A 439,831-nucleotide genomic window follows, 5' to 3' on the forward strand; every position below is an offset into this window, starting at 1 on the left:
GGTCACTCTTGCTACGCTAACTACTCGAGCTGAGTCATTCGAGTGATTTCCTACTCAAAGAGAGCAAATGCTGGGATTTTTACATCCTGCGGGCTGTCAGCTGCAGAAAACTTCATCTCAGTACTCACCAAGACTACAAGGACAGGCGGATCTCACATGTTCAGGCACAAGGAGAACGTGAGGCACAGTAGGTCTCACTGAAAGTGTCTGTTGAAAGCAACTGCCCCATTTCTCTGGATTTTTACACATCTTTAAAATCTCCCAATATTTTTTTTGAAAGACAAAACCATTATGACTGACACAGAGTCACAGGTATCAGAAAGTGTTTCCTGAAGCCTTGCAGTCAAAAGTCCTAATTTCAGAATTTCACAAGAGCTCCTTTTGCTTATAAAGGTTTGCTAACCACGACTCCAGTGGTTCAGTTATGATGACCCAGGACAGTTTGTTTTTCAGACACTGCCGGATTCTTGTCTTCGTAGAAATGTGCTGCTCTGAGTTACTAGTAATGCTATGAAGTACTTTAGATAGAAGCAAAGAGAAAAGGACCTTTTTGACACTCTTTGGAACACCAAATTTTGCATTTATTATGGGTATTGACTGCAATAACGCAGAGTCCTTTTTATTACCTTCCACTAATAATTTATTCTCTATTTTGCTTAAGGTGAACAATGATATGCAGACAGGAAAAATTATTAACAAAGAAAAGATAAAGCTTTAAATTATAGGAATGACTTGATAGTTCCTCTCTGTAATACATTTTAAGTCCAGAAGGGACCATTAAGATCACCTATATGCCAAGGATTTTTACACTGTGCTTTTTGATATATGGGATCTCAAGTAACATACCATTTCTTTTGACCCTTACTCTTGAGCACTATCTCTGATGGATTTTTACAAACTGCATATTGAAACATTCCCATGCTTAGGGGCCTGCTCACAAACTGAAAGAGATTAGAGAAGCATAATTTCTTTTCAGAAGAGCATTCTTTTTTTTTTTTTAGGATAAAAGTTTTGCTGTGTTTTCTAACAACTTCAGTGAAACCAGCATAAAGAAAAGTTTATCAATCCGCCAAATCTTTGAATTGAAAAGATTGGTGGGAATTTTAATGAGTTCTAATCCTATGTCAGGAATAAAACTGAATATTACTGGAAGAGTTATAGCAGTTACGTCATTTACAGGCTCTCCATCACTCTACCCACTGCTATTCAGGAGTAGACAGACACCATCATGAGAAGAATTGCCAACCTCAACAGCTGATCTCTACAGATCACTATCACAAATTAAAACGTATCACAGATTAGGAGAGTACTGATCTTGTCAAGAATCAGATTGAATTCTGGGTATGTTGAATAGAAAAGGCAAATGAAGGGAAAGGAAATCAATCCATTCCTGCATTTGTTTGGGGAGTCCCTGTGGCTCTGAATGAATTGCCCCCTCCTACAGATAAAGTATTCAAATTCTCTTTGTTCTGTGTGCTCATTAAATGAGGGCTGAGGTGATCCATAAGGGAATGAGAGTGGCAGGAGCCATGGAGTCGTTGTGCTGCTGTCGTGGTTTAACTCAGCCCCACGCAGCTGCTCTCTCGCTCTCCTGGGTGGGAGGGAGAGAGAATCAGAAGAGCAAAAGTGAGAAAACTTGTGGGTTGAGATGAAGACAGTTTAATAAGGGAAGGAAAAGCTGTGCACACAAGCAAAGCCAAACAAGGAATTCATTCCCCACTTCCCATGGGTGGGCAGGTTTTCAGCCATCCCTGGGAAAGCCGTCACTGTGACTTTCCATCGCACCCAACAGTGACTTGGGAAGACAAATGCCACTGCTCTGAACATTCCCACTTCCTTCTTCTTCCTCAGTTTTATGCTGAGCATGACACCACACAGTCTGGAATATCCCTTGGGTCATTGGGGTCAGCTGTCCCAGCTCTGTCCCTCCCAACTCCTTGTGCATCCCCAGCTCCCTCACTGGCGGGGCTGAGGTGAGGAGCAGAAGGGGCCTTGGCTCTTTGTAAGCCCTGCTCAGCCATAACCAAAACATCCCTGAGTTATCCATGCTGTTCCCAGCACAAATCCAAAAGCACAGCCACACACCAGCTACTGTGAAAGAATTAACTCTACCCCAGCCAAAACCAGTACAGCTGCCTTGAACACTTTCTCCCCAAAGCCTCCTTTATAGCAGCATAGCAAGAACTTTACTTTTGAAATATATTTATCAAGTGCTATTGTTAAATGTGCCCAAAGAGCTTTTATTTTCCAAAGGGATGATAACATCAGCTTTTACACATCAACAAACAAGCAGAGAAAAAGCTTTTTTTTGTTAAGATGTGGAATGTCACTTTCTGTGGGGGTAATAGCTGGAGGTGCATAAAACCAAATTCTGCCATTTAATTAGCAATCAGCAGTGATCTGTCAGTCAGAGTTACTGTAATTCACGAACTGTTAAGTCAAAGCAACAATGGCAAGTAATTAGACTGTATCCATTAGAGCTTCCCTAGCACACACTCATAGAGCCAGGGTTTCAATTGGAGTCAGAAGTGGAAGTGAGAAAATCCTTTATATATTCTGCTTTTTAATTAGCAATCAGCATTGATTTGTCAGCCATACCAACTCTAATGCATGAGCCATTGAAACACAGAAAAAAAGGCACATTTTCAAAACCATTTATGCTTATATTTACATTCCTTCCAGGCTGAAACATTGGAGAAACCACTGAAATGCCATCACAGAGCAGCAGAAAGTGTATAGGAGCTCACAATCCAACACAGCCACTGCATCACTGATGGTTTGGGTGAAGCCACAAGTTGAGTATTTACAAGAGGCAGCTGGCATGTCCAAACACTGACAAATAAACTTTAATAAACATTACCTTTGTTAACTGTACACAACTCAAAATCTCCAAGAGCTCAGGTAGTGCTGCTTATATTCCACTCAACTCCATTTCAAAGAATCCTTTAATAAATTGGTAGCGTACTTACCAGGTTGTTGTATTTTCCTTGATCTCTGGACAGAGGAGGTGAGAGAAGGGCAAAAAGTCCTCCTTTACCTGATCTTCACAGCTGCCAGAGAAACCTGAGCAGGAGAACAGAACACAACCTGCTTCTGGCCTTTGGAAGGTGCAAGATTTTACTTCCCCCAAGCCAGGATGGGCTCAACAGCACTCCTGAAGCTGAGCAGCAAAACTGGGCACTCCAGCATTAGGTCAAGAGCCACTTCCTTCTTCTTCAGCCCTTAAAGAAACTGAGGAGCTGGGGGAAGAGGGGGAATGAGGTGTAGAGGTTCTCCTCTTTTTATCCATGCAAGTATAAATATCAGAACTTTAATTTTTTAATTTCACTCATATAAAGTACCTGCACCAGGCCTTCCTATAGGGAGCAAAAATAAAAGGCTGGTTCTTATATCTTTGTAAAAACCTTTTGTTTATATAAATACACAAACATACATATATTTTTATATGTAATAACTTACTTCAAAAACAGAGGGTAGCTCCCACAATAGTCAGGCGCTGTACTTGAAGTCAGTGTTAGCATATGGATCAGCTGATAAAGGCACCAACACAGCTTAAACTAATTACGATTTGCAGGTAGGGTGGTAATTGCACTCCTAACTGCCTAAATTAAGTATACAAAGGCCTGGTTACATTTGTATAGAGGCTGACAGGATACTCTGTGCCAGCTGAAAATTCTGCCCTCAGTAGTGGTAATGTTCTTGTCCAAAACCGGCTGTTGTTTGCCTAACATCTGACAGAGTGACATCTATTTCACTACATGTTTAATTAGTTTGTTTTCATGGTGTTCCCATTTCCATTTCAGCTTTCCTTAGTGGTGGGAGCAAGCAGGCTTCTGGCTCTGTGCTCAAAACCAATCCCAAGGCAAAGAACGTGGCACCAGTTTGCCTTCACCCTTCCAATGTCAGCTGCGTGGAGCACTCAGCCAACATTTCCAGCTTTCAACAGCTTTTGTGTTTTTAAAGTACATTCTAGCTGCCCCTGCTTTGTCTCTGATGGCTGGCTTTCAGGGGCTGTAAACATCCATCTCGCAGAGGAGTTTGCAGCTCTTATGTTTGAAACAGCAACTATTTCTCTGCAAAGCACAGGTCAAGCGGTCCTGTTGAATCTACAACAAATTTGCAAACAGGTGCTTTCAAGCAGCTGTGAGATCTCCACCTTTTCTCTTTGAACAAGAGCCTATAAAAGATTAAGCATGTTAGGTCAGTAATGCTTTAATAGTTTGTGAGTGTACATTAATGAATTGTAGGTATGTAAATGGCTCCGACCTCTGTTCGAGACTTCCTCCAGTCTCTTCTTGCATATCTCAGTGGGGCTCTTCTAATTGTTTTAAGCAAGCAAACAAGCTCTTGCTTCCTTAAACATCACCCCACCAAACACCCACCCAACAGAAAACCCTTTCCTTTGATAGCTGTCCTTCAATTACCAATTTAGCACAATGGGTAAGAGGACTCTTGCAGCATTGAGAGCAGCTCAAACTGTTTCTGTACAGCCCATGAGAAAAAGTTGTGTTTTAAACAAAGACCAGCTTTTGACCTCCTCTTCAGAATTGCAGTTTTTCTGAATGAAAAAATTCTGTATGCTGAACACATGTTGGCTGACTCTGTAGCACAGAGAGCAAGGTTAGAAAGGAAAGCCCTTTTTATCCCAGTTTTTTCCTTGAAACAGTTGCAGAACAGATCCTATAGTTTTACAACACAAATCTCAGCATAAAGACTTAAGAAATATTGAATTCTACAAAACTGTCTACATTGAAGTTTAAAAAAACATAAGGAGTTGTGAATTGTCTGTACAATGACTGCAGCTATGTGTTCTACAAAACCAGACACTGTTACTCAACAAGTCACATCCCATGAGGCAAGATGATAAAATATTGATTAAAATTCTGGTTTGGGGAAACAGTCTCACCTAAGATTTAAAAGAACACCAACCAAAATGCCCTCCAAAATTATGTACTTATTCTAATGCTACAAGTACATGTAATATTGGAAATGAAAAAGGTGGGGCAAACTTCTCAGTTGTAGAAGTTCCTTATGTTGGCTTGTTTCTGTTATTCTGGAGCACCTCTCTAACTCAGAAAGCTCCTTTACACCTCCCTGCTTTGTCACGTACTCAAGTCTTTGCTGCTGTGTGACAGCTGTAAAACACCCTCCCTTCTATTCCCATTCAATCCTAACATTCTTTTTAGCTCTTGCTGAAACTTGACATAACAGCTTAAGATTATCCATTCCTACACTGTGGATGCATTAAGTCACACCAAAAGCAGGTATAGTCTTCCTCCTCCTCCAAGAATTAGGAAGCCTGGGCAGAATTATTGGTTCCTCCATTACAATCTGCAACTGAAGAGCAGGAGGACTCAGCACTGTAATTGAGATGCTGATATTGCCATAAGACTGCACAGAAGTTACTAAGTTGAAGAGGCTCTGCCAAAAATAACAAAAAAAAAACAGAAACCAAGAACTGCTGTTGGATTTTTAGCATAGTATTTATTGAATAGTTTCTCTTCTAGAGCCACTTTATGATAAGTGTCAGTGCATATTCAGCTCAGATGCTTATTCTAAATGGACAAGGACAAAAAAAATCCAAACCATGGTCTGGACACAGATCCAGGGGAGATTCATGAATATATTAAGGAAAAACAAAAAAATATTCAGGCCTACCACATCGTATACTTTATTAGGAATAACTACATAGATAATCAGAGTACAGTTGTAGGCTAGAGCCCAACAATGCTTTTTTTTTCCCCACATAAAAAAGTAAACCTTCATAAAAGCTTGTTTAGCAAAGCCAGAAGCAGTGATATTTTAAACAATTTATTTACATTGCTCAGATTGGTAAAAAGAGATATAAAAAACAGTGCAGTCTGACATATTCAAAAGCATCACTAGTTACATATAGATACAAGACAAAACACAGGTGGTTAAAAAGAAACCAGAAGTTGTGAACTCCTGATATAGACAGTTGAACTGTTAATGAAATGCAGAAATTTACATATTTAGATAGTTTGTGAGAGTGCATGGTACAAACTGTTCAGAGACAACAGAAGTGAACAGAGTTTTAAAGGAAGACATAAATACATGAGAAAGCCAGGTAAAAGCCTTAGGAGTACTACGCTGAAATTCGACGCGCCAAAATTGGACCCTCGAGTTACAATGTCACACCAAGAATCCCATGCATTAAATAATGATTTGTTAACCAAAGTATGGGGAAGGTGTGGGGATTTGGTTTTTTAACAACCCTACTAAACAGGAGTGGAATTCTTTTCCTCAGACTTCCACTTCAAAGCAAGACAAAGGATTCAACTGATCACTTTTGGTGGTCAAAGCTCCTCATACCACTGTGTTACAGTGAGGCTGCAAGAGATGATAATCACAAAACTCAATTCTATTTAATTACAAACAACTACATTTATAAAATATCTGGAATAAGCAGCTGTACAACAGGTTAACTGTCATACTTGAAAGGTCAGGTACTTCATAACATATCTCCATGTAAGAAATCCACAATTCCAACATTAGAGTGCTCTGCCAGCAGATGAAGTTAGGCAAGCGTAAGAGTCATCCAAACTAGCAGTAAATTATGTGTTCATCATCTTCATTTCAAGAGCTGACAAACCAGTTTATTGCCTGGAGGGGACAATTTCCATAGAAGAAAATGCTTCATTTGGAAGGAAATAGATCTGTGCAAGGGAAGACTGTGTTTAAACGAAGGCCAGGTTACTTATTCCACTGATAAAACCCCCCTTGTGACTAATTTAGTGTTATCTAACATTTTGCTAATCACTGCTAAGTGCTAATGACTAAGGTACCATTCATGTCAGTAGCAGGTCACTCACTGCCCAGCCACCTGTCTGTCAGTCACTCCCACACAGCAGAGTCTTTTCAACCTGCCTCATATCAAGTGGGTTGTTGATCGGCTTAGTGTGTGACTCCTCCTTTCAAAGATTGAGGGAAGGCTGACCAAGGAAGGAGAAGGAACACCCTGTTGGACAAAAAAAAAAGTTATTGATCAGTTATGAGCCAATATCAATAGTGCAGCAATCATTTCTCAACCTTGACATGGCATACAAGGAATGTGTGAGTGCAGAAGATCTTGAAGATAGGAAGCTTTTGAAATTAATGAGTCAGCATTTCTAGAGTTTGAACAGAAAACACACTTTAAAAATTGCAGAAGAAAGACCTTTTTCCTTGTTACCAGCCTTGAGAGATTTGGAATGCAAGAACGTTTTTGAAGAGTTGCTGCTAACAAGTATTAGTATACATCTTGCAGCACATTTTGCAGTAATAATCTCCCTCCAAAATGAAGACAAGATACACTATGATAATCTCTTAGAGAAACAGCTCCCCCTCCAATTCTACAACTTTCTGTATTATCATCAGCTCTGAGCCCCAAATGAGATGCCAAACACATGTCTCCTTGGCTGCAGGAGGCAACACACATCCCAATGATTTGTCAGAGCTTGCTTTAGCTGTGCCTGGATGGGCACACACTAGGCAAGAAGCTGACTTTTCTGATGCTTGGAGAATAAGCTGCTTCTGAGACTTAATTACAGTGAAACCAACACATCAATATGTAGCACTAAAAGTAAACCTCTTTGGATTAGCTGAGATTTTATATTCTTTTCACATTAGACCTCAAGATACTTTCACAAGCAATCTTCTGTTGCTCTTTACAGCCCAGCCAAGCTTCTCAGCACATCAACAGGTCACAGTAGCTAGGCAGCTTGTGCACCTGCATGCTTCAAGAATCTTTTAAATAGGGATATTTGGGCAGGTAAGGATATACACTTCACTATAAACAAGTCCTATGCCTGTTTATGGCATGTCCTCCATTTGCAGTCATTGGTAATATCTGAAAATTAAACTCCTCTTTATAGAGCAGTTCTTATTAGACTCTCAAGTATTTTATACCAGATATTTTTTCTATTTACAGAGAGGGAACAAAAAACTAAAACCACAGGTAAAATGAGCTGCTCAAGGCTTCCCTACAACCAAGTTATTAAAGTTCTCAGAACTCTGGCCAGTGAGCTACACGGGCACTTGGACAACTGAACTGAAACAATAAGTAATTCAATCGCAAATAAATTTAAAAAAAAACACCTCAGAAAAATGACATTTCAAAGTGTTTGTGAAAGAATAAATCTTGCACCCAGAACCAGAAACAGAACCATGTGTGAGTGTTGACTCCAACCCTGTGCATTAGAGCACATTAAAGAAAAACCCAGCACCATTTGAAGCCCTTTGTGCATTAGAGCTGTACCATGCTCTCTTAGCTTAGAGAATTCAGGATTTCTTGCTCACTTCAGTCAGGGCCTGATGCACAGAATTTTCCAGCACCACGCTGGTTATGATCTCCAGCATCAGCACAAGTGGCAGTAATAACAGGGAGAGCACGTGGTCTGTCCAAGGCATGACCATTTAAGTTGGAAGAGACTTTTGCTTCTACAGTGTTTGAAAGATGAGTATTTGGAGAGCCAGGACACAGCACAGGTCGAGGCTTGGAATTTTGGGAGCTCCAGTCAACAGAACTGGAGCAATGGACATTAACAGCACATTTGACAGATCCACTTAGGCTGCACGTAGAAGATGAATGAGCAATCTACAATTAGGAAGAGTTTAAGAGTTAGTCCAAACAAGAAAAAAAAAGCATCCAAAGCTTTATTGATATTTTTACTCTATGTTTTTTCCTACACCAAAAAATTCCTACATAAGCATAGGCCAGGATTTAATTGAAATAAAACAATATGTCTGAATAACAGCTTCAACTCTTAATGGACTCAGACACATTTCCTGCAGTTTTAGTTTCCTACTCAACAACTGCACTGGTATTCCAACTTGAGGGGCTGGAATCCAGACCTCTTTTCCCTTCCACCTTATCATTGAACCAAAAAGGCTTTATGCAAGTTCAGTGGTGTGTGGGATTGGTTAAAAAAAAAAAAAAAACACAACACATGATCTGCTGCCAAGCTGCAGCTTATTACCACAGAGGTCCCAAGAGCTCTGGGAAGAATCTGAAACAGGAACACGGTTTTGCTACTGCAAGTTCCTATGATTTTGTGGAAGCAAGTATTTTATACACAAAAAGAAAAGTACATGACTTGCAAGTTCATGAGAAATGAGATACAGTGCTGTATCAAAATGAAGACAATTAGAGTGCAAAAACAATTGTTGGCATAATCATAATAGAAGGAAGAAAATCACTCTACAGAGAACTGGGCTATAGCCTCACTGGTAGATTTTTTTTTTTTTATTTCCTCTAAAGCAAGGGAGTCTGCTGTGATACTTCCTCCCTTATTGGTTCATATTTTCTCATGTGGGAGAGCAGGGCTATATCTTTATGTTGTACAATTTAATGGCCACTCAAACATACTGCATTATCTCAATATTAAAGTAACGACACATCAGTCAGTAGTAGAAAGATGAACAGGAGGAATCCTGTTTTTCTTGGCCTTCTGTCCCACAAACTACAGACTAGAAAGTAGGTGTTTACTCATCAAATTTACTCAAACACTATAAAAAAAGCAAAGATGATGAAAAGATTCCTCCAAATCTAGTCTGCTTTACTAGACTGTGTTAGGAAATTGAGTTTAGCCTAATGCAGCAGAAGAAAGCTTTAACAGGCAGCCAGGCATAGCAGAAGAGTTGCAATATGTAGAACAATATTTTATTTTACCAAGTTTTCTTAAACATTTATGAGGAGATAATTTCCTTGTTGTTGTTTAAAAACTTGCAGGCTGCAGCATCTATATTTCCCCAGCCTTCCTTCCCAGTTTGCTTCACAGGATGTCTGTCATCTCACTACTTTGACTGAAACATTCACCACACTATTCAGGGTTGTACACCACATTTCTAGTGTTCAAAATCAAAAGCATGAACCAATATAAGACTTGTGTTGAAACTGTCCCACTCTCTCAGAAGAGGAAACATATTCCACCCCTAGCAAAAGGGATTGGTGGCGTTTTTCAACCTATATGTATAAGGCAACTCCCACTTACTAGTGCATCAAGATTTTTCTGCATTTTCAGCAAGTAAGGCTTCTCATTAAACAGCTCTTGAAAATAATATGGCTATGAATGCAGTTAAAAATATTTTTTTCCCCACTGTGGATGTTGAAATTGGTCAAGTGAGAGCAGCAGCAGACATGAAAGAAGTGTGATGTTAAGAAGGTGACCTCCTTGGCCTGCACAGCAGATCACTCACCGCCAAGGACGAGGTGCTCGTCAGGCGGCTGCCGATGTAACTCTGGTTACTGGAGCTGGGGCTCCTCCCTTCTGTGGCACTGTGAGACATCAAAGCCCTGTGAAGAGCTCTCTTGGGTGTTTTGGAGAAAGAAAAGGCTCTTGTGACCTGAGGAGTTTGACAAGTGGTTAAACACTGACAAAAACCAGGCTGTAATAACTACCATTATACAGGCTACCATTTAAATTCTGAACATCCCTAGGATGTGTATCAAGTGTTGGTGTGACTGGATGACAACCAGGCAAACACCCACAACCAAAGTGATTTCACTCTTAAAGGCTCCCCATCATCCTTACTATCCCTCATTCTGTCCAAATATGAGGATAACACAGCAGGGGAAAAGGGAAAAGATTCAGGGAGAAGTCAAAATAAGATCTGGTCACCTAGGCTTCCCCACATCCCTCAGTCCTGCACAGTCAGGCCCTCTTCTCCTTTAAATTGTTCTCAATTTTGCATTATATTTAAAAGACTCAAAGTATTAAACAGTATAAGTTCCATAACAGACTCAAAAATGACTACATAATACTTACGACTGTAATACTTAAGACTATATACAGATATTCCAAAACCTTAAACACTCCTCTCCTTCTTTCTTTAAGGAGCTTATCCTTAAGAGTTTTAGTTCAGATTAAGTTTTTCCTGTCACTACTGTAAATACTACAAACCACCTGAAACAGGAATCCCAGCACAATTCTCTGACTAAAAAGCACTATCTTTATACTATCTTACCTTTTTTGATGTTTTCTTTATTGCCCTGGATGCTCTGCTTAAAGTACTGTCCATATCTTTAGTATTTACTTCAACTGAATCAGGATCAACAACATAAATGAGATTTTCCTGTAGACAAAAATAATCTTAATAATGGTCAAATATCAGCACTTGCTTTCTAGTTCATTAGATCCCATTTAGAGGTTTTAATTGCCATACTCTTCCATATTTAACTCTTTATACAGTCCAGCAGCTATTTCAAGCCATTTCAATAGATCAACAGCTGGTGCAGTCAGTTTGTGAAACCCTTCATCAGTAGTTTAACATTCAGTTTGTCTCATTCAGTTTCAAGTCCAGGGTTGACCAAATTAAAGGCAGTCGTTCTGAGGCATCCCTAGGGAGTTTCCAAGGTAAACACTGCTTTATTCCACTGGCACATCTAGCACATTTCTGAAGTGAAATCTTGAGAGCTGCAGCTGTCAAACATTAAGACTAAAATCTTTCAGCTTTACTGCAATAAATGTTGCAGAACAGCCAGGAGTTTGGGGGTTTTTTCATGTCTCATTCTTAAACACCAGTACATGCAAAGCAATCTCTGGCTACCTACTTTACAAAACTTGGGGGGGGGCAGACAGGGCACACATGGGAGTTGGAAGTTGCTGGGATGATTTTTTTCACTGTTTCTTGTCTTTATTTTGAGAAAAGACATTTTGCATCTAAAAAACAAAAAATCTCAGAAGGACCCCAGACAGCAGTTTTATGGCCATTCCCAGGGCCTAAGGAAGGGCAGCCAAAGCCTTTGCTGCCACCAGGTGGCAAAGTCAATGTTCTCACTCACATGATGCTCTAGAACTCTAAAAACAGGGAAAAGTGCTTAAATTTAAGCTCAATTTGACATTTAAATCAGCAAGAAAGAAGTACTATATAGCTGGTACAAAGCAGTAATTACACAAATTATAACTAATGGGATTCAGCACGGAAGGTTACAATTTGTCAGCGTGCGATTCTGAATGTCTTGGGGCAAGAGGGAACAATACATTTATTACACAAGGGTTCAATTTCTATTAAAAATCCAAGTTATATGTGACAAAAACTACTGAAGACAGGCAACACACAGATTAAACTAAATTAACACTTCCAAATCAGCACTTTTCCTACTCAGAACCTAAAAAGGAAAGGGGCACCACAAAGCCAAGTCTCTTATTCCTAAGTCCCTAGATCACGAGACAAACAAAATAAAACTAAGATGCTGTTTTCATTACTCAATTACCTCTCCTGTAACAAGCATGTCTTTAAAAGTCACAAATATTGTACTATAAGAACACACTGCAGAACATAAAACATTTCCAGTTTACACCAAGTAGCTTCAGCTATATGTACTGCACATATTTTCAGCAAATTGAGATGACTGATATGCATAGACTTTTACATAATTAACACATTAGCTGAAAGCCTCTTCCTGTAATTGGAGAGGATCTACTCCTCAAATTAGTGGGTTTCTGACTGCAGAAAGCCCACACACTGAACTTCTAGAAATGTGACAAGTGACTCCTTTATTTCACTGTTTTTCTTATTTCCTTGTTTTAAGGCTGGAGGCTTCTGTCTATGGGAGGAAGATGCTTCATGTCTCTTGCATTATGGTGCAGATAAAGTGTAGAACAAAGAATTCAACCTAACACAGTTAAGCCAAACCAAGTGATTCATAACACTGGGATTGTAAATTCAATCATAGCTGTGAAAGAAGCAAGCTGAACACAATTCTTGTTAGATGTACAGTGCAGAGTTGAATCATACCCTTTCACCACCACAAATTAATTATAAATAGTTTTTGATTTTTAAGCACTACTTATCTTCCGCACAAACTAACTTCCAGGCTGTTTCCTTCTCTACCTTTTAACCACTCACTTGCAGACACATTAGCACAAATGTTTTCTGCTCTACTTTACCTCAGGCATGTCCATGATTAACTTCTTTAGCTTCAGGTGATTAAAGCCAATAAGAGGGAAATATTTGAATCAGCAACATGGTTCCAGAGTACTTACTGCATCTGCTTTACAAATAGTGTTGGCCACATGCCGACACAACATCTTCAGCCAGTCCTCCTTGCGAGGGTCTTCAGTTGTCATCTGGAAACTGAGCAGCTTGTTGTTGAGTTCTGTAGGTGGCCTCACAACTAAGGCAAAGGCTTTCTGGCAATCTGCAGTTTATTTAAAAAAGGCAAGGAGTTAATACAAAGAATAATGATTTTTTCATATTATTCAGGGGGAAACCTTCAGAAGGGTCAACCCTCTGTCTGCCAGGAGCTGAAACTACAGACTACATGATTTGATGCAATGATTTTGTCTTTATTTACACGAGAGGTGTTGTATCACTTGCAAGAGCAGAGTTCTGTCCACAGCCATCATTAAGAGGCTGCAATCAGCTGTTCATGCAACAGCTGATTATTCACCAATCAATCTGCAGAGTAGTCAGGCTCACCCACCCTCTTTGCCATTTCTCTTTTTAATTGGGTTTCTGTGTTCAGGTGCTTCAGAGCAAAAGCAGAACACATGATGTATATATTATCACTTACAGTGAAACACCAAATCTTGCCAGAATAGAAATCTAGAAACTGGTGTGACTAGATTCTTTGTAAGTCACTATCAAGGCTGGAGCAGTATGGCAAAGCAGACAAAGATATTAAGTCATTTTTTAAGATGCCAAACAGCTCCTCCAGAGAATTATCATCACCAGTTAAAAGAAAATTTGGTTTCACACCAACTTTTCTCTGGCCAATCTAATGCTCTGGGCTGAAGTTTGAAGTTTGGTTTTTATTTTGTTAATCCAGAGCTGTCAAGTGTTTAACTCAGTTTATCTCACACTGCCAATTGGTTGGCTTATGCTAATGCCATCTAGTAGTTCTGCCAAATTCAGCATCCTGCAGTGATTCTTGAAAAGCCAAAAGCTATCAGTGCAAGGAATTCTCAGGCTCACATAGAACTTCAAACAGAAGCTTTTACTAAAACCACATACCTAACATACCATACAATAAATACACCTTAGCATTCCATCCCACAACAGCAGAGCTTCCCCCTTCACATTCTGAAACAGTTTTCATTAGCTACCACAGCACTTCAAAACACACAGACCTTCTGTCTCCCTGATGTCCAGAACTTTCTTGATTTGGGAGAGAGGCATAAGAACAACATGCTTGAGAGATGCAGGAGGCCTTGTGTGGCCATGGGGACTCTTGAAAACTCCAATAACTTTATGCCGTTTCCTCGCAATCTGCAGTTAAATAGAAGAGAAAGGGTCAGCTGGAAGATCTCTTGCCATTGTTTCCTTTCCTTTCTATTTTTTTTTACCTTCTACTACACAGGAAGGCACAGAAAATCTTGCTACTCTACCACATAAATCTTAAAGGAATTCACTTATCTCACTATTCACTGCCTACAGTTCAAGTGGCCCAGCAATATTTGTTACTTGGCATCAAAACACTCAGCTGAAAAATACAATAAATTTTTTAAACATACCTAGAGAGAAAGTAATTTTGCGTTACAGACCTCAATTCTACCCTGCATGACAAACAAGGGCCCTTTGAAATCTATCACAAGGTAGTCTAGATTTAAACAGAAAAGACAAAATCTACATGCACGAACCAATTTAAGGTGTGGTGTGTTATGTACTAGAAATATCACTTGCTGTTGCTTTTGTATTCAGCCATTGAGCAGGCTTTGCACAAAAAACACTTAAGATACTTGTGTTAAAGTAATGCATCTTCAGTTGTCTGTCTCTTGTCCAAGAGACAAGCCAAGAAGCTTTATTAAAAGTGGTTTTATTCTCCTTTTCTTCCTTTACAAGAAGTGATGAAACTGAGTCAACTGTACTCCTGGGAAGAGTTCATCACTGGTCACAACAACAGCCTTTTGTCTCTAAGTGCTGCTTAGGACAACACTAATTTTGAATTATTTTACAGCTGGTCTTCCATGAAGACAATGTTCTTCACTGCTGCGGATAGCAACAAGTACTTTATGGAAGTGTCCCTCATAAATTCCATTTTCCCACATTAGTCTCCAAAATCCAGTTAGATTTTTCCACTCTAGTTCTTCCTAACGCATTTTTAGTCTAAGGCATTTATTGTGATTTTTTTCTTTTGGTAGCCTAAGAATATACAGATCTAGCTAATATATTAAGCTGCTTTTATGTTTTTACTCTGGCTGCAAGACATTAAAGGCTACATTAACACCTCTCAGCCATGCAGACATGACTATGTTGGCTTATACAGCAGTTAATGGAAAGGAAACATCAGCACATGTTGACCTATCAGCAATCTGTGACTTAGAATTCTGCCTCAAAAGTTCTTAAATTTTACTTATGTATGTTCATGTGTAGTGTGAAGCCTCTTACAATTCATTTCATGAGATGTACTGGTATGGTCACCTTACCTCTAGGCAGTCATTGAACAGAAAGAGCGTGACCTGCTCTCCCCTGTCACAGATGTCATCACCAAGTGCTACAGTTTCCAGGCGCTGAACTAAGCTCCGGTGAGAGGACAGGAGATTGGCCTAAATGACAGAAGCAAAAAGCTCATTAAGCATTTAGTTCTAGGGCTGGATGACTGCTTGCTTACAGCTTAACACTGGCAATCTGTTTAAACCAGCACCACTGCATTGTAACCTCACACACTTTTGCAAAGGGAACAAACTACTGCAGTCATTTAACAGATCTGCAGCTTTGGAGGAATTACTTACTGGACATCCATCCACTTCATAGACAACATCAAAGAACTGCCTTTGTGCCTCTGTTTTTCTTTTGTCTTCATTAATGTGTCTGAGAAAAACATATTATATTAATCTTCAACACCAAGCAACAGTAAATGGATGCACTGCATTTAAGACATACAAAAATAATAAAGCTAAACATTCAGGGATAGAATTTATACAGCAGCACTTGCCACATTTGCCTAACAAAACATGAAAATCACATAGGAAACTTCAGCCCTAGAACACTATTCTTTATCATGTTACCAGCACTTGACACACCAATCAGTTAATATTCCCCTCCTCTGCCCTGCAAGATTTTGAACTACAGACTGACACAACGCAGATCTTTACAGCCTGTGTTCTGTCCCCCCAAATCAGGACTGCAGCTCACCAAGCAACAGATGCAAGAACAATTACAATTTAAAAGTTGTTGTTAAAACTGGACAAACATTTACCCAATTAATGCAGGAGTTCTTGTTGGTGGAGACGTACGTACGCTACACTTCAAAAGAGGTGAGACAATCTAAACAACTTCAGCTTTCAACTAATTAACTCATGGAACAGTGCCAAGAAGAGCTAATAGAGGACCAGAAGAGACTAATCTCCTACCAAAAGTCTGTCCTTTCAGTGGATATATGCACAGAAGTAAGATTTAAAGACAAAACCCATCTCTTCCATCCCAGACAGAAGAGACAGAAGTAAGAACAGAGGACTGAAGAGAGCCCCTGCTGAGGCAGGGAGTCAGCAGAGGTTCAGGTACAAATGCTGGATAACCACATCAGACTCCTTCAGAGCTCTGGCACAGAACACCAACGTCACAACAGCAGCCAAAGGGAGGCTGAAGAACACATACAGTTATGTTTACTTACTGTTACTTGTGGCAACAAAACACTGACAGCAACTTAGAAGGAACAGAGGGATCAAAATGCATTATGTTCAACAGTCTGTTCCATAGAATGAACATGACTTACGTCATCACCTCCTTTAATGATTCAATAGCTCTCTCTAGAGTTATTTTATCTGGGTTCTCTTCAGCTGTATGTTTCTTAATATCTACAATTAGAGAAAAAATTACAGAAATAAAAACTCCACACATATTACAAGTGTCTGAAAAGAAATATGAAAAACTCAAGTTGAAACTGAGTTAAGATAAGCCAACTGAAGAAATCAGATGTATTCTGGAGTCCAAATAGCACTGTTAAAGGACTAGGCTGAACAGAAGTTGTCCAGGCATCTCATTAAGAAAAAAACCCACATACGATATAAAAACCAAACCCCTAAACTATTTTAAAAAATTAAATTGAAGTGCAGAGACAAGCATAGAATTCTTTTTCTACCTGAAACAAAGGGTGATGATGTGGATTTATTATTTTTATTAACAAAATAAAGTGGTTGATACCAGGTGGAATACATGAAACTATAAGCCTTGTCATTATGAATGGCTCTTTAGTTTATGTCAGTTTCATTTGAATCTCAATTATATTCTTGTTTGAAGAGACAGAATTGTCAGTGCAAACTGTTCCTCTATCTGTATCCTGCATACAAATGTATGAACAAGTGGAATTTAGTCAGAAGTATTCCTTCTTCAGTAGTGGGTCCCACTGACTGCCAGTAACCATGGTTAACTCACATCATCAGGCTTGTTTCAGATGAGAAAAGCCATTGATAATGACGACAAAAAGTAGATGTTATCTTGTGTTTTTAACACCTTCACAGACAAACTAATAACAATTGTATCACTGGGTTACCATTTAGTAGGAGGGCAACACTGGGCAGCCTTTGAACAGGACGGATAAGGAGCTCAGCTAGGCTTTGGCGGCCACATTCAGGTTTAGCTTGATTTATCTGGGAAAAAGGAAATTAAGTCTACTTTTTTCTTACACACATACACAAGAAAAGCACAAGATCAGAGAAAAACTGCCTTCCTTGGAATTAGCATTGCTATACAAGTGTGAGAATTGTTTACCACAGTTGTTAACAGAGCATGTTAAAAACTACATTATATTCAAAACTGCACAATGGTTGATGTTCTCAGAATGTCTAGTTTTAGAGTGTCCATATCAATGCCTCAGCCCTTGTTTCAGCTACTAATGTGGACTGGGACAGGGGACAGCCTGTTCTCTTATTTCTTCCCCATCTTTTAGATATCAATACTTGGATGTAATTTCTAGTCCCTCAGAAAAAACGAGCTTAAATCTGTCACTGTGATTACTTGACTATTTGGATATAGAAGAGGAGTTAAAGCTACACCGCGTTATTAACAGTACACACATATCTGAAGAGTTCAGGAGTCTTAAGACTCATCTTCAGATAACTTTCTTTGAAGATCGTCTTCCTGTTAGATCTCCACTGCTAGGCTCCTATTCATTAGTCACAAGAACATTGAGAAATTCTACCTCCCTGGAGCTTCACAGCTGCCCAAAGAAAGTTTAAAGCTACTTCGGAAATATGAGTTTCACAAATACTGGGAGGGGACCAGTCAAAGCAGCAGCTCCAGTTATCTTTACAGAAAAGAGAAGACATGTATTTGGGAGGAACTTTTTCCAGCAACAAATGCTTATAATCAAACCACCTTGAAAGCTGTTTAACAGAGGAGGAACTCAGACCTTTTATGAAAGGGTTGTATGAGGAGCTTGAGGGATTGAAGTTGAAATCCTTCTTATTTCTGTCTCACCAAGAGATGTTCACTTTCCTTCAAGCTTTCAAAATTTCACATTCTTCCATCCACTGCATTCAGTAGTACATGGTAACAGTCTCCATGTTCTACTCAGACTCAGTTCTGCAGACACTTACCTTTAGGAAGGCATGAAACCTTGGCTTCTGCTTTTCACATCTTGTAATCGCCTCCTTGCTCATTTCAAAGAAATTCACAAACGGAGGGTATGTTTTCAACAAGTCTTTTGACTGAAGGAAACAACTGTTAGGGCTCTGCTTTACATATTATGTATCATTGTACATATGTTCATATGCCCTGAGCCATACAAAGCTGCTCAAAGGCACATTGCAATAAAGAATAATAAAAAATGTGTTGTAAACCCATACGTGTTTCTCAGAACAAGTTAAGATATTTTTGCATGCCAGATGCCCCAGACTGATGCTGCTGATTACACGCAGGCTGCTCTCACCAGCATCAAGCAAATATGTGACAATCTTAGGAGCTGCTGAGCAGCTCAACTGGGAGGCAGGTTCTCACCTAGCAAGAGGCTTTTGGTGAGAATTTTGGAAATTTCAGACAGATATTTTCTCCAGTAACTGCAATGACCTTTTGAACCACCAGAAGCAACAAAGATTGAAAACTTTTGAATGACAAGCACTATTTGTCCCAAAATCATCATGTCAGCAAAAGCACAAGATACCTAGCAGCCTATTTATGTTCAAATCCATTGCAGTCCCAGACCTAGCTTTCCTGTTCTATACAGGACTCCTATTCACTTACACATTTCAAGTCCTAGAGAAAGGCCATAAGAAGTTTCTGTGAAAAGTTATTTTCCTAGTTCTTTACTACTGATCAGAAGCAGCAGATGGCTAAGGGCCCAGGAAGTGGCTTTTAATGTCTGAGTAAAAAGTGTGCCTGTAGTGTCACAAATTACAGCTCTCAAACTGTAGCTATTTGTAGTTTTAGTCCCTCACACCAGTGGACAGACACTCGACATGGAGTGCATCACCTAACTCAACTGGAAAGTCTAAATAAAATATACAATGATACAAGTTGGAATTTTCTCAGCAGTCCCTTGCTTGTGTTTGCTAGCTCCTAGAAGTGGATTGTTTTTAAGGCAAGATAATAGTCACAAGCATAAAAAAAGAAACAGGAACTTACATATTTAAGAATGATATCACCAATACTTTTGCTTTCAGTCCAATTTATCATAAGATCTTCCAGGTCTTCCTAGAATACATGTAGGGATGGGGAGAGAAAATAAACTGAGCATAAACTGCAGAAAGCCATTAAATGGGATCAGTATTTTGCCAAACACACATCATTAGGTGTGTTTTCATGCTGACAAAACAGACAATCCTAAAAGCTGTACAATTTCACATTCAGCCCCTCCAGTCTGCTGAGGGCTCAAAACAAAAGATCTCTGGCTTACTGAATGTGTATACATGGTTGTATATCAATGCAAGTAGAGCCTGGCAGCACATCAGGACTAGCCAACTCTGCAACAAGATGACACTGCTGCATCCAGCACACTACACAACGCATCCCAAAGGGATATTGAAAAGGATACACAGAGGACAGTTGATCCAATTCTAGTTAAGAGTGCACAACTAATCTAGGACTTAAGTCTGTAAGATAGGATTGAAATAGAACTAGGACAGATTCCTCTCACTTGCTACACCAGGGTGTCAAGGAAAGTGAGACCAAGCCTCTTAAGCCTGTATCAGCTTGATAAGGATCAAGCTCATTCACCATCAGTTAGTAAGAGGGACAGAAGGGCACAGCTGAAGGTTCAGGATTCACGTTAAGTGAGAAGGATTAATCACTAATATTGGTTTGTTGCTGCCACTGCTCATATCTTTATAACACCAAAGATGAAGGAGAACACAACAACTGCATCAAACCAACTCTCACTGCACTGCATGCTGCAGGTGACTCCAATTTGACACACAGAAACCCAGCTGTACTTTCACCTCAGTCTCAGTGGGCACACATCAATCTCTGGTGTGATTAACCAGACTGGACCCCATTGATTGGAAAAAAACAACAACAAGAACTGTACAAACAAATCCCCAAGTTGCAGGCAGCCTGCAAGTCTCTCTATTTTAAAAGCCTACTGTGAAATGCTGCCAGGAAAAGGCAGATGCCTCTATTTGGAAGAGTATGTATCAACACCAGGAAGAGTCTACACCTATCCAGCAACTGAAAACATGCAGAAAAGATTCAGTCTCTGTGAAAGCTTCCCCTGCAGAGAAGAAGGTGCAGCTTGCCTTGATTTTAGTGTGCACATCAAGAATATCTGGAATGCTGCCAAATATGGTCTTGATCTCTTCCTGAGCAAGGATTGGTCCCCCAAGTTGTCCTTCCTTCTCCAATGGAACTTGAAATAACTGATGAATTAAGAGGAAAAAAAGTTAATGCCCTCCCAACTGCCAAACACTGTGTTAGAAACAGTTATGAAAGCAACTGTGTTTTCCTTCTAGATCATAATTTCCTGTAGTCACAATCTTGAGATGCCTCCATTCAGCAAGAGTGGGTTATGGAGAGTGGTTTGAAGATACAAACACTTAGTTTGATACATCACTACAGCATAACCCCCTCTCATCTCCTTTTCTACTCACACACATCTTGGCTCATTTTTTAAAGTAGATAATCAGCTACACTGGAAATAAACTTCCAAGAAATTAAGCTTTTCTTGTAAGTTGTTTGCTATTCTGCTCTTCTTGGAATAATTTAAAAACCAGATTTTTCTCTCTGTCCTCTCTCTGTATTCACTAATATCTAAAATATTAGTCATGAAGATCTTTTCCTGACACTTCCAATTTCCATATATATTGCAATACCACTGCAGATCCCAGATTAGAAATTGTATTTTCCAACCTGAAACTGAGTATTTTTATATCTCAGTAAAATTACATGAGACTGCTTATATTGTCATCTTCCTATGAAGCTTTGATGCACCCAAGCCCTCAAAAGCCTGAAAGTCACAGGTTGAAAATAGTAATTGATGTAAACACTGGATATCTTACTACATTTGACCTGGACTGGCTTTAAAACCATCTTACCTGAATTATTGTTGTCAGAATATCAACATAGTTACTTTCTGTCTGATACAATTCCTTTGCAACCTGCCATCTTGCAGACTGCTTGAGAGGAAGAGGAGTTGAATTTTTGGAAGGCCTTGCACAGGATTTTGGTGTTTCTGATGAAGAGATATTCCCAAAAGAAAATAGAGCTTTATTACAATAGAGTCCCCCAAAAAAAACCTTACCCTCAAATAAAATAAAACAAAAAAAAAAAAAAAAAAAAAAAAAAAAACACAAAAAAAAAAAAAAAAAAAAAAAACAAAAAAAAACAACACCAACACCTTCAGAATTTTTAAATGAAGATAAGTTTGGGGCTTTTTTTAAAGGCTATATTCTAGTTACCAGGGCTCTTTCTAGAAGCTCTCTTTATTACAGCCTACTCATAGAACAACAGTAATAAATTATTCCTCAAATTAGACTGAAACTAATACGCCATTTATGGGCAGGTCAACAACTTGACCCTATTATTAGTACCTTGTTCAGCAGGGAGCAAGGATTAGGGGCTGAGCATTACTTATTTATACACTACGTACAAAAGTGCTTTTCTACTTTCAACTTTGCCACGTAAACCACTCTCAGCTGCCTACCACCCTTGCATTAGGTGTGTAGCTCAAAACCATTTACTAAAATCAGCCATTGCACACAACACTGACACTTCATCCTATAGGGGGAAGGAAAAAGACACAAGAAATTCATTTCTCTTAAAGCTAAAGCCAAGGTGGACCTGGAACAGTTCATGACTTTGAAATACTTGCTCATGTATTGGATCTCAGAGACCTATACCGACGTTTTTTTTGATATCAAAGCTCATTACTGTCATAGTTAACAATGAAATAAGTACCTTATCTGTTGTTTCCAAAATAGCATATTCTGCAACTGACCACTGCTGTTGGATTAGAAGAAAATTCCCTACTGGGATAACAAGAGCACTAGCATCATCTAAGAAAGCTGATCTTTCCTGAATTCCTTCTGAATTATCACTTGCAGGTTGTGCCTCATTGAGAGCTCTCATGTGATTTGAGTTTACCTTTTTAAAGTAGCAGCAGCTCCAGATACCTCCTTTATATGATGGAACCGGGCCTTTTACAAACACTTGGGTATTACCTTTTGACTAACTCAAAATTTTAGTTCTTCTCTTCCACAAGAAGCATGTGCAGAGATATTTAAAGCTCTGTCCATTCAATCAAAACTAGTTGATGATTTATATTCTTGTGAAGTTTTAGACATGACAGTTTTCTGGCACAAACAGTGTTGCCTCAACAGAACATTTCAAATACCTAGGAGTGGGCTCTGCAGGAATTTTCCCTTTAACTCCTTTAGATAAGAATCTTTGTCCTCCTTTCTCCAAGTATCCTATGGAGAATATTTTAGATGATTTACTGTTTACTATGCTGCTAATTTGCTACAGACTTCCAGCAGAGTATTTGAAGCATTTTGGAGTAACATCCAACTGTAATTCCTATTTATCACCTCCATATCTTTTCCTTCAGATATGAACATGCTCACGGTGATGACAAGAGGCAGCTTGGCCTGTGTCTGAACTCTTCACTCCAATTTTTTCCTCCACACTTCAAAAAGCCTGGAATTACCTTACAAATCTGTAGCAGAACCTGTAAGACTTCCCTACCACCACCATTTCCACTTGCATGCAAGAGCTGTTAAACATTGTAAGTGTGGCTGAATGGAAGGTTTTAGCTCTACCTCCATTGGCAGTGCTTGACTCTGGAGTGTTGGAAATATCCAGCAAGGACCCAATAGAGAGGGAGTGTTCAGCTGAGGGGCGTTTCCGAGGAGGGAATGGGGACACGTCTGTTTCCCTGGTCAGCTGGGCCAGAGTCTCTTTCAAGCGGCGCCGTTTGCGGTTGCTGTTGGGAGTGCTCAGGGAAAGCAGCGACACAGACTTCTTGAAGTCAGGACTCTCTGACTGTAGGGAAAGAAAACTTCCTTTAGTGGGTTTATCCTCTGTGTCCAGCTCAGTGCAAAGAGATAATTCAATTGCAGAGATCACACACAACACAGAAGGAAACATCCTAGAAAAGCCGAGGCAAAAAGGGTGAAGCTTCTTTTTCCCTTTTTAAAATGGAAACAACAGTAGTATTTTGTTTGACTAAAAGTAAAACCTCTGGGAAGCAGAAAAAAGTTTCTATTCCAAATTAGTATTCTATGTATAGAATCTATAATGGATTATGTGGAACTTAAATGCTGCTTTAAGCCATCTGATCTCTGGTCCCACATACACTATGTTGCATGCTAATTTTACCACCAAAATATGCTGTGCATTGTGTAAGTGTCCAACACACCTTCTCAAATAAATACATGGACTCTCCAGCTCTGGCATCCATTTGAATGCTACCCCAAAACCACTAAAAGAAAAAAGAAAACACACATTAAGAACACATTACAGAGCTTCACCCAAAGTTAAAAATATTCAAAAGAATCTATAATAGTAACACAGTTGGTATGGAAGATATATTTTCATAAGAAACCACATGCTTCCATGTGGCACACACATAGCAGCATTCTCGAAAGAATTTTCAGCACTAACCTCTTGCTTTACAACATAAAGTTTTTTTAAAGGTTCAAATGGAAGGTCTTTTACTGTACTTTCTTCAACCACCAAGTGTGTACACCTTTCATCACCAACTGGTAAATAATGTCCTCCTAGATTAAAAAAAAGGCAAATTAGCAAGAAGAAAGAATATTCCTGTTAGAAATTAGTATCTCACTTAACAGTTCTGTGGCACCTATTATTATAAACTCCACCCCATTCTTCCCACAGATTTTCATAAACAACTACCTTGCATTTCTGTCATTTCTTCCATGTTAGCTTTCTCATCATCAGAGAATCCCAGGAAACTTAACATGCAATCCTGAAAGGGAGGAACCTTGAACTGATTTCTAAAGTCGTCATCAGCTGCACAGAAATCACTGAAAGAAAGAAGATGCATGAAAAGGTCACTAAATCAGTGATAGGTCAGTATTTAAGCAGAAGCTCACAACAGTTCAGGTGAAGAGGATGCAAGGCAAAGGCTGAAGGAAAATAAACACCTACATTTCGTTCCTTTTCTCCCATGCCTTATAAATCCACTCAGCTTTCATGATAGGAATACCAAGACTTACAGCAATCTACAAAACAGGAAAAGCTTAAGTCGTACCAAATATTTCCATTTAAATCTTTCTTAGCCTCAAGAAAAAATTGTAACCCTCCTTTTACTTTTCAAGACAGATACTGCAAAAAGTGAACATATTCTTTCAAGAGTCATATCCAACTGCAGCTCCCCAGAGTTAGAATGTATGAATTCAGTGACTAGGAGATCAGATCAATAGCTATTTTGACATTTCCTCAGAAGTGCACCATTTTGTTAGTCTGATATCCTTCATCACTCACAAAAACACAAAATCAAACCTCTGTTCCAGTGGAATATGGGACCTTTTTTCTGCTTTTGATACTTTGTATGAAGAAAAATATCCCAGCCTGCTTTTATCAAAGAGAAAGTGACTATTTGAAAGGTAACTGCCATGACTGCTAGAGAGATTGTACAGTTTTCCTACATTTTCTCCTTTGAGTTGGCAGAAAGAAGTGTTTGAACAGAAAGTAGGACCTCTCTTCCAACTGCAAGATTATAAAGACAAGGGAAAAAAGCAAGGGAAAGCAAGGGAAAAAAAAGCAACATCCTACCAATAATTCAAACAAGGAAGATTCAAGGGGCATAGACATTGCTATCTCATGTTAAATACTACAAAAACCTGTAATATTTTATTTACTTCTAAACTGAACAAAAATGTCCCAAATGATTCCCTTTTAGAATCAGAAAAGAAAAAGCACACTCATGTCTATTTATGCATAAAGGAAGATTTGAATCCTCATCCATAACAAGTAAAAAATAATTTTTAAAAGAAGATATGCAACATTTAAGGACAAAGTTTTTTGCAAGTTACCTCAAAGTTTATTGTTTGGATAGACAAAAGCAGGCATGTTGATACATAAACACTTGCTCACCACTGTCTTAACTACATCAATACTTAACCATTTTGAATCTTGTGATTTACTGTACTTGTCTATTTCAAATTTATGTTTAGATGTCCCACAGAGACAAAAACATACCAAAGATCAACACCAGACAGAGATGAAGTCACCATTACAGGTATTGTTAGTACAGAAAAAACCAGCAGCCTCTGAGCTGAAGTGTAATGAACAAACTTAGTCTACAAGAGCCAAATTCCAAAGGTTTCCATAAAACACCAACTCAAGCTTACATACTCTGAATTTGTCTCCATGTGTTGAGTTTGCGACCAGATGAGTAACTTTTGAGCTAAAGTCCCTTCGAATAATTCCACCCATATGATGAACCAAGGTGACGAGCTTAACCTGAAAAATGAAGTTTTCAGCATCTTTTGAAGAGCGAGTGCCATACAAAAGCTGTTTGCAAAGCAAGTCACAGAAGGTTACATTAAAGGTCTAGAAGTACTCTGATCTGTTCTTAAAACAACTTGTTCACATCTCCAGAAGATACAGCTGATACATCACAATAACTATTCAAATTTCTTTTTATTTCAACATTTAATACAGCTTTGCTGTGTAGTTTGAAGACTATCCAAGCCACCAGTACTCTCATGATCATCATGCATAATGACTTCATCTTTTCACACATATTAGATTTGAAGTATGTTTTCCTTGCTGATTTAGTCAATTCCAGATCAAACCTAACTAACCCCAACACTGGGCAAAGGCTTTTGGTTTGGGATTTTTTTTTTTTTTTTCCCAGATGAAGATATGGAGCCATATTGTTCATTCCCAGGTGTCCAGTAGGGCAATTAGATGGCAACTGCCTCACTGAAAGGAAAAAGCAAAGTGCTAGAGTATCAAAGCATAAAGTCTTGATAGCATGATATCACGACAAGATAACATGCCTGCAAGTGCTCTGAACAGAGCTACAAGGACTTACTTGGCCATTCTACCATCTGTACAAAGAAAGAGGACCCTACTGGGTAAACATCATCTTATCTGAAGCCTCAACTTACAAATCTTTAAACCCTATTATATTAGAGCAGTTTATTGTCACTCAACAAAAAAGTGACCAAAAACGACACGGATAAAATGACTTGAACAAAGTTTTGTTCACATCCTCAAATATCACGGCCTCTGGACTTGCAAAAAACCAAAACAAACAGTTCATTCTCCCCACACAAGCTTGAGCCGTGGTTAAACCCTATGGGTGATAGAACAGAAAAGTATCTTAAAATATACTTTAAATGGTTTTACCAATCCAAAGAAGAAAAAAGTCTTACTAATTCATCTTTCTTTCTGAATCCAGTAAAGCACAGTACCAAGTTCAACATACTTGCACAGTACAGGGGACGGGAGGAGAAAGGTAAAGGCTGAAAACAAGAAGGAAGCTCATTAGTCAACAGCATACTGCTCCCATTAAACTTTTCACATTACCTTTAATACAATACTCTTATTTCTAGTATTAAAAATGCATCAGACACTAGTCCAGGTCTGCATATTCAGTTATACCTTAGCTCCAGCCCTGTTGATAAGGTAACTAGAGCATCCCCAAGTTCCACAGGTAGCTGTCCTTCCTTTTATTTCCTCCCCAATCCATCTGCTCTACAACTTTTGGAAATATAAAGTGACTACTGGAGAATCATTTGTATGCTGCCTTTCCTAATGGCATAATCCCAACTGGTGATTAACTCCCACAACTACAGCAGCAGTTGTAGCCTTACCACTGTTTGCCTGCACTCTCTCACTACATGCAACATTCTAACACAGCATTAGAAACTTGCTTTTCTTAAAATTCTCTTGCTGGGAATGTTTATAACTGATTAGAAAAGCAAGAGAGATTTTACTGCGAACTCTTAGAACTCGCTGCAGTAGAGAGCTATTGATCTGATTTGAGCAGGAAGCACACACCTCTCCTCTCTGTGCACAGTGCAGCACGACTGGAGGCCCGATGACTCGGCAATCTGCCTTGCAGAGGTTGCTAAAGATGGGAGCTTGGAAGTCTGGTACAACGAAGATCGTCTCAAATTCTGGGGAATCAGAATCCCCAAGCTCTTCTATCGTGTCTGTCTTTATGTAGGGCGTTTTAATTTCCTTGATGCACAGGGGTGAAAAGGAAAGAATTATTCAGGCAACATACTTGCACAAGTGTAAAATTCAACTGATGTTTATTTTGGACCATTAGAAAAATGTATGATTCATATTTCAGAGAGAGAGTTAGGATTTGTGAAAGCTGAATGGAATGCACTGTTCTCTAGCATAAGAATAGCTATGAACTGCTGCATGCTTTAAAACTGAACATCTTAAAGTAATTCCTGCTTTTGAAGAATCAGAATTCTGGTTGCTTTAGCAGTCTACGTATCAGTTCACACTGATAACGTAGCACTAGAAATAGCTAGATAGAAAAAATCCCCCTCAGCTCAAAAGATAAATGAAATTTCAGACTGTCAGAACAGCTTAGGGTACTTTGGGATGCTACTGAAAAGTAGCATCCAGCTTGCAATATCAAGCTCCACGCTGCATAACATCTAAAGAACAGAAATAGATTTTGTTCATTGCTTGATATTTTTAAGGGGTCTAAAAATTTGGTCTGTTCCAATTTCAGTTACGAGTTCCAAACTTTATTTTTTATGTTTTTCACATCAAGAAATGGAAAAGCATTTCTTGCACTTCAGTTTAAATGCAGCTTTCAATTGAAAGAGAAGTCCATTGACAATTACAAAGTCAGTTCATAGCACAAACTTATGTGTGACTGAATAGGAGCATGCAGTTGGATGTCCCCACGGATATTTTGATGCCCCTGTTAGAAAACACCACTAGGTAAGAGCTGTAGGTATTACTCCATATTTAAGGAAGTGTTTGTAAAAAAACCTGGTACTTTGATGAGCTGTGACACCATCAGAACCATTAGCATATATTATGACCATTATGCCCAATTAATCCAAATTAAAGCGTGTGCACATTTCAGGCCCAGTGAAGTGTAACATGCTGCATGCAATTACATGTGCTTAATTGCATGACATACCATATGAATAATACTTTTTATTAGTTTTTCTTCTGATTTATCAGGACTACTTTCCTTTATCTTTATAACAGGTACTTCCATTATCTTAATGGTCTGTGGAAGAGGACAACTTTAGTATAGAAGCAAATTGGTAACAAAGTCTGAAGGTGTAACATGTCCTTCCAGTGACTGTTTTATCTCAGGCTCACATACCTCCAAGGCTTTCAGAAGCTCCTCACGTTTCCCTGCTTCCTGAACCAAAGCCACTCTTGTTTCTATTTGAGGCATTTCTTCTGCTTAGAGAGAAGCAAGGATAATATTTGTATTTTAGCAGAAAAATCCATGTTATGTCTGAATCAAGCAATAATGTATAGAAGAATACAGGCACACAGTAGCTTTTCAAGATTCCTTATCAGGAACAATCCTGAAAATAAATGTTACCTCAAGAACCACATCCTTTAATTAAGGGATACCAAATCGACTTGGAGCCCAAACTTTTTAATACGAGGTGAAACAAGAACCTGCAATTCATGACCAGTCAAAGCAAGAACATAAATTACAGGGGTGGGAGACAACAAGCAAATGCAAACCCCGAAAAATTGTCAGCTTAATGCTTCTAGCAGAATTAGATACCAGGATTTGCTGGAAAATAAACAGCTGGGATCTTTTCTAGTTTCTGTGCTCCTGGCTGACAAGGTTCATTACTTTCTTGGTGAAACTGAGCAGTTACCAAGAATATCAGAACTGAAATTAGATGCCTTGTTCTTTTTTTCCATGTATTAATAAGTCTTCAAAATATTAGGAGGAAGAGCAAGTGTTGCCTCCATGTCATTTGCATCAACACACCTCCAGTATATTTTGGCTACTACCTTGGAGGAAAACACTGGTGGTTGTTTCTTAATTTCAAGATTTGTTCTTGAATTAATTTTGGGCTCAAGACTATTAATCCCCCCACCTGTCTACCTTATGATACCTATTAATCTATCAACCTGTACACAACAGAGCAGCTGTAGTTGCTAAACACTGGTGTCAGAATGTCACCTGGAATGATTTATTCCACAGAAGACGCATCAAATGCAACTGACAGCTTTCTGTACAGCTCCAGAAGACTCATTTGATTTGGGCTGTAACCCCAAATCTTTATAACAAGATGAGTTTAAAAATTAAGACAGTCCCTTTGTTAATGAAAGGATCCCAGATCAACACCCTTTTGCCTACTCTACGTACAATTCCACAGTTTAAAGCACTTTTGGTTTTTCAAAACTACTAAATATCAGCAAAGTAATCAGTCATTGCAAAAGCAATAGTCTTAAAATAAACTTCCCCCATTACCTTCAACATCCAGAATAGTTGCACGGAATACATTCTCTTTGGAGGTTTCTATAATTTTTGAATCAAGAACAGAAGAATCAGCCAAGAGGCTCCTCCCAGTTTCAGACACCAGAGTACTGTTGTCAGCCATGATTACGCTTTGTTTCTTTCTTCAACAGCTGGAAGGTAGAGAGGCCACACTAAGTCACAGGTGCAAAAAGCTCATTCATAATAGTCCTATGACTAAGGCTGTCAGAATGACTTCAGAAAACAAAACATTTAGGCTCTTACTGAACTCCCACTCCCACTGATAGAGAAGCTCTGAAAGAGCCTCAAGAATAACACAACTGATAGAGAGGACTGACAACAAAGCTGTTACAGAAATGGTTCTGTAATTCGTCTGCACAGAGGGAACTTCAGCTCTGAGCACAGGCAAGCACAAACTCTAGTGCTCATTTTAAAAACCTTAACCACAAAGCACCAACAAACCAAAAGCACTTGGTTCTTTCAGTGACAAAATATTATAAGCTATAGCTGAGACTAAAACTAGCATTGTTGAAATGAAACATTAGCAGAAGAATTAGGGTAAGCATAACATCTCGAAAATCTGATTTTTCAGGTGAACTGGGTAGAGATACTGTGGTTAAAAATGAGAGAGTAGGGCCAGGACTACTTACTCATAGAAAAATTAAAAATGCTTGAGAGTCTCTGCAAAGTTGATATGGGTACATATGTCTATCTGTATGGTCTGGTCTACTGTCCTACATTAGCTATAATAGAGTAGAAGTACCCTTTCATCATCAGATAAAGAGGCTTCTATCTTCTCAAACAGAATGCATCCACGCTCTCACTGCCCATCAGATTTGTCACCTACTGGAAAGGCAGAATTCTTAACCCTCTCATATTCTGGGAGCTACCTACCCAAATCCTGCACCACGAAGTTTGTTCTGAGACACTTGCCCAACACAGCACATTTTCTCTCATATGAGGCAAGCAGGGTGCATTTCCTGTGATTCATCACACGCAGATTTCAGTGTTTGCACAGTGATATCAGAAGTTACCTAGAGCAACAACTGCAGCTGAACTGCTGTTGTACAATAACCCTTTGTAGCACTTTAACTGAAGCTGTTCTCGTGACTGTAAATGCCCCTTTAAAACAGCAACTACTCAAATACTACACTAAAGTATTGTCTGAAAGAGGACTCTTGAGGTGGTAAAACTCCTAGAGAACAGCACATACTGTTCTGCAAGCTGTGTAATGACCATCCTATTACACAGCAAAGTAAGTCAGAAGACAAAAAACAATGGGCACTTTGGCATACCAGCAATACAGAAAAGACTTTATCTTCCAGAAAGCACATCTGGGACTCGTGCAAAGGATTCAAGTCTTCATAATACACAAGTTCCTAATACAGTGATGAGCAATAAGTCAACACTACAAATGTATTCTAGACGTATTCAGTTACCAGACTTGCCACCTTAGTTTCAATTTCACACACAGCCGTGCAGCTTCATGGAATTGCACTTCCTAGACCTAAGTCCCAGTCACTCACCTCATTTTTCTCAGAGCAGCTTAAGACAGAGCAAGAGGAGAGAGTAACCTCAACCATAAAGTCTTTGGGGAATCACCTGTTACAATGTCACCACCTGGAACTGTTAGTTACCTATTTTTTTTTTTTGCAGTAAGGGTGGAGGGAAGCATACTCTTGGAAGATTCAAACCATATTGTTAATAACGACTACCACAAAGACATTACATGCAAATTCAGAAGAAAACAAACCCTCCAGTTGAAGGCACAATTAAACTTAAAACCTAGATATTATTTCTTAGAAGTCTGAGACATCTGTGTGATTATTGTTATACCAAATAACATGTATATGAACTTACAAAGAGCTTCATCATATATTTGAAGAAGCCCCTACTTTGGCCTGGACATTGATTTTTGTTATGGATTTTACAATTTATTTAGTTATGAGGTTCCATCCTGAGTGTATTTAAAATTATACCTTGTTTTAATAATCATACAGTAGTTAATAACATAAAACTTGTCACTAAACTTATGGACTGAAAGTGAGAGGATACAGAGAAGACTAGACAGCACACACAGACACGAACTGAACAGTTTGCCCTCACATAAAGAGAAAAAGTCAGAACACCGTCACTACAGGCTCCAGGCAGAGCTAATGCCCCCACAGAATCACACTCAGAAATAACCTTGTGGGAGGGCTGAAGGACACAAACCACCCACAAATCAAAATACGTTTGTTAAAGCAAGGAAAGGACAGTAAACACCCCCCACGTTTCCCATGTCCCTCCCGAGAACCACCCAGGAAGATTCCCGAGCCCTCTGCAGGAAGGCGGCCGGGGCAGGACGAGGGACCGCCACAGCCTCTGTCGCCTCACCAGCCGGCAGGTGCCGGCGGGCCCGGGGCTCCGCCCTGCCCGAAGACCACCGCCGGCGGCCTGAGGAGCCCCGGAGCAGCGTAGGGGTCCCGAGGCCTCACAGGGGCCCGACACACCAGCCCCACTCCGGGCCGCCCGCACACCGCCCAGCCCCGGTGCCCGCTCACCGCCGCTACCGCCCACCGCCATCAGCGGCCGCCGCCAATTCAAAAAGCGAGCCGCCGCACCCACACCGCCGCTCATTGGCTGCCGGCCCCCCCGCCCCTCTGCAAGCCGCCCTCTCATTCGCCAGCGCAGCGAGATGCCCCGCCCACTTTCCGCCCTGCCCTTCGCCCTCTCCTCTTTCCGATCGGTCACTGCAGCTGCCACTCACACTGAGCAAGCTCCCATTGGCTGTGAGCGGTTTCCTGGGCAGACGCACAGCGCTCGTTCCGCTGTACCGAGCACAGGTTGCTGGGTGGGCGAGGGGAACGAGCTCTGCGCTGATTGGCTGCTGGGAGGGGCACGCTGCGCGCTGATTGGCTGCCGCGGGGTTTGAACGCTCCCAACGGCTGCGCCGAGAGACCCGGATGCAGTGGGCGGGACAGGAGCGGCGCCTCCCTCATCCCCCTCATATTCCTCATGCCCCTCATATTCCTCATCCCCTTTATCCTCCTCATCCCCCTCATATTCCTCATCCCCTTTATCCTCCTCATCCCCTTCATATTCCTCATCCCCTTTATCCTCCTCATCCCCTTTATCCCCCTCGTCCCCCGTGTCCAGCCGCCCTTCACACCAACCCCGGGCACCAGACGAAAGTCGCTGTGGTCACCGCAAAAGCATTAATGCTGTTAATAAGTAACAAAAAAATGTCACTGTGCATGTGTTATACTAAGTTTCAGAATAATCGGTTCGTAGGAAATAGGAGCTGCCCGGAAAACACGACTGGTCAAGATGAAAAACGAACAGCTGACTCCGCGGAACCAGCCCCAAGTCAAATTAATTATACCAAATGCTTTAACCGTTCTTTTATTTATCATTTTCCCTAATACCCAAGCTTACTGAAAGGGAAAGGAATTCTGTCGTCGGGGCTCAGCATCCTGGAACCTGATTTAGCACAATGTTTCACTGCGAATGTAAGCTCCCAATGTGAAAACAATGAGTGATATATTTTCTATTTCTAGAATGTTCTATTATCTGCCAAAATGAGTTCTTAGATCTTACAAATTTTTTTATGCAACGGATTTTTTTCAGTTCAGGCTTTTTAATGACTGATTGAGCAGCTGTAAAAGTCCATTGACTTTTTATGATTTGGAAGAAAAACGGAATAGGAAAAAGCATAAGAAAATGATAACAGATGTTATTTATGTGGATAAAGATTTGCTGGTGAGGTACACAGAAATTAGGACTATTTTCCTGAGGAAAAGATTTCAGAATAACAGCCTGGAAAACAGGGACGTCATTTCAATGTTGACACTTGTGTCAGATTATTGCACAAGTCCTACAACTACCTTATTTCACATTGACTAATTGCAACAATGATTTACAGTCTAAACACACCCTTACCTGAGGCCCTTTTGTCACCTTTAAGTACCCATGTGGGCCATCATTTTCCAATTCCAAGCCAGGCCAGCTTTCACTGGCTTTTCCGCTGCTCTCTCCTTTCTCTGCACTCTTAAAAAATTCTTTTCAGCCAGGTTCCTCCCACACCTGGAACCAGGGACCACGTTTCTCCGAGGTTTGGAACAAGTTCTGCAGTACAGGAGTCAATATTACTTGTTTCTGGGAAAGATATCAGTGATTGTGTATTTATTTTCACTTAATCTCTAGATCTTAAAAAAAAGTCTGTATAAAATATTGTGCCTGCAAAGACAGGAGAACCACATTTATTGGGACAGGGGATTAAGAGGTGATATGCTGCATCACTTCTTGGTTAAAGGTTTAAAAAATAATATCATCAATACCCAAATGGTCAGTACATAAATAGAGAGTCCCTGTGCATATGGGGAGTGACTTGCAGTAGCCATTTTTTAAATATACTTGAAAATCCAGAATTACAAACTCATAAAGCAGTTTGGTTATTCTGGTGAACCTGGAGTCCCAGGAACAGAACGTAGACAAATTTTAGGTAGTAATCACTTAAAAAATGTGGCTAAGTTTTTCTTTTAAACAAGTGCATTTATCCTCACTAAAGATTAGTACAGGAACGATGACAAAATAATTACTATTCTTCATCTGTCTGACATTTAAACATCAAAGTGCTTTCCTTACAAAAGGCTCTGAAATAGGCACACCCATTATTTTGTGTTTTGTAAAATGTAACATGCAGCTGAAACTTGCCATTCCTTCCAGTTACACAGGCATCGGTAACCCAGGAGTGTTACATTTCCTTTGCAGTTAAATAGTTTCCTCTAGCAGCGACACCCACAGGGAGAAAGTTTCAGGAGATTAAATCATTAAATAAATCCTGACACGACAGCTATGTGAGAGCAGGGATCTCATACCTGTGGAAAAAAGACGAGGAGGCCACATCAGAGAAGCTGATGGAACCCCAGGAGGCCCAAGGAGACCGTGGTGCCCTGTGTTATCCCGGGAAGTTGGCAGTCCAGCAGCTGTTTCTTGGCTTCAGGGTGTGAGTTTACATAAGTAAACTGCTGGCCCCTACATGTCTTGCAAGCATTCTGGGGTTTAGTTTCTCTCTTTTCTATTTTTTTAAACAAAGGGATCTTTCTCAAACCACAGTGGTTTGTTGTTGGTTTTTTTCCAACCAACTGACTTCTTTTTAAGCGCCTGGAAAACAACAGATTCCTCAAAGAGCCATCAATTCAGTTCAGCCAGAGCAGCAGTTTTCAAATTGTGAGGACGGGGAGAGATCAAGCACGAGAATGCATGTGGGGGGTCAGTGGCAGCATGAGAAACCTCAGAGAAATCCCATCCAACCTTTTTTCTCTCTATTTTGAGGTTATAAGTAGCCGAGAGAGGAGTGGGACCCAGTTTTGCCAGAGGTTTGGGAACAGTAAGTTTTGTTGGAAGAGGTGGGTACCAATTATTACACTCAGGATGCTGGGTGTGGGTTTTAGGGGCAGGAGCCTGGGAAAGCAAGGGAATGGGAGTATGCAAAGCAAGGGAGGCAGGGGAGCAGAGCACAAGGTAAAAGAGAAGGTGTGAGCACAAAATAATACAGAAAGGTACAACTTCGTATAAAAATCTGGAGAGCTCAGGAACTTACCCTGTGCTGCTTTCTTGGCAAAGCTTCTTTCTTCCCTTCTGTAGTCTACCCAACGGACTGTGAAAATCAGAAAATCCATCTGCTGTTGTTATTTAAAAAGGTTAAAGATGCTTTAAAGACCCTAAAGAGGGTCTGACTTCCTCACAAATTCCAGAAACTTTCTTCTGCAACCTTTAGAATCAGTGAGGTGGTACTTCACTTCCAGGAAAGCTAGACTAAAAGCTGACCTTTTACTTCTTAGAAACATTATTATTACGTTTTCTTGTCAATTTTTAAAGGAAATTTCTGCTTTCCCGATCCCTATTTATGTTTCTATGTGAATTTTTGTATTATGAATTCATTTTAAATTATTGTCATTGTTAAATTTGGTGCTCATTCTTTTATTTTTTTTTTCTGCATTAGATTCATAATGTACGTGAATCTGGCTATTTAAATAAATATTTTAATTTCCTGAGGATAGGACTGTGACTAAGTAGTGATTTGTGTGAAGGCTTAAGTCTATAGAGTTTGAGATAAAAACAATCTATTTAAATTTTTTTCCTGTCTTAGGTACAAGAAATATTCCTGTGTTAAACCAAAATTTTTTACTGACCCACAGGAAAAAATAAACCCCCAAAAAAACTCCCAGTCCAAAACAAAATTACAAAATAAACATATCTTAAACAAATAATCTTTCTGGAATCGTTTTGTGATGTGTTAAATGTGAAACAGTACAGTTTCTTCTGTTAAAATAAAGGTATCCCTGAGTTCCTAGAAACACCTTGAATCTGGGATCCTTTTGAATTGACTTGAATTGATTCATGTTACAGCCTTCATCTCACCTCCTCAGCCTCTGGCCTCAGTGGAGAAGGGCAAACCCTACCTGAACATTGATGTTCTCGTTCTCTGCTGGCAAAGAGCTGCCACCACGCACATCTTCTGCTGCTACAACCCCTAAATATGAAACTCAAGGCCGGGTCGGACAGGGCTTGGAGCAACTTGATCTAGTGGAAGGTATCCCTGTCCATGGCAGGGGATTTAGAACGAGATGGTCTTTAAGGTCCCTTCCAAATCAAACCATTCTGTGATTCCTTCAAACTGGTGGTTTGTGGGCTGGTCTTGTGCTGCCAGGTCAGCCCCCAAAGAACCACTCAGCCTGAGGTGGGCAAAGGGTTTGAGTGTGGGTACAGGGGTCAGGTGCGGGCACAGGGTGCCAGGAGTGGGTATGGGGCGCCAGGAGTGGGTAAGAGATGTCAACAGTGGGTACGGGGTGCCAGGAGTGGGTAAGAGATGTCAGCAGTGGGTACGGGGTGCCAGGAGTGGGTCAGCAGTGGGTACGGGGCGCCAGGAGTGGGTAAGAGATGTCAGCAGTGGGTACGGGGTGCCAGGAGGCAGCACTGCAGATGTGGATGCTTTTGTTGGCCGAGCCGCGCGATGGAGGAGCTCCGTCATCCCACGCCCGGTGTGTCTGCACAGCCCCTTTTCCCGGGGGCCCCCCGCCCGTCCCCGGCAGCCTCGGGCGGGCCTCGGGCCGCTGCGATGCTCCGGGGCCGCGGCTGCCGAGCGTGCCCGGCCGCGGGGCGCGGCGGCTCCGCGGGGCGGGCGGGCCCGGGAGGGGCGGTGCCGGGCGGGCTCTGGGCTCGGCTCGGGCCGGGCACACGGCCGGCGGCCCGGGAGGAAGCGCCGGGACTTCCTCCGGGGGAGGCCGGCCCGGGGGCGGTGCGCGCCCCGCGGGGAGCGCGGCGAGGCGGCCGCACACGGCGCGGAGGAGGCGATGCGGGCCGCCTGGCTGCTGCTGCCGGCGCTGGCCGCCCTGTCCGCCTACTACGTGTACCTGCCGCTGCCCGGCGCCGTGTCCGACCCCTGGAAGCTGATGCTGCTGGATGCCACCTTCCGGGCGGTGCAGCAGACGGTAAGGCGGCCCCGGCACCCCGGCTCTGCGGAGGCGGGCGGACAACCCCCGCGCCGGTACCGGAGGCGGGCGGAGCGCGGGCGCGGTAACGGTGCCGGCCCGGGGCATCCGCGCAGCGGGAGCGGCCCCCGCACAGCCCTCCCGGCCCGGCCGCCCCGCGCTGCCTTGTGGCTAGAGCCGAGCGGGGCGTCCCCGAGTCGGTGACATCGCGTGTGCGGCGGGCCGGAGCTGGGGCCGGTCCCGCAGCATCGACCGGTCCCGCGTGCAGGAGGAGAAGCGGACTCGGGTCCCTCTCTCGTGCTCCGGCTCCGCGGCGACAGCGGCGGCGCCGGGCGGGGCAGCCCCGGGTGTCCGTCCGTCCGTCCGTCCGGCGAGCGCCGCTCGGCACCGCCGGATGCCAGCGGTGTCCGGGGCTCCCGGCACAGCCTCGCCGCATGGCGCTCGGTCTGGTGTGCGACTTGCAGGCTCTTGGTCAGGAAAGAGGAATTAGTGGGTTTTAATCTGATCCCTTACGTACGCCTAAGGGAAACAAGATATATGAAGCTCTTTCCGTTATTAAACAGTCTTGATTCGGAGTCTTTATTACTAAAGAAAACTCTCTGAATGCTTGCTTTTTGTCACAAAGTAGTTGTCACTTAATGGTTTCTCCCTTATTTTCTGCCAGTGTTTTTATGCTGACGTGAAACAGAACAGATACGGCAAAATTTCTGATAATGGCATTAGCTGTCAAGTTTGTTTTCTTATAGGATTATCTGATCTTTCACAAGGACTGATCAGTCATGGTCAGGACTGATGTAAGGCATTATGTATATGAAAGTTGTTTGGTTTTTAATTTCAGTTGTTTTGTTTTTAGTTTCCGTTTACTGAGTTGTTTTGAAATGTGCAAAAGCTTGTGTTTTGAGCAGATGACGATCCCTTCAAAAAGGGATTAAATGAGTTAATGGACAGAGGGCTCATGAATGGACTAGGTGGGAATGTACCTGCTACGTTCTTAATGCAGTAACAGTGGATAGTGGGAAGCATGAGGCCAGTGGACCACACAGTGTCCAAACTTGTATATTCTGCCTGAATAGCTTCTCTGGTTGCCAGCTTTGGAGATAGAGGCTGGGACTAAATGGATCACTCATCTGATCCCCTGGGACATCTTATGGTCCAATTGTATAGCTGAATCAAAGCATGCCTCTAGGATGAAATGATAAAACCTGTTTGATGTACAGGATTAAAAACCCTGATCACTTGTATACCCTCCTGTATGTCTGATAGGAAAATTATGCAATACAATAGCTTTAATTCTGCAGTAAAATCTATGGCTTGATATTCACTTCCTCCATGTTTTTAACTCAAGTAACTGAACTGCAGGTGCTCAGATTCATTGATACTTAGAGACAGAAGGGCCGTGGTGCCTGCCCAGCATGCTGCCTGCAAAAACACAGTGTCATGGTTTGTCCAGGAGCACCTGCATCAAGGCCAGAACCTCTAGCTGAAGGAGACCTATCTTTAGAAAATGGTATGACTGTAACTATATATATGTGTATTGCTGCTGCCTCAGGTACACATTCAGTTTGTTTATGTGTTATGTTGGGCATGGATGCATTCTGGTGCCTCTAGCTTGGAGGCTGAAGAGTATATCTTTTGAGATACTCTGGAGGTCATAATTCCAGCAGGAGCTGGCAGGACAAAGCCTGATGGGTGGCAGCTGGAGCAGGCTGGCGGCCGGGCTGAGGTGCCCACATCTGTCCCACTCTCTGGGGCGGGGAAGTCTTTGTTAGGGGAACGTGGTAATTTCTTAGTTGTTTATCTCTCTGGCCTTAGGAATAAAAACTTCTACAGTGAGAAAAACTACTAAGCAAGTAACAGCTCCTGTAACATCACTTGCAAACCAAAGGGACAAGTGAGTTTTACACAGAAGCATGAAGGAGGTGAGTTGTTAGAGGTGCCCCAGTCACACAACAGGTGAGCCTTAGGGCATTCATTTCTGGAGAGAAAGAGAAGGTGCTTTCCAAATGTTCAGAAGTCTTTCTTACACTGAGGCAGCACAGCCGGGAATAAATGACTGTCATTAGGAAGGAGCTCTGTGAACCGAAGGTGGGACTGTGAAAGTTAAGCTTGCGTATTTACTTTGTTAGACAGCTTTTATGTGTGTATGTATAATAAAGTGTATGTCCTTTCCTAGAGCTCAGCTTCCTCTTTCTTTCTCTATCAGCTATTTCAAGGCCAAATGGTTTAACATTTCTCTCAGTGTGACTGTTGAACTTTCACCCACTTCTGAATGTACTTCAGCTTGCTGTTTATTACTTTGCCTTATAGATCTGATAGCAGACAGAAATACCTTTCTAATTTTAAAATCTACTTTTCCCCTATAAACATCACATGCTTCAAATGCAATTAATTGTCTTTTGCTTATTTTGAAATAGGTTTGTCAAGACTCTGATGATTAAGTGTGACCATTTCTTGTTAGGGATAATGCATGTGTTTGCTCAGTGCATTAATAGTCACTGTGACTGAAACACAACAGGGCTGTCACTGGCTTTCAGTGTACTAATGATAAGGTTTTTACATTTGCATGTAGAGCTTTGTCCCAGTCAGCTACAAATTTCTTTACAAGCTTGGGACTGAGTCAGTGTCCTGGCTCAGTGTGAGACTCCAACAAACGTTCAAGTATAATCACATGATTTAAAAAGTGCATAATGCTTATAGGGCAGTTTCTTTAAGTAGGTTTCAAAACATACTACAGAAAGGAACTGATATTGTTATCCTAGTCTTAAATTTGGGGGGGGGGGGGGGGGGGGGGGGGCGGGGGGGGGAGGGGAACAGAGGTAGGAGGAGATGGAGTGCTTATCTGAGGTCACAAAAATTCCAGTGAAGAAGCTGAAAACTGAGATGACTTTTCAGAGGCTTGTTCCTGTGCCCTTTTTAATGCCCTGTGCTGCCCTGGAAAGAAAACAGAGAAACTGAGACTTTAATGATATTAATGAATCGATGTGAAAATGCTTACCTGAGAAAGGGTAATTTGCCCATCACCTGTCTCAAAATGGGGCATGGTAACATTTTTACATAAAACTGTGATATAACACAATTTGAGATCAGAAATTAAAAACTTGTATGCATATCTATGTATACAGGTACATCAGAACTCAGCTTCACTGAAATTTGGGAATCCACATAATGCTAAATATGGGATTGAGCCATAGATTTAACCATAGTTACTGTTTCAGTGGTGTGTGTTTAAAAGTGTCTAGAGCAACATTTCGTAATTCTGCTGTAACACCAGTATCAATTACAGACGTTTTTCACTTCTCCTTTTAACCACTATCCCTTAGAGGAGGAAAGAGAGCAGCGCATGTTTATTCAAGTCCTTTGAAATAAGTTATTTCTGGTCACCACTGTCAAGACACTTGCTCTTCTGGTGCATGGCAAGGAAGAAGGGATTTTTTTGGAATTGGGACAGCTGATAGCAAAGGTTTGGAAGGATAAACAGGTTGGCATAGAGGACATCAGATGGATGTATATGGAAGAAGGTAGACAGCTGTACAGGGCAGAAAACTCCTCATCAGCCAAGTGTTTCCCTTTGTGCTTCTTTTCCACTCATTCACTTTTGGAATAAAATCAACCATGGAATATCAACATTCAGGAGTAAAGAAAACTGCATTAGTTCTTCCTAACATTTTAATTTCTCTCTGCCCACATACTTCAGATTGTGTGACTTCTGGACAGATGTAAGTCATGGTTGTAGCCAGTGAAGTAAGTTGTTGATGGTTTTGGATGCAAGAACAGTCTTAGAATTGATTTACAGTAAAACAGGTTTTTAGTTATGGCAGGTAGGTCTCACAGCACTGGCACCTGAGCGGAAACTGAACCACACTGTAAGCCCTGTTTGCAGGAACAGGTAACTTATGTTGCTGTAAAAGCAGATGATCATGGTTGAATAGGTATGTGCACAAAATCTTACATTAAAATGTAATCTAGATTTTGCTTTTAATTAATAAACTGAAAAACAGTCTTCCTGGTTTCTTTTTAGTTCTAAAGGAAATCATACAACTAAGAGCACTTGTTTTGACAATTGTCTTTATCTAATAGTATTAAAAAGACGTGTTCATTACTGGGCAATAAGACACTTGCATTGAGAAATCATTTTGTAAAAGTACCCTTAAATGGAGTAAACTGCCCAAAATGCACACAAAACAGTCTGTTCCCCACACAGCTAAATGTGGAAATGATCCTGTTTATTTTTCACTAATCTGTTACTGACTACAGACATTGTCTTTGGCATTTTGGCCTCTAGTGTTTATAGAAGCATGTTCTTCAAAGCAATGCCAGAACTGACGATAGTCTCTGTGTCTTCTAAGGTAGGATGCTGAGTTTTGGGCAGTTCAGCCTTGCAGTTCCAGCATCATTACTCGGTTGAGTCATGAGTGAGATTTGGCTCAGTCCCAAGTAGTGCTGGAGGTAAAAAGAGCCACAGCTGTTTGCCCAGTTCCTGATCCCCTGAAGCCTGAAAGGTCAGTGCAGGACCTTGGCTCTGCCCAGCTGGGAGGGCACTGGAGGGAACAGCTGATGGCTCTGGTGTTGCCTCTGTGTGCTGCAAGCGCGACCTGTCGCAATAATTCCGTGGCTAAAAGTCAGAGCCAGGGTTAGCCAAGGAAGTCATCAGGGGACAGAGAGTCCCCTTGTGTTGAGTAGTGTTAGAGGTTGCTGGACATTAGCAACAAGAACTTTTGGTTTATTTTTTTGCAATACAGAACACATGAGAAGTATGGAATTCAAGTCCTTGAGGGAGGTGGGATTCTTCATGAAATTGCCAGCTGAGGAGCAAATAGAAGAATCCATATAATTTAGGGGCAGATATTGGTGATTAAAGGTGAAGTAATGGTCCCTCACTGGTGCAGTACTTTGTTCATTCTACCTGCTTTTTTCACCGCCCTGACTCATTTCTTCATTTACTGAAAAATTTCTCCTTCATCAATTAAATCTTTCAGTATCTGGCACCCCTTATCAAAGAATTTACCAGAAGGAAGGTGTCAGTCTTGAACAGTTCAGTCTCTAGTGAGTCCCTGCATAGTCCTTATCCTAAAATCTCAGTCATGGGAATGTCCTGGTGAAAGAGAAGGAGTTTTTGGTGTAGTGGGAAAACTTGCAGCTGTGACCCAGAGCCTGTGATGTGCCGTGCCCATGGCTGGCACAACAGTTCTGGGCCAGTTGCCCACAGGCTTTTCATCTTTATACTAGCTCCTCTTTCTTTCCTGTAGTCTCTTTATTTCCCCCTTTTCCTTATGCTTTCTCTTCCTTTCTGCTAGCTTTTAGTATTACAGCACTGTCTGCTCTCCCTTTCCACCAGAGAACGTCACTGTTTTTCTCTTCTGTTCTCTTCTACTTCCACACACACACACGGACACATAATTCCCAAATATATTTGTGTTACATTTGATAACCTGCAGCAGCCCTGCAGGTTCTAACTGGAAGGGTGGTAAAAATCACAACTAGCAGCAAAGATCAAACCAATTATTGCTCACATGAGATGAGCAGTTCCAGTTTTATACTGGATTTAAGGCAATGCAGCTGTGGACTGCTGCCAAGAGGGCTGGTCTCATCCTTTCCCCTGCTCCCTCTTTTCTGCCTTGGGGTATCAGTAAGATGATGCCATGGCTGAAGTTTAGTGTTTCTCTGGCTCTGCTGGGTTTGTACTGAGCTGGTGCAGCAAGGTCATGTTCTGAGCCTTCCAGTGGCACCACAAGAAACGTGCCAAGGAAGAACAGGCATCAGGATGGGCAGGGCTGCACTTTGAGTGGCAAGGCAGTCCTAGAGGAGAGCTGGCCAACCACATCTTCTGCCAGGAGTATTATTACTGACTGCTAAGATATGATATATATTTTTTTTAACATTTAGCGAGAGGAAAAGAAAAAAATTGTGAGAACTTTCGACAAGACTGGCTCTTTGCCAGCAACAAGTGCAATCCCAATGCCTTGTAAGTAACAAGCCAATAGGTTGATTAGGCAGGTTGACTAACAAAGAGTCTGTCTGATAAATGCTTGGCAGAAAAACCTGCCCATGTCTGATAAATAATTAGGACTGCTGCCTTTGCGCCCTGATGTAGAAAGCATCTCTTCCAGGATTACAGATTCTTGGAAAGAGTGGTCTGTTATAGGAGAAATAGGCATGAAACAGCATGGTAGCCTGCAGATGGGTGCTCTGTGGTTTGAAGAACAGGGGAAAACACTTCTTGGTAAACACCACTAACTAGCCTTGAAAACAAAACAGTCCTGATTCCAGGGAACATGTGGTAATCTTGTCTACAAAGAATGCAAACTGAAATGGGAGAAAACAAAAACGAGATGTCTATTGCAGCACAGTCGGGCTAAATAAAATCTACAAAACCATTATTTTCTTTAGCAATATTTCTAAAACTGCCTCCCAGTGGTTACTTCCCCTGGGAGCTTCCATAGGGCACAGGGAGGATCAGACCTTTATGTGGTTACATCAGTGGCAGCCCAACAATTTGTGTGCCAAATTATTAATAGAAGTATTGCTCTTCAGATTTCAAACTAGTCCTGGGTTTTCCTGTGGGAATTTTAAGTAATGGTGGGAGAAAAACATGGGCTGAAACTCAGAGATACAAACAGCCTTGTGAATTCAGCATTTCTTCCTGCTGGGTGGATATTTTGTGTTTCTTCTCCCAGAGAAAAGACTTGCAGTATGAAGAAATGATACTCCATCCAAAAAGCAGCAAACATTTTAAAATTTGGATTCCTACCAAACCAGCTCAGCAGGGTGATGTTACCACAAGTTAAAGCAAGAAAATAAAGTAATTTTTTGTAAATTCTTGTTTTGGAAGTGTATTCCTCTCCCAGGTCACGTAACAGCCCATTGTATTTGGCGTAAATTTGGGTTGGTTTTTTTTTAATATTGAACTTGTCATTTTTCTACAGCAGTCTGCAGTGAGAGCTGTGCAGGGCCTTTTCTGTACAGCACCTGAATGAAAGCAAATATATCGATTTTTTTAACATTCAAACTAATTAGGACAGAGAAAAAAATTGCATGTAATTACATGTGGCTGTAGGAGACAGATCTTCTTTGACAGAGGCTGCTGAGTGCTTCAAAATTTTTCTTCTGGAGGGGTGTGTGTGCAGATTTTGTACAGCTTAAACTGGCAACTCTTTATTCTTCAGCAGGTGAATGTGGTTAGTACCTGGGTAACCCTGCTCACTCTGTGTCAGCATCTTGGATTCTTTGTAGCAGGGACTGGCAGAATTCAAACTGCAAAGTGGGCACGTCTAGAAAAGCCCTATACAACAGGACACCTCTTGTTCCAAGTATTTGGTACTTGCACATAAAATAAAAGGGCCCAGCTGACAGTTTTCCTACTGGTAGTGTTCCTACAGGTATATGTTAAGTGCATGTGTTAAATTTACCCCCCAACTCCATTGCCTTGACTGAGAAAGTTGTACAAAAGGCTTGGCTGCTTTCTGAGCTTCATCACTAGGACAGAGATCAATTTTGCAAAAGGGGAAAGACCTCCACTACTTTTTTTTTTTAGATGGTCAGTCTGGACACTGTAGTCCCTGCGGTCCTTTGGCTGCCCTTTTGCCACCACTCGTGCGCCCTCGAGGGCATGGGAACAGGTATGCGCTACAAACAGTGTGCAGGTCATGTGTGGGGAGCAGGTCATGACCATTTCAAGTGGAGAACTGCCTTGAATCCCAGTACTGTTTGCTGGGAGAAACAGGTTTCTAATCGAGTCAGGGCAAAATCTTAAAAATAAACATGAAAACAAAAGTCCTGGATAGGCAAAGGGGATAAAATCTCTCCTTCTACCATAAGGAGACAGAAGGATCAGATCATTCTTCAATTTCAGTCTTTTATTCACATAGAAAAGTAACACACTTGAGTCTCTGAGGCTGAAAAAAGTGTCATTAACCTACTGTTGTTCTTGGCAAGTGTTTCAGATCCTTCTCAATTCAGCAGGTAAACACAAGACCAGCCAAAAAACACCATTATGTTCCTTAAAGACTATTCCTGTTTCCAAATTTCTTTGCAATCCTTGGGAACTTTTCTTAATTCAGAAGTAGAAAGACTTATGCTTTGGGGTGGAACAAGAGAAATAATCTGCTTTTTTGATACTTTTCCACCAAAAACCATTGCCTGTGTAGTATTGCCCTCTGCTGGCACCAATCTGAGGAGCTTCATAGGTCCCCTAGTGGAACACGAGGTTTGTCCCCTTCCGAGACACCTTTCAAAGGATCCGAGTACTCGTTCATGGTTGTGATCCACTAAGTGCTCGTGGTTTGATTTTTTTTCTGACCACAGAAAATCTTTTATGGACAGCGTTTTGTTTTAATACAGCTTTAAAAGCATTAGAGGTTCTTGACAAAATCTTACTTTCCAGTGAATATTGTAAGAATTGTGTAGGACCTGCCCTTTGAAGGCAGTTGCATTAAATGTCAATGTGGTAGCATATGATATGCTCTGAAGTAACAGGAATTTCTTTTCTTTTCCCCCCACTAGTGTCACCTGATTCACTATCTGAGACTCAGCCATCACTTGATAGTTCTGAATTATTTGATCTGCACCTTTGACAAGCTGAAGGATGTGTCCTCTGAAGATGTTAAAATCACGGATGCTGTTTTTGACGGTGTGGAAGTGAGAGTGTTTGAACCTCCTGCGAAGGGAGATGAAAGCCTCAAGCGCAGCGTTGTTTACATCCACGGAGGGGGCTGGGCCTTGGCAAGTGCAAGTAGGTGTCTGCCAGTAATTAAATCGGATTCCAGTCTGCTTTTCTCCCGGCAGGAAAAGCCAAAAGCTCTTTTTCCTGCCAGGAAAGACAATTTTGCTAAGATGTACCTGAATTCAGTAGTAACTATCTCCACTCTGGTGAATCAAGTCTAAGAAGAGAGGGAGAAAAGTATCATGAACACACAGCAGAAATGCACATCTTATCTGCACGTGAGCTGTAGAAGGACCAAAAAGTTAATTTTGTTACACCCTGAGAGGAAAAAATAACTTACTGGTTAAATTTCTGTGACGCCTGTGTGGGCTGCTTTGGCCAGTCCCCTGCTTTCTGAGGTAATGTGCAAAAGTCAGTCCTTGGTGATCAGGTTCCAGTGGCCACATGTAAGGAAATTACATGGGTTTGCCCCATTTTCAGAGAGTAATTAGCAGAAGAGTGAGCTGATCAACACTGCATGTAACAGCTTTGCTAATGTTTGTTTCCTAAATAACACCTACCTGGGAATACACAATGCTGAGCACAGACAGCAGGAGCATGAGGGAAACAGGTAGAGGTTGGTTCCTCTAAGGTTTGCTCCTTAGAGACTACAACCACCACTAGCTAATTACCTTGAAAATTAATGCTGTTTACTCCAGTTAACTTGGAAACCACAAATAGGATCAGAGGAAGTGAGGTACAGCTATAGGCAGTGATAAGGTAACCACTGATTTCCTTCCACATCGTACAGGAGGAAAACAGCCTTGGGGGAGAAAGGGCATGTGGTTCCTGTGGCTGCTCTGAGATCCAGATCTGACAGGAATGTTCTCCCTTTTCCTTCCCCATTCTTCCCAGGACATCCTGAAGTCCATACAGCCCTGATGCATTCTACAGCTTCCTCTCCAGAAAAAGAACATTAATGGATTTTTACAAAATGATGCAAAACACAGACTGTACTGATTGCATTTGGACTCTGCATGTACAAGTCATTTAGACCATGATTTAAGTGAGATTTAGGTTCCTAAATAACTTTAAAATGTGGCCTTCACATGCCTTTGGAAATTCCAGTGTCTTTGTCCTGTAGCAGTTAAACATTTTACTCCTCTTCCCACAGAGGAATTGTGCTTTGAGATGGGTTTTCTTAGACCTACCTGAGGGATATTTGTTAACCTCCTGCCTGCATCATTTGTTCTGTAATAGTTGGCATATGACTCTTGTTGTGCAAAAAGCTTATATTAAATTGCTGCACATTGTCAGGATGATAATAGCTTGGCTGTGTCAGATGTATCCCTGAGTCTAAGGTGCAGAAATTAATGACAGAATTGCTACACCTAAATGTTTACTTCTAAGACTGGGTATTTTAGAAAGTGTTTATTGTCCTAGTATATTTTACAGTACTGGGAACCAGCAATTAAGTAACTGGAAAGGAATAAAATTAAAGATGATCAGTCCTCTGATAAATAGGATAGCTGTGATTAATCCTCCCTTAAATGAGTAGCTCAGCTGACATTAATAGGGCAACTCACTTGAATCAAAGCAATGCATGCTATAATAAAATGAACCACAGGCAGTGAACTCATCCAGCAATAACTCTCTCTGGATGTTAATGCCCCCAAACCACGGGGTACCTTAGATTTTGCCCAAATGAGAGAATTGCGATAGGTGGGTGAAATGACATGTCTGAAGTCACCAAGAAACAGGTGAGGAAGGAAGCATTAGACTGCAGGATTCCAGGATTCCGAAGGCATGAATTACATTCCCTCTGCTGTAGTATGGATTTGACAACTGATCAGTTGCAGGCTGATCTCATTTACTTTGTTTATATTTGTGTGATGGCTGTACGTTTTCTGAGAAGGCTTAGGGACAGCTTTGTGACTGTTGACTCCCATGTCCCTAACACCATGTCCTTCCCTTCCAGGAACAAGCCTTTACAACAATCTCTGCAGAATCATGGCTGAATCTCTGAACGCTGTTGTTGTCTCTGTTGAGTGAGTAATCTAAAACTGATCAAGTAGTTTTAAGGTATTAGAAATATGTAACATAGTTCTTTTAGCTTCTCCTTTGCTAGTGGCTTCTGTATAAGGCTTTAACTTGGACAGTAATTTTCTGTACCAGTCTGATACCATTATCCTTTTAAAATTGCAACAAATTGGAATGGTATCAGAAATTCATTTGGGTTTCTAATTATTTTAGAATACACTGTGGGGTCTGACAGTTCCCTGCTGCTCTCGCAATCTCCCACTGTTCCAGTCTTCTCTTTTAAGCCTTGTGCTTCCCTCAAGAGCAGAAGACTGCCAGACAACAGAGAAGCAGGGCTGCTTTTTTAACATGTTGAACAATTCCAAGGCAAACAAACCTCTTGATTAGCTAAATACATTACCTAGGTGACTCCAACGTGATTGGTACTGTTCCCATCTTTATTGTCAACTTCAGTATTTTCTTTTGCAAACCCAACCACTTGATAGAATTACTCATGTTTCCCACCTGCAGTTCATTACATAGCAAGCTTTGGGATCTAATTGCAACTTAATTATATGGAGTTGATGGTACTCATTTAATGCTTATTATGGTGTACTTTAAAGGGCTGGGAGGGGGTTGGTTTATTTTTTTTTACTGTTCTGGTTTTTATTATTAGAAACAAGGAAAGCTACAAAAGCAGCTGTTGGTCATTCTAGAAAAGCAGCAATCACAATATTGAAAAGTTCCTAATTATTCCTGTTCTGATTTATGCTGGTATCATTCTGCCTATTGCTCTGAGTTACTATTACCTCTTCTCCTTAACAATTATATCCTTTAATCAAGGTGTTTGCATTCACTTAGTCAAGTCTAATTAGATTCCTCATTGGTCTAATTGCACATCTCACTTTCACAATCTATGCACAGTCTGTTACACATTTTTGCAAGGAGTTCCCAAAGGACACTCTCAGATTCCTGTACATACAAGATACAAGTTGCTTTCTGACAGCAGGTCACAACTGGAGTTTGAAAGTTGTAATCTTAAGTTTAAAATTTATTCTGCACTATGAAACTTCTTTAGCTTACAATCTAAAGATGCTTTGAATCAGAGAACCAAATTTTGGGTTGCTCAGCTCTACTGAGAAATTGTAAAATCTGTAGTTTGAAAAGCTGCAAACTTTGCTTTGTACCATAAGGCCTAGTAACAACTCTTGGATTTCAAATTATTCAGTAATACAGACTTCTCCTGCACTGTTATTTAGAAGCTGAGAAAGCCTCATGTCTGGGATTCAGCTGCTGGCTCTTCCTGGCAGACTTTGCTCTGTCTGTGCTTCCATCTCCCCACCTGCCCAAGGGGGGTATTTCTGCTCCTCTCCTTGATAAAGGAAAGGAATTGTTGAATCTGTTGCATTGGAGCAAATTGGCATTACTTTATTTCTTGGCTATTGTTCATTTCATGGCACAGAGGGATAGCAAGGTTCATTCTCTCCTGACATCAGTAAAAATTTGGGAAGCTCAGGAGTTTGGCTCAGCCAAACAGGAACGTGTTGAGCATGTATGATTTACTCTCTCTCGTATTTGTTAAGGTGGGAATTTGGATCAAATCCAAGCAGAGTGTAATGACTCCCTTGCCAAGGGTGTTTTAACTACTGATTTTTATAATGCATGATGAAATCCTCCATTGGGAAATCCTAGGACACTGCTGCACAGTTTTATACTATCTTGGTATTATTCATGTTTAGCAGGTTCATTTTAATTTTTCCAAATTAGAACGTTAATTATAAGATTAAGTCTTACATACATATTACACACCTCCTACTTTTTTTGCAGTATTTATCCTAATGAAATACTTATTTCCAGTAAGGGCTATCTTATATCACATGAGAATCCTAAAGGAGAGGTACAATAAAGCAGAGGTAAGAACTGTTTCTCATCTCTTCTCTTTTGCAGATACAGGCTGGTGCCTGAGGTGTGCTTCCCCGAGCAGTACCACGATGCTCTTCGTGCAACAAAGCATTTCCTGCAGCCTGATGTCTTAGCTGAGTATTCAGTGGACCCCAGCCGAATTGCAATCTCTGGGGACAGTGCAGGAGGGAATTTGGCAGCTGCTGTGTGCCAGCAGGTAACATCCACTCTGTGTTGTGTATTGCACTACAGCAGCCCAGCTCAGAGAGGCTGACAGATTCTTTGTGTTGCACCATTACAAAGTGAGGTGCCATCCCTAAAAACCCCTAAAAAAAACAATGGTGGGGAGCCAGAATCTGCTCATTTTTCCTCTGTGAAGGGACTCAGTCACTATATGAATCACATAGGTTGTGATGTGTTATTACAGTCACAAGTTGTTATGGACGAGAGTTTAAGAGCAAGTAGCTAAATTACTTTTTTTAACCCATTTTGCTGGTGAACTCCTTATTTTTCCAAGTAGGCATAATTTATTAATATGGCTTCCTATTTTTAGATAATTGTCTCTGGAAATACGCTTTTATTTCTTTCAAATACAAATAAAGGACAAAATATACAGTAAAAGGAGCTTAATTCTTCTGTTAAATTGTCTTCCTGTAGCATTTTGCAATTTTAAGGAAATTTCTTTTGTGTATCTGCAGTTTAAATGTAATCTGAATTTGATCTAGTAAAGAGTTTAAAGGAAACCCGAGGCAAGTAATAATATTTTTCACGGTTGAAGGAAATACTATTATTACTAACTTATTCTTATTGCCGTAACCATTAGTGATAAGACAGCAGATACCATATCCAGACAACTAATTATCATGACAACCTTGCAGTATTGAATTAGGGTGGAAAAATTAATAAGAGACAATTACAATAAAAATTTCAATATTGAGGACTGATAAACATGATAGTACTGTGTTTTGGAAAGAGCATTCCTAATTCGACTTCCTGATGCATAATTCCTTTTAAACAAGATGAGACATGATAGGGCACTGGGTATCTTGTGTAGAAGATGAAACAAAGAGTTTGCTGACTCTTCCAGTAAGGCAGTCAGGGGGCACCAAATGTATAAGTGATAGGCTCAAATCAAATGCAGCTGGCAGGGTCGAGTCAGACACAGGGAGTTGTTTCTGCACCAGGTGAGCCTTTGTTAGAAGAAACTGTGGATGCCATCAATCTGCACTGGCTGAAAAAAAACCAAACCAATTAGATCGATTCATGGAAGAAAAATGCATGAAAAGCTCTTAAAAGCAAGAGTAGCTCCTCTGATTCAGGAAATCCTTCTGTTGCCACTTGTTCAACTGGACTCTGTTAGAGAAATGCTGCTTTACATTTTACATGTTTTTTTCTTCTTACTCCCTTCAAAAAAAACCTTGTGTCACTGATTTCTGTTGGGAACAGGATGCTGGGTCTGCCCTAATGGCCATCTTACAAGAGGAGAAAAAGATAAAGCTGCTGATGCTTCAGACAAAACAGCCACATTACCTGTATAAGAGCAGAACTCACTCTAAAATTGTCAAAGGAACGTTTGCTTTTCTGAAGTTCCACATTGATATATGTTTATTTTCCTTGTCACCTTAATTCTGTCCTGCTTTTTTTGCACAGCTTAGCAAAGAAGAGGATTTGACCGTCAGGCCGAAACTGCAGGCCTTGATTTATCCAGTCCTCCAGGCGTTCGACTTCAACACACCTTCTTACCAGCAGAACATGAACATGCCCGTGCTTCCCCGCTACGTCATGATCAACTACTGGATCGATTACTTCAACGGCAACTACGACTTGGCTCACGAGCTGCTGATCAACAACCACACCGCTCTCAACGTCGGCCGCGCTCTCTCCTTCCGGGCGCGCCTCAACTGGACGTCCCTGCTGCCTCCGTCCTTCAAAAAGAGCTACAAGCCCGTCGTGCAGACCACGGGCACGGCGGCCATCGTGGAGCAGCTGCCGGCGCTGCTGGACGTGCGGGCGGTGCCGCTGCTGGCGGACGACGCGACGCTGGCGCGGCAGCCTCGCACCTACGTGCTGACCTGCGAGAACGACGTGCTGCGCGACGACGGCGCCATGTACGCCAAGCGCCTGGAGCACGCCGGCGTGCCCGTCACCCTCGACCACTTCCACGACTGCTTCCACGGCTGCATGATCTTCACCGTGTGGCCCACGGATTTCTCCGCCGGTGTGCAGACCAGGAACAGCTACATCAAGTGGCTGGATGAGAACCTCTGAAGGGAGGGCGCCGCTGGAAGGCACGGGGTGGGGGTGTGGCTCTGGTGTCTGTTCTGGCAGAAGAGCAAACAATCAAGAAGTGCACTTTTCTGAATTCTGACTTCACCATTTGGCTGCAGCTGCTGGGGGTACAGACCACTAACTGCAGCATTTTCGAGCTCCATTGGCCTTGCCTAGTAAAGTATTTTTTTCAAACCTCAATTTTTTTTTTCACCTTCTCCCAGATAACTATTGCCAAACATAAACACCTGTTGAGCAGGGAGAACAGCAGTCCTGCAGGATCCTTACCTGGCTGCAACTTTCAAGCTTTGGCTCTTAATCAGGTACAAAGGCCCTGCCTTTCAAGTGATGTGAGATAAAGCCTAACACCTACATCTACTTCTGAATACGTAGAAACGTGAGCTAGTTTACAGCAGTGTTGAGCATTTGATGCCACAGTGAGAACACTCACCTTGGACAGCAGGGCCATGCATTTGAATGACAAGCATGAATTTAGGTGTTGGCTTTTTGCCACAGACAAACGGCTCATTTAAATTTTTTTAAAGTATTTTTTTAAAAAGCTCTTCTAGACAGTTAAAACTATTCTAGACAAGTCTCAGCCAAACCTGTAATTCAGCTTTGGACTTTGGTCTTTACTGCCTTTCAATTATTTATATTTAAAAAAAAAATACAGGACTAAATATATTTTCAATAAAAAGTATGATAGCATACACACGAATAGGTAAGATAAAATACTATGTGTAGCAGCAGAATCCAGGTTTCCTATGTGAGTGACCTCCAAAGCTGACTACTTATTTGGCTAAAGAATGTGACTTCATCTGTGTTTAAAGCCTCAGTTGTACAACCTCCTTACAGAAAATACTGACCTTACTACAAATAATCTGCTGTGTAGTTTGCACTAATGTTTGTAATTAGTAGTAGAAGTTTTTGTTTATTGACTTTTCTTTTGTGCTTGTAGTTTTTATTGTATTTCCTGCTTGGTGAAAGGAGGGAAGCAAGCAAATAGAAGTGGGCTCCAATCTATACAGAAGATTTAAATCTGAGCTTTGCAGCTGAGCTTTGTCTCTCTTGTAGACTGCTCTAGGTAAGGTGATCTCACTACTGAGCAGCAAACCTGTACAGTTTGAGCCAGTCTGTAAAGTTCAGACAGACAGGACAGGGAAGTGAAACCACTTTGTGACTGTCTGTTGTCCAGGCTGCTCACACCTTGCAGAAATGAAGGTGGTGTCAAAAGCCCATAGGCACAGAGGAGAGAGTGGGAGATTAAATTCATCCTCAGCTTTACCCCAGACTTCCTGTGGGACCCCAGGAGAACAATGTCATCTCCTTACACCCCACTTCTGCCAATGGAGGGAGTAATTTCCTACCTCACAAAGGAGCTGTGAAGCTGAATTCTCAGGCTTGAGTGAAGCACACGTATGTGAATGTGACTGACAGGCACTCAACAGCTCCCATGGCTTTTGACTTTCCATCCTTCTCCAAGACCTGGCTCAGAGCAGCCTGTCCCACAGCAGGGATGCTGCTGGGCTCAGGTCCTGCTGAGCAGTTTGCTCCCCTCTGTCCTGGTTCCTGTCAGGAATCCTAAGGTGAGGCTTCTTAGCCCTTGGAGATCATGACAAAGGCAATTTCATTAAAGCATTCCTTATGGCAGTATTCTGAAAAGTTCTTAAAAAAACCCATCAGGTACTGGTAGATCAAACTGCCTTCTGACATTTAAAATACATACAGAGCAGTCCACTTTCACTGGGATTTAAATTAAATAGGAGAATGGCTTTGCTGAATCACAGCTTCCTAGAAACATCAGGTTGTTAAGGTGGTTGTGTGTATTAAGAAAAGCCATTAGAGAGACAAGGCCTGGATGTCAGCTCAGTCATGCAGGCCAAAGCTCATTCCCTGCATAGTTCACACAGAGATCACAAAGCAAAGCTTTTTCAACAGTGGCCCAGATTCTTCTTCCGTTTAGCATTTACAAAGACTGGGTAGAATTAGAGCAGCCAAGTGCTAATCTGAATCAGAAGAAACTTTGATCAAGAAACCCAGTTAACACTGCAGAAGAATTCAAACTTTTTATCTGGGTTTAAACCCTTTCCTCCTTTTCTCCATAAACACAACTTCATAGATTGTATGCTTTAAACAGACAGCAACCAAAGTTATGTCCATTCAAAAGACAAGTTACTAATCTGCTCCAGAGTCCTTTCCCTTTATATGGAAACAGCTATGTTTACCTGACTTTAAACTATGACTAAAATAGTAAAAAAAATATCACTATACTGAGTTATAAGAACAGGCTTCTTCTTGAATTTCCCACTTAAAGCCTAAACCCATGTCAGAAAAGATGTAATTTATATCTACTGTCATTAAAAGATAGTATAACTGTAGTACTGGGAAAAAAATGGTTAATATTCCTATAAATCTTACAGTAATTAAGTTTTCCTGAGAGCTTTCTGCTAAACTTTAGCTCAGCATTTGTTTATAGCTAAGTTATAGATATCTGTTATGAACCTAAAATATAATTGCTGCTAGTTTTTTTTTTAACTGAAATGAAAGGGTGAGCTGGAATATATATATATGTATATACATATATATATATATATTCATGGAGTCAGTTGTAAATTTCCTTCATGCACTGAAGCACATTAAAGTCTTGGCACAAGAAATGGTGGTAAGTTCATAACTGGAGTGAACGTGTTTACGAAGCTGCCAGCAGCCTGGTGTGATGCCTGAGATCACAGCACCACGTGGATGTGATGTACAGTATTAAATACTTCTGTCAAAGCATCTGGACTACTTTGATCTTGCAGCTCTATGGTTTAACACCTGATAGCTGCAGAGATACCTGAGGAATCCTACAACATGGAAAAAGAGGTCTGAGTCCCAGCTCTAAAAAAACCTTTAGTGCACAGCCGCACAAGACACTGAGCAAATTCAGTGTAAACCTTGAAGTAAATGTTAGTCCCAGCCCAGCTTTCCTCCTCCTTTCCTCTGTTCTCCTTTGCACACAGTCCCTGTGCCCCAAATTGAAAATTTAGGGTTGTTTCCGGCTGTGTTGCTCCAAGCTTCTAGGAGCTGACCCAGGGTTACAGAAAGCAGATGCCTGATAGCAAGGGATTAAAATTAATCTGTGTTGCAACACCTGGATTTGTTCCTGGGTTTTCCTACATCTCCAAGCGTTTCCTCAGGGTTATCTTGCACCTTCCTCCCTTGGTTATTTCACAAAGCAGTTTAGGGCACTTTGCATGTTGTAGGATCAGAGCAAGTGTTTGTAGCAATACTTCACCTGTGCATGGTAGAGTCTTCTCAGAGGAGACATCCAATAAATTTGTCTTCTTATTTTAAATCAATGGATATGGCTAGATACCTTTCGTAGGTAGCTTTTCTTCCCCTTCTACAATTAGACTTTACCTCTTGATTGCAGAAATATCTTGTTCCTGATGGCCATCAAGGCATTCAGATGAAAGCTTTTAAAAGAAAAAGCAAAATCAACTTGCATAATAGAACTTATAGTCATTCTTATCCTGCCTTCCTGAACCTGAGAACTATATTAGTGGGTCCCCGGCATTTTGGCTAATATTTGCAGGAATAAATGGAGATTTTGTATCCCTAGCTGAGGACCTCTTAAAGGATGGGTGTTCAACATTTCTGGAAGCCCAGACCTCTTTCAGGAGGTTTCATGATGCATAAAAATCACAAATAAATTGGATTTCCTAACTTTCATCTAAGTAATTCCAGAACTGCATTCCCAGCCAAAGCAGAAAGGCCATTGTGAGTTTTAAGCCCTACAAACTAAATAGAAATACTTAAAAACATTATTTTGTAGTGTTTGGGCCTCTATATTTTTTAATCTCTTACCAAACTTCACTAGAAACTTTTAAAAATAAAAATATTGGAAGTAGGTAAACTTGAGTTCAACCTTTTAAGCTGCTATGATCTGTAACAAAGATGTTGTTAAAGAAAAACCAAAACCAGCTGGTTTAATGTTCTCGTATTTATGATGTTCAAAACCCCGACATACAACATACTTGATGTGAATGCATTCAATACCTTGTGCATGACTGGTTTTTGCTTTTTGTCCCAGAGCAGGGGAAAGATTTGTAAGATCTCATTACCAAGTGTGATTTGAGCTGTGCTGTCAAAATGAAGAACAAATAAATAAAGTGAAATATACCTGTGGTTTGTTTTATTTTTCCCAGGACCACCGATTTTGTATTTCTGAGCATTTCCAATTTGGTTTTTGGTTGTGTGTCCATGGGCTGTGGGGGTCACCTCCTTGAACTTCATTTCTTCCAAATGAATAATGGTGCCCACATCTGCTGGTGCTGAAGAGTGGACAAACCTGCAGTGGTGCTGTTGTTCTTTATCAAGATAAACAGCAGAGCTCACATTCTCCATTCTGATGTATAAACACATTTTTATGTGTCTATAGGTTGTGTGTGTGTTTGAAATTTAGTTCAGCCAGCAAAAGTCCAGGTTCCTTTTTCATTCCTACTTGCCTTCCTTTCATATTCTTTTTTTCTCACCTGTAACCCATTTTCTGCCCTTGCTCTCTCAATGCAGAGCAGCATTGCTTTTGAAATATCCGGATGTGGGGCATTTCCCATTTTGTCCAGCAGGCTCCCTTGCCTTTCACAGAACACAAAGCTTTTCACCTGCTGAAAAAAATTGGTGAGGAAAAAAGCTTCAAAGGACTTACAACCCTATTTTTTAAGGCAGCAAGAGTCATACTCCTGCTTGCATTACATTGAATGCATTAAAAACAGGCTGGGCCTTAGAGAACATTTTTCTCCAGTCATGTTTTCTCAGATGTCATAAAACATCTGACTGCAGGGCTTGGCAAGGTTGGGGCAGTGCCTCCCTCAGCTGAGTGTGGCTGTGACCACATCCCATGCCCGGCTGGTCCTGGAGCTGGCTGTCCCTGTGCCCTATTTCCCACCTCCCACTCTCAGCAGGAGCAGCAGTGAGTGCCCCATGGGGCTGTGCCTGACCCAGGTGTGCCTGACACAGCTGGATCCCAAAATCCTTCTCCAGCACCCTGCCTGGCTGGGTGCTGCTCCTTGCCTCACACTTCGAAAACTCTTTGGAGCTGGGCCGTGTTTTATTTTGTTCATCCTCAGGGGAGACACACGTTTTTCCCTTGTTCTTACACCCAGTTTTTCTGGCATTAACCCAATGGCATTTCTTTCTTTTATAAATGTCTAAAAAGCTGACAGCACATCATTACTATAAGACTAAATTTACCCCAACGTACATCTAGTATTTTTTCCAAATTATTTTTCTACAGCACTTTAAAGGGTTTATCAACTATTCAGCAGGAAGACAGGCAAAAGAAAACCAAAAAAAGAAACCTTGAAATGGCTCCTTTAAAGCTGCTTTTACAGAAAGCTGTATTTTAAATATATTTTAAATATATTTAAAACTATATTTTAAATAACTTTTTCTGACTTTATAAAATGTAGGGAACACTAAATACTTCCATTACAACAACTGTTCATTTCTGAAGCAAAATCTCAGCAAACCCCAGCACTTCCCATCATAAGACAGTCTGGGGTATAGGAGAGCCAGAGTTTGTTAAACAAGAGAGTAAGTTTTATATTAAGAGACCTAAATCAGCAATAATAATTGGTGTTATAGAAAATTCCCTCTCCCTCCAACACTGTGCCAGTGTCAGGACAGGTGCAGTACACTCAGTGCCACTGAGAGCTGGGATTCAGGGTGTGGTGGAGGAATAAAGGGAATAAAGGGAATTAACCTAGTAATGTCGTGACAATCCAACTCCAGTCTGAGGTTTTTAATTAAAAGACAATAATTTGCAGTATAGCCAGCAGAGGGAGCGTTTAAAGCAAAGCCTGGTGCAGCAGTTTCTGAAATCACGCTGTCGAACTGGAAGTGTTATTGTGGGAACTGCACCAGAACGTTTGGGGCAGCCCAGCCGTGAGTTCATGCATGGACAAGGCAGGAAAGTCGTGCCAATGGGGAATTACTCAGATAAAAATAAAACCAAAAAAACCAAACAACCAAACTAACAAGCACCTCATAACCATTCCGTGCCAGGGATATCCCATCCCTGGAAGTGTCCAAGGCCAGGTTGGACACGGCTTTGAGAAACCTGGTCTAGTGGAAGGTGTCCGTGCCCATGGCAGGGGGTGGGAAGAGATGAGCTTTAACGTCCCTTCCAACCCAGACGTTGTGTGGTTCCTCAGCATGAATCATTCAGCCCTTGGCACACTGTAAGGGTGTTTTTCAGGTGATCTGGCTGTTAGTTCAGGTCCTGGGACCTGGCTGGGGTGTGGGCAGTGCCCCAGGTTTGCTGTAGCTGCCCGTGCACGTCTCCAGTCTGCCGAGTCAGAAGGGCGAGGGAGGGCACCCAGGGGAAATCTGCTGCTCTGTGCCCAGGGCACGGTGCATGCTCATGAACCAGCTGCTTAGTTCAGGTCCTGTGTGATCTGCTAAAACACCAGGTGATTAATCAGAGATCACGTGGACAGGACATCTGGAGTGCAAGGAGTCTCTTTGGATGCAGACACAGATTTAATTGGGTGTTGGCCAACTCCACAGTAGGATTATGAACAATCCAAGACAGGGATACAAATGCGAGAAAGGCCTATGGAATCACATGTCTCACCATGAGTGAAATGGTGAAGCTGGTGAAACAGAAGCTTTTAGCCTGAGCCAATGTATATTTTTAAGCACACTCTCAGAAACTACTTGCTATAAATTTTACTTCTGCATATGTATATATACACACACACATATACACATAAATTGACATCGTACAAACCGAGAACCACTTCATTAAGGACTGTAGGCTGGCTCTAGATTTATAATGGTCCTTTTAGTCAGGCTAAAATGATAGAATGATGATATTGGCATAAATTTGGGCTCAGGCCTTTTATTTTCATAAGTGTCATCATCTTGATCTCTTAGGCTGGTGATCTTCTCACCTGACTGAGGTTCCAAGGGAATGTCGGAGTTTAAGCAAGATCTGAACATCTCCTGACCTGTCACCTTGAGGCAGATTCATAGACTTACTTCATCAGCCACTCTGCAATCCCTTTGGGCCTTCACTGCAAAATGCAAATCCCAATTCTGACTGACTCTTCAGTGTCACTTTGAAATGCAACTTTAGCTTGAGTAGTGTTTATTTTTATGGTGTCACCTCTCCTGCTCTGCCCAGACCAGTATCTCCTGAGCTGTAAAAAGCCGTTTGCTGTTTGCATGTTAACGCAGCAGAGCCAACACGGCTGGGTGCTCTTCCTCAACGGGCTTGTTTGCTAACCTGCACTGGGTTAAGGGCAGCAGGGTTAACTCAGCACCTCTTTGTCCCCGCTGACAGGAGTCACCACACCGTTCTTGCAAACATCCAAGCAACTCGCCTTGACCCAGACTCAGTTCCCAAAGCTGGAGCTGGGAGCAAAACCAACTATCTTTCCCCTTCCAAGTCAATCAGGGCACAGGAATCATTAACAGCTAATCTGCGCCAGGATCCATAATGAAATTCTGAAGTCATTTATTTTCCAGATAAATAACAAGTTAAAGCAGAAGATGATTTTCCTGTTAATACTTCATCCTTTCCCAAAGGGCTGTCTCAGGAGCCAGGGGATTTTCACTGCGTGGGAAGGAGGGCATCAGGCTTGGGGAGAGGAGAGTTTAAAAAGCAACCAAGCCAGCAAGGATTGATGATCAGCTGCGTTTAACTTTTGTGCCTCCACTAGGCCTGGGAGCAGGAGCTCTCCCATGGGCAGAGCCAGCCCCAGCAGGGCAGAGGGGGCTGTTTGCTCCAGGTGGGGCAGGGGAATTCCACCCCTTCTGTCACTGCTGCCCTAGCACCTGGACATGGGCCAGCTCTTCATAAACTGGCAAAGCAAAACAATGGAGGCGTTTCCTCGTTTAGGCTTGAAGGAAGAGATTGTGAATTTAACAAAAAGAGCTGTTTTGGCAGCCTAGGGAGCCCCTTTTCTGCTCCCGAAGGGAGCTGGAGCAGCCAGAGGCTGGGATTCACTAGCCCAGGGCTCGGCCACAGGGGTTGCACGCAATCCATGCGATTTCTGTCTCCTGTGCAAGGCACTGCAGAATGCACCAGTTCACCACAGTGTCAGCAGTGTTTATTCAGGCAAGGATTTTAGGACACAAACACACCAGCAGCCAGTGGGCTGGCACCAGGACTGGCACTTGCCCTAACTGAGAAAGTTTGCTCTTTTCTTCCTTGACAATGTTCCTACAGCACCAAGCTGCTGCAGGCTGGGGAGCATGGAGAGTCCTCCAAAAATATTACACTCCTCACAGCTGAGCAGACTTAGCTATTCAGTGAGGAACAAATTAGATGACATATTGTCATTTTAGGACCTTAACTACAGTCTGCTGAATCCAACAGAGGGACTGACATTGTCATGAGGAGCTCTGGGCCCACAGCTGACAGAGACAGAGCCCCAAGAGCCCAGCAGCAGGAGCTGCTGCCCCAGCCAGAAGGATCTGTGAGCATCTCTCAGCTGTGTCAGTGAGGTTTGAATAGGGACACAACTAACTCAGATTAGAAAATTTTGCCCACATTATTTGTAGCTGCTTCATCTAATGTGCTGGTAAAGGAACCTCTGACACCAGAGCAAGGAGAGCAGTGACTGGAACTAACAAAATAAAATGGGATTTTATTGTATTTTTCAGCATAGGCGAACTGCAACACAGGTAGGTAAGGTCAAAACTTTTAGAGCCGGTGCTTTCCACAATGTCAATAAAATACTGAGCCAAGGAAAGAAAAACACTGCTGCTTATCTGCTCCACCCCTCCACTCAGCTTGTTTCCCTTTCCCTGAAATGTTTGGAAATAAATGAGCCAGTGTGGTTTCAGTAGAGTGCTTTGAATATTAAACAATCTGCTGCTCGTAGCTCATAAGGAAGGAGGCTGGCCAAAAAGCCCTGCCTGTTTACTGACTCAGCCATGCCCTCCTGGAGCCGGGAGGTTGCAGCACTCAACAGAAATCTTGGGAAATGCTGGGATCTTGTGCGAATCAGGACACTTCTGCCCTTTAGCAAAACCTTCTTGGGGGTATCCAGACCTGGCCAGCCAAAACCAAACCCCTTACAACTGAGGAAAAGAGTACGTTAATGGGCTTTGAAGTGTCCCATGGATCTGAAGTTTTGTTTGCCCTGGGTGTAGAGAGTTTCATTTCTCTTTTCTCTCTGGTCTCCCTTGAGCAGTAATCATTAAAGGAAACAAGTCCAGCTGGGCAAGGTTGCCTGGTTTACACACTCTTTTACAGCCTTTATCAGGACTAACAAGAAATGATAAAATGTTGCAAAACAGCACACAGCCAGAGGTATCTTGCTCCTGGCACTACCATTCTTAAAAATATTGCTCTTCCACTAAATGCCTGTAATTTCAGCTTTTTGCCATAGTTGGGATTTAATGTCTCAAGTATTTAGCATGTTTGCATGCAGCACAGCATGCAGGGCTGGAAATGCTGGCCCTGGGTAAGGAAAAAGTCACTTTTTCCCAGCCTGGTCTGTTTTAACTCTGCACAGGTGCCAGCCTGTCTGTGTTGATCCCATCACTGCAGATGCAGACATGTCACCACTCAGTTGGACTTGTGAAGGTTTGTCTTTCTTTCTCACCCTTTTATTTCTCCTGCCCCTGGTTCTCTAGACATTTGTTTTCTTTAGAATTACTTTCTTGGTGGCAGCCACGGGTAGAGAGGAGGTTTAAACTGAGGGATTTCTGTGAGGTCTTTTCAATAAAGTCTTCTTGCAATGGTGTGTTTCTACTAGAGGTTAAGAGGTATATTTTTTAAGTGTTCTGTGAGCTATTTATATGACCAATAATATATTCTCACCATAAAGAAGGCAATAAAGCTCAGTGGATTGAGAGGCACTAGCATTAGGCATTCTTGCATTCTCAGTTTCACTGATAAGGCAAATAACCCGGGTTTGCACTGGTTTAACAACATTTTAGGTTTTCTTATCTTATCAGGAACTTTTTTGCCCCAAAATATTTTCACAGGGAAAAGAACTACAGAAATTTCAGTGCTGTGCTCAGCAGCAGTGCTTTCCAACTTGCTGTAGCTACTTTCTGTGTAAGAATTTTGCTTTTCTTTGATCACGTATTTTAATCTGGGAGTGAAGATTGAAGGACATTTGCACTCTCAGTACCTAAGTTTGCTCCTTGCAGGATATCACCAGCATGGCTCTCAAGCCCGTGCTCCCTGCCAAAGTGTGTAGGGAGGAAGGGTTTGCCCAGATCCCATCTGAGCTGCCTCTCTCTGCTTTTCAGCACAGACCAACTCTGTTTATGTAAAAATGTGTGTTTACATAATAATTTGAGTTTACACACAAATATTTTCCCTGGTGCAGCAAGCCAAACATGTTACCTAACAACATTGTCCAGCTATCTGCAAATAATTTGCAGCCTGAATAATATTTGCTCAATTCAAGTTCAAGTTTAGACCATACTCACCAAAAAAAGTCAGGTGAGGCTTTCCAGCTTGGTGACATCTTCCTTTTCTTTCCTTATACAACCAGGAATTCTCATTCCAATTACTGTAGTCTTCCAAGAAAAATAAAATCTGTGGATGAAATCTAATAGCAGAGGTAGATCTGCAGGGATTAACAATATGAAGGAGAACATTGTCAAGCATGTAATGATATTTTTTTGTGTGTCTGCTACAGCTAATGCTTTTAATTGTATTTTCCAGTTTAATTCTAGTAGCCAAAGGCTCGATGCACAAGGCAAATAAATGACAGGACAATTGGCATGCCCAAGTGCTTCTTCTCAATATAAATAAGGCAGACAGCAAATATGAGTTGAGCAAAGAGATCGCTGTGTTGCAGTTTAATTCACTCAAGATTTCATCAAAATTAATTTTACACTTCAGGATGGAAAAACAGGCCTGGGAAATGGATTGAAAATGTCAGGAGGGACTGGAGCCAGGGAATCCCCCTCCCACATTAGCATTTCACACAAGTGTGAGAAAGCTTTGTCAGCAGAGTGACTGGGGAGGAGTAGGATCAGACAGAGCATCTTGCTGGGTGCACCTCTCCATTCCCTGCATGCCTGAGGGACTTTACTGAAAGATTCTTCTGTGATTACAGGTGCAATAGGTAAAAGGCTTTTGAAACAGAAGGACATTCCTACAAACCTGACAGCAGCAACAGATTTAATTATCTGTGCCCAGCTTAAGGCATCAGCCCTGCAAGTACAGTGGAGGTGAACTATCACAATACTCCCATCGGTGCTACTCAGCTGTTTTTATGGACCCAAGGAACTGCAAAGAAATTATTTTGACTGTAAGCCCTTGAGGGCTAAGATTATCTTTATGGGCTTAGACAAATACACCAACACATTGCCAGAGCTTTAAGTCCATCAGAGCTGAAAGGTGAAATAAGTAAAAATACAAATACTTTTCCTTGACTTTTAAGTCAAGGTGGGTTTTCTCCTGTTTGATCTACAAATCCAGCCAGAGAGAATAACTTCTAAACTGCAAATATTCATTAAACTTAAAACTCAAGGAACTCTTGGCAACTCTTCACCATTTTTTTAAAGCATTTTTTACTAACTATAAAGGAAAGCATGTCTGTATTTGGCTTCTTCACAGATTATTTGGCCATCTAACCTAACAAAACACTGCACTGATGCTGTTGATCCCCTCCAGTTTTGGAAAGCCACACTGTGTTGAGAAGAGTATTTCCAGGCTGTGAGCCATGAAACGAGCCTCTTCCTGCTGCAGTTCTCCTGGGATTTGCTGTGAATTGGAACGAGGGCAGGCCCACATCCAATGCAAGGTCCCAAAGACACACATATTTCAAACCCAAAACCCATCACTTGTGAAAACAAAACATTTGGGGAAACTCCAGTCAGGGAGCAAACTGCCAAAAGAAATTATTGTCTGTTTACGTGGAGCTGTTTGCATTTCTTGGGCTGCTCTATGGGCTGGCCCAGGGCAGGGACAGGTGAATTCCTGACAGCTTCCTGGGAGGCAGTGGGAGCAAGCAGCTGAGTGACAGAACAGTCCCTTCCCAGCATCCACGAGCCATTGCCTTGGCTTTGCTGCAGTGTAAGGTTGCACCCTGACATTTCAGTGCTTGCTCCAATAGACCCCTCGCTGTATTGCTGAAGGCCAGCTCCTGAAGGGCACAGCATTTCTCCCCAGTAATCCCATTAGCTGGGTGAGTCTCCAGCATTATTTGTGCCTCTGTGGCTCCTGCAGGGATCACTCCTGTCCCTGATGCCTCACTGCCGAGCTCTGAGGTGTCTTCACTCACCTGCACATTTACAATCTTCAGTTCAGATCAGTGCTACAGCAAGCACTTATTTACAGCTAAAAACGAGGTGTTAGAAGGGATGGAAGGCAGATGTTCTGTGTTTATCCAGTACCAGTGATTTCATAACAAGAAAGTCACAGCAAGTCATGACTAGATTACCTCAGCTGCCAGCAGCACAGCCCGAGCTGTGTTCCCTCCACTCTGCACACTCACAGCACTGAAATGAGTCCAGCAATGTTAAACTGCCATGACAAGGAAGAAATGCTTCAGAAATATATATATATATATTGCCTTTTGAAAACTGGATTTCAAAAGTAGATACCACATACTTTAAAAACACTCCTTGGGCCACAAAGGTTCAGTCTGTGGGAGCATTCAGCTCCATGACGTGACCACTGGCTGACCTTTCTGCTGATGCTGCCTGTGTCAGGATAAAGCACAAATCCTTCTGCAGCTACACAGACCTGTCAGCATGGGTATTGCTGGGTGAATGAATAGCATCTTAATCCAAACACAACCTAAAGCCTTTGTATTTACTTCAGCTAAAGCTTCCTGAACATTTCTGCTCAGAAGATAAATATCTTGTCTAGGATCACCCAACTCTTACACCCTGCACACTTTCTCCTACCCTTACAAGACCCTTTGCACTCTGCTGTAACAGCTGAGACCCACCAAAATGCAGAAATTAGGTGAGAAACTTTGGAAGCCAGGTTGGATATTATACTTCTACGGACATAAAGCTGAGAAAAGAATGAGGTGAATACAAGATGTTTTACTAGAACTGCAAATCCTCCAGGTCAGTGTAAATACACATTAAACATACATCAAACCTCTGCTCCAGGCTGCCAGAAACAGCAAAGTAACCTGACAAGAATTTTGGAGAGCTACATGCTTACCTAACAGTGAACAGTATTTGGGTGAAAAATGAACATTCTCCATGTTAAGAAAGTGTAATAGCAGGTGTCCTACAGGCAAAAGAGATATTTGGCTCAACTACAGCAGTACTCCATCTGGGGATGATTGTCATCCAGAGAACTTAAAGCCCAATAAATCAAAGTTTTGCTAAGTGCACCAAGCCAGGATTACCGTGCACTGGGAGGACTTACATCTGTAATACAGACATATATTTGAATGTCTGTGGGCAGGTTTAGGTAGGAGTGTGCATTCATTCATAGAATAGACCTCTACATCCATGCAGGTGTGGAGACTTCAAGTCTGGAGCAGCACCATGTTCAAGGATTATCTGATTAGCAGGATTTTTCAGCAGTCTGTTTCTCATGATGTTCCTTCTCTGTGAAAAGAAAGCAGAAGTTTGTCAATGCATCAATAATTCAGCCTTGAAAGTCAATTCCCACAAAGAGCTCTTCAGGCACGAATTCTGCGTAATCTGCCTGGGGGGGGATTGGCTTCTGGGATTTCTTCCACCTGATGGTCTCCTTGAAGACAGGGACACACTGTGGAAGAAAAGCTGAAGAATCTGGCTAAAGTCAGAGGAGAAATCTGACAAAGAGCCCAGTGCAGCTCTCAGGGGCTCTGAGCTGGCAGGTGTCCCCTTGGTTCACATCTCCATCAGCCTGATGCAGTTTGCTGTCCACAGAAACACCACCTCAGAAACAGGTGAATAATCAAGCCTAGATTCACAAACATTTCTTCCTAAAGAAAACAAAAGTAAGTTTCCAGCCCTAAAAACTACAGTAAGAAGTGCAGAGCTCAGAAAAACCCAAAAGAAGGGAAAGGAACACCAGATATTTTCTTTTCAGACCTGTGGGGACCTGTCAGCCTGTTGCCCTGAGGAGGGTGCAGCCATCCAGCCTTCAGACAGATATAGCCAAGAAATGATGAGGTCAGAGGGGATTTTTTTTCTCTCTCCATGAACTCTATCATGAGCAGGGACAAGAGCTCTGAGCCTGTGGAGGCTGTTACAACAGGACTGGCTCTGATCAGGGGAATGAAGAGAACCAGTAACTCACAAACTTATTTCTGGTGGGATGCAGGTGAGCACCAGCAGCTGAAGGGTCACACTGAAGACACATTCCCCACTTGCTGCCTGCCTGCAGGTCATGCCTAAACACAGAGCATCACTGAATGCTTTTTTCACATGCAAATCTGGAGTTAAAACCACTATGTGACCTCAAGAATCAGACACAGCCTGGGTCAGACCCACAGCAAGCCAGGATTACAAATAAGGAATGCAATTTACCCCTCAGGCCCCTCTTTTGATTTGCAAAAGTGCAAATGAAGAAGAAGTTACTGCTTTTTTCCTACAAATCTTGCCTCTGGAACATTTTTTAAATTTGGGGAATTTCCTGTATTGCATTTTAAGAACCATACTCTGGAGGCCCTGGCAGTCAGCTGGCTAGCAAAATTCCCTCTCTCTGATTGAAGGAGCGACTTGCAAGAGAAGGAAAGAGGTTATTAAACCTATTTTTATGTGCAACAGGTTCTTTTCCAAGTAAGGCAGTGATGGATCTGTGAATCATTGCCGCTAACCTTCAAAAAGGTTCAGTGTTGGAGAAAACTGATTCACTTTTACCACAAAGAAGCTTAAAATCTAAAGCAGCACCCAGCTGTGTTTGCACCCAGCTTTTTTTCCTTGTGGCAGACTCAGCAGTAAAATTCCCAGAGGCAACAAAATCAACCTGATTCCTGTAACTCTGGCATTGCTATTGTTCTTTCTGCAATGTTGTTTTTGGTGCTGGGGATCAGAAAACAGCCTCAGGGACATGTTTAGCAGAGATGGAGCATTGCTGACCTATATTCTGACTTGCATCTGGGCTGACAACAGCATTGGTCCTATTTGGATGGGAGCCTGTTCCTTCACAGCACTCAGTGGAGCAGGAAAGCTGGCACTGGTTTGGTGGTGAGAAGGGGATTCCTCTGTGTGCTTAACTAGATGAAGCATCAAAACCCACCTCAGGAGCATCAATTCTGTAATACTGGGACCTGACTCAGCTCTTTTGAAACAAAAATGTGCCTCCTCAGCAGGCAGGAAGCGGTGCTTGGAAAGGGAGTTTGGACAAACCCTGTGTTCACATCTGCTTTTCTTCATACCAAAAATCCCCTCCTGCCAGCTTCCATCTCCTGCTGCCATAGCCCTCCCCCAGAGCCAGACCCCAGCCCTTGCCCTGGCTACCTCAGACGTGCTGAATCCTTTGTGGGAAGCTTCAAAGGGCTTTAGTGCCTTGTCCTGCTAATGATTTGCAAACATATTATCACAGCAATCTCTGCTAGCCCTGTCCAGCTGTTGTGCTCCCTGGAGAATAAATGCCTGTGCAGCTGTGCACGGCAAGCACAAGAGAACAAACAGATTACTATTATAAATATTCAGGGCATATCTGATTTGCCATACCTGCACACAACCATTTTCAGGACTGTGTGTAATTCTTTCCGAAAGAATTTGATTCATTCTAAGTGTGGCCATAGGAGGCAAATCTGAGTCTGCAGTCGGCATGGCAGCGTGGGGAGAGCTGCTGTGCATCTTCAGCTACAGCTTCAAGTGACCCTGAGACAGTTTCTGAGCAAGGGAAGAGGAAATGAGCATAATAAATAGGCTATGTATGGGATATTTATAAAATATTTCTAACTTCCTCCCTATTAATGTCTTGCAAGGACAACGAAATTGCTCTTTCATAACCAGCTGCAGAACAAGGGCTCTCTGAAGAAGCAGCCCTTGCTTGTGCACAGTTTAACAGTTTTAAGTCATACAAACTAAACAGCACCTCTTCCATGTGACAGAGGGCCAGTGGTGGTAAATGTTTCTTAAGGAGACACATTGAAGAAAAGAAAATAAAGTTATATGCAGAGCTGAGCACCCTTTGCATATTCACTCCCAACAGCTCTCTGGAAATCCTAGTAACCCTTCTGTCTAGATTTGTGACAGCACCTCATTGTCTTCTGCTATCCTGTAATTTAAATAAAATCTGCATATCTATCAGCAATCAGCAGAACAGAAGCACTGGCAAACATGATGAGCTCTATAGTAACCTCACTGCTCAAATTAAAATTGGAATTTCACTCCATTCTCCTGTTTCAGTTGATAACAGTGAGTTCAAAGGTCTCATGTTTTCTACTCTCTCTGTTTAAAATGCACATCTACCTCATGACATTCACAGCCAAGCCAGAGGTGCTTCCCCAGCTCCACTTTCAGCCTCTGTGAAAGGTGTTCTATGGAGAAGGGTCTGTGTTTCCCTGCGTAAGGCAGAGGTCCTTTACACAGCTGGCTGCTGGCAGGGAGTGACATCAGCACCTTTTTCACGTCTGGGTGGGAAGCTGTGGTGGAAGGAGGTGTGTGAGGGCCTGACCCACCTGTGTGAGGGACTGACCCATTTTCCCAGCCTGTTCACTAAAGGGCAGCTCAGGCCACAGCCTGGGATGGAATTTCTCACCCTGCCCTGCACCTGCTCGCCTCTTAAGCAGGTTAACAGAACCCTCTGTGTCACCACACCACAAACCTCTCTGGGAAACTGAATTTTTGTTTCAAACACGCTGAAAAGCAGTGGGAGATGTCAATGGATACTGCCAGTGGGATGGCCAAACCACCAACTCAGGAAAGCTGCTGGTGGCATCTCTGGAGCTGTGTCTGACTGAGGCCTCACCTGGCCCCAGCTGAGACCTCCCACAGGTACAGAATGTCCTGGGAAGCACCTCAAGATGTGGCTGGTAACAGAAACAGAAAGCAGGTTCAGCTGAGGCTCTGTCGGTAACTCCCTTCAGAGACACTTCAAGCTAAACATGGAACTGCTGGTAACAAAGAAAAGGAAAACAAAACCAATGATAATCTCACTGGAGGAAGTAAGCATTGTGTTTCTCATAAACAGTGGTTTTTTCCCAAAATGAGTGTTACATAACAGGTAAGATTTTCCCCACTGATCTCTGACAGGAGAGTTTCAGCAGCCTGAAAGCACTCATTAAAAATTTATGGCAGAGGTGATGAGAAAGCCATTCACTGAGTCTTTTCCTTTAAACTATCACCTTAAAAGAAGCCAGAGCCTGATGATGAGCCAGATCCAACCTCTGCACTGACAAAAACACTTTGGAGTGGCTAAGGCTGATGGTGGATGGGCAGCTGAGCCCTCCTCATGGCCAGGGAAGAGTCATCCTCACTCTGGCATTAGCTTTGTGTGGAGAGATGGGTATCAGATCCTACCCAATTATCACATCCTGCTGCTGCCACTGACACCAAGGCACCAACAGAGCGGGGGGAAGTTTGTGAAGCCATATCATCATCTCCTGGTGTTTTCCTTTCACAAAACTGCATCTGCAACATTAACTGCCCATTTTTTAAAATTAAGCCCTTGAGTCACACGCCAGAACAATCTCTGTGCTGGGAATGGCTCTCTGGTGCCAGGGTGAGTGATATTTCTTCTCTAGGTGATTAAGGACCTAATTGTCCCAAATATGTTACTGGACAGGAGCCTTAGAGAAGCCAAGGAGATAGAGTTCACCTGCCTCCAAAAGTCATAGAGACGGACATATCATTTTAAGCCAAGGCAAATCCCTTGGTAATTGTTTTAATTAAGTCAGTCATGGAGGTAGTTTTAAAATCTAACTGTGCTGAATAACTATTTTAGTGGCTGATTGCAGTCATCAATTATTTTTCAAGTGCCCTTTGATGATAATTCTTCCTAGTTATAAAGAAATTACTTTTGCATTTATTCTTTTAATGCAAACATTCTGTTGCAACATTTCCAATTTGTTCTTATCCCAAACTCCACAAATCCTTAACCAGCTTAACCAGTATACACCCCAAACCCAAAATTATCCACGAGATTAAAGAAGTGCAAAATCTTACCCAGTCAGGTAATATTGGCATGCAACAGAGACTCCATAGCTATTTATGTCCATGTAGCTTTAATAAGGACCCAAACATCCTCCCAAGCCTTCTCCATGGCAATCTCATGCATTGATTCTGCCAAAACAAGTTTCCAACACTCATCATTAAAAAAGTTTTGAGATGGCTTTACTATTGCAAAATATTTTACAGGCAACTCTGGATTCCTTTAATATCTGAAGTTATGTTTGAACCCCCAGGACATACTTTTGCTGTATTTCCAGCCTTTCCTCTTTCACAGTAAAACCTGATTTTTTTTTCTTTTCCTTATTACATCTACAAATCTTTATAAACTCTAGGAGCTGGGCCTTAAAAAAGGTCACCTATATCAAGATTATGTCATCATATGGATGTTTTCTTCAGCAGCAAAACCGCCCAACAACCCTAAAAGTCCACCTGGAATCACCATCTGAAATGCCAGGGATTCCTGCATCCTGTGCACTCTGGTCTGAGGAGACACCTGGAACAATGAAGGATGAGACTGATAAGGCTCAAAGCACCTCTGTGCAATCTCATTCCTTCCAAGGGTTGACACCTTACATTTTTTTTTCAGATGGTCTTTATTTGCACTGCCTGAATCACCTTTCTGGTTAATAGATTACTTTAAAACTCTGCTGATATTGTTGTGGTGTTCAGGCAAATAAGAGTAATGACTGAACAAAGTTGAAAACACAAGTTGGGAATGTTTTGCTTGCTAAGATATGAAAAAGTCTCCAGGGTTTGTTTGGTGGAGTACTCCTGTATTAAGTTACATCTCAGGGCTAGCTAAAAATTAATGGGAAAAGATAAGTGCTGTGGGTTACCCAGAACAAGTAAATTGATTGCTGTGTAGCAATCTCTAGCTCTAAACCAGTGGGGTTGTTTAAAAAAATGTTATGCTCTCCACTTTAATATTTTTTGCATTAGATATTTATTGTCAGGAGCCTTTTCCAACTTCCTTTCCAAGTAAATAAGGAAATCCTGTTTCGAAGAGCCCAGGGAAGCATTTGTTACATGAGTTTTATTCCCAGACACTCAAGTTCTTGTTTTCCAAATGAATGTTAGCTGAAGTTGAAAATTAGTGAGGAAAAGCAAAAATCTTGGTCCAAGAGCAAATATACTGCAGCTTGATGAAGTACACTGCAGTTTGCTTTTAGTTAAATATTGTTATGGTTATAAATGTCTTTTTTCAGTTAAATATTACACAACTTTTGGAGTAGGAATGATGAAACTGAAATTTGACCCAGGAGACTGCTTCGCTTTCTATTCTTCCTCAAGCTCTTTCTGTTTACTGCGTTTCAGTGCCTACAAGCCCAAGAAAACATCTTACATCTGGTAAAATTTGCCATCTGCTATCAGCTCCAGATCAATTCAGACTCTGTTCTTGTGGCAAACTGGCCACAGAGCTGTTTCAATGCTCTCTTTGGCAGTAGCTGTGGGGAATTTCTGCTCCCTGCCTGATAATGACCCTTTTCCAGGACAGAAGGCAAATGCCTTTGCAGTTAGGTGTCACTGAAAATACCAGCTGGTCACCAAAGATGCAGATACACAGAATTCCAATATAACGTTTGCAGCTGACATTTATGAAGCACCTTTATAACATAAAGCACGTGTATTGTTTATCACCACCGTGATGTGATTGGCATATTCACCAAGGCCAAGGCTCCCTTCCGTCTTTGCTCCAACTACCTGATAACCCAGCAATCTGCACAAGTAATTCAAGTTCTTCCAGTCTTCCACGGGTTCCAGTGACTTGTGTTTCCTGCTCACAAGCCTCTGGACAGTCTGGCAAACCCTGACTCACCTGGCTAGTCCCTGATCCAGCCCCCCTGAATTCACAGCTGTCAATCTGAAAAGAACCACATTCGAGGTGGTGCAGGTACCCCCTGAGTGACTCTCATCCAAGTGTTTCTTGCATGAGAGTCACTGCACCCCACTCCCAGAAATTCCTCCCATGTCCCTCACTCAGGGCGAAATAGCTACAATATTCATGGCTGTATTCTCTTCTTGTTATTCCCTGGGCTTTATAATAATCATAGAGCATAGAAGACTGAGCAGAGGAGTATTTTCTATCTACTGGCATGAAGTCATTCAATAGACATAAATGAAACAGTAGAAGAATAATATGCAGACTGAAATATGCAGCACTTCATCAGTCATCTGGGAGCCAGACCCACTTGCTACGGATCAGAGCAGTCCACGGTGTTTCCCAGGATCTGTGCCACTCCTCAGAACAAAGCAGCCACCAGGCAGCCCCAAAGCCTCCACAGCAGTAGGACACAGAGTAAATAAGCCCACAAAGTGCACACACAGCAATGGGTATCACCTTCTATGTCACGGCGATGCTCTTGCCGCGGATGAGTAGCTGCAGATACAAACAAACCTCTTCCCCACTTCCATTAGTATGTCCCCATGAGGGCTGTGCTGATAGAGATGCAAAACCCAATCCACACATCCTCAACACAGATGAAACATATTGTAGATGAAACCAAACTATGACAGCAGGAAAAGAGATCCTTCTAGACATCACCGAGAATTTAATTCACTCCACGTTTTTTTCAACGGCAAGAGAAGACACAGCCCATCCAATTAATCCATCATGTCCTGGTTTGCCAGGAAGAGGGAAGAGGCTTCATGTAAGTACAAATCATCCCCACCTGCTTCTCCCCTGTTCCTCTGCACCCACAGCATTTTGCTGCCAGCTGGGAGAGCATATCCAAGCAAAACCCTGGCCACGATGCTGACAGCACAGGGGACTGTGAATGCCAGGTAGCCCCAGCAAGGAAAGAGAAATCTCCTTCACTTCTCTATCTACAGCCTTGTTACTGATTTTCATCTGTCCCAGGAGGAATCTGTAGCCCAGATGAAGATAGACAGGTATGTGACAGATGCTTTGCTGAGAAGAAGCCTCAAAAAAAAGTAATTTCTCTGCATACACAACTGGCACCCTAAAGAGAAATATTTGTCTTCCATTTTCAGTGGAGTTCAAAAGCACTCACCTGTGGTAAAGAAAATCAAATTTCATGCTTCAAGGCTTAAGCTAATTGCATAGCAAATCTTTGCTGTGTGCCAGGGACAATTCTTCCTCTTTCTGAAATGTTGGGGAGGCAGATGGATGTGTTATGGATCTCCTCCCAGCTCCCTCCAGAGCTGAGACTACAATGAACCTATTTCAACATTATCACTTTGTTAATGTAACATAGAAAAAGACTTAAGAGCATCTATAAACATTCCCTTTGCTCCCCTAGCCAGGGAGCCTGAGCAGCATCTAGCGCTTCACACAAGACTGGTTGTGCAGTAATGGAACAGCCACATGGCCAGGTCCAGCTTTGGAATCTGCACTTGAAAGGAGTTCCTGCTACTTCAGGGATCCCCAGGGAATACAGGAAAGCAGAGCCATGTATCCCTTACAATGGATATATGCCTTATTGTAATGATAAAGGCGTTTCAATTATTCCAAAATGACATATTTAGAAACTTTTCTTTAATCAAAATCTTTCACTCTAAGACAAACAGAAATGTGGAAATGTGAGACATTTCTGTCAAACAGAAACTCCTAGGTGTGGCACTAAAAATCATAATGAAAACAATGACATGGAAATGATTTATGTTAAAAAACCCCCAGTGTGAGAAGGAATCTTGGATCAGGGCACCCTAGTGAAACCAACTGTACTCATTCAGGGAATAACACGTGGGATGTGCCTCGTGACAATCCCTAGGGCTTGAAAGCTAAAGAAGTACTAGTGTTAGGACAAGGGGAATGGCTTCAAACTGAAAGAGTACAGATTTAGATTGGATATTGGGAAGAAATTCTTCCCTGTGAGGGTGGGGAGGCCCTGGCACAGGTTGCCCAGAGAAGCTGCGGATGCCCGATCCCTGGAAGTGTCCAAGGCCTGGTTGGACAGGGCTTGGAGCAACCTGGGACAGTGGAAGGTGTCCCTGCCCATGGCAGGGGTGGAACTGGATGAGCTTTACGGTCCCTTCCAACCCAGACAATTCAGTGATTTTATGACACTAAATCTCTCAGAGAGAGATTTCATAACAAGCACTCATAAAGGACAATATACTTTTGGAAGTGCCCCTATATAACTGACAAAAGTTAAGAACAAGCTCAAAATATATACAGTATATCAACAGGCAAAAGGTAAAGTATTTTCTTAACTAAAATGGAGAGATCCAAAGTTAGATCTGGAATGAATGCTGTTGCTACAGCACTTTTGGACATGAGCGTGGCATGTCCATGCACAGATATTTCCTGCTCTATTTATCAAATCCACTGCTTGGGGCATTGAAAGAGAGATGTCAGGTCTGAATAATTTAATTCATAGGTGTATTTGGGGCCAGCCAAACCATTGCTGTTGTTTGTGTAACACCACAGGCCAAAAGAATATTGCACTGATAAATAGATCCTGATCCCCTGACAGTACAAATCACAATGAACTAATGGATTTGAGATGGTTTACAACTAACAGTAAAACATGAGGTTGGAATCTGGCACAGGGACCACGAGGGAATGAACAAACCACGGGAGTCAGATGTGATCTGTCCAGCACATGTGCAGGGCTGAGGACCACATGGCAAGGTTAACTCTGTGCTGGCTGCAGGCTCCTTGTGCCTGCTTGATTGGGGTGCTCGGCAGGGTGACTCTGTCCATGACCCGTGCCCTGAGCTGAGTGTGGCAGCGCCCCAGAGATGAACTAGGAGGCTGCGGAGATGGGCAGGGACTTCCCCTTCCCTTCAGGAAGGAGAGGAGACAGCAATCTCCCACTGCGCTCTCAGAGCCAAACAATCAGCGGCTCCATTGCGGGAACTGATGGCTGGAGCAGCAAAGCCCAAAGCAAGAGCTGCATTCAGGCGTCTGCTGGGGGGAAGGAGGGACGGCTTCATTCCCTCTCTGCAGCTACATGCTGTGATGAGAAACACGACCCCTTTTGCTGCCCAGCAGAGAAATCAAAGTCAGTACCTGCTCCGTACCAGAAATCAGCTCTGCTTTGTCTGCCCTGGAAAACGAGCAGAGCCCTGCGGTGCCGGGGCTGGCAGGGAGCGGCAGCAGCGGTGACAGCCACCTGCACGGCTGGCAGCAGTATGTGTACGGGAGCCTCTGTCCTCCTCTGAAAACACCTTCATCACCCCCATCACTGCCATCAGTGAGCAATGGGAACGGAAGGACTTTTTCAAGTCACTCTTCCTTCATTTTTGCCCATTTTCAGAGCCATTATAGATTCCTACCAGTCACACTGCTGGGGGACAAGTGTGGCAGGTCCTCTGCCCGGTGTTTCCTTGACATGCCAAGCGACGCCTCCTACGTCCACAGCACAGATTAAGGTTTATCTCTAATTAAACAGCTCGCTGAGTAAGCTTTAATAGGATGAAGGAGCCAGGAAGAATCAGAGGTTTTACTGGGGAGCTGCCCTGGTCTAGCACTACACAAACACATGACTTGGTTCTGTTTAAAAGAATGCTAACACCATTCCTTCCCACTGGTGTCACTGCCCCAGCTTTACTGCGGCAAAATTTCATCAAAACACTCATTTTCTGCTCTTGGAACCTTTAAAACAAATTATTTTCTGTATAAACTCACACTTATTAGAGACAAAAATTGATTGCAGGAAAGTGAGCATTGAAAGTAGCAAAGATTTTCAAGTGCATTCAATGCTGGAAATGACTGGAGTTTCACTTTTGGAATATCCTATGTCAGTGTGCAAACTCATAAACATTGTGTAATGAAATTTGTAATGAAATTTGCAGATCTTAAATCTTCAGAAAGATAGTGAACTCATAATTTTTTGAAGAGATGGATTTGAGTGTGTTTTTCCCATCGCTCTTTTCAAACCACACTTGGCTAATTTTGCCTAGCACTAATTAGTGCCTGGCACTAATTAAACAAGTATTAAATCAGAAACATAAGGAATACCTATGGAGGATTTAAAATTATGGGTCAGGGAGACACAGGCCATGCCTGGTAGAGGGCAACAAACTGAGTATATGGGTCTTGAAAAAATCTTTCCTGAACTGGTATGTTAACCTACAAAATAGTTCTGTTAAAAGTTGTAGGGTGAGGAGAAATCCATGAAGAGGCTGGAAAAACACAGAATCCAAACCAACTCCTAACTGTGAACAAGAGTGCTCTGTAGTGCCCTGGCTCTCTTTCACTTTTGTTTCTATTCTTTTTGAAAGGAAACTCCCTCATATGAGATATGACCTCCCTAAACAACTAGAATGAATAGCCACAAAAACTCCCTTCAGCAGGCAGGAGTCTTCATCCAAGTCAGTTTGCCACCTTTTAACTGATTCGTCACATGACTCTCTCAAATGAAATTTTTCTTAAGAATTTATGAACCATGGTAAACAAAGCAGAAGGAGCCCAAAATGTCACACTGACTTTCCTGAGAAGTCATAGGAGGGGACCATGAGCTCACTTTTGAGAAGATGTTATCCTCCATCTGACATATGTGTTGGAATCACACAGATCTGAACTGTTCTGGCACACAGATTGAATGTCTCAAAGAGCCAGACAAATAAACTGCCTGCTGCCACGTTGAACAGGGATTCGGGGATTATTTTGCTACATTATGATGGAAGAAAAAACAATTAATTTTCCTCTAAATGGTTGAATACAATGCTGTTATGTCTTCTAAAGATGATCTCAATAGTCAGGAGAGATGAAGAGATCTTGATTTTAATTTTTCCCTGTAATGATACTGAGAACTCCCACCTGCTTCCTGGAACTCAGGTAGCAGATGCTGAGCAGGAGCCAAAATTTCATCCTACCCTGTAGCCAACAGCACGAAAGTGACCTGACTCAAATGTTTGCACTTAGATTTGAAATCCCAGTTTTCCATGGCTGCATAGTCAGCAGAGGTGCTACCTCTGCTGATTTAAAAGTATCAGCAGATAATTATGGATTTGCTTATAACCCAGTCTGTATGTGGTGAAGGTGTCAAAACCCCAGGGAAAGTCAATGGACACACCCTAAAGCATGGACATGCCTTTGGAAAACTATCTGGGTGGAACAGCTTGGAGAAAAGCTTGCAAGAAGGAGACTTAGAGGTTTGAAAACTCACCAAACAAACCCCAAAGTGCCTTCAGATAAAGCAAACTCAAAACGTACCTGATGTCCATGTACTGTGGCAGTAATCATGTCATGACCAGGAAGTAGAAGCACTGGTAGCACTGGGAAGGAGCTCATGGCACAGGTTATTGGCTCACAGGCACCCTTCTGAGGTGTACGAGCTCTACAGGAGAAGCTGCAGAGGATAGGACACAGATAGGACAGACCAGGATGGACATGGACCTACTGGAGTGAATCCAGATGATGCTCAGAGGGCATCAGATGATGCTTCATAGGAGCACCTCCTATGAAGAAAGGCAGAGAGAATTGGGTTTGTTCAACTAGAGAAGACTCCAGGGAGGCAGTAACTCAACCTTTCAGTTCTTGAAGGTGGCTTATAAAAATTATGGGGACAGACTTTTCAGCAGGGCCTGTTTTGATAGAACAAGGGGTAATGGTTTTAAACTGAAGGAGCATCGATTAAGATTAGGCATAAGAAAGAAGTTATTTACAATGAAACTGTTTTTACACTTAGGTTGGTGAAAAACTGGCACAGGTCGCCCTGAAAAGCTGTGGTTGCCCCATCCCAGGGAGTGTCCAAGGCCAGGCTGGACAGCGCTTGGAGCAACCTGGGATAGTGGAAGGTGTCCTGGCCCATGGCAGGGGGTTGGACGAGTTGAACTTTAAGATCCCTTCCAACCCAAACCAATCTGTGATTCTGTAACACAGCTTGGATTCAGGAAACTCCGGGCTTCTCTGCGCACATAACCAGAGCCTTAATGTCCTAAGAAAACCAGCTTCCACCATTCTCTGGTGGCGACCTCTCAGCGAGTTTGCTCGGAAATACTCCAGCAGCGCTGAGCTGTGACCGCACATCTCAGCAATGATCCCGCGCTTCGGGGAAGGAGGCGGAGAAAGCGGCGGCACCCGGGAGGAAAGCCCGGGAAGGGAAGGAAACCAGGGCAGGAAACCAGTGAGGAGACGGAGGAAAACCGGGCAGGGCAGGGAGGCAAAACAGAGAGAGGAGGGAGGGGAGGGCCCGTCCCGCCCCGCCCCGCCCCGCCCGCTCCATCCCCCGGCGGGGCGGGCTGAGCGCGGCGGCTGCCGGGGGCTGCATTCGCTGCGGGACAGCGGCCGAGAGCCCCCGGAGCCCCCAGGCCGGCCCTGCCGCCCCAGCCAGCCCCACGATGCTGCCGGCGGGCGGCCCCAGCCCCGCGCTGACCTGCGGGGCCGTGCTGGTGGCCGCCGTGCTCCTGCAGTCCGTGTGCGTGGCCGTCACCTTCCTGTACTTCACCAGCGAGCTCAGACAGGTCTGTGCGGGGGCTCGGCGGCGGGGGGGACCCCGCGCTGCCCGTTCGGACGGACCGAGCCGGGGGCCGCGGGCTCGGTGGGCGGGGGCGGTGCGAGCAGCAGCCGTGGGCCGGGCTGAGCCCCCGCTCCCCGCAGACAAAGAGCTGCGCTCCCCTTTGTCCGCGGCACAGCCGGGCCCTGCGTGTGCGCGGGGAGCGGAGCTCCAAGCCAGGGCACCTACAAAGTGTCTGACTCCAAATAAACAAAGCTGTGCGCTTCTGCAGGAAATGTGTTTCCCATCAGAGCGCGGATTCGCCGTCTCATCACTTTTGCGGTGCGGGAGCGCCGGGAGGGCTGGGTGGAACAGGCTCTGTCAGCTGGGCAGTCCAGGCGCCGTGGAGAAGGAGTGAGGAAAGCTCAAGTGCCTTTTAGATGCGTCCTCTAGGACAATGCATGGTTTTAAGACTGTGACTAATCCTAAAGGAACTGCACCAGACAGCAAACATTACTGAATTCCCCAGAATAAATTGTTTAATATCCATTGTATAGTCTAGAAGCTTTGGTCTCCTTGCAGCCACCCTTCAAGCCTGCCAGCTGCTGCTTAACTCTTCCCTCTTCTTGCAAAAGATCATTTACACTCCAAGAAAGTTGCATTTAAGTTATAGTCCCATGTGTGTGGCCCTGCTTTTCATGGACCCCTTGTTGCTCAGGGTTTCCGTGGGTGTCTTATCCCAAATTTACTGTCCTGCTGTAAGTTGTGCCTAGATGTTGCTCCTCCTGGCACAAAGGTAAACCTACTTGCAGGTAAGCGTTCTGTACATCTACAACTTCAGAAAGTATTGCATAAATGTAAATTACTGTTGTATATATGCACTCAGCAATGCATAATTAATCACATTATTATTAATAATGTATATATGCATATTGTGCTATATATGCACTTATTCCACGTTGGATTTAATAGGTGAAGTCTTCTGAGATGTCAGAGTTCTCTGTGAGGCAAAGGGTGTGCAGTGTTCTGCAACAGGAGCCAATGTTCATACTTGCAAAATATATAAAACAGATTTTCCTGCTGAATTTATAGCTGTGGCAGTCAAATGGGGGAATCACAGAAATGTGCTGACTTTATGAAATCAGGTTACATGATTGCTAATGAAGAAAAATATATAAAGGCATCCTCATTTCTCCATGCACACAGTTCAGAGTCCCTTGCTAACAAACTTGCCAATCTAAGTAATTAGTAACCACAGTTATCTTTTCCTTCCTTCTATTCAAATATGTACACCTGGGACACAACCACATCTCAGGGACTTGCCCAAAATACAACTCACAGTTTCTGAAGAATAACAAGCCTGCCTTTGGTGTGAAGGGATAAATCTGTCCAAATTTAAGTCATGCTGGGCTACAAACGAAGGCTGCTGGCTCTGGAGGGAGTACATTAACCACATATTCCTGCATGTGCCATTTGGTGCACAACCAACAGGAAAAACCTCATCTAGACACAGCCTGCTACTCCACATCCACATGGTGCATGTGGAATAAATCTCTGTAGATACACCATGATTTTTGTTTGCATGTTTTTCTTCCCTTTGATGTTCACAATACCTGCATTACGCCTTCACCAAATTACTGTGGACTGCAGGCATTTCTGTCTTTACAAAAAGTATGCTGGTAATGCTGGTAACCAGCAGGGTTTTTCCACTACAGCTGTAGTAGGACTGATTAGGACTAGGAGTATGACATTTGTTTAACTGTTTTGCTTTAAGAGGAAGTACTGAGACAATAAAATTCTTATGCTTCAGGATATGGGGCTGCAAGGACAACATCCTCAGGCTTCCTTCTGTTTCAAAAACAGTCCAGTAACCACTCCTAACATAAGAGAGAGTCTTTACAAGATAAGATTCCTGCAGGACTTGTGTCCTCAAAGGGTTCAGTGCTTCAGATAAACCTCATTTGAGTAAATCTTACAAGAGAAATTCCAATCCTTCAGTACTGTAATATGCTGCTGCAAGGTTGCATTCCCTGAGGATTTCAAACTGCATACAAAACATGGTTCCAGTGCCAGGAGAGTAAAGCTGTTTTGGGGAAAAGTGAGCAGGTAAGGTGGAGGCAGAGGCACAGGTGGGAGGGCAAAGCTGGGAGCTGAGCTGTGACAGGTCTGCAAGAGAATAAACAGTAACCTCACAACTTGCCTACGTTTGGCTTTTTTTCTTAAACTCGTCAAACTACTTTGTTATAGAAGCTCGTTGTTTAGTTAAATCTGTCAGAGCTGTAGTTTTACCTCAATGAGCACATAGTATTAATCACTTTGAGTTCTTGAAACTTGATTTAAAAATACCACTGTACTCCTTGGCAAAGACACAGAAACCCTCACAAACACTCATAATGGGGGCCCCTTTTCCTTCTGCTGCCTACAAAACACAACATCATTTCAAGTACTAGCTGAAGTTCAGTGGAATCTGCTGCTGCAAACTGAAGGTGGGACTTGAAGGAGGTGAAATCTCCTCCCCCTGGAGCAGGAAATCTCTTCCTAGACACCTTTGTTTTCTAAAAGCCAGGAAAAGCATGGAGTGTGAAGGAGGAAATCCATTTCTTGCTTTCAATACACCAGTCTCAAGGACAGCTAAAAACTGGTACTTGTAGAAAAAAAATGCATCTGTTTAGCAAACCAAACCAAGCTTCTTTAACACAACAAAAAAGTGAAATTTAAATGCTACTACCAGAATTCCATCTGAATGCTTTGCATGTTTAGTGCTGTTTCCTCCGAGTTCCCGCAGTGCTTTGCTGGCTCCACAAGGCTGACCAGTCTGTAGCTGATGCAGCAGGAGCCCAGCTCAAAGGAAACAGGGGCTGGTCACAGGTTCTGTGCTCCCACATTAACCAACAGCGCCAGCTGGAGTCGCATCCGCAGGGAGCTTGGACAGAGCTTTCCGCTAGGAAAGCTCTCCCAGTCAGATTGCCTTGGAGCCAAAAGGAGTTTTGCCAATCTCTTCAAGCTCATTTCTCTTTAGCAGGAAAAAAAAAAAAAAAGTGTTTTCTCTATGACTGGAGGATAGAGATAGATATTTGATATTTTCATGTCAAAAACATCTAGCATTATAATTTTATTTGGGCTCAAATGTCATTTCAGTTGTCTGGACTATTATGACAAATGCTATTAGGAGAGACTCCAAACTGGATATGGGGAGGATATGGAATGGATATATAACAGCAAAAGTCTGGATTACAAATGGAATTGGCTGAAAAGACAGCATAAAAAATATGTTTAAGTTCTTTGTTTTCAATAATATATTTTAAAAACCCAAACAAACAAAAAAAACCCAAACCCTTCTGTAAAAGAAATGTTTTCAATGCAGAACTAGAGGAACTAAAGGATTTACAACATGAGGGATTTGGGTATTGAATTTTCACAAAACCTATTAAATTGATACCAAATTTATATCCATGGAGACAATGCAAGCATAGTTTTGCATGTGAGGTATGCCCTCATATTGAAATATGTCAGATCAGGATGGATTAAATCCTCATGATGTTCATATAGCCCTACTTGCACCAGGAAATGCTTTAGAGAAGTGTTCCTTAGCACAGTGAATATAGTGACATACCACAGCTGCAGACACATCATGGGTGAAAAATCCTGGCTTTCCCCTCTGCTGCAGCTCCAGGACTCGTACTCCAAGAGCGGCATCGCTTGTCTCACCGGGGAGGAGATCGGAAATTCCATCCAAAACTTGGATCTCATCGAAAGCGAAGACAGAGAAGCTGATCCCTGCTGGCAAGTAAAGTGGCACCTGGGAAAGTTAATTAAAAAGGTATTTGGGAACAGAGTGCTTGGGGATGTTACAGCTGAAAGAATCCTAATAGCAGAATAAAGGAGGCTCGGATTGTTTTATTGCAAAGCAATTGTCAGGCCACAGCTCCAGCTGCAGAGTACTTGCACTGAAGCAAAAAAAACCAAAAAAACCCCAACCCATAAAAGTGGTTTCACTGCATTCAGGAAATAATAAAACAAAAACTATCAGCTTTTACTAAGCAAATGCCAGTGATGGGTTGGCTTGTCTGAAATACCTCAGGATAAAGGGTTTCTACCTGACCATACAGATCACGGTGCTATCAGAGCTGTCACTGCCTCTTTGGAAATACAGGGACACTGGGAAGAGAAAATGAGATTAAATGTAACACAGGGAGAGCTACAAAGGTGCCTAAGGAATGGTCCAGTCGTGAGCTGGGTGATGTAGTGGTGGAGGAAAGAGCAAGTGAGCACACAGCATCGGGCACAGCACCTTCCAGAGAGCACCTCCTGCGTGACTTACACACAATACACATAATTTTGGCTACAGAGAACAAAGCCAGTCTGGCTGAACAATCGCAGAGGCTAAAATCTTCTGGAATGGCTTTCAAAACCCCATCTCCAGCACATAAACAAGCTCATCCATAAAAGTTCTCTTCTGGCTGAAATTTCCTGGCAGAAACAGATCTTGCAGTCCAAAACAGAATCTTCATTTGTGTTCTGAGATCTCGGCTCCTTTGGTGGAAGCTCTTCCAGTGAAGTCCCTGAACTTCTGCATAGAGAAAGCATTGTTTTGGTTGGTGGATGTTTACACATCTAATATATCTGTTAACTCCCTGATTGCGTAGGAGGAGGTAGCCTGGGTGCCAGAGTAAGTTACAATTACAATAATGTAACTAATACTACTATTGCTAATAGGATAGATGGATAAATAGAAATGTGACAGGACAAAACCCATCAGTAAATGGCAATAAAGGCCTTATTAGCCAGCCAGGTAAATCATCACCATGCTTGCTGCAGCTGTACCACTGTCCATACCAAACTGGTTTGTTTCAGCAGTCAGCAAACAGTTATGAAGAAGGGGAATGCACAGAGTAAAATATGCTGGTTTAAGAACTTAGATAGGTAGAGGTATAAAAAAAAAATTTAATTTAATTTCTCAGATCTAAGACCCTGCAGTTCACACTAGCAAGTATTCTGCAAATGGAAGCTGGTGCTTGGACACTTCTCTTATTTGAGAGAAGCATGAAGGTCAGATTTTTCAACAGATTTATGCCTGAGCTCTTGAAAATGTTTTCTCATGTCTTTCATTATCTAAAAGATGTAAACATAGAAATTCTTTATTACAACGAAGTAATAGGTGGGGTTTTTTTTCTATTTGCTTGTTGATCAAATCCAGAATCCTCTTTATTCATGAGTAAAAAAAGGTGTGTCTTTTTCCTGCACCTGTCAGCCCCAGATGACAAGCTAATTCATTTTCTCTGTGTTTGTTGGCAGATGATGTCAAGAAGCTACGAGGAAAACATATCTGCAATCAATGGTATTATAATAATTTTATTATCTGTGGTAAAAAGGAGCCGCTAGTGGCACTTGATGTGTAATGACTTGATTTTTTAGAAGTGCAGAAAATTGACTAAGATCTTGTACTGGCATCAAGTCATCAAAAAATGATTACTTATTACTAGAAGGTGAATTTTCAGGAGGCAGAAATACAGTCAAGTGGTTACAGCAAGGTAATTATGCAAGGTGGATGTAGAGGACTCAGCCTGTAGATCTCAGTCCCGTGTGTTATGGGGGACATTTAAAAAGCCCTCCCAGTATCCCAGCTCCTGGAACATGCAGCACAAAGCTGCAGAGGTGAGTTAAGGAATAGCTCTGCTGAAGCTCACACTAAAGATGCTGGGAAAAAGCATTAGAATCTCCAAGTGGAGATTCACGGGGAAGATTAGGAGTATTTAACCATAAAATTGAGTACTATGGGTTATTTTGTCTGTTGACAACTTGAAGGCAGAGGGAGGAGAAAAAGGAGAACAGAGAGGCACATAAAGACATCTCAAGAGCAACAGTGAAAGTGGAATTTGAGCCTTATTAGCCAATAATTAGCCATCAGTCCATGATTCAGTCAAAAAATGACATACCTATTCCTTAAAATCAAGTCAGATGGAACAGATGTGCCTTCTAATGTTCTTCCTTCTGATGTGGGGTTTCTTTTCTCCCCTTCCTTTAGTTGAAAGGACTCTGACACTGCCACACACGGAGGGGCAGACGCCGCGCGGTCCCACCCGCAGGATCGCGGCGCATCTGACGGGCAGCAGCAGCAGCAGGAGGAGTGCCCTGTCCTCACGCAGTAAGGAAAACCTCTAACAACAGTTAAAGACCACAGAAATGACTCTCTAGTTGCTAGCCTCATGCTTACAAACACTTTTTAATACTTATATCGGGTTAGTAGCAGGAAACAAATCATCTTGTCCCACGCATTGGGTTTTTTCTGCTAATTCTCACCAAACAGAGAGAAAGCCCATTTCCTCTGGGTACCTCCCTAACTCTTCTTTTGGAACCTTCATTAGGGGGAAAAAAGAATGTAAATGTCCTTCTTCCTAGTGTTAAGTTTTCCTCTTTCCTTTCGTTTCCTTCTGTCGGTTGTGCGAGTCCCAGCTGCTATGGTGACAGACCTGTTAGAAATGTGAGACAGACAGGAGAGACTTGACATTTGGACCATGTTAATGAAGGGCTTGCTTGGGTTTCTGCAGCTTCAGAGGGTATCAGACACTAATGGATATTTTTATTTTGTTACTAAGTAGAAGCATGATTTTTTTTTCTCTTACTTGGGAGACAAATATTAAAAATAAAGGCAGTTCATGTTAATTCCCACATAAAGCTTACTTATGGACCATCAAATTGTTGTGAGAATGGACCTAAAGAATGGCTGGGAAGAGCAGGTTTCCTTACTTCATTATTAAAAACCAGGCTCCTCAGCTAGCAGATGCCCAGCTTCACTACGTGGTTTTGAAGTTAACATTTCTCTTTTTTTTTTTTCTCCAGTAAATCCCTTGCCCAGAAGAGGGATTGGACACAAAATAAACAACTGGGAATCATCAAGAAAAGGCCACTCCTTCCTTTACAATGTGGAGCTGAGAAACGGCGAGTTAGTGATACCCCAGACGGGCTTTTATTACATCTACTCACAAATTTACTTCCGATTCCGTGAAAACGAGAACGAGGACTCAGATTTGTTGGGACAAATCAGGAACCCCAAACAGCTTGTCCAGTATGTTTACAAACTGACTAATTACCCTGAGCCCATTTTGCTGATGAAAAGTGCAAGGACAAGCTGCTGGTCTAAAAAGGCGGAATATGGACTTTATTCCATCTATCAAGGTGGTGTGTTTCAGCTGAAGAGAGAGGACAGAATTTTTGTCTCTGTCAGCAACAGTGACATAGTTGACATGGACAAAGAAGCAAGTTTTTTTGGAGCCTTTATGATTGGTTAGAACATGAAAATCATGATCCCAAATGGCCCAGTTTTTCTAGTCAGGGACAGCCTAAATTCCTATAAAATAGGGGATAACAAGCAAAAGCTGTATCGATACCAACAAGAGCAGACTCCCCTTTCTCAGCTCACTCACCGCGAGGTCCGACCATGCCAAGTTCTGTCCCAGCAGCCAGGAAGAGCAGCAGCAGCTGGCTGTGGGTGGCAATGCTCTGTGCAGGTACAGGCAGCCAGGCTGGGGATGTGTGAGGGATTCACACTCCTCAGGCCATACCTTTGGCCAGAACCCCGGACAGGTGAGTGCTCACCAGCAGCAGAGATGCTCCAGGCTGGCTCAGCTGTGGCACGAGGGATGGCGGATGCTCCAGGTCTGGCTACTCGAGGCTCAGACTGGATATCAAATTTTATTTGTGGTCTCCATTGGGACCCTCTCTTGAATATGTCAGCTCCTGTAAGGAGCTTTTGTACATCCTGTTCCCCAAGTGCCCGTGGAATTTCTCCAGAAGTTTTTTGAACAGGAGTTTTGCAGAAGCTGCACATCTTCATCTCGTCTTAACAAAGCACTTAAGCACCTAATTAATTTTAAGCACACAAACAGTCTTGACTACATCAGGGTATCCACATGCTTGAAATTAAGTATGTGCTTAAGCATTCTCCAGGATCATGTCTTGAGTAAACACATTTGTCTTGTTTGGGATATTGTACATAAGAACAGCTGCTGGAATGGCACTGAAGAGCTTTTGAAATCAATCTGTGTTTTGATCAACATTTTATAACAGTGCCTATTTACTTAATTACTGTGCTGCAGACATCTCACCAGGCTTCCAGTAAGTTCAGTAATGCAGTTGCTGTTACACTTATTGGCAGCAAGAACTGGATCCAGAAAAAAAAAAAAAAAAAAGGTGGGTTTCTGTAAATACTGAATTCTGTGAGAAATTTGCAGCAAGTTAGGCATGACAAGATTCTTCCATGTTTATTTGTACTTGTCTGTGTCTGGTAGGATGTAATGTAGAATAACACACCCCAATGACTAACATTTTAAGGAAAACAGGCACAACTATCTGTACTTTAAAAAGTGCTGCTTATTTAGGTAATGCTGTAATTATTTGATTTTATTTTTAGGAATGGGCAGAAAATTGCCATAATTTTTTTTTGCAAAATACATTTTTTTAAAAAAATGAACAGTATATTTTTTAACTCTATGAAAATGACTATTTTGTATTAAAAGGATTTGAAACTTCAGACTGTATGGGCTCAATGCACAGCAAAAGTCAGGTAGTGTAAATCAGCACATCTGTAGCATTGTCAGTGGAGGAATAGCAAATTGGACCATGAATTCATTTTGCCCAGATTCAGAGAAAACAGTGGGGAAGGTGAAAAAAAATATTGGAGGAAAAGGAAGAGAGTTCTGCAAATGTTCCTTTACATCAACAGAGTGATGGCAGGAGAAAGTCTGGCTGTCTATTTTTTTGAATACACGGGGGTTGCTGTGGGAACCCTCCCATTCACCTGCATGTTGTGGTAATTAAATCACTGGGCAGCCCCTGCACATGGGCCTCACCAGTAAACAGGCATCGTTCATCTTCCTGCCAGCCAACAAGAGGGGATTAATAGACACAAGCCCCTGGATTTATCTGGCCATTCAGACAGGCAGGTGTGTTGGCTCACTTAAATCCCTGTGTTGGAGCAGCAAGAGAAGAATTTCAGGAACACCCTTCATTTGGCAGGTTAGGGCAAAGAAACACACCAGTGTACACTGAAAATAATGAGTTTTAACTTCTGCCTGCTGTTTAACAGTGTCACACACACTGTTTTCAGTGGCAATCAAATATGTGAAATTCTTCACCATTTACTGGAACACTTTGGTTTTTGCCTCCTTCTGAGATCATCTGTTTTGACAGAGAACAGAAAACATTTCTACAGTTTTCTTTATGATTTCAGTATTTAATTCAGAAATTGTCTCCCTGGCAGAAAAGGCTGGAGAACAGAGCCATTCCCTACACACCTGTATGTCTGTTACCTTGCAGAAATGACTTTTGTGGCTTCTCCTTGCAAATGGACTGGGCTTGGTGATTTCAGCGCAGGACTGACCCCTGCTATCAGGTTTGGTCTCTGCATGCAGAGCATATTGCAACAGGAGTCACACCAAATAGTAATTTTCTTAGTGATCTGAAGGCATGTTTGCCAGATATTATCTTGGGGGTAGATTATCAAGGGATATCAGACAGGACACTGTTGAAGAAGAATGGAAAAATATAGCAGGTTCTGTTTGTGCTGTGTCCTGACTCACACTTTTCATCTCACTTTATGCTGAATGACATATGTAGCAAATTTTTATAGGTTGCATTAATGTGTGAATATTGTAAATTTTTCTACGTGCCTTTTATATAAAACATTTTTACTAAATAGTTATTTAGTCTTGCAGTGATTATTGGTGTCATCTTATGGCTTCCATAACAACCCTGTCTTAAATCATTTCCCTGACATTCATTGGTATCAGATATAATCCACTAAATGCCAGAAATGGTTGCAATGCAAAGGACAAAATGCAAACCATTGAGCAATGCCATATTGTGTAATCCCATAACTGGCTTCCAGATCCCAGCTGGTGAACAGCATCTGGAAGCAGTAGGCTGAAGAAATCCCTGAAAACAATCTTGTGACCAGAGGACAAAACTCTGAGCATTTCTCTTGAGGTACTAATCATGTTTCTGAGCTTTAGCAATTATTTAAGCACTGGGAATTCTTATTTAGAAGCAAAACATCTGATCTTTACCCATTACCAAACTACAGTAGAAGATGTTTGTTCAGCCTGGAGAAGAGAAGGCTCTGGGAGACCTTATAGCACCTTCCAGCACCTAAAGAGGCTGCAAGAGAGCTGGAAAGGGACTTTTCACAAGGGCTCAGAATGACAGGACAAAGGGGAATGGACTCACACTGCCAGAGGGCAGGGTTAGATGGGATGTTGGGAAGGAATTCCTCCATGTGAGGGTGGGGAGGCTCTGGCACAGGTTGCCCAGAGCATCTGTGCTGCCCCATCCCTGGAAGTGTTCAAGGCCAGGTTGGACGGGGTTTGGAGCAACCTGGGATAGTGGAAGGTGTCCCTGCCCATGGCAGGGAGGTGGAACCACTACACCAAGGGATCATGTTCTCTCTGAAGTTGGGGAGTGAGTCTGAGGAAGAGGGACATGATGCCCAAGTGTGACCCAGTGACACAGTGAGCTGAAGCACGGCCAAAAGCTGAGTCTAAACCAGCTACCTCTGAATTAGTGACCTCAGAGCACGGCTTTGATTAATAAACCAGCAGTGTTTTGAAGTCTGCTTGCAGATATTACTGCCATATAAACAACTGTAAAGTAATTTGAGCCCATTCTGTGTTTTATGTTATTAAACTGGATTACTGCTATTCCATCAGCACTCCTCAGTGATGGGAGTTGCTAAACCATAACCTTTGAAAGCATACACCAGGTGCTACGTTCTTCTCTAAACCACATTTGTAACAGCAGTCAAAACACCTTCTGTCCCTGAAAAAAACCCGAATTTGCTTTTCTCTGAGTTGTTGGAGATACATAATTTTAAAACTAATCTCTACCTTGAAGTCTTTTTTTCCAGTTTCTTCTACTCTGCACAATAAGCACATAATCATTGTAGAATCAAAGCCTTCAGATATTTCCATGACAACAAACAATGATATAAGCAAGAATTAGAACTTTACTGGATGAGAAGAAAATGGAAAGAATGGAACATAGGAGAGAGACCTCAAAACTCCAGAAATAGAAACTCTTCTACCTCATCTCCAGTGCTCAACACAATTTTGAAGCTACTGAAGAGAACCACTAATATTTTAAGAGTTCCATGAGAGGTAAATGTCCAGTATAATGTGTTTTTTAAATTCTCTTTTTAATGTTTAGTTTGCTCATACATCCAGCTAGTGGATAAAACTGAATAAAAAATACTTAACTTCAGTCCCTTTCTTTCATTGCAGTAAGACCAATGCCTTCACTCTTGTGTTGTTGGCAACATGAAACTGATGTTCTTGCAGCTGAGGGCTAGCAGATAACTTTTGGGAGCCTAGAGCCATCTTCTCTCACAGCTCTTACCTCTTCTATCACCACTGTCCTTTAGCATGTGCAAAGCAGAAGCAGGAATCCCTTATCGTGCGTTTTTTGTGGGATGACAAATCTTCATATTCCACCTAAAGTTGGCCTGCAATTGCCAAAAAAATCAGAAAGAATCAGAAAACTAAAGCTGCTTTTCTTCTCTCTCAACTGACATTTTTTTCTGGCTCTGACCCAGCCCCATGCAGGAAAAGCAGCCAGAGGAGCCCTTGACTCATGATACCCTTTTAAGAAGGAGATCGATGTTGCTGGATTTGAAGTACAGCTGCCAGTTCTGATCCAAATGGCTCACAACACATCAAACTCCCAAGGAATCCAGTGTTAAATCACTGCATTGCAAGCTCAGGTAGTCTGGAGTGTACAGATCTGGAGTGCTAACTCACTGTTGGGTACTTGATTTTGGTATACACACCATGATTCAGTTACTATCCTAGAAAGGAATAAATTATTTTCCTGGGTGAAAAAGAAAAAAAGAAGAGAAAAAAAAAGGAAAGGAAAGGAAAAAGGAAGCTTCTGTCTCTCTGGGGAAAGAGAAATGGTCACTTTTGACAAGATACAGCTCAGCAAAAACTGGAAGAATTTCGTGAGAATGAAGGATCCTCTCAACATAGAAAGTCACATTTATAGCTTCAGGCCATTTTCTCTGGCAAATGTCAACATCCTGCAGCTAACACCACTGGTCTGAGAATTTATTAGGAGAAAGAAATTTTTTAAAAGAGTGAAATAATTCCTTATAATAATGCAAAGTATTTGGCAGCCTAACCACAGAGGCAGTTGCCATCTCCTCCATAATATAAAGCAATATCATGTAAATTAGATTAGGGACACAATTCTAATATAAAATAACTATCTTAGGGGCATAAAGCCCGTGATTTTTATTCAGAAACATGTAACACAACTATACAGGCAGCTGGATAGACAAAGTGAGAAGTACATTAGGCTCTTCCTCCTTTTCAACTGCAATTAATGCGCAGCCATCCCTCATAAAATTTAGCAACTGTTGAGTAACTTGCTGCAAAACTGTCTCACAGTTCATGAGCAGGAATGAGAATACTGATTCCAGTGAAACTGCAAAAATATGTCATCCAATTAGGATATGGACAAGGCACTAAGGCTAATGCTTGCATTATTACAGAAGGCACAAATTACAGAAAACAGGCACATTCAGAGTAACTAAGCACTGTGTCACACCGCACTTGTGCTCTAGCTACCCTTCAACAAAGCCCTGCAGCTGTGAAATGGGAATGGCAGTGGTGGACTGCACCCAGGGAAACAGCATAAACCTGCTTCCCTGCTGACTTGGATGGAGCTTGGAGCAGCCTGGGCTAGTGAAAGGTGTTCCATGGCAGGGGGTGGGAATGAGATGACCTTTAAGATCCGTTCCAACCCAAACCATTCCATGATTCTATGGTTAAGCTAGATACCAACATGGAATCAGAGCACTGCCTGTCCCCTGAGAGATAGGGTACGAGATCCAGCCCCTGTAGATAGACAGGAATGAAAGAAGATTGTGCTGCAGCACACATACCCTTACAGTTTGTGGGGACAAGCTGGAAAGGTGGGGAAATACACCCTAAACATACGTGTGGGAAGTTACTTTACTGCCCCTGATCTCACCTTGTTCTGCTTACATCTTATTTCTTCTTGGGTACAGCATTATCTTTTAGTACAATAGGAGTCTGCAGCTGGGGAAGCACGGTTCTGTCGGTGCCTGCAAAGGGCAGAGCAGAGGACAGCGGTAACACGCTGAATGGAAATTTAATTGCAGGTAAATCATGTAGAAGCGGGTGACTGCTGCAGCTTCACTGAACTGGAGCCTGGCCGGGCTCCTGCCAACATCCAAGGGCAGAGCAAAGATACGAAGCGAGGAGGCAGCGATCGCACCCACGGCTGCGGGGCCGGCCGCGTGTGCGGAGCGCCGCGGGGCGACGTGTGCGGGGACAGAGCGCTGACAGCGCCGGCCGGGGACGGCACCGGGGCTCCGGGAGCACGGACAGGCGGCACCGCACCTGGGGACAGCACCGGGGCTCCGGGAGCACGGACAGGCGGCACCGCACCTGGGGAAGGGACCGGGAGCACGCACAGGCGGCACCGCACCTGGGGACAGCACCGGGAGCACGGACAGGCGGCACCGCACCTGGGGACAGCACCGGGAGCACGCACAGGCGGCACCGCACCTGGGGAAGGCACCGGGAGCACGCACAGGCGGCACCGCACCTGGGGACAGCACCGGGAGCACGGACAGGCGGCACCGCACCTGGGGACAGCACCGGGAGCACGGACAGGCGGCACCGCACCTGGGGACAGCACCGGGAGCACGGACAGGCGGCACCGCACCTGGGGAAGGCACCGGGAGCACGCACAGGCGGCACCGCACCTGGGGACAGCACCGGGAGCACGGACAGGCGGCACCGCACCTGCCCAAGCGGGCGGGCGGCGGGGCAGGAGCCGGGGCGGACCCGGCCCGGGCTGAGAGGTGCCGCGCCGGCGGCTCGGGAAGAAAGTTTGGAGGCTGGGGGCAGCGGCCCGCGGGGTCGCGGCGGGGCCGCTCCGTGCCCACGTCTCCTGTGACGCGCGGCAGCGCCCGCCCGCCCCGGGCCGGGCCGGGGGGAGCGGCGGACGCGGAGAGGCGGAGCGGGGCCGCCCGTCCCTGCCCGTCCCTCCCCGCCCCCGGCCCCGCACCTGCCCGGGCGCGCAGCGGGGACCGCGCGGGGCCGCGCCGCGCCGGGCGGGGATGCGCAGCCCGCGGCGCCAGGATGCGGGAGGGGAGCGCGGGCGGCCGCGGCGCGGAGAACCGGACGGGCGCTGAGCCCCCGCTGCACCTGTTCCCCGTGCCCGTGCTCACCGGCATCACCGTCGCCTGCGTCCTGCTCTTCGTCATCGGGATCATCGGCAACCTCATGACCATGCTGGTGGTGTCGCGGTTCCGGGACATGAGGACAACCACCAACTTCTACCTGTCCAGCATGGCCTTCTCCGACCTGCTCATCTTCCTCTGCATGCCCCTGGACCTCTTCCGCCTCTGGCAGTACCGGCCCTGGAATTTCGGGGACCTCCTCTGCAAGCTCTTCCAGTTCATCAGCGAGAGCTGCACCTACTCCACCATCCTCAACATCACGGCGCTCAGCGTGGAGCGGTACGTCGCCATCTGCTTCCCCCTGCGAGCTAAAGTCATCATCACCAAGGGGAAGGTCAAGCTGGTCATCCTCTTCCTCTGGGCCATCTCCTTCATCAGCGCCGGCCCCATCTTCATCCTGGTGGGGGTCGAGCACGAGAACGGCACGAACCCCCTGAGCACCAATGAGTGCCGAGCCACAGAGTACGCCATCCGCTCGGGGCTGCTCACCATCATGGTCTGGACCTCCAGCATCTTCTTTTTCCTGCCCGTGTTTTGCCTGACCGTGCTGTACAGCCTCATCGGGAGGAAGCTCTGGAGGAGGAAGAGAAAGAACATCGGTCCAAACTCTGTCATCAGGGATAAGAACAACAAGCAAACTGTGAAAATGTTAGGTACGAGTCCTCTTGCTCTGTTTTTCCAAAAGGATGTGTGTGCTCGTGTGTGTGTGTGAGAGAGAAAAAGACTGGGAGCTCTCTGATAGTTTACTATAGTTGCTTCCAAAGAAAAGCATTTACGGAAAATGTTTCATGCAAAGGGGTAAACCTCAAGGTATCTGTAGAATAACTCTCCTCCTCCCTTAGATTTATTTCTAACTGGGGACTCCCAAACAGTTAAACAAACATTAATAAGAATCCCTGACAATGACAAATACTACAGTTATAATTAGCTTGTGCCCCGGAGATTTTTGAGCATTTTTGCTCTTTGGTTGTGGATAGCAATGTTATTTACAGAAGAACAGTTTATTTGATTTTTAAACAAAACTAAACCCTTCTCAAGCCATGAAGTCGAGCTGCAGACTACAGCCATGCAGGCAGGGCATGATGTGCACTTAAGATTCATAGGAAAAGAATATCAAGGTTTTAGCAAATTGGGGTTATTTCCTACCCTGGCTGTGTAAGCTTATGAAAATTAATCTGCATTTTTATATTAGCAAAACAGCAGGATATGCTGAACCAGGAGCACTGAGTCTCCTTTGAGGTCTGTGATGCTGTAAAATCTCACAGACTGTAAGAAAACAGGATCAGGATAACCGACACTGTCATTCCTAACTTTGTATATTGACACTGCTGAATGCTTGAAACAACGCTTGTGGTTGGCACATGGAAACTCAAGTCTTAACCTACTAAGCCAGTACATGTGGTGGCAGTTTGATACACAAACCCAAAAAGTTGTCCTGCAGTCTCGTGTCTGAAAACTGCAGAATCCTGCTGCTGCTGCTGCATACTTTTATCCAAGCCAAAAGTCCTCTGCAGTGGAAGTCATCCCGTGGATTTTGGGGGGATGAGATGCTCTGCAGGAAGAAGCTTTCACAGGCTCCTTTCAGCAGGGTTGAAGTGGTGGGCTAATGAGGCAGACAAGAGGTGGCAGCGAGTCCTAAGTACCTTAATTATCAAATAGGAGCCTATCTGATCTTTTTGTTCATGTCCTGATTTATTACTCTGCAACAGCAGGAAGAATAATAAAACCCACAGCATTCTTTATGCCCTTTCAGCTCCATTTTATGATTAATAGAATTCAGTCTGGTAAGCATGACCTTGGAAGTAATTAATTGTTTACACTTCCAGAGGTTCAAGATTATGAACTTCCACTGACTGTAAGTAAATTACCTATATTACTACCATGTTTGTATTTCCATATACTTAATCGTAAAGAATTTTGAAATAAAATGTATTTCTGCCCTGAAATATTGGCACAAGCATTGCAATATTTCAGGCACTATTTTTCCCTTTTACAAGGTCTGAGAACAGCCAGGCAGTGGCAAGACACTCCTTTGACAGAGAGCCAATATTCCTTAAATGATAACAGTCTGATGCCTGATGGAAAGATGGAAAGAAGTTAGTGAGGGTTCAGTGGCAGCAGATGCTCAATGCAGTCTTGCTGTCACTGGTGTTAATGTTCTGCTTAAAATTTAGAAGGCACTTTCTGAGGCTTTATCAGTTGCCTGAACATCAAGTAAATGGGATTAGCATCAGCAGTTCTTTTAACTGTAAAGACAGGTTATGCTTCTGGGTCCGAAATTAAACACCTAAATGTATAGCCTGACTTGCAAAGGAGCTGTCACACCCCATTCCTATTGAAATCTATGGGATTCTGCAAGCATGAAGATCAAACTGTCAAAAGCCTGACTAGGGATATTGCATGCCTACACGTGCTTAAAATTCTAGTCACAATAGACTGTGCTTAAAACTGTGTTCATTATGAACAATGGTAATATTCATTACATGGATTCAAATCCCCATGTGAGCTAGGAAATCATCTGAATTATGTAGTGAAGATAGTGAGGGAAAACTGGGAGTGGTTGGCTCAAGAAGATGCAGAGCTGGAAAACCTACTCTGAACCTCAAGCTCTGTGCCTTCCAGTCTGCCACAAGTCTTGCATAAGCATCCTTTTAAACTTGGGAATGCTGGTGCAGAATTTTTGGGAAAGATAACTAAAACCATTGCTCTTAGCAATTTGAATTTTATTGTCTTCTGAGACGTGATATGAGGATATGAGGACTGCTAAAACAAGAGAACACCAGGGCCAGGTGTCTGAGTAACCTGGTCTTGTGTAAGGTGTCTCTGCTCTTAGCAGGGGGCCTGGAAAAAGATCTTCTTTAAGTTCCCTTCCAACACAAACCATTCTGTGATTCCATGAACAGATTAACTGTAAAAATTGCTTAAGAATGTCAGAAACCCTTGCTCGAGTTTTCTGGTTTTGCTCTGCAGCATATTAATAGATACACTGAGAGCAATATGAAAAATAATAAAGGTCAAAGGCACGCAGGAAATGAACAGAAACAGTTTCCCTTTCTCTCAGATGAAAATTCCAATGGGCCAGTGTTCTGAGATACACACATTTCTATTATTCTACAGACATGATGTTTACATGTAAATGCAACTGCAGTAGTAAAACATTATCACAGATATTCTGTATAACTACAATTATGCAGTTATATATTATACATTTAGTTCTACTCTTCTTGGGGGTAACTCATGTTCCAAAAAATGGACAAACTGGAGGGGTGCACCACTCTCCTGTTCTTACCTTGGCATATGTGCTCTACAAGTCCCCATTCTGTGTTTTATTTTGGGGCCTTTGCCTTAAACAATTTTGCTTTTTGTCTTAAATAATTTTGCTTCCCAGTGATTACATTCTTCATTATAAACCACAGTGCTGAGTCTATCACATATAATTTACTTTTTTTAAACACTGCAAATGATAGATGCTTATACTTTTTTTGTCACCATTTGGATTCTTTAATGCTCTGTTGATGCAAACATAAGTTTTATAGGTCAGAAGTTTGCTACATCAGATTAGTTGGGCAATATTCACGCAGCCTGTTTAGATACGATCCAAGTGTATTAAGTATCACTTATTTATACTCTCAGAGAATGTATTGAGACACAACTGAAAGCTTAGGGGAAGCATTTTCACACTTCGTGATTAATTTGTTAAAGGAGCAGAGCTGCAAAACAGAATGTTAATCACCTGTATGTCGATACTCACACTTTAACACACTTTCTTCTGCTGTTTTTATTTTAGTCGTGGTGGTATTTGCGTTCATACTCTGCTGGTTGCCTTTTCACGTAGGACGGTACTTATTTTCCAAATCCTTCGAAGCTGGATCCTTGGAGATTGCAGTGATCAGCCAGTACTGCAACCTGGTGTCCTTTGTCCTCTTCTACCTTAGTGCAGCCATCAACCCCATCCTCTACAACATCATGTCGAGGAAGTACCGCGTGGCCGCCTGCCGCCTGTTCGGACTCAAAGCCCTGCCCAGGAAGAGCCTGTCCAGCAGCAAGCAGGGCAGCTCCCGCAGGTGGACAGAGCCCAGCGTCACCACATGACAGCAGGAGCCCAGAGCTGCGCTCGCTGAGTCTCCCAGAAAGCCATAACGGGAGAAGGAAGAGGGCAAGGAACGGGAATCACAACGCTGGAAGCGGTGCTTTGGTCATCACCCGGATGGGCTGAGAGGTGCGATGCAGGCAGTGAAAGATGGGAGGGGAACAATCTAAAGTTTGGGACTGTGAGAGGAGAGACAAGCGGTCACAGAATTTGGCAGTGCTCCAGGTGTTATTTTTGTGCTCCTTTTGCCTGTATGATTTTGTAACGCTGACTTTAGCCCCGATTTAGGCTGTGCCGCTCTGACCAGGCAAACGTGGCCCACTTCACTCGAGAGTTTGTACGACTTCAGCAGCGGCCAATTCGAGCTGAATTTTTCCAGAGTTAGCTTTAGTTTTGCTAAGAATTTTGCTAGCATCTAACCAGACCCTAGAGAGAGAAAATGGAATTGCCTTTTTGGAGTAGTAAACAGGAAATTTGATACACTTTTCATAATACCAATTTTTAAGTAAGCTCACGTTTTTCTCTGAATGAGGAAAATGATTTCTTAAAAAAAAAGAAAAAGAGATATAAAATGGATAATTTTTAAACATGCTAAAAATAAATAACCTTCATGTCACATCCAAGTAGAAAGGAAACAAAAAAAATGCTTTCACAGAAGTGGCTTAGAATGTGACTGTACTGAAATATTTTTTTGAAATATATATATCAGTGGGACAAGGACAGTGCTGACTTCAGGCCTGCAGTGATGCTATAAAAATGTGGAATGCAATCACCCACCAAAGTCTCTTTTTTTTTACTAGCTAAATCATCTGTACTTGTTCTGTTCAGCTTGACTGTGAATGACTTGATGTGTTTGAACTTGGAAGCTTTTGATTGTTTCAATATTTGTAACGAGTCTGTGGCTACCTGTCCCTAACTGCACCCCACCGCACCCCAAAACTTGCTGAGGATGGGCATCCTGCCTGTAAACCCCCCATGTTTCTGTTAAAAGTCTGTTCCCAGTGCCACATCCCCCTGCAAAGCCTGGTGTGCTGTTGTGCTCATTTGCTGCAGTATTGAATTGAGAACATTTTGCATTTTTTAACCACCGTGACCTGAGAAAGTAATAGAAAAATCTGCATTAAAAGACACAGGCAGACACATTCTCATGCTTGATTCATAAACCCCTTAAATTAGATTTTTATACCTCAAGTGTGCCATTTCAAAGCAAACCAGAAAACGTTCCATTCTCTGTGCTAATGAATATGGCTTTTACTGTCTCACCAACCTGTGGGTTTTGTGGCCCACAGAGCTGACAGAGCTTTGGAGCATGCATGTGTGATAGCAGCTTTCTGTTCATTTGGTTCTAGTGTTCATCCCCAGCTGGTCCACAGCCCTTTCTCCCTGCTGAATTTTAATTCTCCCTAATGAATTTTGTGTTAGCAGAACTCGCCGGCCTTCAACCCCCCGCTCACACCGATGGGCCACTATCCCCCTGCTACACCTTCAGCTGCTCAGGTTGAACTCACAAGAGAAATTGGCTTCTTCTGTATATTCAGTGTCTTTTCTCTCACCTTTGCTGGTTGCTGCTCCTTGGTGGCACCTGAGCCTGTCCCCTCTCCACTCCAGGAGAGCAGGATTTATGTGCAAACACCCACTCTGAGGTACTGCAGGATCATCTCCTGCTTCACCTCTACCCACATCCACCTCGCCGTTCTCTCACCCACTGACTGACAAGCAGGTCTGGTGGCACAAGTCATGCAACTCAGGGAAACAAGACATTTGGGAACCATGGAAAGAGGGTGAGATGTGAGCTCACTAACAACCTGTCTGTGTAAACGAGCTGATCACACACACCCAGCGTCACATCAGTGTTTCAAATCTCAGCTGTGTCTGTGCTATTAAATGTGAACAGAAAAAGAAATAAAGTGATGAGACCCTTTATAACCCAGTGGCTCTGTGGTGCTGGATGGGATTCACGCAATCGGATTTAAATTTTTTTTTTTTTTTTCATATTTGTATTTTAATTTTTTTCCCCAAACCTGGATAACTAACTTGATTAGGCTATTTTGTTTAACCAGAGTAACTCCAACATTAAAGCCCTGTGTAGACACATGTAATTTGTGCATACAAACTACAAACATACTAATAATTTCATCTAGCCTAAACATTCCATCAGGAGAAAATGTAAATTTTAGCTCTACCAACACTGTAAAATTTCCACAACTTTGTGTATAGAATGAAATTTAAAACATTTGATCTGGGGTCATAAAAGTCAGAAAGAAAGGGACTGGTTGCTTCTTGGGAGGGAGGACAGGACTTTTTCCTTCTCAGTGAGGAAATGGACTTGTATTTGCAAAATACACACATTTTTATTAAAGGAGAGTAGCCACCTTCATATGACTCTTGCACAAGCAGAATATTCACATCTAGCAGAGAACACAAACATTTAACACACTGTAGCTGTCACTACACCAGCCTTTAGTTCTGCTTCCCTCAGTACCAAAACTTTTCTCTATGGATTCTCTAAACCCAGTGGGGCCACACCAGCACGTGCTGACTGCAGATGGTGAACAGGAACTGCTGCTTCAAACTGGTTCATAATGAACTGCTTTTATAAGGAAAGCAGGAAATAAAAACACCTCAAAACCTGGATAGCCCTTGCTTTTGCATCATAATTTCAACTTCTGTCTGATAGCTCCAAAAAGATACACACATCCCCACCTGCACTGATGGATGAATCCAGCACTGCTTGTCTTGGGCGTTAGTCAGAGAATCACAGAACATAAAAGGGACCTTAAAGACCATCTAGTCCCCAACCCTCTGCTGTGGGCAGGATGCCACCCACTAGATCAGATGGCTCAGGGCCCCATCCAACCAGACCGTGGCCAAGTTGTAAAAAAATCACTGGAAAAAAGAAGTGTAAGCAAGGTTTGAAGAGCATTTTTTACCTAAGAATGGTGAAGTCAGTCCAAGGTAGACATCATCCATCTGTCTTGGGTGGTAACAAGGGGCAAGGCTCCTCCTGCCTTGTCTCTGGCAGGATGTACAGGGGCAGAGGATGCTGCAGGTGCAGAGGGCAGTGGCAAACAGCCTGTGCTGGCAAAGTGATGCTGGCACGGTCTCATTGCCTGCCTCACCCACCGGAGCCGCTCCACGTTCTCAGCCTGGACTGTCCTGGCAAACACCTCCCAGCAGAGACAAAGCCTTTACCCTGTGCTTCCTGGGGCATTTCTGCAGCACATCATGTTCCTGGCAGCTTCTGCCCAAAGCCATCCCATTTTGGGTCTGGACATGGCTTTTGAGATCCATTTTTCATGGGGGGAAGACAAGAGCCCTTGCAGGCACTGGGCTGTTCATTGGCATGGCAGACAGGGCAGCTCTGCAGGAAGAGTTTTTTCAGGCTGTTGAACCTTTCAATTTCTGGAAACTCTACCCTGTGGGAACAAACCTAGCCAGTTCTGACTGAAAAAAACCAGTGTAGACACCTGAAAAGTCAAAATTTTGCTGTGTTCTTACTGACTTGAATGGGAGCAGCCCATAGAGAAAATAACTGAAAGTTCATTCGTTAAACAGTCCCAGTTCTAAAAGCTTTTCTACCTCTACATTTTGTATCACAGCTTCACAAATAAACAAGAACAATTTGGCTGCATTTTCTTTCTTGGCAATGTGTTAAATTGGTGATGAAATAGGTCAAAAGGACTTTACCAGAAAGCTTCACTCATTTTAGAAAAGTACCTTTGATGGAGGCATGCACAGGCAGAAAATCATGTCCTATTGTATTTCTTGCCAAAAATAAAATACACTGGAAAACCAGCACTTCCTTGTCAAAAGTGGAATTGATAGATATTCAGCAGTTATGTAAGTTTGCATCAAATTACATTTGCATAAGCCCTATTAAAATCAGCAGTTTTTAGATACCTAAACACCGAGGAGAACCCCCTCTCTGTCATGGATCTACTGGTTCTAGGATGCTGCTGCTCTGAGCCCAGTGGATGTTTCTGGCCGGGCTTCCATAGAACTTGGATCTTTTGCAAAAATCCCATGGCCTTGAAGAGGTAAATTATATCTTGAGAAATAAATTCAAATTTGGAACAAAAAAATGTATTTAATTCATCTCCCAGTGATGCGCCTGCTGTTACTTCCCCACACCCTGAACTGCCCTCCTCACCCCCCAGCTGAAAGCACCGTAACTACATTTTACCCTCACAACTCCCAATATAAAGTATCAGCCCTGTTTTACAAAAATTAATTTTAAATGCATTTTAACCCCTTGCTCAAACCCTACTGTCCCAGAGTGATGGGGTGTGGATCCACTTGTACCCTCTGGGTGTCCTTCCCAGGTTCTGGGCTGGGTCTGGCAGCTCCCAGCATCAGTTTTCTGTTCCTGAGCTGTGCTGCCAGAGTGCTCAGCACAGCAACCCACAAAAAACTTCATTTGGGAAGCAAGCAACCTCTGGCTGACACTGCAGAGACGCTGTGTACTCCACTTCCACAGCCCCGGCTCTGCATCCCTGCTGTCCATGGTGAACCTACCCCTGCACTGGGGTTTGTATCTGCACAGGAATCCTTGCACCAGGTCCCGGGCCTGCATACACACAGGAGCTCCCCAGAAAATCCTCAGGATGAGCCAGCAGATGCAGTTGCAGGAGCTGGATGCCCCGGGCCCCCTGGCAGTTTGCACTGTCTGACACTATTTGGTGTCAGGCACAGGTAGCTGGAGACACACCCTGCCCAGAGTGATGCCAGCAGTATCTGGGGAGCTGGAAGCTCATATGGTGTTAGTGGGAAACCTCTGCTCGCTTGGGCAAGTCCATTATTCACTTAGGGCAGTGATACACACCCCCCTTCAGCCATCTCCTTCCCCCACACATCCCCACCTGATGGATCACCTGGAATCCTTCCCAGCTCCGCATAAACTTCACCCCTCTGTGTGAGGAGCAAAACAATTTCCTCACACAGACATGCTTGCCAATGGCTTTTCCCTCTGAAATGAGTTCTGCTGAGAGACAGGTAAAACCCACAGGGGTTTGGCTGCATGTCCCACGTCCCTGGCCAAACTTTTGCCCCAAGCAGTTGTTAAATGATGGGGTCCAGCTGTGCCAGCCCTGTCGCATCATGAAACCACAACCCTGTCTGCTGCTGTTTAGGGAAAAACCAGAAAAGCAAACGTTAGATCAGGATTTGCCTCTTATCTCTAAATTGTGATTATGCAAGTACAGCAGAGAAAAGGAGAATGTAATCTGTCTTGCATTAACACAGGCTAAGAGGTTTCTGCAGTCACTTGCCATCAAGCCTCAGTCCAGCTGTGATTCCAGCACAGTACAGCACTTTAGCATTATCCAGTGTAACTAACACACTTCGTGGGTCTTTAAGAGGCTTCCTCAGTGCTTTTTCCAGCAAAAAGGTCTCCATGCCCTTCCAAGTCCAGCACTTGTGTGTTATGGCCCTTCCCCATCTCAGTTGTGGATGGGTGCGTGCCATGACTTTTCCCCTAAGACCAAAATTCAGAGCCTCTCATTAACCCAATAACCTGGATCAAAACGAAAAGCACCGGGGCTTCACCTTGGGGCTGACCTGGTGATGCTGAAGGCTCATTTCTCTGAGCCCTGCAAACACACTGACCCGGTTCTGCTCAGTGAGAGGAGGTGGCTCTGCAGCACAGTTTTGGAGGGCAAACACCTCCAAACCCATGATGCACACTGATGAGCAGTGTCACCTGGATCCCAGCCCTGACACATTGCCAAGCCCTCACACTGCTGGCCATGGGTGGGACAAGGAGAAAACACCATGTGAGCAGAGTAGAGCCCCACGGGTGCTGTGCAGCATCCCAGCAAACCACCCAAAGGGATGGGAGCAACCCCCAGGAGGAGGGGAGGGCTTGACCCCTAGATCAGCATCCAAACCCCCCAGTGCCCGGCTGCCAATCTCAGCTCTCATTTCTGTGCACAAATACATCCTTCAGAGAGCTACAGACTGCTCCTCCAGTTGTACTTGGAGATAAACAACTTTGTGTTTTGCCAAATAAAGGCATTCTATGGCTTTCCACACCTGCTTTGATTCTTTCACTGGGAGGAAAATAATGGTTTGGTGATGTGTGCGAGTCCATAAGGCAAAATTGCTCTCAGAAGTAAAGTACCCCACTCTCACCTTCAGAGCTTGCTCTGAGGGCTCAGGAGATGTTTTCCCAGCACTTGTCCCCATGTTTAATGCTTCTGGATCAAAAGATCCTTTGCTTTTTTCTCATGTTCTGATTGATTTTCACATGACTGCAGCACTGTCCGCGAGAAAGAAAAGGCACGGCTATTTCCAAGCTTCTGTCCACATTGTTCTTCCCTCCACAGCCTCCTTCCACTAATGACCTGGTGCTGCGAATCATGGCTCATTAGGGTGGGCAGGCAGGGAATCTGACACCACGAGCCTGCTCTGCAATGAGCCACAGCACGAAGAGCTCTGAGGAGCAGGGGTTTAAAGAGGTTTAACATGGCAATAGACAGCAAAACCTCATACTGCAAATTCTCACCAACATGAAGCCAAGATTCGTGGTCACACTGAGGCACAGATCCTGCCCAGTCGATAGCACCTTGGTATTTTTATCAAGCAGTGACAATGAGACTGATTTTTCTAAAATTTGCTGTGCTATGCTGGGGGCATCAGCACGGGGCTGTGAAAGGTGCAATTGCCTGAGCTAGTTTTGATTGAATGTGGAGTTTTGAACCAACTCAACTCTTTTAAGTTTGTGAGGAGGGGAGTGGGCAGCCAGCCCAAGCGTTTCTGTGTGGATCAGCTGGTATCCTGGCTCTGGGAGAAAAGTGCTGTTGTGGGGCTCATCCCTTGGATGCCTCGGGCACTGCCTGAGGATCTCTGGTCTAATGCCGGTATGCAGAATCATGGAATGGTTTGGGTTGGAAGGGACCTTAAAGACCATCTAGTGCCAACAGCCTGACAGGGGCAGGGACACCTCCCACTAGACCAGGTTGGTCAGAACCCAACCCAGTCTGGCCTTGACCACTTCCAGGGATGGGGCACCCACAACTTCTCTGGGCAAACTGCGCCAGGGTCTCACCACCCTCACAGGGAAGACACCTCAGACCAGCTGTGGTGTCAAAACCCATAAGAGGTTTGTATTTACCTGATTCCTTTCAGTCTTTGCTGTGGGCTCGTGACTGATTTCCCACACTTCAGTGGAATCTGGATTCTGCCACACAGCCAGAGCAGTGCCCCTGCCAAAGGCTGTGATCTGTATCCAAAGCCCAGATCTGTATCCAACGCCCCTTCCTGTGAGACAGGCTGATGTGGGCCAGAGGAAGGGGCTTGCACCATCACTGTCCAGACAGGGCTCACTCAGAGAATAACCAGAGGTTTGTAAAGCTATGATGCTTTTGGTTTCAGAACACTGAAGTCAATCACCAACACTTTGAACAAGGATGGGACAGAGCCATAAAGAGCACAAGGAACTCTGAACCCCCACACTGGAGAGAAGGCAGAACAGGAGCAGCAGCAGCTTCAGCGCTGTGACCCAGAGCAATCAGCAACCAAGAGCTACATCCAACACTATACAAACTCCACACAGCAGCATCCAGGGGATATTTGGCCCTGCTGAGTTCAAAGACCTGATTTTCTCAGCAAACCCTGATGTGCTGCAGCCATGGCTGGGCAGGGAACAAGTGCATCCTGCCCAGAGTGCAGCCAGGGAACACCAACACCATCAGTGCTGCACAGCCTCTGAGCCCAGCCAACACCAACACCAGCTCACAAGCTTTTCATGGAAAGAAAGGGCATTTGAGCTGTAAATTAACAAAGACAATATTTATATTGGATTAGGGTGAATTTCTCAACTCTGTTCACAAGTTAAGCCTCACAAGACCTCTGCATCCCTACTGTTTGCTCCATTTTATTTGTAGAGAGTAATAGCTTCCATGTGACAGAAAGTGAGAGATGGGCTAATAAAATTACTAAGAAATGACATCCACTGAGCACACTGACCCAAGCAGTTATTTACTAACCATGTCAGTAGACCTAAAAATAGCTTTGATTGCATGCAAGACCATCTATGCCACCAATTAGTGCAGTAAATGTAACTACTCAAACTAATAACAGCACATTCACTTAGGTAACAGCAGATCCCAGGCCAATCCACTCTGTTTGAAAGTGCCTTGTGAAACTTTTTATTTCACTGGAATCTGGGCGTTGAGAGTGCAATTGTCAAGAGCAGAAATAGATGTAATTGTCCAGAATTTATAAATGTAGTACCAATAAAACAGCCCTTTCAGGGGATCTCTCAGCTGGCTTTTCTGCTCAGCCATAAAAACAATGAAACAAAATGTCCATCTCTCTACTTAATCCTGGTTCTCATTCTGAGAAAAAGAAAGGTAACATTTGCATCTTTACTCCAGGCCAGGTTAAGGAGAGAGAATATAATTCTACACCATTTCAATAAATGGCAATACATCACGAACTCTGCACTAATTCTAGAAGAAGATCTGCAGAGGAAATATAATTTATACTTCATATTACCACACAAATTTCTTTTTGTCTCTAACACCTTTGTTTGCAGACAGGTCTAACAGAACCATCCTGTTGATGTAGATGTCATTAACGTTGGAGAAGAATCTCCCCATGTCCACCGGCCATAAATTTATAGAATGGAATCACAGAATGGTTTGGGTTAGAAGGGACTTTAATGATCACCTGCTTCCAGCCCAACTATTTAATTTTCAGGGGGATTTTAAATACCTCAGCTATGCTTCAAGATGGGAGGGACAGGTAGGAGACCCACCAACACTGGAGCTAAGACCCATCCCCCTTCAGCAAGTGCTTTTCTTTTTATAGCAGGCTGGATTTGAGCATCTCCTGAAATTCAAAGACACAGGTGAGCCTGTGGAAAAGCTGCACAGGAGCTGAACAACACGGGCTGATGACACTCCAGATCCTGTTTGCTTCCCGACTCGTCCCGGCAGCGCGTGGCTCCACTCGTGCCGCACGTGGCTTTGACCCCCTGGTTTCTCGGAGAGACCTCCCTTCCAGTGGGGCTCAGCTCTCCTGCACCACACCAAACATGCTCTGAGCTGGCAAGAGCAATTGAAATGAGGAGCAAAACAAATCCCAGGCGTTGGTTTTTGAGCAGCTCTGTGATTACCACGAGGAGAGAATCGCTGCTGCCATAGAAACGGCAGCGCCAGCCTGGGGACCACGCGCTGCTGGGGCACACCTGGCACTGCTCACACCATGACATGTGCCAGGGCCACAGCCCACTGCTGCATCACCCCTAAGGCCACAGAAATATCCAAAATACGAGCCTCTGCTCTCTCCCAGAACTTTTCAAAGCTGGTACTTCTTCTCCTGCCAGCAGGCAAAGAGCTGCTGGTAAATACAGGATCATCCAAGCCCGTTACAACTTGCTCTGCGCTTCCTTGCAAAACAAAACCCACAGTAAATCTAGTGCTACTTACCCAGCTCTGCATAGTCTGTGTGTGGAAAGGCACCCAGCACCTCTGCACAAACCCGTGGGTGATGACAGCACAGGGTAACATTCAGAACTCCAACAGCAAATGTTTAAATCCTCCTCCACTCCCATGGGCTCTCACTGCCCTCCAGCATCTCTGCAGACACCCCTGGAAATAAACCAGGGACCACTGAAAAGAAAAGATCTCCTCAGATGCCAAAGTGCTGATTACTATTCTATAGACATATTTAAAATACTTTGTTAAAGAGATTGTTTTGGCAAGCACTGCTTAAATAAAAAGCCGAGCAAGCAAATGAAAAAAATCACTGTATTTCCCTAGGAAAACCCCGCTCATGTTGTAAACTGCAGTAATTAAAAAAAGCAAACAAATGAATTGCTGTATTTATGCAGTGATTTGAAGAAAAGCATTAAAAAAATTAACATGAATGTGTTTGACAAGAAACACATAATAGACTAATTCATTGTGATGAAGAACTGAATTCATTGCACATAATAAGTTAAAAGCTCTATTATTTCAAGTGTTTAATTACTAAGAGAAAACCAACCTAGGTATATTTTTATAAATATAAATCCTTAATTTTTCATGCAAGCTATTTAAAATAAGTGATTAGAACACCTGACTTTCAGATTATTACTATAAATTTACTCTTCACAAAAACCACTTCAATTACAAACCAGAAACATCCTGAGGTAAACGGAGGACTCCCACCCCTGCTCCAGGCTGCACAACAGCACTGACCTGCCAGAAGGGGCCACATAGACCCAAAGGGCTGTGTTCAATTAAAATAAAGAATTAAAACAGAAAGAATTAAAACATTTATTGGGCATAAATATATTACATATACACTACAGATACAGTTAAGTCTTACATACATAGTGTAGTATTTGCAAAATCTATACATTAAAATTGATATGGCAGTTTTAATATAATGCATATGAAATAGTCTAAAATTTACAATACAAGAAAACTTCTGATTATTTTTTTTAAAGTTGAAAAGCTTGGAATGTATGTTCCCATAGTGAGGTAAAAACATTTTATTTTTCTTTTTCAATTTAAAGAACTGTGCAAGGATAAGGTTCATACACATTCAATTAGGGCACTTCTCAATCGTGACACTGAATACTGAGCTACTGGAGCCAACAAACAGGATTAGAAAACACTTCAAGTTCATAAAGAAAAAGGCAGAACAATATAAAAACATCTCTCTCCTTCCTGAAGGGTATTAAACATTTAGTGTTTCATTCTACCTCTGTTGTTGGTGGTGATTCCTGTGAGAGCAGAGCGCCCTGGGGTTGGATCCAACACCTGCCACTGCTGGATCAGGGGCACGAGGAGGTTTGGGAAGGGCCAAGGCATCAGCAGTGGTGGGTCAGGGACAATGTCCCTCAGAGCAGAAGGGTTTGACATCAGTGATCTTTGTCATCGACACACGAGTGACAATCAGATCACTACGGCAGGACACACAGACTAAAAATGTCAAATTCACTGGGCCTGTCCCAGCTCCTCCAGCACAATCTCCCAAAACCTCAGGCTTGGACTGGGTGCTCTGGTTAGTGTGGTTACATAGGGACCAAACAAATCAGCAGTGACAGAGATGCTTTGAGTGTAACTGATTGCTCTCCCCTCCGCTTCTGCTCACTGCTTTTAGTATCACTCGTATTTCAAACTTTCAAAATTGCTAATCTAGAGCATGTTGGGTTTTTTTCCTTTCTTTATTAAAGCAGGTTTTGTTTTTTTGTTTTTTTTTTAAAAAAAGCTGTCAAGCTTGGATTTCATAGCAGCAGTGCTCAAACAATATACCAAAAATAAAAAAAGGGAATCTATTCAAATTTCCGGGTTTTTTCCAAACTAGCGGTCTTTTCATCATTTTAAAAAATACACTCTTCTCCCCTCCAATGAAAACAGCTGTATACTCTTTGCTCACAAAATACAGATGCAAGGTCACAGAGTTTCATATCACAAATAAATTTAAATAAGATGTAAATAAATTTGACAAGCCATGACTTTGGCAAGAAACAAAAAAATATATATATTTAGCTCAATGCCATTAGTTTGCAAGGCTAAATCAAACTAATTATAGTCAATAACAAAATACAGAACATTTCTAATATTTGCTACATCTAGAGAGGCACACAGAATAATTCATTGATCTTAGCACTTTCTTTCCAGAGATGATTTTGTTTTTGGATACATGTAAACGTTTGAATCACTGATAATGGGTTTTTTTGGCATTTAATGTACTAGATGCTCCCATCTTCAAAAACACAAGAAAATGCAAGAAGATTAATAATACTAGGAATGCTGCCAGGTAAAAAGTTGACCTAAAGTACAACAGTATAAAACAGACAAAATGTAACATGCTATGGGGAGGGTGGAGAGGGGGATTAGATTAGTACATAAGTACACTTTTTATTTTTTATTTTTTTTACAATAAATAAAAAGATTGCACTGTAATTGGTATTTAAAGTACTGTATGCAGTATATAGTATAAATAAACCTAAAAACAAAAATAATGTTGTTTTTTTCCCCATTACTTTGGTTAAGGGAATATTATGCTAGTACAGGACACTGAATCTTAGACGATGGAGACAGAGCACAAAAAAGCTAGGACAAAAGCAAAACCAAGTAGCAAAAATATACAAAAACAAGAGGCAGGGAAATACACTGTGTCTGTTGCACCCTTTTGGAATCTATTTGCACCTCCAGCTCATTTATGTCCCTGAGGTACTCGCACAATGTTGACTTAATATAAATAACCCCATGACTTGAGAGTTAAAAATCTAGTGTCTCGATGGATTAAAATGTGTCTGGGAAGGGGCAGGCAGGAGGGGGACACTGCCACCAGAGCAGAGACCATTCCTCTGCAGGACTCTCACCTCAGTTTTGCCAGGTACCAAGTTATTTCAATCAGCCCCGTGGTAAGAACAGCATAGACACCCATTTAAGGTATTTAAAACGAACAGATGTGATTTCTGATACCTCCAAGAGTTCCATAAAATGGATACCCCTCCAAAAAATAATAATAATATTAATCATAAAAAAAGATCAACTGACAGTAAAGTTTGCTTCCATTGAGTATAAATCTCACCTAATTCAGTAGAGGCAGTTAAGCTGTCACCAGCTCGAATCATATAAATCAGGCTGAACATAATAGAATAATATCTAGCATCAGATTAGGAATAGTTATATACAGTGACAAACAGACAAGTTAAAGCAGCTTTTAAATAGCTGAACATGGGAATAACTAACTATTGCACAATGCCCTCTTACTTAAAATTACTGCTAGGAATCAAAATGGTAAAAAAAAAAAAAAAGATCTATAATGCTTCATAATTTATATGCAGTTTGGTTATTTGATTTCTTATACAGGCAGTTTTTATAGTGTTTGTAACGGTAAAAATAACAGATAACTAAAAAGGTTTTTCAACTGCAGGATGCTGTTCCAATTTAAATGCACTAAACAGTTAAACTAAGAACTTAGGTTTTATCTTGAAAAATTGGGGCAAATGTAGTGAATAATTCGTAGGCAACATTGCAAATACTGTTCAAGGAAAAACTGGTACTTGACTAACACTGTATTCTAGTCTTACCACTATACACACTTGTGACTAATGTTTAGAAGGAAAAAGAAGAGACAAAAAAAGTGACTCATGATTAAAATTTCCTAAATAGTAAGATAAGAGACTGCACTAACTTCAGTGAAAAAACCCAAAGCAACATCGAAAAGGCAAATTGGTGACAATTTTGAAATCGTGAAGGAAAAACAAAAAAATCTTGCTTTTGGTATCCGGTTTGTTTGTTTCTCCAGTTTGACCACTTCCTAGTCTGAATTTCAAAAAGGTGCATCAAAACACTGATTTATCTTTCTTCAAGCTAGAACTGTAAAAACAAGAGAAGTATATAAAACGCATGGTAGAACAAAGGATTTCCCAAAAAAAAAAAAAAAAAAAAAAAAAAAAAAAGGAGGAATATCTGAATAAATGTGTGGATTATAATGCGTAGCATTAGTTAAATCTGTATCTCAAACTCCCGTTGAATTGTCTACTTCATAAAGAAGTACTGTAATATACAGGCGAAGATGATGGACAGGCTGGCGAAGCCGAGCACGATGAGGGCCGCAAACTGTTCGTCCGTGGGCACCATGGCCTTGGCCTTGGCGTCATCGGCGCCGCCCGGCTCGCCCGCCAGCACCAGGGCACTGCGCTGCAGCGCGAAGGCCACCGAGGGGCTGAAGGGCCCGCTGAGCTCCTGTGAGGTATCCAAGCACCGGCGGCAGGCGCACACCCGGAACCGATAGTCTGTGTTCACCTGAAGGCCTGAGATGTGGAATGTGGTCTCTTCTCCCTTGTACACCTGCAAGAACAAGCCAGGGAGCCTGGTGAGACACAACCTCCTCCTGCTTGCAGGGCGGCAAACAGCGCAACAAGGCGGGGTTTTGCAAGGATTTCAGCCTGGAAGCTCAGGGCGAGTCTCTACGGAAATGCTTCTCCAAAGGAAGGAACTCACTGGGTCAATGCAGGCTTTGTAAGAACAGGCGTGTGGAGGATGTCTCGACACAGTGCACACAGGGACAGACAAACACATCAGACAATGCAGCAATGGTAACACACACTCATCGTTTGTGGGCATGAAAAAAGTCACAAATGTATTTCTGCACTCTGAAAATGTGACTGTATGCCTAAAACATGTCTAAGACATAATCACCCTGTCTAACCCCAAAAGGAAGAAAACCTGTGAACAAGGTTATTGAGAGTCATTCAATGCGCAGTTGTAAAATTGCTCATAAAGGTCATTTTAATGTATTTTCCCCTCACATTTCTCTCAAGAAACAGGAATCTTACCAGAAATTACACTTGCAGAATGGTGGAAATAATAAAATATTATTAAGATGTGAAAAATCTCCTCTTGACTGCACTGTATTTGGTTGTTTACCAACACATCACATATTTATGTTAATCAAAGGCAGGTACCACATGACTCAGAGCACAAGTCATGGCATTAGAAAGGAGAGAGAAAACTGAGTACCTGAGACAACTTTGTGACTTAAATGGAAAAAAAAAAAACACTGGAAACATTCACCAACTCTGAAAACAAATAACTTATATAATGGATGGTTGTTGAAACTGGTATTTTATGAAATGAAAAAAGTGTCAGAGTGCCTGCGTCTGCTGGGAAAAAAACATCCTGAACCCTCAGATACTTCCTCCTCTGTTTACTTAGCATTTCCCTTCTCCTCAGTGTGGGAGCAGAAGGCTGAGAGCACCTCTGCCCTCCCAGAGGCAAGAACTCATCTCAGAAAAGAGGAGCAAGTGGCTAATTAGTCCCAAGCCCAGAGAGGAGTTCCTGTGTGTCACCCTGGAGTAAGAAATGAGGAGGAAAGAGAAGAGACCTGCTCAGCTAAAGACCACTTAAAGAGCTCAGCTTTCCTGCTCTGCTTGCCCCTGAGATTCATCCCTTGGTTAAACAGTCGCCTGCTGATTTTTTGAGGTGGCCTGGGACAAAAATATTAAGGTGGTTCTTTAGTTTTCTCCCTTCCTTTTTCAGCTTTCACACCTTTTCCAAATACAGTTTGAATGATGGTGAGTCTGGGTTTCCAGACTAAGCATAAGGCCTCTAACTGGCTCATGTTTCTTTGACCCGAGGCACAGATCAAGAAACAACATTTAAATAAATGCTGCCTTGCTCAAGTATTGCTCAGCATTTGCAGGAAGTTCCCTCTAGGTCCAGTGACAGGAATACAACAAATTCATCCCACAAACCCCTGTGACTGGCCACAGCCTTGCACCACTGCCCTTCTTCTCATCTGTTTCTCTTCCCAATGCCAACGAGCAGTGAGTCATTGGGTTACAGTAATTGCAGGGAAAACAAACCTGGAAGTGCTGTAGCAGCCCACAGAAGTGATGTGAGGGTTGAAATATCCATTTGCAAAGCACTCCTCATCCCAAGAACACCTCTGCCACTCTGTTCTGCAACGGCAATTCCATTTCTAATACCCACCTGTTGTGGGCAACTGTGCTGTTCCACAGGACTGAGTCAGGATTCTTCCACATGGAGGATGTGCCTAACTCCCATTCCTTTAGATTCTGAGTCAGGGCAACTCAAAGCCCTCACAAAACAACTGTCACCAAGGTTTGCTTTCTGGTTCTGCTGTAATTATTAATTTCATTTCAAGACATATAGCCAGAAAACCTCTATATGCCTTTGCCACCAATATGATCAGTTCTGAACCAAAATAAAAAATTCAATAAAATCCGAATAATGTCATTTAATAAAAATTTACAATCTAAACTTCATAAATTACATTTAACAGATACTAGGGATGGGATATATATATAACCTGTCTTTGCACTGAAAAAAATCCTGTCCAGTTAATTGGGTTTTTTACTTGTTCTGTTCTGTCAGGGCGGTGAATACCAGTGTAACTGGAGGCCAAGTTTGGCTAAATCAAAGACCCTATATCTTCATTATAGTCTAACAAGCATAGATGGCCAAGTTCACTCAAGCCAGCTACTCAACAGCACTTCTCAGAAAAAGGTCAGACAGCCAAGTGAGAGGAGAGTGTATCTTTAAGGGAAGTTTGAAAAATTATTGGAAGTAGATAGAATATGTGAATTAATACCCATCAATGACAAAGACAAGACACTTCCTGCACTAGTGCTAAGACAGTGATGGAAGTTGTCCTGCTTTCAGTGGTTTGATGAGTATGTACCAGCAGTGGTACATACTATGTACCACCATGTCTCTTCTCAGCAACAATTGTTAAATTGTCACCCACTCCTGACAGCAGCCTCTGTACCCTCTGCCAGGGGCTGCAGCAGCACCTCAGAGCTGTGGCAGGATGTCCCCAGCACAAATACATTTGGTTGTGAACACCCTGTTAAGAGACTTAACATACACAACAGAAAAAACCCTTGACAACTACGAATAAGGTCTTTAAATCTGCCAAACAAATATGAAATCAAATATAACTCCATAAAGCAGCATAGTATTTTATATGTAGCACACTATGCTTTGGTGGCTAACAAGCCAAAGTGAAGTGCCTATCCAATTTATCACTTTCAGTTCCTAAAAACAGCTTTTTGGTTTGGACACTTGAGAATATAACAAAAATGTGATGAGCTTTTTGCCTGGCTCCCTCAATGAAAATAACATCACAAGTAATAAACTGCTGCTGAAGACTCCTATGGTATTTGATCCTACTGATTGAACTAGATAGACAGAGAATTCCTGCAGGCAACGATTTCTCAATTTCACTGATCTCATTAAATAATCCCAACCCTCTCCCCTCCTTTCCAAATAATAACAATAACAGCTATAATTGCCCTTTAAGCAACTCACTGGAAAGTGCAGGGTAACCTCACCTGGTTGTGGCACCCCAATGCAATGGCCAATGTCTTTAATAATTAATAAAAGCCTATTTTGTATGGTGATAGAAAGATAAAGAATCATAGAATAGTTTGGGTTGTAAAGGACCTTAAAGATCACCTAATTCCAACCCCCCTGCCATGGGCAGGGACACCTTCCACCAGACCAGGTTCCTCCAAGCCCTGTCCAAGCTGGCTTTGAAAACTCCCGGGGATGGGTTTCAATCTATGTCAAAAGCATGCCCATTTCAGAAGTTTAATTTCTTCTAAGTCACTTGACAGATTTATTTTTAAGAAACTGGATTATCATTTCATCCAAACTCAACATCAGCTTCACTCACTCCACTGCTGAGGTGCTCATAAACCCCCCAGAGTTGTGTGACAACCTTGTCTGAACAGAGAAACAACCATCCCTTAGAGCACCTGCCTTGAGGTTGTTTGCGCTGAAAAACCCCAACCAAAGGAAATTATTTGCTCCATCTCATGACACAAAATTGGCACCAGGAGGCACAGGAAATACTCAATGCAAGTGGCACTACATGCCAGCAGGTACTGTGTAGTTCTGCTGTATCTTGGCATACAACTAGCACAAGTGCCTTTGACTTGTTACTGAAAATAGAGAAGGAAACCCAATTTTTGGCTGATTAGAGCTTTACAGGAATTATCAGTTCACTAAAGCATTTCAGAGATTGTGTGTCTACAGAATTTAATCCAAAGAAAAAACAATAATTAAAGTGAGAGCTTTAGTTAGGCCAGCTGGAGTCTCCCAGGCATCCAGCTCTCAGTGCACACCTGGGAACTGCTGGGGGATTTTCACACACCCAGTGTATCCTACCCATACTTTTTCTTCTTTTGGAAAGCATTTGGAGACTTTTTTTTCCCAGAAGAGATGCGGCAGAAGCTGATGAAACGCTGCTGCCTCCAAATTCTCAGAAATTTCAAAGGCAGTACATTTTGCTTCAGTGGCAAACAATTTAAGGATAAAGAAGCTTTAAAAAGCTCAGTTCTCATTTCCCATGGTCAGCTCTTAGGAAGAGCTGGTTCCTGGGTGATGCCATCCCCAGAGCTGCTCAAGTGGGAAACCAAACCTTAGGCTGCTGGGCATTACAGCTGTTATCCCAAACTGCAGCTCCTGCAAGTGCTGCACAGCCCAGCCCACTCACCTAAATCCACATTAAAACTATGCAAGCACAGGGACATTTTAATCCACTTTGGAGCTAAATTCTGAGTAAGCTTTGCTAGATAAAAGTGCAAGAAACAGGAAAACAAATCCAGGCCACTGATTCCTGTAATCTCCTGTGGCTTACATCCTGATTCATAAACAAGGAAGATTTGATTTCCTAAAAAGAATTGTCCCATGCCATTGCTTTTTTTAAAATTATCTGTAAAGATAAAGCACAAAAATACATAAAAAGGAACACACTGTGTGAGAAACAAGGAAAGGAGTAGTTAGCATTTTTTAAAATACACTTTCCAGAGAGCTAAAATGTTATCTGTTTAGCTCCAGCAAATCCAGCTCCTCAGACAATTCTCAGCAGAGAAATATTTACAAAATATTCTCCCAGAGGAGGGCAGGGATGGCTATAGTCCCAGCCTGAAAAAAAAAGGCTTTTGAGTACTTTGGTATCACCTCTGATAGATCAAATGGTGGAAAATCAGCAGCTTTGGCGCTGCAAACACTCGTGTACAGGGGAGGGAGACAGCTCAGATGTGACAGTCTAAAGAGAAACAACAGCTTCACCCAAAAGCATGTCGGTGGCTGATGCTGCATTCCATGAATAGCCTGAAAATCTACAGTGTATTTCATCTGTGCAACCCTTCAAAACAACTTGCAAAACGTTTCTAATAATACACCCCCTTAGATACATATGCAAAAGATGTATGTCACTTGCAGGGATCAAAACATATTTAAAAATAAATTTAGGACTTGCACTTCAAAGGTAATTAACATATCCCTAACATTAATGAACATATTAATGACAGTACTTCTCAGTTAAATAGTTGCAGGTGATCACAGACATGTCAAAGCAGAGGTGAAATGTATTAGCCAGACTACCACTGAAAGGTGTTCCTGTATTTTATCTTCTCTGCACATTACAGGGGCTCAGAGCACACAGCCACTGCAGCTCATGGACAGGGATGCGCCCCAGGGCTGAGGCACCACCCACATTCCTGACGAAGATAAAACACCCTGATGGGCAAAGGTGATTTCTGCGAAACAGTGCAAGTCCCCCTCTTTCCCTTGGCTGGTTATCAGCCAGCACATTTACACAAGTCCCAGCGCCACTTGGAGCATCCCAGCCAGGAACTTCTTCCAGGGTAACAACTGTAACAACTCACAAAACTCCCTCCTCAGGGTCATGCCCATGAGAAATGAAGACCTGCAACATAAGAAGGTCCTAAAAGTATTTTTAAAAGTATTTTTTACTTCCTTTGCTGTTTTTTTTTTCACACCACAAGTTCTGAACTGTGCAGATTAAGGCATCACTTATCTCCCAGGAACATGAAGATGTGCCCAGTTCTCCCCAAGGACACCAGAACACTTTAAACACTGGGGTTATGTTTACTGAAGCTGTAGCAGGAGGTGACACACCAAAGCTACTTTGTACACCAGGCAACAGCAAAATGGGTCCACTTATCCACTTGCCACTGATGTGAGGCCTACACAGTACGCAGGGGTTTCATTACCTACACCAGCACCAAAAATGTTTCCTGACAAAAACAATAGGTAGGTTTCTGAATCTTTATCACCCCCATGAATTGTCTTGGCATTTTTTGTGTTATTTTTTGGTAATTCCTTAGTTCACAGTAACACTCAAAAACAGACTGAAGAGGAACAAAGACACAGTTGCAAAGAAAGTACTACCTTATACAAATTTTTAAGAGTTTAATTAGCATAATGTAAGAGTTTACTAGCATAGAGTAAGAGTTTAATTAACATAGCATATCTCATTCCCTATTTTGGATTTATTTGGACTCTGCATGACCACGAAAGAAAGCACAGGAAAAAGAGAGCACACAGATGAAGTGCACTGCAAATCACACAGTCAGAGGTGTGACAGATGACATAAAGGATCTAACTGTGAATGAGCTGCTCTGTTTTGGGTGCTCTGGGAAGTGTCCACTTGTGATGTCTGATCAAGACAGACGAGGCAAGAAGGATCAGCTGTATTTCACTGCCTCTGTTTCCACAGTGACAGAAAGGATACACAGCAATTACACGTGCATCAAAACCTCAGAAAGGAATGAGACAGATGAACAAACCACTTAATGTGGTATTTGACTGAAAACCCTGATGGACAGTCTTGGAATTGGCTTAGAGAGAAAGATTCATCTTCTGACTTCATCTCATCTTCAGATAATGGTTAAGAACAGCCAGCATGGGTTGGCCAGAATTGTAACTTTTTAAAGGTTAGTACAGTTAAAAATAGTGATTAACCACAGAAAGAGCACAAATCACTCCAATAAAATAATGATGTTCTACATACTCCCTTAGGGGAGAAAACAGCCCATTACAGCCCTTAATTTTGACTCAGCCTTTACCAAAGTGCACCTGACACATCACCATAGGGTGTAATTCAATACAGTAGAAAGAAGCAGCACAGTGGATTTTCAAAACCATTTCCATTATGCCATCAATTTAACAATATTAAATCCAGACCATTTCCCTACCTGCTTGTATTCAGATTCTCTTCCAACCAGTACCTGCAGAACATAACCAACAGGATCTCCCTTCATGGGTGGGACCGTTTCCCAGGTAACTTCACAGGAGTTTCCTCCCAGCTGTGTCACTCGAGGGGCTACAATAAAAGGAAATGTGTTCATGTTTAATATAAAGACTGCACTGAAATCTTCTTTTATGAGCACTGTAATATATACCAGACAGGGTAGAGCACCTCTTACCTGTCAGCTCTGTGAGCTGCTAGAAAGGAGGAGTTGATTCAGAGAAAACTTTCAAAACTTAATTGCACTGATCTTTTCAAAGCAGAAGCCAAGGCACAAATTACACAGGCATTCATAAAAGCAACAATTCTGTGTAGTCCTGAGCAAACATCTGTGGCAACGGAGACGCCTGCACATCCCTCCTATGCTACACACCATTGAAAGGGAGGAAAAATATCGAACTTTTCATTTAGGAAAAATAGGAGAAGGGATGTGAGAAGAGAAACTAAAGAATCTGCTGTATTAGAGATGCAGCCCAGGCTGGGAAGCAAAAGGACAAGAGTAATTTTCAAGACTTGGACTTGTATCTAACTCTGAGCCTGACATCCACTTGATCAGACCTGCTATTTCTAGCCAGACTTAAAACTAGTGCTCTCACTAGAACTCCAGAGAAATCCAATTTGTCAGCTGTTACAAGGCTGCTGTCCTTGGCAGAGGCTCCCTCACCAGCTGAAAGCCAAGGGATGCTGTGCCTTGACCCACGGCAAGCTCAGAGGTGAGCCTGCCAAAGCACAGACAGGGGCAGCACATGTAAAACGAAGCCTCTGCCACTGGAAGGCATGCAAAGAACTGCAACAGCATCCAGGGTCCACCAACCTCTTGATCAGGCAGAGCCAGCAAGAACAATACAAAAAAAAAAAAGAAAAAAAAAAGAATAAAACTGGGAGAAACAAGAGCCCTGAACACTTGTATCAGGTGGTGAACACGTGCACGTGCAAGGACACGAGCTTGTTAAAGGCAATCTAGATCCCCAACCCTACAAAAACAGACAACAGGAGGGTCTGCCACAGAAACAAACGCTGCTGCATACATTACATGAATTTTAGCCTGATTTGTTACTTCCCAAGAGGAAGGCATGAATCATGAAGGCCCAAAGGTAATCAATATCCATTTACTTCTCTCTGCACATCTGCTAGTGTTGAGAGACTGATAATAGACGCCTTCATCTTAGCTGACAACAACAATCTCAATTATTTTTCCTTCTCCTTCCATCCTCACTTCAATACATGTAGATTTTTGTCTGACACTTACAAAACACTGCCATTACCAACAAAGCTATTCTAGGGTTGGCATCGTTAAGAGACTAATTAGGAGACCTTACAGGAGAATAAACGCTTTCTTCTGAGAGATGAGAAGCTGAATCAAGTTTATCACATAAATTCCTTTGTACTGCTCCGAGCACAGAAGAGCAGCTGATCTAGCAGGGAAGGACACCCCCAACAGTGTTCTCCCTTCTCTAAGTATTTTTTTACAAAAGGTGACAAAATCACCAAAGCCAGATTTTAAACATAGAGAAGCAAAAGAAACCTCTCTGACAAACTGAGAGTTGTTGTTTCTCTCAGTAAATGATAGGGCTTGACAGAGAAGACTTCAGCACCCAGGAAAAAAGGTGCATTTGATTTCAGCTCAGCTGATCTGATAGCTCATACAGCAAACCCACTGCCTTTGTAACAGGCCAAAGAAGGCCTAATTAGACCTAGAACAAAAGCCCTAATTACACCAAGTTTTATCATGAAACACCTTTCACTGTAGTTTTTACTGTTTCTACTTTTGCTCCTTCCTTCCTTCCTCCTCCTCCGGATCGTAATTACTTAGGACAAAATTTACACTCAGTAAAAGACATTTCATTATAAAAACTTCATTTAATTAGGCCTTTAGTTCTTCTAGTGGAACACATGCTGAGTTCTAAGTCTAATGCTCTGTATGTGAAGTATCATGATTAATTTTATACATTAAAGGAAAAAATAAACCCTGAAGGTCTATGTTGGGGACATCACCTACACAACAAAAAATGTTTAAACTTTACTAAAGCCTAAGTTAGAAGGTACACACATATACTACAGCTGTTAGACCTCTTGTATAAATGCTGTAGTAGTCCAGAGCAATCCCCTGGTACACACTATTGATAGCAGCAGCATTTTAGCAGACTTTTATTACAACAGTGGCTGACATAACATTTATGTTGCTTGTGTGATTTTTTTTTTTTGGGGTGGTAATTTAGCTTAAGTAACTTCACAACTCAGAGAAACCTCCAGCCAGCACAAACTGGTTCTTCACACGAGTTATTACATACTTATGGTAACCCTTACAATCTCCCCCCATACTTACCAATTACATAAATATTTACATGTTACTTACATGTAAAAAAAACCTACTACATACCTTTGATTGCAGGTGGGACTGACTTAGTTGTGCAGAAGGTACAGATTTCTGAGAAAGGTCCCTCCCCAGCATCACTGACTGCCTGTATTCTGAACGAGTAACAGGTGGATTCCGTCAGCCTCTGTATCTTGTACGTGTGACTTGGTCCCCTATAAATTGGGATAAACCTGAAACCATAAAAATGAGAGTATGTAGTTACACTGGAGAGGCACTGACATTTCTGGATATTGCATTTATCAGCTCCAAGTATCCATCTTGTGAAAATTGGCACCATGTGCCCTGCAGGGCTGCTAAAAGCACATATAAAAATGTCATGTTTATAACACACTAATGATGATGAGGAGGTTGGGGAAAGCAGCAGTTCATTGTCCCTTTTGAAACTACTATTACCTTGCAAAATGATTACATGAATTATCAGGAAGAACATCTGTCAGTGGGATCCCTGCTGCCATGGAATCAAAACAGATTCAACCTGTGTCCTGCTGCATTACACCATGTGTGCTGCTGGTTTAAAAGTATGATGAAAACACAATTAATATGTTGACTCTTAAATAGATTTGGCCTTTATTTGCACATTAAGACACAAAGACTGTGTCTTGCAGTCATCTGTGTCATCTTCCAAAACACTTCCATGGACAAGACTAAACAAGAGCACACACAAACTTGTCCAGCATAATGCTGAACAAAACCAATGTCACTCAAAAAAAATAAAGTATACAGTTGCTAAAGAGAATCTAACTTGTATTTTCTATTGCTCTGCTCAGATAAATGCTTTTCACTAGCAGTTGTATGTCAGCCTGCAGTTTCTAGCTAAGCCCCTGATCCCCAGGAGCTGAGCACAGTGGGGATGAAAGCAAATAAAGAGGAACCACCCAGATTGTGCATCCATCCACTCAGCCTCCACCAGGGAACACCACCTTGCACGCAATAGTCCTGGCCTTGGAGAACAGAAAATTTGCTGTGTAGGATCACATACTTTTTTATGATTATTTAGTACCCTTATTCAAGTATCTTAACCATTTCAGAAGGTTTTAAATCACCAGGGAGCCAAGAGATATTTTTACTTGACCTCCCAATCTAGGTGCTAGCTTTATCCTTTGGCTTTGCATGAGAAACACAGTACAAGCAATTTGAGCAATTCAAAGAAACTGGGTCTGCCAATTAGCTCTCCGGGACAGAAATCAATTTGTATTACGTTATGACTGCAATCCACGTAAGTACAAACAGAGATCAAGAACCATCTGTAATAAAAGGAAATATTCAGGTAATTCAAACTGCTGGAAATGTACTCTGAGGACTAATGTGACTTACTACCCCCACTGAGTTTTAGTGAGACCCACACCTTAGTAGGAAACCAAAGATCTGCGCCCACAAGTCTTTAAGCGGATTGTTTAGAGACAATTTCCAAAGAATAATTGTTTCCTTAACCTTATGCTTACCCAGTTTAAGAACTCCCTGCTACCCCACATTTCGGAGGCTCGCATAAGCAGCCACAGCATGTTCCAAAAGACTGACACAAACCCATTCTCATGGAATAAAACTGCTTGAGATTCACTGGGTGATGAGCAAGGAACACATACTTAGGACAGCAATAAGACTCGAGACAAGACAACTCTCCCTCTGCCCTTCTTGCTGCTCAATCAGGCAGCTGGCTCAGAAACCACTGCAGTATTCACAGGAGTGTGGAGACTTGTCTCTGACCCTGATCCAAGGGCAACAGAGAGCAAAAAACATCCAATGACCTCTTTGTAATCATCTGTGGAGTTAGGTAAGGAAGGGAAGATAAATGTGCCTTCCCAGCTAACAGAGAAGCAAACCCTTACCCCAGGCTGGGCTTAAGGTACATTTCCCAGACATTCATACAGTCAATACCAATGACTCAAATGAGGTTTTCATCTTTTGGATATGACTAAGGTCACTAACACTTCCTAATACTGAGGAAGTGATCTTGAAAAACATTTGAGCTCCTTCTGTCATTTGGGAACTGGACTAATACTCCCAGTTCAGTTAATACCAACACTCCCATCCAGTTCCCATCTCCACTCATTTCTACTTCTCTATCTCAAAAATCATCTGTAAGGAAAGCAGGAACTGTTACAGAGAAGCTTGCACCACAGGACTGTAATGGAAGCACACTTTAACTTCTGAGATTCGACCATCTTTGAAGAAAGAGGGCTTCCAGTTTTGGAAGAATAAATGCTGATGACCCAACCCATCAAATTTCAGTTGCTGTTGGGCTTTATTGTGACACTAATGCTTTGTAATTGTGTTTGAATATGCAGATCATGATGTAAGGCACATAATGAAGATTAAAGACTAACTTCAAAATACTTGTGATTTTTGGATAAGGTAGTATTTTCCTCATGTGTAAAGAAGGCACTTCAAAATCCTCCAGGATTATCTCTGTTATTTTAGAAAATACTGTAGTTAATTGTTGTAGATGGCTATAGGTATGGAGCAGGCTTTTTTTCACTCTCCTGGGCTTTCTGCTGAAGGACCACAATGAACTTAAGGTTGAGTCAATCAGTGTAACTGCTGTTATTGTACTGTGAGGTCTGCATACATTAAAAATTATCTAAAGCAAGATAACTTGTCCATATTATTGCAATTTCATTTAAAAAATCTAAATCTAATTTATAAAGCACATTGGAACATGAGCTCTATATACCCTTGGCCTTCTTGGCAAGCCTTTTATTGTTCACTGTGCTTCATCCAGGCCTCAATCCAGACATTGCCTCAAGAACAAGTCAGCTCTGAGCTTTTTGCAAGGACTTAATCTCTTATCCACTGAAAAGTTGACTTAATCTGCGTGTGGAAACCTTCCAGGTCCTCTATCTCTCTCTCACCTTCTTCAAAACAAGACATTTTCAATTCTCAGAGGTTTGCCCAGTTGAATTCAAAAGACAATAGGCTACATACCTCAGCTGGCACCCTGCCTTTGAAAACACTCAGCCTCTGTGGTTACTGGCATTCTCAATACAGCTGTATTTCTTTTTTTTTAAGTTTGCACCATGCGCAATTAAACCTCAATTATTCAAATTTTCCATGCAACAGCGCTGCTTCTCCTCTCCACTAAATTAACTGCAGATACCAAAAAGAAAGCAACTTTCTCCAGGGATGGAGACACCTCCCAGAGGTTACTTCTCCCTCATCTCACTCGAGCGATCCCAATTCTCCCTTCCCAAATGTTCTCACATCAGTCACGCATTATTCATTTACCTGCACACAGCAGAGGAGAGAGAACATCATGTCCCACCGTGATTGTTAGGGAGACACCACCGCTGTTAGTTTTTCATCAATACCCCTTTATTCCTGGTGAAGATCTTCTTGGAAGTATTTTGCACATTGCAGCTATTTTGTTTCCTCCACTTCAGTCACTTCCAGTCGAGCAGAAGAATACGAATGTACTCGCCCTGCCTCTGCTCATTAATTCCCAGCACATTTTGAGCAGCAGGTTCCCTTTCAAACTCCTGGGTTTTGTTTATATTTTGGTAACCCGTTGGTTCTTACAAGAATTTAATTTGAAAGAAATTCTACCCTAGAGCACTAAAGATGGCAATCTTGGGGGGAGGCACAAAGGCTGGAAGAGCCACCTGAGTGACTCTGTTACTGCCTCTCAAAATAAGTGGTCAGATGGCAGGATTTCGGCTGGAGAGAAATCATTAATGCAGCACCAGTCCGACCCGGCGACCTGAGGCTTCACATCAGCACACACAGGCACCTGCCTAATTAGAAACTAAAGTACAAGAATTTCACAAACCAACGGCTCTTTTAATATTATTAATGCTACATCAAGTTATCTACACATTTACTGCCCCCCCCACTTTCTTAGACTATTCCTCTAATTTGGTTTCAGAACATTATCAAACACTCACTGTTTTATGTGATTTTCTCTCTCCACCAGCAGCTCCCTGGACTGTGGGTAGCAACACGGAAAGGGAAGCTTTGAACCAAAACCATCTAATCCAGAGATGCAGGAGTAAAGCCAACACACAATTCTTTTAATCTCTGCTGTGTTTTAAAACATTCTACTCAAAGAGAAAACTTTCACATCTGCATCATCCCCCATCCCCACATCAGTCACTGTTCCTATAACCAGCACCAGGCTGACCCAATCTTTCCAGCTTTGGGACACTTTTCCAAGCCATTCTTTGGGATCTCCTTTTGCAGGCAGGTGCTGAGAGAAAACAAATGGATAACATGAGTTCCCCAAAAGTTCTGTGCTCCCACTACTTCTCCCAACTCTGTCTTTCAGTCCTAAATAAGGTGTGGACCAAACAGATGGGATGCACCAGCCCCTTTGATCTGAAGATCTGTTTTCTGGAAGATTCCCTTTAGAAACTTTTATCTATAATACATATCATATGTATTATAATGTATGCTCACCACTGTCAGTGTGATTTTTGTCTCTATGAATTATAATAGTAACAACAGGACCCAGTGAAGGAGACAACATTTCCTTCCTTACACTTAGAAAAGCAAAACTAAGTGGAGAACAGAAAAAGAAATGATAACAGTCAGATGGGAAGAGTTTGGTTTTCTTTCCTGAATTATCTAGCACATCTGCAATCTAGACAAAGGGTACTTGCTGCCAAAAATCGATTTTTAGCTTGTTTCTACTAGATTATCTTTCACCTGCTGCTGAATTTGAGTTTGTAACCCATATCTACAACAGATAGTCACTTGTCAGACGTCTGGAATTATTGAGAGCTGAAGTATTTCAGCCTACAGAAGCTCTTCCACAGCAAGAAAAATTGCTTTTTTTGGAAGGAGCATCTGGGCACATTCAGGAGGAATGGAAGGCAGAGCAGCAAAGTGCCTGACAGATGATTCCTGTGTGCAGCCACATCTGGAGGCAAGGAACAGGCAGGGAGGACAATACTGAGCACAGCTTAAATGGGAAGTAACAGCATTTGAATGGAAGATCTGGGAGAAATTGGGGAGAGCACCCAATGGACTCTCCAAATTATACAGTCAGGAAGAATTAGATAACGAGGCAGCTGCAACACCAAGAGCAGATATAAGTAAGAGTGGACTTAAAGCCAAAAGAGAACAAAAACAGTTCAGAGCAGCAAACCAATATTCTCACAGCCTCAAACGTGTTTATCTTCCTTGTGCAGCATTAGAGCCCCTTTCCCAGTATGGCAGCAACTAACAGTGTTTATGGGCCTTCAAATGATGCTCACTGAGCACACTGTGTCCAAGCTGCTGCTGTGACAGCCCCAGGAACCTGGGCAGAGCTGGAGAAGGAAGCCAAGCTCAGTCTCTACTTCAACAACCTCAGCAAAGTGAAGCTGAAACCTTAAAATGTGCTCTTGGAAAACTGGGCAACGTGGTCCTGCTGCACTAAGCTGAGCCTCCATTACTACTTCAGAGATTAAATATTAGAGTCATTGCTCTAATCAAGGCATTTTTTTTCTTAAAAGGTTGTTATAGATGTGCAGAAAATAGTTTTTATTACAGTGACAGTCTTGGGTCTAGATGCTGCTCTTATTTATGATCTGCTGTCTGGAATATTTCAGTTACCCATGAAGTCTGAAGTACCTGCAGATGTGCATAGATCAAAATAAAGGAGAAAATTTTATTTGTTACCAAAGCAGGGATTTTTTGAATATATTTATGGAGTAGCATCTTACTCTGTGTCTTCCCAGCTTCCTAACAGCTGAAACACCTCATCTCACACATTTAATGTGGTTTTCTCACACTTCACTTTGTCTCAAATAATGACACACATACAGTTAACTTGCACCTACCACAAATGTGGGTTTACTCCTATTTCCATGAAGAAAGCTGAAATGCATTAACAAGTTAACTTTTTTACACTTGGGAACAGTTCTCCCTCTTCTTTTTCATTTGCAAAGCCCCAAGTGTCTGATCAGAATGCTCCTAACATAAATATCACTATAACTAATAGCAGTAATATGAACACAGGCTACCTGGAAAACTTTTCTGAACATTAACTTTTTATCTAGCCAGGCTTGCAGTGGAAACTGTAGTATGCCATCTGTCTTGGTGCTCATGCTTAATTCCCTTTTATCACTGTTTTACCCAATATGAAAATGATTCTGTTCCTGCAGGTTTTTGCAAGGATACGTTAATTTACCTGATTTTGTATTTTAATAGAATTTCACAAGCCAGTAGGACTGACAAATAACAGTAATTGCTGTTAAAATGGGTGCAAATTATCTTGATCAAATCAGGAGTGTAAACAATTTTTAAATCAGACTACTTGAAACTTGCAGTAACCAGGGAATGATTATGCAAAAGTCATCAGGCAAGGGCAGCACATTCAGCAACAGACCCCTCTGTGTTTCTATTCTGCCTTCCTTCAAGTTAAAGCAGAGCAAGCACCCATGTTGAGGTTCATGTGTTCAACCACCCCCTGCTACCTCCAGCTGAACAGAAGTGTGGGAGAACTGCCAATAATCCTTACAAGAAATTTTTAAAGGATATGTTTAGGATGTTTCTTAGTCAATCTTACCAATGACTCTCCCTTAAAATGAAATTATATATGGATATATTTATTGTGATTCTGTACACACACAAAAATCACACTATTTAGCTCAACTGCAACATACAGTGATCTAAAAGAAACACATGCAACTGATAAATGACCCACTACTAATTTACTTGCTAATTATCCCTTTCAGACTGGATATTGTGAGCACTTTAAGACACTAAGAGGTGTAATTAGTTGTAGGAACAACTAAAGATTAATTACCAGTAGAACAGGAAAAAAAATAAAAACCATTAGTTAGGTTCGTTTGCTCTAGAGAGGAAAAATCCATAGTATTCTGGAAAGTAGTGCAATTTGATTAACATAAATTTCTTAACATTACCACAATTGGAAAATGAAGTCACAACTGATAGTTTATTTAAAATGAAAAGGAATTTCATAGTCCTCTTTACATAAAGGTCACTTACTCTCAACTAGCATTTCTATGTACTGAGCTTTCCAGAAACAGATTTTTCTTCATTTCCACTCAGTGCTACCCCATAACTGAAAGGACAAGTGATGCTAATTTCATCTTCCTAAAATGTCACACCCTGAAGAGCTAATGGGAGCTAACACAGGTACATCTCTGATGAGCACACCTCTTCAAGCCCTTACACTAATCAGTCCCAGAAGATTTCCAAGTATTTTGCTTCACAGGTCTTGCAATCAATGGAACATTTAGTGTCCAACAACTGGCCTGTTACACCTCATTACAGAAAGGAAAAGTTAAAAACAATCCTTAATGACCAGGACACACTGGAGAGCACTGGCTGACTATCATTACATAAAACCAGAGCTTGAGTCTTTACCAAAAAGCACTTAAAGCTGTTGGGTCAGGATGGAACTTACTGATTATTTCCTTATCTTAAAAGAGCTTGCTCATCTTTATATTTCTGCTTGTGAAAATGCTTCAACAGCATTTTAAAGGTAACTTCTATTTTAAACCAAAGAAGGGACAATGGTAATACTGAATTGAGGGATTTCAATACAAAAGACTGGCTTCCTAGAGGGGTGGTCAGTCCCAGGCCTGTCAGTGATTCAGATATCTGGACAATGCCCTCAACAACACCCTTTAACTTGGTCAGCTCTGAACTAGCCAGGCAGTCACATTGGATGACTGCAGGTTCCTTCCAGCTAAAATACTCTGTTCTATTTCACTATTCCCTTAGATGTGCACAGTTTACTGCCATTAGCCTGTGCAATTGAAGAGGCCAGTGATGCTCAAAGAGCTGTATTCCAGCATTTTCCACAAGCACACACAGGGGTGAGCAACCCCTCGGTCCCAACAGGGTCTATTTAATGGGAATGATCTCAGAGAGGACTCCCACCTCTGTAACCACCTGCTGCTCCTACAGCTCCTGCGTGGGCTGTCCTTCCCTGCTCATCAGGGATGACAGCTCTCTGGGATGTACAGCACTGTACCTTGCAGGTGCATCTCACTGTGACCAGAGCACACAATGGAGAGCAAAAAGGGACCGTCAGACAGGGAACAAATAAACAGATCTTACTGCCAGGACCTGCCAGCTCCAGCTGCTCTCAAACACAGCAGTGTACCCATCCCGCTCCTCCGCTGTGCCCACACCAGGATGGATTCACCAGCCCCAGCTCTGGCTCCTTTCAGTAATTATCTGAGCTAGCTGCTCCAAACCCAACCACCAAAGGGAGCCACTTCGTGCAAGTTCAAGCAGGAGGAGACAGCACAATGTAGGAGAGCAGTTTCTCTGCATCTCTGGGATTTCACGTGGACTATAAGACAAATTCAAAGCTAAGAAGATCCAGCAGAGTATCAAGTTCAAATTGCTCCTAATTAAAAGCTCGTACGAGACCATTTGCAGTAGGAAAATCTTGTGAAAAAGCCAAGGATCATGCTAAAGCTTTGTGCCAAAGCAAAGGAGAAAAAAGCTTTCCTTGCCTGCTGCAAGGTAACATTTTATTCTTACAAGGAAACTTACTATTTTCTCCAGTATATAGACAGGTTAAAAACAATTTACAGTTCTTCACCATCCGACCTGCAGTGCTACATGAAAGCAAAGCAAAGCAGCCTGCGGGATGTGTCTTCAGAGCTGACTGAATCCCAGGGTGCTGCAGGTGATGGGCTCCTGCCAAGCATCACTGCACTCTGAGGGAACTGTTTTTACCAGTCAGACTTTCAAACGGGTATTTATATTCATTGGACACCTCTCAGGATTAATACAGGGGAGCGTGTACCCTCTCTGCATCAGTACAGTTGAGATATTGGGAAGTATTAAGGCATTATTCATGGTGGATTTATTACTTAAAATTAGAGCTTCTGGGCCAGATCTTCAGCTGGCATAAACTCAGCACAGCTCTATTTAAATTAAAGGAATTGTGCTAATTTGCATCAAATTATGATCTGTGCTGAAGGTCTCTAAGGATTATCTACTCGATAAGTCACTTACTTTAGCTAAATGAAGTAGTTGAGGGTTTTTCTTAGTAAATTATGAGCCATGTATGATATTTATTCATTGAAGAGCTCAGACTGTTAGGCAATGCTTGCATATTGTCTTTCTTTCCTTCCCTTTTTTAATTGAATATATCTCATCACAACTTTGGAGCTACACTAGCAAATCTTCCCACACAAAGTTCACATGGGAAGATAGTTTTTGCTCAGCACTGACTGTTAAATTTAAACACAGACTTTCTTGTTTCTTGCACACCTTATTTCAAAATTATTGTGGAGCTACCAAGCTGATGCCAAGTTCATATTTTCCAGTGCTGTAAAAAACTACAGCTATAAAATCATGACCACCATATTGCCCAAAAAACTTTGTTCTGCTCAGGTTTTGCCTTTCCTAGACCTCTGATTTGTAACCCTTGGCTTTATTAATACACACAGCAAGCTGGGTGCAGTATCTTTGTTTCATATTTTCCAAAAGGTAAAGCACTGTGGCCATGAAACTCGATATTAAATTTACTGGCAGAGAGGCAAGGGTTTTGCTGAAATTTCACTGGCACAGGATTGATTTCTGTTAGACCTGGCAGTGTTCAGTTAATGGCTGGACTCAATGATTTAGAGGTTTTTTCCAACCTTAATGATTCTGTATCATTTACAGCTTTGCTGCATAACTTGCTCAGACTACAGGCACAGAATGCCTACCAAAATAGTATTTTTTACATATTTGTAGGCACAAAGCAATCAGGAGAACACCACTTTTTTTTCATTCCCAACTGCGTTATGATGAACCAGGATTCTTTTTCATTAGCACAAGGAAGATTAATCTCTCTTACCTTTTATTTCTGTCCTCTATCTGCAAGATATAGACCATGTCATCAGTAGAGTGAAGCTTGGAGCTGCTGTCTCCCCACTTCAGCTTCAGGCTCTGAGGCCCTGCTGCAGCACACTCCAGCCGTGGAGGTAAGGGTGGTAATGGCCTGGTTTTTGCTTTAATAAAGTGGCTAAAAGGTCCAGCTCCAATTTCATTGACAGCCTGGATCCTGATCCTAAAACGAACAGCAAAGAGATGAATGTTAAATAAAGTGCTTTCAGGAGGTTCTTGATATAAACACATCTCAAGGGACAAGAGAGCCTTCTGGGGCCGACTGCTCCATCCCAACCCCAGCTCCCAGTGCTTTTTGTGCCAAACTGGAAGGTTCTGTCAACACAGCAAGGATCATCCTGCTTAGATTGTAAGAGCTGCAGTGAAGATGTTAGAAATGCAGCAAGGCAGAGGGGAAGGTTTGGGTAAGCAACCTCAGGACCTGGTGACAGCCCCTTCAGCCACAGGGACAAGGGACACCAGCACAGGAAAAGCACAGCCTGGAAAATGTGAAGTGCCATGAGTAAACAACAAGCAAAAGTGTGTTGTGGTTGTCTAACAAGGATCATGGACTACTTTAGGTGAAATCATTCAGGGAAAGCACTGGTGTCACTGCCATGAAACCCATCCCCCTGCTGGCAAACACCCTGAAGGTCCAAGAGCAGGGTTACCTCAGTGTCTCACAAAGTACACCATTTAAGCACAGGAAACTCTGCTGGGAGGAACTAATGGAGAAGGTTAAATCCTCAAACCTCCTACACTCTGACACAAACTGCAGAAATGCAGAACTGTCAGTGAACTATCTATTAGATCAAATAAAAGTTGGACCCAAGTCGCTCTCACAAGATGCACAAAAGCCCTCGAGCCATTTGAATCACACTGAGGACACCAAGAAGTAAAGCAGATCACCTGCCTGGTCACTGCAGCTAGAAATTGGAAATGTTCTTAAGACTGAGCCAGTCTTTCAAATTCTATTTCTTTCTTGAGCAAATGACTCCTGCCTTCTGCTTTGCTCATTTTCTCTTACCTGCCTGCACCTTAGTTTAATAATTAGAACACTAAGAATCTGAGATGAGTGAGGAGTAGCAGTTTCTGACTATGGTAACATCAACTACACCATAACAAAAATGGGAAATCTGCATTTCCAAACAGTTTTGAGGACTGTGTAAATAAAGACATTGGTACAAATGAGCCTGAAAGGTTTCAAAAGTTTGTTAAATCAATGACAAAATATGAAAAACCAGGATGGAGAAAACTAATTAAGCTTTTTTTTTGAGATAGTTCAGCCTAGTTTAGTTAGCTGGAGAGATGCCATTTACTTTGGAAATCCTGTGTACAGCAGCCTTGTATTTTCTCATGGGTAAAGACTCTTTACAAGAGCTGAAAACTTGCTGTTCAAAGCAAAGTAATTTTTCATATGCTGTTTGTTTGAACTTGCATCACTTTATGTTCTTCAGTCAAAATAAGTATCTCTGCCAAGCAAGGACAGTTCTTACAAAGAGTTAACAAAGCCTCTCCTGTCCTCAAGCATTGTAACTTTAGCTGGTTTCCAAATGGCAGCCACCACACCTGAAAACAAGCAGTGAGTGAAATGAATCTCTCTCCAATATCAAATTTTTTAATTTTTTAAGGAGAAGCTGATAGATGTGATTTTTAGATATTTGCATGAACATACACCTTCATTTACTTGTCTTGCTTTTTCCAGGTATTTGCACAATGTAAAAATGTGTCTCTTCACTCATTTTTTTCTTGCTTTCCTCTGCTGCACAGAGTTCTTGCTCCCCCCCATTCTGACACACAAATATGCACACACACCCCCCTTCTGACTCTGGAGCACAGTAAGACTGATGGAAACTCTTAGGCCTTAAAATAGAGACAGGCATCTTTACAAATGAACTATGACACTAGGAAAGCAGGAATTGATTTATTTGACTCTAACATGGCTGATGTGGCCACTCTTTTCTGCTGATTGCACCACCATAAAGCTCTGTAAATTGCCACTGTCATTCCCAGGGCCTGAGCTTCATCAGACACACATAAACAACTCATTTTGTGTTTCCTGTGCACATGGCAGTGCAACTCAAACCCAGGTGTCACCTCCCTCTGAAGCCCAGTAATGTCTGCTCAATGGATATCAGGCCTTGGGAAGTCCAAAGGGAAAGGGAGAAGGAAGAAGAGAAACAGAAAAGGGAGAAGGGACCATGTGGAGAAGGGAGGAGAGCAGATGGTTGTGGGAGAGCCCCTTGTACTGCACCATCTCTGCTCCAGCTCAGGTGCTTTTGTGTGTCCCTGCCCCAGCCTGTGACACTGAGCTTTTCCAGCTGGGTAGCACAGCCAGGGTGGGCAAGAGAACATCCACAATGAAGTGGAGACCAATTACTGTTTATAGAACTGGTACTGGGAAAAACCAACTCTTTATTTTCATGTAAAAGTAAAGTATAGACAAGTAAAAATATTTGCAGTAAAAGCACTTCCTGAACTCCTTTCAACTTTTCCACTAATGGTTTCTAAGTGAAAATACCCCAAATGTCCTCTTGGAAAGAAAGATGGTTTAACAATCTGACAATCACAATTTGACAACAAATTTTTCGAAAATATAAAGACTGTATTTAGGAATGGTACCTAATTCTGCAGACCCTGGACCAATAATATTTGTATTCATTCTCACATTTTCCCACTACAACTTTTAAACATTTAGAAAGAAAAACCATAAATCAGACTAGTCAAATTTAGAAACCATGAAATGATCTTTAACAGACCATTCTCTCTTATAAGATTCTTGACCCAGGGAAATAAACACACTAAACAGGATGCTATTTTCAGATTGGTCACAAAATCCTTTGTATAGTATTCCAACAAACTGAAAAATCAACTTTTGAATTAATTTTAGAGTCTGACGTGAGAAGACTTTGATTCCCTAGTTCCCATAAGAGGAATGCCACCAGTTGCAATACGCGTGCCTGTGGAAACCTGTGGGAGTTAAAATGACAAGGACTTCCAAAGGGGAGGGGAAGCAGCATCCTCCCCCAGCAGCAGCAGCCTGGACATGATGAACACCAATCACACACTGCCCCACAAATCCCCACTCATGACTCTCAGAAGAAGATTTAGTTTTACACTACAAATCATATTTTGTTTTATAGCCCACTTAAACCTTGCTAATTTGAGCACCCACATGCATTTTTCTCTCCATCTTGGATGATCTTTTACTTGATACGGTTTAAAAAATCAAAATATTTAGAATTTTTATTCCTAAACCAAATTAAGTACTTCTATTAAAATTTAGTAATGCTACTATATATTTCTGTACACTGTGTAACTTCAGAGGAGAAGAAGCATTCTTAAAAATTGGAAGTTGTTTTGCAGTGAAGTATCTCAACAGCAGAGCACAATTATCTATGGAATGTGTTAAGTGAAGCTTGGGAACAGAGTGTAATAGAAAATTGGTGTTTCTGTGACTGTTGAATACTTATTTATTGTGGAATATTTATTAACTCACTCCTAGTTACATCAGTTCACAGAAAACCAGGCCAAGTATATTACCCTATAATCTGAGTTTCCAGAGCTTCGTGGCTGTGTCAATAAAGCAGAGAGACTGCAGAACTCAGACATATTTCTGCAGCTGCTCACCAGCCAGGATGTTTACACAGTGCTGTGGGGAGGCATCTGTTTTCTGCAGAGCAGAGCTGGGATGTGTCTGAGCTGGAATCCTCTTGACTCAGCCCAGTGATGGCCACTCACAGTGTGACAGAGGCATGTTCCAGTTCCTCCTGTCTTAAATGCATTTTGGGATGTTAATCCTCCTCATGGCATGCTGGTTGGATTTGCTGCTGAGACACAAAGCATCCAGCTCATCAGCTCTGAGCCCATCTCTGCAGAGCGCCTGCAGTTTCTCTGTGTGTTCTTGGGCTGCTCCTGTATGGCCATTCCCACACAGAAGCTGGAAGCAAAGCAATGCCAGACCCAAGATAACAGCTCCGAAAGGGTGCACACACGTGGAGAGGGTGTCAGAATCACCCTCTATGCAGAACAATTTAAATTTCTGATTTTGGACTTGCTGGATTCATAATAACCAAGATTTGCCTTCAATTTTGGTTTCCCACAAGCAAAAACATTGACAGTGGAATTCCAACTCAACTGAAACATATAAATCCTTTGCTGATTTACTCCAAATTCTGCTGAAACTTTGGCAAGGGAGTTCAGAGCCTCAAACCCAGTAGCACTTGGCTTGTTTAGTCTAGGAAAAATATGTTCACTGCTTTTACACACAGCAGGGAATAAACTCTTGAGAGGGAGAAGAGTAGGTTGTATTAAACAAAATGGACATGAAAAGAAGACTCATCAGTGAAGAAACGGGAGAGAACGGGATCAGTGATGTTCTGAAACATTCTTCTGATTCAGCCAGGGAGGGCAGAAAACATTTAGCACAGCCTGATAATCCTGTGCCTTAAGGATTTATCAGGGCAGACACTCCCTGATCAAAGACAGGTGTCAAGATATGCCTGAAGAAGTATCAGTTTAAAAGTTAATGATCAAACCACTTTGACAAATCTATTTTTGATTAGCAAAATAATACTTCAAACTATTGATGAGGAGCATTTGCAATCCAACTGCAGTCACTTGTCTTCCCTGACAGGAATGAGATTTAAGATATAGGGTTTCTCTCATTTTATACAAGAAAAGAGCTTTCCTACATTATTACTTCTGATCAGTCATGCACTTGTCTGTGCTCTTCAGTGGGGTTTTTTTGGTAGGAACTTAGTCTTATAACAATATTTAGCACAGTTAATGCTTGTGGCTTTAGTTATTTCATTTGGACCAGAGACAGGCATAATCCCTGACTAAAACTTTGTGATTTAATATGGTGCTTTTTACAAAATAACGAAACAAGAATGCAAAAAAAAAAATATCATCCCAATCTCCATTTCTAGGCCTTGAAGATGACATTTCCCTAAAGGAAGCTGTAGACAACCAAGAACCACATAAAAAAGAGACTGAAGAAGTAAGACTTTGGTGAAGAATTTAAATGGCACATTCTGTCTTGAGTGAACTGCTCAAAGTTCCCATTTCAGCTTTTTTAGCTCTGGGTTGAACAAACATTTGAGGAGAAACCAGGGAACACGAGACTGCCCAAAGACAATGCATTTCCACAGCTGGCTGACCAAGCCACAGACAAACTCTTCAACTTTATATGAATGATCTGTGAGCAAGCAATGTGTGCTTCTCACTTTAAATAACTTCTAGTGTATGTGTGTCCTTGCTACAACAGGTTCTCTTTTCTTGGGTACAGGATAAAATTTTAACTTATCACATACAAGACCTGTAGGATTGTGACCTTGAATACAAAGTAAAAAAAAAGAAAAATGTTACAGCAAGTCTGTGCCATATCTAATTTTAAAACTGTGATCAGATTTCAGTCTTTATTAGAACAGTACTTAAAATAGAATTGCTTTTGTCACATATTGTGTTGTATTGCTGTTCACTGCCTGCATGGAACCATTTTTCTTTCTTAATTAGCAATTAGGGAGAAAGCATATAAGCCTGAACATTAAACTAATAAAATTTTGGCAATGCCACTTAGCAATTTAGACTCTGAAGCAATATAAATTGGTTTAAAATTCAGATCATCTTTTCATTAATCTCCATATATCAGAGACAAAAAATAGCTGTAGCTACACAAAAAAAAGCTCATTGTGTGAAAATTGCTAACCCTACACAGGGATCAATAATTTAGTAATTTAATCCCTTGGAATAGTACTTCCAAGTAGCTGAAAAAACATGAGATGTAACACTGTTTTTAATTATTTATTATTTATTTTTAAATTTATTATGAGCACTGTAACCATAGCTTAGCAGAGCAACTCAAAAAAGGGGGAAAGGTCAGAGATAACGCAAGGAGAGGAGGAAAGAGGAAAAAAGGTGGGAGAAAACAGTACTTGAACATGAACTACCACAATTCATTCCATCAAGGAATGACTGCAGATTCCTGTGCTCCCTAGGCTGGTTCTTTGGGTTGTTGGTTTGCATTTCATTGCAGTCAAACTGAGCTGTGTGCTATCTGCCCCGTCCCCAAAGCCGCACTCACCGGTACGAGGTTTCGGGCAGCAAACCCTCGATGACGTGACTCGTCACGTTCCCCACGGGAATGCTGACGTCCCCCAGGTCGATGTTGTAGGATGTGATCTCAGCCCCATTACTGCTTGGCTCTTCCCAGCTCAGTACAAGACACACAGAGGGTGAGGGCTGGCAGGCACCCACGTGCTCATCCTCCAGCACGGACAGGATGGAGACGGCATCAGGCACGGACGCGGGGATTCTGCAGGTCACCAGCTCGCTGTAGGGTCCAGCTCCAGCCTGGTTAATGGCCTGGGTGTGAAAACAAAAAATATTTACCTATGTTCTCCTTCACGTGTGTGTCAGGTTCATAATGATGGACTGTGCAGCCCGGAAGAGCTGCATGAATTCTTCAGAGGATACCTCTGCTCTCCTAGGGAGTTAGTATCTTCCTTTGTCACTCAGAAATGTCTCTGAAAAACTGGAGAATATTTCTCTTTTCCCTAACAGATATTTAATAACCTTTCTATCAGTGGCAAACTTTGATTAGTAAGGGAAGATGGCACAGTCATGCTGCCAGCGACAGGTGACATAATGTTGGCTCAGCAAACTGGCTACCCAAAATTACTGAGCTACCCAGTACAAAGTGCCCAGTATACTGCAGGGTGCCCCATCAGATGCTTTATGCAAGCAAAATATCCCTAAAGATAGGGGATATTTGGCTTGTTAAAAACTACCCTGGTTCCTAATTTGGAAAATGGATAACTAATTTCATGCTAAAAAGCTTCTGATATAAGAATATAAGAACTCCTCAGGGCATTAAGCCGATGACTCACATTCCCCCAGAACCACAGAATCAAAGCTGGAAAACTCGTAACTCATTACCACACCACAAAGCTCAGTACCTCCCACAGAAGAGGAGAGCAACAATTTATCAAGCTTCCAATCCTAACTGGTAGATCCTGAATCCCAGCAGAAACCACGTTTGAAAACCTGGCCCATTTCTGCTCAATAATTAGGGGCTGTTGTCTTTGCAAGCCCAGCACTGCACAGTTGTACAGGCCTGGGGTTTTATCAGCTGATACTCAGCCAGTGGCAAAAGCTGTACCCATTGCACTGGAATTGCCTAGGGAATGACTGATGTCACCTCCTCAGGATTACTATAAACTCAATCACAGAACCACGCAGGCTGGAAGGGGATTCATCTAGCCTGACCTGCAACTCCAACCAGGGTCAGACAATGCAGACCAGGTTGCTCAAGCTTTTTTTCCAGTTGAGTCCTGAAAAATTCCAGGTATGTAAATCGCACAGCCCCTCGGACCACTGTTAGATCTTTAACTGCCTGCACAGCCATTGATCATATTTTTCTTTTTATCTCATCTGATCATCCCTATTTCAACCTGGAGCCTGGAGCAACCCTGGATGCAGTATTCCAGGTTCTCAGGAATGGCATGTAATGGGCAATACCACCTTCCCTGGACCTGCTGGCTGGGCTCCTCCTGACACAGCCCCGCATCTTGCCAGCACGCAAAGTATGGGGAGAGCTTATAGAACATGGTACAGGACAAACTACAAGAGTCCAGAAAGTACAGGCCTCCAGAAACAGCTTTGATACTGCCCAGCACCCTCCAGATTTCCTTCACACTCAGAAAAGTTAGCCCAGAGTCTCCCATCAGATTACAATTAATTCAAAAATCCATGTTGCCAGCAGGACTCTGACGGCAACGACAGGACACACCAAACAATTGTTTGATTTCTAATCTATGCTTAACTGCAGTGAATAACTAATTTCTGCTCTGCATAATACAACCACAAAGCCATGTTCTGTTTTTCCAGGAGGTGTTTTGTTCAATTGAAGAAAGAGATAATAAAGTTAGATTTGTCAGCCTTTAAAAAGCCCTTCAAAACAAATCCTGCTCTGGGGAAATCTTCTATTTAGTGCAGCGCTCCTGGAGCTGTTAGAAGTGAGCCTTGTTTTGTGCTCTACCAATGATATGATTTGTCTTGCCTCTAAACCACTGTTTGGCAATTTGTACCTTGCTTCAAGCAATTTACTGTCAGTGGTGTTTTTTAACTGCTTTATTGGACAATCTCATCACTGTAACTGATGGGGCTTTGCTGCCTAGCTGCTTTCCCCTGCCACCCCCAAATGACACAATATTTCCCTTTGCAGAAGCCACTGTTGTTTTCAGGAATATTCATTACAAGAAAAAAGTTGAGCAATAGTGAAGACACTTGTCTGCCCTGCAGTTAGATATGCCTGATTCCTCAGATCCTTCTTTTATTGAGTTACTGTAGATTTAGATAGCAATACTGTGTGTTTATTAGGAGGCTGAATAAATGTGGTTTGGGGAATCTTTGTTTTTAAAAAGGAAAAGACTCTTCTGTTAAAGCTGGTAACAGATAAAATAAACTAAAATTTCTGATGCTATTTCACTTTCTTTCTTTGTCTGTTTTATCTACTTTGTGGGGAGTTTTTTGTGTAATTGTTTGAAGATTCCAGTATCTCTTGTAAGAAATTCTTTTTCATATAACACAGAGGATCAGATCAAGAAGATGAAGCTCTCTAGAAAGTAATACCTGAGTCACTCACAGGCTTCAATAAAATGTCTCATTGCTGTTGTGCCTTTCCTGTAACTGCTGCCTATGGATTAAATTATACTGGCTGCGTTAAAAACTGAGTAGATTTGTGCAACATTTTTGTGGCAGGCAGTTTGAAATAAGCACCCACTGGAAATCAAAGATGGCATACAGCTGGCTGTTTCCATTTTTAACATGAAATTTTCCTTGGGCTCCCCGCAGCAGCGGTCTCACAGTCTCCTCTCTTGCCAGCAGATGCTGAATGCTCTCCCTCTTGCAGAACAAGAGGCACTTTCTGGCTCACACCTCCCAGCCACTCACACATTCCCTCTTCTCCTTCCCCCACAGTGCTAGAGCAAGGTACAGACCAGCTCTGGCCAAGACACAAAATACATTTGAGTGCACTTGGAGCTGCTGGGGCCTGAGCTCTTGGGCTGCTGGCCAGCTCCTCAAAACCTTCTTCCCAAAAAATAAAAAAAAAAATCAATATCCTGTTAAAAAAAAAAAATATAAGAAGGAAACACTCGACAGAAGCATGTTGTCCTTGATCAAAGAAATTACCCTGGGTGGTCCACATGTTACCAGCTGGGTGGGTATTTGGGTTGGATTAGTGGTGGTATTCTGTCTTCACATACAAATATATCTTGTGGAAGAGTATCTTGGGTAAAATATTTTTACTTCACTCCCAGTTGCTTTACCTTCCATTTATTTATCAGTAGATGAAGGATGAAATGTCCTGTATTTTTACTTTCATACAGATATACAAAATATACTTTAACAGCTACTTTTTACTGAAAATAGGAGAGAAAGAGATCAAAGAAAAATAAATCATATAGAGACTCTATATGAGATCAAATCTCACAAATCTAGGAGACAAAATGCCAGAGATGAGAACTCACTTTCTGGCAGGTACCATCTCCTATACAGACAGGAATCTACTCAGCTGCTTTGCCTTACTTGATAAATTAAACAGATGCTGGAATTCATTATTCAAGCCAGGGAAATCTTCAATATCCAGTTGAGAGGTAGATATTATTTAATCACCTTACCATGAAAAAAATGAATGCTTTTTTAAAAATTTTTTAAACCATTACCATTCTGTTTTGGTGTCAGAGGGGAAGGTGGCTGTTACAAGCATTAGCCACAGAAAGTAACAAAACACGAAAGCAATTTTTAAGTAACACATCAGTCTGCATTGCTTAAAATACATGTGCATTCCTCCTGCCTTGGAGAGCACATAACTTCAGAGGGGATAATGATAAAAATAAGAACAGCAGTTTGGATCTCAGGGGGCAGTGCACGCAGCCCTGCCGTACCTGTAGCCTGCAGCAGTAATGCGCCGCCGCCGCCAAGTCACCCATTTCAAAGCAGGTTTCTGTGCCGCTATACGCAAGCTGTAGAGAGTCCTCCTCTTCTCCCCACTCTAATCTGTATTCAGAGATGTCAGCACCAGAACATTCAGGACTCTGCAATACAAATATTTATGTGGTTCAGTTCAGAAATGAGCACTTCAGATTGCTGTGTTTCACCAGGGAAGGAATAAAGTACATGGGAAAAAAACCCCAACAACCACCCTTATTTCTAAATTAATACACCATTACTGCCGCAAATGGAAATGTACTGAGTTAATGTTCCCTAAGAGGTTACTGAAACAGGACAATTCTCCACAAAAATTACCTGATTGAAATTCAGAGAAAAGAGTGAGCGTACGCAGCTACTCTGCTTTCCATCAGGACACTCAGGAATAAATTGTCTCTCCACTGGCTTGGCAGAAGCTCAACCATGGAGAACATAAAAAAAGCATCAGTCTAGTGCAGCTAGATCAAAACACAGCTCTGGAAGCACTGGCCTTTCGAGCCTGAAGCAGTCACTCGTATTAAGAAAAGAACCACCTCAAGGGAGGAGCTGGCCTGAGGCTCTCTGTGGAAGTCACCATCAGTCCCGGAATGGGACCTGGGAGTGTGGATCCTGGCACATTCACATCCACAGTGAGATTCCCATGGGATCACAAAATCATCACATGGTTTGGGTTGAAAGGGACCTTCGAAATCACCTCATTCCACCCCCTGCCATGGGCAGGGACACCTTCATCAGACCAGGCTGCTCTAAGCCCTGTCCAACCTGGCCTTGAACACTTCCATGGATGGGGCAGCCACACCTTCTCTGGGCAACCTGTTTTGGTGTCTCACCACCTTCACAATACAGAATTTCTGCCCAATATCTAATCTAAACCTGTCCTCTTCCACATATTCCCAGCAATCCCTTTATTTAAGGGAACACAAAATGAATGCCAGAATGTGCTGGAGGATGAGCCAATACAGGCAAAACAGCACGGTTCCCAACCCAAAATATTCAGTGTTTTTAGCAGAACTACCTAGAGCTGTACTGTGTGGCCTGAAGCAGCTCAGGGAAGCTCTGCCTGCAGAAGTGTGGCCCACAGGGACTTGGTGATTATGACAGGCAAGGTGTAATTTCCAGTGCAAGGATCCAGAGCCCTGCTGCACACCACAGCGACCACCCTGCACAGGGGCTTCTCTGGCTGCCTCAGAGCTTCCAGCTGTTTGAGTAGGAACATTCAGAGCTCCTAAGGCAGATTTTAGAACAACGTGTAAAAAAAAAAAAAAAAAAAAAAAGCATCACAGTAGGCACCACAGCATGCTCTCTAGCCAGATTCCACAGTGCTTCACTGTTTTTCCTCCTTATTCATATCAGCCAAAAAATGACACTCTTTAAGAAAACATAACCACTGCAAACCACAGCTTCATTTTTAGCTAGAATAAACAAATATAAATCCTCCAAATAAATAGAGAGCCTACCAGAACCACTGCTGCATCCCTTCATGGCTGGGGAGAGAAAATCCCTGACCATTAAAAGGTAGCATCTGAAAGTTCAGTGCAATTTCTAGTTGCAAAAATGACTAATACCCCCAAACTGTACCAAGTACACGTGTCTGTTATAAAATTAAATGCAGGTTACGTTTGTATCTAGATATGTTGTTAGCACAATCCATTTATTTGAGCATCTTGTGAATGCCAGTGACTTCTCAACAGGGGCATTGTTTTGGGGAGGAGCCCAATAGAAGCAGGGCAGGAATGGCTGCTAGATTCTCATTTTAAGTCTGTGGCAGAACTACAGCCCCACTGAACCACACCACAGTGTTATTTATGGCAACATCCTTTCTTTTCTGCCTTAATTACACAACATTTTTTTTTTTAATGGCACCAATCATCCCCACAGCACTTCAGCTAGCACTTATCTTGAGCCCAATGCCCAAGATGCCAGAGAACAGAGGAGGAATGCACACAAACTGAAATAAAAGTACGTATCTGGGGAAGAGACAAACAATTTTTGAGGGGGAAAAAGCCCTACATTGTAAGCACTTATGGGGAGTTAATTTCATATCAGAGACTCCAGTTCCAGCCAAAATCAAATATTTGTCTTCATAATTCCAATTCAGAACATGCTGATGTGCTAAAAGCTTGCAGAGCACTTCTATCATCTGATGTCAGTGCAGGAGGTCTTGTGTCTGAATCCTAGTCTGGAAGACTCATGACCAACTTTATGCAATTCTTCAGAGCAAAGTAGAGAAGATGATTTTTCTACAACACAGTAGTTTCTACGAAGAGCTTCCTTGCATTAAAAGATAGTTCCAGACCAGTAAACAGCGCTCAAGCTCGCTTTTCAGTTCTGTGGTGACCATACTGGTTTGGATAAGCAAGGTGGAATTAAACACCTTGGGCACCTGACTCACCTCCCAGCTCACCAGGACTCGTGTGTCTGACAGGAAGGACAGGGAAGGTGCTCTGCACTGGCCTGGTGGCCCTGCTGCTGTGGTGACCTCCGTCGCCTCCGAATACGGCCCGTACTAGAGGGGAACAAGGTGGTTATTATTATTATTATTATACAGGTGTACATCCATCTCAAAGCCCTCAAGGGCTTTTCAAGAACAGCACATGAACTTTTTTCAGCGCACTGAACTTTCTCCAAGACAGGTTGGGCTTCCAACACCCAGCACCAAACACCAGAGCTCAGGATGAGACCACACAAACGACTGCAAGCTGAAGTGTGAGGTGAGCTCAGGAACAAGCTGAGAGCATGTACATCCTTTGTGCATCCTCCTGTGTGGCAGCAAGAGCCCACAAAAGCAGAAACCACCTCCAATTTGCCCAAAAGTGAGAATGAGCACTCAGTAACAGAGGAACAGTTTGTGTCCCTCTGCCTTACCTTAGCACAGCGTGTTCACATGTCATAATCGGCTTCTCATGGATATAAAGAGGAGCACAGCAAGAGCACAGTGCATACTGGAGTCCATATCCAGCTTCTTTTGCATAAAATGCCTGCCCAAGTTCATTGCAGAAGGACAGGACATGCTGGAGCCCCAGTCTGGTACAAGGTGCAGGGACATGCTGCACACACGCCGTGGACGCTCTGCTCCACGGGCAGCTCAGCTCAGACAACTCCTGAGCCCGTGGTAGGAGAATAATTTAAATGCATATTAGCAAAAAAAAAAAAAAAGCCAATTTTCAGGAGTCTGGGAACCTGGCTTCAGCCAGCAGTGCGAGGACAGGAGATAGCACTGAAACAGCCTTTCTGAGGCCTCCTGAGTGGAAGAGTGAAGTTTGCTCAGTACATCCCCAAGTTAATTAGAAATCATTCTCCAGAACAAAGGAACTTCACTTGGAAGCAATTAAGAGGAGTAACACTGATATTTACTTATTTTGTAACGCAGTATTAGTGAGCCTGAAAAAAATGAGCCACTACAAAAGGCCAAACAACACAGAAATGATGAACCCCAGAAAACTTCTCTGCAGACGTGTCAGTATCTGCCATCAAAGAAAGGCCAACACTGATTGCTTTGTCTTACAAAGAATGCACATGTCAAAAAATCTCATTTATTGACTTCTGCTGTTTTCAAGGAAGAATCTGGCAAAGGATATCCTCCCCTATTCTGCACCTGGTAGAAAAACCCAGCCAAACCAGAACCAGTCCCCTCATTTAACAAAGGGTGGAACTGGAACCAGAAATGCTTTGAAACTGTTCTGCCAAAAAAAAAAAAAAAAAAAAAAAAAAAAAAAAAAAAAAAAAGAAAGAAGGAAGCAAGGCATCATATATTCAAAGCTACCAGGCAGGCAATGTCTTTCATTCCAGCAAGCAAATCTAATCTTTCCATGTGCATTTAATTACTTTTTCACAAAAACAAAACAGTGAGTATTTTTATGACAAAAGAGATTAACAGTCCTGCAGATTTTTCTAATACCCAGGTAAAGTTTTAACAGAACTTCTCCCTGTAAGCAAATAACTTTAGACCTTTGTGTTACGTTTGTCATCAAGATTTCCTGGGAAGCAACGCATCAATGCATGCAGCTTTGTTGGGACTTTATATAACACCACTGAAATGACACAAAGGGAAGCATAACCAACCCAAACCTCAGAGAAAAAGATCTTTCAGCAGATCTCCATGGACATCAAACAGAATTTCTGATGTATTTGGGAAGGTACTTCTTCCAAGGAAATAATTGAACAAAAAAGTCTCACAGACTCTATAAAGCATGTATTTTTTTGAAATTAAAACAAGAAAATCATCAGGAATGTGTTTCCCTCAAAACCTAACACCTGGGTGAAATTGCAGTTCTTGTTTTTACACACTTTAGATTTAAAACAAAAAGAAGGAAATGCCACAGAGTGAAGATAAACAGAATCCTCCTTGCAAGCAGCTATGACTTTAAGCAGGGATTTTGCACATCTTGGAGCAGCTGATTCTGGCCAGTCAAATCGCACCAGTACCTAAAACCCCCTTTTAAAAGAGACCCAGGTCTAAAACTGCAGCTCTTCCTCCAAATTTCCTTTAAAGCACTTATCACCTGCTTTTTCTTTTGCCCATCTGCCCCTGCCCCTCCTGCTCAGCAGCACTGACAGCTCAGCCCCAGCCCCAGCGGTGCCAGGGCAGCGCACGTACCCCGCCGTCGTTCAGCGCCCGCACTCGGAACCTGTACGTGGCCCCGGGGAGGAGGCTGCTGACAGTGCACTCCAGATCAGGCCCATGGTACACCTCAGAAACAACTTCTTCAGGGGCTGTCATCTCCACACTGTACTCAGAGACAGGACAGCCGCTTTCTGACGGAGGGACATCTAAAAGAAATCATGCAATTTGTTAATAACATTATGGAGTGTGCCAGGAAGAGCCATTTTTAACTTCATATACCACAGAAATGTATATAATGTGTGTGTTTGTACAGATACACACACACAGATGTATCTCTTTCGTTGTGGGCACCTTTTTTTTGCCCATGAAAACAATATACTTGATAATACTTGCATGTTATGTTACAAGCCAGTACCACAGAATCAAACTGCCTGGGGGGATCAGAAAAACAGTGGCCACCAAAATGCTTCCAGGAAGCATATGGGTGAATTTTTATACTGGTGTTGGAATATATTTGACAGTTAGAAATTTCACTTATCCAGAATTTGGCTTAACAAACGATGCCACAAAAACACTTGGATGCTGCAAGATTAACATTGTAAAGAAAACACTGTGGGAAAGTGGCACGTGCCTCATATTCTGAAAAATATGCATTTTTTGACAATTTAGTGCCATGACTGTAGTCCAACATCTTTGCAAAATAACAGGGGTCCAATAGATTATGTGTGTTATACTGTGGATCAGGATTTAAATGCCACCCAAAACCCTCAATATGTTCTAATTCAAATTTTTGAAAAGTTATGTATTAGAAGTAGCAAAATGCTCCTGCCAAGCCAATATTGCAAAGGAATAAAAAAAAAAGAATTTGAAACACACTGTGTTTTTGAAATAAGAAGATGGACATTCTAATAAAGCTGATAGCCCCGAGAAGGGCAGGTCCTCACTAAAAAAAATGGGAGCACAGTTAAAGGACAGCTGAGTTCAGAAATCCAAGACTGAGCCCCCGCAGTCGATGGGAAGCTGCACTTCAGACTTGCTCAGACTCCAGTGGACTTTGCTGTGCACTTCCCAGTGCACAGGACACAAGCAGCAGAAACAAAGGCTGAGGCAAGATGAGCAGCTGACCACCAGGAGCAAAGCATTAGAGCAGCAGGATTGCTGGCTTACCCCACTGCAGCTGCACTTCCCTGTGCCTCGGCTTGCCCAGAACTCTGGGCGGGCGGCAGTGCCCCGGCGCGACGCTCAGCGTACGGACAGGTAAACTCTCAGAGCACTGGGAGAGAACAGAGCCCAGTTACCCCTCTGGCACAGTCACCACCTTCAAAGCAAGCCATGGCTACAGAGAAATTGTTTTCTACACCCACCACTTCAGGGAAATTTATATAAACAACAAAGGAGAGGAGATGCTGTCAAGCATTTGTTACTTACAAATACAAACAATAGAGCTCCTTCGTTAGCATTCTCAAAACTGGGCTCTCTATTTTAGTTTTCCTTGGTTTTAAAATTATGTCAAGGCCTAAAGTATTCAATCTTAAATGAGAAAAAAAATCAAAGCAGGAGGAATAAGAATATAGGTACTGAAGTCAATTTAACTCAAAGAAGGGAATTACAGGAATCAGGGGCTGAAAAAAGGAACCCAAACACTTAAACAATTCAGCCATATGAAAGGTAATTGTTAGAACAAACTACCTCTTTCTGCATCTCCAGTCAATACAGGGTCAAGCACATTAGAGTCTGGCCTTTTTCAAGCAAGTGGCCACACCAGATAAACACTATGGTCTTTTCTAATGTAAATATAAACAACTACAGATTGGTTTTGAGGAAACCAAATCTCACTAAATTGCAGCTTGCTGAAAAGAAAATTAGGTACACATAGAAATCTAAAATTCAGCAGCGTAAGATTAACTGCAATCAGTGTAGTTTTACTGTGCTGCAAGGAAAACATTCCCCTTCTTTAGAAAGCAGAAGTATTTTACAAAAAATAGCAGATAAATATCTGAAAAACATAAAACCAACAGCCCTTATTATTAGATAATACCCACCTGACTGTGTCCACCAGTGCTGATACAGCATGCCCGGAGTTTATACAAAGTGCCTGGTTTCAAGTGAGTACAGGTGTATTCTGTAGCTGAGCCACTATAGGCCACTTCCCACTGATTTGCTAAAAGTAAGATATACCCAAGTTTAGAGAAGTGGAAATTAACACATTTAAGAGTGTGTAGGAGAAAGGAAAATCCTCAATGTGGTCGTCCACAAGCGATGTATTTCAGGAAAATCATTAGTATTACTACCACTATGAATATTATTTCCCACTTGAAGAAAACACACAGAAAGATATGCAAATACATATACTTACAAGTATAAATAAATAATTCTTATATATAATGTATAAATGTGCAAATATGTGCACACAAATATAAATTAAAATATTTCTAGATTTACCCATAAAATACTATCATTATTAGTAACAAGAGGATACCTAAAGAATCCACTACAAAACCTTCCCAAAATCCAACCCAAACTCACCCAGGAACTCTACAAAATATAATGCTGTTTCAATCACTTTATTAGGGGATCAATGATAATAACAATAATAGCCTAAAGAGTCAGGACTTCCTTATAGTAACCACATTGGATTGAAATGGAGACAACTTTTCTCAAGTTTACCTTCTGGACTTCCTTGCGAAATCTCCAGCAGGTACTTTAGGATTTCTGAACCACCATTATCCTGTGGAGGATCTGAAAAAATAGGACAAGAATAGGAGTGAAAGACAACAAAACAATTACCAAACTTGTTTCTGATTTCTGATGCAGCACAAACTCCTCCACATTAATTACACCAAGTTATATGCATCAGAAGTGGGTGACAGAAGTTAGTTTTCAGCAGGAATCAGAATAAGGCTGCTGGATATTGATGATCCAAACAAAACATATGGAAAAAACACTGAAAGAGAAGCTGCATGGAGGTTTGTCCCACTGATAAAGGAAGCAGCTGGAATAAAACTTCAATGGGACATGAAATGGAGAGTGAAAAGCCTGAAGATGCACCTGAGTGCAAGCTTATCAAAAACAAAACAACGTTTTTGCTTCTGAACACACAAGAGCTTCTACACACCTTTTACAGTACTGAAAAAAATTAAGCTTTCAAGCTCTCCAAACACATTCAACTTTAGACTGAGAAGCAGCATGAACAATCTAAGTTCTAACACGTATTTACACGGTTTTATCTGACTTTCTTACAACCCCAAAAAGCTCTGCTACAGCAATCTGAACTGGCTTACCCCACTTCACACTAAAGCCATGAGATGTTACTGGCCCCTTGATCACAGGTCTGGTTGGAGGTCCTGGCCTGTCTGGGCTGGTTGTGCAGACCAACACTTCGCTGGGAGAACTCTTCCCTTCCACGTTGGAAGCAAACAGCTGAAACAGAACACAGTGAGTTTGCCCTTGTTCATTGCAACTGCTTTTCTGGCAGTTCTGCATCAGACTACTTCTAGTAATTGCACAAATGCCACCAAACTGGAAAGTATGCCACATCCCAAAGTGTGTGGGGTTCTAATAACAGATATTAAGATTGTCATGGTGTTTCTTTACAAACCACAGTGATTTCTTCCCCTCTCTCCATCAGCAAGACATCATGACATGTTTAAGATAAAAACAGGGCTGGCTTTTCCTTTAAAGAAAAAGTCACTTTTTAAAATAACTGTGTCAACTTGCAGTATTTTTCTCTTAAAAGAAAAAAAAGAGAACTATAACAATAACTTTGCTATTTTTATTTTGGAGGTATTTCAAATTGCTATTTACAACTAAGTAATTCAGAGTATCAGTAATCACACAACTAAAAGTCAGAACAAAGTTGTGCCTGTAGCCAGTGACACCAGGCTACAAATTTGCTCCGATATCAACGCAGTTTTGAAAAATCCATGTTTATTTTGAAAGCAGGACTGCAAAGGAGCACTAAGGGTTCTCTTCTCTCACCAGCCACAGCAGCCTTTACAACACTAAGCTAAAAGGCATCATCTGGGAGTGACAACAAAAAACCTCCCAATTCTTTGGGTAGTTCTTCATGCAACTTCACAGGGTTTTCTGTCCCAGAGAGCAGGAAAAAATTGTTCCCTGTGAGGGTGGTGAGGCCCTGGCACAGGCTGTTCAGAGCAGCTGTGAATGCCCCATGGACAGAAGTGTTCAAGGCTAGGTTGGATGGGGCTTGGAGCACCCTGGGATAGTGGAAGGTGTCCCTGCCCACAGCAGGAGGGTTAGAATCAGGTGATCTTCCAACCCAAACCATTCTATGACTCTATGATTTAAAGGAATCTTTGGGTAAAGTTTTCTTTTTGTTGCTCCTGAATATACTAAGACATAGAGAAACCAGCTGTTGGCTGCACACACAACCTCTGGCCATCTCCAGAGGGACACCACAGCCCAGGTGGCACATCTTGTGGAGCCACTGCAGTGGACAGTTGGGGATGGATGGATGGATAGCTGATCCTGGATAAACCCCACTGCCTTCTCCTCGACAGCAGCACCCAGCACTGCGTTGTGATCAGAGACCTCAGCATCAGAGAGGAAAATGACTGAACTTCATGTCTGCAGTAAGACTCCAGAGCATCTCTTGGGGGCTCTGTGTTTATGAGCATCCACAGAGTAGAAGACACCAACACTTGCTAAAAATCAGCTCCAGAACCAGCCACATGGACATATGAGACAGAAATGCTTCAATTTCTGTCTGCCAGGGGAAGACAGGCCCCTGTGCTGGGGAGGACAGCTGTGCTGGCTGGGCACCTCACAGTGTTTGCTGCATTCTGTAGAAGTGAGGTGGGATTTGCCACCAGGGACCAGGTTTTTGGGAACAATGCAGCCAGCTACTGTCACCTCACACCCTGAGGTACACTTTTACAACATCCTCCTAACATGATACTGAGAACTGTGATTGCTCCCCAAAGTCTGAGTAACAGCATCTCTTGTGTGATAAAAGTGAAAATACAGCTAACAGTTTAATGTATTAAGTCACAGTATAAAGCAAATCTGTATTTGATGACTCAGTTTTGGAGGGAGCACTAAAGGATCCCTGTAGTACCTGGAAAAAACCCAACACAGAAAACACTACACAATGACAAGAGGAAAAAGATTTTACCCTGAATTTATACTGTGTGCTTCTTCTGAGATTCTTCACAGTACAGGCTTGCTCCTCTCCAGTGTACTTTGGGTGAAACACGCTATCCTAAAAAAACACAAAAGCAAACAAATTCCCGTAACTGAGGAGTCTGAGAAAAGGTTTCCTGTGTTACAGTCTGTACCTACAACACATCATAGCAAAGGGGTTTTATAGCTGAGTGCTTTAAAAAAAAGAACAAGAAAAAAAACAAACATGTAATACATATATAATAATATTAATTATTATTACTACTACCACTTTTAAGCTGCAAGGCCATAATGCTTTTCCTCCAGAAGAAGCATGTTGCAGCTGCCCTGAATAGTATAATTTTGCTGCAAAATAAGCACAAAAACAATCGTGGCAGGTTAACCTGCTACAGAAATGGAAGTAACAGATAACAGAACACAAGCCCACCAAGGAGCAGCCAGGAGGACACAGCAGACTGACCTGGCAAAGGACAAGCTGCCTTCTATCTCACAGAATCCGGGGTGGTTTTGTAAATAATCACAGATGACAGCAGAGATTTTTAGCTAAGGATTCCTAATTCTGCTGCGCAGCAGAGCAAATCACACAGCTCCTCCCTGCCAAGTACCCAGTACTCCTGGAAGGCCCTCCAAAGCAGCAGTCCGTGCTCTTCTCAGTGATCTCCAATTAATAAATCAAAACTCAGCCTAAGTCGTGCACTTTATAGCAGCACAGCACTTACATTATCTTCTTCCTGAATTTCCAGGGTGTAGGAAATCACCTCCTCTGGTGTGCACCCTTCCACTTTATTCCACTGCAATGAGATCCACGTAACGCCAGCTCGAACAAGCCGTGGTGCAGAAGGGGTCTGAGGAATATTGCCTGCAGTGTAGCAAACCACCTCCTGGCTGTACCCACTGCTCAGAGACACAGCAGAGAGAGAGGAACATTAAAAACAAACAAACAAACCAACCAACCTCCAACCCCCCCAACCAAAGAAACAAAACAAACAAAAAACAACAGCAAAAAAACCCACCACAAAAACACAAAGCTAAAGAAACCTAAATCTCAATGTATTAGAGAAATATTTCACATTTTCAAAAAATTTGGACAATGTTCAAATTGCTCAGGTGGAAAAGATGAACACCCAGTTAGGAAGTGCCAGAACTAAGAATAGAAAAAAATGCAGGATAGCGTGTCCTCACAGTCATTTTTACAGATCTCACCACAGTAACACTGGAAAAAAAGATTTGATTGTCTAAAAATATTAACTTGTTATTAACTGTGAAGTGGAAGAAAATCTCATTTAACAAAGGGGAACTAAAACATAGGAAATAAAGCCTCAAGTGTTGACCTTCTGGACGTTGAACCTGAAATGTGCAGAATACAGCTTCTATAAACTCATATCAAAGCTCTCAATGGAAGGTGAGATTCTTGCAATTTTCAAATCTGTTTCCAAAGTACAAAACGTATTTTGTGCCTTAAAGTCACACCATGAACTTAATTTAACACACAGGAAGAGCCACATCTCCTTAATCCGAATATTCTTTCTCAAAAATAACCTATTTGTTGAAATACACTTATATTTAAATACACCATCTATAACTAAAACCAAAACAACACAAAATCATCATACATGGCAAGTCCACAAGCATTACAACAAACCAAAACCATCTCATGACATGAAGTGTTAGATGACATTATCATGCCATAATTTTGAGTGCTGTCTATAAAAATAAGGCATGTGCTGCTGGTGCTTATCTGACAGATTAGCACAGAGCAGCTGACCATAAATAGTTTTTAGTTCACTCCTTCCTCAACAGCCTGAGGGGGGAGAAAAAAGGGAGAAAGAGAACAAAAATAAAAGGGGAGGGGAGGCGGGGAGGAGTGTTGAAACACGCCCTAAGATATTTTAAAAATCTGGAATCTGGCAAAGAAAAGAGATGCCAGAACTGGGAACTCTGCACAAACCCAATTCCCTTCCAGCTACACTCAGCAGCTCCAGCTCAGCCCCCCTCTCTCTCCACATCGAGCATCATTTCAAAGGGGAGGGAATCACTCTTGCAAGAAGTTGGGAAAAGGGACTCTGTGCACACATGAGTGGTCTCAGTCCATCTCAGGAAAACACAGGGATGTGAATAAAGTAGCTTTATAAAGCTATCAATTGCTGAGAGGCTTGTGTTTTAGAAGAGAGAACAATACAGGAGTCTCCTGCCACAAAACACATTGTTATATATCACTACTGTTTCTTTTGTGTCCTTGTAATAATTATTAGATCCTGTTTAGCTAAGAAGGACAATAAAGGAGTACACAAGGGCACTGGATGTTTGGCTTCTTCACAGCTAAACCTTTCCTGGCCTGCTCTGCTTGCCTGAGCACAGGAGCACACACAGCCCCTGCAGCACAATGTCTCTCTGGCCACGCTCTGCTCCTCAGCTGCAGAACATTTCATCCCAGTGTTCCCTAGCAGCTCCCACAGGACTGAATTAAGTCTGATTTCTCATCATCTTCATTTGAGTGCATCAGTTCACATGCAAGGAAAAGCAGAAACCAAACCCCATCTTTCAGTGCCTTGAAAGTGCCTGACCTCTCTCAGTCCTGCCTGTCTCTCCCTTCTTTCCCATCCCATCAGCCAGCCCTGCCAGTCTCAAAGAAGGAAGGGACTGTACTGCTGAAAAGAGACAGAAGGGCTTTGCTTTAAACCAGAAAAATAAATATATCAAGATTCCTTTCAAAATCTGTAACTCAACTTCCCCTTGCTTGTTTTTCTTGGTTCACAGAGGTCCCTAGTGGGAATTTTACATAACAGATGTATTCTTTTTGTATTAGGAATAGACCACAAAACACCATTTAACACCTCAAAAGGAGTCTATCTGCTTAGGCTGATCTCATCATGCTGAAGGTACACAGCAATTCCCTGGGAGGTGAAGGATATCCCCAGGGAAAGTGTGACTTACCTTGAAGCATTAATAACATAGCAAATGTCAGATATTTAACTCGAAACCATGAAGAGAAAAGAAACAAAAATCCCTCAGAAATTCCTCTTTATGCTGTCATTGATCAGTAAACTCTTCAACTACCACTTTTTCTCAAGAAATGTGCAACCTGAGGAACTCACCTAGTACCGATGTCGTTCTGGGCCGCCAGCCGGAAGGTGTAACCCAAAGCTGGGCACAGCTTGGTCAGCTTGCAATGCTTCTGGCTCCCAAAGTAACATTCTCTGAAACCACTGTTCCTCTTTCCCTAGAAAGAGATAAACCTGTAATGGGATTGCTATGAAACAAAACCACGCCATGCTCATTTTAAAAGGCGCTGCTAAACAGTATCGGAATTAGATGTTTTCATAAGGGCACCGTGCAAAGGAAGCTGTGCAAGCACTGACAGCACTGCTGTGCTCTGAAAATCACACAGATCAGCACAGTCAGTCTGCTGTCAGATCCCTCCTCATCTTCTTGTATTTGTGAGACATATCTACAGCTCCAGCTTGAAACACAATTTATCCCACTCGTGAACAAAGAAGTGGGAAAATTATGACTGAAATGAATCTCTGAATCTACTCGGTCACAGGAGCACAGAAAAGGCACAGCCAACGTTTCTTTGCACACATCCATCCCTCCCTCGCTGGGATTGTTTCAGGAATTCTCTATCCCACAAGAGGGCTCTCGCTCCCCACGGTCCAGCACGGCCAGAGCCAGAGGGACAAAGCTGGGTGCGACCCACCCCGTGCTCTCCAGGGCAAAATTTACTCATCCCAGAGGAATAGTCAGCATGCCAGGTGGTGCACGCACCCCACTGCCCGGAGCACACAGCTTGTGGGGAGCGAGCAGGATTTGCTGGGGAGTTTGCAACTCTGTTAAGGAAGTTGTTTGCCAGCGGGATGGTTTATGGGAGCTTCACATGACCATGACCTGGAGCAATGGTCCACCCCGGCAAAGACAACACGAGGCAGCAGCCCAGAAGGTATCGAGACACTTCTCCAGCCCCCAAGTATTTCCTCAGGTACCGGTTTGTACCTCAGCACCACTGAGGACAAGGACACTCAGAAGTTCTCTCCCCTACCCCACCACATTTAAAACAAAATTAAACCCTTGTCAATCCACCCCAGCTTGGTACACCCTGGGGGAGAAATAAAGCCAAGCTGTTTGCAGGACAGAGACCCTAAAGTAACAGGGAATATCCGGACTCATTCTATGCCACACATGCAGAACAGTCAGTTTGCAATCTTCCAGGAGAAAGGACATGGATTGCTCAGCTCCTCATAAATAATATCTACCAGAACTGAAGCAGTTGAAAGGAGTTTTAATTGCAATACTCAAATACAAAATTAATGGACAATTACATTATGGAGTACCCAAAAGCAGCAGACCAGAATGGCAGCCTGACAAAGCACATCCATGGGCTCCAACGTGTGCAGGAGACAGGGTTATGCCCATCTCTGCAACTTCTTCTGACCAAAAAGCTCTGCTCAGCCATTTACTAGTTTTGGCACGTGTCTGTACAATTTTTAATTTTTATTTTACTATTTACACAAGGCATCCCTCCCTGAGGCCAACAGCCTCACCTGCTGTGCCTCCTTGGGCTCACTCTGCCCTCCCACACACTGCTCCTCCTCCGTGCTCAGAACATCACCACTAAAGACCTCAAAAATGCCTCAGTGGGACATGCATTTCTCACGGGCCCATTCTCCAGCCCCTGCCAACTTCTACATCTCCCTCGGATTGTGACACAGAAGGAAAAACTCCCTGAAATGTTTGTAGTGAATCTCCAGAATGTGTTTATCAGGCTAGAAGCAACCACGCAGATCTCCAGCACAGCACAACAATGCAGAGGCACTGAAGGGACATTTAGCACGCTGGCAAACAGCCAGAACTTTTCTTTATACAGCAGGAGCCTACACTTGCTCTAGAACTTCTTCACACACAATCTCCTTCAACTTCACCCACCTGTTCCAGCTGTAGCATTACTGCACAGCTCAAGTAAATTAAGGAGTAGAACTGGAAAAGAATCATGAAACCCAAAGCAAAAAACATTTTGTAAAGGAGAAAACCTTTTCAGATCTAAAATCCCTAGCTATACAGTGCTTTGATAGAATTTATTTCGGTCAAAAATAACAGGTGAGCACATTTCTCAGCTCAGCAGTAATATATTTAAAATGCAGACGATACAAAACCTAATTAGAAATCTTACGTTTCAGTAAAATATCCATTCATCAGTGCAGCACTACTAAAAATAGATTTTTTTTTTCCCCTATGCAAACTCTTATAGGTTGAGTTGCATTAAAGTAGTTTTTCTCCAACTTTTTAATGACTTTACTACTTATAAATAACTGAAAACATTTAATTTCTTTTGGATTTCTGCTTAAGAATGCCTTTTAAAAAATGATTTTCCTATGCTTTTTTTCCAAGAGAACGAAGTGACCAATTGCTAAGCATGTGGTCAAATAAAACAACGCTGGCTAAAAAGGAAAACCATGAAAAATCTCACCTATAGCACAGTGCCTGAACAAAGAGCAATGGGCCAAGCAAACTCTCATTTGTCAGACTGGTTGGTTAAAACTTTGCCAAAATTGCCGAACATTTAAGGTATCCTTAACTTTGTAACAGCACAAACCCTGGTATTGTCTATTTCTCTTCTAGAACTGGTATTGTACATTCCCCAGACTCACTCAGAGACCAACTGGTATTCAGATTACTCAGACTGGCTGGTATTTTGGATTCTATTGGCACTAATTGGAGAGGCTGGCCGATATTTCTAATTATCCTGGCATTAATAGCCTGGAAATAGCCTCTCCACTCCTTCTCTCCCAAGATTTATGAAAGCACTAATGCTGGCATAATTACAGACAGGAACAACTGGCAGGCTGGTACTGGCTGCCACCCAAGAGTCTTACAGCTTTCCCAGAATCCTTCTCCTATTCTTTGTACACTCGGCATCCAAGTTTTTAATCCTTCAAATAATGTTTCGTAAGTTGCTTAAAATACACTGTATCATCTCTGCAAGTATTTCTAATCCCCAGATTTTGGAGCGAGAGCGCTGTCGGACTTCCCCAGCCCGTGTTCCCTTTTCTTCTCCAGAACAGCCCACCCTGGGATGGACCATCAGCGCCTGTCTGAGGAAACAAGGACAATTCAGCTCCACAATACTCCAACACAGTGTTAAACACACTTAAGAGCTCTGCCTGCTATTTCAGCAATATTTCAAGCTGCACACTCACTTAACACAGGGTGCTTGATTGTCTCTGGAGAGTGTATTTATTGAAGAAGGGATTTGAGGTTTGAAATGGGTTTTGTTGACTGAGTTCCCTGCAGCAGACCCAGTAAATAAACACAAAAGGAGGAAGGGGCCACTGCAGGCACAGCAATGCAGGAACGGAGCACAGTCCTGCACAAGACCTCCCTGCACCTGACTGAAGCCAAGCTCAGCACCACATCTGTGACCAGGATGCAGGACTGACATCTGCTGTGGCCACACCAGCACTGGCTTCTGTGTTTGGGTCACGTTGGCAATAAAAAGGAATGGACTGAAATTCAATCTGACACAGAGCTGTGGAGCAAACTGTCAACAGTGTAACACACCCGAAGATCTCTCTACAAAGCTTTTACTGGGCCAGTTATGCAAGTAAATGAATTTTCCCCATAGACACTTAGGAAGACAGCAAAGGATCTACAAAACATCCCTAAATTATACACAAACCCCAATTTTACCCAAGACTCTCCTCTTGCTTGTCACACAAGAGTGGCACAGCCACAGAACAGACCTGGAGGGCAGGTAAGTGAACAAACACAAACATGGAGCTCCCTGTATCCAGTTCTGGTGGAGCACCACTGAGATGCCTGGCTCAGATTATCAGCTGGTATAAACAAGCACATCTCTGCTACCTCGAGGAATTTAAAACTTTTGGCAGAACAAAATTATCCCTATTTATCTCTATGTAAACTTCACTATTAACTATCCATCATCAAATCATTAAATAGTGTGGCATTGTGTTGGTCTTTCTCTTCAGTACATTAAAAACCAGGGACATACACTGTGTGAGAGGGATGTCCTTGTCTCTGGCTCAGGAGTATTCCTGCCCTTTCCCATAGAGAATGAATAGGATAGTCTTGCTATCCATATACACAAGAGAAACATTTATTTACTATCACTTAATCACACAACAAGCATTTCACATCTAATTAGTAACAAAGGCCTGGTTCTTACAGCAGTGCCAGCAGCATTTTTCAGTGCAGTTACAGTTTACTGATTTTGATGAATGCTGGCATCAGGGAAAGCATCACCTCCTTTACAGTCATGTTTTCTTTTTGGTATATTTTTAATGCTATTTTTTCCCTGATTAGCCTTTTGCTTACCCTGAATAATCAGTCCTGGCACCAAGTCATCAATTGATTAGTTCAGGTTTGTAAGTTCAAAGTTCATAGCAAAAGAGCCAGAAGATGAAGTTTTCTGTAATTACTGATTTTATTGCCAGACAACTAATGCCAATCCCAGCACCTGTGGTGCAAGCGTGTTCCAATCCCAATGAAATCCAGAATACCTGAGACAGGGGTTGACCCTAACTCCTTTGGAGTCAGTGGAAGTTTTCCCAGGGTACACCCAGTGTATCTGAGTGATAATTTGTTGGACTGATCTTTTACTCTCCTATTAAAGAATGAAGTGTCCTACATAGTTCTTAGGGCATTTTAAGAGAACAGTTTATTAGCAAGGTATTACAACTCTAATTCAAAGGCTAGGATCAGTAAAGGGAAAGCATTTGTGTTTTTTAACTAAACATGCAGCACCAGTCACATTACAAACCATTTATTCCAAACTGGGATTGAAAAACGTAGGCTAGCTGGAATAGCTTTATATATTGACAATCTTTCAGAGTCTGCGGGTCAGGAGAAACCCCAAACCTCAGAACTAAACTGAAGCAGCAGCTGGGTAGGGCTGGCCCAGTAACACAGTAAGCAGTGTAACCTCCTAGAATTTCCCACCTCACCTAATCCTGGGGCTGTAAACACAGCGCTTCTGCTGCCACTTTACAGCCACAGTTTGTTTTCTGCACATACAGGTGATGCCACCTACACTCCTGGTGGCATTTTGGATGCTACAAACTGTGCCTCTGCCTTGAAGAAACAGGAGGAACCAGGTGAGATACTGCTGAGCATCTGACATGCTCTGAGATCTGAACTGCCCCAGAGACAGACAACCCATGACCCCCCAGCCCTGAGCACCAAGGGAGCCCCTCCCTTGGAGGGGTAACTCTGCTCGAGCTGGAGGAACACACTGGTGTGACTGGGACACAACTGGCAGTGTTTACCTGGATGCCTCCACCACTCTCCACATCTCCCATGCCCAATGCCAGCTTTGTTTCCAGAGTCTGAGCTGCAGCCTTTGCACAACAGCCTTCCAGGACCTGTGTGCCATGAGTGTGGCGAGGGCTTTCCACACCATTCTTTCCTAGAAAGGGACTCAACTTCCTAGGCAGGCTGCCACTTTTGGGTGTTTTTCCACCTTTATCATCAGACAGATTTCTTGCTCTCTGCTCTTGCAAAGCCCTCTCTGCTTTGCAGCCACGATTTAATTTCCTTGTGATCTCTGATTTTCCCGTGTTTATACTTTATCCTGTGCCTCGCAGCTAATGAATGCTGCTCTAGCTGAGATCTGGCACCACGTTCCCTGTTGCCTGGCAAGCCTTCTCCTGTGCCTTGATGTATGTATTCCTTGATTTCAGCAGGACACAGTGTGGCATTGTGGAGAAGGCAGTGCTTTTGCTTACGTGGAGTTTACACAACCAAGCGCGAGCCTACGGGGCACTGCAAGTGAATTCTCTCTTGTACCTGGGTGCCATAATTCCAGCATCTAACTGCACTTCATGCCAGAGGCACAACCTGCCATGGCACAGGGAAAAGTGAGTGCAGCAGCCTGCCAGCCCACCACTACGTGTGACAAGGCTCCTGCAAACCCAGGCACAGCCAGGCTGCATCTTCAGACTTTTCCTTTCTCAAGCTTTAATAGCAGGTTTTAATTTCAGCGGCTTAAAGTTGCATTTCTGTCTCTTATCAGAGGAAAAAAAAATTTAGAGACGCTACACCTGTGGCATTAACTGTCTCAGAACTTGACAGCTACATTTCAGCCAGGAGTCTTGTCAGACCACTGGAGATGTACCAAATTAATTTGTGCAGGGCCATTATTCTTTTATCTGTGCTGGCTAGCTATCCATTATAATCTCAGATTTCAGGGTTGTTACTGAGAAAACAAGATAATTAAAATAGGTAGACTAAGGGAATCGGGATGCCTTCATTTTTTCCCATTGGAAGCTGAACTGCCCTAAACCAAACTGCTTTTGCTCTGTGAAAAACAGGAGTCATAACCATTCTCTCTGAAGACAAAACTCTTATTAAAGAGTTTAAAGGACAAAAGCATTTTAGAATTGCCTTATATATATCTCCAAAATTATGTCTAAGCTCCATGCAGACAAAATTAACATTACAAGTATTTGCACTGTATTAATTATCTCCTGATGGTCCTTCTTCTGACAAGACCTCTGTTGCTTTGCAGGCTGGACTCATCCAGGTTTCCACTGCTCTGTGCTGCTCTGTTCCCTCAGCTCCAAGTTACTGGAAGCCTTAGAAGAGATCACAAGTGCACAGTCAAGGTGCCACAGAAGGTCTACAGGATCATCCTGGCCCGTCCTTTCGGAGAAATCTCTCTTTAGTCTCCTTTCCCAGACTTCACACTCCCCCTTTTTCCCTTTTTCAGTGACAACCTTTGGCTTTCCATTATGTGCAGAGGGGCAGCAAGTCATTCTGAAGTTATTGTTTAACTTTAGTTCAGGTTCTGAGGGTTTCTCACCACGCAGACCCCACTAGCTGTGACAGTGCATACAATAAATGTCTGCACAGTGAGTGGCTCCAAACACCCAACATGTAGCAGAACAAGCAGGGAATGTGTTACTAATGCCTTGGTGGAAAACTTCATAACAGAATATCCCTTTAGAATATTTTTAGACTACGAAAGACCTCAAGAGATGTTTCTCAGACTTTACAACCAAACACCCTTTCACACCCTTCATTTGCTGACTCGTGACGTTCCTTTATTTACATGTTGTCCAAGCCCTTTCTGTTACTCAATATTTCTTTTTTTCCTTCAGAGATAATACTCCCTGACTCATGCTTTCTGCAGGAATATGGCTTGTACAAAGGAAAGGGGGGAGAAATTAGAGGATAGAGGGAGGACTCACAAGAACCCACCTCCAGCAAATCCTCCACATCATCTGTTGGGACACTCTCCCAACAGCCCAGTGCTCACTAACCATGGAAGATATTTAGGAGAGAACTTATTTCCTTTGTGTCTGGAAAGGAACTAATTGCCACTACACAAAGGACACTGCTTTGACCCTGAGTACCTTCTCTGTAGAAAGGTCTGCAAGATCATGGCTCTTGTCCTCTGAGGCAGGAACAAGTGTTTATTCTGCACTCAGCAAAGGAAGAAAGAGATCATGAACAGAACTCTAAGATACATCACAAGTAATTAAATAGTAAGTAATGCTAACTAACAAATAAAGTACACCAAATGAGCGACAAAAGATTTCAAGGGTACGGAAACAGAACATTGTCTCTGTATAAAACACACTGAATGGAAAGTTTTCCCCCCGCTGCCTCTTTCACCTTTCCAACTCTTTACCTAATGCCATCAGGATTTCATTTTCCCATTTCTACTTTCTCCTGTATTTAATTATTTTTCTTTACTCAGCAAAATCCTTGTAAAGTCTGAGTACCATTTATTTGTGTATTTTTTCCAACTAGTTACTACTTACCTCATCCCACTCCAGAAGGTAGCTGGTGATTTTTGAACCATTATCAATGGGTGCCTACAAACAAAAACAAACAAAAGGTGATTTGGGGAATAAGAGTAAACGGTTTCACCTCCCCCAGGCAAATGACTACAGTTTCAAGTGAAACCAAAGCCTTGCACATGGCTTGGCAACCTCTTAACGAATGCCGGGAAGAAGCTGGACATAATGAAACACATACATTTTAAAAGTCAAGTCAGTGCACAGGAGGGGATTTGTCAGAGTACAGCAAGTTCAAGTCCCTTACTGAAAAATGACTGTCTCAGCCTCCAATTATTTCCACCATTTGTGCTCACTGTCAGTTCTTTTTCCCTGCTTTTTGCCCAATCCAAGCGTTACCTACCTTCCACTGCAAGGTTAAGGAGCTTTTGGTCCTGTGCGAGGGTTTGGGTGGGAAGGGACACTCTGGTGCTGAGCTGTGAGTAGTGAAGCTTACTGGCTCTGAGCAGGATCCCTTTACTGAGTTGTACATTGCATATACCCTGGAAACAGCATTCAAATAGGTTATAAATGTGCTGGCAGTTACAGTGGCACTGCCTCGGCCACAGTGTTTGACTACCAAAGCACCCACACCATCCACTCACGACACACTTACCACAGACCAATGGCTGCCTTCACTTCACTTATACAAGCATGCAAAAAAGATTACAGCAGAAGAGGAACAGTATTTTGTGCAAATACTCCCACAGACGACTGAGTTATCTGCATTATCTTTTTGTTCCACCAGTATTTCCTTGCCTATTACCAGGCTTTCACACACTGTGAAAAGATCCTTCTTAAAATCCTTCTTAAAATACAACAGAGAAAAAGGTATCAGCTTTAATGCCTGGTTTACACTTGATCCACATGTACCACGTTGAGTGCTGGTATCTGCTGGTCTCCTTCTGTGGGTACAATCTTCTACATAACTCAGGCATCAACACTTAGTGCACCTCCATGGATTAGAACTAACACAGCTCAGCAACATTGCTCTGATAAACTAAAAATATTCAAAGCAAATTTGATTTCACACAAATCCTCTATATGTCAGCATAGAACATGCAATACCAAATAACAGGGGAAAGCAAATAGGATATACTTGAGCACTTCCTCACGAGGTGCTTTTCTCTGGAAAATTAATGATGTTACTTTTTCCCTTCACATTTTCCATGCAGCAAAAGAAAAGTGCAAATTGGAAGTCTTCTACTCAAAAAAAAGTTCAGGCCATGACCAGACAATGACCTCTGAGTTGGCCGTAGCTATTGTGCGCTTGAATGCAGAGCTAAAGAAAGGGCAATTTCTAAATTTGTTTCCAGTAGATAAGAGTGATTTATGTACAATGGCCACCTACGCAGAACAAGAACTGCTCTGGTGCTGCTTTACACATCACCTGTTAGCAGGCAGGAGCGACAAGAACTGCAAGTAATTAACTGAGTCTGCATCTGGCAAGTGGCACATACATGTGCTGGAATTGAGCATGGCCCAGCATCCAACACATGCCACAAGGGAAATAACACCGTGTGAAAACGAGCTCGAGGGGCATCTTCAGCAAGTCACTGAAACACTGAGCACAGCCAGCTCTGAGGGCACCAAAACAGTACTCCTGAAGAAAAGCAGCTGTTGGCTCAGAGCAAACCAGGTTGTCTCAGGGTCCAGCAGGGCAGCAACAAACACAAGCACCTTGGTCCAGTAGAGTCAAAGCCCTGAGAGATGCTGCCAAGGTCAAGGAGACCCGAGGTGATCTGCCCAGTAACTGCTGGCCCCATAAATTTCTTTATTCAACAGATTTATTTCTTCACAGTCATTAATACATAATGCAGTTTCAGTGAAGAAAAAAAAAAAAACCTATGGTGGAAAGCAAACAGCAGCTGTTCTAGTGTCAGCTTGCTCCACTACAAGCAGTGCTGCTGCTTTGCAAGTCTGACTTTTGTATTTAGCTGCTCCTTTTTAAACACAAGTTACTGTTAACTGTTCACAAACGACCTACAATTTGGCAAACCTGCAGGAAGGTGGAGGGAACTGTAGGCAGGGAGGAAGAAGTCAGCCAGGACCTGGGGCAAATACCCACAATGTCCCTAAAAATGACCAAAATCTCAGCCCAGCTGTGCATGGTGACCTCTCTGGTGTTTGAAGTTGGCTTCAAAAGAGACGTTCAGTGCTTACAGAAGGAAGCTCAACAGTGTTTTACAACCTTCTCCTTGTTACCACCTCTTTGCTGCTAAGGCCAGGACTCCTGGCTGACCTGGGAGCTGCATCTTTTCCTCATTTATGACAAGTTCCTTCTGGTCTTGTGCTTCTACTTGAAGAGCTCATTTTAGGGCTCCACTAGAAACTACCTTTAAAATTAAAAAGAGTCTATAGTATCAGAGCTAGATGGACACATTTCAGTGTTGGATTTTTTTTTTTTCCCAGAACTCAGAAGCAAGGTGTTTGTTCTTTAAACAAACAGGAGCAACCTTGATGTGAAACAGTGTGCCAAACCTAGCCCTTGTCAGGAAAAACAGAAGGGAACAATAGACAGGAGTGAAAGGATTTTTTTTTTTTAGAAGGATATTGGGGGTAAGTGAACAGGATGTAAATTCAAAGCCTTGGTTCATAAATAAAATCTTTTTAAAAAAGCAACATGAGCAGGTAACAAAGTATTAAAACCATCAGAGAGCAAAACTAGAATGTGTCAATAGTTAATAAATGCGTAAAACACTTTATCAGAATAAAGAGAAATATGTTACGAAATTATCAACACAGGTCAGTGTGAATCCTTTTTTTCCCTTGGAATAAATGCTGAAATAACTATGGTCAGACGGATCTGTATTCAGCAGATTTAATTCCCAAAGCGTGGCCTAATTATGAAAAAAGCATGCTGGAGGACTTCCAGTGTTTATGGTACAGGAACTGAAGAAACACCAGTTGCTTGAGTCAAATTTTTAAACAACCTCAGATATCCCACTTTCATACACAAGCACTTCCAGGCCTGTTATCCATACAGAAATACAGATAAAGAAACTTCTTTTTGCCTCTTACTACAGCAATGACAACAACACAATGAAAGATATTGTTCAAAAAGCACTCTCATAGTGCAAGATAAAATCATAAAATATTTAGAAACCACTGAAAAACACACCTACAGAGGTGACCATGAAATTATTGAACTACACTGCATATTTACTTTAAAAACTTTCACATTTATTCCCGTATAATTGAAGAGTTTATATTTAAGTGACATTCATTTCATGCTAACTCACCTGACGTGATAATCTGTTGCTGGCCTAAGGTCCTTCAGGTTATATTCTAATTCTTCTCCACTGTAGGAAAGAAATCCAAACCCAACAAATTAATAAATTATGAAAAGCAGTAATACACTTAGCACAGCTAGTGATTTTCTAGTGATATAATTTGAAAGAAGAATAATTCCTCCAAAGAGAAACAGTAGTAAAACCATATACCAACAATTTGTCAACACACTTCATGTTTCTAGAAAACTTCATAAAGCTCCATATGCACAGAAGAAAAGAATTCATCTCACCAATTTATTCAGTAAACTAAATATATGGGCTTATTTCAATGCTATCTTATATTCTGTTGATATTTGTATAAAGTTCATTGTGGTTTTCAACCCTCCCAGAGCTGAAAGGAGCGAAACCCAAACATTATTGTTGTACTTTCTGCATATTCCCTATTCAAAATGCTTCATACAAAGTGACCCATTGAACTTCAGAGGAAGAAGCAGAGTTTCTTGCACAACTGTTTCACTTACTGCTTTCTCCTCCAGAACCACACTCCCTGTGAGGACCACGGCAAGGAGACATTTAATTAACACCCAAACAGCTGGACCCACCTCTCTTTCAATACCAAGAAAACTTAAAGCAAAGTGGTTTAGACATTTTAGGGAAAAAAACTATTAATTTCAAAAGCAGCCAACATAGTTAGGGCTATTCTTTTTCCTTCTGGCTTGTTTGCTGGTAAATGAACACTGGGCTCAGTCATGTGTTGCCAAATCTGTGAAGATTAAGGTACGGGTCAGTGCTTAATAAGTAATAGCCATCTCATGTAAGAGCTTGGCTTATTCATGATTTTATTAAAATATGGGAAACAAGAAAGCTCTCAATTTAGCATAAAGAAATATTTCATAGCTAGCTGGACAAGTACAGGGAGATGTCTCAAAATCAATAGAACAAAATCCAGCAGAAAGCACATGCCTGCTAGGTTGCCAGAAATCCACCAGAAAGCCTTCTATTTTTTATTTCATATAATCCAATGCTCTCCAAATCCAGTTTTTCCCCTCTGAAATGAACGCACCTCCTCACAAAGACAATGTATTCAACATATTGCAGATTCTCTTTTGCCTATAGTAATAACAATTACTGCTGCTCCTGATGGAACATACCACATCAAGCTAAAGGCTGCACTCTGGCCAGCAGCAGGAGACACATCACCACCAGCAGCTTTAAAACAGATGCACAACATTTCATAACCAGGAGAAAATGTGCAGCCATCACACCAACAAGCACAAGAAGTACTAGAAAGTGTCCTTCCCGTTTTAAAAGCTCAGCAGAGCACATATTTGACTATGGAGATGCTCACATTGGCTCACAAACAGCTGGTGTAAATGCCAGAAAAACAGAAAAATCAGGCAGCCTTTCCCTGGTTAATACACCCTTTTTGTGTTATCCAAGACCTGCCTCCAGCATACCAAGAGGAATACCCTAATTCACAGGACATCTTAAGAAAGGAGAATCCCTGGTCTCAAGAGGTAATTGCTTGAATGCTCTATCACCTGGACTTTATTTAATGAGATTTGGGAAGGATTAGCTATTTCACAATAGCCAAGGTCACATCTCCAAATTCTCTTTCCTAGACGTCATTAGTGGGGAAAAAGAAAAGCATAACACCATATGTACTTGATCACAGAATGAGCTCAGAGGATCACTGCAAGGAGACACAGAGAAATCCCTCAGAAATTTTACTGAAGTCTGCTGAGAGCCAAGTATTCGGGTTTTTCTGGGGAGCCTCTGTAACCTACTGACTGCTGTACTCCCTCCTCTGCTCATCCTAAGACATTACAAAGCAGCAAAGCCATCAAATTTTGCTCGTTAGCTGAAATAACAAGATTTTACTGTTCTAAATTCTGCAAGTCCACACAAAATTAGCCCATTAGGAAGGCAGCTCTCCTGCCTGCATGGTGAACATGAAAGGTTTTGACATTTAGCATAAAAGAAAAAGTAACCTTTTCACTGGCAATGGGAGTGACAGCATTGGAGGCAGCATCTGCCACGTGCCAGGGAGGTGGGATGGGGTGGCAATTAGAGACCCTGTGACATGCACTCCACCAGCTCCCTGCAAGCTCCTCTGGTGAGGGAACAGGGTGCTCAAATGTGCCTTTCTTCTGTGACTGATGGGCATGCCAGAATACACCCTGAACAGGTCAGAGAACTTACTCCTAATGAAACAAAAAAGTGTAAAAATGATGGTTTTACCTGTAAATGATCTTGTATTTTCCATCCCTCCCTTTATCTGATAAGGCAACCTCGTAGGTACAGGTGTAAGGCAAACCGTTGTTGTGTCTATCTGCATTGAGAAGGCCAGTGGGAGGTGACCAGGAAAGCAAAACTGCTCTTGCTTGAATATTTGTAACCTGTAAAAGAAACATCAGTTTATCTGAAATCCAAGGAAAAAACCACTACTTTGCTAGTATTTGCTTTTTGCTTGCATCTTCACAATCAATTTCTTGTAAAATGGAAATTTCAGAGCTAGAGTTGAAAAGTAAAGAGTCAGAAATGATCAACAACACAAGCATACAGATTCATGGCATAAAGTAATCTCTGACAGATGAGGAATACAGAGAAAGGTTCCCCTGCAGTGAAATGCCTCGTCACTGTCTGAGCATCCAGCAAAGGATGACTCTGGAGGCACCTGCTGCTGTGGCCATTCCCAGAAGAGAACTGGAACTAAGTGGAACAAAGACTTTATTCTATAGATTGTTTTGTACACAATTATTTTTCTAAAGTTTTTATTGGGGAGCTTTTTAAATGAAACTCTGATGGCTTTTTCAGTCATCCCGTTCCTTCTTGCCACTTGAAACCACAATAATTCAACAGCAAATAAGCAGAAAAACCCAATTCAACCTGCAAAGTTATGCTGGCTCAAAAGCACAAGGGAAAATCATAATAAAAGGTCCAATTTGTCAGTTAAAAACTACATTGCAAATCAATCACTTTGTGCTTTGAGAGAAGGATCTGTGTGTGATCTGCAGTCACCACTGAGTGCAACACCTCTGTGGCAGATGGGTGAGGAATCTCTTTTAATAAAACAGGGAAAAAGTACTTCAAACCCCTGCACCAAAACGATTTTACCACTCCACCAGTGCCACTGTATCCTTTTGGAGAGCCAGGTTCACACAGCTTACAGAACTAGCTTGACCCTGCTCACCAGGAGAGCCACTGGCACATCAGCTGCACACAGCAGCAGCTTCCCAGAGAACAGCCTTCTGTTATCAGACCAAGAAAGAAGAATAAAAAAATCCCCCCTGTCACTGTCTCAAAAGAAAAATAATAAAAAGCAATAGCTGCACTGGTTATCTGGGAAAGGCAGCACATTTTCATACAAGCCTGCTGAAATATCCCAGGGAAGCCTCAAAGCCTCCAGAGCCTCAAATGTTCTGCCACCAACTCTCCACTTTTCATCATTAAAATAACGGTGTTTTCCCTTCTTAAGTGTAGTGAAGATATAAAGAATATTTTTTAGTTAGCCTCCATATGGAGGAATCAAAGAGTGAGGGTTTATATTCTTTATTTTTCCTATGCAACAAATTTCATTGCATCTGTAATTTTGACAGATTTTTGCAACACAAAGAGCAAGATGACGTTATTTCAGAAGGTGTAACATGAATGCTGCAGGTGCTCAGTTACACATTTCCTAACTTTTGTTGAGACAAGTGAAACCCCTTACCCACAAATTACTTGGGAATCAAGTATTATTAGCAATCTGCTTTCAGGGACTGCTTGTTTAGCACTCCAGCTTCTGGATATCTTTATATAATGGAGAATATTTAACTTCTCGCGTGGAAACACATTGCTTCCAGCTGATGAGCACTGCAACTGTTGTGTCTGATACCCATATATCACGCAGATTCTTTCTGAGCAAGTCATAAATCCATTTTTAACAGCCTGACAAGTAGGTGACACCATGAAATGTCTCATCATAAACACCATGATCTCAAAAGTTAGAGATTTTAATTTATAGCAGCACGTTTAAGTCTTGCCAAAAAAAGAAAACCTTTGTTCAACATAATGTGAAAAATAAGTTTTAAGGCAAGAAGGTTTAAGTAGCATCAAGCTTTCTTTGTAAAAAATAGGGACAAGCAAATTCTTGTAGGAATTTTCATGGCATTCCTTGCCTTCATGGCATTTTCTTATCGTGTTTTTCTGATGCTATGAAATCAATGTTTATTTTAAAATCTTGGACCAGTTAACCCTGATACTGGATCAGATACCTTATAAGAATCTTGAATTATTCAAGTAAGGCAAATAAGTTAATTTTTTTGAGATACATGCATATATGTATATACACACACGTATGTAAATGAAATTGTGGCAAAGATACAATCGGCATTTAAAATAATATTTTGATCAGAAAACTGAATAACAAGATCCAAATAGATTTTAGGGTTTTTTTAACAGACATTACTACTATGCCAGCTCAGCCCATCAACATGCAGTTTCTTTTATTATGGAAATATGCTTGCATAATTGTTTTTCATAAATTCAGACAGACTTGGAGCTGGAGGCATGATATGCTGCCAATGTTCTATTGAAATGTTTTTCTCTATGACTACTCCCAAGGACACACGTATATATTCCGCATACGGCAAAGCTCTGGCCCTCCATGAACTTCAGCAATCTGTAAAAAGTTAGGTCTTAGGTTTCTGAAAACAAGGGAAAGTATCTTGTGGGCTAACTGCTAGAAACTGTCAGACTATTATTCTGAAGCCAGCATGCAGAGGATAAAAGTCCAAACCCAGTTGCTAAGCTGCTCCAGCTACACCATTAATTTCAGAGGGAAGGAGCACCCGGAGTGGCTGCTGGCTGCCTTGGAGCTCGTAGGTACACAGCAACTGCTGCTGGAAACTGTTAAATACCAGTCTTACCTGCACTGAGCACACACAGCAAGTATAGGAAAGCAAGTGAGGGGTCACTGTCCGCGAGATAAGTCAGAAAAGGCAAATCTATTCCCTCCCTGGGCTGCACACGTCAGCTGGGAACAGGTTTATTTGTGTGGCTGGAGATAAACCTATCGCTGCTCTGTGACCAACAGGCTGATACCATATCACAGCTACCTGCCAGTATCTCCTGTCATGGCCAAAGCCACCACTTAGTTTACCAAGGAACTCGTACCTGGAGCAGGAAGCACTAGCTTTGCTGTGAAAAAGGGCAAGTTAAATAAATGGGGTTATGATATGTTGAGAATAACAAGCAGACACTTGCAAAACAGCTCAGTATCTTTACCTCCAACTTTTCTAGCTTACACAAATACCTTTCCAGACCTGGACCAGCCCTTTCCATGCTGTAAGGAACAGCCCAGCTACCACCATGATGCTGGGCTTAACGGCCCTTCTGAACTTGCAGACAGAAATACTTCACCATCACTAAAAATCAGCTTATTGTTCATTAACAGTGCACTAATTCCATCTGACCAAAATATAAGCAGCCAGAGCACCCCTTCTCAGGCTGGGCAGGTAAACCTTTGTGCTGCTCCTGAGCTCCCCCAGCCTGTCTCATCTGTCCCCAAATCACTGTGCTTCCTTTGAAGAGGGCTGGCTTGGCCTTTTAGCTGAGACCTAACAAAAGATTCTCCCACAAGGAGTTCTGTACGTCTGGTGAAAAGCACAGTTAATTAGTTTCTGAAAACTTCTCGGTTTACACAGTAAATGCCTCCTTTCTGCTCTATCAAAACTCGGTGGTGTAAATAATTATTCCATGAAAGCCCCTGGGAAAGAATCCAGCTCCTGCACCACTTCAATAAGGCTACAACACTGATGGGTATCGGTCCTTCCCGTCTTTCAGGTAATGAAAAATGTTTCTGTACAACTTCCATTATCTTTCAAATTCCGGGTTAGCATTCACAGGCATCGTGTGGTTCGGGGGCTCATTGTATGTGTGAGAACTACACTGCAAGCAACATTCATTTACTCCCTCGAGGGCACGGTTTGAAAGGCTCGGGGGTCAAACGAATTCACGGTTATTACTGGGTCAAGATTCTGCTTTTAAATTATGGCTCTAATCCTGCAATTTTAGGCAAAAACCTCAGTGATTAAATATGAGTTTCGCTGCAGAGCCAGTCAGCGGGAGCAGGCTGCCTTTTGGAAAGCCAGGCTGATGTTTGAGCCGTGGTTTGACAGAGCCACAGTGATTCCCCACGGGGGGTGATGTCCCCCCGAGCCCCTCGGCAGCCGCGCTGTCGGATGCGGCCACTTCAGAAACCCAGAGTCAAGTTTCCCTCCCCTCACCGAGTTACTTGTTTCAGAGAATGCTTACTTTGTCTGTGATAACGTGCACTAAAAACATATTTCAGTTGACACAAAATCACGGGGGAATAAAAGCAGAAGGTGCCTTTTAAAATTCTGGCTGTTAAAGGGACAAAGCTCTGATTAAATTTACAGCTTGGCTGCACATCTCTCCAACAGGTAACAATGTCTATTATTGAAAACAGACCTTCTATGAAGTAGTGATTTTAAAAGTGTGTGTATTTTGTACTCAGAGAGGTACCTGTACAATCCAGACACCTCCCTGTGATAGCTCTCCTGCAGGAGCTGCTCACAAGGCTAATCCCTTTGGATGGCTTCATCCCTCCAGACGGGGTCCCCGCCATGGATGGAGGGAGCTGCCCACTTGGACAAATCAAATCCCTGTGCTGCAGCCACAGCATCACCCACTTGTCACTGACTCACCACTCTGCTCTTTTGCTTTGCATCATTTCTTTCTTTACTGTTGTTTTCCTATATATTGTTTATTTTTCACTTATATATGCATAAGATTTGCCAAGAAACATGACCAAGACTACTGCTTATGCATAATATGATATATTTCTACCAGATGTAATACTGACTACACACAGTCATTCACAGCAATTCATGATTTGTGAGAGTCCTGTGAGTTGAATTACTCACAAATGTCAAAGTTACAGAGAGAGAGTAATAGATAATCCCCAACATCACCTCAGTAAATGTCGTTATTATTGAACCAGCATTTGCCATGGTTTAGATTTTCTTTTTTTTTAAATCCTATTTTTTATATGATTAAAGGAAAATTATATTTGTCTATTTTTTGGGGTTTGCTTCTTTCTGCTTTAAAGTCTCTGGTTACCATAAGTCTAATTGTACAGATCTTAGAATCCTGCAAATTGCTCTAATAGCTTCTCTTCCTACCTCTAAAGATAAAGTGTGAAACAACACATTTTTCTTGTCAGCTCTCTGGATCTTTGTAAAAGCACCTGGCTGTGGCCATTGACCAAATGAGTAACATTCAGGTGGTCCTTGGTACAGAAATACTGACTCCCTCTGTACAAGAAACAAGCCTAATTCTGTGTAAGTGCCCTTTCTTCCCTTCCGATCACACTGAAACTCTTCTCTCAAGTCTTCAGCTTAGTATTGTCACTTGTTTCCACACACTGAGGTGACTTCCTCCTTGTGAACAGAACTCAGGCTGCTGTTCATCATCTCGGCAGGTCTGGCTTAGATTGTGGCTGGCTCTGAACCTGCTCCTGCCCATGCCAGGACACCAGGATCCAGCACCTACTGATGGAGCAATTTAAGACCAAACAACTTTCGTATTTATTCAGAACAAAAGCATCCATGAGAAGAGAGGCCAAAAAATAAAACACAGCCTGCGTTCACACCTGGCTATCCCTGAGCTCTGCCACTCCTGCAGCCAAGGCTCCCACTGCAGAATGTCTTTGTATCAGCCTCTATCAGCTGAACCCAATCTTCACATGAGCTTTCCACCACTATTTTTTATTTATCTGCTTATTTGTGCCCTATCTCTCCAGCTGGACAGAGAAAGGCCTGAGCCCTAGAGAGCAAAGGAAATAGGCTGTGCTTTGGGACCTCTGTCTCCCTCTGCCCCACGACTGCTTCTTCCAGTGCTGGCTTGGACCATCCATTCAGATCCACAGTACTCTTCTGGCTTTCACTGGACACATGAAACTAGAAAACCATGACATTCAAAGGGCTTACAACCAGATTTATTAATAACCTCACCTGACTGCAGTCACACTCAGCATTAGGGTTATTTACAGGGTGATTCAATTCCATTATAATTCACAGGCTTTTATGGCTCAGACAAACACAGACTACACTAATTTGCCATTGAATAATAGAATTAGCTTAATTTAATCATGATTAAAGACAAATTGCTCATGACAAATAAAATAAAACCCAGGGGAGAGGGGGGGTAAGAGCTATGTAAGTCACCCCAGTGCATTGAGTTCCCCATCACAGTATGAATACTGGGAATTGTCCTCTGGAAACAGACAGCTGGTGCAATTCCTGGAGTGGGCAGAGCCCTCAAGCACCCCTGAGCACAAAAGATCCCTCAGATTTATATCCCAGTAAAATGAGTTAGTGGCAACAACCTACTAAGAGAAAAAATTAGAGGTGCTCCCCTGTGAAATCACCAGTATGTTTTGACACAATCTACTTACCACATTTGCTATTGTACATTTGTGGGGCAATTTGGGATCACATACCTGTGGTTTCTCCATTCCAGAAAGAATGTCTTGAACCCTTTTTGTTTCTGAATCAAATTCTGTAAAATAGAGAATGTGGAAAGAGGAGGAGAAATAAATTACCACAATTATACAAAAATTTCATAAAAATAGGGGCGGGAGAGAGACAGACATCACCTGCATCCGAGCATCAGTTGCCTTGTGGATTTAAGGCATGCAGTTACAAGGACTATCATTACAAAAAAATAAAAGAGAAAAAGGAGAGAATGAAACTTCCACTAATTGCAGATATTCAGCAAGGTGAGACTATTTGTAGAGGCGTCCTTCACAAACAGTGCTGGTAATTGTGATTTGCATTCAGAGAGCAAAACCACCCCGCTTCCAGAGCTCGGCCATGGAAGAGGCCCAGCAGTTTCTCAGTTACTGCTGAACCTAACCCTGGTTTGTGAACCAAACCCACCCTCACTCCAGCAGCTGCAGACTGGGCTGTCCATCTGCTCAGCAGGGATCTGGAGAGGACAAGTGTCCTTGTCCCATTCAGGGAAAGCCCAGAGGAGCCACACAAGTGCCTGCCCTGAGCCCCAGCACCCACCCTGCAGACACCTGTCCTTAAACTGGGTAATGTCCAAAGCTCTTTTACAGCCACCTTCCAACTGAACAGGCAATAAAGTGATGCCAGGCAAATTCCAAAGTCTGACCAGCAGCAATCCATCCTCCCTGCCCGAGCCTTGTGCCTGGCACAGCAGCTCTTGCAGGGGCTACAGAGGTACCTACAAGCTGTGAAATGCTCCCCCTAAATTAGAGGGATAATTGTGCAGAACGTGCTGCAGAGGCCATCCTCTCGGCAGTGCAATCAGCCTTTCCCCCATCCTCCCCCCCAAAACAATCTTGAGGTGAAACATCAGCTTAGAGTAATGAGGTGACACAAAGCAGCTTTATTCCTTTTGGACGACAGCACAGAGAGGCCTCACTTTCCACTACAGTATTCTCTAATGGAAAACTAGGAACATATTTTCCTGGGGTTTTTTCATTTTTCTTTTTTAAAATGTTAATGCAAAAAGTTTGCTCACCAAAGCAGAAGAATATATCTCACCTAAAGCAAAATGAGCCAGATGTACTTGGCATAGGAAGGCCAAAAACATTAATAAACAGGTGGGATCAGATCAACAGCTTTCACTAATGATTCCCCCAAAACCTGACCTACTTCTTGTAGCCCAAGAATGTGTCTTTATTTTTGTCTGTGACCTGCTTTAAAAAAGTAGATCTTCTTTTTAAAAATTCCATGTGCTCGACTGCCAAAAAATAGAATTGGCTGAATGCTAATGGCAGAATTCCAGTGTAAATGCCCATCTCTCCCTACAAGAATGCACCTTGGTGTGGAGTGGGAATGACAGATCTCCTGCTGCACACATTCCTGGATTCCTTTTAGCCTCAGCCACTTGGAAAAAAAAGGAGTAGTAATATTTCAGGAGAAGTGGAGGATAGCAAGATTGGTTTTTTTTTCCATAGCAGATAACCCTCAGAGTGTATTATAAAGAGCATAAACTGGCAGGATTGAGCCAGAATATGATAATACTGATTTAAAAAACTACACAGATGGACTAAAATGGCCAAGGAAAAGGCTGAGATGCTGATCCAAGTGAAAATATCAAAATTTGGGATATTTCAGAATTCAGGGTTCCTTTCAGCATCAGTAAAGAAGTTGAACTGTGCCACAAAAGCCTGGAGCCAGATCTGCACAGTGTGGAGATCCTGCAGGCCTATCTCAAAGAGATGCTAATCAGAAGCAGCTTCTGCAGCTCAGAGTGTAACAAGAAAGCTGCTACTATTTTATCGAAAGCTTATGGTTATTATGTCACCCCTAATTACAACCCCCAGAAGCTGAGCATGAATCACTCTCAACCTTAAATTCCAAACATGTGGACTAAATTTTCCTTCCTCTCTCTGCTTTCCAGCAAGGATGCTCTGTTGCACTGAGCAGGAGAGGAAAACAAACCCTGAAGCCCAAAGAAATCTCATTTCCCTCTCCCATGAAAGGTGAATGCTCTGTACAGTAACTGAGTCCTCCGACCCTCTGCAGGTCAGGGCTGAGGGTTCAAACTGCTCCAGGCACAGGAACTGACTCCAGCACTTAAGGGAGGTGGGTATGCCCAGCAAATAAATAATAATTTAAGTACTCCAAACTTCTCAAAGAAGAGTCCTACTCAGGGAATTTTTTGTTTTAGTGTCCCAACTGTGTATCTCGTTCACACAGAGAAGGCTCTGGGCACCAGATACAGAAGACTTGGGTTTTTACAGAGGTGGACATTTATGTGGTCAATATGGACATTTATGTCACCAAGAGTTTATACAGATAAGATGGAGGCAGAAGAAGACAAGTCCCCTTCAAAAACTTTGGGGAGAGGGAGAGAAGGAATGGGATACATACAATAAATAATGCCCTGTGAAAACACAGCACATATTAAAGGCAGAAAGCAATAAACATCCACAAGTGAGGTCTATAATAGCATCAGAGAATAGCTCAGGTTGAAAGGGGACCTCAGGAGTGGTTATCAAGAATTACAGTATTTACAGTATTTCAAAACTTAGTTTCCCATTTCAAGAGCCATAAAAAAAATCTCAGGCTTCTCTGGGTGGCTGACTTCCTTTCTGTAATAAACATAATTATTCACAGTCTCCTGAGCTAGACTAAGCTAAGGAGAATGAGACCTGTCCCAAATCCCTCCCTCAGTAGGGAAGTTGCTCTAACCTGCCAATCTCTCTCAAGTATCAAGCTCAACATCTTCCTTCTGAGCCAACAAAGAGCAGAAAGCCTTCCAAAATAGAAGACAATAGAGAAGGAAAGAAATCATCTGATATGGCCTATCTGGTAACACAGAGCTGCTGGAAGGCCTTTCCTCCCTGCTCTCTGTTGTTACTCAGCAGCCATCGAGGACTGTACTCCAGATTAGCTCACTGGAGCATTTAGGGACAAGGAGCATGAGCATCTGCTGGACACCACAGATGCAGAATAGCAGCAAGAAATGGGCAAGTCTTGATGTAAAACAGGAGATTCAAGTTCAAAAAAACTACCTAGAGCTGCTCAGGAAAGGTGGTGGGTGGATGAGCATGATTCACCCACCTGGGACTAATTGTCCCTGAACAACAGACAGTCGATTTGCATTTCAGTCTTGGTCCCTTCCTCTCCCTCAGCTGACTGAACACTGAGTATCTGACGTGAAGACAGAAAATCTCTGTGTGTCAAACTCCCCCCAAACACTGGGGCTTGCAGGGGCAGCATGAGCTGCTTTCCTCCGTTGCCATCGGGAACAGAAGCTCAGTCATGTCAAGGAAGAGCCCAACTAACACTTCAGGTCATTGTCCCATTATAACTTTTCCTCTCAACATCTGTTCCCCACATCTGTCATGGCAAAACTCTTCCTCCTAGGAGGAAGCTGGGGGTGGTGATGAATTCCTTGTGAATGCTCAATGGGGTCCTCTGAGGGACGGTACAAAAATCTGAGTTACTCTGTTAATCCCACTGTCTGAGGGAGATTATGGCACTCCCAAGCTGCAGCATTAGGTTCTAATTCCCAGGCTGTGGGTTCTTTGGATCCAAGGTTTTTTTTTGCAGAAAAGCCAGCTGAAAGACCTGGACTACATCTAAGCTTGTATTTCAGTCCTCTCTTTTTTCAGAGTTTTGAATCATAAACAAAAGTCTTTAGATACAACCAGGAGTAAACGCCTCTAAACACCAAACACTTTCTCAGCAGCTGTTTGGTGCTAACAGGGTTTCAGTGTCAAGTCTTGCTGAACTAAAGCCTTTTATTCTATGCTTCTGTTAGCCTGTGTCTATGTTCCTTTCTGCACGTACAGCACAAATATAATTTTCAGACCTTTCCAACCACACTTTTAAACACCAAGCACGGCTTTAAAAAACAGGGAAAAAAATGTCAGTTCAAGGTAAGTTTGAAGCTTCCATCCATAGTTTACATGTTTGCATGAACAGCAGCTGTGTATGTAAATGGTTTGAAACAGCTAAAAGCTCTAAACTAATTAAGATTTTCCCATTGCAAATACACATTTTAGGTTTGTTCTGCATTCTTTCCCTCGAAGAGAGGAAAAGGTCCGGCTCAAGACTTAGCTTCGGGCCACAGAAAGTATTTACTGTTTCAACAGCCTTTCCATTCCAAGGGAATGACATCAGCACTAGCACTTTGCAAACTTTGAGTCTAATTCTCAAGCAGAGCTCCATGCTCACAGATATGCCAGTCATAACATGACATGCTTTCTCAGAATTTGTTCCAGATTTATCGGGGCTGTGACCAGCTTTAATGCTGGGAAAGATCTTTCATCAGTCACGTACAGCACAACCTACAGCCCCCGAGAAAATGAACTCTTCAAAACACAGCCCAGCTCCTCTGTGAGCTGCCTGCCGATGTCAAAGCTGAAGGCACCAAGAAGAACACATGCACGCTTTCAGGGAATTGCAGAAATATAAGTTAATAAGCTCCTTGTACAAGAACAAACCTAAAGCTGCAGATGTCACGCAGCAGCTGAGTCACAGGACCAGAGGGGATGTGACAGAGTCACCGAGTCCATCCTCCTACACTGAAACATGATCATCAACACCCAAACCATTTCTCTGAGATGGCTCCCTAGCCCATTTTTTTCAAAATAAATGACAATTAAATAAATTACCTCCTGCCCCATGATCATGGCAATCTCCAAACTTCTCAGCTAGTCGAACTACCACAGCATCTAACTCCTCTCATCACTGGGAAGATCATCTCAACTCTCCCCGCTGAACCTGAAACTTATCCCTTCCTTCCTGCACATCTGCCCCAGGCCAGTTCATCACCCCTTTCTTTGTTGCTACCTTTCACATACTTGAAGGAATTTCTTCCTTTAACTAAAAGCAAGCTCATTTCTCCACACCTGTCTTTACCAGACCCCACTTGCTGCTGTCCTGTGCCATGTTTTTAAATTGGTCTCCATCCTTCTGAAGACGTGGCACAGCCCTGCCCACCGTGAACCAGCTGGGGCCCTGGCAGCACCAGAACTAAGGACCCATTCACAGAGCTTTCTTGGAGGTTTCCTCTTCTCTTTAATTACAGAATAACTTGACTCTTAGGGTTTGTAATCTCCTTTTCCTCCCAGAACTACCACCTAATTAAAAAACCCAGCAGGTTTGAGAACAGCTATCTGCAGTGCAGTACATGGCTCTTGCCTTCATCAAACTTTTTATTTGAAGGCCATCACAGAGCTCTCCTCCTGTCTTGTTCTCCTTCCCTGACCCATCACGCACTCTCAACCCTATCAGAGCCTGATACGGACTATAATTTAATAACTCTCAATCCTTATTCCATCCTTCAAGTCCTTAATGAAAATATTGAATAAAATAAGACCTAGGACAAATTCCTGCCTAACCCAGTTTGATGCAGCTTTCCAGTCTGTCAGGGAGGCAGCCCAGGACTGGGCAGGGTCACTGATAAACTGCCAGGCTACTGCTGCCTGACAGATGTGATACTGGGAAGGGCAAACCCAGTGTCATGCTGAACACACAGTACTTAAAATACTCTTCCCGGCACTACTTCCACACTGGGCAGAACAAGGAGCCCTTCAGAATAAAAAAAAAACCTGCGAAAAAATATATTTATACTCAAAACAGTCAATCACACCATGCTGAACCTGTAATACACCAAGGAAGATTAATTAAGCCTACAAATGCCTGGATGAGATGTCTAAATGTTAAATGTTTCCCATTTCTGTTCATTACACGAAAGCTAATAAAAAATACCAATGATAAAACACAATTATGGCTCCCCAGACAAAGGTAGAGAGATTGATGTTATCCAACTTTAGATACAATTGCTAAAACATGTTCTAATTTTTTAAAAATTGCTATGCGTGAGTGTATCACAATTTTTCCATTTCTAAGTGCCTTCCCACTGTTGCTATCTGAATTCTCCTGCTAACATGCCTTAATTAATTTCTAGGAGCTTATTTGTCATTATTTGTCCTTAAAGACCAAACCATATATAGAGAGAGGAAAAAAAAAAAAAAAAAACAAAAAACCCCCCCAAAAAAACAACAACACCACCAAAAAAACCCTCAAGTCACTCCCCGAATAACTGAAGGCAAACAGAACAAAACCCCTGTATAAACTCCAGAAAATCACAAATCACATTTTCAGATCTGGAATCAGAAAAATCAAATCTCTAGTCATCTAGATTCACTGGGACAATAAAGCAGAGGATAACCGAAGTGCTTTGCCTCTACAGCACTGTGATTTAGGCATGAATTTAATCCCATGTTTCAGAGATGTCCTGGCCATAATCCATATCTATTGACCTGCTAGTTTCACCTTGACTGCTTCAGTATCCTATTGTCCATAGGACAGGATACTCCAAAGTACCTGGAGTGCAAATTCACAGCTCATCCTTCTTCAACCAAAGGCACTTGCTATCACAGGGATCAGGATCAGATGTGGAAGCATTCAGATGTACATAATGAAGTCACCTGGGCTAAAAAGTGTTTTAAAAATAAATGCAAGGGTGCCCAATCCTACCTGTCCTCCATTACTGTTTGGATCTATGCTTTTCATTGGGGTGGAGGAAGGAAAATAAGATCAATAGCAACCTACAAGGGAAATAAAAGGCTGGATGCAAGGGACAAACGGAGGGTAAGTGACATGTTTGGTTTGTTTTTTCTCTGCTTCTTTGCTGCTACTGCTGGAAGACAGCAAAAACAACTCCTACTTTACTGGCTGGAGATCTGAGCGAATTCCTACTGTGAACACACAGTTGGTCCATTAGAAGGCAGAAAAGGGCTTTCTTAGTAAAATACAGCAACCCCTCATCTCCATCACATCCATTTGACATCTTGAGCCAGCGCTTTGTACATCTCCCAAAGCAGATAACAGAGGCAGTGCACTGTGGATGGCTGCAGCTGGCTGGGTTTGAAGGAACACCAAATTAAACAATGACATAACCCACAGAAACAGAGGAAGCCCAAGCCGAATCTGCTGGAACAACAAACCACTTACACACAGGACCTCCTCTTGGAGCGCTCTCTTTTCATCATTTCAACTTGCTTTAGCTTATTTTCTGTGTCAAAATATTTTTTCTTTTTATTTTCAGCAGCTTCCCTTTTGCTGTTCTATTGCAGCAGCCTGCAGACTATGTGGGGTTGGGAAGACAGTAAAAGCTTTGCAGATAAACAAAGCAGTGTCCACCCCTCCAACTTCTGGTCAAGTATTTGACAAGAAGACTGGAAGTCCCTCCTAAAACTTTCCTCGAGCTCCTGACTCCCACTTTCCAGGTAGAAGGCTGATGTTTTGTTCTCACTACAGACTTTGCCAACAAACACTAATCTCTTCCTAGGAACAATGATGTTCTTCACACTCCTCAGAATAGCGCAATAAAAATTGTACAATAGTTGGGATGCATGGAATTTCCTTACCCTTAATTCCTTCCACTTACTTGCATGCTGCTTCACGCTTTGTCCCTCTTGTTTCTCCTCATTCCCTGTGTCTGCCTGTCCAGCCTTTGCCACACTCAAGGGTTGCTCTCCAGGCTGAGGAACCCAGCTGTCAATCAGGAGGGGATGTAACTTCTGCCGAGCTGCACCTTGCTGTCCCCAGCACCCCAGGTGACATGGCCATAAAAACTCCACAGGTTTCCCCAGCTCAGAGTAGGAAGAGGGGATGGTCAGCAGCAGGGCTGAGACACCCATGTTTGTTAAACTGTGAAACAGTGGCTCAAAAGGATGTCTGACAGCAGCTGTGAAATTACACCATCTGGCATTTACAGAGGGGAGATTTCCTCTCAGAAAGAAAAGGTTCCCTTCAGTCCTGGCATCTGACTCTCACAGCCAGGCAAAGTAGGAGCCTCAGCATCATGACCACAGACAGTGAAAGGAGACTCACAACTCCTCCTTGCACTGACAAAAAGCACAAGTCTGACAGCACCAAGAATTAGTCTTCTCTTCCCAACCGGGTCACTGACAGCTCCACTGCATCCCACCACAAGCTTGGTTTTGTCTCTGTCACTGCTGAGTGTCTCTGCTGGGACAGCCACACCAAGTCCTGCTGGGGCAGAGGTGAGTCCTGAACTCTACAAGAACTGAGGTGGAAAGCACAATCCCTCATGCACACAGAGTGACAAATCTCCAGTGTGCCCAGTCTGGACTTTAAATTCCTGTGTCTGCTGCCCCATGCCAGTGAGGAAATATTTTCCTCTGAAATACCATCCCCAGTGTTGGGGACAATGGCACCAGTATTGAACACAAAATAAAACTTACTTCTTGGCATTCAAAAATATGACCATAGGCAATTCTGGCCATAAAACCCTTTGTTAATCTGCCTATTACACAATAAGAGCATTTTCCTGACCAAACACAAAACTAGCCAAATAACCTGCAGAACTGCGTATTTGCACAGAAAAACAATCATACAGCACAGCCAAAACAGACTCCATAGGAGTTCCAAACTTGCTGGGGATTAAACAGAGCACCTCAGCCAAAATTAACAACTTCCTTGGCAGTGAACCTTGTAAAGCCACGGAGTTTGCTACAACAAGAAGAAGGCAGCAAAGCACTTCCCCAATGCAGAGGCACAGCAGCACCCATCATGAACTAAAAAAGTTTTAAGAAAATGACTGCAGGCCAAATTTTGCCCTCAGTCACAACTGAGGGCAGAAAGATGCTAGATTCCTCAGGAAAAAAAAGTGGAGTTTTTTTGTTTGGTTCGTTTTTCTTGTTTTGTTTTTAATACAACCATACCAAATCATGATGCTAGAAAGGCAAAGATTTTTCATGAAGCCTTCACTGGGATTTTTCAATGGCAACCTAGTGAGGGGCTGCAATTACAACATTCTTTGAATGAACCCCAACCTAAGCTCTTCTGTTACCAATGTAAATCACTGACCTACTTCTCCAGATGAAAACTATGATAGAATGAAATTGCAGTGAGTAGTGGAGGAGATCACAGTAATCCCAGAAACCATTTTTCTCTTCAAGAGAAAACAAAAGACAACATTTTTTTCTTTCCACTCAGCCCAGGCACCAGAGCTCAGAGATGAGGGAAGGTAAAGAGCTTCCCCTCCCCTCTTCAAATCAACCCAAACACCTACAGATTGACAGCAGAACAGAAATAAATTCTCTTCCTCATGACAGATGACAATCAACTGACTCAAGCAATCCCAGCCTAAATTGTTTTGCAGTCAAGTCTGAAGGATGAACTATGACTATGTGAGCTAGAAGGATACTGAACAGAATATTTAATAAACACTGGGGCCTAAATTTCTAAAATGCAGAAGTCAAAACGGCTGATGTAGTCTTGTCTGTGCCCTCCCATGTCTGAGATGGGAAGAATGAACTCAAGAATGTTTAAAAAACCTGATCTATAATGTCTGTACCAACTTTCTACCAGTGAGCTGAAAGCAGTGCATGGGCAATTAGCAGTCCTGTATGGAACAAGGGCAAAATGTGATCTTGGATATTTACACAACCAGTTTCACCACTAAGAACCTTTCCAAATATTTAAAGTATTTCACAGAAATATCCACCTGATTACTGATGGCTGGGAAGGATTCGGCAAAGCTACAGGAATTTCAACTCATTCTGGATTTCATCGCTGAGACGAAATTCAGGCACAAGTCACATGAATTGCAGTAAATCAAAGCAGCTGCTTCTAAGCACAGCTCCTTAGAGGGAATAAAAGAAACAAAAAACCCAAACTTGAGCTTCAGGACAAAATCTTTTATAATAAACCTTGGAGAAAATTGAAATGGCTGCTTCATTTTAGAACAGTGTTTGTCCTTTCTGTTAACTGCAACACTCAAAGCATCACCCTGTGTTAAGAATTTTTCCTCCCCTTAAAAGCAAATATACTGAAAGTCACAAAAACTTTGGAAATCAAATTCCACCCTTCCTCAGAAAAGGAAGAGTAACTGATGGGGTTTGAAGCACAGCCTGAGAGAGTTCAGTAAACAAATCCTATTAACTTCAGGGGGACATGAAATTTCATTTCACCACCTTTGCAAACCCAGCTGGAAATACAGACGGACATTGTCCAGAACATCTGGCTATACAAGTAAGTGGTGTTCATTAAATCATTAGACTTCAACTTGTTTTATTTTTTACAGTCTGGAGGGAGGAAATGTTCCACCTCTTCCCTATAAATACCCTCTCCCTTTTGCCTCAATGTCCCAGATACTGCCAAATAAGGGAAACACGATTCCCTTCCTTTGTCGGTGGCCAGTGTTATCTCCTCCTAACTGCTGAGGATACACTGCTTATCTTGCTCTGAAGCTCTGAGATCTTGGTGTAACTCTTCTCCCCATCACAGGCATTTAATCAGTGAGCATTTAAGCAGGATGAAAATGTACTTTGTATGATTTTTTTTTTTTTTCTGTTGGGTGTGTATCTATAAATTTTGTAAACTCCTAGGAAAAAGGTTCAGATTTCAGTCTTCTGGATTTGACCGTCAGTTGCAGCAGAAGCTGCAAATTCTTGAGATAATATGAAGATCCTCTAGGGGAAGAGGTTGTGCCTTACGTCATTTAGCACTGATTTCCTGATAAATGATGGAGCAGGCAGCTTATCCAGCTCGCCCTGCCAAGGGGATCCTGCTGGCAAAATGAGGCAAGAGAGGGATAAAAGCAGATGAGAATAAAAATATGAGAGTCTACAGAAACTGATCAGGATTGGGAAAAACAGCTTTGAGGTAAAACACCAGCCACTGCCAAGAGGGTTTTTAAGCCCCAATAAGGTCAAATGCAAGCCCCAGTGCCAGATTTCCCCACTCTTTACTAGATATGCCCTACACATTCCTCGGTGGACTTTGAGCTGTGTTTCCTGTAGTTAGCACACTTAGGAAGATTAGGAAGCTTCTAATGAGGTTTATTTTGTCACAGCTGCTGTGATGAGACTGAAAAATGTAACCAGAACTGTGGTGACCCATTCTGCCCCATTGATGGCTCAGAGCTGTGGATGCCCAGACCACCAGCTCTCAGGGCACCTCACAACCACGCTGGAGCACGTGTATCCACACTACCCTGGTGTTCTCTTCACATTTTCAAGTACAAAAAGTCTGAACGAAACCAAGTTTGAGGCATTTCCATCCGCCTTTAAAACCAGCTGACACTGAAGATGGGAGAATATTGCTCAATTAAATTAAGAGGAGGTGCTCCCACTTAGCTGATGAAGAGAGTCTCTTATCTACAACTTCTGGTGCCAAAGTTATGAAGCTGGTTCTTTAGTCTTTCAAGATAAGCACATAAAAATAGCGTGTATCTCCTCTCTGCCTGCCTCAGCCCTTCCCAGCTTGTAGAACTCCGTGCTAACGAAGCAATGTGGTATGAAAGAAGGTGGGACTGCTGTGGCATCCAGGCTTCCCATAAACTTTGGGTTTGTTCCTGCAGTATGGATGCAGCAAGAGAACACCTCCGTGTTCGTGACAGGTCACATGCAGACAAGATTTCACAGGCTTGCAAATTCCTGGGAATTATCTGCACTCAGGCAACTTCTGGGAAAGAGTTGGCCAAGATGCACGAGAAGGAAGTACCCACAGGCAGCTCAAAGCAAAACACTGCTGGGTTTAGAACTGGGCAAAGCTATGGCAGAGGCAGGGAGTGCACTGGGCATGGACTTGGTTTTCATTTGTGATATTTAGCTTTCACCTTTCTTCATCAAAGCCGCTATGATGTGAGTTAAGCCTCAAGACAGCAAAGGAAACAGATTTGTTTCCCTTCCTCAACACAGTGTATTTCAGTGACATTGGATCAACATTTCAGCCATTCTTTTTGCCGAAGAAAAGTCACAAATTAAGCCTCATCTGGATGCAGGCACACAGACTGACATGAACTTGGGAATGCACTCTACCTGAACCCTGCAATATGTTTCTAATACAGCCATCAGTCTACATAAAGCTCACTTAAGTGGTTACTTTACGTGACTGTTAGGCAAAGTATTACTTGGTGAGAATCTGTGTGGCCCAGCTAATGGAGTTCAGTCTGGTACACAAAGGTGTATCTGACACTCATAACCACTTTGTTTACTGCCTGAAGGAGCAATTCACAGCCTATTATTTCAGAGAAAATACCAAAGATGAAGACTGCTGAAGAAGCAGGCATCTTTCCAAATAGAAACAAACAAAAGCACAAGCTCAGTCACGATGTGGGAGATAAAGTCAAGGCACGAGAGTATCACACTGGAAATTCCAGGTGTCGAAAATGAACAGTGGATTCTCAAGTTCAGACTGTGCCCTAATTAATGCATCCTATTTCCTCTCATGCAGTAAAACTTAGAGGAAAACAGCAAAAAGCACACAAAATCTGTTTCTAATGAGATATAAGGCTGAAGAATTCAGACAAGTAGTATTAATGCCTACAACTGTAGAAAAAAATGCAGCAGAAACAGTAACACCATTTAGATTTAATATATGATGCTGATCTGTGCTCACAAGATTCAACACGTGACTGGTTCCACTAAATATTATGTTCCACGTTGCATCACTTGGTATAATACTAAAATTCACTTAACCTGACAGATGTATTTTACTCTTCAGAGTGTTTTTTTCCATGTTATTAATAAAATCACTGTGTCAGTTTTGACAGGTTGTTTTCAGGAGACAATCTTATTGAAACTCCTTATTTTATAGAAGCAAATACATTTAGGGACACCAGAGAAGCTACATTTAACAGAGGGGTATTTTGTATGGCAGCAGAAAGAACATTTATGACCAGTTTTTTCTGAAGAACATTTCTACATTTGTATAACAAAAGTCTATTAGCATGTACCAAATCATCAGTTCCTGGCTAAAAGAACATAAAATTTACATATATTGCCAGTGTTTCTCAGCCTCTTTGCTTACATGGACCAAAAGTGATGAAACTACTCTTTTAAGCTTTTAAATCTATAGGATATACAGGCACAAATAAATGTATGACTCAATAAGCAAAATGGATTCAGGACCAAAATAGAAAAGAATTGACAGGATCTAGAATGAGTAAGAAGAGGAACTTCGCCTGGTTCCTGTCTGCACTGAATCACACCTCCTTCAATTTCCCTTTAATTCACAGGCTCTGGATTAAAACAACAACAACTTGATATAGTTAAACAAAAATAGAAAAAACCCCACGTTTTTCCTAAGTATATTTAAACGTGACACGGAAGATTCAGAGAGAACAGGATGGGGCTGTACCAAGAACACCTCAGCTCTGGTTTTTCATACGTCATCCACTCATCCTCACTTCTCAGCAGCTTGCAGAGTACATCCCACCCCACTCAGGGATACCTGAGGGTACGTCCTCACCTCAGAACTTCTGCTTTGCCAAGTACAGTACTTATTTTAAAACATTTTCCAATTAAAACCACCACTGGCAGAAAGTTCTCTTGCCAAGCCCATTTTCCATGCATTCACAAAGCACTTCTCTCTAAGAAATGAGCATACAGAGCTACCCACATCTCCTGAGAAACTTCATCAGCAGTGCAGGCAGGAATTTGAAGCCATGGTTTTCACCTTTGGGAGCAGCTGGAGGCTGCTTCAGTGCACAAAAATCAGATTTACAAAACCTCCACAATAGGAAAGCAACACCTCTGAGGCTTGCACACATGTGACAATGGTACTACAGGAGTTTATGAACTATCAATGGTCTACAAAACTCTTTGAACTCTACATTGATTCCTATGTTTTTTCCTCCCTTCTCCACATGTACAGCACATCAATGCCACATGCAAGAAAGCAGCTGCTCAGAGCACTGAAGAGCACACCAAAGTCAGTTTTCCTCACTTGGAAAGCAAATCTGCTTTTCAAAACTGAGTTAGATGAGTTCACAGACGACAGGTCAGTGGGTGGGTACCCAAAGCACCGGGCAGGACTCGGCCCTCCCTGGTGCCTGGCAGGTCTGGATGCTGGTGGAGGAGCCGGGAGAGGGGCATGGGATGTGTGGGATGTGTGCAGGCTTGCAGGCTGCCCCTCAGCATCATCTTGATCACACTGCTGGGCTAGACAGGCCCCTGTTCTGACCCTGTAGAGCCAAATCTTCTCAAATGAGGACAAAACCTTCTTTAAGAACACCTTCCTACAGGCGCACGCGACCAGCCCAGAGCCGCCTCCCTGCCCGGGCTGGGTCTGTTTGTTCTGGCACCCAGCTCCTGCACAGGATGCACGCCACAATCCATTGCCTGCTTCCCACTTTTACCCATTTGAAGTGTTTCAGTTTTTGCTATCTTAAGCTCTTCAAACTTCAATGAGGAATTTAAAAAAAAAAAAAAGATTTTTATCTCATTCAAAGGGAGAAAAAAAAAAAAAGATGTTTTATAAGGAAATAGGCGAAAGCATCGTAAGAATGCTCAAAACTGCTTATGTTCCCACAGTACTTGCAGCCACACACAGAACTTCTCAAACTACCAGATCACTGCATGACCAAGAAGGGAGCCACTGAGTGCATGAGAAGGAAGTGACTCAGACTGAAATTCATAAAGGACAGCATGAATGGGACAGGATTTCCGCTTGCAGATCTTTTTACATGGCAAGGCTCCTTTATGAAAAAAAAACAAAGCTCAACCCACAAAAAACCCAACCCCGCTCCCTCCTCTCCCATTTGGTTTTTAAAACAGCTCTGCAGAAAAGCTCCAGGATGGATTTTTAATCAGAATCCCAGTATCATACCTCCAAGCCTTCTGTCTATACAAGACACCATCCATCATCCTACCAGAAACACTGAGAAGAATTGCTAAATTTTCAGTCAATTACAAGCCATCAGTTCCTGGGTTTTTTGCCTTAAAACAGCGTGTTTCCAACATAACAAAAACTCCTTATTTACAAGTGCACTGCACAAAATAGCATGATGCAGTCAGTGGAAAAGGTCAGAATTGCACTTATTTCCCCAATCTGAAACTGTAAATTCCTAGTAAAAAGAGGATGTTGCTATGTTACAGAACCAGCCTGGGCAGGGACACCTTCCACTGTCCCAGGCTGCCTCAAGCCCCATCCAACCTGGCCTTGGACACTGCCAGGGATGGGGCAGCCACAGCTGCTCTGGATAACCTGTGCCAGGGCCTCCCCAACCTCAAAGGGAAGAATTTCTTCCCAATATCCCATCTAACCCTGCCCTCTTTCAGTTTAAAGCCATTCCCCTTTGTCCTGTCACTCCATGCCCTTTCCAAAAGCCCCTCTCCAGCTCTCTTGTAACCTCTTTATAGGCTCTAAGGTCTTCCCCTTTCTCCAGGCCCAACCCTCTCAGTCTGTGTTGATAAGGAAGGTGTTCCAGCCCCTCTTATTATTCCTGTAATACAACATTGTGTATTACAACACTGTAATAATCTCAGTCACAGCAGAGTGGGTGTGCTAAGGAAGGAGTAACACACCCCTCAAAGAAATCACTAGCAAGAGACAAGGAGCAGGACAAGCATCACCTTAAACACAGTGGCAGCAGATCCAAGAACAGAAACTCCCACCTTCCCTGTCACAAATGCCCCCGTGTGGATCATATTCCTCTGCTGATTAAAGCAGACACTCCAATTGCCTCTCAGAGCATCAGCTCAGGAGCAGCTGGGACTGCTGGGAGAGGTGCCCCTGGCAAGCTCCCACCCCTGCTTCCAGCACTGAGGCAGCTCCCAAACTTTGCTTCAGACAGCCCAATCCCAAAGGACAGCAATCACTGTCAGGCTGTAGCACTGTGTACTGACACAGGCTGTTCTCTGCAGCAACCAGAGCTGAGGCTGTGCAAGTGCCTGCTCCAGCTGTGTCCGGAGCTCCTAAAGCCCCCTCCCTCGCCAGCAGCTGGATCCCAGGATTGCTCCATCATCCAAACTCCCAGAAGCAGCATGCCAGTTCCACTGCAGGAGCACACACACCCCACAGCCAGCTATGAAACGATAGGCTATCAAGCATATCACAAACCCAATTAGAAAATCTGTGCAAACAAAGCCCTCAGCTCCAGCTCTCCTTCACCTTATTCCAAATCTTACTGCAAATTCATACGTTCCTGCTTGCCTCTTAAGGAGTTTTTTGGTTAAGTGGTTTTTTAAATAAAGACTTCTCCACAAATTTTATACATATATATATATATATACACACACATTTTTATATATTTATGTATCTAAAAATAGGTTTTCCATGCTATTCTGCAATTTTGGAAGCAGCCACACAACACCATCAAGTTTTTAACTATTAGCAGGCTTGAACAGATACACATCCACAAAACCTATAAGTTTAAATCCCTTTGCTAATTCTTGCTTCTGACACATTCATTTTCTTGGCTATTCTAAACACACAGTCATCTTAGCAGCAAAAATCAAATTAGCAACTGAGCCCAGATTGCTGTTAACTCTAACCCAAATAACCTGTATGGCCACATTAGGTGGGTATTCATCAATAAATCCCCAAATAATTAAAGAAGAAACTGAGAAGGTAAATATAAAGCAGCAGATATGATTAGAAGCTTGTAAATACCAAATGGGAAGTTATTTTAAGGAGCTGCTTCATGAGAGCCTTTAAGAAACCTCTGTGACCTTTCTGCAGGAATTTGCATGTAAGCTTCCATGTATGACTACAATAATACATGTCAAAAACATCACATTTGAACCCACTGTATTTTTTTTTTTTTCCTTTTAATATGCAACATATTCCTCTCTTCCTGCTTTGGTCATGGATTTACTGCTGAGCAGGTGATGCGACTCCAGGGCTGCCACCTCTGGGTGCTGATGCAGAACCTAATTTTAAAAGGCAGGAGGGTGGGACAAGGGATGCTTATTTGCACAGCCTCCTGTTAGGGACTTTTCCACAGCTGGGGGAGGACTCCATCCCTTGCTGTTCCCAGTTTGAAGGCACTCTGGCTGACAAGATTGGACGTGCCGTAGCCTTGACTCCACTGATTTTCCTGGCATTTTAAAAGCACTCATGGCTCTTCAGCTGCAGCACAGCAGACCAGCCCAAGGCAACAAATTAGACAAACACAAGGGTTGCAGGAAACCCTCAGACAAGATGCTTTTAAATTATTTCTAGATTATTTCAGAAGTGATCAGCCAGGCTGACTCAGAACTCACTGAGCCTATATTGCAAGGCTATACTTTATTCCAGGTCTTTCACACACGTGCTTCAAACACCTCATGTATTCCACCTCAGATAAACACCTAAACATAAGTAAGAATACTAAAGTTCACGTAAGCTGATTGGCAAGAAATAACTAGAAAGTCTAATGCAGTGATTCATTTTCTTGGATTACAGCATTCCCAAATACAGCTCCTTGCTAATTCTAAAGACCCTGAAAGCACATCTGCAAATCCTCATTCCTTACCATGCCAGCAGCATTTTTTCCCCCCCTCCTTGGCAACTGGTACAGTTAATTTTCGTGACTATTTCTTTTGGTTATGCCTCACATGTAAAAAGAACACAGCTATATAAATATACACTATAGACAGATAATGGAAAACCTATGTTATATGCATAAATTAACTCAAGAGATTTCAGAGTGTGCTACATTGCAAATATCCTGGACATGCTGCTTTGGTTAGGACATCAAAGTTTGTTCAGGAAGCTGTTGCTGTAGCAGTTAGCAAAGGGACAGGCAGAGAGGAGAAAGGCAGGTAGGTATAAGGGATTATAACAAGTTACTAAGCTAAATTTAGGTAGAACTGGCTGTGTGCAGAATGGCTTGTGATAAAGGAGATTTGATTACAGTAAAACATTGGGTTGTTATCTAAAGTTTTACATTTTTAAATGGCAAGTCTCTGAAAATGCTGAAGAAAACTATTTCAAAAGTAGCCAGACTTATTTGACCACTATTTCCAATGGCTAACATTGAGAAAACTTCTCAGTTTTCTTTGTTTTCAACTAATCTTACTTTCACTGAACTTCCACATAAAAAAAACCCCTTGGTTTTTCAGCCATCACCTCTAAACCTTCTAATAACTTAACTAGGTTTACCTAGGATATACAAAATAGTGGTTCCTAATAGTCAAGATTTTGGTTATAGCTCAATTGTCTGTGAAGATTTTTGCGAAGTGCCAAGATGCCTCTCCGAAAAGCAAAATAAAACCAAGACCTTGCCCGTAAAATGCATTTCTGCTTCCAACAGATACAAAAAGAATGATGCTGCATCTACCAAGGGAGTAGCCACGAAAGATGGGGAGGCACCAGGTTCACCTTACAAAACAAACACAGCCCAGCAAGCCCAGTGTTCGTATTTAAGTTCACACTGTATTAACACCGCTTTACGCGTGGGTGGGAGTGTTTCTTGGCAGGGCCGCTGGATCCATACAGAGGAGGTCACAAGCCGGAAAGGTGCAATAAAAAGGAATTAAAAATAAATAAACCCCTCTTTTTACCATGTGGGTCTTGTTCATTTGACTTTGGGCTGCTCCTTGCTCTGCGCTCCGGTTTCTTGAGGGCCGGGGCTCCCCCGCCACCGCTGCTCGCCCCGTTGTGGCTCTTGGCATAACCATTGTACACCGTCGTGCAGCTGCCTATATGGCTCTTGTAGATGGAGGAGGGAGGGCTGTTCAGGCGGTTCTGGCGGTCAATCTGCCTGTCTTTGAGTTTTTTGTGCTGTGGTTTGCTGTACTGATCTTCCCTGGTGATGTAGCTGGACATCCCATATAGTGGTATGATTTCTGAAACAGAACGGTTCACCCGCGTTAACTCGGACCAACAAAGATAACTGAGGTGGTTTTTTTTTTTTCCCTCATAAAACCAAATTCCTGGACATCTCCAAATGAAATGACTCCAGATGTTTCTGGAGATTTTTTAAAGAAAACCCTTTTTCGCAATTATTTTGTATTAACTGTGCTCCTTTGATGATAGAATTTTACTCTGGGTGAGTGTGTAAAATACAGCAATTAGGTTGAGAGTTTTTCCCCTCCTTTTCAGTCTTTGTGTTTCAGGGACACAGATTTCAAGCAAAAATCCAGACAGAACTGATCTTTTGGAAAAAGCCTTCATAAGTTCAGAGCAATTTAGCATTTTCTTCCTCAGGGCCTGACTGGACAGAACAAGCTGAGATGTGCCGGTTTCAAGCTGCCAACCCTGATTATATGCAATTTAATTTCCCAGTATGAATAGAATTTAAAATCATGTCAGTTGTGCTGCCTAAGGAGAGAAGTGCAACATGAAGTAGAAGCTTTGGGAATTAAAACTATCTAAAAAAAGTTTGAGAATTATCATAAATATTATGTGCACTCCTCAGATACACTTCATTAAATACAATCCCCACTCCCCCCCTCCAAGGATGACTCTCTCTAACTTAAGGCAGGTCAGCTTGCAGGAATCACAGTATTTCCGGCTTTTTTCTATAGTTCAATCCCCTTTGTTCACCTTGAGTGTGAACCTTGAACATATCATGCCCAAAACAGTTTTGTCTTTGTTAAAAAATAAAAATGGATACTCTGGATAGCTACAGCCCCCCACTCAGGATATTAAAGGAGGCTCCATCCATGTAACAAAGCCACTCTAAGTTCTCCACTTCATTCCTACTCTTGGTTCCCCCAGCCCTTAAAACTTGCTGAACACAGGTGTGAAAGGCCAGTCCCTTCCTCCCAGCTCACCTTGCTCTCCATATATTGTTGGGGGAAGATGATGCTGTGGGAAAAACTGCGGTGGCATGTCCCCAGGTCCAGTGACAGGAGGGTAAAACGCTGTGTGGGAGTTGTGAATGAAATGGGGATGGTGTGTCAGGTAGGGGGGTAAGTGATGGGTTGGCGAGATGGCCGAGGGGTAGCTGGGAGGGAAACACTCCGGAGACTGCGGCGTCACCACCACCCTCCGAACGCCCGTGCTGTCCTCTATCACCTGGAGAGAAAGGGAAAGGAGCACGTTAGGCAGCGTCTGAAACAGGCCCACCTTTAAAACAGCACTGTTTACAGCTTGTCCTCCCACTGGAAAACAGTTGGTCCTTGGGTTTAGCTTCATGAATAAACACAATTCTAAAATTAATATCAGCAGAAATAACCATGGTGGTGATGTGGCTTTTCCTGGAGACTCAGATATCCACACTAATCACTGGGAGCTGTAGTGCTGCTCGTGATAACTATGTGGGTAAGGGACAGAATAAATAACCAGCATTTAGGGAGGAAAACAATTGGAAAAGGAACACAAAGCACCAAAATAAGTGTACTCATTGGGACTGACCATAAAATTTCTACCACGGATTTTGACAGTGCCCTGAGTATGGAGTTAGTAACACTTTGGAAAGCAGCTGGCACTGCTATTGCAGGGAGGCTGTGTGTGTGCAGAGACATGTACTCTGCAGGAACCTGCTGTGCTGGCCCACGTCTGCAAAGGAGCTCCTCTGTTCATAACAGGTATCTGCTCAAGAGAAATCATAGGGCAGAGGGTTTGTTTCTGTTACAGAGCTGGTCTGCACATCCACACAAACCAGCTCTGCATATGCATAACTTGGCCCCTAACGCCAGAGTCAAAGCATGTAAAAACAGATGTAGGAAGGTGGAAATGTGCTTAGGCTGAAAAACGTTTTTCGGATTATAATTTTTCCAGAGCTGTATTTCTGGAGAACAGTCAACCAGCCAAATTTCAGTCCAGTCTTAGGAGCCAAGCTTTTCTTGAAGCTCATTCAAAAAGCTTCTGCCATTTCTTATATTAAAAAATACAACCACATAAGAACAATTACTATCCCTTTGACTCAGTATGCTGGCATGCATGAGGTAGAAAAGCATGAAGGAAGCATAGTTTAATTTCATACAACAAACAGGTTGTTAAAAACTTCATTTTCTCTAAACTGACTGATGGCACACAGATGGAGGAGTATCTGTGATGAATATGTTGCATGAGATAAGTGAACGTGCACCAAAGGCACATGCTGCAAGATGCTGCCACTCTCAGCTGATTACCACACCATCAGCTGGAGTTATCCACACCCCCCAGCAGCAACAGCAGAAGAGACCCTGCTGTGGATGCCCACACTCCAGGGGCTCTCATCACATCCCAGTGTCTTTACTCTAAACCACAAAGAAAACTCTGCACCCTGAAGCAGAGGAATGGCACAGGCACGTGGCTGTTTCTGCCGCCTGTGCCAGCCCTGCCCAGGGGCAATGCCCAAAGCCCTGAGCAGAACTGCTCCAGCAAACACCAGCTCATGCCCCAGGCATCAGCTGAGCAAGCTATCACAGGGGAAAACTCACCTAGGATTAGCCGACCCAATTCCTCCCCCAGGCCATGTGTGCCTCAGGTTATGTGTATTTACACCTGTTAGCTATGGGATGTGACCATGGACATGACAATTTCTGTGCCTTGGCTGGCCTCTACAGAAGACAACTTTTTATAGAAAGTTAATTCCTTCACTTGTAACATTTCACATTAAAAATGCATTGCTTGCTGAGTAACCAAAATAGTAATTGTTTTGACTTAGCATACTTGATTCTACCCTCAAAATTTACTATTTCCACTAGCAATGTGTCAGCTGCCAGCTTTAAATTTCAAAGACTTTACAGAGTCCTCAAAAGACAGATGAACCTCAGAGATTTAGACTATCACATCCTTTCAACCGCTGCATATTCAGGCTTCCCATTTCTGCTACTGGTTCTACTCCACAGCACCTCTTATCCTGCTGCCAGGTCTCAAGCCTGCACTCTGAAACCTGGAAAAGAGGGAAATCCTTTTCCTTGTAGCACATATTTGAAAAACAGAACTACTTATCTAGGACTGTGCACAGAAATGCTGGATTTAACTCTCAGACTCTGATCTTGCTGTTGCTTAATTGAGAGAGCAAGTTCCTACATCTTGATGTGAAAGGTTTTCATCGTGGCTTTAACTAGTCCAAGCCTCAAAGCCAACCCCAATCTTCCAGGCAGGTACAAGTTCTTATCTCTGCATCTAGACAGGCACATGTGTTTAGTGCTCTGGTGAAAGATGAATATATTAAGGAACAGATTTAGACAGAAAGTTTGTACGCTGAGCAGCACATAATGTAAACCATATTTAAAATTATTAGGATTCAGCTTCCTGAAATATAATCTATAAAGCAGGGAGGGAAGCTCAGAGTCCTGTCAAAGACCTTTTTGATGAAATTACCCTGCTAGATGAAGCTATAAAATAACAGGACTGAGAGAAGCCAGAGATGAGGGGATAGAATAGAGAATTTCAGTTGGGAGGAACCTACAACCACCAACTAGTCCAACTCAGAGGATGAGCCAGCCTTCCAAATTACTTTAGTCGAAAAGCCAAGACACTCATATCTTTTATTTGTTTCCTCCCAGCCCATGAATGCTGACAGCATTCTTGTTATTCCATGTGCCTACTTTACACATGAACACAAAAATACAGGGGACCTTGCAAAACCCACTTAATTTCCCAATCCTACAGGGCATTTTCTCTCTAAACTAGGAATTATTGATATACATTTCTGAAGCTGTACATACTGTCTTTAAATATGCTGTTCTGTCCTTAACAAATCAAAGTTGGTAATCAGATTTATTATGCACTACATGCATTAGGTAGCTATGAAGACTGGAGACATCCCTTGACCTGTAAAACCTGCAGTGAGTAGATTGTAGTAGTGCCATTCTGGGAGACAACACTCAGCTCATCAAAGACAGAGAAAGTCAGGTTTGATCCATTAATGAAAATAACATAACTTAGCAGAGAGGTTTGACTTTGCTATTTTAAGAAGAAATCTGCAATTCTTTGTGTCTGCTTAAAACCATTTGTTACAAAGATCATAAATTCATCTGGAAACACGCTGCTAAACTGTCTCTACTTCAGTGCCAAGAAGCAACAAAATCCTAATCCCTGTTGAGGTCTCTAGATGCAACTGGAATATTAAAAGTAATTGCTATTACTAATTTTAGCACTTTATATTTAGAGAAAACAAATATCTCTGGTCATCTGGCACCTAGAGATAAACTTTCATTATTTTGTGGGGTTTTTTTCAAACAGTTAGTAGGTAAATTGTCTTTTGCTGGTATTTTTTGTGCTTGCTGGTGTAACTGGCATGCCACCTCAATAACAATACTATTATAGCACAGTTCTGTGTGGGTTTTCATCCCATATTTTAGGGAGCTTAATTGCTACATGAGGTGGGTGATGATCTTTCAGGGCAGTCTGGGTTAACATTACTCACGCACAATAAAACTGCCTCCCCCATTGGCTGTCACATTTTGGGAATGCCATTTTAAATGTTACTTGTTTTCCAGTGCAGATATCACTGTAGTAACTAGAGATAATTCACGTATTCAAAGTACATGACAAAGCTCCATGTTGTCTCATTTTTCTCCGCTGAAATTTAATATTACACTCTAAGGAAAAAGACATGTTAATTGTGCACAGGTAAACTGTATCTGTATTTTGCGAGATCAGTTAAAGAAACACAACCACCCTCATTCTGTAACACACATTTACTGCATGAGTTTAATATAGTAATATGCAAGTAATTTCCACTTGCTTTCAAAAAAACCCCCAAACAACCCTTATTTCACTTAAATTTAATGTGCTAGATTCAGCAAGGCCATCTGGAGCATGCCCACTGAGTGGACCACAACCAATACTTCAGGAATTTCATAAACTAATTTGAAACTTCATTCATAAATCAATCTGTACCCAAAAACAGTACAGAATGAGCTCATTCAAGAGGCACTTGGATGTCAACATTTTATTTATTCATTTAATTTCTTAAAGATGCCAATCCGAGTTCACGCCAGTCGTGGCAAGTTTGCATCACTATCTTTAGAATCCATCAGTATTAAATCAAGCACCAAATTAAATCTATACCTTCAACGTGGAAAACAGACAGATAAACATCTAGAATGCTGGCAAGCATGTTGGGGTACTTTAAATCTAGAATGATACAGTTCTTCAGGACCAGTGCCCATGAGCTCAAAAGGATCATGGCTTGCACTGTATGAGATCTGCACAACCTTCCTTGTGTTCAAGCTTTAATGAGGATCATCCTGGTAAAGGATGCCTCAACTGACTGCAGTCTACAAAACACCCAGAGCAGCTCTGTGAGCAGTAAGCCTCACAAATGAGCAGTTTGTCACTAAAACCTGATGCTAGCCAAACATGCTTTTGGAAGAGAACAGCCCTCTTAGGGAACAGGATGTACCCAGGACCAAAATCCTGATTTTCGAGGATGGATAGATTTTCTACCATTTTAAATGTCATTTAAAGACATTCCTCCTTCCAAAAGTTATGCTTTAGTTCTGTCAAATGTCATGTGTTTGGTGCAGGGATATTGAACTGCAGGATCATGGCTCATACTAAACAGTTCAGAACATACAAACCCCATGGCCAAAGAAGGCTTTTAACACATGATCCAACCAGTAAATTTGCCCTTTAGGCTTAAAATATCTGTGGCAGAGATCTCATATTAACAAACCTGTAAATAAAATCAAAAGTGGAGTTTCATGCCAAATTTTTATGTCCAACTACAGACAAGTAACTTCTCAAATTCGAGTGGAATTGCTCCAAATTTATTTGAGAGAGAGAGCAGTCCTCAGCCAGCAGCACTAAACAAACAAGTGAATGATCCTGCTTTTTGATATTTCCATTTTTCTAGTTCTCTGATTAGAATACTCCAAACCCTCGTTCTCTCCTCCCTGACATACACTGAAAAGCAGGAACAACAACCCATGATATTGTCCCCAAATTTAACACCTTAGCCTCCAAATCCTTAATCTCACTTAACAGTTGAAGCCAAAATTGTTGGCACCACACACACTTAATGTGGATTTCTCTGCCATGTCACCTTCCACAACCAACTTCTACAGCAGAGATATTGCCCACCAAGAGCACAGCAAGGAACTTTTCCTCTCGTCTGTATTTAACTAACCCTTAGCCCAAAGAATTGCAGGGACATGAACTCTGATCTGATTGCTCATATCTGCCAGAGGTATACAGAGGTTTGTCTGCTGGAAAGATAATGCAAAATATACTGGCTCTTTGAAGAGCTGGTCTTTGAGAGCAAAACCATAGCATGAAAGATTTGAACTGGTGGTGTGTATTTGTTTTCTATTATTTTCCTGGATCATTTCCTGCCCTGGCTAAGCCTCATCATTGGGATGATCTCCTTAACATCAACAAACCCAGCTTCTAGTCACAATTATTAACATGGTCCTTGAAGTCTAGAAACAGAGTCTGTGTTTGTGCTGCTTCCAGTGAGGCCGACCTTGCAGGGCTCGCATCCTCCTGCCAATTTTTCCCGAGAGGTAATGAAGCACCACGTTAATCCAGGGCAGCAATCATTCGATAACTCATGCAATATTCAGGGCTAACACTCACAGCTCACACAGGCTTGGCATAACTAAATGGAAATAAGATTTCATGCCTTTTTTTAATAGGCACTGTTACTTCTCCACAGGGGTACTGCTGTCTGCCTGACTCTTAGATGTACACTTTGGGGACAAATCAAACCAAAATCAAATATATTTTGATTCATATCCCAGAGTGCATTAATTTGCCTTATAACCTTTCCCTTGACATGTTAAATTTAAGTTGTGTTCTAATTGTTTATCATAAAAGAGTGGGTTAAACTATGAAGCAATAGACAAAAGCAAGAGCAAATAAGGCAGACACATTTACTGCAATAAAGAGCTAATTTCATTACTACAGACTTTCAACTACTATTTAATATGAAGCAGTCTGAAAGGCAAGAGGGGCTCACTCACCACAGAGCAGAACACACATTCTGCTGCACAAAAGCACCAAATACAGAGTTTCCCCCTAAAACTTTACAACATATTTCCAGCTCCCTGGAAAAACTGCTTCAGAAGAGGGTTTTTGGTTGGATTTTTTTCTGGTTAAGAAACTACTTAAAGGCTGCTTTAGTGGAATTATTATGGTGCCCCACAAAAAGCTTTACAGAAGAACTGGGCTCAGACAGAGATACAGCTGGAAGACTTTCATCCCTCCGGTTTGGAAAGCATTCCAATTATACCCAACCATTTATCTCAGCACAGAGGTGGAAAGGTATAAACATTTTAATATTAAAAAGGTGTTAGAAGTTATTTCAAAGGAAGAATAAATCTTTAGGAAAACCTCTGCATGATATGGGCCAGTTTATTAAATTAGGGGAGCCCATGAGGAGCATTAAGTACCAAATGCTGTCTCAAAACTCCAACCACTCCCCTTGGGAGGACTGAGCAGCAGGAGGACCACCCTGACATCCTGCCCTCTCTCCTAGGCTGGCTAACAACTTCCCCCATACTTAAAGCATGTTTTCACTCTGTTCAGAAGTCAAAATACCACAGAGTGATTGCAGTATTTTGTGGGATTTAAGTATGACGCCATCCACAATTTTTCAGAATTACACAAGCTCACACGTTTCCTGGGGAGGGGAAGGGACTCAAGGACATCATCTATTTTCTGCTTGACAAGATGCCAAACTATATATATCAAAAGGTCTTATGCTATTCATCAAGGATATCTGAAATACTTTGCATACTTTTAAGGAAGCTTTTGGTCCAGGTCTCAAGGAAAACGGTGAAACTATTGGATTTATTGTATTGTTCACAGCTGTTATGCCTCACATCAATCTTTTGGTTTGGTTTTGGCTTGTTTTTTTTTTTTCCTTACCTCAGAAAGAGCCTAAGCTTTGCAGAAGATGGAAGGAACAATCTGGTAATCTGGGGTTATTTACACAGAAGAGCAGTAGCTGTTCAAGAGTTCCAAAACCTAAGAGCTTTGCGAAAGCTTTTCCATTTTTTCCATAAATAGATGGTTAAATCACATTTATTCTTGAAAACACACCAACACCTCCAGTTCTTGGTATGCTGCAGGATTTCTGCTGGAAAGACACTGAGGATCAACAGTATATTTTACAGCTATAGTGGCTCCTTCTCTCTCTTCCATGGCCTCCTACCCCTTCTGTCACACAATAATCTGAGGCATTACCCAATTATCAAGGACTTCTCTCCCTCCCACAAACAATACAGTTGCACACATAGGCTCAGTCTGTGCGCAGATCTTTTGCTGCTGCTCAAACCCCAAATCTACTACAAATACCAGTGTGTAAAGGTGCACATCCCTGGCCACTTGTGCAAATGTGTGTGTAGTATCACTGAAGAGGAGGAGTATGAAATACATGTATTACCATTTTCATTAAAACTGCTAAATTAAACTTCAGCCAAGTAGACTTCTCTATGTGGATCAATGCTTTTGCTTTTACATCCATTTTAATTCTTCAAGAAGCATACCTGTGAGATATAACCAGGAGGCACATGAATAGGGGGAATGGATCCATTGGGTGACATCATGGGAACCTCTGCTGGTCCTAATAGAAAGAAAGTAATAAGATATCAGGTTTTTTAGTTGAAAAAATAGTATAATTGCTCAGAAAAGGTTAAAAATAGCTTTATTTTTGAAGCCTGCAATAACAAAATGAGCAGCTCCACTAATTTCTGGTATATGGAAAATGCCTTGTGCCATCATTCTGAGAATAAGATCATTGTTCAATGACTTTACCATATATTCTGCTGAAATAATATTTTCATCATAAAACAGCTAGAACATAGACTTTATATTACCCACTGATCAACTCATACAGCATTAAGCAGTAACACAATATGTCCTTTAGCAGCCCACAATTCCTATATTGAACTCTGGTTAAGTTATTCTTGTTGAAGGCATAGGAGCAGGGAACAAAGCAGAAACTGTGCAGCCTGGAATTAACCAGCTCCCAAGGAAAGCGTCCAATTGTAGCAAAAAAAAAAAAAAAGTCACATATGTGAAAAACTATCTATCTATTTAAGAATGCACAAAGACCAAATTCATTATCTCAGCTATTCAGACTAACCTTGGAATGTGGTTATACAAGCAAGAAGCTTATGGTTTCCACTCTGAAATCCAGCCCTGAACATGTAAGTTCCATTTTGAGGCACTCAGTACAACAAAGCAAGTGCCATAACCACTGTGCTTCTGGAAATGGAGCCTCACAGCTAAAAGAAAGTGTCTAGATAAAATGGAAATCATTCTCTCAACTGCTCATTGATTCACCCATTAACTCTGGGAACATCACACGGAGCAGTCAGTAAAACAAACCCCCCAAACACCACACAGATGTTTGCAATCAAGAGTTTACTGCTTGGAAAAGAAAAATTAATTTCATTCTTTCCTTATTACATATTAAAATCTGACACTGAACTGTTAATGGGCCCATTTGCCCCCATGGTCAAACTCTTCAGAGGAGCTCAGCAAGAGACTCTGCTCCTTGTCACTGCAAACCGAATTCCAGCTTTGACTGACAACACAAAAGGTAACTCCATCATCTCCTTTGATGGAGAAGCCATCCAACATCTCCAAACCATATCATGTTCTGGGGAAGGAAGCTGAACACTAAAACATATGAAGCACTTCAGGCACAGATGGGATGCAATGGCCTGTAGGAGTGACTGCTCCTAAAATTTAGACTAATCTAATGAAATCTCCAACAACAAACTGAGTCAGTCTGTTGTCTGGTATCAGCAAAACCAGTCCACATTAAATTAGCAGTCATTCCCTATCCATGTGCATTTTTATACTCCTCAGGCTGCTTCTGGTAAAATCAGCAGAACTTCCCACCTCCCAAAATCCAAGTTACACACAGGAATCCATCTGAGTTATTTTTATCTCCCCTTATCTTGGTTTGTTTTCTCTATCCAGTTATTTACAGTCTAACCAGCATCTACAGATTTTACTGCTCACATCTAGATTTCAAATATGGTAAACCATCATCAGGTGTATAATGGGAAATGGGAACTCTGAAGCTTAAATTTAAATATTTTGGATCTGGTTTTTCTGGACTTCATACTCTCCTACACCTATGTGGGGAACTTTACCTACACTACAAGCCCAGTAAGGGGAAAAAAAGTTACTACTTCTTATTATTCAGCTCATATGGACTTCTCTCTTACCTTATGGCTCACATAACAATATTTATCTCCCTAGACAGCCAACAATTTTAGTGGCAATGGGAAAAATTCAGCTTGAGCAGTAAGTGATTATTGGGAAGGAGCTGCCATCTAAATGGCTTTATTTAAATCCATCAAAAATATGAGGTGACAATTGGTTCAGAAAGAATTTCACAGAAATATTGTTTGAATAAATGTGTTTTCCCTATCAAAAAAAAAATCTCTGCAAACTTCTTTTGAGGAATATAGTTTTTCATTTCTCTCTGAACTCACTCTGGTCTGTATACACTGCCAAGTTTTGCTCCACAGTAAGCCGGACAGTATATAAAATGTAAATGCTGATATTGTGAATATGCAATGATGCTTTTTTGGGGGATTTAATCCACACTGGATTATCAAGAGCTGTTCAGTTCCTCAGGACAGAACATGCTTGAGAATAGGTAAAATGAATAGTTAACAGTTACACAACACATTCCTTGTCAGTGATGTCTCAAACCCAAAAAACTGCAAGAAAAACTGTTGATATAAAATAAAAAATCCTGAGTTCACCACTGAAATAGAAAATAATTTAAATATTGCACATAAATATTGCTCAATAGAATGAAGCTTTATGCATAATCTTTTTCAGCCCCTCAGCAAAACTTGTTTTAGTTGTATTGGCCAGTCGTTCTCAAAAATAGCTACTCTGACTTGGAAATAAACTTAAAAATGGGACAGTTTTGGAGTTTCTACGTAGAGAGCAGATATATACAACAAATAAGCAGCACTTTGCTCGGCATGCCTCATATCTGTCCTTCCAAACCTTCTGCCAACTGTTCATATGGAGTAGTGATCTACTTGCAGGAAGAAATCAAACTCCCACACTGATACTGCTGACTGTAACACTTCCACTCCAATAAAAAAAAAAAAGGAATATTGTGTTTTATCATCAAAACGTGCACTGTGCAAGATGAGTCTTAACCTTGCATATGACCCACAAACTGTTAAAGTCATTTGGATAACAGGTTTTAAAAGACTGACAGCCTGGTGATTTGCAGCTAGATTTTGTTTCCAGTGCTTTGATTTCAGGGTTAGCCAAATGACTTTAGCATACATTATTGCATTCCTCTCATCAACGTTATCAAAACAACTTCAAGTGGTAGTAAAATAAAGACCCCCACCTCCACAGCTCAATGAGTCCCAGCAATTATTAAAGATCTTCTTGTTGTCAAACCATTCCCTAATTAACACTAAAATAAAACCAAACGTTTTGTTTGGCTTGAGTTTTGTTTGGTTGGTTTTGGAGTTGGGTTGTTTTGGGTTTTTTTGGGTTTTTTTCAGTATTTTTGGTTATTTCAAATAGTTTTGGCCTGTTAAAAAGCAGAACTTTAGAAGAGGATGCTCCTCAGCTGCTTCTACTCACAGGAGGGATGTAAGTAATGTGTACTCTTGGGAATCACAACTTTGCAAGTTTTAATTGAAGCTCATGGTTCAACATAAAGTTTATTTTAAATGAGAAACGTCCCTCCATTCTATCAGAGATGCTGCACACTGCAGTGAGCTCGCTGGAGTACTTTTCAAACCTCTTAAAAAACAGGGGTTGTCTCCTGAGTTCCTAATGAAACTGAGCCAGCAGAGCTTGGCCACCTCTGCCGACAAAGCCACCGGCCAAATTCCACCCCGAGCTTCTTTCCCGGGAATACAGCACATCTCCTCTGACTCCTGGAGGGCTGCCCTGTCCAAAATGCAGGTGCAAGGAAATTATTCCCCCTCCTCTGACAGAAGAGGAAAAGCAGGAGGCACCACACTGGAAGCCCCAATGCCCACCTCAGCAGGCAGGTGCCAGACCCCAGTTGTCCCCAGCAGACAGAGCACAGTTTCCCTAACACGCTAATAATTAACAGAATAAAACTTTGAATAAGTAAAAGAAGCAACTCAGCCTCGTATTGTGGCAGAACTATTAACAGCTTGACACCCCAGTCTGAGCCTTTCCTCCTCTTCCCAGACACCTACTCTCTTGTGCTGCTCTGTCGCCCCTCTGATGGCATTAAAGCTGATTATTTTAACCATTTCAGATAACCAACAAGGTTTTGCAAATCTATTGCCTGTTTAAAAAACACCTGCATGCTCAGTCTAACAAAAATGACAACAATCATTCTATTCCTTCTTGTGCTGTGTTTTACTGGGTGATTTTATTGCACATCAAAGCAGGGCTCTCTTCCACCTCTGTCTCCCACTTGCCCTGGCACAAGGATGTTCCTGTCATGCAGAGATTGACAGTTCTTCTGGTCATTTGTATTCCTTCAGGAAAAATGTCACCATATACTTCAGAAACTTCTGTCCCAAGATTTTCAAGGCTAATTATAGCCTGGATTGCAACCCACGACACTTTCAAATTTCTTGTACAAAACCAGTTTTGGAATAAGTACACTTTTTTCCTTGTTCCCTAGTGACCTTTAATGCATGCATTAAAGATCACTTTAATCAGTTTTCTTTCCTTAAATTGTAGAGGCCTGAATCTGGCATTTCAGTTCCTCCAGCTATAGCAACACTTCTTTCCTATTTCCCTCTTTCCACATAACATTATAGGGCAAAGAAGTCATTTTACCACACCATGTTCCTGAGTGCTTAGAGACCATTGCTTTTCTCTCTTTTTTATGTCCCCTGTAGAATATTTTTCACATCCAGCTCCAGCACACCGGCATATGTTTTACACAGTGTTTCTAGTGACTGTTTTGCAATTACCAAACTCTATCAGGCTTCGTTATTAAGTTCCCATTCTGACAGCAGTTACTGGAAATGTCCTGAAGTTCAGGAATTTCTCAGCCCTGTTTCCAGCAAACACATACCAATTTACCATTTCACACCACAATATCTGCACTAGTAGAGAAACAATATGAAATTAAGTGGTTTTGCAATTTGAGTTTGAAAGTTAAGAATCCTGTGCATTTTAATAACAAGAACCTACTGAACCAGCTAAGTAAAAAATTAAATCCAGGGAGGTAAATGCATTATATTTAATAAAGCTTAACTGTTAAAATTAACCCATGAGAACTTATTCTGCCTCCCCCGATCCACAACAAAACTGGTATCACATCTTCACATGTGGTGTTTCTCAAGAAGTAAATCTATGAAGCAAGAGGTGTGACAGAATGAAAAGGAGAGATAATTAAAGGGCAAATTGGTCTGCTTTGCTAAAACAAATGACCCAGGGCTTGCTGACCTTGGCTGGGACCCAAGGGTTTGCATTTTCACATGGATGAGCAGCTGTTCCGGAACAATTTCCTCAATGAAACAAGCACAAACAGGCTCCCTGTCAGGCACACGTGTCTTCTCCCTCCACTTGGTTATTCTCAAAGCAGCTTATGGACTAAACAAGGTGATGACAAGAAAAAAGAAACCCTGGATCCTCCATTCATCTTCTTTCCTCTGCAGCAGAGCTGTGGTGAGCGTTTTTCCCAGCCTTTCGGCCACAGCCTAAAACTCTTTGTTAGCACAAGCAAACATGAGCATGTCAGAGCATTCTGTAAAAACCTTTAAAACAGGATGTAAAGAGCTTTCACATAAAATATCACCAGAATTTTGAGGTGCACTCCCGCCTAGACAAGAGCTAATTCAGCCACTAATTTAACTCTGCTCATGTATGGTACAAGGCAGAGTCTTGGTTTCTACCCAAGTTCCTAGGACACAGGGGTCTTAAACCTGCTGCTGATCAAGATCTAAATACTTTGTCCTTAGATCGGTGTGAATTTGTAGATTAAAGCAGCTCCACATTCGAGGAAAAAAAAAAAAGGAGTAGCTTAAACAATATTAAGTGCTTGAAGGGATGACAGCTTTAAAAAATACCTTTGGAGAATTCTGAAATGGCAGAAAAAAGTCCCACTCATGCTGCATTCAACCTGCCAATGGCAGGGTAGTGAAAGGTGCTAAAATAATGTTACCAATAACCCTGTGCTTTGATAAATGTAAGAAACATGTCCAGCACTTGGCCATCCCACAGCACCAGCTCATGCCTGAAACAGGCAGCAGGCAAAGTTTTATCCTGCTTATCCCTACAGATCTGTCAATATTTTTAAGATGACCTCATCTACACACCAAGATGTGAATGAAAGGATGCTTGCCACACGCCAATTCACACTCTGGCACCTCAACTGGTTATTTTCTATTCAGATCACAGTTTAATAGTATGAAGTAATTCCTTCACCTTTGAAGAGTACAAAAACATTACCAAAACCCTCAAGTTTAACAGAAATGGCTCCACGAATTTCAAATTATCTTGGATCCCGCAACAAATGACTATTTAAATGTAAATGGAATGTCTAAAAGAAAAAATGTATCAGCCTGAGAAATCCTCCAGGTGCATGGCTTAACCACCGAGCACAGTCACCTCTGTACGTGCAAACACAGGGTTTGACAGTGCAGATTGAAGCACTTTTGATGTAGGTAACACACACTTCTTGAACTCCTTTGTGACTTCTGTGACTACTTCATGTTTTTTCTAAATCCCAGGACTAGATTAGGAGAGGTTACAAATACAACAGCTCTTTACTCACTCTCACAGATTGTCAAGTCGATTTGCCGTAAACATAATTAAAAATAAGATGCCAAACCAATACAAGTTATAAAAAACACATTGGTGTCTTGGAGTTCCAGTGCACAATCATTTTTAACACCAAACTGCAAACCCCAAACACTCAAGTGACACATTCAAGCCCTTGGACTCTGCAGCCACAGATCCGACAGTACCAGCCACGCTCCAGTCTGGATTTGACTGATGCTTTCAACATGTGCAGACAAACTCACTCAACCAAACATCCAATCAAACCGCTCAGAAATTCCTGCCAAATGCATCCAGCAGACAGCTTCTGGAGCATTTTCTGGCTTATTTACATGATGGCACCTTTGCTGTTTACACTGGAGCCTCTTGAAAGCCGCCTGCGTTACCGGTGTTTGCTACTTGACCTGCTGCACACAGCGGGAGGCTCGAGCACGTCCAGTCTGGAGTTAAACAACAGCACCCCAAGCTTTCTTGTCAGAACCACAAGACTCCTACTCAGCAGCGTGCTAGTTTGCAATGTGTGTCTCCCAGATGTTGTATTCTGGTTTGGGGCCTATTCTAGAAATAATGCCGTAACCTGTAAAAACAGGAAATTAACTAAAAACTATCAGTTGCCCTGAACATGCCCTGTCCAAAGCAGCCACGGTACTGCAGCAGTCACACAGCAGCACTACTTCAGCCGAATTCTGAGAGGAAGTCAGGTTAAATGCTCACTTCTGTCCACCACAGAACTATGAATTAATAACTTTTCAAGCATCAAACGTTTGTTGTTTCAAACATGAAGTGGTTTGCATTCGGAGATACTCATCCTGAGAGCACAAGGAGTTGTCCTGCTCCTCACCTGCCATCCTGCACCTTTGGTTTCGGGGATCACCACACTGCACTAATTTAACAAGCAGAGAAGAGTCCAGACAAGGTCAAAAGGCTGTCCAGCATCCTGGCACATCTTCCCCTGGCGCATCCACAGCTTCTCCTCCTGCCATGGGGCTGGAAGGGAAGGAGGAAGCACCTGGGGACAAGGATCCAGTCCCAGAGCGTATGGCTACCCCACACCAGTGACAAAACACCAGTAACCACATTCTGCAGTGATGATATTTGTATTTACACATTATGAGAAACTTGGACCATCTCAAGCTCACTAAAGTCTTTCAAAAAGGTTAGAACAAGTAAACTTGTTCAGCCACAGAGAATGGAGCTGGACAAGGTGGATTCTTCAGTTCTTCAACATTCCCAGGTGGGTTTTGTTTCTTTTTAAAACTAGACCCATGTATCTCTAGAGTTTCAATTTACAAGCAACATTTTGGAGTGGAACATTTTTTGTTGTTTTGAACAGAAATTGAGTATTTTCCTGTCCTAATCTGAACAAACAAGTCAGAGTCTTTTGCTAAAATAAATCCTTTCTGATGGTTGGCTCACCAGTTGCTACTGCAAAAACACTTGCAAAGAGTATGTTGCAATACTTCAAGCATTGAAAATAAGCATATTCCCATGGCAATTCACCAGATGGGCTACAGATTGTAAATCATAAATGTCTAGACTGAAACACAAGAGACAAACATCTGTCTAAAATCAGTTGACTTGAATGGCAAATACTGTTAAATAAATTAGGACTACTTTGGAAACAAAGAGAACAACCAACTACTTGAAAACATCTGAAATTAATCCATTAGCACACAAGCCACAACACAATAACCTGAAACTGGAGAGACATTCATTTCGTGAGGAATATTAGCCCAAGATGACATCCTGACATCTGAGGCAGGAACACAAAAGCGTTTCTGTGACCCAGCACCACGTTACCCCACAAGGACTCACGAATCCATCCCCAGAACATCTGGCTGGAGCAGGGTTGTTATTCTCCTCGCTTCACGAGTGAAACTGTGGGACAAAGTAATGAAATGCCTGCTGCAGGGTCACACAGGAAGTTTGTGGGAACGCAACTGGACACAAACCCAGAATAGGATTTAGGTCATAAAGCAATACTTAAGCCTGACTAAAACTTCAGACTGCTAAAAAATTGTAGGGTATCACAGAAAAAATACTCTGTTCTGGAAAAAAAAAGTCTTCCTCATATCTACTGTCTTCTTTTCCTTTGCATAACCATTTGTTTTATGACAAAAATGTGCCAGAATGTCCATGGACAAACAGAGAGAACAGCACTACCAAGAAACGTGAGAGAGAAAAGATTTTGCACAGAAAACTTCGGCCTGTCCCTTGCAGGAGGCTACACTAGAGAAAAGGAGACCACAAAGCTGAATTCAGAAATGGGGAAAACCCATCAAGTAACTACTGCCAGCCCACACAAATGATAGGAGATCTCTGTCAGCATCAAAAAATCTCATTTATGAAGTTTTTACACTGCTAAAGCTTTGAACAGCAAAAGGACCCTTAGGATTAGGACCCTCCAGCTCAGCTTCCTACCAGATCTATACAAGCAGTGCACTAACTTTTGACCTCAGTTTTAAGGGAAACACATGTCCTGAAATGAGAATTATTTTATTTTTGCACCAGTTATCAACAGCATTGCCATTTGCACACAGTATGACACTATTCGCCTCAAGGAGAAACAACAGGCCATGAGAACATCACTAAAAACGTTATTTTTCTCTTTTCAATTTTGAGACAGCTCTTCAACACATTCTAGTGATGTAAATGGTTTTTGGGGAATGTGTGTGCGCATTGGTCAGCTTTCAGCCACATTTATAAAAGGGCATTCACTTGCAGAAAGTTTTGTTCTCTGCAACAGGTTTATACAAACGCTGAACGCTCAGCTCTGAGCACAACCTCCATCAAAGGCAGCAATAATTATACAACACCACTTTCCTGCAACAGTAGAAGAAAATGCTCCAATTATTCATAATATAATTATTGCATTCCCATGGCAACACCAGAAGGACTGTACAACTGGCAACAGAGCCAAACCTGGCCAACAGTGAAGTTACACAGAATGTTCTCTTCCACCTGCCCCAAACAAGGCAGCAATTAGGTGACGGCTATTCTTTACCTGTCCACCCACAGGGAGAAATATCAGCCAGCCAGTGAAAACTGAACTAAACCAAACCTCCTACCCCCTCCCTCCCCACCCAGCCCTGCCACAGTGCCACCCATCACCATCACAGGGCTGATGAGTTTTGTTTGTGACACGTCTGGATCCTGAACTTCAGTGAATCATCTGAAAGTCTCTGTTTGAATGTGCTCATCAAAAACACAGCAATTAGTATCCACCTGTCACAAACAAGCACTCTTTATCGTGTGAGGGTGGGGAGGGAATGACAATCATGAATACTGGTGGTTCTCAGGTATGTGCTGGGCTATTTTGTGAGGCTGTGGTGAACTGCCATCTCCCTGGAGTAAAAAGCACATTTCATAGATACATAATATATACATATTTTTCATTCATACATATATATTCAGTAAGTATTAAAACCAAATTTCACTATATATTAATATTCTCTGTGTCTCTGTTGTGAGTTTCATTTCAGTACTGCACTTACACCAGAATTAACGTGGAAAAAAATTTAAGCTAAAATGTAAAGTGTGACATTCAGCACAGGGCTTGGAGATGCTGTTGGTGAGCCCAGGGCTTTCCCAGCTGAGCTTTGCTCAAACCAGAGACAGAGCCAGCTCCTCCTTCCTTCACAGGGGTTTCACAATTTAATTCTCATTAAGAATTAAAAAATTAAAAGCTGCATCTTAAGTGGAGAATTCTCAGAGCATTGTTCTCCTAGATCAGAGTGCAGCAGACAAATATTTCCGTGAAAGCAGGAGCTGCTGGAGCACCAACTCTCCTCACTGATGTTGCTTCTTCAGCATCTCCAGTGACCGAAGCTCCATGAAATCCCCACTGCCTACCTGCCTTTGCATTGGAAACGTGTCCAACTTGCGCTTCTTTCCTCTAACATTTTTGCTTCTTCACTCTCCACTCGTAACAGAGGAGCCTTCTATTGTTTTCCTACCAACAACCTTTCCCGAAATCCCTCACTGCTCCATCTCCCTCGAGCCTATCCTTCCATAGCCCAAACAAAACCCATTTGCCAAGCTTTTCTCACATGTTCACAGAGCCCCCCCCCATTCTCTTGGCTGCTGGTCTCTGAACCTCTTGCAGTCGTGCCAAGCCTAAGGAAGGTGCTCAAATCCCACCTGAATCTCAGCGAGGCACAGGAAGCTGGTTATGCTGACTCTGGTTCCTCCTCACGGCTTCCACTCCAGCAGACTCTTCCTCAGCTACACAGGGGCTGTCCCAGAAAGGCACTAACTCAGTTTTTCACATCCTGCTCTCGTTTATAAACACTCAAGGTGAGGAGGAAGGCTGTGAGTCACCAGGTTATGCTTGAAGGACCCTGTCATCCTGCCCTCCTTTTCACTTCATCTCTCATATTTCTGAGCTGAGCACAGAGCACGTTAGTTGTGTTTAAAACATGCCTCTGGGCTACTGACAACACTGCATCCTTCAAAAAATAAACCATAAATTCTGATTTTCTCATGCTCCCAGACAAAAAAAATCCTAGCACACAGCATGATGTAGCGGGGAGACTGAGACTCTGCCCTTTCTATATAAATTAACTGCTGATGAGAACCAAATACCATGTAATTAACTAAATTATTCTAATTATTCAAATAACACTTCCAACCGGAATGGTTCTAGGACGCTTTCTCCACAGCACGTTTGAAATACTCTGAATTTTCAGGTGCAATAAAGGGGATTTTTCGTTGGCTACAGCAACTGCGAAACTAATTTACTACCCAAAATATTCATCGTGCAGCTTGCTAGAGATTAAAAGCCCCCTGTCCTCCAGGGAACGAGCATTTCAATTGGCCATCACTCTTCAGAGCTCATTACAGAGTTTTCAAACGTGTGAGTAAAATGCTTTTCTTTCAGCATTTCCAGGTCTTCGGCGTCTCCCTCCCAGCAGAGGAGGAAAAGCCGCGCCTTGCCGGGGGCTGTCTCCGCTCAGGAGGCTCCATGGGCGCAGTTGCGTTGGAATAATCCCATTTCTGGGGCCCTTCCCAGGCTAAAGAGGTTCCCAGAGGGATTACCCACATGGCAGAGGAGCCCGCCATGACAACTCCACCCGCAGGGCCTGGAATTTGCAGAGAGGAGTGGGGCGCAGGGAGAAGGGATTTAGCCACTTCGCAACTATTCAAGGAATGCTCTTGATTTCCTCTTAACAACCTTGGGTTGAAAAACTGTCTTCTGAACTATTTGAATTTCTACTTCAGCTCTATTGTTGGGATCTAACATCTCAGTTAGTAAAGGAAGTGAAGAGTCCAAAGGGAAGGGAGGGGAAATGGCAGCTAAGAAAATATGGGTAATGACAAATTTCGAAAGGTAAAATTCTAAAACATATCTTTGGTCATTGTGGTTTGCACGTGCAAACAAGTGCAAGGACTGTGAGTGTCCTGACAGAAATAGGGAGCACAGCAGCCTTAATTTAATCATAGAAGCACAGAATGGTTTGGGATGGAAGGGACCTTTAAAGCTCACCCAGTTCCACCCCCTGCCATGGGCAGGGACACCTTCCGCTAGACCAGGCGGCTCCAAGTCCCATCTACCCTGGCCCTGAACACTTCCACGGTTGGGATAATCTGACTGATTAAAACACAAATCTCACCCACCTTGTTTCATTTAATTTATTTTTGAGCAATAAAAAAAGTAAAGAAAGCAAATCCCTCTTTCTAGCATTTCTGTCCCTAAACAACTTTGATGTAGGTAGAAACCATAAATTCTGCTCAAGTTCCAACTCTCAAGTTTGAATGGTATTTCTACAACCCCAAAACTTCACACAGATACAACTGTGCAACTAGAGCACTGCACCCACAACCAAAGTGCTTCACTCTCAAAAGAGGGAAGATTCCACAGGCATGTTCTTCCTTTTCTTTCTCCTCACTTCCACTCAAGCAGTGGTGAACAGCATTTATTTATCTCTAAACCATTCCAGTGACCAGGCAGCACTGCCATCAACAGCAGTGCTGATGAAGGGACAGGAATACCTGGAGTCAGAGTTGCTGCACATCCAACAGTACCTAACACGGAGCAAAACAACTCACTGGGTCATACGAGTTTGTGCATTAGCCCTCCCAGCACACAATTAAAAAAACCCAAAATAACAAAAACAATTTGTCCTGGTGACTCAGAGTCTCCACAGCTCGAAGAAAGCCCTGTTTCTGTAACACTGCATCATGCTGGCTTCAGATCTATTCTCATGGGGCTCAGGCTCGTGACTTAACTGTTTTCCCCTGTATTTGCTCATGCAGTTGCCCATCAAGAAGTTACTGAAATGTGCACACATCATAAGGTCTGGCTAAGAAGCAAATAATGCAGAGAAATTAGTATCACTGGAAAATACAAAAAAATCCCAATATCACTGTTATTTTCTTTGGAAGTCCAGAAATTAACACTCACCAACCTTTGTGGTTGAAGACTGCGTTGTTTACCACAAGCCTTTCTGATGTTAAGATTGCAATGATGTGCAGCAACTGAGTTGGAAAATACCAGAAAAAAGCATTCTGGAGAAACACACCTCATGCACTTGCTGCTTTATTTGCTGGGAGTGTTTAATAGGTTCATTTCATTATGTTAAACCACTTTACTCAACTTCTATGTGATTTCTAAGTCTGCTGTGCTTTTATTTCAGACCTAGAAATGGGTTTCTGGCCAAGAAAGAGGATGCATTCAGAAAAAAATACTTCATGCCACAGACATGTACTTCTCTAATAAGCTTCTTGTCTTTATCTGCAGCATCCCTAAAGACCTAATACGGTGATTTTTTCCAAAGCAAAGAGTTCAAGTTTTGACCATGAGCTTTTCATCTCCTTTTCTTTCTGCTCCTCTCTGCTGCACACTCTCTGTATCACACTCCAGATGCTGCATTTCACGTCCAGGTCACCCCAGCCTTGGAAGGCAAGTGAGCCTTTGGTTTGTAGGCAACGACACTGTCCACCAGAGAATCTGAACATGAGGCATTAAGTATTTTTATGCTGAACCCCAGACATGAGCTGGCAGAACAGAATCAGAGTCACCTCATTTATTTGCCAAGAGAAAGTTGAGCATCAAAAATTACACCTTGCACAGAACAGCGTTAAAGAACCTCTAAATCCCATCACACATTACCTTGCAAGCTCTAATATTCCCTTTATAGGAGAGCACAGCAAAGAGGAGAAACTATCAGACAGCAAGAGAAAGAATTAGGAGAAGAAATAAATTGCTCATCTCCCTAACTACTAAATACCTCTCCCTCAGTATCTAAGACTCAACAGTGAAAGAAAATAACAAAAAGTTATCTGAAAAATGTGGTTTGTCACCTCACATTTTGTCCTGCATCTGAATTACATTAATCAGTACAGTTGGCATTAGGGAAAATATCTTTTCTAAAAACTTTGCTGTGTCAGTGCAATAGAAATATTGTACCACACCATCTGTTTTAGTGATTTCCCTCCTTTCTTTCTCTAATTTCTATATGTCAGAGCATAGTTATACACAGTGTCATACATGAAATAATTCTGAAAAAATTAAGAACAGTGAAATTTTAACCCATAAATTTGTGGTCATAGAAGATTTTCATCCATCCCATGTGACATACTCTAGCCACATCTAGGTGAAACCCCAGAGAATGCAAAATGCCTCACAATGATCTACTTAGGAAAATGTTTACAGTGACTGCATGCACAGCAAAATGTTCACTTTTCCAACACTCATCCAAAACTAAGGATATCTCTTTGCCAAATCAGTAAGCAGCAACTTTCAAGCAAGCTGAAACCATTCTCCAACCAAGCTTTTCCTACAGAAAACGCAAATTTGCCAAAATCAAACTGTATTTCATGGAAAACTTTAGTGCCACTCTGATGAGAGCTGGGCAGGCTTTTCAAGTGACATTCAGCAGCTGCCGTGGAATCTCTCCCCCTACCCACCAGGAATTCAAAAGACCTGACAAGCTAAAGATGCTTTCAGGATCTTCCTGCACCCACTACAGCGAACCTGTGGCCATCTGGGGTTTAGTCTGGGCTGCACTGCCCCAGATCCTTCTGGTAAGAACACATTATGCATTTATGTGTCAAACAGAGGAACTCACAATTTGGCACAATAGGTGGTACCACAGTCCTTACAGCTGGTGTCAGACAGGCAAGGCAGCAGCCACAGCTGGAGCCCACCAGCCTGATCCTGTCTTTGCTGGTGGTACATCATCTCTGGGGATAATTCCTACACTGGCATGCTCAGGTTTCAAGCTTAGCCCATTCTTCCTACAAAGCCCAGTTCCAAATGAGGTTCTGGTAAGATGTGGCCATAACTAAACACTTCCTTACAGGTTACTCTACTTTAGAATTTGGCTTCTGACTATCAAGACATTAATGATAAAAGATAAGGGAACATCTGGTAAAAATTGCTGTTGCGATTTAACTTTGCCTGCTTTAAGATAAATTTCTTACCATCATGCACTCACAGATACTTTATAATGCAATAACACCACACTGAATCCATTAGCCAGAGCCATTTACAGGTATTCCATAAAAATGTGCACCACATCCGGATATTTTATCAGCATCTCAAAGTAAAGCAAACTACACAACCCTCAGAGAGTGAATAACTTCCACATACAATTTATAATATACTGTGAAGAGCTTATAAACACTCCTAGGTGGTTAATTTTTTTTGGTTTTAATGTTTTCTCGCTATAAATGATTGACTATAGTTTATGTCAATACTGACTGGAGAATGAGCTGTCACTATAGAAACAGTGACAGCAGAGCAGTCCTTCCTCCCTCTCCTGCACACAGAAGTCCCGGAACAAACACATTCTTGTTATTTCTTAGATAATGTGTGCACACTGTCAAGTCCTGAGCAAAACTCAGGATTTTTTCACTTGGCTTTTAAATGCATTTTTTATTTCCCATTTTCACAACAGCTTTTCCTTCCATGCAAAAAGCTCCGCCACTTTGGAATTGCAAAATTGCTTGTGAAGCATTCCGAAAACAAAAATAGATGAGCACTGCACTTAAAGGAATTATAATCCATGTTTATTTAAGTTAGATATAAATATAGTTTGGGAATGGGAGAATGCTGCTTGGGGGAGGGAAGGGAGCAAGGGCAAAATTTTGCTTGTGCTGCAAAGAGCCTCAAGTTACTACACTACGTATTACAATTTTCAGATCAATTCACCAAAATCGTATCAAGTTATCTACAACCCAATATCACAAGCATAGAATTAAGCTTGTATAAAATCCTTTGACTCCAGATAAGCTTGCACAGGTAATGGATCAATTAATGCACATGCTGCTGTGGAATCAGGCCTTACTATGGTAATTTTCCAAAACACGAGTGTGTTTACAAACTACAGCTGAAGGCTAAGAAGATGAAATGAATTATTTTACAAGCTCTACATTAGTCTCCTAGAAAAGAGCTGGGATGAACTTGCTAGTGACAGCAAACATTTTTTCAAATAAACAGAGTGGTATGTTAAAAATGTGCATTCACAATTTTTTTTCCCCAAGAAATAGCAGATACAGCAACACTGTAATGTGAAGAAAAGTTTAAATCTAAAAATATAGCAACAAATGGTAAAAATCCCATCCCTTCTTCTTAACTTCCTTCCCTTTCTGAACCCCTGCATTAAGGCAATGCTCTCATACAGTCACTAAAGGTTTTTTTGACATTGCAGAAGGCTGAAAGGAATATTTCTCTCTCTCTCTCTCTCGCATTCAGAGGGCCTGAGCACAAGAGGAGCTATTCAAGCCATGATGGAGTGCCTCACAGAGACTGCAATATGTTCCCAGTTGGCAAGCAGAGATCTGTTTGGACAGTGAGCCCAGCCATCCCCTCGGCAAACAGCAGCATTCCTGGGACGCAGCGCAAGGAGCACTGCGGGCCCTTGTCGGGGCTCCCGCAGCCCATCAGGTTCGGGCTCCAGAACAAACACCCCTTTGTGCCCCACTCACAATTCAACGGGCTCTACAAGAAAAAAAGCTGTCTCCCTCCACTCAGCATTAGGTTGGGATCCAAAAAAATATTCAAAAGCTGGAAAACAGGGAGGAAATACCGTGGAATTATAGTTAAGTGTATCTTTAGTAGCTTAAACTTTTGGACAATATTACAAATCTCCCTTTGGATACTTATCTGGTTCCTAATGCTATGGCTTTTTGAGTGCTTCTAAAGTAACTAATCACAATCACCAAGCGACAAACAGGCCGCAAGTTAGCAGTGGGTATTAAAACTAAAATACACCCTCAGCCAAGGAACAGCAAACTGCAGCTTTTATCCAGCATCAGCAGCCAGCAGTGGGAGCCTTCCCTAGAAATGCACAGAGATCTTCTGCCTCTCCTGATCACATCTGCCTTTCAGGTGGGCAGACACCCTCGCCAGTCTCCTGTCACCCATTCTGGCAGGGGTGAGGGCAAGGGAATCGCAGGTTCATGCCTGCACTCCTCCCCCTCTGCCCCACCTCGCTGCATCCCGGCAGGAATGAGCCAGGGCTTCATCCCCATCTGTGGTTATAACATCAGCTCCTGCCTCAGGAAGCTGGGAAGTCTCTGCAATACAAAGAGACTGACATACGGCACCAGGCCTCCAAGCAATCAATGGAAGTAATTAGCTTTTCTCTGCCTGACATGTGCTCCATCTTAACTATTGCTATTTTGAACTTGTGGAATTCATTAACTCAGCCCTAACGGAGAGACCCACAACTTCTACATACTTAATCAAACGTCCTGCTTCTAATAGATTCATGGAGGGGCAGATTCAGAGAAAAAAAACCTCAAAACTACAAAAATCCATGAGAACAGCCCTGTTTGAACACACTAATGATACAAAGGGGCATTGCATCACCACAATCCCACCTCCTGTTCTGAAGCTGATGCTTGTCCCCAGTAGAGTCAGTAGCTGGGCTGGAGGTGGGTTTTTTGGCTTGTCTGTTGTTGGGATTTTAGGAAGGGAGAAGAACAGAGTAAAACCAGGAGCAGTTTTCTACTCTGATACACCCCAGTTCAAGAACAACCTTCCCATGAGCTCCTTGACATGTTCAGTGAAGAGGGGTAAATTCCTTCTCCAAAGCTTCAAAAGGCATCGTGCAAAGGATGAGCAAGAGAAAAAGGGAGGGTAAGTAAGTGGGAACCCTGAAACTCATGGGATGTTTTTTCCATTTGCCTCCCAGCTTCCAAGGCTGGCAGCACCACGTCTCTCAGGTACTGCCCTGCAGCCCTCAGCAGAGCTCCATAAACGTTAGGAGAGCTTGTGTGTATGGAAAAAGTCTGTATTTACACTGCAATAATACACCACTCACCATAAGCCTAAACATGAATCCCAACCAAAGGGCTTTCCCTAAATGAAGGGGACAGGGATCTCTTTAAACATTAAGTGCAACAAAATTATACCACGGAAACTCTGGGACATTATTCAAATCATCCACATGAATAAAACATCCCACTTTTGCCAAGTTTTGTTCAAGCTGACTTCAGCTTTCTGCTTAAACAAACCTCAGGCAATACTGACATCATTTGTAGCAGAGGCAGCATTTTATTTAAGCTTGAAATCTGAGAGTGTTGGGTAGATTACCAAATAAAGAGTTGATTTTTCATCTAAAGAATCTCAAATGACCCAACTTCAAAGGCTGGATTTAGACTTACTAAGCCAATGGAAAACAAACATCTTTAATCTCCACACTGACATTAAACTCAAACAGAAAATAACTCTGGGAAAAGCCCTTTATCATCAGGCTACGACACAGAAATAGGGGAAAGGTGGGGGAAAAAAAAAAATCCAGATTACTCTACATGAATAGCCTGCCTCACAAGCAAGGTTACCTAGTTCCTCCCTTCCTGCTATCTTTTTCCAGCCCATTTTATTCCCCTCTTCTTCAAATGTTAAATTAGGCCAGGCACTGAGCCTCGATTAACACACCTGAACACTGAGAATTTACTCCAGGGCAAATTCAGGCATTAAGACACATATGCCAACACCTAAATTATCCATCCTCTGCATTTAGATGCTACTGCACTTTAGCTAAGAACTAAGTAACACATGAAAGAAGACACGTCTGGCAGCACCAAGTGATCACTTCTTGGCCATGGAGATACCAAGTTATTAGACCTGAAGCCTTATTTCAGTATGGGATTCAACTCTGCCTGTTCCTCATCTTTGAACACTAGAAACCATGTGCCAGGCTAAAAAAAGACACACTAAAATCAATCATCTTCTTCCCCATCTCAAAAACAACTGTTTCCAAAAAATGCTCAGAAACCTAAAATATGCAATAATCCCCAAAAGAAGAGGGTAGGGAAGGAAACCATTTACCTTTACCACAGGAACATGGCCATCAAATGACATGCAGCCCAGGTATATAGAGGTGACAATCTGCCACTGAGATGAAACAGGTCTGGGTTTATAGGCAGGAGCGGTTTAACAATGAACAATGGAAAACAAAATTCAAAGAAGATACCACAAATTGTTTGAAATTACGAGATGAAATCTATTTGGGGGAATTCCAACACAGAACCCAAGGCACCACGTCTATCTTTATTCAGGCACAAGAAGGTACGTCATCTACTGAAAGCTGTTCCAAGCCTCACGACTCAGACTTACAACAACATATCCACAAGTAATAACATGCCATCACATTTCTTTTTTAAACAACAGCATTGCCCTTCTTTTGAAAAGGAATATCAAGTTTCCTGCTGAATAAATTGAGGGAGCCTCATTATTTTTAGCACGCTAAGTGAGCCTGTCAATCACTTACATAAATACATACAATTAGTTTGATCCAGCAAGATCCTGAACACATGTAATTCTCAGACTTTAGAAACCTGACCGACCCACAAAGGCACACACAGTATCTCACAAGTATGGAATTACATGTACTGCGTGTAGCTTAAAAATACAGTGGTAGAAATACAGCACTAAATGGAGAAGTCCACACACTCCCTTTGCACAGAGGCACTGAAGCATCCATCCAAGTTTCTTCTGGATTAATTTTATCATTCCAGTGTTGTCAGGTGGTACGTGGGGCTGAACTCCACCACATCTTTGAGGTGTAAACAACAAATGAACCCCATTTGGTTAAAAGAAGAGCACGCTCTTGAAAAGCCCATGATCTTTGGTGAAGCTTTGGAAACTTTCCCCCAATTCACCTGTCAGTTTTAACAATACAGAATACCAGTCTCCATGGGGCAGAACACCACAGAGAACCCATTAATTACCAAATGCAACTAGCACTGTGCAGATGCCCCAGCAGAACACAGCAGGAGCTTCTGCCAGGTCATTACACCTCAATTTAATCTGCAGGCTTGCCGACAGTTCTGGGTAGGTGTCTGAATCTAACTTGCCAAATTAAAAGTTTGAGAACAGAAAACACACAAAATGCTGCTAACTGGAAAGCAGTTTAAAATATTCTTGAATGGAATTGTTGAATATTTATGGACAGAAGCAGATCAGCTGTAACCAGAATGGAAAACCACCCACATTCCAACCCCCACCTTCAAAACATCAAGCTGGGAATTTGTGATGTATAACTTCAGAAAGGTCTTCAAGGAAATACAGCCTGGGGTTTAACTACCACTTCTGCTTTTGTCCAGATGGAGAAAATAGCTTGTAACTAAAGGAAAACCCATTACTGCTGAGGAGAGGGAGTAGATGGAGCCAGACTCTCTTCCAAAGTGCACGGCACTACGATGAGAGGCAACAGACAAACTCAAACACGTGAAATTGCAATCACATATAATGAGGACTTCTTTCTTTTTCTTTATTCACTCACCATGAGGGTGATCAAATGACAGGCTGCCCAAAGAGGCTGTGGAATCCCCATCCTTGGGGATGTTCAAGACTCGGCTGGAGAAGTCCCTGAACAACCTGCTCAGTTTGACTTTGTGGATGGCCTTTGGAGATCCACCTAACCTAAACAATTCTATGATTTAATTCTGCAGGAAAAAGCTTTAATGCTGTACAAAGGCCTGGAAAGTGCTATCTGCAAAGGCTTTTTAAAAATACAAGAATTAAAAAACAAAGACATGCAAACAGCATGAAATGTACCATAATAATGAGGAAAGTTTACACAATACAAGGTTTCTACTCATGTCTGTTAAGTGAGTTACGGTCTGTTAATTACTCCACGGCAGCCAGTTCCTTATGAACCCACCAGGCATGAAAAGAATGTGAGCAATATCAGGTAGAAAACACCTGGAAATTTCTTCTGCCACGATTTGTTTCAACACTTATTAATACTGTGTGAATTACTTATACAAAAAGACAGGAATGCACCAGAGTACCAAGGAAAGTCTAAGAATCCTTGAGACATTTCATTTTTGGAACTTTAATCCTGCTACCTTCTCAGTTTTCCTCTGATGTAGGGTAAACAGTGTGGACAAAGCAACTTTCCTCTTGAAAGCGTTGCTTCTAAATACTCCTGCCATTAGCAAGAGCTCCTAAACCTGGCAGGTCACTGTTGATATGATCAAACAGCACACAGCTATTTAATGGAGTCCACTGGATTAAAAAATTACCCAGCCTGCATTCGTCTTTGAACAGTGAAATTGTTTTTCCTTTATTTAATTTTAAGACTGCCATTAAGAAAGCCTATTAAGATCTTTTTAAGCTCTCAAAAGTATAGCTGGATACTTTGTACCACTGCTACTCATGATCAGCATTAAAATCATTATAATCAGATAATTTCAGGGCTTTAGGGAACCATGCTCTACCATCTGGGGACTGACCACACTGCAGTAAATCAGGCACAACTCTATAGATGTTGAAGGAATTTGTATTATAAAAATATCGAAATTAATTTTACAGGCCATGTTTTGCTATGTATCAACTTTAGTAACAAATAGGGTCCAAATGATAAACAAAGCTCTTAACAAATAACAGCTGACAGCCAGGAACAGTTTGCAGATGGCAGGAGAACACCACCAGGAGTGGGACCCATGTGGCACAGGCTGAAAACCTCCATCCAGGAGCCCTGTCCGTGCTGCAGCTGTGTCCATCCTCTTCTGCCCGAGCATCACTGGAGCACTCACAGCTCAGGAAACAGGTGGGAAACCATCCTGCAGGACTGGGGAGGAGTGGGCTTTGCTAAGAGTCACTTCTGCAACCACTAAAAGAAGGGGATTTTCTGTCATCTTCACACAAATATTTCTCGTTCCCCAGAAATACTTCACTGGTTATTGAGGTCCTCAACAACCGGATGAGCCAAAAAAGTCTGTACTACAGACTTTTGAATGAATGTTGTATGTAAGTGTTATGTACTACAGTATACATAAGATTTCACACAATGGAGTAGAGACCAGACTAAGAAGATCCAGAGGGTTTAAAATTCTGGCACTAAATACATGAGAAACCAACCACCTTTGGACTGATCCCGATAACATTTGTCCAACTACTCCTGTACATAAAGATGCATTTTTCCATACCCAAGTTTCTTAACGCTTGGAAATGATTCTGACACAAGCAGTACAAGTTTGTCCTGGTGGACTAATGCATTAATAACCATCAACTTAAACTCCTCAAAATTGACTTCCATGATAGTTCTGTGAGGTCTCAACTTTAGGAGAAGAGGTGCTCTAAGTGATTGCAAGATCTAAAAAACAAAAAACCTCTTCCAGACTTAGAAAGTGCTCTGACTGCACCTGAGGCATCTTCTACTCCAAAGGAAACGTTCCCACCCCAGCAGTACAAGGTTCCCCCTGCACACACAAGCGGCACCAGAAGAGGCATCTGCTTCATTTGACTACTGGGAATGTTTACGGGGTCAGTGGTTACTAAATAAACCAGGCATTCAGACTTCCAGTCACTCCAACAAACCAACCCCCTGCTCAAGTGTCACAAGACAAGCACAGCTCAAACAAATTTGGAAATGAGTCTTTGATCAGCAGTTCCTCCAAGCTCGAGATTATCCTGTCTTGTGTCTCCGACTGGGCACAAGATGATGATTTTTAGTTTTGTTAAGCAGAAGTTCCATCAGAGAGCTGTTGTAAAAGGAAACACCTTTTTTTTAAGTCATAAAATGTACAAAGTTACCAACAGTTGTCTATCCTGGGGTAGCACCACGTGCATCCCTATTCCAGCTGGGAGAGCCCAGTAAAAGACAGTTCCTTCGCTCACCAAGAATACCTAACGCGTGTCAAAAATGTTCAAGCTCTCACAAAACCCTTCTGTTACGTTTCCTGGTGTTCCTGAGACACGGGACAGTGAGTGATTTGTAAAAATCCTGCACATGCAGCAGCAGGAAGCTTTCCAAAGCAACCCAGTAAAGCATGACAAGGGAGGACAGGCAAATCCCAGGAGCTGCTGGATGTCGGAGTCATCCCTGTGACAAAGCTGCCTGCAAAGGGCAAAACACCAGGGCTGAAAATCCCCCAGGTGCTGTTTTACAGCGGGGTATGGGATGTCTCCATCCTGCCACAGGCCCCTGGGAAAGGCATCTTTGGAGGGGGAGAAAGGCAAACAAACAATAAAATCACCCAAGGAGCTGCCCACAAAAAGTAGGTAGAACTGATGATGTTTTTTTCAAACATTAAAGAAACACCTCAAACAACAAAACCAGCTGAATTTTCAGCCCTCTCCTCCTCAGCAGCACTCTTCCTGCAAGTGGAACCAAAGAATACATAAATGTGTTTTCACACAGGAAAATAATTTAAAGCTAAATTATTCCCCTAAATTCTTTTTATATTAAATCACTTTTACTTCATAAAAATGGGAATATTTATGCAAATACCTTTTGAAGACGCTCACTTACTTTTGCGTATACCCACCAAGGAGAAAATTATCTACCTATTTTTTTAAAAGAACAAAAGGCTTTTCCTCTGGTAAATAAATAATTAATTTTAAAATTAATCTTGTTTATTAATTGTTGCCTTTTCAATGAGCAAAGCTTTTAGTTGTGTCAAAGCTATTAACAGTGGCAGTTGTACATTAAGCAAATTAAATATTCAGCAGCCTCACTTCAGTGCCCTTTTGTAATTGCAGGCTGGTTACCAAACACCTCATCTCTTTGGTAAATAAAAGGGTATTTCTGCATTTATTTTAAAAGCTGATTTTAGAATTCAGTAGAGATTTTATGCAAATTATTATGACAATTATGTAAATATCCAACGAATTTTTGCTTTTACAGAAAATCACGGCAAGAGTGCGCTTCCTAGGAAGTGTCCCCACTCCATGTCTAGAATTCCTTGGATGCTTGAGCACTATAATTTCAGCGTCAGGGCAAAAGTAACTGCAAAAATAATGATATGTGGCCGTGTAGATAAAGCATTGTGAAATAAGGATGGTCTGAAAGGTTTTGAAATCAACAGATTCCATTTCACAGCAAAATAACAAGAGCACATGAAGTGGAAAGGTCTGCTCTATTAATAAAAGCTTGAATGTGCACCAGTTCTCACAACTGCTATTAACTGGGGGAAAAGACTCCATGTATCTTGTTTTCCACTGTGACCAGTGACCCAACTGGAAAGAGAAACCAGGAGCAATTTTTGTGCCATTGACTTTCTTGCTGCAGCAGAGCATTATCTCTGCTCAGCCACCAGCTACACCAATTTCACTTATTTTCTTGAATAAAGTTGGCTCAGTCACTACAGAACTGCTCCCAGGAAGAAGGAAGGTGGTACCAGTACCTCTTTCTACAAGTTGTTTGATTGTACCCTTGGGAAGTGAAATATTTCCCCTCCTGTGCCAGGAGGGACCAAGAGCTCCATCACCTCATGCCCATGTTGGACACAAAGCCCTCACACCAGGTAAAACCCTTCCTGTCTCTAAATTACACTTAAAAGGTCTGTGAGGCACAGAGCAAATTATAAGAGAGAAATCAAGGGAGGGGGTGCTCTGGGCACAAGTGAAGCTCCCATACAGCTACACTATGTAGATAGTCTTGTTGAGAAGCAGAAACTGCTGATTTTCATCAATTCTCTCATCAGTTCTGGGTGGAATTTTAATTTTGGCCTTTTCAGGCACAGCTGGACCTACAGACAGCCAGTACAGACCACTGCATTCCCAGCTGAGGCAGCCAGTGAGTGCTATGTCTGACTGGAGAGCAATGGAAATAGACTGGTCCCAGTTTGCATTCAGTATGAACTGGCTGCAAGTGTGGTTTACCAAAATAATCCATGTACTCAAGCTGTTCCAAGGCACAATACATTGTATTTTGCACTTTATTACTTACATGGAGAGGTGTTTAATGGAAGAGAAAAAACCTGAAGTCTCAGAAACCTGAGTTCAGTAGGTGTTCAAGCTCTCTTTTAATTAACGTGACATTATTTTCATGGCAATCTACATATTCCATGCTACACGCAGATTGAAAAAAATTAAAAGCACTCTCCCAAAATCAAAACCGTGAGGAGATAAATGAAAGCTAGTCAGACAATGCTACATGCAGGATTACAAAGACAACATGCAAAAGCATCAAGAGTTTGAGATTTTGGAAAGTCTTTCTGGGTCACTCACTGTTACAGCAGCAGCTAAAATTATACTTTAACCTGGCTTGTCTTGCAGTATCTAATACTGAGCTCAGATTTCAGGCCATGTGAACCCGCCTGCTAAGATACCTTTGCAATATGTCATTCCAGATAACACACCCAGTGAAACAGGTGCAGCTAAGGCACAGTTTTATGTTTGATTTCATGAGCTCACAAAAGAGGAGCTACAAGACCAATTTCAAGCAGTCTGCAGCATCTCCTACACCGCCAAGGCACAGACAGGCAGGTGGTCCACTGGCACACATGCAGGATGTGCTGGTTTTGGAGTCACCCTAAGCAGACATAGAAAGTTTCTAAGAATTTTATAAACAATCTCCCCAGCGATCACACAGATGAACTGATATGCTTAATTTTCACTACTCACCCAAAGAGATTGGAAAGTGAGAGCACAATCCCACACAGAGCTGTCGCAAAACTCAACCAACAGCCTGAGCCTGGAAGCAAGTTTGAAGACTGAAAATTCACAGCATTAACACACAAAGGTTGTGGAGAAGAAGCCTTAACACTTTTAGTACTATTTCTAAATTTTTATTATAGAAAGCTGAATATTATTACTGATTATCAAAGAGCTTGCACATGAATCAACTTCTCAAATGAACTGATTGCTGAAGATAGAAGTGTTTAATGCACAACTAATGTTTGTAAATCCTTTACTTCTACAAAAAATGGATACAAAAATTTGCTCTCTCCCCTTCACCAGGAGGGTGAATCCCCACAGGTATCAAAACCACTTGACATGAGTCTAAGCAAACAAGTGGTGTTTTTTAGATGCAGTGATTAGGGTCTATGACACTGAAATCACCATCAGCATAATACATAATCTGCTAAGGTATATACATGAAATTGTATAATAGAAAGATGCTTTTCTCTTGGCTTAGACATTACATAGTACCTTTACTGGGTGGGGAGGCACTGCAACAGCCCAGAGAAGCTGTGGCTGCCCCATCCCTGTCCAAGGCCAGGCTGGACAAGTCTTGCAGCAACCTGGTCTAGTGGAAGATTTCCCTGCCCATGGCAGGGGCTGGAACTGGAAGATCTTTAAGGTCCATGCCAACCCAAAACCATTCCATGATCTTAACACAACATCCATTTCCTGTGTTATTAAAGAAAAATGGAGCTCTCACCCCACAATCTCTTGCAAGGCTGTTACACAGACTGGTTCAGTACAATTAAAATATTTTATATATTTTATACTATATATAGTATATAACTGACCTTGTGGCATGCTCATCCATCCCCATATACTGCATGTAAAACATTACAAATGTTGCTACATTCTCTCTTTTCAGCTTTCCCTCACAAAACACAAGAAATCCTGAACCAACAAGACAAACTGAGCAGCTCTGCCAACAAGTTCCTTTACTACTTCTTTGGTCTAATGATTTAGGTCAGTCTCAAACAAAGTATTTGTTGGCACACAGTTATAAAATTTTTCATTTTTTTAAGGTTATAACAAGCTGCTGAAGGAAAAGGAAAATCAAAGGTGTAAATAAACCCACAAATGTTAAATGAATGTCTGGTATTCTGATGTTGGACTTAAAGATGCATTTTTCCTTCAATGCAAACCACAGTCCTTGATTTTTAATACTTGCATGAATCTATAAGCATGCATTCCAATATTCTACTTTGTATTTTGAACCAGTCAGTTACAGATCATGATCCATTAGCAGCTTATAGACTCAAGATGATGTGAAGGAGTTGTAGAAACCAACCTCACTTTGAAAGAGGAAAGTAGTTTCAGAGGTTTATTTAAGGAACCCCGCATCCTTAACACAAGAAAACACCAGACAAGTAATAAAAGGAGTTAATTGCTGCAGTCTAACTTCCTTACTTTTAATATCGTTGTGTCATTAACAATCTCATTACCAGCTTATGCTCCAAGTCAAGCAACTGTTACTGTTTGAATTCTTATGCTTTAAAAGGAAATGCACATAACATTTGGCAGAATAATAAAGCAAAATATGGATTTTCTGGTTCACGTCTGTATACGTTAAACACAAACATTTTAGGGTTTGTTCTAAAAACATTGTCCTAGAACAGTTAGGATGTCAAATTTAAATAATCTTACTAGAAGATTGAAACAAAACACAGACAGTAGACAAAACCCTAAACAAAGTTTAGAAAAGCATATGCTAGAAACAGCTATGCTTTTAAAGAAAAATAAAGCCTTCAACTCCTGAGGACTCCCATGGATAATAAGTCAACAGTACCACAACCATAGCTATGCATTTATTTGCATCAGCTGGACATCAGAAGGAAACACTAGAGCATCACAGATGTTGTTTTCCAGCTGCACACACTCTCCCACTAAAACTTTGTATACATTCAAAATGTTGACAACACTGTGAAGGAAGGAGCTCTAACAGAAATGTGTTAATCCCAGCATCCCAGTGGACACAGGACATCACCTGCAGTATGGATTTTACCATGACAGCTGGTCCAGCTGACTCACATTCCTTCTTGAAAACAGGTCTCTAAACCAAAACATGAAAGACCACCTACAAGCATTCCCTACTTTCTCCAGCTAACTTTAAAATGAATGGGTTGTTTGATATTGTCCTGTTTCGAAACAACATACTTTTGTCTCCCCAGTGGTGTTTATGAAGCCTAGGGTTGGTTAACAAGTTTGAAGGACACATTTTTGCCACATTACTGAAGGAATGCGGTGAGCTATCCTGGCAACCTGAATATTAAAAAATAATTTACATTACAAAACCTGCAAGCAGGAATAACCAGAAAAATATTTTCACATCATTTCGCTTCCAAGTATCAAGTTAGGGATTTTTTTATTAACAAATATTTGCATTATTAAAGCTTTATTAACATCTGCTGAAAAAGCTCAATGGGAGGGAAAAATGACCATGCTGAAAGACAGTTTCTTTCAGCCTCCCTTGTGACAAGGGTTTTTGCATTCTTGTGCCAAGGGCATGTCTGACTAAGGATAGTGATCTCGGCTGCTTCGATGAAAGCAGGCACCGTGTTTGATCTGCCGAGGGCTCTGCCTGGGTATTGTCCTGCTCCTCTCCCTGAGCCACGACAGCACTCACTCCTGGCATTCCCCAGCATCCCACCAGCACTGTCCCCATGTGCTGTGTTTGCCTAAAACTGCTGCCTTTGTACACAAATACATGTATTTTGGCAAGAGCTGGGCTGCCCAAAAAGTCCACACTGGAAAGCTCTTTGGTTTTCCTCTGTTTTGCACTCTCAAGATTTTACAGGTTACTAAGAGGGGGCTTTCTTTTTGTAAAAACCATATGCTACCAAAGGCCCCCAAAATTATCAGCATATGAAAGAAACTTGCTTTACACCTTAACTGTATTGTGTTTAATTGATGGGAGTATAACAAGCACATCTTTACCTCTCTAGAAAATGAAGTGCCTATTTCTAGAGCAGCAGCTGCACCTCTTCTGTCTGTGCTCCCCAGTTTGTGCCAAAGCAGCAAGGACTGAGCATCTCCACCAGGTTCACACAAACCAACTCTTTGTAAAGGCCTTAACCCAGATCCATCCCACCAAATTTTCAGATGCTGAGGTGCCCATGAACACCCTTTGTCCATGTCTTTGATTGTCCAACGCACCCCTGGGGATGCCCTTCCCATTATGGAGGGCACCGAGGTGCTGGATCTACCCCCCGTGACTGCCTGGACTTACATGAAACACTGAAAAAATCTTCGATCACACTCATCAGCCTAACAAGCTGTACATGAAGTAAAACTCTCAATTATTTCATTTTCAGCTTCCACGGGATTTCTCAGATTCTTTGGATTTCTCACCTTCTGTGCTCTTCATTTCTTTCCAGTGAAACACTTACTGACAACTATTGGTAGGCTAATACAAAAACAGGGTTTGGAAATTATTTGCTTCTACGACATGGAGACCAAATATCTGAGAAATCTCTCCAAACCCAAAAATCTGAGAAACTGGGCAACTCTCAGCATGTTAGTCAGATGAAAGAAAACACTACTGCAGGGACATGGGAAATGGAATTGTCATCTCTGCTTTGATGCACAAAGTATCCTATCTTCTATAAAAAGTAACTGTGATCACATTCTGCTATTCAATACCTTGCATTTCAACAAGGAGGACTGTTTGATATTTTTAACAAATAACAGAAATAAATCAAAGCTCTATTTCTGAACTGTCTGAAGCCATGAGTCTTCCCCAGCTCCCCACACAGTCCCTGCTGCTCTCCCTCCTCCCTTCCTCTTACTCCAGAGACCAATGACCTCCCAAAGGCAGAAAGCTTTCTGATTCTATTTAGTATGTTTAAGTGGCCCCTATGATATAGTAGCTTAATTATAAACAAGTTACTGTGATCACAGGTGCTTCTACTGAGAACTTAAACATGGAATAAACAAATTGACTTATACAGGCAGGAAGGAAGGGAAATGGACTCTCGCTGTCCACAGCCTCACGTTATTTGGCTATAATATGTATTTTCCCACCTGCAAGCTAAGCAACAGCTCCACTGATCTCAGGGAGAACCTGAGAGGAGGTGTATAGTGAACCACAAATCCTTTACTGCCTGTTTAACAGCTGACAGGAAGGAAAAAAAAGAAAGACATTCAGATGTGCTTGGCATGTGTCGGGAAGCTACAATACATTTGCATCCACAAAACATTATTATTAAGTAATCAGTAATAACAAGGCAGAAAGATTTTCTTCCAAGTCGTTAAAATTTTCCAGCCGATGGAGCCCGATTAGTCACAACATAACTATTCCATCGTGGGGATAAAATAAATGCATCCACTCTGGCAGGAGCTACGGCCACGCCGCACCTCGGAGCATGACATGACGCACAGATGCTGGCAATCTGGGGAGGGGGTGGCAGCCTGCTCCACACATCTGTTATTGTGGGAAAAAGCCATGTTGGTGTTTTGTCAAATTGCTCTATTAGTAATGAATACAGCTGTTTCACATCGGATAATCTGTGTTGCAACACTTCACTAAGTGACTCCGCACAGAACTATGCCCTGCTGTTCATGCTCAGCTGTAATTCTGATTATCGAGGGAGATGCCACTGTGCTTTTAAAATAAAAAAAAAAAAAAAAAAAAGTTGAGTGCAGCTGTTTGTGCTTCAAGGAACATCAAAATAAATCGTTTCTCCCTGCCATGTATGTATTTTTCATTGGAAATCACAGTGTATTCTGGCATTAGGGCAACTGCCCCCTGGTAACACAGAAATGCACCAAGTGTCTCTTCAGCCCTGGCTGCAAGCAAGGATAGCATTGACCAAGGTTTTAGCACAAACACATGAGAGCCTGACAAGTTTTCACCACCTCAGGCTTCAACTTAAGGCTTAAGTAAAGGAAAATATGATCATCCCCCTCCCCTTGATAAATCCCTGAATGGAAATAAGTAAATGATTATCACTGCTCACAGACTACTGGAAGTCAAAGGAACATCCCAGTGCTCGAGGTTACAGTTTTTGCTTACTACCCCTCTTGTCACATCTGAGACTGATGTTACACAAAACATATTCCCTCTTACAAAGTCATTTCAAACACAAAATACTATGTCCTACATCTGCTGAGATAGTAACTATTACAATAATGTCTTAAACCAGGCTACAGGTGCAGCACCTTTGAAACCCCCAGCTCACAATGCAAATGTGGAATTTGTGTCAGTTTTCCCCACAGAGCTCATCTTTCAGACTTCGTGCAGCTACAGACAAACCTGAGGACAGAGCCCCTTTGTGTGCAGGCCAGGTGGGGAGCTGGGTCCTGCTGCTGGCAGACACCTCGAAGGAGCCTCTCTTTGTCTGCAGGTAACAAAACCCTCCGCTTCCAGCAGATACAGCACAATGGTTAACAGGACAGGAAAGCATGTGCAATGGTGAAATGAAGCTGATAGTGATATCTTATACTAAGAAAAAACACAAAAAATCCAGCCCAGTTTCAAGAAGACACTTAGAGGCCAGCAAGGTTTGCAGTTTTCAGGCAGTAGCAAAAATTTCAAAAAGGAAATGGGGAAACAGCCAGGTGGAAAAGAATATTAATTCCCAGATATGCAAACCTATTTGGGTGCGTATTTTTGAGATGCTCTCATTCAAGGACAAATAGTGGACATTGAATAAATTTAATAAAACATCCAGTGGACAAATTTCCACTTTTACAAAGCTCTTGGGTAAAACCCATTACCTGCACAGATAGTACACATGTTTATACTTAAGCACCAATTCAGTTGTTTCTCTGCCTCATGCACAGACCAAGAAAAAGGCAGATTTATGGTCTCCAGACCCTCAGCTGTGGTCAGCCTGTGAAGCTACAGGGGCATGCTGGGCGTGCAGGATGCATCACAGCATCTACCCGAAGGCTTTAGCCCAAGATGTGCTCTCTCAGTCAAAACTGCCAAAGCTGACTTCTAGTGTGGAAAAACGCTGCAGGTACAAAAGTCCCAAGTGCTTCCTGTAGAATGGATGCACTGGCACAACAAAGTACAAATCATGTAGATCAAGTTGCAAGCAAGGCAGGAAGATCTAGAGCAGGCAAATTGGCATTCCTCATCTGAATTTGAAATAAAATGTGCCAAGCTCTCAAGCCCAAAAGACACTGTGATTCCCCTGGTAATTGGACAGAAGAATGAGACAAACAACAGAAGAAAGGCCTCTGTTTCTGAACTGAAGAATTTATATTGATCTGAACATAGAATTTATATTGCTCTGAAATCAGGGAGAGATTTCCTTTCCACACAGCATCCTTTAGTGAAAGGGTTCCTGAGCTGAGGACCAGGGAGGAGGAGGCACCCCTCACAATTTACTGATCCCCAACAAGTGTCTGCAATTTTCCATGAAAATAAATCGAATTGTTCCCAGATAACTCAAAGAAAAGGCACAGTCCTGCCAGTAGATCTCCACAGGACTGAAATGACAACTGACTGCCCAGCACCTCCTCAGCTCAAGTGCCCCTCAGGCATCTGCATGTTCCATTTCTTTCTGGGCAGTTCAGCAGATGATCAGTTCTAGTTCACAGCAGAAAGAAGCCTGAGGTGACCCAAGTGTAATGGATGGTTTCTTTATGGGCTGGGTTTCAAAAGCCCCACAGCAAGAGCATATGCAGAAGAAACAATAAAAAGGGTCTCACAGACGAAAGGGTCCCAGACTCTCTTCTGGGGGGCCCATGTGATGATGTCCCACAGGCTCCCAAAGCCTGTGGCATACACACCCAACAAGCAGTGCAAAGCAGGCACTTAAAACCATCTGTGAACTGAAAAAATAATTCAGCAAGTGGCTTTCCTTGTATTCAAACCCCTGTAACATGCAGCTCATGTTCCTAACTCACATTAGTTCATCATTTTCCTACCAGGGTTCATAATTAGTGACTGGATAAATAGGTTTGTGAGCTAATGCTACTAAAGTGGAAGTATCCCTCTCATTTCTTCCTCCTCCTGACCTCCTCCTCTTTTTTTGCTCCTGAACTGTGGGAGCTGAGACTAAATGGCAGATGATCATTTTTTCCTTCCTGACCAGGCTAATGGGTCAGGCAAATGCCAGCACCATGCAAAAGAAATAGTGGGAAATGATGCAAAGGGTGGAGAGGACACCATGAGGTCATGTCTTTCAGCAGCAGCTCTCCATCAGGTCAGGTCATTTGTATCAAACCACAACTTTTTCAAAGTCAAAAACAACCTCCATTTTTACCAGTAAAAACTGTCTTCCACTAACACAAAAATCACAAAGAGGAGAAGCAATTCAGAGCACTACAACACAGAGCAGACACTTACTGAGCTGAAAGCTCTACAAGCAGCAACACATCCACAGCAAGACTGAAGAACCATTATCCAGCTCCTGAGATACCAGTAAAAGAAAGGTTTGAATGTAGGTTAGACATACTGGAAGACAGTAATTAGCAGGTAGAATACAGAAGAGAAAAGAAATCAGACAGGGGCAGAAAACAAAATATTCTTTTCACTTTACTATTTTCACTTTATCTCTGTCCAGAAAAATAAAATTAAAATTTTGAGCATGATTCTCTCTATCATCTTTGGAGGATGTTCCTTCAGCCAACACTCTCTGAGACTTGCAGCATGTCATTTCCCTCTTTACCTCAAAAATACTCTTCAAAAAGACAATGAATCAGAGCATGTAGTTAACTTATGTGCTCTGAAACTCCTTCTGAAGGGGGCAGATTTGCTCCACTGCCTGTTCAGGAATTTGGGGGGGTCTCTGGTGCCCCTGAAGGCAGGCAGAGCTCTTACCCCAACTGAGCACACAACTGTTCTGGCCACGTTTCCCAGGCACATCTCATAGGGGAGAAGCATCAGCTGTCTCCAGAGGGAGTCAGAATGTCAGCTCCACACTGTACACAAGTCACTTTTTACTGAGGGGGGTGGGAAACCTGTGGAGAGAGCAGCCCCTGCTACAAACTTTTGAAAACAGCAGCAAAACCCATGTGGAAGCATGCAGGGCTTAAAAAGAGTCCCGTGTTCCTTATCAGCAGCGCTGCATGCTGCCAGCTTTTAAGGGCTATCTGGCTTGAAAGGCAATTTTTCAGCCTCTAACTGCATTTGTACTTAGAATAGAATCACTGCTGCTTTAATGACTCTCATTACATTTTTAATTATAAAAAGTTCAATTTAAAATTGCCCAGACATTTGCACAAACTGCTTTTAGCAACTCACTAAACGCAGGCGGGTAAGATTAACCACTATGCCTGCCTAGCACATCTATCTTAAAAGCCAAATAAAGCAAGAAAAATAATGCTCCAAATTGGATATTCAAAATGGTTCTTGCCATGCAGCTCCTAAAGTGATGAAACAAGGGGTTTAAGAAGTTGCAAGCAGAGGAGAGGTACTAGTATTGAAGGAATATTGCAACTATACAGTCTGAGCTTAGAAAATAGCTACAGTTCTATTTCTGACATAGCAGTTGGCTCGAATAACTGCCTAATTCACTTAACCCATCTTGTGCATAAGCTTTTCTGGCTGCATAAAGAATGGAAATAACTGTGAATGAGCAGCAGTTGATAAATGCCATTTATCAGCTTGTAGATCTCTGTTTCTTTTGTGTATATGATCAAAGCAAAGCACCCAAATTCGATTTGCTCAAGTATCTGTGTTGGCCTTAAAGCTGAAATTCATTCAATTTGCTGTGCTTGTCAACAACACAATTTCAGTCTTAGATTCACCCTGAGGAAAATATAAGCTTCTGTTATTTGAACATATAAAAGGCCATAGTTCAAATAAAGACAAGGCATCAATAAATAAACTGGAAAGCCTTTGAACACATCCCCACCTTTCTGTAGAGTTCAGCCCCACTTCCAGAGAAGCTGCTGGAGTGAAGAGGAGGAGAAAAACTTGACTACAAGTTCTCATTGCTCACATGTGCATCCAAAGCCACTCACCACTCCAAGACCCAGCAGAGTATGAAATTTGTCCTTACACCCTTCTGGTCATAAACAAAAACACTCCTGATCTGCACAGCACCACCACCCACACACAAACATTCACAGCCCCGTTAGAGAGATTAGTCTGGTGTTTATCAACACAACTTGGCTTCAAAATAGGGTGAGGTTGGCTGTTCAGTGTGGTATTTACAACACCACCATGGAGCAGGGACCACAGCTAGACCTGCACTGCCAGAGAAGTGACAAGACAGTTACAACAGCATTGTTTAAACATGATCTTAACTTAGTGTATTAATCAATTCAGCAGTTTAAACCATTTCAAGGAAACATTAAATTCCCCTGCATGAAGGAAAGGAAGAAGCCCTTTATGTAGTAATTGCACTGCACCCGTAAGCATTTTGTAAACCAAGACTCCTTGGCTGAGAAACTATCAGGAAAACATTCAATTCCTGTGCTAAATAATGTCACTGCTGAACAGGGTCACCAGCTCACCAAGGAGCCTGCTTGCCAGGCTGCACACTGCTCTGGCCTTTTGTAAGGAGCAAATTCCAATCATACTCAAAGTGAGCTGTACCCTGGCTGAGCAGACAGACAGGATCTAAAAATGCAGGTAATAAAGAAAGATACTGAATATCTCTTGTAAGTATTCTGGAGTAGGTGATCTTTTACAAAGACATGAAGACTTTCACACAGTAGGAGGAAGAGCCAGGTACAATTTTCTGCAGATTCCAGGCAATCCCAATGGACATGTGATCCATGTGGCATGCAGTGAAATAAAGTGTCTTTTAAAAGACAAATGTACAGAATGAAAATGAATAAAAAAAAAAGATCCAAATAATTGGACAGTTTCTTGTTTAGCCCAGAAAAGAGAAATTTCTAGGGAGACCTTACATCTGCATATGCTCAGCCTCACACTATCTGGGGACAGTCCTCAGCCATCCTCTGCAGCCATCCCAGCCACTTGAAACTGCTAAAGCATTTCACAAAGTACAGGAAAACTTACACAGGCACTTCTGTCCACAAAGGATGGGCACACAGATGACTCTGGAATAATAACATTAACATGCACGTTCATTTTCCCACTGACAAACTCATTACCTCTCTTACCCAGCCTATTCTGACACATTAGTTATCAGAGCAGCTCATAAGAACACAGAATGTCCCAAAAGAGAACTTCAGGAGAAGCTTAATTAAATAACCGATTATTCTTCATGTTTAAAAAATAAATACATGCACATACACTTCCATGTGACAAGGTCCCCAGGGAAAAATTTGTAAAATAAGCATAGACTGTTTATTTAACTCAGAGAAGCAATTAAACCATTAAGAAGAGCTCAAAGTAGGCATTATACTGATTATCCCTTAATTACATGCATTCACAGCAGTGACAGACAAACTGCAACAATAACAACCATGTTACCATGCTCATTTTTTCCTGACCTGGGCACATTCTACAACAAATCCATCAGCAATGTATATTCAAGCTCATTTAAGAGTGATGGTCCATATTGTTACCAGCTTGGAGACATCTCTGATTGCTGCTCTAAGACCAAGTTAAACACACTGAAGTTTACTTCAATCCAAATTCAACCTATTTATTTATGTGCTTCTCATGATATAGCACACAATGCTAACGAGAGTCTAATTGCAATCCCATCTCTTTGTTCCTCTGCCCTAATTGCAGAGGAATTGGCCCCTCCTACACAGGGCTCAGGACCCCCAGGGTGCCACAGGATGGAGGCAGAGCTTGCTGTGTGCTGCCAGGGCAAGACTGGCAGAAAACACAATCCAAGGAGCGCCTTGGGTGAAATTCCAGCTGGAGGAACCCCACAGAGGATCCCAAACCTTGCACTTCCCTTTGCTTGCAGACGGGGATGCAGCTGCAGCCAGCGCAGACAGCAGCCTGCGAAACGACTCCGTGCCCACAGCCGAGCCCAACCGCAGGAGCTGGAGCAGTTTGTGGAGCAGTTTGTGGAGCAGTTTGTGGACTCGGCAGCAGCTGCATCCCCTGCGTCCCACAGCAGGGTAAACAAAGCCATGTTAGAGCTCCCCTGGCAGCGGTGGCAGAAGGAGCCGCCGACAGGAACGCGCTCCGCTCCAGCCCTGGCAGGGCAACGCAGCTGCCAAGGCCTGGAGTCGCCAAGAAAATTACAGTATGATAGTCTTAATTACACTAATTGCGTTTCCTGGTATTGAGGCAGGATTAATATAGTGTTTCTTATGCTAGATTTCATAAACACAATTGGTTTCAGCTTAACTCTTCGTAATTGTATTTCACAGTTCTTGCAAACAATTAGCCACCAATTATGTTCATTCCGTTTTGCAGATGACTGATAAACATTCCAAATATCAGAATTTTCCCTCAAGGGAGGCAAATTACTTCTAACTTAAGTAACCTTAATGAGGCCTCAGTGAAAGTCCTGTGGGCAAATCACCCAATGGCACTTGCTTGCCATTTCCATGCTTGCACGAAGGATTAGAGAAGTTTCCACGCAGAGGAGAGCCATGGCTGGGAATGGCTGTAGAGAGCTGAGTAACCATCTTAAGGTGATAAAATGACCATATATAAATACAAATATATATATATATTTGAATATATGTATGTATCTTTGCACAGTTGTACGTAGATACCTGTTTCATGTAAAAGTATATGAACATATTTACACAAAGACACTCATACACAAATACTTGGTTTAGAAATTAAACATATTTTGAGCTTGTGTAAGTCTCAAGGCTACAGGTGCTGGGAACTGGACTGGAGGGGCCTAATTAATGTCCTACTCCCACCCTACTCACCACAGTCCCATCATCAAACTGAAGTGCTCACACAATTGAGAATGGCAGGCATTGTGTTTCGGTCCCCTCTGCAGGCACAGCTCCAACACTCAGAACAATCAAGCCAGAAATGCTCAAAAATGTTATGGTGAGATAATATCGTCTGCTGAGACGAGAATAGTCTTTTATCACTTTACACCGAGGTCATCTGGAGTGACCTCGCTGAGATGGCATTTGAAAAGTCTCACCCTTGCAGCAGCAGGCAGGCTAACCAAAACTCCACGAGCTTCTAGGAATTTTAGGCTGGATTTTTATAAATAACACAGCCCCGCTCAACATGTACACCACTTAAAAGGGGAAGCTTGGATAAATGTATACAGACAGTTATAGACCAAATGGCCACTTATAAAACTCTGCTTGAAAGCTGTATGGTCAAAAAAAAAAACAACCAAATTCCAAGTATTTTGAGAAAAAAAAAATTGCAAGCTCTTGCTTGGCCAGTGCTGGCAATACCAAAGTCTTTCCATAACATAACAATTAGAATATATTTTGCTGACAAAGTCTTACACCAGGGTTTCTGCACAGGTTCTTTCTTCCATACCTGCAGGGTCACGAGCCCTTCACTTGCCAGGAGAAGCAAAAACAAACCTTGATGATGAGTAATTTGCAATCCTCCCCATACATACCGAGTTAACGTGGTTCTGTGCTACCAAATATTTTTTAAGATCTCCTATATGGGGCATATTGACAGAAAATTAACAGCAACCCAGAGTGGAAGGCACTGCTTGTGACAACCCATCTACACTCAAATGTTCCCCCATCTCATTCCCAACAGAAGTAAGAGGAATAAACTTAAAAAAACACAGGAGCAAAAAAAAAATAAAACAAAAAAAAGACAAAACACTTCATCAAAACTGTTGTTAATAACGTAATCAAGAAGGCAAACAGTCAGGCAGTAATCAAATCCAGCTTTTAAACAAAGCATGTGCAGAACCCTAAAGCTTTATATTATAACACATAGTGTACATTAATAAAAAACTAAATTGCACAAATTATGACGGAACTTGGTCTTTTGTTGAACACTGAAAAAAAGGCCCAACAAAACTCCCACTCATCTCCAGGAGTAGCTTGATTTTTTAAGCAGTATTTGAAGCTCTCTAACCCACAAAGAAAGGAAAAAAACCAAACTTAAGTCTTGTGGTGTTTAAATGAGTAAATCATAGTGTAGGTTTATTTATTTCTAGGATATTTGTCCTAAATAATTTGGAATATTAAGTCAGATTCTAGATTTACTGTTAAACAACTATTACTGATACAACTGGATGGCAGTCTGCACACTCTGAGGTTGTCCACAGTTATGCAATCTCACACTGGTTAATGTGGTTGAGTGGGCTTTTTCCTTTCCTTTTTATTTTGAAGCCAGTGATGCTTTCATTACAAAGCTGACTCAGCAATTTATTTCTGTTAATATCATCTATTCTTCAAACCTCTATTAATGAAAATATTCATGAAACAGAAAATGAGCTGTTGATGTCCCAGGCACAGAACCCACCCCACGCAGCGACCACGAGAAAACACTGGTGCAGAGGGAACAAACAAGACTCTTAAAGATATAATCACACAAATTGTAGCTAAATATAGAAGGGGTTAGACTGTCAAAGAGTGAAAGTTACCCAGCCCCAGAAATCTGACAACAGCAGAATCAGCAGCTGATTCAATACAGCTTTCAACAACCACTACACGATTTTTTTTTTTTTATTGTGGGAATAAGTACAATTCAAAATTTAGCAAAACCAGCAATCCAATTTACATTCTTTACCATTTAAAGTCAATTCATTATTATCACTTATCCAAGTTGAGATTTGTTTCAAAATTAGAAATAGGAAGCATAATAATAAAAGCCCCGCAAAGATTCTAAGTGAAATGTGCTTCCTTCCCCTTCCCCAATCCACATCTCCTACATGAACAACAAACATGAACCAGAATCACAGACATTAAAGAATAAAAAGCATGGGAAACTAAATATTTGCCTGTGAGGAAGAGTAAAGGAATTTAATAGGGATAATGGAATAATTTCATTATTCTTCTGGTCAACAAATATAATTACTTCAGATTAAGAAAGTTGACTGCAATTGCCTTACTAATTCAGAACCATAGCTGCACTAATACACTGTAAAAAGACTGAAAGCACTGACTAATAGGTCTGCAATGTCTGTACCCTGAGTAAAGAATGTGGATCTTGGACTTTAAAATCCTGCCACCATTGATTGGAATGCACTGGGTCCACACTAGGAGGATTATCTACATTTGAGCAGGGCTGACACAACTCCAACATTCCTGCAGACACCCATACACTCACAGAGCTTCCCTGTGCTTTGGGGAGAGATCCAGAGATACTGGGAAGCTTAAAAATTGATAGTATGCTGGTAAAAAGACAGCCTTCCCAAGGGCTCTTGGATGTACCATGATTCCTGATTCTGTCAGACATATATATATATATACACACACGTAAAGTAAGGACAGAGACAAACCCCAAATACAAGTCCTGCACATTTACAAACCCCAAAAAAGTCTGAAATTATAGCCCAGACCATATGTTCTAACATTTGTCTTTAAAGTCTGCTGCCCTAATTCTAGAGATCAACGCATTTCCCAGCAGCAGATTCTTAGGCATTCCGAAAAATATACAAAAATATCTTCATTTTAGCAAAGGACAAGCTTCAAGAAGTGCTTCTCTGCTCATTTGGGTGCTGCTCTGCCGGGAAGCAGGATGATTGATTTTTACATTCGTGTAAACGGGATTGGTTCAAGCCTTTATTTCTCACCCTGCTGATGAGTCAGCCCCTGCCCTTCTCCTTCACCAGAGCTCCTGTGCCCGGAGGCCACGTCGGCAGGACACAGGACAGACTGCCAGGTCCCATCCCAGCCTGGCCAGGCCAGTGGCTTCCCCAGGGACCAGGCTGCAAGGTCAGGAGAGGCTGTGGCCATTCCTCCACCATAGGTGGACACAGACCATCAGCAAGAGTCCCAAGAAATCCTTGGAAATTTCATAGAATTTCCAAACTATTTCCAGCCTTGGCTGTATCATTCTCCCTTTCTCTCAGTGTGTACTACAAAACAGTCACAATTTAGGATTTGGAAAGATTAAGCCAAATTAAAATTTAGTTATGTGCCAAGTTTCTTTTTCCTTTTGTCTTGTGTCAGGGGAGCTATAACAAATAACAGCTACCAACTGTAAAGAAGCAGATATTCCACCCAGCAAAGCTACAAGTGCAGGTGCATCTGGTTCAAGATTTAATCACACACATGCTAAATAAATTTCCATAATTATTCTTAGCATTATCGGATTTAAAATGGAGAAGCTAAGATTATTCACACAGTAAACAAAGCATCCCATTGTTTACTCTTGGCTTCTTACATGGCTTCCTATACTTGATTGTGGCGTGCTAAAAAAATAAAACCATGAGACGAACAGAGAATGGTGGTATGATCTCGCTGACAATGACATGGGAAAAACTTACTCCAGATTAGCAGTCTTTTGCTCTCTCTTAGATTTCAACACAAGGTTCACAAAGATATGAAAACCTGAAAGGTATTTATTGCACATGAAAGGAATAAAGGATACATCACCCAGACCACAGTTTTCTAAGGTGACCAAACACTAAAAGGGCAAAGAGCCTATCACTGACATACAGAGAGGCACCAAAAACACCAGAAATACCACAGAAGAGAAAAGGTTCCGCTACAAATTCTGGTATTTCCTAGTTGGGCAACAATGTGAAAATAAAATAACAGTATCTGTTATGATTATATGATTAAGTATAACAGCTGGTGGTTTATAGCAAGACCTTTGAAAAACTATGGATTGCACCACAGGTAACATCCCAACAGGAAAGGCACAGCTGAGCCCAGGCCTGGGGCCATGACTGTGCTACAGAGCTGAGTTTGCTGAAACACTGAAGTGGCCAAAGCCAGAAGATGGTGACAATGCCTCTAAAGGATGATACTGACTCTGTTATATATATATTTAAAAAATATTTTGGCCAATACAACAAAGGCTGGTTAGACACTGACATGGGATTCTTCCCAGTTAGAGCTCTCAACCACAGCTTTGCTCTGGAGGGTGCTTATGCAGATAATTCTTCATTTGTCCATGAATAGAAAGAACTTTAATAAATCAAAAACTTACTTGTGTTGATATACCAAGGAGACCAGTGGATATTGCAGGCCTGGCTTTTCCATCAAACACTAAATCTAGACACCGAGTACCAGGAGTCAAAGTAAGGCCATGTAAATGTGGAATAAGAGGTACATTTTAAAACTTGGTAGGGTGAAAAGGGCCCTTGCTGGTAAACAGAAAGAAACTGAGCCAAAGCTTAATAAACAAAGTGTAAACAAAAGCTATTTAATACCAAGAGCTATGCTGCAAAACACCACCACACAGACTGTTCTGCTCCAAGCCCTAATGACCAAAACAGTCTGAACTGAAAGTGCATTTCCTACAGAGAGTTTTCCATCCCGTGTAACCAGCCTGCCCACCAGCACGTAGGTGGAAAGAGCTGAAACACTTTGCAGAAACAAGGAGAAACAGAATCAGAGCTCACCCTGCATTTCACCCCTCCCTCCCCTGACACAGCCAAGCACGTCCATCCTGTCCTGCTCCCATGCACCCCTGCAGATGTGCCCCCAGAGCCTGTCTCCAGGAGTGTGCCTGACCACATGCAGTTCCCAACTACCATCAGACAGCAGATGCAGGTGAGAAAGGACAATGTTTCATCCTGCTTTGCCAAATTTAATGTCCTGATCAATGCAGTGCTTTGCAGCATACTTTGAATACAGTCACTAACTTACTTCTTTAAATGTAACCAAGGGCCAAATTCCGATAATTCAGGAGATGCTCTGGACAGAAGCAGGTACCAAACCAAAGTGGTTCCAGCCCCTGGCTCTCACCAGCACACAGGCACTGCCTGCCCTGGAGAGCCCAAAGAACCTTCCACCTGCAGATTTCACCAGTTACTCTTTATTAAAGTGTATTTTCAGCTTTCTGCAAGCGTCTCCAAAGCAACATGATTTCAGGTGCTGCTGTTCTTTCATCTCAGAGTGAAACCACATCAGGTCCACCGATGAGCAACCCAACATCAACCTGGGATAGTGGAAGGTGTCCCTGCCCACAGCAGGGGGGTTGAAGTGAGACGATCATTAAGGTCCCTTCCAAACCAAACCACTCTGGGATTCTATGATCCATCTGTTCCCTTGTGTGCACCCATCACCACTCTCATCCTGGTGCCTCTGTCCCCACCCAGTAACACTCCACAGGTACCACTCATTTGCTTACATTATGTCCCATCTATTTTCAACTCTTTTCTTCCCTGTAAGGAACTGACTCACTTCCTCATTTCCAACCTCATACCATAGAGGAAAAAAAAATACACACTTTGTTTGGTTTGCTTAGACTACACTAACAGCCTTATTTCACCGACACACACACTCTTCCTATACAAATATACAGCTGTTAAGCCTTTAATATTATCCATTCCTTTGCACTACCCACACCTAACCACACCCACCCACCAAATTAAGGGAATAATAATTCCAGGAAATCTTTCATTTGAGAAGCCACAGCTAGGGTTTTAGCATACTTCTGGTCTTTTTCTTGACTTAGTCACTTTTAGAGCCACAGAAAAAGCAGCGCTGAAATTTAATTCTTGCATTCTTTGTTTTACAAGGTAAGAAACAAGCAAAGACTTCAAGCTCAGCCTCAGTGGCAAAACACTTGAAAACATCACTTGAAACAAGTATCAGTAAACTGTCTATGTTTTTATCCTGTTTTCATTTCAAAATGTAACCACCCAAAAGCAATTCAGGTCTGCAACACAGATATTTATGTCCTGACACAGCTACAACCCCTCCGTGCCATTGCACATCTCTACCTTGTCCTTGAATAAATCACAAAAGCCAGTTTAATGCAGATCCTTGCTCACCCTATGCAAGGGTGAATTCCCCCTGCTTAAGGCCAGAATTGAAACAGAATTTCTATCCTTTAGCATATTTGTTTTCCTTTCAGGCAAATTTTGTTCTTCACTAATCCAAACCTTGTGCTGTCCTAGGAGACAAAGACAAGAGGTGAGTTTCAAGAGAGGATTTCCAGCAGCATGGGTGAAGCAGAATTTACCAGGAATTCCAGTTTTTATTCCATGAGCTGCTTTTCTGCTCCCTGTCCTTCTACCTTGCTACAGGCTTTTTGCAGCTTTACATACATACAGAAAATTCAGTTTGGGGGCAGAAAATGAGATCCAGCTTGAGGACCAGTTACATGGAGGGCAACAAAAAGGACATTTAGCAATAATTGGGCAATTCTACGTGATCAATGGATAGAAGCTTTATGCAGCCTGCATACTCTGCACATAGGTATTTTCAACATGTGGGTGACAAGCAAGGTCAAGTGGCACCAGAATAATCATTCTGTCCATGTTATTCATACCACAGCGGGTGTGACAGCTTGGCATTATTGCCTTCCAGGAGGGAATAACTCAGAACAGATTCTCAAGTACAGCTTCACTGCCCCAAACTACACACAAACCGTGAACTTTTCAAGTGTGAATGACAAAACTCCCAGGCAGCAACACAAGTTCCTACCAAAGATCTTAAGATATTGGCTAAAAAACTAGTCTTTAATCAGTCACTAGGGAAAGGTGAGTTTCCTGAACATCAGATTCACATGAGACCTATTTATTCTGAAATTTAGAAAGCAGAGTAATTTTTTTTTTAAATTCAGAGGTCTGTTTCAATTCCATTCTGTAGTTACCAGATCCAGGTTCTCAGCCTGCTCCATATTTCATGTAGTGTGGTTACCACAAAGCACTAGCTAGAAGTCATCTTTCATACAAAGGAAGTACAAGTTAACAGCTGAGCAAAGAAATGGCTGAGAATATGCCTTGCCCTTGTCCTTTTCTTGCAGAGCTAGAAACAGTCAAGTCCTGAGTTTTTGACAAATTAAAAGGAAATATGTGAGAAGGAAATGAAGTATTTCTAGTATTGACACATTTATGAACTAATTAATATCTGTCAAACTTTATATGAAGAGCAGCTTTTAAAATACTGATGGTAGAGCACATATACATGTTCCATCTCCCAAAGATACTGGATGAAGATCCTAAATCAGTCCTAAATCAGTTTCCCCACAGGGGCAGTTTTGCAGTCAGAGCCCCAAGCTCATTCTGGGTGTTGGGCAGCTCAGGGTGAGCAGGGCTCCCCTCGAAGGAAGCACATCAATAATTTGTCATTAACACCCACATGGATTCAAAGGAACAAAAGACGGGCCACGTAATCACACATGAATAAAGGATGTGCTTTATGTTTCCACTCCATCCCACAGGCCAGGAGGCCAGCCCCAACATTCAGCAAGCCCTGTGGTGTTTAACAGCCCAGGTGGGCAGCACCACAGCCCTCCTGCCCACACAGGCAGCCTCAAGTCACAGGCTTCTACTTGATTCAGCTTCTAGCAACTATTAAAAAATTAATCCAAATTAATCCCCAACATCCCCTTGCTTTATTCCTTTATTTGGCTATTGTTACAAAGGCTACAAAAGTCACATACCACAGCATCTCTTCTATCACATGGGATGGAGAAGAGAAGTCCTGAGGAAGTCAACAACACAGCTCCTGCTGAGAGCCCCTGGAACTGCTCAGATCCTTCCCTAAACAACTCAACGTGTAGACTGTGAACTCAAGGACTGGATTTCTCCAAAAGACCAGACATATTGTTTTGGGTTTTTTTAATTTATTTTCTCTTTAAATCTGTCTTGTAAAGGAAACCACAGACCCTCTCCATGCCCACTGATCAGCTGAACTTCTCCCAGCCACCATCATTTCCAAGAGCTGCCTAATCCAGGCCTACACCATGATCTACAGGGCTTATAAAGCACTGATGACTTAAACAAGTCATCTCCAGCTATATGCAAAAACAAAACAGGAATGAAGAGAGCACTTGCTGCAACACCTTGCATCCTCAGTTACAAATATTTATTCCAGTTTTATATTACTTAGAGGATATTTTTATTTTTAAAGTTTTCACTGGCTATCTTACTGATACAACCCCAAGGAACTGGAAAAAGTTTTTGCATTTGAGATTTCTCCACCACTCCAAAACAGCAGAAACATTCAAATGTGCATCTGTTCTTTCTGGCTTAAAACAGTGATTACTCAATTAGTGGCTAATTACACTTCAGAGTGTTAAAAACAGAGGATATTCCACAGAGGTTTTTCTCAAGCAAGTGTCTTTCTTCCAACCTTGATAAGACAAATGAAGATTCAGTAAGTCATCTTCTTCTCTGTTGCCTCAGTCCTCTAAAGCACACCATCACCAGACACACCAAAGCTGCAGCGCCAAACACAGCTCTGGACACAAAGTGGGGCTCACAAGATTTCCAGAACAGGCTCCAGAAGCACAACCTGAAGATTTCACACTGCTCAAAAAGTCATATGCAAAAAAGTAATAAAAAAAAATTCTTCTACATAAGCAAAGTTAGCTGTCCCTGCAGAACGGTCACATGGCAAAGGGAAGAGCTTTCGTATATCCTGAAGAATTTAGTGTTACCAAGCCTGACATCTCAAGGTTTTATTAACAGTGTTCACTCCCTAAACTCATGAGAATCACCCAGTTTGTAATACAGCAGTCCTTCACACTGCAAATATTCAGCAGCACATCTTATGTCATAACCCTGAGTACGTGGCAGTAAGGAAAAAGCAAGTATCATCTATTCCACAGGGAGCTACCAGCTGACAGCCACTGCCCAAAAAGACTTTCATGCTGCCTTAACATAGTGCTAAAATTATTCCTTATCCTACTAATCATAGTGCAATGTGGGAGCATTGGAAAATGCATCATTATTGTCTGAGTGCTGCCCTATGTATAGGGAATACATTCACCTCTAAACATACCAAACACTGTAACCTTTAAACATACCAAATACTCTATCACAGGTGGAAATAAAAAAAAAGACATTAAGTTTTGTGGAGCAAGGAGGTGTGTAATTTCCAAAACCACTGCACACAAAATAAGCCTGTCTTCTATAATAACCTCAGAGCACAAAACCAGAACTGTCACAAATCCAAGTTTTAGTATATTTGCAGACTGATTACAACAGATCTTCTGCAATAGATCACTATTAAGTTCCACAACTGCATGGTAAGAGCAGCTTCATCAAAACAAAACAAAAAAAAAAACAAAACACCACAACAGCAACACAAGCAGGTGCCTTCCTGTGTATGAAACATGTACATAGTTCAGCAATAAAAAAAATTTACAATAAAGTAGGATCTGAAGCTCTAGCTTGAAAAGAGTATCAAGAATTTTCAGGCCAAGCTGAAAGGATGTATACAAATAAACATGAGCTTTGGCAGTCAATACTGCAGCTAAAGCAAATAAAAGGAGACAATCTTATGCTAGAAATTCTAAATCAATTTTATGAAAGACTGCTGATGAGTACCAAACAAGTCCCATTGGCACAAACACGTTAAATTACTGGGAATACAGAACCAGGAGGTTTCAAGTTGCATCCATTTAAATACACTGTCTGAACACCACTTTAAGCATGAACAAAATTATAAATAAATAGGGTCATAATTATATTTGTAATGGAAATCTTTCAAGTATTAAGCCAGAATAAAGCATTCATTTCAAGTAAAAGGAGTAGCCAGCTTTATTCCTCTGTTAATTGCCACATGGACCAATTTCTTACCACACAGCATGCTGGCTATAAATCTCAACAAGCAACTTTAAACTGCTGTTATTATCGCTCATCAAGACCAAATAACCCTGGATGGTGTTCAGGGAAGCTTCTGTAACGTCTATCTCAAACAAGTATTAATTCACCATTTCCATGGGGATGGAACTTCAAGCAAGAACCACCCACTCCTCCACTGTTTAAATGGAGGGGGTGTCACAGAAAAGATGAAAAGAGGTTCCAAGATGGGACTGATAAATAACTGAAGAGAGAAATCCTCCTGGACTTCCAAGAAATGCATGACTCATTCTGAGATACTGAACTCCTAGAATACAGAGAGCAGCCACGTCTGCAAGTTCTCACTCCCAAGTGCTTCAGTGCCTTTCCAGAGCTGCATTATCATGGTTTTGGAGAGATGGCAGAACAGGTATTCCATAAAGCAAAGCAATGCCCATCCATGCGTCTGTGTTGTCCTCTTACCTTGGATGCACTGGAGGGTTCCATCCTCAGCCCTTATTGTAAAGGTTTCACCTGGATTAACTTGAACCAAAAAGACCTGCAGAAAGGAAAATAAACAAACATTTGTTTCACTGTGATCTCCAAAAATTAAAATTTCCCCAAAACAGTAACTGTATTATCCCTTTTCTGGAAGAGGTGTGGAGGCAGGGAGGGAACAGACTGGCATACTACATCTGTGGGTCCCAGGGTCCAGGAGCAGGCAGAGATTTGAAACCCACCTACTCATCTACACATTAAGAGCTGAACTGAAGATGTAACTGAATTGCATACAGGTGAGAATTATGGCTTTGAGTTCCACAACAAAATCTTGAGGGTGTGTTTAACTTGGCCAAATGCTGGTAGCTAAGGACATAAATCTTCAGACCATTGGCACATGAGAACAGAGAGCACACAAACTCCAGCAGGCAGCACCAACCCATAATGGGATTTCAAGTTCACAGGAATAAAAGTCTGCTGTGCGGAGTTGATCCACTATGTTTTTAAAAGTTTATCCTCCAGTCTTGCACATAACAGATCTCAGTTAAACAAAACCCGTAGGCACACACACAGTTCAACAGTTGTACATCAGTAATAAACTATTTATTAACAAATATAATATTTTTATAAATAATAAAAAGATCACTCCAGTCTCCTATTGCTGAATTCTGCAGATGGTGGGAACACACATGGACCGGGAAGCACGAAAATATGTCCCAGTTCGGGGTATGTTGTATCACCTTTATTAATTTTCAGCTGTCTTAAACAATGGGTTTAAAACTTATGATTTAGAATTCTTTCTTTAATGGACAGTTTCACTGGGATCTACAGACCATTTATCCCACCTTGCTGCTCGTGCAACTTTTACTAAAATACTTAAAACACACTTCTGCTAACCGCGCATTGTCAGAAGTTCAATCAAGGCATAAATTAAATTTTCAATTTGTACCAAGATTAATCTACTTTTTTTTTGTGGAAGTTCTCTCTAAATTTAGGTCTGGTCTTTATATTCTGGGACATCTGCATGCAGGATTTAATCATTCAATCTAGAAAGAGAGAATTTGAATTCATGGTGTGTTTCTGAATTCCTTAAGCCAAATGCGTAAGATAATTATTACCTAGATGACCTTTTGAATTACAGTAATCCTACAGAAACCCATTATTCCACCAACATTTTTAAAGCACAAGCTGGAAATCAAAGAAATGACATATGAAAGCCATTATGTTGTCTGTAACAATCATTTCTCAGGGAGCACTGATCAGGGTGGATCTGATCAAGCATACAGAGCACAATAAATGGTTCAGAAAAGATAAAAGGCACAAAGCCATTCCATCCCTAATCTCTGAACAATCAACATTTAAGTGACAGCATTTAAGTGCTCTTTTGCTATGAATAGGCGTGAATTATCCACCACAGGACACGGGCATCAGGTCAAAAGAAGCGCAGAGCAAAGCAATGTCATCCAGCTCAACAAAAAAATCCAAAACAACAAACAAGAAACCAGAACACAAAGAAGCCAAGAATCACAGAAATGTTTCATCAGCTCATTTGCATTATATGTCTAAACCAACAGCCCTAAAGCTGGTTATTTACTAACAAATTTGATTAACATAAATCAGAAGCCCTTGTACGCCTTTACACCTTTGGAAAACTGGTCCAGCTCCTCAAAATAGAGACCCTAACTAAGCCTGATGCCCCGTGCATGTAAAGCTCCATCCTTGCCCTAGAGCAGGAGAGAGGGATTCCTCTTCCTACACAAGGCACATGCCCACCCCGGGGTTATCAGAAGATTTACAAATTCCTGTCCCAGGAGTCCATCACCAGCACAAGTGTCCACATTAGCAGGCCTGCAGCTGTCCCTTAAAAATAACTCCTTGGGGTTCTGCATTAAAAAAAGGTGATATCCCCAATCACAGCTGTTGCTTTTGATGGTCAGAATGAAGCAGCATCATCCTTGCCTAATCACATGGGATTTTAACACAAAAAAATTGTTCCAGTAACAAGTTTGTTTCCTGTAGAGCAGCAGCCGCACAGCTTTGTTCCCCCATCATGAGCCTGTGGGCAGAGCCTGGGACTTACCTATAGTAGCTTCTAATAAAATGTTATAGATATGGAAATAACTCCTTATTGACAGATGCTCAAATCAGGCACAAAGAAAACATTTACAGGCTGTTGCTGGGGGAAGGCAGCAATATCAAGAGCAAGCAGGAATAGCCAAGGTGTGACTGATGTGGGTCATCACTGGAGCAAGGGCTGGGCACAAAGGGAGGACATGTAACCAAAGTGGCCTCAGACCCAGGAGCAGCAACCAGGCTCCTCAGGCAAGATCCTTCCAGAGGTTGCAACCCAGCCCCAGCCCCTCCTTTCCCAAAACTGGGGTACTGGGGTGTTTCCCATAATCCATCCCACCACCCAATTCCCTCTGCAGTCCCCCCATGCTGCACACAACGCCCCAGAGCTCACAACTGCATAGCACTGATCAAAGAGATGCAGAGCTGAGGCCAAACCATTAAAGCCAGCACACACCAAGTGTTACATATGAGACCACCTTCCAGCCAACACCCCTGACTTGTCCCACTTGCCTGGGACAAAATGTCAAGGTACACTGTGACTTCTTTTGTTTATACACACTAAGTATATAAAACTAATTCCATGATTTATTTTTCCCCACCTCCTCATAAAACAACAAAATCATGTTCTGCAGCCTGAAACGCAGCTTCCCTCTTTGCTTTCACACAAGGGATCTTCATGAGAACGCCTCCTTTCTAAAGCTTTTAATTAAAAAAATCTGAGGAAAGCAATAAAAAAGTGTAAAGATAATGTCACTATTTTAATGAAAACAAACCCAGATGATCTTTAATTGTGCTATGTCTCTTCCAATATTCATCATCCCGAGTATGCACAGTTATGAGATGGCAACAGAGGAGAGGGAACTTGAAGGGTCACTCGGAGCCCTCGCTGCTGGCTGGCAGCATCTCCAGGGTGCGGTCTCATGTCCAAAGTCACTCCAGCCCACTTTCAGTCCTTGGCCTCCTCCCACCCAAAAAGCTGGAGCATGTGACAGCTGGGAGCAGCGCATCAGCAGCACAATCCCAAAGGCTTTTTCATTTCCCTAAAAAGTACTCAGATGTTTAATTTAGCAGTTTCATCCGCTCGGTGCTGAAGCCCAGCCTTACCTGCTGCATCCTCAGAGAAAGCTTGTTATCTCTATAGTACTCTTTTTGCATTTAAGAATGCCATTCTATTTCATTGAAAGTCATGTTTGTTGAGTGATGAATGTTACTAAGTTGCATAGCTACTATAAATATTTATAATCCCACAGAGTACATCCAGACTAAGTTTTCATGGCAAGCCAAGCACGTGTCACTCGTGCCTCCCTTGTTCCCACTATCCAACTCCCATGGCCAGTGGAAGCCGGGGAAGAGACTAAAGAAGGGCTCACAAAGCAGGCATAAAGCTGGGGTTCAGGAATAAATAAACAGAATGAGGAAGTTTTGGATTGGGTATTAGGAAAAATTTCTTTACTGTGAGGGTGGTGAGGCCCTGGCACAGGCGGCCCAGAGAAGCTGTGGCTGCCCCATCCCTGGGAGTGTTCAAGAACTGGTTGAACAGGACTTGGAGCAGCCTGGTGTGGTGAAAGGTGTCCCTGCCCATGGCAGCGAGTGGAAAGAGATTGGTTTGGTTTGGAAGGGATGTTAAAGCCTTTCTGTGATATAAAACTATATATACTGTGGGGAAACACTCTCAGACAAAGGCAGAAATGCCACCTGATAAGGACCAAGGGCATACACTACAATCTCTTTTGTATACTACTGGTTTACTTACACAAGAGTTTAAGCCCACAGAAGAAAATTCACACTCAAAGCAGGCCATCATCCCCCAACTACTCTGTGGCCTCTCACAGCAGTGATGAGGATGATGTTCACCTGCATCCATGTGACGCAACACAGTCCCAGAGTTCACTTAAAGTATTTCCCCTTTATGAGAACATTTTCTCGCTAAGGTCAAACAGCCGCTTGCAGGGCTTAGGCTTATTAAAACCCCACATTAAACATTTTCCAGTGTAGTGAATTTTCCCTTCCATGAGATGCATCATGCTTCATACAGCTGGGGAGCACATCATCATAGGCACCACCTGGGATCCAGCCACAGGGTCCTCAGAAATGCTTTAAACCATTAAGATTTATTGCATTTACAATTTCTATGGTGCATAGCTTATGGAATGCACTGCTTTTTTTGGGGAAAAAAACAAAAAAAAAAATCACTTGTATCCATTTTGTTATCTACTTTAAAAGACTGTGCCCCAGATCCCAGTCAATCTCCAGGTGCATCCCACAGGAAGGACCAGGGAACTCACACACTAGGGAACTGGGTGCAATACTCTTCTCAGGAAGACATCCCTCGGTCACACAGAGCAAGCAGGCTAAACACTTTCAGCCTCTCTTCAGTAAGAAAAATCAGGGAACATACTACACCTTAAACAGTAAAGCTGACTTTTTAACATGAATACTTCAATAATAGTGTCTGGGCTTAACTTTTTTTTTTTTGACTGGACAGAAAATAGAGGCATTAATAGAGGCATGAAGCAATTCAGTCAGTTTACCATGAGTGCTCTTTACAGCAAAGCCCAGCAAACCCCAGTGGCAGATCCTGAACCTCTTAATTTATCAAACCTTAAAACACACATGCCAAAGCAGTAAAAATAAATTAATAAATTGAGAAACCATGAAGAAGTAACTAAATTTTGGTACAAAGTTCACTCACTCAGCTCAGTATAAAACCCAGCTAAGTGCTTTCAGTTTGCTTGCAAGGTGCACAGACTTGTTATGCTACAGGAAAGTACCAAATCTCGTTCCTCATTCAGCTGTACTCTTGTTTCCCTCATTTAAAGCCTGTGACCCTAAAAGACAAGAACCAGCACACACAGCACTGTGTGCAATGCCTGAGCTCCAGCCAAATGGTGAAACCACAGGGTTGGTAAACACAGCTTTACAAAGAGCAGGCAAGCAGAAAACCTGCTGCACCTCTGCAGGTGCATTGAGTGAAACAACCTGAAATAAAACTTCCCAAACTAATAAGCCAAACATTCTGTACAAATGTGCTGTAGCACAGCTAGCTGCCCCTCCACTTTATACTCCAAGCTTTTTAGAGCTTACAGTGGAGTACCTACAGGAAACCATTGAAATTCTTGGACCAAAAGGTTAATTATTGCTCCCTGAATCCCCTAAGGAGTTACAAGTGGATTAGAAGCAGAAACAGCTCTGGAAGCAACATGAAAGCATTAAACACAGTCAGCAGTAGTGGAAATAAAGTGTGGGAAACGAAAAAAAACACAAAACAACCAAAGTCAGTGCTAGAAATGCCATTTTGGGTAGTCTAGAGTCTAGAGGAGAGGGATTACTGTCAAGCAGGCAGAGACATTCCTTGCCCTGCCCTGTACAGCTCTGCAGCCCTTACTCTCAGGAAGATAAAGCAAGTGAATGTTCCCATGCAATTGCCTTACACTGCAGGCCTGTTCACTGGCAGATTTGCCTTTTGCATCACTCTCCAGCTGGCTGCTGGCAAGGCCAAGGTGTTTCACCAGCTCCAGTCTGCTTTATTCTATGTGTATAAGAATGGGTCTTTTGAGGAATGGCTTTTCCCTGGAGCTCAGCATTTCCAGGCACAGATCCTAATGCAGCTCTGTGGTGCTGGCACAGCTGAGGCTTCACAAATACAGTGACACAGGGGTGAGCAACAGCCAGTGTGCCCAGAGCAGCCCATCAGAACCTCCATTCTGTCAGCCCCAAAGCACGAGGCACTGAGCTGCCTGCTGGCCATGCTGCAGCCAGGAAAACGCCACACGCCTCGTCTCCCACCAGCTCTGCCATGATGCTTTCTCACCACCAGCTTCTAATGGAGACTGTAATTATACCCTGTAAAAGCACGTCCTCCTAAAGCTAGGACCTACTTATGGAGTCATATAAACCATCTTTCTTAAGGAAGTCACTCCTATGTGAATCTATCCTGAAGGCTCTTCCCACCTTACAAGTAACTAAAATAAATCTCTTTCAACAAACACTTAACATTCGTTTCTATGTTACAACAAACCATGTTAAGGGCAATTAACATAGTTCATTTGCAAAGATCAAACAAAGCATTTATTCCGATTTCATTCCATTTTAGAACTGTACTTTTAAAAAGCAAAGACATCACCTAAAGCTTCAGGAATAGGATGAAAATGATAAAGCATAAAGGTAGTTAAGCTTAGCAACAGATGAGGGCACATACAGACTAGAGGCCAAAAAAGCCTCATGGAAAACTGGTGTTTCAGCTACAAGTACTTCAAGAGATAAGGAGATGAGATCTAAGAGCATCTTCCAGCAAACAGGAGAGACCTGGCCCAGAACTGTTCTACTGAGTCATGGTTGCATAACACAGCAAAAGCAAGAAGCGATGTGCTTCTAGTGCACCTGCAATTCTTTTTAATGCAAAAGATTAGCTGAGAAACTATTTTAAAGGCAATGGAGGCATCTGCCAAGCCAGGCTGATGAATCATCAAAGATGGGGAAATTGAAAGATTGGGCTTAGAGGGCTCAGAACAATTCACTTATTCTCTCTGTAATACAGAAGGACCCACTGACAGGACAGTCTGACCTGGTAAGTGGTTTCCAGCAAGGAGGAAAGTGTGTACGTAGAGAACAACTATCCTTTCCCGTATGAATAAGATTGGTCCTTCACCTAGGTGTAGTAATACTGGACTCAGTAAATACAGCCATTGAAAGCATTCTTTTCCATTTTTTCAAGTCAAAGCACACTTTGCAAAAATGACTTTAAAAAAAATAACGAATCACAACAATGACAATCTACATCCTAATGAGAGTCCAGATAACCACACAGACTTAGAAGCTCACAAGGAAAGCAGAAATTGTTCTTCCTCTTTAGGTTGGTCTAGCTCAAAACACAGCTTGAAAGGAGGAACAAACGATCCAGGGAACAAGAAGTAACAGAATGACCTTTTATATTGATTCAAGAGGGACAGCTTGCTCCTACCTTCTTTACAATACTTTGCTGAAATGTCCCACATGAGGAGAGAACCAAATTGAGCAATACAAAAATATTGCCAGGGTAGATGCTCTCCAAAGAGACACCTTGACTCCAGATGACATATTTGGGAGCCTACCACCCGCCAGCTTGAACCTCCAGGCTGTATCCTGACATGGAAGCATCGCTAAGGTCTTATGGTCATTCTACCAACTTCTGATCAAGCTCATCAGAGAGTATCTCCCAGAAAAAGAATAAAAGCAACCATTAATCTTATCTTCCTTCAAAACCCCACTCAAAATTCACATCTGCTTCTTACAAAGAAGCACAGTGTAGAACACAAGACCTGCTGGGAAAGGTATATTCAGGTAAGCAAAGAATAGCAGACATCACTCCTATTCTCCATTTCTTTCCTACTTCCATTTTTCTATATTTTTGAAGTCTTAAAATCTCACCACAAATGCTAGTAAGATGTCTGGACAAGACTGAGCACAAGTAAACCATAAGACTAACTTTCTGCAAAGCCCTCATATATGCAGCGTTTACAGCCACTGTTTCAATTCCACTATTTTTACTTTGATGAACACATATGCAAACAAACACATTCAATTTAATGGTACACTTTAAACACTGTTTTAGTGTCTTTTCAGTGTAAAGATAGATTTCTACATCCCAGGAAATACTCTGCCCACCCTTGTGCTAAGGAAAACCATCCTCCCCATCTTGAAAATCCCTTGTTGGCCTAGAAATAGTTTATTTAAACCAGCCAATTTCTGACCTGCTGTGATCCATCGCCATTCACGATGTGAGGCATCATGGCCACCTCCCCGTTCAGCAACGGCGGCAGCTCCAGCGGGATTTGGTCGGTCATCATCATTGTGACGTACATTCATGGAGAATTTTCCTCAACGGACTTCCTGCAAGAGAAACATCAGTTAAAGACCCTGCAAAAACCCTCCTGAAGGTCATTCTGCATTCAGGAACTTAAGCAGGACCCCTGCTTTTGTAACAGGATGTGTAACGGAGCTCAAGGCTGTGAATGGAGGTTTTAACTGTTGGATCAAGAGCATGGAAAGTCAAGTTTCCATGCAAGAATTCCAAAACCAACTAGCCAGATTTCCACTCTTTCCCACAATCATAATACTCAGCCCTCACTGCTGAAATAGGCAGGTTCTGAGACACTTTGAGAGAGCTTTGCTCTTAAATCAGCATCCTGCTTGCTGCCACAGCTCTTGGAACTATGTCACCTGCACAGTTAAGATGTTACAGCAATCTCACTCAATAGCCACACTTCAAAGCCAAACATCTTTATTTTCTTTCTAGGGCCCTGTAAACAGTGTGAACTACCACTATAACACAAAGAGAAGATGCCCGACTCCCACTTAATCATGACCCAAAAGGATTAAGGCTTCTGCTGGAGCAGGAGGGCCAGCACATCCCTCAATGTTCTGAGCATCCCATTGTATGAAGGACAATAGAAAATGATGACATCACTTACGGATTTGTGAAAAATCACACATCATTTCCAGCACACCCACCCCCTTCACAGCTAACTGATGTGATCTGTGAGCATCAGTAAAACCATGAGAAGCTGCTTTGTAAAAACAAGTCTTAATTCAGTGTTAAGGGTATCATCATGCTGGTTTATGGGGCAATAACACAGTTCTAGTGAATAAAATGCATGATCTCATCACATAGCTTATCTAGACTTCTGCACAACTCCTAAGCAAAGCAGTGCCCAGGGGTGAGCAGCCTCCTTAGTACCTCTCATGCCAGAGAATCCCAAAGTCTTCCTGAATAATTTCATATACATCCCAAATTCAAGTTAGAAAAAAAATATGATGTGACTTAGGTGGCAGCATAGGTAATCAGCTGGCACAAGATGGTCAGCGTACACCAGAGTACAGAAAGGGGAATTTTTGGCAAAGAGCATGGGACACAATTACAGAGCCATAAACCAGGAGTTTAATTCATCTACTCCAGAGGGGATGAAGGACTGAGCCAGCCTCACCAGGGTTGGAGCATCCCATTCCATGCATGCTGCAAGTCTTACATCCCCTCAGCCCCAAATACTGCTAGACTTAAAATTCTTTTTTTTTTTTTTTAGTTCAACAGCTAAATTATTAGTTTAGTTGAAATACACTGTCTTCACTTTCATCAACCTCTTCCAGAGCTCATTGCAATCCCATCACCTGCACAGCCTCATGATCAAAAACATCAGCCTGACCAGGAGCTGCTTCTCCAGCTCCTGTGGAGGAGCACTTGTGTGATTTAGAAGCAATGGCAGTGCCCACACAGACTGAATCACATCCATCTATTCACTGTCACCAAACAGGCCCCTTCACATCTAAGCAGAACCAGAAGACTGGAAGTACATTTGTTTTTCAGAAGATGTGCAAACCTGGCACTGTGACCTCCAGCCATACAGCTCAAGACCAGCATTTTAATTTAACTCAGTACCAAATTTAGCACAACTCTCACAGCTCTTCCCACTGTTCTCATTTGTGTGAAAACACCACTTCTCTAATCATCACTTCACCGAGACAGAAACAGAGGCGATGTATTTTCATCCACCTTTAAATTAAATCCCTCCTTTTATCCAAGACTCAGTTACAGGACAGAAGTTCTCCAGAAGCCTCAGATACAGTTGTTGTTAGGATGGTACATCCACAGCCAGTTTCAAGTCCTATTTCCTGCCTGCAACAACTGCTTTGTCCCAGAGCTTAAAAGTGTTTCAGTCCTACTGCTGCCACTATCCTGAATAACCGGCCCTGCAGTGCACACACCCCTGAGGTAAGGAATAAGCACCCTGACTACACACCCCTGTAGTTCCCAGGATCAAGCTCTCTGATCCAGCATAGCCCAAAAGCCTTGCTGACTTAGTCACCGCAACCCAACCATGACACGGGCTACAGAAATACATCCAAGAGACCAGAAACTTTGCCCAGTGCATTTTTCCCCTAAGGTTTTGGAGATTCTTCCTAAAGCTTTTGCTTCTCATTACTGCACAGTCTCAGGTTTTAATTTTGAGAAAGATCTGAGTCCAACAACAATATTCACAGGTGTTGGGATTTGGGGCTGGAAAAGGAGTGGGACAGCACGACTTCAGTTTTTGGGGGTTCTGTTTGTTTAACAAGGAAGAAGAGAATATGTGAGGTTTTGTACCATTTCTTAACTGCTTGGGATTAAGAAAAGGACTGAAAGCCCAAAACTGAACACCAGAGAGCACACAAATGAGCAGCTTTCAATGGAAATGGACTGATTTGGTCAATAGCCAGTGCACCTCCAACTACTCTGGCTACACATATAATTATTTATGCATCTATAGTTGTTGTGTGTGCAAATGTATATATTCACATATAAAGTTTATTTCTAAAGAACACAATGTCCATAGAAACCATTTTAAACCCATATAAAACAAAACCCGAATCCCCAAACAAGTGACACACTCATCTAGTCTGAATCTGAAAGCTGAGCTTCAACAGAATTTAAGCATCACACTGATGTTATTTCTTGAGGAAAAAATCCCCAGACTGTAGCTTGAAGCTACATATTTTCCTAGTAATATTTCCATTCCAAGCACAACAACGAATACGTTGACATTTATTTGCTACGTGTCACTGTTTAAAGTGCTGCAGCTACATTCCTTTTGCTTTATTAATGGTTTGTCACTACAGCCGTGTCTACACTTGCCTCACTTGAAAGGAGAAAACAAAAAAAATAAGAAAACATAAATAAAAAGGGCTTCCTCCATTTGTCAGGTGGGGTACGACCCCACCAGAGACAATACCAGCAGCAGTACTGGCTACAAGGCACAGCCACTGGCAGAGTTTTTCTGCAGTATTTCACACAGATGTACTCCAGGCAGAGTTAAGACATCTACAGTGAGACTGGCAGACTTCACTGCAAAGCCAAACCCTTTGGAAACAGGCCTCACGCACTTTCTGAGCTTATTTGTCCATCCATCCTACTTAAAACAGATTTATTAGCCGTGCTTTCACACCCCTCCTAAAGCCTAGTGCTCCTCCTCCCTCATGGGATGCAAAGCTGATTAATACAAAGAAGGTGAGGTCTGAACACAAGCAGTTTCTTTTTTCCTGCAAATTGGGAACATCGATGGAAGAAAACACCAGACACAACTCAAAGAGCCAGGTCACATTCCAGGATATGAGAATTCTTCCTCAGCTGAAATATGAACTGCCAAATACTAACCCACAGCTTTTTTTTTCAGGTACTAACTCAAATTTGGGGTTTTGTCTAGAAAGCTGACTACATTTAAATTTTAAAAAGATATTTCCTGTGCGTCTACATTCCCTAGGTTTGGCTGGGACAGGTCACAACAACGCCAACATAGAGTGAGAGGCTGCATCTCCCTGTCTAGCTTCCTTCAGGAATATGGAAATCACAGCTTTCCACTTTGCTGTAGAGCAAGGATGAAAAAACCATCCAAGTTTGATGTCTCTGTCCCCAAACAATACTTCCAAATCTTTTGATGTCTGCAAGTTACTGTTGCAAACTTGATTTTCAATTCAGTACTGCAGCCTTCTACTGATCCCTGAGATGACTCTGTTTCCTTAAATTAATTCAATATGTGAATTAGTAATACATAAATTAGTTGCACATGGCACTAGAGAGAAAATTAAAACACCCAGAAGAATAAAGCCTAACTATCTAAAATCCAATGTCCATGTATGGTCAAATAACATGACCCAACAGGTTACGTCAGTTTTCCTGAAATTCCAAAAGTAGTGTGAACCACATCAAGATACCAAATTCTACTTTTCCTAGAAGGTTTGACCCATGTTATTTATGGGGCTGGAAGCCAAGAACATTTTTCTTCTGTGATTTTTCTTCCCACCTTCTGTCTTTTACAAAGGCAAATTCGTCAGCTATGGCAGACAAATGCAGAGAACCTGGCAGAAGCAAGACGAGTTGTGAATACTGAGTCCTGTGACCGCTCTTTTCAAAGACTTGATTTTTATTTCCCTGCAGCAGACCATTAAAAGCTCCTGAACAAAGTGTTCTGCTTTTTTATCACAATCATCTGGAATTACAGAAGTTGTACTACAACACGGACAAAGAGTTTTCAATACTAAGTAGAGCCACATACCCTGGTTTATTTAATTCACAACTAAAATTCAGTGCTAAACACACATTTCTCTCCTGCAGTGCATATTTAGGGGTATTCTGCCTGAATAGAAAAGAACACACTGCAAAAAGAGTAAGAAGCTGTCCCACCTTCAGTCCTACTCTTGATACAGAATATATTTGAAACGCACACAGTATAAACTTAAAATGGAAGGATTTTCTCTTTCCAGCCTTAAAAAAAACCCCAACCCTTACCACTTCACCATGACAAAGTTCACACATAGCTGGTACACACACAGGGTTACAGAGTCTAACAGACTCCTTTCTACCTCTGCTTTAATACATCTACTATACTCTTCTATCACGCTGCATGGGCTGGGTGAGCTTCTCTTGCACAGAAGCTGATGCACTGGCCAGAGAAATAATCCAACCCAGCAGGAGCTTCCTTAGTACTTTACAACCATGGGCAAAGCCAGTCCAGGTGCTATCAAAAGCCAAAGTCTGTTGATAACTGACCTACTGACCATTTCTCCCCCCACCAGATGTTTTCCCTGGCAAAACAGGTTCTGCAGTGAAGATGTTCAGAAATTGGTAGTTCTCTGACCCAAAATGGAAAGGATTTGTGATATCTGATCTGCATCCTCCAAACCACATCCTAAGAGCATGGCCAGCCCAAACTCTCCAGTCACCTGCACAGCTGATTTGAACACAGGGGGTTTTTCCCTATCCACCGCACTGCACCAACCCTCCAACACTTGTGTTGTTATAACCAGGACAAGAGGAAGGAGGAGTTGCACAAAAGGGCTTTGACATGGTTAAAAAAATATGTATGGAATCACAGGTTCATGTGAGAGGGAGTCCCACCTGACAACACTGAGAGGTCAAACACATCTTTAGAAACACAGACCCTGAAAACAGGGAAGACTCATATTTCTAGAAGAAAACTCACTTTGGAAAATATATACAGTAAAATACAATGAGAATTTTAAAAAAATAATAATTTAGTATTCACAGAAGCCATTACCTGCAGCATATCTTATTCTTCTTCCATAAAGAGAAATAGTCCTGAAATTATTTGTTATTTTTCAGGAGGTTATATGTGCAACTGAAGAACCCTATCAAAGTCTGGCATGTCAAATCATGTTAATGCTGGTTATTATATAGTTGAAGAAATGGGTGGTTTTCCAGAGTAATTTTGAATAATCTTTTGAATAAGAAATAAAAATAACTAGGAAAAAAATTGCTAGTATGTACAAGGAGAATATGCATACACAGTCTTATACACACACACATTCTCAGATACAGAGTTTAAAATCGGTCTACAACCCACTAGGAAGGCTCTGAATGAGGACTGCTCCTTCTGCACCTTCCTGCTGATGCTGGTGTTTATGTGCAAGAGATGAGAGAACTCACACACTGCCCCGTTTGCCTACTGTATTTTGTACAGCACACACTGAAATTTAAGATTAATTAAAACATACATAACACAATTATATTTCCACTGAAAAGCAGAGTGGTAAATATAGCTTCTTTCCAAAGACTCCTGCCATGGCTTGCCACTCCAATTCGAAGAGGAGTGGTAAAAATTGTTCATGTAGAAAAGCCTCTTGAGACATGAGCAGTACCTGGAGGTATGTGCACAGATGGTTGGTCAAGGCACAAACAGTCTGGAATTTGTCTTGTCTGATGTGCCTTCATTAGTTTAGTTAAATCACATCTGTCTGAAGCGCCACTGAAACCTGAACACATTCTTTCTCTGTTTAATTACAAACACGGTAGATTAATTTGGAAGCATCCAAACAGACGGGCTTCTTCAAAACAATTTTGAAGAAATACATGCAATTCTAAAAATCTGTTATGACAAAAGAAAACAGATTAGAGGGAGCACATACACACAAAGCCACTGGCATTTTATGAAGAGGTAGTGAAATGCCTGCTGCTTGCTCTCTGTGCCATTTCACAGACACAAGGCCACAGTAGCTGGATCCTATCTCCAGCAAGCTGAAAAGCATAAACATCCTCCCAAAACTTAACCACTGTAATTAATCAGTGGGTTTATTCCCCTCTAGTTTATTTTAAATAACAACACATTTCAATGTGCATGGTACATTCCATCTCTGAAGACAGAATTATCAGCAGCATTTCAATTCTATGCAGGATCAAGGAAAGTTAACATTGTTTTTCCCCCACAATGGTGTTAGATTCCCAAGGCAGCAATCCAGAGGGTAATGACAGGAAGATTTTCAGTAGTTTGCATTTATTTAGACCTAAAATTTGACCTCAAATTTTCCAGGCTTGAAACTCCATTATCTTAAAGAACAACAAATTTGCGCTGTTACCAGCTGCACACCCCTCATAGGAAATGTTTGTCATTCAGGAACAGAAAAAGTATTAAAAATTGGTTCCTAGCTTAACATTAGGGAGAAATGGAATAACCAAGTAACTTCAAACATGTACCAGAAATGAGCATCAGGAATGGGGATATCAGGTCAAACTGCACCATGCGGGAGTGTCTTATTTCACAAGGCAAGTACAACTAATCAGCAGATAATAGCTCTGATGAAATATTGGAATAAAGCAACCTGGCACACAAAGGAGTCTTTTACCAAAGGAAAACTTCACCCCACTAGGGGCTTTTCCCCTTGGTTTTCCAGGGGGAAATCCTGTGAAAACTCATGCAGGAAAAGTGAGCTTGCCCTCCTCCCACCACCACCCACACCTGGGCATGCAGTGCCTGAAGGCCGTCATATTCATGTGCAAACCTAGTGGAACTAGATTTAAGGGAATAAAATACACCAGGGGTGAAACAGAGCTTCAAATTTTTTATTAGGCTTATATTAGCTACAGCTGAGCAGAAAGCCATAGGCAGACAAGCTAATCCAATGGTTCCACAGCATTCTCACTTCTGCAAATAGTATTAGAGCAGCAAATTCATCTGCTGCTCAAAAATCAATTCCAAAACACGCAAACACACCACGGCTACAGCCTGCACTGCTGGCAGAAGAGCAAGCTGCAGAGACAACTTGTATACAACTCACTCTCACCATTTGGGTTTTTCTGTGCTTTTTCTTCAATCTGAAAATTAAGTTAGTCATTTCTACTATTTATATTCCTTTCCTTCTTTGTTCTCACACCTTTCTTTCCTCACTTTCTTCCATATTAATCACAACGGATAAAGGGACTCACAAGAGATGTAGCTGCAAAAATAGAGAAGTTTTCAAAACACACAATTCTCACACTATTTCACAGCAATTCTTCTAAGCAGCCATAGGCTGAGTTTAACCCTTCTTGCACAATAGTGGCCAATTGCTTTTTTTTTCCCCCCCCCCATGATTTTTAGTGTTGTTTCTGGCACAACTTGGGTTTAAAATAGCAACTACTTCAAACTTGTTTCTTTTTTTCAAGGGAGATTATTTTATGCACTCCCAAAAATACAAGCAACAATTAATATTTCAAACTAATTTGTTCCTGCTTGTCCACCCTCAGAGACATTTGAGTTAGGAGAGTTCTGGGTGCTGTTTAATTGCCAGCTGTACAACACACCCCCCACTGCACTAGCCATCTCTGTGCTTCTCTAGAAAACCACAAGTCACTTGAAACAGGATGGGGACAAAGCAGGAGTAGACTTCGACTACATAATTAGGAAGGGTGTGATACCTGTGAGGGTGGGGAGGCCCTGGCACAGGCTGCCCAGAGAAGCTGTGGCTGCCCCATTCCTGGAAGTGTCCAATGCCAGGTTGGACAGGGCTTGGAGCAACCTGGGACAGGGGAAGGTGCCCCTGCCCATGGCAGGGGGTGGAATGAGAAAATTTAAGGTTCTTTCCAACCCAAACCACTCTGTGATTCTGCGATGACATCTTCCTCTCCACAGGTCAGCAGGAAAGCACAGAGCTCTTCCAGATGTGGTCCCCCATTGCCAGGGCAAGGGGAGGAAGACGACAGTGGCCCAACAGCCCTCCACCCACAGCACAAATTGGTCCCCCAAGCACAGAGAGCCATTCTATGCAACAGAGACAACCCTGCACTCTTTCTAGCTAAATGATCACCCTTTTCAGGTTCTCTGCACTCTGCATAGCTTCTGACAAAAGCAATTTGCAAGTAAAATTCACTTAAAAGGTCTAACAAGATATTCAGAAAGTTTAAACACAATTGGAATAACTGCTATTTGCTCGAAGCAATTTGTGTGAGGAACAACTCCCTTCAATCCAGACCTACACCTGCCTACAGATTGGGCCCTGATCCTGCACACATTTGCACTAGAATATGTCTTTATGCACTCTTAATACTTTTATTAAGCACTGAACTCCCCCAGATTAGGGCTGCAAGCCCAAGAACATGCCCAGGAACACGAGCAAAACCTCTATGCAAAGAGAAGTTCTTCCACAAAGGTGAAAGTCAGATAAGGTACAGGTAATGCTTCATCTATTTGCTTTCTTCCTCCATTTAACAGCCAAAGTATTAATCGTGGTTATGGGTTGATAAGCACAGCATTTGTCGATAAATACCCTCCCCTTCAACTCTGCTCTCCCAAATAATAATCTCTCTGCAATATTACCACAAAGACCTTGGTTATCTCTTCTGGAGTTCCTGTGCAATGGGGAACCTACTGGAATCAATGGGGAGGGGATTTTTTTTTTTTTTTACCCCTAATTAAACTACAAAGAAAAAAAAAAAAAAAGGCTATCTATCATATCAATCTGCAGCTCTTGAAAAGCCTGCATACCAAATCCCATTTCCAACAAGGTCTCAGCACACCTTTGTGCAACACAAACTTTGCTGCTGTCGCCATTCCCCGCTAACCTGACTCCGGGCTGACGCTGTGCTGACAAAGTGGCTCATTGTGTTTTTGTGGGAAAGCGCTCCACAGAGATCTCCCATTCAGCCCTGGGACTCAAGAACAGGCATTCACACGGGGCAGCCACTGCAAGGGAGCACCTCTGGATGGCTGCCGAAGAGGGTTCTCATGGAGGAGGAAAGTTGAGCCCAGTATTATCATCGTGCTCACAAGGTCCAAGTGCTTAAACCACGTTAGTAACAAGAAAACCAACCCAAAACCCACCACTCAAATGCCATCACTCCATAACTTTTCGGCATTGGGAGAAAAGGTTAGAGTTTTGTTATATTGTCCCTCACTTTCACAGAGCATCAAGTACAATTTTCAGAAGTTTTTTTACTTTTCTGAACTGCTTCATGAAAATGAAGACAGTATGCTACCTATGAAGGCTTTTCCTCACTTGAGATAGACAGGAATTTACATTAAACAAAGACCTGAAACTCACCAGGAAAAAAGAAACCACACACACAAAGTCAAGTCATTGTTCCATTTTTGACTGAGTAATTTTGGTATCCAGGACCTTACAGGAAAGAAGCCTCTCCCACTCCAGGTATCTGATTTTTATCTCCAATGATAATAAAGCATCAAGGAATGAAAAATACCAACTCTTTAAATGCAGAGTACTAAGGGGGTTTGTTTTCTTTAGGGTGGGAAGACAAAGGGTCTCTTATCTAGACAGAAAATGCTGTGCTGAATGAGCCACCTGCTGCAGCTATAAAGCTCAAGGTATCTATTAAATGGTTTAAAAGGGAAAACCTTTAGGGTTTGCTGTCTAAGTGGAGCACAGTTTGTAACACAGACTGAAGGAGAAACAAAGTTCTGTTTATACAGCAAGGACCGTCCAGTGGGGTCACCAGCACTCAGATGGTCTGTATCCAGTTTAATTCTGAATCATCACCCTTCTAAGCTCATTCCCAGTCTGTGCCAAATCATTCAGGCAATGGAAAGATGAAAATTATTGTCAATAAATTGTATTGGTCTTTGATAATAACAAATACAGTGAAGTACATGCTTGTGTTATGAATTGGGAAACCAACAGCACTTAAAACTACACCAGGAGCGTAGCTGGTTGAAAGGCAGGCTCAAGGCATGGTCCCAGCAGAACGGATGCTCTTCCCACCCTGGGAGAAGTTAAAAGGCAGCAGCCCCAGTCCTACCAGTTACAGGAGTTACTCATTACTAAGGTACAAGTCTTTGTTAATTAAAATTTCCTAATATTTCACCTATTGACTTTGATACTACAGCTTTCAGGTACAAGCACTGTTATTAAGGGGCTTCAAAGAAAGCTGTGGAAAGTAAGAGATACATATACAAGACAGTAATAAGAACCAGGTTGAGCTAAATAAGGGAAAGTAAATTCCTGCAAACTGAAATTATTTTTTTTTTAGTGCAAAGTTTGTATTTAATTAAAAAGGGGACAGTCATGCTTCTTTATATTTCCCTATTGGTACAAGCACACACAGCTCCAATGAAGCTAATTAAAGCCTTGAAGCTCAAGTGAACTTTCCGCATCCTTTAAATGACAAAATTCCAGTCAAGCAAAAAAACAAACAGACAAGCAGTAGAAAGCAAACCAACTTTCAAGCTTCATGTCACATGTACCTGAAGTTTCATTTTCCCTTGTTACACTTGGAGAAATTTATTTCCATAACCACCTACTAACTTCAGAGGTGCAGGAGTCTAGAGTCTATTCAAATACAGGTAAAAAATCCACAGAAAGAAAGAATCAGAATCGTTCAGGTTGGAAAAGACCATTAAGACCACTGGGTTCCACTGTTAACCCAGCAGTGCCATTTCTACCACTAAGCCATGTCCTTAAGTGCCACCTCTACACATCTTTTCAGTACCTGCAGGGCTGGTGACTCCACCACCTCCCTGGGCAGCCTGCTCCAAGTTGTTCTCTGGAGAGGCTGGTCTTACTGAGCATCAGTGGGGTTTTGATCATGAGGAAAAAAAAGTGTGCGACTTACTAAGACAGATGCACTTTTATTTCTGCTCTGTGAGATACCAGAGTTTGTCCTTCCCTCTGCCTGGCTCCGTAACAGCATCCCCAGTCCCATGGATACACCACACTATTCCAACTTCCTTTGTGTCCCAGGTTGGTGTAAACAACCTGTTTGCCACTTATCAACATGGTAGATTCATTGCACAAGCTCAGAGCAGACAAGCACCAATAAAATCATCATTAACAAAGCAGAGCTTATCTTTGAATCTTTTTACACAAAATCACTTTGACTGTGATAATCTTTAGCAATAACCATTCACAGGATTTCAGCTTTCTGGGAAGAAATTTTTTACAACCCTACCATGTCCTCTGATAATTTTTTCTTTTATAATTCTAGCTAGAGTTCAAAAACTAAAGTATTTCAGAAAAGCAGAGAAAAAATTAGCTTTGCATCTTAAAACATGTAAACCTGAATTTCAAGAAACAGACTTGGTCAGCATATGGGAGTGGGAAAAATTACCTTAAGAGCAAGCAGTTTTGGAGGGTTGTGGAAAAGGTACAAATATACAGTTCATCCACAGAATTTCAATAAACACTCAAGAACAAAATATACAAGTCCTTCAAATATAAGAAAACTCATCTCATAACTCAACTGGAAGAAAGCCAAGTGGTAAAAAGACTGAAACTACAAGAAAGGCTAATTCTCTGGAGTTTTTTTTTCTACAGCATCTTTCATAAAGCATTTTACCACCACATGCCCTGACAGCCTTCAGGTTTTCCTGGCCATGCATCTCACTTTGCCTACTGTAAGAGAAATTCATAGAAATCCTGATGGAGCAAAGAATGTTACACTAAGTCTAGGTCAAATATACAAATACAGTATATATGTAATATAAATAAATTTGAAAAATTCAGTGTGGCTTGACAGCAGCTTTTCTTTGACAGTGAAGGCAGAAACATCAGAATATCAGCAAATGCAGGAGCTTGCCTGCAGGGTTCTGGCTGCATTAGCACAGGACTTGAGCAAGAAAAAAGCTTTCCCAGTCAAATTTAGTTGTTCTCAATTTTACCTGGCACATGACCCGACAAGATTTTACTCCCAGGGGAGCTCTACCGAGGCACATTCGGTTTGTGTGAGTAACCTGGAACACCCAAGCACTATCACTGAAACTATGGCACAATCTCCATTCTTTAATATTTACATTCTGACCCAGTTCAGCCACATCTTGGCAGCACAGAGCCCACACAGATACCCACCTTAACAGTACAGTCCACAGTTAATCAGTGACAAACACCTATCCATTAACACCAGTTGTTCTCCCAGCTAAAGGCTTCACAAGTCCCAGAGATTCAAGCAGATTGCAATTGCTCCCCAGCTTGTAAGGGGAAGACACTTTGTCATCATCTGACATGTTAATACCTGGTGTAAAAAATAAGTAAAACTGATATTATTCTCTACCTACGCTATGGCATATTCCTCTTGGGGCAGGGGAGGAAGATGACATGTCCATGCAACAATTTTAATAAAGATTCCCAGTAGTAACAGACCCGTGCAGGAAAAAAAAGCACTCCCACTCTTTCATATGAACATATTCCTCCTCCCATTTCTCTCTCTAGTCCCTAATCACAACTCCAGGGTGGTACAGAAAAACAGCCTGGGTGTTCAGGAGGTTTAACCTGCTGATGAGAACATGAGCAGAAGTGAGTGCAGAAGACCCCCCAACACCAAACAGCTGTCCAGCAGCTCATCCTCCTCCCAGTGCTCACTAAGGAAATTCCTTCATCCTTAATGAATTTGGACTATTTTTTTTTCCATCACCCCAGATGAAACTTCAACCATAAGATTTTTCTCTAATACTGCTCTGTGTTCCCAGGTATCTGCATCAAACCCTGCTACGAATAATCTAAATCACAGATTGCCCCTCACCATCCCACAGGTGCCGGAGATCACAACACATCTTAAGTCAGTGCTACAGCTCTACAGAAAGTCATCACCATTGTCCACTACAGCTTTAAATACTCAGAAGTTATTACCATGAAATTCAGCACAACTGCAAGCTACTTTACCCTCAGTGTCTTCTCTGTTCAAGGAAGTGCAGAACAAGATTTATTATTATTTCCATCAGAAGCTCAAGCTGCTACAACTTGTCTTTAAATCTGAAGCTGAAGAGATGCTCTGATTTTCCCCTCTCTCATGCATATACATTAGTGGTACAGAAATCTCAAAAGAGTACTAGGTCTGAACTAACAGATGAGATATTCATTTTCACCTAAATTGAGCAGATTACAACATGTTTATTATTAAGAACACGTCAAGGTACATTAGTCTTTAAGGTTTTTTTTGAACACTTCTTGAATTGAGAAAATTAAGGAAAGTCACTTTGGTACTAGTAATTTACTTCTTATGACAAACAGTAGTGGATTGAGCCTCCTACCACCTGTAGAGACAGTACTTGGGCTAGTAATAAACAAAGAAAAAGCAATTGTACAATCCCTGACTGCATTCTGCTTACAGCATCACTACTGAAGCATCACTGGGTTTTAAAAGGATTAAGAATTCCTGAAGATTAACAGAAAGCTGATAAGAAACATGCAGAAACGTGGAGGTATCTAACATCACAGATACTTAGCTGGTAAGCCAATAGGGTTTTCAGACCAGCTAACAGACTGGAAATTCAGTCTCAAGTCACCATTCCCTCTAGGAAGAATCACTATAGGAAAAAAAATGTAGTGCAGTAAAACATTATACACCAGCTGTCAGACCCGTAACCGATACTGTAACAGGGATCTACATTTGTCATCAAGTTACTCAGTCACTGGCAAACTGGTAATGTAGAACTACAGCAAGTGAGCTCCCCATCCCAAACGTAAATAGCTATGCCAGACATCAGGATAAAGTCTTTGTTCTAGACATTTTTGTTAAATTCAGTATAACACATAGTCAAACACAAGGTAGAGGTCACAAAGATTTATTTTATTTTTTTTTTTTAAAACATGAATTCAAGAAACCTAATCAGTGGCAAGAAGATATGAACATGCAGAACAGGTGCATAGAACTGGTTCCAAACTGCAGCATCTCAAGGCATGCCAGTGGCCCCCCAACCAAAACAAGGTGGGTTCTGTTCAGTACAACAGTGTCAGGCCACTCTCCATCAATACAATAAATCTGGTAACTACTTTTGCAGCTTCCCTCGGCAATTTTATCTCCTGTGGGCTTCATTCAGAGTCCTACTCTTCCCACATTTAATCACAGAGGTTTGCTATCACCACACAAGTCATGAGGTATGTACATATACCCACACATATACACATCATCTACATAGCATAAATACCTTCATTTATCTTAAGACCCTTGGAATGCTTAAGCTGTGTTCAGAAATAAGCAAGTCCAAAGAACTATTAAAGTGGTCAAGAGGAAAATCTCAAGTTCTCCCTCTCTTTCTCCTGGATTTAACCTGCTACCAAACCCTGTGAGGGCTGACAGTGCATCCTTGAGCCCTGATTCCCAGCACGCCTGCATGCCAGAGCCTTACACGCGCTCGCTCAAGAGAGCAGAGTTCTGGGGAGTGCAGCTCCTGCCACTGGCACATACCAAAGATTCCAGATCATTTTTGCATCACGACTAAAATGTTCTCATCAGCATGGATTTCTGTTATAACACGTTACTCCAGCCTCAAAAAGTGCAATCTCAGCATGTAAAGTTCAGTCTTCTTTCACTGAATCTTCTCTTGGGTGCTGGGGATGCAGGGAAAATGGGTTAAATTTAACCATAATCTTCATGTTTCCAAAAACAAATTCCAGCTGTAAACCTTGAGAATGCCACACACCTACCAAATTCTTTTCTCTTTTTATAAGCACAAGGAAGATAGGAACAGGGTACTTCACTAATGCCTCACCTCTTCATTACACTGCCTTCCTCCCACAAATTTTACTGAATTGCCAAATACATATTACTAAGTTTGAGAAACTTACAGGAAAATGAATCCTTTATGAAAATACTTGTTGCTAGAAACACACACACAAACAGGAAAATAAATGGTAAACAATAAATTCTCATTGTATTTAATAGCCAAAGGTCTTTGTTCACAACAGCTACCCCAGAACACGCAGCCACATTCATGGCATCGAGTGAATTCTATCTGAAGTTTACAGAAGGAAGCATATACAAACAGCCTCACAAAGGTATTTTCCTAGCAGGAAGCTACAAGCACTTCTCTGCTGCTCCGGCAGCGGCAGCCCCGCCGTCAATGGGGGAGCAGCAGCAGCACTGCTAAGTGCACTGCACTTTCACTGTGGGATTAACCAGATCACAAATCACCAATTAAATCCTGCTTTATGATTTAGGCTTTAATTCATTAACGAACGCAAAGGCAAAACATGCACCAGAGCCTGGTGGAAGTCAGTCAGGAGAGCTTTGCTCTGGCTACCCCTGTCCCGATGCTCAGCCCTCTTTGGAATTAAATGCCATTTTAATCACAGTGTTCAAAAGTCTCATTTTTATAAGAAACTAGTGGTTAATTGCTGTACACTGTTGACAGCAATAAATAAAAATCATTGAATATTCGATGTGCAGCTAGGCATGCTGGTGGTTTACCACTACATAAGGGGTGTGTATTTTTCTGTTCTCCAAAGCTTATCTCTTCACTTAAGATGGGAAAATTAGGAACTTCTCTTCTGCAGTGTACAAGTTTCCCTCCCCCACTTCCATTTTGTGGATTTTCTGCCAATAATACTGTTGAAAAATAAGTTCTTGAGGACAGGAAATATCCTGAGCAAAGGATATCCAGCTTTATGATACATAAAATGTTGCGCATTCCTCCCGATCTGTCACTGCACGGCCAGCTGCCGGCATGGGAGACGGTGTGCAACGCCTTCGGGTGGCCAGGAAGGGCCTCCTCCTGCATATCCCCCCGGGATTGCAGCCTCACAGCTTTGGATAAACCAGCTCCTTCAGATTTCTTCAAGATTTCCCCTTTTCTGTGTACTCAACCCCAGCCATCTCCACAGTCCAAAGAGATGACGCAACACAGCTTTCCAAGCACCTTTGGCTATCAGGAGCACATCCTCCCCAACTTCTCCTGATAAGGTGCTTTAAAGTATGCCCACAACCCTCATCTTAATGGCCTAATCTGATGTAGGTGGCTTGCCCTTTCAGAGATCCCTTCGTTTAATTTCCTCAACGACTGCACTCCACAAAAGCAAACATCCTGTCCCACTTCCAGAGCCAGATCCCAGTTGGGGCAGGCAGCTGCCAGCAGCACAGGTAGGAGGGGAGTGGGGACGAGCAGCACAGATCCAGTTCATGCTGGGGAGCTCCACCAGCTGTCCCATTACAGAGCCAGTTCACCCACTGGAATGGGACAGAAGTTATGGTAATGGACAGCTTGCTGTAAAAGAGTTGGACAGGTTTTCAAGCAGCTCCTGTGCCCATCCCACCCCTAAAATGGGCTCCCCATGAGACCAGCTAGGAGCCAAACAAAGGCATGGTTAATTAGACTTCTGCAAGTAACAACAACTGTACAGAAATCTCAAGCTTTTAATGAAGCCACCTAAATTTTACAATGTAGATACAGGGGATAGTCACACCATCACCCACTGTGCAACTCTTCCCTGCTTGACCAGCTTCAAGCCCCATGAAACAATATCAGAGTTGACCATTCACATCTAACTCTTTTGCAGTAGTCAATAGCTTACACTTCTTAACCAAAGGCAGACAAATCTTAACAATCACTCCTACTAAAATCAGAATCCAATCCCTTTAAGGCACTCTGACACTTCAGTAGCTTGCTGTCTCTTCCTATGAGGAGAACAGGCAACATCCAAATCTAAACGTAAAGGAGCAGTTGAGGAAGAGCCAAGGCTGCCACCTCTGGAATGAGGGCATCTGTTCCACATGAAAAAAAAAGAAAGCATTTCAAGAAAGAAAAGCACTAACTCTGACAGCACAAAACTGCAGCCATGACATTTGGACCTTTTTAAAACATTTCTCTAAAGGTTTTTAAGTGCCACTTATTCTTTTAACAGGCACCCAAATCTAGCCTCAGTAATAAAAAAATGCTTACTCTTTACATCTTCACTAGTCTCTATTTAAATACCTTTTCTTTACAAGAACACCGAATCACTGTGGTTTTACTGGAGACAACAAGGGGCTAATGCTCCTGTAGAAGACCTCAAAATAAAACCAGCTGCCATTTTTAGTGTGCCAAAAATGATGGGACTTCTTGGAGTGTTCTAATACAGCCTTAGCCAAAGGATATTCTCATTCCAATTAATTACACTTGCAACATCTGACAAGTTCATGGGTACAGGAGACCCATTCCAAGGTAAGGGCCCTGTGCACTGGCCCTTGTGTCAGCACATGGACATGGAAGTACTCTCCCACTCTTAGTGCAATGTTCAACTCCACACCCAACAACCACCACAGCATCCAGCAACACTGCCCACTAAGCACCTTGACACCAACAAACAGGTGTAAGCATATTCAAGGGGATTTGATTAACTGAGACCAAATATGAACACACAGTTAAAAGTTTTAAATGGCTACATGGGGTAGAAGAGAGACATCATGACTTTCACACCACCTGCATATCTTCTTGTGGCAGAGCATACCTAAAGATATGTACTCCACTATGGCCATGGACCCAGTTTTCATAAGAGCAAGCATTCCCTTTGAAAAGCAGTTCCACAGAGAGAAATATGTATCTTGTCTGAACACCACATGCTTGGACACACTCAGGCTTCAGTCAGCACTGCAGCAACAAAAGTATAATTGTAGTGTTTCTCATTTCTGTTGGCTTCCCCTTGTTAGCTGGCACAGGTTAGAGTCTACTTGGTGCCTCACATCAATAACTGATGTTCAAAGTAAAATGCAAAAAAAGGACGTCTTGATCTGCTCACAAGCACAGAGCAAGCACTTTATAATAAAGTCATGTTTATTCTGGAACACTCAATGCCTGGGGGAAACTTGCTTCTAGAAATACTGTGCTCAAATATTTTACAGTCCCAGAAATGCCCACAATCAAAATTTACTCCAGCCAGCAGACAGCATCAGAACTGCCCATCCACCTCATGACAGCTCCCAGGTGAAACTTGCTGGTTTCTCCAGGCATAATACACAACACCTTTGGGTCTCTGATTTGCGACCGCCTTTCTGTCCCACCACCAACACTCCAAACTCAAACGTCAACAAACTAGTGGGTCTGAACACTCAAAAGCCGAAATCAAGACATTTCCAAGGGCGAGAACCTACAGTAGACACTGCCAACAAGCTCTGACTAGACTGCAGGAGTGAGGAAGGGAATTTGGAGAGCAGTGTCTGCTCTGACACATCTGCCCACAGGGCACGAAGAGAATAGAGCCAGCAATGTAAGCAGAGAAATCTTTGTCCTTAGGTGACACTGAGGCAATCTACACACGCCAAAATTGTTGTGCAATTAGTATGTTCCTAATTCTGTACCCTTAGAGAAGTGTACTTAATCAACTGAAAACAACGTCATGCAAAATAAAGCAACCCAAGTAACTAATTAGCTAAAAGATGTCGAATGGAAGCAAAATGAAGTGTCTAATTATGTATCATCAGTTCAAGTGTACAACACTACAGACCTATAAAAAAACATACCACTTGCTAATTTAATCCCAACAATCCAACTACACATATACAAAATAAAAATAAAACTGAGAAGAAAAAGTTAAGAAACTAACAAAATGGTTAAAGTCTTTCTAGTGAGTTTCACTGAGATCTTGTCAGTCCATTGCAGTTAAATGACAAACCAAATTCACACTATTCAAAGCCTCCTTCAAGACAATTTTATGCAACACAATTCATTTAAAGACATTACATCAAGAAAAGGAGGCTTTTTGAGGTTTTCTGCAATATCCATAAAATATCCCCTGTATACTCAGCACTTATTCTCACAGCAGCATCTCAATCTGCAAAATCATTAAGCCTCTTGAGAAACTGGACAGGTAATAATTCCTCAGGGGGTAATTTCTTTCAAAAACATTCATACCCATTATTGCATTTCTTTGCCATTCAAACACTCTCCAACACTGACAGTATCAGTCATGAATGCACAATCTAAACACAAGCCATCGAAGCTGATCAGATCACTGACAATTTTAACAGCTTAAAAACTTAAGTGTTTTAGGGATAAATATCTTGAAAACAATGAAGCTCTGCTGATATGCATCAGAGAAAAGGCCACCTACATGCTTGTCAAATTCCCATTTTTGTTCTAACCTGAACAACCACTACAGAAAACAAGCCTGTGTAGGAAGGTGAGGGAAACAAAAAAGGTAATGGAGCATTTCAGAGGATATTAAGTCCCCTCAGACATTTTTCCAAATTCAGTTTCATAGACACTAAGTGCCAAATATAATGAACATTTCTGAAGTTTATTTCTGATAAGCTGACTTCAGTTGTTTTCTTTTTAATTCTACATCACCATCACTACTTCAGTAACAACACCCAGCATCCCAAATCCTTCCAGGTGTCCTGGAAATAGCACTGGCACATTCTGCAGAGAAATGCTGTATCATTTGAAAATACAATGGAAATATGTCTTTCCCTGTAAAATCAAAGCAATTGTTATAAAAAATAAGGCATTTTCAGTACAGTATACTAAGTCCAGTAAAATTCAGTCCTTGAGTAGGAATGCATGAATTTAATTGAGTCAGATGTGCTCAGGGCTCTTCTTCACTAGGAGTAAAATAGATTAAATGTCAGAGTATTTGCCAAGGTATTATCAATAGTTTCATGAACATAACAAAGGTAAAAAGATTAGGTACATTACTTATGTACAGTAATTGCCAATTCAAAGAGATTTTAAGGAAGACTTTAGAAAACCATTTATGGAAATACTCAAGAAGCCTTAAGCTGCACTCAACATGCAAGTTCCCATCAAGCCACATTAACAGTCCTCTAAAAAACAGAATTAACCAAAAAGATGCTTGGAATTCCTTCTGCATTACACAGACCTTCCCATCTGCAGTCTAGCATCCCAGCTCTCTCTCATGCCTACACTGAAATCCTTCAGCCAGCCTTGGGCAGACAAAGCCCACTGCCAACTCTCCCGGGACGTGAGTGAGGAGCAACAGTGAGGGCAAAGCAGCCCGGTGTAGGTGACCCTGTGTACCCCAGCTGAACTCAATTCAAGCCCACTGCTGTAAGGGCAGCCCTCTATATACACACACACATAGGGAAACACGACCCCAGGGCTACATTTTTGGGTGAAAAAACCAAACAGATCTCATTAACTATTGTTCCATATCTCAGCACGCCTTTTTTTTTTTTTTTTTTTTGATGCATCCTAGTAGCTGAGATTTCCAACCAGCATATGAATGATGTTAATAACCTTGTAGTTGTTTACACCACCTGGAATCCAACACACACCTCTACCTCCAAGGTACCTGTTACCTTTCTGTTATTCATTCATACCTTGGTATTTCAGCATCAGAGTTGCGCCTGCACTTCAAAGCTCGCTATCCCTTCCCCCACAAGGACAGGAGTAAAAGATCCACGGACAAGCACTTCAAGTCAAACACACCCTCTGCTATTTCAGGCTCTAACATAAGCAGATTACAGCTCAGCTGTGTTCTGTCTGAACTTTTGTTTCCCTCTTGCCAATGCTCCAGTAATTATCCCTGAGAAAAGACAGACTTTAATTAACAAGCAATGACCAACTTTTATCTATAAACTCTTTCTTCCCATCCAAGTTCTCCCTCTAAGTAGCTATTAAACACCAAGTTTTAGCAGTGAGTAATTAGGAGATATTCTTACCACACAGAGTAAATGCAGAATTCAAACAACGCAGGAGACGCAGGTCGTGGGGGCTGCCAGGGATGCCCTCTGTCCACGGGAGAAGCCAAGATGGACCCCTGCCCATGGCAGAGCCTTTTTACAGACCCAGGGTCCACGTGCTCTTGCTGCACACGCGGTTACAGCAAGGCTGAGTGGCTGCTACTCAGTGCAACCTGCTTTGCAGTGAGTAAATATAAAGAAAGACAGATCTCCGCCTCAAGCTGTTCCGAGGAAAAAGGGAAGATCTTTCTTGATGCCCTTTCATACAGGCAATGTGCAAGCCCATCTCTTCAAACATGAGAAACGAGAGCACAGACAGCTTCAAAGGTGGAAAAATTAGTTATTGGGACAGGTAGCTAAAATGAACACTGAAGGAGAACATGTAATTTAAATGAAAACCAGGTAGTTGAGCTGGTTCTTTTAACTGGCACATCACCTGCTAAGGAGTATTACACAACTCTGAGAAAGCTGTCCCACACACACACACAGCAGAGCACTGAGGAGGCCACGAGACTGCACATGTAGCACTTTCGCACTTCTCTTAACCCTTCTCCTTCAGTGTGGGAGATGGTGCTCAGGGAACAAGACTGGCAGTCAGGGAGAACAATCACTGACACTGATTTCAAACAGCACAAGTACTAAAAGCAAAGCACAATACACTTTCTGTCCATTTAACAAGGATGGTTCCCCTCTGCAGTCCACCCCAGCAGGAACGTCCCTGCCTGCTGGGGAGCGCGCTGGGGCAGCAGGCACAGGAGGTGCCCCAGGACATGCTGTGCCCCACTCAGGTACAGGAGGAACCTCAATGGACCCCCACTGCCTGTGCTAGGATGGCCCTCACCCAGCAGCAAGGGGAGACATACTCAAGGCTGGCTTTCAGAGGAGCCCAGGGAGCTTGACTCACTGAGCCAAAGCAAGAATGAAGGGAGTGGGAGGCAGGACTGACCTTTCAGTAGCAGCACCAACTTAGGGCTATGTCATCAGGCCATGAACTCACACTCTGATGTACATCAGTGGTACTTTATGTAGTGACACGTACATGGAGTTGGATCTCGGCAGCTCCTTTTTTAATATCATTATGTTTAACTACTTGAATTACTTTGCCAAGTTCTGTATGGCAAACACTTGTGAAACCATTTCCTTCCCTCACTGACAACAACGTACTTGGAGAATTATTTGATTTACACCACAAAGGGAATTCAAACATAGCTCAAGAGCAAACAAAACTTCCTGCACCATACACACACAACCTATATAAGATGTGTGAAAAAACCTCAGTGTTTTATTATCCTTGTGACTTTTGTGCACTCAATACCCAACAGCTGCAAGTTTCATCTTCACAGAGCCAGTCAGAATCATCCCATGAGAACTTTCAAATCACCACAGCAATCAAATGTTATTAGAGGGAGATTAACTGGAGTCAGGACATGCAGTTTAGGTTTAGAACAACAAATGCTAATTTCCCAAAACTGATGAGAATTGACGGGAAAAACAGACGAGAAAAAACTTATCTACAATTGTAAGCTCCTTTGTTTTTCCAGAAAAGACAACTTGAAAAAATATGATTCCCTTGTTTGAGAAAGAAGGAAACTTAAACTAAAATCCTAGCCTGATGCCATGGTAAAAAGACAATAAAAACATAAGGCAGCATAAAAAGGAGTAAAAGAGGGAAGCTAAGAATAGATAGTGAAAGTAGTACAGAAATTTGGTAAGTGAAACCAAGGCTAAAGTCAGGGCAAGTCAAAGAAAAATAACCATGACTTGCAAGAAAACAGAAAATGAGCTGTGTGCTAAAACAAACTAAGGATAATAAGTGGCAATAACCCCACTGCTAAACAGAAGTGAAAATAGGGCTAATGATGCAGGGGAAAAGAATTTAACAAATTCTTCCATTTGGTATTTGGAAGAGCCACAAAATGCACTTGTATCACATTGTTGACTTACCCCAGTGGGCAAGTCAGCCCCGAAAACTTTTAATTAAGTTTTGATTCGAGCCTTTAAAGAAATGCCTGACCAACATCAGGACACACTGATGCAGAGGGATAGAGCAGAGAGAGACTGTGCTAACCCAGCACCAGCAGCTGAGAGGGAAACAGGTTGCCCAGTGCAATCACATCCCATTAGTAAGACACAGCTTTCAGATAAAACAATCAAAAGTCAATGAAGGATTCCAGTGATAAAGAATTCAAAGATAGAAACATAATCAGCATTGTCCTTCTATATAAAACAGGCCCTGTCAAACAACTCCAAGTGCGCTCTGGGCCGAGATTACACCTTTGGTTGGAGAGATAGCTGTGTTAGCATGTGTGTGTTCTTTAGCCAGTGTTTGACTTGGTACCACGCAACACTGATAAGAGTTCACACTGCACAATCAAAATGAAATATCTCCAATGTATTAAGAGCTGGCCAGCGAACTGACCACAGGTTAATCTGCGAGCTGATAACACCGTGTGTGAATCAGCCCTCTCAAAGGGCTGGTATTTTTATAATGGTCCCACGGCCAACGAGGATTGGATGTTAAAGAACAAGTAAGAACCAGCAAGTAGAAGCAGGAGCCAGGCAAATCAGAGTTGGGCACAACATTAGAAATGAAAATCCAAAGATTAGCTACTGAAGTAGATGGAATCAGCCAGGGGAAGTGAGCAGTATTTCCTCCTCTTATGGAAATGGAAATATGAAATATGCACTCACCAGAACATAAATTACAAGTAAGCCAGGATAACTATACCCTTCCTAAACAAGAACTGTAACCTTACTAAATCAGGTGTATGCTGTACTGCCTACTGACAATTTTATTAGTTTGCAAAGACCTAGCTGGCATTTGTAAGAGAACTGTTCTTGCCCCCCCCCTTACCAACAGCAAGTCAGTCTTGCACAAAGGCTTCCTACAGATACTATATAATATGCTGAGCAGAAGGCAAGTAGTTATTGCCCTCTTGCCAAGGAAACCTCCTCTGGGAGAGGCTTTCAGAGTTAGGAACTGCACACAGGCACTTGTCAAGAGCTGTGTTGGGGAGAAAAATCCCCAGGCATGTGCAGACCACCAATAAGACTTCTAGTCCAGCTTCAACTGAAACAAGCCCCAAACAAAGTATCTCCAGTATTTTCACCTCTGTGTCTTGTTTTCTCAGCTGCAAAATGGGGATAATGAAACACATCACCTCTGTTAGTGCTCTGGTCTCTTCCAAGGGAAGAAGAACCAGCATACTGGTTATTCACCAGTATTTATTTAATGATTTCCTACTAAAATTGACAGCCTGCCCTGACCAGTAACACTAATTATCACTTCACAGGATCTGTTTGACTGTCCACATTAAAAACTACAGCTTTACACTGCAAGCTTTTTCATATTGACCTTCCTAAATCAGGATATGCTTAGCAGTTTGTGGGTGAGACTGAAACTAAACCATACTACCCAGCCAGCATTAAATAAAGTCCCACTGATCACTTCTGCTGTGCTCCTGGCTTCACCAACCTCCTCAGGGATGCTCCCTCTGCCTCATTCCCAGCCAGGTTCTTCCAGCCAGCTCCTGGCCCCCCACCAGCATTTTCACCCGTGGAAGCTGAGTTAGTTCTTGTTGCCTATGTTAACTTTTCCCTTGCCACAGTAGGCTGAAATCCCATTAGAACAATAAAAATCGACTCCAACACACTTTGCACCAACTCAGCCACGGCTGAGCAAGTGGCCACAATGCAAGATGCTGCTCCCAGTTGTTTCATTAACTCCCCGGTCACAGCAGTTTTAAATTAAAAAAAAAAAAGCCAACAAAACCCACTTTTAAGTGCATTGGCTTATTGTGATTTTTAATTAGCGACAGGATTTCAGATAGTGCACACCCATGGCCGCAGAAGGGGGGTGAGGGGAGTACGTGTACGCGCTTGTGAAACCATTGTTCCTCCGTCAAATACAGCTCACCCTCCAGTCCATCCCAGCTGCCCAGTCACACAACTTTAAAAGTTCAACAGCTGGGTGTTTTATAACCCTGGAGAACTCCCAAGCCAATCCTTACGTCGCTGGCGAGGAGCCCTGGCCAAAGGCTGAGGACCCCGCAGGGACTGCTCCTGCCCCAGCACACGGCTGCACCTTCCTCCTCCTGCTGCTGACAAAGGCAAAGTCCTCCGGGAAGGCAAAGTCCACACTCACACGCCCAGCACAGTGTTTTGTAAGCAGCAAATGACAGAGGCAGGCAGACTGAGCAGCATCGGGCAGTGGCTGGGATCCAGGATCTGCAACCATCTGCAAGTTTGCTTGGCTTTTGTTTCAGTTTCCAGCACTGATGGATGGAAACAAGCTCCCAGTTCTTCTACATTAGCATAAAGACAATTAAAACAACTACCCCCACCCCCCAAGCAGCTCAAGAAAAAGCACATCACAAGCTTAAATGAGAGTGTTGATAATATATATAAGTAAAACCTGACTCTTTAGAACAAAACAAAGAAAGCCCCACCCCAAAACAAAACCTCAGTTGTATCACAGAAAAGAGCTTTGTCAACAAGTTCCTGTGACTTCTGTTGCGGACGAAAAGGCTCAGATGAGAGTCTGCAGGAGTCACTGCATCCTCCTCTCTCCAAAGAGACATTAATTTCTGCCTGACACAAAAGCATTTCTGCTGGGAAAGGGAACACCACAGGTCAGTATTAAAGCAATTTCAGCGTAGCTACCAAGCAATTAAGTGGATAATACCTTCTCTACATGCTGATTTTTCCTTTTCCAGAGTCATGGTGCAAGCAGAACAAGCAATTTGCTGGTTTTACAGCCACTTCTGAAGTTGCAGATGACCAAATTTGGATTTTCCTTTCCTTACCACTGAAAGTACATCTATTTTGGCACTGCACATTTATCACTGACTTCAGTTTTTTAGAAGACTCTTACCTTTTATTTTGGTATAGCTTCCATCTTCTATCAGCAAACAAATTCAGACATTTTGATTTTTAAGTATTTAAATTCACATTTGTATAACCCTGACATTTTTACTTTTTTTTTCCTCCTAAGACAAAGTGCAAACAAAAGTTTATCTTGCATTCTGATTTTGCTTTGAAGCCTGTGATTATCTAAGGAATTAATATACTCTTTCCTAGAGATCATCATTGGTAAAGTTTTGGATACAAATCTCTCCACTTTGATAAGTGATCCACCACTTTGGGAAAGCACCTTTACTGTCTGACCTGATGTTCAAAGCTCTTTGAAAGCTGCCCATCTCCTTTCCTGGAATTATGTTACATCAGGACCTTCTACCAATAGAAGTAACAGGACACAAAGTGAAATTCCACCAGGATTCCAGCCCTATTGAAGTTGCACCACCAGTATTGTACAGCTCTGCACATATATAACTTCAGGTGCAAGCAGATTTGAAAAAAAGTATTTTTATTATTATGCCAGTTCATTAAAAAAATAAGGATTAGATTTATAAATTTTGCAGCTGCAATGAATGCCCACAGTACTTTCATCAGACTATATTCCAGGTTCTCTGTTCTCCCACTTCCTTGAAACCAGTTTGCCACTTGTACACTCTTTATTCATATCTGGGAATACCACAGCCACATATTCTTTTAACAGCCTTGCATTAAGCCCTGTACATTAAAATTACTTAGGTCTTCCTGCTTGCCATAAGTTGGCTCCTGTTTAGATAGCTGGACTGGGTTTGGACTAAGCTGTTTGATCAAATTCTAAAGAAGTTTTTATTTACTGACATCTTGCATCCACACGTTCATCTGCCAACACCGGCTTTTGGCTTAAACAGTCCTGTATGCCTTCAGTGTTTACCTCTGATGGATTTAGAGATAGTAAAGTTCATTGGAACTTCTTTCCTGTTAAACATTTCTCCATCTCATCTTACGAGAAAGGCTTTCTACACTTCCAGTCATGCTTGTAACCCTTGCCCGTAACTCTACCACTTCAAATTTACCCACCTTTCACTAACATAGGTGATCAGAATGCATACATTTTCCAAAACAAATCCCAGAAGGACTTGCAAAATAGTGTTAATCTCCCTTCCTATCTCTATTAAAAGCAAAGTAAGATTCCCCCCTTGGGTGGGTACCTTTCTTCATGGCTGTATAACCACTATCACAGCACGTTCACACTCTGGCTGAACAGTTGCACAACAAAGTCTCCCTATCTGCTTTAAGAAACTTCAGTGCTAATATTGATCACAAAGGTCAGGAAGAGCTGATGTTGGCAGAAAAACAAAGCAAACCTTTGTCTAATATACCAGAATAGATAAAAATTGTATTTATCTGTTTCTTCCTTCCAACTGTGTATTTGTGTATGACGAGAGAAGAGTTGTTGCTTCCCTTTTCCATCTGCCAAATCCTTTCATAAATGCACAAGTTGAATATTGCAAAACATTTTCTGAGAAAAGCAGGGATATGCAAAAATACTAAATCAGTGATACTTTATACAGTATGTAGCCAACATAAAATACTCACTAAAGAACCAGTCAAATCTTCGAAATTTTTAAGGGAAAGTTTTCTTCATTTGAATCACATCAACTTGCATACAGCTCCCTCAAATTGCCTTGCACTTGTCAGGCAGTAGGACCAGGAGGAGGAAGAGCCCTGGCAGGGAGCACAGGCAAGACCTCACTGCACCCCTGCCTGAGCAGAGAGAAATCTCCTGCCCAGCCAGTCATCCTGGGTCCTTCAGGGAACCAGCAGACCACAGCTACAACTCACTTGCTCTACAGAGCCAGGACACTTAAAAAAAAAAATAAAAATTTAAGTATCTATAATTAATGGAAAATAACTCTTCCGAAGACAGAAGAGGAGGGAAGTTGGCAGATCTAATCTGCCATCCCCATTTACTTTCTAACTCAAATACAAATCCTCTGCTTGCCATGTGAGGTTAGTCCAGGCACCAGGCCAAGGCTTTGCTTTTCCCTCCTGAAGTGAAAGGACAGATCTCCCGCTGCCACGTCGCTAACATGGAGCCAGAAAGCAGCACCTCGTCCCTACCCAGCACTGCCCACAGCTCCACAGCTGCAGCAGAACCACGTCACTGCTGGTAACCAGACGGGATCAAATTTGCTCAAAGGTGGTGTTATCAATGTCCAAGTGAGCTCAATCACATAAGAGTGTGTTATTGTATTTGCTTATATTTTCATTGAGAGAACGTCACGGAACCTTAAATTACAGCAGGGCCAATAATAATAATACACTTGGTCTACTGGCAAACTAATCCAGTCAATACTATTTTCCATGTCTTCGTGTATCCGTATTTTCTCCGTCCCAATTCCCACATTTCACTCCCTTTCATCCCCTTGCACTAACCCAACAACTGAGGACACGCTGAAATCAATACACGGTAGTCTAGAAAAATCTAACACAGAAAAAAGGAAAGAGAGAAATAAGGATTCACTGAGACAGACCTGAAGGGACTCAGGTCCTAGGAAGGGCAGGACTGGAATAGTCTAGAAGGTCTGAGAAACTGAAAAAACTTTTCACAGTAACATTTTAGAGCATAATATCATCCTGTTTGACTGCATGATCCCAAAATGCCAAAAGGAAGTGAAACCGTTGATGTCTAACTTCAGAGTTTTAGATCTACAAATATTGCCTTTCCAGTGACATAGCAGCTCTCACACATCCACTGAAGCAACCTATTCAGACGCATACAAAATTCAAGTGTAGCTGCCTTGTTCGTTACACAGATTGTGGTTACAGAAGTATCTGAATGACTTGACTCTTGTGTTTTATCCAGAAGCGGCTGCTGTGGAAGAGATCAGAGACCCTTTTGGTTGCACACAGCAGAATTGCCTAATTTCCACCACATCACCATTTCCTGCCCACTGAACAAGGCAGCTGGAACAGCTGGACAAGCACGTCCAGCTCTGTTAACCTAGAGGGGAAAGGGTAAAGATAAAACACCACACACACAAGAGCTTGCAGAGAGAAGACTTAAATTAGGTAACAAGACAATTCTTTTCTGTTTCACATATCCTCGCAGTTGTGGGCATACGGTGCCCTGACTGCTCCCTGCAGTGCTCACTGACTCAAGGAACAGCCTTCAAGTCAACAAAAAGTTTGCACTGTATGTCTAATGAAGTCACAGAGGATGTTTATGTTTTGTGCAGTCACTAAAAGCACCGCTGAACTTAACAAGCAATAATAAAGATCTGTTAGAGCAGCATATGGAGTTGCAAAAAATAAACATGTGCAGAGCAGAATTAAACAAGTTAATTTTGCCACCAGCTGACACACAAGAAACAAGGATTAAGGCTCAGATCATAGACTCATGAAATGGTTTGGGTTGAAAGGCACCATAAAGATCATGTAGTTCCAACCGCCCTGCCATGGGCAGCAACACCTTCCACCACCCCAGGCTGCTCCAAGCCCCATCCAACCTGGCCTTGAACACTTCCAGGGATGGGGCAGTCACAGCCTCTCTGGGCAACCAGTGCCAGTCTCACCACCCTCACAGTAAAAAATTTATTCCTAGAATCTAATCTAAATCTATCCTTTCGGTCACTTTTCTCCATGTCAAACTCTGCAGAACTTTTCCTTTGTTGAAAAATCTCAGCATTCCTCTTTAGCCATAAGATTTCTCATGCATTGGTTATGGTCAGCTATGAATAATGTAACCTGCATGTTCAGTGCCAAGTGTGTAAGAGTGTGACCCTAGACCTTCATGAAGCAAAACTGGTGCTATGACCTAGTACTAAAATTCTCAATGAACCTTATGCTGCTTCCTATTTATGGCATTTTAACTTCCTGGCATGGTAGGAACAGCTTAATGCCACCAAGTACACCACAAAAATCATCCAGTAAGACACTACCTGGGTCTCTGGTGAAATCCACAGGATACTTCTTACTTCTGAACATGACATTATTACCTCACCAAGTTAACCACAATGTGAAATACCAAGTCATTTTGGTTTGGTCCTTTAAGGCTTCTGTTTGTTGACTTCTGTTGTTGTTTTGAGGTGCTGCTGAACTAAAATGCAATTTAGTTTTACAACAGATAAACCAAAAGGACAACATACAAATAGACAGTAACATAAGGAGACGCCATGGGAATGAACTACCTGCTTGCATGTAAGCAAAACACAGAATCATCAGAAAATCAGGCTTCACTTCTGCGTGTTCTGGGTGTTTGATAATCAGAGACCAGGAAAGAATCTGCAGCAGTCTAAGTAACAAACTTCTGATTAGAGAACAGTGAGAAAATGACTGTCAAACAAGTTGACTTATGAACATATCAGCATATACCTTGAATTGTCATAAAATTAACTCTTTATCCTCAAAACATCCAACATACATTTCCTACAAGTACAAAAGGAGGTTGAACTTTTTAGAGCAGCGCTGATAGCCTGCAGGGTCACAGTGCACAAAGAGAGCAGGGGTCAGTCTTTTGGCTATCAAGTCATTTGCACTGATCCAGAATCTTAAGTGTTTAACTCCACAGTTTCTACAGGGGATTATTTGTGACACTGTGGCATTTTCTCTGCTCCTCCAAGCCACATAAGGTCACTCATTTAAGAGGAGACAACATGTTCAGACATCGCCACAGACATAGTGAAGCACCAATTAACTATGATTTATACTGAATTTAGATTTAATTTTTGCCATCCCTTTCTCTTTTCCGTAACACCACCAACCTTCTGCAGCTCATCCTGCTTCTGGGTTACTCTCCAGGCCTAAGCTCTCCACAGACCATGCGCAGTTTAACTCTTTCTAACGCTGTCACCTCTTACACACGACAGCCAAACCACGAGGCCACCTCACTATATACTGCCAACCTCTCATTTCCTTCCTTATAGGAACATCCTTGCCAACCACGCCAGAAAACTTCTGACCTGTTCCTCAGAAGCAGCTTTTGAAGATGGATTTTCCCTCCTTGTATAGCTGGCTGGGACCCATACCATCAACAATGCCTCAACCTATGACTCAAGAAGCAGCACCTGTGGTCCTGTCAGATCAGGCCACTTCAACTCTTCTGAAGCATGTGGGGACCACACACCACAGCCTTCCCGGGTCATTTGTACCCACCTCAGAGCCAAGACACAGCCACCTGGGCTGCAGCGCTGGGCACACCCCACTGCACATGTGGATGGACACGTTCCTCCCAGCCAGCAGCCCCACGTCCACATACCTGCACTTTTAATCATGCAGGGGCCACACGTCACATCCAGTGCATGAACAAGAGCATGAAGTCAAAGGGAAGAGAACAGAAGGGAAGGCAGCGTTCCACAAACACAGATCTGCTGCCCCTCCCTTGCCCACATCTGAAGCATTCAAGAAAAGCCAGCAAAGAGCAAACATCGTGCCAAATTAAGTATTGTGTCTCTAGTTGCTCAGCTCCCCAGACACATGGATTGTCAGATGGGTTGCTCAGGAGGCACACTGCTCCTGTGACCAAATGCTGCACCCCGAGCCCCACAGCATGGAGCATGAGAGCAGAAGAAACCTCACTGCATGGCTGAGGATCACCTTTAACAGCTGTGCAACCAACAGAACATAAATCATACAGAGAGATAATTAAAAGGAAAACCCTATTGTAGTATCAGAAATCACCTGTGGCTAATGAATAAGTGCATTAAAGAAAGGATGGGGAAGTGGGACACTGAGAAAAGCAGAAGAGCTCAGAGTTAAAAAAAAAACAAACCTCACTAAAGCAGAAGCCAATTCCATAAAAATCCAGAGTAAGAAACAGTTGTTTTCTTTATTTGCTTTTCTTTGAGCCACCACAGCTTCTAACTTCCAGCATTCAAAAATAAAGACTTGTTGCTCTCTCCTCCCCAAGGCAGGCTTTGAAAACAAATTTCCTAGTTAACCTGCCAAAGCAAAAGATGTGATAGCAGCTGAATGTCCCTCTGCCCTGCTTGGGGGATGACTCAGTGGAAATCAGCCCTCAAGAAACGTGTTGTCATCCTTCAGACAGTGCAACCAAATAGGAACAAATTCCTCACCTTAAAAGCCATGGCTTCCAAGGTAGCCACAGTTCAATACAAGAATGTATAACAGAGGAACAACAATAACAATGTTTTGGGAAAAAACTACAGCTTATTTTTAGCCCCTTTTTTCAATTTTTAATACAGTTAATAAAAATATATCTCCTAACAAGACTATAAAATCATTTCCTCAGAGCTTCAGAGTGGCACAAAAGAACAGGATATTAATATGTGCTAAGCAAAGTGAAGTAAGAACTGGGGAGAACAAGACCAACATTTTAACTGTTCAAGCCAAACACACTCCTCAAAGCCAAACACCAATTACCATCTGCTACAAGAACAGAACACACACGTATGCAGGCACGTATGCAACTGGGTCCCAAACTTACATCCAGTTCAAATACATCTAGAACAATCATGTACATGGTATATCCCAATTTGCCTTATCCTGTCACAAAAGGAGGAATTTTTCCTACTTCAACCTAAGCCATTATTCCTGATACTTTAACACTGTACGAAAGACAAAATACTGAGTCCTCCAGCAAAGCAATACCCTTCCTGGAGTCAGTCAAGCCCAAGCTGTGCCTTTGCTTTTCAAACTCACCACTTCTACCAGTGCTTAGAGACAAAAAACCCAACTATTTGGGCATTATAGACCCAAAATAGTCCACAAGCTCTGCAGTTCCAACTTGGTCTCTTGTGCTCTGTTAATTTATTCTAACAAAGTGATGCTTCTGCTTGCCATTTGCTAGTAACAAGACACTGAAAGCAATTTTTTCCTCTTCTATGAGTTGGCATCACGTGAATCCACAAAAAATAAGAGGCTGACCAGAAGGAAACCCACTCAGTGCTCTCATTATCCACAAATGCTGTCATCATTTTTTTCGTCTGCAGCATTATTCCACATCAATAAACAAACAAGGAGCAGAGCAATGCGTAACACTGAGTAATACACCCGGATCAGCTCAAGTGTCTGCAAGCATAAGGTCACTTATGTCACGTGAACTGCCACTGAGCAAGGACATACTTCTACAACAAAGGCAAGTTAAAAAGGAGAATGAATTCCTTCAGCTAACTAATCATACACTAAAGGAAAACGGTAAGGTCATTCTGAAGCAAATCGGGACAACTCTCTACTCCCATGCTGTTTGTGCTATCAAGATAGTCCAAAATAATCACACCATCTTACTTCACTACAGCATTGGGCTTGACTAAAGAATTGTGTGGAAATATTTGGGGCAAAAGATAACACTGGGATTTAGGTTATAAACATTGGCATTTTATTAGTGGGTGAGTGGAGAACAGGGAGCAACCGTGTAAAATTGACACAGCTGCACAGAGGCCCAGAGAATCTACAAACTAAGCAGAACACATTGATTTTGGTAGTTTAGATTAAAAGCATGGGGAAATCTGTACACATCATCCCAAGCATCTCTGAGGGTGGCAAGGGTCACCTAAAATTGTTGTTTATTGAAGTTTTTATTAACCTCCTGAAAGTAATTTCTCTCTTTTCAAAGCATTCTTTTCAAAACATTCCTGAAAACATGAAGTATATGTTTAAATACATGTATTCACACATTCTATTATGAGAGTCCTTTGCAAGGACCTAATAATAGGAATGTCCATAATTACGACTAAAGCAATGATAAGAGACCAGGATGTAAAAGCATGTTTAAGGTATTTGCATTGCTGCCACAGAATTGCCATACACTAAGTCAACACAGAAAAATCAGACAGGCTTATCACCTTCATCTCCAGAGAATTCAAGTGCTCGCTTTCAGTTATTCTAAATCTAACAAATAACAAGATAAACCAAAACACAACAGCAGAAACTTCTCTCCTGAATCCATCTTGTCAATGCACTGAGTACCTTCTAGAAGAAGGAACAGATGCCAGAATAAGCAAATGCCACATATCAGTAACAGCTGCAGTTTTGTCTTCTTCAAAAAAAATTATAAACTACATATTTAATTACTTAGGAATTGTTTGTTGCTTCATATTACAAAACTAACACTATACATAGCTGCAGTTTACTAAGCAGAGTACCCACATGGCAATTTTCAGTATATCACCATTATAAACTGTCACCACTAGAAAAACAAATAGAGAATGTTTTTTATGCAGCTGGCTTTTTGTCTGTTATCTGCTAACAAACACCACAATTTACTTGTAAACAAAGAATTCCTCAGATCAAACGCAGAGAGCATGTCACTGGAGAAGCCCTACATTTTAACCTCTAAGCTCAAGGAAACCCATCCTTTTCCCAATTAAAAGCACCACAAAGATTTACTCAAAGCTGCACTACCTGGGACCTCCAGGGAATATACCTGTTCAAGAACAGACTTTAACACAGATGACATTTTTCTTATGTAGTTGCTCAACAGCACCATCATTTTTCATCCAGAGCAGAACACAGATTTAACATCCACAGCACCATTTCTGAAAGGCAACTCATCTCTCCAACACTGTTGCAAATTCCATGATAAATCACGTTTAATTAGTTTGTGCTTTTTTATTTTTTCCTAGCTGTCTGGAATCGAACAGCGAGCAGGCTTCCAACTTTAATTTTGCAAAGAGGTGCTTAGAATAAACTGATAAAAACACCAACCACCACATCCCCACTGGAAGCTATTTGGAGTTATCTGCTCGCTGACACACCAACATTCCTGCCTGTAGATGGCTTGCATATCCAGCGGCTCCTATTTCCACTGCCTTGTTTGAAGAACTTCCCTCTTCCTACATACCTTCCATCTCCAGGGACGGATCACACAGGGACACTAAACCTTGGCCGTAGACAACACGAGTTTTGATATTGCTGTTTCTAAAGGATCCTCCACCACACAGCAGTGCAGAGACAATCACTGAGGCACAAATCCTCTTTGGGCAACGCTTGAGAAACTCTTTGCCTCGCCGGTATTTTGCACAGCTGGGATTTACACAGGGCTCTGCTGGCTTCTTCTGCTATTTATTTTATTTGCTGGACACTAAAGGCTACTGCAAACAAATGGGACTTCGATAACTTGTGGCATGTTGCTCAAAACAATGCCAGTGCACTGGGACACTATTTCCAGACTTCAACACTCATTAGCCACTTCCTTGGTGGAATGATGGGATGCTCTCCCAGTGTGTCCCAAACTGCCACTCCAGGCGCTCCAAAGAGGTCACTCCATCTTCCCTCGTGTCTTTTCTTTGGAGGGAAGTGGCAGACTACAGTGAAGAGAAAAGCACTGTAGAGAGTCATTTGTTTTATTCAGGTATGTTTGGGCTCTGGGCCTTTTATTTAATTATATGTATTTAGTAGGAATTAAGAGCCCCACGCTACAAATATTTACTCATACTGTAAATGTTGGTTCTGACAACCTACATTTTTGAGGGAAAAAGTCAATTATACTTATTAGAAAGTTCATGAATATAACCACACACATGCAGAAGTTTGCTGCATGGTCTGTGTATATTGCACAGATTTATGAACTGCGTAAATTTGACTGCCCTCAACTGCTTCTCTTTCTCAGAAGACATAAAGGACACTATAAAGTGAGGAGAAAAAAACCCAAATTCTCTGCTAAGAAAGAGGTATAATGGAGAAATCTTCTTTCAGTTCCCTAAATACTACACGTAGGAAAAAAAAGTGCCAGGATAAACAGATTTCAGATTGGAAGTTACAAACTCTTCTGACACTAAAGATAAAATACTTGCAGTACGGAGTTACAGCTCTGAGCTTCTTGGCTATAGCAGAATATCAGCTTATTTTGGCTGCCAACTACCTTCATTTCTTATCCTTTGGCCAACTATAGGCTAACAGTATGAAAAAAACCTCTCACTGCTGTCCCAGCAGTGACCTCAAACCCAAACCAGATGAGTCCCAAAGGCCTAAAATTTAAAAAAAAAAAAAAAAAAAAAAAAAAAAAAAAAAAAGTTAAAATATATCACCTTCCACACAGACTCATCTCTGAGCTACATTATAAGCATAGTAGCTAAAAGATACTGAACGGGGAAGAACAATACACGATACTTCTGGGGCAGCAGACGTTTCTGCCACAGCAGGGTCCCAATACAACCACAAATCACAACGGCTTTGAAACTAACAAGAAGGAACCACAAGAGTGCTGAAGATTAAGAGAAAAGCACTAACAGACCGCTTCTGTTCGAGACCCGAAATGACCCCGGGAACACGGCCAAGAATCATTTTCTTACTGGTAGCACCGGCAGCTTATTCTCCGACTGCTGAGAAAGACACACGGGCGGTAGGTGGGCCAGACCGGCGCTGGACACGGCGAGACGAGCAAGATGCTTCCACTCAGGAGGCAGCCCGTGGCCCATTCCTGAGGTTTATGGAAGCAATGCCTTTATCTGGATTTGCAGCCAAGCACACATTGTGTCATCCGTGTCCAGACCAGCCGCTCCCCATCAGAACAAAGTGCAGACCCAGACCAGTTACAGGCACTGAGGCACTGCCAGGCCTGGCACTCTCAACCTTTTTTAAGCAAGCTCTGCTGCTGCAAAAAAAAAAACGTTGAGAAATAGTGTTCTACACTTAAAAACCTGTGGAAGTTTGAAACCCCATTACCTAGCACATTATTAAACTCGAGTTAGACTGGTTTGGCACCTTTCAGGAACATACTGGCTGAGCCCTGTGTTCTGCAGGGTAAGCGGTTAAGGGATAGAGCAGCTGTGGTTAGGGCACAGGGAACTGGGATACGTGAATCCTGTTCTCACTGATCCAGCACAGAGTCCAAATAACAAATATTTTAAAAATCCAAAATAAAAAAAGAAGACCAACAAGAAACTGCAATCTCTCCCCATCTCAGTTCCCCCCTCCGTGATGGGGTAACTACCCCTTTAAGGCCAGTACTTTTAGATACTCAAAGGACACAAAGAAATGCAAATGAAATACAAAATTACTAATATGGAGAGAGGCAGGCTTGCCCCGCGCCTTGTATTCTACAAATATAGATGGGATAAATGGTTCGTTACATTTAACTCCAAGCCGCACTACCTCCGCCAAAACCTTATTTAAATAGAACATTTCTGAGAACCGGGGAAGGGGGGGATGCAGCTGTGGTCTTAACCTAAGAGAGGTTAAGCTTTTAAAAAGAGTTGTTCTTTTTTTCACTCCGTCTGCTGGTCGCATGCCATTTTAAAAAGGTGTCTGGCAAGCAAAAATAAAAAGTTTCCAGGGCTTTCCTTCCCCAAGCCGCCTCTGCCAGGAGCCGGGCGGGGAGGACGGGGCCGAGAGAAGACGGTCGCGCCTTTCTCCAGCTTTTTCTCCAACATGCCCTCTGGATCCCGACGTTCTGGAGGCGGAGGAGCCCCCGGTTCCTCCACCTGCCCGCACCCTCGGCCGGGCAGCGGGGCTGCGGAGCGGGGCTGCGGAGCGGGGCGCGGCTCGGAGGGCGCCGCGGGCAGGCGCCCCGCACACACCCGCGGTGCCCGCGGCCTCAGCCAGCCCCGACCGCTCCCGCACTTCTCCGCCGGGAGCCGCAGCGGGCGGGGAGGGCGGCGGCGATGACAGCGGCCGGGCCGGCCGCCCCCAGGGACAGCCGGGCGGTGCTGGAGCGCCCGTCCCGCCGCCAGCCCCGAGCGCGGCCGCTCCCGCCCGCCCGCCGGGCGCTCCCCGCGGCGGGGGGAGCCGACGGGGCGGGGAGAGAAACTTTCCGCCGAGTGCGGCCGCGTCCCGCCGCCGAACAAAAGAGCCGGGACCGGGAGCGGCGCCGCGGGGCGGGGGACGCGGCTCCCCGGCGCTTGGAGCGGAGCGGAGCCGCGGGGCTCCCCACCCGGCACCCGCTTCCCCGCAGCGCCGCCGCGTCCTTACCTGCGGGAGGGCGGTGCGGTGCGGGGCGGCGAGTCCCGGTTAGCTGGAGCGAGTGCCGGGAGGACTCGGCGGGGATTCCGCCATGTCAGTGATGTCGGCACCACATGGGGCCCCGGCCGGCCCACGCTACCGCGCACTCTGGAGTAGCGGCTCCCGCCGAAAAGGCAGCCGAGGCGGGCGTGGGACGCCGGCCAGCCCCGCTCCGGCCCCGCCTCCGCGCCGCCGGGGCGGGGGCTCGGGAGGGGCGGGCACGGGGCGGACACGGCGCTCGGCCGCTCGCCCTCGCCCGGCTTCTGTTTCGCCTCTCCCCGGTGTCGTTTCGCGTCTTCCGCTGTCCGTGTCCACCCCGATCCGCTCATCGTTACTTAGAATCGTAGAATAACAGAATTAGAGAATCATCACCTTCAAGATGATCCAGGCCAGCCGCCCACCCAGCAGCACAGCTGTAACCCCTAAACCACATCACCCAGCGCCAGGTACAGACGCCTCCTGAACACCTCCAGGGATGGTGACTCCACCACCATCCGTTCCGATGCCAGACCACCCTAAAAGTAAAACATTTGTTTCTAATGTTTAATCTGAACCTCCCCTATCTCAGCTTAAGGCTATTTTCCTCTAGTCCTCTCACTCCAGGTGCGGTGGAAAAGACCATCCCACAGCCGGCTACAATCTCCTTTCAGGGACTTGTAGAGAGGGGTGAGGTCTCACCTGAGCCTCCTCTTCTCCAGATCAAACAAACCCTCCCGCAGTTGTTCCTCATAAGATGTGTTTTGTAGACCCTTCACTTATGCCAAATATCATCCCTGGAGCACACATCACCCACCGAGCCTCCCCTTGTCCACCCAGCCCTAGCAGGGGTGTGTGGTTGTGATGGATGTTGGAATGTTGTCACCAAAATGCCATTTCTGACAGGGAAGCCCTTTGCCCAAGCAGTTCCAGGCTGAGGTCAGTGCATGTCCCCACACATGTCCTCCCCTTGGTGTCTGCTGCAGGTTCCTGCAAAGGTGAGGCCTGTGCTCCCATCAGTGTGGTCATTCCTATGTTCCCATCAGTTGGGAGCGAGGAGGAAAAGCTCTAGGCGATATTGTTCAGGGCTAAAGAAATGCTCTGACTTATTCAACTGTGCAGCCCTAAAGAAGATAAGTTTATCCCCTGGCTCTGGGAGAGAGCCCCAAGGAGCCATGGTGGTCATTCACCTCTCAGCACTGCATCCAAGCCACAGGGGAATCCTGACTGGAGCTTTAATCTGGTTACAGGAAAAGCTTAAAATAGGACTTGGCCTTACCCCCACCACAGATCGTAGCCGTGCTATGAAGGGTCTTTTGATTTAGCCTTGGTCCTTGGGGAAGCCAACCATCCTCTGCAGGAGCTCCTCGCCCACACGTCCTGTGCTCTGCCTTCTCTCCATCACTATATTCTTCAGTGTTACTTTTCCCAACAGCTTTCATCAATGATTGATCCACTTTATCCGCCAGAGCAAGGTTTCCTTTCAAGAACTGGAAAACCCTCTGGAGTCTGAGGCCGCCCAAGTGTATTTTCTTCGGCTTCCATTAAAATATCAACACAAACACTTTTCCCATAGGACTCCTTGATGTTCTGCTTCTTGCTGAAACACACACTAAAGAAAAATCAGTTTGGCATCACAGCTGAGTAAAAGCATCATGCCCAAACAGGCTTTTTACTACATGACTAAAACCCAGAAAAATGAAAATAAAGTTATCTGAAATAGATAATTCCGACGAAAATAACAAATAGGCATTTTTCCCATGGGAAAGATTTTTCAATGTGGAATGGTCAGCCAGCACTAAGTATTGTTCGTCGTTAATTGCAAAAACTTTTGTAATGCATAAAATCTAAAAGTAGAAAAATGTTTTGTTTTATTATTGACCCAAAACATGCAGACTTTTTGATGGTCCTGGATAGAGTTACAGACCAGATGAGATTAATTACTCAGTAGGGCGGTAAAGACTTTACTTGGTCTCATAGACTGTTCTGTGAAAAAAAAAAGAAAAAAAGAGAAGGGATAGTGAAGACATTGGTTTAGAAGGGAAAAAATCACTGACACAAGTTGGAAAATGATGAAAAAAAGATAAAATTTAAATTAAAGAGTAAATAAAATAAAACCTGGAGAAAACAAAATGAAGAGAAATAAAGAAGAGGAAGGAAGTGGAATCACAGGACTGATTTGTAGCTTTTCTATCTGATGGGCCAAAAGTCAGGCCCTCATCCAGGGAGTCGGAACAGGGGCCCCAGGCACGAGGACATTTCCAGTCTCACCTGGAATTGCAGAACAGCAGACTCACAAAATCTAGAGCAAGGTCAGCCTGGACCTGGAGCAAATGCTGCCTTCTCCTTGGAGCTCCTCCTATTCATCCCCATGGCCCTGAAAAACTGGAAGAGCAGATGGTTAACAGCAACAGTAAACGGATTCAATGGAGCCTGGGCATGGCTCAAGAACCAAGGGACAGGTCAGGGGAGAGTGAAGCAAGGATTGCTTTCCATCAGAGAGTTCCTACATAAATAACAGATAAAACTGTTTCTTTTATGGCCTACTCCCTGAACCAGCTCATCTAGGAAGAGCATTACTCAGACCAAGAGGAAATGTCTTTTTCTCTGAAAAAGGAAAAGGATTAGGTTAAGTGATGACACAGCAGGGACAGACAAGTCACACTGGAGAAAATGACTGACCTAAACTATCATCCAAATAAATACAGACCAAAGCTATGTACTGATTTTTCTGTTTTGATGAGTCTGGGGGTTTTTTTTTTTTCAATAACATGCATATTTATCTTTTATCACAGTGAAATCTTTCTGTTTATTCAGGAAGCGAGAGACGTCAGAAACACGATAGCGTGCCTCTTCCATCTCCCTTCCCACATGTGCTGCTGCAGAGGAGCAGGATGAAGGGGCTGTGCTCTATCCTTCTTTGGTCTTCCTGCTGGATCCCTGTCCCCATGACAGTCACTCTGAGCTGCAGATACAGAAGCCCCAACTGCTTTCAAGCAGGAATTGTTTAGCTATCACACAGTAACAATTTTGGCGCTGTTGACTGAGGCTGGATCCAAACCAGTTCTAAATCCTGTATTCTGCCATCATCTCCATCAGCCATCCCCTCCTATTCGGTGGCAAAACCCAGAGAGGGGCCCATGTCTCTGTACAATCAGGATGTGGCCTTGGAGGTCAGACATCATTGCCAAGGCTGTGAACACAGTCTTTATTCTCTCAGCATACTTTGCCTCACATTTCTGATGGGATTTGAGTTAAACTGTTACTATTCCCACAAGCTACATCTTCTGTATTCTGGAGGGCAGGCAGGCAGAGCTCTTGGCATCGGTGCTGTTTGACAGCATACAGAGCATGCTTTGATTGATTTATTTGCTGAATACCATGTTGGTTTTTACCTGGGATATACCGCCCTCAGTCAGCTTTAACCCTGCATAGCACCAGCACAGAGGATGGATGGTTGCACTCAAACACTGGATGGACTGTGGCTGCAGGAGTTTTCTCTCTATGTGCATTATCACATCTCTGAGCAGCTGTGGGGTGAGGACTCAGGACTCAGTGTCCTAACAGTTTACATTCATCCACAGCAAGAGCTCCAGGTTCAGACTCTTTTTTAATGCTGATGCCATGATGATTTTTTTTGCCTTTTCTTTTATACCCCTGCTTTACCTTTTTACAACTTCTGTATTCTTAGTGCTTTTTGCCTACATTCTTGGACTTGTTTGTTCAGCTGGGAGACTAAACATTTTAGAAGCTTAATAGGGAGTGGTTAGTATGCCCCAGACCCCAAGGTCCTCTCCAGAACACATTCTGTAAACTAAGATAGAGCCAGCCAGGGGAAGGTTCCTTGGGGAGGGGGCTCATTCAAGCCTCTCATTGGGGAATCTTTGATAGATCTGCTAATTAGTAACACCTATAATGTTACACCAGATCTTTTGGCTGGGGGCATTGCAGTGGGCACTGAGGTGCATTTCACCTGGACGTGGTGCACCTAAGGATCCTTAAAATAAATACCAAAGTAAAATCCCTTTTTCCCTTCTAACCGTGTCTGACTCTTGATTTTAAGACCAGGAAAAGGCATCAATGCCAGCAGCAACTTGGATGGAGAAAGACAGAAGTACTCAGCAAATTTGCCTTTGGTGACCCCTCAGGCTGAGAGCATGGCCTTGAAGCATCCCTTTCTTGGACCTCACCCTGCCACTTGAGAGGTGGGACTGGCAGGATGCTCAAAGAAAAGGTGGAAGATCTCCTTACAAAAATATCCAGAACAAAATGATGTAGCACCTCTCCTCTCTTCCTTTCCTTGTGATGACATAACTTACTCCTTCCAAGGAATAAGGAGAAGGCCATACAATATGTTCTTTTCTTGTTATTAAATGCTTTTTTGTCATTATGTCTCACAAACCAATAAAGTTAGTGCAACTTAAACAATCAAGTACTCAAAATCACACAGTACCATCTGGTCGTGGTAGTCTTCCCTCACTCTTATGTGACAAGAAAAAAAGAAAGCTAAAGTCAAATTAGATTGTACAGATTAAAACACAATAATTTCCTTCAATCCTTAAAATTCTTTATTTTCAAGATAGTGCCTGTGGAGACTGGCACATGCAAGAAAATCCGGATAAGTGTATATAGTTTATAATGGTCACTTTTACTGCAGGGAATCCAAAATTCTGCAGGACACTCTTTCTAAATAAGTAGGGCATGTAAACATTAGCACAGACCAGGACTTCTGTCTGTACCTCTCTATTTAAAGGAAATGAATGCGGGTTATTCACTCAGCATATATTCACAGGTTTGCATTCATAAACTGACTTTGTACTCATGGTATTAATTAGCAGATTTTCCCCTTTTTAGGATAACACAGGTCAGGGTTTCTCATGCTCAATAACATGTGAAGAAATTAGGGCCCAAAAATCTTATTGTTGGGATAAAATCAAAGGAATAACCTCTGTATGACTCTGAAATAAAAATTCTCTGCCTCTTCTGTTAGTGCAGTGCATGATAACGCTGCATTGCACATCAGTGGGGTAAAACCAGTTACTTATTGGACATCATTTTGTCACATTTAATGAGCAAGTCTTTAATTTGGCCTTTGAATCTCACAGAGATTCTACCAAGCAATAAATAGAGATACTACTAAGCAACAAATATGTCCAGTCAAACTGTGTTAGAAGTCACAAAAGACCAGAGAATTTCACCAGCAGCTAGAAGAGGCCCTCTAAACACCCGTGCCATTACTGTAAAGGTGTGATTTCTGACACCCCAGAAGTTTTTGTTTGTCAGGGATATTATTTTATTAGCTGTTTCTTAATCTTTACAAAGGCATAATGGAAAGAAAAGGTTCCTGCTGCCCTCTCTTCCATGAGAAGCACCATTGTCTTCACAATTTGTCTGTTTGCAAGCTGAGGCCTTACACAGGGCATTTTTCACATTTTTTCGTCTACGTTGGTTTTATAAGTTTAAATAAGTTCCTGTCTGCTGAGAGCTTCCAAAGACCATTGGCACTTCACCAATTCAAGAAGCTTGCCATGAAGATTACACACCAGTGGTGCTTATTCAAAACGATAACTTCTGACCACTGCACCAGAAGAAAATACTCTCATTTATTGTCTTGTAATCATGCATCTCTGCAGTGTTAGTTCCAGTTTTGCCAACAAGAAGGATGTTCCTTTTTGATATTTTACAAATATTTCAGCTAAATCTCCTTAACACTGTGCAGCTCTTTGGCTTGTTAGGTTTGCTTGGGGTTTGTTTTGTTGAAAGCTCTTGTTTCAGTTCAGGCTCTAAAGAAAACAAAGCAGTATTGCTCGCATTGTTAAAACCAAAAGTAGGGCCATGGAAAAAAAATGTTCTCCTTGGAAAAGTTTGGAGATTGGCATTCATGAAACAGCTGGAGATGAAACGTACAGCACTAATCCTGTCCAGTTGCTCCTGGTCATGTTGCACATTCAGGAAATTCGTAATTAGGTGGTTATATCCCCAGTGTTTCCCCTGCAGCACTCTTTACAACCAGCAGTTTATCTTCTTGTCATTGAAAAAAAACCCAACAACAACGAAACCCACAACTACAAAGAAAGAAGAGGGGGAGAAAATACAAACAGGAATGACTTAAAATATGCTGAATAGTGTCTTCTCCCGGTAAAAAAAAAAAAAATCAGATGTTGTCATTTCAGTGCATACCAGCAAACTTCTGCTGATCCATTGCCCTTGTCTATCATGGAAGTTTTCCTCTGTGCTGTCTCTCCTTCCTCTTCATAGTATTTATTTTTCCAGTTAATTTTTTTCTTTTCCCTTGCCTGTCATGCAGCCGCTTTCCTGTACAGGGCAGCCACACGTGACAATTTAGAAATAAATGCTTTAATAAGCAAACATTCCTTTTCCTTGCCGAGTGGAAGCACTAGACATGGGGGCTTTATTCCTAGCTCCCACCAAGGTTTCTAGTGAATTCCTAAGTAGTTTCTGCTCTTTATTTTGATTCCTCTAGTGGTATCATGAAAGCCTTTTCCCACACACTGGGAATCTTCATACTGCGTGCTACAAACGGTGTTTTGTCAAAAATTCATCTTCATTTTAAATCAGTCAAGGTACAACTTGAAGGATTTTTCTTCTTTTCATAGCTGAAGAGGTTTTCCCAAGGCCGTACCAAAACATTTATATTCTAGACACAATCATGTATCTTTTAAATCCAACAGCCTTATCTACTGTTAACTACACACCTATGCAATATGGAGATTTTTGTGTACGGGGAAATCCATGAGAAATGTTGCCAACTTTGGAACTAAACTGCTACCAGTGGCCCAGCAGGTTTGCTCTGCAATAGCGAAGCATTCAATATAAGCTTTCTAAACGATCACAATTACTGTTTTTTCCCCCAAAGTATCTTCAAAGAAGACTACTCAGATAACACTTCTAGTTAAAGTTCAGGAGTTTCCATGCCTGTGATTAGGAAGCTATCCTGGTGGCTCAGAAGTCTGGCTCTTCAGAGATAAAAAAACCCACAGCAATTTCATAATGCCTACAGTGAATGCACAAATAACTTTAAAACAACAAGAGCCATAAGCCCCTCTGGTGCTGACAGTTCCAGCCCCTAGATCACAAGATGACCATAAATCCCAGTGAGAGGAGAGGGAAGAGCCAGCCCAGCCTTGCTCCCAACGCTTCTTATCCAGGGGAGCCTTGGCCATGTTGTGTGCACTTGTGGTTTCCTCCTCCTTTCAGATTTTTTCTAAGTGTGTTTTTAGTCATAAAAGCAGCAAAAATAGACCTAACAATGCCTTTTTTCCTGTCTGGCTATCAGGGAGCATCTCCAAGTCCCTGGCTGGCAGTGTTGAAGCAGAAGGCTCACTGCTTTTGAATGGAGATGCCCAGTCATGCCCATCTACAAGTCCTCTTCCAAAACATCATGGAAGTGAGACAGATTCCTCAAAAGCTCTATATATCTGCAATAAATTGAGAATCTTTATACCAGCTGTAAAGCCCCTATGAAAAAAATATCACCAGCTTCCAGTGTATTACCTAAAAAAAACCAAGCACTGAACGATTTAAGAGTTTCACATCAGATTTTTCTCCATCAATGATTTTTCCAAGAGCTTCCCCAAAGCTGCATGGAAATACATCAAGTGCTACTTTGAAAAGCAGTCACGTTTTAAAAATTATTTACCAAGCTGCTAACTTTTCCAGACTTCACAGGTGATGCCTGAGATTGTTTATCATCATGAAATAGATACATTATTGAGTCTGGAATATAAATGTTTTTTTGGAAAAACCTCTTCAGCTAACCCCGCCTCAGGCTAGAATGATTTTAAAAATAATGCATATTTTACAATTCTATTACCTTTTTTATCTACAACAAATAGCCAGGCTTACCCTCTCCATCATGCCCTGTTACACACACTATCACACCTACACACACTTTTAACTTTTTTTTTTTTAAACAAAGTTAAGATCTAGCAACATGCCCTAAAAATCAACAAAACCTGAAATTATTTTTTTTAAAAGGGAGGAGCAACTGCAACAAGGAGGTCAATATAGGCATTGTGTTGTGTCAGCTCCTACCTTCCTGTGTGCACCCCAGCAGATCACAGCTGAGATACACAGTGATGTGAAGTGGTGTCTGCATCAGTCCCAAGTCATTCCATGGCTGAGAGGTCAAACGTGGCCTTAAATCTCACTTGAAAGCCGGCCACAGAGCTGATACAGGGCTGGAGCTATGATTGTAGCCTGTTAAAATAAGGAAAAAAAAGAGAGAAAATAAACTCAGGTGGATTCTTTACAGGTTTCTGCTGCTGCTTTTCTTAACCCTTGAAGATTTGTGTAATTTAAACAACTCTAGAAGGGACAGGAAAGCAAATAGAATAATTTTCATTACTGATACAATGATTATGTGAGGCTTAATTGATGGGTGTTTAAAAATATGCCTTGTGATTTCTGAAAGAAAGTTGTTACAGAGGAAAGGTGCCATAAAAATGGCAGTTATAATATAAATCTTATGCCATATACAATAAAGATAAATATAATAGACATTTTAGAAGGATTGACAAAGTTCTCATACACATACTTCAGATTTTTCTTTTTCCTCTCCCTCCACATCAGCTTTAAAAATATAGTCACAAAATAAGGAGCAAGGTCACACTCCTCACCAGCTCCTCACCACAGAGCATGCAGCTCTTTTTCCCTGATTTAAACTCTATGTAAGATTTGCAGAGCTGATTCCCAGTGCACACAGCCAGTCTACATTTGGAGCAGGGCACAGCAGTCCCCTTCTCATCCCTGACTCCCAGCCCAGAGCTGTCACGCCCCAGCCAAGCTCTGGTCCTTGATGCAGCCAGGCAGCTCTACAACACCTGGGTTTCAGACTTTGGGAATGCCTTCAGCAATCCATTTGCTGTTCACTGGCTCCATTTTTATTCCCAACGCTGTTTTACTGTCCCAAATTCACAAATATCCTCAGGGTCTCACAGTCTGCCCATAATGTTTGTAGCTTCCTGGTCTCTCTCAGCTCTGTTTGCCAGGATGAGGAGGGGAAAGGGCACAGATGCCCAAGGAGCCGTGGTCGCCCTGAGCAGACCACAACTCTTCTCAGTCCAAGTCGTAAGGCCATGGTTACATGAGCAAAAAAACTGGATCTGTGTACTTCCAGATTTCTTCCCAGCACATTTATCCCAGAGCAGGCACGTCTCTTGAACTTGTCAGAGTGCACGGTGCTGTTCGTGTCAACGCGACACCTTTGTGCTCACCCCACATCTGCTCTGGGAGTCAACGTATGGCTGGGATGGAAGTGAGGGACAGTGCCTGATCTGGCATAAAGCCTGGCTGTTCAGAGTTAATCCATCAGAATTTTTAAAATAAACTGGAACTGGCAGAGAGTTTAGACCACGTAAATACTTGATCTCATATGGCAGCACTTTTTAATCCTGTCCCGTTCAAAAAATAAATCTATTCTGTTGTCACACCTCTCCCTTAGTCCTTTGGGGTTTTGGTTCTTCTGTAGCTATAAAACAGGGATCCCAGCATTTCTATAACAGGATTCATATAAATTCCTCATGAAAGCATGCACCTACTTGGAAGCAACACTGAATTGATATTGAACATTTCTTCTGAATGGTACTAAAATCCTCAGAGATTAAACTGAAAATGCATCAATCCTTCAGAGTGCTGGGGGCATGTATTTATATTTAACTTAATCCTGAGATTAACATATTCAAAATAGACTTGGCAGTTCATTATGAGAGAGCTATAAAAGTACTCTGAAGTATTCAGAATAATCAAGTGAGCACATGCAGTATCAGGGGCCAAGATGGAGTTATTTGGAAAAAGCGTAGTTCTGTCTGGCACAAAGAACATCCAATGATGACCAGAATTCTAATTTCAACAAATGCTCAAGAGATGCACATATCTTACTTTGCATTTCTTGTGTAATGCTACATATGGAAAGAGAGAAAGAGAGCTATGATTCTATTCTTGTTGGGGAAAGATTTGAGCTTCAGAGAATTTTTTAAGTTTTAGTAACTCATTTCCTTTTACAAGCTTGAACTTGATCCTGGAAACTGCTCATTTCCATTCTTCAATTGACTTTGTGACTCCATCTTAGTAATAAAAAAAATTACACCTGAGTACTTTAAACATCATTTACTGAATCTAAAAAGAGTAAACCTTGCAATCCATAAATTATGCAACCAACACTTAAACTTAGATGTGTTAATCATGGCATGGAGGAAACACAGTTAAAGTGAGCTGATACAAGTGCTACATTTTCAGTAGCCAAAAGATACTGCTAAAGAAGGGCAAAACAAGAACCTTTGTTTTTGTTTGGTGATAGGTCAATCCAGTGAGCAGGTGTCTTTTCACTTAGGACACAGGTTATGAGAATGAAAGCTAAGAAAGTGAGAGCAGAAGAAATTTTAGACAGGTAAACTTTTGTATAAGTCTGCTAACACCTGGTTGCTTTTGAATACTAACAGATAGTATCAGTGGGATTTCTTTAAAGGGGCTGTGTTGCAATCACCTACAGCTAAAAATAAGAGACCATATGATAGCCAGAACACGCAGCATGTGGGAAAACCTTGACAGGCCACGGAAGAGCAGGCAAATAGGGTTTGAAATCTGGGATGAAACGAAGTGATCTTTTGCCATCTCCTGATTAATTACCTTGGCAGAAGCAAGCTGCTCAATAAGGTTTCTTTGGGTGTAAGATGCAAACCTCAATTCATGCTGCTTAATTCAAAGGCAAAGACAAGAGCTGGGTTAAACCTCTGGTATCCCTACATTGTTCAGAACAGAGACTGGATTAGGCTGAGCTTTGCTCCCCAAACTGTGGCTCCAGCTCCAGGGTCATGATGCAAAGTCTTTGGTAGGAATTTAGGCTTGAGCTATTGCTGCCCCTCGCTGCTGGCTGGTACCCCTGTGCTCTGCCCTCTGGGTTCTTCTGGCCCTCCTGGGGTTTGCATCAGGGCTGCCAATCAGGTCAGGATATTGACCTGGCTGTGAGCCAGCATTCCTAAAAAGGTTTGGGTTTATTTTTGCTCCTCAAACCAGGTATCTGCATGGCTGGTTTCCAGTGGCACCAAAGGCAGGGGTGTGGGCTGCAGTACAGAGGTAGGCATGGATGTAAGAGGAGGACAGATATTTACTAAGCCAGCATTACTGCCAAGCACATGCAGCAACATGACTTCGAACCACATCTCGTCCAGGCACGTCACATACCGAATTCCACCAACGGGAGACAATTCCCCTTCAGTTCATGTGGAAGGGACTTATGGTTTAGCATAGGAAAAGCTCTCTTATTTCCTCTCTTGCCAAACATTTCTGAGCAGCTATAGTGTTCACCCCATTGACAGGTGTGAAAGTCTACCTGGTCACTAATCCCTTACCTGCTCCCATGCATAATTAACTGCTGAGCATAAATGTAGCCTGCAGCATTTTCTGTTGGGAGGAAGCCCAGCTGCTGCAGAATGAAGATGCAAATTTGCTGCAATGCCAGGGTTGTATTGCCAATCTCCACGCACCCTGAGTCATGTGTCTGCTGCCTCGGTTCCTCCTTTTTTGCTTCCCTGATGAGCACATGCATGCACTCACATGCACATGTGCACAAACCACACGCTGTGGGGTTCAGGAAGGCTTCCTGCATCCAGAATTATGCAGCCCAAATTACACCTAAAGGAGTTTTCTAGGGCTTAAGTGCTTCTGGATGCTTAATAAAACACTGAGCTAAGGATCTCAGTGAAGTCTATGGTGACGTAGAAGGGAAGAACCCCAATTCCATTGCTGTCAGCCAGCCAGTTGTCATCTCCTGCTCTGGAAGTTTAGCACTTCTGTCTCTTGCTATTGAGCTTTTGCTATCATGATCCTTATAACAAGGTCTTTTTAGGGTAGGTAAAAAAATGTTTTCTTTCCACGGCTGTTTCAGGAACATTCATTTGCATTTGCTTGCTTTTTCTGCACGCTGACATGCAAATATGCAGAACACCTGAACAGATCTCCATTCAGAATTGCTCATGTTACTGTCTAAGAAGCAACCGAGCCCCCGTCACTTTGTGTACAGTTCTCTTTCTTCAAAAAACCTGGAGTTAATGCCTTATCAGGATAAATCCTCTGCAGCTGAAGAATTTCAGAACTCAAAACATCTGAAAAAATTAATACGGCAGCTTCCCTGTATATCCCAAAATCTTCAGAAACACTGAGGATGAAGAGAACCCACTGAGAATGGACAACGACATTGAAAGGAAGCCTGTGTGGAACAGTGGAAGTGTTTGGAAGGGAGACTTCCCCAGGGTGAAATGTTACTTAGCTGCAGGACAGTTTGAAATGACCTGTCTGTGCTTAAACTCCAGATTCAGCTCACCCAGACATGTTTGTAGCCAACATCAGTCAGAGCCAGCATACTGGCTTCTCAGGAATCATTATTCTTTTCTTGCCTTTTGCTTTTGGAACTACTTCAGAATTAGCTGTGTACTCAGACCTAAAATTATAAATGATACCAGCAAAAGGGACATGCCTTATTTCGCCAATGCACACACCTGTTGGAGCTATTTCCCTCGGGGGATTGCCCTCATGTGAGTTTTCCTTAATGTCCAATACCAGGTTACTTGTTTGTGCGTTTCAGTACTTTCAGGAGGGTAGAATCTGGCTACATTATTTTTCTGTACTTTGGAAGAAAGCACAGAAAGAAAAAGGTTTTTATTTTCCTCAGATGGTATTTGTGCTCGGTGCAGTTCATGTTTTATTTCTTCTTTGAGATCTGTGGATTTTCTTTGACTTCCTCATTGCACACCTAAACTCCTCTCTGGTGCACATGGGTTTTCTGAGGACATCAGTCATCCCACCTGGAGGATGAATTGTGATAGGTAATATTCTGAAAGGACAATTCAAGGCATCCCTTGGGGCTGCCAGGACACACTGTGCTCACCACCTCTACTGGGATTTGCAGTAGACAAACCAGTAGTGAAGCCAGGACAGCGACACTGGGATGAAGAGGATGGGATCACTTTGTAGAGCTCTCAAACAATGGATGTGTTTATCAACCAGACAAGGAACTCCTTTGGTGGGCAAGAGTTGGTAAGGTTAGTTTGAAGGTAAAGAGATGGGGTGAAACTGAGTGTCTCCTTTGGTTTTATTTTGTGGAATGAGAGGCAGAAACATTGCTGGAAACTGGAGTTTTTCTCACTGCTCCGAAGGGTGGTCTGACAGACATTTCCTACAGAACAGAGACATCCTCCATACACCTCCCTCCTCTGCCCATTTGCAGCTTTTCTGACCCCTGAGGGTTTCTCACAGCTCAAGAACCAAAGAGAAAGAAAAAAAAAAGGGGACATAAAGCCTAGGTTTTTAACACTTCCTTCCAAACTCTTCTAGCTGGGTTAATTTTGCTGCCGTTCAGTTTATTGTGGTATTTTCTTTCAAGTTTTATGGACACTAGAGGCCTCTTCACCTGTGATATTACTGAGACTCTTTCTTCTCAGGATTGTGTCTATCCAGCTCAGATGTCTTTGATTGTATTTTACCTACTACAAGAAGCAACACACCCAAATCACTGGTGGTGTTCAGACTCCCACTGATTTGTTTGGGTGTCCCAATTCAAGTAAAATGTGCAAAAGCAAAGACAGCATTAGCTTAGTTCCTCTTGACCTTCCCTTATCTGTAGACAGAGACATGGGTCCATAAACTCAGTGTTTAGTTAAAGCATAACTGCTGGTACTGTGAAGTTGGTAATGAGGAAAATGAAGCAGAGATCAAAAGATTCGCTTTTTTGTGGATTTAATTTTCTTCCTCATCTTTGCACTTTGGTCGTAAACACTGCCATTCCCCCTCTGCCCTCCTGTTCCACACACTGAAGATTAAGTTTGGAAATATTTTTAGGAAAGACATGAGTATACAGAAGGGAGTATTAGACTGTGACCTTATAGCTGCTTTTGAAGTTTTTGAAAGCTACATGGCAAACGTTCCCAGCATTTCCAGATTCTCAGAAAAAGGAGATTCGTAGACTGCTCTTCATTAATTTAAAGTGTACTAACTAATTGGCCACATGTATGTTTATTCCCTTTCTCTCATGCATGCACACACAGAGCAAAGCCAACACACATATTCCAAGATGCCTGAAACAAATAATGGACCCACAGTATTGCCTCAATCGCTACTGGCATGGGAAGAAAAGTAAACAGCAAAACAGGAAAAGGAAGGCTAAAACTAGATTAAACAGATTGCTGCATTCAAGAGTGTGCAGTCAGCTGGGAACTTAGTGGAAAAAAAAGAGTTGAAAGGAAAAGTTAAATAAAATACAGTCCTCTCTTGTATTTGTGAAAATCCCTCACCAGCTGTGTGGTAAAATGCCCTTAAACTAGCATGCAGTATAAATCTTGGATGTACAGAATTAACCTTTCATTCATGAAGGTAAGCAAAATATCAGGTTATTCCTCATAGCTGGAATTCAAATTAGGCCCAGATTGTTCGACAGGAGCTGGAAGATGACAGGGATCGAGAAAAGGCGCTTCTTTGTCTCAGTTACAGGAGAAGAAAAAAAGTAATTTCTCAAGATAAAGACATGTTACCAATGGAAATTCATGCTGCATATATGTAACACAATATGGTTTCAATTATCTGTAAGAGGAGGTGTGCAAAAATCAAGGTGATTTAAAAACCTGACCTATCACAAAAGCCAGCAAGATCCCTCACTGTTTCTATCATTTGAAGCCAAAATCTCCTGCTGAATACTCTAGTCTTTTTTAATCCTGGTTTGGATTTGAACTTGAACCCTAGGTCCTAGAATAAATCAAACCCACATCTTAACATGCTCTTTCCAGACTGTTTCTGATGATAACACAACCTCTATCAAAATAACCTGGCTTTGCTTCTGCAATGATTTCCAAGAGCTACAACCAGGAATTTTGCTACTTTTCTGACTGACTGCACAGATATACCTTTCCAGGTTAGCTGGCTGAGCCAAAAAAGAAACCCTAGCCTCCTTCACCACTGTTTTAGATTTTTACATTTGGAAATATGAAACTATTTTAGAATAAAGACTCTGTTGGGACAACCTACCATGTCAGTTACAGAATGCTTTTCCCTCCTGTCTGATCTTCAAGAGCAGTTAAACAACTTGTCTGCAGTATTTCTGAGTTCTGCTGTAGCCTCATAAATGGAAAGAATTTTTTGGAGTGAAACGTGTTGCTGCCCATTGGTCAGAAGGCAGAGAAAGAGACTTTTCAAGTAAGTTAAGGAGAAATGCATCTGTTGTTGCCCTGAGAGGAACACCTGTAAGTAACCCTGGAGACTCTTTTCACCACAGTCTAAACCCAGGATGTTCTCCTGTTGTGCTACCAGGGGTATTATGTTTGGGCAAGGGCTGTCTTTCTGATAGAATGTGTAGCACAGGACACTTCTTCCTTAATCACAAAGTTGTCTCCTCCAGGTCAGGAAAGACCTTTCCGTTAGATTAGCCCAGTCTGGGCTAGTGAATCCCACAGGTTCACCTTCAAGCAGTTATGACTGAAGTTATTTGAGAGCCAGATGTCTTTCATGGACTCAAACCTGGGCAGATAAACCTCCATTTCCAATGATGTTTCTCATAGGACATTACCTTTTGTTTCTTAACCAAGGTCCTGCAGCAGCACTTGGGTAACTTGTTTCTAAAATATGCTGCATTTCAATTTCCAAGGGATGGAGATATAGATAAAACTGTGTGGTCTCCAGTGCTTCTGGAGTCCCAAGGACAACTTGTATTAGCCCAGATTCCATTGGATTGGATCATGGCTGGTTGCTCAGGTCAGTGCTAGGGTGGTTTGTGCTGTAAATCTCAGATCTATATCTGACCTGTAACAAACAGATTTGAAGTTCTAGGACAGCCAATATCTGAACATGTAAGTATTTATCCAGAAAAGTAGAATATATATATATATATTAAAAAATAAATTATGAATGTACGTGTTGTTTTTCCACCTGTATGAGCCATAGACAACAAAAGTCATCTCACGGAACTGGAAACACCCTTATCAGATATGAAATCATGATAATAAAACAGAGGGCTTCTATATATAGAAGTAGGGCAGTGGCTCCCTGGTTGTTATAATTAAATTTTGTTTTATTTTTCTGAAGATTCCAGGTACTGGTACCATAGAAACAACATTAAAGCACTAAAACCCCAAGATGTAAAGCTCATTGCTGTCTCTCTAATATTAGATTTTAGCCTTTGTGCTCCACTGGTAATGCAGGGAATGGTGCCTATTTTAGCAGCTGCATCAGAGTAGGAGCTTGCAGCCAGCCTTGCCCCTTTCCCCCAGCTGTCCCCTCCAGTACCTGATGGGTTTTCAGCCCCTGGCCCATGAATTCCCAGCTCTCTCCCTGTCCCAGAAACGTCTAAGGATCTGAAAGTTTCCAAGGAGGGTTTTTTCCCTTGTGCTGAGCCTCCAGCTGCAATCCCCATGCCTGGTGGAATGCAGGTGGTAGACGGCAGTCTGTGATTGCTTCAAGGACTGCAAATAGAGGGAGAAAAAAGTACTCAAAGAGATGAAACCCTGGTACAAATGAAATCAGAAGGAATTTAGCTGTTTACATGAATGGAGCCAGAATTACCCTTCTAGCCAGGATGATAAGACCCTGAAGTTTATCTATACATTTACTCTTTTTTCTTCCAGCAATAAACACAGTAAAGGGTAAGATAAAAGCTCTATCAAAGAAGCTGACTGAGCTACAAGGGAGGTTTCTCCAGGCTTCAGGCCACAGGATTATCTTGCTCAAAGCAGTACATACGAGAGCCGTTGTGCAAACACTACACACCATTGTTTATTTTGTCACATCACAGCTAATCATAGTCCCCTCAAAATGCTGAGCGGATCTTCTGGAGCGTCGGAGCTGCGGAAGGTAAACCCTGCTGAATGGGAGAGCTCACTCCAACCACTTCAGCTGCGTTGCACAGGACGCCACAGCTCATCTGATCCTCAGAATGAAAATGATTATGGGCACAAGCTACTCTGAATATGGACCTTGGCATACTGCACAATCTGACTCATTTACTGTGCCCTAAGTCACACTGCTGTAGCTCTGATGTACCGTTCATCCACGCTTTGCAAGGCAGAAAGGTTCCATCACACAAGTTTTCCCAACATCATTAACCCTGTGCTGTTCTACCAGAGGGATCTGAAGGAAACACTGATTTAAGATTACTGGTCACAGCTGGCTGTTCAAGAAGTGTTTGGACAATGATCTTGGACACATGGTGTGACTCTTAGGGGTGGTGCTGTGCAGGGTCAGGAGCCGGACTTGATGATCCTTGTGGGTCCCTTCTAACAGCATATTCTGTGATACTGTGAACTCCCTGCATATGAGATAACACATAGATGAAGCACCCATTTGTTTGACGCTATTTTACTTGGGACAGCCCAACTCTAATTGTCTCCTAGAAATCATCAAGCCCATGTGACTTCAAACAACCATTGGTGATTTACATTGTGATGATTGTCCAAGTGAATCATCAGAAGGAGAAAGAAGACAGAGCCTAGGAAACAAAAGAACATGTGCCACCTTGTTGCTGAGGCTACTGCCTTCCTAGCAGAGCTGGCAGCTCACCTGCCTGCACTGCCACAGACTCATAAAGGCCTTTTCCAGCCTAAACCAGTCTGAAATCATCGAGGCCACCTCTAAACCTAACACAGCCAAATCCAAGAATCTAAAAGGACATCAGCTGATGGATCTGACATGTTGCAGGGTTCATTCTTCCCATCATATGGCCTGACACAAAGGAAGGGGGCAGATTCACAGAGCTCCCCTACCCCCACATCCTCCTGGAGACCTCTCCATGGACACAGAGCACTGGACACGGCCCGTGTGTCAGCAGGAGCCAGCCCCATTTCCCTTCTCCTCCTTCTGGTGAATAATCCCCAGCTCACACCAGGCAGCAGTAGACAAATGGAAAAATTTACCTCTTTGTTTGTCCACCACCAGTAATGTAAGGTTTAATCATATATCCCCTGTGATTTGTGTCCCGAGGCTGGCACCTGAAACTGTAGTGCAAGTTCAAGGCAGCTGTGCTCAGCATCCATTCCCTGTGGTAAGTTCAGGAGCAGGAGGAGCCCAGCTGTGGAAGCAGGGTCATTTTTCAGTTCTTGCACTGTTCTTGGAGCCAGTCGCTGCCCTCCCTTTTACAGCTACAAAGCCAGGCATCGGCGTGTAAATCAGCCCTCTCCTGTCTCACAGTCTGCTAGACAAACTCCCAGCAGAGGTGTGAACTTCCCCAATTAATCTTAATGAAGTGTTAACTTCAAAGCTGAGCTGCAGCAATTTCTAGGTTAACAGAACCTTACAGAAAAAAACCTCCCAACTTGACTCGTTAAAAACAGCCCCAAGGTGAGAGGATTGGTCAAATTTGGGAGTTATTCTGGGAGCTGGAAAACATCCCACTTCAGTGGCAGCCTTTGCTCATGCACCACTGCCACTGCAGTTGCATTGTTCGGAAACGAAAGGGTCAGGCAGCCGGACTGGAAAAACTGTACAGTGAATGCATGCTAAAAATATCACTGGGATGGAGCAGATGGAGCAAGATAAGGAGGCCTGGATGATAAAGGCTGTAAGGAACTGTGCAAGCTCTTTGAGCCAAGTGATGAACTTGATCACACTGTCTTTACCTTATTCAGGTCAGTTAAGTGCAGAGCAAGATTCAAATATTGAGCCCAGATTTAATCCATGTATTTCCCTCAGCTACCCAAGGATGGAGATCTTTTACCCCCAAAACAATAAACTGGAATCCTCAAATTGGTCTCAGACACCTGCATTATTGCCATTAGCTTTGCTAGCACTTTCAGCTATTGTAATATTAGTGCATTTGGAAGTGTGAATCCACATCATGAACCTCAAATACGGGTCTCTTGGAATAAAACCCTCATTTGAAGAGCTTTGTACCCTTATTTTCCTGATATAATGCCACAGAAGTGGAGCATTTACAACAAAATCCCTTTCATGTTTCTGTCTGGTTTGCAGCCAAGGATCCCACCTAAGAACTTGGAAAGGAGGATGCAGTTCCCAGAATTAGGCTATGACCCATCAGTACATATTCACTTCCTATTCCCATCATGAACTGGTTGATCTTTGTGCTCATTTGTTACTCAAAAACAGGATAAAGGCATTGAGCAGGTCTAGTTGTAGGGGACCATATCAACAGAGAGGTAACACCCTCCCTGGGGAAAAGTGTCACCAGATCAGACTTGAATGACTCCCACACTCAGGTACTCCAGCAAATGAACACTCCACTGCCTCATTTTTATCTGTCCAAGGCAACAGGAAAAGCATTTCCTTAGAAACAATTGCATGGATCTGTTTGATACAGCCCCCTAAAGCCAAAGCTGCTGTGCTGAGCAGTTCAGATGGCACTCTGGGTACAAGAACTTAAATGTAAAAGAGCTAGATCCTTCCTGGTGCTTCATTAGAAGCTCCCTTGAATTCTGACTCAGCTGATTAGTAATTGCCAGAACACACCCACATCTGCCTGTGTAAGCTTTTATAATACAAAAAAGAAAAAAAACGAAAACAAAACCACAAAGAAAAAGGTTAAATTAATTATTCCTGTTTTGAAAAGTTCAAGAGTGAATGTCTGTGTTGCCATGGATGCTGGTTTGTTTATGGTATTGTTTTTTCCCTCATTATTAACTACTATTAAATACCATGACACAAGAGTTCACCTCCAGCATTGCACCATGGCTCTGACCTCCATGTACTGCCAGTAGCTGTAGTGGGGCACAACACAGAGAATTTTACTTTTGCTAACAGATGGATGTAGATCAGATGCTGCAGAAGCAATCGTTCTTCCAGATCCACAAGATTTTCTGCCGAATACCTCAAACCCAGCTATGCTCACCAGGGTCAGGAAGCAGCTATTGCAAAGTTATTTCATGCTAGCAGCTGCTTTGTGTTCTTCTCCTTCCTCTGAAGTGTCTCATTAGAAAAGACAAACTAATAGTCTGAGCTTGGCAACAACAGACACAGTCAAGAGTGGAGCAGAGCAAGAGGTCCCCCTCGTTTTAGGAGCCTTGGGTCATCCCTGACAGGAATAGGAAGCAGTTATTTTAACTTACACAGTTGTAAGGTAACTAGGAGAAAGGGTCTTTGATCAGCCTCAGGCTGCAAGATCTGTTGAGCTGCTCTGACACAGCTCAGTCACGAAACCAAATTTACAGCTGCCAACAAGTTCTTTCCTAAGTCAGGCAGGTTTTATTTTTCCATTGGAATGGGAATATTAGTGGATATTTACTATGGCACACAGGCTGCACAGGCTGACAGAGCTCTGCACTGCTTTTCCTAGTCCCGTGCCAGCAGAGCAGTGGTGCTTGTCCCCACCAGGTACACAGTGCTGATGCTGATCCATCACCCATCACCTCCTTCCCAAGGTGTGTGTGTTCACAGGGAACAGTTTGGGCAGCACGGATTGCACTGTCTTCATTAATCCTTTAGAACTGAGCATACAGCAGTTCCAAATACAGTATTTTTTTCCAACCGATTCAGTATCCAACATCAAAGTCTGGTCCCTACTGCATTCGCCAAAACCTGATCTTTATATGCACATATATATGTACACATAGAAAAATTATATATATATGGAAACACAATAGAAGAGCTGTACTTGAGCTTAATTTGTCAGATACAGTCTATGCCCTTTCTAGATTTAATTTCATACCCTTCTAAGTGTGTTCCTCACTTAGAAGACTTTATAGAGTCCAGAAACCAATTACTAACAAAAATAATGACTCTACATGTTACACATTAATTATTAAAGTTTTAAAACCTTGCATTATTCCTCCTCCAAATTTTCACTTGCATAGTAACAGCGGGAGGGAACACACATCCCACAAGAGAGCAGCCCCTGCTGACTGGGGAGAAGCTTATGCTTCCCCTAACGCTGCTCTTAGGGCTGCCAAGATGTAAATAAGGGATGCTGCTGCACTTTTCTCAGTCTGCTTTGCATAACAGATCTTGCAGGAGTTTAAACCACACCAATGAACACATGCTTATGGATACCAAATCACCACAGCCATGGAGGGACAAGTTCTCAGGCATCCCTCAACTCCCAATTAATTACAATACTAATAAGCAGAAGAGTGTGTGCACATATGCTTGTGCCTGCATCCATTTCTGATGTAAATATGGAATAATTAAGTAAACTGTGGCTCTTTGGCCTCAAGAGATGACTAAGGAGTACAGTAGAGGTTTACAGTGTTAAGGCACACGGGGGAGGAAAATAAAACCCAATTGTTCACATTATATCACTTTAAGAAGCAATGGGTGTCACACAAAGCAAGCAGATATGAGGTTTTGCTTCACATTATATATTGAATTTGCTACAGGACACTGTGGATGCTAAAGGTTTACATGTGTTGTAAGAATTGTTTTCAGCCTTCCATGATGTGGCCTGGATTTTAACAGACTGTGGAAAGCCAGTCTTAATGGAAATCATGGACAATCAGGTGAATCCCTTCCCTTTGCATCTCTGATCATACAACATTTGCCTGGCAGGGACAACAGCAACATTGATGGAAAAATAATGGCAGCTGCATCACTAGAGTGCTAAGTTACTGAAAACAAGAACACCAGCACCAACCTATCCATTCTCTCTCTGTGGACCGCTAATGATATATTTACTAAGGTTGCTGAGCCATGGGAACATACAGTCCTGTACTTAATAACATGAGTCATTCAAATGGAAATTTTCTACTCTGAAATTTTATGGCTCTAATTAAGAGCATTAACAAAAATCTATACTTGCTTCACGCTTTTTTGGCAACATCTTTGTTTTGAATATTACCTGTATGATATTTCCATTTAGAAGAATCATAGACGGCAAGTGTTGCAAGTTCTGCTTGCACAAAAATGAGAGTTCATTGGCCTAAATTCATGACAAAATCCCCCACACATATACAATTAAGAAAACAAGTATTTTTCTTGGTTTTTTTCCTACTGGTGCAGCAGTGCACTCTCCTCTTAATTAGAAGTGACATTGCCATAATGGCAGTCGAGGGTGTTGAGACTTTTGTTGTGTTATTAAGTGGGGTAAACAAAGTGCATAGGAAGGTCTGAGCATTCAAAGCATTGCTTGGATTTCTATGAAACTCAGCAGAAATGGATGACAGCTGTGACATTGGTGTCTATAAAAAAATGGATTTGGCTCATCAAATCCAGCACTTCATCTCCGTTAGGAAAAGTCTCTCAGAACAGGGAAGGAAAAAATGGGAGCGATGGACTGCAAGTGACACACTGCAGAGGCAGCAGTGACAGCAAGCCTGAAATATGCTACAGGAGACATTGATGTCTTAGCAACTCTTCATGGAAATGGCAAGGCCAACATCTGGCTAGGGATGGAAGATTCATCCCGACATAAAGAGAAATGACCTGAACTACTACTCACAATTTGATCTGCAATCAAGGGAAAATGTAGTTTGTACTCAGAACAGTCTGTGCTGTCACCTCAGTGTTCTCTGGGCTCTCAGTTCCAGGCTGATGTGTTCTTCCCATAGAAAAGTCATTGTACCTCTACAGAAAGTAAAACCTATGAAACTATCATTATTAATGAGCATGGTCATGGATCAGCTCTCATTCAACAGCTTCTTGTTAGCTTGCACTCGAGTATTGCAGCTTCCCCCCCAGCCTGCCTTGGCTCCTGGAAAGATATACTGAAATGCAGTTTATATTTTTATCCAAGGCAGTTTTTAGCCCTCATCACGTTACTACCAGCTCACCCTGACAGACTTGAACATAGTGTCACAGAACAGCTTGGGTTGGAAGGGACCTTAAATATCATCTAGAACATCTCAACTTACTTTCCTAATTCTAGAACATCTCAACTTACTTTCCTAATTCTGGACCAAGCTGTCTGCACATGAGAAAAAGCAAGCTTATGAAGATAATTCCCATACCCACCATGTTGTACCTTACATCATGTCCAATCTCACTCTTTCTGTCCACCAATAGTTCAGTATTCTTCAGTTCAGCCAATATGTTTTCTGGCAATAGTTTTACACACTTGTGGTAAAAAGAAGTGGTACCACTTCTTTTCCATTTTTCCTCCACCACTTCCAGCCACCAGCTCAGTGTTTTCTTTAAGACTCAGAAGCTTCATAGACATTCAAAATACTGTGGTCAAACAACATAAACCAAGAGCATCTCCATTGTGGCTTTTCAAAACTGACCCTTTTCTGCCTGTATTAATATACCTTGTCTTAATTGCCTGAATCTCTCAGCTAGGTAATTCATCAAGGAGGTGACTTCTGATATCTGTGTGATTTAATCTGGGTCTTGGAATGAGCCTCAGGGGCTCCTCAGGTTTGTACCTGAGAAAAGGGGTTTCATGGGGATTAATGTACGGTTTTGTGGGGACTAAGGGAGTCGAATGGGAAGAGATCTGGGGCAAAGTGGCAGAGCATTGGATACTGGGCTTTATCAGTTTGGTAAATTGCAAACATCAAGAAATAAAATTTCATTGTTTTTACCAATTTTCCCCATATTAGATTTTGTATAAATTACTCATATAATATATGGTATACATAAACACAAAATACCATCATCTCGATTTATCATTTAAATATAGACACATTCAGTGAATCAAGCCCTGAAAGTTGCTTCTTATTTTCCTGCTGGGAACTGAGTCGTTCATCCAATTTAAAGTCTTTTTATAGGTTAGCTGCTCTGGAAGGCAGAAGTCTCCAGGATTGCTCGTCAGCTCAGCAGCACTGCTCACATGGTGCATCCATCACTTGTATTTGACTTTCTCTGCGTTTTGCTGAGCACCACACAATGTAAAAAATCTTTGCCTTTGCCCATTGTTATGTGATTTCAGTCTCCCACAGCACCAGCCCTGTTTCACCACAGCCCTGGTCAAGACAGGAATAAAAGCTATCCTTTACAGGAATGTTTTCGCAAGGAAAATGAGAATTGTATCTTGAAGACTCATATAAAGAGATTAAATAAACTGTGAAATTTGTCACCTGCAGATACAGCCCAGATGCTGCTGCTTCTGCGCTCTTACTGTTTGGCAAAATTATCTTTAGAGATAACCCTTGATTTTAAGAGATGATGGGCTCAAATGGTACTCAAATCTGGGGCAAGACTATTAGACACTCCACAGCCCCAGCCCTGAGATATGAGCAGCAGGGCTGTCTGGAGTGTGAATAACTGGAATTTATATCAGGGTGATGGTGATGTAATTTGGGACAGCTTGGACATAACATGAAAGCCAAAGAAAAATAAAGAGACAACACATCCACAAACACAGACACACACAGAGATTAGCAGGGAGTTTTACCTCAGGAAATCATTGTGGTTCCCTGTTCCTGACAGTAACGTGTCTGCAAATGTCACCCAGCAGAAATGCATCACCCCACGAGCAGCCACAGAACACAGAGGCAACCAAAACAGTGAGGAGGAAGAGATTGCCAAATACTTTTGAAACAAGTCGGGGATTGGGCCCGTTGAGAGAAATTACACAATAAAATAAACAGCTTTTGCCAAGAAAACCAAGACCGAGGGAGGAAGTTGACTGTCCCAGTCCTGGCCACAGAGGAGAAGGCTGTTTCTCTGGGAAGTGAAGTGAAGTCAGATTCAATATTTATTTCTTCTCTTTGTCATCTTCCTTCTCTACTTAACGTCCATGACAATGAAGTTGGTCTCAGACAGCAAGTTTTGTCCACCTGGTCCACAGACCAAGCTCCTCTCTGAATGGTGTGTGGCTCACTGAACTGAATTGTAACAGGAATACATGGCATGGGAGAATAATTATTCCAAAGAAGCTCCATTTTCTTCTTTGACTTACCTTTACAGCAGAGCTCTGTGGTCTGCCATTGGAAGAAAGACCCCTTTTATCTTGATTATAGACAAACAGTTAGACATAAAGAGGGAAAACCACGCTTCCAGGAAAGGCTAATTCCATTCTCTGTTCTCTGTGAGCACATCCTCTCTGTTCACTGAAACAAGGGGAGGGTTGGTAGAGCGTGGCAAAGATGCACCTTTAGATGCATGTGAAAAGGCCAAGGAGGTGCAAGTCTCTCCCATGAGAAATGAGAGCCTGCAGGGACCCAGTGCTGGGGAACATCTCTGGAGTTTCATCTGCTGGTGCTCCGTGTTGGTGAGCTGACCTGGAGCCCACAGGCTGGAGAGCCACTGTCACTTCTGGGGACACTCAGCCTCAGACACTGCGCCAGCACTGCCGCTGGTAATCACCAGTCTGCGAGGAAATGAACTCACAACAGTCACTGGAATAACTTCAGGAAAGCTTTCCATGAGGCAGCAAGGACTGAAAACTATTTCTGACAAGGGGTGAATGAGAAACAGTGGAAAACTCTGTATTTCATTACCAGTTGCCACAATGTATGGATTAGGAGGATTAATCCGGTTGCTGGTGCCATATGCTGCTCCAGGTGGGCTGAGGGAGGACTTGGCTCCAGTGAGCACTCAGAGTTTTAACAGGTTAATACTGGCAAGTTTATTTAATGCGCTGAGCTCAGTTCCTGTTGGCTGATGTTAATGTTGGCACAATGAGGCTGATGAAAACACTATGCAGATGTCCTCTGGTGATCCAGTCCCTCCCCAACACTTGTAGCTATCAGATAATGAACTCTTTTTCCGTGGTGGCTCTGGCTGGTGATTCACTGCAGATTCCTTATGCTGGTTCTCCACTTCCTTTTGGAATGTGTCTGGACTCCTTACCTAACTCACTTCTTTCTTTTCCACCACTCTTGTCATTGGCCAGTCACAATTTCCCTGGGATTTCTTGCTGCTTTCAGAGAGTGGAGCTGAGCTGGGAACAGGGGGGCAGCTCCAGGACTACACTGGTAATCACTTCACACCTCACTGCTTGATTTTAAACTGCTACAAATTCTTCATCCTGGCTGGAATTATTCTTCTTTTTTTTTTCCATTTTCTTACTTTTTTTCTTCTTTAGGAGCTTTTTCTCCTAATTAAACTTGTCTTCTATACAGCTAATTCCCTGCTAATACTTACTATATTGTTATAGATTATAATAAAAGCATAGTAATTAAACCTATATTCATTATATTGTTATATGTATTATAATTATTTACTGTTATAATAACTGTAATTTATATAACTATTAACACTGAAACACAATGGCAAATTTAAGCCCTTGCCTTATTGAGGCCTCCACTTAGAATATTGAGAGCAAATATCAGTTTTCCTATGGGAGTTTAATTAATTCTTGTCCATCATTTTTTGCTTCTTACACATCAGCTTTGCTATCTCACTCCTATTTTTCATGAAGTTCACGTTCCCCACGACCATTGCTAATGAACAATAGGAAAATTAGGGGACAGTGTTGAAGAAACAGTGGCTCCTCGCAGGTACCCGTTGCTCTGTATTCAAGAGGAGGTATGCAAAAAGCAATCCATAGGGCAATTACTGGCTGTAAGATCTTGGGAGCATGAGGAAAAAAGTCAAACCTTTATTCTCTCAAGGGTGGTGGCATCACATGGTGGGACCACCCTTCCAGTTCTCTAGACAGCAACCTCTGTCCAACAAAGTCCAGCACAGATTTTGGCTGCTCTGCTTGACCCCATACATGCCCTTTTCCAGCTCAGGAATAAATTCGGAGATTCTGAAGCATTTCAGCTTTTTTCCATTGTTCTACAAAGGGCTGTATGCTGGAGTGGAGAGTAGACTGTAAAAGGACATGTCGGGAGCAGTTTTATGTCTGGAAGGAGGAATTAGTGATTCACAGCATTCAGACAGCTCCTCAGCCTGGGTGGGTTATCAGCTCAGTGCCCAAATTCCAGGCTTTTCTCTGTATTTTCCTTTCCATGGGAAGGAAATTTGTATGTCTGGGCCAGGTTAAGGTCACCGTGTGCTGTAATCAGATTCTGGGGCAAGATAATCAAGATCCAAGACCACGGGACACCCAGAGGTATATCCCCACAGCTCAGCTGAATCATCACCTGGTAGCAACCTTTCTTGCCTGTGGGGGACAAAGCCCTCGATGCGATCTGCAGAATCCAGGCTGCTCCTGTGGTGCTGACTTTTCTCTGATTTTCAGCTGCTGGAGCATATTAAACAAGCCTTTTCCCAGTGTTACTCTGCTTTAGTTGCCATAGGGATGCCTTGTGCCTGCGACTGGCAGGGATCTCAAGGCCATCTCTCTGGTGATGTGATGTCTGCTGTCAGGGAGTGAAAGCCCTGACTCATTTGCATTTCACAGCTACAGTCATGTTTATTGCCAGCATCGGAGCAGAAGAAAAGAATGATTTGTTTTACTTAATTTATTTTTCTTTCAATCAGGCCAGTTACAATTCTATTTTATATTCACTTTTGATAGAAGTCAACATGAATCAAGCCTAGAAACTCATCATCTGAGGCAAGAAATGCACTGGTGACCTTCTCTGCAATCTAAAGATGTCACACAGATTTCCAGGAAACATAAAGCCTAAGGATTGATCCATGCATGGAGGGAATCAGAACTGATCTGTGCATGGTGGGTGGCAGTGGTCAGCTGTGTGCTTCAAAAGGCATCCTCAGCATTAGCCATTTATCTGCAAGGGAAAGGCAGCCTTCCTTGCACTGTGTCGTGTCAGTCTGCAAAAGGACACGGTGACAGCATTGTTCCTTAATTAAAAATATTTTGAGAGTGAGCTGTGATAAATATGAACCTCTAAGGAGAGAAATAAAGTGAGTATTTTAATAATCATCCAAGCTAAATGTGATCTGTGATTCAGCAAACAGTTCTGGTGAATTTGTCCTTATTTTTTAAAAAATTACTATCTCGATAGAGATTGAAATGGAATCCTTGTGACAACTGACCATGCTGCACCTGGCACTACAAGAGCCATGGACTTACACTGTCCTCATCTGCAGTAGAGTGAGAAATGGGGGATTGTTTTAGCTGTGTTGAGGAAGGGAATTAATTTCCCCTTGATGTCTCCTCCCCAAAAGTTAACAGTTAAGGGGAATTTTTTCTGCGGGACCACTGCACACGGGAAGGGCAGGGACCAGGAACCAAATTGTGAGGCTGAAAAAGAAAAATCAGGGGAAAAATCCAAGCACAATGGACACATGCCCATATGCCCTGTGGCATCCCTCTGACCCTGATTTTGTAGTGATTGTGACTCTGGGTGTAGAAAGTAATGAATCTTAATAATGTCTTGTCCAGGGGAGGCTGAATGAGTTTTGTAGTTGAGTGGTTTTAGCTGAGCTTTTCCTGGAGGAACAGAAGTGCAAATTGACCTATGCTTTCATTAGGGGTTTGTCTTCCACATGAGCCTCTGAGATGATGGAGAGGACAAAGTGTAACTGGAAGAATGGATATTATTAGTGACCTCTGAAAGCATCTTTAAAACAGCTTTCAGATTAATTTTCCAAATTAGCTTGGCAGAAGATAGGGCTGCCTTCCATTCCTTGTCCATGTGAGCGGATTTAAGACAGACCATGCCTAAACTAGAGGGCCAGCAGTGCTTTCCAATTGTGGGTTACATCCAAGCATGCAGCTTTCTACTCCCTTCCTCTGTGTTCAGATCTCCACAGAAAGGAAAGGCAGGCAAGTACTCCCCATGCAGGTTTCCAGCTGAACAAGACCCCACAAGAAATCTGTAAATAGTATTTCACACACAGTCTGCGCATTACCAGAATCAGCACCACCCCGTCCCGCTCATGAAAACAGATGTCATCATCTCTCTGTCACTCCCTGCTGGTCCTAATCATTGCTTTCTCTTCTTGGATCTTTCCACTGCTTTCCTGCTCCATTGTTATCTCTGCTTTTTCCTTTTCCCCATCTCATTTCACCTCCTGCTCCACCCTGCTCCTTCCCTGGCTTCCCTCACTTCCCTCAGTCTTTACTCCTCACATGGGTGAAAAATCCTAATGGAGTAGGCAGGGTGCTGCTAAACAGGCAGGAGGAAGTGGCAGAGGGTAACTGGATGTACAGACAGCTTCAGACTGTCACAGTGCTGCCTGTCAGCAAGTGGCAGGGAAACAGGGGCTGCATCGCATGGCAGAGCAGGAAATTATGCTGTACCCATGAATCCCACCCAAGGCTGCCAAGGCTGAACTGAAGAGCTTCGAAACACCCACACTGTCAAAAGGGGTCCCACTGAATGATTCAGAAAGGCAAAAAGCTTTCAGGCTTGACAAATAAAATTGCAAAGTGACATCCGTGAGAAGTGACAAGGCTGAGTGCAGTGTTTGGAATTTCCCGAGGCTTTGCTTGCCCTGCTCCTGGTGCTCTGTGTGTGTGTTACCTCCTTGAAAACAGCGAGGCCCGTGTGAAGCAGGAGACACAGGGCAGAATAAACATTTGTATAGCGAGTGACTCACATAGAAACAAAACCGTTCTTGCAATTAAAGCCCAGGAAAGCATCCTAAATCCCTTTGACTGAAGTATCTCAGGACACCCGGTGTATGCTCAATAACTGATCCACGCCTGCTGAGTGCAGGCTGGGCTGTTCTCTGCATCCAGCTTGCTCAGTGCTGGAATAGAAAACTTGGGAAAAGCATCACAACTTTCCATTGAGAGGCTTCACATCTCACTGAGAGGTCCATTTACATTTTTAACCCCCCTGACTGTTGGTGTATTTGCTCTAATAGCGTTCACAGACAAACCTGGGAAGCTCAGGGGCACAGAGTGCTCCTGATTTCATGTGGATTGCTGGCACTTTGAGTAGACATTTACCAGCAGCTGGGAGCTCGGAGATACAGCATCTATTCTTTCCTTTCACATTTGCCTACAGAGCTGTAAATGTCAAAGCCTTTCAAGTGCCCCTCAAACAAAACGAGTTAGTAAATCAGCAAATGTGGTACCGCACACACTCATGTGGTGCATGTTAAGCTACTGTACTTCATTCACTTCTTTATGCCATGGCTCCGTGAGAAACAGGGCTCGCTGAGGCGCCGAGATGCCTTGGTCATTTTGTTTGTTTTTTCACATGGCTACTGTTCTTGTTTTGTTTTTTCCCAAAAGCTGCGTCAGATGTGCTTAGCATTCAACTCAACTCAACTCGATACATTGGATGAAAAGGCTATTTTCTCTTCACTGATGAAATATAATTGGGCCCACTTATAATGAACTCACATACCAAATAATGAAACTCCATTTGTGTGACCGGGGCTCTTTTCCGAACCCCACAATTCCCAGTCCCCTAAAGGAATGTTTTATGTGCTTTTCCACCAGTTTCACTGAGATCACAATTTGGCACATCGGCTTTTTGCTTTGTTCTTTATTGTCTCTATACCAGAGAGAAGCAAGTTTGTAAAAAGAAAAGACAAAGAGTTGGAGCAGTTTAATTAGCAATCAGCGTTATTTGAAAACCATCCCTTTAGCGCACAGTTTTTCCCAGTCCTCTGTTTTAGCATTGCACTTCACTGCAACTCATGGTTTCCTGGGTGTCTTCTTCACTTTCAACCTGTTTTAAGCTGTCTCCTGCAAATTCTGCAGGAAGCTGCCAGTTTTGGCACAGCCCTGCAATCTGTTCCCTTGAAAGCCATAAGGGCCTTGTTAAGGAGCGGAGCAGCACAAGGCAAACACTTGTATTGTGTCTTTGGGGCTCCCGCAGAGATAAAACTCTCCCTTTGGTTCAAATATGGGAAGATGTCCCCAACCTCCTTTACGTGCAAACATTGTGGATAAGGAGGGTACTTAGCCAAAAAATCTCTGTCTGACCTCATGAGCCTATCTGGAGAATGTCAGAGCTGCTGGCTGAAGATAAGGAAGAAGACTCAGCCCCAGACAGGGAAGATGTGGAAGGAAGGGTGGGCTACACTGCCTATACATGCTGGATTTTAAGAAAAATAAATTTATCGTGTACTTATTAAAATCTGACTGCCTAAAGCCAGGCATTTCTGTTCCTCTGAGCTCTGCCCCAGGGGAACTGGTATGTGAGGAAATCAAACCAACTGAAGCAGGCTCGGGCTTTAAAAGGAGTGATGTGTTTTTTCTAGATGAAATTAACCGGGAAAATTTGGGAACTTGTTAAAAAAATCACTAAGTTTGACCACACTAGTACTGCCTGTTGCCAGCTGAGCATTTCCATCAACAGATGGTTGATAATCCCAGGTAATCTGAGAGGGAGTTGCCACCAGAGCCCAGTGGCACAGCAGAGCCATGGGACTTTATCACAAGATCATTTGGGGAGAGGTCCTGCTATGTGGCTGTTGTCTGCCTTTGGTGTCACAAAGGAATAAACTGGTTTGGCTTCATGCATGTGTTTAAAATCAACATCATCATCAGGTTTGCTTGTCAGGGCCTCATGTGAACATGATGCCCTGAGCAGCCTCACCTGGGACCTCAGCCACACTTGGCCCATGGGCCCTGGGCCCTATTTAAGCTCAGCCCAGGGCTCTTTCCTGTGCTTGAGCTGTGCTGCAGTTTGGGTGTTGGCTGTGAATTTTGAGCTTTTGCTGTAAGTAATTCTGAGAAATGGTGCATTTTTTTTCTCTTTTTTTTTTTTTTTTTTTTGGCTATTCTTGAGCCAAAAATAATAGATAACAAGTTCTGGATTATATGGTACTTTATGTCTGCTCTGAGAGGGTCATTCTGGCATAGGAATGGTCTCTGAATACATTTCTGTGACTGGCACTCTGCTTTCACTGGGAAGTAGCATTTCTAACCATCTAACTGGGGTGTTTTTTCTGTTATAAAAATTACTGCTGGCAAATAACACTTTTTAGACATGTATTTTAAATTCTGCAGTGACCAAATAATGCTAGTTTGTGGGAAAGTCATCATCTTCCCAACTGAAGCACATATCTCTATGAGTGACTCTCAGCTGTGGGTCTGGCTGGTGGCAAACCACATCTGTTAGGCTGAAGAAGTGGCCGTACATCTGCTACAGTACCATGCAGGATGAGGAGAGCTTTGTTAGTGTACATATGCCAACCTGAGAGTGGGATGGGAGACAGAGAAAGGCTGGGAAGGTGTTGGGGAACTCCTCCCTCTTCCTGGCTGTAGTCTGGGAAAGTGGATGGGTTACTGGATGCTGTTTTTCCAGGGGGGCAGCACTAGACAAGACTCATCTGATTTGTTTTTCTGGGGCTCCTTGGCTTTTCTGAAGTTTCAGTTTATTGGTTCTGTGTCTAGCTGACCCCTCACTGCATTGGGTTTTGGATCATGTTGAGGCAGATCACATCCCTTATTTATCACTCTCATCTTCCTTTGGAAACTGCTGAGAGGCTGGACTAGGTGAGCTAATACCAAGTTGAATTTGCTCTGCTAATTGAATTATTACTAATATCCCTGGAAGGAACCTCTTGGAGGTGCTGCTGAGAAGATGCAAATGGTGTACAAAATAGAGATGAAGATAGAAGCCATGCCTAGCAGAGAGCTGTTACCTGGGAGCTTCCTGGCTTCAGTTGTTTTACTACAGCTAAATAGAGTTTTAGTGGAAATCCTGACAGCAGCTGGTCTGGCTTTGGTCAAGGCTGGGTTTTTTAAATCAGTACTGAGAAGGATATCAGCTGCTACTGCAATCAGCAAAGAACTAAAGTGTGAGAGTGAATAAATATTGCTCGTTTCTTAAAATGAAATAGCTGGTGTCCTGCAGCCTGGCTCCTGAAGTCACTGGAGCTGCAGACAGGCTCTGCTGCTGGTGTGTAACCCTCTGACTCCTCAACAGGAGCTGGAGTGGCAACTCTCACTTGAGTTTCAGAGAAAATTGCATGACACTTCAAACTGGGGGCTGTGAGTGAGGATGGAGGCTGTTGGTTATTGCTGTGATGAAAGTAATCCAGTCCAAAGGAGGATAAAGGGTTGCTTAGCAATACTTTAGCAGTGACTAACAATGCTTTACCAGGCTTTTACTGTTGACTAAGTCTTTAATAGTGGCTCAGTGGGTTTTTTAGTGGAATGTCTTTACTATTTTTGTAATGGTCTCTCCTCTTGAGAAACTGTCAAACTCATCACATGTAATGAACAGACAGCAGTCAGCAAGAGTTTGATTACTGCTCATGTGTTGATTTTTGGCCTGGCCTCATTAAGATTCCTTATCTCTACCTTCTCTTTCCCTAGGAGTTCTTAAATTAGCTACACAGATTAGATTATTTAAGTGTTTTTCATATAAATGCCTCCTAGTCTATTTGTTCTTCCTATGACACCCCCATGTCCATGTAGAAGCTCATTTTGGGTCTTAAAGGAGAGATGTAAGATTGTCTGAACTAGTCCAGTCACATCTTCTAGAAAACTTTTATCATGGTGTTCTATAAAGCTCTTCAGAAGGGCAAGATGTATATTGTTCCACTTAATATTCCTTAGTAGCCTGACTATTAAGAAAAGCTGCCTTGATGGCAAGAGGCTGCTGCGTACCATGCAGTACATTAAAATAATTCCCATTAAAGCATGTACTGAGGGCCAAGTGTTCCCCTCATGGTTTCGGGGTTCAGTTGAACAATACAAGCACACACCAAACAAATGCCTCTTCCCCTTTCCTGCTGAGGTATCTGAGTCATGGCTGTCACTGTAGGAAAAGTGTAGTAGTATTTCGAGGAAAGGAAAACGCATTAAGGCTGAGGACTGCATCTGGATTCTTTAAGCATTCCCCGTGGCCGTATCTGCGCTTTGGAGTTGATGCTATCAGGGGAAGCAGTAACAACACAGTAATCCCCAGCAAAACACAGCTCACATTTTAGCTGTGCTCAGAGACTACTGTGCAAGCAAGTGCTGCTGTGGGGCTTTACTGTGCCACGTGATGAGCCCACTAGCCAGACCCCTCAGCATGTGAGCCAGAGCTCTTGTGCTCCAGCTGGGAGCAGGAATCCCCCTCAGTCAGTGCTGTGGGCAGTGCAGTGCTTGTGGCAGCATGATGGGTTTCCAAATGTTGGTAGCCAGTGTTGATCCAACAGCCAAATAGGAGCTTTCACCTCAGGAGCTCTGCAGAGAGCAGTGTGCAGCAGGGCTGCCAGGGCTTCAGCAAACCCATCAGGTGGGATACAACAGCCCTACAGAGGATGTGAAATTCTGAATAACTGTCTCTGCAGCTTTGTGAACATTCCACTGCAATAATATTGATTACTGTGAGATGGGATGAGTCTTTGGTCTTGTGAACACTAGTACAATTTCCAAGACTCTGGAGGATGCTGTCCTTCAGCCCCAATCTGCGCAAATGGGAATGAAGAAGAGAGAAGCTCAGCACATTAATGGAAGCTCCTGGTGCTTGCTGTGTTATGAGATTCACTTTTTGAGTTGTCACAGGAATTTATGTATCTGTCACTATTCAGCTGGGAAGCTGAATTTCTTTCAGCACCGCTGGTTCCATTAACTTCTTTAACTTCAGCACACTTAGAAAAAGTGGAACTGAATGACTGGGAGCTGAATTGGGAGCATGCAGCACAGACACCTTGGTTTGAGGTGTGAGGCACAGCCTGGTGTGGTTTTGTGGGCACCCCAGGTGAGATATTGCCCTCTGATGTGGTGACTGTGCTGCTGCTCAGCTGCAGAAATGATGCTCCTGGTGTCCCCAGAGCTGTCCCAGATGCCCTGTCACCCATCTGTCATCGCGCTGAATCACCCAGGGAAGGTTTGGTGGTTAAACACTGTGGAGCACAAAGTCAGCTCTGTTCTTTGATGTTTCGAGAGGGGAGATGAAGAAAGCATTCTCCTTTTGAATTTTTTCTTAAGTCATAGTGTAGCTGTAACCTCAACAGTACAGGAATGGAAAGGGAGAAGGGGAATGGGCTTTGAAGTTACAATTCATGTTTTAGTTGTTCCCAGCCCTAACATGAATATTACCTCAAAATCCAAAACTTTCAAATTTGTCAGAAATCGCCTGAAATCTGAATATTGACTGCTAAACCCATGAGTTAACCACAAAAGTGACCTGGATAAATATCATCTTTGACCCTTTAACAATATTGTCGGAGCCTTGAGCACAGCAAAGAATTAGCGGTGACATTTCTGGTGAGCTGTTGGTATCAGAGTCTCCCCAAGAGTCCTTCAGGCTTTTTAAAATTGGAAAGACATCTTCCAGGTTAGATTTAAATGAGAGAATCACTTTAGTACTAACCTCATACCACTCTTACTTAATGATGTGAGCTCTGTGTATCAACAGAGACATTTCACTTGTATTTTATTGCTGGTATTTTTATAAGGTATTTGTCTAGCTATCTGTGGGAATCCTTCAGCACAGAGCTCTTTCTGCATGTCTGTTTTTAGATAGTCTCATGATATCAGTGTTTTGGTGCTTTCTTGGTATGTGTAGACTAATAAAATCCAGCATATTCATCTTTTCTGCTCACTTTTTCCAAGCCTGTCTTTCTCAATGGCCTTCAGTGAGTACAAATGTCTGACACTGGAGGTTTATCTGAGGCTTTTCTAATACTCTGCTGTAGCTGACTGCAATCATTCCACAATATTTATTACCTGAATGTAAGGCTTAGCAGCTGTGAGAGGAAGAGAAAGCCACACAATAACAACAATATGTGTGAGACTTAGCACATTCCTACCAAGTGCAAACTTCCACTTTGGAAGAAGGATGACGATTCCTAATAAAAACAAGTCTGGGATAGGTTTCCTAATATGAGCCTCTTGTGATAATCTGGGAAGCCTCACTTGGCAGTGCTCAGGAACAGGGGTGTGTGCAGGCATGTCAAGTTCAAACTCCTTTTGGATTCTGGGGCTTGCTTTTCTCTGTGCCCTCCCTAGAAGTGTGAAGAGAAGTGTCTGCACCTAGCACAGGGTAACAAAAACATCACTAAACTTTGGGGATTTGTCTGGGTGGGGTAACCAAAGTGTTGGAAGCTGCCTGAGGTTTAGCTAAGGGGTGCCAGGTTTGCCTTATGCTCTTCATCACTCCTCATGTGAAAGGGTTGAGAAGCTGATTTTTAAGTTAGAAAGGGCTTTTCTATGAAGTATTTTTAGGAAAGTCAAGAAAAGGTGAAAATCTTTCCAAGAGAAGCAGGTAGGTGAGGGAGGAAGGGACAGGAATTCCCTCATAATAGAGCATTCATTTTTTTACAGGGATCTCCTATGTACACAGAGGAACATGCTTCAGAGCAGAGGACTAGACACAGGGAGGGACTTTAATCCTATAAAGGTAGGGAAATGTGTTGGAGGTCTGTACTATTTGTCTAGGTTGTTATATTTCATGTCCTAGCCAAGCTGTGTTTGTTTTGGAGCTGGCCCACTGGCTGTGCACGTGTCACACACCTCTGCCCTGTGGCTCAGAGCATGGGCAGGAGCCCTCTGGAAGCACAGAGCTGAATAGCTTGGACAGTTTAGTGAGCTGAATCATCTTGCCCAGGGGTCAGACAGGCAAGGTGAAAGGAAAGCAGTAGGAATAGTTGACTGGGACCAACATAACCTCTGTGGGTGACACTGAGCTGTTAAGGTGACTCAGGTACACCCTGACACACTTAGAGACAAGTGCTGGGGTGAGAGCTGAGGGGAAAGGCTCAGACACCAAAAATGCAGTTTCTGATTCAGACCAAGAGACTGTGGGGGTCTCAGCTACTGAGAAGAAAATAACTCTACTGTGGCTGAAACCAGGACAATCCTTCTGCCCCTGTGGCCTGGCTCAGCATTTGGGGCTTTCTATGGAGTGAATGATTTCTGCTGTGTGTGGAGACTCCAGAAACTTGGCGTTACTGGTGTGGATGGGAATTCTCCCTGGGAAGCAGGCACTTATCAGCCAGGCATCACTTACGTTGGCATCTTGGTTTTCTGATAGGTCTGAGCTTCCATAAATGGGCCAATCACCAGCTCAGCTGAAGGCAAGTAGAAGACTTCAGTAGGATTGAGCTAAATCTCCTAACTAGTAACTTGCAGGAAATAGAAATTAAGCCAGCTTTGCCATCAGATTGTTTGCAGAGTAGGTGTGTGTTCTTCTCAAAGGCTACTGACACAACAGGGAAGTTACTGTAACAGTTTTTAGAAGATGTACATAATAATACCAGTGTTTTGAAATTATTTTCTTTGAGTGTATACATGTACCTTGTTTCAAAGGAACTTTGTAAGAATTGGCTCATCAGATTCTTGCTCAACAGCTACTGCCTTCAAAGAAAGGGCTTCTTTTTTTTTTAAGATAATATGGCCATTAATTAATGCCTTTACTTTTCTTTGATCTTTGCCAGAATTTTTTTTCTTGAATTTCTCATGCAGTCTTTCTCCTATGTACAGTTTGTGGCATGCACACTTATTTGTTCTTCGATTGGTTTCCAATTAATTATCACAGCCAGTTATAAGAATTTCCATCCAATATTATAAAGAGGCAATTTTTTTTTTTAGAGCTGTAAAATCTGCCACACACTGTTTGCTTTCATGTGGTTTGACTTTAACCTACACTGCCCTGAAGGTAAGAGATGAGGAGATGAACTGCTCCTGAGTTCTGACGGGCATTTGCAGTCAAGTCGGATGTTAGCACAAAGCAGGAAGCACTTTGTCAATAATAAATCAGGTGTCCCGAAGAGGAAAAGGTTGACAGGGGCTTCAGTGGTGTTTTGTCTCCTTATTAGTACCTGCACAGTAGGATTAATGTCTGATGTGATGTTTTCCAGGGTGAGTCAAGTGTAAAAGCTTGCAGCTGGATGGAAGCATCAGGGTGTGCTCAGCAGCCAGGTGGGGGTTGGTGGTGGAACACCCACACATCCCCTTGGCACAGCCATAGCCAGGGGTGGGGAATGTGAACTCCTATAACCTCCCTGCACATGAGGAAACACAGTTGCACTTCATGTACTTGAAAATATGTCCAATATTTCCAAGTCTTCAGTAAAATATCTTGTTTGCTGATGACAGTTTTTAGTGCTTTTCCTGTGTAAGGATTATTTGGCTCTGTTTATTTGCATGCTGTATTATCAGAATTAAACCTCTCTGTCTGTGTGAGGAGCAAGTAGTCTCAGGTCAGGCCTCTGCACTGGACATGTCATGGCAACTGGATCCAGCCCTACCCTTCACAAACCTTCACACTTGTCACCCTTCCTGCTCTGCCATTTACATTCATACAGTGGCTGGGATATTTCAGAAGCCTCTTCCATTTCTCTTGTTCTGACCAGAGCAGGAGTTGCCAGCCCTTCATTTTTACTGTCCTGCTACCAGCAGTGGAGCTGCACAGGTGACCATGGTGGTGAAGTGGCCATGAAAACATTCTAAAGCAGACACCACCCAGTGACACCTGAGCATCCTGTGGAAAGCTGGGGTGCTGCTGCCAATGATTTCCTCCTGATGTGATAAATAGGATTTTGTTTAGAATTAGACACATTTAGAGCTGAAGGTATTTTTTAAACAAGCAAAATTACCTGTGTCTCAGTGCTGTAGCACTATTTAGATCCTGATTTGTCCTGCTAAGGAGGCATCATGTATTTAAAGAGCAGGAAAAGAGTGATAAACTGGTCATGTCACCTGGAACTGCTGTAGCAGAGTCTTATGTGGCATCTTCATTAGAGGCCTGGTGGTATTAATTACCCAGAAAACCCATTTGTGGGCAATGGCACTTGATAAGGAAGCATGCTGAACTGAGAAATTATAACACTTGCAGAGAAAATGGCTTCTGTAAGCTTGCTGCCCACAGGAGCAGAACTGCTGACTCCAAACCCCAGAGACTGCAGAGCTTATGGGGCAGGAGTGTGCTGAATACCTGCCATGAAGCCCTTGACTCAGCTGCACACACCATCACCTGCTGCAATTTTGCCTGACTGATGATTATAGGTTTAGGCTTTAACTCTGCCATCTGCTCTGTGTGCAGATGGACACCTGCACTGGCTGCTGCCAGAGGAGGACCCACACTCAGGGATGATTTTTGTTTCCTGAAATGCCTCACAAATTCTGCCTTTCTGTTTTGGTGGAAATGTCTCTCAACACATCTAAGATTTATCCAGTGACTTTGATAGCTCAAGACTGTGGTTAACTAAGACCACTGAGAACAGCGTTGCTGTTTCCAGAATCGAAGTAACATTAATGTTTCCATAAACACCACACAGCATTTCCACACAGTTTAGAAGCTGCAGTTGAATTATGGAAAGTGGAATTGTAACACAGGCTTACGTAGGTCATCAGCTATCAGGGCTTCCAGACTTCCCTTGTCTGGACGAGATAGTATCTTGGCTTGAACTGTAGTTATTGTCCCTCTGGGCAAAAAGACCTTGGGAGGTGAGGTTGGCTGAAGCTGCAAGGAACTTTCCTTTGCATTTCTCGTTAGGAGCTGGTGGATGGAAAATATAAGCAGTGGGATAAAGGATTGGAGGATGATGTTGACCCTGAGCCACAGACTGAAGAGTCAGGGAGTGCAGATTTGGGGAAAGGACAGTGATGTTTGTGTGGGATACTGAATGAATGAAGGTGATGGGCTGTTTCATGGAAAATGAGTCAGAGCTGGGTGAGACCCACAATCAGGAATGATGTTTGGAGCTGCAGGAGTCAGGGACACGAGTCTGTGATCTCATGCCTGGAAGGTGGTGCTCAAATCTGTAGAAGCATCGAAATGTGAGGCAGTGAGCTGGGACTTAGATGCCAGCCTTACCCACAGAGATAAAGGCTTTCCTCCTGAAAGTAATGCAACAACCCAGATCTTTCTATTTTGCTGATGTAAATTAAGGTGTTTTCTGGTGTATAAATACAGGTCTGTGTCTGAGCAGCCAATGGAAGGACTGTAACTTCTTTGCTTCAGGGGATGTACTGGCATTCCCACACTAAACCCACAGTTTTGCAGCACAGTTGCATTTTAGACTGCATCCAACTTGCAATGAATCCTGATTATCACTGTATTAGTTACAACGCTTGTCAGGCTGAGCTCAGCAGCATCACCCCTGTCTGCTGTAGGTCTGTGCTGAAGTGTTTTGTGGAGTCAGGGTCTTTATACCTTTACTTTTAGGCCAAGCATCTCATTTTAGGTGTTTTACCACTTAGGTATATTTAAGTGTCTTACCCTTACTTTACACTTTTACCTTTGCATATCTGCACAATATAAGTTTGATACTCAGTAAAATGGATACCACCTATAGTCAAATTTAACTGCAGTGAAATCAAATAGCAAAATAAGCTTTTCTGCTGAGAACTCTTTATATCAGGGTGAGATAAGACTCTGTGTGCAGCCTCTTACCTCCAAGTGGTGGGAGTGGATTAATCCATCAATTTTTGCCTTGAATTCAACTGGAAGAAACCTGTAGGATCTAGAGGGGCCTTTGCTGTGCAGGGCATGCTGTATCTCTAGACTCTGTATCAGCAACAATCACCTGGATGTGAAAATTTTCTCCTTGTCAAGGGCAGGATATTTCAATTTCTGCTCTGCACAGAGCTCCCTGCAGTCAGTGCTGCCCTGTGCAGGTGTCAATGCTGACATTAGGCTGTGAGGTTTCCTTCGTTGCTATATCTTCCTGACACAACCATTAAATTAACAGCTTCCTCTGAGGGAGCTGGAGGTTAACAGGATGTCAATTCATAGAACACATTTTCTTAATGTCAGTGCAGAGCCTTTGTTGTCCCTGTTAGTCACAGTGCCAAAACAGAAAGGTGTTTCTGCTCACAGGGGATCCCATCCCCAAACTGGTGTAACCGGTCAACACCCTTCCACTGATTCCTGTGGTTTTTGGGGTCAGCCGTTGAGTATGGAACAGTTTGACCCCCCTGACTAACGCAGAAATCATGTTTGGAAAAGCTCTGTGTAGAGCTGATTCCATGTTGGGTGTTTTTTCCTTGTGTTTATAGTTATTGAGCAGTTTAATACTAGTAATTATTAAATAGGGTCACCTGGAAAGGCATAAGCACTCCAACTCTTGCCAACAAACCACTTAAGCACCTGCTTAGAGATAAGCACGCACATTAAGGTAAATGAAGTTGCTTCTGGGCTTGGTGTTGAGCAGATGTTTACAGTTTCTGGGTTAGGTGAAACTCCTTGCTTAAAATCATCATCTTTTACCCTTAATGAGTGGAAATTAGTTTCTAGTATGAGAATTAATTTTCATTAACAAAATGTAAAACTCTCCCCATGCTGAACTAGATGGAATAAGGTAAAAGGTTAAAGCTTCTCCATGCAGATCCTTGGAGCAATGCCATTCATCAGGGAGGGATGATGTGTGTGCAGTGAGAAGTTATTGCATGTGCACTTCCAAACACCTTTGCTGGAGCTTAAAATCCCCATGTTTAAAATTACAGACCTGCTTTGGATGTTGCAAAACAATGTATGGAGAGACAATATCTCACTCTGAAGCATACCTGACCTTATCCTGCTAGGAATGCTGCAGGACTGTGTAAAAGCTGAGATGGAGAGAGTCCTGGGCTAGTGGATCTCCTGAAGAGGAAGATAAATGGTAAGAAACACTCTGAATCCTGCTTCTCCCTTGAAGCATCACTGCTGTGCTGAAGTGTCAGCATCAAAACAGAGGAAAGACCTTTCCAGAGAAGTCTAGCACAAACTGAGAATTCCCACTGCCCTTGATGGGAAACTGTAACCCTGGCCCTTCTCTTGGTGACTGTTTAGTTTCACAGGGTGGAGTGTCCCCAGCTGAGGCATGGGCAGTGTGTGCAGGCATGTCCCTCACAAGCAAAATTGAAGGGAAAAAAAAAAAGTGGGAAAACAAATCATCATCAGATCTTGTGTGGGAATTACTTTGAACTTTAAAGATGGATAACCTGTGTTTTTGGGGGGAAGGCAAGGTGGGGAGTTGAGCAGCACTTGTGTTACGGGGATCTGCAGCATCAGGCTTCAAAACAACTCATTAAAAGCTTGATTTTTGCTGTGCCCACAGTGATGGAGGAAAGGGCCTGCCCTGCTCCTACATGTGGATGAGGATTTTCAGGGTTAGAGCTGAAACGTTTGGCAAGTGAGTGCATGAAGCTGAAGGTTACCTGTAGGCAGCTGTTGCTCAGCCTGAGGGTGTTTATATGGCTATTTAATTGCATGTTGCTCAGTACTAAATGAGTGAGACTTACACAAATAACCACAGCAGCACAAGTGCTGTTGCCTCTGAGATAAAGGACCTTATTTGAGAAACAAATGCTTAACTAATAATACCCCAGGCCCTGTGCACTTTGAAAAGCCTGTACTTATCTCTGATAGGAAAGAAATGGTCTAGTTCTTAAAAATAAACCCAAAAGCATTTGAAGGATGTTTTTTTCCCCCCTTCCATTTTTCTATTCTTTCCCCAGGTTGCAAAAATAACATCCAATAATGAAATGAAAACAAGCTGAATAGTTACATTTGGTGGAGGAGGGAAGAGGTAGTCACAGACAGCTGGAGCATGTCTGGGCCAGTGTCTCGGTTCCTTTCTTTCTGCTCATTCAGTGCCCCTCCAAGAATGCAGACAATGCTGGCTATGACTGTTTCATATTTGATTTCCACACTTAAAGCTGTTCTCATTAGATGAAACCCCATTGTCAGGCTGGCACACATCCACGCTGCCTCCTTGGGTACCACTCCAGAGCCTGCTGTCCGGGCAAGGGTCCTGCTTGAATCTCTTCAGTGAGGATCAGGTATGCAAAGAGCACTTTGCTGGTTTTGTGCTGCTTGTGGCATTGCAACAAAAGCTTTTGGACTCTTCTTGCAGCCACATCCGTGGACTGGCCTCATAAATCTTGGTCTAAGGGCAGACAGAGTGCTGCAGGGAGGGGATGGGGGTTTGGAACTGCCTCAGGAGTGGTGGATCAATGGGGCACTCGGCTGGAGTCAGTCTCTGGGAAAGGTACTGGGAGAAAACACTTGGGCAAGCAGGGCCTGATTCTGCAAAGGGCTGGTCCCCTGCCCTGCTCAGGGAGAGGGGGCAGCTGAGGATACTGTGGGTCTTGGTGAGATCCCAGGGATGCTCTGCTGGGACAGGACCATTGGGTCCAGTGGTTCCAGAGCTTTGCTGAATGTAGGCAGGAGAAATGCTGTGTGTTGGGAGCAAAGCAGGGACTGAATAACAAAGGATCACTTCATTTCTCCTGTAAAATACCAAAGAGGGCATGAAAATTATGAATCTGATTAATAAGCTTAGGGGATTATGAAATGGAACTGCTGTTCTGTCCTTTAGGCTGCAGACCCTTCTGGCCTTTCTCCCCGACAAGCTGGTGCTGTGGTCCAATACGTGCCCCTGCAGCCCTTGGGCAGTGTGACTTTATCAGCATCATCACTGTGACAGTGATGCCACAGCAGGCAGGGCTCTGCCCAAAGCACTTTGCAGCCCACTGCAGCACGAGAGGAGGGAGAGGGGAGCGGGTGTGGCTGTGGTACCACGGGGTGTGATGCTGGAGCAGGAGAAAGCACTGGCGGTGTCTTGATCCTTCAGGTGTCCCAGAGGAGTCCACGGCTGGGCTGTTGTCATGGAAACACCGCTATTTTTGGGGTTTCCAGGCTGGCTCCAAACAAAGGTTAAAGGGAAGAAAACCCCCAAGGGGTGGCATGCGCAGAAGGTGAGATTTCCCTCAGCACAGCAAAATTTGTGAATGTCTGAAGCAACAGCAAGTCCCCCAAGGTGCACGGGCTGGAGGAATGTCAGGGCTGGAAATCAATGCTATGCCTCATGCAAGAGCTGCTCAGGGGTGCGGTGCTGGGCTCTGGGTCACGCAGACATCCATTGCTCCTCCTGCCCTCACCTCTCATCCTCCTGCACTCTCAAGGTGCTCCTGCCTAAGGCTCTAGCTGGAGCAGAGGTACCACATGCTGAATGGTGGTTATTTTTCACACCTCTCCTGCTGTTGATGTCTATGTTGAGATCAGATCTGTGTTTATCTCAGTGCTAGGTCTGTGCAGGTTTTGATGGCTCTCTGTGTTCCTGGCAGAGCAATGTTGACAGCCGCAAGGAAGAGCAGAAGGGCAAATCTTCAGGTTCTGCTTTCTGTAATGTCAAAGCTAACTGTGTAATTTCCATAAAATTTTGCCAAGTCTTTAAATTCAGAGGCCTGGGCTACGCATGCAAAAGGTGTAATAGGTCTGAAGGGCCAAATTAAAGGTTCATGAGATGATCCAATGGAATGAACCACATGGCTTCAGGGGTGCTTCTGATCCCAATTATATATCCCAGTGTAGGTCCATTCAGGACCTGCCTATCCTTGCCCAGTCATGCTACCCTCCTGGCAATCCACCTTCCCAACCATGACTGATTCTTATCTTTAAATGTCCAAACTGGAGCTGCTTCATAAAAGTCCTCACAAGTACTTTTATGAACCCCAAGCTGCACAGAACACAGCCAGACTCAAACACATGGCTTGTGTCTGCAGGGTGAGGGGGTACCACTCGTAACACGATGGGTGTTTGCAGAGGTTTGGGAAGTCAGTGCAGGGAAAGGGGAGCAGAATTGTAACCCAGGTGGCTGATCCCAACCAGGGAGCAGTAGCAGGATGTGCCAAGGAGCAGGGAAGTAACAGCAGGAGCAAATTGCACTGAGGCTCCCATGATGCTCAGGATGTTAAAGGCAAAACTGGCTTCCCACTGAAATGGAGACAAAAGCATTTTATCACTTTTATGACCTGCTGAGTGATTATTTATTTTTAAAAAACCGAAACTTTAAAGAGTATTTTTGTATTTCTTCACTTCCAACTTGGATAAACCCTCTTCTTAAAAATATATTTAATCTCCTTTATTCTGTGTCCAAAAAAAGGATGTGATGGTAAGGAAAATTAGTAGTTTGAATGTCATGAACTTATTAAAGAAAAATGGAGATTTTTTTTTTTTAACAGGGGAGACCAAGTCATTGAAACTATATTTTACTAAGAATACCAGAAGAATAAGTTGGAAGAGGTATATAGTTTGTCATATAGCATATAAGGACAACAGGTGGCCTTTAAATTGCATAGTTGAATACTAAAAAATTCCTTGTTATAAAACAGAAGATGTGTTAGGAAGTGGGAGAATGACTGTGCTGGTGGGACATTTAATGTGCACCCTTGATGAGCCCTGCACAGCACATTTGACCCACAATATTAATGAGAAAAGTGGTTTTCTTTTCAAGTGCATCATCCAGGTTGACTCTGCTGTTCCCTTCCTGCCTCCTGTATGTGACACCCTATCGATTTCTGGACTTGTTCCCGTGCCTGATGGCACCACCTACCCCTGCCCTCAGCAGGATTTTGACGTGGCTCAGCTCAGCTCTGGGGTAGGTGGGTGAAAAGCTTTGCTGGGTGCTCAACTTCCCTGGCTCTTGTGCCTCCTCCTTGTCTCAGCACATCCCTGCCTGGAGGGGTTTGCTATGGAGCCAATTCCAGCCTTTGTGCCAGCTGACAGGCTTTTCTATGCTGGGGGAAGCCTTAGAAGAGCTTTTAGGAATAATTTAAATTTTCTTTGATCCAGCAGCTCTGCAGGTAGAAAACTAATGCTGTTAGAGCAGGAAATAACTGCCTGCTGTGCTGGAGCCTCTCAGGGAGCAGAAGGGGCCCTTCCCTACCAGGCTGGAATGACTGCTCCATGTTCCTCCCCTGTCCAGTGCACAGGAAGAGTTTTAAAAGGGACTGGATTGTGCACAGTAAAGGCAGGACCATAGTTCTGCTGGTGGGCACTCAAGGCCAGCTGGGAGGGCCTTGGAGGAAAGGTTAAAATTCACCTTTTGTGGCCTCAGCCATGACATTGTGTCCTTGCTGTGCACCGCACAGTCACAGGGGGTGTTTAGTGTTGGCTGCCAAAAGGCCACTGAAAATTGTTCTGTGCATCTCCTGCCTTTGCTATTCCATGCTCCTGAGTGTCCTGACATTGAGGAACCTCAGGGCACTTGGAAAGACATGGCCATCCTTAACAGGACACCTTCCACACCACCACACTGGCACTGACCACCACCACTGACCAACTTTAATTCTCATGCTGACAAATGGGGAGCAGGGAAGAAATTCAGGAGGCCACAAATGGGAGTGCCTGAAGGAAACCCCAGGCAGTGCAGAAGGAAGGTTATTAAGGTTATTTTAATTTCTGCTTTATGCTGCTTTTATCACTCTGGACAAGGAGTGAGTTTGGGGTAGGTTATTTTTCCTGAGTGCTGCCAAAGGCCCAGCAGATGCTGTGTTATTCACCAGGTCCCTGTCAGGGCAGGGTAAGTTTCATCCCTGTCCTTGTTTTGGAACCATTTTTTTCTGGGGAGAGTATCTGTGACACAGGCACATGTTCATTTAAACACAGCAGCACTGGCTCTGCTTGGTGGGGTGGATTCTTTTTCCCGGTGTAAACTTCCTGGACTCAGGTGTGTCTGTGCTCCAGACTTCAGGCTGGTGAAGGGGAAGAGGAGCTGAATTTGTGCTAAAGGCAAAGTCTGTGTCCGAGATCACAGAGCAGCGCAGTCTGGGCTGTGATTTCTGGTTCAACGTAGGAGACTGCACCAACACAGAACATTGAGCAGCATTGTCCTGTGGTTCTTTTCCATTCTGGCATGCTAAAATGCAGGAAGGCCCAGGGGGGGTTTTGTGGCACTTTCCATTTTTGATTTAGGGAATTTGAAAAATACTTTTCTTGAAGCTGAGCCTGAAGTTATGATCTTGGCATGTCCCTACCATTAAATTCCCTTGGATCAAAGCAGAAACATCTGGATTCATGAGTGGATGTTGGCTAAATCCACCAGAAAAAAAAAAACCCTTCAGGGGATCCTAGAGGGTTGTAGCCAGGATAAATAATACAACAAAACAAAAGTGCTATTAAGAGTAATTGTAATACTGAAGCTGAATTATAAGATGAGGGCCAAGCCCTTTTCACAATCTGCTTTTCCAGCACAGAACCCTTCAATTTACACTTAACACACATGTGGCTGATGGAACAAAGGAAAAGCTGAAGGAAGATGAAAGCAGTGGAGACATTATTCAGTCTTGCTGGTTTAGCTCCAGGCCCATCGTTCAAATGAGTAGATGATCAGTTTCCAGTTTGTTTTAAATTTTTCTGGCAAGAATTTTACACTTTATCCCAAAGTTGGATGTGCTTAAAACTCTTGTGTTTTTGTTTTAAAGGTCTGCCTTTTTTTTTTTTTTTTTTTTTTTTAATTTCTGAAGGCAAGACTCTGGAAGTGCTCTGCAGGACACACCTGAGTGCTGGGGCTGGAGGGGCAGCCCAGTTGTGTCACCGAGGGGGCCTTGTCCCTGTTCCCAACTCCACGCGGACCCTGTGGGGGAAGAGTTTCTCCTCTTCTCCCACAGCTCTGGGAGGCTGAGCCCTGCCTTGCTGAGCCACATGCTGTCCCTGAGTTTCACAGCACCCAGAGTCAAGGGAAGTGGCCAAAATGGTTGAGTCCCACACACTTGCAGTCTCTTTGGCTGCACCCTGTTGTACCAGCACTGCTCGCCTGGGTTAAAGCTAGTGGAAGGAGAAAAGGTTGTGCTGCTTTCCCCTTACACCTCCTTTTCAGGTTTTCAAGATTAAAAACTGCTGAACAGCACATCCTCTTCCAGCCCCTCCTCTGTAGGTCTCTTCCTTACAACAGGTCTCCAAAGCTGCCATGAGCACCAGGCCATGCAGAATGTTTTCCTGTGATGATGTGAATGACACCCATGGCAGATGAATAAAAAGTGAGTTGCATGTTGCTGAAAATGCCCCTAGAACACAAACCCTTCCCAACCACTACAGCCAGTGCTTCTCATGATCTGGATTTTGCCCATGCAGATCTGCCTTAATCTCACTGACCTTGCACATCACCCTTCCTGATTCCTGGAAAGCCTTGGATCTTTGCCTGCTCTGTCTTCAACCAATGCATCTCAGGGTGAGTTATGTCATTGTGGGATAAAACCCCCATTGGTCAGTCCTTGTCCCATCCTCCTCCTTTGCCGCCCTTTTCTTCCTGTTGTCCATACCGCAGCTGACCTGAGGGAGCTGACCTCTTGATTCCACTCCAGTAGGTCCTTCTCCTTCAGGCTTTAGGTTGTCCTCCATGGAGACATTTCCTGGGATGTACTGTCAGTGCTTAAGGCTCCCTGAAGGCTGCTGGTAGGCTCTGAATGGTGGGATACACATTTGGGGTGAGGCAATGCTTGAAACATGACTGGGAATGCCAGTGATGCACAAATGATGATGTTTAGGCTGCCATATGTTCCACAGAGGGAATAATCCTGTTTACACTGTAAGGAGTGGGAGTTCAATCTGCCTTAAAATAGCCTCAATGTATCTAGGAAATCCATAAAAAGGATACACCAGCATTTCTTAGGACTTTATTTTCAGCAGCTCTTGTTATTTATTTTGCTGCCAACATCTGTCATTTCCTGCACTGTGTATTTCCCAGCACCCACAGGCTGTGTCTGAACTGAAAGCTGACAGGACCTAACACTAAATATGGAGTCCTGCTTCCCGTTAGCATCTTGGCCATCAAAGTGAAACAGGGAAATGCTTCTGCTCAGAGATGTTGCAAAATATTTGTTTTAGATTAGCTGCTATCCCTGCCGCAGTCCACGTTGGCAGCTGTGTCCCTTCACCCAACAGGCACAGGAGGGTCTGCTGGAACTGCAGGGCTCAGGGGTGGAGACAGACCGTTTGAGGAGCTGAGGAATGAAGGATGAAGCAGAGCTAAATTTAGAACCTGAGCTAAGAAAATACCTGTAACTTCACAGTGCACCGTGGTGGCACAAAGCACGCCTCGGTGTTGCACGGCTGTTTGCGGATTGTACTGGCTCAAAGGAGGCTCATGGAAAAAAAAAAAAAAGGCTTTGATGTCTTCAGTAAACAAATAGCAGTGTTAAAAGATCTCCAGTTCTTGTTAGCATGCTGCAAACAGCTATGTTTGAAGAAAAATAAACATCCCAAGGTTGATGGAAGGGTAGGGAAGCCATAAAGTACTGCAACCAGCTCCTTGGTATGAGGACAGCAGAAATGACAGTGCCATGAAAAAACCTTTTCTTTGTCCTTTTGGATTAAAAAGAAAAGAATGAACTGTATCAAGGCTTACCAGTGGTGTGGTGGGAATACATGAGTATAAAACCCCATGGCTACATCACTGCACTGAAATCACAAGAATAACATCAAGTCCCCTGGAAAACCAAGAGTAGGGTTCCCCTGGAGCTCTTTCTGTTGGGGTGAAGAGAAGATGCACCCTTCCTTCAAGCCCCACGTTGACTCTGCTTCCTCAGGGCTTCCCTGGCTACCACAAGGCCACCAGCCCCTCTGAACTCCTGCAGCTGTGGGGCCTCATCCCAAAAACCTCACCAGCTTCTATGCTGGGCAAGCAGCTGGTTTCCAGGAGGAGGGACCAGGTGTGTATTGCACTCTGTGAGGAGGATGAGGATTTTCCAGCCATGTGCCTACCTGAGTTTTACTCCTTAAAGCTTGTTGTGCTTGTCTCACTGCATCACTTAAAGCATGCCTTTGGAAATGCAAAAAACTTGGGCAAAGGATCGAAGAAAAGCACTGAACAATTATCACAATTACAGCCAGCACAACCTGGGGGATCCTAATTTACATTTATATCCTTTTAACAATCCAAATCAGGGTAAGAAAGAGAAAATTTGGGGATTCTCTGAGAAGGGAAATTAAAAATCAGCAGGTCATGATAAAAATCAATATGCCAATATTTACTGCAAATTTAAATCTTATCAAGAGCCTCCAGGGAGCCTCTCGCTTTAGTTTCATGTAATTCTGAACATTTCTCTGTTTAAATATAGTTCACAGAAACTAGGAAATAAATAATTCAGGCATAGTTGACTTTTTAATGCCTCTGTAGGATCACTAACATCTTTCCTTTGATAACACTTTTGTTCTGCCTACCACAGGTCCATTCTAAATGGGTCTGGTGAGACTCCATCCAAAAAACCAGAGCCCATAAGTAAAAACACAGGGAAAAAGGCAAAATTCCAGGAGATGAAAAAAAGCTTATAATCCCAAGTGTAGTAAGTATCCCTCTGGCAACTCCATACAGGCTCTTCCCATCCTTGTGAGCCTCTCCCTGCTGGATTTGCAGGGAGGGTTTGTCACTAAGGCCGAGGCAGGGATGGCTCATAATAAACAGCAGCTCCTTAGAGACTGTAGCCATGGCATGCGGGAGCTGTTTACCTGGCACCACGTGCACTATTCTGTTTGTCTTCAGATGTTCCTACAGAAACAGAAGGTTTTACACTCTGGTAAATAAGGCTCCTTCACCCCCAGGAATATTTTTGGTTGGTTTTTTTTTTTTTTTCCCCTCAAGTGTGCTGCTCTTCCCTTTCAGCTGCAGAAAGCCCCTCCTGTGATTTCTGAATTGCTCCTTCACCCGCCTCCCCAAGAGGACAGATTGTGTCCCAGTGCACAGACAGGACTTGCTGACAGCAGCTGAGGTGGTTGTTTCCAGCACTGATCTGCCCATCACAGCCAGCATGAACCCTCTGCAGGACAGGGATGTGTCCTTCTGCATGGGACCACCTTCCCCAGGGACAGTTATTGTTGGTGTAACGTGCATGTAACAAGTTGGTTTAGAGGAAATAGGCTCTAGCTGGTAGTTTTAAATCAAGTGAATCACACACTTAATGGTGTTGGTGCCTTTGATTGACCCAAATATGAAAGGTAAGGGCTCTGAGACTTTTGAGAGATGCTTTGAAGGTGGGAAGTCACTCTGAGGATCTGTTCCTGGGCACAGTGAGGAAACGCCTTTGGTTTTAGAGGGATTAGAGAAGGACACCTCCCACTGCTGGAGCACTGTTTCTCCCTACCTGCCACAGCAAATATTTTGATTGCAGGAGCCAAAGCAATTGTGTACTTTATCATCTGCAATCCTATCCTCAAACTCATTTCAGACCCATCAGCTGCAGCTGGATGCTGCCATCAGCCAGGGTGACACTGGGCACAACCATGGGCCCCAGGGCATATCCTGTTTCTCCTAAAGCAGACTGGAATGGGATGATTGTGCTTCAGGGCAAGCCTGTGTGCACAGTGGTGGCACCTCGGGCTGCTGAGAGGACAAGGCCCCCTCTGCATGCTGGGGAAGGCAGGGTGGCAAGTTTAGTAGGAATTTTGTAATTAAACTCACATCTCTGAAGATCCTCTAACATTAAATTGACCCCGTCGGAGGAATCCAGCGCTGAGCTGATTTATGGCATAGTGCAGAGCGTGCTTGTTCAAATAACATCAGCCCCCTTTACCAAGCACTGTTTTAGTTCTAGTTAAATTAAAGCACAATTAGCAGGGCTTGCAATTTTCTTAGATAAGCCTGATCTTCAATGAAATTAATACTAATGTCTGTTCAGTGTGCAAGTCAGTAAAGTGACGTGTGGAAAATTGCACGTTCTTGACTCAGCAATGCAGCTTGGAGGATGACTTCATGCCCCTGAATGAGAGGATCAGCGTGCCAGCTGCGCCTGGTGCCTGACCCCTTTAGAGGCTCTGAAAGATCACACATCACTTTAAAATGTCATTTCATGCATGCAGGAGGAAAAAAGAGACTCTGATCTCTTCATGTTACTGAGCTGCCTGTTTAATTTCGTTAGGGTGGTGTGAATGTCTTAATAACATGAAGCAGAGCTCTGATCTGTGGTCTGGCTGTGTGTTTCCAATAGATGCCCTGATGCCTTTCTCAGGGCCAGAGTGGGTAACAATCTGTATTTTCTTGCTATTAATTAGAAGCTGTATTTCATTCTGATTTTGAACAAGCCTTGCAGCATAGCTGACAAGCTTGAAGTCGTCACTTCCAGTCAGGTATTGAATTCTGCTGAATTGTTTTTTTTCTTGAGGCAAAAGCAGCAAATGTGAGTATAGAATTAATACCTTTTAAAATTGTGATTGTATTTCTAAGCCACAAAAATCAGGTGGCAATCAGACTTTCCTGCTCTTGGCCCCATTCTCTGTGATAGACTTGAATGTCCTTTCTTTTTCCTTGCCATACTGCTCGCTCCCAAAATCCTGCTGAAAAGAATCCAGAGAGCGATCCAGGTCTCTGTAATAATCACGTTCCCATAGCAAATTATATAACAAAATTTTGTACACTTGTATTTTTTCTTCTCCTCCAGTGCATTCCACGCACCTACACAGTCATGCTAATTAGATCATGTAATAAACTTAAATGTGGTAAAAAATCTGTTCACAGGGGGTTGCAAGACAGCTGGACTGGGAAAGCGGCCAGTCATTAATTTTGTTTTGTTTGAGAAAACCTAAAGGACATTAACTTACTGAAGATGAAGCAAACTTCATGTAGTGGGAGATGTAATCTAAGGAGACAAATTATTTAAATAGTCCACAGTGAGCCCTGATATAAAGGTTTGCTTATATGAAAAAAAACCCCAAACCTGGGAGAGTTTAATGAAGTCATTAAAAGTTAAACTAAAAAATGAAACTAATGTTAAGTTAAACTTGGTTATTTTAGTTAAATTTAAGTAATCATAATGAAAGGAATGCTAATCCATACCATATACCTACAGAAGAGCTAAGTAGCAAGAACTTAACTGTGTGCCTCAGGTGTCTTTTAAATAAAAAGAGGTGTCTGCATGAGATATGGTGAGAGATTCCATATGTACCTCAATCAATTTTTTTAATAGATTATCTTTAACTGTGCATAATACAATAACCCCTGCATTTGTGGGGAAATACAGGAGAGTGAAAGCAGGGCCTACTCTGACACACCACTTAGAGTGGCAACTTTACACTTGCACACTCATTTCTAGGGAAAGGAGTAACTCTGAGTGCTCTGCCAGTTTGACAGCAGTGTTCACTGGTAAAGGGATCAGCTCCCAGCTAGGAACCGCTTTCTTAATTTCAGTCCAGATGCTAAAAGTTTTGGCCGCTGTTGCACTGAATTGCATTTAAATCTGTAGCCTTTATTGAGTTGATGCTTAAATAGAAGCCCAGTGATTCTCCTGATGGCCCAGGCAGACTGGGAGCATGCCCAGGCTACTGCACTTGTGCAGACATTTGCAGGCAGTGACATGGAGCTGACACAGTAGGGAACACAGGGGAAAAGGAGATGAGACTGGGCAGTGGTGCCATAGTCCAGGAAACAATTTCATCAAAACACCATTAACACGGCATGCGGTGACTTCCAGCTATATTCCTGATCAACACTAGATGTTGCTGTGCTGCTACTCATATAAACTATACATTAGCAAGGTTTTTAAATGGTATTTACTGCAATTTCCTCTTTCCTGTTTCTGTTAGTCACTATATCCTGACACTATATGACACTGGGGAAGCTGCTACTTTAATTTACTTTTCCTTCAAACTTTCAACTTCGTTTGTTTAACATCAAGTTTATGATTCCCCCTCGAACATACATGTAAAACTTTACAAGAAAAAGAGACTCTTCAAGTGATAACATGAAGCAACTCTTATATGAATGTCAAATATTTACTTAAACTCTGCTTCTGGATTTTTTGCAATCCAAGGGGAATGACATTGGTAACCGGATGATTCCAGGAACAGACTGACAGCTGCAAGGCCACGGAGGGAAGTTTGTTTGTAAGGGGACAAAAAATATAAAAAAAAATTTTAGAAAATGTTTAGTCCTGCTGGCTTTTAGGCTTTCTACTCCCACATGTTTGAGTGGGAGAAAGGACAAATCTTAGGACGTTGATTTCCCCATGGCAACAGAAAACGGAAATTACTTTAACCCCATCTAGTGACAGATGACTCATTGCTCAGCCTGCTGCTATTTTCCAAGCACTAAAACAATGCAGCTGCAAAGAAAAGGCCAGCCTGTATTATCTCATAGGCTGAGCACCAGGCTCGTGGGAGAGGGCAGTTCTCTGGCTGTCTGTCTGTCAAAGAAAGGCAGAGCTGGAGCCTTTTGGTGGTCCTTTTATTGTGTAAGGCAAAAGACCCTTGTGCTCTCCATCCCGTGCTGCTGGAGGGCAAACCCGGGGTGTCCCCAAGATGGAGGGGATGCAGTGTGGGATGAGGTGCTGGTGGGTGTCCAACTGCTTGGTCCTGCTCACTCTGGATATCATGGAATGGTTTGGGTTGAAAGGGATCCTAAAGATTGGAAGGGATCCTTCCAATCACAGGCAGGGACACGTTCCACTAGACCAGGCTGTTCTAAGCTCCATCCAACCCGGCCTTGGACACTTCCAGGGACGGGGCAGCTTGTCTGGGCACCCTGTGCCACGGCCTCACCGCCCTCACAAAGGACCTTTTTCTACCATATAATCTAAATCTCTCCTCTTTTGGTTTAAAACTGTTCTGCCTTGTCCCAACTGGCACTCAGGGATCTGACAGGACATTGCCATGCTTTCAGTTTAAATACAGCAATGGCTCATTCCCAAATGCAGCCTGGTGAGGGGACAGCAGGGATGAGCAGGGTTTCCAGGTCCCTATGTATCAAAAAGATAACTGATGGCAGAAATGTGTTCTGTATTGCTGGGGAAGTCATAACAAATTCCCCCAGGAAATGCTGTAATGGGAATATTCATCTTTGAAAGCTTATTACAGGTGAAAGGTTGGAACCCTCTCTTCTCACTGGTTTTCCCAAATCCTAGTAAGGATTCTGCAGTGCTCACAAGTGAGGCTGGTAAGGCTTACTGAGCCTAAGGTACATTTTGTGCATAAGATACTGCGCTACTGAACAGGGACAGTATTAATGCTCCCCCCGAGATGATATACTGAATAACTGGTCAGTTGACATCACTTCATTCACCACAAACTGGGATCAGACGTCACAATATTAGGAAATCCAGGATCCCAGGAAAACTGCATGGTGGGATGGTGTCATGGGATATGTGAATCATTTTCCTTCTGGGAAAGACAGGCTGAACTGCTGGTATAATAGGTGAGTCTTTACTCAATCTTGTCATTTGTATGCTGGCATGATTATCTTTCTCTTTCTAATAGCAGAAAATCAGGTCCACAAGGTTCTGTTTCTACAGCATAATTAACAAAAAGAATAGTTCCATTCCTAGGCTGCTCTGGAAAGCAGACTCTGCCTTAGTGGCACAAAGATTGTCTTCCTGCAGGAATCAACACATACCAACGTGAACTGCCGGCTTACCCCAGACCTTGAATGAGGCCTCCAGCAGCACACTGCTATCTGTCTGTTATCTGGGAACACCCTGGGGTTGGCTACAGCTGTCCCAAAGCCATCGTGTCAAAGGCAGCTGGACCAGGCTGCTCATGCCAGTGCTGATTTCTGGAGAATGAACACCCCGTGTTCTGTCAGGAGGTGCTGCTGGGCTGTGAGGTGTTATCTTGTTCTGACCCTTTTCTTACAGTTCTGCTCAGTGCTTTCCTGCAACACAAAATGTCCCCTCCCAAAACTGCAAGAACTCTGTGAAACTGCCAGCTGTGGGGAAGGAGAACCAGAGATCAACACAGCTTATTCTTGAAACAGAAATTGACTGTTCCTGTCTAAACTTATAGCAGCCCAGTAGATCTGGAGAAAGATGTGGGAAATCAGATTAAATTCCATCTTTTGAGACTCCATCCATCAGCATTCTGGTTTAGAAGCCCATGAGTTATGGCACTGAACAAAAAGACCGTTCCTTTCAGAGAAGAAGCTGTTGCCAAAATGTCCATGTAGAAAATGTGAATAACAGTTCTAATACAGGCTTTTCTGCTTTTGTGTTCTCTCCACTTTACCTAGAAAATGGCTATATTACCTGGGGGAAAAAAATTTTTGTATTTTGCTGGTTGAGGGGGAAAGAGCTAATTAAATTTGTAAAAGTGGAAAATAATGTTGAGAGGTCTTTGTAGGCCTGTGGTTCTGACTGCTGGTGTCAGCTTTACTGCCAATAAGTGCAGATGGTAATGAATGAGCTACCATCAAGCTTCTTTTATTGTCCTAGGGCCTCACTCAGCTCATAAATGTCCTCACTGATTATTATTTCCAGTTATTTAGTGTTTAGTTGGTGAGTGCAGTTACTCCCATTGATGCTGCACCCCAAACCACCAGAGCAGGGTAAGTAATGGCAGTTTTTCAACCAAGCCCTCTAACCCAGCTCAGAGAGGCTGCAGAGGACGCGCTGCAGCAGCTACACGTGAGCCAACGTCAGTACTGAAACCAAACCCTCCCCAGCTGAGTTGCTTGTACATAAATATGACTTTCTAGCAACAGCCTGGGCCCCTGGGACATGTAGAGCACCGAGCCAAGGCCAGGCACTGCCCCAGGAGTGACAGTGTGCAGGGCTGGTGGCTGTGCAAGTGGGCTTGAGCAGGGTGATGGAAGGTGGTGGCTCTCCCAGTGGGCTCCAGGACTTTTGGATAATGCATTTAGGCTTTCCACAGAACATGCTGTGCAGAATTTTGTGTAGCCAGAGGACAGCATTTCTTCTCACAAACAAGGACATAATAGTATTTTCCAGAATAGGAATATAAATTAATTTCCCTATAACAGCATTTGAAGCTGTGGGCAAGGGCTGTGTTCGCTCCCTGATTTACCAGCCTGACGCCTGTGCTGGGCTCAGTTCTTCAGTCGTCCATAGAAACACTTCCTCTGCCTCCTTCAGCCTGCAAACGCTGCGGTGGCTTCTGGAAACCACAAACAACCGCTGTGCACTTTCTGTCAGTAATTCTTCGTTCGCACCAAGGGGTTCTTCTTCCAGCTGTATCTGTATTTCTCTGTACTGCTCTGCCTGGCACCTCATCCCCAGACAAAAGCAGCAGGAGGAGTAGCTCTTCTCCTCTGCCAAACTGGTGCAGATTGAGGTCCAAAATTTCCATTTCCATTTTGCAGACATACTTTCTTCAACTCTGGCAGAATATTTTCATGCCCGTTAAGCCATGAGGACTCAGCTGTGCGTGGCTCTCTGGCCAGCCAATGCTGTCTCCTCAAGCAGCCTTCAAACCTCCCACGGAGCCCCAGGGCTAGTTTCCCTGTGACTAGAGACTCCAAGAAACACCACCCTTTTCCAATTCTCATCGTGGTAGAAAGAGTTTCTTTCTTGGTGTCCGATTCTCCTAAACATGTTCAAGTTTTCCTACTGGAGCTTGCTAATTTCCAAGCAGAGTTGCTTATAAAAATTTCCCTCGATTTCAACACATTTTCCCTTGCACTGGAGCTATGGAAACAGCTGCAGGCTGCCAGCTTTCCTGGCTCACCTTTCCAGGAAGGCTGCAAATTCGTGTTTCCTGGGACTACAATTCCCAGAAAACAAATTGTCTTCCCCCAAACCGGGAACCAATGCTCGCAGGGTCTCTTGCATCTTCTGAAAGTCTTCCTCCTCCCATTTGCTCTCCTGCAGCAAACTGGGAGCAGGAGGGCAATGTGGTGGGAGGCAAGGCATCCTCCTCGGCCCAGGTCCTGCCCCATCGCAGCTCTGTGCATAGTCAGGGGAGAGCATCTGAGGTCAGTGCCTGAGGGCACCGCTTCCACTTTCATAGAACGACAACGTCCCAAGCAAAAGTGGTGTTTAAAGGGCTGGCTGGTGTTAAATTAAGTGGTTTTGGGACTGTGTGAGAATGTTAGAAATGCCCTCCTCAGCTGTGTGTCTCCACTGAAGTAATATTTCAGTATGTCTGTTCTTAAGAGATCACAAAATCCTCCTCGGTAGCCTCTGATCAGACACGTTTGTGGTTCCTGCTGGAACGGTGATGCCAAATGTCCCACTGGCTTCCTCCTCCCAGGGGAACAGTCTTAGGAAAGATTTTTAAAGGAAGGACTGAACTCCATGGACCGAAGCAATCTCTGCACTGCTCCATGGGACTCAGTACCGTACTTGATCACTTAACGACTCTTAGTGTTCCTAATTAAAACCAGCCTTTGCCCAGACGATCACTGTGCGAGTGCTGTCTCCATCAGCAGTCATTAATAGCGGTACCACCCTACACAACCCTACCTGAATGGGGGGGCTATGATCTCCTGAAGGAATCCCTGTTTTTTGCAATTAGACAAAGGTGTTCCTTTTACAACATCCTTCCAAAGTCTGCTTTTCAAAAGATTGAAAGCTCATGACTTTGTCTGGAGTCACAAGAAGCCTCCCAAAAATCAGCGGAGTGTGTCACTGGCAGGTTAAAAGGTCCCAGGCTGATGTTTGCAGTGCAGAAAGGCCAGGCTGGGTTTTCAGCAAGCCAGAGGAGTTGGGTAATGAGCAGCATCGTGTGTCCAGTGCTTTAAAAACACAGTGGGATTGGGGGTTAAAACATGAAAAAGTCAGTCCTGCTGTTTCACAAGGAGGGTGCTTCTTCCCGTGTGCAAAAGGCAGGATGACTCAGCTGCTCATGATAGCAAGTTTGCTGAAACAGATACTGACCTTCAAACAGGGCTATCACTAATATAAATTCCAACCTGAATACAATAAACCTAACCCTTGCCTTTTTTTTTTTTCTCCACTACTCTGTTTTCAGGCAGTTTTTCACTCAGATCTCTCCCAGGGGATCTCAGCATCCCTCTTCATCCTAACTGAAGCTTAAGGAGAGCTTTGCTCTGTGAGTTCAGCCCATCAAGAGAAAAAGGAAATGGAAAAGAAAAGCCATTCAGAATAAAGATAAGACAACCTTCCCAGCACCTAGATTGAAGCACTTCTGAAGAGTTCATAAGAAATATCCCCACTTGCCACCTGTTTGCACAAAAATCGGTATTTGGACACCTAAATATTCCACAGCTGCCTTGCTCAGTGATTGTGGAGTCTGCTCCCTCCCCAGTTTGTTCCTAGGAAGACTCCTGGCACTGGCTGTGTCCCGTGGAAGCAGATGCTGTGAGCACCTGGCTCCCCTGGGACCAGACAGCACCAGAGGCAGCAGAAGAAAAGCCGAGCCACACTGTCAAGATATTTTAGCAACTTTGAAACACCCCAGTGGTTTCATACCAGAGGAGCATGCTGTACCCGGGCTGGGTGTTCTGCACCAGCACTTGCAATCCTGAAGCACCTTTTCCTCAGCATTCACTGTGCAGTCCCTCACTTGCCTGCCTCTATTCACCCACTTTTAAAGTAGTGTGAGTGCCCTCACAGCACACATCTACCAACAGTGATGAAGAATGGCTGGCCAGGGTCCTAGCTTTGCCTGGTTTTCTGAAAACTGCAGGAGATTTTTCCTTTCCATTTAATAAGGTTAGATGCAGGAATATTACACATTTTTTTCCCCCCGAGATAAAAAGTCTCTTCTTCCTACATTTAAAACAGTAAGAATTGCACTAGTTACTATAAAAGAAGAAGAAAAAGGCCATGAACCACTTGCTGTTTGGTCCTTCCGTATAACACCAGTGACGTTGGAAAGAGGAAGCACCTCGGAGCTGGAGCTGCGCCGGGCGATCCCGCGCTGCCACTGGCGTGTCCTCACCCGCTTATCTCTGCACTTCACCCACTCGTGGGGCATCTGTGCCCCAGAGCAGCGGTGCTGCCTCACAGGTCCTCTCTGAAGGGCTTCAGAGACAGCTGTGTCCACGGCGCAGTGCTGGGATCTCACAGTCTCCCATGGATTAATGCCCAAGTGCAGCATTCACATCGTTCCTGGGGGCTTTGGAGGGAATTCAGTGCCGATCCAGGTAAGTGCTGGCTGGCTGGAGCAGGAGTTTGCTGGAGCTGGCTCAGTGGGGTACTCGATGATGGCATGGCTAATTTTGGGAATTCCACAGACAGCAGGAGAAAGTGATGTGAAGTTGTCCTCTGCCTCGTTGGCTTCATTTCATTCCTGGCTCCAAAGCGTAGTTTTGCTTTAAATGCGGGAGGAACAGCGCTGCCAGGAGATAAGAGTGTTTGGATCTGGGATGGGCAGTTTGCTCACAGCAGCCCTTAGTTTATTAAGTCAATACCGAACACTGAAGTGCAGCTCTGAATCACACCCTGCAGCAGCCTCCGCTCCCCTAAACCAGCCTGGAGATGTTTGCTTATGGGGAGAACCCAAAGATTTGGAAACAGGTATCCTTGGAAGCAGCTTTTCAGTTACACATTAATGCAAATTCCAAGTAAATGCTGGTGATTTGCATAAGGACCTGCCTGGACCTACCAGGAATGGTGATGTGACCCCCAAATAAATGCCAGCCCCTTTACGAGCACAGAAACCTCTGGTGTCCTCAGCTGGAAACTGAGGGCTGTGGAGCAGATGCCAACCAAACCCCTCAAATTCATGTCATCCACCTACATGCAGGAGAGCCAGAAAATTCCAGCAGTGACTTCCTCTGGCTTCTCTGAAAGAACTGAGTATTCAGGTATGCATTAAGGACTGCCAGAAAGCTAAAAAGCAAAGACAGTTAAAGAATAAAGTAAAAGCCAAGCGGCCCATTTATGGGTGTGCATTACCAGCTGCTGTACGTGATACTTACAATTAAATTGCTGAAGAACTGGTTCTGGGTCAGGTTTATGTTCCCTCAGTAAGTGTGACAGAGGGTGAGATGGGAATCTGGCACTTAGGGCCACTTTCATTTGTAGGTTTAATAAAGACTGACACCTCTGAGGCTGTGTGCCACTGGCTTGCCAGTTTGTCACTGTTCTTCATGTATTTGCTAATAACTGTCAAATCTACAGTGAAACACTGATTGGCAGCTAAGGGGGTGCAAAAACTGGGTGAAATGCAAAACTTGTCAATGTCTTTTCTTTAACTTTTCCCTCTGCTTAAAGAGGACCTGATGGGCTAGCTGGACAAATGGGTGTTTCATTCACATCAGTACAGACCCTCCTGCTGCACACGCTGATCCCAGCCCCACTTGGGACCAGTTACGGCCTTCAGAAAGGCTTCCACGTGAAGGCAACTCATCACGTGCTGTACACTTGGGTGTTTTTATCTGCCCAGCATGCTGAGATTTGTAATGCTCTGCTCTTCCCAGATTTATGGATGGAATTAAAGGAAGGTGAGAATATACCCCCCAGCCGTGCTCTTCTGAGGGCCGTGCAGCTCCTGTGCTGGTGAGTACAAACAGAAATGATTAACTGGACTCTGCCTGGGCTTCATATGTCAGGTTCTGTCTTTCTTTAATTGTTTTGTGGATTTTATTTTTCACTTGTCCTTCCTTTCTCAGTTTTCACCCTATGGCAAAGCCTGGTTTTACATGTTCTACTTGAAGTGTGCAAAACAACTGGAAGTTGGGGGGAGAAAAAGAGGAATGGAGAATTATGCTACTGGTTTTAGTGGAGGGCCTGAGCAAACTGGGAGCAGAGTGTGGGGAACTGGGACTGATGGCAGCTTTGAGTTTGGTCTAAACTCTGGAAAGGCAGCATCCAGCATTTCTGATTGCTTTTTTTGTATGTGTGCTTGGCAAATAGTAAAATTATTTCTTTGAGACCAGCTTTCTCTGCTTCCTGATGGATTTTCGGCAGGAAAAATGAAACCTTTCTTCATGGGCCTTGCATTAGGGGTTAGGATCTGCTCCATCCCATGTTCTCCTTCCCTGTTTTGTGTGGTGCCATGGTGTGTCCAGTGGGTTTTTCCAGCTCATGGTATGTTAAAAGTCTCATGACTCATTCAACCCCATTTTTTTCCTATTGCAATCCATCCAATGCGCCACCACTTAAAAATCCTCCTTCCTGTGGCCTCCCTGCCCCTGGGCTCCCAGCAAGACAGTGTGTGCAGCCTTGGGGGAGTCAGGGTGGTGGCCAGAGGGGACAGAGCCATCCTGGCTGCTAAAACCCATGGCCCCAGCACAGGGACTTCAGCAGAAGCCCTCGCTGCTGAGCACATGAAGGAGCAAGGTCTGGGAGCTGCCTCTGGCTCTCCAAACTCCTCTGAGGGAGTCAACTTCTGGTTTACAGGAGTCAGAAGCTGGGGAGACACTAAAGCAACAGTAATCATTGGTGAAACACTGGCTCTCCATCACCAGCAGGATCGAGTACAGTTTTCTAACCAAGTTTTGAACAGCAAAGTTTTGAAACTTATAGCTCAGATAAAAAAGAAAACACATGAAAGCAGCTGCATTACTGATCTCTGGGGGAGAAGTGGCTGTCTCAGAAGGACTGTAGGTGAATTTGGAGCATTTAAGAGCAGAAGCAGCAACTTCCTTATCTTCTCGACCATCTCTCTACTAGATGCAGTTGCAGTTTGTCCGGATATTTGTAAGTTTTTCAGCATGAATACCAGAATAATCTCTTCTGATCATCTGGTCTGACCTGCAGTGTCAGGCGAATCACAGAATTTACAGTTTCCTTGAACCAGTGTAGCCTTTAGAAGAAGAAGCCTGTCTTTAGTGAAAGCATTTTTAATGATGATGATTTTACTTTACCTGATGAAGGACGGGTTCAGTGTTTGGATTCATGTCAAATTCAGCATTGCCTGGTTCAGATTCTGGAATTCAGGTGACATCCAAGAAAGCATTTTCACTTCACAAGAGTAACTTTCCAACAGTATCAACAAGGATGTGAGGAACCTGGAAAGTGGGATATTGCAAATGAATGCAAAGAAGCTCATTCCTGTGATAATCAAATATTAAAGTGATGAGCTAATTCTGAGCATTTTAACAGTGTGAGGGAACAAAGCTAGAGTTTAAATGAAAATATTAAGAACAAATACTCCCACTACTTATAGGCACATGTAAGCTGACAGATTGTTTTAGATGCAGAGCATCACAGAGCTAGTGCCAAGCGAAAATAAGAGTATAGAGAAAAATGTAGCTATAGAAAGATAAGTGTGTTATAGAAAGAGATTTTGTAGTGCCTTCTCTGTATGGGATCATATACAGTCAGAACAGCAATAAAGAAAAATGGTGTTTACTAAAGCTAACAAGAAAAATAAACTCAGGAGAAAGAACATGGAACATTGTGAAAGAAGCAAACAGTGGCTCTGAGGATGAGATACTTGCATACCTTTAAGTAAAACAGAGGGGGAAAAGAAAGTGGAAAGGTTGGAGCAGTGCTGGATCCAGAGACATGAGAGCAATGCAGAGTTGGTGTCATGCTGGGAAGCACAGCATGTCTCAGAAGCAAGTGAGATTTTCACCAGATAATACCAAAATTATGCAATGAGTAGCATAATTCATACCCCCCCCTTGAAACTTACTTTAAAAATAAAACATTAGGAGGAACTTCAATTCAGACACTGTTGCTTTTAATATAAACAAGGGAACATGGGAACCCAGAGTTATAAAATCAGGGGAAAATGACACAGAGAACAGGCACATGAGTAGAGCAGTATTATATCCTTGATAATCAGGGGGCTGGAGCACCTCTGCTCTGGAACCAGGCTAGAGACAGTTGGGGGAGTTCTGCCTGGAGAAGAGAAGGCTCCAGAGAGACCTTGGAGCCCCTTCCTGTGCCTAAAGGGGCTCCAAGAGAGCTGGAGAGGGACTTTGGACAAGAGCGTGGAGTGACAGGACAAGGGGGATTAGATTCAAATTGGCAGAGAGTGTATTCAGATTGGTTATTAGGAAAAAAATTTCTTCCCTGTGAGGATGGGGAGGCCCTGGCACAGGGTGCCCAGAGAAGCTGGGGCTGCCCCTGGATCCGTGGAAGTGTCCAAGGCCAGGTTGGACAGGACTTGGAGCAACCTGGGATAGTGGAAGGTGCCCCTGCCCATGGCAGGAGTTGGAACAGGATGATCTTTATGATCCCTTCCAACCCGAACCATTCTATGATTCTATGTCCAGAGCAGATTATGAACTTCTACTAAAACTGGAAAAAACACAGCTGCTTAAGTTGCAGCCAGCCCAGCCCTGCAATGAGTAAAACAGTGTTACAGGGGCATCAACCAGCCTCACCTGTGGCTGATCCAACCTCACTTGGGCTGAGTCATAAATACCAGGAAAGGGCTGGTTTGGGAAGTGTTGCAGTGGGGATCCTGCAACACGCATATATCAAACCAGGAGTCCCGTGGAAAGGAAATATATATGGACAGACAGATTCTTGCTAGATGTTTCAGAGATGTTTATTTCTCCAGCCGCATGGCCGGAGCTCTGCCGAGGAACTGTTCCAGTCACGGGCCCAAGGGTCCTTCTGCCCGCGCAGGGAACACAAACCAACCAATGGGAACGAGGCTGAGCAGGGGCAGGGAAGCCCCGCGCCTGTCCCCTCAGGGCCCCTCTCCCAGGGCTACACGGCGGGGGAGGGACCCCAACACCTCACCCGTTTTATTTTAATAAAAGGAGAATGAAAACAACTGGATAAACATAACAAGAACAGTTTCAAAACAAAACAAGCCACCCTCCTGAGTCTTTAAATGTCCAAACAGATTCTCTGGAACATCTTAGGGCTGACAGAAGGGAGACAGAATTCTCTGAGCATGCTTTGTGGGGAAACTGAGGCAGGAGAGGGTTTAACTTCTTCCCTCCCCCTTTTCATCCCCCACTCGGCATTGGAAAGGGATTTTTGGGGAAACAATTGGCAAAAGCATGGTTTTGTGAGGGAAACCATGGATGAAAAAACGGATTGGGAATACACTGGGGGTAATAGGACATAGGGTAAAAGGGAAAGGTGGGATTAGGAAAGGGAGACTGTAAGGGGGACTTACAATGGAGATACTGTCTAACATGACTACGATTTTTTGCATATATACTGCCTTTTACAGGAACACCATCAGGCCCAGTGACCTGCGATGCTTGTAACCCTTTTCTCCCTAGTACAATATTAAATTCCACCACCTCTCCATCTCCCAAGCTTGGGATGCATTTTTCAGGGTTATTCTTTTTAATAGCAGTTCTATGCACGAATATGTCTTGCTGGTTGTCACACCTTGTTATAAAACCATAATTTTGCTTAACATTATACCATTTTACTATCCCTAAGGTCTTAGTTACTATGATCTTTTTCCGAGTGGCTGCTGTTTTTTGTCTCGCTGCGTCTTTGCTCTCTCCTTCGGTCGCTCCCGTGTTGGAATTGTCGGGGCTGCTGGTGCCTGCACGCTCTTCCTGGGGTCGCGTTCGGGGCTGCGCGGGCCGGGCCGGGCCGCGCCGCTCAGTTCTCCGTGCGTCGCCTCCTCTGGTCGCAGCTTCGCTGCCAATGCCGGGCGCTGCACCCACGTCTCGGCCGGGCCCCCGAGCGACGACCCCCCCGCGCCCTGCTCCAGCGCATGTTTCGGTTCGGCGCGGCTCCGTTCCACCGCCACCGCCGCCCGCCGCCGCCGCCTGCGCGCCTCCCCTCTCAGTCGGGCGTTCACGGGGCTCGCTCCACCACGCGCTGCGCAGGGCCGGGCGGGCACCGCCGGGTCCCGCCGCTCCTCGCTCCGCCACCGACACTGCGGCTCGCGTGGCTCCGCCCGCGCGCGGGAACTGCCTCGCTGCTGCTCGCAGAGCGCTCGGTGCACGTGGCCTGGGCCGCACGGTCCCTGCGCCAGGACACAGCTGACATCGCTCAACAGTCTCGGTAACTAAATAATATTCACGAAAATATTCTTCCATCGGCATATATTTTGACTCCAGTATTAACTGTGTCCAAACGGTTTTCCAAAAGCCCTTGGTAAGAATTAAATCCCAAGAAACATAGAAAAAGTTCTTAAACAACCATGCCAGGAAGTGTTTCAGTTCTTTCTGAGCTTGAATCAAGCTAAAATTTACAAATCGTTGTTCAAGAATCATTTTAAGTTTAAGATAAATGTCCATATGCGGCTCGGAGAGCCAAGAGTCTTCCCACTGTTCCTCCATAGTTTAGATATGGAATAGCAAAGCAAAACCAAGAAGAGGAATCCAAAGTTTCCAGGGTTTACTCACACAAATCAGTCGCTTAGGGATCGGGGATCGTTCTGCTCACAAATCTCCACCATTTGTTGCAGTGGGGATACTGCAACACGCATATATCAAACCAGGAGTCCCGTGGAAAGGAAATATATATGGACAGACAGATTCTTGCTAGATGTTTCAGAGATGTTTACTTCTCCAGCCGCATGGCCGGAGCTCTGCCCAGGAACTGTTCCAGTCACGGGCCCAAGGGTCCTTCTGCCCGCGCAGGGAACACAAACCAACCAATGGGAACGAGGCTGAGCAGGGGCAGGGAAGCCCCGCGCCTGTCCCCTCAGGGCCCCTCTCCCAGGGCTACACAGCGGGGGAGGGACCCCAACAGGGAAGGGGGTGGTGGTGTTTGTATGCATGAGGATGTGATGGGGCAGCAGGAATCCTGGGGGCTTAAGAGGGAACTCTGGGGATGAATGACCAGAGAGGCTGGGTGAAAGCAAAAAGATATTGGGGAGGAAGGACTGACTGAGACCTGGAAGTGGTTTCTGGTGAAGAAATGGGCTGGCAGGTGGCAAAAGGGGAAGGAGTTGCCAGCTGGGTGGTGATGGGGATGAGACAACGTGTCATCCCTGTGGCTCCCAAGGATTCCCCAAGGTTGGGCTGGGGAATTGCTTTTGGGAAGCGTTGAAGTGTTCCTGGGGCTTGAGCAGTGAGGGTGCCAGCTCTGAGGATCCAGGCTCTGCAGAGGAGCCCTGGTGCAGCAGGAGGGGTGCTGGGGTGGTGGCTGCCAGTGCTGACACCAGCCTGCAAGGGACAGGCAAGAAATACAGAGCTGAAGAGGCATCAGATAAATCTGTGGCAGGTTGTGATGCTGCACAGGGGGGTTTGCTGCTCTCTTGGGGATAGCAGTGTTGCCGTGGGGACTGTTAGCAGGTGGCTTCTTTGCCTGATGAGATCCCATTAAATATCTGAAACTTCGAGATGTGGTAGCACCCACGCTGGATGCTGGTGAGCACAGTCCCAACTTCAGCAGGGCAGGAAGTGCCCAAAGCGCTCACATTACAGGAAGCTAAAAATTTTTCAGGCTTGTGCTAAGTTCATTTATTTCCTCAAGAAAAATCCTGCATCCCAAAGTAATCTGTGAGGGGGTGTCTCAAGGTTTTTCTGGAAGAGGAGCTGTTCCCTCTCAATAACACAAGGAAAAGCCCCTGATGAGCATCACCCAGCACAGTGAGCAGGGTATGTCTGGTGCAGGCTGATTCACAAGAACAGAGAGTTTTGACATTGCTGAAAGACAAAAAAAAAGTGGTGCATACTGATGGCTGTCACAGGAAAGGCTCGCTCCTTTCAGCGCCTTGGTGCTGCAAAATACACTTTTTACAAGACAAAGGTCTCTTCTCAGGAGTTTGAATGGCTGTTCTTAGCTATTGACAAGCCTGGAGTTAGCAAAATAGGCTCTTCTTTCTATTATGTAAGGTGATAAATATAAATGTACTATGATAAATAGTCAATGGAATATAATAAGTTCTTACACCAGTAAATGTGTTTAATTTTGTTCCTAGACAACAGCGACAAAGGGATGCTGCAGTGAATGCCTCACAGTGATAGAGTTTCAGTAGTGAGAGGAAATGAGATCTTTTTTCTGAAAGAGGAGAGAGAGAGAAGCTTTATGAATGAAGAACAAATCTGAAAGGTGCTGCTTCTTCCCTCTGTTTATGCTCTAATATCAATACAGGGAATAACAGTGGAAGCTGCAGCTGCAGAGGGCACTAGGGGTCACCCCTGTCTTATCTATGTCATCTGGATTTAATTCTGAAGTAAGATAAATAACATGACAGGAAACAAAGCCAGGCTATTCTGATTTCTTTTTCTTTCTTTTTTTTTTTTTTTTTTTTTTAATTGTGTGGGCCAGACAGCTTGCATTTCATTTCTTCATTTTCCCCTCCTGCCTGCCTTCTGTCTGTCTCTCCTTTAAAACAAAGCCCCAGGAAGCCAGTGGGTTGCAGCCAGGGAGGATGTTATAGATGCAGGGGACTTGCATCAAAATTCCCTCTGTGTGGCTCCCATTTATTTAGAGCAAAGGTCAGGCAAATCACAAACGCTAAGTCAGTCGGGCAGAATCACAGAGCAGTCTTGGCATGTTCCTGCAAGTACTGCAGAGCAAACTGATTGCAGCCATGAATAGCTCCCTTGTAGTCCAGAGAGTAACTCCTGACACGTTTTGCTCTGCCTGCCCAACAATCCTGTGCCTAAAGATCTTTCCTTCCCCTTTTTGTTCCCCCAACTAGATAAATGTCCCTGATTTCTCATGCAACTGCATCTGATACTTGCATTTGAAGGAGGATTTGGTGTCTGGGCTATGAAGAGAATTGCAAATTCTCTTCTCTGAGACTTTTTTTTGACCTCGTGTTTAGGAAGCAACCACTGCTGTCAGCTTATTCTGCCCAGTGTTGGAGCTGTGCATTTTAAGGTGGGATGCAAGATGTCTAGGGAGGAAAAGTATTTCTTTATGGAGACAGATGATTTTTCACTAGACAGACAGTCTTTCAGGCACACAAGATGTGATGAAGAGGCTGCACCCCCTACCAGCCTGCTCTTTTCAGCTCTAGTAGTTGATGTTGCAAGATGTGGATCCCCTTTTCTCTGCAGATAAATTATGGTAAATTGTGGTGGCTTTTGTCACGTGATGTGGCGGAAGTTGAAAGTTCAAGAGAACTTAAGAACTGGCCTGTCAATTTATTGAAAGAATCAGCTGCCAGGAGCTGGGAAACGATTATAAAGACAGAACTTCTGTCTTGGAAAGTCTCTTTCCTGCAGATCCCTGGAGACAGGGAGAGCTGCAGAGAAGGTTCCCCATACCCATGCCCCACTTGCATGCTCCTTCCTAAGCACCGGCTGTAATTCCCTAGGGGTTACACCCTGGGGTTGGGTGGTGCTTAGCCTGCCCTGCCACACAAGAGCAGAGACACGTTCTTGTATCATCACAGGGATGATAAAGCTGCTTGGAGCGCGTCACTGTAGGGGCTGTTTCCAGAGCAGTGCGAGGGCAAATCCAGACTCGCCACCCGAGCTGTGCTCAGGGCTGGTGGCTGCACACACAGGACACCTCTGTCCCTGCCACTGGCTCCTGCCAGCTCCAGGCCTGGCCATCAGCTGCCTCTTAGCTCAGAGCTGGTTCAGTGTCAGCTCAGGTATCCGTGGGCTGCAGCAAAGTTATCACCCAAAGGTGGAGGAGTGCTCCAGCTCCCTGTTTTATGGTTTTATGTAACATCCAGCTTATATAAGACTTGGTCTGTTAACAAAATGGGTGGAGCGTGTCTCGCTTGGATTCCTCGCTAAAGAAACACTCATTACTTAACGCTTACTCAAGTGCTCATTGCATAATTTAAGAATAATTTACTTAGTTCCTTTCCCGTTGCTAATAATAACACGGTGACGTGGCAACCTGTTATGGACAAATGATAAAACATGTAATTCTTCATTCAATGAACTGCACCTTGGAATAAATGAGAAGTAGTGCTGTTGAGGTAGATGTGGGGAAACTGAGACATACCCCAGAGGGACTTAATAGGAAAATAAGGCATGCCCCAGAGGCAGAGGATGGAGGAATGAGACATACCCCACACCCCAACCCTGGGCTGTGTATTGCTTTCTTCTTGCTGCCTCCTGGCAGGAGACAGTTTCAGGGTGCTGGTAGAGGAGGAAGGACGTTCTGGCCTTGCCAAGATGGTTTGGCCTGCAGGATGTGCCTGGGGACACAGTGTCGGTAGCACAATCCTCATCTTCAGGGTTCCACCCGGCATTGTTTCCCACGTGGAGGGAAAAGCAAGGGGTGAGCAGGCAGCAGCACTAAACACTCTGCAGCCCATGTCCTCATCCCAAAGCTGATTTGGATCCCAGGGAAGTCCCACTGGTCTCTGTCATTAATTAAATGCCTTTCCAGATCCAAACTTCAGTCCTCCAGCAGGAAAAGGTGGGTTGTATCCTGCTGTGTGGGAACGGTAAGGCATTAAAAGCTGTCAGATAACCAGACCCTGTGGTAGAGAGGACCATGTAAATTGTTTTCAGAGGGACTTGTTGAGCTCACTCAAACCTGGCATTCACGTTCCTGCAGGGCTTTAAATAGAAAGACAGTGTGTGTCTGAGCTCAACACCATACGGAGCGGGTTTGCACTCTCTCCTTCCTCCAGATCCTGTGCTTCATGTACTGACGTGCTTGGCATTCCTTGAAGTTTTGTGAATTGCTGCAAAAAAACTCCAACCCTCCTTTTTATTTTATTTTCACCCTTTCCCCGCCCCCCCCCCCCCCTTAAAGCCTTGCCTTTTCCTGCAGCCCTGTCCATATCCTTGTCCCTCCACCGCTGCTCGGGGCAGCTGCCACACGGTGGCATCCAGGTATCTTGTGGAACGATGCACCAGTGAAGAAAAGGGCGGGATAGCTTGGATTCGGGCATTTCCGGGCCAAAAGCAAGTTTGTGATACAGGAAATATGTATTATTTTAGCTCTGAGGCGCATTTCTGTCCCCTGAGGCTCTGAAGGGGTGATACAGAGGGGAGATGCACTGCTGCAGGGGAAATCAAGATAGACACGGTACCTCATGAATTATTCTATATATTTTTCTTCTTCTTTTTTTTTTTTTTTTGAGGGAGGGGGATTTTTAAAATTTTTCATTTACCACTTTCATCCACACTCCCACCTCCCGCCGAGAGAAGGAAAAAAGCCCCAACCAAACCCAAACAGCAAGAGCTTTGTTTGTGTTTCCATGGGAATTCTGTGAGAGGAGAAGGGTGTGAAAGAAAACTGAAATATTCTGGCCAAATCTGATAAGGTTTGGATCCTGAGCAGCCCCCGGGCTTGTCTTGTAGCAACTAAAGTCCAGGAGTCCCGCTGTCCCCTGACTGTGCAGAGGGGCTGCTGCTGTGTCATGGGAGGTATTACACTGCTGTGGAATTTTGCCAAAAAAAGCCATTTGGCTGGGAGGAGACAAGACTACAACTCCCAGGAGGCCCCGTGGCCGAGTCAGGCACTTCATGCTGAAGTGCCTTTCAACAGAATTTCCTCCCCTGCCTGTTCCCTCAGAGTTAGGAGGACAGTAGTGGTCCTTGAAGGGGAGAGGAGGAAAAAAAGCACTTGGCAATGTCATTTCTACAAAAAACCCTGCCTTTTCCTTTTGGAATACTGCCCTTATGGGACAAACCAATAAAATCACTCTCTTTTTTTGGTGCATCTATGTGGCTTAATGCCTGCTGGCCCACACTGGGTTGTCTTGGGTTGCTCCATCCTTGGCAGTGTCACCAGTGGCTGCCTCAGTGTGGATCCACAGGGTTTTTCTGAGATGTCTGGTGCACACCTCCACGGGGCTCCATCGCCTGCTCTGGGTGCTGGGGGGGCACTGGAGTCGGGGTTGGAGCTGAGCACTGTTCTGCCCCATCCCTTGTGCCCCTCCTGGGAGGATGTGAGGCCCTTTCTCATTGCACTGCTCTGAAATGGCTACAGCAAAACACATCTCCAGTCCGTAGTGAGGTGACACTCTGGGATACAGGGTAAAATAGCCCTTTTGTCCTAAAGAGCTGCAGAGTCGCTGTGCTGTGGGGCAGAAAACTCTTTGCTCTATAGTCAGGACATCTTCAGCAGAGGTTGGGGACAGGCTGCGGGAGCAGGAGGCATGGTGGTGTCTTTACACAGAGCCAAAGTAAACCCTCATCTCACCAAGGATGATAAAGCTGATTCCTCCCTTCCCTGGGGCTCTGCAGGCTCCTTCCCAAATGTGACCCAACCAGGGGAAAACAACTCCTTATTTTTTCCCCTAGTTCCCCTCTGGTCCCTGTGGCTTTGCAGAGGCAACAACATGACCCACACTTGGTGTCAGGGAGCCCCTGGGTGGCTAAAGAGGAAATATAAGGAGGGAAAAGGCCCTTTCAATGCCTGCAGATATGAAAGACAGGCAGCAAAATGCTCCACTCAAGCATTTGATGGTTGTTTTTTTTATTTTTCCATCTTTGATGTGTGGGTTGCTGTGAACAGTGTCAGGAGCACTGGGCTGGGGAATAGCCATTATTAAATAACACTGGGGTTTGTCCTGGTATAGCTCGGCTCATTTAACAAAGGAAAAGCAAATGGGTGATAAGAATCTCTGTGGGCATAACCTTGTATTTAGGTAACACCTGTGTTCAACATGTCAGACAAATCCCTGATGTGGCTCTGCTGAGATCCTTCCTGCACTCCAACCCATTGGCAAAACTGCCTTTTGCCACAGAGGAAGGGGAGAGTGTTTCTCTGGGTGTGAAAAAACGGTTTGAGAGACTTGGAGAAGGTGATGCTTCTTTGTGCTGTCACATGTTCACTCCTGCCTGCTCTTAGTTTGGCATTTATTTTCCCCCCTTTTTTTCCCCCTTAAAGCCTTGCCTTGTTTGGCATTTCTCTAGTTTCCAGCAGCTGCTGTCCCTCTGCTCCTCCCCCTTCGCCCTGCATTGTGATGTCAAGTGGTGACCAAGATTGAAGACAATGTCCTTATTTAAAAAGAATGCCTGTTTCTTTTCCTGTACTATCTTTCAGCTGATGGGTTGGGTTTGGTGTGCAGCAGCACAGGCTTTCAGTTCTCCAAGAGCCCTTCTGCAGATGTCTCTACATGCCTCATGTAGCCCCACTTTTGGCCACCTCATTGGGCGTGGACATGAAAATTTTTAGAGAGAAGAAAAAAATATGAAGTATGACTAAATAACAATTAAAAAAAAAAGTTGTTAATATCAGCACCTTTTTTACAGACTGCAGCAGCGTCAAGCCCTGTCTGTCACTCAGAACACTTTTTGCTCCAGAGTCTCGCCTTAAATACGAAAACTTCACACCCCTGTGACGGTACCAGGCATCCTCTGAGGGATGTGTGGAAGTTCCTGAGGATTGAAAAGCGGGTGGGAGAGAACCAAAGAAACTCCCGACAGATAATACTGTGCCTCTTCAGTGCTCAAGATATTTTCGAGGGTATGTGCCAAGTATCCACTTTATGAATTGCCTCTGGGACAGGGAAGGTTCTGGGAAGTGTAGAAAACCACTAATGGGACATGGGCACAGACAGTGGTGTTTCTGCTGGGAGAGATAACTGTGTGTGGACAACCTGCTCTGTTGTGGTGCTGCGGAGGGGGGAACACTGCAAAGTAGAGGCCAAAATGCTCACCTACACTGGGTGCTCTCTTCTGCTACTGGTCTAGCCCTGCTCACTGCCAACATAAACCTACAGCAGAGAGATTAAATACGCATTAAGTGAGCTAAGGTTTATGGATTTAGAAAGATTTGCCAGAAATCAGCCAGTCACATAGAGGATGAGCACTGAAATGAGCTCTGGGTGGGAGGGCAGGGGTTTTTCTGCAGAGAAAGTTGTTTTTCTCTGTGTTTGGTATGTCTCTGCTCTGCATCAACAAAGTGGAAAGGTGTGCAGAGATGGGAGGTGGCAGAGGTCCCCTGCAGCCTGCTGGCCTCCTGCCCAGGAAGCTGTGAAGTGAACAGAGAGGATGGCAGAGACTGGGCATCCTGGGCAGGTGGGTGCCCTGAGGGATGCTCCCTGTGCCACCTCTCCACTCATTCCTCTTCCATACGTTTAGCGTGAAACCTCTCTGGAGTGCTGGGTAATGTGCCCTTCTGGAACATGGCTCTGCCCACTCTTTGGGGTGGAAATGGCAATGATACAGAGTAACTTCGAGTATTTCCCATTGCCCTGCAGTGTTCCACCCCAGTTTCCTCTCTTGCTTTGTTCTTTCCCGACACTGAGTGCTACAAATGTCTGTGCTTTTTCCTTGCTCAGTGCAGCCAGCACTGCTGAGCCACCTTGACTCACAGCTCTCCACAGATGCTGAATGGGGCAGTGTTTGAACCCAACCCCATGAGCTGAAGGAAACCGTGTTGCAATGCTATTGGGAACCCACCTTAGATTTCTAAGTTTGATTTTAGGTGTGAAGCACATCACTCACACTGGTTTTGTTAAGGTGTTGGTAAGCCAAGTCATAGTAAACCCAGTGTAAACGAGCTGAGCCTGTGTGTTACAGGTGTGCCCATAAACAAGGCAGGTGCTGCTCTGGTGGAGAATGTGATGCTTCAATATTGCACTGCCAGAATAGGGGATAGAGGCTGCCTCTGAATCAGCAGTGATCAAAGTTGGGTTATTTATCTCATCTACATTTGAGGACTCTGGTTCAGTTCTTCATGATTTAAAGAAATAAAAAATAAAGTCATTTAAGGAAGAAAAATATCCTAATAACCACGCTGAAGTCTTGCTGTAGAGATAGAAGTGGAATCACTGGGTTCCCTGAAGAAATCACCAAGATCTCCCTGTACAGCTGCAGCAGTGAGAGCTGCAGTGCTGCAGACAGATTTTGGGCGTTTCACCAGCACTCACGGCTGGGTTATAGCTGGAACCTGCTGGGGATTTTGCTTATCCGCATGTCAGTTCAATGCTTCTGCAAGCACAAAAATTTTCTCTCTCGCTAAAAAATCTGTTTCTTTGCATATTGAAAAGGGCATATGGGAAGTAACATGGTAAATGCAGCATGTGCAGGGGAGGACGGCTCGGATCCGAACAGCACCGGACCGTAATTATTGGGTTGTCTTATGCTGAAAAAACCCCCATCGCATGTGCAATTAATAATTGTTAATTTGCACACGCTTCTTCAATTTGTTTCCCTGGCCAAACGCAGTTTCTCGGTGACGGCGAGGAACATTTGCTTCTCCCTCTTGGAGTGTCCGAGCACGAAGCGGAGAGCTGCGCTCCCTGTAGAAGCGGCACTCGGAGCGCGCAGGAATCCCAAAGCCCCTCCACGCGCTGCGAAGTTGAAATTAAACAGCCCAATTCCTCCCCTCTCGCTCACTCTGCGCTTCCCTCGGCTCATCACCCTCACCCTGGGCGGGGCGCGGGGTGCCGTCCCTCCCCTGGGCCGTGCCTCGGTCCCGGCAGCGGCCGCGGTGCCCTCAGCGGGGACGGGCGCGGGGCGGGCCCGGGGGCCGGGCCTGGGCAGCGCGCCCGGAGCCGACGGGCGGGGCTGGCTGTGGGGAGGTTCCTTGTGCTGCTCCGGGCGGCTCCTCAGGCCGCTGCTGCCCCACGAGAGGGACGGGACCCGGCTGGCTCTGACGGCACCATGGGGCACCCGCGGCCGCGGGGGCCGGAGGTGGGTGCGGGCGGGTGCGGCCGCGGGGCGCCCCGGGGTGGGCGCCCAGCCCGGGGCAGTGCGGTGACTTCAGCGCAGAGCGTCTGTTTTCAAGTGAATCCCCTGCCCGGGCTCTTTGCTGGGGCAGACTTTGCCGCGGGGAGGTGTTTGTCGCCTGTCGGACACACTCGGGATGGTTTGCGCGTTTTTCGGGTGGGTTCGGGTCGCTGCGGTCCTGCCCTGCGGTCTCAGCGGGCGCCTGGGTTGGGAAGCTCGGCGATGCGATGAACTTCGGTGTCTCCGGCGCTGGTGAAGCGTGACCCTGCCACGTCCCTTCTGCACCCGCCTTTTCTGGGATATGGGAAAACCCTGAGAGTTACTCGACGTGCTGACCCAACCCGTTCTGCCGAGCTGCCGGCTGGGTTTCTTGCAATGAGAGCCTTTTCTGCCTGTTGCTGCTTTTCTTTATTTGGCATGATGCTCTCTAGAAATCGTCAGCCCCAAAGTGCCTCCGGTCCGAGCTGGACCATGGTTCAAGTCAGTGCAGCTCCCTTGGCTTTGGAAGCGTTCCTGCGGGCTGACCGGGCTCTCCGCACACAGACGGACAATGCCCATTGTGTGCCCAGGTCTGCGTGACCCCCACATCCCTCCTCTCAGTAAATCCGCTCGATGCCCTTCCAGTGCGGCTGTTTGGGGACGGGCACCGGCAGATGGACGGGATGGATGGAGCTCTGCTGGCTTGACACTGGTGGAAGGTGCGGGTGTCACGGCGGGGCCCAAGTGCCCAAGGCTGCTGGGACAAAAGCCCCCTGTGTGCATACGGCGTTGTGTTTCGAGCTGCCTGTGTTTGCAGCTCGAGGGGTGGGAGCTCTCTTTCGAGTCTTTAATCACTCAAGAATTCATGTTTTCCCTCCCGTGCCGTCTCTACCATTTGATAAGCATGAGCTCATGCCAGAGGCTTGCAGGTAACCAGCGAACTTAATTTCCAACCACCTCATGATGCTCACAAGAGTGTTAGCCCTGTGACTTGGGTCTCTTGGCCAAATCCTGCCCAGCTTTGCCAGAAGTTGGGAAGCTCTGAGTTTGAGTCCTTGGGCAGCCCTTCGTTTGCTGCTTGTCGTCAGCCTGCTCTGTGTTACTGTGCCTATGCAGAGAGCCCCTATCTCAGGGTCACTGTTACCGTGTGATGCTGAGCACTCCCCAGCCGTGCTGGGATCCCTGATCCGGACTCCGGGGATTGGTGCAGAGCGCTGGGGCGGGATGGCAGCAGCCAGTCCCCGTTGTGCACCTGCCCTGCCCTTGCCTGCGGCTGAAAGAGGCCCTTCATCCCGTCCTTCTGCCATGAGGTAGCACCAAGCCTGTAAAGTCAGGGGGTTTTTTGCAGTTGGAAAGTGTGCCTGGCCTCCCCTAGGCCTGGGGGTGTGGCACGGGGGTGACCTCCCACAGTGTCCCCATCACCCATCTTGGTGCAGGGTTTGCTGGCTGCAGGTGCTGAGCCCTGGATCTGCCCTCCCCTCCGGAGAGGCAGCCAGCCCCAGGCTTGGTCAGAGCTCCCTGTGGGACAGAGCCAAGGTCACATCCCTCTGAAAAGACCTGTTAGAATTTACAGAGATAGCTGTAGACTGTACTTCAGCCGATTAAATGAAAATTTATTGAGAGGTACAGCTATTGAATTTGGTTTTGCCAAGATTTAACTTTCCTAAGTAGAGAAGCTTGAAAGGTTTCACTTAAATACTCATCTGCACATTTAGTTTTATCTGGATATATAACACCATCCTTTTCAGGGTAATTGAAAATTAGTGCTGAGGGTCTGGTCTTACTGGAAAAGACTTAATAAATTCACTTTTCCTAGAGGCCATGATCTCTTCCTATTTTGAAAGGCTTAGAACTCCTGCCACAAAAAATGCTGTTGTTGACACGTGTCTTCTGTGTTCTCACAGCTGAGGAAGAGTGTGCTGGTATCAGTATTGCAGCTTCTTTAAACTGCTGAAGATGCAGTTTCACATGTGTATAAATGAAATTATAAGTGCTAGGTAGGTGATCATTGCTGGTGAAATTAACCTTTCACAAAGCGGGCTGAAGTCTTGTGCCTCACCTAGAAATTTTTATTATTCTTAATAGTGACAAAGTGTAAAGGGTTGTGTCATCTTGACATTGTAATTCCTGTAATTTAGGAAGTGCTCTTTAGACTGCAGGTATGTCTGTGGTGGAGGAAAGATGTGTTAAGGGAGTGGGTCTTATCTCCAGCAGTGATTTGAGAAATCTCCTACATGATTAAGTGCAAGTTCAGTCAGCTGAACTTGGGTTTTTACAGTTACTCCTCCTCTGAAAATGGATTTAAAGCAGGTTATCAAACCTTCAGGGAGAGAAATGTCAGGGGAACGCACTTAAATGCTGATGTTACCACAAGTGTTATTCCCTTGAAATGACATAATAAGGAAGATATCAGTTACTAATATTCATAGAGGCTTCTAGTTTTATCTGCTCTGTCTGTACCCAGTGAATTCACCAAAGGAGAAACTCAGTGTGTGAAATTGCTGGAGTACTGTGGGAAGCCATTGTGCTCCGTGAGGAGCAGCACCTTTGTGATGCCTTTGCTGCAAACAGGTGGATCCTTAATTTCATGTTGGTACAGCTATTTTGCAGCAAGTGATTTTAATAATAATAATAATGCATTAGTGAGAATCAGCAGTGGCCAATGGCCCTAAATCTATGTATAACAGAGCTGAAGAAGCAATTTGATTTTCTTCTGCAGTGTCTGATGTCAGTAAACACCTGGTCTTGGCTATGGCTGAGGAAGGAGGAGGGCGAGAGCAAACCTTTCATGCCTTTTCCTCCTTTTGTCTGACTGGCAATTATTTGATGATGCATTTTTAACTTGTTCTCACATGCCCTGTACTGTGGAAACTCCTGCAGGGACTGAGATTTGGTCATGATCATTTGCCTTACTGGAGTTGCTACTGTGTTCTTTTTCTTTCCCTTCACAAAACCTTGGCCAGCCTTTTTTTGGGTTCTTTTTGCCAAAATAAGGGTTTTTTCAGTCCATATTTAGGTGCTGCTTGCCACACTTTTTCTGCCCTCTGAGAGGTGGGATGCGTGTGCAGCTTGTGTGCAGCCTGGCTTCTTTGCACCCACCTATGCATGGCCAGACCTCAGCTCTGCTGAGCTGCAGGATAGGGATAGATAAATACAGTCAATTCAATTTTTTTTGTTGTTTTAGATATATAAATAAGTTCTAAACAGATATTTACCCAGATGCGCCTGCCCTGTCCCTCACTTTCGTGGACTTGTGATCATGTGATAGATTTACATACCAGCTCTGCATGTGCAGATGCCCTGGAAGGCAGAAGGTGGTAGAGGGACTGATGGAAAAAGCTCCATTTGCCAGGTTTGATTTAAAAAATATTTGCCATGTTGCTCCCTCACCTGCTTGGCACAGGGTGTCCAGGGTGGCACAGGGCAGTCATGGCCCTTGCAATGAGACGTGCACACTTCCCCTGGCTTCTATGCAGGGGGGGGAACAAACAGGAATGAAATGTGGAAATGAAGACCATGAATTTTATATTTATATATATATATTTGTCTTTGGAATTCAGAGTTTTCTCTGTTTCTACGCAGAGGAGTGGGAGGTATCACTGGGGGCATCGCGTGCCATCACCACTGTCCCGAGCGCTTCGCACATCCCTCGCTCCTCGTGCCCACGCGCTGCGGTGGCATTTAGTGATTTCTGGATCCTTAAAGCAGATAAACACCAAAACCTGGGGGTTTACATAACAAAGCAGGAGTGGGGCTCGTGTCTGTCAGACAGCTCCAGCCCCCGGGCACCCATCTGCTGGTGTGGGGAGAGGGGGAGAAGCCGTCTGGTGGCTGCTACTCCCACACTGGAGAGCTGGGACCCCAAAAGGAGCTGGGATGGCACCAGACAGAGAGGAAGCTGTGCACCCCAGAAAGGAGGCCGGTTTTGTCTCAGAAAATAAAACCTTCTATTTAAAAACAGTTGTGGCTCGCACGAATCTAAATAGATACAGGTCAGGGAGATCTTGCTGAAAAAGGGTCAGGGAGGGGGATGGAGCAAGTGCCAGAGGATCTGTCGCCACTCCAGCAGCAAGTGTGGTGTCAGCTCAGTAGGCAGGGTGACAGCCTGTTCAGGGCTTATTGCCAAAATGGAATGTATGTGGGGTTTTAATATTGAGGTAATTACCTGAGAGAATCTTTTTGGGCTACCATGCTTGCTTGGGTGCCAATAAAAAGTGCCTGAGAGTGGGGCTGGGTGGGAATGAACTCTGGCATGTCTGTCCACCTGTGCCAAGTCTGCACCGAAGCCGGTGTTGGCCATGTGTGGTGTTTGTATCTCTGTGCTCTTTGGTCACATTTCTGCGATTTGTTTTCCCTTAAATCTTCCCTTTTACTCCTTGGGGATGCAGAGTGGACCAGGTTGAGCTCCATCAAATAAAATGGTGCTATCCTCCAGTAGGATTTGACATCAAACTAACCAGTTTGCACTAGTTACCTTAATGTAATGACATTGTCCCTTCCTCCTCTATTCTTGTTTTTATGGCAGAGGAGGAATAGGTAAAATAAATGATCTTCTGCTCCGAGGAACTGACTATTTAGGGAGAAAGGCTGTAATAAAAGGGCAGGTGTCTTAAAAAAAGGTGAATAGTGATGGGCTGCACATTTTGCAGAAGAAGAAGAAGAGCACCCCTCCACTGCCCACTCATGGAAAGCCTCCGGGGGAGGAGTTGTAGGGCTGAGGATGAGAAAACTCATCACTATTGGCAGGTTTACTCAACAGAAGGAGACTTTTCTGTCTGGGTGGGGGAGTCCTGTGCACACCATACTGACAGCAGCAAATATTCAGACTATTCATGGTGTTGAGGTCTGTTTTCGTGGTTTATACCTGCTGGCGAAGAAAATTAAACTGCATTTCCTGGATTGCATTTTTCAGGTCAGGCTAAGTGGGCCTGATTCCTGTCTTACATCTTTCTTTCTGCCGGTGCAGTGAGCCCTCATGTGTGCAGCCTTCACATGAGGGCTCTTTTTTCAGAGAAATAAGATAAGCCTACTTATAAACACCTGGTGCTTCCCTGGGCCCTCTCAGGATTGGCAGCAAGATCCCAGTGAGCTGGGGGCACTTTACATCTTCCTCCCCAGGGCTGGGGAAGGTGGTCCAGGCACAGAGGGTCCTCTCTTCTCCAGGACGAGTGTTCCAGAGCACAGAGACAAAAGGCAGTGCCAGGCAGACAATGTCCCACAGAGCAGCACTCTGACAGCCTCTGTCCCAGCCTGTGCAAGTGGCTGATTCAGAGCCAGTTGCAGTTTCTGGTTGTCTGGCCGTGCAAGAACTTGCTTCTCTTTTCCCTCCAGGATCTGCCAATGCCGTGTCCCAGGGTTCTTCCTTGCCACCAGCACTCGCTCATCGCTGAGCCACTTCCTAGAAACTTCTCCCATTTTGCCAGCCAGACTTCTGGCAGGATTTTTAAAATCAGAAATACTCATTTCTTGTTCTTCCTGCCTGTCTGTATTTGCCCCACCCAGAAAACACCCGTTGGTGAGCACAGGCTCTCTGCATTGCCTGGGTCAGATGAACCTCGCAGCACAGGCTTCTGTCACCATCAGCTGGGCTGACTCCTGCTTGAAGCCTTCAGGAAGCCCTCGGGGGGTGTGTGTGGGGGGGGAAATAAACCAGCAAGAGTAATTAATTGCACCTTTCCAGCACTTTCAGTAGCCTGAGGTGTTGTGGCCATGGCAGGACCTCGTAACTGCACCCCACTACCTGGCTAAAGTCAGCCTTTCTCTGGGGGCTTTTTTTAGTTTAAAAAGTAAGTGTTCTCACTCCCAACCATCTTTGAATGTAGCACAGAAGACGTGGAACAATTGGATGGTTTGTGCTTGCATTTTCTCTTTCAATTCAAGCAAGATGCAGTTACATGATGCAGTTGACTTCACATGAAGAGCATGAATCTGCCTTGCTTGTGGTTCTCTTGGGTGCAGTGGGAAGCACCTGTGGGTGCTGGGGTCTTCCAGGGAGTTCAGCTGTCCTCTCGCTGTCACAGCTGAAGGGCTGCTGAAACAATTTGGAGAGCAGGCAGTGCATCATAGTCTTTTCAGAAAGAAGTACTTTGTTTTCTCATTTCTCTTTTGCTATTTATGTAGTCCCCGTGAGATGTTCTGAAGTATATTTTTCCATGACTGAGGTTTCCTGCAAATTGATTTTTTTTTTTCTGTGCTGTGTCCCACCCAGAGTTAAGTCTTACCAAGAAAGAATAGTAGATGACTCATGGTGGCTTTGAAATCTCTGTGGTTAGACCTGATCATGCAGAATTTTGGCCGCAGTTATGGCAAGTGAGCCATTTTGTTCATCAGGAGAAAGAACTGGTGAGATGGGAACTGCTGTCTGATCCTGTTTGGCCTCTTCTCTCCCAAAACTGTTGCATTTCTTCCTGCCAAACAGCTTTTTTGTACATGTAGAAAACTCTCTGGAAGCACTTGTCTGGCCAGCACTGCTCCAGAAGGTCATGGCAGTTGAAGGGGAAACAGTCTTTAATTTTTGCCTCATTGTGTGCTGAGGTGTGGAGCGTTAAGCTTGGAAGTCGTAATCGTAATGCTCCGATTTCCTGTAGGAATTTGTGGGAAGAATACTGTAGAGGAGTTTTGACTAAAGGAGAATGAGCTGCAGGGTGTCTGCCTTGCCCAGACACCAGTGTTGCTTGTAAGTTGCTGGAGGTCTGGGGATGTGGTGAGGGAGAGGAGGGAGGAGGCAGCTGAGGCTCGATTTGAGCTCTGAGATGAGCGTCATCTTTCCCTGTGTGCCATCAGCGGCCTCCTGTGCAGGCTTGATCAAGGCATTGTTTCTCCCCTCTAGGAAAGTGGTTAAAAAAAAATTGTCCACGGCATCTATTTTGCTCTAAGCAAGCTGTCAGTATTGTCAGTGTGTGTAAATGAGCTGTTTTGCATAAATTTGCAGGTGTTTAGTTGTATTTAAGAAAGAAACATAAGGGAGCTATTCTGTTTCTGCAAGTTACTGCTTCATAGCAGACAATTTCTCATTGAATTTGCCTGGATTTGATCTCAGTCTGAAACCTCAACCATTGTTCCAGAGTTATTTGAGAAATCAGAACCCAATTTCTGTGATTATTTACTCATCCTTAATTCTGATAATGCATCAAACACTTCAGGGTATAGAAAAATTAATTTTTCAGAAACTTGAGTACCCTGTGTCCTAGGTGCTGTTATGTTACTGTGGAGGGTCTCCATGGGAGAGGCTGGTTTGCAAAGCTACCTGGAGCCCTCCATGAAGTCTTGGGGACAGCATCACCTCTACCCTCTGAGCTTGGCTTAATGGCTTCTCTTAAAATTACCTCTGGGACTTCCCCGAGCCAACTGTTTTCTTCTTATAAATGAGACGTTCCCAGATATTTGTTTTAGCTGGCCAGGGAGAAGGAAAATGCAGTTCTTGGGAGGCCTTAATGTTATCCTAAATCCGCAGATGAAGATATTTGGGAACTGGTTGGAGATTTCTGGGTGTGAAAGGGAGGCTGAGGGCTGGTGTTTGGCCGTGTCAGTGCTTGCTGCTGGCTGTGCTGAGGAAAAGCAGCTGTTCATGGAAATGTGGATCAGGAGCAGACATGCACCCTCCTGTTGTCACCTCTGGGACCTGCTGTTGCTGGTTTTTTGGGATCGATGCCTGATTGTACAACAGCCTTGTAGTGCTGGGTGCCGACAGTGGGAGCTGCGGCCACTGAGCGCTGCAGCGTTAGGAGTAGACTGGAAAATAACTGAAGTCAAATGAGGATAGAGACATCAAATTCTTGTGGAGCTTATCAGCCAGAATGCATCAAACGTGTTTAAAAGCATTGCTAAATAAAACATTAAAAATCGTTAGGGAGCTTCAGTTTGGAAAGGTGCTGAATCCAGTTCTACAGGCAGGAGTACAGGAGCATTTTGGGGTGATGAGAGTGGCTGTGCCACATCGTGGGGCTTTGCACTTGTGGCTCCAGCCTGTCCCGGGCAGGGACAGCAGGTGACAGTGTTCTCAGGGAGGTTCAGGGTCCCATTTGGGATGGAGAGGCAGCAGGATTCTGGCTGAGGAGCAGAGAGAGGAACTGGGACATACACTTGCTGGGACAGCCTGGTGACCCCAGGGTGCCGCAGTTCCTCTCACACCCATAAACCAGAGTTCATCCCATGCTCTGGGTTTACCAAAGTACACCCCTGGCACAGTGTGTGCACAGTCAGCAAAAGCTTGGCAGAAGTTAATGTTCAGCGTGAGCAATCACAGGGTTGGTTCATGCTGCCAGGAAGGATCAGCGTGGGATGGCACCGTGCAAACACCTGTGTAGGCCTGGCACTGCATGTGGGTCCCAGCCCCGCACCCTGTGCTTGGAGCTGCCTCTGAGAGGGACAAAAGCATCAATAAAACTGGTGGTGGTTGTCCTCAGAGCTGGTGGTGTCCTGGGGAAGCCACCCTGGGAGATGAGCCTGTGCCTTGGACTTCTCAGGCAGGGGAGGGAGTTGGACTTGACTGCTCACATGGGAACATTTGAGTTCTGCACTGTAGTGGGGACTACACTAACAGTGGTACTGTTTAGCAGAAGGGTTGCTTTCCTCCTCCATCATGGCCCTCTGCTCCTGCCAACTGTTTAGGTTTTTTTTTAATGGAAATTATTTGAAAAGTTCCATTAAGGCAAACAAACTCCCAAAAGTCAAGACGATGGAAACAGCATTTTATTAACGTGTTAAACTTTTAGTTAAACTATCAGTAAAAGTACATGGTCTCAATCTGCTATTCCTTGTTGCTGTGATACCTGCAGGAATTTCTCATTTCTTTGAGCAGGTCACATAAAGGGTCAACAAAAGTCAGCTCCCTGTGCTTTCACATGGAAAAAAGCAGGAGGGGAAAGAAAGGTCATGTTCCCACTTAATGGGAACAGTTCAGTCAGCAGCAGGGTGGCAGCAGGAGTGGGGACATTGACCTCCTGACACATACCTGTGCTCTAGAGCTGCTGCCAGGAGCCAGTGCCCGTGCAGGGCACAGGGCTGGGCTGAGATCCTGTTGCAGTTGCCAAATCCCTCCCGAGCACAAGCTGCAGTGCTTTCCCTGGAATTAGCGTGGCTGGTAGGAGATATGTGAAGGGTCTATGTTTGCATTTATTAGCTGCCACCTAACCCCACTGTGGGAGGGAGGGATGGAGGTGTTGGGCTGCCTGCCAGCATTCCCGCTCGTCTCTGAGCCGCCGGAATTCCGTGCGGAAATGTGGCTTGGCAGGTGGCAGCTGCTGGAGCAGATGTGGTACTGGGAGATACCAGAATAGTGTTGAGTGATGTACAGGACATCAGCCCTGTAGATATCTGTACATTTAGGTCACAAAAATATGTGCTGTATTTGGATGACGTGTTCAACTACAGGTAAGAGCAGCAGCCATGCGTATCATCCTGTGAGCACCGTGGTGGTCCTTGTTATCCCTGATCCTTGTGGTCACTCCAAGAGTCCTGTGCATAACACTATCACTTTGGTAAGCTCCTTGCTTTTGGGATTTTATGTAAAGCTTTTGTGGGCTCTGTCTTGTGCCAAGCTCTGTGTTTCTGTCAGCACCCAGAAGTGCTGCATCCTTTGGTCTTGCTGCTGTTGATGCTTTTTGCAGCAGGCAGTTTTCCCATCCTCTCTTTTCCATCAGCCCAGGACTCGAGTGACCACTCCGTTGCATCTCAGTTGTGCGGTTTGGGGATGCTGAGGTGGAGCCGATCCCCAAGGTGCTGTCACCTGGTTCCTTTTGCCTGCCTGCTACTACAGTGCATCTCTGGGGGTGAGTAACCAGGTCCCAGGGGCTCTGGTCATCCCCTGTCCTGGGGTGTTATGTGCAGTGCTCCTGGGTTTAGGGCTGCAGGGCGTGAGGATGTGTGCTGTGACCACATCAGGGAGTGGAGGGCTGGTGGTGATCTCTGGAGGATGCACAGCCTGAGGTGCGAGTGCTGTGCTTAAACACTCTTGTCCATGCCTGAGGAATCCAAAACAAGGTGATGAATTAGTATATGTAGGGCCAGCGTTAATTACCAATAAATGCCTAATGATCAGCTTCCCGGGAAGGCTGCACTTCCTGTGGCAGCCCGGGGAGCAGGGATGGTGCTCCTGGAGTGCTGCTCCAGGGGGAGTGGGAGCCAGAGCAACCAGTACATCAGCATGAGATCAGCAGCCGCTGCCCATCCGAGGATGTTTATGTTTTCCCTTTACTGTTCTGTAAAGCAAACGAAATGAGTCCTTGGGAGGTGCCTGACGCTTAGGCTGGGCCTGGGTGTGGGGACAAACCAGCACGGAGGGGTTTTCTGGCTGCAGCCGTGGTTAGTCACCAGTGCCTTGCCTCATCCTTTCCCTTGACCTGCGTGGCTTTTCTGTGCCCTTTTCTCTAGCAGGAGTGCTGTGGGATGGATGCTGCAGGGGCAGAAGGGGCTCTGCCCAGTGTGGATAGTGCAGCAGGGACTTCCAAGGATGAACCTGTTGTTTCCAGGCCATGCCAGCCTTGAAGCATCTCATGCCCTGTTGCAAACAGGCCATGTGGATTCCTGTGACTTTGCTATTCCTCTGGGCAGGCTGGTGGCTTGGCAATAAGCCTCACGTGGCAAGGACTGTGGAAATCAATAATGCAGAGCCAGGGAACTGTGGTGCAGGAAGCGCTAACTGGTTTCTGCTTTTAGAGGTATTGCTATTAAATGTGGGTACTTTGTGGGAATAATTGTTTTGGAAACAGTGTTTTAAAATATGTTGGTTTTATCAGGATTGGCTAAAGATAAGTAAATTAGGTCAGGATGAAGTTTCAACATGTTTATTGTTGATCTGAATTTTTATTTCAGTTCTCCAGCTCCAGATCTTTCCAGGGTGGGAGCAATGCTTTGGTTCTTACTCAAGGGTTGTTTTGTGTGTTTTAAAAAACAAACCCTAATCCTTTTGCACTGCCCCTGCAGTATGAGCATCCAGAAGGGCAGATTTTCAGGAGGCGTGTGCATGTGCCGTTGTTGGCTGCTGGCTCCTCTGGCTGAGTGTTTTCCATGTACTGAACTGAAGAGCAGAGTTAAGGCATTGCTGAGCATTTTTCAACCCTTTTGTCTTTTAATTTCATAGTTAGGAAATGTAACATGCTACCTACAAGAGCCCTGGGTTTTTGATTAAATATTGGGGGGAAAGATAAAATCAGTGTGTGTCTATACTTTGTGTGAGTGTGGGGATTTTTCCTGGGCTGGAAAAGCAGGATGCTCTTTGCAGGTGCTGGCAGGGATCCTGAGCACAGGGGCACTTCCTAACTGAGGTGGAGGGCTGACTCCTGCCCAGGGCTGGGGGAAGGAAGGTGTGCCAGGGCATTAATCTGGGGTGCTGACAAGCCCAGCTCCTCCTGGGGGAGGCAAATAACTCCTCAGAAAGGGCTCTTGTCACCTGAGGCTATTTCTCCATGACAGAGTGGTCCAAAGCTAATTTTAGGTTTGAAATGGGATGAATTAGGAAATATTTACATGCAAAAGATTCATCACCACTAGACAGAGCAAATAGCTGTTGAGGGTATCGTGCATAGCAGTTCCTTGGCATTTCATCTGGGCTCTTGGTTGCCCCTATTGCACCCAGGCTCCTGGCAGCAGCAGGAGGAGAGAGAGAGAATTCATGGCTCAGATTCTTTGGGCATTGTTTTGATTGTTTGTTTGTTTGTTTTCTATTTAATAACCCCATCTCACTGCCCTGTTTTGGCCTGAGCCTGTCTGTCCTGCTCCAGGCAGCCTGGGAGGTTTTTGTGTGTCCCACCATGGGCGCTGCTGTCTGCAGGAGAAAACCAAGTGTGGGAACAGAGGTCACTCGTCACAGCCCTTGCCAAAAGGTCGCTGTACTGGGAGAGATGCCATGAGAACAGGAATGAGATAATTTTCAGGGATTCTAGTGTTTCTCACCGTAGGGACAGGAGTTGATACAGAGCGTCAAACCCTGGGGAGGCATTAGCAGGAAATGTCTGTTTTTCCTGGATGTATTTTCGCTTCTCTGCTCCCCTCTTTCTCCAAATGAAGTTTTTCTGGGTTTCGTAGCTCTGTGTGGTGCTTGTCAGCATCGGAACCTCGTTAAGGAGCTGTGATTATCTGAGCTTGTTTCAGATCTGCCACGATACAGAATAAACTCAGGCTGACCAAGTTTTAGGTAATCTGTGCTATTACCAGCCGCATACATTTTCACATCAGGACGTGAGTGTCTTCAAAACACAGAACTGTTCATGAATATTTACAAAAATATGTATTTCCTGCCTTCCAGTTTCCATGCCTTTAAAGCTGTGCTTTTGTTGTCCTGTGCAACAAGTAGAAAAAAATTTTCTTTAGTGAAGGCTGAGATGGTCATATGATCCCTGAAGTAATAACTTGGGGTTAAAGCATAACCAAAATGGCAAATAACAAGTAGATATCGGGCTTGCAAAGTTGCAGGATGGAGCTGCAGGTTTGCAGTATATTCACAAGGGCTTGGGGATTAATATAGTTAATTTCTGATTTTTAAGTCATTGTCCCTGCAGTTGAAATCTCGGCCGACTCTTGATGCTGTCACTATTTCCAGTGTATGTATTTTACCAGTTCAAGAGGTTTGGGGTCCATGTGCTGTGGGGACAGCCTGGGAATGGGAGGCAGAGACCTTAAGTGGTGCTTGGGAGAGGAAATAATTAATACGAGAACTGGGTTGGACAAAGGCAGTGTCAGCAATCTTTATGGGGTTTGTAGTGTGTGTTTTACTTCTTTACGTTTTTGATCATCTCCTTTTTTCCTTGTCTGTTCATTCTTTACCATGTTTTTCCTTTACTGCTGAGTCTTTTCATTGTGTTTTCCTTCTTGCTGCTTTTGCCCAGGCAGACTTTGAGCTGGATAAAGCTGGAGCAGCGCCTTCCCTCTGTTCAAACACAGGTTGCCACACCAGCTCCTGCCCCAGCAGCAGGTTTGGGGTGTGGGTGCTGAAGGTGCAACTGTTCCCCTGCCTCCTCCAGCCCTGGGGGTCTGCAAACCCCTCCTCAGGCAGTGCCGTGCCTTTGCCATTAGATAGGGCTTTCTCCCTAGTCTCTGCTTTAAACAAGCAATTAAACTGAAAGAGAATAGATTAGATATTAGGAACAAATTTTTCCCTTTGGGGGTGGTGAAGCACTGGTTGCCTGGAGAAGCTGTGGATGCCCCATCCCTGGAAGTGTTCAAGGCCAGGTTGGACAGGGCTCGGAGCAACCTGGGATAGTGGAAGATGTCCCTTCCTGTGTCAGGGGGTTGGAACTGGATGATCTTTAAGGTCTCTTCCAACCTTGAATCACCATTCTGTGATTCTAATTCAGAGCACTTCTCCTTTGTCCACCCTGCTCACAGCAGCCTTCTGCAGGCTTGCAGTCTGCTGTCACGTTTCTCTGCCTTCTCTCAGTGTTGACACTGTTCTCACAGGTCAAATGCTTTAGGTCTGAGTCTTCCTGTGTTCTGCACCATCTCTTCCTGCCTGGTTCAAAGGCAATAGTCCTGTTTGTGCATCTTGGCACAGGTTTTGCCTTTGTTCGGATTGCCGGTTCTTGACTCAGTCAGACCCTGGTTTTTCTCTTTTGGTTGGCTGGGGTTTTTTCCTTTTAAAAATCTGCTGCTTGTTTGCTATCCTGAATGGCAACAGCTGAACACTGAAATGCAGCACTTGTTTCTCATAAGTTTCATCCTGTTATTTGCAGTCTCCTGCGATTTGCTGGGTTCACTTGAGTGCAGTATCAGGGGTTTGTAATTCCCTTCTCTGGTCCATCAGCAGTGCAAGCAGTGAGTGGCACTGGACAGGCAGGGCTTTCTTGCTGTGGCCTGCCTGGTTTGTGGCTAAATCCTGGATATCCGTGCTTGGTGCCTGTTTACACCCAGCCTGTTGCAGATTAACCCAGGCATTCCTCAGCTTGCCCATGGGAATGCAGAGAGTGTCCGCATGGAAACTCTGGCCAAGAGGTTAAGTAGCTCTTATGGAGCAGAGCCCTGTAAAGCAATTTGGCAAAGCTTTCAGAAGGATGTGGTATGTCCTGTCTTTCCAGCTGACCCCAGTGCCATCTTCCCTGCCCAGGGCTGGGTTTGCCCTGTGTCCTCTGGCTCTGCAGCAGCCAGCTGTGGTGGAGCATGGCCACTGCCCAGGCTCGTGGGGCTGCTGGCAGGGCTACAGGCAAGTCACGTTTTCTCCTCTCCACCCAAAAATTTGGCTCTAATCTCGATGGGGGGAATCTTGCTGCTGGGACTGACTCAGGTCCATCTGAGTTTGGATTCTGCTTTATTGCAGGATTTGTCTGTGCCAGCTGTGAAAACAGCTTTAGCTTTAAAAAAAAAAATCCTGAGTTATGGAGCCTTGCTGTGGTCCCTTGCAAATAATCATTGCATACACTGGTTAATTGTTTATCCATTAACCAACTGTGTCAATTAATCTGACAGAGAACCCAGCTGTACCTGGCATGGCAGGGAGGAAAGGAGGAGGAGGAGGGAGGATGAGCATCCTCTCTCCCTGTTGACTCCTCTCTGTTGCTCTTCCACCAGCCCTGCTGATGCTGGTATTTGTCTGCTAGTTTCCTTCAAGTGTAATTGTTGGCATGGCATGTCCAGAGTGTGTTTGGGCTTGTGTTCTCTTTGACCATGGAAAACTTCTTTTGGAAAGGGCATTAAGTTTCCACGAAGCAAAAGCATCTTCTGATGGAGAGAAAAAAAAAAATCTGTTTTGTTTCCAAATGTGAATGCAGACAGAAATACAAAGCAAGATGCTGCTTTCTTTCCAGCTAGAAATGCACAAAAAAATTCTTTGTGTGAAGTGCTGAGTGGGAAATAGGATTTTATTGTATGTGTTGGTGCGGAGTGAGGCTCTGGGCTCCTTCCTGCCATCCCCAGGGTTATCTGGGAAAGCCTGGTAGCATTGCCTCCCTTGGGAATGCTCTTTATGTATGCCTGCTTTCCAGGGAGAAAATCAAACACCCAAAGCCAGGTGGAATGACTTCACTCCAAACAAATGAAAATGTACCTTATGGTCTCTGAATAATTGAAATCCCCTGCAGTATGTTGTTAGAATAGGAAAAGTGTAAAGCTTCCAAGTGGGAGAACTGGCTTTCCATTAAGTGGTGATGAGGGAGGTGTGGGGCAGTGCCAGTGCCAAATTCCTGCTGCACAGAGGCTGCACAGGCTGGATAGGGTAACATCAGTGGGGTGAGAACAGTTTGATAATTGAAACAAAATAAAATATAGTAATAATTGTAATGAAAGGGGAGTAACACTGATGGAAACAAGTGATGCACCACACAGTAATTGCTCACCACCCCCTGACCAGTGCCCAGCTCCCAGCAGCAGTTGGCACTTTCCAGCCAATTTCCCCAGCTGATATCCTGGGTATGGTGTCCTGTGGAGTGGAATAGCCCTTTGGACAGTTTGGGTCAGCTGTCCTGGCCATGCTGCCCCACAGCTTTTTGTGCACCTCCTCACTGTCAGAGCATGGGAGACCAGGGAGTCCTTGAATTAGAGGAAGCAGTACTTAGCAACAACTCAAACATCAGTATGTTACTGTGTTATTCTAGTCCTTAATCCAAAACACAACACTGTACCAGCTAATAAGAAGAAAATTAACTGTGTCCCAGCTGAAACCGAGACATTGCCCTACAGTTCAGTGAATCACTAGGAAAGGAGGTACCCACATGTGTTTTTATGTTTGAATTATTCAAGCAGATCTCTTGAAGTGACCTGGGGGCCCAGTGATCCCCTGGTCTGGTCCTAAAGCCTTCTGTGCTCTGGTGGCATTCCCTGCCACTGATGGAAGGTGACAGAGCCACCATGGCCCTGGGAGCCCTCACTCCCAAGATGAAGCTGTTGGTGCTGCATTTACTTTGGTATAAGAGAAGAGATTGACCCAGTTTTTCTTGATTCAAGTCTGTGTGCAAATGGATTTTTTTTTTCTGAAGGCAGCTGCTTCTGGCATGTTTTTGGGCTTACATGGTATCAGCCTTATGTAGTAATGAAATAATGGACTTGTTTCAAGAGGAAACAATAATAGAGAATGTCCTTTCAAAAGCAGCTAAACACATGATTTATTAAAATGTTAAATTATTTCCAAGTTACGGCATACCCAGCTCTTGCTGTGGAGCTCACTCAAGAATAATTGCACAGTGTTCTTTGCAGAACTTAACATCAGAAATGTCACACTTTTGGAAAAATCATTCTTTAACACAATGTGAGGGTTTCCACAAGTATAAATGGGCATCCTTGTATTGGCCTCTGTAAAATGTTGCCAGTTTGTCCCATCCTTATTTTTTCAGTGTAGCTGTCGAGCTGTGACATCTATTGCAGAGCAGGACAAAGACTGAAGGGACTTTTTGTCATCACCAGGGAGATGCCCAGGAGCTGGAGCCTGGCTGTGTGCAAGGACCAGCAGCCAGCTCCACAGCCCTGTGGTGAGATGCAGAGCCTGGAGAAGGAAGGGGAGGAGGAGGAAGAGGGTTTGCAAATACTTACAAGCAGGGAAGCCTTGTGTCAGTGTCAGTGACTATGCCTCATATATCGATTTACTTTTGTTTCCTTATTTTTTTTTTTTTTTGCTTCTTCCTTCCCCATTTTTCTCATGACTCAGGCTCCTGGCATGGATAGATGGGAATAAAGGTGGGAAGTGCTGTAGTCCCCAGTGCCCAAACACCTCTAAGTGCCACTGCCTGAGTGCTCCGAGCAGGCAGCAGCTTTCCCCCTGGCTGTGTCCCCGTCGCAAAGGGACAGTGGGCTTGTCTCCTGCAGCCACCTGGGATGCTGGATGGGTGAGCACAGAAGCTGTGGAGTCTACCTTGTTGCTTCCAGGCTTTCTGTGGGCATCAGGATGCTCCTGACCCTGGAGAGGAACCTTTACAGCTGTAACTTTTGAGCCTGCTGAGAGGATGGAGCCGTGGGAGAGCATGAGGCATGCAGACACCACAGGCAGTTGTGTAAGGTGCACAGAAATAGAGGAAATCTTAATAATGCCAGGAGTTTCTGTCAGAAGTTCCCTCAAAGGAAGAACACGTAGCAAAAACGCCTACAGGTTTTTCTGAGTGAGCTTTTCCTCTGTGCAGCCTGACCTGAGAAACGCAGCGCTGGGTGAACTAAGTCTGGGATTTAGCCAGGCAAGGTATGGTTTGTAGCTTTAGGGCTGAACATTTGGCACTAGGAGTGTAGGATGGGGATATTTGGGATGAATGTGGGTAAAGGGATGGAAGAAAGATGTGTGTCCATGCATTGCCAGTGGTTTCCTTGAGCCCTGTCTTACAGAGAGGGTGGTGACAGCCCTGCCCCATCTCTCCCCAGTGCCCCACGGCTCCTGAGCGCAGGCCCCTGAGATGTCTCTGAGAGCAGAAAGCCATGGAGCCACATCCACGCTGAAGAAACTCGCTGCAGACATGAGCAACATCATCGAGAGCCTGGACACCAGGGAGCTCCATGTGGAGGGGGAGGAGGTGGATGCGGAGATACTCGCTGACCCCAAAGGCTCTGGTGAGTTGACACCCTTGTGTTCTCATCCCATGTCCTGCCCGGGTTTAGCAATCTGTTGGCAGGTAGGGTACAGCCTCAGGGGTTTTGCCAAGCCCAGCATTGACCCTGATTTAGAACCAGGAGGGTCTTAAAACTTGAGCTTCTCAAGTCAGGTCCCTTCTGTGTAACCTTGTCTTTGAGCTCTCTTTAATAAAAGTTGCTATCTTTTGCTGGAATTAATGCTGCTGTATAAATGCTCCCGTGTTAAAGCATAGCTGTTGTCTGCTGGCTTTCATGCCCTCATGTTACAAGGCTGTTGAGCTAACAGTTTTGTGGGGTTTGTGGTCCTTCCAGTGTGCATTCCCTTCTCTGCCATCTACCACACCCATGGGTTCAAGGAGCCGGGCACGCAGACGTACCTCACGGGATGTCCTGTCCGAGTGCGTGTGTTGGAAGTTGAACGCTTTACTTCCACTAAGAAGGTCAGAACTTCCAGAAACTCCATTTGATTTCTGTAGAACTGTATTTAAAATCCTGTTTGTGCCTTAATTTTGCGCTTGCTTGTTTGTGGGCCGAGGAACCAGCAATGCCTGTGTCTCAGAAAACGCTTAGGAGAGAAGGTTATCTGTCTATCTATAAAATCTAATAAAGAAGAACAAGAAATCATGAGACAGAATAATCCTTAAGTAAAATTGAGTAAAGGCTCTTTAGATGAGCAGCTGCAGGAAAATGGCTTATTTCAAAACTTGCATCCCATGTGGTGATGTTCTCTCCTGCAGGTACCAAGCCCCAATGTTTACACCATCGAGCTGACCCATGGAGAGTTCGTCTGGCACGTGAAAAGGAAGTTCAAGCACTTCCAGGAGTTTCACAGGGAGCTGCTGAGGTACAAAGCCTTTGTACGCATCCCTATCCCCACCAGGAGGTGAGTGTGCATCCCTGTGGCCGTGGTGGGCTTTGGGAGATGTGATCTTTTTACTTCTAATATTGTACCTATTTGGCTTCCCATTTACTATTGTATTACTATAATCTACTATTATTTGGTCCCATTTACTTTGCTGTAAGGAGAAGAGGGCAGAAGAATTCAGTCTCCATGAATATTTAGCATCTATAATAAAAATATTTAATCTATGTGTTTAGCAGCCGTAGTCTAAGTGATGCAAACATCTCTCTGCTGATGCAGAAAACTTGCCTCCCAGGCCATCAGCTTTTGAGCTGGATTTGCCTTGAACTTGGGGAAGGGTTATGATAATGCTAATGGAAATCACTGGAGTTTTGTGGCTTTCTGACAGCATGGGCAGGATGTGGGAGGTGGGGCGGTCCCTAGCCGGGCTGGCCTTGGTGCTTGGGATGGCTGGAAATGTAAGAGGAAGGGGAAAAGAAGTGGGAGGAGAAGTGGTGTAGGTCAGTGAGAGCCTCCTGATATAGACAAACATTGGGATATGATAGGAAAGGTAAAATTATGAGAGGTTAAGGGCTGGAGGAACATAATGCTCTAAAAACAGGTTGTAGGCTCCGTTTACTTACAAGGGAAAATTGAGGCCCTCAAAAATCAAGCACTGATATTTCTGTGCTGTGTTTTTGTTTGTGAGCTAGTTGCAGCATCCCAGCTTCTTAAATGAATCCACACTGTCTTCTTTTCTGGTTTGTTTTTTGGTTTTGTGTCTATCCTGCCCACTTGTCAGTTTTTAAGATCTTGGATAGGAAAAATAAAGGCATTGCAGAAGAGGGGTTACATATCAAGGCATACACACTCTTGCAGCACTGAGACTTGATGTTGGGGTGTGCTTTTCCTTCCAGTCACACGGTGAGAAGACAATCCATCAAAAGGGGGGAGCCGAGGCAGATGCCGAGTCTGCCGCACACCGCAGAGAGCACGGTGCGGGAGGAGCACTTCTCTAGCAGGAGGGTGAGTGCCCACCTCAGTCTGGGGGCCAGAGGGATGCTCTGAGGTGCAGAGAAGCCAGGCAGGTGGCTTGCAAAGCCACACACTTACCAAAACCCTTGTTTGTTACCGTTGGAGTATGTTGCTTGACAAAGTTTGGCTTTGACAAGTCCAGCTTTAATGCCAAATTCTCTGCTGTGCAGTGATGAGGATGCTGCTCCTGGGGTTCATGTGGGCAAAGCTTTCCTCTGCAGCTGAGAAACACCATGATGCTGGGAGTGGTGGTTCCCCTCCTCCCACCTGCTCTGATTTAAAGATAGACAAGGCAGTTTGCAGAGTCAAGTTGCGTGATGGAGGCAGCCCCGTGGCCATCAAAATCTGAGAGATTTCAGTGCTGTCCCCCTCAGAAAGAGGAGATGACAGTCAGGCTATTGATGCTGCAGTGGGTAATTTTAGCCCAGGCACACGTGTTCTGTGTAACTTCATCAGATGTTAACAGATGGGCCCTTCCATGGAGAGGGTGGATGTCTTCCTACCTCTTCATTGCAGCTTTGCTGTTTGCGAGTTAAAAACCCTATGTTTGTTCAGGCTGTGCTTGTTGTTCTCTTTCTGCTGCTCCTTCCCTCCCTCCCTGGGCTTTGTGCCACTGGAGCTTCAAGGCCCAAAGGATTAAAGGATTGTGTCTTGTAGCTGTGCCATGCAGAAACCTTGCTGTTCACGGCTTCTCTGATGTGCGGGAAGTTGCAGGAGAGAGATGTGGGTTTAAAAGAGGAAGAAAGCTGGTTTATAGATGCTTTTTTTTTTTAGCTCATGTTTCCTTTCAGTTTGCTTTGTGTCCGGTAGGACTCTGCCCAGTTTCCCATGCCCAGACAGTTTAATTTTTTCTTTTTCCTTTTACCATGAAGATGGGAAGAGATTACTTCTCCCATAATAGTCTCTTCTCTTCTCCAATGCTGGCTGGGGAGGACAAGCCCAGCCACTGCTCTCTCTGTGTCTTTGGGACAGGACAGCATGGTCCCTGTGTTCCTCACCCCATGAACCTTTTGTTTTGGTTAAACAGACTCTCTCAGTTGACTCTGAGCCTGTTTTCTCACAAGGCTGATTCATGTGGGTCAGAAACAATGGGGACTGATTTGGTATTTGAAATTGTTCTGAAACTTTGGCTCAGTCAAGAAAGTTGACCTCCAAAGTGACCCTGCCACAGAACAGGTCTGTTGGTGGAAGGTACAAACACAGAACTCTGAACAGTAAACAACCTGTGACCAAACTGTTTATAGTGCTGAGCTGTGAGCACATAATAATGTATTTATTTATCCACTCAAACTGAAAAGTGGGTCTGATTTCTTGATTGCTTCCTAATGCCAGACAGTTGGATTACAGGAATTTTCAAGAAAAACCTCCACATCTTATCTAAAGTTTCAACATTTTAATTGTAGAAACAGCTGGAGGACTACTTGACAAATATCCTGAAAATGCCGATGTACAGGAACTACCATGGAACAGTAAGTAGAAATTAGTTTGCTTAAATGTCTAAAGAATATTCACTTTACAAATGCTGAATTTGTTGGAAGAAGACATGGAGCTTCTGCAAGAAACATTTTACAGCTGTTTTGTGAGCATTTTGGCTTAGCTGATTTCTCCAACACAGATGTACTGTGATTAAAACCAAAGGAATGACTCGATGTTAGAGGTTGCTGGTATAACGCAGTGATAACCTCCTCAAGCTGGTCCAGTCCCGACAGCTGGCTGTACATGTATGATGTAGTGGACTTCTGTTTAATTCTGCAGAGTGCTTAAGATGATAAGTTAAAGTTTTAAATACTTAAAAATTTGAATCCAAGCCATATTTGTAATTGCTCTTTCAGTCTGGGCTTTGTGTGTGGTTCTGGGTGCAGGTTTGTCTCAGGTTTCTAGTCTGTGCAGTTCCACTGGACATCAGTGACGTTGAGTTTGTGCGAGTGTGATACCGAGAGGTGAATGGGTATTTTGTCAGTTCCAAAGGGAGATGGTAGTTGGCTTATTTCCCCAACTTAGTGCTCTTTGAAATGAGGACAGATGTCAAATCAAGCTTCAGGCCTATTTTAAGCAAAAATACTTCTTTTGAAATTCATCCTCGAATGTTTCTTCAGAAGCCCTCACCTGTCAGCCGCAGCTGTGACATCTCTTGGGGATGGTAATTTATTTCCCCTTTTTTTGGCTGCATAATGACTGTGTTACTCCATCTTTTGTATTACCAGCAAAATCTGATGCACGCACTGAGTAGCTGCTGAGTTTAGTGACATTTCTGAGCACAGAGTGATAACTGCGAACACCTGGTTTTCAAACAAGCCAAAAATACAGACTGAACTTTGGGTTTCTGTAGCAGCCAGTTCTCTTCCACTTTTGTTGTTGTTGTTAGATATTCTTCTATTTTGCAGGATTTCAGTTGTGTGGAGATGTTGGGCAGCTCATAGTTGGATGTTGTATATAAAAACTGTGTGCTGTCTTGCAGAGCTCAGTGCTGAGCACCGCTTGTTCCACGGGACAAAGCGCCCATTGGGCTTGCCCCTTGTGCTCTGGATGGCAAGAAATCTTCAGTTTGAGGCTGAGGAAGCTGCATTCCTTAGAGTGCTTCTTTAGGGGACAGGCTGTGGAGCTTAATTCCAGTGCAGTGAAGAGCTGTGTCAGTCTGCATGCGGAAAAGTCATCTTTTGTTCTAGAAGCAAGATTGGGATAACTTGGCAATTTTGATCAGTAGCATATGCAGAGCGGGGGAGAGTTATTTTACAGTGTGGATCCGTCTTGTCACTTTTAGGCAGGCGTTGCCTTTTTCAAATATTTTGGAACATTTCTGCTCCTATGAGAACGTGGGTGATGCTTTGGCCAGGCTGTGGTTTGAGACGAGCTGCACGGTGGGGGCCAGGGGAGGAGACAGGCGGCCCTGCCTTGCCCAGGCAGCTGTGGGGTGCTCCCCTCCTGGGCTGAATCACCCTTCTGTCCCCAGCCCCCGGAGCCAGATGTCCCTTTCCACATAAATTCTCAGTTTATTGTTGGCTTTCACTGGATTTGGCCACAGAGAAGTGTTCAGGGAGGACTTTGCTGGCCATGGTGGTGGTACGGGTCCTGCAGGCGGTGCTGGAAGAAAGCACAGAGAGGGAAGTGCTTCCTTTATACAACACCAAAACAACCCCCACCATTCTCAGACAAGGCTAAAGTGAAGATGTTTGGCACTTTCCCTGGAACTCCTGAGAACAAAATGAGGGCTTTGCTCTTCTTGTGGGTGAGAAGTCTTTTGCCTGGATACTGACAAATGCTGTAACTGTCTTAATCTTGGAGCACATTTGGACTCCTGTGTGTTTCTCTCATCAAATCCATGCACTGAGAACTTTTTTAAAATCAGGAACTCTGCTAAATCAGGCATGGAGTTGCAAAGGCAAGCTGAGACCTGCCTGGAGTGTAACCTTTGGTCATTGTGAAGAACCTGCTTGGGTCAGTAGCATCTCCGAGATGTTTTTTACATCTGAGCTGCACAGTTTAATGAATTTGCTTTTTTACTTCTTTTGTTTTTCATTTGTGGTTCATTTATTATTTGCCAGTGAGAACAAACTGCTTTATACACTGTCTGGAGATGTGCCATGCACTGAGACAGTCGAGCCTGCAAGTCAAGCTTGTGGTTTTGCTGACCTGAAGTGTCTGGTGGGCTAAGGATCAGGTCCACAGTGACTACATAACATTGTAGAGGCTGTACATCCGCTAGCTTTTTATATTCAATAATTTCATTTTTTTAGTTTTGTGATTTATGTGATTAAATCCCATGTTGTTTCTTCTTCTTTCCAAAACCTTTTTAATAGTACTTTTGGGCTGAAGTCCTTCAAAACAATTACTGTTAAAATGAATGTTGTGGGAATCTCAGTGTGTTAACTGTTCCCACTTTTTTTCTGGAAATTGGAGAAATACAGCCTCAACATGCTGAGGCTTAATTGGATTCTGTATAAAAATTTTATTAATTGGACCTTTGCATTATTTCTGTATGAGTTCCCATACTTGAAAGATGCCCAAGCAAAATGAAAAATAAGATTTGATTGAAGCACATGTATGCGTGTAATGTTTTGCATGAACTTAAGAGAGAGTAAAAACCTCATCTTGAGTGAAAGCAACACGATATAAGAACAGCTGAGATGTGAGAGTGGCCACTGGCTTGCCTCTGATGTAGCCCTTGGATCTGCAGACCTTTGTGGAGATCCCAACTGACCCATCAGTATTTTTAGTTATTGCAATTGAAATGCAGCACATTTAGGGTTTTTTTCAATTTGTATTTCGTATAAGCAAGCTTTTTTTGTGTAAGAAATTGTGCTGAACAATATTATTCTGAAGCGTGTGTAGTTCCACTTCATTGCTAGTGACCAGTGCTAATCAGCTTCTGATGCGTTTTTGAACCCACTAAATAAAGAACAAGAGTCAAAATAGAAATAGGAAAATACAGCATGGAGAAGCTGAATCCTTTCTGAAATGCAGATGCTCTTTGAAATTTTTACTTACATAAATCATGCGTGCTCCACATTGTTGGCAGGACAGGATGGTTTGAACACCTTGCAGCTGGTTCTCCACCTTCCATAGCCCGTCCTCCTGCAGCCCATCACTCCCGTCCGCCTTTATATTTTTCTTTTCATTGCCACAACAATGTCATTGAAGCTTCATTCTCTAGGCCCGTATCTCATACCAAAAACATCCTGCTGCGGGTCACTGTGAAACCAGAGCGGGATGCCAGATCCCAGGGAGGCAGCTGGGCAGCGCAGGAATTCCGATGTGACGAAGATGAAAGCTCCTGGCTGCCCTGCCTGCCTCTCCCAGTCTCTCTGTGAATGATGAGCCCCTCGGATGAGGGGCACTGTGACAGTAAAAATAGCTAATGTGGCAGTAATTGCAACAATAAATCATTCCATCAGATGTTTTGCTCTACGCTGAGGAATTTTCCTTCTAACTGGAGGAATTTATTTAAGGGGGTTTTTTTACGAACCAATGCTTGATCAACATGTTGGATGGGCTCCTGTCATTGCTGTTGCAGAGACTGCTTGGCTGAAGAAGAGGTTGCTGTGCTGCCAGACAATCTTTCTTTCTCTTTTATGTAGTGGTAGTTCTGTTTCTGCAAGTAATTTTTCTTCTTGGTTTTTCTTTTTGCTTCTTTGAGGACAATTATTTCTCTGCATGCAGTGCTCCTCAAATTCCTGCCAGCTTTCTGGTTCCAGCCAGCATTTTCAAAGGGTTCTGACATTTATATGCTTTGTGTGTGTGTGTGCCCACTGTGAGAGAGATGCCTGGGTTTCTGATTTGTCTGATAGGAAATGCCATGAAGAAGTTAAAATGGGATCCAGGCAAAGAACTGGCCTGAGAGTTTGCTTGGGACCTCTGATAAGGGTTTGTAGGGTAAGCCGGATTTTTTCAGGTGCTTCCCACCCTGCTCTGAGCATTGCTGCAGAAACAGCTGAAACATTTGTAGGACACACCTGGTGCTTTTCCAGAACATGTAGGGAGAACAGAGAGAGCAAGATGGTTAGTAAAATAGCATGGAATGACGGGTTCTAACCTCTTTCTGAAAACAGGCTGAAATCACCCTAAAATCAAAAGATTAAATTTGTCTCAGCTGAGTAGAAGTTACTTTATGTCCTTGAGATACTCAGAGGGAAGCAATAGTGTCTTTTTTTCTTCTCCATGGCCTTAGGTGATATGAGAAGTTTGGGAAGGTCCCAGGAGCAACTGAGCATGAGAGGATGAAAGGAACTTTGGTCCTACTGCTGTTCTCTGTAAAAAAATGATGGTATTGGGAAGGGAGCTTGTGCTAGCCTCATCATAATGGCAAGATAGACCTTGACCCCAACTTAACTGATACTTTTTGGTATACTGGGTGTCTGAAAATGTCTTTGAGACTTAGGGGTCCACCCGTGTAATTCCTGTGCAAAATTGGATTTTGCTGATGAGGGCCCTGAGGCTGGTTTGCCAAAGAGCTGGTGACAGTGTCCCTTTCCTTGAGAAGAGAGAGCCTTTCCTTGGAGTTGCTGTGGGTATGGGTGGGCATATCCTGAAGCTGGTACCACGGCTGCCTCCTGTCCCAGCTGCGATCAGGAGCACGGGCTGAGCCCTGGACTGCAGCCCCAGCAGGGTTCATTGCCAAAATGTGCTGTTAGAGGTTCCCTCTGGCTTGCTTGCTGGCCAAAGGGACAGTGACACCTGCCCTCTCCCTGCCCTGAGCACCTTTCTGGACTTGGACAGCTTTATGTGACAATAAATTAGAAGTGCCTGGGTGCAGACAAGGTTCTGCTGTGTGAGGCGACTCCTTCGCAGGGCTGTGCCTGCACAGGACACCCTGGCAGGGTGTTTCTCCGTGCTGAAGGGGCCCAGGGCTCATATCCAGCAGACTGCCAGGAATGTCCTGCTGTGCCAAGAAAAGCCTGCTCGGTCGAAATTGCCCAGTGTCCTATTTTTAGAGGTGAATGTAGTCATGCTGAGCTTTCTCACCGGCTTTGCTTGCTGTTATGTTCCCTGCAACCCCTGCTGAAGCAGGAGAAACCATAAGGAGGCAGGTTCCTTGACTTTGGGATTTGAATTTGCTCTCCTCCTGCCCCACTGTGGCTTTCCTGTGGATTTTTGGCTCCTGGAACCGGAAGGGCAATGCTGTGTGTGCAGCACTGACCTGCTGCAGTGGCCTTGGAGGATGCTCGTGGATTGTGTGGCTGAACCCTCATGTGGTGTCTCCATGGGGTAGGGGGCTCAGAGGGTGTGCCCAGCTCTGGGCATGTGTCCTCATTCCCTTTCCAGTCTTTCTGTGAGGGTCCCTGGAGGGAGGAGAGGATTCAGGCAGCCAGCCAAGATCGCACAGACCCCCCAAACAGTTTCAAATGTGAGTCCTTGTTTCAGCCAAAAATCCAGGAGGGAGAATACAAGGGAGTCCCTCTGATACATTGGAGCTTGATTGCCCTGAAATGTGTTCTCCAAAGTACATCTAAAATAAGCAAACAGAAAACTCAACCAAACTACTCTCCTTGGTCTTCTTGAGGTTGCTTAAGTGATGCTGGGTAACATCTGCTCAGGATCTTCTGTAGGTCTCTGTGACAAGTCACCTTGATGAAGCAAAAACTTTTGTAGATTTCAGAGTTATAAAGATGGGGGAATCTCTTTCTCTTTCCCAGATGGAGTTTGTTGGAGTAAGCCAGCTATCATTCATCCACGACCTGGGACCAAAGGGCATGTGAGTTGTGAGCTGTGTCTTTGTGAGTTATGATTCACTAAGAGCATGGCTTTATACCTAAATGCTGTTAAAATTAATAGCTTTCCTTTTTCAGCAGTAACTGACTGGGGAATATTTTGCCATCTAGATGTGAAAAATTATTACTGTTCAGGCTGAAATGCTACAATTTGGAGAAATGGTTTTGAGACTGGGCTGCTTTGCGAGACAATGCTTACGGGGTTTCCGCCTTTCCCTCCCTGCAGCCTGTTGAGCCATTTAATTTTCTGCTTCCTGCGCTATAAACCAGGACCTTGAGCTTCTTAAAACTCCATTATTTTCTTCTGGGCGGGTTATTTTTACCCTTCACCCAGATTTCAGGGTATAGCACACTTGGGCACAGTTGGAGGTGACAGGAGCCAGCTCTAAGCATAAGGGCTGGGGGTTCAGCAAGCACCCCCCTCCAGAATTCCCCCTGCACCTCCAGGTGAGCTGCATCCCCCACCCTGACCCTGTTCTGTCCTTGCAGAGAAGGGTTCATCATGAAGCGCTCCGGGGGCCACCGCATTCCTGGCCTGAACTGCTGCGGCCAAGGGAGGATGTGCTACCGCTGGTCCAAAAGGTACTGCTGGGGTGGCGCAGGTGGGGCTGCCACGGGCTCCCTGGGCACACAAAAATCCCCATTTGTCTTTTTCTTCCAAAAACTCTCAGGGAGAGAATCTTGCTTTTTTTTTTGAAAGCCACAGAATTTCAGGTTGAAGGGGCCTATTCCTTGCCTCACCCTTCAGTGTGGTGGGTTTTTTCTTCTGCTTTGGAGTTCACAGAAGGGACAAGTTACTCCAGAGAAAATCTGGGATTTCCTAGAGCTGACAGAAATGGCAGTGACCTCCCAGACTGTGCCCAGCTTTCCCTGCTGTGGGAGCACGGGTGGCTTTGTGCCTTCAGGAGGGAATGTGGCTGGCAACCTGCCCCAGGCAGATTTCAGCCTGCTTTTCTGAGCTTCCCTTCCTCAATTTACGGAATGAAAATCAATTAATTGAAACACTCTTTGGACCGCTTCTGGGCGGGATCAAACCAGACGTGACCTGCAGCTCTAAGGAGCTGTTTGGTGCAATTAACCCTGGCATTAAATACATTGCCTCTTGCTTGTTACTGCAGGTATTGAATCCCAGTGTTTTCTCCTGTTCCTGTGTCCCTTCCTGCTGCAGACAGACATCATTTAATGTTCCCATCCCTTTACCTTCTGTGTTAGGTCTCGGTGTTGCCTGGGGCTGCAGCACAGGGAGATGTGTGCTGTGGGGGAGTACCTGTGTTACCAGGCAGCATCCAAAAAATGCAGGGTGTATTTCCTGGAGCATGCCCTTCCTAAGCAAATCTTTCCATTTGAAAATCCAAATAGCACGTATCTGCATTACAGCAACAATTTCTTGGTCGTTGGAGCTTCCCCAGGTGTTATGCACCTTTGGATTTTAGCATCACCCATGGGCCATCATTAGTTTTATCTTTAATAGTTTTGTTTTCCAAGAAAACCTTTCTTCATTCTTGTGAAGAAAAGGTCCCCTTTCTGCACAGTCTTTCCAACATTTCTTAATTTAAGTTTGCAGAAGATCTCTATAGTGAGGGCACAAGGAGATAAAGATGTGACCTTCCTTCAGGTCAAATCATTAAATTGTCACCATTTATGGAAAAAAATACCTTTTCCTCATGATATTCCTCAGTTAACCCTTCATTGTGTTATCCAAGCTGTAGTGGGGACAGTAGCACATCCAGCTCTGATGGATCTCCATTTTCTTTTAGAGCCTAAAAAGGGAGTGGGAGAAGTGTTTGAGTGGGATTCTGTACAGAATATCACAAGTGGGACACTAAATTCCCATCTTGGCCCACTGGGACTGACAGTTTATGCATTAATAAATAAGCAAATAACAGTAGTACTTCCCAGAGAGGGTTATTTAAAGGAAGGATTTTAGGACATGGAGGAGGATAGTGGGGTGAAGCTGTGAATGGGCACAGGCAGAACTCCTCAGGCATGTAGAGCTGCCAGGGAAAAACAGAAGGGAGAATACTTGGAAATATACCCTGTGGGATGTTTAAGAGTGAAAATATGGGCCAAATAGAGAGGGGAGGTATTTTGGCACCAAGTGAGAGGTGATGCCAGGTAACTCTTTCAGGGCTCTGAAAGCAAGAAAAAAATTATGGGATCTAATAAAAAATTATGGGAAGTAGATGAGGAGCTGAGGCTGTTACTAAAGATACAAGAATGAACAGATTTTTGCAGTGTTTTGTGTTGCTTTGTGTGTTTCTGAGTGTGCAGAAGAATGAGGCAGAGGTCTGGTGATGGAGACCTGTGTGGGACAGAGGGGGCTGGTTACCCCAGCTACGCTGCAGGGGGAGAAAAAATTAGAAATGCCATTCACAGTAAAAAATGTGTTTTTTCCCAGAGTTGCCTTCAGGCTACAGTATTTATGTAAAACCTGCCGGTCATCCTTCCTTGTGTGTTTCTAACAGGGTGCCTGTTGCTTGGCAATAAAAGCTTTCCAAAATGCCTTGTTCATATATTTTGATAGGAGTGAAAGTGATCCTAGCATCAGAATTAATGTTAGAAATGTCACATAACTCCCATATAGCATACAAGCTGAATAAAAATCAGGGATGGAGCAATCCTTGTTGTGCCTTGCCTCGTGCTAGGAGGTTTACGACCAGGGATTTTCTCATGGGTTTTGTTAAACAAGGGAACTGGTATTTTTAAAGACTCCTGTAAAAAGGAGTTATGGAAATAACTGTAAAAGTCCTGTTTTGAATTTAAACTCATTACCCAAGTTCATAAAATAGATACTTTTCTGCTCAAGAAAACCACCCCCTGGTCTAGCTCCTGAGAATAATTTACCATTTAGTAGATTTCCCTGATAAATGATTTGCACTTGTTTTGAAGAAGCACTTTTCCATTTTATTAGCTCTTTTTGTGGCTCATGTTTTGAGGCCTGACATGGGTGTGAAATCCAGGTGATGTGGTTGCTGTGTCCATACAGGTGGCTGGTGGTGAAGGACTCATTCCTGATGTACATGAAGCCTGATTCAGGGGCCATTTCCTTTGTCCTGCTGGTCGATAAGGAATTCAGCATCAAGATAGGCCAGAAAGAAACAGAAACTAAATACGGGTTGCAGATCGACAATCTCTCCAGGTAAGAAAACAACTCGGTTTATCCCCTTTTAGTTTGCTTTTGCTTTTTTATGGAGGAATCGATGCCACTCTACAGGAGTGGTTAACAAGCCTGAGTGGCTGCTGCTGGTGTGCTCAGACCTGCTGGGGATTTGGCCCTCATGCTGATCATTTCCGATGTCTTAATGAGGCATTTGGAGCCTCTGTTTGTCCATCCCTGTGGTTATTGCTGGGGCCTGGGGGCATGGTGCGTGCTGAGTTGCACAGTCTGGTTTGGCAGCAGTTGCTTAGGTAATTTTTTACGCACTCTATTCTCTTTATGCTGCAAGCAGGGATGTTTTCTTCTGCATCCCAATGGAGTATTACTGAAGAGACATACTAGTGGAGGATAAAGAGATATGTAATGTTTTTATGTTAGTGCACAGTATAAATTCATCTCTTAAAAAATACAACATTAGCTGGCTCCAACTCCAAGTTAAGCTGGTGCTAATAATTTAAACATGGGTGGTTTTTTTGTGCCTGGCAGTGCAATACTGTTAGTCACTCAGAGCATCTCAGTGCTGTGCATTCTTTTGCAAACAAAACAGCCAAGTCCCTACGTTTTGTGTAAATAAAACATGACTGGTACAGATGCATTTGCCAACATGGACAGGCAGAGAGGAGCAACCCAATTAAATGGAAATGGCTTCAGCCTCCTGCCCTGTGCATTGTGTGTTCTTACAGGTCGCTGATTCTGAAGTGTAACAGCTACAGACATGCCCAGTGGTGGAGGCAGGGCATAGACGAGTTCATCCGGAAACACGGCAAGGACTTTCTGACGGAGCATCGCTTCGGCTCCTACGCAGCCGTGCAGGAGAACACCCTGGCCAAGTGGTGAGGGCCTGCTACCTGCCTGCCCTCAGCACCCCGGCTCTGATGGACAGATCTGGTAGCTGTGGGGGCTGGTGGTAATTAAAGAAGTTGCAAAAAAAAAAAAATGGGGCTTTCTTCAGCAGGGACAGAGTAGCAGTGCTGGTGGCAGGAGCTCTACATCACAGCTCATCGCGTTTTGCAGCTTCAAGTTGTGTTTGAGTTTGAAAGTGTTGGGTGTTTGTCATTGTAAGGATAAAGAGAAGAAAAGGGAATCAGCAAATGGAGATCTGGATATAGTCGGAGGGTGACTGAGCTGTATGCACACAGCAGTCCCTGAGGAATCCTTCTGTCCCCAGTGTAACCTGATTGCACTAATCCATTCCCAGCAGTGCCTCAAAAACTGGATTCTGGCTGGAAGCAGACCAGTGCTTTCGCTGCAGCTTCTGCCTTGCAACAAGTGCTGCCTGAGTACTTTCTATAAATCAAAGGAAACACCACTCCACCATCCTTTCCTGAGAGACAAACCTGGCTTGCATGTCAAGCAGAACCCAGGAATATTGTGTGAAGTTAGCAGAAGTGCCAAATGGCACTTAGTACTCCCTTACTGTGCTGTTTCATCAAGTTACTGATAACAGCATTGAATTCTCCCTCCGTGTTGTCCTGATTCTGGAAATTAGGATTGTGTTTGCTTTTGAGAAGAGAATGTAAATGTCATTAACACAGAACCCCGTCGCTCTTCCGCTGTGTACTTTGTTTAATGAAGGGGAGGAGGCATAACTCTGCACCCTGTCTGCTTTTGCAGGTATGTCAATGCCAAGTGGTACTTCGAGGATGTCGCCAATGCCATGGAAGCCGCTAAGGAAGAAATTTTCATCACAGATTGGTGGTTCGTACTGACATGTTTGGGTGTTGCCCAGCTGTCTCTCCGGGGACGCTCCCAACAATGCGGCACTGTTCGGAGCCCTACAGTATGGCAGCTAGCCCTACAGCCAGATGGTTTGGCAGCACACCCAAACCTCTCCTTGTGTTGTATTCAAAGGCCTTTTCAGGAGGGCTGGCAGCAAAAGCACATGCTTCAGATCAACAGCTTGGTTGTCTCCCTCCGTGGAAATGCCCGAAATCGCACGGAGGCACCACCTGAGCTGCAAATGTGGTGGCTTGAGGGGCTCGTTGGGAGTGTAAATCGCTGCAAACCTGAGGGGCATGGGTGTCTTTCACTGTGTAAGGGAACAGGGATGCTCAACAGTGCTCTTGCCATGGGATCCTGCATGGGATCTTCCTTTTAGTCTCTCCTCACTGCCTTGGGAAGCCTTATGCCAGTGATGAGAGCATCTTGTGAGTGTGTCCTTTTGGTCTACTCTTGAATGGGCCAGATAAGGGAGGAGAGGAGTTTTGTCACCCTTTCTGAGCTGTGTGTCTGCCAAAGGGCCTGGCTTTGCCCACTTGTTACCTAGTTTATGTGCTTATGCAGTGCTCTGGTTCCTGTTTGTGGCAGGAAAAGGGTTCTCTCACAGACTGGGCAGAGTTTCTTGGCTGGGTGCTGGTTGTGGCTGCCCATATCCTGCCTTTCTGGAGATCAGTCTGCCTGAGCCAGCCTGGACCGTGGGCATGGGAGTCTTCCAAGACATGATTCAGATTTCCTGTGCACCTTGGACATGCCTCTGCTCCTCTTTCTCTGTCTGTGAAATGAACCTGTTGCTGCTTATCTGCTGCCTCTGGGAGCTGGGAGAATTAGTTTCTAGGAGGAAATTATTATGAGAAAATGACATACCATGTTAGCATTTAGTGGGGTGAATCTGTTTCCTGCCATGACCACAGTTAAGCCTAATGCTCATGGATCCCCATATGCAACATCAGGTGGCAGTTCAAGAGCATCCCATTTCAGACCCATTGTCTCTTAGTGTTTTATTCAGACAGTTGTTAAAGTATCATGGAATTCCAAAACTTACAGAAACTTGGTGTAGGAGATAAAAACAGGATGTAGCAATATGCTTTATGCAAGCCCAAGTTCCCATGCTTGGTACAAAAGTAAAGGAATGAAGTTCTGTCACCTTGCTGTGCAGGAGTTAGATGAGATTGCTTAACTATTTCTTGTAATTCTTGAAGTGATAAAATATCCTGTTGAGAGATCCTATTGCTTTGTCTTTAGGCAGCAAAGAAAATTCAGCACAAATCTGTTCTGTTCAGATGGCTCAAGTGCCAGGAGAACTGAAATCCCACTCTTACTTATTTTTTAGGTCTGCATATTTCTTTCAAACCTACCTTGGGGTTTTCTTTTGTTGCATCTTTCTTTCACAGATAGAGTCCAGATTCCCCTATTTATACATCACTGTTCAACCTGGTCTCGTGGGTTGTTGAATATGAAGATGAATGTGCTGGACATGTCCTCTGCCCTCTGTGATGCTCAGTTATTAAAGAACAAAGAGCAAGATATTGCAGAATGCCTCACTCTGAGACATGAGCTTTCACATCCACTTTATTTAAACTTCAATTCCTTTGCTTCCCAAGTTGGTTATTTAGGCCAGTGCTTTGTTTGCAGGCTACATCTGCTGTGTTTTTTATATAGCTTTATCTTCTCAGGCTGAGCCCGGAAATCTTCATGAAGCGACCTGTGGTGGAAGGGAATCGCTGGCGGCTGGACTGCATCCTCAAGAGGAAAGCGGTAAGTGAGCTCCAGCTGCACCCTTCACCCTGCACCGCCCAGCCAGGGGCTCATGCTGGGGCTGGAGCACTTCCACCATTCATTTTGGTAGAGATGAGAGTTAAAGCCTCACATCAGATGGCCTTGGAAAAGCACGTGTTTTGATTTGTTCGCCTTGTTTGGGGTTGGAAGAGCTCAGAGGCAGAGGGGTGGATCCTCCGATTGCCCCAGGTTTGGGTCACTTCCACCTTGCTTTACAACTGCCCCAGTTCCTGGTGGGGTCAAAGACCTGCTGATGTCTGGTGCTCTCCATGGGGTTTATGTAATTTAGAGGTACAGGGAAGGCTTTTGTGAACTTTGTGGTGTGTTTATGGGTGTGGGCTGTGCTCCAGCTATTCACACACCCTGCGATAACACCGGTGCTAAAAAGAGCTTGCGCCATATCAGAAGTGAGTCACAAGGTTTATTCCTGTGTCTGGGAAACTTCTTGGACTCTTGTTGTATTAGAAGGCCAGAAGTCCTTCTACTATGTGGACACAGACTTTAAACTAAAAGGGGGCAGGTTTAGATTAGATGTTAGGAAGAAATTCTTCTCTGTGAGGGTGGTGAGGCCCTGGCACAGGGTGCCTGAGAAATTGTGGCTAGCCCATCCCTGGAGTTGTTCAAGGCCAGGTTGGATGGAACTTTGAGCAACCTGGTGTAGTGGAAGGAGTCCCTGCTCATGGCTGGGGGTGGAACGAGATGGTCTTGAAGTTCCCTTCCAACCCAAACCATTCTGTGATTCTGTGACATGCTGAAATAGTCTTTGACTTTTTCCCTTTCCAAGCCAGTTGTCATCAAAGTCTTCCACATACCTAGATAAAAAATGAGAGCTCTGTGTCTGACTGTTGTTAATTTGGAATTACTCTTATTTTCTGGCAAAAATAAACTGGCCACAGGGCATCACTCAAGAAAAGGAGGAATTTGGCTTCTTTTTGTCACGTTGACATGGATTTTCTTATGGCCATAAAAACATTGTGAGAGTGATGAGAAGAGTGAGGTCAGTCCCTGGAAATGCTTGTTCTGTCACTTGTGGAGTTTCTTTGACTCAACAGGGCAGTCAGCAAGCTGATGTCAAGGTGTAGGGGTAAGGTTGTCTTTACTGTGCGTGCAGTGCTGCCTTGGACTCCCCTGGCTGCAGTGGAGAGCAGAATCTCATCCACGATTTGGAGATTGGCTAAGCTCTTGGTAGCAGCTTTATGGGAATAGGAATTTAAAAGGTTGTGGAAAGTTTAGGTTCCAAGTTTGAGCTGGAAAACTCTGCTGCAAGCTTTTAATGCATGCTGATTTATGGGAAGTGGGGGTGTCCCAGCGTGTGACCAGTATTTGCCAAGGTTTGGGAGGCACTTGGCACATTTGAAAGTGCTTTTAACAAGAGCTCTTAGAAACCTTCCCATGGATACAATGCTGGTCACAAAAAGCACTATGTTTTTAGCACTGCTCAGTGTATTCCAGGAGCTTGTTTAGCTCTACCAGCAGAAAGAACCTCTTTGCTGATGTTGAGTTGGTGACATCCCCTTCAGGAGGGGGATGTCCATGTGACCTCACTGGTCTTGTCATCCTGCAGAGACATTTAACTGTGGGCAGCCCTCAGGGCAACACGAAGCAGCAGAATACTGAACTTGAGTGGATGAAGTGATAGGAGTGAATCACACTTGCAAAATCCACCTCAAAGGGTGTGTAAAAGGAGCTGCTGTAGGAATGACCTACATGGGTCAACTTGGTATAGTTCAGACAAAAACAACAAAACCCACACAAACCCAGGTACTGAGCCCTTCTCAGGAAGCTGGAGAGCTTTCCCAAGGAGGCGGGTCCTTCCAGGCTGTGGGGTCCCCAGGGTGGATCTGGAAGAGCATAATCAAGAGCAAGTAACCTCAGTCAGGATTTCCATCAGCAGACACAACACATTTACTGCCTCTTGGCTTTTCCTCCCTTCAGAAACAGACAGTATCCATTATATGCCTGCCTTCCATGTGTTCCTTTTTATTTCTGACAGCAACAAGGAGTGAGAATTTTTGTTATGCTGTACAAAGAGGTGGAGCTTGCCCTGGGGATCAACAGTGAATACAGCAAGCGGACGCTCATGCACCTCCATCCAAACATTAAGGTAATTGCACAAGGCTGTGTGGAGGGTGTTTGCATTCAATTGTTCTTGATGGCTGGTGCTGACCCTGGTGTATTTGGGTGGGCTCTGCAAGTTCAGGAGAGTTTCCCACCATTGCAGTGGGAATAGTCTGACGAGACACACTCATATAGTGACTGCCACATCTGGCAGTTTCATTTCTTTAGGTTCTAGTGGAACATAAAATTGCTTAGTTTAGATTTGCCACAGCAACTATTCACCTTAATACACAAGAAGCCTATTTCATGTGACAAGTTAATGGTGTTAATGGAAAATTACAATTTGAGAACGTTGTCTCATTTCAGCATTTCTATTCAAATGTGAACGGTGAGAGTCAACACTGGGCGTTAACGTTCCCACCACAGAAGAACAGCATTGCACTGTCCTGTGCTGTTACGCTGCTGTTCTGGCACTGAGCAGGAAATCAGGTGTGACAAACCAGTAGATAAGGCTAGATCCAGTCTCTTAGAGACACATATACCTTAATGAGCAGTAAGGTACTTGTTATGCTAGAATAATTGATTTATTTTCACTTGATCAGTTGCCACAGTGAAGGGAAGCATCCGTTCATCATCTTCACAGCAAAACTGGACAATACGCACAAGCTGTGTCACAGGTTTTGGGAGCAGCCAGATGAAATTCAGTAGCTTTTTCTCCAGGAAGCAGGTGTAATGCCTCTAACACAAAAAATAAAACTCTAAGCTTAGATATAGCAATTAGGGTTCCATAAACACTTGTCAGAAAGAAACTCCTAAACAAATGCTGAACAACTTGATTTTAAGTAGGGGGAAAAAACCACCCGATTTCTGATTTCACTTGTGTGGTGGTAGCAACCAAAGAAGTGACTCAGATCACCAATATGTTGTTTTCTTTCAGAGCAGGCTCTCTGTTTGAAAGCTCAGCTATTACAGCTCAACTGAAGCAGTTTCTTAGATTATGGTCCTCTTAGGAAACTGTTGTAAGGGTGACCTATCCCAACATCAGTAACCATTGGGATTCCTGCCTCCTGGGGAAACACCTGCCTCCCATATGGCTGACCTCAGCTATGGGGCAATTGATTAGCTTCAGTAATTAAGCAGTGGATGCATCCATTAACAACTCCAATGTTTCCCCATCATCCCAAGCAGCCAGAAAAGAGCTGGACAGCTCTCTGCCTGGAAGGATTTAAATTTGACAGCTGTGCTGAGCTCAGGTGCTGGTTTCCTCCACAGGTGATGAGGCACCCAGACCACGTGTCCTCCTCTGTGTACCTGTGGGCCCACCACGAGAAGCTGGTGATTGTTGACCAGTCCGTGGCCTTCGTGGGTGGCATTGACCTGGCGTACGGGCGCTGGGACGACGACGAGCACCGCCTGACCGACGTGGGCAGCGTCAAGCGCGCCGCTGCCGTCAAGTCGGTGTCCACGGCCAACCTGGCAGTAAGTGGGCTGGGTCCAGCTGGTGGCCACAGTCAGCCATGGCAGGTCTGTGGCAGGGATGGAATGGGCTGTGTCCTCTTCTGAGCATAAGGTTGGGTTTTGGAGCTTTAATGACAAATAAGTGATGAGGAGGAAGGATCTAACCATCAAATGACTCTTCAGGGCCAGGTGCTGACCAGCCCTTGCTAGGGCATGGAGCTGAGAGAGCTGAGTTTCCCCTGGAGCTTGGAACAGCAGCCACAATTTGAAGTCTGTGTTCTTAAAATCATAGACTCTTAGAATGGTTTGGGTTGGAAGGGATCTTAAAGATCATGTTGTTCCAACCCCCATCATGGTCAGGGGCACCTTCCACTAGACCAGGTTGCTCCATGTCCTGTCCAATCTGGCCTTGAACACTTCCAGGGATGGGGCATCCACAGCTTCTCTGGGCAACCTCTCTTTTCTTAACAAAACTTAGAAATGCAGAGTAAGCACTTGCAGAGCGCTGTGAAATTTTTGTTATTCATGCCCTCAACAGCTGCCTTGTTTGCTGAGCTTTCTGCTAACCTGCATCTGTATGCAACCACATGTCTCTCAAAATTTGTGAGGTGTAGGTTGATGAGAGTTTCGGGGGAGTAATAATCCAGAGTAAATTTATGGAATCAAATGCTGCTAATATTACTAGGCTTTCCTAGTGGGTGCCTCCTCAGTACAGACTCTCCCCAGAAAGCATGCCTAGTTCCCACCAAAGTGTGTCTGTCACAGAGCAAAAATTGATTTGTTGTTTCTGAGCACTGATCTGCATGAGAATCTGTAGTTAGAGGGGGACCTCTTCATACCTGACCTGCAGCCATGTCTTGTGTCTTTTAAGTCTGCAGCGGAGTCGTCTGAACGTGTCCCCCTGCAGCCTCAAGCTCTGGCCCCAGAGAGCCACTTGTTCGAGAGAAATGCTGACGATGCCCCAGACACATCAAAAATGAAAGGAGTAGGAAAACCCAAAAAGTTTTCAAGGTTCAGTATTTACAAGCACCTGCACAAGCACGGCATGCACCACGCTGACAGCGTCAGCAGCATCGACAGTGAGTCAAGTAAGTGATGTTCAACTAAATAATGTATATAAAGGATGTGTGGAGGTGGGTGGGTGGGTGGGTGGGTGTATGTGCACATTCACATGATTTCCAGGGCAATGTGTTCTTTGTATGGAAGGAAAGTTGACAAGTTACCTAACTATCAGAATAATAACTATGTGTAGTCAACATGTAAATTTGTGTTGCTGCAAAATACAGAAGAAAGGTTTTGTGTGGATTATTTATTTAGCTAATTAGCAATTTTCATGAGCCATCAGATGATGTGATACAGTGTATGTGATTCTTAATGTTTGTGTTGTTGGAAAGTGTTTGTTCCTGCAAGAGAGAAATGAATCTTTAATTTTTCAACTTGGATTTATTATACCAAGCAAATAATTCCTGAATGGGATTATCCCCTCTCATAGACTAGTGTTAAAAGCTAGGTTTTAAATAAGTTCACTTAAATGGAAATATTCCAAATTTACCCACTTACTAGAGAGGAGAGACTGTTCAACAGTTGAATATTTAAATGCAGCTTTTAACTACCAACATTAAAGACAACTTCAGTGCTAAAATTACAAGGATCAGCTTGGCAATTGTTCCAGCATGAAATCCTTCCTGAAAGTCCTCAGCTCCTGGAGATGTGGGAACTTACTGGAATTTCCATCCCTCCCTGCAGATCTTACTCCTGCCTCTGGCTCCTTGTGGGAGTGTTGGTTGCACTCCGCTCAGGACACAGCCATGGCTTTGTACTTCATTACATCTGTTTGGGTTAAAACCAGCTGGGTGCTGAGTTTGGTCTTTTGCTTGTCAGTCACTCGTAGTTTCAGCAAATTGCTGTCTGGTTTGAGCTCCTGTGTTCCAGGTGTCTTCAGACAGGAGCAGGCACCAGGGTGGCAGAGGTGGACGTGTGTTTTTGCCATGAATAGAGCATCTTGACTTTCTGCAGGTTACTCTAACCCCACTAGGAGCCAACCGAATATAATCCAGAGTTTAAGGCCCCATCTGAAAATGTTCCATCACCACAGTGAATCCAAACAGGGGCTCGCTGAGCCTCGGGAGGGTAAGTGGAGGAAGGTAGAGCTGTGGACCCCTTTAGGCTTTAGCTGCTGATGTTTTTGCATTATAACTATGGTGAGAGTGAGGTTGGGTGCCAGGATCAGTCTTCCTTGCATGTTATTCTCCCAGCATCTTTCTCTCTCCTCTGTGGGCATCCTGGCAGAAGAGCTTCTCCAGAAACTACAAATACTGCAGCATAAATAAATAAGAAATAAAAAACCCAAAAGAAAACAATAACAGCAAACCCAAAATCAAACAAAAAACCCCAAATGAGCAAACAAAAAATTTGCAATACTGACAGCAGGGAGCAGTTGCAGAAATAGTTCTGATTCTGGTATGTGATGATTTCAGCAGCTCTCATCCTGTAAAGGAAGGAGCTGCTGGGAAGTTCTGTATTGGATATTTTTAAAGTAAGCCTGATGCAGGAAGACGTGCAAACAGAGAGAGGAAACAGCAGAGTGGCTGCTGCCACTCCTGTGTTTGGACAAAGACTTGGGTCCCTCCTTTGGTCCCTAATTAAAGCCAAGGAAAGCACACTCAGCTGAGGCAGGAGTTGGGTGGTTGCGAGCACTGAACTCTTCCCATCTCTGGACTGGTGCTGGAAGGGGCTGTCCCAGTGTGGTACCTTTTCAAGATGCCTTTGGGTTCAGGAACAGAGTGAGGAGCAGTTCTTCAGCATCTTCCTCTTGCAGACATCTTCCTCTAAGGCGTTAATTGCCGATTGTAAAATACCGGTTACAAAGTAGTGGCAGGCAGCAAAGCGTTTCCGTGTCTTTGTGGAAGCGATGTGCAGTGTCCCCTGTGGCCATTCGTGCTCGTCCATGAGTCACTGTGCAGTCACCGGCGCTCGGCACACCGAGCGTGTGTTGGCCTGTGTCCCACGCATTCCCCTTCCCACTGGGGCACTCCCAGTCAGTGATTCCCTTCCCCAGCTCCACCTGGACTCTGGCTAGGAGCTCGAGCTTCCCCAGGCAGCTGTGGTGCGGACCTGCTGCGTGGCATTTCTGGCATGGCTTGGCTCAGCTCGGCTCAGCGGGGTCGCAGCGGCGCTGGCAGGGCTTGCTTTGTGTCTTGTGCTGCTGCCAGTGTGTGTTTTGTTGACTGTTGAATGTTGTGGGTTTTTTTTCTTTTTCTAAGGGGTTTTATGGTTACCTGGTGGTGTGGTTGGGTTAGGAGGAGGTTTCTGCTCGTGGCATTGTTGTATAATCGCTGCATTAGTATTTGGTGTCACAGATGAAGGCTGCTCTCAGGGTCAGGAAATAACACCAGTTAACTGTTTATGGTCTAAGCCAATATTTTTGGATTTTTTAAAAGTGAGGAAAAAGAGTTCACTGCACCAAAATATGTGCTCTAGAAAAGGGATCCTGTTAGAAGGGAATAACCCTGTCTGCAATATTTTAGACTGTTTTTAATCAACACACATTTGGAATTCAGGATTCATTTGTTCAACATGTAAAATTGTATCAAAAATGTCATTGCTATTTGGAAAAACCAAAATAAAACTAAAAAGACCCACAATACTTCATGAGGGAACATGAACATCTTGTTCTAGTTAATGAAGACTAGTTCTGTTAGAGGAGATACACCCTGCTAGAGAGGCAAAATAATAAACTCTCTAGCAGAGAAGGTGGAATTAGCTCTCTATTAATGTAAAATACATGAAGTAGATGACATACATTATGTGGACTGCCATATGGGAGTATTTAGGTGTTACTGAACTGGGGAAAGGCAAATGGTTATAGGGTGATGTAGTCCAAGATAAAATTCAGCCATCTGCTTTTCATTTCCATAACAGACTCCTATACATAACCTGTTCTGATTGTATAAAAAATGCTAAAATAAGGAAGAAGAAGTACTAACATGCATCCCTTGAAAGCAACAGGAGGGCTAGGGAGAAACCAGCTTCAGCTGCTTGGGACTGGCAGGTCCCACCAGAGCTGTTCCATGGAGTGAGTCTCTCACTGCTGTGTGCAGGGGATGGCCATGACTTTGGAGCATGTTTTTGTTTTGTTTGCCTGGGACAGATAAAGGATCCATCCGCAGCCTGAAGACGGGTGTTGGAGAACTGCTTGGGGAGACCAGGTTCTGGCACGGAAAAGACTACTGCAACTTCGTCTTTAAAGACTGGGTTCAACTCGACAAGCCTTTTGCTGGTAAGTGGGAGTCTTTGCATTCCCCCAAACTTCCTTCTGCACCTTTTCGGTCCCAGCAGACCATATTTTTCCTGCTTCCAAGCCAGAGGTAACGAGGCTGGTTTGGTTTGGCTAGGAAAAAGCAGCAAAACTCCCTTTGAGGGGTTTTGGGGCCAACTGTGCTGTTATGGTCTTGCAGTCCAGGTCATCTGCCTTGTGGGTGCTTGGTGCCATCTCCCAGAAAGTTCAGTCTGAGGAGGGGGACACTGTGCTTTTCCACGTTCATGTCCTTTATCTGAGGAAATTCAACCATGCTCCCCTGTCCCACAGACTTCATTGACAGATACACCACGCCGAGGATGCCCTGGCACGACATCTCCTCCGTGGTGCACGGCAGAGCCGCGCGCGACGTCGCCCGGCACTTCATCCAGCGCTGGAACTTCACCAAGGTGGGTGTGGGTGTCACTGCTGGGGGCATGGAGATAAGCACAGCCTTGCCTCATCCTCCTGCCCTCTGTAGGCATCTGTTTTATCTCTTTGTGTTGTTCTGATGTGTTGCAAGCATTTTTTCTTTATCTGTTGCAAGCATTTTTTCTTTATCTGTTTCTTTCCCCCTGTGCAGATTATGAAACCCAAATACCGGTCCCTGTCCTACCCATTCCTGTTGCCCAAATCTCAGCAAACTGCTAACGAGTTGAAGTATCAGGTGCCCGAGGCTGTTCCTGCCACAGTCCAGGTGGGTGTTGATGGTCCCCTGCTCTCATACTCTTGAGAGGGCTTGTTCTGTATCCTCCCAGGAAGTTTGAATGCTTGACAGACCCTCTGCAAAACTTGAATTTTATAAGATGCAAAACTCTTATCTAATGCAGCTCACAGATTAGGTGGTCAGATCCTCAATTGCAATAGAATAATGCAACTCTTATAGTAGAGAGGCATTAATTTATATCTCCACCTTTGAGGTTAGAGGACTGAAGTGTGTACAGTACTCAAGTGGTGGGAACACTGACTTTGCATAGCCATGTGGTTTTATGGTTTGTTTTCTGCCACTCTTCGTCTCACGCCTAATACTTGGGGTTTATGATTTGAGAAGGCCTGATGGGTTGAGATTACCCACTGAGCATTTATCTCAGCTCTCAGAGCAGTCTGCCAGGCCCTGACGCCGCGCTCAGATGGGTTGTGGTCAGTGAGAGCCCAGCATTAAGTGGAGACTCGGGGCTGTTGCTTTCTGCCTTGAACTTCTTCTGCACTTCATTATGCAGCCCTGCACCCCTGTGGGTCCTCTGCAGTTCCACACAGCCAGCAGTCTGATTTGTGACAATCATCCTCACAGTCAGAATTGCCAAGATACCTCTGTGTAAAAGCCCAGTTAGCTCCATCAAGTGCATGTACTTGAATACTGCTGTTACCCAGCAGAAATAGGAACTTGTTGAAGAGTACAAAGTCAAAATAGATATGCTGAAGCAGCAAAACCATTGTGTGTCTCTGTGGATGAAAGATGTATGAAGTAAGAGCAGTTAGACCAAAACCAGGAAAAATGCATGACTTTGGTCTTTGTAAGGAGTGGTCTGTCCAGATGACAGCAATGCTTGGGGAAGCTTAGTGAAATAAGATGCTTTTTTCTGGGTTTGTGGGTTGCCAGGGCATTGTCTGCTCCTCGCTGTGTGGTGTGAGGGATGGGCAGCACAGGGATCTTGTGTCAGGGGTCTGGGGTGTTTTACATCAGCCTCCAAAGCAATGCTCACAGCTTGCTGGGAAATTGTCCCCTTCAGGCATCATCCTGCTCCCTGTGGCTGTAAATGCCTCCCTGTCTGTGTCTGATACCAGCTTTCTGGGAAATCTTGTTCTCATGAAGTGATGGGGCTTGTGTCCCCTGAGCACATTTTAACCACAAGATAAGCCACAACTTCTAAATCACGGGGTTTGCTGTAGCAAAAGTTAAGCTCTACTGATTACAGAACTGGAAGCAGTTCCCAAAGGAGAAATTAAACTGAGAACAACCTAGATCCAGCTTGCCCTCAATCCAGCTGCAGAGCTGCTGGCTCAGGGCATCAGGCTGTGGGAGAGGAGGATGAAGCTCGAACGGTGACTGTGGAATCCACAGACTCCGGTGCTGAGTGATGGGTGAGCAGTTGGAAAACCAGCCTGGCCACCACATTGCTGAGGCATTGCAAGTAACTGATGCATCCAGGAAATGAGGGGCTGCTCTCAGTGATGCCATTAACAGCAAAAAGAGAGCAGGTTTGTCTTGTAAATTATTCATTTGAAACTACCTTGCTCATTTCTTATTTATGCATCTGTCAAAATAGCCCTGCATGTTAGCCAGATAAATAGAACTAGATGATTTTAGGCTGCAGATATGTTGTCCTGAAATGTACCAGCCTTCCTAGTCTGAGGGGAAACTGGTGGGGAAGAGCATTTGCAGCACCAAGCATGGTGGAAGCAGTGAGGGGGGCTCCTCTGCCCAGGCTGGGGCACCCTGCCTGGGTGCAGGTCCTCAGGCTTCAGCTGGGTTATGATTTCTGGGTGACCTCCTCAATCTCCAAGGCAGGGATTTGCATGCACATACTAAAATTTTTACTGTCTCCTCCCTAATACCCACACTGGCCTGATTTGCATTGGTCCCCAGGTGACACCAGTGCCCTGAGCATCCCTGAAGTCCCACTGTGAATCCGTGAGTGACTCAGTCTCTCCTCCTGATGGAGGTTTCAGGTTTGGCTGCTGTAGGAAGTGGGGTCAGGGGAGGACACCTGCAGCCTGGATCTGAACTCCCCTCCTGGTTGCCTTTTTCTGGAGCTCCCAGGGTGTGCATCAGGGCATCCCTGTGTGACTTTTCCTTTCCTGCAGGGACAGGAATATCAACCTCTTGCCTGTCCAGTTTATTCATTTTGTAGCAGAGGGCTCAGGTGCTCACATCTCTTCTCAGTGGTACAGTTCTGCACAGAAAGAAGCAGATATCCTAGTCTTTCACCAACTTTTTATCCAGAAAAACTGGAGCAATATTCTTGTTCTTCTTGATATTGAATCCTTTGGCTGGCCAACAGCCAAACCCCTGTTATCCCCATTTGAGTACTGTGTAGAGATTTTCTAGGCAGAAGTTACTGCCCCAAGGTAAAATCCAGCATCCTGGGACTGTCCTTGGCTGTGGGATGATTGAGGAAAGCCTGGCTGCTGGGCTGCTTGTTTCTGACCTTGTTTGCAAATCTGTCTTCAATTGTGGGCAGATCAGAGGAAGGGAAAACACAAAGGATCCGTGGGGATTGCAATGTTGCTGCAAGCCCAGACCATTGACCTGTCAGCAGCAGATTCCAGCCTCATTGTACCATCTGGTTTTGTTCTCCTCTGTGAGAGGAGAGGAGTAGGAAAGCGTTTTTGGGAGGATAGGGCACTGACCAGGGCTTTCCCCTGGGCAGGGAGGATGAATGCAGTGTGTGTGGGAAACGCTGTGGAGGTACAGGCTGGGAAGGAGGAAGAGGAGTCAGGCGTGGTCTCTCATCCTCTTTCGTTTGAGCTTTGGGGCTTTGCTCGCAATAGCAACATAATTTTTGCAAGAGCACATTGATTCTTGCAAGAGTCAAATAGAGATCGGCCAGAGGCAGTGCCAGGTTTTTTTCCATCTCTCAATTTCCACTCCAGAGTCTGCAGTTATCTGCCAAAGGCAGCGTTGCAAAAGATGTGATGTGGTGAGGCAACATCCCATTCCTGATGGAAATGCAATGAAAGTTTAATGCTCTGGCAGCAGCTGACGCCCTCACCTCTTTGAAGTCAGCGTGAGAACTCGGCATTGTTCAGGATTTATGCACTAGCCCTCAGCAAACATCACATTTATTACCCTTGTATCAGTTAAAGGGATGACAAGCTATTGAGAAGCTTGAGGGGGAGGGGAAGAGAGAAGCAGGAGCATGGAGACTCCAGCTCTGGATGGGAGGTGCTCTGCTGGGCAGCATGTGGCCTTTTCTCCCCAGGAAATAGGTTGGGTCTGCCTTTAAATACCTTGACAGGGAAGAGAGAGATGGAACATCAGTGGTAAGGGAAGGGCTGTGTAGCAAATTTCCAGGTGTGAGTATGTGTGTCTGTGAATGCCACAGCTGTGTCTCCATGGGATGCTGCATTGTCCTGCCACCTCCTCACCTGTCCCTGTGGCTGCAGACCTGTTAAAAGTAACTTTATTTTGAGGAGGTCCAAGATGAAACACCTTACACCCATTCTGCTGTCCCAGCCAACATTTTCTGACGCCTCTTCTTCCCTTTGCATGGGGACTTGATGTTGTACCTGATGGGAGCTTTTTGGGTGATGCTGTGCCAGCTTTTGGGAATTGCCTGACACATTGTTCTGGGGTGAGGCAGAGGGATGATGGCGCTGTAATGGGGCAGCCCAGGGTGTGGAGTGAGCTGGGGTGCCAGTTATGTGGAGGGGTGAGGAGGAATGTAGGGAAGGGCAGGTGGATGATGCACTGGGAAGTCATGGTGCTGGAAAGGGATGGTCCTAAGTGATGGTTCTGTTGTGTTAACTAGCAGAAAAACCCAAAACAAGGTTGAATATCAGACTTTGTGCACTAGAAAGCTACAGTCTGCCACTTCCTGAAGTGCAGTTCCAGACTGCTGCACTGGTAAGAGTGGAAGTGCTGTGAGCTCCAGTCCAGGCTGCACATGGAAGAATCAGCCTGCTTCCTACCCAGAAAAGCTGTTTTTTCTGTTCTTATTAATGCCTGTAATATCTTATTAATGCCAGTGGTGGAATTTTGCTCAAGATCTTAGTCTGCCATGGTGTGCTCAGTGTGGTTTCAGCAGTGCTCAGCTTGGGATGAGTGGGAACACTCAGCCTTGGCTTTGTAAACCAAATGAGTGATTAAAAACCTTCAGGAGTGAGCAGCATGGCCTTGCAGAGGCTTATGCAGGCACAGGGCAGCTGTGACCCCAACACTCAGTTTGGGAGACTGCAGAGTGCACCCTCCTGTCAGCCAAGAGAGCAGCCAAATACAAGAGTTGCAGGGCCTGTTTTTTACTGGGAAAAACAGATGTGGGAGAAAGTTCCTGTCGAGGTGAAGGAATTAGCTCAGGAGTCATGTGCTACTTAACAGCAATGGTCCTCAGTGCCACCTCCAGAGATGCTCTGGAGGAGAGAGGATTGATTTGATAATTCCCAAGAGATGGGGATTTTTCTGGAACTGACACACACATTTCACAGATCCCCCGCCCCTGGATCTTGTGCTGTGGGGGACTGGCCCTGAGTTCTGGTATAATGGTTATATTGAGATATTTTAAGACTATTGTTTCAATGTTTTTGTCTTGACAATGTTTAAAGACAGAGGCTAATAATGAGTAACTATTCTCCCAAGCACGTACTCTGCCAACACTTAATTAAAAACTATATTTCCATCTAGGAAAGCGTCACTTGGGGCGTAGTGTGGCTGCCTCCTGACTCAAAGTGCAGGAGCAGGAGGTGCCACAGCATCTCTGGCTGGGGGGACGGGATGCTGGCTGCTGTGGGGCTTGCTCAGCCTGGCCCAGAACATGAACAAAGGTTGTTTCTCATGTTGGTTTGGCCCTCTTGCCCAAAAACTGCAAGATGGAGGGGCAAGACGTGCCCTGGGGATCTTGCAGGAATCTACTTTAAAAGTGGATTTCCAGTAAAAACTAAGAGGTAGATGTGGGCAGCTGAACTATGAATTTTAAAAGTCATATCATCACAAATGGGATGGCTTTTGCAAGAATTTGGCAAAAGAAACAAATGACCTTGAGTGCTGAGGACAAAGGCATGGCCTGCATTATCAGACTGACTGTATGATTCTGTACAGCCTCTCTGGGGGAAAAACACCCTGCCCCAGCTGGAGACCAGCTTTAAAGTGCTGGGCAGGAGATCACTGATGGGATGTGCACCCCTAAAGCTTGGAAATTTAGGTTGTTTTAAAAGCAGTTTATTGTGAGACCTTAAGCAAGAACAAGCATCTGGAGCTGCTCAGGTGGGAGAGGGCAGTAATGCAGCAATGGGACAGGGCTCTTACGTTTTTTAATCAAAACATTGCTAAGCAATTCTACTGTTTCTGAATGTCCTTTCTCATGATTACAAATGCAGTAAAAATGTTCCACTTATACCTTATTTAGTGAAAGCCTGGCTGTGCCAGGGAAGAGTGTTGGCTCTGGGAGAATTCAGGTGCCGTGGTGCTGTCCTGGATGGACAGAGCTGACAGTGTCCCTCTCTTGCTTTCCAGGTGATCCGTTCTGCTGCTGACTGGTCTGCTGGCATTAAATACCACGAGGAGTCCATCCACAAAGCCTACATCAGTGTGATAGAGAACAGCAAGCACTACATCTACATAGAGGTGAGTGGTGGGGAGGGAAGGCAGGAGGGTCCTGATGCTCTGGGCATGGCTTGCCCATTACTTCTTGAGGTTTGGTCCTAAGTTTTTATGCATTTAGACAGATCCACTACCTTCAGGGTCTTTGGGCCAGACTGATGGCTGTGTACCCTGACAGCATTCTGACCATGAGGTGGAAAAAGCAGACCTCTCCTTTATAAGGCTCTTCGGAAAATTGCCAGCAGCTTTCATGGCCTGTGCAATAGTCTCCCTGTCCCTTCTGTGGCTTTGCAGTGTCCCCTGTGCATGCCACTCACAGAGAGCTCTTCATCCACACAGCCTTCAGCTGCAGGAGTCTCTTGTGTCAGAGTGACACTCAGTGCTTGCTGAATGGAGATGCGTTTTCTCCTCTTTTTTTTTTTTTTTTTTAGCCTCCTGTTAGGTTGCTCTTTACATGAACTTTCTAAAGAGTGTGATTAATGAGAACTAATTCATTCCCTAAGCAGGCACAGACACACACATCATTTAATCATAATTTACAAAAGCCTCCACTCCAGTGGCACACAAGCCCAGCTATCTTTAGTTGCTCTTGGTCTGAAATAAAGCATGCAAACATTTTTGGTTGGTTGCTGGCAGTGTCTGACAGTAGCTTTGCTTGCTTTTCCTGCAGAACCAGTTTTTTATTAGCTGTGCTGATGACAAAGTTGTCTGGAACAAGATCGGTGATGCAATTGCTCAGAGGATTCTTAAAGCTCACAGGTAACCTGTTCTTAATGAGGCAGTGGAAGTCTTCCAGGTGCATTTCCATGGTGTGGTGCAAAAAATAACCCCTCAGTGAGCACAGCTGGACAGGAGCTGTGCCAACGCAGAACCGAGGGGGTCGAGCATCTGCATGTGCAGCAGTGAGACTCCTGAGTGGTTTCTTTGCATCCAGAAAGTGATTTTCTGGACTTACCCCAATGTAAATGTATTTTTAACTATGGAGCTTGTTTGAAGGCAAGTCCTTTGTGCTCTGGTTCAGTGACACCTTTGCTCCATTGCCAGCTTGCCTTTGAGCTGGGTGGTCAGGCAAGCTCATGGGTGGGAAGAGTGAACTGGGATTTGTGGTTTATTTAAATCATCTAGAGAGGAGAGGCTTCAAATAGGGGAAGCAAATACATTTTGAGGGTTCTGCTATTGTTTGAACAACTTTTTCTGGTACATCTGCAGGGTGTTCACCACCTCCAGTCTTTGCAAGGGGACCGTTGTTTGTTCCTGGGTGGATGGAATCCAAGCATGTTTTAGACACTCCTTCAGCACACCTGGCCCTGTGTTAACATTAATGCCACAGGTAGTGGCTGGTCTTCACTTTGATCCTGGGCAGTCTTGCTTAAGGTTGCTCCCTGGAGTCTCTTTGAGACATACATTTCATAGTATAAAACTGTACCCTGCTCTTGCTGGGCTGACATACAGAAAGCTTTCTGAACTTTTCCCTTTCATCTCTCATGGGTTTTTTTGCCATGCACAGAGATGTCTTCTTGCATGGATTATTTTTTCCATATTGTAGTTGTCCAGAACTCTGCAGGGCCTGCTTTTCCAGAGGTCCTCTCTCCAAGGTTGCAGGAATTTTGCTCTTTTTGGCACTTGAGCTTGGAAGTTCACACTTGGATAAAGGCACCCAACCTGAGACAGCCACCAGAGTGCAGGAAGTGTCTGCAAGGCCACAGGAGCTGCCCTGGGCCAGGCTTTGTTCAGAGCACTGTGGAAAGAGGAGCACTACTGAAACAGGGAGAGCCTGGGTGTTATCTGCTGTGCCATTAACAACGGGGTGGAGTTGCCTGTGATCTGTGTGAGCTGCAGTGAATAGCCCAAATAATTGAAATCAGCTAAGGATGAAAAGATGGGATGGATTTTCTCACTGTGGTGAATGAGGAGCCATGCCAGTGCTGCTGGAAATGCTGTTGCTGTGTTTGTATTGCAGCCTCGAAGCTCACAGGCAGCTGGACACAGCATCTTAGGGTACCTTCCAGTGCCTAAAGGGGCTAGAGGAGAGCTGGAGAGGGACTTTGGAAAAGGGCATGTGTGATAGGACAAGGGGAAATTGCTTTGAAGTGAAAAAAGGTGGAGTAGATTGGATATTGGGAAGAAATTCTGTACTGTGAGGGTGCTGAGGCCCTGGCACAGCAAATTCTCCAGGTAGGTTGTTAAGGTTTTCCCATTATATAAAGTTTATGTAAGGGGTGTCATTCTGTCCAGATACTAAAAATCTGTCACAGAAGGGGTCACACAGACTCTTAGTGACCCATTTCCAGATGTGATGCTCACTTCTGCAGTACTCCAGTTGTATGCCAGTCTTGTGCTGGCTTCATGCTGGCAATTCCTAATCAAGTATAAGGTTCAAATTCTGCATTACCTAAGATTAAAAGTAAATTCAGACCTAATTGGTTTGTATCATAATGCTAATTTTCCAAACTGCCCAGGGAGAACAGCATTTAATTGTAAATTAAGGTCTGTAGTGAGCTTGTATACTTCTCACTCTTCTAGACTAAATATTTTCTACTGATGTTATTAATAATGTTCTTTTCTTGGTTTCCTCTTTTTTTCATGGGTGGCTCTCTAAGCAATTTAATAAACACTGTCCTTACACAAACAAACTGCTTTTTGGGGAATGCTTTTGTTGGTAGACCTTTCCCATGCTACAAACAGACTCAGTTTCACAGTCTCTTGTGTCTGGGTAAGGCCTCATTAACTGTTTCTGAGCTCTGCTGGCAAACCAGAGCCAGTCTGCAGTGCCCAGCACAGCTGGAAGGAAGCACTGGTTGAAATGAAAGACACACAGGTCCTCACGGTCTCCCTCCTTGCTCAGATGGGACCCCAGTGCTTCACAATTCCCTCACCCCGAAATTCACAGGCATGGCTTGCCCGAGGAAGGAGTACTTCTAACAAAAACTGCAGACCGGCTCATCCTCAGAGTGTTTCTGAAATGGTTCTGTGCTGACTAAACTGTGTTTGCCATCTAGTGGCAGCATCCTTCCATGGAGCATTATCCTCGTCCTTCTCTTCCTTCTCCTCTGAGGCACAGAGCAGGGAATTCCCAACACCCAGGGCACCTGGAAGGTGTTCTCAGAGCAGATGCACCTGGCATTTGTCAGCAGAGGAAACACAAAGGGGGGATTTGAGAAAAACCCCTAGCAGTGCCACGATTGTAGCTTTTGTTCTGAATGTGTTCACAATTAGGGTATGGATTAGTTTGGAGAACTCTGGAACTGTGATGTATCAAGGACATATTTGCCTTCCCTGAATGATCAATGTTTTGCTTGTGCTCTGAGCTTTTTCCACATTTTCTGATGTTTCTGACTTCTGAAAGCCAGGAGGCAGTGGGAACGTTGGTTTAGATTTTGGGTTTCTGCCTGTCACAGCTCTGTAAGCTTTGCTGTGCTCTGCCAGGCAGTCGTACACACCAGTCTGCACCAGTATCAGTGTGGGCTATTGGGGTGCTCAAACAAACTTCTACAGTGGCAAACACAATATGAAAAATCCTTAGCTGGCCCCTGAATTTTGGTAAAAATGTGTTTCTTTTCCTTTAGCTTCTTTTGTTATCTGCTGAGAGTAAATTATCCCCTCTCCTCCTGAAGGAGCACTCACAGAATTTCTGATGGCCGGTGATGATTTCCTGAAACTGGAAATGCACTTCACGCTTTGCTCCCTTGAAATTCCTGTAGTGGCCTTGGATGGGAACCAAGTTGGTCAGCTCAGGGGAAGTGAAAGGAGGGGAGTTCACCTTGTGGGAAGCTGTAACTTTTCCAGGCTGACGTGGCATTCCCAGGCTGATATTCCCCCAAACTCTCGTTTCAGGGAGAACAAGCGTTTCCGGGTGTACGTGGTGATCCCGCTGCTGCCGGGCTTTGAAGGGGACATCTCGACGGGCGGGGGGAATGCGCTGCAGGCCATCATGCACTTCAACTACAGGTACCACAGGCAGGCTGTCAGAGACCCCCTGGACACCTCCACTGCTGCAGGGGGTCCCCAAGCCCCACCTGCCGTCAGTGTGACCAGCGTGGACACAGCTTTGGGCAACCTGGTCTTGGGGAAGGTGTCCCTGCCCATGGCAGGGGGCTGGAGAATAGATGAGCTTTAGGGTCCCTTCCAACCCACACCATTCTGTGATTTGTTTTCCATTGAACTGATCAAACCAGACTTGCTGATTTATCTCCAAATCTGCCTTTTTGGCTGACATTTGGCCTAGCTCTGCCTTCATTGGCCCCATGAAGGCAATGGCATCTTCCCCAGTGTGATTCCCCTGCTCCAGGATGGATGTTTGGGGGGGCACTTGCAGCCCAGCAGGTCTCATAGGAGATGCAGCAGTGCTGGGTAGCCCTTGTGCTGGGAAATGTAGAGGAAGGCAAAATGGCCCAAGATGGTTTTACTGGAAAGCTGCTGTGTTATGGTATGGCCAGGGCACAGTCAGTGTGCAGAGACTGCTGCAACCCTCAGAGTGAAATCCCCCTTTCTGCTGGCCTGCAGGGGTCCTGATGCACATCCAGGAGGATGAGTGGGGCAGGGGACACAAGCAGATGGAAAGTAGCATGTACCCCTGACCCTTCTGCCAGAGCTTCCTCCTGCGAGGGCAACCACAGGTCTTGAGAAATTGCCCATGGGTTGGTTGGTTCTCAGTGGAATGCCAGCTGTGGCTCTTCCAGCCCAGCCATAATCACACAAACTCCCTGACCTGGCCTTCTGCATATGTTGACGTTTTTGTTAATGTGATTTCACATCCAGGCCCAAGGCACAGAGGGTAGCAGCCCTTCTTGTCTAGAAGGCAAAAGTGCTCCCCAGCTCCTCTGTGGGTTGGTACGAACTCCTTTGCAAAAAGAGCAGTCATTTGGGATAAAAGTGTGCTCTGGAAGCACCCTGTTTCTCCTGCAATTTGAGAGGCATCTGTGTTTGTGATTTACCCCGCCCAGTTCTGCTCCAGCACGTGCTGCTGTCTTGAGCCATGGGGGTGCTGATAGCTGCCTGCCTTCTTTCCAGGACCATGTGCCGAGGGGAAAACTCCATCCTGGGCCAGCTGAAGGCAGAGGGTAAGAGCTTTATTCCTCTCCTCTGTGTTGTTTACTTTGGATGCTGCTGTTTGATGGATGCATCTATAACACGTAATGCAACACGTGCTGCGGGCTCATGGGGCTGTGAGTGACCTCCTCCCTGACCATCCTGCCATGGCAAGGTCTGCTGGGTCACACGAGCCGTGGCCCCTTGTCAGACTTCACACCTGGCTGCAGCCCTGAGCCAGAGGAGGGGAACACCCCAGGGAGGAGCACGGCACGGTTGCAGCTGCTCAGGATTGTGTTACTTGGAAAATGTCCTGAGCGGGGTCAGGCTTCTGGGAGCCATGAGCCTTCAGCCTGCCCCATGGATCCCACCCAGGGTTTGTTTCTGGCAGTTGTCAGACGTGGAGAGGAAGAACCTGCCTAAGCAGGAGGCTGTTTCTGAGTTGCTTCCTTGCCGTGAGGAATCCTGCTGGAATTTGCTCTGCTGGGAATCGGAGCACCGTGAAAACCCACATATCACAAACGCTAGGACCATGCAGAATGCCTCATTTGTTCTAGGTCCTGCTGTAAATCTGAACTGCACACAAGTACATTAGGACACATTTGCCATACTGACCATGGACAAAACACCTGCTTCTAGCCTCCTTTCTGCAAAATCTGCAGAAAAAGTCTCATAGTCCACTTATTGTAAGATGTTTGGACCCTTGTGTGCTGTGCCCAGGAGACTGGGGTAATTTCTTACTGAAGTGGGAGTCTCTGAGCAGGCAGCAGATCAGAGCAGCACAGTGAGCTCACAAGCAAATTTTCAAGTCTATTTTTTGAAAAGATTATTTTCATTATCTGCTTATTTATAATTTTTTTCAAAGTCAAAAGTGAACTGTTATTTATAGGGGGTCTTCATGTAAACAAGGCCTTTTCCTTTTCTCTTCCACCTCCCTCATCCCATCAGTTTTCTTGTCTTTTTAATTTTCAGTTGGAGATAAGTGGATAAACTACATATCATTCTGTGGACTTCGGACATATGCAGAGCTGGAAGGAAAACTGGTGACGGAGCTCATCTATGTGCACAGCAAACTGCTCATTGCTGATGACAACACGGTTATAATTGGTGAGTGGGGGCTCTCAGGAGGGGTTTGGGGCACTGGGTTGTACCTGCATCAGTCCCTTCCCATCCCCACACACAGTGCAGGCTGCAGAGTGCCACGGGCTTTTCTGTGTTGTCATTTCTTTCCTGAGAAATATTTTGCTGTTTAAAAGAAAAAAACCCAAAAACCAAACTCATAAATTCATCAAGGGGGAGGAAAGGATTCAGAGGGCTGTCATTTAATTTGTTTTTCTAAAATGGTTTTAAATCTGTGTGTAACCGTGAAGAGAATCCCAGTGCAGGGAATATTGTCCATCTGTCTTGTATCAAACTCTGCTCTAGCAGGAAGACTTGTGAGACTTGTCATCTGTTCCTGAAAGAACAGAATGTGCTGTAAAATTTGGAAGGTTTGGACAACATGTGTCACGTATCAGCTCCATTTCCTAAGAATGGGACAATATGCTACAGGGAGTAATAGATATCATTTCATCCTCTTCTCTTACCATATTTATTATGAGAACATGAAGCCAAGACAGGAGTTCAGGCTCAGAGCTCTACGCTGCAGCAGAATTTCAGCCTGTTTCTTTAAAGAAGCCCTTTTTGAGCTGTTATCTCAGCAATGACAACTTTGCCAATGAATATCTTCATACTAGATTTTACAAGACTCAAAATGCTCCCTCCCTTCAAAGCAGTGGTCTCAGATGACCTGTGGTGAGGTTTGCTTGTCTGTCACCCTCTCAGAGGCCAGATCCCGTCTCCAGTGCACAGAGTGGCTCAGAGGTGGTTTGATATCACAGCAGGAGCTGTGTTGCTCCAGCTGGGATGGTCTGGGGGCCTGAGGCAACTCTTAGTTTCTATTTTCTGTGCCTTTAAGCTTGAGGATAGATTTTTATATAGCCTGTGCATCTCTGCTGCCTGGTGAGGGGATGGGAAGATAAGAGCGAGTGCATGGAAATTAGGTGCTCATGGAGCTACTGTGTAGGAGGAAGGGGTGAAAGGACAGAGGGATTTAGCTGGTTTTTCCTCTGGAGGTGTTGGCTCCTCTGGAGTTAATCCAGTTCCTGGGAAGGCTCAATGGTTTCAATGGTGTCTGGAGATTTTTTTGTTTGTTTTGGTAATTTCTGTGGGTTAATGACCTCTTTATGCCTATCCTTCCCTGCATCTTGCTGTTCCCTTGGAGCCAACAGCTGCAAGCAAAGAGTGTCCTCCCGTCCCCTGTTTTCTGATGTCTGTGCAGGACAGAGAAACCTGTTTGGGGGGATAAAGCCTCAGCTGGTCTTGAGCAGATCCCCCTGAATGGCACAGCAACCTGACCATGGTTAGGAGGTTAAATGGCAGGGAGGTTAAAACGACAGGAGCTTGAAAGTCTTTTCCAAGCCAAACCATTCTGTGATTTACCCACAGAGCCCATCGTGCCTCGGGTAACTGGGTATCCAAACCAAATGCGGTTCGGACCTTTGAAAGCTGTGGCTCCTTCAGCAGAAGCATCTGGGAAGTCGCAGAAAGAATAAATTTTGAAAATGTTGGCCTGGGCTTGGCTGTGATTTAATCTTCTTCCAAACTGTTGAAGCCTGCAAAAATTAGTTGAGTTTTTTTCCCCTTCCCCCAAATTGTCTCAGGGTCTGTGTTTCCATAAGGAAGCCCCCTGGGTGGGCTTTCACCTGTCGAAGCCGTGGAGCTGAGGGGTGCTGAGGGCCCTGGGGGTGTTGGGTGGTGATGGAGGGTGTGCAGGAGCACCGGGAGCAGCAGTGGGACATTGCCTGTGCCTCGTCCTGCCCTGCCCAGGCTCTGCCAACATCAACGACCGCAGCATGCTGGGGAAGCGGGACAGCGAGATGGCCGTCATCGTGCAGGACACCGACACCGTGCCCTCCGTCATGGACGGCCAGGAGTACAGCGCCGGCCGCTTCGCCCAGTCCCTGCGGCTGCGCTGCTTCAGGTGGGGCGTGGGGCTGGCCGAGCACGGCAGGGAGGGATGTGGGCACTGAGCAGGGATGCAGGCAGGGCTCGCTCAGGCTTAACCTGCCCCCACAGCCTTTCAAACCGATGGGGCTGCCACTGCCTGCCCAGGTTTAGCTCTGCCTGGACTGGACTGAGCGCAGGGTTTTGCTGCTGTTTGTTTCACTGCTCCTGTCCACAGCTTGGTAGCTTGATTTTACAAATGATTTTGCTCCAGGATTTCGCTAGCAGAGCTCATAAACAAGTGGTATTTCTCCTCCAGATCCCATTTGCACACCCTCTTAATCTTGGGTGGCACTGTCACTTTTTAAAAGAAGCTTCTTTGCTGGGAGCAGCCATCTGGCCCACAACACGGCCATTTTTAGTTTAAGACCTTTTTCTTTCTCCTTTTTTTTCCCCTCACCCTATTTCCCATCTGGACAGTTACTGCACAGAAGAAAAGCAGCATTAGAGCTGACAGATTATCACAGGGGACAGGAGTGGGAGGGTGCTGGGAGCACACAGGGTTTGGCACGTCCCAAGGAAACCTCTTGTGTCCTGGCATTTATCAAGGGGGGAGTGCCCAGTGCTTCAGGCTCTGTGAGCATCCATCCTTTGTCTTCTCAGGGTTGTCCTTGGCGGCTCCGATCTCAGTCCGGAACACCAGGATCCTGTCTGTGACAAATTCTTCAAGGAGGTGTGGATTGCCACAGCAGCTCGCAATGCCACCATCTTTGATAAGGTGAGGAGCACAGCAACTTCCCCCTCCCTCCATCCCGTGCAGAGGCAGCAGATGCCAATGGGAAAACCAGCACAGGAAGGGCAAAGGCAGCAGGTCCAGTTCCTGGGGTTGGACCTTTAGGGATGTTTTGAAGGAATGTGTAGTGTCAGATGCAAGAGCTGTGAACAAGAAACTGGAGCTGGTGCATTCCCAGGGGTGTGATAGCACCCATGAAGGCAGCAGATCGGATTTCTCCTTGCGTTTGCATCAGCTCCAGTGAATGGCCATGGTGTAGTTACTACTTGTAATTAGCCACGGTGTAACTGGAGTAGAAGCAAATTTTACTTCTGTCTTTTAATGAGCTTTTTCAGTGATCTGAAAAGGCCCTGGAGCTTCCCCTCTGCCTGCTCCAGCCTCATTGAGGATAGGCACATACCTCTTCCCTCCATGTTCTCCAGGCTGTTAATTCAGTCACTCCCATCCTGGGGAATTCGTACTGGATGCTTTGGTCTTTCTCAGGAACTCTGCATTGCAGCATTTCCCTGCACTCATAGGCGATTTCTTCTTTCTGTTTTGTTCAGGTGTTTCGATGCCTTCCCAGTGACGAGGTGAATAATTTAACCCAACTGCGTGATTTCATCAACAAGCCCAAATTAGCAAATGATGATCCTGCGAAAGCAGCAGAAGAATTAAAAAAGATTCGTGGGTTTTTAGTACAATTCCCCTTTCGTTTTCTGGAGGAAGAGTATTTGCTTCCCTCCGTCGGAACAAAGGAGTCCATGGTACCCATGGAGGTTTGGACTTAAGAAAATGCAGACTGCTTTACCTTTTAAAGTCTTGTTCTCAGGAGAGACGTTAATGAAAAATATGGGATTTTGGAAAGTGAAAGGAGACAAAAAGCTTCTCCACCAAGCTAATGTGCCTTTCTTAAGGATTTTGGTGGAGGAACTTGAAGCAAATCGACACTAGCAGAGGAGAGGAGCAGAAAGACTTGGAAATGATGGCAGATGAGAAGTTTAACCTCTGGAGGAGTTACTTCTTCAGGCATGTTCTGAGCATCTAAAGGATGCAGGCTACTTCCTAGGACAGGAACTGACTCCCAGTCGATGTTGTCACCACTGCCAGCTGTATCCTGTGGTTGCGTTCGTACTGTGATCGTGCTGTGGCTGCACAGGAGTCGTGGGCTGCGTGTGCTGCTTCTCAGGCTTTGGGTATCTGCCCCTTGGCTCGCTGGAGGTCCCCATCTCACCCCTTCCACGCGCCGTCAGAGCACGTCGTGCAGCCCTTGCGCTGTTGGGAAGTGCTGTTTGCTGCTGCCTTGGGCTGTCCTGCAGCTTTCCGAGTGTTTCACTTCTTAAAGGGAAACAGACTAGCAATCCTGTATCAGAATCAGCATTTTGGTCTCTTCATCCCTTTGGGGGAAAAAAAATCCTCTATCTATTGCAGCTGGAGCAATCAGCAGCCCTCAGGCTTGGCAGAGGGCAGTCTCAGTGGAGCTGGAGGTGCTGGAGATCACTGGAGTTTGCTGGCCTTTGCAGACACACACAGCACGTCAGTTTGGTCCCACTGAGTGTGACTGTTTTCCTCAAGGGAGGATCAAGGTTCCAACTCAAGCTTGAGGTGTCCAGAGCCAGAGGAAACCAAGGCACTGCATGTAACAGGACAGAAACTCAAAAACCAGCATGAGCTGAACCAAGCTCTGCACTCTGCTTGTGCATTTATCTTGGGGGTTTGGGTAGATTTTCACTTCCATCCCTTTCCCTCTATTTAAAAGAAGGGGAAGGCCATGAAGCTGACACCATGCTCAGACTGAGCTGATGCGTGGGTTTGTAGATGGGGTGAATGCAAGGGGAAAGGGGAGCAGGTAACAAAGCCCTGTCTCTGCTCCACTTTGTTACTGAACCAGCCACAACCTTGAGTTCAGTCCTACAGGACCTGTCTTCCCAAGCAGAGGTAGAACTCAGCATGCACATTCCTGTTTTCCATTGCTGTTAGATGGTTTCCAGAGCTCATTTGCATCTCTCTGTACAGAGAAGCAGCAGTTCAGTCCAGCATCCTGGGAAAAACACTACTGTTCCTGGGCTAGGAGCTCGTGTGGTGAGCACCAGCCTGGGTCTTACCCCGTGCTCCATCCTGCAATCAGCCAGGTCTCCCAATTTTCATGTCCAGCTCCAGCCTGAGGTGTTCCTGGCAGTCTGCAGTGCTGTGTCAGGTGCTGGGAGAACAGCATTAGAAAACACCTAAGGAGAGTTGGATCTGGAGGAGTGGGAGGCTGAGCTCTTCTGCTGCCCCTGCACCCAGGGATCCCTTCCCTAGCTGGGTTATACCTGTGCCCAACACTCCTTGGTCAAAAGGTCCAGTGAACTGGTATTTATTTTAGTTCACAGAAGAGTTTATTTTTCCCTTTTCTGGCTCTTCCAACAGTTTTTTAACTGGAAAAGAATCCCACTGGTCACCTAGCTTTCCCAAAATGTAGCTGGCCTGACATTTTTGCTGATTGCCTTCTGTGTTCAGACCTGTAAATAGGCACCAGCTAATTCTGCACCTGCTGCATCACCCAAGTAGGGAACAAACCCCAGATGTTCTTCCAAATCTCAGCCCATTCCTACAGCTTCCACTTCCTAGTTTTACATTCGTGTTCTGTAGGTGCAGTTGCCTTTTACACTCCTTTCTGGCTGGTGCATCTGTGGTCTGGTTCACCTTTGGGAAGTGCATGTACAGCATTTTATGTGGTTGAGTCTGGGGGGTTGATGCTTCTACCTGGCATGCTGTAAGCACATAAATATGTTCCCTTGATGTTTTTCTCTTAAAAAATTGACCCGGGGTCACCCCCCACAGAGCCAAAGCCATGTGTGCCCTGACCATTTACAATCGAGAAAGATCAAAGGTGTCCTGTGATTTCATATCAGTGCAGGTTCAGAGCTTTTCTCTCCTGATGCTTTTAGCTGTTTTAGTTTGACTGAAGCTGCTGACTTTAAACAATTACAGCCTGCCAGAGAATCCTCGTCAGTCACACAGATCAGTGTTGAGAGTCAGAAAGTGTTCAACCCCACCACCTATATACACTGAACCTTGAAGTGAAACACTCCTGTCACCTTCTAAGTGCTCTTAGTCTCCCCATCCTCATATTAGTAAAAGTTTTTATAATTATTAAATTATCCTTACATTGTCTTTTAAAATGGTAGGTAGCTGATTGTTGGGGCTTCCTAACTCCCCAACAGGAGGGAGTTAGGGTGTTAGCTCCCCCTCTGCCAGGCTGCTTTGGGGAAAAACCACACAGGTTCTGCAATGCTCACTGTTGTGTGATAGCTGCTGGTCCCCGGTGACACAGCAGAGCCATGGAGGGAGATGTAATTGACTGATTCGGTATGAAAAGGTGCTAAGTAGGAAGGTCTTTCATTATTGAGGAAGCAGACAGGCCTGGTGCTGGCTCTCTGTCTGGGAGGAGGTTCCCCTCTGTGGGAACAGAGGCACCGTGCTGATCATCCCTTCCCTGTGTTGGTGCTAAACTCCTGATACCAGGAATTTAGTAACATTCAAATGTAAGCAGGGTGTGCACGGCAGCCTCGGCACAGTGAGGAGATCCCAGCATCCCCAGGGGCTTGTGGGGCCACCAAGTTCCCTATGGAAGCAGCACTGCTCACCCCAAACAGACAACAGGCTGGAGCCACTCCCGGTGAAGGCCCCACTCATTCACACCATGGCTTGTGCTGTTTAGAGCTGGCTCCTTGGGTCCTGTCAGCTACAGGTTTGTTTCTTACATTAAGAAGCCTGTGAGGTTGAACACCTTGAGAGAGTTGATTTCTGCACCTGAACAATCACTGCTGCTTAGTCTGTCATACCAGCTTGGGCTTCAAACTGGAGAGGGTCACCCACGATACCCAGAGCTGGAACAGGTGATGTGGATTCAAGCACTAGCAACCCCAGAAACATCAACTGTTTCTTGTGGCATTTATTTGTTAGAATTACAGGAAATGAGAACTTCTCCCAGGCTCATACTTTATTTTGTAATTCAACTCAAGTAGAACACTTCTTTTCCCTTTAATTTATTCCTTAACACATGCCACTTTGAGAACTCACACTCCTTCCTTAAATTTTAATAGTCTGATATTTTAAAATATGTGTTTTGTTGTATAGATGTTGGACTGGATAAATGTTTCACGGTAAAGTTAATGCATGATTTAAAAAATGAGGGATAAAATGTCATCGTCTGCAAGAACTGTACTAAAAAACAATTTATAGGAGAACCCCTCCAGTGCTCCATGGAAGAGGCGAAGTGCTCGGCTCAGTTTCTGCTCTCTTGGTCTCAGTTTGTCCCCCTGACTTGGTGCAAGCTTTGCTGCATTAAACCCCAAACACTCCATTTTCCTTTCTTTTGATCAAGTTTCACAACATGATTTTACAATCCTGGTGCTGTCCCTGGGAGAACCTCGGTGCACGTGTTGCCTAGCTGGGACTCTTCCATGAACAATTTACAATATCTTTATTCCTTCCGAGGGAGCATCCCTGTACAATCAAGTGCAGATGTGGTTTGCTGTTGCTATTTCAGTGTAACAAGCCTTGAGCACTTGTAGCAAGGATAGTCCGGGGTTGTATCTGGGCACAGAGCTGCATTTGTGGGGACACTCCCATACAAGCATGAGAGTACTGGAGGATAATGCCTTTTCCCTCTCCTGCTGAATGTGGAGCCCCAAATCCATGCTGGTCTGAGCTGACCCCGCTCACCAGCAGCAGAGCCTTTCACGGTGCACTGCTGTGGTGGCCAAGGGGAAGAAAACTAGCGCTCTCCAGACCAGGATATGAGCAGAGTTTGGCACCCCTTGGGTGCCCCAGGAGAACTGTCACAGCTTGTGGCACTCATTCTGCAAATGGTTTCAAACAAGCAATCGCTACTGCACTGCTGAGATCCTGCTGAAACCAGGAGCTTTGCAGCATCCTGCTCTAAAACCTGGAGTGTGACTTCATGGCAATGAATCAAGGCCAGCATGTGAATCTCAGTGTATCAAAGTGGAGCTGCCCCAATAACCATACATTGACCACTGAATGCAATGATCCTCTTGGGGTGGCACTTTTTTTTCCCCTGTTTTCCTTTCCTTGCCTGCTTTCTTGTTGTATTTTCCAGTATTTGTGATTATTCTATTTTTAACCTTCCAGTATCTTTTCATAAAATCTCCTCTATGTAAATAATTCCAACTTTCCCTAGTTCTGACACTAGGGAAATGAGAAAAAGTGTCAAAAAGTCACAGTTTTGGGAATGTTTTTTTTTTTTAAAAATTGTGTCTCTAGCTAAACTAATCCACAAAAGGAGAGCTTCCACTTGGGGTGTGAGCGCAGGTCTCCGTGCGTCCCTCCCTTCCAACAGTGCTGCTGTGACACTGAATATCCCTTCTGTGAAGGCTGCTGGAATTGAATTTTGTATCCTTGTTCCTGCTAACAATTGCTTTCCTTTCCACTCCATTTGTATCTGGTAAATGAATGTGTATTAATGGACTGAAAATACAACCGATCATCATGTCAGCATGTTTGGCTTTGGTGTAATTTCTCCTTGTTCTGGGGGCCTCATCCTGCCTTGGGTTGAGTTCTGTCCTTGCTCGGCATCAGCAGCCGAGACGTGATGGAGCTGCAATAAAAATGGCTAGACTTGAGTCATTTGGGTTTTCCTGGGAGAGAGAAATTGCTGGGGTGAAACAGCAGAGAAAGAAAATTGGACTTCATAAATACATTAAAAAGTCGTGTTTTAAAGGAGTTTCAATAATCCAAAAGCATTACGAAAGGCGTAGACAAAAACACTCTGTCCCCAAAACAGAATTAACTTGCCCCTGTCTCCTTTAACTTCCAGTAAAGGAAATTCAGCAGAGAGAGAGGAAGAAGCAGCTGCCTGTTGTCCTCCAGGGGCAGAAGAGATTAATAAAGCATCAGTGGCATTTCCAAGCTCTCTTGCAAACTGAAAACATATTAACTTCTCCGTTTCTTAGGTTTCATCTCCTTCCTCAGATGCCAGAGGGCTCTCCGCATGTTCAGAACTTCCAAACCCAATCTGTGTCCTCGACAGACACAATAAACCAAGACAACAGAGCCAGAGGGTGAGGCAGGGGGTTGGTAAGAGACATCAGGCAGCTGCTGAGTGACACCCTCAGCTTCTGCTGCCACTCCAGCATCTCTGCTGATTATGTGCCTCCTGAATCCCACTTACGGGCTCCTGAAGAGGAGATAGTGATGAGCAGGAGTGACGTGGGACCTGACAGTCACTGCTGGGTGCATGGTGATGAGCCCAGGGTGCTGGATGGCAGCAGGGTGGCTGTGGGGTCACACAGGGCAGCCACAGCTGAGGCTGGCGGTGTCTTGCCAGCATTGCTTGGTTTCTGTGCGAGCAGCAGGAGAGCTGTGGGATCACAGTTGAGGCTATCTTGGTGTGGAATTAGCGTGAAACTGGAAGTGGTCCTGAACCTAGGGAGTTCAGGTATCAATTTGTAGGAAGGATCCTTTCCCTTTTCTACATGGTTGTCCTGGTTTCAGTGGGGATAGAATTCATTTCTTCTTAGTAGCTGGCGGGTTCTGTTTTGGATTCAAGTAGGGGCCCACCTTGAGGGCACTGTTGCTGCTTTTGCTGTTTTTCCTCTCCTACAGTGCTCTTACAGGGCCTGACTTCCTTCACATCCAACCCTAAAAGCAGAAGTGAATGCCAGCTTAGGGCTATGGCTGGCACTGACTGTGTGGGGAGGCAGGAAAGCGATGGCAAAACTCCCCCTGACGTTCCCCCGACCAGAATGTTCTTGTTTGCTCGCTGGAGGACTTGCAAAGCCTCAATTTGATGGCTCCTCACTGAGCAGCAACACAGCCCACGCCTACCCTGAACACAAAGTGCCCTTGCCAGTGTGTTTAACAACCTGTTCTTTCCAGCATGGATTTCTCCAGCCATTTTTTGTGCCGAGGCTGTTCCTGCCTCCTCCCACAGGTCAGCTCCTCCATCATGGATGTGTCCGCAGGAATCCTGTGCCAGAGGCAGGAGGAATCCTCTCATCCACCCCAGCACCCAGTACATCTGCTCTCTGGTCCTTTGTTGGCAGTTATGCACCGAGCTCTCAATAACACATCAACTTTAATGAGTGCCAGCCCTTTGCATGCATGAAATCCCTAATACGCTGTAGTTATTTTTTGTGCTGAGGAGGAAAACAGGGAAGAAAGGAAGGAAGGAAGAAAGAAAAGGTTTTGTGAGCCAGGTCTAAGGGTACATGAAGAAACAGGTTTCTTCTCACGGCTAAAAAATCAGCTTATTTTAGTTTCTCTGCAATTGTGCCGGCTCTTCACATTTTCAAGTACAGCTCTGAAGCGCTGATGCAGTGGAGCGAAGGTTTGAAGAGCTTGAATCACAACAGCACTGTGAGTGAAATGCTTGATTTTTTTCTTATTGGAAAAATTAAAAGTGACAGCTTCAAAATTGGTTCCACTGCTTTGATTGATTAGACAGAATATTTAGCTCAAAATGATTATGGCAAGATTTTCTACAGAGGCTCATGGCTGGGATGGAAATTAATTTGGAGAAAAGGGGAGGGGGAGTTGTTTAAAAAGAAATTACTCTTGAAAGGGAACTGTTTATCCCTAGAATCCGTGATGAGTAATCTCTCCATATTCAGCCTGATCTCAATAATTAAATATTCTGTGAATTCCCATTTGAAGACAAAGGAAAGGGGGACAGGGAGATGGTGTTAATGAGGCTTCACAGGTGTGTCTATTCCCTGGAGATTCTGGTGCGCAGTGGCAGCAGGGTGCTGCCAGTGTGCTGCTCAGTGCCCAGCAGGTGGCCTGTGGGTACGGAATATCCGGACTGGGAAACCTGCCCTGGGCCAAGGGTTGGGTGTTTAATTGGAGTCCTGCTGGGCAGGTGAGCTGGAGGTCACCCATTGGGAAGCTGAGGGCCACTGAAGGTGGTTTGGGCACAAGGGAAGTTCAGGTAAGAGCTGGACCCACCTCTCCAGCTGGAGAATCCACCAGGGCCAAGCACAGCTTAAAGCAGACACATCACGAGGATGCTCCAGTGTCTCCAGACGGACAGCTGCTCTCTTGCTCCAGATCCTTCCTGGAATGGGAGAGCTGAGGCCACCTGGGAGAGAAGGGACAGGCAGGTTGGGCTGTCACCCAGTGAGATACCAATAGTAGAATCACAAAATGGTTTGGACTGGAAGGAACCTTAAAGCTCATCTCGTTCTACCCTCTGCCCTAGGCAGGGACACCTTCCACTATCCCAGGTTGCTCAAAGCCCAGTCCAGCCTGGCCTTGGACACTTTGAGGGATCCAGGGGCAGCCACAGCTTCTCTGGACACCCTGTGCCAGTGCCTCGCCACCCTCATAGGGAAGAATTTTTCCCTAATATTCAGACTAAACCTACTCTCTTTGGCTTAGAAGTGATTCCCCCTTGTCACTCCAGGTCCCTTTCTCCAACTTTCTTGCAGGCTCCCTTCAGGTACTGAAAGGCCATAATTAGGTCACTCGGAGCCTTCTCCTCCCCAGGCTGAACAATCCCAATTCTCTCAGCCTTATAGCAGAGGTGCTCCATACCTCTGTCCCATCTTGTGGCTCTGTCCTGCTTCTGGTGTCCTGCTTTGGCATTTATCTGATTCATCCTTGTTCCTTTCACTAAACAGGCAGAAAAGCATTTCTGCTCTCTTCCCTGGGTTATCTTCTGTATTCCATTCTTTATCAGACAAAATGCTCATTAAAGGACCTGGCCAAGCCCAGCAGACTCATAGGCTGGAACCTGCACACTGTACATCCAAGACAGAAACAGAAAATGGGTCCTTCAGGAGAGGACTCAGGCTGCTTGCCTAGCATTTTTTAATTTCAACTTGAAAGATGTGTTTGAGACTTTGGGTTTTTTGGTTTTTTTTTTTTTTATATTTTAGGTTTTCACATTTCAGACATGCTTCCTCTTGAAATTGGTACATGGTTTGTGAAATAAAATATAAAAGCACTGTAACTGCAGAAATATGAACTAGGTACTGTATATGGAAGTAATTTAAGATAATGTTTTTCTTTATACAGAGAAGCCCCATTTTTGACCAGTACGGAACTGGGAAACTCCAGAAACAAAGACAGCTGTAGCCACAAGCCACAGCTGTAGCCACAGACTAGCACAGCATTTATAGGATGTTTTTCCACGGGTGTCTCATGTCTCCTGCACAGGGAATCCCAGGTGATCCCCACATATCTTTGAGGACTGTGTGTTGGCCGACACATCCTGTCTGGAAAGAGTAATGCAGATGTAACCTGGGCATTTAATCACATGTAGGAATTTAAGCCATGTTGGGGCCATGTTACAGGGGCCCCAAGGTCACTTCTAGGTAACAATCCACCCAATCCACAATTTTCACTGACAGGTCACTCTTAGGTAACAATCCACCTCACTCTTCTTGGCCTGACACAGCTGCTCTGCCCAGGTGTGTGTGGGGTTGCAGAGCCCATGGCTGAGGGATGCCGTGCCTACAGCTCAGGGCTCCTGGATAAACTGAGCTGCATATTATGGGAACCACAAGTTGTGAGTGACATGTTCATCTCCACACCTGCACTTCCAGTTTGGGTTAAACCTGCCACCAAGACAATGCCAACTGCAGCTGGGGACACACCTGGAGCCCTGCAAGGTAGGAGCTTGGAGGATTTCCCCTGGGTGCTGCTTCCCGGTTTGCTGGGGAGCCTCTGATCCACCTCGCCCTCTCCATTTCTGTCCTTGCCTGCAGCACTGCTCATCTCCATCCCCTGGAGATGACCACCTGGAAGCCTGGTGCTGCTCAGGCTCAGCAGTGCTGGGGCCCGATATTGCGCTGGTGCACAGCGATGAGATTAAATTCACCTAAGGAAAATAAGCATTGCGGGAGAGATGCTTTCCAGCGGATACAAACGCTCCCTGAAGCCGAGGGCTGAGTGGCCGCGTTCCTCTAGAGGGTGCTGCGGGCCCAGCCTGCGCTCCCCTGGGGCGGAGGTGCCCGCTTTGCGCAGAGCCTGCGAGCCCTCACCCCGCTCCGCCGGGTCCCTGCAGGTCCCTGCGGCCACAGCCGAGCCGCAGGACGAGGTTGCAGCTACAGCACATAACACCGCCAGGCTTCCTGCTCCACCCCCTCCAGCCCGGTCCTGCCTCTCTCGAAGGGGTGTCCCGCACATCTGGCCTTGCTGCTGGGTGCTCGCAGGTCAGCGTCTCCCCCCTCGCTCTGAGCACGGTCACGCTGAGACATTTTAAAATGAAGTACTACGTGTACCATGACTGTTTGGGCTTAAATACATTCCCTGCCTAACATGTCCTTCCCACAAGGCTGCGTTGGCTCTCCAGTGACTCGCTGCAATATGTATCTCCACTTTGTTTCCTTGCAGACCATATCTGTACGACATCGATTGTACTGGCTAAGAATGCTTACAAACCTATTTCCTGCTGCAGGATGATCACATTATACACAATTACACACTCTAGGAATTTCTCCTGAGATCCAGCTGGGTACAGGCTGGAGTGGCGGAGGAGCCGGAGCGTGTGCGGAATCATGAATCATTCATTCAAGCTGGCTTCAAGCTCTTGGGTTGTGCGAGCATGTGGTGAGCTGCACGAGCTGCTTATTGCCCCCAAAAAAGCCTGAATCACCTAAATCGTTCCAAATTTGGTTTCCACTGTGTGTACATTTTCTGTGTCTTGCCACTTCATTATTATTATTTTTACCATACCAGAAAGGTTTATGCAGAATTTATTCAAAATGTCTCAGCAGGAGAAGTCTCCATGAGCTGGGACATGCTGTTCCAAACAGAGACCTTCTCAGCTGGAACAAAATCCATGTGCACAAGGTTTCTACCCTCAGAACAGACCCAGTATTGCTTGTCCTGTGTTACTGGTGGTGATGGCAGCAGCAGCAGCACAACGATACATTTGCATTGCAGCACCATGGGGTCCTGGGATGCCAAGGGACCTAAAACCTCAGCATTTTCCTGGCCTGGAAATCTCGCAGCCTTATACGGGACAGAGCTGACTGGAACTCATGGAGATGCTGTTTGCCCTTGAGAAGGGCAGGGATGTCACATGCAGAGTTTTTCTATAAACAGGGAAGCTGATGCTTTTCTTTGACCCACTCTTGGATCTGTCTAGCAAAACCATGTGCTGTAGTGTCACGGGAGGGACATAAAGATGACGTATGGCCATGATGAAGCCCCCAATGAGGACTACAAAGCCCATCAAGCTTTGCTGGCTGTCCCTGAGAGCAGGGCACTGGCACAGCCGTGGTGCCAGGGCTGCAGCGTGGCACATTGCATCGCCCAAAAACCTGACCCTCCACCTTCCTCTTCCTCTTTCCTGGCCAAGCTGCTCCAGGAGCAGCTCTCCTGCCCCACGCTGTTTCCTCTGGCCTGGTGACACACCCCCCTGCACAGCACCACTTCCCTGGTATCCAGCTATGTTTTATCCACTGTTCCATCATTATCTGCCAGCTCAAAAGACTGGAGCATATTTGTTAGTTAAAGATTTCCTTTTAGGGAGCTGGCGGCAGATTATCCTGGCTGTTTCTAACAATGTGTAATCTAAGCTGTCACCCACATTTCCAATATTTTACTTCTGGCAAGGCTACAGCAAGGCTGGAGTGGAGCTGAGGGGTTGGAGAGCCCTCCTCACGCTGGATGGATGGTCTCTTTGACCTGGGACCTCACCAATCACATCACCTCCACCCTCAGGTCACCTGAACTTAACTTCAGTTTCTTTAACCCTCTCAGAGATCATACTCTATTGCTTTCCTAAGACTATGACTTCCAGTTGCTTCTTTTAAAATAAGAGCTAGAAGTCAGTCACACGTGGTTCCAAGACCTGCAGAAGTGCTGAATGTTGTGAGAGTTGGGACAAAAGTGAAGGAAAATGTCTCCACAGAAACACTTCAGACATGTCGTTTGGAAGACCCACCCTTGCCAAGCGGGCTTGTGCACTTCCCTTTTGTTCATCGTAACTTTCGTTTATATTAACCTCTGCAAAGAGAATTTAGCAGAGGATTTACTGGCACACAATTTTTTCTAGTTTTCTGATATGGCACATCCACTCATCCAGGGGGGGTTTAGCAGGTGCCCAGCATCTTGTGACAAACTGAAGGGACGTTTCCCTTCAGTGCCACGTGAGATAATGTCACTTTGACCCCATATGTTTCTTTCTTTCTGACTAAATAGCTGCTGCGTTGGTGGTTTTGCTGTGCTTTATCTGAACTCAGTGTAAGGCTGATGTGCTCGTTATGTTCTCACATTCCTTTATCTACACAGCCAGGACCTGAAACAAAACACAGGCAATTCTGTAAGGGAAAACACAACTGCTTTGCATGCCTGGAAGAAATTGTTGTCTTACAGTTGTCTTACAGGTTTTTTCATTATTTTAATGGCTAATCCTAAGCCAACTGCATCTCAGCTCTAACACTAGATCAAGTTAGAGACTGAAAAGTAATGAAAAACCAGGCTGAAAAAGGGCCTGCGTGTTGCAGGAGCTCAAGTCCTATTTTTCACAAGCAACCTGGGCTTTTAGCAGCCTAATTGCCATTTGCTAGCAGCTGGACTAGCTCTTAATGCTCAGTTTTGCAGACGAAAAGGCTAATTCTCTTTCAGTGAACAGCATGTGTCAGCTACAGCCAAGTGTAAGACTCAGACTTTGCTGTGCATATCATCTGGTGCTTCTGAGAGCTCACAAAGGGCTAAGCCCACCACCTGCCTGTGTGGAGGATGGTGGATTTTCTGTTAGGTTATGGCTAACTTGCTTCTTAAAAGATTGTGTCAAGCACTGAAACCTTCTTTAGCAACTAAATACTTCAGAGAAATTTTGCAGAGAGGTCCCTCGTGGGGCTGTCAGTACCTTCCCTCTGTGCATTCTGGTGAAATGATATGGTACCAGAATGGCTTTATCACCTCTGTCCAAGCATGTGGTGGAAGGGGACCAACAGGACACAACTCACCACAATCAGCTTTGGTCAAGTAGGACTTGAAAGTGGGCTGAAGCACGGGCTCATTTTTACAGCCCCCCTGAGAGGCACCAGGGAGGAGGCTTCTTACTGTCAGGACAGATTGGAGCTCTTCCAGTATTCAAGGGCACAAAAACACTTTCTGCCTTTGCCACTGCCCCAAGCCTTTCAGCTGACTCCTCAGCAGAGGCAGGGTTAGAAAAGCACCAGTATCAGAACAGCGCATGGACAAACATCATGTTTGGTATTTGTAGATGTTTCAGTTTCCAGAGCCCTGCATTGGGCATGGCTGGAGCACCACTCTGACAGCGTCAGACAGCAGCGATGGACAAAGAAGTCAGTCTCCAATTGCTGTCATCTGTGGTGTGTCTCTTCCCAGTCATCTCCATGTGCTTTTGAGGGTCTTGTAACTCTTGGGGGTGCCAAAGGTCTTGGCAACCTCTGTGCAGGCTGCAGTACTGATTGTCCTAGGAGCCACAAACTGAGAAACACAAATTTCTGAATTAATTAAATATATAATGACACTTTTTAAAGTCTCTCTAATACTCTGGCGCTTTGAGCCTGTAGGGGACAGAATTTCAAAGGAAGTTTTCTGGCTTATCCCTCCAACTCCGCACTGGTACACAGAGGAACTGGGTCTCAGTCATGTCTTTGTCGTTTGGGGTTGACATAATTTTCTTACCAAGGTTCTCCTGAGTGTCCTGACAGCTCCCTTGTAGTAACCTACTCATGAGAGCCCACACTGCAGGCTCAGATGTGGGCGGGGTTTCCCCCTGCTCAGAGGATCAGCCCACCCTTTTCTGCTTTCTTAACTGAAGGTGGAGTCACTCCACTGAACGTGCAGAATGCCTTCATCAGATATTTGCAAAACCACACAGTTTCCTGCCTGGTGTTTTGGTAGTTATTCAGAAATCACATGTTAACACTAAAGTCATCAGCTTGTTTAAATGTACCCGTTTTCTTTTGATCTATATATCCTTGTGCTGAACCAAGTGTGACCATGCTTTTCCCATCCTGGATGCACCTTCATTCCCAGGTTTCTACTGACCAGTGAGATGTTGCACAGCCAGGAGGACCCTTGTCCCTTCTTCCTGGGTTTGCCTCCCCTGGGTAAAGATGTATAAATCAGTGTATGTAAACTCTGCAGGACCTCCTGGGCCTGAAGCCAGCCTCCATCCACATCCCTGCAGCAGAAGGCCTTCCATATATAAACCCAGACGCAAGCACCTCCTCTCTGAGATGGTGAAGTGGTATTTTTGGGTGCTCTGGTAATGATTTTCTCTTTCAGCTAGTCAGAAAACCCATGCCTTGATATTGTCCATCCGTTTCCTAAGTGTACAGCATGTCTTACCTTTGGTGAATATTTGGGTAAGCTTTTTTAAGCTTTTCCTTGCTATGACACGACCTAGAATATCCCCCTCCTCCTTCTTTTTTTCTTTTTTTTTTAAACCATTTTCATCTAATTCCAGGAGGAGTGCTTTCATAGACTGCCACATCTCCATGAAGGCATGAGGAAGTAAACACCTCTGAGCAAAGCCTCCCCAGAAAGGCAACAGCAGTTGGCTCAATCCCTGTCTTCCTACTCAAACCCTCACACTTCAAGCACTACTCAAACGATTACTTTGAGTTGCTTTAAGTACCTCCAGTTGTTTTCTGACTTGCTTCTGCTTTGGGCCTTGATGATGAGTGGGAAGCCTGAAAACACTTGTAAAGTCTGTTCTGTAGTTTAACATTTCTTTTATTCTTTTTTTTTTTGTGTGTGTGTGTGTATAAAAGACTTACGCCTTTTGCAGGGGAAAATGGCAAGTATTCAACATGCTTCCAACAAGGCAGAAGCATCGTGCCTTTGTGGCCCTACCTTCTTTGCAGAACAACACATTTCAGAAGCCATGGTGAAGACACCAATCATTAAAAATAAAGGGAAATCTGGAAAAATATAAATGCCAAGGAGGTTTTGGGCCTGGATTGCCTCTGGTCTCACAGGTCTTGGAGCACCCTGTATGCTCGGCTGCCACCAAAGCCCCGTGGGACCTTTGTTGCCAGCACCTTTGCCAACTGCAGTTCCAGTTTTGTAACCCCTTTCCCGAGGAGAGATGTTGAACCCTACCCACACCTCAGGATAGATTATAATTTAAAAAAAAAAAAAAAAACTCACTGTTCCTGAAATGTGTCTTAATTAACTCTCAGCAATTTGCATTTGACAAAAGATAGAAGCCAGTTTCTCTTGTTCTACTGATCTGTGCTTCATGCCAGATGGGGGTGGCTTCGGGTCAGGTGTTTCCCAGACCTGGGGCTGTCTTTGGGATGCAAGGCAATCCAGGAGAGAAAAGGGAAAGAGAGAATATATATACTGGTTGGCTTAGGGTAGCTCAGCTCCAGACTGATCCACATAAAAAATGTATTGGGATGATAAATAATTTTGATAAAAGGTACTTGACAAACGGAGCAGCTGTTCCACCCCATGGATGAGGCTGTAAATCCAGTATTTATGGGCAGGGGCTCCCAAAGGACTTCCCTGCTGTGCCAGGTGGGTTCTGGGGAACGTCCCTTTTCTGGCAGCTGACGCATTCTGGATCTTACACATACTAATATTATCCCTGAGATCTCAGCAAAGAAAGGAGAAATTAGTATTCCTCAGCGGGACTGTGGGGATGTAGTTTGCTGGGGGCAAGGCCATGTTAGGTTTTCTGCAAGCAGTGCAAAAATGGGGTTTTGATTGGTTTCTAACCAGTCACAGTTGGCATATTTTAAATGATTATAGAAGACCTGACACTCTCCTGAAGAGCACGATTGCCCTTTAATTTTTTTTTTCTTTGTAGAGGAGGCACAAAGGAAAGAGGTTAAATGACAAAACCGAGTCCTGCATCACTAGTGTGGAGTGTTCCCAAATATCAACATGAAAATGTATTGCCAAGAGGACATTTTAGACCCCTGATGCTATAGCCAGGCTGAGGGGAGAAACATCAGAGCCTGCTGCATCTGCTGAGGAGGCACAGCCATTATTATATATAGCTCTGCTTTATCTAAAACTTGCAACTTTACATTTAAATTTTAGCATTCTGGTAAATAACACAGAGGTGCTTCAAAGGGTGTGGTTGCTTGCTATCCGGGAGAAGCCTCCTTTAGCTCAGGCCAGGCAGAGAGTGAGTCTGAGCTACATAAACCAGGCAAGGGCACAGCAAGCACTCCTACTGCTTTTAACACCTTGCTGGGAGTGGCTTCTAGGCTGGTGTGTCCTTGGTGGCTTTGGCCCATGGTGGCAGCCCTCAAGAGAAGACAGATGCAACGGCAGTAGAATAGGCATAAAGTAAACCTTGTGCTGGTCCTTGGTGTCAAATATTTTGGGGAAGAGCAGCAGCTTGGAGGGGAGCTGTGGGTGAGTTAACCTCCTGGAAGTGAACCATCCACTGTCTCTTTCACCGTGGTGCTCCAGGACTTTGCTGCTTGAGTGCACCACCCTGTTCCCTTGTATGAATCTGTAGGGGAAGGGTTTTCCAAAGAGCCCTTGCTGATTTTCCATTTACTCCCCTGTCGCAGTGATTACAGAGGTTTGTACTTACACAATGCTTAAGTAAGGAAGTGATGAACTATTTACAGGGGATTTTTCTCTTGTATACAGCTATAGGAAAAATCCTGGCAGCAGGGTTCACACACGTAGTCCAGCTCTGCTCCAAGGATGCAATGGAAAAACACTTCTCTCTCTGGAGAGGAACCCACATCAGCAGGAGGACAAGCAATCAGTAAGTGATAATGAATCAGTTAAAGTGCATTTGAGATCAATAGATGCAGGTTAGGACACATGTAGCCAGTCATTTCTGAGTCTCTTTTAACACAGCTGTATGTTAATCTAAACCCCAATTATTATGCAATTTACAGAGTATAAATTTTTCAACATTCTCAGTTCAGTTTGGGCAGAGTCCTTCAAGTACTGCCTTACATGGGCTAACAGTGGGGTAAACCAGTCTGGACTTAGGAAACCAGAAAAATTGGGGCCACATGGTCACAGAATTATTGTGGAATAAATCATATGTTGGGGCGCAAACATGTTTCTTTGTTTGCTTCATTCCTTTTCTTGATCATCTTTTGAAGAATGATCCAGAGCCCAAAGCACCTGAAGCTGCTGCTAATTGGGCAAGGGCCTGTGTGTCACTTAGATTTACTCATTCCACATACACCCCCTCACAACATAATTAACAGTGGTGGCACTGCTAGATAATTAAATTTAGTTTTAGGCAGAGGTCAAGTGACCTGGATAGCTTATATGAGGGCTGATGGCCTTCAATGAGTAAATCAAAAATAGTGATCTCAGGGTCCCCCACTGCTCATAGCAGAGCTTTGGGTCATTAAGGTGCTCATTGCTCACCAAGGCCTGTAGGAAATATGGCATTTTCACATTTCCCCACTTTACAAATGGAGATGAAATAGAAAAAACAATGACCTGCCACAGAATGATCCCAGTGTCTGTGGCAGTGGAAACGGAAATGGAGCTGAGGAGGGATGAAGGGACTGAGTGGGAAGGGCTGTGTGCTTCTTCTGTGGTTATTCTGTAATGAAAGATGGGATGTGGTAACTCAATTCCTTCATTTGGCTTGGTGGTGCCCTGCCCATGCTGCATCTCGCCCATAGCTGTGCCAGTGCTGGCTGGAGCAGCAGGGTCCAGCTGCCATGCCCAGAGGGGACCTGCCAGGTGGAAACTCAATTTCATGCCAAATGACTCACAGCAAAATATTTTTGAACCAGTTCAACTGAGTACTTTGTTTTGAGTCACGGTGACTGTAGCTGCGAGTTTTGTTTAGATGCTCCTGGCAGAAAAAAACAGTGTATGGAGAGACACAGATAGATTGGTAAATAAATAACTAAAAGAGTAACATATTGGAAACTTAATTTTTTTATGGAAAAAGCTTCCTGCAAAAAATGACTGCTCAGCTCAAGCTTTTCCTGCAGCTTGGCTGGGCACCAGTACAGCCCACGTAGCAGCCATGGCATCTCTGGAGGTCACTGGGTGCACATCTCCCCTCCAAGGCTCCTATTTTGCCCCAGGCAGCCTGGAAACAGCAGCCCTCTCTGGGATTTTCCTGTCACTTCCCTCTATCACTTTATACATTTCTAATTTCAGTGATAACAGGAGGGTTCTCTACATTTTTCCCATCTCGATAGGCAGTGGATAGATCATAATTAAATTGCAGCATAGCTTGGGACTTGGCACTCGTGCTGAGGATCAGGGCAATCTGTCTATTTGCTGGATTAGACATACATAT

General features: G+C 43.6%; 6 protein-coding genes and 1 long non-coding RNA gene across 19 annotated transcripts; 4 read left to right on the forward strand and 3 right to left on the reverse strand.

Moving 5' to 3' along the window:
• Positions 1-5,464: 5,464 nt before the first annotated feature.
• Positions 5,465-36,812, reverse strand: ECT2 (epithelial cell transforming 2). 5 transcript variants are annotated; one of them, XM_032120076.1, is made up of 26 exons: positions 34,636-36,812; positions 33,698-33,913; positions 29,771-29,928; positions 28,652-28,734; positions 28,460-28,552; positions 27,346-27,528; positions 26,718-26,807; positions 25,690-25,797; positions 24,481-24,554; positions 24,226-24,356; positions 23,974-24,089; positions 23,729-23,791; positions 23,130-23,352; positions 21,408-21,544; positions 20,613-20,732; positions 19,504-19,572; positions 18,480-18,590; positions 17,435-17,531; positions 16,658-16,739; positions 15,675-15,753; positions 15,369-15,488; positions 14,073-14,211; positions 12,987-13,141; positions 10,966-11,073; positions 10,198-10,344; positions 5,465-6,979 (listed from the first exon to the last, which is right to left on the reverse strand). In XM_032120076.1, the coding sequence occupies exons 3-26, from the start codon at positions 29,898-29,900 to the stop codon at positions 6,890-6,892; spliced, it is 2,748 nt and encodes a 915-aa protein (XP_031975967.1). In that variant the 5' UTR covers positions 29,901-29,928; positions 33,698-33,913; positions 34,636-36,812; the 3' UTR covers positions 5,465-6,889. The 5 variants fall into 5 exon arrangements, with proteins under 5 accessions (XP_031975967.1, XP_031975968.1, XP_031975966.1 ...); XM_032120077.1 differs by lacking the exons at positions 33,698-33,913; positions 34,636-36,812 and adding an exon at positions 32,320-32,404 and having other exon boundaries at positions 28,652-28,731; XM_032120075.1 differs by lacking the exons at positions 33,698-33,913; positions 34,636-36,812 and adding an exon at positions 32,320-32,404.
• Positions 36,813-37,058: 246 nt separating this feature from the next.
• Positions 37,059-56,242, forward strand: NCEH1 (neutral cholesterol ester hydrolase 1). Its single transcript, XM_032119449.1, has 5 exons — positions 37,059-37,251; positions 45,751-45,979; positions 47,868-47,937; positions 49,856-50,027; positions 51,461-56,242. The coding sequence occupies exons 1-5, from the start codon at positions 37,114-37,116 to the stop codon at positions 52,076-52,078; spliced, it is 1,227 nt and encodes a 408-aa protein (XP_031975340.1). The 5' UTR covers positions 37,059-37,113; the 3' UTR covers positions 52,079-56,242.
• Positions 56,243-62,452: 6,210 nt separating this feature from the next.
• Positions 62,453-78,493, reverse strand: LOC116448732. Of its 2 annotated transcripts, XR_004242097.1 has the most exons (5): positions 78,406-78,493; positions 77,244-77,379; positions 70,115-70,231; positions 65,430-65,614; positions 62,453-62,658 (listed from the first exon to the last, which is right to left on the reverse strand). It is a non-coding gene; the product is annotated as an uncharacterized LOC116448732 (long non-coding RNA). The 2 variants fall into 2 exon arrangements; XR_004242096.1 differs by lacking the exon at positions 62,453-62,658 and having other exon boundaries at positions 64,600-65,614.
• On the forward strand, positions 78,297-88,165 carry TNFSF10 (TNF superfamily member 10). The gene is made up of 5 exons (XM_032119586.1): positions 78,297-78,493; positions 82,133-82,285; positions 83,761-83,803; positions 84,491-84,610; positions 85,306-88,165. The coding sequence occupies exons 1-5, from the start codon at positions 78,371-78,373 to the stop codon at positions 85,752-85,754; spliced, it is 888 nt and encodes a 295-aa protein (XP_031975477.1). The 5' UTR covers positions 78,297-78,370; the 3' UTR covers positions 85,755-88,165.
• A 4,433-nt stretch (positions 88,166-92,598) lies between these two features.
• Positions 92,599-98,744, forward strand: GHSR (growth hormone secretagogue receptor). Of its 3 annotated transcripts, none has more exons than XM_032120160.1 (2): positions 92,599-93,381; positions 96,664-98,744. In XM_032120160.1, exons 1-2 carry the CDS (start codon positions 92,628-92,630, stop codon positions 96,942-96,944), a joined length of 1,035 nt encoding a protein of 344 aa, XP_031976051.1. In that variant the 5' UTR covers positions 92,599-92,627; the 3' UTR covers positions 96,945-98,744. The 3 variants fall into 3 exon arrangements, with proteins under 3 accessions (XP_031976051.1, XP_031976050.1, XP_031976052.1); XM_032120159.1 differs by having other exon boundaries at positions 96,516-96,920; XM_032120161.1 differs by having other exon boundaries at positions 96,564-96,920.
• Positions 98,745-107,064: 8,320 nt separating this feature from the next.
• On the reverse strand, positions 107,065-291,427 carry FNDC3B (fibronectin type III domain containing 3B). 2 transcript variants are annotated; one of them, XM_032119442.1, is made up of 26 exons: positions 291,246-291,427; positions 253,657-253,795; positions 245,840-245,915; positions 198,844-198,920; positions 191,245-191,488; positions 190,030-190,314; positions 171,736-171,794; positions 165,471-165,628; positions 163,239-163,298; positions 160,361-160,499; positions 159,982-160,035; positions 152,302-152,426; positions 149,926-150,100; positions 149,199-149,285; positions 147,346-147,484; positions 146,732-146,803; positions 146,107-146,225; positions 145,232-145,337; positions 144,098-144,270; positions 141,893-142,006; positions 139,458-139,607; positions 135,593-135,873; positions 129,479-129,691; positions 119,734-119,900; positions 117,301-117,428; positions 107,065-110,617 (listed from the first exon to the last, which is right to left on the reverse strand). In XM_032119442.1, the coding sequence occupies exons 2-26, from the start codon at positions 253,765-253,767 to the stop codon at positions 110,306-110,308; spliced, it is 3,624 nt and encodes a 1,207-aa protein (XP_031975333.1). In that variant the 5' UTR covers positions 253,768-253,795; positions 291,246-291,427; the 3' UTR covers positions 107,065-110,305. The 2 variants fall into 2 exon arrangements, with proteins under 2 accessions (XP_031975333.1, XP_031975334.1); XM_032119443.1 differs by lacking the exon at positions 291,246-291,427 and adding an exon at positions 289,628-289,848.
• A 58,736-nt stretch (positions 291,428-350,163) lies between these two features.
• On the forward strand, positions 350,164-427,143 carry PLD1 (phospholipase D1). Of its 5 annotated transcripts, XM_032119210.1 has the most exons (29): positions 350,164-350,366; positions 351,645-351,723; positions 363,174-363,387; positions 382,845-383,030; positions 383,364-383,491; positions 383,789-383,934; positions 384,810-384,918; positions 386,331-386,396; positions 392,058-392,116; positions 392,622-392,714; positions 395,119-395,271; positions 395,973-396,122; positions 396,904-396,987; positions 398,682-398,763; positions 400,778-400,888; positions 402,115-402,366; positions 403,172-403,388; positions 404,317-404,430; positions 406,451-406,579; positions 406,889-407,007; positions 407,181-407,294; positions 412,767-412,877; positions 413,524-413,612; positions 416,688-416,801; positions 417,864-417,913; positions 418,854-418,988; positions 420,750-420,903; positions 421,530-421,644; positions 422,205-427,143. In XM_032119210.1, the coding sequence occupies exons 4-29, from the start codon at positions 382,877-382,879 to the stop codon at positions 422,427-422,429; spliced, it is 3,273 nt and encodes a 1,090-aa protein (XP_031975101.1). In that variant the 5' UTR covers positions 350,164-350,366; positions 351,645-351,723; positions 363,174-363,387; positions 382,845-382,876; the 3' UTR covers positions 422,430-427,143. The 5 variants fall into 5 exon arrangements, with proteins under 5 accessions (XP_031975101.1, XP_031975100.1, XP_031975102.1 ...); XM_032119209.1 differs by lacking the exons at positions 350,164-350,366; positions 351,645-351,723; positions 363,174-363,387 and adding an exon at positions 365,426-365,561; XM_032119211.1 differs by lacking the exons at positions 350,164-350,366; positions 351,645-351,723; positions 363,174-363,387 and adding an exon at positions 365,427-365,561 and having other exon boundaries at positions 402,115-402,321.
• The last annotated feature ends 12,688 nt before the right edge of the window (positions 427,144-439,831 follow it).

This window comes from Corvus moneduloides, chromosome 10, assembly GCF_009650955.1.
Source record: "Corvus moneduloides isolate bCorMon1 chromosome 10, bCorMon1.pri, whole genome shotgun sequence".
NCBI lineage: Eukaryota > Metazoa > Chordata > Aves > Passeriformes > Corvidae > Corvus > Corvus moneduloides.

What these genes read in the sequence shown, in the direction of transcription:
- FNDC3B (XM_032119442.1), bottom strand. Translation starts at nt 253,767, where the DNA reads ATGTACGTCACAATGATGATGACCGACCAAATCCCGCTGGAGCTGCCG. An exon ending in AGTCCCACCTGCAATCAAAG is followed by an intron (nt 117,429 to 119,733) that starts GTATGTAGTAGG and finishes CTTTTATTGTAG; the next exon opens with CCCCTCGAGTGACACAGCTG. An exon ending in GAGAATCTGAATACAAGCAG is followed by an intron (nt 110,618 to 117,300) that starts GTAGGGAAATGG and finishes TTGTTCTTGCAG; the next exon opens with GTGTACAAGGGAGAAGAGAC.
- TNFSF10 (XM_032119586.1), top strand. Translation starts at nt 78,371, where the DNA reads ATGCTGCCGGCGGGCGGCCCCAGCCCCGCGCTGACCTGCGGGGCCGTG. An exon ending in TCACCAGCGAGCTCAGACAG is followed by an intron (nt 78,494 to 82,132) that starts GTCTGTGCGGGG and finishes CCTCTGCTGCAG; the next exon opens with CTCCAGGACTCGTACTCCAA. An exon ending in AAACATATCTGCAATCAATG is followed by an intron (nt 83,804 to 84,490) that starts GTATTATAATAA and finishes CCCTTCCTTTAG; the next exon opens with TTGAAAGGACTCTGACACTG.
- ECT2 (XM_032120076.1), bottom strand. Translation starts at nt 29,900, where the DNA reads ATGGCTGACAACAGTACTCTGGTGTCTGAAACTGGGAGGAGCCTCTTG. An exon ending in ACTGTGCACAGAGAGGAGAG is followed by an intron (nt 26,808 to 27,345) that starts GTGTGTGCTTCC and finishes TCTTGTTTTCAG; the next exon opens with CCTTTACCTTTCTCCTCCCG. An exon ending in GTGATATCATTCTTAAATAT is followed by an intron (nt 18,591 to 19,503) that starts GTAAGTTCCTGT and finishes TGTTTCCTTCAG; the next exon opens with TCAAAAGACTTGTTGAAAAC.
- NCEH1 (XM_032119449.1), top strand. Translation starts at nt 37,114, where the DNA reads ATGCGGGCCGCCTGGCTGCTGCTGCCGGCGCTGGCCGCCCTGTCCGCC. An exon ending in GCTGTTGTTGTCTCTGTTGA is followed by an intron (nt 47,938 to 49,855) that starts GTGAGTAATCTA and finishes TCTCTTTTGCAG; the next exon opens with ATACAGGCTGGTGCCTGAGG. An exon ending in CAGCTGCTGTGTGCCAGCAG is followed by an intron (nt 50,028 to 51,460) that starts GTAACATCCACT and finishes TTTTTTGCACAG; the next exon opens with CTTAGCAAAGAAGAGGATTT.
- GHSR (XM_032120159.1), top strand. Translation starts at nt 92,628, where the DNA reads ATGCGGGAGGGGAGCGCGGGCGGCCGCGGCGCGGAGAACCGGACGGGC. An exon ending in GCAAACTGTGAAAATGTTAG is followed by an intron (nt 93,382 to 96,515) that starts GTACGAGTCCTC and finishes TTTTTATTTTAG; the next exon opens with TCGTGGTGGTATTTGCGTTC.
- PLD1 (XM_032119210.1), top strand. Translation starts at nt 382,877, where the DNA reads ATGTCTCTGAGAGCAGAAAGCCATGGAGCCACATCCACGCTGAAGAAA. An exon ending in CGCTGACCCCAAAGGCTCTG is followed by an intron (nt 383,031 to 383,363) that starts GTGAGTTGACAC and finishes TGGTCCTTCCAG; the next exon opens with TGTGCATTCCCTTCTCTGCC. An exon ending in GAGAACACCCTGGCCAAGTG is followed by an intron (nt 396,123 to 396,903) that starts GTGAGGGCCTGC and finishes CTGCTTTTGCAG; the next exon opens with GTATGTCAATGCCAAGTGGT.